Genomic DNA, 406999 nt, shown 5'->3' on the forward strand with positions numbered 1-406999 from the left:
CAATTTTTTTTTCAACAATTAGAAAAGTGTAAACAAAGATACATTTTGTTGATGTAGTAACATTATAATTGTTCTTGTCTTAGAAAATTAATTTTAAAGAGTGCCTCCCCTCTGATCCTATTATGACGTAAGAAACTTAACATACAAAATTAGGTTCATGAAGAAAGGTGGGGATTTACATGTATGTTATTTTACGAAGTGCATATCATAGGAGGGAGGGGAGAATATGTAAGTATAGTACATATTATAACAATATGCACTCATGAAAACTCACCTGTCAATTGTTTGTAGATTGACTCTTTTACACGGAGAACGTCCCTCTATAAACATTTTTATAAAACATATAGATAAATATGCGTGGTGCTGAAATAAACTGACCTTCAGCAATCGGATCTCACAGCTATTTAATTTAAAGGACATGTGTGAATAACTAAAAAAAACTGGTGTGTAAAAAGACAAAGCATATGAAAAAATTATTCATAAATACATATCCACCCACTTTTGATTGGTTGGGAATCCTCTATAACTAAGAATCTAGGAATGTTTGCTAAATTTGTGAGGTCCAGCAGAAGAACAAGACAGTTATTTATCTCTAAATCAGAAAATTCTGGTTTTCAAAGTAATTTTGGATTACAAGCGACTATAAACAGAACACACAGAGCTGAATTATTAAAACATGCTGCTATTTAAATTCTACTTACTGACCAGCATTAATGAAACTTTCTTCAGTTGGCCCAGTGATAAACAAATAATATTTCTAAATAAGATGTATTATTAGAATTTAGAACGTTTAAACATAATGTAATTTAATTACTTGCAGTTGCTTCTTTTTGAAATGTTCTGCATTTTTTCATAACTAAAAAAAAAAAAAAAATAATCGAATAGTTTATCGACCTTTAAGACTGTTATGTCGATGTGAATAGAAATGTTTCCTGAGTCTCTTTAGAGTTTTAGTTTCTTGAGTCAAAGAGAAAAAATTATGTTTATATAATTTTTAGACAGGAAATTCTTCACATTTTAGTTTCCGTTTTTAACCAAGTCCTGCAGATTTCGCATTGCATCGATAAAAGTTTCCATTCGTTTGAGAATTATTCTGTTCATTAAACACCCTACAACAATCCTTATTCATTAGAATAAAGAGTTGAAAATGTTTTTTCATATTTACATTACGCAAAAAAATAATCAGTAAAATTATTATTTTATCGTCATATTAAGTATCAAAATAAATTAAGAAATAATTGGACCAAGGATGATGCTGAATTATTCTACCAATAATATTATTTCATTACTTAATTTATATTACTTAAAAGTAAATGATTAAAATCTTTTTTTTACCAAGAAGGACGGTTGACTATTAATAATTCCAAACTGACAAAGTGTCCGACAGTCTAACGACTTAAATAATGTAACTTACTATTTATTGTTAAAAATAAGTTTATTTTTAATGTTTTCCTAAAAAAAAGTGTTGTATCATTCAAACATAATCCCAGATTATCAAAGAAATGGACAAGTCCATATACAATGAGACCACTCCTAAATGACTAATCATGTTTTGGTTAAATAGTGGTTGCTTTGGGAGGTGATCATTTTGAGGAAGAACCTTAAAATACATATATGAATAAAATACCTATGTAAATACATATACGTATTGTGTTACAGTAGATGTGGAGAACGTTTTATACTGTAAAAATAAAGGATCGTTTAAAGAAGCTAGCTTTTATGTAATGTTCCTTATGTGGTTGAATGTATTGTTTAATAAACTGCAAAATATGCATTTTATTAAGATGCAAAATAATGTCTAATGCAGTACAACATTTACTTAATTAAATCATTTATATTTAACATGTTTAAAATAATGTTTAATTACTGGTTAAAAATAAGATGATTATTATTTTTTAAAATAATTGCTAATTTTGGTTTTTTCTCTGCTAGTCTTAACTTTTTAATTGCGAGATTTTCGGCCTTTTCAAATAAATTCATTAGTATATTATCGTTTAATTTAGACGTCATTTTTTTAAACGAGGCGTATAACGTGTAGACTTTCGCCTAATGAAAACGTCGTAGTTCCGTCTTCTTCCGTCTCTTCTTTTTCATTATTTTCATCTGGGTTTTCAAGCTCAACAATTTCATTTGCTGTTGCAAAAAAATTTTCTTTCCAGTTATCATAGCGTTCTGCGGTTGTTGGAATGTCTATAGTACTTCATCTGTTTTTTCACCACTCTCATCCGTTAATGTTTCATTTGCAGCAGTTAAACGCGGGTCAATGCATTTTTTGAAACACTTAGTGATTGTTGATGCTCTTTACAAATCCCATGATGACTTTACACAGTTTACTGTGTCAGATATATTAATACGTTTAGTTAGGTCTTGCACATTTTCTGACTCGTCCATTCTTGCAACCAGGGCTGGGAGAATACAGCGACGATAAAATAGGTTGAATGATTGAATAATTTCCTGATCTAGGGGTTGTAGCTTACTCCTGCTTAAGTGTTAGCAGGTAACTACATAATTTTTACATGCGATAATTTGGAGGTAGGTTTATGATATGTTACGTTATCTAAAAGCGTAATGGTTCTTCTGTCTTCACATTTTATTTTTTCATTAAATTTATTTAGTCAATCTCGGAAATTTAGGATCGTCATTCGCAATTTTTTATTTGCATCCCAGTGCACACTTATTGTTGATAAGCCTGTCTTTGAAAAACACCTTAGTATAAGGGTTTTGTTTATTACTGATAATTAACTTTTTCGCGTTCACACAAAACGTTACCGTTATATATTCTTTACTTAGTTTCTCACCGATGCACTTTGGACCTTTAACTGCTAAAGTTTTATCAGGTATGGCACGGAAAAAGAGACCGGTTTCGACCAAATTAAAAACGTTATGTAAATCGTAATCTTTGATTATGTCTGGTACAGTTAATATCCAATCATATTTTTTTTGTTTAACCTCTGGGACCACCATTGGGTTTTGCTTCAGAGGATGAGACGAATGATTTGTAGCGTGTGTGAAAATGCCATGCCTGACCGGGATTCGAACCCGGAACCTCCGGATGAAAGGCCGAGACGCTACCACTTGTACCACGGAGGCCGGCCAACACAAAACATCCAATCATTAACATCAGTTTAATTTACGCTTTTTTCACTTTCTCAACTTACCGCATGAAAAATAATATTGTTTCGACAACAAAACATATGAAGCCGACCATTTCTAGCTTTAAATTGTTCATTACAGTATATTTATTACAGTATAATTTCATCGACAGGAAATACATTTGTAAACAAACTTCATTAAAGAGAAGCGAAGGAATATATGTAACATTTTGTATACGTGATTCATTGCCTTATCGCAGAAGGCGACAGCCTGCTTTTCCTTCATTTATAAATTACGTATGTTTTTACAATAATTGCTTCTTCTGTACAGTAAATACAGTAAACAGTAATTCATTCTATGACGGATGTTAAAATTCCAAGAAGTGGTCGCTTTGTATGGAATCTAACCAAAATTATGTGGTCGTGGTCGGATTGGAAAGTGGTTGTTTTCGGAAAGGTAAAATATTAACATATGTATATAAAATTCCATCGTTCCTAATTTTTTTGGTTGTTTAGGGGGGTTGGTCGGTTGTAGAGGTTTCACTGTAATAGGCTTATATTGAAATATAATTAAATCAAAGTTATTGCCTTAGTTCAGTATAGAATATAAGTACAATATGAAACTAAAAACGGAACGGAACACAAGGATGTCGGGGGTGCAATATCTTCTTACCCATTGTAGTGTGCGGACTTACGTCCTTTGCTGCTGGGTCTTTCTAGTGATCTAACGGGAAATAAATAGTAAACTGACTTGTATTCATGGTGAGTGCGAATTTCGGCATTGCGTTCCGATCCAAAGGAGTTTTCACTGGCAGGAACCGGACGGAACGTTGTGCTTATAACCTTATCATCCGTGACGAACTCCCTTTCCGTCCTTATAATTACAGGCGACCCTCTCTCATAAAGGGGTGGGTGCTGGAGGCGTTGTTAGGGCTTGACCATGCAGCATTCTACTGTAACTAGATTAGTTAACTCTAGGTTGAATGAGACTAAAAATCATTCTTAGCGTTTATTTATAATCGTCACACAAGTCATACGTCCAGTACAGAGATAGCACTCGCTACGAAAAATTAAATCACTTGCCTTGCACTTAAAACAATCAATCACAATACATAATGTTCAACCAATCACACAACTGAATACAAAGGACCAGTTGGAATATAAAATTCCTCCAATCTGAATTCACAATAAACTATTTTACATCTCACATGCGCGCGCGTATTGAAATAATTTTTTTATTGTTGATTTCCTACAATACGATAAAACAACAATGTTATCAGTAACCAAAAATAAAAAATTACATCATTTACAAAATCACAATTTTTTGCAATATTCCAATTGGTATTAAAAGTAAGACTGACAGATTTTCTTGTATTTTGAGAGCTAATGGTTAGAAAATAAAAGGAGACAATTTATATTACCTAATTTTGAATTTTCACAACCTGGGAATTACAAAAAACAAAATAAATATGTTCCACATGGTGTTCCTAGTCTCTCACATCTCTAGTTTCACATCATTTTCCTAGTCTCTTGCATTCCTAGAGCCTCTCCATAGGTGGCAGATAAGGGAATGCTCGCCATATATGGTGGATACTAAAGAAATAAAATAACCAAAGTGGATCTAAACTAGCACCACTCCTTGCTGGTCGAAGAGATATCTTCAAAGACGAAGGGAACAAAACCCGACTGAAAAGGGGCAAGTTTGGAGGTCAAAGGTAGCAGTCCCTCTACCAAACTAGTGATGAGAATGGCTGATAACCAATTAATTTCTAAACCTTCAACTATTACCGAAACCAAGGCTGTTCAAGGAGACCATGTCTTGAATGGCAATGGAGCTTGGAATTTGATTGCGCAGACTTTCTTTGGCAGGAATGAAGTTGGTGAAAATATGACACCTGGACGGCCGATGCAAAACCCAACTGAGTTCCTGCTAAAAACCAAGACTGAGACAAGGAAGGCATGCTGGAATGTGAGGACATTGTGTGCACCAGAGAAGAAAAGATATAGAGGCTCCTAAGCCTGGTTTGTCATTGACTCTCGTACGGCCTCTTCACGGTGGCTCGTTTAATACGGCATGAGGCCGTTTTCTTATACCCAGTGGAGTACGGTCCTCTCGGCAGATGGCCGTGTTCGGACACGGCCGCTCTCCCGAACAGTCTGCGTGCTTGCGCCGCCCCCAATTCGGATACGGTGTGTAGTCCCGCATCGTAGCGAAGAGTGACGTTTCTGACGAACCACGGTGCTCCAAATATCGTCCGCAACGCTATGTTTTGGACGGTTTCTAATCTCTTTTGAAGCGTGGAGTTCAACAAAGCTCCCCATGCCGGGTAAGCATATGTTAGAATCGGCAAGGCGTATAGCCGAAAAATGAGCAATTTGGTCGCCAGTGGATATGGGCTGGCACTGTGTTCAGTACTGGGTATAGTGAGGCCCTGACGGCCTTTGCCCTTTGGGTCACATATTTAACATGTTCTCCTAAGGTAAGCCTTATCTAGGACTACTCCCGGGTACTTGACTGTTTTCCCAAAGGGGATTTTCTCTCCTGAGATTTCCAGCTGCCTGGCTGGAGCATGTGTCTTGTATGTGAACATCACTGCCACTAATTTTTCACCTTTGACCTTGATTCTCCACATATCAAGCCATAGCTCTACATGAATATTTAATACCTGGATAATTTTTTAAATTTAATTATTTACAATTCTTGTTATAAAAATACCTTTACACCAGATAAAAAATAAAACAGACTCGTTTCCAGTTCGAATAATTTGTCTCAAATATACTGTAGGACCTACAGCAACATAAAAATTCTCTTGAAGGTGATGTTTTCAAATAATTTTTTAATATCTTACACTAATTATAATTAAAAAAAACTCATAATTCATATGTTTTCTAAGTTTTTATATTTTGTTCATTTAAAATAATCTATTCATGCTGTAGATCATTCATGTTATAACATCTCTTACAGATCTAAAGGCCTTAATAAATAGATTTCTTAAAAATCATTATTTACATCAAAATATTAATCTAAAAGTTTGTTTATTGAACAGATTCTCAAAATAAATATGCCAATCACATATTTTTAAATTATAGCCATTCTTCCTCACTAGCTTTAAGGCTATATGATCTTGAGTATTAGTCTTTTTTTAAATTGATCATTCATATTTAGGAGCCAAGTTGCTTCCTTGGAGTCAAATGAAAAACTAACATAGTAGAATACTTTCACAGTTCAAATGTGATGTTATGTACAGGTAATGGAAATGATTTCTATTGATTTATAAAGATTTCTATTCTCTCATATTTCCTCTGTGGTAGGTTGGGAGACTGAAAAAAGACTGGCCATACATTACAATATTAATCTTAATTTTATCTTAAAGTTAACAGGGAAGAATAAAGTAATATTTAAAACTAATAAAAAATGGTTGGTTCCCATGCTTATTTTGTATATCAGATTTGTAAACAAAATTTTAGATTTTTGTAAATAATAATGTAATCGAATTGTGTTCATTAATTCCTTTACAACAGTAAAAGTTATTTAAAATCAGCAAACAAAATTAACATAGTTTGTGCATAGTATTTTAATTAAACTACTACTCCAATATGATAAATCACAGAAGAGAATTCAGATTGTATGATTTATGTATAAACTGTACAAACTAATGTCAAAATTGAAATAATATGCTTTTCCTAACTACTTACCTCATTAAACTCAATAGTGCTTTTGAGAGTACTCTTTAATTATAAATTTTAAGTAAAACTACAATGTACGTTGAAGTTATTATAGGAGTTAGTTTCTTATGGTTTAAATACAATGTTAAAATTGTACAAGAAAATCATTAAGATTCTGTTTTTATACTGTGTGTTTTCTGTTTTATACTATGTGTATAAGTCCATATAATTATTAACAATCTGAGAGTTAACATTATTGGAATAATTTATACATATTTTTTATAGGTCTGACCATAAAACAGAGTCTTGAATACAATACCACTGTAGCTTTCCAAAGTTGGGGTCTATTACAATGTTTGAGGAAAGTAATCATTATTGAATGGATTTGGCAAATTTTATAATATTGTGGTGTTCCAATTAAATATGTTACTTAGTAAAATATTTTATGAAAATATCAAAATAAGAACAGAAATGTATGTGGTATATCTAAATGAACAAATGACTTTTTCCTGATCACTTATTCAACCAACCTTTTTCTTTCTAAGTTGCTTCAATTTTTTATGAATAGCTACCATTATGGAAAGTGGATGTTAAAAAAAATGTTAGAAAAATCAAATATAAAGAAACAGTTAAATATTCTTGTTTATTGATGTTAACAATAATCTAATTTAAAAACAAAATGTTTCATTAAAATTTCATAACAAAAATGAGAAAAAAATACAACTTGAAAACAACATTAAAAATTACAAAATAATTAAGGATTAATAAGTTTTATAATTGCTTTTAATTTAAAGCTGACTTCAGAAAGAAAAAATATGAATAATAAAGTATTATTTTTTAAACTTACTTGTATTTTTGTACTTTTTAAAAAAGACTATAATATTATTTTTATTTAAATTTTTAATTATTAGTAGGTCTAAAGAAACATGTTCTGTATAAAAAAAGAAGTCATTCCATAAGAGATGCTGAAGGCGAGAAATTTATATATTGATAACAATGAGAAAAAATACAGTGAAATACGAAAAGTTTCCTACTGAGCTTGACCTGAAACTACTGGGAATGTGGTTGTTTCCCTTAAAACTTAAAAATTAATTTTCATGAGTGTTTGCACAGAATAGTTTGAATTTAAGAATATTATAATTTATTTTGTTGTGCTACAGAAATCCAGCAGTAATATCTACAAAAAGTGAAAGATCATCCATGAACCTGGTGTAATATTTTATTTAAAAATAATTTCCAAATAAGTTGGCTGAATAAACTCATAGAAGAATCATGCCCCATACAAAATAAAAAAAATCGTTCATATCAGCATTTAGTGAAGAGTATGACTTGAACACACATAAAACAAATAGCACATACACACTGAATTGAGAATCTTTTCTATGTTTGAAGTCATGATATTAATGTTTAAAACACATAAATTAACATGAAAGAATATATTTAAGAAGACTGGATATTAGGACATCCAGTCAAAAAAGATCATGAAAGTAGAGATGTGAAAGTTTATTCCATGTCGTTTTTAAACCACTTTACAGTCATTTTCATAATAAATCATATTCAAATCCATATAAAAACGACTGCCTTTACAAGGAATCGAACCTTAGAACTCTTGACTAACATATAAATAATAATAAATTAATTAACTTTAAATAAATATTCAATTAAAATAATAATGAGAAACCGATGAATGATCTAAGTAAAAGGAAAATTAAATTGAATAACTCTAAAAAAATATCAACATTATTTATTAGCACAAAAAATAAAACACACTAAAAAGAGCTGGTTTCCATTTTATAACAACTCATTCTCAGTTTTATTCCTATATAAAGATTTACATCAGCGCACATTAATATTGCATGTAGTATCATATATTATATAACATTATTATTATTATTAGTATTATTTTTATTATAATACAATCACTTTTCAAATTTCGCACAGATTGGGGAACCAGTAATGCTATCATTCATGATAATTAATTACACTCAATAATAATTAAAATTAATAATAATTTAAAACAAAAGTTACAAAATAAATATTCTATTTTCAAATTAATTATTAATCCATTCATATAATTATGAACTGATATAATTATTGCTACCACACAGCCTTTTATTATTATATGTTATTAAAGAAAAATCATGAACTTAAACGTACAATTTAATTAAACCCAACAATATTATATGATTTATAAATTGTTTTAATACAACAATTATGTTAAAAAAAAGTATCAAATGAATACATTAATATTATAGTAATATAATACTTTATTTATGCCATTGTAAAGTTATTCAAGGATCATATTTACACTTATCTGAATAATGGTATTACGAGAATTTATTTCATTTGTTTTTCTTAGCTGTGTTTTTAATAAAATTAATTACTCAATAACTTAATCTTCTATTCAGATTAGTTTAACAGTAAAATTATTTATTTATTACTTATAGTGAACAAACTTTTTTTTTAGAAAATAGTTAAAATTTTTGATGCCTAAGTTTTAAATTAATTTAGAAAATGATGAAGTTTTGGAAAGTATAAATTTGGAAGGATTAGGAGAATATATTACTCCCAATGTTTGTCTCAGAATTCAATTAATTTTATTTATGAGCAACTAAACTCATGATTCATGACACAGTATCTTGCAATTTTTAGATCAGGCCAATTCATCACTAATCAGCAGAATATTCTTTCCCCTATGTATGTTCAAGTTTACTACAATAAAAACTTTTATAGCAATCTGATACTTGGGGCATATGCTCAATTTTCCTTCTATAAGGTATTGTATTCTGTAACTCATAAATTTTATCATAAAATCACCAACCTAGTAGTTTAGGAATTACATTTATGTTAAAAATAAATTTAGATTTAAAAATAAATCAGTTGGGAAATGCCTTTTAGCTAAGGCACTGCAGGTTGAAAACTTCTGTCTCAACTCCCATGATCCTATTTCAACATGTCAGGATGACATGTTATTAATAATTGTTACTTTGTTACAATAATTTAATTAAGTACTTTGGTCTAATAATTATTACTTATTTAAGCTAATGCCTCACATGACAATAATTTTATTATAGTGATATTTATACATTATATTTTTCATAACTATAATGGGATGAATTATGACAAAAATGTAATCTTAAAATAAATTCAATGTGTGAAAAAATTAAATAAAATGAAGTCTTTAGTTGATTGTGTTATTTCATCAAAAGAAACAAATAATAAAATATGTAAATGTAAGAATAAGTGACTCAAAATTGAAACTATTAAGTGGCTCAATTAGTGGATATTTTAATGGAGAGATTTTCATAACAGTTCATTTAAGTATGAAAAATTAATTGATTTTGTGTCACCTGTTATAGAATTTGATTATTTTTTCATCTTAAAATACTTCAAAAAACAATCATTCATTTAATAATTAAATTATGTATAAATCAAAGAGAATAATATTTTGTTGTATATCCATTGCTGCTTTACTGGTTACCCCAAAATACTTTTGAATATACTTTAACAAATCAATCAAATAATTCTACTTCTATAATTTATTATTAACAATGAAGTTATTGAATTATAGAAATATCATAAATAACTTAAGAAATTAATGTACAAAGATTATGTTTCTGTTTCTCTGTATTATAACTTCACTGACTAGATTTTTCTTTAATTATTGTTCATCCATTTCTGTCTCAACACATAATTATTATTACATTTATTTACTTACAATTGAATTTAATTGCAGCATCAATATTTTCATTAATGGTACTATAATAATGATAAAACAATAATAATAATTAAAATATTACATTAAAAATAATGTAGGTAATCAATCACACATTCATCTAGCATTCCTGTAAGATACCATATTTTTTCATTTATTCATACATTTTGCTAAAGGTTACATTTTTAATATATCATTTATATTTATATATATATATTTATTTATTTATTTACATCAGTGCTTGAAGGATAAAGGAACTGATTATGTTCTATTATAGATAATAATACTATTAATCAATTAATTATATGTATTTATATATAATACATTTATATTATAGAAAATAACAAGGCCTATGTTTTTATTTTAATAATATATTTATATATTATATAGTTAAGTTATATTCTACATTTTGTCTATTTATACAATCCAAAATAATTTGCAATCAACTGTACAGATACGCTTAAACAACTTATAAGAACATGCTTAGAAGAAGTTTTAACCAAATTAAGTTAGCTGTATTTATATAATACATATTTATTAATTAATGTAATTAATGAGCTATTAAAATGTTGCCACTATTTTTATTTAATATACGTCAATAAAATTACAGAACAGTTATTTAGATTAAGTAGTGTAATATTACCTATAACAAGTTTTTTGGTATTTGTGCTGCCGAGTTTAATAGTAAAAACCAAAGAAAAGTTTTATACAACAACAAAATTAATTTGACACAATCTCTTTTTAAAATTATAAAAATAATAAAAAACGTAATACATTAAACTTTCCTTTAACTGACTTCATTAGCTGCTCTGTCACAGAGCAGCTGATGATCTACAAGCTGATGACAAGCAGCCAAATGAGATGTAAATATAATTTTAACAAATGGGGCAGTATGTATGTAACATTATATGTCACTGGGTATATACTGTGTACAAAATTTATAAATGTGTTTTAAAAGTAATAAACCAGAACTAGTGATTAGCACATACTATAGATTTGTGAAAATAATATTAACTTATAAGAGTCAAGGTCATCACCATCTTTGTTAATGTCATTATGAAATTGACATTCCTAATTGGTGTTATTATTCATGTGTGTGTGTGTGTGTATGTATCTATGAGTTGATTAGAGCAAGCTTATGATGTTAATATTCAGACAAATGCCTAAGAAGACTGGTAATAGTTATAATATGTAATCCTCTCACCAGCCTAATGTAATATAAACTGTGTAAACAAACTTGTGTAGTTTTTCAACAAAAAAATATTTAAACATTTTTTGTGTTTCTTTTGAGTGAAATCTATTAAAGGTAAACTAATAATTGCAGTAAATTAATTGGCTAATTAAAAACCAAATAATTTTCTTCAGGGAATAACATCAAACACCACAAACTAATTTCTCTTTTTTGTTTTAAAACTAAATAGAAGTCTTTTGTTTTAATAATTAAGTAAGTAAATATTTTAAATATTACATTTTGGAATTAAACAAGGAGTGAAATTCTTTCATTTAAGACAATGAAATGAAATTATTAGATTTGATAACAATTATTTTTCATTTAATATTTTATATACAGAAAAATCTTATTTAAAAATAATAAACAACTCACTTTCAAATTAATGAAACTTGTTCTTCCACAGGACTTTTTAGAAGTAGTTTTTCCTTATTCTTTAAAGTTTTCTGTTGCTCTACCAGAATCTCCACTGAAGAATGGAGCTGATGGCTCTGAAAGGTCCTTTGGAAGATTGTTCCATTAATTTGAAAGTAAGTTACTTATAAGTTTTTTATAATTTTCATATTAGTTAATAATATTTCCCTCTACTGTGACTGATTCATTAGCTTTACCCATTTAAATATCTGCTGATGTTATGTTTCTGTAAAATTAGAGGGGTTATGAACCAAAAGGAGAATTTTTTTATCTTAAATTAAAAAAAAAAATTGTCTAATTTTATAATTAATGAACTATAAAGTTGCGATTAATTACAATTACATTGTTACAGAATTAACATTTTTGTGTTACTCTTTTATTTATTTTATTGTTTTATTAAAAATAACATTTAAGTTTATCAAATGACTTTAACTGATTAACCTAACTGATTATGTCAGTTAGGGTGAATTCTATTGCATGTTAATGATACTGACAAGAATATTTTTCTATAGCCATTGTTCAGTAGATGTTATTAAGATCCAATATAATTCTTTGATTGGATGTCTCTATAGCTTTAAAAGTATTTTGATTCACTAGCACTGAACAGAAACTGCATTAACAACAAATAGTTTGCATGAATAGATGCAATTTAATTAGTCAGACTTTAACTTAATATAATTTGGATGGATTATGTTATATTTAATTGCATTCAGTAGTTTAACTATGATAATTGAAATAATTATGAAACATGTAATGCAAGATTTTTATTTTAATAATTAGAAATAAACAGACACTTTTTTTTGAATATTTCTAAACAAATATAACCGTGGTATATGTTTAAAAACAATAAAATATATTTATTGGTATACCCTACAATAAATTATATTTTATTTTATTGTGAGCTACAAAAAGTAATACAAAAATTACTGATTGTATATTTTTCCCAGGTGACTTCAGTTATCTAGTAGTAATTGGTTTAAAAATTAACACTAGTTATAACAAAAAAAAAAAAGATCATTGATTAGAAATGTCTAATTCTGCAATCAATATTTAATAAAAATGTTTACTAATTTAAACACAATGATGAAATAAATTTTTATAGTCAATCCATGATTATGAATAATATTGTCTGACAACACATTAAAAAAGTATAGAATATACATTATTTTAAAGACAGAATCCTTAAAGAGCAGTACTAAAATTGGGTAAAATAAACAATATAAATAATATTCTTTTGCCAAAGATTTATTTCTGAGGATAAATAAAAAGTTTAACCTTTTTCTGGGGATTAATAAAAAGTTTAAAAATTTTAATAAAAAATTGATCACTGTCAGATACTATCACAGACAAAACTAATAGATGGCAACATTGCTTCATGATCTATTAATAATTTATCTATCTTCAGCAATGTTACAAACAATTAAAAATATTGTAAAACTGTGATCAGACAAGCATTCCTTTTCATATCACTAAAAAAATCATTAAATATTCAATTAATATCATCTGATTTAACATGAAAACAGAATATCAGTATTTACTTTCAAAATAAATATATCTAAGGATTAGATTTTTAATAACTTAATTTATAATATAATCTTATAAATAAATTTACTAAAACCCACCTGAAAAAGTATATTTTTACATTTACTTGTAAAGTAATAAAATAATTTATGTAGTAAACTGTAAATTATAATGAATTTAATAATGCAATATAAAAAAAGAAAAAAATTAATTAAAAAATTTAGGAGTAAAATACAAATCTTCAGTTTAGTAATTTACTGAAATTTGAGAGCAGTGCATAAACTGTTTAATGTAAAAAAGCATTTTTTAAAAAGTAAAGTAATTAACTCCAATACCAAAAAGCTGATTGATGAAAATTTGCTTAACTAGAAATCTGTTTAACTCATAAATTATTAAGTATTCAATTCATGATTACTGATACCTTCAGATTGTGATTTTTTGTTAGACTACCATTATCATTTGTTTTTAATCTGAATTGGAGCTTCATCTAAAAAATATCTTATTATTCTTGTGATTAATATATTTTTAAATGAGCAGTCTGATTACTCAGTTTTTGCTACCACTGATAAATTTCAGTTATAAGATAAAAAAAATATGGTACTTGGAGCACTATGTATAATATATATGCATAACAGATATTCATATATTTATGGTAATTTGGAGAAATTTTTAAATGCCAGGAAAAACATACAGTTATACTAATGAAGTACAAATAAAATTTAAATATTTTTACACAAACAAATACACAAGTTGTTATCTTAAGAAAAATAAGCTTATAAATTTTAAAACAAAGATCACTACTTACGTATTTAAAATGATAAAAATATAAAAAATAATTTTAATAAAAAATTATGTTACACCTTGGAATTGGATTTTTTTTGACTAGTTTCAAATTTGGTAAAAACACTTTTGGGCCTAAACAAAATAACCATATTAATTTTTCTTAAATAATTACAGGAATAATGTTTTCCTAAAATTATTGAGAGAAAATTCAGTGAAGGACACAATTTAAAAAAGTAAGGTAATATAGGACATCCTTTTAAATACAGCTCAGAAAAAAATATACTGTAATATGTTTCGGAATAATAAATCTAAGTTACCATAATAATATCAAAAGTAATGCTGCTTAATAAAAGCTACTTAAAGTACATGCTGCTTAATAACAGACAAGAAAGTAATGAATGAGAAAAAGTTTCTTAAATTAAATATGAAATTTTCTCTACTGACTAAATTAGGAAGTTTGTAGGTCATCTATTATTAAATTCACTGTAAAAAATAATAATTAATAAGTGTAACAGATTAAAGTTACACAAACCACTTTACTTTTTTATAAACAGCTTGTCAACAACAGAATGCCCAATTACTTTACATATGACTGTTCATTTCATCTTGCATTTATTCATACTAGGTGCTGAGGTTCTGGTGTATATTTAGGGAAATGTACTGATGAAATATCCATCTATATAAAAAATAATATTACGTTCTGCTATGGGTAAGATATTTATAACAATGTAATAAACAAATGAACTGGTCCATGAAATCTTAAACACATCCCAACAAATGTCAAATAAGTAATTCCTTTGATGTAACTCATAAATTTATAGCAAGACATTTTTTAATTATTATTTTGTGCTAATGTATAATAGTAATATTTAACAATAAGATTATACTAAATAATTTTTTGGGAGAAATATAAAGTTAAGAAAAGAAATTATAAATAAATTATTATTTAAACGGAAATTATAATACTGGCAGTGGAAACCTTATTAATTATTTGAAATATATTGTTAAAATGTATCATGAAATTTAGGCCTTTTTAATGGATACTGAATTCATAAAACAATTCAGTCATGGTATTTTATTTAAATAAAATTCAAAACATTATTCGATGTACAAGCTTTGATATAAACTGAAACTGTACATTAATTTTAATAAACTGATTAATATGAATGGTTAAAAAAATTAAAATTAATAAAAATGAAACCACAATTACAAATTTATAACACTGACAATTGCATTTATTTTTTATTTGTTTTTAAAATCTAGAAAACTTTAGGCTAATTATTTATCCATATTAAACACATTTATACACCAGTCATATAGAAATTTTTAAGTACATCTAAAAGAAAAGAAAACAATTATCTAAAATATTGCTTTTATAAAATTCAAAGTTTGCGTTTGTATTTTTGTCTTACATAATTATATTAATTACATTTTTTACATTAGTTTAGATTGCCTTGTATATACATATACATTAAACAAATTTTAACATTTAAGTTACTTTTAGTTTCATATTATTAGTTAAATGATTGTCAGGCGGTATTGAAATTAATACAAGCAACAGAAAAAGCTATGAACAAAATTTTATTTGGATGAAATCAAAGTACAGGACAAAGTATTCTGACAGAAAGCTTTAATATCACAAAGCTGACATATCACAATATAAAATGATGCAACTGTATATCTGTCTTCTCTTCTGTTTGAACTGTAAAAAGGTAATTTTAATAATTTATATACTTTCTAATTAATCATTAATTATATTTCATATAATAATCTATTTTCATAAATTTCTTCTTTAATAAATAATGTCTTCAATATGTTGCAAAGAATTTTCTTGTTCATTTACAAAACTGAGAATAATGAACATTTTTTCTGAAATCAGAGTTTTCTTACCTGGTAGTAAATGCAAAATCTTAAAATGAATTACCATTTTAGATGGCATGGAGAGCATATTTACTGTGCAATAAGGTTGTATAATGGATATAATATAACATGTATTAAACAAAAAGTCATCAGCTTTGTTGATGTCATAAAACATTAAGGCTTAAGTCAGTACATGATACAGAATATATTATATTGGAATATTAGAAACAGATGAAATTTTTAATATCGGTAGGTAACAATTTCAGGGCTAGTTGGTCACGTTGTGTTTTAATACTTAAAAAGAACATAAAAATCCACTTTCCAATCTCAAGTTTTTGGATTCAAGTATTTGGAAGATGGTATTATTATCTCATTGCAAGACATGAATGAAGGCTTTGAAATTTGTATGTTGCAAATCAGTTTCTAGTCAGGTAAAATCTAGTCAAAATAAATTATTTATTGAAAACTGATAAAATATATGCATTTTCATTTAAATCTATCGTTAATGGTTATAGGTAGCCAAAGGCTACACAATGAGTTAATAAAAAGTACAATTGAAATAATAAATAATTTGTATTTTAAAATGTTCGGAATATAAAATTCTTCTGTTGTTTTTATGATGAATTTCTTTGTGAATTTATAGAATAATGTAGTTATACAAAATAGTCATTCAATAAAATGTATGATGACAATGAACCTTATCAAAACATTAATGATTTATTTAGAACAAAAAAAAAAAAAAAAAGAAAAATTTTTTAATTTTTTAAAAGCGTTACATAATTTGTGGTACTGATCAATAACATTTTCATGTATGAATTTGTAGATTTTATGTATTTATGTGGTAGGGATTAATTAAGTTGATTTACGTAAAGATTGATTTATATTCTATGTTTTAGTGAATAATTTTATTAGAATTGCAGCTATACGATTATACTAATTGATTTTTTTAATATCAAACCAAAAGAAATGCATTTGCCACTGTATGCGAATTCATGCTTTATGCTAATAATTATATACTGATGCATTTTTTTTGTAACAAAATTATTCTTTCTTGGTAATTTAATATGTTTTTTCAGACAAATCTCTTTTTAATGTTTATACCGAGTTAAAATAATTAGAACAATCCTGTTCTATAATTTTGTAAATGAAAAAACAAATTTTACTTGAATTTTACTGCCGTTCTGAATGTTAAATTAAATTAACACAATATAGGTTCTAAGCCCTATGAAAATATTTTCTACGAGTAAAACAGGCTATATGATTTATTAGAATTTATTGTGACAAACTGCAACTTTTCTTCATATTTAAAAACATTAATCAGTGTCATTAAATATTAAAAATTATAAAGTACAGATTACATAGGCACTTTATATGGTAAATGACTTCCTCCAAGTTGGTTTCAATTCTGGAAAAGGTTCTGCATTTTTTTTTCATCTAATAACAAATTTAATCCTGTTTTCCTCATAAAAGTACTTACTGCAAAAACACATTTGAATGCTGAGTTGCCCAGATGAGAGGTCAGAAAGATTTGTATAATTTCTCAGGTATAAATTAATATAAAAGGGTTTTGTTTCTATAATTATATTAATTAATATAATATCCATAAGGATTGAAAAAAGTACATTACAATACACAAATGATTACAAAAAAATTGTTAATTTGTTAATAGGAATTTATATATACATAAAAATAAGCATTAGAAGAAAAAAATTACTTGTAATTTTCATTCTAGTATTTAAAAATAAATACTAAATAAACTTTTGATTGAAACAAATTTTCTTAACTGATATTTATTTAAAGTCTACTTTAAAACTATCTAGTTAAATTTCGTTAGTGTAACCCGCGTGTTTATAGTAAGATATACAATATACATTTTACCTCTATGTATTTTGATTGAAGAGTTGTATATTTTAAAGTAAAAAAAAAATTAAGTGGAAAAAAATGATAATTCATGAAACAAACTCGATACATTTACTTAGATGAAAAGTATGTAAACAAAATAATATATAATGGATAATTTTCATCCTAAAATAAATTTAGTCCTGTTACAGAAAATAAATTTTACAAAAGAAATAAATTTATCCCTTTTACAAAATAAATTTTAATATGACCCACATTACAATGAGTAGTGTCTATTTAGAAAATTTATTTGAAATTTAGGCACAGGCATCAGTAAAATGATTATAAGTTATATATAAAGGTCTATATAGTTGAAGTTTATATGATCTATTTATAATTTTAAGGTTTTACAGTAAAAATTGAAAAGAAGACAGATCTTCATAACAACAAAATTAAATCTAAACAACAGCAACAGAGGCCAATGAATTAAGAGCTTTAGTTCATAACATAATCATCTTCTCCTCAACTAAAACAGAGTGTAAGAATACTTTTAAAAAGAGGACAACAGTACAATCTGATCACAAGAATATTTCACACACTTTTCATCAGCGTAATTTCTGGTTAAATAAAAATTGATAATTTTTCATACAATTCTATACTGCAACCAGATAACAAGGAAGATATAAATTAACATGTGTGGTTGTATCATTTTTAATATAAAGTTATTACTAAAGAAAAAAAAAAAAAAAATATATATATATATATATTTAAGTGTATAAATGTGATAACTTACAAAAGAAAATTTATAGACCTGAGTTAAATAATTCTTTCACATTGTTATTATTTTTATTTCTATTACTATTGAATGGGAATCAAATGCAAAAGGATTTAATTAGCAAGCTTGAAAGTTCCTTGTTACTAAGATGGGTGATTGGATCAGTACAAAAAATTTAACTGTCAGATGTTTTGTAGCTGGAAGACTGCTTTCAATAACTTCTTAGTTTCAGAAAGAAAAGGTAATGTCATAAAAATACAACCAGATGTTGATAAATTTGCTTCTGATTGACTAGTATGCAAAATATGAAAAAAATTTAATTCCTTAGTACATATTTTTATATTTAGTTAATACATGAACAATTATCTGACTCAATATTCCTGGTATGGTATATTCTTCTAGTTATGCTTAAGCTTTGTGTAACACAGTGATTCCCAAACTGTGCACCGTGGCACACCAGGAAGCCATGGCCTCCTCACAGGGGCACTGTGAAATATTGAAAAAAATTTTAATTGAAAAAGAGCACTGCAAGTCTGAAGGGGCACCGCGAGTTGGAAAAGTTTGAGAACCACTGGCGTAACAGCTAATTATAGCCCTGAAGTAGTCAAACCAATCTTGGAGTTCATAACCACACATAAATCAATACTTATACCCTATTAAATTACACAGTGATACATAGATTTTCTCCTAAAACTGAGATGGGAACGGTTGTATAGAGTAAATCGCGAAGAGAAAAACCCCGTTTGAAAAAAGATTTTATCGGATCGCGTTAATTAGTTATTAACGATTAAAGTTAAACATTTTTTGACTGTCAACCATATGATTTTTTGATATGTGTGTATTGGACATTTTATACAGAATATGAATTTCTGAAAATTATATCAAAAAAAAGAAAACAAGAAGAATATTGATGTCTGAAAAATAAATAAATAAATCGAGAAAAGGTGAAATCGGGAAATACCTTCGAACAAGTGGTAACGAGAAGCTATGAAGGTAATAAACAGCGGTTTGACGTTGGCCGCTTTAGTCCCTAAAAAAGAAGGTAAATGGAACCGACCTTCCTGTCGTTACAAGAATGTCAAAACTTTCTAAATTTGAACTCGCATATGCTTCATCTGGCAATGTCATCAAAAACATTTTCTTATGTAATATTATTTTGTTTTCATTGTTCGAAAATTAAAAAAAAAAATTAATATAGTAATGAAAGTACAAAAAAAAGCTTTTATGTTACAAAAGCAATAACAAAAAATGCACAAAACGGGCTGGAGATTTCATGTAAAAAAATATATCGAATGAACAAATTTTTATATAGATTAGAAGAGAAGAATGATAAATGATTAAAAAAAATATATATATATATATATATATATATATATACCAAAATCTCAAAATTGAACCAGTGCCCGGAAGGACGACTGACAAAACGATCAAAACGCGCTGGCGTACACGGAGAGAAATTCGTAGGGTCAGACGCAACGGGCGCTGTTGGAAACTTTGTATCCCCTCCCGTTGGATTGTTTCTATCGGGCCCGTTGCGTCTGCTTCTACAATTCCGCTAGAAATTTGACACCGCTTGGCAATACAACTATATCTATATATGTCAAGCGCCGTATTTATGTTTAATTAAACAAAACAAAATGAACCAAACGCGCCGCGTTGTTATTTTAAATAAACAATAACAAAATGAATAAAATGGCCCGAATCTATCGCGTAAAAAAAAAAAGTACAAAACTTGCTGAGTTTATTGCGGCAAAAAAACACGAAAAAACGCGCCGAGTTTATCGCGTCAAAAAAAACACAAAACGTGCCGAAATCATCGCGTTAAAAAAAAGTAACAAAAAGTACAAAACGCGCCGGAATTATCTTAAAAAACAATAAACAAATAAACAAAACGCGCCGGGTCTTTTATGTTAAAAAAGTTCAACCCAAAGGACAAAACGCGCGCGAGTTTTTATGTTAAAAAAATCAAATAAAAAGAACAAAACGAGCTTTTATGTTAAAACGCTAAAACCAAACGAACAAAACGCACCGGAAATATCTTAAAAAAACAATAACAAAATGAATAAAACGGGCCGGGTCTTTTATGTTAAAAAAGTTAAACCCAAAGGACAAGACGCGCCGTAGTTTTTATGTTAAAAAATAAAACAAAAAGAACAAAACGCGCCGAGTTCATTGCGTGAAAAAAAAATCACATGAGCATCATCGTTTGTGCGTCATCTTGGCCCCGAGTCGTAACTACTTCTCAGCCGATGGCAAATTTTTCGCCTGCCGGGCGAGTAATATGCTCTCAGGGAAGAGGTAGTACCTCTCGCTCGCTAAAGAGGGCCAAGAAGTCGCACTTCTCGGGCTGGTGGAAGGAAAAAAATTAACGAAAAATACTTTTCCGATCCAGTGGGATAAAAAGTGAGCGAAAAAAGGGTAATAAAACAACTTAAGGCTCAGATCTGAAATTGTATTATATATATATTGTTATTGTCTTAAAATATATATATATTTTATATCTATAAATATATATTTTTATAACCATTTATATATATTTAGCCGGAGGGGGGGGGACCAAATATCCGAAGCGGGGACATAAAGGAAATTAATATTTCCCTAATAAGTGCAAACAAAAATAGAATGCAAAAAAGTACACAACGGTACAGAACTGACCAAGTAGATTCTGAAATTGACATTTTTAACGAGAATATTTTTTCAACGTTGTGTTCCGTTTTTGTTAAGAGCCTTTTCTTCTTTTCGTTACTGCAGGTCAGATATACGTTTAGCATGAACCTTTTCAGCATGACTTCCAACTTTCTGATTTCTATTGTTTCAATATTGTACCGACTCGTGTCCCGTTAGGAAAATACACCTGATGCCATCGACAAATTTAATTTTCTTTCAGTCGTCGATTTGACTTCAAACTATCTAGGTGTTGTCAAGAAAATGCACTGTCCTAATCGGAATAAGTTCTGTTTTGTTTGCTCCGACCAATAAGCAACAAAATGTAACAAAGATGTTAATAGACTCATACACTCAGTTTTTCGGTGTCGCGTATGAACCAGATCGGTGGTATGCTCCGTCTAAATTGCGCGTGACTTGTTGCCGCGAACTATGTTTAAAAGGTACCAAGTGCAGCGTGAAATACGCCGTTCCCACTATTTGACTGGAAAAAGATGAAAATGTCGTTGAAAACTGTTATTTTTGTGTAACCATGCCGAGAACAAAAGGATACACTTATTCAACTCGTGAACAAATTATGTATGCGGCATGTGACTTATTAGTTTGTCCGGCACTGAAACGTAAGAAGGAGGACAGATTGAAAGACTATGCGTTAGCCAAAGATTTTTCTTTCGCCCAAAAGTATAAATAAGATAATAAAATAAATAATTGTTAAGAGTCAGCCATTGAGAGATATGTTGAAGTGTGTGTTAATCATAAATACTCTGTTATTGACTGGAGAACACTGGTCTATTAGACAAGACAAAACAGATACAATCTGTTGCAATTATATCACTGAAGTACTACTTTTAAATTTTTTAAAATATTTTATCAAAGGTGTAATGTTGATAAGGTTTTTCTATATACAGTGGAATGTATACAAGTACATTGAATGTCTGTTGAGATAAGAATTCTTAACTTTATTGTGTTGGCAAAAAAATATAGCTTTGTTTGTACATCTTAGACCTATGTTACTTCAAATGTGAAAATTATATGTCATGAGTAACACACAATATTTATCATTAAATAATTTGTAAACGATAATTTGTTGCAAACATTTTTGAATAAAGTTATTAATCAATGAATGAACTTCGTTGGTTTTTTATATATTAAAATGTAATTAATACATAATTTAAAATAAAAAACAAAACAATATTGCTAATGAATCAATTAATAAAAATCATTAAGAAGTAATTTCAAAATTTAAATTAAAAATATCTGTATTAAAATATACTATTTATTATTCTGCTTAGGAATCCATTCAAATGAACGCAGTTATTGTAATAGCAAAGGAATAAAAATATATTACAATTTTTATTGTTCCATGTGTTCTAATAATATGCTTATACCACGGTACATTTCTTTACACTTACATTATTTCTTCTATATTTTGTTTATGTATTGTCTATTTTTAAAATTACATGAAGTGTACTATAGATTGTAGGTTTGATGGGGCATGTGAGCAGAGCACTGACTAATGTATGTGCTGAGACCAATATTCTTATCCATTCATCCAAACTTAAAACTCTAAATTTGTAACTGTAGCTATAATAACTAAATATTTTGCATATGGAGAAGTCAAATTAAATGACCAGTTGACAATCCTCAACTTATAAATATCTAGCTGCTGAAGTATCATATTAATGATCAAGATTCATGGAAATATTGATGTGATGAAAGTAATTTACTTCAGACTGATATTTATCTTGTATGCAATCTATCTGATAAATTGCAACTACCAATGTATCCAGAGAGGCTGCATTATTTGAATGAAGTTCAGAGCTCAATATAGTTCTAAGTTATTAGGTGGGTAGCACCAACAACAAGCTGCATGCTGTCTTACTGATTATGTCTTTATGATGAATAATTTCATTATTCTCCTCCTAACACTTTCACAGCAGATGTTTCCATAGCTTTTTGAAACTTTTCTTTGTGATGTTTGCATCATAGTTTTTATTTTGAAGATTCTAAAAAACATGTTAAATGTTTACTTGAATTCTGTATTTGTAATTATTGGTCTTAGTTAGTAATTTTTCTTGTGTATTTTGCATTAAATTGTATATTTTTTCTGTTAAAAATTTATTTACACCATAAATAACTTTTTGTGCTCAACAGATATAATACATACAAGACAGTAAACAGCTGACAAGACAAATAACCTTCAGACCTGGGTTTCATGAAAGTTTAGTAGAAAAGTCAAACTCAGAAGCCATATCAGTGGGTAGTGCAGCACTGTCTGCAAGATATCAAAGCAATTCCTTTTACATTTGATTCTGTATATTTGATTTTTTTTTCAGTTCAAAACATTCACACATAAATATACATTCAAATAAACACTTTCATATATTTTTAAGCACAAACATTTAAAATAATAATGTTTACAACATTTGTGGATTAGTTATGTATGCTGAAAAATTATTAGTTATGAAAACAGGTTAGTTAGTATGAATTTTCACACATACACAAAAAAATTAACGTAAACAATTAATGTTTGATAGTACGAGTCATATTTATATATTTCTTCATAGATATTTCTTAACTAGTAATACTAAAAGAAAAATTACCCTAAAAATAAAACCTGTAAAATTAAGAATAACACCAGAATATAATTTTGTATGTATTAGTATATCAATAACAATATACTGCAAATAGAACATGTGAAAATAATAAACACATATTTGGAATGCTCTAATAATAAATATAAATATAATATAAAGGCTTTACAATCAAAAGATTGTCTTAGTAACTAATTAATTAATTTTAATTAATAATCAATCAATCATACGTACTAGAAAAATAAAAACCTTTTCTACACTGACATATAGCATATTTACACAATTTATTTATACATAACAACAATGTAAGAATACCTATTTATATATTTATATTTTATTATTTATTCCATATAATATAATACAATAAATATTAATCGTAATTAAATTTATTCGGAAAATTAGCTGTTATGATAAAAATAACAATTTAAAAAACAGAAAAAATATAAGTTCATATGTATAATTTGCATTAGTAAATTAACAGGATATAATAATTGTAGTTACAAGATGAAAACTACATCTGAAAGTAAATAAAATTTCGGAATGTAATTTAATTTTAAATAAAATGTAATGGCAGTCAAATGAATAAACTGCAAAACTTCAAGGCCACAGAAAATCTGTTTTCTTTCAACAAAATTTTTTTATTACCTTATCAGTATTAAAAAGTCTTTAAGATTTTTCAGCAATTAGTTAAGATTTAAGATTTTTCAGCAATGTTTCAAAACATTAAGCAGTAAAGAATTCCAAACAGCTGAGTTTCTTGTTTTATCATAGAGATTCAATACACCAAAAGATGTACAACAGTTGACTATTAGTTATACACATAATAATTATACTTAAGTGACATGCTACAGAAATTAAGCTAAATAAAGAAATTAAAAAATCTAATCACTGGAAATGGGTAATTTAATTACATAGATAAATACATGTAAATAAATATCTATTCTGTTAATCTAGTGCTTAGACTTTTTATATTACAAAAAAATTGGCAAAGTAGAGTAAATAAAAGAGTAGTGACCTTGAGTTTTATTTTAAAAACTAGCCATAATATTTATCAAGATCACCTTCTTTAGATTTGAAATGAGATAAAAAAATATTCTGATGTAAGTTAGAATCTTCATTACTATTTAATTAAATATACATATTTAACTACCAGAATTTGACCCTAAAAGATTAGCTGATGGTAGCTCATGTATATTACAGTTTTTAGACTGATTAACAAAGGTTATGGCAGAAGCTACTTGCAAAAATCTGTAACAGAATAAATAAAAAATGCTTGCGTGAGATTCTAATTAACTTTGTTATTATCTGTTTAACTAGTACTTTTGGGAGTAGTCCAAATCAATTTATATAAAAATGTAAATGTATATGAAAGATAAATAATTTTTAAAATGTTACAAAGATAAAAACAAGTCCAAACCTCATAACATATTTCATTTTAAAATTATGATGTGAAGTTTACATTCACAAAAAATCAATCAAAATATAAAATAGCCTCTTTAATTAATTTTTATGTAAAAAAAAAATAAATCTAATTATGATTAAACTTTAACAATTCATTAAAAAAAAAAAAAAAACAACAAAAAACAAAGGAAATATATTCTAAACAAAAGCATAAAATCTATTTATAACTACTAGTTTGATAAAGAATGAATAAAGTAAGTAATGAACGCTAGTAAGTGTTGTTTCATTGTTTTTTGTTTTTTTTTTTTACTTTGAAAGGATTTTAGGGAAAAAATATTAACTACAAAGCACAAAACATAGATACAAAGTAGGGCTATACTACAAAAACGTAGGATAGGATCACACTTGACAAACAATTCATGTTACAAATTTTGTTAAACCTTTGTATCATAAAACCATTACATGAAACTATAAATGGTTTATGTAATACATATAAGCCACTTGTGTAGTACTCAATATTCAGTGAATTCAATATAATTTATTAATGTAATACTGATATTACAACTGATTGATTAAAAAATTTGAATTGCAATTTATCTAAAGAAGGTGAGATTAAAGATAAGTGATTAACAATAATGAACTACATTGACTGCCAATATTTAAAACAAATAAAAAGCATTTTATATATAAGATTATTTTTGTAAGTTTAATAGAAGACATCAACATTACATGAATCCTACCTACCGATATTCTCTGTCATAAAATTAGTAACTTTTTCAGACAAAAAACTTTATGCACAAAAAAAAATATATTGTACTCAACCCCTCTTTTCTTTATTTTAACAAAAATGATCAATTTTTAAGTTTTAATTGTAATGAAGAGGAATAATCTGTTTTTAATGAATAAATTTAACAAAAAAAAAAAAAAAAATTGTCCAGTAAAACTCAATTTAGTTTGCAATATAATAAATAGTTTATATTGAACACAATACAATATACAGTACTGTTACAGTATATGTGAATTTATGCATTAAAATAATTAATTACTTTAACTTTAACTTCAGTAAAAATGTACTTTTTGTTTTGATTTTTCTTTCTGTATAAATGTTTTAAATAATCAAAAATAATTTTACATTAAGTTTTAACATTAAGTATAAAAACACTAACAAATGTAAAGTGTACATTTATATATATATATATATATATGTGAAAATAAATGATTACATGAAATTATTATGTAATAATCGTATTCAAATTTTAAAGAAATAATTTTCAATTAACTGAAACAAAGATTTCAGTTTAGCAACTAATTTTATAAATTTAATTTTGGAAATATAAGTATAAATAAAATATTCCCTCCCATCTAAGCTCAGTAAAATCTTGTAGACATTGGTATAAAAAAAAAAACAGTTAAATTATATGAGTATAAAACAAAATGTTTACAGCATTAATTATTAGTCATTAGCACTATTGCGAACAAAATAGCCAATAATAGTTTTGATATTTAACCATAATATCTAATACATCATGCTTCATTTATTAATGATTTACAATAACTGAATGATGAAAAATAAAAATAATGTCACCAATATTATCAACATCAAGACAATTAATATACTGCATAGAATATTATTGACAATAAATTCTTACAACACAGTAAAAGGGTAAATGAGTATATTTATTTTTAATTTAAAAATATAATTAATTAATTTTCACTGACAAGGATAAGTATAAATTTCATTTTTTTTCTTCTAAAATCTGTTATTATTTATCTAAATTCTATATAGTTATATAATTATTACACAGTCTGAATAATTGAATATAATTTTAATAAAAAATCCATCTCAATTTTCAATTAAAGTGAACATGAAACTAACTATAAATTTCCAGCTGCGAGGTTGAAGCAAGCAGAATAATCCATTATTTAGTTAACAGATAAAGAACACTGCAGATCTTATAAATAGACACTTTATTTTTATGTAGGCAGGTAGGCTTCTTGAAACTAAAACAAAAGCTCCCTAACTTTGGTGTTGCTAATTTTAAAGCTAAAAGTTAGAAAGTACAGACTATAATTTTATTTATTTTAATACAGTTTCCATCACTAGTGTAAATTTATTTATTAATTTTAATAAATGGTGAAATCTCACTTCAGGATAATAAGCCTAATTTCTTTCAATTTCTTTTAATTATAGCAAAACTGTTTTTACTTTACTCTTCTGAATTTTCATATGATAATTCAAATTTACAACTGTATCATAAGAAATCTAAAGTCCGTCATCAAAATTATCAAATGCATTTAAGAACACACCATAATCTAGCAATTTTAATGGTATTAAAAAATTAGGTACAATATAGTCTTGAAAATAAATTATCATAAAGTATAATAGTAGTATTTTAGTATTACACTAAAATAGTATAATATTTTATTATTTTGTGAAAGACATTTTACCATATGTGTGTTTGTATCGTAACTTAGTATTTTAAATTAATGTTTTAAGATATGTTTTATTTTTTAATTAATTGTCTTTAATACAATGCAAAAAATATTACTCAATCAGTTATTAGGCTTCATTTATTAATGATTCAGTTCTGAGTGAAAGTCAACTGGAAAGAGAAAAACTCAAATATCAGGTTACTATGAAAATCTCTAAAAGTTACATACATTATAAGTATGGATTAAAAATATATAGTTATAATCTAATGAAAGCTAAACATTGGGAAGATTGTCTGTGCCATTTTGTACCAGTTTTTCTCATGAGAATAATTATTGGAAACTATAATGCAGTTATAAGCAAATTAAACATAATGATTTTTATATTAGTTTCAAGTAGTTTTGATTTTCTTTAATTTTATCTCATAATCTTACAGAATAGGGGAAAAAATAATTTTTTAACAGAAGTGTAAGATCTCTACAGATTGAATCATTTGCAAAAAAATTACATAAAATCCCTTTAAATAATGGAATACAATGGAATTCCCTACTTTATAATTGTATAATACTACTAAATAAGTAAAATCTATAATTATATCATGGCTGATGTTAATGAATACAACAGAGTATGTGTATCCTGGGCTGGGAGTAATATCTTCTCTACTTCTAACCCTTTCCTTAAGAGGGAAATATTATTATTATTTTTTTTAAAGTAATCAGTTTGTTTTTTCAAACTTGGTTATATCCTATACAGTAACCAGTCTTCATTCTCCTCTTTAATTAAAACATTGCTACTCTTCAGGCCGACAATGTTTGAATTTTTATGATGACAATTGGCGATGTAGTTCTAATACTGTGTTGTGATCTGCAAATCAGTAGTAATGAACATATAATCTAGCCATTGATAATATCATAATCTCAGCCAAAGACAATTAAATAATTTTGATAGAGAAGTAATAAGAATGTATAATACATAAAACCTCAAATATATAATTTTATCGTCTACAGGGTACAAGTGCTGCCTGTTCAAAATGATAAAAAAAAAAAATAATTATTTTGAATTAGAATTAAAATCTTGCATAAATGTAAGATGAGTTAATACAATTTTATGATTTACCGAATTTGATTCATTCTTTTCCAAGCTGAGAAATACTTTTTGATAATTATAATGACAGAATTCACTTCAAAATGTCAATTGTACAAAGAAATTTGATTAGTTTTGGCTATTATCCTTACTGTGAAATAATTTTAATATTAATAATTTTAATACTCTCAAGAAGTAATCTTACATCTCATAATTCTAGCCATCAGTAGTAGTTGTATTGGTAATAGCATCACTATAGTTTCTACCTTTTCGATCACTAATATCGTCACTAGAAGTAGACATAAATATATAGTCAGGAGTAGTGGCAGCCGATCCCACTCTTTTTTCAACAGTATCTTGACCGGCACTGCTAACATTATGAACAGTCTTAATATCGGACTTACTAATGGATTCAACCGTGGATTGAAAGTTCTTATTCTGGATTGTACTAATTTCTGTGGCGTTGTCGCTAGTTGGCCGAATCTGTGCTTCCGGTGGGAAGTATCCAGGTGTGTTTGTCGATGTGATCTGTCTATCAGTGTTAGTTGATCTCCTGTTGACACTGTCAGGAACTGTCCGGCCAGAAGTGCCACCGCAGATGACATTAAAACTACAGCAGAGACGGCCGTCCTGAAAGCAATGAACTCATATTACATTAATTTAAATTGTTTCTATAATAAGTAATGAATAAATTAATTCAAATCACACTTATTTAGCAGTATTATCAATCTTTTACATAATGGATTATTGATGACACCGTGGCAGAACAAGGTTTTACTTGCTCCCACTAGTACTTCCATCAGTGGTACTCTGTGTGAATAAAAAGATCTTATCTTGTTTCTTTAACTTATATATGGTGAAGCATAAAAATACATGAATGTATTCCAGCTGTTAACTTGATATTGGTCCCTTTGTTAACAAATATAGTTTCTATCGTGGAAATTGGTGTCTGAAAATTAATGCTTTCCCATAACTCAAAAACTATTAAAGTATTTTTAAAAAGCTGAGATAACAAATGTTTTCAGCATAAGATAACATTTTTTTATTCAAAATACAATTGTAACATCAAAAATTAGCCCCTGTTTTTAAATCATGTGATGAGAAGTTTTTGTTTCCTTAAAAAAATGTTGAAACCAGGTACTTTCTTTTTTGAAATAATCCAAATCTTTCTGTACAATGAAATAGAAAATATATATATATTATGTACATATGGCTGATAAGTATATTTTGCTAACATTTTAGATGTAATAAACTTTAGGAAAAAAAAGATTTTTATCCAATTAAAATTTTGTTTAAAATAAGTGAAAAGATGTCACAGTTATTAAGTGAATAACCTCTAGTCTGCAAAAACCATTCCAGCAAATTAGCATAAGCAAAATAAAATTTAGAAGAAATCAACAGGTTCAGGTTCAGATGTGAATATTAAATGAAGGCAACTCCTATCATTTAATAGGACGGGGGTAGAGAATGTATCTACCCATCTCGTAATAGTTTTAGAATATGCCAGAATTCTTTTCCTTGCTTTGGTAAATAGAATACCACACACAATTGTTTTAAATAAACTGTTAACCAGTCATTTTAAAGTTTTTTTTTCTTTAAGAAATGGAAAATTATGCCACCATGCAGCTAAAGATCCAGTAAAAAAGTTTTGAATTAAAATGTTAATAATTTTTGTGCTGAACACTTTTGTCACCATTTCTAACTTATTATAGAAAAATTGTTATAGGACGTCATCTTTTCCAAGGGGAGAAAAGGAATTTTGAAGACATCAATTACATCTCAATAATTTTTTTATTTTGCATGTTTGTTAACGTAAACATCAAATTCATGCTGATATGATAGCCAGAATACCAATATTCTTGTGCTATATCTAACATAACAAACTATTGGTAATATATCAGCTTTGTTAATCTTATCAATTAGCAGATCTGTTTGCTGTCTATCAAATCTCATTCTTAAGGAACAAGTCCTAACTACACTCTAGCGCTGACGCTGTAAAATGATGGGTATATGTATTGGTTCTATTTTTAAGAGCACAAACTCCTTTTCACAACTTTGTCTCATATTTTCTTACAGAAGGTAAATCATTAAAAAGAAAAACTATGTATTTTTTTAGCTAAATGCAATATCTTCACAGAAAATTTTGTCTTTTGACAACATTAAATACTACTTTAATGGAGCAGTATATAATTTGATGACAAAAAATATATTTTTATCTGCAGACAAGAGAATTGGAAATTTTAGTAGTCAAATGAAAGAAGATGCAAAATTAATTTAATAAATTCAAAAACTGAATTCCTATCTGCTATAATTACAAATTCTTTTTAATCTACTTAGATAACTAAACTGCAATAATACAGTTTTGAGTTAACAACAAATCATTATGAAAGATCTAAAGTAAATCAAACTTGTTCTGCTTTGTATAAATCATAAATATTAAGTAATTAATTGGATCTTGTGTACTTTAACATAATTTCTTTCAAAAATATATCTGCTGTAAAATCAGATTAATTAAATTACTAATATAGTAATTAATTAAGGGAAAAGTATTTTTGTATGATAAAAAGATATTATTTACTTCAGTCAAACTCCTCTCAACTGGTCTTACAACCTTTCTTTTTTACATTAGTGCTAATATTTCTCACCGTGATAACTTTAGTTATTATTATGTTTTGAATTTGAAAGATGTGTTTTTAAGATGTGGTTGGAGTGTGTGTTGTATCAGAACATACCTATTCATTTTATGTACATAAACAGACTTATATACAAAGAGAACAGAAACATTACAAATTTAATTCACTTTCTATCATGTCGTAAATGTGTCTCTTATCTAAAAAATTTAACAGTAGAAATTTCAGCTTGAACCACAGGTAAAATAATGGTAAATCTACTATTTAAAGTAGATAAAATAGTGTCACTGAGAAAGGTCACAAGAGTAGCTGTAAGTTCTTTTTTCTAAAAAAACACTGTGTGTTAAATAAAAATTTAGTTCAATTTTATAATAAAAAGGTTAGTAGTTTTGTGTAATTTTTTTCTATTTGGAAATAAATTATTTCCTACCATTTACTTAAACAAAGTCTGGCCTAAGTAACCTTAGTTACTTTTAACTATAGTAAATTCAGTTATAATTTATTAAGTTCCGTACTCAATTTTTGGCTTGGTTTCTTCATCATGCATGACAGAACAAAATCTCATTTTAATTTTAAACATTTAATTCAGTATTTCACAAAACTAAATTGTACAGTAAAATAAACTATTCTATAGTCAGCCAGTTATTTTTAATGTAAAACCAAATTTTAATTCATTTACATGATATTAAAATACTCAAATAGAAAAAAACATTTACTAAATTAATTTTAGTATGAAAAATAATTCTAACTTAGAATAACATTGTTTTATGCCATGTTTGTTGCCTGAACTTCTTTATCATGGATTTAAAGTTCTTAAGATTTTAAAGTTGCATATTTATTTATTTTGGAGACCAAGTCACCACTTATAATGCTCCTAAATGATGGATACAATAATTTCTTTGTGGTGGTAATCTTGATACAATAAGTGCTTACAGCTGGTGCCTCAAAAAAAAAAAAAATTAAAAAAATGAAATGTGTGTATATAATATTGAGTGTAAAAATGAGAAGCAAGTACCATAGAACAAAAATAGAAAAAAAGATTGGACAAAAAAATAGTGTGCAAAACACTTTAGCTAAAATATTTTGTAAATCATGCTTAAGAGATGAAATTTTTCAGTACAGAAAGTTAATTGATTGGTCAAATTTGGTCCCACAACTTTCTAATTCTGTGTCATGAATAAACTGTTGATTACTTTCATAAAATGTTTCTTGATTTTGTAAATACAACTCCCAAACAAGATCATTTCTGTTGTTTGTTAAGAATTTTTTTTTTAGTTCTTACATGAGCTATTAATAGTGGAGTTACTGAATTTGTAATAATCAACTAAAAGTAAAAAAGTGAACTTCTATAAAACTGTTTTAATAAATCTTTTTACTAATTCAGTAACTATTTCCTTAACAATTTTTAATTATTTACTTTTTCTCCAAAACATATATTTCTTGGTTGGACAGCTTTAAAAGGTATTTTTATTTTACTGAGAAGGTAAGAATCTGCCAAGAATAAGCTTATATAAGAACCACAAATTTAGTTCTTAGTGATGCAAATAATGAATCAGTGAGGTGGACAGTTTTCTTTGGTACTGAATTTACAAGTGCTGGATTAAATCGTTTGTTCTCAGAGGGTTATAATAACTTATCCTTTTTTTTATGTAACCTTTATAATATGTAATAATGCTTGGTGAAGATAACTGATCTATCATTAGTGTCATTTGCTCTTAAACAAAAAAATATTATTTTTCTACAATTCATTTCTATTCCAGATGAAGATTTTGGGCAACTTTATAAATTTAATTTCATTATTTATTTAAATTGAATGCTATGGTTAATGCTCCTTATAAATGTTACTAACATGTAGATAAACTGCACCCAGTGGTCCAGCATTATTAAACTTTAGTAGACTAAAAGAAATGGTTTATCAAGCATGGTTTCTCTCACTGGTATGTTTTTTCTAATTTCTCATCCTTTAATTTCCCAGAATGCTATTTGCTAAACTTGTAGATATTGTGAAATATCTAAACAACCAAATAAACTGAAATATACTTTTAACAAAACAAATTAGTAGATTAACTGTGCTAAGTTAATAGTAAAATACATATTATTCTTCTTTTATGCATAACATGCTGCAACATTTTATTTCAATTCATTGATCATTCTGATTTATAATATTTTTCCAACACGAAATCAACCAAACTGCCCTCTCTGATATGAAACAATATTTAAAATGAAAAAAAATTTCTATAAAAGTTATTTTTATTAATTTAAGATTTAAATTTTTTATTTCTAATATAGATGTGAACATTGTTGAATTAAATAAACCAATATTTTGGTTATTCTAAAATGAGAGATTGGCGCATTAATTAAGAAAGGAATAGATACCAATAATGCTGTCTGATAATAACTTGTAAAAAAATGAAAATTAAAGAAAATATGAATTACACTACTCCTTCGATTACATTTTCCGTGGTGATCAGTAAACTTAGGTAAATTTTATCAAATGAATCACTTTTGAAACAGCTTTGAGGGCAACTATTCAAATTGATACAACAATTTTATTCTGAATCCAGCACAATATTTCTTTGTCAAATATGTTTTACAAATACAAGTTGCTTTGTCAAAGTTAAAAAATCAATGATTAAATTAAGTTCTACATTTAGAACTTCACAGAAATGATAATACAGTTCTTCAGTCTGATGTAAAGTTTTTTCACAAAATAACTCCCACCACCCCCACATCAGTTCTACTTAAAAATATCATGAATCTGATCATGATCCATCTAAAAATGATCATGAATCTGTATTCTGCAGTCTAATTAATCATTATCCGATTGTAAACAAAATGTATTAATTATTATAGCTTCAAACATTTCTTGGATTAGATTTGTTTTAGAAAAAGGAATTACATTAAAAGTTTTACATAATATTTACTTATAGGTTAACTTAAAAAGCGTGTAGCTTCACTTTTGCCAATATTCACAAAATTTGTTTAAACATTCTTGAAACCCATTTTTAGAAACTTCCTTCAGCAGTTAAATCACGTTAGTGATCATGTCATTAGCATATTTGAGTTTTTTAAAGTCCATTTCAAGTGAGTAACCTCAAGTAAAAATCAGTTGGTGTCAAGCCCAGAGAGTATATAGGATGCTATAGAGACATTGTATTGTGTCATATAAGGAATTTTTCCTTTAGCTTGGGTAAATGTGCTGGTATACTGCCTTGCAAAGGAAGCCAGTTGTTTGTTTTCTTTCTGAAAACACATATTCACAATTATTCTGACAGACAACAAAAGATATTAATATACATTTTCTTATTCACTGATTGGTCTTCCATTATGAATTCTTAGTAGACAATACCCTATAATTAAAAAAAAATTCCAGTATAAATCTTCTTTTGCACTTATCCAAATTTCTATATCAAAGGAGATTATGTTAATTTTTAATACAATCAGATATGATATGATATTTTGTTTGCAGATAGTAAAAAGAACACTATTTCTCATCTGTAATTATATTGCTCAGAAAACCTTTACCTTGATCCGCCACAGTGATATGTTTTTCTATTGGTGTTATTTGTGTTCCTTTCTGACATTAATAAAAATGTTTTAGAATAACACATTAACAACCACAATGAATTTCAGGTTATTATAATGAATAATGAGGTAAAACCTTCTCATTGATATCATTGATTTTCTAACTTCTGATGCAATTTCCTTCTACTACTTTACGATGGTCAACGTTAACATTTTTTTGTTTGGTAAGATGCCCACTACAAACATCAACAGTAATATGATAATCTAGAACTACCTCATAAACTCATGTTTTTATCATTATTATATTTCACCACTGGTTTTTCAAGCAATGTTAATATCTCTAAAGGCAATGTTTTAAGGAAAAACAAACTTTGCTATTTGCACTGTTCGGTATTAGCCAAATCTGAATAGTGATTATCATCAAGTGCCAACAATGTAAAAATGGAAAAACAAATTTATGAACATTTTTATGTAATAAATTTGCATCTTATATAACCTAAATTGTGCTTCTAGGGTGCATTTTTTAACACTATTTTCCTTTTTTCTTGAGGGTTTGAGTTCCTCTTTTTGAGGGTTTGATTCCCTTCCTGACATTAAAATAATAGAATGAAGTATGGAAATCTATGGGATATAAAAAATACCACATCTGACTGGGATTTGATCCTACTCAAGAGAAATTCCAGATACAAGATAGACATTACCACTTTGACACAGGGAACAAAGTTAATTAGAGGGTTATGGAAATTATACATTTACTTAATTTTATTTCAAAATAATATTGTCTTGAAGAAGGAAAGATTCTACTAAAAGAGTGCCATCCTTTTCGGTTGTTTAAGTCACTAATTGATGATTGATACAATCTGAACAAAAAAAGCTTAAAGAATTTGAGTAGCATAGAAGTGAAAGCCAAGGAAAAACATAACAATATTTTCTAAGAAAATGTATATTTTTTATAGTATATGAAGTGTTCACTTGAGTTAAATATTCTGACAGTTAAATAGTATAATAAACCAAAATTTAGTATTGTTGAAATGTCCATTCATGTTTAAGAAACTAAAGGAAAACCAAGAATAAATATGGAATATAGTTTCAGTAAAAGAAATGATGTGAATTTAAAATCTGAAGAGATTGTAGGTGCAGGTATAGAAGCTACTATAAAAGTAGATTCTGTAGAAAACAAAAAAATAATTTTAATAAAGGAAATAATTAAGCCAGGAAATTAAATTAATGAGATATAAACTCATTAGTGTAGAAAAGAGAGTAATAAAGAATTAAACACTAAGAAGAATATAATAAATATCCCTGAAGTTTCAGAATTTTCTGTTTATCAAAGCAAATTGGTGCAAGACGGGAAAACTTTTATGAAAAAAGAATGTTGGCAACAGACAGATTTAGAAATCAGAGAAAAGTTCTTTAAAGTATTTAAGTGAAAAGTATTGGAAGGAAACTTAAATCTCTAATATTATAAAAACAATAAATGGAATAAGGCTGAAAATGCAATGGTAGCAGTAGAAAAATTGAATTGATTCATTACATCATACATATACACTATTAACGTATACTGGGTGTCCATAAAAAGATTATGTGGTTTCAAAAATATAGTTTTTATTTTGCAGCACTCACTAATGTTTTATGCATAATCTTGAAACAACAGTTAAGTTTTAATTTACACATTCTCCATCAGGTAGTAGCTGTGTTAGACTTTGCACAAGCCAAGCTGTTATGAGCCCAGGCTCAATACTAAGGAATGCCACAAGAGAAAGCACAATGTGTGTACTTGTTTGCAAAAACAAAATCAGCGAGTGATGTAGACAAAAATTATATGCAAATCTATTGTAGAAATTCTCAGTGTCATAAGTGTTGTGAACATGTTTGGAAACTGGAAGTGTTTTGAAAGGACACTCACCAGGTAAGCCTAAAATAAGTTGTGAAAGAATTCTACTGTCTTTCAAATAAGTCAAAAATGTTCAGTTAGTAGTGTTAGTCATGAACTAAACATTCTTAAAATGACTGTCCATGATGTTTGCAAGTATGTGAAACTTTGTGCTTGTAAACCACAGCTAGTTCATGAAATTGAACATAAAGATAAGCCACAAAGAGTTTGATTTGTAACAACAATGTAAGATTTCATTTTTGCTGATGAAAACTACCTGCAGCATATTTTATTTTCTGATAAAGCAATTTTCATGTTCATAGAGTCATGGATAGGTATATTCACTGAGTATGGGGGACAGAAAATCCACATGAACTGGTAGAATTTGTCCAAAACTGCCCAAAGGTGAATATCTGGTGTGGCATCATGTATAATCAAAATGTTGGTCCACTTTTATTCAGAGCAGGCTGTTACAGGCATAATATACTTGGACATGTTTCCGCAGATTTAAAATATGAAGAGTCTAATTTCTCAACAGGATGGAGTCCCTCCACATGCAGAAGCTGTGCTCAATGACAGTTCCTCAGAAGGCTAAATAAGCAAAGAAGTGTCCATCGCTTGGTAGTGAAGTCCTGATTAGACGATATTAATTTCTTTGTTTGGGGCTATGAAAAAGACATTGTATACAAACAAAAAAATCAAGTCAGCTGACCATCCCAAAGAATAACAGCAGCCATGAAAGTGATTCCTGCAGACATGCTTGCCAGAGTGTGGAATGAGGTGGAGTATCAGTTTGACATCTGCAGGGTTGTAAACAAAGCTAATATTGGGTTACATTAAGAGATAAAAAACTTTAGACTTTTTACTTTCATGTAATAAAATACATACATTTGTAATTCAAATTGTAATAAAGTAAATCTAAATTCAAACTGCAAAGTTCTTTTTCAGACCCCTGGTGTGTGTGCACACGCACACGCAAAACTGAATAGCTTAAATACAAATGGAGTTAGCTCAAAACAAGTAGGCACTGAATTTGAAATCTATGACTATAGGGAGTTGCTAATCAATTTTGAAGTTAAATTAGGATGTGCAGAAATACATTTGTAACAATTTGTATAAGTGGCTTATAATCACTAAGTTTTGCTCAGCATTTTTACACATAACTCTCCAAATAAATGTTTTAGATATACTTACCTATATACACAAAAAACTATTTTTTCACTTTCCATGATTATACAACTTCAAAAAATAAATAAATTTCTTAGTTCTATATATATATTTAATGATAAATTAATAATTTAATAAAATGATTTTACAATAAATAACTAAAAATAAATATAGCACAATATCAAAAATTGTATGGTGTAATATTTAAATAATCTTTTATGCCCAGTTTTTCAGAAATAGATTTGTGAAAATGTTTAATATTTTTTTAATAAGTTGCATAAGTATGTTTTTAAAAAATGATTAACTACTCAATTTCAAACTTATGTGAAAATTAACTTTCAAAAGATCTTTCCAGAAGTAATTATGCAATTTCTTTTATAGTTAAGGCGTTTTAGCGAACTTCTTGTGGAAGGAAAATTTCCATGTAAATGTGAAAGAAATATAATTAATTTTTAACTGTATAACACATTTTGTCATGTTGATCAATGAATTCCAAGATGTTACATCCATTTGTGTTCCAAGTATTTTATGATGTTGAGTTTTTCTACATGATTTTCAGGTAATACAGGCAAATAGAGCAGTCTATAAAATATAGTTCTAAAAGCTGAGAATTTGTTTTTCATTGTAGTTGAGTATTTTCATTGTTGTTAATAAGTGTGTCTGTTGCTGTTGGTTGCTTTAAATGATAGTGATATAAAAATTTTGCTTATATTCTTAATCAATTATGAAGTTTAATTCCTGTAACATTTTTTTTTTTGTATGTTATAAATTGTTCACATTTTATTGTCTGCTACTGCCACAGTCTAATAAGGAGTTAGCAACAAATCTTGGTCAGAATATTATTTTGATGGAATTTTCTAATCAGTGAGTATGTATCCATCATATGCACTGTAATAAAATTTCACCTGATATGCTGGAAATGAGAGAGCATATGAAATAAATTTTAGGGATAGGGGTGTTGTATTTGTTTATGAAGCATTTGTTTAGGTATATCATTTTGTTGAATGATATACTGATATGTACTTTATATATGATACGTACCTTTTGGTACTTGATTATGTTTGAGTTTGTTTTTAAGAATGGTAAATGTTTCTGATGTTCGGATGGGTTTTGTAGAGAATTATGTATTTAAAAAAAAACAATAAAATTTAAGAATTTGATGTTTGGTAAAAAACAGTTTCATTTATTATAAAGTATTAAATTATATAGTCTTATTAAAACGTAGACTGTCCATACCTATTATTCTATAATAGTTTTTATAAAATAGAATTCTTTGTTTGTACTAGAGTATATTTAAAAAACCCAAAACATTTCAAGTTTTATTTTTTCTAATTTTCATGTGACCAAAAATGTTGGTTGCATTATATTATGCTCAAAATAATACATTGAATGTAATTATAGAAATTTTGTGGTTTGAAGATAACATAATAATGCTACATCTTATTACAGCTTCTTTATAATTTTCATCAATTTTTCTTTTTTAAAAAAGAATATGTAGTGTCTATTATTTATACATATAAACAATCAAAGAAATTAATTATACTGTTAAAATATAATTAATTTGTTTTTTCAAGTCCATAGAGTGTTATTAGTCTTATATCCAGTTTACATCAATGTTCTACCAGCAGTTTACAGTCTAATAAGTATTCCAATCAGGTGTTGAGCATGAAATGTGATTTTATTTCTAATCTGTTTTTTACAGATAAGAACATTATTATGTACTAGTAATACAAAATAGATTAAACAAAGTTTTAACATATTACAAATGAAAAACATAATTAAAATTTTAAAAAAATTAAAAAAACTTAATCGTACAGAGTATTTAAGTTAAAAGAGGCCCCATTACTCAGTAGTTTAAACTATATGCATACTTTTTTTTTAAAATGCATATATTGGTGTGAGATTGATAAAAATAATGTGGCAGATGTTGGTACAATTGGCGATGGAGTGGGGAGAGCACTTTATTGCCTGCAAATTTGAGTATTGCCAGTCTGTGTCTAATACTGGCTTTTGAACAAGGTTGCATAATTATGTGCTGCAGTTTGTTAAAATTTGGTTAACAGTTGAAGAATATGTATTTGTAATGGAATCTTATTTAGAGAGAGAAATCTCCAACTGTATGTTGGTGAAACTTCAGGGAAAAATTTGAAAAGGAAGCAGTAGTGAAAAGTGTCATTCATTAATTAAAAAATTTTGTAAAACAGGTTTGGTGTTAGATCTGAAAAGTGGCTGACACAGGTCAGTTTTAACGATGCAGTTTATACAGGACATTAAAGTGACAGTTAAAAGATCTCCTTGTAAATCTTTGTGAAGACTAAGCCAGGAAAAGAACTTTTCACTAGGTTCAGCCCAAACTACAGTGAGGAGAATGCTGAAATAATATCTGTATCGAATGCAGGTTTTCCATGAGCTAACTACTGCTGATTATACTTAAAGGATTCACTACTGTCAGTAGTTCAAGAACTTCAATAGAGGCAACAATGGAATTTTAAGTCAAGTGTTTTTCACAGATTAAGACTAGTTTCAGCTTTGTGGGTATGTTAGTAGTCAGAAATACTGGACCTGGAGTACTGAAAACCTGCACATCTGCTTTGAATGTCCCCTACACTCACAAAAAATAGGCGACTAATAATAGGACACTTGTTTTTTGAAAAACTGTGGATGCTACCATCTACCAAGAAATTATCCAACAGTTTGTAGTTTTACTGCAAGAGGATGAGTGTGACTACTGGTTGCAACAGGACTGCGCCACTTGCCATACAACATGCTGTACTATGGAGATGCTGCAGGATCTTTTTGGTGGAAGAATCATTTCTAAAGGATTGTGGCCACCAAGAGTCCCTGATCTGAGTAGTCGGAAATAAACAGGGTACAGCAAACAAGAGCAACCAGGAAGATGGTAAAATGTGTTGACAAGTACATAGAAGTGATGGAAATCATTTTCAACACTTTCTGTAAATTATTATGTAAGTGTTTATCAATAAACTATTATTTATAAAATAAACTTAGTGATGGGACCTCTTTCAAGTTGAACACATGTATTTTCTTAAAATATACTTAATAAAAGTTTTTCCGACTTTATGATGAATGCTTTAAAAGTATCATTATTTTTGTATTGATACTTTCAACACTCATAAAGCAGTAAACATCTGCTGTAGAGGAAAGAAGAAAGGTTGTAGAAAGAACTGCTGCAAAAGTGGATATATATTATGGTATTCATTACAGATATACTAGATAGATGTGTACTAAGTTATAACATTGAATGGAGTTATTTCTGTAAATTATTCAAATGATATACGACTAGGTGGATACAAAGGTCAACACAATCTACATGGTAGGCTGCATGTAAGATAAAGACCTGTAAATCTCTTTATTTTCATATTAATTGCAGTATTTAATCTTTAATGAATCACACAACTGTGGGTGCATTATTTATCAGGTTGGAAAAATTCCTCATTGTGTAACTGTAACTCAGCAGAGTTACAAGTATAAAAAAAAATAAAAATAGAATTAGAATTTAACTATAAAAAAGGAGAATTTGTCATGAAAAAGGAGCTTAAAGTACTATAAAAAAGTATAGCATCTTTACCAGCAGTCAGCAGTGATCTCAGAGTTTTCCTAAGAGATCAGTATAAAACTTAGTAAAGCTAAGCTAAGTTAAAGTAAAGCTGATAATGAAGAAGATTTATGAAAGAAATACTAAATACTATTTAACTGAAACGTTTTTTACTTAACCTTCATTTTTTAAGTAAAAATTGTACATAAATTAATATATTTTATATTCAGTAGGATATGTTTGAAAAAAAATTACATATATTTATATAACATATTTTATTAGAGTTTAAGTCTGATGTAATCATTTCAATGAAGTAAAAGCTTTATCACAACCGTTTCTACACCTTAAGTAAAATTTGGCCATGTTTAATTTCAAATTTGGCAATAATCACAAATAATTTATTTAGAAATCCTACTTTTCAATAATAATTCATATTTTATAAATTGAAATGAAGTTACAGGCGTATCATGCAAATGCAATCTGGCTGCTTTTTCTTAAGCAAACTCATTTTATTTTATTACTTAATGAGTAACTGATTTCTATCCTTTATTTGTTTGTTTCTTTATTATTTGTTTTTTACTTCAAAATCATTTACTCATTGTATTATGGGTATATTACAGTGAAAATTCTTTTAAGATTATAGCTCTTACAATTAGCTGAGAGACTGGTGATAGCTGAAGAAACATCAAGAAAAAGCAATAGTTATGTCTAGATATTAATTTGTAATTTATTTTATTAATTTGTGTTGTGTTTGAGGATTTACGTTGTGGGCTCCTTTTGTGTTTAGGAAACATTTTAAATTATAAGTAATGATCAGCATCACTGCTTATCATTTGTTATACTATTTAATATAAATTAGGGGTGAAATTTTTGAGTAATCTCAATGTATATGTAATCTCAATTTTTGTATATGTCAATGTAATATATTAAAATCTGAGGTCAATCAATCATTTGCTTGTCCAATTTCATTCATAATTCAACTACATGTTCTGTACTTTGCAGAATATTTTGCCAATCTTAGTTATACAAATACTAAGCTGAAATTATGAATGAAATTCTAATTCATTAATTAACATGTTTTAAATAAGGTATTTATAAGTAAGTAAATCAAAAGAAAACAGTATTTTTAAAATGCCTTATTATAATTCCAGTATAAAAAACTTATTGAGGAATTACAATTAAAATTATATTTATGTAAAAGTATTTTGTTATTATGTTAGCCCATTATAAATACTGTTTTATTGGCTGATGAAAATTAACTGGTGCTGCTACAAAGCAATATTAACAAATGAACTATTAAATTAATCAATGTATAAATATATTAACAATCATGGCTGTATTATTTTATAAAATATAATAAACATTAATTTTATGTATATCAGGTGCAATATTGAAGTGCAATAACATGCTGTATTAGAATACTTATCATGCAGTTGTTAATTGTTTAAAACAAAAAATACACTACAATATCATTATCAGTAAAAACTAATTATTCTTCTCCACAATGTTATATAAAATATCTTTACATGATAGTTTATATTATATATTATAATGTAGTTTAACGTTTTTAGTTCATAATAAGACCAAGTAAGAATATATAACTATTATTAAAAATTTATAATTATGAAAAATATAATTTAAGGAATATTTATTGCAAAAAATATTTTTAGACATGTACCTTAGTTACGCTGTTATATTTATGCAGAAAGCTTATTAAAGCAGAGACTGGTGATATTTTCCATTAATATTTAGTCTTTGAATTTAGGGTGTCTTACACATCATAAAAAGTAACATTTTGGGCGATTAAAGAGTAAAATTAAATATGGCATACAAAAAGCAAATTTTGTGACAGATTTTGTTTCCTTGATTTTGAATACACATAAAATAACTAGTAAAAGTATATAATTTCATGGCACTGAAGTATTAACAGAATGTAATACATTTACTTATTAATAATTACATTAATCTGATGTCAACTACATCTAATTATCTAATAAACAAATGTGACAAAAATTTCATGTTTTTTCTTTCCTATTAATATATATAGATATATATAGTGGAGGAGACAAAGTCAGGCACGATTTTTGTTTTTTGTAATGCATGCTTTTGTTTTGGAATGTGAAGGTTGAATCACAGTAATTACTTCTTCTACAATTAGGTTGTTGATTATGTTTTTGTTTACAATAAGATGTTTAAGATTGCACTATTAAAAATAATTTTATTAAAATTTCTGAGATATCATTGATTAAAAGTTAACATGGGGGTCAATTTTAAATATGAAAAAGAAAATTTATATATATATAAACATGCATTAATTTATATTGAAGAATCACAATTCATTCTTGATATGAATTACTAAAAACACAAACAACTGATAGAAAAAAATGGTTTGTGGACCTATATTTCTCTGAAGTTTTTTTATTATATATGTATTGATAAGAAAAGCATACTACTCAAGTATTGGTATTTGATATATCAGTAGGCAAATACAAATCCTCTTTTCTCTTTCATATACCAAAAAAAAGTTCATAAAAAATATATACACACAACTGATTTTATATTAAACAAAGAAAAATTTGATTTCAAAATTTATTGATTATCCCTTACTATATATTTATTCAATTTGTTTTTAACGGTAAAACAATAAAACAAGAAAAAGCTTCAATCTTGATTAATTTCAAACTGAATCTCTTACAATATAATGGTTCCAGAACAACCAGAATTTCTGGAACCATTATGCTGATATTTTCAAGGAAAATAAAGGATGTGCTGGCTTTGACATTTATTAGTGGCTGCAACAACCTACAACTCTTGATATTTACGAAAACCAAAGTTCTAAATATTTTTGTTTAAAATTCTAGTGATAACCAATTAGAAGCTTTTGTGAGCTTAACAGCTAAAATATAATATTAATCTAGAACTACTTTTGTTAATAGCGACATTAAAAAAAATCAAGACCTAACCTTTAAATTCAATTAAAAAATGGTTAGAAGTGGTCTCTAATTTGTTCCTTAACAGATGAATAAGTAAGTTCAGTCCAGCAGAATTCAACTACATTACATTGTCTAAACTGAGGATTAACTATTACTGACTACAATATTTTTTATTCACTAAATATAAACTGCTGGTGTTTTATTTTACATTTACTTTAAATTCTTTAAAGTATTGCTGATGTTATTCCCTAAAACACTTCAGGTGTAATGTTACAAAATGTCTGGTTTTCAATCTGACAGTTCAGTTTTACTGGCCATTGTTTGATGCCCAGTTGATTAGTCAGACTAGAGGCCCTTTGTTCAGTTCTTTTTTCTTTTACAAAATTAAGTGTATATTTTCAGCCAAATGTATATTGATTGGTTAAGTAATTTTATAATTAAGTTGTAACTTTTGAAAAATATATTATAGGTGTACATTTTGTATGCTTGTATTATTATAGGTATGTGTTGAAAATATTTCTTTTTCTAGCTATGGAGGAAATGAAAATGATTGTGTTGAAGGCCTTCGTGAAGTTTACCTATACTTTGTTCACAATTTGATGAACCTAGTGTCAACAGTTCTAAAGAATATGGAAAGACAGTGATGTCTATCCAGTCTTCCAGAATCTTAGGTAAGTCAATTTAATGATTTGAAGAGATAAATGCTTTTGGCTACAAAGCAAATGAATTATAACATTAACTAAACATCAATACTTAATAAATACTTATGATTCTTATTCATAATCCTTACATTATGCCTGTGAAAAGTAGAAAATGTTTTTCTCCAGTGGCTGGAATCTAAATTTAATGAAAATAGTGCAACATGTATTCCCCCAAGCAATGCTTATGTGGAAAGGATTACCAGCAGAATAAAACACATATGGAATGATAAGAGAAGTAGGCTGCACAACAGAATGATAAAAACTGAAGTTTTAGTGTATATCTTCACGTCATGTACTGAGTTTTTAGATTATCTTAAGAAAGATAAAACAGCCAAGCAACTTGACTGCGCAAAACCAGAAAATATAAATTTGTATCAAAGAAATAATAATTTAAATTAAAGTAGGTATTGACAAAAGATGTTATATGAAGAATTTCATTTGGAAAATAACTATAAATTTTGTTACAAAATGTTAAAAACTGATAAAACTTTCTCCTTTTAGTTAAGCAAAATTGAAATATAAGACTTAAGCAATAAACTTAGAATTACTTACTTTAATTTCTTATTGTTTTGTAAACATTTAAAAATTTTAGGTTATATTTTACCAGTGTAAGGAGAAAATGTATTTATTTAGTAGCCTAAGTATCAAGTAATATACAAAATTTAAAAAAAATGTTAATCCCATAATTTGTTATTCTTATTAATTTTTAGTAGTTTAGATAAAAGGAGTTTAGCCATATTTTAAATTACGACTTGCGCCCAATTGTCTGGTTGACCAGAAAAAGAAAGTTAATAACACTATTTAGATGCTGTAAAATCATAAAGTTATAAGGAACTGTGGAGTATTGGTAATAAGAATTTGTAAGAAAGCAAGAATAGAAGGAAAATATGTAATAATGTAAAATATGCAAAGTGTGTAAAATTAATGTTAAAATGCATTAAAAGCTAACTAAAATCTGAGTCTGAAAATCACTTGACCTACTAAACTACGTTAAAAGTAAATTTTAAATTTTGGCTAAGGCAATACAAACTCATACCGATTTAAAGATTGCAGTTTATAATAAAATATAAATTATACTTAGATTAAATAAATAAATTGTACCTCAGATTCCAAGAAAACAGATTAATAAAATATATATACATTTATGATTAATAAAACTTTAATGTTTAACAAAAAAAAAAGTTATACAATTAATACATATCTTAAAAAAAATGCCTAATAAATACTACGAAAAAATTAAGTTAATTTAAAAGGAACTATACCTTACTAAAATTTATTATTAATAGATTTATAATTATAAGTTTTTACTCTTATTTTTTTGAAAATTTTTAAATAAATAAGCATTTACATAATAAATAAGGGAAAAATTTACGATTCAACACTGGTGACATAACATTTTAAAAGAGTATCTTCTCTGATACTAACTTTAAAAAGATTCTTTTTTATTTACTTCTTTTTAAAGATACACTTCTTTGTCATGAGATAAATTAATTTTGTGTTGATAACATAGCTAAACAAAGAAATAGATTCCTAAGATAATACTTGGTACTTATTATTATTTTATTAGAATTACTGTACGAACTGTTCTTATAGTCGTACAATGAATTAGTAAATTGTGATTGTGTCCTTTTTATTTACATTGTGAAAAAGAATAAATTAAGCATTATTTTATTTTGTCAGTGCAATTTAAAAATAATTAAAAATGATCTAATTAAAATAACTAGTAATAAGTAAACTATTATAAAAAAAACATACATTATTTACATAAAAAATTGGTCAATTCAAGTGCATAACACACTCTAGTAAGACACATTCCACATGAAAATAATGTTATGATGCAAGGCAAACCACAATCAAATATAACAATGACAACTATAGATTAGTTATATGAGGGGGATGCTTAATGTTACTTTTTATTGCAATGAATCCCATATTATTAAAATAAATATAAAATATAATAATTTAATAATAAAAATAAAAATTAATAACAATTACTACAGAAATTTTTAAACTTTAAAAGCACAAATATATTTTATAAAATATATTAATACATTGGAATTTTGTGTGCGTTTATTTTGCAAAGGAAAGTATCATTATTATTTCTATATTATTATTTTTCCTTTGAAATTATAACAGATTCAAACATTAATGTTACATTAAAAATAACATTAAGTAATAACTTGGTCTGGGAATTTCATTATTATATTTACAAATAAATAATCATGTTATTATTTGATTAATCATTGATCTAAATCGTTATTGATGTAATATATCATTTTTACATCACTTTTAAGCTAAAAATGTATTTTCTTTCTAAAATATAAAAAACTTGTTGAATTACTGTGTTGAAATTATACTGATTCATAACTGCTTCTTAAAGAGCAATTGGCCTTATCCAGATCAAGACTGATCAGCCCTGAGCAGTTTCATTTACGTATCCCTAATGATGTAAGAGCATCGATAAAATGTAATATATCTACAACAGTATTGAATATTAATGACTGTAATTTTCAAATGTAATAAAACAATGGAACATTTGCTTGATACAAGTATACTAAAATAACTTTATTCGAATTAAAAAACAGCAATGTTCAAATGCAGCCCACCTACTGGGTCTAGAAGCTATTTCCATGTTGACTGAAGTTTTTAATGTAAAATTATTTGCATTTATAGTACCAGTACAATAAATGTTTGGAATTTAAAACCTGGAGAATTCTGACTACACAAGAAAAACATTTCTGAAATACATGGGAATATTTTTGATAATAGATCTCTCAGTCACTCAAAAAATGCATAGAATCTGGTTACTTCATGAATGACTTATCACCAGTCAAATATTTTATATTACAATCTATAATTTCTCAATATTACAGTAATTACAAACAAAAGTGAAAATATTGTGTATATTATTTTTACATTTATGTATGAAAACATACCAACAGAAATTTGTGCCAAATAAAGCATGAAGTTCTGTTTTGTAATAGCAGAATCTAAATACAGAAGTTTTGTAAAAAACTGCTTTTAAACAACTACCTGAATGTTAATTAAAAAATAACTTCTGGTACTTGCCACTTTTCCTATTACAATAAAATAAAACAAATGTCATAAAAATTCATGAAATGGAAAATAAATTTCAAGAATTAATATTTAATATTAAAAAAATTGTATTGTGCACAACTTTTAAATAAGTACATAAAATTTATGCTACATCTTGATTTTTTACATAAAAGAATTCAAGAAGGATAGTGAAGATAATGTGATTGGTATGTTTATTAAAAAATAAAATTAGTAATCTTTTGAGCTGAAAAATGAAAGTAATGTGTCATACAAAGCTTTTCAAATTGATCTGATAAATTTTAAGAACATTATTATTGATTATGAATAACTATTTTAGGTAAATTATATTTTTGTTTTATGTATGCATTTTTAACTTTATTAAGATCATAAAATAAAATATTTGTTAATAATATACTTTAATCATTACATGTTTTTTCTTACTTAAAAAAATCATTTAATAAAACTATAATGTTCTTATTCTACAGTTTTAGAATCTATTTCTAATTTGTGCAAATAAAATAAATACCTGACTCATATACTTGTACTTATATTAACATTAATCTAATATAATGGGTGCAAAGTGCATAAACTATTTAGGTTAGTGAAATAACAAAGACAATCCCATCACCACAATTTAAATAACTTTAATTACTTACACCCAAAATCGTTGGTTGTTGAAATTAATATTGTCTGATACCTGTACTTTTTTTTTTGATAAAATTATACAATTTATTTTTTTAATTAAATAATTAAAATCATTACTTTAAAAAAATTATTTTTAAACAAAGGATATTCAAATGATATAAAATAAAATAGGAAAAAAATTTCTCACTGATCCTTGTTTATTCATTCATTCATAAGCAGAACACACTTTTAGACTTAACCTATAAGGTTAAATCTAATATAACCTAATAAGGTTAAGTAAACAAATAAGTCATACATTCATTCACCATTTCTTTTACAGTTAGTTTGTGTGTGTGTGTGTGTGTGTGTGTGTATGTATGTATGTATGTGTGTGTGTGTGTATGTGTGTGTGTGTGTGTGTGTATATATAAATACACTTAGATATAAACTTGTAAAAAATATTGTTATAAAATGAGACATTCATTAACTACTGCATGTAAGTATAAGCTCATGTTTTGTCTATGTTAGGTACTGTAAGCTATTGGTTGTAATTGGACACGAGAAAGTATATCAGTTATGAAAATGGTGTAGTTAGGGTTACTTGGGAAGGTAGGAAATAAAGTGGTTTCTTTTATTGCCTTCTTCGTAGATTAAATATAGTGTTTTGTATCATCATGTCAAGCCCACTGAAATGCAGGTGGTACAGCACAAAATGCCCTTCACTCTGTTCATCACAAGGACTAATCGTACTTTCAGAGGAATAAGCTTTGAACAGTAGTCGCTTGTGCCTCAAATCAGGCATCAAAGCCATACGAAAAACTAATAGATAATGCAAAGAAAGTAAATTAATGTACCGTTTTCTATGGTAAACAATGCTTTATATGTTGTATATTGTTTCTACTGAACAGGTAAAAGAGTTTTGGTACAAAACAAATGGCACACTATCACACTAAAATAAGATCAATTGTCTACTTGGAAGATACCATTCTTTTAAGCTCTCATTATATATATATATAAACTTAGCAATCTTCAAGGCAATATGGAGGTGTAACTGGTCAAGGTTTTAATGGATTTAAGATAATAATTGTTCCTGCAGGCAGTAAAATGGGCTTTATCCCAAACCAAAAGTATGGAAAGTAAATTTAAATTTAGGCAATTATATTATTTGTAAATGAATATAATATGTTTTTAACTTGGATTACAGAAGACCTAATTTACTGAAAAAACAGCATAATAGCATTGGATAATGCTCTGTATCACAGTGTGCAAGAAAAAGAAAATACCTTTAACATTAAGAAAACATTTGATGATGACTGTCTAAAAAAAAAATTTACATCTCAGTATGCTTACAGTAGAGTTATACAATATTATTAAACTTAATAAGTAAAATAATCAAGTAGTTAGAATAGATAAGCTATTGGAACATGAAAATTCTGTTGCAGAGGTAAAACCCCTTCGTTTGATATTATTCAGAGTTGAACTCAATTTAACTGAAATGGTTGTAAATAAAAATTGGGTTGCAGTCAAAAATGTATCATATAAAATATCTGCAATTACAAAGATCCAATAGGGAGATGTTTGAAAGTGTCATAGTCAATCACTGGATAAACTGTAGTGTGTTCAAAAACAGAAGATTATTATCGACAGATTCAAGAACCCCTGGTCCAAGGTGAATATTTTATTTATTTGAATGACAATAGTTTGGTTAAAAATTACAAAAACAATGATAAAGAGAATAGTAACAGAAGTAATGTTGAAAGAATGATTGGTAGGTTTTTGTCAAACAGTTTTTTACTACTGCCGTTAGTATGAGATAAAAAAAATTACATCTTGATAACATCTAATGACATAATTATAATAAAACAGAAATTAAAATAACAGAGCAAATTTTAATATAGGTTAGAGGAAGAATTGCAAAGAGTGAGAATAAACCTGAAGAACAGTAATTCATATTTTATTATTTAAATAACCTAATCATAATATTTCATTAATAATTAAACAAAGCTAATATGTGAGTTTATCTGCTAATTTTAGTAAACATATATAATAATGTATGGTGTATAAGCCTGAATTTTACTATTCAATTTTTATTATTTTTGGTATAACATCCAGCAAATATGTAGTACTCTACTACACAATACGCTATTTTATCATTAAATGTGCGTACAACCATTTGAAGACAAGTACTAGTTCTGTTTGGAAAATTAATTAAAGAAAAAATTGTGTAGAATGTAAATACAGTTTCACATTTATATTTTAAACTCATTTGAAAATATTCACAGGAATTTAAAAAATTGAGCTAAAGGTTGAAATACTTGGTTTATTTTTTTATATATTTAATTCATCCCATAAGTTCCTTGCTTTTGCAATGGAATATGTTATGAAACATTGGTAGTGTATAAAAAAATTATCTATTTGCCTAGAATTTGAAAACAAAAACTTTTGAGTGAAAGGTAAGGGCAGCACCACTTGTCATAGAAGTCAGTTTATTGGAATGATGTTTTTTTGTAATATTTGACATAAAATTGGTATGAAACAATTGGAAGGCATCCATTTTAGAAATATTAATTTTATTGTAGTCAATTTGTAAAGGTGGTATTTTAAAAACTGATTTTATAATTCTTTATTAAAATAACTTTGTTAGAAATTAGTCTTATTTACATAAGCACTAAAAAGAATTAAGGGAAGTTGAAAATTTTTGCTTAGCATACAGAAATGCAAAGAAAACTGATTAGGGTACATTCAAAAGGAGATGAGGGAAAAATGAATAGACGATAACAATGGAAGGTAATGGTTAGCTGATGGTTCTTAATTTTAAGACTAAATTTTTAACAACACTAAATGAACTTCATGTAATAAAAGCTCAAGCCTCTTCTCTATTGTTGGAAATCCGATTCAACTTACAAAGAGAAAATACAACTAATGAAATTCCTTTATTAGAAATACTCTTCGGTTTGAATTTCTACTATACCAAAAAATTTAAGGAATGGAAAAGAATAAGTGGTTTTAAAGTATTATTGAAACCTAAATTAATCCTTGACCATAATAAGCACTTAATATAAATGCTTATATATTCAGCTGTTTTATATATAAACAGCTGAACATATTTTTTGAAAATTAAGAATTTTACATGGTTGACTAATATGTGCAGCAATTTTCATGCTGGCTACAAATCAGTTCATCTTAGGCTCAATCCAAGGAAGTATCAAACCATTCAGCTAATAATTACAAATAAAATAAAAATGTTATAAACAAGTGTTTATTGTTGAATAAACTGATCAAATAAATAAATAAAAGGAAATTGGAAATCAAATATATACACATATGAGTTAAGCCAACATACATACAATGTAAATATTGACAAAAAAAGTTTAGGTCTGCATCAACTGGTTGATCATCTAATGTAATAATGATGAGTGTGATTGCTTCTGAATCAGATGATTTCTAGAGAGATTAAATAGTTTGCAGAGAGTTGCCGCATTTATACTATACTTTCAGCTTTCTTATAAAATGCACTTGCTACATGAATGTCCATGACTACATTAATAAAAGGTTTATGGAAAATATATTTCCTTCAGTAATTATAATTTTTAAATAATTAAGCTGAATTATAATATAATGGATATTTGTATAATTTAAACACATCGTATACAATAATTCTACCACACACTCACAGTCTTTCATTCTAAAAACAAAACAAGAAATCACATTAAAATTAATTAATGAAATTAGTTAGTAGTAATTAATTAGAATTTTATCAATTAATTTATATATTATATATTATGTATAAATAGATTGTATAACTGAATGGGACTCATTGCAATTAAACAAAATATGGTTAAAAATAATTATGTTAAATATGGTAGGCTATATATGGTAGTGAGGAATCAACGTGATTACCGATGCACACAACAGGCGAAATTGCTCACCAATAGGTTGCAGTACGGCACCTGAAAGGAATGTTACATTGTTAGTAGAGCTACGGTTTTACTACACTAATATACAACAATTATGCATATATGAATAATACACATACATACAAAATATACATACATACATAATAATTTCTACAAAATAAGGATTATAACACCAAAATTGAATATTCCAATTACTAAACCCTACAATTAATACAAATTTCATAAGCAAGTTCATTCACACATTTATATTTAACAAACACACATTATCTAAATACATTAAATTAAACTTAGTAGTCATACAATAAATTTTACAACTACGGTAAGAAATGTTCATGTAAAAATAATGTATTCAACAGAAAAGTGTTGAACATTTGCTTCTAATTAAACTTGATATGAGATGGATATTCTTCGATTGCATAAAAATATTATGCTAGTATTTTTAATAACTGGGAGCATCTATCTATTAACATGTATATTGCAGCTGTACACCAACGTATCAAATATGGATAGGATAAAATGCCAACTAAAGACAATATTTATAAAGATAGTTAAATTCAGTGATGGCATAATCCAGTTTCAAAAGGGATGGAATAGTAAAAGAATGGTTTTAGAGGCAAACATTAAGCTTAAAAAGTAAACAAAAAATATAGTAATTTTAAGGAATAGAGTAAAAAATAAATGTGAAAAATATCTAATTCATAGCCATTAGTTGAAATGGTACATGAAGTCAGGAGTGGAAGGAAGATTTGTGTTCAGACTGAGGCAGAGGTGGCTTGACAATGAAAATTTTCCTTTTTCCATAACTCTCTTACCGCTTATCTAACAAAGATAGCAGCTACCATTTTGAAATAGAAAATTTTCATGAAAAATTTTGAACAGAAATTGCTGTTCCTAATAAAAGAACCACTGAAAAATTTTAACGAAAATTACAGTGTGAAATAGTTGAGCTAAAACAGATCCTTGCTTTGCTTAGTCAGAAACTTTTAAATAAAAAGTTTTTATCTGCATGTAGTTCATACAGTATTTAAAATTTTCAAACATTACTAAAATCAAGCGAGCATTATGACACTTTATAATAGCAGAAAATAAATATTTTATTCAAATCAGTATATAATAAAACTAAAAATCTAATAAAAATCATCTTAGGAATGGATGGGTATGTTATTCCAAGGGTAAAAAATGGATCTGACTCCGCATAAGTGTGTGTCACAAAGCACCAATTAAAAGAAGTTTTTATAATTTTATTGAAAATGTTTTCGAGGGTTCATAATTAATAAACACCTAGGAAGATATTAAAATAGCAAGCTTATAAACATACCAATTTATTGAATCCATGGATTTGGAAAACTTATAATATAAACTAATAAGTTTATATTTAGTTTGCTGTTTTGGTGAATTGATATATATTTTTCATAATTGTATATTCACAGGCAAATGTATGTTTCAGGAAATAACAATTTGCTGAATTAAATTAGTTAATTACTATTTGCCTAGGCTAATAGTGCAGATTATACTCGTGTCTTACGATGACCAACGGTTTACCTGGGAATGTCCCGAGTTTGGCTCAAAGTTTCCTGGTCCTGGGCACTCTCTTCCAGGACACTTAAAAGTCCTGATTTTCAGCGATGAGTGTATAGCACATCTCACCCTTAAAAGACAGTACTGCTCTTATGGAGTGCACTGTTGCCCCATGTAATCTACATGTACGCTCGCAAATGAAGTATATAGTTGTGATTGTCCACTAATTTAATGTCATGTTTTGAATGATACATCGCTAAGCAGTGAAATGTCTACACTGCTATTTAAGGCTATTATAGCACATAAGATTTTCACATGTGCAGAACTTAAAATTGTAATGGGGAATATTTTCTACTTGGGTGGCATAGCCACCCAAGTAGAAAAGGACAGAGCTAATGGAAACGTGTATATGTTAGAAAGAGTCAGAGATAGTCCATTTACTTTTATACTGTTTTTTAAGATTTCCCTTTAAAAGCCCATCAGGGCTAGAAACAGGAGAGGTGGTGTGGCAACCGGAAGCACCACAAGGTGGGGTCTTTCCCTACAGGGTTAGGATGTCTTTTAAGATTGAGACAAGCTATAGAAATGGAAAATCCTGCATTGAATCTAAGATGTTAGTCTCTGTCCCTGTATCTCTCTTTCTAGTATGTGGTCAGCTCCAGAATTTCATTTCCACTTCGCTTCTCTTTGTTTCCTGTGACGTCAAGCCAGCACATGTGCATTGATATCGAACTATATTTTTGGTTTTCTATACATTAACGCCTGTCATAACGTAGTATAATATGTGTTGTTCTGTGCCTAGTTCCAATTACAGTTTTGAATGATTAACATTTTCAAACTGTAATCAGTAATTTTGATTGTTATTTCTTTGTGATTATTGGGATTGCGCCTTTAAGTGAATCAGACAGTGAAATAGAAGAAAGTAACTTACAAAAAGAATGAGGATGTAAAGAAAACACTAATGAAGAAGAAAACAAAAGACTATGCTATTTTAATAAAACATGGAAAGAGACTTATAGTTGGATTAGAGAGGTTAGCAATGTTCACAGACCATATTGTACAATATGCAGAAAGGAATTTGGAGTTGGAAATGGCGCAGAAAATTATGCAAAAGCTCATATGACCACAGTATCACATGAGCCAAGGATGAAAAGTCTGTACTTCTAAGTTGATAAAAACATTCTTTGTTTCTTATAAAGAGACTAATGCTCAGTCAAAAATAGGTGCTGCTGAGCTAGCATGGGCATACCGTACTAATAGGCAAGTTTTATCATATCGTTTACTAGACTGTTCTGTGAAATTGAGTAAACTTACCTTTCCTGAATCAGAAATTGCAACAAAAATGTGTTGGCTCCATTTAGTGTAGAACTAATCCTTTCAGATCTAAATAATGACTATATATTTTATAGTATATCAAGTGATGCATCAAACCATGGAAATAAAAAAATGTTCCCTCTAGTCCTCAGGTACTTTGATGTAAAAAACGGAGTATGCAATAGGCTTCTTGATTTTTATGAAACTACAGTGAAAATTAAAGATAAGATTATGAATATTTTAACTGAATACAATATTAACATTTCTGAACTTTCTGCATATACAGCCAACTCTGGAAATGTAAATTTTGGTAAATTTCATTCAGTGTACCAACTTTTCAAAAAAAAAGAATAAAAACATCTTACCTGCCATATGTCTGGCACACCTAATGTATAATGCTTGCAAGAAAGGATGTGATTCATTTTTGTGTGATATCGAGGTTTTGTATTAAAAGTATTTGGTCACTTTTCAATGTCTGCTAAACATACAGAAGCTTTAAATGATTTTTTAATTTTGTTGAAATAGAGAGAGATATCCTCATTAACCATGTCCTAACAAGATGGCTTTCACTCTTACTGGCTGTAGAAAAGATGTTAAAATGTTGGCCTGCCGTAGTTTTATATTTTCAAAGTATGGAACAAGAAGATAGGCCAAATTTAGTATGTAAATATGTTCAAAATGAGACTGATGACAATCTGGATTGAAATAAAACAAAAATTTATATGCTGTTTCTCCAAAACGTTTTGAAAGTATTTGAAGAGACTATCAGAAGACTTAAAAAAAATGAGTTAACTGCATCAGAGTTGTTCGATGTTATGAACAGCTGCAACAAGATCATTCAATGCAAAAATGATTAATTTTTTGGCTACTTAACTGCAAATAAAATTAAAAATACTTAAAAAAATTGAATGCCAAATAAAACAGGATTTCATCAAATTTCTAATCAAAACTCTATCATATCTAGAAGCAAACTTTGATTTCAATAGTTCCAACCATCTTTGTGTGCTTCAATGATTTTCCTTGAAAACAAATAGTATGACAAATGGTGATATTCAGTGTGCTTTCTAGTGATTGAACATGTTGGAGATTCTATATGTATGGATAGTCTTTTATGATAAGTAGGTGCGAAGGCCTAAATTCATGATCAGTTGAAACATCAAGAGAAGCTGGTAGGTAAAAAGTGGGTGGATATTTTTTCAATACTGGAGACTTATTATTGCATGTTCAAAACTCTAGCATTACTTATTATTAAAATTCTTAGTATCTCCTGTTCAAATAGTTTTGCAGAGGGGGCATTTAGCTTGATGTCATTACACTGGAATGATATGAGTAACTGGTGTAATGTGAACTTAATAAAAGCAGAACTTCAAGTTAGAGTTAATTTTCAATTAGAATGTATATAATTCTATCACTATATAAAGGAAATTAAAGATGTTCTAACAGCTGCAGGTAGCTCAGCAAAGCATTATTGGAAAATAACATAGCATTTGTACATAAGATGACTTGTCTCAGTTTCATAAAACAAAACAATTTTAATTACAGTACTGTATTAAATTACTAGTTTTTTTGCCTTTTATATGTATGTGTGTTCCCCTCTCCAGTTCTCCACACTCATTATCAAAAGAATGTGTCCTGTGTTGGCTCTTGAAAAGTTGGTCACCCTATGGTATCTGTTCCTGGCAATTTCACAGAAATAAGTAGTGATTTTATCTGGGATTATGTGTATGATAACAGTGATTTTGACAGTAGAAATACTTTATATATTGTTAAAACTGGAGTCTTTATGGCTTTCTTTAAATTGTTCAGTATTAATGACATTACAGTAAATGACACTTAATAAAACCAATTTCAATAAAAAGATTAATGAAAGATATTGCGATCAGAAACAGAAAAATCCATGTAAGATAAACAGTTTTGTGAAGTATTTGAGAATTGAATCATGCAATATGAAGCAGAAGTATGTAGGCTGTAATCGAATAACGAGACAAGTACCAGAGAAAATAATGTAACGGTATTGTGGCAAGCACGTTCAATAATCACTCCTAATCATTTTCATCAATAAAAATAATTCTTCTAATTAACCTTATTAGACGTTTGCATTTTCATCATTAAACTTTCAAAATCGAATGGATCTAAAAGTTAATATTTTTTGCGACATGTTTTTAATCAGCATTTTCATCCTATTTCACATGCAAGTTATTCTGATATGATTTTGGAAGGACTTTTTTTCCAAACGGTATCCAACAATTCGTCCGTGATTATAACTTTTGCCTAACTGTATATTACAAATACTTCTAATTCTAGTTGGCTAGGAAATATTTTTATTGAAAATACTTCCTAGTGGAGCGTCACACTCCACTGAATTATTACATCAACAAAACTTCAAAGTTCTACGAAGGAATGAAAACCATGACTTTAACCACTACTGTCGAAGAATACAGGAAAAACAGCAGAGGAAAAAGGACAATGAATAAAGAAATGAAAGAGAAGGTTTAGCATCCAGATAGAAAACATCATCAAATGCTTTCGTTGGGACACAGCTACGAATGCGGTACCGCGATTCACACAAACCGCTAAATGCCATCGTTTAGGATTAAATCTTATATATGAGAATAAAAATATTTGATGCAGCGGCAGTGGGACGTATAGAGGATGCCAAACACAGAATTTTCAGTCTAGGAATGTTGGCAGTACAGTGGTGGTAAGACGTTTCCCATGCGGTAGATGACGGTATGAAATTAAAAAGAAAATGTCTTCAACTGACTCGGTAGGTTATGAAAATATCGGTCGAGTCGCTAAAGATAGCGATGTGGAAGACGAAAGACAAATCGTCGAAATTATTTAAGAAATACTGAACGAAGAAAATGACGCTTATAAACCATTATTCGTGTAATTGGATTCGTTTTATTTTGTGCAGTCTTGACTTCTAAGTAAGTTTCTCTAGTTCTTTTTTCCCTCTTTGCAATTAGAATTCAACGAACTCCGTTTGAAGTAAATCAATTACTTATAGTTATGGAGTTTTGGTGACAGATTTCACATATGTACTTGGAATTGTAATTCTGCTTGTGTGCTGATGGTGATATTGCAACATGAAGTAGTTGCATTGCTTGTACTGCTATCACATTCATAACTGTTTTCAAATATCTTGAAATTACTGACACTTCCTGGTATTTCATTAAATCTGGGTTTCTTCTTGGGCAAACAATGACAAAACACTTTTTTCCAATTTTTTTTACTGAATTTGTTTATTCCTGTTGCAACTTCTTGAAAATAATTAAAAATGTTTTCAGAAAGCAAATTCACAAATAAACCATACATTACTTTTTGATGTTAGTTTCTTCTTCACTTGATAATGTGTTAAGTTAGTAGGAAGAAAGCTGTTTCATATTAAAAACATTTTACATGCAGCAAAATAGTACCAAATCTTGAGCCAATATACTAATAAAACAGAGATCTAGAAAGTAGAGACAAAACATGCTGCAAAGGTCCATTTAAAGGCCCATTTCAAGTGACAAAAGTAGATTCTATGGGCTGGTATAGTTGTTAACTATATTTATAATGCTCTTTTTTTATAATAATATGTCTCTCCATAAGGTAATATATACCTAGTATTAGTATTTATTTATCACCTTAATTTCACTAGATTCTAAAAATTGCATTTTGATTAGTTATTACATTTTGTTCACTTTTCTAAATATATAATAGTAATGATAGCTTAACATATTATGAAGATAGGTACTTCAAAGTCATATAATAAGGTTTTATTTTATTGCAGACAAAATCAATTTGATTCATGTGAGAATTTATTACTTAGCAATACGCCAAAATTACTCAGAATAGGCAATGAAGTTTTACAATAGCTAACAGGAATCTATAAATCCATGTGATTAGTATTATGTCTACCTGAAAAGCATGATTCAGTGGTTTTATTCATTTTTAGTTACTACTTCCTGTCAAGAATTTATCTGCCCGTTCAAGACTATTCTCAAAATTTTGTACAACATATGATATAATATCAAATAGAACCCAATAACAGAATGGTGATTACTGCCAAGTCGCTGAAGATTGCGATGTGGAAGACATCAATCTAACAGCATCAATGAGGCAATGGTGTTGAAATATAAATGGAATATGATGACAGTTCTTTAACAATTGTGATTGAGTTAATTCAAACGCACAACAAAAATGTCAGTGGTTCAGAAAATATGAATCCTGCAAATTAACACTTTGCTTCACAGAGCTTATATTTTAGAAGAGTTATAACTGAACTTATAAGTAAGTTTGACCATGCTGGATTATGACACCACTAGTTTTGTTATTTATTTTGAGCTTCCCCATTTATAATTCTGTAAAATATTATTTATGATTTAAACAGGCTTTATTCTTAATATGGTAACTTTTATTTTCGTTATGCCCTGATAAAATTAATAAAAAAAAAATTAAAATTAAAAAAAAATATTTCCAGTTGTTTAGCAATATCTACAATTTTTGAAGTTATTAAAATAACTGTGACAAATTTAAGGTTGTCTTTGTTTTTAAATTGTCTGATAACATTATAAATACATGAGCCAAATGATCACACAACAAAAAAAATTAAAGAATACACCATACAAAGGGTTTTTGTTTAGTTAAATACCGATAATCATGAAAACTAAATTAATCATTCAACCTTAGGGTACGGAAATAATCATGAATATGCTCTTGTTGATTTTTAAAATTAGAACTTACAGATAAATTCTCAAAATTTGTACATTAAACCAAAAAAAATAATGCTTTAACTTTTAAAATTTCCATGAAAATAAACAACATTTATTATATATCATTTATTAAAATATGAAAATAAATTTCAATTTTAATTTATCAACCAAACTATTAAAGTTAATATTAAAAATTAATGTATCACAATAATAATTTTTCCTTTTTTTGTAAAAGTATGAAATCAACGAGAACAATACTGACATAAAATAAATTAATTATAATTTATACACACAGACACAACAAATAGACATATCAGTTAATAAAAGGGAAGATTACGTAATAAGCATAAATATTCAAAATGCTTAATCAAAATGAACAATGGAAAGGATGCAATATTTCAAACTGCATCTATGCATAATCAGAAACTATGCAAACTACAAGCAAGAATAATATTTTATTTTACTAAGTTCTAAGTTCCAACCATGTCATAAAATCATTTTATCACTGGTGATAACTAATAAAAATATTAGTTAACTTGTAAAATATTTGTGTACATCCTCTTGTGTGCACATCAATTTACATCAAAGAAAGACTCGCTTAAAATAAACAAAGCTTTGAGTTTAAACTGTTATACACACATATAAAAAAGCATTTTCATTTATGTAACTATTTTTTATAATTAGTAACATATATTCTTTGAAAATATAAATCAATTAATTTGCCAAAAAGGAAAGCATACTTTGTACATTAAAAAAACACATCAAGTATTTTCATAATTTGCTTAATACTATGAATATGAATTTGGATTTGCTGTTTAATAATACTAATTACAGTGGAGAAAAATTTCATTATTTTTTTATTTAAAAAAAAAAAAAATATATATATATATATATATGTGTAATAAATATAAAAAAGAAAAATAATAAGTTATTTAATAAATAATTAAAAATATAACTTAGAATTTTTAGGTAGATTTCATAAGAAAGCTACCTATTGTAATGGGTAGCACGATTCAACTTCTGGAAAATTTTGACATATCTTCGTTTCACATCCCCCAGACTCCAAAATCACAGTCAGTTCAAAATTTTATATATATATATATTTCACTTTCTTGTAGACATGATTACTGCCGTAATTTTGCACCAATCAATTTCAAATTGATATATAAAATATAATGATCCCAAATCTTGGTTAAGACCGTTAATGGGAAAAATTGAACCATGGGGTTGGAAATGGGGGGCTTTTTTGAAGAAAAAAAAATATAGCTATAACTTTCTTATTAATTAAAATATTGAATTTGTTTAAAAATCCTACTATTCTTTAGATACGTTTTTTGATATCACCAACCATTGGCCCAAGGGGTGGAAAAGCAAAAAAAAAGCATACCTCTCTTAATAGGCACAGTATTGAATCTGTTTAAAGTGGTCATTAGTCATCTAAACATTATCTAGAATATTTTTCTGAAACACTTTTTGATATGACCAACCCTTACAGCAAGGGATGACCAAAATTGCTGTAATTTTAAGAAGATGGGGCTTGTATGTTAAACATGTGAAACTTTTTTTCACATGCAACCATTGTTGTATTCAGTAGATTTGAATTTTTCTTAACTTTAAGGAGGAAATCTTTTTTATTCCCTACTTAGCTCCAGTAATCTACCTCTGCCTTCCAGCATGCTGAAAGGATTTTTTTAATATGAGAAGATTAATGTACACAACTTTTATTTACTGATAAAAAACCTGAGTATGCAAATTGTATAAAAGCTGTGTTATTTTCATTACTATATTTTTTGCCTACCTTTGTACATATATGGTAGAGGCTCTTTAAAAATTTACTTTGGTTAAATCTGAATAATCTAATATGGAGAATTTGAATATGTGAAACATATATTTTTATTAAAGACATTATAATATGAACTGGTCAAGTTGTTTTAAGAAGTACACACAGCCAATAATAAAAATATTGCATTATATAGCATAAAAATTATGCTAAAATTAAAATGTTGAATTTTAAAATGTAAAATTTTTAAATTTTATCATATGTAGCAATAAATGGTGAAAATCATTCGTAATGGAATAGATTAGAAAATGTTAATTATTGTGAAGGGTTCCAACTGAAATGCAGTACAAACCCAGTTACGCGAATCAAAATCTGAGTTATTAACAGAGAATTATAATGCACAATTTACATTTAAGAGCCAGTTTTAAAAAATTTACAATCAGAAAGCATGATATAAGTTCTAACATTTCTTTCTGTACAGACAAGACCCACAAAGAGGTTTATGTTTTTTTTAATGGTTGCAGGCATTTTACTTATTGACTGATCTGGCAAAAAACTTTCATGGGCATCAAATAAACCACAAACAATATCAGCCTTTTGTTGTTTTATACAAACAAAAGGAAACATTTCAGACAAAATAAAACTCCAGTTTTATTCTTAGGGAATTTATTTTTATGTTGTTGAAAAATTTCTTTTTACAGTGAAATAACTACCATTACTGATAAAATAAGCTGAAATTATTAATATTTACAAAGTGAAAGTTTTCCCATAATTGTAAAAAAAAACTGAATTTACAATGGAAGCAACACTTCACAAATGATGTACAGTAAGCATGACTAAAAAATCTTTGGTATTGAGAAATTTCTTCTTTTATACATTTTTAAGTTCATATCAGTTTAATCCAGTGATCATTGCATTGCATTGTGATCATGTTAACTTCAAATAGCCCCCCCACCAAATATATCTTAAATTGTTAAACTTGATGGTCAGTCTAAAACTTCACAGCTCTGACCGAACTAATCATCAGGCAGTTCATTATTTACTAATAGCGTTATAATGTTTATATAATGAACCAAAAACCCAATTTGTAGCAAATTTAATCTAGAGAATTTATTTTAATTATACATTGAATGATTATAACCTGAGTTGCAGATGAAATTACTATAATGGATAAATTCAAGGAATTAAAGTTTTTAAAAACTGGAATTTTATTTTGAAAGGTTCCTGTTTGATTACCACAAAAAATTGATATGTTATGTCATATATATTTTGCTTTTTTGTTGAACATACAAAACTTAAGCAAGTCAGTTGGCAAATGAAATACTAACAGCCACACACACACACTTCTTAGTGCCCACTGTACTATTTGCATAATAAAAATGAAATGCATGCATTATCTGAGGTCCCATTCAGCACAGTATGTAAGGAGAATGGTGTACACTATACTAAATAAAACTATGTATAAATTGACCTTTTGATATTGTCCAATGCCAAACCTATAAAATGATCATAGGATAAATATTAAACTGCAGGTAATAATATTAGTTTACAAATGTTAGGTGTCATAACCATATAGGTTATAGGTAATCTGACATAAAACACAAGTTATGTCTGAAAGTAAAATAACTATTCGCTAGGCAACAATAATCTCAGCTCATGTTTACTAACTATAAAGACTAATGAGGTGGTTTCCCAATGAATTGTTAACAGAGACAAACATACTGTTGCATATCAGTATGCCAAATGGACTGAAATGCAATAGTTTTAAGTCTTCAACCATCGCCGTTTCTCTGTTTACCAGAGAGTCTGGCTAAGTAGTGAATATAATTTTTGTAAAAAGAAAGCAATTTGAACTAATGTCCCTTGTACATCATGTGCTTTACATATGCCACAGCCACAGTAAAGGGGTGAAGGTGTACTGTAAAGTAACAAATTAGTGTACTCCTTCTATCAAGAAATAATACATTATAAACATTGTCTCTACTCAGCAGGGTAGAATCTATTGGCAAATAAACACTCAAATACAAAATGTATATTCTTACAGCTATAGTACTTTAGCTCAATCATAGGCTATATGTATGTAGATAAAAAAAATCCATAAAGAAAAATACAGCTACTATTTTACTTTTTTTAGTAGCTATACATATTATTATAGTACACATATTATTATATGTATTATGTATTTGTTTAGATTGGAGTGACTGCTCTTTAGACTAATCATTTAGAAAATTTGCCATTTGAAATTTTTATGTTACATAAAATAAAATTATGAGTAGAACATCATACCAGTTTTCATTAAAATTTTTGAGCTTTTTAAAATAAATGTGATGGAACTATAACATATATATTCATGTTTATGAACAGGTTAAATCAACAATTATTTTTACTCACATGTTCGATTTCATTTATCAAATTTTACTAAAAATTTTGGTTATTTGTAATTTATCTACCCCAATTATTTTGTAGAACTCTTGGGATTTTATTCTTATATTTTTATTCTTCATATTGTAGTTAAAAAAGTAATTTTAAACCATTTAAGCACATTATAAATGAAAAATAAATTCTGCTTTTATACTTATTTTCTACGACATCAAAAGCATATACTAAAAATTTATATAAACTGCAAATGCAATGTAGGGGATAAAAATATTGATAGCTCATAAAAACTACTCACCCGACTACCAAAAGTAAACAAGAAATAAAATTCTACATGACATTTAAATAGGAGTCTTGCATTCTTAATGTTACTGCATAACACTAAATTAAAATTAAAACAAAAATGTTTTCATTAAATTTTACTATAAAAAAACTGTAATAAAAATCTAGTGAAATAAATTATTAAAATACTTCAGAGAAATTAAATTACTGGAGTTTAATTCATTGAAAAATTGACATTTTAAAAAGACAAATTTAAATAAACCGAACAATTTTGAGATCCATGGTAGTCAGCTGTAAAATTTACACAAGTGATTATTTTTAAGTTGAGAAAACCAAATTTATAAGATAATAGAAACAGTTTTGATTAGATTCACTGATGATTTGGTTTGAGTCATCTTAAAAATTATCATATGTAATAGAAATCATAAGTTATTATGAACTTATTTTTATGGGTTAATTTTTGTTAAAATAACATTCTCCACCTATGCAAGTATTGATGGAACTGAAAATAAGTATTGAAACCCTAATGAAAATAAGAATCAATGAAATTATGTACAAATGTGTTAAAGGAAGAAGAATGAACATTTTAGAAAATGTAGAAAGAAATCTTTGGATTAAAAAGTAACAATAAAACAATCATAAATGAACAGATCAACAATCAAGCGGATGTTGATCCAATTTCAATTCAATTTACAAAACAGGAATCTCAATTTACTGAAAACAGGAAATAGATAAATAAAATTAAAAGATAAGTATAATAATTAATAACAAATAAATAAGAAGAAGGCCAGATAAGGCATGATGTCAAGTACAGGGAGGTGCGTTGACTAAACTGACTAAACGCTATATAAAGATTAACAGAAAGTTAAAAATACCAGTACAATAATTTTTGACAATGGAGTGGTTCGAAAATATGTCAACAAGTGATAAAAGAATTAAGCTCAAAAAGATAAGCAGTACTCAACATAGAAACTATAGTGATCTTACCAGAAAAGATAATTGTAATTAGTATCTTAATAACAGCATTTGATTTACTATTTGTACAATGTTACATATTGTTTTAAAAGCTTTGTATTTTTATAAATTTCATATATTTGAATGTTTTAGGATTGTGGTTTATATGCAGTAAGTAAAAAATGTATATGTTGTTTGTGTGTTCTGTTATTATGAGATAATTTGGAAAATCTGATTCTCCTACATATATATATTTTATATCTGGGGACAATGCTCCTGCCCATTGTAATATTTAGTGGAATTACTAGAATTGTTAATTATACAAGATTAAATGACACACTAATTAACCACATAAAACTTAATTTGAAAAAACTAGGAACACAACACTACAATGTAAAAAAACATAAGAATAGACACACCAGTAAATATTCTATCACAGGTACAAAGGACAACACTACACACCATATTAAAATCAACCTTTTAAATCACATTATAGAGGCAGAAACACAAATAAAGAAAATAACTGTAACAAGTTACTTTACCTATGGCATAAAAAATGTGTGAACCCAACATGGTTTATAAAATCTAATCTGTAAAATTAATTTTGCAAACACTCAAATTGAAAAAAAAATTAATAAACCTTATATAGATTAAAAGCAACACTAGACCTCATGTTAAAGAAGTTTATTATTGCTTCAAGATGGACGCTTTAACATGAAGCATCAATTAGAAAAGCAGCAAATATTCATAGTTTAGTAAAGATTTTTCCATAGACTGTATTTAAAAATGTATTCATATTATTAATTTCAAAAGTTAGATCATATTCTATAAAAAAAATTGTTGGAGACAACAGGTAAATTCAAAAAAAGTAAATTATCAAAATATAATTGACTACTGACAATACTCGGACTTCATTGAAGTTGTTGCGTGGTATGAGCGTCTACTCATTAAAGCTGTTAATATTTAATCCCATAAAGAATTCCAAGATCAAAAATAAAGTCTAATTTTTAATAATATTTATTAGATGTAGTAGTGGATTTCTTGCTAAAGCTTTAAAAACAATAATTTTTTTACTTGGAATTTTTAGTGAACACTGGGTGTAAAACTATGAAAAAATTGTTTTGCTTCACAGGGATGCAGAGCTTTTTTAAAATGTCAAAAAATGATTTTACCAATGACCCTCTCCTTCTGTTTAGCCTCCAGAATTATCATAAGGTATTACTTCAGAGGATGATATGTATGAATGAATGTATAAATGAATTGTAGTTTTGTACAGTCTCAGGTCGACCATTTCTGAGATATGTGGTTAAGTGAAACCCAACCACTAAAGAACTGATACCCACGATCAAGTTTTCAAATCCATACAAAAGTAATTGCCTTAACTAGGATTTGAACCTTAGAACTCTCGACTTTAAAATCAGCTGATTTGCAATGATGGCCAATTTCTAGTGTACATACGAGCTACTGTATTTCTAAATAAGGAATTCTTCCTATTTGAAGTTTGTTGAATCTCTTCAATAGCATTTAATTTGTAATAGTTCCTGATTATAAAACGTAAATTAAAAATGAATTGTTGAAAAAGAGCAATATTTATAACTTAAGGGGCAGAAGGTTTAGAGTGGCTGGGATCACAAGGGGGCTCAAAATCATATGACAGTTTTAACTATTTTTCCTCGACTTGGAAGTAAAACAGCTTTAAAAATTATTTAGACATTTTGAAACTTTGGAAGGAGCAGTAGGAGAAGATAACCGTAGATAATAAAAGAGGTTTTTTAGTTGTTACTGAAAACCTTAAGAAAATACCACGTTCAAAATTACCACGGTTCAAATACCACGATATTTTTATTTTTTCCAACATTTCCAAGGATGATATTTACAAGAGACATTTTGAGTTCATCAAGGAAATTATTACATGATTTGATAGGGATAATAAATTTTTCTAGTAGAGAAAGAGTCTAGCAGAGCTGAACAGTTTGCAGTCATATTTTATTATCTGCTTAGATCACATAAAATTAAATGTTATTTATTTATTCATTATTATTATTATTTATTTATTTATATTTCTATTTCGATTAATTAATTATTTATTATTATTTTTTTAATCATATTATCTCAAAGAAAATAATTGTAATTTTTTTTAAAATGCTTTTATTTATAGTTTTTTTTTTGTCTTCAGTCATTTGACTGGTTTGATGCAGCTCTCCAAGATTCTAGTGCTAGTCGTTTCATTTCAGTATACCCTCTAATATCCTACATCCCTAACAATCTGTTTTACATATTCCAAACGTGGCCTGCCTACACAATTTTTTCCTTCTACCTGTCCTTCCAATATTAAAGCGACTATTCCAATTATTTATAGTAGCATCAATAATTACATTCATTAGAGTTTAAAACTATTGTAATTTTAAATTTAGTCATTTAAAAAAAAAAAATATTCAGATGGTTTATACTATCTACTGAAATTACTCATGACAAATTAATTGATCTATTGTTTTTATAACACTTTTATACAACTACAATAGAAGAACATATTTGGTTTGCAGTTTCCATGTTTGGAACATGTTTGTTTGCTTGTTAATCCTGAAATTTTCTTGAAATAAGTATCAAATAATTTGTCTTGATTATAGTGGCAGCTTGTAGTTAAAATTAGTGGGGGTGCTGCTCCAGAAAATTTTTTCTGGGCCTTTTCAAGGCCATGGCTGAAGTTTTCTGTAAAATAAAAGAACTGAAAAGAAATGAATCAAATAGAATAACTGGAAGCAGGATAATAATCTAATTCTAAACTATCATGTTCAAGAATATGGTACATGGTTTTTAAGCACAGCACACGCGTTTAAAAAAAAACTACCTTTCACCAGCACGCCAGGGTAGGCACTGCAGGTGCGACAGTGCTCTTTCTCCTTCGCAGCCTCACATGCGCACAACAGCCAACAGCCAAACATCATACCACTGGAACTGAAGCACACAGTTCCACACAAAGATTTTTGTATCTTTTTCATAAACTGGGGATGGCTGCTGACATTAAGCTTAAGGATTATATATTGTACAACTATAAAGAAAGAATTAAAGAAAAAAGGACTTATTATATTAAATGTTATCAATAATATCAAGTGGAAATAGGGGGTGCAAGTTCCACAGTGCCTATACCCGAGCTGCCACTGCTTGATTATACAAATGATACTAGTTTATAACAATCTGGTAAAAAATCAAAATGGGCTGAAAATATAAATCTGGAGCTATTTATTTCCTTTAAATAAAACTTCTAGCTCATCAAGTAAAATTCTTAAAACATAAAAATCGGTTAATAAATTATTAATTTTATGGATAACCAACACTTTACAAATTTACAAATATACAATTTTATGTACAATGATTAAAAAAAAAAGCTGTACATGATTAACAATTTTTCTTAGATAAAAATACACAGATTTTAAAATTCATGAATTATAGATTTATTACGAAAAGTTCAAAAAAGTGACCTGTAATTTTTTCTTTTTTATCATTAAGATTAATAATGTTTAAATTGATTAAAAATATTATAAATTACTAACTTTCAAATTAGTGGATAAATTTGTTCTTCCAGAGGTTATTTTAGAGATAATTATGTGAAGTTACCAGTGGCACTGGCATTTACGGTACCCATCTTAAAAAGGTTAATAAATTCATTTAGTTTTTAGTTTAATAATGTATTTGAATGTTTTTTTGTGTTTATAATATGTTGTTTTTGTCTGATTTATTGTTTGTTAAAGTTGACAAAAATAACATCATGCTAAATGAATAATCACTATGTAAAACAAATGTAATGTTTGACTATGTACTAAAGTGGTTCTCTAACCTTTTAAAGATGGAAAATATTAATAACAGTTTCACCATCAACTCCACTGAAGAAGGAGGTGTTTATAAGCATCTGAAAGGACCTGAGAAGAACTATTTTCATGAAAATTGAGATTGAATTGGTCATAATTAAAAAAAAATCATCTTCAATAAAATAATTATACTCAACTGAATTTTCATGGGATTTTTGGCAGTTAATATTTCATCACCATAAGATATATTTTGATTTCACATGTTAAATGAAAGCCACATGAGACACTGTCAGAGATTTTTATTGAATCCTATCAGAAATTTTTATTCAGAGATAAATTTAGTTTATTAAAATTTCTTTTATTTGAAGATTTGGTCATGACAGTATTTTGTAATAGTGAGAAATTTGATGTTAATGTTAATAAAAAGTAATTCATAGTCTGATATTTGTTTCACAAACAATCCTATGTTTGCTCTTCATTTATGTTTCTAAATAAACAAAATGAGAGAATTACTTGGGCATAGTACTTCTAATCATGAAGTCTTAATACATTCATTACATGATTTTAAAATATCTAACTTCAATGTAATCTTACTTTAAAAAAACTAACTACTGTTCTATCTTTTCTTAGACTAAAGATTTGACATCTGCACAATTCAACTTACAGATCTGATGACTGGACACTTACCCAGATCTAGCAGTGACATAATACAAGGTTATCGAATCAAATAACTAAAATTAATTTGTTCTTGGGCTAAAATTATTTTTAACTAAATAAGTTCCCAACACTTTCAATTTTTTGTGGCTGTAAAAATAAACTGCCTCTATTATAAAATAATAAAGCAAAATATATAAAAAGCTACAGCCAATAGTAATATGAAGCTATTGAAAGAAGATAAAATACTGAACTACTAAGAATACCTTTTATAAAATTGGAATAATCTAAAACCTAACAGCAAAACCTAATTTTAAATGAAACTTATCATACAGATCAAAATATTGTTTAAATCCTTAATTAGATTGAAATAAAAAATATATATATTTATACACTTAATTCAATATTTCATATTAATCTTGGATTTTAGTTCAGACACTAAAATTAGTTAAGTAACTTGGTTATATACAACAAACAATCGTGAAAACCTTAAAATAAATTAATGTTTTCATTTGTGTATAAAAAACATGCAGAAAATTATTAAGCACAGAATAAAATAGAACACAAATATAAGTAACACTTGTCAGAATGCTCACCTTACAGTTACACGCTGTGCATTTGTCCTGGGGGTCGTTCCAGTGTGTCCCAGAATCATACAATCGTCCAGCATATGCACATGGCTGTCCAACTCCTGCACTGGAATTGAATGTGCATAGATCATCATGACATCGTGGGCAACAATCACCCGGTGTCAGAAGAGGAGTGGAACAACTTACTGGTGGACATTCCATAGGCCAGCAGTCTATCTCCCCAAACTGTAAAAACAGAAAAATAAATTAACTAACTCTATATCAGTAATCATTATTAATCTTCGAATAGTGAAACTCACAATTATGTTCTGCAAAAACCTACTTTAAAATACATATTTCTTCACTAACAAAAAAATTTTGTTTGTTGAACGTTAACAATTTTTTTTATCTTTAAGTTACCTATTTGATACTGGGATCAGAATTTAGAAAAACCTATTTACAGTGATGGTAGTGATGACGTTCTAAAAAACAGAGAATGAATGTTGAGATTATAAAATAAATAATAATTGTAATAACTTTTGTGGTAAAATTTCAAATAGTCTAACAAAAATTGTGAAGATGCACATTCTTCAATTGTGCACATCTAAAATCAGTGCACTGATATTATATAAATATTACTACACTGGTAGGACTTAAGAAAATTGGAAAATGGTCTATCACTTCACTGAAAATTCTCATTATCCTGAAAAATCTTACCTAATAAATTTTCATAATAAATAAACAGGGGAAGAGGAAGAAATTGCTCCTGAAGACACTGATTGAATTCACTTATTCTCTCAATGAATTAATGACACTTCTGGCCAAAAGAACTGCATGAATTTGAAAATTAAAAGATCAATTTTCTTGATTTACTAACAGGTATTTATTAATCATGGCAAGAACAAATAAAATAAGTAATTAAAAAAAGTTATTTGAACTGTTATACATACTGTTGCTGAGGAGATATGTTGTCCTAAGTATATTAAAATCATACATATTTTGCTTATACTTATCTTATCATATGCTTAACATTTGAAGTTAAGTTCTGAGGTAATTTTTGTACCACAGGACACCATTTTACATTCTAAAGAAGAAACCACATAACATTAAATATAGAGTAGGCACCCTTTAAAGGATTCAATGCAAATGTCGATTATACAAAATTTCACTCTTCATCCTATTCACACCTAGTTTTCCTGGCTATCTGGCCAGAAAAGCTGACTATTCTTTAAAATCCTCTCATCAATTGAAGTTACTTCCTCTTAAACCAGTTTGTGTATTGTAGACTTGTTAGTAAACTACTAGCATGTGTAAAATCAATAAATTCAATAAAACATTATGAAAACAGCGCTCTTTTCATACCTAATTAAAAAAATTATGTTATCTATGAGCAAGTTCATAAATGATTTGTCAAAATAACTTATTAATACCAGTAGTTCTGTAACAGGAGTTTTATAAAATCTGTTTTATAAATTTTGTTGTGTGTGCACTTTCTAACAGCTGGCAGGACATCTTCTTTATTGGGCTCAGTAAGATAGTGACTCTCTTTATTGCTTGATACTATTCAAGGACTTTGTTTCTTATTAGGTGAACTAAAAAAATGGGTATATATTTTAACACAAAAAGTCAGGCTAGCTAAGGTTAAAGCCAGACCCCTGTTAAACCCCTTGTTAAAGCCAGGCCTCCTATTTCTAATAAAATCTAATTCAACCTAACCAACTGGTTAACTGAAATATGAATTGTGGCCGAATGGAATGAAAAAAATTTCAACTTAAAGCTACATTAAAAATGGCTATCATTCAAATAAAAACCAGACAAAAAATTTGCTAAGTTAAAATTTATGGTCAGTATTAAATTTTTGAATAAATCATATTAAACACAATTTTACTGCTAAAATCAATAAAATTAATTGTAACAAACAATTTTGTTATAATTGTTTTTATTTTTTTTGGGCAGAAGGCTTTACCTAGCCAGAATTTCATCTGCTGATTGGACTTAAACCCTTAGGTTACGTAAATAATCTCTGGACAAGTTCACATATTGTAATATTTTTCCAACAAGCTTTATCAAACAGTTGTTCCATCTGTCTACCTAGTGGGCAGAATAAGTGTGATGCAATTTAATTGCTGTGATACTTGTCATGGAAAGAATAAAGTAATTGGAGAAGCTGTGCTCAAATGATGGTTTGCAAGTCTGTCAGAAGTTTATTTGCATTAACTCCAACACTGATTGCAATATAATACAATACTGTAGAAAAGGATTGTTTAATTTCTGTTGCATTTTAAAATGCAGAATTTCCCTTTTGAATGAACCTGATTGATTGATAAGTTGTTTGTGCAGCAATGTTTGTATAATGGTGGTGTATACAAAGTATGTAATACATAAACATACTTTCTTTTAGTTGACAAATGTGTTCATATATTTCTTTGACTAATAAATTTTCATTTTTAGGATAATAAACCTCAATAGTGCTGCTAAGCTATTCTTAGCAGCTTATGGTAGGATTTTGGATTTTGGCTTATATATTCTTTTATATAAGATCTTAAATTTTAAAATCTCTCAAGCTAGTTTATTTCAGTGTTACAGTAATATAAGTTATTAGAGTAACTGAAGTAACCTAATAAAGAAAGACAAGTTTTCAATCACTTCATACACGTTTACACACAAACTGTATTAAACTAGAAATATACAAAAATAAAGATACTGACTAGACATTCACAGGTCTGACACTGGTATATCCAACGGTCACCCGAGCGGAAGATAACATGTCGAAGCTCCTGATGCCGACAGGAGGCTCTAGGATCACACTGAGGACAACATTTTGTGTCTTGTATTGAAGTAGGCGAAGAACAATCACACTGTGTTTCAAGACAGCTTAGCACTCCATTAAGGCAAGTGCATCGTTTACATGGAGCTAGTGGTGGAGAGATTGTTGCACCATTCTCCACCTCTGTCCCATCAAGCATACAACCTGAACAAAAATTTAGTGAAAACTGTTGACAAACTGATTGCAAGTAAAATCAGTAATAAAGATTTTTAGAAATTTTATTTGAGTATTAAAAAAATACGTAAAATACTGCTATAAAATCTGGTTAACTTGGGTATTGTGGATCACCATTTGACTAGAATCTGATAAAGGTCCAAAAGTGAGGGTTCAATTCAGAATTTAACAGAGTAAACCTCTTATGTGAAATTTATTCATACTTAAAACTTCCTTTATAAATTTATTCCTTGTTAAGTGATGTTCTGTGCCATTATATACTGATACAGCTTGGTGATTGAAAAAAGCTAATGCAGCAAATAAGCTGGATAAAACTCAAGATGTGAGTTTCTAAGAGGTTACTGCAAATGCTAATTTTACTATGTAATGTATCTTTTACTATATACTGTCTTAATAGTCTCTTGTTTCCAGAAATAATAAAATTTATGCAAATGTGTGATTATTACATACTGAAGTTTAGCAAAGCTCAAGTAGCTACAGCTGCTAATTCTGCTCAGAAAAAAATCCTTTACTGGCAACAATGAAAAGAAGGTAATTTAAGGTCTTTAGCTTAGATGAAAGTAAGAAGGTATCACAGAGTGACCTGCTAGGTAAAAAATATGCTATATCTGTGAATTTTGGGGTATTAGAGATAATTAAAAATGAAGAAGCACAATGAGGCTTGAGACACTGGTAGTTCTTTAGTGACATTAAAAATATTCAACTGCCTGAATATGCATTGGTATGTCTGAGTATGTATTTCATTTCATGATGATTTAACACTTAAAAAAAGGGCACTATAAAGACTTAAGGACAGTATTAAGATTTAGTTTTCAATACAAATCAAGCAGCTTAATAATACAAATATAACTACTAAAAATATTAAAATGAGCACTGTAATGTACAAGAGAATATTATTTAAATAATCCATTTAACTTACTGAGTTTACAATCAGACTGATTAACTGTATCCAAGGCTTTGTGCTGGCAGGTACATGTAAAACCCCCTTCCACATTGATGCATTGTGCAGAGGGATGACAAGTGTGACTTCCATTTGCACACTCATCTAAGTCTGAAAGCAGAATCACCAGATTAAAATTTTTATCAAGTAAACATTACTGGTTTAAATACACACAAATAAAAGGAAACATCACACATACACACACACATACACACACACACACACACACACCCACACCTATACACACATACACACACACACACACACACAATGTGAAATAATTGCAACATTTTCAAGTGACTCAAAAATATCAAGTTCAATTAGGACATCTGAAATTGACATCTGAAATTAGCTTAATTTATACAGTCTAGCATCAAATTTGTTAAAATATCAACTTTAGGAAGAATTTAGACTTATTTATATAATTCTAATGAAAATGCACAAATTTTTTGAAATGCTAATATTATTAAATTACAAGTCTTTATATGATGTGTACTTTCAAGAAAAGTCTTCAGACCGTCCAAATTAAGGTGGTACGTTCAAACTCATAGTAGTACTTCCTGAGTGAGTTTGGGTTTAGCTGTTACAATGTTAATGACCCTAATAGAAGCCATAATGAATTAAACAATTCTTTTGCAAATAATCGAATAATTGATCATAATCACTATTATAACAGTATCTTCTGTTAAACAGAAGTAAATCTTTCTGTAAGAAAGTATTTGTTTTAGGAATTACAGGGGATTATCTATAAAAAATCATTCTTTGTAATAATCTGAATGTAATCATGGACTATTAAAATTATAAAGAAAAAGATTGTAATAAATTATTAACCTTGACAAGCTGTTGTAAGCAAGTTATCATTAACTATAGTAGTACGATAACCTGGCTTACATCGACAATAATACCATCCTGGCATATTAACACATACTGAATCATGTAGGCAGCTATGTAGGCCAGTTTCACACTCATCTAAATCCAACTCACAGTTTGTGCCCCTATAACCTTGCCTACACTGGCAAACATCAGGCTGAACACATTCACCTCCATTTAGACATGGCTGCCGACAGATTGCTGCAACAGAATAAAAATTACACATCAGACAGTTACATTTACATTTGTCAATAAATTTGCTTGGATAGTAACATTCAGATGAAAGGTGTCAGATGAATCGGTGGAATTTAGAGAAGCTTGAGGAAGAGGAGGTAAAGAAGATTTTTGAGGAGGACATCGCAAGAGGTCTGAGTAAAAAAGATAAGGTAGAAAATGTAGAAGAAGAATGGGAGAATGTTAAAAAGGAAATTCTTAAATCAGAAGAAGTAAACTTAGGCGGAATAAAGAGAACCGGTAGAAAACCTTGGGTTTCAGACGATATATTGCAGCTGATGGATGAACGTAGAAAATATAAGAATGCTAGTGATGAAGAAAGTAAAAGGAACTATCGGAAATTAAGAAATGCTATAAACAGGAAGTGCAAACTGGTGAAAGAAGAGTGGATTAAAGAAAAGTGTTCAGAAGTGGAAAGAGAAATGAACATTGGTAAAATAGACGGAGCATACAGGAAAGTTAAGGAAAATTTTGGGGTACATAAATTAAAATCTAATAATGTGTTAAACAAAGATGGTACACCAATATATAATACGAAAGGTAAAGTCGATAGATGGGTGGAATATATTGAAGAGTTATACGGAGGAAATGAATTAGAAAATGGTGTTATAGAGGAAGAAGAGGAAGTTGAGGAGGATGAAATGGGAGAAACAATACTGAGATCTGAATTTAAGAGAGCATTAAAAGATTTAAATGGCAGAAAGGCTCCTGGAATAGACGGAATACCTGTAGAATTACTGCGCAGTGCAGGTGAGGAAGCGATTGATAGATTATACAAACTGGTGTGTAATATTTATGAAAATGGGGAATTTCCATCAGACTTCAAAAAAAGTGTTATAGTTATGATACCAAAGAAAGCCGGGGCAGAAAAATGTGAAGAATACAGAACAATTAGTTTAACTAGTCATGCATCAAAAATCTTAACTAGAATTTTATATAGAAGAATTGAGAGAAGAGTGGAAGAAGTGTTAGGAGAAGACCAATTTGGTTTCAGGAAAAGTATAGGGACAAGGGAAGCAATTTTAGGCCTCAGATTAATAGTAGAAGGAAGATTAAAGAAAAACAAACCAACATACTTGGCGTTTATAGACCTAGAAAAGGCTTTCGATAACGTAGACTGGAATAAAATTTCAGCATTTTAAAAAAAATAGGGTTCAAATACAGAGATAGAAGAACAATTGCTAACATGTACAGGAACCAAACAGCAACAATAACAATTGAAGAACATAAGAAAGAAGCCCTAATAAGAAAGGGAGTCCGACAAGGATGTTCCCTATCTCCGTTACTTTTTAATCTTTACATGGAACTAGCAGTTAATGATGTTAAAGAACAATTTAGATTCGGAGTAACAGTACAAGGTGAAAAGATAAAGATGCTACGATTTGCTGATGATATAGTAATTCTAGCCGAGAGTAAAAAGGATTTAGAAGAAACAATGAACGGCATAGATGAAATCCTACGCAAGAACTATCGCATGAAAATAAACAAGAACAAAACAAAAGTAATGAAATGTAGTAGAAATAACAAAGATGGAGAAAAGATTATGGAGGTAGAAGAATTTTGTTATTTGGGAAGTAAAATTACTAAAGATGGACGAAGCAGGGGCGATATAAAATGCCGAATAGCACAAGCTAAACGAGCCTTCAGTAAGAAATATAATTTGTTTACATCAAAAATTAATTTAAATGTCAGGAAAAGATTTTTGAAAGTGTATGTTTGGAGTGTCGCTTTATATGGAAGTGAAACTTGGACAATCGGAGTATCTGAGAAGAAAAGATTAGAAGCTTTTGAAATGTGGTGCTATAGGAGAATGTTAAAAATCAGATGGGTGGATAAAGTGACAAATGAAGAGGTATTGCGGAAAATAGATGAAGAAAGAAGCATTTGGAAAAATATAGTTAGAAGAAGAGACAGACTTATAGGCCACATACTAAGGCATCCTGGAATAGTTGCTTTAATATTGGAAGGACAGGTAGAAGGGAAAAATTGTGTAGGCAGGCCACGTTTGGAGTATGTAAAACAAATTGTTGGGGATGTAGGATGTAGAGGGTATACTGAAATGAAACGACTAGCACTAGATAGGGAATCTTGGACAGCTGCATCAAACCAGTCAAATGACTGAAGACGAAAAAAAAAAAAAGTAACATTCTCTTTCTGTCTGTGTGTGTATACACCCCCACACACAAAATATAATTTATTAATCATTTTAGACTTAATTTTTTTACTTTAAATTTTTGAGATTAACTGGTTTGAGTCTTAAACTTAACTTTAATTTACAATGAAACAAGAAAGAGGAACAGCCAATAACCATTTAAAGAAATGGAAATTAATAACTCAATGAACATTGATTGTTGAATAATCATTGTCAGGAGACAATGACTGATAAACAAAAAAGAAAATATAATAAATGATCACCATAGAAAATATAAACTTGAATCTGTAAAATTATCAAAAACTAAAAACATGAAGGTTTGTACAACAAACTTAGCAGTAGTCAGTTCAAATTGAAAATGAATGTCAGCTAACAGCTAACTGTGGAGTCCATTCCACTTAAATTCCCACTATATTCATTTTGGTGTAATATTTCTAATATCTTATTATTAACATCTAATTTAGTGAAGAAAAATTGAAATTAAAGTTTGCCATTATATAAAATATATCATTTTGTAGCCTAACATAAAAGCCTAACATAGCTTACTTATTATTTTTATTTATGCTTTCATTTCATTCTCTTTTTTTTAACTTAATATTTATTGAGTAAAGATATGCTGATAAAATATTTTGCAGTTCACATTGTTGAGTTTTCATTCCCTGATGACTAGGAGCTGATATAATCTATATTAAACCTGTTTTCCATTTGATACTGGCTAGCTCATCAATAAATAAATACCAGTTGGTACAAAATTAAGTGAGAGAAGGAAGAAAGTGGTAATTTATAAACTCAATATAATATTCAACTATTATGTAAACTGCTAGCCTACAAAGTGAACAGATATTTTCAGTTGCATATTAACTCATATATCTTTGATCTAATAAGATGAAGTGGTCTGGTTTAATTAAGCGTTCTTATGAACTTTTAAGCAACATTTAGAGTATATGTAATCATGTTCTTTTGTCTTCAAATATTATTTAAAAGTATTCCTTAGTGAAACAAAAAGAAAAACTGCCTTAATAATAGAGAAATAAATGAATTCTTTTGAAGAATCTGTTCATAAATGTTTATATAAATTACATTTATGTTACATGTGTGTATTTAAGCTATTTTTAATACATTAAAAAATTATTTATTTACTCAACCTTGTGCTGAAATTGTAAATATTCATGCAACAATAAAAAAAAAAACTAATGATTCTACTGGATACTATTTATAATTTCCAACTGTTTTTAGGCTAATTAAATAAAAAGCAAATCAACTAAAGTGTGCTCATTAACAGCCTACAATTACTAATTGTACAAAAGGACTGTGATGAAATTAATAATATTTTTCTTTAAGTTTTAAGTCACAAAAGTATTTTTTTAGGAACGGTACCATATTAACAGGCTACAAGCCTAATAAAAGTTTGGGAACTGATATTTTTCAATACTCTCGGGGAAAAATTCCTAAGATGGTACTAAATATGTTAACTAAACTCAACATCCAAAGTGTATTACCATATTGGTGCTCAAAATCAGGTACAACTACACCTTCAGCTTGATTTGAATGTACTCTTGTAGCAGAATAGAATGAGATTTTACATTAAAATATGTGATATATTTTTATTTGAAATTTATTCAGTGTAGATATTTGGATTTTAATCGGTTAATTAACAGCTTCCTATTAAACTTCCGTAATAGATTTAAAGTTAATACTTAAGAAATGTACTTCTTAAAGGTTTTTTTTTACCTATACAAAAATTACAATTTTTCTTTTTAATCTTCCTCAAAATTTAATGGTCCCTATTTTTCATGGTACATACAGTACACAAGTACATTAAAATAAGCACCTATCCATTTAAAAAAGATATTCCTGTTTTAATGACTGTTCAAATTTGACTAGTTAAAATTAATTTGAATTAGATGATGATGTTAAGTAAGAATCTCTGTAAGAATTCTACAGTATGTAAAAATGTTTGTATGTAAAATTTGGATTTATTTCAAAAATATAATTTAATTATTCCTCAAAGTACAATTAACTAAATTAAAACAAATTAATTAAAAAAAAGAAAAGACAAAAAATGTATAACAAATAAATAGTATAAAGAATATAGCTATACAAATGGATATGATACCTCATTGATTTATAATAAATATAATTCCAAATACTTTAATAAAATAAACAATACTACATTAAACCCCATAAATGAAAATGAAAACAATGTAAATATCTATACTGGGTGATCATTTGAAAAGTTACCGTATTTATTATTCAACAGCTGTCAGTTCCATCGTATTTCTGTTTACAGGCATGTATACCATTCTTGAGAGGAACCTTTATAAAATTATTTTCAAAGGGGTGGAACCCACCCTCTTCACTAACTTACCCCAACTCAAAAATCTTAAATGACATTTAATTACATTAATTGACAACCCAAAAAAATAATGAATTCTGGTGAAAAGAAAATTAAAATCCACCCACCGCTTGGTAGGTGCCATTTGAGGTTACTACTTTTTTAAATTTCAGTCCAACAAAAATAAGTATAAAATTTGAAATAATCATAATCTGTGGATTAAAACTGTAAAAATTATTTTTAAAATTACAAACACAAAATTTTGCTCTTAAATGTTTACTAAATTTTCAAGGGTTGAAAACTTATTTTTTGGTAATCAATTTTTCAATATGTTACCAGCAAAGAAGTAGGTAAAACTTATTGTTGGCTTTTCATATGTTTAACTGATGTTATAATGCTGTGTTTACTGGTATGCTTAATCAATGCTGCAGAAACCTAAAACCCATATTTTTAACAAGAATGGATGATTTCAGACCTAATGCTTTGTGTCAGTAACACTGTATCCCAACATAACTTAAAAAACCACATTTTTAATCATAACTTCAATACCAGTGAACCAATTTTTATTTTATTTGTACCAAATTACTTGTCATTCAAAGGGCCTTGTAATGAGGTCACAAGTTACACAGTCTCATTTTAAAAAAATAAGTTTTCAGGGTTCTTCGGATTTCAGGGTGGGCAGATTTTAATTTTCTTTTCACCAAAATTCATTATTTTTTTGGGTTGTCAATTAATGTTGCCATTTAAGATTTTTGAGTTGGGATAGATGTAGCAGAGAGGGTGGAATCCACCACTTTGAAAATAAGTTTATGAAGGTTCCCTGCAAGAATGGTATACATGCCTGCAAACAGAAATACGATAGAACTGACAGCTGTTGGATAATAAATATGGTAACTTTTCAAATGATCATCTGGTATAAATTACTCCTACACAAGTAAAATTATAGAAAACTTGATTAAAGCATATAAAGATAATAAATTTAATCCTGCTTATAAACCTGATAGTCATATAATAAAACATTTAAAATATTTATAATAATAAAATAGAAAATATAAATACAGTTCTTCTGGTATTTATAAAATAAAATGCAATAATTTTGAAAAATGTATTGGAAAAACAAATAGGTCCTTTAAATATAAATTTAATGAACATTTCGGATCATTTAAAAATAACAAAATAGTTTTCTCAAATGTAGTAAACCATTTATTAATTAAACGAACATAATATAACTAGTCTGGAAAATAATTGTAAAAGCAAATATTGAACATGTAAATAATAAAAAATTAAAAATTTTAAGTATATAAATTTAAACGTAAATTCAGCCTCATGAATCTGCAGACAGAATTTGATGGGGACATTCTTAATATTATTTATCAGTACAGTACTGTATTAAACAATGTACAGATAACATGTTAAAAAAAAATTAATAACGTTTTAAACTTAAAAAACAATATTTACTGACTGAGCAAATATTTGTTCTATAAATTTTAATACATTACATTTTTAATATGTAAATGTAAAAAAAGATAAAAAAATTTAAGACAGCATTACTGAAATTGGGCTTATGTCTGAAAGCGCTATAATGAACAAAAAAAGTAAAGGTAAGAATGTTCTTTAAATTCTGTACTTTGTGGAGTGGCTGAAAAAATATTAGTATGATTAGCTAAAAAAATTTATTTATTACAATTGATAATAATTTATGTAATTATTTATTTAAACTTCTTTTTCTTTAATTTGCTATATCAAATGATGATCAAGAATTGCCTAAATAAAATTTAATTTATTAAAAGAGCAAGGGTATTACTACCTCTTACTAGGTATAAAGCTGACCCATTAACCCAACCACAGTACCAGGTTTATTGATTCAACCACAGTACCTGTTACTGGAGGAGTTTTACAGTTAACCAGTAAACACTCCCATTCCCTCAACCATGCCTGTATCCTAAGTAGAGTGCTCGGCCTAGTTAAATCTACCATTAAACTCTTATTTGTTGTTCTTAGATTAATAAAGTATTCCAACACTGTGTCTAGGAGGAATTATTAAAGTATTTTGCATCTTACATGTGAGTGAGTGGTACACCTACAAATATTGTTAAGTCATAACAATGTTGCATGAATCAACATATTGTGCAAATTAGTAAGCTACCTTAATTCTGTCTTATATCTTGAAAAAAAATCTTAACATTTTATGAATATTGTACATACCAGTATGGAGGTAGCCAATTAGTATGGAGATTTTTTAATTAAAATTTCTGTAAAGTTATAGAAGTTTTACGAAGGAGTTTTTTTTAATTTTGTCTGTACCTTAGGGCTCCAGCAGACTTATTATCTCTCACAAAGAATGATATCAACCGGTTGTAATTATTTTTCAGTAGAAAGTAATTTCTCTAAAGAAAAAATCTAGTACTAAACATTTATTTATTCATAATCACATCATTATGTTGTACCTTATTTCTTTAACTTTGAATGTCAATGTAAAAAAGAATCATTAAAACAGGTCAATTTGGTGAGAGTAGGATTTAACTGTAAAAAATAAAAACTAAATGGATCAAGTTTAGAACCTCCTTTCTTGAAGCCAGTTAATAGACATGACTGGTAATGTTGTACGTACATACAGTCAAGTAAGACAAATAATTCATACAATTTTAAGTAATCATAAATACATTAAAACTGAACATTGTTAGATTTAATGAGATAACTGCACAAATGCTTTGAAAATACTTGGATAGTAAAACGTGTTTCTTACAAAAAAGGACAGTTGGTTCGAAGAGACTTAGGTTTAGTAAGTAAAATATTGTTAAATAATGTATAAATTAGTTAATCAGTTATTTTAGATTACTACAATGATGATCAGTTATTAATGTTAAATTAATGGCAGCGAGTTCTATGTGATGACAAGATTGATTATCACTCCGTTTAAGATTTATGTAGAAATAAATAATTTTTTTAATAAAAAAACAAAAAGAAAACACTGAACTAATATAGAAAATTTAGTTTCCTTAAAAAATAATACAACTATTTTAGGAATTAGAAGTATACATAGATATAACTACATAATATTTTAATGTAAATGAATTATTGCTATTTAACATGTAAATGTATGGTTGGTTCTATGCAAGGGAGCCAGCTATTATGATCAAAGGCAGATTCTATGTGGTTCGAGTGTCCACAGATGATCTGTTGATGGACTGTCCAAGGAGTCTTTTTTCTGTCTAAACATGGCAGTAAAAACGAATGTAATGGCTAAGGTGGATATTGGTCACAGCTCCTCATATCAAACCATATTGGTTAAAGTCAAAAATAATATTCTTACTAAGATATAATTTATGTTACTAATAATTAATATAATTTGACAGTAAACTAGATTACGTTTAATTGAATATATAATATACTAACGTGTACAATTGTATCCATCACCAGAATAACCTGGATGGCATTGACAATGATAACTTCCTTGGGTATTTAAACAAGTTGCATGAGAATCACATTCATGCAAACCGCTTAAACATTCATCAATTTCTACACAGTTAAATCGATCAAGACGTCGATGACCAGGCAGACACTGACATTCGTATCCTCCTATTGTGTTAACACATTTAGTATTGCTGTGGCAGTGATGACCATCAAGGCCTCCTTCGTTCCGACATTCATCCACATCTGAAAAAAATTTATGATTAATTATTGCTGTGTACATGATATAAAAGCAAAAATTAAGTAAAGTAATAATACTTCTAAAAATAATATTATAGTAAATAATGAAAAATATTTGCATGATTAAGAATAATAAGCATGATTTGAAAAAGATAGTTATGATATCAGGAGTTTTGGAGGTTATTATTTGGTTCAAAAAAGCTGATGCAAGGCTCAGAGGAGGGAAAAAAAGGACTAGTATCTAATTAAGCTCTGAATAAGCATATAACAATTATGACAAAGAAAAAATGAAATGATGATTGGATAAATTGGGAGGAAAAGGAAATCATTAAGGAAGAAGATAAAAATGTTCTTTAAAAGATATGAGACCTGCTTATAGGCTGTATATCTCTTGCCAAGCTTGTTTAAAAATCATTGAGGAATACAATAAATTGTTTCCTGTTCTCTTACTCTGTTAGATTCTTGATTATTATCATTAAATAGATCAGAACTACAAAATATAATTTTTGAACTAGTTTTTAGTGATGTGGTTAACATTTAGAAAGAAACTAATGGATGGCTAAAGAATGATTTTTATAATAAAATTTCAAAATTTTAGCATTAAGCAAAGGCAAGACTCTGATCTTGATGATGAGAGGAGAGAAGCTTAATAAGTTAAAATATTTGGGCAATGTGATTTCTTGATTGCATTAATGTATTATAGGTAAAATGACTTTTAAAAAATAATACTTCTTCAATAAATTTTTTGGGATTCTCGTGGTGTAGTGTTCATAGACTACCTGGAAAAAGTCAGGACTATCACCGGCGAGTATTATGCTTCATTTCTGGACCAATTGGATCAGGTTAAATGTCCATGTCTGTCCAAAAAGAAAGTTCTCTTTCACATTATCATGTCATGACATGTAAGCACATTATTATTATGGGTTGTTGTCACCAAACTCTGTGACCTACGCTTCCCAGTGCTTCCACATGAACCGTATTCGTTGGCTCCTAATGATTATTTACTATTCCCAAACCAGAAGAAATAGCTTGCAGGACAAAGATTCACTTCAAATGCTAAGGTCAAAGCTGAGATTATCACTTATTTTACAGTATTGTACAAATCACATTAGACTTATCAAAATTTGGAAAGTCGGTCTAAATGTATTGAATTGCAAGATGACTGACTACATTGAAAAAATTTCTGAAAACTTTTGTATATTTCTTGTCAGCACTAAAACTTTCTTAATGATCCTCGAAATATAGATGAGTATTTAGTCTGCTTTATTCTCCTTTTTTTCATAGCTTTCTATTAAAAGCTGTGTATTATTATTTACAGATAAACATTTCTTTAATCTATCTTTTTCAAATCTCACGTCCAGTATTATTTTATTTTGATAAATTTAATGTTAGGAGATTTTTATTGTTTTATTAATGCATGCAATAATGTACTTTGTATTACAGTTAAGAACTGTTTGTTTACATTTAAAAATTATTACTTAAAAAAATTTATTTTCTTTAATTTTGTAAAAATGTTATTTTCTTAGTAATGTGAAACAAACTTTTATCACAATATTGGTAAATTTATCATAGTATAATGAAAATATTCCAATATTTATAATATTATAATGTCTGAATGTTATGTTTCCTTGTGTACAAAAGCATTACAACATTATTTTCAACACTCAACAGTAAATTTGTTCTGCAAGCTGTACAGGAGAACTTTTCTGAAGTATATACCTAAGACATGCAAGACAAAATTTCAGACTTTACATTTTCACATTTTTTTTTAGCAAATATGAAATAAATGTTTTTACAATCTTTAAAAATGTAATTACAACCATTTAAAAAAACTGTTTGCACCATGATGGGGATAATGCAATGTACAATGAGTGTATTTTATTTGGTTATTTTAATCTCCTTTATATAATTTTTTGTATTTATAATTTCCCATTATGCAACTTCAAGCACTTGAAAAAAGAAAGAATTTTATTACTATGCTGGTTTATTGAGTTTTACTGTTTTTCAGTGTGATGTTTTTACTTATATGGTTGTGTAATTAAGAATGATATACATCTGAGTTAAAGTCTCTACATGTTCAGTTGCATTTAAAGAAGGTTGGAGTTAAGCAGGTGTTTTGTGAAAAAGCATACTGAGCCTGAATGTTATCAGGACAGCTTCATGCAATTTTTGTCCCATTCACACTAATGACAAACTACTGGCTGTAACAAGAGATACTGTAATGGCTGCTATGTTAAATTATTTTCATGATGCATGAGTTTTACAGTGAAAATTGATCACTTCAGGAACATAACTACTTAGTGCTAGACATTACTCCCACAGAGTTTTTCTTTTGGAGATTGTTTAAGAAAGAGATTTTTTTAGAAACTACACATGCATAATTAACTGACTGAAGCTGAAATTCCTGATAAAGTATTCCATGTGACACTTAATATCCCAACATCCTACAATATCCACTTAAAGAGTAGCAACCATCATTAATAAATGCGTGGGTAGGCCTGTATGCAGCTGAAAGAAACGTTTATCAGCACAGTGAAAAAAAAAAAACTATTTGTATACTATATTTTATTTACATGTGTAAATAACATGGGATATAGATTTTTCAGAATATTAATTAATTGTAAAGTAACTTTTGGTTCTCATGTATTATTTCAATTTGTAGATGTATTTGTTTATGCAGTTATATAATTGGAAAATGTTTTACCTGGCTACATTAGAAGGAAGGGTAGTAATTTTGTTTGTATATTTTCCTAACAACTGTTTGACCATTTTTCATAAAAGATTTTGAATATAAAAATGGTATTCTTTCATTCATCTTTTCTGAAAATTATATTCCAGAACAGGATGATTTAAATAAATAAAATGGCAGATGAAAATCACAATTTTTTCCATGCTGAAAAAGCAGAATTATTTGAAACTCAAGTAGTCTTATCAGATAAAAATTGTTTGAAAAGTGTGGTTAAAAATATCTGCTACAGAGTTCTATAACATTATTATGCTCAAATAATAGTGATAAAAGTTAAAAATATGCAGATTAATTAAATCATTTAAATAGCAATAAAAAAGGTCAAATCAATATACATCAAAATTAATATGAATATATGACAGAATACTTTTAGATTAAATCTCTAGAAAATGCTTAGAAATAATTCAAATTTTGAAAAGAAAAATGCAAACATGTTTTAAATCATTCATTTAATACTGTATGATAAAATGTGAAACTCTTTTTAAAATATTCAAAATTATTTTTACTTGCATAAATCCATAGAAATTATTCTTCCAGATCTTTCTCGACTAATATTACACCTATTTTGACAGTAGTTATAACAATAGTGTTGGGACTGGAATGCATATTTTGCAATTTATTATTTTTTAAATTTAACTTAAATATAGATTGAAAGTTAATTTTATAATATTTAAGAAATTTTAAATTGCCAGGAACTAGATAATCTTTTTGTATACTTTCTCTGAAAAATAGAAAGGTAGATGTCTCTTTAAAACAATTTAAATTATAATATAGTATTTGCACAAATAATAATAATTTAGTATCTTAAAGTTGCACAATTTTCTTCAAGTGTAGACAATCCTGTAATATATTTCTTATTTCATAATAATAACTTATAACTTTTTTCATTAAGTTATTGATGAATTCATTAAAAACAAAGTGTTTTATTTGTGGGATCTTACTGTTACTGAATCTTTTTTTTAATAATTCAGTGATTTCTCTTTATGCATGTATTTATAAAATCTTTTCCATAAATACGTTTCTTTTATCATGAAGCTTATGATGTAAGCTTTTTTGTTTATATGTGATACTCATGAAAATTTAGAAAGCATAGACACACAGTTGCATAGTAGTTTTACCTGGGGTATCTTTATTAATGCTGGCACATTAAAAATACAATGGAAGGGCCAGTGTGTTGTGACAGGACGTCATGATGGCAAGAAGCTGGTTGAATCTGCAATCCATCCCCACCCTGAGACTCAACTCAACTTTCTAATCTTTGATGAGTAATGTAATATCAGTAATTTTATAATTCTTACATGAAGTTTACAGTTTGGATGTATAAAATACATTCTTACTACTTGGTGTATCCACGGAGCCTGATTTTTCTGTTCTAGTACTGCTTATCATAACTTTTCTTTATCAATTTTTAAAAACAAAGTTCCATTGCACACTTGATTGAAAAAACTGGCTAGTGCTGTTTACTTAACTGTAAACTTTAATAATAGTATAATCCAACTGGTTTCTTATTAGAAGTTACAATTCAGAAAAAGATTACTTTGTCCTTGAGCACATTTATCTAGTGTAAGTATTCTTTATATATAAGTGAAATGTAAAGAATTCAATAAAAAATTGCATTTGAAATTTTTAAAACTTTCTGCAACAGCTTTTAATTTGTGGCCTAAGAAGCCTGCACAATATACAAAATTATTGGATTCATTTTTAATTGTATAAATAAAATATCATTAAATAATAATAATATAAAATAAATAAATATGCATATAATCATTCTGTAATAAATTATTATTAACATTTATATTTTAAATTAAATTTTTACATGAAAAGAATACTAAAACAAACTCCACAGTAAAACAAAAAATTATTGCAGTGCTGCAAAGTCAGTTAGAATGTCTGTGTTAATTTATTTATGGCCAATTTTTGTTTTTTCAGAAATAATTGATTATACAAGCTGCAATAAAGATTGAAAAGTTTCAAATGAATTACCAAGTTGAAAATATTTTCTAGTACTTCTAAAATGGAAATTAATCTTCATAATTCAAAACATTCTGTTTGGTAAAAAGTTTTTTTTTATATAGACCTTTTTTAGGTTTTTTTATATACCTTTAAGTTTGACTTTAAGTTAATTTTATTGGCAAGTTCTCCAATTTTTAGGGAAAAATTTTTAAAATTGTGTTTGAAAAGTTATGCTCATTCTAAATTATACTAAATACATGTTGATATACTACTACAAAAAAGGAGTTTAACTTTGTTTTAGTTTCCTAGAACGTTACTGGCACTGATTAAAAAATTCTAAATTATTCAACATCAACTAACTTATTTAAAAAATAATTATACATGTTGAAATGTTATTAAAATGCTGATAAAAAGCAGTTGACCAGCAGGAGTTTATTTTTTCAGTACTTTATTCAGTTCTAAGGTGCCAGCTTGTGTTAAGAGTCTTGATGATAATAATAATAATTATAAAAAAAAATATATATATAAACTAGTATATTTTCTCTACAATTAACATTAAAATGAGTTTTTGATGTTTTAAAATTGTGCTCTAATGATTAGCAAGTTTAAGGTGCATATTGATCAGCATTGAGTATTTAGAGAGATCTTTTATAAATTTTGTGGTGAATGCTATTATTTATAATTAATTTAGTTTCTCTCTCTCTCTCTCTCTCTCTCTCTCTCTCTATATATATATATATATATATCCAGCAAAAACCAGCCATGAAACACTAGATTAATAGCTTATTGCAAACTGACCAATTTACATGAAAAAGCACTTTTTGAACCACAAATTCATCATCAGTTTTTGAAATACTATCTCAGAGAATGCACTACATTTTCCTCATGTTAAAACTGGCAGCTATTTTCAATAACTGATAATGAATCCTTAAATACAAATAGCCTTCTTTTGTAAATTCTAAGTTTGCATTCAGCTTATTATTAATTTGGTGTATTCATGGGTGGTTTTTGTTGTTAGTTATTGATTTTAACACACTGGGCAGCGTGTTTAATACAAGTTTGTGTATGTGAATTTCATGAATTAATAAAAATTATCAAAATATTATATAATTTCTTTTTACATTTAATTAATAAAGAATTATTAAAGTAGCTTACCATGACAAGTATGGCCATCACCAGCATAGCCAGAGTTGCAGTGACATGCGTACGTAGTCTGTAGATTGAGGCAGCTTGCGTTGACATGACAATCGTGTCCCTTTCCACAGTAGTCCACACCTCCATGCACATTCCATTAGTTTCAGCAAACTAGCAATCTATGTTAGTCTATATTAGGCGCACATGCTTCAGTCTCATTTCCAGATTATGATTATCGAAAATAATTTTCTAAATCTTATGTTATACAATATTTTAAATCTAGTTTGAATTCATTTTTTGTATAAACATGAGTTACGATGACTACAGAAATACAGAATGGAAAACACAGTTGCACAGCTTAATATCATTTTAACTGAAAAATATTAAGCATGTACTATTTAAAATATGTTTGATTAAAAAGTATTTAAGCATTTGGAAATGAGACTGGCGTCTGCCAATACCTTATATTATTACAGCTACTATAACGGAAAACAAACATTCTTCTAACACTAAAAGCAATCTAATGCTTGCAATTATGTAATTATTAGTAGAATCTAATATAAAGATTTACACCATCATAAAAATAACATATAATGTTTGGATTAGAAAAAAATTGCACGCAATTTACAACAAGCTTGTGGAAGCAGAGTTAAAAGCATTGCAGAAAAACTTTACTGAATAAGTAATTTACTAATGCATTAAAAACTGTATGTAGGCTATGTATTAAAAAAAAAAAATAATTATTTTGTTTATAATTTTGATAAATACAGATTACACTTCACAAAGGGAATATACTTCAGATTAATATAGTAATCTCACTTGAGATTAACTGTTCAAAATAGAATAGAATCATTTATTAAACATAATTGTCAAACAACCCATTTTTATTTTAATATATGTAATTTTTGAAAAGAAATTGTTTAATTAAAAAATGTGGTTTGTTTTTTTTCTAAGGCAGCTATGTAGAGAAGCACATTAATAAAAAGTTATTCCACCTATGTTTGAATTTGGTTTTTATGATAAACCTCAAAATAAGAGACCTTTTAACCTGTTATTATGTTCATTTTTCTAACATTTCTAACAATTCTATTCCACTATTAAAAAAACAATTGATTACTATTTAGAGAAGTTTATAGGCCTAAGTAATTTTGACTGTCAATTTATGTAATTTAACTTCTCAAGTAATTGCACCACAGTACTGTTTTTGTTATAATTGTCATTATAAAAAAAAAAAGAAAAAATTACATTAAATGATCTAAAGTATAATATTTTTAACTGAATATGATAATGAAGTGATTTACAATACTGCATTTTTAAAATAATCTTCATTAACGTACTTGTGTGATAACTCAAGTTAGGTAAAATGATATTACTTGTTAGTAGACACTTTTCCATCATGCTTTGTAAAAATAAAATCAGTAAACATCTTTATAACCAGTTAATTCATTAGTATGATTAAGATCAACAGATGCCATAGATAAACATGAAGCAATGAAAAAAGGGCAAAAGCTTTTAAAGAGTATTTAGTTGATTCTTTTACAGACAAGCAATAAGATGGAATAAAAATTTGATGACAGTTTTAAGAATTAAACGCAAGGCTAATTAATTTCATTTTATTAACACATTAATTTTTACAAATAATTTTTTAATATTCATTCTGAAGTTTAGAATTTTATTATGAATAATAAGCATTTATTTACATCTTGAATTAGTTAATTTTCTGGGTGTGAACTATAAATTTAACTCTGGTTAATTCTGAAAAAAATTTATTTTGAGATTATTAAAAATGTTGTGTGCTTTAATTTCTATAATAATTTTTTTTTTTTTATTAAAGTAACTCTTGAGGAATAAATCTTAAAAAATATTTCATAAAGAGGAGGTGAGCTTCCATTTGGAACTTCAAAAATGGTTTCTACAAACATCTGTATAGCTGAAGTGGAGTTTAATATTGTTTCTTGAAACTTTTTGATAAGGTTTACACTGAATGAATGAATTACAAAATCTTCTATGAAAAACCCCATTTAAAAAAAAAAATATATATATATATATATATATATATATTAATATAAAATTTTTTCTAGAATGTGATAGTACAATGTTCAGAAAACTGAAAATATTTCAAAAGTTCCCAAGAGAAGGAGAAAAAAGAATCTAACAATGTCTGGTCAGAAAAGAGAAGCCAAAAACAAGATGAAAGAACTATTAACAGACCAGAAAAGATAATGCCCAGAAGAAAAGAAATGAATGCACAATATGATACTTTACATGGTCCTCAATGGCCAAACTCACAGAAAGTAAAGAAAAGTGTTCCTAGAACTTTTGGGATTTAACATTTATAATTTTCTTTTAAGCGTTCTGAAAGAGAAATGTTAAAGAATTTACTCTTGGCTAGTTTATTTCATTTAAAGAAATACAATTTGATATAACATTTATAATTATTTTATATTAACTGCAATAAAAACAAACTATGCTTAAGTGATTTTTTTTTAAAAACCAATTTATTGTATTTACTTCATAACAAACTCTTTGTCATTTCATTCAGTATTATTATCAACTAAATAAACTACTACTTAATTATTAATATTTACTGAAAAAATTCATTTCTACATAAAATGAAGGAAATAGTTGAACCCCAGAAAAGTTTTATAGAAACTAACCAAAGTTATATTGTAGAAGGGCATCCCATCGTATCAATCTGCATTTTACTTTTTATTTTGTTGGATTATTTTGATTAGAAATCTTATTTATTTTTACCACAGCACTTTTCCTACAACAAGCTTAAGTAAAGTTTAAAAGTTTGATTTTATCCAGTCTCAGAATGACTGCAACACTGCTCTTAATTTGAATTCCAAGAACGAAAGAACACCGGTAATACAAGCATTTAGATCTACTTTATGACAGTTTAAAATTATAAGATTCTTTAATTAAAATATATTTTAACTAAATGAAGTTAAAAATAAAAACCTCCTAACAGTAAAAAAGAAAATAATAGTGTGGTCACATCGACTAAAGAAAAGAATTTCATTTTTGTTACCCAATATATCCCTTCTTAAAATTTTATTTCAGTGATCAGTTAAAAAATAGAATTACATTTTTATTGTGTCCTCCTGTCATATTAGTTTTAAAATATACTATTACTTTGAATCAGTTAGTGTTTTTCATATGTTACCAAAGTATATATTACATTGACATAAAATAAAAATACTTATTAAAATTATTCACAAGTTATAAGGTTAAACTACTGGTTTATAATATATTTACTTAGTATTATTATCATAGCATAAGATTTTATGTTAGATCAAACAGTAATAATAAAATAATTTTACCTAAATTAATTATTTTTTTCTTAAAAAAAAAGACCATTTTCTTCATACTTTAGGTGTCCAAGCTGCTATTCAAGTGAAATTTGTTGTTCACATTATATATTAATGGAGAAAAAATTTAACTTATTTTCTTCAGGAGATTGAGTAGAATATTTTTTTTAGTACCCAAAAAATTAAGGAAAAGTTAGTGATGATTGACATATTTTAAAACATAGTATTCTATAAACACAAAATAATTAATTTATTGATACATGTTATTATCTCACCTAATATAGCCTTTAAATAAATTAACACCTACAGATAAGAATAATAGCTATTTTTAATTTATTAGCAACTGAAAAATTAATCATTATTAAAAAGAATGATGACAAAATCATTTATCTCTAATGAACATCATATTAATTAGAAATGTTATATAATGTAATCTTTCTTTTGTAATTCTTATAATTTTTATGTGGACATATACAAAATATCATTTTCTCTGACATTTGGTATTCTTATTCAGGGTAAAAATATATCTTACATTTAAAAACAACAGTTTAGTTTTAATTATTGCTACCCAAGTACAGATATATACATTAAATGATAAATTAAAAAAAAAAAAACCAATTGTTTGTCTGACTTAAAAACTTAATTGAACTCTTTTATGATAATTGATGAATATAAATTATCAAGGTTATATTTACAAAATGATTACCCTAAAAATATCTTTAAAACAATAACTATTAACATTTCTTCTAGCATAACACAAATAGAATAATGTGATTTCATCAGACGTTCTGAATGTAATCAAAAAACATTACTGATCAGAAAGTAAGTTATGCAAGATTACTCATCAGTTTTATAATGCTAAAAATTAAAATAAAGTACAAAATAATCTATAATAGCAGTTGGATATACAGAATTTAATATTTCTGAAAATGAGTATTAAATTCTGATTGATTAAGAAAATATTTGTTTAAAACAAAAATGTAGTAATCATCTAATCTTCTGAATAAAACAGTTTAAAAATTGCTTTGAATTTAATAGTATTCATTGTTCAGTGTTTCACTTTTTTTTTAAAGAATGAATAACTGGACATAGAACATTTTGTACAAAATTTACACCAGTTTATTAATGGAATTATTTAATTAAAAAAAAAAAAAAAATTATGTATTTACTTACCAGGGCAGAACTTGCAACACTCCTCTGGTACACTAAACTGTTCTTGAACAGGACAATTAAGTGGTGGGCACATTGTTTCAGGGTCAATACGTGTACAGTGCATAGAGCCATCTCTGCACTCACATTGAACACACTGCTTCAAACTGACCGAGTCACCATGATCGTACAGTGTTCCTCTCAAGTAACACTGTTCTGAAACAGTGAAATATAGAAAATATCAGTAACTGCACTTACTAAAAAAAAAAAAAAAAAAACAGCAAACTTTATGAATTTTCATATCTTAAATAATAAAAGTCATATCGCATTATGCTTGATATTCATGTTTCACAAAATAAACATGAACTGTTTAAAAGAAGTTGGATTTCTGGAACAATAGCTAAGATAAACAATGTATACTCATTTTAATTTGTTTTATATTGTAATGATTTAAATTTCATAATAATTTAAATTTTGTCTTTTATCTTAAGTAAAAATATTAAATTTATTGTATGAAAATGAATAAAATATGATGGTACTTACTGAGGCAACTTGGGCAACAATCTCCAGGATTGTGAACAGGATTCTTGCAATTGATATGGGGGCACTGAACTGGTCTGCACTGAATTTCTCCATGCTGAAAAAACATATTGCTTTAGATAGTAGAAACACAATTTAATACATTTCCTTAACTCACCGAATATTAAATATATAATCTTTATTATTTTCATTAGTGCATTCAGTGTTGACTTATTTGTTAAACAACTCTGTATTTATGCTTAACATTTTCGAAGAAATTTATTTTTACAAAAGTTTACACAATGATAGCACCTAGACTGCATAACCTATATATTTATCATATTACAGAATAAACACCGCTTTATACATAAGAGATTTGACTATCTGATGTTCAATAAGTATATCTTATAATTTAGAAAAGAATGCTCGAAGGTCAGATGAATGGTATAATTAACTGCACAGTTAAACAATGCATGAAATAGTGTAACTAGAAATGAACTGTACTAACAGGAATTATAGATTTTGCTTGACAAAATTCTGTATATATAAAAAATTATGTATGAATTTCGTGAATTCCATTAATTTTATTTAAAAATTGTTGTGTCAACTATACTCAGAGGCATGTAGTGTGCACAGAAAGAAAATGAACTAGCTTCTAGTCAGTTGTGAATATATTAAAACAAAGATTTTAATTTGGTTAAGTGTGAAAGGTCACACATCACAATGAAATTTTTGATGAGAAATGAAAATAAATATATTTGTAACATTACTAATTTGTGTCACTACCTTTTCTAATTATATGTTCCTAAATTACTATTAATATTTATATTTACAGGAAACTGTGTTACAGAGTTTTATAAGTGAGTGTTTGGATGATAAAATATGGTTAATACAAAAGAAAATGTAATATATTTGAAAATGATCATGGGCTCTAGTATTTCAAAATTACTGTTATATTAAGATAATTTCATACTTGTTGATAACATTTTAGGTGGTTGTTTTAATATAACTGTTTTCTTTTACTCATAAGTTTCAAGATTCATTTCTTAACTTCATTGCAAAAAAAAAAGATAACTGTAACTGAATAAACAAATTTATATATATTACACAGAATAAATAAATAACAAATAAAATCATAGTAAATTGTACAACTATAAGGACTATTCCATCACTGATTTTTCAAATTGGTTGTAGAGAATAAACCAGCTGTCATAATAATGCAGAGCATGCACTACAGCCACTAGCAATCAGTGTCATCTTATACACCTGTTAATTTTGTTCAATAATTATGAAGTAGTGGTGGTCATTGAAACACAGAGCATTTAGTTACAAAATGTTTTGCAAAATTGGTTTTGTAAGCAGAAGAGTACAATGTCAACAAGATTTATCATATATTAGGTTGTCTTTATCGTTATAATGTTATGAGAAATAATACTGTGAGAAACTGAGCTGGAATTCAAAAAGAGTATCAAATGTGCATGGCAAGACTAATACTTACTCTTAACAAAAAAATACATTCGGTGTATAGAGGCTGGAAGAGGATTTTGCTGAATTAATTCAGTTATCTCAAAATTATATTATTTTGCTGAGAACATAATTACATCAAAAGATTTCTGTTAAAAATGCTGAAGTAGTTTTGATGGTCAACCCAAAACAAACAGCTATTTATAAAGGGGTGTTGTTTTTGTCTATGAAAACACATAAAAGGTTACATATCGAAAGCTCCTAGACTGCATAACTTGTTTCCATGATGTTTTACTTTAACCTCCTTGTTTAAAGAAGTTGTTAAAGATGTGTTCTTTTTAAGGTTTTTGTTTTTGTGGTGTTCAGTTTCACCAATTTCACAGGACACAAAGATTTTACAGTACTTAAGTTAAACAGTTCGATAAGGAAATTTGCATGGAGATTTGGTGGTAAGTGAAGATGCAATATAGACGTGTAGGTACATACATAATAACATTTTTTTTTTCTGGCCATAGTTTTGGAATAGCTAAGTAACTGAAGAAAGAAATTTTACAAATGTTAAACATAAGAGTTGCATGAAAACAAGAAATCAAAATCTGCCCAAAAATATTTCTATCCATTTTGCATAATAACCATTAAATTGATTAAACTGTTAAGCTTTAAAAGTACACAAAATAAAAAAAGTGCCTGAAATACAAGTAATTTTTTATTATCTTTAATATAATATCGCTAACAGAAATACTTAACAAATAAAGTCACAAAATAGTTTTAGATTTTTTAAATTTAAAAATGTTGCCCCTTGTTAATACTTAATAACAATGGTGAGAACAAGAAATATTACATTATCTGTTCATCTTGAACCCATAGAGGAAGACACCCTCCATGTGATGGTTCTGGTCACTGCACCACTCCCTCCGTACCTAGCCCTTATGGGCTTTACTGGAGGTCAACTTTAGTCCCTTAACAATGACATCTTTTAGTCAAGCCTCTGCCAGGAAGCCACCGATGCGAATGCCACAAGAAAAATTCCCATCCTACTAACAAACTCCAAACAAAACACATCTAGCCAAATCTCAAACAAGACTGAATGACTTTCTAAAAACGAAGAAACTTAATTCTTCCAACCCAAAAGGTAAAAATGAGTTCAACACACAAAAAATCTAACTAAACAAAACTATAAAAATAAATAATGTAACATAAAACATAACTAACAAAAACAAACAAATCTATAATCAAACAGAAACAAAAATAGCAACAGTTTAACAAGGCATAAAACAAAATAACAAAAAGAAACCTAAAACATAAATAAGGAAAGTCCAAGCAGACATCACACTCCTTCAGTGATCCTTTCTTTCACCAAATATGCAATAAAACTTTCTACGATCAATCATTTGGCCTGGTTTTTCCAATTAACACGGAGATCAAGCATCGACCCAATATCAAGTCGACAAATGTTCCTCGTGAGCATTAAGTCATACCTAGCACATTCATATATCATATGATAAGCATCTTAAAACAAACCACATTGCAGACACACATCAGAGTCCACCTTGCATCACACACCTGTTTGGGTGTACCCAAGAGGCGTCCCGCAAATCAAGATTAGGGAAAAGATCATGCATATAATGCCCACACTTTGTCTCATCCCATCTGGCCTGCCACAGAGTGACATCATGCTGTTCTATCTCCTTTATTTTCCCTGAAGTCAATTCAGCTGACTTCTTAGCAACATAATGCTGTTGCCTCTCAGACGCAATCAAGTCTATTGGTTTCACACCTGCGATCACCAAGCCTCCCATGAAATAACCACCCATTACAGTCAACAATATAAGGCGTTGAGCCCGTAACAAAATATTGTGATAGCTTTTAAATTTTAGCCTCTTCACCCAAATAGGCGTCACATATAGCATAATTGCCTTGCAGATGCCCTTATTCAAAATACTCATAGTCTTACAATTAAGACCCCAATCAGGATTGACCACACGTTGAATTCTGAAGAAGGCACTACAGGCCTTCCCCACAACATATTGAAGGTGCTTCTTAAACTGCAATTTCTCATCAAGAAACACTCCAAGGTACTTTTGAACCTAACATGTCTAATATGTTGGCCTGACATCAATACGCAGACTCGCTGTCTTACAGCTAAATGACCTTTAAGGAGCATCATCGTGGTCTTCTTCGGGCTAAACGTTATCTTATGCTGATGACACCATAGCTCAAGTATCCTGCATGCTTGGGGGGGAATTCAAGCCATGAACCTCCTTCGACCAGCAGGAGCCCATCATCAGCATAAAACATGATGCAACACCCGTTGAGCAACCTCAGCCGCAGAAGTGAATCAAACTCTACCTCTAAGTAGGCCCCCAATTTTCTTTGTAACCAAACCTCTGTTGAGGAGGTTGTTCTATTAAACAATTAGAGGGACGCCCTTGCATCCCTGAAGCTGCTGTGGAACATCTCAAAGAAAGCTTTGGACATAGTCTGAAGAAATTAACCTGACATGTCATGTGAGACTGGCATTCAACAAACGATTGTTTGGTACGTATTATGTAAATGATTGCACTTTCTTTTTTTTTAACGGGACCATCGTTAGGTACTGCTTCAGAGGATAAGATGAGAATGATTTGTAGTATGTGTGAAAATGCCATACCTGACCAGGATTCGAACCTGGGACCTTCACATGAAAGGCCGAGACACTACCACTCGCACCACGGAGGCTGGAAAAAAATGATTGCACTTGAAGCCAGATAAACTAACCATGGTTCAACACATTACAGATGACGACAAAGTTTCTTGGCTGCTGTTTTGTGTGGAAATGATAAATAGAATTGCAGACAACGATACATTTTTATACAACGTTATTTTTAGTGATGAGTCAACATTTCACATCAGTGGCAAGGTGAACTCCCATAACTGACAAGAATATGGTGTAGCAAAAACCCTCATGAAACTTTGCAACAAGTTTGTGATAGCCCTAAGGTCAACGTATTTTGTGTCCTAAGCAAACAAAGGCTGTAAGGCCCATTCTTCTTATAGGAGGCAACAGTAAATGGTATTGTTGGTCTGGACATGCTTTAAAATTTTCTAATTTCAGTCGTTGAATTGGTCATGAAAGTCCAACCAATTTCATGCCACCAAGCTCCCCAGATTTGACTCCGATAGATTCTTTCTTGTGGGGTTTTGTTATTAGAGATCAGGTTTATGTACCACCTTTGTCTGCTGATCCTGTTGAGTTAAGACTTCAAATTAATGCCAAAGTTACAGAGATAGCACCTGACTTGCTGGCTACAGACTGGAATGAAATCGACTTTGGGTAGGTGTATGTTGCATTATAAATAGAATCCATCAAAACCAAAGTGAATGTTGGGTGACAAACTTGATGTGTTTCTATGAAATCAGACCTCAACTGAATCTGTAAGTTATCTCAATACATTTTTATATGCTTTTAAAGTTGTGAAGGCCTTTTTAAATCACACAGTATTCAGGTAAATACACAACTTCATATTTCTATACTTTAAAAAAAAATTCTTACTTTAAACAAACTACTCCATTTAATTCTTGAATAGGTTAAACTGAAGTTGAAATATATAATGAAAAAATTTTCATTATTCATAGATATTGAAATTTAAACATAAAATATTAAATACAAGTACTGAAATAAAATTTAGGCATACAAACCACGCAGGAACATATTTGACAGCCATGCTGCCATGTAGCTCCATCAGCATGAATGGACCCATTGAGAGAACATGATTTCTGGCAGTCACATTCTTCAATTCGTCCAACTCTGCCCTCAGCAGCCTCTAACTGATAATAAACAAATAAAAAATAAAAGAGTGCCATTACAAGCAACACAATTTAAGATAAGAATAATCAATTTTTTAATTTTATAATGTGGTATTGCATTCTTCATACAAAGTTAAATTTCTTTCTAATAATTTCTTAATGGGAATGTTATTGATAATTTCCTTAATATTGGTTACAGTTGCATGGAAAATTGATTTAAATTATAGCCTTATAGTATATATTTATAGTTACAGGTTACATAAAATTTTAATAGTAACATCATATATCACTTTTTGTCAACAATTACAAGATAAACTCTTGACATCCATAGGAATTACATGTTATGACTTATTCTATGCAAAAAACAACAGGAAATTCTCATTCTCAAAATGGGTTTTTTGTTTTGTGAGAAATAGGAAAATAAAGATATAGTTAGTAAGCTCTCACTAAAATCATCCAGTTGGTGGAATAATATGATAAAACAAAAGTTTAAAAAATTTATGGAAATTGCTCTTTTCAAGACTTATCTTCAAAGATAACTGTGAAGCTCCTTTGCAAGTGGAGATACTAGTATAACTCTCTGCTGAAGTAGTGGAAGGTGTTCTGGAAAATGACATTTTGAAGCCCTCCAAAAATGCCCAAATAAGTACATTAAGTAATGCTCCCAGTAAATACATTAAAGAAGAGACTGCATAATTCCCTTTGAAAATATATTCTGAGAGAAAAACTTTTCATGAAATTTGAGAGTTGTTAATAATTTTTAATATTTTAAAAATCATCCCTTTACTACATTAGCAGGAGACTGTCTTATAAAAGTGACAGTATTGATATTAAATTTCTAATGGTAAAATAGAGATAAAACGATGTAACAAATCAGTAAAAGTCTAAATTCTTTGTTCCTATATTGTTTTCATTTTCTCACTTTGTGGCATTAAAAAATGATTATTACTCATCAAAGTTCAGAAATTTCAGTTGATATGCTGGATGGGAGTGGATTCCTGCACCAGCTACTATGTTGCTTGTGACTAAGATATCCTTTGATGATACACTATCTTGTCTTTTATAATCTTAGGAATGCCAAACTCTTTTAAACATTCTAAATAGAATTAGTGTGTGCATGCTTTTACAGTTTCTAAACTTTGATGAATAATACTCATTAGAAAATAGAAATCACTCTAAGTACCATGAAAAATATTGGATTCCTTTAAATTAAAAAAAAAAAATAAATGAGGATTATATGGAAAGTAAAGAATAAAATGGTATCAATAGTTAGGAATTTTAGTTAAGGAAAACATTATATTGTGCTTTGAAAAACAACCTGAATAATATAGTGTGTTGATTATCTTGACCAAAAATGTGAAATTTAATATTTTAAAGAAATAAAGTTAACAAAAAATTAACTTTTAATTTTCAAAGTTATTTTGTGTAAATATCTTGAAGTAATACGCAATATAATCTATAATAATATAGTATAATGCATTTTTGTACACTCTTAATTTTTAATTATTTTACCTTTAGTGAGTTATGTACAAAAAAGGAAATTACAATAGTTGTACTTCCAGTATTTCAATATCAAAACAATACAAACCACCTGTATTTATAAAAAATCACCCTGAAATCTAATGAGGTTAGAAATCCTTATTTCTCAAAATCCAAACACCTCAGCTACTTATTTATTTTCTACTCCATAAGAATGGTTTTGTTATTACATTAATACCAAAATTATTTCAGTTTTGATTACTACTGCTTCACTACAGTAACAAATTTGTAATTTTTAATAGCAAGCTATCTTCACTTCAATATGTAGTACACTGATGAAGTAAGTCACTGTAATTTTCATTTACAATTTCATTTTAAATTTTATATAAATGTAATTAGAATTGTCATCATGGATTTTCTACATCAAAATTTTTGTACTACAAAATAGAGTTTATTCTTTGCCACTGACAGTCTTTTTTCTCAATTATGCCATCCAGACTTTGCAAGCTTTGATTTTTTATTTCATTATATTACATTTTATCAAATGAAACATAAAACATGTAATACTGACCCTTTGAGTTAGTTCCTGCATCTTCTTTGATAATTGTTCTACAGTACTTTGTAGCAATGAAAATTGTCCACAAGTTGGACAGCTTGTGTCTAAATGTGGACACTGATTTAGATATCCATGAGGGCCAGTTATCAATCTTACGTCTTGTAATGCACCCTATATAAATGAAAAAATTTGCCCCATGAATATATAAGAATAGTAGTAACATTTTACTGTATCAAATGATATAGTAAAATATGGTCTGTTTAGTTGTACTTAAATGTACTGTAAGGTTATAATTATACTTACTTTAAATTAAAAAAATGTACTTTGTTTTTAGTAAAAAAATGGATGAAATATCTCTCTATCATAATGCTTACAAGAATAATTTCGTTGCATGCCATGCCACAGTTGTCGGTCAGACAATGAATTAGATGGTAGGTTAATAAAAACCAATTTTTTTTTTTTGTAATGGAAAATTATTTATTTGATGTAAAAATATTAAAGTGAAATATAGTAACATAAGATGAGACTGAAATCAACTATCTTCATAATTAACAAAATGTTTTAACCATCATCAGCATTTATGATAAAAAAAATTACTTTATTTTATAATAATTTCAGTGAAGACTACTTTAATATAAAATAATTAAAGTAAATGAATAAACATAAAAAAATAATAATGTTATAATTTAAAATTATAACATAATAATTTGTTATGTTATAATAAAGTTATATTTAACAGGAAAATGTACTAAAACATCTAATTAAATGTATTTTGCTGCTCATGGGAAAAAATAATCTATATAACTGTGAGAATCAGTGAAAGAGGCTAAATAAATTTTGTTACTCCTCGAGACCAAGATTTCGAACAGCATATGCACATAATGCACTTGAATATCGTGCATTGCTACAGCACAGAACATGGAAATAAATATAAACCTTTTGAGTCTTTGTTAGTCATATACCCCAGATGAGTCCAATGGTAATCATAAATGTATTGTCTTGATAGTAAATATGCATATCACATTCTAATTATATAAAAATTAGTTGTAAAGAAATAGAAATAAATATTATTTAAATAAAAAAAATTATAGGTAAAGATAAGGATAAATGGTATTTTAGAATTTAAATTATTATTACTAAAATCAATAATAACAATCTATTTGTGCAAGTGAAAAAGTTTTCAAAAAGCAAGATTTAATTAGCTTTCTGATTGAAAAGCTAAATAATTAATGAGCGAGTTATTTATTTTATATTTTTTTACATAATAAATAATTAAATATTTTATGTGGAACAGTAGTTATAAATACAATGCAGACTATTTTAGAAATGTAAGCACAATTTAATCTCTATTTCAATATGTAGCCATATATATCAACAAATTGTTTGTGCAGGAAAACGTACATGAAAAAAAACATAAATAAGATATATAAGTTTACTGAAATAGTTATGAGCTATTACAGCAGAACAGAAAGAAGCTGTAGATGTCACATTTGAGGGTGGAGACAGATGGGGTGATTTATCAAACACACTGACATCCAGGGCACAGACTGCATGCTCAGTGCTTATATTCAACTTGGGGTTGGGTTTCTGTAATGCAGTATTATTCTATTGAAGATGTAAACTTTAATTATATTAAATAATTGGTTATTTTCTTACTCCTTACATCATTTGGCCCATTCATTTTGTATTTTTCTAATTTATTATGTTTATACTGTTGATAACATTATTAAAAATTATTTATAAAAAGGATTTTTACTGGAAAATAATTTTTAAATAACATCATAAAAAGCAAACTCTAATAGTTTTTCTAGTCATAAAGTTATTCATATTTGTTGCTGTTTTGTGTAAGAGTCAGAAATGAGTTTAAGAACTTTTATAACGTAATACAAAAGAGTTCACTTTATTCTTTAGCTTATACCCACCTAAAGTTTAATTAAATGTAATCTCATTTTTTTTATAAACTTTTCAAAGGTTGAAACTAAAAAATGAAGCCACCTAAATTTAATTAACTTATTGTTAATATAATATTTTCTATCAGATAAGGAAATTTAAGTTTAAATAGAAATGGCGAATAACTCCATGAAAGCATTATCAGGAATCAATGAAATATAACCTTCTCAGAAATTTTCTCAAAAGAAGATTTGAGGTGGCAAAAATAAATTACTTTTTTTTTTTTAGAAAGAGGTGAAATGGGCTGTAACTTTCAAATTACACTACTAAATAATAAAATAAAAGAAAAAAATTACAAATAGAAGATGTGGAGGTTGATATAAACTGTGGAAGATATAAGGAATCTAACTGCAGCCAGTGAAAATGTAACTCTCCTTAATTCAGGATTTTATAGAATATCCTTAAGTATTTCTGGATTTTTCTAAAATTTTATGCCTCTGTGCATCACAAAAGCACTAACGTGATAAAACAAATGAATTGCAAATAAAGCATAAATCCATTAAATCAATTCGTAGATCTTCAAAATACTGCACGAGGTTCGTAAGTAATTATAACTTCTAAGAGGAGAAAATAATTGTGCAGTTCTATTTATGAAAGAAATAAAAAACTTTATTTTGTATAACTTCCTGCTATTATAATTAAATTAATTTAATTAAAAATATAAGTAATAAACTCAATAAGTAAATGGAATAAAATCAATAAGTATAACTGATATTTAAAAATTTTTTTGAATACTGTATATGATGGGAATGTATTATGAAAAAAATGAAATGGGACAGCTAATGAAGGCAACTGAATAAAGCTAAAAATTGCAGTATTTTACAAAGGAAGGGGTATACTCAACTTTTATCTATATTTTTCTTATTGTGAATGATTTCAGAATTGAAATAATGAATGTAGATGATTGTGAATTGTAATTGTGATTGTGATTGTGAATTGTAGATGATTCTTCATCTTCAGTTACACTTGTGAATCTATAATATTTTATAGGGTTTTTAATTAAAGATAAAAATATCTTTTAAAACTTTGTTTTCATAATTAAAAAAAAAAAAAAAATATTACAAAAATATATTTGATTGCATTAAAAAAATTATTTTTTAAAAAAGCTTTTATTTAACTAATATTAATTAATATTAACATTAATAAAAAAAGGAAACAAATTAGAAAAGCCCTAAAAAAGTAAAAAATAAGAATTAAATCAAATTGAGAATTTAAAAAAAATATATATATATATATAATATAATATATTAACAAATATAAAAATGCACTGAAAAGTAAAAAATGAATTATATAAATAACCAATAAATAAATGTGATAATTATTAAATTTTAAAATTAAAAGTAATGAAAATATTTAGTTAAATAAAAGCGTGGCGCAGTTTTTATAATCTTCATTTTCATTTTCAATAACGACGCAAGGAGGAGGAAAGGTCTGCTGGAACCTTTCCAGTTGAGACTGACTAGCTACAAGTGTCAATCTGGGAAAATGCACCCATTCGCTTTCTTTGTACGTGCTCTCACATAGTTGAAGTTCATCTTCAAATTCTGCTTGTAATCTAAGCCAAATTGAACGCACTCTTTCCACTAAAAGTTTCATTTTAATTAATTATGAATTTTTATTTAATGGATTCATAATTACGATTACAATTATAATAATGATGATAATTAATCATTTTTCAGATTACCGTCAAAATGTAATAACTTTGTGCAAGATTTCTAAATTTAATTTTTATTTTTAATCTTATTAACCCTTAAAGGTCATTTCGGTGCAAATTTTAACCATCAAAGAATTAAAACTTGAGTTATTTTATTACAGATAAATAAAGTATATACATATACTAAACAAACTCATTAAGCAAAAATTATATTTTAAAATACAGCAAATTTCTATAAATACTTATTCGAAAAGATTGTTATAAAAACTGTGCCACGCTTTTATTTAACTAAATATTTTCATTACTTTTAATTTTGAAATTTAATAATTATTACATTTATTTATTGGTTATTTATATAATTTATTTTTTTCTTTTCAGTGCATTTTTATATTTGTTAATATATTATATATTTTTGTTTAAAATTCTCAATTTGATTTAATTCTTATTTTTTACTTTTTAGAGGGTTTTTCTAATTTGTTTCCTTTTTTAATTAATGTTTATATTAATATTAGTTAAATAAAAGCTTCTTTAAAAAATAATTTTTTATATGTAATCAATATATTTTTGTAATTTTTTTTGTTTTTTACTTTTTAGTCTTAATGAACAATATAAACTTTTTACATCCAAAAAAAAAATAATCTTAATAATATTTATATCTGAATATTATTGTTTGTTCAAGTTTGTTTTTTTATTAAGACTAAAACGTAAAAATATTTATTTTTACTTATGGAAGTTACATATGTGTACCGAATTTCAATCATTTTCATACGATAGTTCATGAGAAATTAAAATTTTCAACTAAATGCATGAATTTAACATAGGGGTAGTGTAGGGGTAGCACATGGGGGTGTGGGGGTGGGTCATATTAAATTCCGACACCGTAGTATTGTATTGTCATCGAAGTTACATACGTGTACCAAATTTCATTGATTTTCATACGATAGATCAAAAGATATAGCAGTTGGAAGATTTGATTATAACTAAAGCAAGTTAAATAAAAGCTTATAAAAATAATTGTGTTATTAATACATTACTGAAATTTCTCTTCTTTTAAGTATTTTAAATTATAGCCTAAACTAATCTTCAGGTCTATTTCTGAGTTGGAATCAATAAATATCCTCAAAATAAATATTAATTCCTTCAATTCATCAATAAATGAACTTCCACAGAAGTAGTATTTATTGTGGAGCAATTTCCTCATAGTTGTCAGGAATATTGACACAAAACATCCCAAATTCACAAATACTAGTGGTAGCAATCTGTTCAAAATATGTTCTGTGATGAATATTTTGATGATACTTTTGACGATTTGAATTTACTACTTAAATTATTTTTTTTCTGAATTCACTCTTATTCAGTCATACAATAATGTACTATCCTAAGTATTTAATATTTTTAGGGCCATTTTTATTTACACATTAATCACAATATTAAACTTAAAAGATTATTCATATTGTTTATTTTATATAAGATTTTATTGATAACAGGTAATATCAACAACTGACATTTATAATGAAGAAACATAAGGAAGTAGTGTTTATTGTGTCAATCTGAGCAACAAGCAGAACTGGAAGGCTAATTTGTATACAGACAAATATTCATATTATTATTGTTACAGCCGATCTCATAACGCTTAATTGTTATAACAACTGCTTCTAGTGTAGGTATATAAAAACATTTCTTTACTAATCTAATCAGTTGGTCCTCCATAGGATAGGATAAGTCAAGTTGGTATTTATCTATGCCAAATAATCATATCTTTAAAAATTTTTACAATTCCTTTGTATATATATATATATATATATATATATATATATATATATATTGACAATATATATATATATATTGTGTGTGTGTATATAAAATCAAAAAAAGATAAAGTCTAGCTTTTCATTTGAATCATAATACAGTATTATATATTATTTGAATTATATGTTTAATGTATCAACTGGAATAGGGATTCAGGTTGGCAAGTGCCTGTATTATCCTCTGGATATTGTTAACTGCGTAAATAATAATTTTAATTTTTTGTTAACACTCAAAAAGATTTTATCATTAAATCGGAACAATTACATCTAAATAAATTAATAAATACAGAGTAAATGACAACAGTTAACAAAAAATCAATAGAATCTTTTGTACAAAATTAGCAGCTTTATTATAGTGTATAAAGAAATTTTTTTTTCAATGAACATTACATTTTTCTTTAAAAACTTAAAACATAACAAGCATATTTTTTTTTATACAGAGAGGATGATAGTGTTATTAATTTTTACTTAAAGGCAGTTAACTTTAAAATACTTTACCTGAAATTTACTTGAACCAAAATGTAATGGTTGCATTATTATTCAGGTAGATTCATTACACATGCTGGAAAGGGGTTGCAGTAGTTAATAAGTCCTCTCTGCCAAGTACCGGGGGAAGTGATTGAATTATTCATGGTTTTGTTGGCTGTTGTAGTGAAAGGGAGCAAGCTACCAGATTGTAATATACTCCCTATTGTGTAATACTTGTCTATTCACTGTTGTGGTACTATACTATGTATAAAACCATTTACATAAAACAATGCATAACATTTATATATAAAAGAAAATGTATATAATGAAGGTATATGGAGTATATAATTAAATTAAATAAAACATTAAACAAAATTAATTACATATTAAGAAAAAATGTACACAATTAACAATAGAAATATTGAAAATTAAAAATTCTTTAATATATTTGTTAAAACCTAATTATATTTTTACACATGCACACATAATAATACAGTATAATTGACTCTGATAAATGAGTTCTAGATAATAAAAATTAGTTTACAAAAATACAAAATACAACAGACTTTTTAAAGAGATCGGACAAAGGAAATTATTTTTATATTACTCTTCATTACAAGGGAGTAATTGTGAGGCAAGTATTCATAATTCATTGCTATAGTAAGTAAAAGGGTGATGTAAATAGCAAAATTTCATTTATTTATTGATATCATTCTCTGATTATTCTGTTCTGAATTAAGATGTCAGAAATTGAACTTGTAAAGAGAAAGATGATCTTGATGAAAAACTAATTTTAGTTTTCATTATTTTTATACTATTTTGTCTTTTATTAAAAAAATATTACAATCCAGTAGATTAGAAAAAAAACAGAGGAAGTTGTTGCATTTACTACATTTTGCTGACATTAGATTTTTATTTTTTTTTCATTCCAGTCTCTCTTTACAGGCATATTCAAAATCATTATATGTGACCTAATGAGATATAAGTTATTCCACAGCCATATTTAAGGAAAACAAACATACTGAGAAGTTAAGTAAGTGATGTTTATAAAAAAGCAGTTTTCAGTTGTATGAGTTAAGAAATAATTACAATAAATCATTTACAATAAGCTATATATTTACAAATGCTTATTTACTGTAGTCTAATTGATGAGTATAAACAAAAAATCACTATTTGCTTGGAATCAAATCAAAAATCTAGGAAAGTATTCTATAATACTTCTGTCATAAGAGTAAAGTAAAAACAAGAAATATTAACCTATGCTGTGATTGTGATCAATGTAGAAATCTAAATAATTTTATTACCAAAACAAAAAGTCACCTACACCAATCCAGTGATAAGGAATTGGTGAAAGGTTGTACTTAAAAATTTAAGTACCTACATACTTGGAAATTAAGCATTTAAAACTAAAGTATCATAAAGAAATAATTAACATTAATTAATGCCATATCTGTGACATACTTTTGAGAATAAGAAATATTACATTTTCCTTAAACATTTATGTAGCATGGATATTGCCTATCTATTTGATGGCAGAATTGTAGATAATATTACACAAGTAATAATCCATTTTTAATAATGGGATAAAAAGAAGTGTACCTCCAGAAAATGAGGTAGGAGGTAGGAGTCATATGGTTTTCTATTGCCTTCTTTATTGAGTCAAATATACCTTTTCAAATCAGTATAGCAAGTCCAGTGGAATGTAAAATAAAAGAATGTAATACATCTTTTTAAAAATATATTCAGCTCTAAATGACACCTTCACTCTGTTCACCACATCTATGTGATTGTTATTCACAGCATGATTATTTAAAAATATTTTAGGAAGAACTAAATTATTTTTATACAAAAAAAAATTGACTTTTGGACTTGCAGGAAAATAAGTTTTGTTATAAGTAATAAATTGAACTGCTTACCTTGAATAAAGAATGTCGATTATTACGCTGACCGACCCACAATGTAAGTTGGGGAATTGTGAAATTAGTATCAGGTGGTCGAATAAGCAATCTCCTGTACAAAGGATGACAGTCTACAAGGAGTTGAACCTGGGCACCACTGACAGATACTGCCAGTTTGTGCCAAGCATTATCCGCCAGTCTGTATGGAAACGTCTCCACATGGACCATTGAATCTGGTTGACTAGTATAATGTAATCGGATCTCATCTTTTCTACCGCTCGATTGTAATTCAAGATATCTATTACATACCAATACTATATTAATAAATATTACCATATTACAAGTATAAGTAATTATTATACATAAGTAAACATTCAAGTAACTAATAATTAATAGTATAATAATTAATCTATAATATATGATGATTGACTTGCACTACAAAATATTTTTAGAAAATTTACTTTTCTAATTAATATACAGTGAACTTTTGCAATATAGAAAAATTAGCTCAAAAACTATAACTATTTTTACAGACATGAAATCCGGTGAAGTTCATGAAATTGAATTTACTGTATAATAATGGAAGCCAAAATAAAAATTTAATTTTGAGATAAATATCTAACAATAAAGTAATGTACCTGTTAAAGCCATGTGAGAATGAAATGATCGAACCAGAATTTGCTTCTTCTTGTCTTAGGTTTGCTGCTACTGTGAACTCAGTGTTGTGGCGTAATAGTTCAACAGCTTGCTGATACACAGACTGTGGCAATCTCAGATCTCTATAATCCCCTATCAAAAAAATTAAAAATAAAAGCTTAGACAGATAAAAATGTATGTATTGTAACTAATTCTATGAAAAACAATCTAATTCCAACAGTTGACATGAACTTCCAGAGGAGTTCCATGCTAAAAGGTTATTCCTGATCATATAAAATTTGGGATGAAGTTGTCAAAAAAGAACTGAATGTTGAAGTTGTGAATCATCTATTGTTTATAATAAAGGCTGATGGACTTCAAGATTTTCATATTTAAAATGCTTTACAATTAGTCTTCATATATGCTTCTCTCTATGATTGATTAGTAGAATTTCTGTCTTTCAGCTGGACAATTCTAGTCTGACAAGAATTTTTTTTGTGAGCTACAAATTTCCGTATCATATTCTGTGTAGACTGATCTCAAATAATAATGATTCTACCAAAGCCCAGAAAATCTGGGAAAAATGAATATAATATGACAAAAATAAATAAATTTAAAAAATAGAATAAAATTGACTTAAAAACTACACAAAAAAAATAAAAATAGATTTTATCAATATTTCAGCTTAAAATTATAACTTTTATGTTGGTGTCAAATTCTACAAGTTAAAAACGTTTACCAAAACTTACTTACAGTTAAGTTGGTACATTTAAAAAATATATATATATATATTTTTCAGCCTCCACAGAGTACAGAATTAGAGAACACCTTTACTTTTATTAGAGAACCTTTACTTTTTTATGTTGAAAACGTTTTTGGGCCTAAGCTCATCTTCAGTGTTATTTTATAATAATTTTTCACCTGTTTACATTTACACATTAAATTTTATCGTTTTATTTTGTAAAAATTGTTATTAATAAAATTTAAAACTATTTTAAAAATTCAGAGCAAATATTTGTTCAGTCAAGAGAATGAGAAATTATTGCAAACTATTAATTTATCAATTTCTTATCTTTGTATTGCAACTTAAATTTTAATAAGAATGTTCTCCATCAAATTCTGTTTGCAGATTTATAACACTGAATTTACATTTATATCCATATATATATATATATATATATATATATATATATATATATATATATAATTTTTCTAAAATTTCTAATTTTTTATTACTATTTTCATGTTCAATATTTACTCTTTCGATTAATTCTAAATTATTTTCTAAATTAGTTATATTGTGATAATTATTTATTAAATGGTCTGCTACATTTGAGAAACCTATTTTTTATTTTTAAATGATCTAAAATGTTCATTATATCTATTTCTAAAGGACCTATTCATTTTACCAATATATATATATTATTGCAATTGTTGCATTTTATTTAAAAATACCGGAAGAATCATTAATTTTTTACTTTTTTATTGTTATATTTTAAATGTTTTATTATATGATTATCAGGTTTATAAGCAGGCTTATATCTATCAAACAAGAAATTTTATTTATATAAGAGTACTTTGTATAAATATTTTCACTATTTTTATTTGTAGGTATTAATATAGTAATGTTTGTGTTATTATACAAAAATCTGGATTATATTTATTTATATATATCATCTATCAATGACATATGATATTTATTCTTTAAAGCTATATTTTTTATATTATTTATTTCATTATACAATTCCTGTTTATTGTTTATGTATTTTATTGCTCTATTTATCATGTTTTTCAAAATATTAATTTTTTGGGACCAAGGATGATAAGAATCTTGTTTAAAATGATTTCATTTGAGGTAGGTTTTTTATATATTCCAGTAATTATTTTATTTATTTTAATATTTATATCTAAATAATTTATTTTTCTATTATGTTCCATTTCATATGTAAATTCTAATATTTTTTGATAAAATTTAATTTACTTAAAATTACTTCATGTTTATTATTTATAAGTGGCTCATATATAATTAAAATATCATCCACATATCCGACTCATAATACAATTTAATGGATGTAATTTACGCCATCGATTATTCTACTCCCAAATTCCAGCAGATAAATTTCCGATATTACTTGGGTTATTACATGGGTAAAACATTTTCTTGTGAATAACAGGTTCCATTAAATTCAAAACAATTCTGCTTACATTTATTTCTAATTATTGTTATAATATTATTTATAAATTTTTGATCTTCACCTATTTTTATTAATTTGTTTTGTATTATTGAGACTGTATAGTCAATGGGTATATTTGGGCGCCTAGTGATATAGAAGCTAATCATTTTAGTTTTATTATTCATTTTTAATTAATTCTTTTTATTAATCAATTTGTACCTGTTTTTTACATTACATTTATTGACATTATTGTAAATAAACACACATTTATTTTAATGTTTTATGATAAAAAAATAATTTATTTAAAATTATTTCATGTTTGTTATTTATAAGTTAAATTTATCTTAATCTAAATTTATCTTTTATTTTTGCTAAATTTATCTTTGACCTAATTACCTTATCAATAATTTTGGTAATTGTATAACTTTGAAACTGATTAGTGGTATCATAGGGATATCTTCTTTATGAAATTTTGGGAGACCTGTGAGTTTTGGGGCGTAAGGTTTACGTGGATATAATCTACTTTGATGTTTTAATTTATTATTATAATTAAATATTTCTTTGTATTTAACTATGAGGTCTTTTGTAATTCTTAAAAATTTATTGGTTGGGTCATTAATTTCTTTAAAAACATTTTCATTTATAGATTTATTTATTAAATCATTGTATTTATCAATTGAAATAATAATGGGAGTTATTTAAAAAGCTTTAAAAAATTTTTAAAGCTGTGTTAAAGAATTTCTAAGTGGAATTCTTTATGTACATGGGAGTCTCGAAGCGTGGCACGTGTAGTGATGGGAGGTAGCCCTCTTGCCTAGGCCATCCTGGCTCGTCTGCATTCAAGAGCAGTGAGTCGGGGTGTGTCCAATGATGGCATGGGGGACCCTCAAGGGTAAACTGAGAGCGCGAGGCTATGGGTAAGCGCAATGGATGCCTGTAGCCTGTTTATAAGGAACTGCTACGGCATCCTGGCGAGACTAATATACTGCTTCACGGCGGTTCTTGTCGCCCCGAGGGTGCTTAAACAAACTATAAACGAGACAGGTAGAAGAAAGAAATGGTATTGATAAGTAGTATTTTTAATTTTATGGTCTTTTTGAGAACCTCATCTCAAATTTTAACATCGGGGCCCTTTACACCCCGCAAGTGTTGTTTTGTCTTGTTGTTGTGTCTTAATGTTTTTTATGTTGGTTGTGTTTTTAAATAAAATGTAAGGGCCCTTTACACCCTTACATATGACGATCCTGATGGTGATACTAATTTCTTTTAAAGAATGTGACGAGGGCTAATGTCCCTAGCAGTCGATGCCCGTAAAAATTTAGGAAAAAAAAATGGGAGTTCTTGTTTAATCTGATTTTATCACCATACAATTATTTTCTTTTAATTTGTTTTTTGTTTATATATTTTATTAAATTTTTATTATGAATTAATTTTTGTTATTTTTATTTTTAAACTTATTATTTTATTACTTATATCAATTTTGTTTTTTTTTTTTTTTCATTAGTGCCAATAATTTTGCCAATATTATATTCCGAATCTATTATGTGCTTTTTATAATTTTATCTATATTACTATTTGGTAAGTTACATTTAAAGGAATTTGCAATTATTAATTTTTCTTCATCTCGGAAAACAACTTTTGTTAATTTACTAAATTATCATTTATATTAAATTTATCTGATTTTTTTTCTGTATGTTGTACAAATTATATTATCTTTATTTATTTCATTGTTTTTTATTTGATTTATATTACAAATGTTATCTGTTATATATATTGTGTTATCTATTATATATCAAAGCATGTATTTTTTTGTAACTTGTTTTTATTATTTCTTTTTTATATATATTAATGTTAATTTTTATAAAATCATATATTTAATTGAACACAATATTACCCAACATTTTTAATAAGTTTAAATGTAAATTATGTAATTCAATGTTTATGCAATTTTTCTTGTAATAAGCATATTTTATTTCCTGCTTTATTCTGAAACTTTCCATGTATGCCTTAGTTTTATTTATGATTTTATTATATTGAAAAACCTTAATGTTTATTTTTGCATACTTAGGTATTAGACTTAATCCCAATCATTTTTTATTGAAGTTTATTGAATTAATGACTACATAATTTTCTGTATAAATTGTAAAATCTAAAGAACAACTTTGCCTGGTTGGATTTCTTATTAATTTATTTAGATTAAATATTTTATAGTCCATTTCTTTTTCCTCTGTTCATTAAATAACTATATAATATATATATTTTTCAGCCTCCGCAAAGTACAGAATTAGAGAACATTCTTACCTTTACGTTTTTATGTTCAAAACATTTTCAGGCCAAACCCCATCTTCAGTGATATTTTTTAATTCTTCACTGTTTACATTTACACATTAAATTTTATCTTTTTACTTTTATTTTGTAATAATTGTTATTAATAAAATTTAAAACCATTTTAAAAATTCAGAACAAATATTTATTCATTCAAGAGAATGAATAAATATTTATTTATTAATTTCTTATCTTTGTGTGCCAACTTAAAAGTTTTAATAAGAATGTTCCCCATCAAATTCTGTTTGCAGATTTATAATTATTTTTGATGGGGATATTCTTATTAAAATTATTTAAGTTTTCATACAAAGATAAGAAACTTATAAATTAATAGTTACTGCAATACTTTTTCACTTTTTCAGTCTCTTGATCGAACGTATGTTTGTTCTAAATTTTTAAAATGGTTTTAAATTTTATTAATAACAATTTTTATGAAATAAAATTAAAAAGATAAAATTTAATGTGTAAATGTAACCAAATGAAGAATTATTAAAACATATCACTGAAGATGGTCTAGGCGCGAAAACGTTTTGAATATAAAAAAGTAAAGGTAAGAGTGTTCTCTAATTCTGTACTTTGCAAAGGCTGAAAAAATATTATATTATATATTAGATTATATTATATTATATTATTTAATGTAGAGAGGAAAAAGAAAAAAATGGACTATAAAAAATTTAATTTAAATAAATTTATATATATATATATATATATATCCAGGCAGACAGGAATGTAAAATTCATTCAAATTCACGACAAAAATCAGTATTATAGAATACACTCATATTCAAACATTAATCTAATAGTTTAATGTTTAATAATTTGTTGATTTTCATTTCATTTTTACCCAGTATTTAACACTGTCAATTCTACAGGCTTGTTTTAATTTCAGCCAAAATGTAACATAATTTTATTTATTTATTTTAATTCACTAACCACAGATTAACCAAACAATTATTGTTACTTTTTAAAAGATAAATTTTATAGTTGATGAAAAATGTTATACCTGAGTGGAATCTGAACCCAAAATTTTGAAAGCAAGAGAGAGAGAGTGAGGGTGGGCTCTACCATTCTGCAACAGAGTGTATAATTATCCATACTGGAATCAGGTGTTATCCTTAATTAGGACAATTAATAATAATGTATGCACATGCAATTAAGTATAATGTGATAAATTATTATGTGGCACTTATCAATTGAGTATACAGAATGTCGAGCTGCACATTGGGATGAGCAGCTCTGTGAGGGCAGCCATGAGGTTGGCAAGACACTGTCTAAGGGATGTCCGCAGGGCAGCATGTTGGGTCCATTATTATGGGTGGTGGAGTTTGATTCTCTCCTGCGGCTGCGGCTTCGACAGTTGCCCCCAGCGGGTGTTGCATCATGGCTTATGCTGACGATGGGCTCTTGCTGGTAGAAGGAAGCTCATGGAGGGAGGTTGAGCTCCGAGCCACTCGGGCTTGCAGGATGCTTGAGCTGTGGGGTAATAAACACAAGATGACATTTAGCCCAGGAAAGACCATGATGATACTCCTCAAAAGTCGTTTGGCAGTGAGCCGGCATGTCCATGTTTCGATGGCAGGCCAGCGTATAAAGAATGTTCAGACTCAAACTACCCGAGGTGTTTCTTGATGAGAAACTGCAATTTAAGAAGTACCTTCAATACGTTGCGGAGACGGCCTGCAATGCCTTCTTTAGTTTTCGATGTGTGGTAAATCCTGATTGGGGTCTTAACTTTAAGACCATGAGTGTTCTGTATAAAGGCATGTGCAAGGCTATTATGCTGTACGCGGCACCTGTTTGGGCGGACAAGCTAATATATATTAAAATTATCAGGACATATTATTAAGGGCTTAATGCCTAATATTGTTAAAGGTAACAGGCGGTTACTGTACTATTTCACAGGAGGGGGGCTGTCTTGATGGTTGCAGGCGTGAAACCGATAGACTTGATTGCATCTGAGAAGTAGCAAGGGTATGTTGCTAACAAGTCCGGTGAGTTGACTTTGAATAAAGTTGGAGAAATTGAACAATGTGACAACACCTTGTGGCAACCCAGATGGGATGAGACAGAAGACAGGCGTTATACGCATGATCTCTCTCCAGATGTTGTTTGTTTGTGGATGCCTCTTGGGTGCACCTTAATAAATATGACACAATTTCTTTCTGGCCATGGTGCTTTTAGGGACAGACTGCAGAAATTCAGGTCTGGGGTGTGTTCTCAATGTGGACAATACCTACCATGTTCTTTATGAGTACTCAAAATATGAGTTAATGCATATGGAGACAATCTGTCTGCTTGATCTAATCGGGTTGGCATTGGATCTACATGTAAACTGGAGGAGCCAGGCCGAATGGGCAATAGAATTGGAATAGAGTTGTGTACTTAACAAACGAAAGGATTGCTGAGGGGATCTAGAGTTCTGCTTGGATTTCTCTTTTATTCTGTTTTTGTTGATTTTTTGTTTTATAAATTATGTTTTTGTAGTTCTTGTCCTTGTTTTGTTTTGTTTCAATGATTGTTCCATGTAACACTTTTATGTTTTGTGTTGTGTGTTGAACTCACTTTTACTTCTACGGATAGGTAAGTTCAATTTCTGTGTTAGTTAGGTATTTTCAGTCTTGCTTAAGACTTGAGATGTGAAATTGTGAGATGTGTGAGATTGTTTTGAGTTCATTAATTAATAGTACACCGATGGGAATGTCACTCATGGCATTTGCATCGGTGGCATCCTGGCTGAGGCAGACTGGAATATCTCAAAAGCTGAGGTTTCAAAGATGACCTCCGGTAAAGCCCATAAGGGCTCGTAACAGAGGGGGTGGTGGAGGTTGTCTTTCCCTATGGGTTCAGAATGTAAAGCAACACATTAATGTACACTTTTTTATTTGAAAAAATTCATTATATATACTGTCTCCATTTAATAGGAGAATGTCATGTATTATACAAAGTATATTATGTTTGTATTATGTTTGTATTATACAAAGATATATTTTATGACAAAAGTGATGAAGTTTAAAAAACGTCTAGAGGTCAATGTTAACCAACTTGAGCTTATTTCAAGAGGATATTATTAAAAAAGTTTGCTTCAATTGTAGCAATGTCATAAACTGTTCACAAGGGTTTTGTGGAGTTAATTTTTTATTAACTTTCAAATTTTCAATTTTAGATCAACTCAAAATGAGCAATGTTTTTAAAATTGTTGAATGCAATTTAAAATAAAGCATAAATATATGGTTTTATAATTCTTACTGAATGGGTATTCTAAGTTTAGTTTCCTTAAGCTTCTGATTTTCATATTTAGTAAACTTATAAAATTTAAGAACTTACATTAAGTAACAACATAAGGACTAAATATGATCATGTGATGGGATAGAGGGAATAAATAATATTAGATGGTGTGAGGAATCCAAAACTATGATCAGCATCTTTGTTGTATACTTACATTCAGTTGAACTTGGAACTCCATTAGAGTTACAAATCGATAGAGCTGTAAAATAACATGACTTACTTTACTTAAATATTACTGTTAGCTTATTATTCGTATTACTACGGTAAGAGTGAAATTAAAACATAAAATGAAGCTTAATTTGATGTTTTGTTTTAATTACCTTGAAGATAGAAAGCAGGTCGAAGTCTTTGGGGTCCAGGAGCAATAGTGACTCCCTGCCGACTGGTGTTGTGTAACTGCAGTGAAGCCAGCAGGTCTATTCCTGGCTCCACTGAAACAAAACAAAATATGATTCATTATTATCTATTATTTCTTAATAGTTTTTAATAAAACTGTATAAACTAAATGATACTAACCGTTGAAATATTCCACATCTATCTTATAAATTTTTTTTACCAAGAAAATATTTTGAGAAAAACTGTAATTATTAGAGTTAAATGTGTTGTAATTAATTATCAAAATTAATTAAATTATGAGCTGAAAATCCAACATAGTTAAAACTTTGAAGGTGATAAATTTAACAAGAAAAAATAAAATTTACATTAATGATCTATACAAGAAAAAACTGATGACCTAAGTAAAAAAATATACAGGGATAGGTTATTGTAACTAGAATAGATTATGCTATTATTGTTAAGTTATTGATTTATAATTTCATATGTTTACATTCCTCAATACTTATAGAATGTTGTTAAAGAACAGCTTACATCATCGTACTTAAAAAAGTATGGAATGTTATTGAAAAATTATAAACTTGATCAATGAATGTCTACTCTAATGCTGAGAATAAAATTTAAAAAAAATACTTTTAATTTTTTCTTTTTTCTTAAATGCATATTTATTTTTTATTATCTGCAATTCCCTTTTGTAGTAACTATTTCTTCTCTTTTTCAGTCAGAAAACAAATAAAATAAAACTGATGTGGACACCACATGATTTCCTTGTACTACTATTAAATAACATATACACATTTAAAAAAAATTAAAAACATAAAATTTTATTTCATTCATAACTTGTTGAATTCTAATCTATCGTAAAATTTTTTTTACAATCAGAGGTGAATAATTATTAATAAATTAACATGAGCTTTATTTATACAATTAACATTATTAGAATTGGTATACATTAAATGTAAATAATTAACTTTTAACATCATTCTGCGTACATGTTAATGATGAATTAATAGGATGATGAAGTGCATCAAATGAGTATTGCAATAGAACTTTACTTGACAAGAGTTTATTCAGAACTGAATAATTATTCTGTATACTTGGAACAGTTATGCAGCTGCATTGCATTCCATCATATGGTAGATTTCTTAATATTAAGTAATATGAAGAAGCACATGCGGCTTATGGAATGCAATCTGTCAGGATTTTACTGTAACTCCTCCATCCCCAAATAAAACACTGTGGGGTTGATTATCAGGCTCAGGTGTGTTTTCCTATAAATATTTCAGTATACAATACCATAATCACAATTGCAATTAATATACAATATAATATTATTACCCAAATGATCACCTGTTACCATATTATTTTTCCTAACCATCGACAAATTGTTTAAGTTTTATTTTTATTTAATTCTAATGTCTTAAGGTCTATTGATAATTCTGAGTGTTGCACTTTGTCCATATTCAATTCATTTACATCAATAAATTTAGGATACCCATAACCTTTAATCATATACTGTATTGGACGTATTCTTATACAATATTTGACTATTATTTAAATTTATTAAATATAATATCCCTTGTATTACTTTGGTTAAACTTTCTTTTTCATTTACAATCATTAACCTTTCTTTTCAAAAATAATATTATTCTACATTATAATTTTCAATTAATAATAAATAATCAGATGTTTCACCAATTACATATAAACATATGTAATAATGCCTATCAGATTACATATACACATTTTTAAAAGTACATAAAATTTTATTTCACTAATAACTTATGATTTTTTCATTTTTTTTATTGTTATTATTAAATAATCATTTATAGTAATTTTTTTACAATCATGGGTTAATAATTATTAATAAATCAATATATTTAATTTAAAAAAAAGATTTTTTAAAAAATAAATTAAAAAAAAGTTAAAAAAGTAAAAAAGGAAATGAAGTCTGATTTCAACCAATGTGCCTTTCCCTTATAGATCCAAATATTTTATAAATTAAATTTTCATTTGTCTATAACTGGAAGCAATGAAAATAAGTACCACTTATGATATATCGTTGAAAAGCTCTCTATGAGGCCTACTACTGCAGTTAAGAAAAAGTCCAAAATCCATGTTGTAACTAGAAGTTACAACAGTCCTAAATTCAAAACTTCATGCTGTGAAGTAAAAAACAACTTTTTTTTCAGAAAAATTATTTTAGTTATTAAAGTAGTTATTTTAATTATTAAATGTATAACCACAGTCAAATTTTTTTTGAAGTAGTTCTATTTTCTGAACTGAATTTCTTGTATAAAACTCATGTATTACTTCAACTTTAAAAATTCTCTAAATCTTATAAAATTCATAAGATTAAACTGATTGTAACAAATACATTTATGAAAATAAAATTCTAATTTCTGAAAATTGATATGTTTATTTCAAAATTTAATAATCTTCATTTATTCAGAAATTGCCTACGACAGCAATTCCCAACTTGTGGTGTGAGAAAATAATAATGGTAACGGTAAAAAAAACAAGAAAGAATTTAAAATAAAAAGATGAAAATAAATATGGTTTACAAAGAGGAACTTACTTGTATATGAATGTTATCACTAGATCCACCCACCACTATTCAATCACAAGATTATCCTTTCCCTCTTTACCAAAACTGTCACTGGCATACAAAGCGATCCATTCATTTTAGTGTTCAATTGTGTATTAAGTGAGTAATGTCTAGATAGATAGGTTATTTTGTTCCTTTTTACAAGTGCTCAATTTGAAGTATTTAGCTATTATTTATTGATTTGATATTGTTTTGTGCCCCAAAAAGGATAAGTGGTTAAAAATTGGAAATCATAAAAGAACTGCCATCGGTATTGAAATTCAACCTGCTGAGTCGGCAGCTGTAAGTATTTCAGAGATTATGATTTACAAGCTCAAGGGAATCATGATGCAATGACTGGTAGGCCTGTTGTTACAAGAGATTAAGTTAATGTTATTACAAAACTCAAAACATCAGTGCTCCACGCTCTACTAAAAATGAAAAAAATATTCTATTAAATATTTGAGATATAGATTTTCATTCATGGAAGATGAAGACTTTCCAAAACCATTGTGTGTTGTTTGTGGAAAAATATTATGATGTTAATATGAAACCTTCATTACTGATGCACCATATGTAGAAAAAATATCCAGTTTATAAACAAAAAGATGTTATTCTTTTCCAGTGACTATCATACCATTCTAATCTAACTTTTTATTTCTTGTTTGGAAAGTCAATGAGACTGCAGTTGAAACATTGTACAGAGTAAGTTATTGTATTACTAAATGTGGTAAACATCATAAAATCACTGAAAATTTCATATCTCCTTGTAACAAGGATGTGGTGCAATGTATGTCTGATGAAGACTATGTCTGAAAAATTAACAATATCCCTTCTCAAATAATACAATTTCTCAGAGAAATTAAGGTTATAAGGGTTATTAAGGTTATATCTGGTGACATTGAATTTACAGTAACTGAAAGAATAAAAGGAGTCCCTTATTTTCAATACAGATGGATTAATGGACTGATGTTTCTAATCTGTCAATTTTACTTATTATTATAAAATATTTAAATGATAACGTCCTAGAAGAAAATCCTTTACTTTGCCATCCTCTTGTTAAAAGATGTACAAGTGAGCACATATTTAATGTCACTAATTATCTTTATGAAAAAAAATTGGTAGAACAAATTGCTGTGTGGTTGTGATTCACAGATAGTGAAAATCTGTGTCTGGTTGTTATACAGGTTTATGCAGTTGCATCAAAGAAGTTGCTCCCTATGTAGCTTGGAGTCATTGCAGTGTTCACAGACAAAGCCTAATATCCAAACCCCTACCAGATTCATTGAAGGAATATTATTAATATTTGTAGCTGTTAATAGCTACAAATGAGTAGCTATTAATTTTAAAACATTTTAAAAATCCAGAACAAATATTTGTTCAATCAAGAGAATAAAAACTGAACAAATATTTGTTCTGAATTTTTAAAATGTTTTTACATTTTATTAAAAACAATTTTTATGAAATAAAAGTAAAAAGATAAAATTTAATGTGTAAATGTAAACAGATGAAGAATTATTAAAATATTTAAAAAATACCACTGAAGGTGGGTTTAGGCCTGAAAATGTTTTGAACATAAAAAAGTGTTCTCTAATTATGTACTTTGCAAAGGCTGAAAAAATATTATATTATATATAGTTATTTAACGTAGAGAGGAAAAAGAAAGAAAAAAATGGACTATAAAAAATTTAATTTAAATAAATTAATATATATATATAAAACATAAAATATATATATCCAGACAGACAGGAATGTAAAATTCATTCAAATTCAAGATAAAAATCAGTATTGTAGATACTCTCATATTCAAACATTAATCTAATAGTTTAATCTTTAATAATTTGCTGATTTTCATCTCATTTTTACCCAGTACATAACACTGTCAATTCTACAGGCTTGTTTTAATTTCAGCCAAAATGTTACATAATTTTATTTATTTATTTTAATTCACTAACCACAGATTAACCAAATAATTATTATTACTTTTTGAAAGATAAATTTTGTAGCTGATGAAAAATGTTATACTCGAGAGGAATCTGAACCCAAAATTTTGAAACCAAGAGAGAGAGAGAGAGAGAGAGAGAGAGAGTGGGTGGGCTCTACCATTCTGCAACAGAGTGTCGAATTATTCATACTGGAATCAGGTGTTATCCTTAATTAGGAGAATTAATAATAATGTATGCAATTAAGTAGAATGTGATAAATTGTTATGTGGCACATATCAATTGAGTATACAGAATGTCATTAGAAATAAATGCATTAAACCGATTTGCTAAAAAGATCTGAAAGAAAATTATCACTTCATTCAATCATTCAGGTACCTGTGTTAGCATTACAGTAAAAAATGAGATGTAAAAATGTTTTATTATTTACTTCTTTAACAATAAATTACTTGTTTCTGGTTGTAAAAGTAAACAACTTTTTGTTTTTCTAAATGTTTATAAATTATAATGAGGTAGAAGGAAAACACAAATTGTTTGAAATAAATTTGACTTCCAGCATAGCAATAGCAGAAAACAATATTATGTAGTTAATGAGTACATTGATTTCTCTCATTTGACATGAGAATCATAATTTAAAAGTTGTTACAATGTTTAAGTACTTAGGCAGTAAATTAAAAATTTCTAAGTTCAGCGATTGATCAATAAATTCTGTTGAACAAATGACAAGCTAAGGATAGTCACCATAAAGGTTCTAGAACAACCCTACATAGAAAAGTATTATTTGTTTACAGCAGGAAAATATTTATGAAAATATATGTATCATCAGTAAAACAAAATCTGGTTCAAATAAAAAAATAATCTTAAAAATGACTAAATTTTTAAATATATGAAATGAGCTTCCACAATAATTTTTTGCAGCTATCAGTAGGTATTGCTAATGAAAACTAACGGAACTGCTTGTCAGTAAAAATTACATCATAACTCTAGAAATACATCCAAGTAATTAAAGTGAATTTTTAAAATTTAGCTTTTAAAAATAATCCATTTTTTTAAGGTAATAACAAAATACTTCAAATGAATTGTTGAACCAAACTGAAATAAATTTAAAGAATAACATGGTGTAATAATTTTAAGTTATTAGCATAATATAAACTCAATGTACTATATGTGAAATACATATATATATATATATATATATATACATATACACTCGTATATACAGTACGTTGGAAAAGTGAGTGAGCAACATTCTTTATGAGTGAATGGTATCCATTCCACATACTACAGTTTATACTAGTTAGAGAATACACCCATGGAAATGCTTTTTAAAAAATCTTCTTAATTAAAATCATAAAAGATAAGTACTGGTTGTATAGATTTAGACTTTTACATAATATTTAAAAGTGAATTACATTATAATTCAATTTTTTCCACTTTTATTATAAAGATGTATTGTTAAAAAATGATGAAAAATAAATAAAGTTAATCTAATTGAAACTTTTTTTAGGGGAAAAAATTCATTTGTCAGTATTAATTAAAATTATACCGCACATATATTCTTAAAATTAAATTTATAAAAACATTATTTTAATTTTGTAACACATGAAAAATGTCACATATGACCAAGATTTGAACCTAGAATCTTCTGGGTAAAAGATCAAGATGCTAGCACTATGTCACAGAAGCTGGAGTTCAAAATTTTCTATAATTAATAAATACATATATTTATTTAAAATTTTATAAATTAGGTTTTTGGAGAAAATAAAACTAATCTAACTTTAAATCTTAATAATTACTCTTTATATAGGAATGTAATTTATATTTATTGATTAAGAAGGTGTAATAGTTAATATGATTAGGTGTTTTTTACCTAATCATACATCCACCTCTTTAAAATGGTGCATTGTTGCATGTCAAAAATCATGTTTCTAAAATAAAAATAAACAAGAAATTGTGGATTGAATGTTTTGAACAAATGCTTTTAATCATAGAATATTTATGAGATTCCCAATATCCAAATATACACATACCCAAACTTTTATACATATAATCACGTGAAATAAATAACTTATTTTTATAAAAGCTTTATTCGTTAATTTGATATGTTTCTGGGAAGTTGAATCTGTAGTAGTAGGTATTTTAACTAATTTATAAAGTGAGCATGATGTGTTTGAGAGGTGTGGTCTAGTTCAGAAGTAGGCCAATCAATGCAAAGACAGAATGATTATTAATGAGCACTGTGATTATAGTATAATGGTAACATGAGCATTAACTAAAAATGGCTGTAGAAACCTTAACAATGATTTCAATCCAGAACCTGCTGCATCATGGAACATAAATTATGTTACCACTGATTGTGCTAATGCTATTACTCTCAACCAATGCAATTAACAATTGACATGCCTATAATGACTGTGTTTTTGAAAATGACAAGTTTTTTGAAAATCAATTCCTAAGAATTTTTGGTGCTGAATTTGAAAATAACATTCATTTTTTTCCTTCACATCAGTCATTTTCGCAAATCGTAAGTTTTTCAAAATTTGTAAAAATTTGAAAAATTGTAAAAATTTTGATACAATAAAATAGATATAAAATTTTTTTAATAATAAATTAATTAATTAAAATTAATTGTATTCACTTTTTTGGCTTATACTTTTTGGCTTATTTTTGTGTTGACTTCTTAATTTCTAATGAAAATATCCACAAATACGCCTAATTTCTATTATAATGCATTTTTAAATTAATTTATTTTTATTTATTTAATTAATTTTTATGAGGTATGTCATGATGCCTTTGGAAACTACTCCCCCTCTTCACCCACTCTTAATGATGAAGTATGTAAAATACTTACAATTTTATTCCATGTGTCAAAGTTTCTTTGGACAGCTTATACTCTGCTACACTCTTTTCCTTCTATGTTCTCTATAGGGTTCATCTTGGTGTAACATCCAGCAATAGTCTGCCATCATCATACTAGTCCATTTTCCTTGAAACCACCTTCACATTCTTTTCTTGTCTTGATGAAATTTCTCACCCATCTTTTCACTAACAGCACCCAAATTTTCAGGAAAATAGTCCATATGTAACTTTAGGAAGTGAACCTTCAAGCTCACTGAAGAGCCTAAATTTTTGTACTTCTGCAGCATGTTCTCAATGATTGGTTTCAAGTTTGGATCCTTCTTACTAACCAAAAACTTGGTTACTACATCTTTAAAGGCTCCCCAGACTTCTTTTTCTGCAACTTCCATTTGTTCCTCAAAAATTACCATCTCTGAGAGGTTTTCTAATTTCAGGACCAATAAAGACACTCGCTTTTAGTTTGACGGTTGACATGGAAATTTGTCACAGATTTATTTAAAACTCTTTCGGTAAAGCTTTGACAAATTGCTTCAACAAGCCTAATTTGATATGCAGAGGTGGAAGGAGAACTTTATTCGGATCTATGAAAGCTTTTCAGAGCACATTTTTAGTTCCAGGTTCTAATGAAGCTCTTTTTGGCCAATCTTTCCTTATCTAATGATTCTCTCTGTCTCTACTATCCTATTCACAAAAAACAAGGAAACTTGTGTATATCCTCCTTGCTATCCTAGGAGCAATGATAGTGTTTTGAGATCGCCAGGCGTAATTCACTTATGATTGTCATATTTAATTTTATCAAGAACTCTCTTAAAGTTTCTAAAAATCCTCTTTAAGTTTTGCAACATCTTGAAGCCATTTTTAAAATGGAAATTTTGAGTTTGCTTTACGGCCTGAAAATATATACCGATGAAAACGCATCTGATCAGACAGATCAAAACTCAGAAAAAAACTCGATTTACACATGCTGATGGTTGAGACAGCACTGATAGTAGTTGCATCATGCATGAGTGGTGCAGATAGCTGCCAATAAAAATGTTACATCTTGTTAATTCTTGTTACAACCTGTTGGCTGTGCTTGCTCACCGTCTCATCATCTTCAACAAAAATCTTTTGGGATGGGGATGTTTTTGCGAAAAAAGAGCTGTAATGATATCATTTCATTGTTGCTATTTCTGATGGTATAGTAAATCTGATACGTTAAAGTTTCAGTACAACATGAGAATATCCAAAACATAAACCTACAAAATTTTATCAGTGCAAATTAAACTATTCTAATAGCCATGTAGATATTAAAACATAAAAATACTATAAGCAGGATTTTAGTATTTTTGGATTCACGGGATCTCAAAATGCTACAAAATAAAAAATGTAGGATTTATTTCTTTACTGACAATAAAACTATCCCTCTGTTGCATGATAAAATAGTGGGAAGTTATAAGCTATGTAGCTATACAGACATTAGTGTCTATGCTTTTTAAGCAGATGATTCTGAGTTTGAATTCTGTTCAAGTATGGTATTTTTCACACACTACAGTATTTATCTATCATTATGAAAATTAGTAATTGGGCTCAGGTTTGTGGAGAAATATATTAATATATAAATTATAAAGGTTAAAAAGAGGAGTAAATGTCAGTAGAAGTGTTTAATCTTCGTTTTGGTAATGAGATGTTGAAGAGAAGACAAATGAAAAACTAGAGGATTTGGATAAGAAATGTGAGTGAGCATTGTAGAACAAGGGTGAAGTATATTAACAGTACAAAATATAAGTTGTCTGGGTAACAAGTTACTGCAGCCAGGAAATTAAATAATGTGAAAAAAGGTTTGCTATTTGAGCATCTGGATGAAGGTACAAGAAAAAATATCAAACCTTCTACAGCCTCTATAATGGAAGCTCTAATCATAATGGACTCTCTTGTAACAAACTCTCTCATAATTAGCTTAATGGAGGCAAACAGTAGAACATATATATTCATTAGTAGTCATAAAGAACATGATGTGAAAATAATAATCTGGGATCTATTAATTAAATAACAATTTCTTTTGAATAATTATTAACGATAGAGTACTAAAAAATCTAAATAAAAACATTTCATTAATGTTAGAAAATGTATGTTCCTCAAAATCAGAGAAAAATTCAGTTGTAAATTTGTACATGAAAGCAAATATTACTGAGTTAAAACAGATCAATTTTACAAATAACAGAGCAAGCAAGAATCATCAAAGAGAAGTCAGTTATTAAAACAAAATTATGTACTTTAAATTCCAATCGATAAACATAACTTGGTTGTACTTGAAATATTTTGTAAAATTTAATCCAGAAGTTTAATTAAAAAATCAATAAAAAATTCAACAAAATTAAAAAAATAAACTTATTTGCAATGCTATGTTATCTAAATAGTTTAGTCAAGATGGACGGCATGGTATAAACCTCTGACGTGAGTTTCTTATGTTTGTATTAATAATATGCATCATGTTAGTAATACTGATTATAAAATATAATGTAATAATTAAGTAGAAATTTAATAAAAATTTTGCAATCGTATAACATAATATTAAAACTCAATTATCAATTAATTACGATTGAAAGTTATTCCCCTACAACCTTTCGTTTAGGCTATTTGGCAGTGTAAGTGTAGTGATTTTGTCGACCAACGCCGGTCATAAGAACATTATAAACAGAATTAACAAAAAAGGTTGTATAAAGTAGCTGTACTGTATGTATTCTGGCTATCGAAAGAGGACGGACGAATGAGTTATAATGTAACTACTTTAGATCAATATTTTTTTTAAACGCCATTAAAAAAAAATTATAGATGTGAAACATCTATAATTAAGAAGAATGTGAAATTTGATGATAGTAAAGATAAAAGTTCAAATAATTTTTTGTTTAGCTTAATAAATTGTTTATTACCTTATATTCTTCCATAAGGTTACAAATAAGATATTATTACATATAGTTATTAAATCGAAGTTGTAGAATTCAGAAATTGCACATGTGAAAAACATAGAAAGAATCGTGTTTTCCTGCAGTTTTCTACTTTAGTGACACGTTGTTTGCCGTTTAAATGAGTTCTTAATAAAATAATATGAAATAGAACAGGTTTTATAATTTATTAAAAATTGAATTAATTATAATTAAAACTTTTTGAATAATAATTCTGAATATTAAAATTTATAACAGTCAAACTCAATATTTCTTTTCGTTAGCTAGACTGTAATTACTTACTCCAGAAACGGATAACATACACATTTAAGAAAAAACAAATCCAATAAAATTATTTTTAACCAGTTTAATTTAAAGCAAAACAAAAAACCACTAAGTTTTTAAAGTTAGTATATAAGAAGTTGCTGCTTACGAAGGAAAAATAAAAACAATTGTAGTCACTTATTTTAATCTAAAAATAGCTAACATTGAAAATAAAGTTTGAAGGAGTTTTATTTCTAGAAATCAAAATGAATAATCTATATAGACTTTTTAGGAAAAACTCAAGTTTTTCTTAACGAAGGCAGAAAAGCATAACTCTTAAAGAACTCTGAGCCTCGATTTAGATGGCTGTTTAAAAACTGAAGGAAAAGCGACTTGTAGCAGATATTTTTAAACGAAAAGTCTTTGTTTGATAACTAATCTACTACCTCTATTCTGGGTACCCATTAATAATAAACCCGCTAGGTTTGTCTACTGGTGAACTCGTTATCGCAAATCAGCTGATTTCGAAGTCTAGAGTTTTAAGGTTCAAATCCTAGTACAGCTAGTTACTTTTATACGGATTTTAATATTAGATCGTGGATACCGGTGTTCTTTGGTGGTTGGGTTTCAATTAACCACATATCTCAGGAATGGTTCGACTTGAGATTGTACAAGACTGCACCTCATTTGCATTCATAATCTATTTACATTCATTCTCCGAAGTTATATCTTACGGTAGTTCCGGGGGCTAAACAGAAAAAAGAAAGAAGGTACCCATTAATAAGTACCCCCATTAGTGGGATACACTAATTTCTCAAGGGACTAGGGCGGAACCCTTCCATCATCTGGAAGGGTTTAAAGTACTTTATTTGGGATTATGTTTCTTATTTTCCAATCCTTTTATAGTTAAGATAGTATTTTATCACCATTCATGTTTTCTTTTATCCACGATACTTTCCTCCCTGGAGAGTTTTTGTTAGACCCTCACTGGAGTCACGTTAATAACTTAAAGACCTCTGAGTTACGCGTCCTTGGTACTTGTTTGATAGGGAAAAATCTACCATTAGATTTGTCCAGCGGTACTTCTTTCTAACCAACAGCTATAAAAAAATATAACCAATAACTAAGGTATTGGTTAAAAGCGGGAATCCTAATCCAATTAATAAAATAAAATGCAGTTCAACCAGTTCAACATCAAGCTTGATTAATAATACTCGTACTTGAAAAAGATAAATATAAAAGGATGTATAACGAGGGTTTAAGCCTGCAATTAACTTTTTTCATGTCAACTAGAATAGAAATTAGACTTGTTTGAAATATTAAATCTACAATATTATTGTAAAACTTCTTTTTTTTTTATTATAGAGGGATTCAAGTCAGATCAAAAATGCTACTTTACCATTAAAAATTACACAGTTATTAAGAAATATTCTTAATACGTCCTTCAAACGATTTTTGATTTACGGGTGATTTTATATTAACATTGTTAAATTTATATCTCTTAACATTATTAACTCCTTCCGGTTCTAAATACCATTTTAAAACACGATCTTAAAACTGTTCTCAAGCTAAATTTATTGACGTGATTTCCGCACCGCATAAAGTATGTAAAAAATGATGCAGAATTTTACTTAAAAATAACGTAAGATACGAGTACGTAACTTCGTCAATATAAATAAAAAAAAGAGAATAATTTTAAACTTTACGGTTTTACAATTACCACAACACAACATAAAACATTTTGCTTTCTAAAATAATATATTTTTATTTCATTTTAATTCATCATCGATAATCACTTCTCTTTAAACTTAATGTGTTAATAATAATCCTAACATATTTAATATTAATAAATTTATTTACATCAAAATCTTTTTGTAACCGATTTAATACTATGGAATAATATAGAAAATAAAAATAAAACGAACAATCTTTAATAACATTTTAATAAAGAGTCAGTTATATCTTCAGTTCACGGCTGAATGTAAATCCCTGCTGAATACTGGTATATAATATTATACGAATAGAGAGGGTGGAAAGGAGAAGCCAGATAAGAGAATTTCAAGGGGATTCGAGTGAAAGTATCCGAACAATCTAAGAGCTGCGTGTTATTAGGAATTCCTATTCTTTTAATAAACTTCCGACAATATAATAGGCTATACTTTTAATGCTCTATTGTTATAAATTTAATCCATAAAGACCATTCTTATAGAAGATAATAAACAATTTTTCAAAATGGTGGAAAATGTATACTTTTTGTGAATGCTATAATAATCTTTTTAACTACGATTAACAGGTTAATTTACATTTATTATTTATGAATATTTATTTATTTTGTAATATATTTTTTTAAAAACAACAAGCATTCACTTTGAAGTCAACATAATTAAAAATAATTTTTTATTATTAGTAATTTATTAATCTCTTTTTTCCTTTGCACAAGTCTGAATTTTTTTAGTCTCGTAGATTGAATAAATAATAATTTTTTAATGATTCGGCATAATTCAGTGCATCTGGTTTTAGTTAGATGGTCAAATACTACCTAATAAATCAATATTCTCATAGAAACCTTGACAATATGACCAGCGCCTTGACTCAAAGAAATCATAATCGAATCAACAACCTAAAAATAAATTTATTATTTAAATCAAACTTCTTTCTTTGTTTTGCATGCATACATTAAAAAATACAATGCATGTTCTATATACATATATAAAACTACTCGTATATGTATCTTCTGCAGAGTGAGAAAATTATACATTAATCTACGTTTTATTTAATGTAAATGTTAAACTACATTTTTATTAATAACGTACATAGTTTATAGCAATTTTAATCTATGTGTTTCGTGTCTTTGTTTTAAATAATAAATTAGTTTAGCAAATTCTTGTACAACACACCAAGGTTAATTACTGTTCTATTGCATGGTTTTACAATTTTTTACCCGATTATATCCAAATGACAGGAGACGGGGCGGTTGTTGAAATATGGAAGGAGATCGTAAAAAATTACTATTAACATTACTGAGTAGTAAACATTTATTTTTATCTGGATAATACATCGTTCATTGTAGATAATTTTTACTAAATGAGTTGAGGAATACCTCATAAATACTGATTTAATTAATAAATATTATCTAGACATAATGCACAGCCGATTATAATATTGGTGTGGATTAATCTAGCCTTGAAATTAATAACTGCGTACATTCACCTAGATAGTAAAGAACATGTGTGGGGTGGAGGGCGGGAAAGAACTGATAAATGCTTTTTTTTCATGATTTTAAGAATCTGACTTCCTTATTACAAAAAAAATAATCATGATATGAATAAGTATTAACAAAACGGTAAAACATTTTTGAGGTGTGCATTTGGGAAAAAATGATTAGAAATGTGTTTCAACAGGTATGCTCAAAAAATCAATTAGATTTTTTCTATAAAAAAATTTCCAATTTGAAAATTTATGTTTGCAAATAAATTGTGAAATTAAATAAATAAGTACAGATTCAGCAGACCTAAGGAACCTTTTAAAATAAGGTAATATTTTTTAAATTTGCAAATTTAAGGTAACCTAATTTTTTACTAATTGTAAAAAAAAAATTGATCGAGATTTACACAATTAGATTTTGTTTTCTAAAAGATTGTTTGTAATTAATATGTTTTACAGCAACGGTAAGATATTTCAAAAATAAATTTTTATGTTTAATAAATAGATATTACCACAATATTAATATGAATTATTAAATCATGACGATGAAATAGAACAGCATTCTTGTTATAAGTATTATTTATAGTAGTGAAAAGCTACATACGAAAAATGACTGAATGCAGAACTTATAGTGCTAAAAAGAACTCATGGATAAAAATAATATTAATGAATTTGTAACATATTTGATCGAAAAAAAAATAGCATGCCGCAATAAATACTTTCAGAAGTAGAATTTATTTTTCATTTATTTACTTTTTTGTATGTAAATGAAAATAAAAAAAAAACGAATAAATATTCAAAATATTATAAAGACGATAAATTTTCTTGCGTGACTGTAAAATATTAAACAAAGATTAATAAACTCTTTAACTTTGAAGGTAGGTAGGTATATCTATTTTAAACAATACCAGAAACAAAGTTTTGCTACAATTTTAGTTATTTTATATTTATTAACTGATGAAAATTGCGATATTATAAAATGATAGCAATAAAGTTAATAATGATAATATATATATTTCTTAAAACTGGTATACTACATAAATTTAGAAAATTCAATTATATAACAACTAGCGGCTAGACTTCGCAACTGTAATATAATTAGATAAATATATCAACCAATTTTTTAAACATTTTTAAATCGGTGGCATACATGTTTTTCTTTTACTTTCTTAGCATTGCAGCTCTAGAGCTACGCTGCAAAAAGGAAAGTATGGTAACCAATCAAAAAATTGAGTATGGATTTTTTCATTTCTCGACGTTTCACAACCTAGGGATCCTAAAAAACAAAAATGTGGGGGGGGCTAATGTTCGTAAATTAACTTTTGACTGGATAAAATGATTTTGATGAAATTTTGTACTGAGACTCGTATATATGTAGGGCAATTTTTCGGTAGAATTTTGGGTTCAATAACTCCAGGGGGTGGGGGTTTATTTTAGGTAAACTTTTTTCAAAATTTTGCAAAGATAACCCCACTTTATATTAAACTCAGTGCGTGCATCTTATCATTAAAAAAAAAATTGCCCCCAAATTCTTCCCCTTCCCCAAAAATCGAAGTATTAGTATTATTATTATTATTATTTATTTTATTTATTTATAAAATAAATAAGTATTATTAGTATTCGAAGCATAGTATTAAATAAATCTAAAAATCATAGTATTAAAAACCTAAGAATAGTATTAGTAATAGAATTTCTTCCTAAGCATAGTAGTAGTAGTAGTAGTAGTAGTACAAGAGACCCAAAAAATAATTTGGGGGCAGTATTGTGGGTGGGGGTGCCGATCAAATTTAAAAAAAATACATTTTTTTCTAAAATTTCAAGGGTTTATTTAAACTTTTAATAGCATTAATAATTTAAATAATAAACTTTTAGTAATATAATTACAATAAAATTTCATCATAATTCACCCCCCCTCACCTACCCGCCAAATAAGAAATCTTAGGTAAGGTGTCATTAGTTGTATATTTTTTAATGTATTTTTTTTAGTTTCGTTCATTTAACATAGTAAACGTAGAAAAATTAAAAAAAAATTTCTTGGTAAGTGATATTTGGTGGTGGGGAGCAGAAAAAATAAAAAATACAGATTTTTTGAATTCTTTAAACTTCTTTTAGTTTATTTAAATATATAATGATAATTTTCAATAAAATTTTCATCATAAATTAACCCCACCCCCCAAAAAAAACGTAAATACCTTTTATCATGTATAATTTTATTTTTACACTGTATAACAATAAATAATCAATGCCAGGAAATTATTACTTGTCAGCTTTTTTTGGTAGAGTATTACAACCAAAATTATCAATTACAATTAAATGGCGCGCAGGCTTTTCTGCGGTTATAAACCAAATTATAGCAACACTCTTTACACTTTGGAATGACATATGAAAAGTACAAAAATACATTTCATCACCAGTTATGGTTACATATTCTTAAATTTTTATATAAATAACAAAGTTTTAATTTTAATTTTAAAGGTAAATTTTAATTATTAATTTTTAATTTTTTAAGATAAGTTTTAAACTTCCAAACTTCCAAAAGTGTTTCACGTCCATGATTATTAAATCTTTTACACATGGAAACTTTTACTTTAAAATAAATTAATTAACCTTTAGATTTTTTATTTAAGCAAATAATTCAAAAGTTAAATAATAAGTAAACAACACAATTTCTGTAGACTACGAAATTTGCGGACAAAATTTGTTTTTAAAATTTTGAAAGTAATACCAGCTGTATTTAAACGTTTTAAAATTTAAATAGATATAATTTAGAAAAGAATTTTTAACTTTTTTATTTGTAGAACGGATAATGATATTTTTTAAATTCGAATTTAGTTTAAACATGTATCTTGTTTATAAAATCAATTATAATAGTAATATCAGTACTGCAACGAACCTAAATGTTCATTTTTTTTGTGTATTTTTACGGGCATCGACTACTAAGGTCATTAGCCCTCGTCATATTCTTAAAAAAAAAAGAAATTAGTATCACCATCAGTTTGGTCTGGTCACAGCTACTTGTTCACGGCGAGTCAACTTAAAGTCGCTTTTCCATTTATATGGAGAAGTTTTCACAGAGTTTAATTTTGTATTTAAACTCCTCCAATCAATACTCCACTTGTTTCTTACTATGTTAGTTAGACGGTTTTTAACATCTGCCACTCTTACAGGAAATGCATCCAAATCATCGCAGACTGTTGCCTTTCTGGCAGCTTCGTCTGCGATTTCATTACCTGTAATACCAGCATGCCCTGGAGTCCATACAAATACGCATCGCTGTCCTCGTTGGTTTAGAACGTACAAAATGGACAGGATGTTTGCAAATAGGACATCCTTAATGTTTTTGTTCCGAATTGCGACAATTGCACTTAAAGAATCGGAACATATTAGCACTCTCTCGTCGCAATAGTGTTCTGTGTAGCGAAGAGCTTGCTGTATTGCAGTAAGTTCTGCCGTGTGGCCACTGGCCATATCTGGCAGTTTCCAAAAGTGGGCTTCACCATTTACATATATGGAGCATCCAACACCATGTTCGGTTTTAGAATCGTCAGTATAAATTCTAATATGTTCTTCGTAACTACTGACGGTTGCCAAAAATTCCCGTTGGATGATCACTGCTGATTTCTTTTTTATTTCTTCCTAATGTTCATATTTAAATCCATAATTGATTTCTGTGAAGGCTAAATATAATAAAAGTGCTTTTAAAATAATATTAAATTCTACATTTATTTTAGTGTAAATAAAAAATTACGGAATTGAAGTTTACAAAAAAAAAATATGCGTTAGGTAAATAAGACAATAACTGGTGAAGTAACGAAATGAAATTTTAAGGAAGGGCTTTCTGTACGCCTATTCTTCCCTTGTTCCTCTCTTCACTAGCTCCTACTGATTCTGTTGCTAAAAATTTAAAAAAATACGTAAAATTTTTAGTATTTAAAATTTAAATACTAAAACCTAATAATTTTGAAAATCTGGTTGTGACAATCATGAGAGAATTTTAGTATTTCAATATTATGACCGTGTACCTTAAGTAAAAATATTAAAAATATTTTAAATTATCGTAAATCTGTATTCTATTAATCTTAATTTACATTAAGATTAATTTTGCATTAAGTTATCGTAAACCTGTAGAAAATTAAATTTTAATTAAAATACAGTGTTTTTTATTTTTAATAACACAGAGATATTGGAATGAAGTTAATGTCAAAATCAAAACGGTAATAATATTTTTAAAATTTATATTAAACAATGATTATTTGATTTTGCCTTGAATTGCCTTGATTTTTCAATTGCCTTGAATTAGTAAGTTAAAGATTATACCCTCTAAATAATCCCGTATTATTATGCTGATACAGTCAAAATGTTTGTTCGTAAGAGTTAAAACCGAGATTAGAGGGTCAATACATTTTTATACTGACAGCTCTCCACGAAGCGGAAAGGGTGGAGCGGATTTCCTTGCAACTCTTTTAGCAAGGATGAAGGAATTTTCACCAAATTTTTTTCGAAGCAATGACAAAAACAGTAAGATACAGTAATATTAAGAAAAGATAAAATAAATAAAAAATAAAATCAGAGAAACAAACCTAAAATCAAAAGCAGAAAAGTTTCTAAAAAACCTTTAAAAAAATTGATTTTTTTTTTTGGCACGATCTGAAAACTCAAATTTAAATTTAGAATTTAATATATGTAAATTTAGAATTTAAACTGAAAATATGTATTGTAATATTGTACTGCTATTAAAAACGTTTTAAAGACAATTTTGAGATTAAAAAAACCTTCTTAAATAAAACAAATGAATTATACAACAAGAATTTTATTAAATTGATGTAGGAATCATAATAACGGAGATAAAACTGAATTTGAAGCGAAACTTTACGCTGAGATTATGTTTAACTATCTGAGTTTTGTGAAATGACTACAATTTGACGCAAAATAAACGAATTTTTTATAATAAAAATTTTAATTCATGCAGTAAACAAAGTTTTTAAAGCTAAATAAAGTCATAGATTTCTATATTTTTTATGTATTAATTTCGAAAGTTTTGAAAAGTACGTTGCAAAGGGAAGAGATAACGATTTTCAAAAAATTATGATTAATTAAATTAGTCTTTCAAAGAATATTATTTATTTAACAAATTTAACTGATTTCAAGAGAGTATGTTATCATTTTTACTAGTAAGTATATTTTTATTTACGATCAAACCATACTCTACCCAAAAAGAAGACCTATTTCTACGATTTTTATATACAAATGGTTTGAAAATATTTTCCACGCTTTTTCAGAATTGGTAGCATTGAATTTTTATACAATAAAAAATATTAAATAACAATAATAAATAATAGTTATAAAACAATAATTTTATACAATATTTCCTCTTAAAATTACAGATCATTATTAATCCTTTCATGAACCTTTAAGTATGTGAGAATAGAATAATCAAAGTTCTAGGTTTAGAGTTAACCAACTCGGAGAAATAAGTTCAAAATACTTATAAGAGGTTACGTGTAAACGAAACTTTACAATACACTAAAATAATATTGATAAGATAAGATTAAGGAAATTGAAATAAGCCGGCTGATTCAATTTTACATGCAACTATTTTATATTATATCTAATATAAAAAATTAAATTATTGCATTACTACAGATTGGTCACAATCCATTACAAAATATATCACATCAATAATGTATTTCAATGTACATAAGTTACTTAACTCTATCAGACTTACCGCTAATTTACTCTCAATGCAAATGTATCTTACAACTTTAAATAAAAATCACTAATTGAATTTAATAAGTACAATATAACTTCTTTCTTATTTTTATAAAGACGCAGGTCGATTGCCTTAGCATATCTTGTGAACGGCTTTATCTATGCGGATAAGGTTTTCCGTAAGCGTACTCATATGTAATAAAAATAAATTAAGAAAAGTAAAATTAAATAAACTTAAAAAAGCTGTTGTAAAAAAATACCACACTACAAAAAAAACGGCTGTTTCCGTTCTTAATATTCCTACTTAATGATGGCGGCGGCAATTAATTAAGGTATTTAAGTAAAGTTTAGTTAGTATTATGCTTTTTAAAATCACTTTCAAAAGTCACAATTTAAATACGATTCGAAAAATCATTATATTTTACTTCTGTTTTTGAAATAATTTTTTTCTTGTTCGAGTATAATTTATTAAAAAGCTTATTTTTTGCATCGTAATTCTTTGGTAAATTTAAGACAAGGATTACGATTTTGTAATTATTTCGTTATCAGTTGTTTACAGAATTATATTTACATGAGAGAACTAATCAACCTCATACTTTATTTGGTTCATTCGGTATATACATTTAAGTATAAAATAAATAATTGAAAATAAGAAATCTACTAGTATATACTCGTATAATTCACTTTTTCAAAATTACTTTACAAAGTTGTTTTGTTAAAGATAATACGAATACTTTAAAAAAAAAAATAGGAATCTCTAAGAACGAATTAACTCTAGTAATTACTATATTCTGTCGCAAGTAAATTTTAATTTAAACAAACTATTTTATAAAATGTTCAAAGCTAAGTAAAATAAAATTTCATAAAATTATAATTCTACTCTAATTACGCTAAAGGGTGAAACAAATATAACGACTAAAGCTTAAATAATTGGTGAAATAAACTAGTTTCGTATTTTTACGTTTTTTGCTCTAATTAAATATTTTAAAATCAAACATAAAGTTTAATCTTTGTATAAACACGGTTCTAAAGCCGCATTTGTATCAAAACAACCTTAAAGTAATTCACAGTTTGTAACTGCTCAATTAATTTATATGGTTGTATCCTCTGCTAGGTAATTGATAGGAAGAGGATTCCATCCGACCGTAAAAAAAATTCTCTCTATGTCTCTCCAGCTAGAGCTTAGAAAAAAATAGTCGTAAACTATCAAAAGGATATTGTCGCGTATTCGCGACTCGATCAGGATACTAAGAGATTGACAATTGAAAATGTTTATATAATTGCAATTAATTATATTAAGAACATAAATAAAATAAGACAAATCAATAATAACAACGACTACGAATAATAAACGACAGCAATAAAAAACTCACAATAATAATAATCAGAATAATAATATTGACAACAGCAAACAATAATAATAAACGACAATAATAAACAAATAATAATCATAGTAATCATAACCACAATAATAATAATAATAAACAATGATCACATACAAAACAGAATTTAAAATAATCGTCAGGATTTATTTACAGGTAGTTAAATATTGAAAACAACAATTCCGTCCCACTGATATAAGACATTAGCATGACCTCTAGTCTTAACACTTTTAACCACTACTGTATTAACAACAATTGTACAATAGATAATATAAGGATACTAAGCAAATACCTTTGCTGTTCACAAATAAAACGAATAATTTATGAATGAAATTTAATACATTATCTCTTTCAGTTATAGTCTAAAAATAACTCACCGAACCACTTCTTGTTTTTATGTACTGGAATTAATTGTGACGTCACTTTAATCGCGTCGAACTTGTATGCACTACAAATTCGCTCCTTCACTGGTCTCCTCGTAGAATACTATCGCTTCAAACTCGTATAATAACTTCTCGCTTAGAATTCTATCGTAGAACTTTGTCGCAGATTCTCCGCGCAGACTTCATCTCACAGACTGACATCTCGCAGAACTGACTTCAACTGGTCTTCCCCGGAGCATTTATACTCCTATCCTCTTTACCTGCAGGACAAGACCCCAACTGAGCGTGAGAACGATCGACAGGCCCTTTCATTTCCATGCATTCCTAACTGGGTCCGGTAACTCTTCTCGCGGAACAACATCTGTTTAGGTGTGTCAGTGGGCAGTATTTCAAAGGACGAATGGTAAACGGACCTGTTACCTTTACTCTCTGTTTTTTCCTGTTTAGCCTCCGGTAACTACCGTTTAGATAATTCCTCAGAGGATGAATGAGGATGATATGTATGAGTGTGTAGTCATGAACATTCTCAGTTCAACCATTCCTGAGATGTGTGGTTAATTGAAACCCAACCACCAAAGAACACCGGTATCCACGATCTAGTATTCAAATCTTTTTAAAAATAACTGGCTTTACTAGGACTTGAACGCTGTAACTCTCGACTTTCCAAATCAGTTGATTTGGGAAGACGCGTTAACCACTAGACCAACCCGATGGGTCTGTTACCTTTACTAGAGGGTTTTCTTTTAGCCCCTTTCTGGATTCCTCCCATTATTATATTTTCCACTACTTTATTTTTAATTGGCAGGAATCCGTTACTCAGGTCCATTATACCGGTCTTGTTACAATATGAAAGGTAATTAAAATTACTGAAATTACTAAAAGAATTCAGTATGAACTTTTTAGTAAATATCAATTAACTTTCCTACAGTTTTGTCAATTTTATATACATTATTCAGCTGTTTTATTACTTTGAAAAAAATAAGTATAATTTTAATATTAATGCTTTCTATTGTAACTAAGAGATATTTTAAAGAAACGTTTAAGAAAATAAAAGTCTGTAAAAATAATGTTGACTTCTTAGCGGAGAGAGAGTGACTTCTTGAAGATATGGATAGAGGAACAGAAGAATTTTTCTTTTCTGTTATCCTCGAAAAGAAAAATATATAAAAGTTTCTCGTTTTTAGTACTACTAAATTATACTCATGAAATTTTATGTGCATTATATGAAGGGTTTCTTACTGTAATAGTATTTTGAAGAAGTTATTTTTCAATAAAAATGAAATGATATTTCACAATATTATTTTCATAATATAAAGATGTATTCAAAGAAGATTGATTGAACGAATGAAAATTCTAAGCTTTCAGCAACAGATATTCGATTATATTATTTACGTAACTTGCTGAATTGACATTTATAATTTATTTCATTGCAATTAATAGCCTAATATAACATTAATTTATAAAAGAATTCAAATCTATGAAAGAACACAAACTTATATATTTTTAGTTTATATTATTAAATCTGACAGAATTAACGAACTAATTAGTTCATAAATTTATTTATAAAAAAAAACGTTTTAAGAACTCTCTATCAACAAAAACAAAAATGAAAGATTATCAAAAAATGATTTAATCGTTTTTAATTATTTTATTGTTGTCTGTGTTTTTACTTCCTTGTACGAAGTAAATGAAGTATTGTGATCGCGAAAAATTTCAGTTTTTAGATTTCAACGGAAATATCCATTTCGATCATCTCTGAACTCATTTTGACTAGTTTCGGTGTGATATATATACGTACGTAAGTATCTCGCATAACTCAAAAATGATTAGCCGTAGGATGTTGAAATTTTGGATTTAGGACTGTTATAACATCTAGTTGTGCACACCCCCTTTTGATTGCAATCGACTTGATCAAAAATGTCCAAATTTTTTGTTGGATTTTATTTCTTATGGTTTTATGACTGATAGGTTATCTTATATTTTTTGTTGTTTAAAAATTTGAATTTGTATAGTTTTTATTCCTGGATATCGATTTTAAAGATTTTTTACGTATCATTATTTTTCCAATGTACAAGAATAAATAACCAATGCCAGGAAAATATAACAACTTTGTTGTCTGCCTTTTTTATTGTTGAAACTGTTATCAGTTTTATAAACAGGAAAAAAGCCGAGTCATCCGGGCAAAGACGAGTACGATTACTTAAATGTTAGTTTCTATGGTACTACGTGAAGGAGCTATGTTCTTAAACTATTATATACCTATCTTCAGTATTACACAGACTTCGGATAACAATAAACATTAAGATTAGGTGTGGTACTAAGTTAAGCAGTTTAGAACTACGTTAAACTAGACGTTAGTCTGGTTTTAAACTATCTTTGTGCTTTATGTTAATCGCATAAATACATATTTTTAATTGAATTAATATTTATTATGAAAGTAAAATATATTTAAAAATTATAGTCATTAAAACATAATGAATAGAATAAACGAACTATAAAGAAGCTAAGTCTACTAATTGAACCAAAAATAACTATTCGGTGTAATTTCAAAAATAAAACTTTTAAAATAATTCGTGATGTCAGTGTGTAGCCTGATCAAAGTCTCGTTATTACATATCTTTCTGGCAAGGTTTCTAGACGTAGAAGAAGAAGCCTCCTCGAGTACGTTATAATTATATGTAGAGAAATAAAGCGTTTAAATAAAGAAAAAACACAAGTATGTAAGAATTAAAATCTTAACGCGATATGCAACATTAACTAATGCTAATGTACATTTCCTTATGAAATACAAGCTCTTTTTATTATGGATAAATATTTAAATGTAGAACAAGTAAATCATAAACTGTACACATTTTTCTATCGGTTTTACATGTGTATATAATGTAAATAAAATAAAAGTGGAGTATTATTCCACAAAAAGAATAAAAATAAAAATTAAACGAATGATATAAATATTCATATAAACAACTAAATAATAAATTATAACTCAAAGAGGCGTTTTACATCACCGACAAATTAGAACTGGATTCACGCCAAGTTTCTTTTCTATTCTACTTTGACAAAATAAATTGTTTTTAAGTAAGAGTCACTTAATTTTCACTGAATTTATTTTAAGTTATATATTTACACAATAAAAAAGGGAAGAAATATATATTACATTTCTATAAAAAAAGGATACGAGTAGATTTCATTCAAAACTATTATTTATTGTAGTAAAAAAAAAAACGCTCATACATAACTCGAAGACTATAATACTATATTATAAGATCATATAAAATAATTACAATTCCTCATATTTAAATTAAATTCAGTATTCATTATTGTAATAATAAAAAGTTATTTCTTAGTATAATATCTGTGGCCAGAAAAGGTTTTCTTTTTACATTTTTAATTTCCTGGCATTACAGCTCTACAGTTGTGCTGCAGAAAGTAAGTATGGTAATGGATCAAAAAAGGAATATGGTTTTTTGAATTTCTTAATGTTTCATGATCCAGGGACATAAAAACAAAAAAAAGGAAGGTAATGTTCATACGTACGTACATACGAATGTTGACGTATTTGAAGATTAATAAAGTTTGACTGGATAAACCCATTTTGATGAAATTTGGCACAGACTCGTGTGTAGAAGATAATTTGTGGTTAAACATTTGGGGTGAATATCTCAGGGGGTGGGGTAGAGAGTTTCTTTGGGGTCAATTTTCTCAATTTTTTCAAACATAAACATATCACAATTTTGCAAGTAGCAAAAAAAATAATAAAAATAAAAAATTACTTTGGGATATTTAATATTGAGCACGAGGAACCGATGATAGTTTACAAAAATCTATTTTTTTGAATTTTTTAAAACTTTTTTAGTTTGTTTAAATTTTCAGTAAGAATGTTACAATAAAATTTCATCATAATTCACCCCAACATCACAAAAAAGAATCTTAGATTACTTCCTACTGATTGCACGTTTTTCAGTGACATTTTTTTAAGTTTCTTCCATTTAACACAGTAAACCTAAACCAAGAAAAAAAATTTTTTCTTTAGTGGTGATATTAGGGATGGGGAGCAGAAAAAGTAAAAAATCTAATTTTTAATTGGTTAAACGTTTATTTAATGTCTCATATTATTTTTTTCTACTATCATCATGATAAAGGTATTCTGCCTGTTAGGTCCCTGGCACCAATGTTTCTATTTCTGGTCCATCTTGTTTCTGTCCCGTGCTTTTTTTTCGACTCATCAAAACCTTCATTAGCCGTTATGTCATTTACTTACTTCAGCCTCCATTTTTCCCTAATTATATCCCCGATCCAATTTCCATTCCTCCTTTTGATAATCGCCAATATTGTTCTATATTCATTTATTCTTCTGAATACGTGTACGTTATTTACTCTGTCCACCAATTCTATCTTTTCCATCCTCTTCCAGGCCCGTATCTCAAAAGCATAGATCTTATCTTTTTACTTTTTCCTTAGTGTCAATATTTCACCATCGTGTATTCCAAACATAGCATTTTACCAATCTCTTCCTCAGGTTCAGATCCATGTTGCTAGAGAGTAGGTTCTTCTTTCTAAAAAATGGCTTTCTTTGGCATTGCAATTCTCTTCTTAATCTTTTCTTTACTACTCCAGTCTTCAGTTAGTACTATCCCGAGATATCTGTTTCATTTTACTTTTTTTTCTGCTGTTACAACATCCATATAGATATATAGATAAGAAGGAAGATCCCTTCTTATTCACCTTCATATAACTTCCGTTTTCCTTACGTTTATATTCTTCCCATATTTCTTCATCCCTACTTCCAAAGCTTTTATCATGTCTTGTAATATCTGGGTGTCTTTAGCTACAACCAGAAAATCGTCAACAAATTGACACAATTTACATTTCTGCTACCTATGCTTACTCCTTTTTGGCCATCCAATATTTTTTTTCAACATTTGCTCGATGTAAAGTGTGAAAAGTGTTGGTGATATACAGCAGCAGCCTTGTCTCACTCATCTGCCTAATTCTAACCAATTTGTGAGATTCTTATTTATTTTCACAGCTGATTTTTTCTTCATATACAATTCTCTCATCAGTCTCCTATCTTTACAATCAAATCTTTTTTCTTTCAGAATCTCAAACAACTTTTCCCATTGTTCTCTGTCGAATGCCTTTTCCATATCTATTAAACACAAGCTCATCCTCTTATTCTTTCAAAACATCAGCCTCCATTACTCCATTTACTTCAGCCTCCATTTTCCCTAATTATATCCCCGATCCAATTTCCATTCCTCCTATATATATCGATCATTCTGATCAATCCTATATATCCTCTTGTTCCTTTTACTTTTCTAAATCCGAACTGTTCTTCCCCAGCAATCTCCTCCATTTTTGTTATCAACCTCTATTCATAATTCTCAGCATTATTTCAGCGGCATTGATTTTTCCTCTATATAAGAATACATAACCAATGCTAAGAACGTATAGCAACTTTATTGTCATCAGTTTTTTTTTTGTTTTTAATGTATTGTTAAGTATTCTCCAAACTGATAAAAAAATTTATTAACCGACAACCGACTTATTTGTTCAAGTTTAACTTTGTACCAGATATATTGATGTTAATAATTTTTTTGAGTAAGTTACTCTGTCGGTCAAGTAGGAAGTTTCTTCCAGATAGTGTGGATTTATTGAACTAAAATTTTTCATCATCTGAAAAAGATTTTTCAGAGAATAAAAAAAAAAAATTGCCGACATTTGTTCAGTATTGAATGGATATCTAATTTATAATGTTTCATTATAGGGCCTGATGTCATTTCGACATTTAAAGTTTTTCAAACGAAAATTCAAGACGTTTAATGGAAAATTTAGGGGAAAATATATATATATTGCCGTATTCGAGAAAATTTTACGCCACCATTTGGTAATAGTCTCTACATCATTTGTTTGGATTAATTATTAAGAACAGGTTTTTGGCCTTGTGTTTCTTGAAAACTAGCTTTTTCGTTGATATGGCAGTGGTTATTGAAGGGCTGCCCATATTTTAAATAAAAATAAAATATCAATGTCAAATTAAGGATTTGTAAGTAGTTGATTGTTTTTATTTGGGGTGACTTAAAAAATCGAAATTCTAAGATAAAAAGAATGTGAATTCCCCCTCCCCTTTTTGGTACCTATTTTATCAATTGGGTTATTGTTGATTTAAATGTTTATTTAATTTTATATAATTTCAAAATGAGACTTACAGATGTAATGATTAGATAACGAAATGTTTTGTTTGCAAAAACTTTCAAAATCCATTATTAATGCAGGTTACGGATTTTACAGGTATAGTTTAATATATTTAATTAATTCCTGCGTTATTTTTCGAAAATCTGTTTTACACAGTTATATTGTATTTTTAATAATATTATGAAAAAATCTGGCAACAATATTGCTGTACTTTCCAACTTTTGATAATAGATTAAAATTTAATCTCTCTACGTCCAATAATTAGTTGAAAATTGCGTTCACCCTTAAAAACTTATTTAAAAAGCATAAAAGGAGAGATTATATTTGAAGCTATTTGAATGAAAGTTTTCTTTTTTATTTTACAAAATTTAAATATTTACCATTCCTTTACGTTATTGATAAATGTTGAAAACAAATCTCGTGCAGAAAATGCTTCATATATATAAAAAAAAATAATTGAACATTTTCAAATTAATTGGTAAACATTAATTAAATAAGTAAATTTAAATTAGATATTCAATTTTTGTGGTCGAGGGAGTATTATTCTCTCCTTTGACGAAACTTGAAAACTGTTAGCACCTGATAAAATTTTGGATATAAAAGATGCATTATTATTTCTTAATGGGTCGAAAATACTTATTCATTCGTTTCTTTATTGAACCGACTCAATTTTTCTTATGGCAGTGAAACATGTAAAGCATCTGTGGTACAAGTCAAGAATTGCTTTCTCAGAGCAGAGATACACTTTATACAACCATTCCTTGCTATAAATATAATGAAGATTTCATTTGTAGAACTGAGCATTTCAGTGAACTTGACATACCGTATATGCAACAGTATTAGTCAGAGAAGAAAGCAATGTAAAACCACTTCATTCCTAATTTTCTCTATTAAGCCTGTTATGAGATGCATATTAACTTTTCAAAGGCTATAACATTTTTTTTTTAGAAATGACTTTTATTTCATATCAGGTCGCCTACATCCTTTTTGGTTAGCTGCATAAAAAGCATGCATGTAAAGTCAATAGGGAAAAATAGTAAAACGTTAGCAGAATTTATAAAAATAAACTTTTTAGGATGCATATGCTTTTTCTAAATTTTATAAATTTTTTGTATGTTCACATCTTAATTAACAAAAATAATTATTTTATAATGGTTACAATATTAACAAATTATGAGTAAAATAATATACAATTTAATAAGAATAGGCGTAATATTTTAATTAAAATTTTAGTTTTGCAGTAAAAAAAAATTAAATCATTTCGCGAGAATACGATTGGTATAATAATTTAGTTCTTGCTCTTTGATTATTTATCGATGTAGCTAACATAAACACTATAAAGTTATTTGTGAATATGAGCGTCAGTTCAAGGGCAGATTTGACCTGTCCAGTAGTCAGCACACATTGGTTGCAGCGGGTATTTACCGCATTCAAACTTCTACATATATACATATCATACTATCTACATATTTTCTCATCTGAAATAAAGATAAACTAATTAAAGAATAGGACATGTATCTAAAGTTAGTAAAATGGAAGAGATTATTGTGAATCTGCAAGACGAATTAAAAGAATGTATGAATAGGATGGTGAGCTGCACAACTTATGCTGCGTAATCTATATATTGTTTAATAGAATTTTTCTTCTTGTTATAAGGAATAGTATATATAAAAAAAGCAAGATATTACAAAAAAAAAATCAACATTCTAATCAAAGTAAAACGATATATACGTTTCACTTTGTGAAAAATTTAATTTGTCATCTGAAGAGGATACTAAACGACCAAATTTTTCCGGTGTGTTGTATTACAATAATATATTATGCTGAGTATTATTTCCTGTTTGCTTTGAAGTTCGCTGATCAAACATCACGCCATCCGACCACAAATCGACCGGCAAAATGATTTTAACCGATTAATTAATTATACTGCACTTATTTTACAGTGCTGTCACTTATAAACAATTCATGTATAACATTTTAGTAAACAGTTGTACAATGATAAGTGTAGAGAATCCATAGTAAGCAGTTTTTTTTATCTGCATCGACAGGTTTCTTTTTCACTTGTTATTAATGCCACTGATTCTGAAGGGCAATAACACGTTCTATCGTATAATCATCATAAATATTCAAATCCTTTTCTTTTGAATGCCGGTAAAATTACAAGAATTACTTCTGTGTATCAATTTTATCGTACGAATCTGAATTTTCGCCGTTATTTTCTTTTTTTGAATAGGATATTAAATTTTTCGATTATCAGATAGTACGAATCGATGAGACTTAACATCTATCCAAAATGGAACTATACTACAACCATACTTGGAGATTAGAGAAATTTAAGCTGTTGATATCTAATCCTTTACTCCATATTTTAGTATTTTAGTTAGTCACTTCTAAGATGTAGGAATTGTAACTAGCAAAACCGTAAAGTTTTATTGAGATGAAGTTAATTTGCAACCTGGCATTTTAACTGTGTATAACTTACTAACAGATGACACGGGATTTTATACTGTTATGAAATAAAAAATGGGAAAAAGTATACAACAAATAAAGTCTATTCTTTTACAATTTTTGACGTGAAACGTCTTTAAAATCACACCGAACATACGGGTACCAGAACAGAAATTTGTAGTGTAAGAAAAAGGTCTATATCGTCCTCCCTTAGTAATTCCCTAACTATTAGTCTCAGAGACGTAAATGCGGAGTCATTTTACAACTTACATGTTCAGCTCGTCGATAAGACTTTGAGTTTGCGTTACTAGTGAGTGGTTGGCGGGAAGGGGGGCACAGTGCAGATCGGCCAAAACTGGCGCTCTCGCTCATTTCCATTCACTGTAGCCCACGACTTAGAGTGATAGGGCGGTGATTCGTGCGTTTGTGTTAGAGTTTGTCGAGATAGACCGATTTAAGTAATAATAATTATATTTTCATCAATATTTATGTGTAAAAAATTAAAGTAAACATGTAAAAAAGAATAAAAATTCAATATGTCAGCCTCAGCCCGCACAAAAGCCAACCGGGAATATAAATTACCATATCGTTGGAAAGGGGAGGTTATCGGCCACGTGCAAGTACCCTAATGTCCGGTACCGAGCGAGCGAGCCTGTTTCGGGAGCGTCACAAAGCTGGCACAGCGCGCTCAGTGAACGAAGCCGACGGCGCGAGCACCTCTACTGCTGCTTATTATGTTTTATGTTTCTTACTTCTCATATCACAGACCAATGTTGTCGTCGAATATTAGCCGACATAAATATCATGTAACATTTAGTGTCTCTTTAGTGTTAAAATTAAATTTAGTACGCAACCAATGTCTCGTTTTTATTTCAATCTAATATACTAAAAATGACTCGCTGTCATACAGACCGAGCAATTTATCTGGAGTTGGCCAAATGAAGGAACTAAACTTTTCCATTGGAGACTTTTCAGTTTTGTTCAAAAAAAAATAATAATAATACGATGGTGGCTCTCCCATTTAACTAAATGACCGACCAAATAAATTGGTCGGTCTTTAGCTCGGAGGAACTTCATCTAAAGTCTGTAACGTTTCACGTTAAACCAACGGCCGTGCGCTCTGACACAGCCCTACCCGATTTTTTTTCTTAAAGATTAATTTAAAATACAAGAAACATGTTTATGCGTTTTATAAAAAAATCCACAGAAAACAGCAAATTTTAAATCAGTTCTCCATAATAATAAAAAAAAAAAAAATTAAATACAAAAATATATATATATATATGTATAGATAACCCGAAGACACGTGTTTTTATATAAATCATTTTAATGTTAACTCACATAAAATTTAATTATATTTTGTTCATTTATCGATGATTTTATTTAATCCATTAGATTAATTAGATTAGTTAAAGAAATAATATCGAAATCATTTCTTTACATTAATAAAATTTTATGAAGAAATAAAATATTCCAGTCATCCTCACAATATTAGAATCATATTTATCAAGAAAATTTTAAATTGAATTTAAAATGTTAGTGTAAATTTTAAGGTTTGTTCATAAATTGGAATAAACCAAGTACAAACAATAAGAGCCTAAACATGGAGATAGAGTATTAATACAATCTAATTATCATAATGAGATCATAATTACAAGAGATTCCTAATATTTTTATCATCGGTCAGTGATTATTTTAGCACAGAAATACGCTATGCTACTGGCAATTGATGAACGATTTTATATAAATTTTCTTTTTAATTATTTCTCTCTTTCTTTTCTACAACTACTCAAACATTATAGGTGACTAAAATGTTTAATTACTGTATTCCTTTCGTTTTTAGATATTAAAACATTTTCTGCTCATTGTTCAATATTCCATGTACAAAGTAAATTGTTTGATAACAGAAACTATAAAATTAAATTCTATAAAATACAAACTTATTTAGAATAAACCGATAAAATATAAGTAGAAGAAAATAGAGAATCGACTGTAACAAGCATCATATGATTTGTTGCGTGACTTTTTAAGAAAGGCCACTATTTGCATGAGAATCGTTTCGTGTTTAGTCTGGAAATAATGATTTGGCACCTATACCAGACGTACAGTCATGCAGACCAACAGACAGACAGACAGAAAGAAGGCGGATTAAAAAAACTACTACAAATCAGGCTTCGCGAGGCAGTGAGCCAAATAAAATACCGCTAATGACTTGTTAACTTCACTAACTACATGAAACGTAACATATCATAGACAACTGCCTATTTAAAATACCACGTCTGAATATGAATGAGTAAATAATCTCTAAAGATCAATGTAAAGAAGAAATAAATAAATTCGATTATTGGTTTTTAATTTTATAATTATTAACGTAGCACGATTTATAAATATTTAAAGAATGTTTTTATTTTAAAAAAAAATGTACTCCACAAATAGTTCACATCTCATAAATTTTAGAACAATTCTATTATTGAACAGACGTCTATTAAAAATACATAGTCATTTTTTTTAATGTGAGGTGAGCTATATTCTTTTAAATAGCTCAAATTGAAAAATATTGCTAAAATATATAAAATTTATTAAGACAAAATAAATCTTAAATATATTTTAGTATTTATGTACATAATTAAAATGAAAAAAAAAAATCAACAATAAATTAAAATACCTTCGAGTCATTTTTAATAAACTATTTTCCAAACCAATCGATGCAGTATTGTTATTTCATAAATGGCCAGTACTCAATTCTATCTTAATTCTTGTTACTTTCTTCTTCTTTAAAAACAAAATGTACTTAAGAAGTTTTTTGGTGATGTATCTGCCAAATTTACATTTGACAAATATACATTTTTGGAGTTCTTCCAACATTTTAATTTCATTAAAATCTAACGTATTTTTGTTTCATAGTGTCTAAGTTACATTTACGAACGCAGAATCAAATAATGAAAAATATGTAAAAACTATGAAAAAAGTACAAAAAATTAGAGATTTATGGGAATAAAAATTTTTAAATGTTAAAAAGTCCCATTTATTCCAAAAAATGTTATACGAAGTTTACATATTTTGTCAAATATTATCGTAAAAAAAATATATACAATTAGAATTCGATTAAAATAATAAAAATAAAATGTAAGCTCAATTTAATATTTGTAACGATGAACGTTCACCACTTTTATTTTTAATTACATCTATGTTTTTCAGGTGCCATAACTTTTGTAATTGCAGGTGGTCTGACAAGAAAATTAACCACTCTATAAAACTGTATAATCACTCTAAAGAATAAGCACTCCAATATCAAGCTTATTCCAGTTTGTTTAAAATGAAGTGGTTTTTTTGTCTACTTCACTGAGCTAAAATTACTGTAGCATATTGGAAAGAAAACCCTAGTTAAATTCAGATGACATTCAGAAGTAGAATGGTTCAGAAGTAGGATGGTTCAGTACAGGGGTGGTTGTGTAATAAATGTATTACACTAAGAAAAATCAACTCTGAGTAGTGTCACTTGATCTCAAATACGTTACATTCTTTCACTCATAACAAAGATTGTGACAGATAGTGTAAAGTAACAAATTAATGTACTTGGTAAGAAACAAAAGTACGCAAAAGTACCTTTCTGTAGGAAACGATCCATTATGTATACTGTCTCTTCATTCTGTAAAGAAATTTAAGTGCGTAGAACATCTTAATGGGCGATAAAAAATTATTTTTACTTTTCTGTGAATTTCAGAAATACTTAAAGCGTTCTTAGAATATTTATATTCATAAATATATTTTTAATAATTTAGTAATTAAAAAATCTATGGACACTACATGACTTCCTTGTACGCCTATTAAATTACATATACACATTTTTTTAAAAGTACATAAAACTTTATTTCATTAATAACTTCTGATATTTTTTAATATTTTTGTTTTATTGTTATTATTGAATTATTATTATTTATTATAATTTTTTTTATAATCAGAAGTCAATAAATATTAATAAAGCAATATATTTAAATTAAAAAAAAAAAAAGTTAAAAAAAGGAGATTTCAACCGATGTGTCTTCTCCTTGTAAGATGCAAATATTTCATTAATTAAAATTTTATTTGGATATAACTCTGGAACCAATGAAAATAAGTACCACTTATTCAACGTTAAATCGTTGAAAAGCTCTCAATGAGGGCTTATTACTGCAGTTGAGAAAAACTCCGAAATCCAAATTTTTTGGATTTGGACTTTTTAGGTCAAGTCGATTACAATCAAAAGGAAAGGTGCACAACTAGATGTTACAACAATTCTAAATCCAAAATTTCAACATTATACGGCTAATCGTTTCTGAGTTATATGCGACATACGTATGTACAGACGTCACACCGAAACTAGAGTCAAAGTGGATTCAAGGATGGTCAAAATGGATAGTTCCATTGAAATCTGAAAACCGAGATTTTTCGCGATCACATACTTCCTTTACTTCGTACAAGAAAGTAAAAAAGAAAATATTTCCCATAATAATAACTTTCAACATTTGGTTTTACAAATTTTATAACCTAATTCTTAATTTAAATAAATTTATTTTAAAAATCATACGTTTTGCAAAAAAAAAAAATTAAAATAAAATAACAACATTCAAATATTTTAAAATAACAAAGTTTTCTTTCTTTATTCATCAGTTTATTAAATTTTTTTGTGCTAAGAACTAATTACCTAAAGCACTTAGCTTTGCGTTTTTTTATTGCTATTATTTATTTTATTTCGCATTAATTTATTTTCTTAATTTTTTGTGGTCTGTATAACTATATAATCTGTATAACTAAATAACATAACCGAATAAAGTTGAATTCTATCTCATGGAGTAACCCTGACCACAAAAATCATAATTAAACACCTAGAAAATCATCAACGTAATTTTCTTATGCAATCATAGAAATCCATCATTTAATTTTTTTTTTGTTGAGATTACTGAAGAACCTTTTATGAAGTGAAAAGATTTTTCACCTTTATGTCAGCTCAGTGGTTTTCGAATAGGCGTGGAAAACTGATGTTCTTCCTTTAACCAAATTATCTAGTTTACAAATATAGGTTAGACATTAGCTGTATGTCAAATAATTCACAATAGTTCATCTGTACTTGCAACATCTCAGACAACAGCATCGTGTAATATTAAAACGTAGAATTAAATTGTTCTTTATTCAAATTGGTATGTCTTTTGTTTTTTTTTTTTATTATTTTATTCTGAATATAAATAGAATTATTATAACCCCGAGCAGTAAAACGACTTTAATTTCAGTTTTATAACTCCTCGACGTCCGAAATGCCTTTAACTCGCTCAGCTGGGACTCCGTCTTCCGAGCGCTGAGGGGATGGCGTGTGAGCGGTTATCTTATGAGGATGTTGGAAGACTGGTAGCTGAAGATAGGAAGCTGGTATACAAGCTTGATGATGCTAATCTCTGGTTCCAATCCACGTGTGGGGTGCCCCAGGACTCCATCCTAAGTTCCCATCTATGGAATATAGTGTATGATGGGGTCCTCCGGTTGCGGTACCCGCGAGGTATCACCCCTATCGCCTACGCTGATGATTTACCCTGGTGGCGTGGTGGTGTTTGTAAAGACCGAAGAGGAGATGAGACGTAACGGGAGTGCCGCTATCGCGATGGTCGGTGAGTGGATGGCCGGGGTGGGACTCCATCTGTCCTGCGATAAATCTCTGTTTGTCCCAATAGCGGGAAGGTGGCGACTTATTATCTTAATTTCACCCAACGTTTACGTTAGAAGTAAATCATTAAAAATAAATTTGATTCAAGTAAATTATTCGGTTATTTGTAATGTATTTTATTATCTATTTCTTATATAATGTAAAATAAGATACAGTAAAATGAAATGTTTCATACAGTCTACGGGTTTGGAAAAATCGTAGAAACCTCTATAAGAATTAACCTACTAGAATTTTATAGAGTCAATTTGAAAACTATAAATTATTGTGTTTTACTATAACTTATCGTAACTATCATTTAATTTTCTTCTTACAATTTTTTTTTTAGTCTTTCAACTTATTAGGATCTTTAATTTTAATAAAATTGCAAGATAATAGAAACTTTTGGAAGTTAAATTTATTGTAAATTAATTTCACAAAAAAATTTTGTAATTATAAAAAAAAAGTAATATTTACCAAATTTTTTTTCTACTTAGTTGTGCAGGCTACAATATATCTGGATTGAAATCTAGTTTTCAGGTGGACCCATAAATGCGTACATGCATGTCTACTGTTTTCAAAAAAACTGGTTTACAATTTATTTTAAATGTAGTAGTAAAAACTCTCATTTATTTGACAGGATAACAATACGTTTGCTTGTAAATATAGATGAGAGACAATCACAGACGTATATTTACTTATAAAAAACTGTGATTTTTTTTTTTATACTTAATCCTTTAAGGTTAAGGACTATATTAAAAAAGTCAGATATTTTGTATTTAATAGTATTTGATAATTAATAATACAAATTAAAACTGCACCTCTCGCATAATCAATTTCTTAAGATATCTACTTTATTTTCAAATAAAACTATACCTAATTGGAATTATGTTTACAGTTTATTTAAACAAGTTATCTTCTCACACTACAGTGTACGTCTAGACTTATAGTACTAAAAGACTAGTATGTAAATAAACTAGTAAAATTGATTATTCTGAACACATTACATTCCCGTACTTAAACTTATAGTTTTATATCTTCACGAAATAATTTTTTTTTTGTAGTAAGAGCTTTATGAAAGTCTCTATATTTCTGTTACCTTAAATTTAATTCAGTCTCTAAACTAAGAAAATCCTTTTAAATTAAGCAGTTTTTAAAAAAAATAAAACGTAGACGTAAAAATAAAAAGTAGACGTTTTTACCGGAAGGTTGAACATAAGGGAGCATCATCCTAAGGTGGTCAACGTTAACCAAACCTAATAGTAACAGATAATATTGATTCCATTCATCTAGTTGATAAGAGATTGAAATAAAATAGTGTAATAGGGATATATAGGTAGGCGTATATGAATTGAGGAAACTGTTTCAGGAAGATGCATGGCGGCTCCATTTCATTATGGACCTTCAGGCGCCGTGATGACCCTTTCAGCATTCTTATAATTGTTTCGTATGCATACAATCTTCGATACAAATGATTCTATTCGATGTTAATAGCTGTGTTGATAATTGTCAATAAATTTTTGTTTTTTTAGTAAAGTTCTACAAAAGTGTAGAATAACTTTTTCAAATAAATTTTCAACAGTTTGAGATTTATTATTTTATATTACCTTATTACGTTTTTACTTTTCGTTTGTAAATTATGTGTGATCAATGATGAGAAAATAGTCCCTCATATTTTTTCATAAAATATTTATAAAAAGTTAGCCTGTAAACTTTTGCGTTAGCTGATTACTTTTAAAATTGGTTTAGACACTTTAGTTGAGAACTTCTTTTCACTTTAATAGAGAAGTTCTACGATCAAAATAGATCTGATGAATCTGAAAAAAAACTTGTTTTTGAACTCTAATTCCTCGCGTCTTATTTTGGTTGACTACATCCAAAATCATAATCAGATTGTTTAATATTTTTGAAAATAATTCGTAGTAATATTTTAAATCGAACTGCTAAATAAATACTGAATTTTACACATTTCATCTTTACATATTTACATTTACCTTTAAACACTTTTATTAATACATAATATTTCTGCAAAAAAATATTTCCGCAACAATCGCTCGTAGATAACGTAGCTTAATACAGTTAAAAAATATTATAAATTTATTAATTAACAATTTGAAATTGTTATCGGCAAACTTTTTATTACAATTTAAAAAAAATATTATTACACGGTGAACGTAGCGGTAAAGAGCTCAACCTTACGTAATTCTTTTCGGAAAATCAATTGTTAATTCTTCAAAGAAACTATTTACTTTTATACCTTAAAGAAATTTAGTATGCATGAACAATTATTATTGATAATTTTCAAAAGCAGAGTAAGCGAGGGACATGAGGGCTTAGGTAAAATATTTTAGACTGCGTGTAGGTCGTGTACAGAAGACTATGAAAGATGCACTATTAGGTGAATGAATGAATTATTTATTTCCAATTTAACTCTTACAAATAAATATTATACACAGACCTACGTGAGATATAATAAGTATAAATATAAATAAGTATTCTATCCCCAGGCGTGAGTTACGTACATTTAATTACATGTAAACTGTAGTATTTTAGGTACCGGGTTCGAATCCCGGTCAGGCATGGCATTTTCACACACGCTACAAATCATTCATCTCATCCTCTAAAGCAACACCTGACGGTGGACCCGGAGGTTAAAAAAAACTGTAGTATTTTACATAAATGAGTATAATTAAAGAGCGTTGTAATATATAAACAAATAATTTCAATGGATCTGCCAAAAATTTGTGTAAATTACATATAATTTTATAATTATTTCCCCTAAACTATAAGTAAAGTAATAAATAATTTTAAAAATGTCGGTGTTAGATAAAATCAATTTTTTCATATCTTTGATCAGTGTTTTTATTAGCATGATTACAGACAAAGCGTTGCGGAATGAAATTAATCAATCTGCATGATGTGTACAAGATTTGTACTTTAACTAAGTTAAAGTCTTTTAACTTAGTTTTAGATAGTAATTCAAAATCACCGTTTAATAGTCGCAGATTACAATTTTTTTGAGGAGGGTTAAATAAAGTCTTATTTTTATTAATATGTAATAATAACTAACTGTTAAGTATTTTTCTTCGATTAATACACGTATTTGTTTCGGATAATATTACTTTATTTTAAAACGTATAAACTGTGAATATAGTTTATACGTTTATAGTTTATACGTGTAAACTGCAAATTAGAGAACTTATTTTAAAAATAACCTCATCATATGTATAAATCTGTTGTTATTAATAGTATCCATGTATTATCAGTATCGATATACTTGTATGTAAATGTATAACTATCACTTTTAGTTTTGACAGTGTCTAAACTGAATTTGTAATTGTGTATTTTGAAAATTCTGCCACATCGTGCATATTTACATTTCCTTAAGAATGTTGCTGTTGTTGATCTATTTAATTAGATAAGAAAAATGTACGAATATGTATAGAATATATCTTTAGGATAGTGCTGGTATTTTAGTGTTAGCAACCGTTGTTTAGCAAAATATTGAATCTTCTGAAACCCGCCCGAGTGATTTGTATGTTTGGATAACTTAAAACATATAAATATTACTTTTCTACTTTTTGAAGTAATATGATGTTTTTTTGAATGTATGTGATATTTGTAAGTATCATGTGTTTGCGTGCATCTATTTTGATGTATGTGACAAATAAACACAAAATTACTCATTTAAGATATATATCTGATAATCGAATGAATTCTAGAATTTATTCAGGAAAGTTCCATGAGAATGCTGCAAAATAAGATTAATTATGTGCTAATATTTTATACCAGAACAAGTAAAGAAAAATTAAAAATCGACTATATATGAATGCTAGAAAAAACCACATTCATAGGTAAAAAGTTAATGATTATTAATGGTAAAGTTAAAAAGCTTCCGTAACACCCCAGTTTTGTCCTTTTTTTGCCCCAAATTGGCATATATTAAGTACTAATTTCAAGATTTTGTTGAAGATTTTGATACGGTGAATCTGTTTTGTATCGAAGCGTTATAAATATACAAGAGCAGAAAACAGTCAAAGACATCTACTTCTGCATGTGGGGATATAAAAAAAATATCATTACTATAGCTTGGGTAAATATTAAAAATATTTATGTAATTATGTGAAAGCTTTCAAAAATCAAGAGCGGAAATATTACTAAATGAAAATTAAGGAAACTGATATCCTGTAGCGGTGAAAAACCAATTCTGTAAAGTAATTTTTTTGTTATTTTTAGTTAAAAATTATCAAATTTTTATATAAGAAAACATTCTACTTGGTCTTAACAAGTTTTCTGTGTCATCGGTTCCAGATATTTACAGTTCCGGATTCACAATAAATAATTAATTATTGTTAAATTGGTTTTAAAAACACCCAAAGATAATAATTCATCTTTTAAATAATGATAAGGTATTTTTAAAAAATTTCAGTTAAACCAGTACGAAAAAATTTTTTAACAGTTCATCTAGGTTCAGAAATCACTTTTCTCGTTAATTTAAGTTTCAGATTTTTTCGAAAACTAAAATTAAGATTAATTTAATTCGATGAATGCACATTAAAGCAAAAAACTATGTGCGTCCTCGTTTTACAGATATTCTCGGTTGAAAAATCTAATTTTTTTATTTTTTGAAAGCGTTGCAATTTTATAATCCAAAATAGCAGCTAATTTGAAAATATTGACTATTATTAAAATGAATGTATTGTGTATATCATTTTATAGAGTATATGAGTTACAAATTCAGTTTTTTTATAATAATCTTTATAAAGAATTAATCATTAGTCAGTCTATTTTGATTCTAATTTTTCAGTTTTCTATTTATAACCTGTTTTCACATATGATGTTACTTATCTTTTAAAAACACCTACAAAGGCTGCCTTAAAGCTTGTTTTTAATAACAATCTGGAAAAACATGTGGTCTACTGTTCACAGAACAGCTCTTACTGATGTCGCGTGCAGTGAAAAAACGTCAAAACTAGACTAAAGTGACGGAAAAATCTGCTGCCAGTAGAGAAACACTTTTTGCACTCATCGTTTGCAAAAGTGTATAATACTTATCATGAATTCATAAACTACTTACGTCACTATGAGGTACGCCATTAGGTGGGGTTTCTTTAAGATTAGGGAATTATGCATGCATAAATCATGTTAAAGTAAACCGCATATATAAAAATAACCTCAAGATATTTCGGTTATCTTAACTTTTATTGTCACGGTAGCCAGCAACGACATTTAAAATTAAATACCAATACGCTAATAAAAAGGTAATTTCTATGTTAATATTTAAATATTTACGTTCATTGTAACTATATTTACTGAATTATAACAGCCAAAATCGTAAATTTTCTACAAAGAAACAATTTAGGTAACATTAAATTAAATACTTGTTAATAAATAAAAAAAGATTTTTCTTATTTATTATTCTTACAATCGCTTACTTTTAAAGATTTAGTTTATTTTAACATGCAGTAAAAACAATAAAAATTGAAAAAAATATATACTTTTTAGGATTTACTTTTGTTACAAACATTAACGTATGAATTTTTTCCTGTTTATGGCATAATGTGTGTTGCAATTACTTTTGTTAATAGTATCTGACATGTTTTTCTCTAAATAATAGACTAATTAATTCATCTGAAGGTTTTTGGAAGGAAAAACTAGCAGCCAGTTCCTATCTCTTATTAGAATATGGATAGCTTCTTCCTGTTTAATGAATATAAATTCTACACATATTATTTTTACTGCATAAGGTGACTTTTACAGCACCAGTAGAATTATTATGGGTAACTCATTTGCTAAATGTAATTTTCTTGTAACATGAGCTTTCTTTTGGTTAAGAAAGGCAGCGGAACTTATTATTTAACAGACTGTAGGTGTTATTTATCACGAGTTAAAATTGCAGAATAAATTTGTTTACAAAAAAAAAAAAACTAAAAAAATCAACGATTTATGAGGAATAATTTAAACCAAATGATATCCGGTCTTTTTATTCCTTTTTTTAATGACCAAATAATGATAGGTATATATTGGAAATTTATTACTTGGGCTGCAGTTACGATCAATTTTCTTAGTCAGAAGTCACTCGAAACAAGTGTATCGAGTAAACAATTAAAATGGTATGATCGTGGAGTAAGAGCGCATCGAAAATGTTTCAATTAAAAAGCTCCTAGTGAATTTAGCTTATAATCCATGCTCCCTTTTTGTTGTATGCAATTACATTCTTTTTTTCATGAATTTTATTTTCTGTAAGACGAAGTCTATACACCAAAAAAAATTCCTCTCATTTTTACGCAGAAATCTATAAAATTATAAACATATAAAATTAATTAGAGATATATAAAGCGGTTCAGAAGAAACTGTTAACACGGATTAAAAATATATTATTACCATGATGCATATGTATTAAAAAGCCGGAAATCACTTTATTTAATAGCGAGCGAGAGAGAGGATAGTTTTAGTGTAGTGTGCAGTGAGATTAACGCAAGATTATGCAATCTTATATTGCTATTAAAATAAATGAAGAAACGGTGAAAGTTTATAGTAGTAAACCTTTTAATTCGTAGGGTTTTTGAAAATATAGTCAATACTGCAATTATAAAGCGTTACATTTAATTCAAAGTATTAGATCATTGATTAATAAATTATACTGGAAATAGATAGATGTGATATTGAGATGTTTTATGAGATGGCAGGCCTACGTGTGTACAGCTTGTCTTTTCCGAGTATTTCTATTTTAAATACTATAAAACTGTTAAAGTAGTTCTTAATATTCCATTACCATTATTTGTCTTACTATATCCCTTTTTAGAACGAAAATAGTTTTAAATATAACTGTTCACGATGCTATTGATAGTGGAGAATAATCTGGTTATCTGATAGTCGTGCTGTTTTTTTATATATTTTTAACTTTCACTTGGGGTTAATTATAAAATGTAAAGAGTTTTATTTATACTGTTTTTTAAGTAAATGAATATTGAATATTTTATTAGGATCGATACATACATATACGAGTATATCATACAAATTTTATGTTAAAAATGCGTAAGTATGTGAATCAACAAATAAAGAAAAGAATGTCTGAAAAAATCATGAGAAACCGTAGGAAAAACTAATGTAACAAAAATAGAAATGGTTAAGTCAATCTATATATATATAAATGTTAAGTTCGTTTGTGTACGGCTTCAAAAACTCAAAATGTTCTGCACCGATTGAGCTCAAATTTTAGCACGATATAAAATCCGCATCAAAGATTGTTTTCATCTATTTTTAATAAATCTATCTATCTATTTTTAATTTGGAAATGTAAACAAAGGAAAAACAATCAGATCAATGCAAGATGGCCGCTGTCAAACACAACGACCAAATTTCTTTGAATTATATTTAACAGCTAAAACATCTGTATTTTATAAATTAAAAAAAACACGATAAAAAAAATTTTAGCACGATATATAACCCGCATCAAAGATTGTTTTCATCTATTTTTAATAAATCGATCTATCTATTTTTAATTTGTACAGTTTTTTAATAAATAAGAGGCTAATAAATCAGATGGAAATGTAAACAAAGGAAAACCAATCAGATCAATGCAAGATGGCCGTTGTCAAACACAACGACCAATCACAAAGAGCCCGTATGGCCGTTGCCAATGTAAAAAAAATCACAACTGATTAAGTAACATATTTCTTTGAATTATAAACATCTGAATTTTATTAAAACATCTGTATTAAAGCTAAAACATCTGTATTTTATAAAAAAAACCAAAAAAAAAACACCAAAACAAAAAGAAAAGCCACCAAGAAGGATGACTTACAGTAAATAAATTAAAACACCCAACTTTCTTATAGCCCAGATAGACTTAAGACTATGCAAACAAAAAAAGTCGAAATAAACAAATACACAGAAAATAATATCCCTACATAATGCCCAAAAAATCCTTTGTTAGGTTATTTTTTTACATATATATGACCAAACAATCGTTTTTTGGTCATTTAGCGTTCTTTGCTATGTAAAAGCAAAGAACAAAATTCACAAATAGTAACACTGAAACCACACAACTAAGTATTCGTTTTTTTTTGTTTTTTCTAACCTCCGAAACCACCGTTATGCATTGCTTCAGATGATGATATGAATGATTTATAGCGTATGAAAATACCATGCCAGACCGGGATTCCAACTCGGAACCACCGAATTAAAGTCCGAGACGTTATCACTCGCGCCACGGAGGCCGGCAAACATATTAGTTAGGAGCCGAATAAAAACACGACTTACCAATATGGCGTTGTGTGTCAAACCAATTTTATACGGACTATAATTACTTTTAATACGCGAAACCTTTTGCAATGATTGAACATTAACTTAAACCTCTTAAAAATTATTCCTTTTGAACTAAGCCACATTTTGATATCATTGTTTTTCTATAACACGGCTGGAATTCTTTTCGTTAAATGATAATAAGCGTTGTCGAAGAAAATAACCGAATTCTCTTCCAAAGTACATAATACACCGCTAAACTATTTCTAAAAATTCTAATTCGTGTAATTTTTTTATGAATCGCGTTTTTATCAAAATCTCACCTTTTTCTCAATTGACCTGCGAGGTTTTGTTTTCTTTGGAGACCGTAATTCATTAGTAGATTCATACTCGAGAATCACGTTGTACACTGAAGCAGCACAACTTCTACTTACGTTAGCAGTTTATTAACATCTGAAATCAACGCCGTTTGATTATTCTGTAATTTGTAAGCATTATTCTGCTTTTGTAAGCATTTAAAATGATGTGTTTTTTCGCGCGACTTAAGGGCTTTTTTTCGCAGCCCACAAATCTTTATATATAAAAATATTAAGTTCGTTTGTGTACGCTTCAAAAACTCAAAATGTTCTGCACCGATTGTGCTCAAATTTTGGCACGATATATAACCTGCATCAAAGATTGTTTTTATCTATTTTTCGCATCAGTCACATACCCGCGACCGCGAGAAAAAAGTTTTTTTAACGGTCAGTTGTGTACCAGTGACCGCGCCATCTGCCGGAAGCGAGGGGAACACTCGCCATACTAGCTAACGACAACCGCAGTCACATGTGAAACAATACCTGTTCCCAATTATATTGTTTATTAACAAAAAAAAAAAAAAAATACGTATCCACTTGCATCTGATTCAGATTATTATACAATCTAAATTAAATAATCACTTTAATCGAGGTACTTTTGTGTGATCGTGTCGTAATTGAGCTGCGCCTTTCACCAAGCTCTCAATTTATTAGAAAACGACCAACAGTGGGATATATGTATTAATGACGCGTGCAACACTGCACATCCAAACCAAATTCGCGAATTATTCGCAATTATATTGACCGCTTGCTTCCCTTCATCTCCCACAGAGTTATGGGAAAGATATCGATCGCATATGGCTGAGGATATTTTGCATAGAGTACGCCTAGAAAATACCAATATGACCATGGAATTTATAGAAGGCATTTACAACGAAGCATTGATAAATATTGAAGACAAGTGCTTAGCTAATGCAAATAAAGTTCTTAGTTAATTGGGAATGCCAGCATCCACCCGAGCTGCGATTGCTTCATTTGATGTGGATTTACGCCGTGAACAGAGTTACAACATTGGTGATCTTCAGTCATATGTCCAATCAAACATCCCCAAATTTACGCGTGAACAGAAAGGCATTTATGATCGCATAATGCAAATGATAAATGACGGAGTTGGGGGACTTTCTTCTTGGATGCGCCAGGAGGAACTGGAAAACATTCCTCATTAGAATGATTCTAGCAACGGTTCGATCAAAAAATGACAATTATCCTGTTGCGGAATATTATCAGCCAAAACTCAGCAAGGGCACGCGACTTGCAGTTAAGAAATTGATGAATAACGTAGTGGAAGCAACGATTTTAACGGGGCCTTTCAAAGGTGAAGATGTCCTCATTCCTCGAATACTCATAATCCCGACCGATACACCATTTTAATTTAAAAGATTGCAATTCCCAATTCGATTGGCATTTGCAATCACAATCAATAAAGCTCAAGGTCAATCTTTAGAATTGTGTGGTTTAGATTTAGATGCGGATTGCTTCTCACATGGGCAACTGTATGTTGCTTGGTCGCGAGTCTGCAAACCAGATAGCCTTTATATCTACGCAGAGAGTGAAAAACAAAAAAATATTGTACATCCACAAGTATTGCAAAATTAAACTTCTATGAAACGTATGCTTTGTTTTGTTTCTCATTTCTCATCCATGCAACCACAATGTGCCACAGCGAAGCGTGGCGGGTAGAGCTAGTACACATAAAAGTAATGATTATAGTATACTAGCAGACCCGGCAATGCTTCACTATTGCTATATATATATATATATATATATAGAGAGAGAGAGAGAGAGAGATAGAGAAGAGAGAGCGAGCGTGGGGGAGAGAGAGAGTTTAAATGAACACAATTGAAAATTTGATAAAAAAATTAAAAAACTGAACTTCACAAATTTTACCTTTCACTTATTCTCCTTCCCGTTTTCCCTTTCCAACTTCTCCCTTTCACCCTTCTCCCAGTTTCCTTTTTACCCTTTCCCGTTTTCCCCTTTTCTCTTTCCACATTTTCCCCTTTTTCCCGTTTGCTCGCGCGTAAACCGGTCCATTAGTTTTTTGTCTTTAGCGGACACACATACGAACATGCCTTTTATATATATATATATACAGAATAAAAAAGTCTGTTTGTATATTTGTTTGTTTCGTAAATACCTCGAATCCGGCCCCACCTAGCGGGTATAGTTTTTGCAAAAATATTTATTTTCACGCAACTAATATTCATATTCTGAAAATGAACCAAATCGGTCCATAAATATAATTTTTCTAAATATCTCAGCCCCAGCGCCATCTAGCAGGTTCATTTTTTGCAGAGATAATTCTTTCCATGTAAGTAACTTGTATTCTGAATATGAGACAAATCGGACCATAAATACAATTTTTCGAAATATCTCGACGCCAGCGCCACCTAGTGGGTCCAAACTAATTCAGAAATCTTCCCTGGCATGCGTCCAACCATTCCCCAAAGTTTCATCGCTATCGGATGAACGGGGCATAAGAGACATACAAACAGACTAACATTCATTTTTATATATATAGATAATGTAAATCGGATATGTAAAATAACTAAAACTAGAATATACGAAAAATTTGTTAGAAAATTAATTGAAATTATCTGAGTACGTATTACTTAGAAGTACGCAAAAAATTCGAGTTTTAAAAACTCGAAAACATGAAACTTAGTTTCTTTAAAAACTCATTACCACTTAAATCATTATTTACATTGGTGATAAATTACAATTTTTTTTCTAATAAATTAAAAAAAATATTTTTAAGTAGTATAAGAACTTATAAAACAATGTAATCCACCTTACCAGAACGTTGATATGTACTCCAGATCTTTCGGCCTACCCGGAAGCCATCATTCAACGTGCTGGTATGGTGGATCACATTAATTGTTAATTTAACATATCAGCTGTACCATGTTTGAGAAATTAATTATTATATTTAGTTAGATTTTTAAATAGCTCAACTTTTTAAAATTTTTGTATTTAATTATTACAATTAATTTTTTTAAATCTACGTACAACTAAAATGCATAAATATATTTTTGTTCTTTTTGTCGTTTGAAGAAAAAATATAATTACACCATTGTTTTGTATGTAGTTAAATGTATCACATTAAATAAATTGGCTTAAGTCTTTTTTAATACACATTATTAATGGAAATAATACATTTTGACAATGATTTTTATTTTGCTATTGTTTACTATGCTACTATTTACCGACTTCGTTCTCTAAAGTAAACAAAATTTTCTTTAATAAAGTAATAATGCTATTTAATATATTATAAATTAAATCTTACATCTTATCTTATCTTAGAATTTAAATTATTTCCTATTTTCAAACATTTGCATTAATTATTTTTAGATTATCTAAAGCTTTACAAAGGTTATCTTCCTTTAATAAACTGAACAAAAATCAAAATTAAATAAACAAATTAGAAAAATAATGACATAAAAATATTGCTATTTATAAGATACGTAAGTATAGAAATTACTGTAATGAAATAGAATTAAAGAAGAGTGTCTGGTGAAACTTATTATCTGAATTCCCAAAGCATCATAAAAAGGCTCAATCGCTGGATCTATCTAGTGATTAGTCATACTGCTTTTGCTTGGTATGAATTGGCATGAAATGTGTCGTCTCGGATCTGTATTCATAAAATAGCGGAATTTTTTTTACAATTTTATATAGACACTTAATTCGATATAAAATAGTATAAATTTTGCAGTTACAAACTTAGAATCTTAATTATTAAGATTTTTAATTACGCGTAATTTTTTATTACAATACATTGCACGTAACTCAAAAGTACATCTGTGGAAAATGCAGTGTATTTTTTATTCCTAAGTATAAAACCCGTAGTTTATTCACATTTAAATAACTGAATTAAATGAATTTTTTTAAGAGTCCGGATTCCATATGTACTTGCAAATCATAGACGTTACTTAAACATATTAAAAATAATGTAAATGATTTTTTAACGTTTTACGAAACGATACACTACGTTTATTTTCAACGATTTTAAAATTCCTAAACTAATGAATTTAAATAAATCTTCCATCTATCATTTCACAATCGAAAAATTATTAATATTTATCGAACGGAAAACGGTAACAGTTACAACAAAAAATAAAAGTAACAATAAAAAATGTTCAATAAAATTAAATTCTATCTGTTAAACGTCCATCGATGTTCCTAGACAACTTATCAGTAAAAAAAAGAATATATACTCGTATTACTGACATCATGCAGCTGCAATAATTAGTATTATTCAAAAAGTTTAAAAAATAAAACCAAGTTAAATTTCTCTACGGGGTTTTTCTAATGCATTTCGAAAGTAACGGAATATTTTTATATCCTATATAATAGTTTAATTGTTTCTTTTTTCCATTTAGTTAATCAAATTGGAGTTCTTTTCTAAATTGAGTTTTTCTGATTCTCCTTTACATTATGCACTACAAAATTATTTTAAATAAAATTACGTATTTTTCAAAACCATAAACTGAGGAGTAGTTATTTCTAGGTAACTTAATTTTTATAAAAAAAATTTTTCACTGACACCGAATTTACGAACTTATATTGAAACCGAATTTTAGTTAAAATAGAATCTGCTATCGAATTAGGTATGAAAATCACAAAGAAAACAATAAACAGGAAGTTGGAGTAAGCAACGCAAACAAATTTTTCCTACTAAAAAGATGAAAGATGAACGCTAAATCTGCAGAAGATGATGAGGTTAGACATGAAAAGGAACAAATGATAGCTTAAGCTAGTAATAAACTTTTAAAATTCTAAAATTGGCTGTCTAATAAAGCGATGAGCATGAAACAAATGAATTTACTCAGGAACTGTAAGCAAAAACTGTGCAATACATCAGCGAATAAGAATGTCCCATCACCGAATGTTACAATAAATGAGCGCACAGTAAAAATTTATCTTAAATAATGTAGATATAACATATATAAGTATGTTAAGATGTCCACGTATTTCACAATTAACAAGTACTTATTTTTTAATAGGTGCCCGCTCATTAAAAGAGAAAACAGATTTTGGGATTTAAATTTTGACTGAACCTGTGGGCGATGTTTACATGTTTTTACAAAACAATCACTTTAATATTTTTTACGAAATAAGATTTCAGAGTGAGTGGTTAAAAATGTTAAAATTCTATAATATGTCCATCCACGCGCACACGCACGCACACACCCAAACAAAATTAATTTAGCATTTTAGGAGTTTTAGATATTTTAGGTACATCAAGATTTTTCAAAACTTGTTATAGGGAAAAAAGGTTTTTAAATCCTAATCTCTGAACTAATCTTTTTTTTTTATTTTTACTACTTCAAGTTCACGCTTTGAAAACCTTTTTATTAGATTTGTTTATTTATTTTTTTGTGGATGAGGAGTCATCAGGTAAAACTAAATTCACTTAAGAAAGATCTTAAGATTTTATCATTTAAGAAAGAGTAATGGGTAAAATTTTAATAGTTTTTAATATAATTGCTTTTCTATAGCTAAAATGTTATTGTCTTAAGTACTTTTAGTTCGATTAATGATATTTAAAGAATTGCATTTATAACAAATTTTCATAGCTTTTTTATTATTTTTATTTATTTATTTGTTAAAACATAAATAATTGAAATAAGTATGTTATTGAGGGTATTATAAGTATTAATTTTTAATAATAATTTTTCAACTTACGAGTGAAGTTTCAATTAGTATGTGACAGAATAGTTCAGCTAGAAAGTTTCCATTTTTTAAATATTCATTATGAACATAATAAAAATAACAATTTTTATTCAATATTTTATTTTTTATCCACCCGTTAGGACTTCACAGCTTGTTAGGGCATTACAACTAACATCGTCGCTAACAACAGTCATCATCATCATCATCATCAGATAACCTGTTCCTCTTTTAGATTACAAGTAAAAATATTCTTTTTATAACATTTTAAATGCATTATTTTTAATTAGTATATACATTAATTATTATGCCGCGGTTTATATGAATATCCAATATGAGAAACATACTGTTTTATACTTTATCACTTCAAGCGCATTATTGTGTATATTATATTTTGGCCTAGCAACATAAATAATAGTCTACAAAGCACAAACTTTAAAAATACATCGTAATATAAACGAGGGTTTTAAAAATTGTTTAATTTCTTTCTTTCACTTAAGAGGATTCCGAAACGTAAAGCGGCCTATTTTTAACTTTTTCTGGTATACAACCAATGAAATAGATAAAAATAACCAAAACATTAGCGTAATAAAAATACAAATTAATGACATAATTTAAAAAAATTAATTCTTTTTAAATTCTATTCCGTAAAATAGAGCTTTTATTCAAATTTATATTTAAAAAAAAAATTAAAAACACTATCTACTTTTTAGAAGAATTATTAATTTAAATTATAATCGATAAAATCTCAAATTTAACTCAAAATGTTATGCGATTTATCTTATTTGAGAAAATAAAATATTTTATTAAATAAAAATTTTGATACCTAATAGAATTTTAGTCCATTTTATACATAAAAAAAACATATTACAATAGCAACATAAATAAATGGAACTACACTTACTATGACTGTTCAAGCAGCTTTGTGCGAGTATATTAACGAAGTTTGTGTTGTAACTTTTTTCTTTTTCTTTTAACCTCCGGGACCACCGTTAGGTATTGCTTCAGAGGATGAGACTGGAGCGTGTGAAAATATGCAATGTCTGACCTAGTATTGTCACCTTTTTTTCTTTCTTTTTCCTGTTTAGCCTCCGGGAATCACCGTTCAGGTATTATTTTAGAGGATGATATGTATGAGTGTAAATGATGTGTAGTCTTTTACAGTCACAGTTCGACCATTCCTGAGATGTGTGGTTAATTGAAACCCAACCACCAAAGAACACCGGTATCCACGATATAGTATTCAAATTCGTATAAAAACGGATGGAAAAACTAATTGCAGTTACTTAATAATGGATGAAATTTTGTAGCATATGAAAATTGCCATTTATGACCTGGACTCGAACCCAGAACCCTTGTGGATGATTGGTAGAACCTTAGCAATCTGCCACGGAGGTCGGCAGAGTAAACGATATAATGTTAATACGGAATTACATTTCTGACATAAAACAACTAGTCGTGTAATGGGAACTTTTTCACTATAGGAGTGCGCGGCTTAAACTTTTTTTTATAGAAGTCAAGTATTCAAATAACTTGCTATAAGCAGTTATTACTGAATTTATATGTTGTTTTTAATAATAAATTGTATTTAATTTACTTTTTTTGTATAATCATAAGTTGCACATAATTTTTATATTTAACATTAATTAGACGAGGTTAGGAAGCAAAACGAGCGTAGGTTATGTTTGGTTAAATCATGTTGATTCCGTGTACAGACGAATCATATATATCAACAAAAAAAAGGAAAAAGTTTAAGCCATGCAATCCCATAGTGGAAAAGGTGGAAATTAACAGTAACATTTTAATTATTAATCAGTAAAATAATTAAACACTAATTATATCATCATTATATTAGTAAAATGAATATTAATTATTTAAAATAATTATGAATCTACATAATATACGTTACTAAGATAATGCTATAGTACCTCCGATTCCTTTTTAACAGCATATAGGTGCAAATTATATTAAACAATATTATATTAATTTTCTATAACAGTCTGAAGTGTTCTCTCCACTACACTGGATCAATTAAAAATAAGCACGAATATTCATAAAAAGACCTACAATCAATCACAATAAATTTAGGTTATCCTACGGCGTGCTATAAAATCAGCTGATGCAACAAGAAGAATAGTGCTACACTCACGAGTTAGTTTTTGGAACTAAGACGAACATCTATCTAACTTTAAATGACACATTTAATGAATAATTTTAAAATTATAACTGTAAATTGATTTCTTGAAGTTTGTAAAATTCAGTAATCTTTTCAACAAGTTTTTATAAAGTATTCTCTTTGTTTATCTAAAAATTTAATTTACATTTATAAAAAGAGATTAATGTTTTTACTACTTGTTTTAAATAAATTGAAGGAAGGAAATTATTATTTTTTTTTTTGCTATACCATCTGTGAGCATATTTTAACGAAGCTGATGAGATGATGAATGAAATGACAGGAAAAAAATAACAAGCCCTTGCCAGGAATCGAATTTTACGTTTAACTTAAATAATAACATAGCTGAGGTGTAAATCTTCACGAAAGCAAGACTTTTAATAAAATTATTATTTTTTTAAAAAATAAAACGTATTGTTTTAACAACATACAGCAACGTATGTTGTGGTTTTTCTTATAAATATATATATATATAAATATAAAATTTTAATTTACATTCAAGCATTGTTTATTACGTTTGAAAAAATACAGTAATTATAAAGAGTTATCCATTCGTTAAATAAAAGCTAATTTATTATCACCAGTTAATGATATAACATCAATTAATGGTATAAATCTGAAGAAGAAATAAGTGACTGATTTTATTATTAAGACTATTATTTTTCACATTAATTTTCTTCTACGAATTTTCTTAGTAGGTATGCCTACCTATCATTTAGTAAAAAAGTGAAATAATAAAATTTTATGTCATGAAAAGAAAAAAAGACAATTAATGAAATTTGTGTAATAATTACTGCGTATTAAACAAAAATTAAATTTTCCAGAATACGTTTTAAATATACACTGACTGTTCTATCTGTTATTTATCTATTGTTTGTGAATACTTAAAACAAATGGTAGGGAAAGGAGATCTTTAAATCTCAACATATATATATATATATATGTCGGAGAGGCGAGGAGATTTGTCAGGGATTCAACGTTTTGTGTTTCACTCATTTTTATTATTACAAGTGGAGAATATATAAGATTATAATAAAGTTCAATTAATAAAAATGAGTAGATAACTCGTACAATGAAATAATTACAAATGATAATTATCACTTATCAATAACTCAGTAGTACACGAATTATAATATAAGATTAATTCAATTTAGAATTCAAATAATATTAAAACAACTTGCGATAGACCGAGGCTCAGGGAAATAACGAATTCGCGATCACCAGGACGTCTGTTCGATCTGGGTTCCAAAGCAAGACTACCTTTTCTCAATATTCTCAAATAATATGCCTACTGCATATTTCCTTTTCCTTATTAATTTTATGATACCCCTATCGTCCTGGGATCCCGACTACGTTGACAACCATGTGCCTACCTAGGCCTAAGCCTACCGCAATAAAACAATTTAAACCTTATTTTACAAAATATTACAAGTAATAGTACATTTCTTAAAACTACTAAAAATACAGATATTCTAAAGAATATTCTCATCGTTTTGTCGGAAGATACTCCACTGTACTTTATTTTCCGACATATATATATATATATATATATATATATATATATATATTTATATATATATATATATATTTATGTATAATATTTGTATTTAATTTTAATTAATCGTGATGATAAAAAAATTAAGATTATCCTAAAAAGTTTTTTGATTGAATTAAATATGTTTTTCCTTTTTATTAATGAATCATCATAAAAGCTTTGAAGAAGTTTCCAAGTGACAATATGGAAATGGAAAATTTGTAGCGTATAAAAAAAGAATGCCTGACCGGGATTCGAACCTGGGAACACCGAATGAAAGGCTGAGACGCTATCACTTTTCATCGGAGATCGCCGGATATTAATAAAAAAAATACTTTATTACCTTATTTTATTAAAAAAAGTTAAGAGCTGTTACACATTCTTTTTAAGCTAAAGATTACATCACGTACAATCGTTACACCTTAACACGGTATTTAAGCTTACATAATTCCATAACTTTATAGCAAGTAATTAGTTACTTGGTAATTAGCTATCACACAACTTATATATGGAAGTAATAAAAAAGTTTATTAACCCAATTTACGTACTGTTTGAAGTTCATTCTCTACCCTACCCACCTCTAGTCATACATATGAAAAAGTTTTACGACCAGATCTACGAATGATAGGCCATGTATAAATATATATATATATTTATTTATTTAACATTGGCTTTAGGCGTTATGTATATGGTCTTAAAAGATGTATAGCCTCAGATTTGAATACATAGTCTTATTACCCGTATAAGAGAAATCTGCGACAATATAATAATAAATTTTTTCACGTAAAAACCGTATAAAACGAAATTAAGAAATTCATACTTTTAAAACATCAGCATTTTTTAAATAGCACTCGGTATGTGTTTACTAAAATAGCAATCCTTTCACAACAAGAAGCTTGAATTCTACAGATAAAAAAACCACTTTCATATGAACTCAACAAATTTTAAAAATATTCCACGATTTTGGTTTTCTAAATGATGAAACTTAAAAATTATCGAGAAAAAATATTTCTGAATCCAGAAAATGTTATATACTTCGATTTATTTACCTAATTTAAAAATAGTTATTATTAGTTATTCCGAAATTGAAGAATTTTTGGAACTAATGTTAGAAAATAATACATTTTTTATTTCTAATTATATTTTGATTGATAAAAATTGAGTTACGTTGTAAGGAAATAAACTGAAACAGTTTTTCACGTGTTCAGGACCTAGCGTCAACGCTCAATTGATTAATACTGTCTATTAAGCAATTTTTTGCCCTTCATTTCTTGAAAACTCTTATTCAATTATTAAAATGGCAAGATTTTTAACTATCTCCAACCGTTACAAAGTTTACAGGTTAAAGTATATTTTTCTAGTAACTGCGGAAGAAGGGATACTATATTTGGGTTTTGAATTTACAGCGACATCAATTTATTTGAATATGGTATACAAAACTTTTACCTCAATCCTGCATGTGAGAATGAGAATTTGCTGATTCTTTTAAAGCAGAAAAATGGCATTTCGAATCGTTAATTATACAGATCGAAAAAAGCTTTGAAAATTCCTTCAAGAGAAATAATCCTTTTTTTCACATACGAATAATAAATATTTTACCACTTTTTTTTAGGTTTTTCGATATAATGTGGTAAAAATCAATTGAAACAAAGGGTTTTTTAGTAGACAGTTTTTTTTTTGTTATTTTATCATCCTATTATTTGGTTGTTTGTCAAACGTATGTTCGTGCTCTCATAGTTTGCCAGAGAGAGTTTATGTCTTTTGGTTTATTCCCCTGTAACATTAACGGTTGAATGCGGTTATACAAAATGATTTACGTTTTTTTGAAAAATTATTTTAATTATTGAAATATTCATTAATTTACAATTATTTTCGTAGCAGTTTTTTTTTAAAAAGTAATTCGCGCTCTGTTTGCACTAACAAGTATAAATAGATGGTTTTTCTAATAGCGCGAGGTTTTTTTTTAATATGATGATCTTTAATAAATCTGAGCAATGTTAATCGCCTTTAATATTTTAGAAATTATTGGACGTATTATGTAGAAAAACATTTTTAAAACCATTTTCGTACATTTTAAAATTCAAGCACTACTGGGGAGTTTTATTTTTTAATTTGTACTTGTATTTATTATCACAAAATATTTTTTTTTATTTTGCAACGACTAAAAACATGTATGGAAACTATAAAAGAAATTATTGAACATTTATTGCATATTCTGAAAATTGCCTTTGTAAGCCAATATTCAATAATTAGATAGTAATATATTGTGATTATAATGGAAAATACAAGTGTTAACCACGATGCCCGTGGTTAACACTTGGCGTTAACACGTGGCGGCACTGCATGCTGCAGTGTGAACATACATACACACAAATGTGGTCAGATATAGATATGCCTATATCAGTGCTTACGAGTATATCCCGCTAGTAAAATAATTTAACCTGATGATTACATATATTGTTATCTAAAAACTAATTAAATAAATCTATTTAGTCTGTATTATACTTAACGGAAATAGAGAAACAAAGCAAACGGCTGTGCCCAGATTTATTATTTCATGATTTTCTTGGAAAAGGTTACATATCTTAGCAAATAAAAAATTATCTGTTATTACTCATGTAAAATTTAATAAATAAATCATTATTAAAGTTTTTAATCTCATTAGTTAAATAAATGTTTATTTCATTTATTTTTTTATTGTAAAAAGATTATAATTCTATTAAACGCTGAATTATAAATAGTATTACATCTTATTCAGAACATTAAAAATTATATTAGCCTTCAATTGAATTACAATACAATCAGAAGCCTAAAAAAAGCGCTGTAATAGGCAATCAAAAACCTATTACAATCTTTCTTACGTAATATAGAACATCAAAAAGAATTCAAAAGAAAGCCGAATGATCTTCGTAAAGAAGATAAAGTTGAAATGAATGAAAGTAAAGAAAATACAACAATCCTGAAATCGAAAGTTTTACAAGCAAAATAAAAACGAAGAATGTAAAAGCTATGGAGATAGATCAGCTACTAATATTATGTGTCTTGATAAAGAATGATTACCTGAGGATGGGAAATTATGTAATACAATCTACAGTAGTTGGGTGTGGCAAGACGATTTTCCTTAAACAATCGTGAATCCAGTCATGATCAATAGTGTAATTCATATTTAACTTATTCTACTGAAAATTTTTAGAAAAAACTTTTTTTTGTAGGAAAAATTTGTAGCAGAAAAACAAAGTAAATGGTTACGAAAGAATTTAGGAAGGGAAAAGCAAAAGATGTCAGAAAGGATAATAAAACCATTGATAAGAGGTTTAGAGAGCGTGAGTACGGTAAAGAAATAAGTGTATGTTTTATAAATACGTAAAATATTATTTCTTGGTGTCAAATGAGATAAACTAATAGAAATAATAATAATAAAAACGAAAGAGAAAGCTGGAAATATAGAAATTATTTAATGAGTATACCTGAATCAAAAAATAGTTATTAAAACAAAGGGTACTCAAGCTGAATGATTTGACCTAAAAAAAGGTTAAGGAAAGGGTGCTGCTTATCACCTTTTTTAATATTTAAAATGCTGTAAAGAGGATGAAGTAAATCAGCTCAGGATAAAGGAAAATAAATTCTACAAAGTTCGTAGGGCAACATGGTGCTTTCACGAGATAAATCACAGGATATTAAGCTAATGCTTTCAAAATTAGAGATTGGAACGGAATGAAAATGAATGTTGGAAAAACAAAAGTATTGAAATAGAAGAAAATAATAAATAGTAGAACATATTAAAAATAATAAGACATCTAAAATGAACCGGGAGCTATTGAAAAATCAAAGCTTTAACTGGAAACAGAAAAGAACAGAGACGAAAATGGTGAAAGAGACCTATCTCAGGAGGTAAATATTGATATGAAGATCTGAAATGCCATACACAAATGAAAATATTGGAAGGCGTATTAAAAATTTCAGTTTTCACAATTATCAGTTTAATTAATATTTTTATAAAATTCCAGACATTAACACCTAAAATAAAATAATTAATAACTGATAGTGCAGAAAAGCATTTTATTAACTTACTGACTTGAAAGAGACTCAAAACAATATTTCATCTTTAATAGAAGAGGCCTATTTCATAAAAAATATGATCTCATCATTTTTTCTAATAACTCCAATGAAAATTCTTAGTTCATTTGTCCATATTCCTCTATATATGACCTTTCAGATACTCTAAATAAATGTCATATAGCCATCCCTCTCCCATACTCAGCATTTGAACTCTAATAATAATAATAGTAAGAGTTCTTAAAATATAAATAAAATAAATAGCGAAGAAAACTAAAATGTAAAATGTCTGAACAAATTGTTACTATTTATTCAGAAAACATTATTTTACGCAACTCTCAAAAGGAAAGAAATTTTTTATTACGTGCCTTGAAATATTATCAAACAGTAATATCAAATGAAACGAGAAATAGAAAGATCCGTTTCGAAGAATGTATGCATAAGAAATAATTATAAAAGGTTCTGAGACGGCTAAAAGGATCGTCACGGCGCCTGAAGGTCTGTACTGGACATAAATCATGGCGCCGCGGCGCTCCCTACTGATGCAGCCTCCTCAATCCATATACTCCTCTCCAAATCCCTCTTACACCGTTTTAGTACAGTCACTATCAGTTAGACGAGTGGAATCGAGTTCATCCTTTACTATTATATTCGCAGAGCGCAGACCACATGGAGATGACGATCACGTGTTTCGTTCGTTCTGCTAAAAATGTCTCAATCTCTTTTTTAGAAACGCAGTTTAAAATTTAACTGCATGGTTTATAGACTCATTTCTACCCTCTAAATTAAATTAAAAAAGCAGTAGAAGTAATAAAGCTACCCGACCGTATGTTTAAATAAAGAAATATTTTACAAAATGTCTAAAATAATCGGGCATCTATCTCGGTTCTAGCTATTAAAAATAAATATCTATTTTATTTATAGTTTATAGAAGAAAGAAAGTATGCATGAATATGCGTGCATACAACGACAAAATTTCATTCTTCAACGATTAATTGAAATAAATAGCCTGATTTTAACGAAATTTAAATGATAGCTTTTACTAAGAGGAAGATCAGATAAGGCTTTAGCAAAAAATGATTGAATCATTTTCTTAGTAGGCCAAAAGAAAACTGCAATTGAAAAATTTCAGAACTTCTTGCGCAGTTCGGCGCAAGAAGACTTTTCGTTATTTTATCTTGTAAAATATTTTTTGTATAATTTTTTGCACAAAAAATGTAGAAAACAGATTAAATAATAAGAATAAAAGAGGAATAATTTTTTATTTTTTTATTCAATATAAAAATATACTTTCCTTTTATAAGAAAATTAAATTATTATAACTACGAAATAATTAAAAATAACTATTAGACCCTACCCACAAACAAGCTTCTCACACGCCACTGTGACTCACTACATAAGCGCATATGAAAAATACACCAACACAAAATCAGCATATCATCAATTTGAGGTTATGTTGCTGTTGTCGACCTTAAATTGAGCATCAAATAATTGAAAAACAAGTCAATCAATCTTCGTCAAGTTTTCACATGCACAACTTCCGACACACTACGATAGAAATTATAAGTTTCAGTGAAATTGATCTAGTAGTTTTGGATATTTTCGGGCCACAAACTTTATACGTGAATGGTATTTTCATAATCGTCATGCCTCAAAACATAAAGAAAATTCATTTTCATCCTCCAATCTCCCCATACAGCAGAAAAAAAATACCTCAAATTTAGATTTTGTTGTCTGTTATCGACCTTAAAAATTGAGCGTAACTCAAGAACGCCTCAACCAATTTTCATCAATTTTTCCACTGCAGAACATTAGATACACTACTACAGTATATCTAAACTTCAACGAAATTAATCCAGTAGTTCTGAAAATTTTTGAGCGGCAAATTTTATTCATAGACCTCTTTATATTATAAATAAGGATATTATATTTTACGTGAATGGTATTTTCGTACTCCTCATACCTCAAAACTTAAAAAAACTTCGACTTCATCCCCCAATTCCACTGTAACCGAAAGTAATATTTTCTTTGAAAAGTCTTTAAAAAAAGCTGATATGGACACCACATTACTTCCTTGTATGCCTGTTAAATTAAAAATATACATTTTTAAAAAATGAAAAGAACGTAAAATTCTATTTCACTAATAACTTCTGATTTTTTATATATATATATTTTTTATTGTTATTATTGAATTATTATTTATTGAAAAGTTTTTTTACAATCAGAAGTTAATAATTATTAACAAATCAATATACTTAAGTAAAAAAAAGCTAAAAAATATATATACATATGAAGTCGGATTCGAACCGATGCCCGATGTGCCTTCCCCTTGTAAGATCCAAATATTTTATTAATTTAACTTTTATTTGGCTATAACTCTGGAATCAATGAAAATAAGTACCACTTATGATATATCTTGAAAAGCTTTCAATAACGGCTTATTGCTGCAGTTAAGAAAGAATCCAAAATCAATTTTTTTTTGGATTTTGGGTTTTTTTGGACATTTTTGGTCATGTGAAGTGCAGTCAAAAAGGGAGGTGCACAACTAGATGTTACAACAGTCCTAAATCCAAAATTTCAACATTCTATGGCTAATCGTCTTCTAGTTATGCGAGATACATCCGTTTAACGAGTATACGTTATGCTAGTTATACGTCTTTACGTATATATACATAACATGTTATGTATAGACGTCACGCCGAACTAGTCGAAATGGATTCAGGGATGGTCAAAATGGATATTTCTGTTGAAATCTGAAAACCGAAATTTCTATACTTCTTAAGGTTTTAATAAATAAGTTTAATGTATATTTTTATTTTGTTTAAATTTTATGATAAATTATTTAATTTAAAAGGAATCTATTACTTTTTATTTTTATACTTACATTTGAAAATGGTATAATTATTAATTCCAAGCAAACTTTATTTGCAAGAAGAAATGGGGACAAAAATATTCTTACAAACTTATTTTTTTTTTTTAGTTCGAATTACATGGAAATAATCACAACTGAATTTAAAAATTGAATCCGTAAAATTTACTGTATAAGTATCTTCATAGAATTTTATTTTTTAACGTAATTTATTATTTAGTAAATTATGGTAAAATTAAAAAATTTAATTTAAAGAAGTTACATTTTAAAAACTTTTTATTCTAATTTTAATTACTCATAATATTTAATTAAGATGATAATTAAACCATTATATAATAAAAAAAATAGATTTGTCTTAATTTAATTCATACGCATTTTTATTGCAACTCATTTTACAGAAAGATGTTAAATTAGTCAATTCGTTGCAAAACATAATAGTTGTTTTTTCTTAAAATGTTATTGCTTATTGTAAAGACAAAATTAAACTAATTCTATTGAAATTTATATTAACATCAAGCTTATGGAAAAATTATGCAATGAAATATGTACTCCGTTTGAGTAAAATATAATATATACGAGTACATAAATATATATATATATATATATTTAGAATTACTTACTGTTTTTACTAATTTCGTAAGTGTCAATTTGAAGTATGATTTTTAGCCATAATAGACACTTAAGCGGAACGAGGCCATTGCCGGGTGCAGGAATAGAACAATATTCCTTTTCCCCTTTCCATAGCAGTTCCGTTACGCCCTTTTGAGTTCATAAAAGGGGAAATAAGAAAGTCTTTCATATGATTCTAAAGCCACGTTACTAAATCTTTTATATTTTTTCTTTCGTCTACTATATACTGATAATATCCATCAAAGAATGCTCAATCTTGGAATAAGATATTAAACTTCCTCACCCTTTTGCATGACAATACAGTACATACAAAAGTCAATTTGACCTATGTGTGTATGGTGTGTGTGTGAGTGAGTGAGTGCGCGCGTGCGTATGCGCATGCACACACACACCCACATATATATATATATATATACTCTAGTTTAAAGGAAAAAGCAAAAAATTCAGATATATCCGATGTTAAAAAATACCGCAACATTTTATTTCAATTTTCTATTTTTATGTTAAACAAAAATAATGAGAAAAGTATTCATGACAAGTTAACATACTTTGCTTGACACAGCTATCAATATTAGTTGTGTAAAGATAAGCTTATTCCCCATCTTTATACAAAATTTAAATGACAATCACATTAAAAAGGATCGCAACTACTAAAATTTTTTCCCTTCACTTAAAAATGCAAGTAATAAATTTCTATATTCTCTTTCACTGATATTACTTACAGTGTGTAATAATGTACTTGAAGCCTAATTATAACGGTAAAGCTATTATTCTTCGTCTGTTTTAAAACCTCTACGGTTATATTTCTTCAAAGTATCGAACATTTTTAGTAAAACAAAAAAAAATTATTTATGATATTTCAGTAATGTTCCTCTAACCCAAATTTCTTTTTGACTTGAGACAACTAAATCTTAATTTAATGTTCATTTTAGAGCTAAATCTAAATTATTAAAGTTTTATAATTTTATTTAAAATGTGATTGGTGTTTGAGGATAAAAATAACAGAATATTGGTTAAAAAATGATTTTCAGATAACTAAGCTACAAGAATTTAGAAGCTATCTTAAACTGCTATCTGAAAATGTATGGTAGAAGCTTTGATTCACTGAATTTGTTTACTCCCAATTAAAACCGAAAGAACAATTAGTTTGTGATTAAAATATTATATCTGTAGCGGTAAATGACGTCTAAAACAAATGTTTTTGGCAATATCATTTCTCAAAAAATTCTTTTCCTAGTATTCTTATATCGATTTATCTATTTATTATAAATAGAATTAAAGAATAAAAGTATTGATCCAAACGTTAAAAATATATAATGCACTAAAATGTTTCCGTAAATAACTTCTTAATCGAATAAAAGATTTTAAAAAATAGTCCTTTATGTGAGTATTCTGAAAGAAAATCGGTTCGTAAAAAAAGATAAATTATTCCCCGGATAAAACACTCTTATTACTGTTAGAAATGGAGAATTTATGAAACAAATTGGGTGTGGTTTACCATATTTAAATACGCCTTTCTTTTTTCTATTTCCTTTACGTTCTAATACTGAAGTTAAATCAATGAAATTAATTTTGTATACACATATTACACTATATATATAAACGTAAAGTATTAAAATAAATTATTGAAATCATTTCCTAGGCAAGTTTATGCCCATGCTGTAACAACGTACAGAAAAATTAAAAAAAAGTTCTGTTTATTTAAAATTAATTGGTTGTAGATTAATTTATTCGTTAAATGAGAACTGAAAAAATAATAGGAAATGAAGTTTTAAGAGTTTATTAAGAATGTTTATGTGTATAAAAATTAATAAATAGAGAGAGATAACAAGATAACATTACATAAACACATTAAGAAAGTTACATAACATTTATGAAACTTAAGAGTTTTTGCTACATATTTCGTAGGTATGTTTATTAAAAACCGTATTAAAGATCACAAGTACGCAAAATTGATCTATTTGGAAAATATTTTCAATAAATTGGCTTTTAACTTAACTAATTTTCATAAAAATGGAAGCTGTGATAGAAGGTATGTTTCTTGCACTTAAGGCATTTTACCCAACAGTTGAGAGATGCTAATGGATTTATATCGACGGGAAATGATCAAACGGAATCCTTCCTTTTACACAGAATACTTTCTTATGAGGTAGTTACTGTAATTAAAAAATAAAACAAAAAATTAAAAAAGTTATTTTTTTTCGTCCAGGAAGACCAACTTTTCGTTATTTTATTTTGTTTAATATTTTGTGCAAGAAATATATAAAACAAAAAGTAAAAGGAGGAAGCTAAAATAGGTATTTTCTTTTTTATTTAATATTAAAAGATATTTTCTATTTAGAAGAAAATTAAATTATTATAACTCATTATAATATTATAATATTATTATAACTCATTATAACCAACCTACCGCATTGGTCTAGAGGTAAAACTCGTCATCGTAAATCAACTGATTTCGAAGTCGAGGGTTCTTAAATACCTAGTAAAGATAGTTGTTTTTATTCGTATTTGAATACTAGTGGATACCGGTGTTCTTTGGAGGATGATCAACTAACCACGTCTCAGAAATGGTCGGCCTGAATCTGTTCAAGACTATACGTTTACCGACATATTTACAGTTCCACTCCAGTCAATAATGACTTAAATTTTTAATGTCAAATAAATAAAAAAGATTTTAAAAAATCATTATAACCGTAATTTGATGAAATAATTAAAAATATCGAGTATACCCTACACACTAGCATCAAGTTAAAACTCGAATCACTCACCACTGTGACTCACTGAATAAGCGCGTAAGAAAAATGCACCAAAACGAAGTCAACATAACCTCAAATTGAGGTTTTATTGTACACTGTCGACAATAAAAATGAACGTAACTCAAGAACGACTAAACCAATCTTCATAAAATTTTCACATACAACTTAAAATACACTACTACAGCATATCTAAATTTCAACAAAATTTATTAAGAGTTTGGAGGATTTTGAGCTACAAATTTTATTCAAAGGCCTGTATATAAAAGGAATTTAATTTTAAATAAATGGCATTTTCGTACTCCTGATACCTCAAAACGTAAAGAAAATTTAATTTCACCCCTCAATCCTCACCATTCCACCGAAAGTAATACCAAACCTTTCTTCGAAAAGTAGGTAAAAAAACTAAAAAATAGTTTCTATGCGTAAACATCATTCAACTCAAAATTATCCTAAATAAAATTAGTTTATTTTTTTAAATATTGCTTTTTAAATTTTAATATATATTGGATTCTTTTCTGTAGCTCTAAAAAACAACTCATTAGCAACACATTAATTGTAGGTAACTGTAAGAATTTCACATATACGCAGAAGTTTATCATCAGTAAAATTTATGGTAATTTTGTAAACAGTATAAAATTAATACACTGTTAATATTTAGGAAAAGAAAAATTAATTTATTAAAAATATTAATAAGAAAAAAATTAAACAGCATTTAGCTTATAATAGAACTAAAGAATTAATTTGATAAATCATTCCCTACCTTACCGTTAAAATCACATAGTGTTTTTTATGTTCATGAAACAAAATTATCGAATAATTTTATTTATTTATATTTATTTTTTATTAGTTTTTGAGTAGATTTTTATTTAAAGTAACTATTATGTTAACAAAAATGGAACTAATAATTGTTGAAATAAAAGTGTATTTCTAAAATTTAAAAATGTATAAGTTTTTATTTATATTTATAAGAAATTCATAAATTTTTGTTTGAATAAATATTACATAAGAAATGTAAAGCTGAGGAAATTTCTAAGAGGAAATTTTCAATACCATTTTAGAATTTACATGTTTTGTGCATAAAAATAAACAGAAATATTTGAAAAACATCTTCTATTTATTACATTGTTAACATATCCTGAACTTGTTATTAAAATTCAGAATAGTAAACTAATCATTCATTATTATCCTCTATAGTAAAGACAATGTACATATTATATTGTTACTAAACAGAAGGAATAAATTTGATAATTTACAATTCGTGTCTAGACTTTCTAATAGTTCTGTCGCACGTACATAATCTAATATAAAGTTGCTTATTCTGAAAATAATTTTGTTCATTTTAGAATCGATCTCTGTGATAAACGGAGCGAAGATGTGATTTGCAGCATTAGATATCGCCTACAATTTAATAAGTTTAACACATTCATTATCAACTACATCCAGTTTTGAAAAAAGAAAAGAGAAACCCTCTCCTTAACCCACTCCTTAATCTAGACAGTCTTACATCGGGATGACTTTCGTCGGTGAGATTGGTTTTGAAATATTCGGGCGCTTTCTAGTTTATATATATATAGGCCTATGTATAAAATTTTGTGGATCGAAAATTTCCAAAATTACTAGATCAATTTCATTGAAATTTAAATATGCTGTAGTAGTGTATCTGAAGTTGTGCAAATGAAAATTTGATAAGATTAATTAAGTAGTTCTTCAGTTACGCTCAATTTAAGAACGAAAAAATTTGACCGCGGCCAATAAGAGAAGCGTGGTTCGTTATGAATCTGCAGGTTGGAACGTTGACGTTTCTTTATCTGCGATATCTATTGTAAACAATGTTTTATTTTTATTTAATTAATTTTTTTTTAATGTAGTACTTTTTTGATGTGTAACAATATTTTATGGATTAAAGATTATTTTTTTGTAAAATTTTAAATTAGAATGAGTTGACAATTTTTCACAAGAAGCCAAAATAAAATAACGAAAAGTCGCTCTTCTTGTGCAAAACTGCGCAAGAGTACTTTTGTTTATATTTATGTAAAATATAAATAAATAATAATTTATACATTTTTTTATATTTATCAAGAGGCGGACTTCACGCTTTTGTGTTTCTTGCGGGCGGTAGTTTCCATACCGAGAGCATTTTTTCTAAGTTAATAAATAATAATGAATAAATCCTAAAAAAAATAAAACTAAAAAATGTAAAACAAAAGAAAACTACGAAAAATTCAAAATATAATACTATTTCAATTTTTCTTTAAATTTGTTGTGTCCGTATAGGAAATTGTTGGTATTTTATTTTTAATTTGTTAAATGTAAAATATATAAATACAGTACTTGATTAAAAAATTAATTTTTATAATTGGACTTAAATTATTTAATTTTACTGATGATTATTTATCTTAAAAGAAAATTAATTTCAGCCAAATAGGTTATTCGAACTTCTCTTTGCATCTTGACTGCATAATTAAACCACGCCCACAGTTCATCGCTCTCGACTCATACAACAATCCAATAGATAGTTTCCCATTCCAAACCCCACATCCTTAAGCTTTCATTCCGTTCATAAGCACTTACAGTTTATGATTCACAATTTGTTCTTTTTCATTACTAAGTTCGCATAACATTTTAAATGCATTCCGTTTCGTCACGACTGTAAAGAGACTGTTTAAATATATTTATACTTCACTTTTAATCAATGTTGGGTCTTCAAATGATATTTTTAATTTTTTAATATTATTATTATTTATTAACAGTACGAGAAAATCCTTTTTTATTTATAAAAAATGTTTAAATATATATTGTTTTTTATTTAAGGTTAGTTAATAAAAGTAAATATAAATAAAAATAATTATAAAATTCGGAAATTAATTTTATTTCTTAACAATCTTTATTTTAAAATAAAAACTTAAAAAGAATCACCTGATATTAATATTAGGAATATTCTGCGGTCAAACTACGGAACTTAAAAAAATTTCCCGCAAAAAAGAAAACAATTTAATTTTTATAAGTTAAACAATAAGGTGTAATACCACAAAATTAATTATTCTTTAAATTGTTTTAATACCTCTACTAGATTTCGTGAATTTCACTTTCTAGTGTTAGGTGGGGAAGTTTATATTGATTAAAAGCCAAAAACCTTGACCTATCTTGGAACCATGCCAGGACATCTTCCACGTTCTTCACGTTTCCCTCCCCCTGCCAAATTTACACTGGGGCAGCAGACTGTCTGGAAACTTATAATAAAATAACGTTAGCGTCTTCTAGATAATGACTCGTGCAATTCAGGTTACATAACAAAGGACTAATTTGAAATTTAGTATGATGGAAGCTTCCTGTTCATTAAACTGTAGGAGTTCTCTCCAGCTAACTTTGTAAATAAAAAAAACACTGATAACATATAAACTTCGGATAATTTTTATCGTACAATCTAAATTTTACTAACTAGTAATATATCAATTAAGATTTTTCTTACCGCTTTTAAGTCAATTTTTATTTTGTAATAAAGAAATAACACAAATTCTAAGAATAAATCTACTCAAGAATTACATGAACATAAATTATTAACAATAATAATATTAGAAACTATATAATTGGCACAAAGTATAAAAAAAAAATAATTTTTCACTATAGTAATAGTATTTCTTATAACAGTCATAGTCAGTTAATTAATCGAGTTTTAAATATTCCTATAAACAATCAGAAACTATAGAAATTGAAAAAAATGTTTGAGCTGATAAATTAATGATGTACAATTTATAAAAACGTAATTACCATACTTGTAAAAGAATTCAACCAAAAATAAAATCTCATTATTTCTCCATTGTGTGAGGTAGAAGCAAGAAGAAAACAGTATACCTTTTTAACTGGTGATTATCCATTAAAAGAATTTAATTAATATTACGACGCCTTTCTTAAACACTAAATGAATTTGAGATGTATAGAATTATTTTAAACTAAGCAATTTGACTTTATACAAGGGAATGATTAAAATAATTCTCTTAAATCGATTAGAAAATCAAACACACAATGAAAGATAATGTAACAAAACTATGAAACCAGAATAATTTAAACAAAAAAAGAAGTTTTGTGGGAAATTAATATACTTGCATGACAGTGCTATCAAGACATTATTATAATCCCAAGATAAAATTTTTTTATGTTAATATATCATTTAAATGTAATTAAATAAACGAAATTAAATAATTCCAAAATTAATTTTGCTCATCACTTTAAAATACACTAATATATTTATAAATCTTCAATCTCGTTTTGTTCATTTAAAATTATCTATAGCGTGTAACATATTTGGAGTCTAATTATAGATTATAAAAAATCATAATGTTTCAAAAATAAATTCCGAAAATGGAGAAGGAAAATAAAATTGTCAACCGTATGATGATAAAAGTGATAGTTTCTCTTATACTTGTGATTTGATTGGATCTAATCAACACAAAGAATGATTAAGGAACAAAAAAGTAAAGAGGAGTAGGACTGAAATAATTGACATTATGAAAGAATCTAAACTAGAAGAACATGAATTAGACAAGCAATAAATGTTAGTTTATCAACGCTGGTAAAATTCGTTAATGACAAAACAAAATGAACAAATAATTAAATAATATATAATTAATATATCATTTGAATAATTCCAAAATACAGTTATATATTTTTAATTCTGCAATCTTTTTTGCTCATTTAAATTATCTATAGTAACAAAACTACATAGGAGATACCAAACCTAATCTAATTAATGAACAAAGATTTTTTAAAGAGAATAAATTATTTAAACATCCCTAAATATAAACATAAAAAGATAATAGTCATAACAATTAAAATGTCATTCCTGATAACATGGTTTCTGTTAATTTTATTTTATTCCACCAGAGCAGACTTCATATTTTCTTCAGTATATTATTGATAAGCAAACAGTTATGACTGTAATTCATTTTAATTTTTGACTTTTACGTTATACTTCTTACGTTATACTTTTACGTTATACCATCATCTCCTGATGATGGTTTGAAAAAACTGAAAGATCTAGAGAACGTATTTTTTATTTGCCGGTAAGGTGGATTTTTCACTTTTTAAGTATTTAATTAAAGTATATCAGCGGAAAACAATGTTTAAAAGATTTTATAAAAATCATGGGCTGCATAATTAAATATTAAATTTCTTATATTATTCATTTTATGTAACAAAAGAATACATGAAATATATTTATATATGTATTTTTCTTATCCGTATGTATCTAATTCCTTTGCAAAGTATCTAATTCGTTGCTATAAGCAAAGAATTAGATACTGTGCAAAGGTTTACTGTTTTAAATTTCATTCATTTACATAACAAACAGCAGAAATTATCGTGTAATTGAATAAACTTATGAAATAAATATCCTAAAATAAAAAGTTACGTTACTCCTCCGACTCTGTGGGGAGGGTCTGTAACTACATCGAAAAAAAATACTTTTAAATTAAAAATTTACTGACATGTCTCGTATACAGAAGACACAATACCAAAATTTTAAAAACTTATTTTAACAAAATTATGAAATATAAGAAAAAAATTGAAGTTTATACTCTGTTTCTACTTCTTTTCAAACATTCATCAAAATTAGATTCTTTCATAATGTCAATTATTTCAGTCCTACTCCTCTTTTTTTTTCTGTTCCTTAATCATTCTTTGTGTTGATTAGATCCAATAAAATCACAAGTATAAGAGGAACTATCACTTTTATCATCATACGGTTGACAATTTTATTTTCCTTCTCCATTTTCGGAATTTATTTTTGAAACATTATGATTTTTTATAATCTATAATTAGACTCCAAATATGTTATACTTTACCATTAATGAATCATATTTATTGGTGTTAAAAAATAATAGTTAATATAGATAAATAAAAAATTATATTATAATAGAGTTCGTGAAAACCAGCTCTGATTGAGTTATTACGTGATGTACTTTTTTGACTTTTTTTTTGTAAATATTAATTATGTCGAAAATACAAAAAAAAAATGCCCCATTAATATTTTTAATGAAATATGACATACGAACATTTGTATCCCCCTTTCACCTTAGCGGATTTAAAAAATAAAACTAATACCAACCATCATTGTTCACATAGAAGCCATCCTATGAAATTTCAAGTAATTTTGAAAATGAATTTCGGAGAAATATAACTAACTATTCCGGGTGATTCAAAAAGGACTTGACAAATTTAAAAGCATATAAAAGTTTATCGAGATAAATTACCGATTCGATTGAGGTTTTATTTCATAGAAAAACACATCAAGTTTGACACCCAACATTCACTTTGGTTTGATAGGCTTCCATTTGTAATATGACCTATGTCTCACCTGAAGTCGATTTCATTTCAGATTGAAACCAGCAAATCAGGCGTTACCTTAGCAGTTGCGCCGTTAATTTGAAGTCGTAGCTCAACAATATCATCAGGCAAAGGTAGTACATAAACACGATCTTTAATTAAATCCCACAAGAAAAAGTCTAGCGGGGTCAAATCTTGGGTGCGAGATGGCCATGCAATTGGACTTTCACGGACAATTCTCGGACCTGGGAATCGTGTATCAAGATCTCGGATGTTTAGGCGGTAGTGAGGTGATGGATGCTCCGTCTTGCTGGTAGTAATGGCGTCCATCTTGGTCATCATCGTCTAACTGAGAAATTAGAATATTTTGAAGCACGTCCAGATTAACGATATCATTTACGGTTGCCTCTAGGAAGAAGAACGGAACATTCTGTGTGGAAGAACAACCTGTCTCAACGAAGGTTTGGTGCCAAGAGTAAATTGTATGCCTACTGAAGGAACCCTACCATACTCTACGAAATTTTGTTGAACTGCAGTCGCAGACTGCAAACCGTGAAACCAGAACGCACAATGAAAATGTTCCGCACCAGAAAATGTATTCATTTTTAACAACATTGGTAACAACGCTGGTGGCCGAATTCGGTACTAATAAACAACGTGAATCAAAACTTGATGGGTTTATTTTAAATAAGACCTCAACCGACTCTGTAAGTTATCTCAATAAATTTTTATATGCTTTTAAAGTTGTGAAGTTCTTTTTGAATCACCCGGTATTTCGTTACCTTCCCAACTCCTTTTAAGAAATTCATCCGAACGAGACTTCAATACACGGAAGATATTTATACGAATTATTAGCTATTGAATCGTAACACAAGGTCTTAAAAAACTATTTAATATGTCTTAACTTTGATTTACAGTAATGAATCACAAATAAAATAAGAGTATCTCTTATAGTTTTTCCGTACAAGGGTTCAATGCGAGCACCTTACGTCACGCTTCAGCCGATAGGTGAGTTCGATCCATCCTTTAACCAGCATATTTGGAGTAATGGAAGAGGCAGCTTATTCAATCCTGAGCCTCAAATCGGTTACATCAGTAGTTAACGGAGGCACATACACAAAATCCTTCAAAGGAACAAGCAAACCCCAAAGAAAAAATTACATGTGGCCAGATCCGGGGACCTAGAAGGCCAACAAAGATAATCTCTTTCATCGGTTCCATGCTGACCAATTCAGCGGTTTGGGAAAACGTCATTCAATCATCAGTCGTACAGAAGAGTTGTGCCAGGGAGGATGCCTACAATCTTGTTGCCAAATAAAATCTGGTCCATCTTGGAGTTAAGGAAAGAGCGCCGTTATGCAGCATATACAAATAAGCAACTCCTGTTACGCTTGCTTCAGCGAAGAAGAACAGCCTGTAAACTTGCCATCGGAATATTGACCAGAAAAAATTTAATTTTTGGGAGTTTCTTTCGCATTGTATGAGTTAATGGGGATTTTTTTTACCCCCAGACAACTTTTCCACAAATATAAAATTTTGACTCATCACTAAACACAATATCATCAAGAAAGTTGTTGTTACTTTCATGCTGGAACATTTCGATTGCGAAGTTGGGATGCACAGGATAGTCACTTGGCTTTAAAGCCTGTAACATTGTAAAGGTATGGACGCATATGTACGCGTTTCCTTAAAATATTCTACGGTATCATCACCTACATTGTTAGTTCGCAGCTGGCTTTCCTACAGATTTTTTAGTACTATGCAGGAAAGACTCCCTGACACGTTCAACATTTTCTTCAAACTTCCTCGTTAACCCCACCTCCTACTCTTCCCTTAACATAGACATCCGGTCATTTCAAATTGGGTATGCCATCGACGAATGTTATTGTCATTTGGAGGATCATAATTAAACTCTCTACGGAACGTACACTGAACTATAACTATAGATTAACGTTTAGCAAAGTATAAAACGCAGAAGGCGTTTTATTCAGGATTCACCTTTACTTGTAGCGATTTTCAAATGGAAAGATAAGGGATCAACAGCCATGCGCGCAAATAAACCTCTCCTTTTTGCTCTTTCATTCTAGTCTTAAATCAACACTATAAACCTCATCCAAGAAATATTATAACAAATTAAAAACCCGATATTATTTTTTGAATACCCGGTGGAATTCGTAAATTTGAAATATTTGAGAAAGGAGTGGTTTTTAAAAGAAAATATTTTTAAAAATATTTCCTGTATCAGAAGAACAATAAAATGTGAGAAAACAAATTATCCTTCAGATATTTTTATTGAGATATACAACCCCTACCTCCGTAAACAGAATAAATGGCTATATATAAAAGTCATCCTACCAAATATCAAATTACGTCAACCCGTTCTTGAGATATTAAGTGAGTAGAGGTCAAAACACACACACATACACACACACACACACACACACACACACACACACACACACACACACACACACACACACACACACACACACACACACACACACACACACACACACACACACACACACAATTGTAAGCTGCTTTTTTCCGTAACTTGACATTTCATGGTCCCGTAATATAAATGTGTCTATATTTATATATTTCCATGGATCATTTATGACAAGATAGCAGTAATTTTGTTATATTACATTCTGTAATAGTTGGAAAAGTAAACATTAGTAAACATACAAAGTATAAGGATAATTAATTAGCGTCATCGTGAGATATAAAATCCATTCAAAATATTTTTATTTGGATCAGGCCAATACTACAAAATTACAGACAATAAATTAAACCACAGTGAAAGTTACAGATAATTATTTTTCTACAAAGAAGTAATTAACATAATACAATTTAAATATACAAAAAATTGTTTCCAAACATGAGTGTGTTTATATGTTGATTTTCACCATCTGTTCCAGTAAAACTATGAGACATACAAAGCACCTGAGTGCTTTACATTTAATACTTGAGATATTAGAGGGACTAGCTATAGTTGCCTTTTCTGAAAGTAATTTCGTTCATTATACAGTTACTTCCAGCAGTAAACTTAGCGAATATATTTTTTCTGGGCTAAACCTGCATTTAGAAAACTTCATATCTAACATTATATTTAGATAGTGAAAATCACTTAACTCTTCTATTTTCTTAGTAAATCTGGCAGAGTTGTTGTTATTTTTGAGTATGTTTATGTCATTTAACAAATAATCATAGCATAAATAATCAAATTATACATTTTAATGCGCATAAAGAAGCTCACGAAATTTTTAGAGGATAAAAAACAAGTGATTAGTAATACTTTGAATAATTTTATCATTTAAATATATTTAACAATTTTTTTTAGGGTAATGTAGTAATATTTTATATTAATTATAAGTGAGTTTTCATAACACGATAATTTTCAAAAATAATTTAAAATATAGTGACGAATTCTTACATATATTTATCAGAAATATTGCATGATATTTAACATTGTATATACTGAAATAGTTTTCAGCTAAATATTTCTAGAATTTTTAAGTGATTTACTACTGGTTACACTAATATATATATATATATATATATATATATTAATAAATATTCTATAAATAATTCAAAACCTAAAATTCTGGAATAGTTACGAACAACCTTTAACGAATATTTTCCTATATAACCAGGTCAAAAAATAAATTACATCTACGAATCATGAAAATGAATCTAATTTGTTGATTTTTGTTTTGGTAGCAGAAATCAATGAACAACACTATATAACGGTAATGCCATTAAGGGAGATTAAATCAATAATGTCTTTCTCATTATTTATTAAAAAAAAAATTAATTACTTCGTTTAATTATATTTCAAAGCAATTATATTTGAAAGAAGAAAACCATACATGTTTTTATCATTCAATTATTATTAAGAAGTAATTTCCATAATACTGTATAATTTTCTATATTTCCTACAAAGAACTCCCTAATTTTATTCTCAAAACAATTTTTAACAATTTCTTTTCCAAATAAAACCGTTATATAAAAATAAATCTATGATTTCATCTTTTGAATTACCTTTTATATAATGCTAGCTAATACTTAAATAGCAAAGAACGGTAGATCAAGAAGGTCTTGCCGATCAGATTTTTTACTTTCATCTTTATTGAGAAACAGAAATTAATTTATCGATAAAATTTGATGCAGTTCAAATGACTTTTATTATCTATAATTTCTTTATAACAAAATTAATGTTCTTTTACGGAAAAATATTTTGTTTTAATTTAATCTTTTTTAGTATGAAGCGTTTTCGTGTTTGGAAACATTACGTTTGTATCGGATTTACAATTTCATAAAGAAGAGATACCTCATGAAAAAGTGATGTCTACTGTTTATTTATGTAACATATTCTCAATAATTATTGCTGTTACTCAATTATTTTTGTTGTCTAATTATTATAATGCCCATTTTTTATAGTGATAATCAACAGAAAATGCTGAAAACAGATTTTGTAATTTAAATTCTACCAAAATCTCGTGTTTTAATCGCGTTTTTTAATATTACAAAAAGCCCTCTAAACTGGATTATATTCCGAGCGTTATCATGACTTCAATCATAATCCTTCTTGCAAAATATTATTAGTATTTCAATATATACTTTAGGTAAGAGACAATTTAGGTGTAAGAGACAACGTAATAACCAATCCTAATTTATAGGATAAATTTCGTTATTTTCGCCCAAAATGGTAATACGAAAAAAATTATGTTCATTGGAAATCGATCTCAAAATCAATTAACGGAAAACATATCATATTGGCAGTTAAGTTGATTGATAAGTATGTATTAAATGGTTGTATTCCAGCTCCTCCCTCATAAAAATACAAGAAATATCAGAAAAAAGCTGTGAATACGATCTATTTATTCTTATTATGCATATTTATTCCTTAAAATTATATAAAGATATAAAAGCTTAAGAAAAATATCTAACAACGTTGCTACATTCGTACAAGCATAACAATTTAGCTGTTTTCAAAATAATAAACTTGAAAATTTATTAAATTTACATTCATTATCGTAAATATTTTTAAATAATTATTTATCAAACGACCAAATAGGAAAAAAATATTCTAAAACAAATTGTTAAACTACTAAATTATTAAAAAAAAAAAAGAAAAATTGGATAAAATGATTCCTATAAATCATAGTAAAACACTTCTAAAATTACAATATTTTGTTATTTTAATCTGTTTCAACTAATAAAGATCTGTTTTTCATATAAATGCGTCAGGATAGTCATCGATCCTATAAATAATATCAAATCTCCCCCCCCCCACCGTCCTTCGGAAAAACAACAAAAAAGAATACGCGTTAACTGACAAAAATTTAATTAAAAAAAATTAATATTACTTTAAAGACAGCTGTCACAGGAAAAGAAGGCTATGTTTGTCGGTGGAATTTCAACCTCCCTCCCTTATTTGCATTTTTTGCCGTTTTGAGATTTTCTTCACCAAAAATACCATCCTATTGTACGGATGTAAATATGTGGTTACACGTCCATGCGCCAGCTTTAAATAGACGTTTGTGCTTGCTTATTTATTATTACTTAAGTTATGAGGATAGGAGTTCTATATATATATGTAAGATGAATGCAATAAAATTGAGCAATTCATTCTGTTCCAGTATTTTTTTTTGTTTTTTTAATTTACACAATCAGTTATATACAGAGTGTTCCATATAAAACGCAACCCATCAATCACTCATCCATGAAATTTCAAAAGTCAAGCTTACTCCCCTACTCGTTACTGAAATGGACTCGTCCAACATCTGAACATCGCGGCGGCGCAGAAGAACACTACCGATAGTAACAACAATGCAATCATAACGTTCAGTGTATTGCTAGAGACAAGGTGGTGTTTTCGCTAGATGAACGTGCTTTCATTGTTGAGTCGTACTTCAGTACAAAATCAGTGGTTGCAGTGCAAGATTTGTTTCGCCATAAGTACCCAGATAAACCAGCATCCTAACAAAACATCAGTATTAAGGTTAGTTGCAAAATTTAGAGAGACTGGTTCTGTTAATAACAAGGAACACAAAAGATCTGCGTCAGTGTTGAATACAGATACAGTCACTGAAATCAAGACCGATTACTTGCCTCGCCAAATAAATCGATCAGACGTTTGTCTGCTGAAATTAATTTGTCTAAATCGACTGTTCATCGGGCGACCAAACAATTACAATTACGACCTTATCGCATTCAAACGGTTCATCGACTTCTTGAGCCCGACAAAGAAAAACGGCTACAATATTGTCAATGGTTTCGTCGATTTCTGCGCGAGGGATTTAATGTTATGGATTCGTTATTTTTCACAGTTGAAGCACGGTTTCATTTGGATGGCTACGTAAACAGCCAAAAAGTAGAATTTGGAGTGCTGAAAATCCCCACGTTTATCACGAAAAACAATTACACCCGCAGAAATTGTGCATGTGGTGCGCGATATCGCGGAAGAAAATAATCGGTCCTATTTTTTTCGAGTACATCATTAATGCAGAACGATATCAGGATATTTTATTTCAGTTCATCGCACTCTTGGAAGAGGAAGACAGACACTGCTGGCTACAACATGACGGTGAGACATCGCACTACGCAGGATCAACTTCTGATTTCGTTGAGGAATTCTTTGGTAAGCGTGTTATCGGTCGAGGCTTGTGGCCACCAAGATCTCCAGATTTGACTGCGGCGGATTTTTTTCTATGGGGTTACCTCAAAGAAAAAGCCTACAGCAACAAACCACGAGCACTTGAACAATTGAACGTCAATATTGCACAAGGTGTATTAAATATCCAGCCACAAACTTTGAAAAAAGTTGCAAGAAACGCTGTAGAAAGAATTGAAGCTTGTATTCAAGAAGATGGCGGCCACTTCCAAAATTTAATCTAAATGTAAGGTAATGGATGGTAATAATAAAAATTACATTTACATTTACACATGTCTTTTTATTATTTCAATACCTACCAATATAAGGTTGGGTTGCGTTTTATATGGGACACCCTGTATATTTTATATATATATATATATATATATATATATATATATATATATATATATATATGTAAAATGATAATCAAGAATTCTATTACTTGTGGAATCAGCAGAAATCTCAAAAATTCGAAAAATAAATAATCTGGAGGTTGTATTTTGACCATTAGTAATATTGATCTTTACTTAATTTTGTTAAGAAGCAGCCAGGAAAATAAAATTGATAGAGATTTGATTATTGCACATTTTGATAACCGCATCTTAATAATTTTAATTTAATAAGAAAACTATTTTTTATCAAGCTTAATTTTACTAATATCGTTTTCCGGAGCCTAAAAATTAATTTTGTTTTTATAAAATATATTTACTTTAGGAATATTATAACTTAATTTGTAACTAATATTACACTATATTAATTTAAATTGATAAAAATACCGTAATTATAAACAAAAAACTTAATAAATAAAGTAATAAAAAGAAATATAATTTAGCTCTGTAGTAATTATTTATTTGCAAACTAGCAACTAAAATTACAAACGTTTTAAATTAAAATTTGATTTTATACGCCTTAATAAAACTTAAAGCGGTTTACGTTAAGTACGGCTTTGGTAAATTTCCAAATGTTTTTATGTTCTAAAGAACAGTAAACGTTCAAATGTTCTCGTTAACAGAAATAAACAATTTTGTTTTCACGTAACTTTTACATCTAAGCCAAAATATTCAATATATACGTTTTATCCTGTCCAATGTGCAAAATCTTATTCTGTTTTATAATACTAAAATCAATTTTTATTCGGTATAGTTCGATATGGTATATGTTTTTTTCTGACCGCATTAAAATTATTAAATAATTTTTGATGAAATAGGTTATCGCTATTTTAAAGAGTTTTGTTTTAGAGCAAACATCATTGTAATTTAATAAATTTTAACAATAATTCCTTGTATCTTACTACGGTTTAATCGTATAAATTGAAGTATTTATATATTAATTTAATATAAAAAAAAAAATAATATATAAAAAAACGTATCCAATATTTTGAAGCGTTCCATATCGCTTTAAAAAAATATGTAACTAATTTTAAGATTATACTTAAGCCTATAACGAGATGTAAGTCTGGTTAAGTCGATGCATGCATTTCATAATTTATGTAGAGATATATATATAAATACACACACACAATTGCATCAGGTTTTATTTCTTTAATAGACACTGGCTTATTAAAACAGAAATTTTAATTTTTGTCAAATACTAAGGAATCCAAGAGCTCCGCTCATAATGCGCTGACAAATTTTCGGATTCTGATTTAAACCTATATAGTTTCAGATTCTCTAGAAATAGGAATTTAGAGAAGGCGAAATGAAAATTATAAAATATTATTTGTGTGCGTGTGTGTTGGTTTGATTAAAAACGTTCAGGCTTGTGTCCGGAGTGTAGGGCCATTGATGATGTGCGCCATGTCTTTTATGTCTGTCCCAGGTACGAAGCTGAACGTACCAAAGTAGCTAGAGGGCTTGCAAGGATCAATTACGGTTTTAATCTACAAGTTAACTGGAAAAGCGAAAGGGAATGGAACATAGTTGCTGGCTTCCTTAGATTCTTAGCCCTATGGAGGATGGCTGAGGAGGTCTGATGCTGTTGTAGATGTATAGATAGAATAGCGACCCGAGTGATTAGGGGTTAGGCTGGGTGTCTACTTCGCCAAGATACGAATTTTGGCATCTCGGTTAGATTAGATATTCACAGTTAGGATGAGATGGATGTGTGGAGAACTCTTTGATGGAGCTGCGGTGTGGGAGGTGTAAACATTGACCTCGCTCCCCAAATTGGGCCAGAGCAGAGAGAAAGAAAGAGAAAGAGAGAGAGAGATAGAAATAATGTATGTTTTCATTAGAGGCTTATTAAATTTCTGAATCTGATTCTTTATTTTTAAGTAAATCAAGGGGAATTTGATTAAATTGAATTGTAGACAAGATTGTCGTTGTTGTTATCAACACTTGTATGAGGATAGTATTTTTGATGTTTAAAGTGTCACTCATGTAATGATTTGAGTGCCTGAACTGATGACTATATTGTGTTATCAAATTTAGAGGGTCTAAAAGACGATCTTGGTAAAACACATCAGGCCTATGAATGGAGGAGATCAGTGGCAACCGGATCGTGACAAGGCGGATATCTTTCCCTACGGGAGTGAGGATGTCAGGAAATATATATATATATATATATATATATGTGTGTGTGTGCGCGCGCGCGCGCATATTTGCATTGATATGCGATATAACACACATACATATAAATATTATTCATTCTCATAAACTTTGCAATATAAAAGGACACGAATGTAAGAAATAAGTTTTACGAAGAAATTATAATATATGTGACTTATAAATAAATGAAAAATTTATTGCAGACTAATACACTAATTTAAAAATCAATGCCAGGATATATAATTTTAAGATATATTGTACTAGTAATTATGGTGGTGCAATAACCCCACAATAAGTTTTCTTCCTTTATTATCACTGTTATCATTACTGCTATTCTAAAGTTTTATTTCAATGAGTTACATTAAATGTTATAGCCACATAAAATTATTATTATGCTCAAACCCAACCCTATGAATAATCCTTCTCATCCCCTAGCAATTCAAAATGATTTTATTACATTCACTTCCTTACATTCTATCCTTTCCGCTTCAAACTAACGAAACTATTACAATTTTATTCAACTTTGGCCAATTATTATTGGACAATTTCCAATTTATGATCACGCTTACATAACATAACTTACGCCAATGTTTGGTATTAGTTCACCTAACAAATGGAGATATCTATTATAGATAAGTTGTATCCAGTATTTTTATAATTTTATGAATTTACTACTTGGTAGATAAATTAAAATTCTATTTAAGCAGTTATTCTGCTTTTAAAGTCGTTGTTTTTCAATAACCTATATGTTTTTACTATGTAAAGATTGGAAATGAACTCTATTTTTACAATTTAGTTTCTGTTCATACGTTTTTATAAAAATTAGACAAGATTTTCAAATAATGGATCCTTAGCTACTAGAAAATGGCGTTTCTTCCTCGTAAAAATGCTAATTAGTTTTCATTATACAGTAGAAACTATTCTAACAATTGATAGTATTGCGCATTATTAGATTATTATTATTAATTCGTTATTTTGTTGTATATGCTTCCTTAAGGGGAAAGGAATTAGTCATCAGATTCCTTAATTCTTATACGCCTTACTAATGTACACTAGGTTTTTATATCTCCTAACTTTTACTATCGGTAATTAAATCAAACTTATGGCTGTTAAATTATTACACACGTGTACAAATAAATTAATTCAAACATAAAAACAATATTTTAGAATATTCTTTTCGGTAGGTAAGTAAATATTACGTGAATATTTACGACTTTTTTATCCCAGTAACCAATATTTAATAACAAACCCCAAACTTGTCGAATTAATTCTTTCTGTTAAATTTCTTTTCTTTAAAGAAGAAGCAAAAGCTGAAAACTATATAGCGGTCTTTGTTGACTTAAAAAAACACGGTTTTTTAGATCGACAATCTCTTTTTGAAATACATAAAAGAATTAGGAATGGATGATAAAACAAAAAAATATAATAAGAGAAAACTAATAAACGAACTTCTAAAGTTAAATTTTTAGTTGAAATTTCTACCCTCTCCCATAAAAACAGGAATAAGAAAAGGTGAAGTATCCTCATCAATGCTTTTCGATTGTGTCTTATAAAGAGTTATCCGCGAATGGAGAAATAAATGTGTACAGCAAAAGAGTACCCTTTCAAAATTGACATAGAATGACGCCGGTTGATTAGTCATCTTTCCACATAATTTTTTTATCTTTTTTAAAAACAAAATCTGAAAAAGTAAAATGGCTTTAAACAGAAGAATGGGAGGTTTAAGAAAAAATGGACCTAAAATAACGGGCGAATAAAATGAAATCAGTTTATCGTTATAATATAAAATATGTACAAAAAGAAATTATCTTTATAAACGCATAATTATAAATTTTAATTCTACCTATTAATTAAAAGTACAATTACCTCTGTAAATATAATTAATTAATTATTGTAATTCATCAAGAAGCGTTATAGACTGCAGAATGTTTGAAGATGATCACTATGGGCCTTTAAAAAGAAATCCAAAAGAAAGAAAAGAATCTTTTAAGGAAAATATTAACTTAAATATACATTTAAATATATATACTTCGGCCCCACAAAATGGTTATTCCAAACATTTAATGAAGTATTGCAAGAGAAGAGCATATGGCGTTCACAGGACATACTTTCTGAACGCGTGATAATAGAATTTCCAAGAAAATCCTCCTCTTTTAATTAAAAAGAAGAACTAAAAGCTTACACTGTGAAAAGATTATGAAAATGTTAAACAAATCAGGAAATGAGAATCCTGATTCACAAAATAGGAATTAATCGAGAAAAATTCAAAGAAATCTCTGGAAGATGGTTTTCTACGAAGTAAAAGTTCCAAAATAAAAAAAAGAATAGTAACAGAACAATTCAGGAAAAATACCAACAAGGACCTTAAAAGTACTGACAGGAAAGTAAGGAGCGGGAGTTTAGTGGTAAAAATTTTAAAAAATCAATATTTTCATTTATATTATATTTTTAAAAATTAATGATAAGATTTACTTTTCTCTACTACTGTAAAACTAGAATAAGAAATGTAAATCCACATTTTATTTTTAGTAAAAATAATTTTACAAGATCGCTTTAATAGTGAGAACGTACAGAAGTAATGTTAGGCACGTTACTTTTATCAAAAATAAAAAAAAATTGATGTGGACACCACATAACTTCATTGTACGCCTATTAAATTACATATACACATTTTTTTTAAAAATGAAATGTACATTAATTCATTAATAACTTCTGATTTTTTTTTGTTATTGGATTATTATTTATTGTAAATCTTTTTTACAATCAGAGGTTAATAATTATTAATAAATCAATATATTAAAAAAAAAAAAAGAAAGTTAAAAAATAGGAGATGAAGTCGGATTCGAACCTTGATCAAATATTTCATTTATTAAGATCTTATTTAGCTGTAACTCCGGAACCAATGAAAATAACTACCACTTATGATTTATCGTTGAAAAGCTCTCTCTATGAGGATTTATTACTGCAGTTAAGAAAAAGTCCAAAATCCCAAACATTTGGATTTTGGGCTGTTTTTGGACATTTTTGGTCAAGTCGATTGCAATCAAAAGGGGAGGTGCACAAATAGATGTTACAACAGTCTTAAATCCAAAATTTCAATATCCTACAGATAATCGTTTTTGAGATATACGAGATAAATACGAACGAATGTATGATGCCATGCCGAAATTGGTCAAAATGGATTCATGGATGGTCAAAATGGATATTTCCGTTGAAATCTGAAAACCGAAATTTTTCGCGATCAAATACTTCCTTTACTTTGTATAAGGAAGTAAAAATATATTTAAAAAAACAATATCGAAGGAAAATCAGAAGAAATTTAAATTACAGTTCTCCTGTATTTTAAAACGAATTTTTAATCGATTAATGTAGTATTCAATATTTGAAAAAAATATCGTTAAGGGGTATGACCTAGTGTATATCATACAATAACGTCAATTGAGGTTTGACTGCACTACGGTACTGCTGAGTATATTAAGTTGTGAATTATTTCTGTCTTATTCTGAAGATAAGTAAGGTTGGGTTGGATTCAATGGCTTTCTTATGTAGACGAACCATCTCTCAGCATTTAAAACAGCCACTTCATGGCTATACAGCGTCATTCAAAATAAACTGTAACTTTTTAATCTTCTAAGTATTCAAAAAAAAGGAAAAGAAACCACGTGTACATAAATATTCATCAACGTAATAAAAAAAAGAATAAAGTCATCACATTTATTAATACAATTTATAATCTTTTAAAATTCATAACGTTTATTCGTCTAAAAAAAAAAATAAACTGAGAGCAAGGTCTTTACTGTTATTCCCTTTATGATAACAATATCGAAGTAAAAATTGTATTTTTTTTTTTTAATACAAGTACGATAGTTTACGACGCAGGATAAATTTGTTGTTTATGCCAAAAATCAAAATACTATTTAATAATTTCACTTTTATTTTTAATTATTAAAAAAATATAGTTTCAGCTATCAGTATTTTTAAATTAATCAAATTAAACTTTAGTCATTTATTTTAATTTTTTTCACATTAATAAAAATTAAAAAAATAATTTATTTATTATAATTTCTAAAGATAATAACAATATATTACAGCATAGTTTCAGATTAACTTGTGTCAAAGAACTTTGGGTGATTACTGTGCAAGGACAGAAGTAAATCAGCACAGTTATAATTTCAATTTTTTTTTACTATTAAAATAAATAAAAAGTGAAATATAAAGAAAAGACATAAATATAATAAAAATAAACAAAAAGAGAAGAATGATCTTATACCAGGAAAATTTTGTAGGCTTGAAGTTAGGTGTTACAATGGTACTAATACTATTCGGTAGCAAATTGAAGAAAAAATCCTCATCAAAACGAAAATATTATTGAATAAAGTGATGTTAGACTTTGATATTCTTACAGCATCGATATTCTTTGTATTGTACTTAACTTTGAAGGTGAATAATATATGAAAATGGTTAATTTTGAAGATGAATAATATGTAAACTTCGAGGTTTATTCAAAAAGTATTTATAACTTCTACAGGAATTTCTACCTTAAGAGACTGTAGAACAATCTAAAAATTATTCTTAAGCAATATGATAAAAATTATAGGGGTGACATTTGAACTTTTAACAAGAGTAATATGTATTGATGAAGTTATTCAAGGTATATATTTATTATATTCAAGGCCAAGATGAATTGAGTAAAAAAAAATGTCTGAAAACTATAATTTAAGTACTGATACAGTCTTCTCGATGGTTTAAAAGAAACTAAACTGTCGTTAAATATAGTCCAAAACAACTTATAGCCGATCACAAAAACTAGACTTGTGTGTGGGAGATTCAAACATTTCTATTTGGTTAAAGAAGATGAACTTGAAAATTAAGATGAAAGAATACTGATTTGCGATGACACTACGCCAATCATTATCAGCTGAAATCCAAGCGACAGAGCATCTCAGTTCTGCAATCAGAAAAATAATTCAAGGCCTAACAAATAAAGTGATGGTAACGTTTTTCTGGGATAACATCACATTTTTTGTATTTTCTGGAATACATCATTTTATCAATAGCTAATACAACAGAAATGTTCTAGAAAATATAAGTAAGCCTACTGAAAAGAAGCTAGCGGTCTACAATAAAAAGGAATGCATCTTCAGTTCTTGAACAATGAACTCTTGAGACCATTGAAATATTAAGTTTTGAGGAACTACATTAACTTTCTCTAATATCTGGCTCCACTAATTTATTATTTTGAGTCTTATGATTTTCAAGTAATCATATGGAGTCACATAAATTTCATTAAAAAAAAAAAATTAGAACAAGAGATAGATAATCAACTGATCGATAATTTTAGATTACGTGAATAATTGAACACTCAAATGTATTTAGAAATTCATCTTTTTATGGGAAAATTATTTAATTTCAAGATATTTAAAGTTCTATACTTTTACTGAAATATTAAGTCAAAGAACCGTACTCAAAATTAGGTTTGCATGGTTATAGAAACTATTTCGCTTTCTTGTGCGAGACTTACAACATTACTTGTTTATATTGATCATCTTAGTTTCATCTAATGCAGCGAAGAAGGTAATAAATGATTAAATATTAACAGGTTTATTTGAGATTTATTGATTTAGTGAAAAACATAAAAAGATAAAACGACTTAAATAGAAATAAAGAATAATAACCGAAGTTCATAAAAAAATTTGATAAATGGCTTCACAGTTAATTTATATTTGTAAAAAATTGTTGTATTACAAGGAAACAAAGTTAATTCTACAATGAAATTCATAAATCATACTTTTGTCATATAACAATTATTTATTTAAATTTTACAAAAGTTTTTCCATTTGAATTGATCAAATGGAAAATATTATATTATAATATAATATTGTATTATTCATTGGAATAATATAATATTTAGTTAAGTGAGCTTCAAAAATTAGGGTGTTATCAAGTCGCAAGAAATTTAAAAAATTGTTTTTAAATATTTCACAGGTATTTAAAATATTTCAAAGATAGAAAAAAATAATTATGTAAACACACATGATTAATTGAATCAACTTTTAAAATGTTTTTCATTAAGCAAGAACGGTTTATAAAAAAGTTGATAGTTTCATAAAATATTCTGTTACAAAAAGTAAAATAAACAAGACATTATTGGAAAAAATTATTTTTTGTTATTTAAATGTTAATTCTTAATTGTAAAATATAAATTTATCGAATATATATGTTACCGTGAAACACCGAAATTAGAGAATCTCGCTGACCCGTGAATGTCGACACATACCAAATATGTCTTTTGGTGAAAGACCGAAATATTTGCTTATTAATACATTCGGACCTTTACCGGTATATTTCTACAAACACAGATAAGCTCTGGTGGGGATCAAAACAATAACTAGAAATTTAAAAAAAATCATCCAATAGTAATCTCTGAGGTAAATAGGGTAGATTACGAGAAACTCTCGTGAAAAAAGAAAGGTTAAATTTAACCCAAACATAACCTACGTCGCTAATCTCGTATAATTAAATTAAATATACAAATTATATACGAGGCTCGGCTGATAAATTTTGCACACTAGCGTGCTACATGGAGACAAAAGATACTATCGAGTTGGATGTGCCAGTACATGATAGCTAAAATCCCCCTCTACAAACCTGCGATGATGCGTTGAAATCCGTTTACCGTAAATCCGTTTTCAGAAGCAGTTAAAATGGAGTCGAGTGCGGCCAGTTTGTCAACACGGTTAAAACAGCGCGCACTGATCGAATTTTTAACAACAGAAAATGTGAATCCTACAAATATTTTTCATAGTTTAAAAGCGGTTTACGGTAGTGAAACTGTTGATAGGAGTACTGTGAATAGGAGGGCGTTGAAATTTCGCGAATGTGAAGCTGGTAAAGCGACAATTGAGGACGCACCTTGCGTAGGACTACCAGTTTCTGCGACTGAAGAGAAACATCAAAAGGAGGTGGGTGATTTGTTTCAAAGTGACCGGTGAATCACCCAGCAACGAAATTCGTATGTTATTCTCCAACGTTGGAGGCGATTAATCAAATTCACCGCATTCAGCGTGTGCTTACGTGAAAGTTTAATAAATATATTTTTATAAAAAATTGAACAAAGGGTAACCATCTGACCATTTATTTGAATCGTAATCATTTATCTATGCGGTAAAATATTCTGTATATCCTGATTTGCCCTTTCGATTTAAAAAAATGCTAAAAATTTGATTAAATTTTTTAATAAATGCTGTGAATTTGATTAATCGCCTCCAACGTTGGAGAATAACATATATAATTAGTATATTTAACGTTAATTAAACAAGGTTAGCGAGCGAAGCAAACGAAGGTTATGTTTAGCTTAAATTTAAACTTAATTTTCTACGAGGGTTTATCGTAATCTACTTATCTTAGAATTTGGTACTGCGTGATTTTTTTTAATTTCTAGTTATCGTTTCGACTCTCACCAGAGGTTATTTGTGTTTGTCAACATATATCAACGATGGTCAGAATAAGCAAATATTTTGGTCTTTCACCGACGTATTTGGTATGTGTTGACAATCACAGGAGAATATCGATATTTACCAGATATCGGTCTTCACGTTAACATATATATTAAAGAAATTAATCGGCAATTTTTTTTATTAAAAAATTGTTCAAATCTGAATAAGTTATATTTATATCAAATGCTACTGTGTACATTTAGTATAACTAGTATTCTGTTATTATTGTTGCAGTTTTGGTTACTGAAAATATAATCACTTAAGGAAAGAAAAAACGGGAAATTTTTTTTCATAGGCTAATACATTACAGTATATATTTATAATAAGACATCTGATTGAGTTGATAAAAGAAAACTGACCCAGAGCACCATAATTCTGCTTCTACTAAATATACTGTAATTAAGAAATAACAGTTATTAGTTTGGTAGATAAGCTTTATGTTACATTATTAAAGTTCTATTAATACAATATATTCCATAACCAAAGTGTATAATCAAAATGGGTGCTTAGCAAAATGTATATTTAAAGAATACATGTAAGTATTTTAATTATTAAATTTAGATAAGAAGTTGCACAATTTTAAAGTAAAGTTATACTTATATTAGGATAAATGTTCTAAATGGGTCATCATTTTTATATATATCTCGATTGAATTAAGGAATATTAAAACCGTTTTATAAGATAAAATTAATGTTGTTAAAGTTTTTATAATTTTTTTTTTTAATAAAAAACAAAGAAAGATAACTGATAAAAATTAAATTTAATGTCAACTAAGACATTTATATAGTGTCTACTCATAATAGACATCATGGTGAAAAGAGTTTTAAGACCGAGTAGAGGAAGGGTTTGGGTTTGAGTAAGGACATGCGGAGGCCCTATGCGCCAATCTTGCGACTGCTAACTACCACCACTGGCTAGCTTGCAACAGTGTTCCGTTTCTCTGCTGCTTTATATCGATCTACTTTAGTGCTCAAGCCACATTAAGTTCTTATTCCACTCTAATCCCCTCTCAACACTTCTCTTCCCGGAACTAAAGAAATGAATGATTATTTTATTTATTTTTTTGTACTCGTCAATTTTAATCAAAAATTTTTCGTATTACGTATTTACTTTATACTCATACTGAATAATAATTTTCTATTCATTCAAATGAATAAAGACGATTATAATCAGAGATATTGTAATAAATTGCCACAGTACTCATTACACAAATATTATTTATAAGAATTACATTTTTTAGTTAGTATTACATATATTTTTAATAAATTAGTTTAAAAATTGGTTATAAAATACGGAAAATATAAACCCAAGATATATTTATGGGAAGTCATAAGCCTGCATCACTGTTGAAAACAAACTGTATCAGAGGTAATCGCACACCACAGCTATTTTACAAGAGATGGATAGATCAGTAATAACCACCCGAATTCCGGCAGCTCATCGTGTCTTAAAATGTGCACGATTAACCGTCACTTTTTTTGGTTAATGTTTTCCGTTCAACAGCAACCACCGTTCATTTGCCTTACAAGTATCTCTTCACTGGCATTTCTATCTCTCTATTTAAGGACCACGATTCGAAAGATTCCGGTCATCCGCCCTACCACACAGGTAGGCGCGGGAGACTCCATGGCCGGTCAGGAATTGCGTGAGCCAGCAGTTTAGCTCACCAAACTTCCGACTGGCCCACGGTTTTATATCCGCGATAAGGCGGAGCGTCCACCTGCTCTTGGTGGACGCATTCCACCTAGTTTGCCAATCTCGGAACAGGGCCGCATGTATGTCCCGCTTGGGAACTCCCCGTTGGCCCAACACCGGCTGTCTCTGCCAGCTGCTGAAGAGGTGGCTGCCCCGTGATCACCAGCACCGCCTCTGTCGACAGCGAGGCGTATTCTGATGCCACTTTGAAGGCCGTACAGCGCTGTACCCCCTGCAGGATTCTCCTGTTGCGCCCCATGGCCATGGCTCTCCTCCACGCCGGAACGCCGTAGAGAAGTGTTGCATTGACCACGTGTGAATACAGCCTTCTTTTCGATGCTCGTGGTCCGCCGATGTTTGAGAGCAACCTAGCCAGATGCTGCATCATTCGTTCCGCCTTCTCGCTAACCTCTTTCACATGGTGGGTGAACGATCGCTTGTGATCCAGCCACATTTCCAAGTACTTGCTGGTTTCCCGATGTTGATCGGGAATGTTGACCTCTCCCTCGATGTTGATCGTGATGGGCGCCAGCACCCGTCTCCCAAAGAAAGCGGGACGAAAACAGATTTCCTTCGGGACTGCTGCAACCACTTTTCTGTCATCCATCTTCCGATCTTAGCTGTAGCAGCGTTCGCTAAGATCAGAAGATGGAAGATCGGAACAACTGACATCTTAGTTTAATAATGAGCAACGCTCAGCAAACCGACGGGGTAACCAACCTAACGCCGAAAGAACAAAAAGCACCACATAATTCTAAAGCATACTGCACAGGAACTTTCCAAACCTACTGCATTATCCATTTTTATCATAACATTTATTATATCCAATACATTCTATGTAATAACCACAGTGCCAACTGCGAAACGTATTATGTCTATTTTCATTTTGCGAATGTTAATTCCTGCGCTGAATTCCATCTTTATTGTATCCAGAACTTTCTGTATTTAGGTTTTGAACGGAATAGGTGACAGACAACGTTTTGTATTTTATATCAAAACGTTACAATTCTATTATTTAAATAAATCTTTAAATTGAAATTTACACTTAACAAAATAAATAAATAAATATTTATATAAGACATATTAAGCAGTATTATCAAGAATATTTAAAGTAAATCTTTTCGTTTTATTGACTATAGTAATATTAAGAATCTGAAAAAGAAATGTTAATATTGATTAATTTTTCTTAAGTCGGGCAATAACTTTTTCTAGTTCAGCAATAAATAATTTATTTCGCTTTTCTTATGTTTTAATTGTTTTTTAAATTCCATGTATGTCTGCCAAAAATAAATATTGCATTTATTTTTATCAAAAGTTTTAAAGATTAAAAATAACTTAGAAAAAAGTTAAAAGAAAAATTATTATACAGAAACAGCTAATCTTTAAACCCAAGATTATTATTATACAAGTAAGAATCATTTTAGAAACTTGAAAGAGAGAATATTTAATATCCAAAATAAAGAAAAAAATAAAAAATAAAAGAGTTTAACGTCAGTAAAAAGGAAATGTATATTGGGGTTGGTTGGATATTCCTGTAAAATAGGGCCTACTATACGCACATAGAACTTTATGATGTTACAGCGTTTAAGGCTGCGCTCCATAAAAAAGTTAGAAAGTGAGTAAATTATCTGCCAGACAGAAGAATAAAATATTTTTAGAAAGGAAGTGAACTACAACGAAGATTGAATGTATACGGTTGGGGTAATGGAAAAAAGTAACGAGAAAAGAAAAAAGCGAAAAGGAGAGGAAGCGTGAGAGAGAAATTTCAGTGAAAAATAAAAAAAGTGATAATATTTTAAAGTAAGTGTTGGTTTTTGAAAATAGAATTTATTGATATATAATGCACCTCCTCAAGGTTAATGTAAAATAAGAAAGACAAACAAGATTATAACTAAACTTTAAATATTTACCTAAAATACTGCTATAAATCGAAAATGTCTTACTTAAGTAAAATTAGTATAAACAAAAAAGTATATATCGTGGCAAAAAGAGTTGTTTTTGTTATACTCTCTAGAATATTAATAATACAAATTAAAATTTTATTGTGACTGCTGTATATAAGAATATTATAAAAATAAATAAATAATTATATAAAAATTATTTGTCATTTAAAAACTGTTTAAAATACTTTTTTCTCTTTTTCCTTGGTTAAATACATTTACAGAGATCTTCAGATTAGAAAGTATTAAAATTCAAATATCGTATCAAAAACATATTTGAAAAATTCAAATATAAGCTATGTTTACCATCTTAATCGCTGATACAATGAACTATTCTGCTGTACTACGATGTTGGAAAATAATAGAACTACTATTTATTAATGTCATAATTTGAATAATCTAGGTAAATATACTAATCCAGTTATCATGTCCAAACTTTACTTGTTCTTTAATTAGATTTGCTTTGCTATTTTTATTTTGTCTTTACTAAAAAATGAGGGATTTAAATTTCTTGTATATTTCTAATATTTAGACGTTATGTTTCTTGATGCGTTTGTTTGCTTGATGTATGTGCTCACATTTTTATTTTAGCTGCTATTAGCGCAGAGTGGACCACGTGGTGAGCCGAGCAGCTCACAAACGATCCATTTGTTCGAACGATTATACTTCTTTACACGAATGATTTATCTAAAATTATATATGTGTTTTGGGAATAGAAAAGGAAAACATTAGGGTTAGAGCTGTGTTAAAAAATCAAAACTCAAGAAACAGCTAAAAATGTTCAGGAATTTGAATCTTCTTTGTAAACGTTTTTGTTGTTAGTACGCTATATGCATGAACGTTATTTAGTAACAATTAGGAGAAGCATTTAACAAAATTATGTGTACTGAAACGTAAACCGTGTAACATTTTCGCGGCGGCCTTTCTTCTAGAAAATTTTATCTATTTTTTATTAATTATTTTGTACAATTTCTTATTCTTTATTTTAAGGGCAATCTTATAATTATTTAAATGGTTTTCAAAAATATTATTACATTATAATAATAATAACATTATTATTAGTATAATACTGGTAATTTAATTACATATAAAAATTTTTCGTATTTTTTAATGTTTTAAATTTGTTTATTTAACTTAAATATAATTTTTAATTGTTTTTATGTTATGTATTTTATTAACCTAATTTCTTTATTTAATTCCATATTTTTTAATACTTTTGTGACTGTAAATTAAACTACAATTTATTTTCATTTTAGTATCAAAATATGGGAATGAATTTTTAGAACACGATATAAGTTCTTAAAAAAAAAAATAATAATTTTTTACAAAAATATTGCACCGGTTATAGAAATAGAAGTAAATTATATATTGTATTTACAAAAAAAATTTAATATACAACAAATCAATAAATTTACAATATTAAAAGAAACAAAACATAATTAAGCTTGTATTTCATAACCTTAAAGTTAAAATATTACCATTATAGATATTTTTTTGATAACCATAATTAGCTTACTGAAGGGTAAAATTATATCTCTTTTTTTTTAACTTGTCAAGTATGTTTTTAATACAATATTTATATTTTATTACATTCTGTTGAGGCAGAGATCTCTGTAAAAAAATAAAAATAAAATAAATAAACACTTAAAGAAAGAAGAGAAACAATTAGTATATTAAGCAGTAATAAAATGATAATTAATTGTTGTAAGTAATTGCATTCCGTTGATAGGATGCTATTTGCTAGTCTATTTATTATCAATAAATAATTATTTAACAATATTTGAAATCTTAAATTTGATAATAAACGTTTTTACACCTGAAGAAGGGTTATTATAATAAAAAAAAAATAAACAAAGGATTTGAATAGTCTTGTAAAAGTAAAATAACTTTTCAATTAACAAAATTATAAAATTGGGATTTTCGGTTTTGTTATTTAAATAAAAACTAACTTTGACGTTTAAATTCACTTCTCACAGCGCCCATTTTGTAGGCCGTCAACAATTTTTATATAAACATCTACTGAATATAACCTATAGTTTTAAATGCTTTTTTTTTTTAGTGAAGGAAAATTTAAAAACTGTAGGTTGCTGTTTTTTTCCTGTACAAAACGGATATAATTTCCATTAAAAAGTAGTGATGAGACAAAACAAGCTATAAATGATTCTTTTTAAAAAATTTAATGCGAGTAACTGAAATTACATTTCAAATTACGAAAAAATACTAGGATCTTAAGAGGTTATTATAAGAGTTTCTTTTTGGAGGAGCTTATCAAAATATTTAGATAATATGTCACCTCAATTTTTCACCACAATATGTAGAATTTTATTTGAGATTAACAGTGCCTTCATTTATATGACCACATTTTGTAGCTTGGTTTTGAGATAACCGTAAAGAAAATAGTTTTGTATATTCAGGTCAACCCTTCCCTTCTATCAATTGCTTTGGAAATATAATGTACAAAAATTCACACACATATGAGTCAAGTGATCTAATGATCCTTATTTTTAAAAATATTGTATACTCTTAAAATTCTGATTTATTGAAAATTTAATTTCAGGTAGAAGTTGATTTTATTAGAAAAATTACGATAACTTCATTTGTCCCTGATTTTGGTTTGTCTATACGCGGACAACCTCGACAGATATTTTTTCTTAAGAAGTTTAACGTTCTGGAAGCATAAATTTTTTACAGAGAATAATTTTCACACGTAATTTTACAGAGATTGATCATAATTTTAATTTTACCAAGCTGGTAATATTAAAAACCTGACAACAAAGTTGTAATACTTTAATGTCAGTGGTTATTTATTTATATAAAGTGGAAAAATAGTTAATACATGAAAAAGTTAAGTTTAAACAAGAAATTTTTAAAAAATTTAAAAAATCGATATTTTAAACTTTGATCAGCTCCCCCCCTCAATATTGTCCCAAAGGTTTTCTTTTGAGTCACTTGCACTACTACTACTACTACTACGCTTAGGAAGACGTAAAAAAAAATCTGGTATAAAATACCCAATAAATAAAAGGATAACTTTTTTCAGTTTTTGAAGAAGGAGGAAATTTTGAGGCAATATTTTTCATTATATTGATAAGATAAGCATGCACGCATGTACTGAGATCAACACATAGTGGCCTATCTTAGCAAAATTTGGGACAGGGTCCCTGGGTCATGAAACTTGGAGAAAAATGCAAATAAACCATACCCCACTTTTTTGACTGATTATCATTCTTCCTTCCTGCAGGATCGCTCTAGAGCAGTGGTCTCCAAAGTGACGTACGCGTACCTCAGGGGTACGCCAAAGAAGTAGTATAAATAATTTGATTTTTGACTACACACACACACACACACACACACACACACACACACACACACACACACACACACACACACACATATATATATATATATATATATTAGAGGCCTAAATATATATGTACATATAATATTATATGAGGTACAACTTATCAGGAAGTTCGTTAAAAGTTCGCCGGTAAGAATCAGCAGAACTGGACGGCATGGCGAAATTAACGAACTATGTTTACAGTTCTAAACATGACCTAACCTAAAACTGAAATGAAAATGGGGAAAAAATTAATAACTAAGTATTAAAACATTACATTTCAGTTCAATTAGAGTTGTAATAAAGAATACTTTCAAAAAGTACCTCGAGTTTTTTGCTTGACAACGTTTATTTCTTCCATTTGATGAACCGCGGGACTCGATTATGTTACTTTTTCCTCAAAAAGATGGATTTACAAATCGCGCCGCTAGGTAGCAGTACTTACTCCTCAAAAAGGTAGGTTTACGAATAGCATTGCTAGGTAGCAATTCTTAACGGCGCCTTTGAATTTACGAATGATCTCGTACAGAAACTTGAAAAAATAAGATTTAATAGAAAATATACTACAGCTTGTTTCAATAGTAGTAAACGCTCTGATGTAAATGAAATACTGAAGATGAAACATTTTTTTTAATTCCCATCACTTTCTAATAAACACAAAAAACACGAACAGTAGGAAAGTGTTGCAAATGTGGCAACAATGATTTGTTACATAAAACAGAAATAAATTCAATTGGTAAAATTTTTATTCCACAATTAGAATTATTTGAACTAACTGATGGAGAAATAAAAAAGAAGTTAATTTAATAATGATACAAAATGTTTGTCCACGGATACGATAAAAATCGAGGGTTGCAACTTACGAAATAATAAGTGCAGTATTACATCACGGATCTTTGATTCGTGAAGGCAATTATACTAGTTTTATTAAAAAAGGAAAAGGATGGTTTGAAGTAAGTGATATGACTATCAACAAAAAAAAAATTGGCCAAGAAATTCAAAAAATGTATAATTGTTTGTACAAGAAAGACAATAAATTTTTATAATAAATCCGTAACATAACAATCAGTAATTCATAAAAAATATAGAAGAATAATCTAACAAAACGCAGTGATATCTAAAAAAATTACAATGAAATTGTAAACCGTACAATAATAGTCTCGCAGATATCATTACTTCAGATTATGGTAAATTACGTAATAGACACCATGTTGAAAAGCCACTACCACTGAAACAGTCGCAGGATTCGTGGCAGGGGTCCTGGAAACCGAAGTCCGGGAAGAGAGGAACTGATGGATGCTTCCAGGTAGATCTTCTAGGGAGTACCACAATACAAAGTCCTCAGACTGAGGCGGAAGAACATGATCGGACGGTCGGAGGGTGAAAGGGCTCTCTGCGGAGCCATCGTTCGTTCGTTCGCACTTGCGTGGATAGGTGTCGGTGATGAAGCACGGAGACTGGATTCCGCTGGCCCAAAGGCACCTCCCGGGAACGTGCAATGCGTAACTGTGAACCCAACCCCGGAAGGGAGGATCGGTGAGATATGAAGTTTGGTCGGTAGGGCGCAGGCACACATACGGTCTTTTAATAACATCTAGCGGAACCTGTTAGCAATTCCGACACTCTACTCTGCCCGTAAATGGGGTTCCTCAGACTCAACAGAAACAAAAAAAAGGTATCATTTCTTCCGCTCAAAAAAAACAAAAATTTCTGTAATATAAATAAAACTGTTTTTAACAAAACGATACTTATATCAAAAAAGGTAAAACACTGCATTTCTTTTATTAAAATCTATTATTAATTTAGAATTTCATTTAAAAAAAAAAATAAATGTTAAATGTATGTAATGCTCGATTTCATTTATTAAACAACATATAATCATAAGAATTTTATTATTTCTGTATATTACATGTAAATGAAATCGGGCTGGTGAGAGTTTTGTAACAATTTTTTCTATTTTTTGCCTATTATACGGGACGCTTAATGTCTTACCTTTTTTATATCAGCATCATTTTACTAAAAAAAAAGTTTTATTTACATTACAGAAATGTTTATTTTTGAGCGGAAGAAATGATATTTGCGAGACTCTTACCGTACGGTTTACAATTTCATTGTAATATTTTTGGATAATTATTTCGTCTTAGAGGTACGCGAACAAAAACGTTTGGAGATCGCTGTTCTAGAGCTATGATACAAGGAAAGTAAAAATACATACTTAGAGAAATATATTAAAGAAATTAATTAAAATATGTCTGATTAAACAAATCAATCTAATTTTACTTTTGGGAACTGATTCCTACTTATTAATAAGAATCTATTTCATAATCATGTAGTCTGACTTTAGAAAATGTAGTAAGTAAAGTGGATTTAAAAAAAAAATAATTGTAATTTGCATTCAATGAAAATATTTCTTTCAGATATCTAGAAACATACCTGAAAGAAATATTTTCGTTGATGAATGCAAATTACAATTATTTTTTTTATTGAAAATACAATTATTACATTTTCTAAAGTCAGACTACATGATTATGAAATGGATTTTTACTTACTTCACAATATGGTGGCCAGTATGGGTAAAGACGAAAAAATAAAATGTGCGCAAACACCTGCTTGCCATTATTGGAGATTAAAAATTTGAACAGTGAATAAAAAAGGATATCAATATATGTCACAAAAAAAAAAATAATTTAAGGAAAGGAGAAAGAAATTTAAACCTAACTAAATTCATCAAAATAGGATACGTTTTACTTTTCGGCCATTTCTGGTTGCTATTTTGTAAAGGGAATGATAACGAAACTATTTTTCGCCAAATTAGACCTTTAAAATGAGGAGCTTTACTCCATATATAAAACTTTATAATTTTCTTACACCAATGAAAATTTTTATAATTTCAGTCGCCTGTCCTTGTTGATTTAAAAGTTGTTTTACAGTTCTAGGAATCTTTGAACAGTATAAATAGAATTGTAATAGTATATACAGAATTTATAATTTAGTAACATAACTGAATTATTAGTGTTCACAACAGGTTTTATATAATCACAAGTAAGCTGCTCATTATGAAATTATTTCAGTAATAATATTTAATTGTGAAGTTTTAAAATCATTGATATGAATACTCACTTTCATTAAGTAACTTACAAAAATCAACAAACAAAAAAATAAGATTTAAATCACTATTACTATTACTTTTCTCTCACTATCTTGCTTTAAAATTCCAATTAACTAACACAATTTGCTCCTTTGTTTAATACGAGAATTCTTTCAAATTTGAATAAAAATTGAAAAGGTAGAACGAAGATAAATTGAAAAAAATTCAATCCAATTAAAAAAAAAAAAAACAGTTAGTTTGTTTATTGAAATGAAAAAAATTCTAAGGTACAATAATTTGGTTTATTATTTGACTTTAACTACTCATTATTAAACTAAAAGGGGATTAATGTAGTTAAATAAATTCTTTTGCATTATGTCTTATATAAGAAAAAAAATTGGAAAATATTTACAAAATTTGTTGTACAATTTCATGAAACTGAAGATTTATTTTCTAAATTATAATAACAATCTCCCTATTCTACCTTCATTATAGATGGATAAAATATTTTCCTATTACCCATTTTTGAAAATTTTCAAATCCGCAACATAAATAATATATGGTGTTGCCAGTGGTGAATATGTGATCGAAGGTTACTGTGACTATAAGAGCAAATGTATTCAGTATAATCTACAAATGTGGATTAAATACCAAAATAATTTATTCAATAATTAAATAACTATAATAATTAAATTTGAGTACATTATTTATTCTATTAGATACCTGCTTACAAAGGTTGCAGACTCAGTGTAGTTATTTTTACAAAAAAACTGAATATTGTTAGTGACTATGAAATTAAATCAAAATATAATTACTAGTAACGTTCTGGATTTTTACGATGAGGTTAAATTAACTGCTGAAACTTTTGGATTATTAAAAGACAATGACAAAGTACCTGGTTGATTATATAATAATTTACTGGAAAATTTCTATTGCAGAAATTAGTTATTGATAGTTTACTTCATGGGATTCTTAAACGAAGAAAATATTGTTTCATTAGAGTAGGCTAAATATCTATTTACCTCAAGGGTATTAAAATTCTCTTAATTAAGTGGTGTTTTATTACCCTCACAGAAAGCAACGTGTTACCACTAATCATACCTTTGGGATTAACTCATACCGATGTAATACTAAAACCTCTTCTATCTTAGCTTCTTTATTTTATTCTAATTTTTTTAATTAATTATTTATTTATTTTTAAAAGCAATTAAGACAATTACAGGGAAAATATTTAACATGCTGGGTTTTATTATAAAATGATAAAAAATCCCAAATCTATGCTAGGAATCGAACCAAAGATCTTTTAATGATACATCAGGAAGCATATTGGCTATTATTTATTCTGTTTTTTTAATAAAAATAAAATATTTTATTTTTTAATCTCAATGTTAAATAAAAGCAATCACAATCTTTATTATGTAAGCAAATGTTTGATAACTATGCTTTTCTTTATATTTTTTCGTGCACAAGGACATTTTTTTGTAGCATGAAAAAACTCAAAAATTAAAAAAAAAACAATTAAAAATAAAAAACTTTTCAATGGTCTCCTTAAAAAAAAGACAGAAGATGAATTATTATATCTATATTAATAATATAGATAATATTATTAATAAAAACTATATCAATATTTTCATTTTTGTATTTTTATAACCATTCCCCATTTTTTTCCTGAGGTTAGACGGGAATTTCACGATCCTTTCTACCAATTAGTGGTAATGTAATATAAAAATTAGTAATTAATTAAAAATGTTATATCTGACCGCGATTCGAAACCGGAATCTTCAGCGGTAAAGATAGAAGTGCTAACAACTCAACACGGCGATTAGTGTGGATATAATTTTTATTATATGATTATAATTATTATTTTATAATAAGTAATATAAAACCATAACGAGTAATATTCCTTAAGTTTATAATTTTAATGAGATAAAAAAGGTGCTTTAAAATATTTTTATGTAAATCATACGAAACAGATGTAAAATTGTAACCAATAAAAATTTCCGAATTTGTAGTAACAGGTAGAATAATAATTTATAAAGATAGATTACTAAGAATATACACCAAAAATATTATTGAAGACACGTTTATCACCATCTGAGCAACACCATAAGATTGAAGAAACCGGTGAGCAACATCTGAGATTACTTAAAATTTGACAGAATTGAAATTTCCTATATAGAACCGAACGAGAAAGAAAATGTTTTAAGTACGGTTGAAATACTAAAATATGTGGTGTTAATGTTACTGATATATTTTTTTAGAGAGATAATTTTTGGGCTCTTTACTGCGCTGTAGAGTGGGTGATGTTATTTCTCATAGAAAAGGGTACATTAATTTTCATTATTTATACTATTCGTCTCAGTTTTTCTTATGACTATGAACAATATGAAGGCATCAATCTGCAACAATAAATGTTATTTATTATAAAAAATAACGGGTATCTACTCCATTCCTCATACTTCTTATCAAACCTGGTATTGGTGCTTGTTATTCTTGGAATTAATATCCAATATATACAAGTGACTTTATCTCCAATCAGGTCAATAATAATCTTTTATACGGATTTGAATACTAAGATTGTGGATACCGGTGTTCTTTGTTTGTTGGATTTCATTTAACCACATATCTCAGGAATGATCGACCTTAGACTGTACAAGACTACACACTTCATTTACACTCATACATATCATTCTCTGAAATAATATCTTACGGGGGTTTCCTGAAACTAAATCGAAAAAGATAGAGAGGTCACCAATAATCAGCGCCATTACAGCACGTAACATATATAAATTCATCTCCTTATTGGATTTCCTATTTCAAAGATCAGGTACAATTCTTTCTTGTTGATGTTACCCTAAGAATGATCATATCCCCGCTCTAACATCTGCATAATATTTCAAGATAAAATACCGGGTTGTATGCATTTCACGCAGTAAATATTTACTGACTGATTACAATTGAATCATATGTTTTTATTTAGTCGTACCTACTTTTGCGTCTACCCTTCTCTCTCATATGACCCTTTCTAATTTATGTAAATTCTAATGATAATTCATGAGTACAAAAAACAATGTCTGCAGTTCGGTAATTCTAATTCAGATAACACTTTCATTTGGTTAATTTTTTGGGAGAAGTATAAAAAGTAATAAAAAATGCGTAGAGAGAGTATCAAATTATAAAATCATCTAGGAAACATTTTTTCTAGACTGAAATAACCTTGTTGGATTTTTCTATTTATAGTGTATTCTCTTTCCAATCTTTTAACGTACAGTTAAAAGGAAACAAAATGAAAATGGAATCTTCAGTCAGAAAAATAAATAAAATGTGTAAGATATTATTTCAAACCCTAATACCTTTCTAAATAAAAACTTTAAGTTTGTAGATCATCTTACGTTAGAATAATAAAAGCAAAAAGCTGACAACCAAGTTTTTTTTTTCTAGCATTGGTTAATCTTATAAAGTGGAAAAATAATAATACACAAAAAATTTTTAAATTAAAAAAACTGATATTATTTCACTTTTTTCTGCACCCACCCACAAAACTCCCTACCAAGAAAATCTACTATGTTTACTACGAAAGTCTACGTTTACTATGTTTTAATGGAAGAAATTTTAAAAAATTTCGCTGAAAAATGTACAACCAATAAAAGGTTACCTAAGTATTCTTTCTGAGGGGTCGCGGTAGATAATAATGAAATGTTATTGTAATATTATAATTAAAAGTTTAAACAAACTAAAAAATACTCACAAAAAATCTGTTGTGTTCACTACTTCCTCTTACACCTTGGACTTCCTTGTACGCCTAATACATTATATATACACATTCTTTTAAAATGAAAAATACTTAAATTTTATTTCATTAATAACTTCTGATATTTTTTCTATTTTTATTAATTGTTATTATTGAATTATTATTTATTGTAATTTTTTTTTACAATCAGTGGTTAATAATTATTAGAAATTAATATATTTAAATTAAAAAAAAAAAAGGTAAAACAGAAAATGAGATGATGTCGGATTTGAACTGATGTGCCTTCCCTTTGTAAGATCCAGATATTTAATTGCTTAAAATTTAATTTTGGCTAAAACTCTGGAACCATTGAAAATAAGTACCAGTTATGATATATCTTGAAAATCTCTCAATGAGGGTTTATTACTGCAGTTAAAAAAATGTCCAAAATTCAAATTGTTTAGATTTTGGGATTTTTTGGAGACTTTTGGTTCAATCTATTGTAATGAAAAGGGGAGGTGCAAAACTAGATGTTACAACAGTCCTAAATCCAAAATTTCAACATCCTACAGCTGCTCATTTTTGAGTTATGCGAGATGCATACGTACGTTCAGATGTCACGCCTTAACTAGTAACTAAAATGGATTCAGGGATAGTCAAAATCGATATTTCCGTTGAAATCTGAAAACCGAAATTTTTCGCAATCACAATACTTCATTTACTTCGTACAAGAAAATAAAAATTAAAAAAAATGGAAATTCTGATTGGCTCCCCCATCCACAATAGTGCCCCCAATGCATTTTTTTTGTGCCCCTTGCACTACTAATTTGCTTAGAAAGACAAAAGAAGATTCGGTTAAAAAAATTAGCAGTAAATAAATAAAATAACTTTTTCTTGATTTTTGGGAAAGGAAAGAATTTTAGGGCAAAGTCTTTTTTAAAATGGTAAGATAAGGATGTTCGCAAGTACCAAGCTTAATATAAAATAGGGTTTGTTTTTTCCTTCAACCAGTTTTCCAGCTACTGCCTGGTCTGCGTGTGTAGGCAAATGCAATTACTGCTACCAGCTTGCCAGGCCTTAAAGTTACAGAGTAGTGGAATTTAATTATAAATGAATAAAGTGAGAAAACTAACCCCAAAGAAACTATCTACCTCAAACCTTTACCAATAAATTGCTCCATATGTATGAATCTCTGGGTCAAATTTCATCAAAATGAATGTACCCAGTCAAAAGGTATTAAACTTCAAACACAACACTCGTATTTACGTACGAACATTAACCTCCCTCCCCTCTATTTTTTTTTTGGTGTCTGTGTCATGAAACGTCAAAAAAAAAAATAAGATCATTTTTTGATTGATTATCTTGGAGATTAAAGTATAAAAAATACAAAAAAACAACAAAAAAAAAACAAAAATATATTTGATTACATATAAAAAATTATTTATTAAAAAAGCTTTTATTTAACTAATATTAATATTAACATTAATAAAAAAGGAAACAAATTAGAAAACCCCTCTAAAAAGTAAAAAATAAGAATTAAATCAAATTGAGAATTTTAAACAAAAAAATACAATATATTAACAAATATAAAAATGCACTGAAACGTAAAAAAAAAATTATATAAATATCTAATAAATAACCAATAAATAAATAAATATAAGAATTATTAAATTTAAAAATTAAAAGTAATGAAAATATTTAGTTAAATAAAAAAAGCGTGGCGCAGTTTTTGTCTGGGAAAGTATTAAGGTGAACTGTTTTCTAAATCGAGGCCAGTATGGCTTCACGAAAGAGGTTGGCACGAGGATTGCATCTTAAATGCTCTTGCCGAGGTGGAAAGCGCCGACTGTAAATATGTTTTGGCAATTTTTATAAACACAGAGACAGCATTTCCTTCCTTGTGTTGGAGTTCTGTCCTCTATGAGTTGGAACGCCGCAATGTTTCCGTAGCCATGCAGGCCGTAGTGCGTGACTGTTTGACTAATCGTACGATTTTTCCACCTAGCTGTGGAAAACTCTGTTACCATGGGAAGCCTCGCAGGGTTCCGTTCTCGGTCCCCTGCTGTAGAACCTGGTATTTGACGGGTTTCTGGGATTGTCATTCCCAGAAGTGACCCCTTCTGGGCCAAGGCTTTCGCCGATGACTGTCTCCTTTTAGTTCGTGGTAATTCAGGACCGCAGCTGGAAGATCGAGCGCAAGCAGCCTTGTCAACCGCGGAGGGCTGGATGGACATTCAAAATTTAAAGATTTCTGTGCCCAAGACGAAGTTTATGCTTCTCAAGGGTGCAGACAAATTATCGTACATTCGAAACCCTCACATTAAGTATAAAGGTTGTGTAATCAGCCGAGTGAGAGTTCATAAGTACCTAGGAGTTTTGTTTGACGAGAAGTTGCTGTGTAGCAATCACGTTAAGCAAGTAGCGGCGGACGCCGTTTCAGTGATGCACAAATTTAGGAGGATTGTTTGGAAGGACTATGGGTTGTCTGGCCGTCAAATGTCCATGGTGTACCGAGGTGTCTTCAAAAGCATGACCTTTTACCCGGCGGCTGTTTGGGCGCAAAGGTAGGATATGAGTAGAGCACTTGTTCAAAATTTAAGGAGATTTAAGGAGTGCCCAGCGCATAACCTTAATTGTATGCACTGGTGTTTTTAAAACAACCTTCTACAAGGCTAGTACCGTATTGGGGAAGACTCTCCCAATCGATTTAGTGGTGAAAGTTCGGGCAGCCATGTGGAGATTGCGAAGAGGCCTTGAGGCCGAGGTATTTGGGATACGGTTTCGAGCCGGGCCAGTACCGGAACGGAACGGTGTTCACACCGGAATGGGACACCACGACTAAGGGAAGATTCCTTTACATGTTTATACGGGATCTGGGGGGATGAATGTCTCTAGTTCGTTTTAAAGGGCAGCGGGTGCACAGGTGCTTACCAACCATGTTAATTTTAACCAATATCTGTTTCGGTTCCACCTGGCAGCTGATGAGCTGTGCGTCTGCGGGGAGGTCCAGTCAAATGAACACGTGATGTTTGATTGCCCTGCTCTTGAGGGAGCCAGAGACCGGGCCACCCTGGAACTTAGCGGTCAAGGGGAAAATTGCCCACCACAAGCGGCGAGTCAATGTGGCGAGAACGCATTGTCGGACCGTATGGGAGTTTCTTGATGCGGTTGCTATGTTCAACCAATACCAGTAGTTTACCTAAGGGAAGACTCCTACCGCACTGTAGTCGGAAGTTAACCTAGAGATATATGGCTAACAACCAGCCAGTTAAGGCTCCGAGCGCTTTAATATGGTGGACAGGTACTTGCTGGCATTCAGCGACTTAGGCGTGACAGCGAATTGCTGTCTAGACAAAGTAAATTTTAATTTATAGATATCATATATATTTTTAGTAGTTGACGAGGTGCGCCTACCCATTTTAGTAAATATATGACAAGTGAGCGGTTAGGGCACGTAAGCCGGTGGTGTATGGCACCGCGATTAGTCCGCTCACGCTGTTAGGTAAGCTCTAGGAGCTATTTAGAACACTGGTCGCTAAACTGTTTCGAGCCTCAGTAGCCGTTTTTGGCTCAGGCATTCGGTCTTATGCTTTAGGACGACTGAATGGGGTGGTGGGGGGAGAAATGCCAAGAAAACCAATGCCTATGTATAAAATCTTGTGGCTCAAAAATCTTCAAAACTACTAGATCAATTTCATCGAAATTTAAATATGCTATACTAGTGTATCTAGAGTTGTGCGTAGGAAAATCTTATGAAGATTGGTGGAGTCGTTCTTGAGTTACGCTCAACTTAAGATCGAAAACAGACAAGGGATAACCTCAATTTCAGATTATGGTGACTGTGTATGGTACATTTTTTATACGCGCTTATACAGTGAGTTATTGGTGAGCGAGTTTAAACTGGATGGTTATGTGTAAGGTTTACTCGTTAATCGAACGTATGTAATGCGTTGTACTATAAAATTCAGTGAGTTTCTGACTGCTAAATAGTGAAGGCGTCGGAAACGAAAAGTCGTTTTTCTTGCGCATTTCTGCGCAAGAAAACGACTTAATTAAAGTTAATTAATTAAATTTAATTAATATTTTATTTATACGAATACAAATGTACGTGACTGCATGTGTTAGCATTCTTAAATTTCGCCAAAAACATTATTAGAGCTCAATTTTTTAATTTATCTAGCTATATCAGAACTTACAAAATTGTTATTATTCAGGTTTATAATTGAAACTTTAGTTTACCGTAGTAATAAGCTAGATGATATGATCAGTACATATTTCAAAATAAACTAGTTTATAAATTTATCTTTAAAATATGTATCGTTAAAGGGATAATTTTGACATATTAAAGACGTATATGAAAAGTAATTATTACATTTTAGTTTGTTACTGTTGAATAATATACATGATACATAAATAAAAATAATAACTCGTAATAATCTAATATAATGTAATCTATAGAATACACGAAACTAATATATTCCAACGAATTGCACGAAATATGAAAAATAAATATTAATAATGATGATGTTTAATTTTCAACCGTTGGTAATAAGGTGAGATGACCTTCAACAAATCGTCCTTCGCCTACTTGTAAAATCCAATAATTTCAATGAATTGAATTAGTCCAAAGAATAATTTTATATCGATTTTACATTTGAATTTTACGGTTTTAAACTCCTCAGCCAAAGAGTATACCTTTTCATGATCAGTATTTGTATTATTTAACAGCTAACGAAGGACAATGTGATCAACAATTTTGTAAATCTGTGATTTCGGTATTGCAATCCCAAAGGTAACGCACTGATTATCAAGAATGAAGAGAATGAAGCAGTAGTTATATCTTGTTATCTCAACCCTATTAATAAGCAGAGGGTGGATAACAATTGAAAAAATTTAAGAATAACTTTTAGTGTTCATGAAGCAATTTTCCATTTTAAAGAATCCTGTCGTCAAAAATTAAATACTTTCCTTTTTTCCTTTCTTTCATAATAAATATTTTATTTACTCTTTTGGTAGGTGTACTGATCTAGGTCTAAGTTAGTAAAGATTAATTATTAAGATTTAGAGTTTTACCAATGCAATTTTTCTATACATTTAATGCTTCTTTTTTCTAAAATCCGCCATGCATCATTAATTTTTTTCAATTCAGGAGCTTTTAATAGTTTTCTCTATGGCAGTCTAATGAAAATTATTGATGACTGTTCAATATCTAAAATAAAAGCTTATTTTATCTTTAATACATTAATTTATCAAGTTATAAATTCAGTTTTTAATGCATAATTGTAGGATGTTTCAGGTAATCCATAAAAAAAATTAGGATGTATTACATGTATTTATGATGTTAAACTAGCTTCCCCTGCTTTTCTTGTGATTTGCTTTGCATGAAAATTATTTTAGGTACCAAGCACCAAACAGAGTGCTTTGTCTGAAAGTAATGATGTTTACTATACAACTAAGTCCATTAGTGAGCGGACAATGAAGGTATCACTTTTAGGGCTGTATTACCTGCATTTAGATATATTTTGCGTACTAATATACAACCATATATTCACCTCCGAAAAGAAGGAAACGGGAAATCATTTTACCTAGTAGTCTTGCGATATTTAAATACTTGAAGATGTATTTGTCATAAATTGAAGTCTAATTTTCTTTCGTACTTCCTCTTTTAAAGTACTACTTTTTTTTTAAATTAATTTATAAAATATGAAATAAGTATTTGTATCAACAATGCAGATATATATTATTATAATATATTATATTTAAAGTTATGTTTATTTAATATTTGTGTTATAAACCTACAAATGATATTACGTTCTGTCCGAGTGGTTGCGTTGTTAATCTAGTGAGGAAGGGTAGAGAAATATTGCGGTAGAAATGTGGGGTTATAGCGGTGTGGAGATGAAGCTGGTTATCACCTGTCAGGTTAAAAGAACGAACGATATGACCACCGGGGCGTAGCAGCGTACCGGCGGTGAACTGCGGACAAAGCCATGTGGCAGGTGTGTTTACAATTTAGACAATCTGTCGCGTGAGTTATATAATACATATACTAGTACATACACATACGCACGCGTGCACATGTACACGAATATATACACCTTGACGAGAGGGGTGTACAGATAAAAGAAAGAGAAGAAGAATGGATGAATATCGTACGACTAAATGTAAAGAAGCTTACATAGCTTTTGTAGGAATGTGAGCTATATTCCCTCTTATCTTTAGTATTAAAATCCAACCGAATAACACATTTATACTGATAATCCATTTAAGATTTTTTACCTTACAAATAGTTCATATTAATAAAGCAGGAGTAAGCCATTTCTTCCAGCTAAATAGCTAACAAGTAATTTTTTTTTCTAAAACATGTATTTAAAACTTATTTGACAATCGAGATATCGGAAAATTTCCCAAAATGCTTTAAAACTAACGATAGGGACCGAAATCAACAATTGATAAGAAACTAGACGTAACTGTTTAAGCAAACTGGATATGGATATCTTGATTTTCATCAAGATTAAGATAAATTTCATGATTTTATGATAGGTTACATAGAATGAAACAAATAAACCGTTTTAAAATCCGTAATTTTCAAAAGTTAATTTACTCCACAAAGAAAAATTCTATAATAAAAATATATTAAGTAAGTAAATTATAACTACTATAATTATTTATAACATCTGTACTTAATGACTCCTATAGAACATATTTTATTTAAAAACAACAGTTCGAAGGTTTTAAATCCGAAACCACACTTAAATTAAAATATATGATGTGAACAGTACATGACTTTTTCGTACGCCTATTAAATTACACATACACATTTTTTGGTGCACTTCATTTAAAGTTATTTCATTTGAAATCCTCAAATTCTTTAATAAAGTGGACAGTTACAAAATTGCTAAAATATTAGTTATTAACATCAAATATTTATACAATTATTAATTCAACAATCTTACCTGAAATATTAGGTTGGAATAAAAGTTCCTTTATTACTTTTTAAATAAATGTATGTCTTATATCTATCTAATACTATGTTATTTAAATTATTATGGTGTAACCATCAACAAAATAACAAAGGCGAATAATCGGATATTTCACCAAATCTGATGTGGACACCACATGACTTACTTATACGCCTATTAATTACATATACCCATTTTTTTACAATGAAAAGTACATAAAATTTTATTTCTTTAATAACTTCTGATATTTTTTCATATTTTTTTTTATATTGTTATTACTGAATTATTATTTATTGTAATTTTTTTTTACAATCAGAGGTTAAAAATTATTAATAAATCAATATATTTAAATTAAAAAAAAGTTAAAAAAAAGGAGATGAAGTCTGATTCGAATCGAGGTGCCTTCCTCTTTATAGTAGTGCAAGATCTCTCTTGAACAACTACTATGTCTAGAAAGACAAAAACAAATTCGGTTAAAAAGACAGTTTTTTCGATTTTGGTGGAAAGTTGGGAATTTTGAGGCAATTCTTTTTACTTCCTTGTACGAAGTAAAGGAAATATTGTAATTGTGAAAAATTTTTGTTTTCAAATTTGAACGGACGTATGTACCTCACATATTTGTACGTATGTATCCCACATAACTCAACAACGATTAGCTATAGAATGTTGAAATTTTGGATTTAGAACTGTTAAATATCTAGTTGTTGTGCACCTTTGATTGCAATCGACTGGGCCAAAAATGTGTATACAGTCTGACCTCTAAATAAAGCGGGGTTTCAATTTTGAAACATTTGGAATTTGGACTTTTTCTTAACTGCGGTAATAAGACCTCGTTCAGAACTTTTCAACGATATATCATAAGTGGTACTTATTTTCATTGGTTCCGGAATTATAACCAAATAAAAGTTTAATTAATGAAATATTTGGATCTTACAATGGGAAGGCATATCGGCTCGAATCCTTCTTCATATACATATATATTTTTTAATTTAAATATAATGATTTATTAATCTCTGATTTAAAAAAAAAAATTAACGCTAAATATTAATTAAATTATAACAATACAAAAAAAAAAATAATGAAAAAAATCAGAAGTTATTACTAAAATAAATTTTTATTTATTTTTCATTTCAATTAAAACATTTTTACAACCAGAGTTTAATAATTATTAATAAATCAATATATTTAAATTTACAAAAAGGTAAAAATATAATTTGAATATGAAGTCGGATCCGAACCGACGTGTGTACGGTTATGGATCTGACACATTTTCACTTACACCACATACCTACTTAAGAACGTGAAACTAAATTAATAATATAAAATGCTAAGGAAATTTTTAGGGCCATTTTTCTTGAGCATAATTGAATATTGTGTGTTGGTATTTTGCGATAAAGACACGTAAACAGTATATTATTCACACACGCAATACGGTTAAAATTGGTGACCCGAAATCCGTGCCTTCCCCTTGTTAGCTACAGTAATATGGATCTACAGTAATATAGTCTCTCACTTTCAAACGAAATAAATTTAAATGAAGTGCTGCAAAAGATGTGTATATATAATTTAATAGGCGTACAAGGAAGTCATGTTGTGTAAACATCTTTTTTTTAATTGTAAGATAAGCATGCACGCATGAACTGAACTTTATATAAAATGGGGTTATTTTAAAAAACATTTGCGAAGATTGAACTCAAAAATTTATCTATCCCATCCCCTGGAGATACTGACTCCAAAAATTTTACCATAAAATTGCCCCATATGCACAAGTCTCAGTACAAAATTTCATGGAATCGGTTTATCCAGTCGAAAGTTATTAAGCTTAAAAACACGTCAACACGTATAATCATTACTCTCGTTTTATTTTGTGGGTAATGAAACGTTGAGAAATTATTGTATAATTAAATTGTTTACTCTGGTGCTATTACACTAACATGTAACCTTTGAAAGAGAAAACAGTAGAAATTATAATGGTGTAAAATAATTCATGGTGTGTAGTATGATGATTTGGAGTTCTGAATATGTATTTAGTTACTTTATTCATTTTAATATACTCGACTTTACTACACCTATTCTTAATAAATTATTTATATTCAAAACATATATTTTTTATACTAATAATAATACACCTAATTCTTCGATAAATTAGCTTATTTTTAAAAATAAATTTTAAGTAGCCATCCTGTTCAAATAGGCATATTTTTAATGCCGATTTAAATTTTGTAATTATTTTTACTTATTTGATGTCTGCAGGAATTTCACTGAAAATTCGAGATGCGAGAAAGATAAAATCTACAGAAAATCTATTTGGTTTGGTAGATTTGATGCCGCTTGTTCGCATGTTACAAGCAGTACGAATGTAGTTATTTTTAGTTTTTATATATCATTACAGTCCTACAGAAGTCAAGTATCGAAGGGGTAAGAGGTTCCATTCCCTGAAAACGACTAAGAAATTAAATTTTCGAGTTTATGGAAATAGTTCTTATAATATATTTTTGTCATATTGTAAGAGGTTTTAATACAGAATAATAGGCTCCTCCCCACATTTATATTCCATATTAAAATTGATATATAATATATTAATTTTATAATATGTACACTGGGCAGATATTACGAATAAAATAAATTTTCTTACAAGCATAATTTAGTTCTTTATTTAATTTCACTGTTTGGTCCACTCAGAACAATTCTGAATCGATCTTTATGCCAAAAAGTTTCGCAGTATCCGCTTCCTATTAGTGGATACCGGTACTTTGATGGTTCGGTTTCAATTAAACACACATTTCAGTAATGGTCGACCTGAGACTTTAGAACACTTCATTTACATTCATACATATCATCCTCTGAAGTAATATCTAACGGTGGTTACGGAGGCTAAACAGAAAAAAGAGAGCGAATCCACTTCAGTTAATAGTATCCGTTTACAGTCGCAGTTAACAGTTTTGCATTTTATTGTGTGCATATGAAACTATTTCAACTAATCCTTCCTCATTGTCAGCGCAATAGCACAATGCTGTACCAGCATATTTTGAGATGGATCCGTTAAATTTTCCTTCTCGTAGGTCATTAACATACAGCAGATCTGGAAGTCGAGAGTTCCAGCGTTCAAGTCCTATTAAAGTCAGTTATTTTTACACGGATTTGAATACTAGATCGTGGATACCGGTGTTCTTTGGTGGTTGGGTTTAAATTAACCATAAATTTCAGGAACGGTTGAACTGAGACTATACAAGTCTACACTTCATTTACATTCATACATATCATCTTCATTCATCCTCTGAAGTATTACCTGAAAGGTAATTACCGGAGACTAAACAATAAAAAGAAAAGGCCATTAACATACACCAGGCTGTAGTTGGTGTACGGATGCCTCTCGGTAATGTATGCCCTCTCGGAGGGTATCTAATACCACAATCATTATTCATTATCCAGAATCACTAAAAAGCTAAACCTACATCGTTACATGCATAGACAGTTGGCTAATTCAATAACGAATTTTAAGGACGTTAATATTTATTAATTTTATTTTTACTGTTTTTTCTAGTGTGGCATATAGAGGATGTTTAATTAATTATTTAGTTTGGATATAAATTATTCATAGAGAGGTCTGTGATAACGAGATATTGTACATTAGCTCTAAAAATAGATTTGTTTATGTTATTTGTGAATCGAGCATATACGTAATCTAAGCATAAAGTGATAAACCCACACTTATTAACAAGCGAATAAAAACCAAAACTAGACATAATAAATTTATATTCTTCAATACTGTATTTAATTTCAGAAAGTCTGTTATTAATATTGCCTGTAACGATAACGTTATCTTCCTTCGTAAATTGTAGGAAGTGTTTAATTTCTTCTAGGAATTATCTACTGGCATGTTATAAAATCTATACATAGCGACAATACAAATTTTAGATTAATTTGATGAAAAACTTTCTTTTAAACCACTGCCGTAACAAGCAGTATTTTTCAGACTGATCTTTAAATTCTTTTTTTATATAAAGGCAATTCGAACAGATCTATAATCATGCATGATTACAATCAGAATAGCAGTTATAATTCTCAATCGGTAGAGTTTCATTTTTTCACTATAAATCCAAGTTTCAGTTAACGCAATACAATAGGTTTATCTTCAAATTTACTTATTTCAAGCAAAAATAGAGCATTTAAATATAAAGGCGTATCATCTAGAAAAGTTAAGTGACGCATCGAAAGTCTCGCAGTAGACCTCTTTCTTCTTCTTCGCACCAGTTCCTCTTTGTCTATTCCTCTTGTAAATTTTAACAATATTACCAGAGGTATGTCAGCTTGGTTACTACGAAGACGATAGCAGTTATCGATCTGTTGATCCGTACATCCTAGAGAATTTCAAACAACTACAGGTATAAGGTCTTCGTTTATATACACGAGGCAATTATGCAATTCAAGGCAGTAGCTCTGGAATATTACTGTAATTTGGAAACAGCACGATGTTAAGTCTTCGTTTTCATTCTTAAGGTCATAATTGATCATCTCAAGACAGATTTAAGGTTAATTTTCTTAAGGACATCTTCAGCACCTGTATACCAGAGTTCGATAGATTTTCCAATTCTCGCTCCATTCTTCTGTTGTCTTTTCTCATTTCATTGAGTAGCTGGACCACCTGCGTTAACGAGATTTCCTTCTTTGATGCAGAAAACTTCTGCATTAAAGAATTGGTTCTGGAAAAGCCAGAGACAAGCTTTTTCTCTTCTTCTCTTTTGTGGATGGTTCGCATCTCCATTTATCTTTATTTTTCATCTAGGATTTGCTTTCATCTATTTTCAAGTTTACAGAGGCACCGTGAAATTTGAAGCAATATTAATAAGGTTGCTTCAAAACAACCAAAAATAATTTACTCACAGCAAATTATTTCTGGATTGTTCCCATTTCTGAACTATTTATTGCAGGCTTTGCACTAAAAGCTCAAGTTTTTAATTAAGAAATTCATCACAATTATGAGAAAATAAACGTAGTATTAAATTTAAAGCAAGTTTCTTCAGATTAAAATGATCACTTTAAGACGCAGCGTACACAATCGTTCGCCTTGACTGCTACTAATCGACTGATACTCTTACTTAGTTAAGGTTGTAGTGGTGTTACCTATGATAAATATTACACATGCGATAAGTTATATGTCTCGTTTTAAATTACTCGCGTTGGGATGAATGATCCGTAGTTTTTTCTTTTTTACCACTCCATACGAGTTTTATTAAGATAATGTAAATCTATGAAAGTATTGTAATTTTCGTGCAACTCTAATCGAGAATTTGAAATCAAATACAAAGATAAAATGAAATAATTAAGAGAAGACACAAATGGTTGTGTTTTTGATTTACTTAGATTTATCGCTTCTTTTACTAAGCATTTGTAATTATTAGATATATGATATTATAAATAATTATTGAAAGTTATTAGGATAATAAATTAAAAAGAGGTGCGGTTAAATTCAATGGTTTTTGATAAACACTTCTGTTAAATCCAATGATTTATGACAGCTTTAGCAAAATAATCGTTTTTATTCTGTGTTTAGAAATTATTATTATTAAAATTATACCAGCGACAAATGTACCTTAAAAAATATTTTATTTTTTATAATAATTGTTTCACAAACAGTAATTTTTTGTTTAGGCTGAAAAGTGGATCAGCAACTACACTCACTCAACAAAAGTTAATTCCAACTAGTGTGAGACTAGTTTGAGACAAAGAGATAAAATTGCAAATCTTAGTTACGTTTCTCCAATTACATACTTTGCAAAACATTTTTTATTAACATTAGATCTAGAGACAAAAAGCTGTCTACGGTAATTTATGGGGCTGAAAGAAAGTAATCATTCCTTTTACATTTTGTACTGCACAGTTTTCAAAAGTGCAAGAATTAAAAAGGTACTTCATTTTTATTTTTCAATTTATTTATTTGACGTGGATCTGTTTTTATAGGAATTATTTTTTCTTGACGGGTGAACTCGTACACTTCCATTCCATGATCTCTCTTTTTGATTCCGGTTCATAATAGTCTCATCACAGGTTAGAAGAATATTGCGCAAAAAAAAGAATCACCTTCCTGTTAATAGCTGTATTTCAGCTCTACACAAATGCTAAGTCTTTTCTCCAATGGAGATCTGTCAACTCTCTTAAAACTGATTTTGCTCTTATTTTACGGTTTTTGAGCTTGTTCATGATGTTATGAACTGTACTGACACTTACATATAATTTTTAAGCTATAATCTCAACTGTAATCTGTCGGTATTTTTGCATGTCTATACGAGTTTCAAGCACTGGAGTTGAAACTTTAACTGGACGTCCAGAACGATACTGGTCAGTCACTGAAGTCACTGCATTTAAATTTTTCTACCCGCTTGTAAATTGATTCATACACCATTCTTTGGTGTAAATGCTGAACGGTTTTTCACCTTCAGAAAGTAAAAAAATATATATCACAGCAAGCTGTTCAACTAATTTGCAAACTTCAAGAGGACTCATCATCGGAAAATGAGATTTTGAGGTTATAAACAAAACAATTTTACTTAAACAGCTGATCAAACGCCATCACACGGATACTAACTTATACGGATTTGAATATTAGATCGTGGATACCGGTGTTACGCTTTATTTACATTCATAGATATCACCCTCACTCATCATCTGAAGTAATACCTTACGGTGATTCCGGAGGTTAAACAAAAAAAAAAGAAGAAAAACAAGGGATACTAACTTACTGTTTTGCAAGTATCATAACCCTTTTACCAACTGTTTGCCTTCAGATATTCTGTTATATATATTCTTATATATATATATATATATATATATATATATATATATATATATATATATATATATAAGAATGGTGCACGGGTTTATTTGTTTGATTATGTGCTCATATTTTTATTTTAGCTACTGCCGTAGAGCGGACCACGTGGTGCGCCGGTTGGCTGCGCGCAGCGCACGATTGATTTATACGTCTCGAACGATTCATTCGTTCGAACGATTTCTACTTCTTTATACGAACGATTTATCTAAAATTATATTTGTGTTTTGAGGATAACAAAGGAAAATATTGGGGTTAGAGCTGTGTGAAAAAATCAAAATTCAAGAAACAGCTAAAAATGTTCAGGAATTTGAAGCTTTTCCTTGTAAAACCTTTTGTTGTTGTTAGTACGCTAAATTCATGAACGTTATTTAGTTACAAGCGGCAAAAACACTTAACAGAATCACGTGTAGTGAAACATAAAACATGTAACATTTTCGCGGCGGGTCATAGGCTCGCCTTTTTTCTAGTATATTCTAAGAAAAAAAATCACTCTTTATGCTGTTCATAACATTCTAAGTATTTTATTTTTACCTCAATTTTCACTAGGTTATTTTGACTTTAGGGAAAGAGATTTGTTCATTGTTTATGACTGGATGCTTTTTTCTGACGCTAACACACAAAAGAATGATATAACATTATGATTTCTGTATACTTACTAATCATTATGCGACATAGTTCACTGTTCATTGAGAACTGATTTATCAGCATAAATATGGCTTGTTAAATTCATGGCTGTGTTTAATTCAGTATTTTAAGAGCCTGATATAAATCGGCATGTAACAACTTTTGAATGGATTTTTAAAGACCTACATTACGAACAGACAAAATAAGTTATATTTGAACATAATAAGACAAAAGCGAACTTGAAGAAATTTAAAATACAAATTTAACAAATACTTTTATTTAATTTTTTACTGAACAGAAAAAGAAAAACCAAAGACTGTGGACACAAAGTCAATATAGACTCCATGGATACCTGCATATCAAACACTTTCTCACCGACGCTACTGTAATGTACCGCATGACATCACGCAACAACTGTAGAATAATAATTACACCTATCAGCGGAGGGGAGTGCTCTTTATTACTGTTGGAGGGGAATGATTAAATAGTGCAGAGGATAAATATATAACAATGACCTTGAAAGTTTTATAGAAATTGTATGAAGGGTAGTTCATTTTTGTCAGATTACAAATATTTTGTAAAAGCATCCGATATCAAGAAAAGTACGTGAACTCATTAACTCTTTTCACTTGACCATTAGGTTTATTTCGTTAATTAATTATGTTTAGTATTTTGGAATAAAATATTACCCTTTTTATTTTACAAAGAAGCTTTTATTAAAATTATTTTATAAAAAAAATAATTTTCATATAATTGCATTAACGCATGCGAAGAAAGGGATTATTCAACGAACATAGGAAGTTTTCCTGTGTGAACCTGCTTTTGATGTTAGCATTATTTCGTACATCACTTGTAATTTTACTACCTAAATAAAAAAATTCTCTTGCTTCTGGTATACTGTGATCTGTGGTATTTTAATTCCTCATTTTCTTCTTTATTTCAGATTTGATTACTTTTGTTTTGCTTATTTTCAAAATCATATCGTTATTATCTTAGGGATCGTACGCGTACACACATAAACCCACATTCAGAGCGTTTTTAAAGATCTACTGCAATGATTTAAGGGTCCAAAAAAGGATAAATCATTAAAAAAGATGAATGACGAAGTTTTTATGACTATTATACTCCCTACCATTCCAGAAACAAAAGGTAAAAAAGTAATAGAAATAAATAAAAGTTTTTTTTAAAACAAAAAATTATTCTGAAAAGAAAAAGCGTTTAAAGTGATTTGTTTCATCAGAATTATTTATCATAAAATGGAGGTTTAATGATTAATCTAGTTAAAAAAAATTTAACACCAAAATTTTTAATACATATATCAGATATTTTTGTTGAGATAATGTGATTTAAAAAACATATATAATCTAGCTTAATATGAGTACATAAACTTTTTTTTAATCTTGTTTGCTTTTTTTTAAAAATGTTAAATGTGCTCTCAAATGATGAAAAGAATAAAGTAAATAATATAAATTCATACAAATAATATTTAATAAAATGTTACATTTTTATTATTTTCTTGTTAACTGAATCAAAAATATTTCAAACAACTTTTATCTTTTTCCATAATTATTAATCGTTATAAAAAGTTATTGATAATGCTGATTTTAAGAAATTAGCTAAAATAGCACCAAAAAAACTAATGAAAAAAGTCATAAAAATGTAAGGGTGAAATATTATTTTCTTTTGGAATCAAAGGTCAAACTTGAGCTTTAAAGACTACCTAGTAGCAGACTGCATAGGTTAAACTTTGATTGTAATTATTCGATGTAATATACATCAATATAATCAATTTAACAAGAAAATCAGTCTAATTAAATATGTAAATGTAATCAAATTTGTGATAATGTAAGGATAATTAAGATTATAAGAGCAAAAAATAACGAATTTAAGTAACCTTTATTTGCGTAATCTTTACATCTAATTTCCAATTTCCGATATCGAGAATAATGAAGGCTCGGCTTAACATTATTTGAATGCAATATAATTTCCAACAAAAAAATTACGTTTATGTGGGCCAAATAGAAATTTTTCCGATGAATAAATATTCATTTTACATGAATTATCATTAATTCATGATTAATGGAAGGCGGCAAAATTAGTTTCCATTTTGTAATAATTAATTTAAAAATGTTTTTCTTCTAGTTAATCAGAATGTATTAAATTTTGCTATTATTACTTCCTTGTACAAAGTAAAGGAAGTATTGTAATCCCGAAAAATTTCAGATTTCAAGGGATATATCCATTTTGTACATCCCTGAATCCATTTTGACTTGTTTCGGCGTGACGTCTGTAAGTAAGTACGTATGTATCTCGCATAACACAAAAACGATAGCCGTAGAATGTTGAAATTTTGATTCAGCACTGTTGTAACATCTAACCGTGCACCTCCTCTTTTGATTGGAATCGACTTGAACAAAAAATGTCCAAAATATTTGGTTTTGGAATTTTTCTTAACCGCAGAAATAAGCCCTTACTGAGAGTTTTCAACGATTTATCAAGTGGTACTTATTTTCATTGGTTCCAGATTTATAGCCAAATAAAAATTTAATTAATGAAATATTTGGATCTTGCAAGGGGAAGGCACATCGGTTCGAATGCGACTTCATTTCCTTTTTTATATATATCGATTTATTAATAATTATTAACCTCTGATTGTAAAAAAAATTACAATAAATAATAATTCAGTAATAACAATAAAAAAAACCATATATTATATACATATATATATATATATATATATATATATATATATATATGAAAAAATCAGAAGTTATTAGTGAAATAAAATTTTATGTACTTTTAAAAATGTGTATATGCAATTAATTACATAAACACACTATTAATTACATATACACACAAGGAAGTCATGTGGTGTCCACATAAGATTTGGTGAAACATCTGATTATTTAATATTAATTAAAAATTGTAATTTAGAATCGTATTTTTTTATAAGCTTTTATTTAACTTGCTTTAGTTATAATCAAATCTTGCAACTGCTATATCTTTTGATCTATCGTATGAAAATCAATAAAATATGGTACACGTATATAACTTCGATGACAATACAGCACTACGGTGTCGGAATTTGATATGACCCACCTCCACGCCTCCACGCGCTATCCCTACGCTAAATTCATGCATTTAGTTGAAAATTTTAATTTCTCATGAACTATCGTATGAAAATGGTAAAATTAGTACACGTATGTAACTTCGATGTGTAAAAATAAATATTTTTACTTTTTAGTCTTAATAAACAAACAAACTTGAACAAACAATAATATTCAGATATAAATATTATTAAGAATATTTTTTTTTGGATGTAAAAAGTTTATTGTTCATTAAGACTAAAAAGTAAAAAATAAAAAAAAACAAACAAAATTACAAAAATATATTTGATTACATATAAAAAATTATTTTTTAAAAAAGCTTTTATTTAAATAATATTAATATTAACATTAATAAAAAAAGGAAACAAATTAGAAAAACCCTCTAAAAAGTAAAAAGTAAGAATTAAATCAGATTGAGAATTTTAAACAAAAAAATATAATATATTAACAAATATAAAAATGCACCAATAAATAAAAAATAAATAAATATAATAATTATTAAATTTTAAAATTAAAAGTAATGAAAATATTTAGTTAAATAAAAGCGTGGCACAGTTTTTATAACAATCTTTTCGAAAAAGTATTTATAAACATTGCTGTATTTTAAAATATATTTTTTGTTTAATGAGGTTGTTTAGTATATGTATATACTTTATTTATCTGTAATATAATAACTCAAGTTTTAATTCTTTGATGGTTCAAATTTGCACCGAGATGACCTTTAAGGGTTAATAAGATTAAAAATAAAAATTAAATTTAGAAATCTTGCACAAAGTTATTACATTTTGATGGTAATCTGAAAAATTATTAATTATTATCATTATTATAATTGTAATCGTAATTATGAATTCATTAAATAAAAATGTATAATTAATTAAAATGAAACTTTTAGCCGAAAGAGTGCGTTCAATTTGGCTTAGATTACAAGCAGAATTCGAAGATGAACTTCAGCTATGTGAGAACACGTACAAAGAAAACGAGCGGGCGCATTTTTCCAGATTGTTAATTGTAGCTAGTCAGTCTCAACTGGAGAGGTTCCAGCAGACCTTCCTGCCTCCTCACGTCGTTATTGAAAATGAAAATGAAGATTAATTGTTATAAAAATAAATGTTGTGTTGTTTTAAATAAATTATAAAAACTTGAGTATAACTGAGAATTACGTGCGAGTATCTTGTGATGAAAACACGTAAACAGAGTACTACTGTTCATTTTTTCCCCATTTGGTTGATGGTTACATCATAATAATTTAAAAAGCATAGTATTAGATAAATATGACTTACATTTATTTCAAGAATAATAAAGATACTTTTATGATTTCCAAATATGTCAGGTAAGATTCTTGAATTACTAATTATATAAATATTTGATATTAATAAAAACTAATATTTTAGCAATTATGTAACTGTCCACTTTATTAAAAAATTGGAAGATCGTATCTCACTTTCAAATGAAATAAGTTTAAATGAAGTGCAGCAACAATGTGTATATATAATTTAATAGGCGTTCAAGGAAGTCATGTGGTGTCCACGTCAGATTTTTCTTTTATTAATTTCAAGAAGAACTTTGTGACTTTTATATTATTAATTTTAATTTAATTCTATAAATAAACTACCTATTATTTAATCTTCAATTTATTAACGTTGGTTAAAGCTCTTAAATACAAAATAATAAACTGAACAAATAAAGTACAGAATTGAAATCACAATATTAGAAAGAATAATACCATTACTGTTCTCTATTAATATATAATTGTTCTCTATTTCTTCCAAATATCTTTCTCTATCTAAGCTGGAATGATTTCTGTTGTATTAAATTGATATCGTTTGAATCTTTTCTGAGTTAGTAATGAAGGGTTCATATTTTATGAGTAAATCTAATTAATAAGGTTTACTGAAAAATAAGAAAGAAAATAATAAGTATAACTAAAATTCCACAGAAAATGAGAGTGTGATGCACGCAATATAGTCCGATTCCCCAGGGGTGTGCACCCCTATAGTAAACAAACGCACGCGATCTTGCCTTCTGTCCATATGTACTATGGGGTGGAGGTGCTATATTATATATAGGCTTATGCAATCAAAAGATTGTCTTTGGACGGTTGCTATAAGTATTATGTGAAAACAGGCGACGGTCATATTTCTCAGATAAAACAAAGACGAAACAAATAGAACAGAATCGTTAAAAATAACAACATAAAAAATGGTATTGGAAAACGCACACATTAATTGATGTCTAATTCTAAGTAAAATCATACTAATTATTCGCTAACGATACGGTTTATTACAATACATTTACACAACTGAAATTGCAGTCTTTCACAAGATATGAAACAAAGTATGTGCAGGAGACCAAGTTAATAAAGCACGAGGAAAAAGTGTGAATTAAAGGAATGTCGACCGCCAGTTGACTCAACATTAATATGATTACAGGTATAGAGAGAGCGCTGCAAGCATTTACAACAGCCGTTCATGCGTTGTATGTTTTAATTTTCTTTTATTATTACTAATAAATGTAATTTTTTAAATTATTATTTGTATTTCATGTGGATATTAATATATAATTTCCCACTGTCTACCGAAGCTTAGCTATTAATTCTTTTGCTATTTTTACATCTTTTCAATATTTATTTTGCATTGGTTAAAACTATAAAACAAGTACAAGTCCACAAATATGGCAAAGTCATACATTTATAAAGAAATTAAATATTTTGATCAAAAGAAAAAAAAACAGGTAGATTACTTCATCCACTTCAATCGTAAACTATAAGCTCACATTGACACCTCATGTGAAGTTAAGTTGGTTGCGTTGTAGATTTGAGTGATCGCAGTGCGTTGTCAATCAAGTGCAATTAACAATGTTAATTTGGTAATGAAAATTTTATACTAATAATACAATATTATTGGTATAATTATAAGATTTCACGCAATAACGATATTTTTGTTTAAAAATAAATAAAAAAATACAAATTATCTAGAATAACGTTCGTTAGATATTGATTAAACTCGTTCAGATATTTATAATCTAGACTGAACCAAATATTGTTAGAAAATCAATATAACTACAGAATTGTATTCGGATAGGTTGTTTAATCCTAGAAATCACCGACTTAATGTTAAGAGACACCACCAAACGCGGATAAACAAGGATGTGAATAATAGAAAACGTGGTGAAATCAGCTTGATGGTATTCTTTATACTAAACATTCTATATACAGAAAGTGTACACTAAGCTTTCGAATTATGTGTACTTTCGGCGTTAGGATGGTTGCCTTGTAGGGTCGTTGGGCGTTGCTCAGTAATAAACTAAGACGTCAGTTGTTGAGTTGTGACTCAACATGCTTCGTTTCGTCTCGTGCAGTTTCGTTTATCGGAATCAATAGTTGCGAGAAAAGTAATGGTCCTTTCGGTAGAGAATGCATTTTTCTCGTTGAACTACTTTTTCGTGAAGGTGACAAGCATACTGATTCAGTGAAGCACAAGTGTTCTGAAAAGATTCGAAATACTCCTGTTCCTCACCGCAATGCAGTTCGAACTAATATCGAAAAATTTCAGGCAACAGGCTCTGTTGAAGACGTTGATCGAAGTAGAAGACAACCTAAACGAACAAAAGTTGTTTGATATTTCGGATGCTATGGCCGAAAGTCCATCAAATGCATAAGTTTGCGCAGAAGCAAGATATCGGACTTGCTACCAAACGTAAAGCTGTAAGAAAAGAACTGAAACTTTTCCCCTATAAAGTAATGTGTGTTTAAGAACAGAAACCTGCAGATAATACCACTAGACTAAATTATTGTTAATGATTTAAATATTTTATTGACCAAAATTACGTAAGTATTCTTACGTTTTTTTACAAATGAAAAGTGGTTTCATCTGGGAGGATATACTAATTCACAAAATACACGGCTGTAGTCGATAACTGACCCCCATGAATTATACGAATTATCTTTACACGAAGCGAAAATTGAAGTCTGTGTCGATGTGAGTAGAACGTGCATTGCGGGTCCAATATTTTTTGAAAATACAGTTAATAGTGATCGTTATTGAGCTGTTTTAACAAACTTCATTAACCAGTTAACAGAAGTGGAAATCAATCACGGTTGGTTCAAACAAGATAGCACCACACAGCACACAGCTAACAGGTTATCTTTTTTCTAACAGGTCAATGTTTTTTACGAAATGTCTTTGGTGAACGAATAGTTTCGAGCGATTTGTGGCCTTTACCGCTTGGTCTGCCTCCCCCAGATTACTTTCTATGAGGGGCAGCGAAACAAGAAATGTATCGCAACCGATCACATACGATTAACGAACTAAAAACCGCAATAACGGCATACGAACGAGACATTTCAGTACACCAGCCGGTTAAAGTGTTTGAAAACAAAGTAAAACGTGTACAGTGTTGTATTGATGTTGGAGGAGGTCATTTTTAACACCTTTTATAAACTATTTCAGTTATTGTAATATCCATTTCCACAAAATAATGAAATAAATATAAAAAGTAATAATTAAGAAAGTTTCGTCATTACACTTCCATAATTCCAGTACACAGCAACTTTCTGATTTACTGTAATATACAGAATGGCTCACAAAGGTAACTAACTCTCAGACAGGTTCTACTGGTAAAGATAAAGAAGAAAGTTTGTTAAAAAATCGTTTCATTAGCATGTTTCATTAGCATGATTTCACCCTTAAAATCTTCAATTTTTTTTTTTTAATAATCTTAAAAATTCTTACATTTGTATTTAGATTCTGTAGACTTGGTGGTTCAGTGTAGACTTTGGCGTTGGAAGAACGCCCACTTATAAATAACTTTATAATACTATTTTACTCAGAATTAAATTGTCTACTAAATTTGGAAAAACCTTTATGTGTTTATCCATTTATGTATACCCATTTAATAATGTTATTTTACGCTAAACATAAAATAGTATGTTTTTCTACCCTAATCTTTTGACTTCTACTTCAGATTTCTTGAAAGCTACTAAAAATACAGTTCCTAGACCTATTTTTTTCAATTTTTCAGGGTAGATTTCATATAAAACCATTACCGAGCAATGGTAGGCGTTTTTCACCCTCAAAAAAAAAAATGTATTCTTTAATTTGGATTCCAAGTACAACAGTCTGGCTTAATTTTCTGAAGGGGAATAAATTAGGTCGAAATCTTTTGCCAGCCGACACTTGCTAACGAAACGTTTCGGAACCAATGCTTATATAAAGTTTCTTCTTTATTTTCGCTTGTAGAACATGTTTTGAAAATTTTTGCATTCTTTTTGAATCACCCCCTATATTTTTGGAAACAATTTTTTTCCAGAGGAATGCCTTGAACTAGAGAAAATGCAATAAAAAAATTAAAATTATATTTTAATTAAATTAAATTTTCAGTAATTTTTAACACGGGTAAAAAATTAATGATTTTGTTTTTAGTTCTGAAAGTACTATGTTTCTTTAAAATATTTTAATGAACAATACTGACCAGCGTGTTAATAACAGTTACGGTTATTGAGTACAAGAAGCGTATCAACACGTAACAAAAATAGATGATTTAATAATCATGTAGATCTTTACATAACATGCAAATATCTATTATCTCTATCTTTACATAACATGCAAAGTTTGTTGGATTATTTAAATCCAGCGAACTTCGCATGTTTTGGGATCATCTTCAATAGAAGATCAATATTGAAGTAACTAATTATTTCACTAGTTTAAACTGATGGAATTAAATATAATGCATTAAATTTCATAAAATACTTTTTTTTAATTTAATATAATTTGAAATAAACAGTTATTTGTACAGATCAAAGCTCGGTTTATCTGCTACAGGTAGGTAAATAACATTTTTTATAAGAAAAGGAGTGATAACTTCCAGTCAACCTATAGTATTTTAAGCGAATAACATCATTTTTTCATATTATAATTTGGAATACATTCCAGGTTATTTACAAGGAACATGAATACTACCTGAATTTCTTCGGTTTAATTTTGTTCCAAAATGGAAATGAAAATGGAATGGAATACTTTATTGTAGAATTATATAACAGCCAGTAGACAATAATGGAAAATAAACATATATCCGGTTACCTCTTAGACAGTACTATAAAAATGAGCCGCGATTATTATTTTTATATGAAAAACAACTCGGAATGATAAAAAATAAATATTACGTGAAAACTTCCTGTTAGTTAAACGTAAATTGAATGACTCAGATAAATTAGATCATTTAGATTATATCACAGGCATAGCAATTTTAAACTCTATTTGTATAAAGCTGTATTTTCGAATTTTTTCATCTTATAAAAAAAATACAATGATTTATAGAAATTAAAGGATCCTAATGTTACACCTATATTTTTTGTTTGAAGCCTTTAATGAAATGAGTAGCTTGAGGTAGGTACATACCTAAATAAAATAAATTACAACTTTAATAAATTACAACATTGTAATTTATTAAATATTATGCATCTCCAAACAATTTCATATTATGTTTTTCTCTTAGAACAGTATTAGCTCACTACCTATCAAATCAGAGCTGATAGTGTAATCATAATTTGGTTTTTATTACGGTTTTAAATTTTATTTCTTTAGACTTGAAAAAGATAAATCCACAAAAATGTTTTCCGTGATTATATAGGTTTAATTTTTGATATAGGCTAGTTATTTTTTTGAAAATTTAATATTGCGCATTTTATTATTTGAAGAGCTTAGGCAATCGTTCAATCTGAAGCAGTGCTGTAGGTATTTTAGATAAAATATTGTAGCTAACTAAAGGAAATGCCAACATGATATCTAAATAATATGCATAGCATCCTTAAGCATCACTATTAGCTATTTCACACTTAATAACAACATAAATATTACCTTGCTGGATAATTTGTATTTTCTTTCAGTATCCTTAATGTATTATAAATAATATATTACAAATAACAATAATACTTTGTTTTATTTAAGTTTATTATCTAGGCTGTAAAAACTACTTTTAAATTGAGGTAATGTTAAGATTTTCACTGTTTTTGACTCCACAAAATTTTTTATTTTCATTTTTTTCAGTAGACACAATATCTGTAATAACAAAATGCAATTCACAGTTAGACAATTAGTTATATTTCTTTTATGTTATTTAAATATCTAATTCATATTTACAAAATTGATATTCCATTTTCAAATAATCAAAAGCATTCTCCAATACTGTAACAGACTAAATAAACAAATCAAAAAATAAAACGCAAAATCTTTCATAATACTTTATGTTTTTAGGTCAAAATTATGCAAGAATGATTTTTTTTTTGTTTCTCTCTTTCACTGAAGCAATTTATTTTTTATTCTTGTCTATTAACCTACAGTCCCAGTGAAACACTGTGATCAATATATATGTATTGATAAGCCTCTATTATATTCTTCCTAAAATTATCAATCATTATAAATACAATAATGTTATTGCAATTAAGACATCAGGATTATCTAGGTTAACAAAACTAATGATTAAATACAATAATAAACCCTCCGGGTGGGTCTAGTGGTGAACGCGTCTTCAGCTGATTTGGAAGTCGAGAGTTCCAGCGTTCAAGTCCTAGTAGTCAGTCATTTTTACACGGATTTGAATACTAGATCGTGGATACCGGTGTCCTTGAGTGGTTGGGTTTCAATTAACCACACATCTCAGGAATGGTCGAACTGAGACTGTACAAGACTACACTTCAATTACACTCATACATATCCTCATTCATCCTCTGAAGTATTATTTGAAAGGTAATTACCGGAGGCTAAACAGGAAAAAGAAAGAGTTAAATACAATAATAAACATTTAAAATTACAAGGGTGCACCATACGTTCTCGTAAAACCTAAAATATATAAAATTATAATAGAAAATGTAATTTTTTATTACATTTTCTATTAACCACTTACACAAAGACCACTAGTTAGACCAGATCTGATGACGAATAACAGAATAGGTAAAAACTGCGTCGGCAATTTTAGATACGATTACACAAGATGAGGTGAGTTTTAAAGCAAATTAAAACTTAAAATTCTGCTTAAAAATTTCTCTGATATTCTTTTCTTAATTTTATGGAGAACACTCTGACTGAAAAAAAATATATAGAAAAAACTATAAAGTTCTTTCTTATTAACTCATTTCACTTATACTAATTTTTATTTCATTTACACAATTTCATTTTTGCTAAAAAAAAAAATACTATTAACCTTATTATATCTGAACAGCAATTTGTTATTATAAAATCAACAGTTTAATCTATGTATTGCAATAAGAAAGAAACAGCGTCACAAATAATGTATGCTATCTATTTTAGGAAGCGTGATTAATTATTGTTAATTCTAATTCTATTATAAACTTCTTTTGTTTAGAAGGTTTACATAGGTATTCTTCTCTACTTTCACGATTCTGTTTAAAGGATCAGCCTTGTACATTTTCATCTACTTTTTCTTTTTATAGATGCGGTTTATTTTCGAATCGCGAATTCTTTAAGATATGCTCTGGAATCCTACGATTTAGCGGCAATAATACAATAAGCGATCTTAAATAGAAAAATATTTAATAATAATAATAGTAATGATGTTTAAACGCAAGATTGAAAAAGATAAGGCTGCGAAATTGACAATCGAAACATGATCGGAGTATATCTATTTTCCAATGTTACTGCACTACTCTGTTATAAACTGGAGCAATCTGGCTATTTTCTTTTGTAGAGTAGTTCATTTAAAAATACATCAGTAACAAATCAAACTAAACAAACAAACAATACCGACTTCAAACACGCGATATAAGTATTAAATAATACTATTTTATTCTTACTTAAATTCCAGTGTTTAAAGTCATGGCTAAATTAAAAACAACAAAAAATCGACAAATTTTATTTGATCACGATTTCAAAAAAAAATTAATTTGGAAGAATAAGTAGTAGTGTTTTACTTTCTACTTTTTTGCGTTTTAGATTTTTTTAATTTGGTAAGCAGTAAAAGTCACGCCGGACGAGTAAAATAATTCGTTTACAAGTAACGCAAAACAAGTTTGCAAATATGTAGCAAATGGAAATATGTAGCATATTAATTTTTTTACCTCAAAATTTCCATCAAATTATCCTGTAATTTGGTGTAAAAATGTTTTTAACGGCTTCAAACTACGATTATGTTTCACCGCATCAACAATCCAATACTAAGCGATAATGAAGCAAACACATAAAAAATCTTTAAATCCCCTACATGAACATGTATTTTACTTTAAAAAAATTTTTAACATATCTGGAAAAACCTACTACAAAATCATTAGGAGAACTTCCTTTAAAAAAATTAAAAGACAACCATCGTTAACATTCGTAAGACTTAAACATCCTTAAAAAAGACAGATCACGAATACAATATAAAAACTCCCAAAAATGAGGTGCAAACCTTAAATCTTAAAAGCGTTGAAAAAAATATTACAAACTAAGACCTTTGTTTTACGAAAAGTCTAACGATAATTTTATTCTACCATAAGGAGAACTGATTTTAAACTTCAAAAAATTGATACAAATTTCCCATAATTTTATTACCAAACATAATTTTTTTTATAATAATAAAAAAAATTAATCTCATAAATTAAATAGTGAAGTTCTACGTCAATGTATACCTTTTCTTCATTATTTATTTTGTCGCCGAATAGCTTCGACGGCACGTGATAATTAATAATCTTGTAATAGTCCTGATAACGGCTGTTATTGTCAGCAACTGGTTTCGACAGCTTGTTGTAATTAATAACCTTGTGGTAGCCCTGAAAAAGGCCGTTCTTTTGCGTTAGCTCTGAGAAGAGCTGCTGGGTCCGGAAGCTGGTCTCCGGCGAAGTCGGGGAATTACGGCTCGTTCATTGAAATCAGACCGCGCTTCCACTCAGCGGCAGTTGGGTCCCCACTACAACGTGGCAGAGATGGGTCCCAGAGCCCCGCTCAGTGTCGGGTCGGCGTTGGTCGTCTTTCGCCGGTGCGGCCGAGCAATCCCGAGCTGGGATTCCCGAGCAATCCCACGCTGGGCCGGCTCCTGCTGCTGAGTCCGCCGGCCAGGGCGATTGAAGCCCGGCGAGCTGGAGTGGAAAGATAGCGTCGCGACCAGCGGCTCCCTCGCCTGACCAGGCCTGCTGCTCCGGCGGCAGGCCTGGTCAGCCTGCTTCAGTCTTCTTCTTGTTGGTCTTTTTCCGGTAGTGGTCGAAAATGAATAAAAAATTCACTCTCGTGCACGCTATTTTATTGGAGCCTGAGAGTGGTGGAGCCGCAGTGCCGCTATGGTGGGAGAACTGCGTGGTTATCTGTGCGGCGGGAGTGACTCTGTACAAGCGCGTACGTATACTGTGCTCCCGCTCACACATGAGCTGCTACCGATGTCGTCCGCCGATATAAATTAGGCATATATGTAGTAACAATTTAATAAAGCAAAAAATAATTATTATTTTTTTAAATTGTGAGTTTGCGGCCAAAAGTTATTTTTACGATATAAACTAAATTGGACATAAATTATAGTTTAATTTTCGTGTTTATGTTTTAGATTTTAGGTAGTAGTAGCTAGGAAAGTAGGAGTTCTGTAAACTACAACTTACTTGTGCCTTATATATTTTAATTTAAAAAACTCTTTCGCAGTTCTACGCAAGAAGAGGAGTCTTTTCTTTCCCACGCTCTCACTATTTTGCGGTCAACATCATACTGATTTTCACAGTATAACGTTTTACATAGTTCGATTAACGAGCAGACCCTATACACAAGCATCAAATTTAAACACACTCACCACTATGACTTACTGCACAAGCGCGTATGAAAAATACATCAATAGTACGTCAATATTGAGGTTATATTGTCTGTTATCGATCATAAATTGAACGAAACTGAAGAACGACTTTTTGAAGAAAAGTACAGAATTACTTTCGATCGCACGATGGGGTTGGTTGAATTTTCTTTACGTTTTGAGGTATGACGAGTACGAAAATACCATTCAGCTTAATTTTAATTTTCTTATATATATATATATATATATATATATATATATATATATATATATATATATATATATATATATATATATATATATATATATATATAGAGAGAGAGAGAGAGAGAGAGAGAGAGAGAGAGTCCTATAAATGTCAAGAAAGTTTTTAAACTTCAAGAAATAAAACATACAAATTTCCCATAATAAATTTTTAGTAAAACATTCATTTTTTTCTTGGCTCAAACATCTCCAAAACTACTCGATCAATTTCACTGAAATTTAGCTGTGGTATAGTAGTGTATATGTTGTGCATGTGAAAATTTTATGAAGATTGGTTGAGTCGTTCTTTAGTTACGATCGATTTAAGGTTGACAATGGACAACATAACTTCAATTTCAGGTTATGTTGACTTTGTATTGGTGTATATTTTTTTTTATTCGTCTATGCAGTGAGCAAGTTGAAACTTGATGTTTGCGTATAGGGTATACACGTAAATCGAACATATGTAGTGCATTGTGCTCCGAAAATGAACGGGTTTTTGACGGCGAAATAGTGAGGGTGATTGAAATGAAAAGTTGGTCTTCTTGCGCACTTCTGCGCAAGCTTTTTAAACCTGTCATCTTGAATCCGGTTTTATTACCTATTTTTCAAAGTATTATAAAAAGTGTTCTAGAATTATTGAGTTGGTTTAATAAATACTGTTTTCATAGATTTTATATGAAATTTTGTTTGGTTACCCTTATATTGTAATATTAAACCTAAGTAATCTTTTAATGAAATAAGAGCTCTACTCATCACTAAATAAAATAATGATAAATATATTAACATTACATATCATATTATTATATCAATATTGTTATATTTCTCTCTTTGGTTTCCTTCGAGCTTAGATCAATATATTTACTTAGAAAGATACAGTTTCCTCATAGTTTTAAAATTCAATTTTAACAGATACAATAATAATCCGACATGAGAAAGCGAAAAGTTATATATTTGGACCAATAAACTCCAGATAGTAAATTTTATAGGAACGTAGTGAAAATGTAAATAATAAAGAAAATGGTTTCCAGAACATCAACCAAAAGTACTCAAATATTATATTTCTTTTTCCTTTCTCGCATTCACTAGCATCCTTCTATTTACATAGTAAAATTTCGTTCAAACTCTCTCTTGCACATTATAAATAATATGTTAAGATGAATGAACAATGAATCGCATTATATAAAACAAGCAAAAAAAAGGAAATAAAAGTTTTCATACCTTTTATACATAAGATGAATTAGATAGTTAAAATTATAATCCATTCCATATAATGCATGAAAAATGTGGGCGGTAAAAAAAGATCAAAACAGATATCTTGCGTAATGTATTTCTATAACCGTAATTATATAGTCGACCTGATATAGAACAGCAGTCACCCTAATATTTCATAACCATTCTGAAGAATAACAAGCATCCAATACGAAGCCTATTAGGAAATGACAGGAGTGAAACAGTTTCTGAATTTTTTCTCAACTGAGGAGCCGAATAAAATTTTCTAAAACATCATCCAATAAATTATTATTGATATTCAGCTGTACGAGTGATAGCTCACTTTGTTCAACTCAGTAACGGGCTGTATGTTGATATCATTACTACCAGAGGAAGAAAATCATCAATACCTCTTTTAAATAAGGTATTTTATAAAGACTGAACGATTGGTACAGATAATATAAAGAAATACATTATATATAATATACGTAAAACATATTTATTCCATCAACTCACTAGGGGGAATATTATCCGTGGCATATTCCATATTCATATTATCTTATAAAATAGTCGAATTTTACCAAACACAATAGCAATATAAGCGTCATAAAGGATTTAGATGTACGAGTATATTTCCTTTTGGTATGTTTATATAAAATTTAAAAAGTCCCATTGAAGCTAAAGAAACCTGGAAAGATTGGCGTAGAAAAAAAATTTGTTGAACAAAAAATTCGAAATAAATAGTAGAGAAATAAATGACGTTGATTGAGAAATATTTTGATTACCTACAATTTTCTGGAATTCCAGAGAGAATTAAAAAATTTCACTTACTCCAAGACAATGTGAAGGAGGAAGTTAGCGCTACTTTTCCTTCCTGTGGAAAGTTGATATTTCAAGGCTAAGCCGGATAAGTTGTTTTTTTTAAAGCTGCATGTTCCTCAACACTTTTTCTTGGCCACGTTTCAGTTTATAAATAGTTAACACAAGCCTGCGATAGTTGTACTTTTTAGTTTTTGATAATTGATTCTTTTTTTTTTAGCCCTGAATCCGAAAATAACCTTCATTTTTTTCTATAATGTCAGGAGTTTTCGCAAATCACAAATTTGTAAAAAGTTAAAAAATTGTGAAAATATGATACAATATAATAGACATAAAACATTTTTTTATAATAAATGAATATAATATAATCACTTTTTCGGCTTATACTATGCATTCTTAGAGCTAAACAGTTGAGTGGTCTAAGACGAGGGAAGCGAGGTCATTGAACTCTTAATTTCTAATGAAAATTGCCACCAAACAAGCTTGATTTCTATTATGGTGCATTTTTAAATTAACTTATTTTTATTTATTTAATTAATTTTTATGAGGTACGTCATGACTTTGGAAACCATTCCTCCTCTTCACACCCTTTATGATGAAGTATGTAAAATACTTACAATTTTATGTTCCATGTGTCAAAGTTTCTTTGGACGGCTTATACGCTGCTTCACGCTTTTCCTTCTATGTTCTTTATAAGGTTCATATCGGTTTAAGATTCAGCAATAGTGCGCCATCATAGTAGCAGTCCATTTTCCTTGATACCTCCTTTCCATTTCGTTTATATCCCGATGAATCTGTCAACCATCTCTTCGCTAACGGCATTCAGATTTTCTGAAAAATACTCCACGTGTGAATATAGGAAGTGAACCTTCATGCTCATGGAACAGCCTAACGTTGTGTACTTTTACAGCATGTTATCAACCATTGATTTGAATTTCTGATCCTTCTTATTGCACAGAATCTTGGTTACTACGTCTTTAAAGGCTCCCTAGGCTTCTTTTTCTGCAACTTGCATTTGTTTCCCAAAATTACCATCTTTGAGAAGTTTTCTATTGTCAGGACCAGTAAAGACACCCTCTTTTATTCTGGCGGTTGATAAGACTGGAAATTTGTCAAAGATGTATTTAAAATAATTAAATGTATTTAAAGGCTGTTGGCCTTCTTTTAGTAAGGCTTCGACAAAGTGCTTCGTCAAGCCTAACTTTATATGCAAGGATGGAAGGAGAACTTTATTCTATAAGAGCTTTCCGGAGCAAATTTTTGGTTCCAGGTTCTAATGAAGCTCTTTTGGCCAATCTTTCCTTATCCAATGATTTTCTCTATCTCTGCTATCCCATTTACACAAAAAACAAGGAAACTTTGTGTATCCTCCTTGCTGTCCTAGGAGCATCGATATTATTTTAAAATCACCGCATATACTTATGAGTGTTGTATTAATTTTACCGAGAACGAATTCCAAATCATCGTAATCCGCTTTTAAATGAGCAAAATGTCCACGGGTATTAACGGATATGTATCATTGTAAAGAAAGACAATCTTGAGGCTTCTTTTGGACGAACCCAAGAACAGTCTCTAATGGGTACTTTCGTACGGAATATTAAATCAAGTCAAAAGTCCACGTACATCAGTGCACAAGACTAGTTTTCCTTTTTCCAAAAATAAAATGGAAGAAAATCCTTTTCTCTGTAGCTGAACCAGGAAAATGAGGTCCAGGTGCTAGCAAGTTCTTCTCCTTAAGCCTCGAACCAAACCGTTTAGTTCAGACTGTGAATGAAGCTCTGATGCACAGCTATCTCCGAGTTCCTACTCTCGATGTTATCTTCATTTAAATCACTTATGGAACCGTCTATTTCAGGTAAATTTTTGGGTGGAATTGGCACTAGTACGTTTGGACCATGAGGAAACGGGCGTAAAGCGGATGGCATATTTGGATAGACGATTCTTTTTTTTATTCTTCAAATTGAAAATGTGAACACCAATCGAACAAAAATAACATCATTGGTGTGATTTTGTGGTTTCACCACACCATTGGAACTCAAAAGCTAAAAGGTTCTTGTTCACCCTTTGACCACCGTCTAAGTTCTAAGTCCTTCAAGGACGTAGTGGGATGCCCACTATGTCTGTCTTGATCTCCTATTTTCTCTACGAAATACGTGAGGTACAGTTATCGAACGAAACTTTTTATATATTTTTTTTTTGCCTTTCCACCTTTAACTCACCATAAATGTAACAAAAAGAATCGGCAGAAGTTTTTCAGCCTCTTGAATCCATTCTGAAAACGGAAAGTTTGTTTTACGGCCTGAAAATATATTTTCCACCGGTCAAAACGCGTTTGAACACGGAAGATGGAAAATACTCGGTTTACGCAGGCTGATGAGTGAAACAACACTGATAGTAGTTGCACGGTGCATCACTGGCGCGGATAGCTGCTAATAAACATGTTACATCTTGTTAAGTCTTGTCACAACCTGTCGGCCAGGCTCTCCCACCGTCTCGTCATCTTCAATCTTTCCTCCCCACCGATACACCAATGAACTGTTTAGCTATAAGAATGCATAGTGTAAGCCAAAAAAGTGAATGTAGTATATTAATTTATTATAAAAAAAATGTTTTATGTCTATTCTATGGTATCACGTTTTTAACTTTTTACAAATTTGTGATTTGCGAAAAATATTGACGTGATGGGAAAAAATGAAGGCTATTTTCGGATTCAGCGCTAAAAAATACAAAGGAATCAATTATCACAAGTTAAAAAACATTCCGCAACGCAAATTTTGCAGGCTTGTGTAATTGACAGAACGCTTGGGCCAAATGATATAGTGATACACAAGCTAAACAAATATCCGCTACACGAACAAGGAATGCAGCTGCCAAGGTCTCCTATTCTACGGAGCAGATATGGTATATCAGGAGACTTTCGGATTATTTTACTACTCTGTTTATCAGTATTTAAAATGTAATGGTAAAAGTAATTTTTAAATAACCTATATTTATTATAATTTCGAAGTAGCTTAATTTTTAGTTTTTAAAAATTATAAAATAAATTTTACACCTTGCTCTCATATTTTCACCACGTAAAATTTAATTGACGTCATTATCAAGAAAAAATATTTTTAACAAATCAATAAAGCATTTCTAAAATTTACCCCAAGGTTTTGCATAATAAGTAAAATGATGTTTTATGTATCAAAATTATTCTGATATTAAATAAACATATTTTTTGTATAGCAATTCATTTCTTCAAATGGCTTAGTGTCACGGAACGTAACAGCACATCAAGTTAATTATTGTCCACAAATAATTTATTCTAGCGTGAAGTGAATAGGTAGATGTGTATGGGTCGATGAAATTAATATTATATTAAGCATTTTTTAGTATATTTATTGATAATACATTTAATTATAATTTATTATTAAACAATTAATTATTTATAATATAATATTATTAATTATTTTATTTAATTAGTTAATACATCTACACTAATAATCGTTTTACACAGATTATATCTCTCCACCCGACTAAATATTTACTGAAATTAATTATAATAGATCGTTATTTTTATTCACTGAAGTTTATTAATGAATTTGTACATTTCTTACGAGCAATATATTACATAAAAAAATATTGGAACAAGTTATTCTAATCTGCCGAGGAAATACTTCCATCTATTAATTTTATTCGACTACGTCCATAAGAGGTAATGTATTTAACTGTAATGTACGTTTATTTGTTTCTTTCTGTAGCTTCACAGATCCAACCAATTACAACCAACTTTTAGGTATAAGAGGTCTTCGGTCTCTAAGTAATGAGCTAGTTTGAATTGTCTTATCTAGAAGAGGACGCTACATTAAAAAAAAAAAAAAATTAAAAATTACGCTATTATCAAATTTTAATGATGGTATTCATAAAAAGATAAAAAAAGAAAAACTGTTTGCCTCTTGTAAATGTTTTCGAAAAATTCATCGTTCTCGAGTTATAGCAGAAAAGCTTTCTCAGGAACGGAGTGCTGGAATGCATCACGGCTAACACATACATGCGTGTGTACATCATTCATTAACATTAAAATTTCTACACAACATTCACTGAAATAGCACAACATTCCTAAAAAAAAAAGACATACTAGTACTGTATCTTTTTTTTTGTCTTCAGTCATTTGACTGGTTTGATGCAGCTCTCCAAGATTCCCTATCTAGTGATAGTAGTTTCATTTCTGTATACCCTCTACATCCTACATCCCTAACAATTTGTTTTACATATTCCAAACGTGGCCTGCCTACACAATTATTTCCTTCCACCTGTCCTTCCAATATTAAAGCGACTATTCGAGGATGCCTTAATATGTGGCCTATAAGTCTGTCTCTTCTTTTAGCTGCATTTTTCCAAATGCTTCTTTCTTCATCTATTTGCGGCAACACCTCTTCATTTGTCACTTTATCCACCCATCTGATTTTTAACATTCTTCTATAGCACCACGTTTCAAAAGCTTCTAATCTTTTCTTCTCAGATACTCCAATCGTCCAAGTTTCACTTCCATATAAAGCGATGCTCCAAACATATACTTTCAAAAATCTTTTCCTGACATTTAAATTAATTTTTGATGTAAACAAATTATATTTCTTACTGAAGGCTCGTTTCGCTTGTGCTATTCGGGATTTTATATCGCTCTTGCTTCGTCCATCTTTAGTAATTCTACTTCCCAAATAACAAAATTCTTCTACCTCCATAATCTTTTCTCCTCCTATTTTCACATTCAGTGGTCCATCTTTGTTATTTCTACTGCATTTCATTACTTTTGTTTTGTTCTTGTTTATTTTCATGCGATAGTTCTTGCGTAGGACTTCATCTATGCCGTTCATTGTTTCTTCTAAATCCTTTTTACTCTCGGCTAGAATTACTATATCATCAGCATATCGTTTTATCTTTTCACCTTGTACTGTTACTCCGAATCTAAATTGTTCTTTAACATCATTAACTGCTAGATCCATGTAAAGATTAAAAAGTAACGGAGACAGGGATCCTTGTCTCTGTGGATAGTATTTTTGGTGTTTAAAGACATGTAATGTTCTGAGTGCATAGTCTAACTGAAGTTTGATATAGGAAGAGTTTTTGTGTGAAACCTTCGGTGTTAGAGGAGGTGCAAGGATCGCGCTTCCACGAATCGATTAATTTGACAGTTAGGAGTTGCAAGTTACGGTAGGTGTTCGTGGTTGGAAAAGGCCATACGAAGGCGATAGTAGGTTGTGTAAATACTGATAAAAATGTCTGCCGAGGCATTTGCATCGATAGCATCCTGACAGAGGCCAAACTGACAACTTTATGTTATCAAGTTTTGAGTTTATATAAAAGACGACCTTCGATAAAGCCCATCTGGACTACGAACGGAGGCAGTGGTATGGCGACCGGAATCGTCACTTCCCCTACGGGGGACCAAGATGACTCCTGAAAAAATTCCTGTAAGAAATGAAAGAAAAATCTGCTTAATTATTTTTTGTTCGTTTTTCATAATTATTCTAGGTAAATGTGTACAATTAGTAAAATCGGTCTTTTGTTTTGTAATAATTATTTTATTAGAATGTAAAATTGATGCAGTTATATTAGATAGTTGCAGAAAAGTACAGGAATTAGATGGCAATATTCAATATTAGACGATTTGTACTAATAATTATCAAAATGAAAAAAAATGAATGCTTAATAAAAAAAGTTCGAATTAGGGTAAAATTTCAATCGTAAGAATTAAAAAGTGAGTTTAAATTGTATGCGGTATTCTGATGCGGTACACTGGAATCAGAATTAAATAATAAAAAGTTGATTTGTTTAAGGAGCTGGAAACTATGAAAAAAAAAACACTGGAATAAAATCTAACATCGTAGGTTAATACACAACGCGTTCAAAAGAGCTTTCCGCAGCAAATTGCTACAGTATGCGCAAAAAAAAATTAAGCTTAAATAAAAAGTTTGTATCAAAGCATACTTAAGAAAAAAAAATTATAGTATGAGTTTATAATTTTAAAAAAAATTCCAAAGTTTGTTTTAATACCAGTGTCATTAAAAAAAAGAAGCTATTTCAGCAGTTGGTAAGTATAGAATTTATTTTAATATTTTGAGGCAAATGTATAAACCCACTACTACGATATGCATTTTATTATATAATAACATAATTCTATTTCAACGGTTATACACCCAACGGTTTTAAACATTAGTAGTACGCCCTTATTTCCTGGGCTTTTAGAGAGTTCAGATAGTTTATCCAACATTCTACGTGTAGGTACTGCCTTGAGGCCGACTTAAAAAAATAAAGCAGCCTCGATTATTTGTTCATGTCAGAATAAAAATTCAGCGAACCAAGAAAAATCCATAATCAAACCAAATTTTCAGCGCAATCATCGTAATTAACTGAACAGCAAGGTAGTTTGTAGGTGTTAACATACTGCGTTTTCATTTAAATCTTGAAACTGATTCCTTGAAAAGGGGATCTTCCATTATTTAGTTTATTATAAACTCAAGTGATCATCTTAAAAACTTTCAAAAACAAAACTGGACATCTAATTCTGTACCGTATAAGAGCGTTCAAAGATGCAGTAACTGATTATTTAAAAAAAAGAAGAAAACTAATTTGATAAAATAATAATAATAAGTGTTCTGCCCAAAGGCAGGTTTTCACATAGCCGTCCTCCATTCTGTTTGATTCTGTGCCATCCGTTTCATTTTATAGTAACTTCCTTCCCTACTTATATTGTCTATAATTTTCATTCGTCTCCGACCTCTTGCTTTCCTCCCCGTTACAAATACTTCCAATGCCGTCACCAACATGCAGTCACGTCTAGCCAGTGTCCCAACCAATTGCATTTTCTTCTTTTTATTATTTCAATAATCCCCTCTCTTCTCCTACTCTACGAAGCACCTCCTCATTCCGAACTCTCTCCATCCAGCTGATTTTTTCCATTCTCCTCTAAACCCACATTTCAAAGGCCTCCAATTTTCTCTCCTCTCCTTTCCTAATAGTCCATGTCTCTGCCCCATAAAGGGCCACACTCCACACAAAATATTTCGCAAGTTTTTTTCCTTAGTCGCAGATTTAGTTTGCTACATAGCACTCTCCTCATTTTGCTGAATGCTTCCTTTGCTCTAGCAATACGAACTTTAACATCCTGATCACACTTCATATTTTCTTAATGACGCATCCCAGGTATTTGAAGTTGACAGGTCAATTTTATTTCCCCCAATCCTAATCGTTACCCTTTTGGTTGATCTGCTAATTATCATGCTTTTTGTCTTTTTTGTATTTATCTTCATCCCATACTCCTCGCAGGTTTGATTTATCCTTCTCAACATTTCAATCATCATGTACTCACTCTTTGCCAACACTACCATGTCATCAACGAACCTAACGCACTCTGTCCTCCTTCCTCCCTTATTTACATCCTTATTACCAGCTAGATTCTTTTCAATTATCACTTCTAGGTAACAGTTGAACAGAGTCAGTGACATGCAACATCCCTGCTGCACCCCTCTCACAAGTCTGTTTTCTTTATTTTTACCTCCTGTGACAAGTACAGATTTCTTATTAATCTCCTTTCCCACTAAGCGACTCCTGATATAAATGAATTTGATATAAAATGAATAATAGTTTAGGCGTACCTATTTTTCTGATCGCGTAACAGGATAATTACTCTTGTATTAAAATTTTCTGATTAATAAAAGAGAAAAATCTTTTTTATGCGAACTTTTTTTTATTTTTTACACTAGATATACGTGGGTTTAGGCGGGAAGAAAATATTTTTTTTTAGACAAGATAACCTTTCTGATATCACTACAAAAACACGCCAAAATAACAAGACGTAAATGAATTGTTTCTATCAGTAAATTTTGTACGTAAATACATTTAAAGTTAAATCAGAATTAAACAAACTTCGAAGCCGTTTAAGATAGAAAATTTCTTATGAATGGGTGAATCGTTCAGGAATTATCGACGAACACACTTACTACAGTATACTGGGGTAAGTGTACTTCTTCCATTTTTGATGTTATAACTAAGTAAATTAAAATACAAATACCTGGAGTAAAAAAAAAATTTGAAGTTCAAGTTCATAAATATTGTTACCGCTTAAAATAAAAATAGTATGTAAATATTCAATCTAAACTGATGAATAAAAAATCTTGTATAAATAAAAGAAAGCATTCTCTATGAAACATTAAACAAATAAAGATTTATAATAATTAGTGAAATGTTCTAACATTACTTTTTCCTTATGTAATACATATTCTTTCATTTTTGTCAAGTGCATTACGTACAATACTAGAGTACATTGATCTTTCCGCACTACCGCTTACAACTGTATTGTCGTACATTTTATAATCGTTTTACGCACATGCTATTTATTGATTTATAAACGAGGTACCTAGAACTTGTATTATAATCATTTTTTTTGTAATAAAAGGCATGGCCTTCAAATTAATACTAGGACTAAAAAAGGAAATAGAAAAAATTATATTAAAGCATTTTTAAAAATAATTTTAAGAATCACCAATACTAAATTAAAAAAAAAAATATATTTTCATTTGTTCACCAGAATTTTTTCTACTAAAATAGTCCGATCATCTCACTTTTTCTGTTTAGCCTTCGGAACCACTGTAAGGTATTTTACTTCAGAGGATGAATGAGGATGATATGTATGAATGTAAATGAAGTCTTGTACAATCTCGGTTCGACCATTCCTGGAGATGGGTGGTTAATTGAAACCCAACCAGCAAAGAACCCCGGTATCCACGATCTATTATTCAAATCCGATCATTAAAATTAGTTACAGGAATCAAACTTAGGGCTACTGTTTAGCAGTCAGAAACAAAATTTTATTAGAGCTACCACTACTATAGATAAAACATCCCAACTACTTTTTTAGACTTATGTTTTGGTAAGGATGACTTTTACTGCTTACAGATTAGCAACTAACAATTATCATTGCAACTAACAACTAACGAATTATCGATCACGTAGGTCGTAGTCTTTACTCTTTACTTACCCCCAGTACAACGGTAAATAATAACTCATCATGAGGAAAAAATTCAAAGGAAGTATTTGGAAATTTATTTTAATCTCTACTCACGATATTTATACATCCTTAAAGCCTTATGATAATATTTTATTATTATGTGAGATCGATTTTCTAGTATTAAGGTGAGATTTTATGGTACTTAATTTAACTTTCCGCACTGAAAAGCTGGGAGCTAAAAACCCCTTAATTATTTAAAAAAAATATTTACTTGCTTCTCGGTACCTAAGTCGATATTATGAACTTTTTCTGTCTAGATGTATTGTAATTTAACTTATCTTCATTGTCATATTAAAACGGTGGTTCGTTTATGTTATAAATTCCCTTTTAACTGAAATTTGTTGTTTGATATTTAATATTAATGCAGAAATATTTTAAATAACTCTAATCCTTCGGTCCAAGTTTAATATGGATCATTACTTTTCCCATTTTATATATTCCGAAGCCGAGAAATTCTCTGTAACTTCTGCATATATTTTTTTCTATGTTTTCACTAAACCCAGGTTAAATTCTTGTAATTTTATATAATTTACTTAAAGATTTAATTATTAAATTCTCTTTCTGTATTTTTGGTTGTAATTATTTGTACTGCTGAAAATTAACTGCTCAAAAATAATTTAATTTATTTACTTAGATGAATGAAAAGTTTTAAAATAAAACGTTAAATTACAAATATTATTTTACAATCGCTACTAGTCAGATAGATAGTTGCTCAAAGTTCTCGCTTCAAAAGCGATTAACGTTCATGAAATTCATGTTCGATAATATTCAATAAAAAGTATTTTAATTTTAATCATTTTCTTCGCATAAGTAACGGTTTAAAGATATTAATAATTAATGAACAAAAATTCTTCGAAACAAGTAAATCTGTTAGTAAAATTAGGAATTAAGTTATTTTAAATTAAAAAGCTATTTAAAAAGTTATTTTAAATTACAAATCTCTGAAAGGTAGTATTTAGATACTACGCGCTGTAACACATATTGCATACAGAATACAGATTACAGTCTAACAACACTTACGAATATAAGCAGTCATTAAATTATTAACACATGGGCTTTTTTATTAAACATTAAAACAGTTCAGAAGGCGAATAGTACATATGTTAGAATCAAATACGTTCCTTCCATTTCTTTAGGAAAATAGATGGATTTCAAGTAAATCATGCTCGATAATATTCAAAACAGCATTTTAATATTTTACTTCGCACAAGAACACATTACATTACATTATATTTCTTGTTCATCACGTTAGAAATCAAAATCAATTACAACGCTCATAAATTACGTTTTACGTATGTACCGAATTTGAATTATTAATTTGATAATAATTATTGTACAATTAATATTTTACAAAGCTTGTTATCAAATAAAAATCTTTGTTTACATAATGTGTACAAAAAAATTGTTTAAAACCCGTAACAAATTATTGCAACTATGTTTCCTATTTATTATTTATAAGAAACTGAAGTAAATAAAATGATTATAGTAGTACAAATTATAAATATCTACAAGAAAAAAACACATATAAATTACATATCCTTTTTTAACATTCTTGTAAATTTAATTAAATTTGAAATTATGTGTTACATGAGTAATAATATCACCTGGAAATTATATGGTAATTTAATATTCATAGGGGGAAAGGATGGATGGTCAACAATAACAAGCTCAATTAGCGAACAAGTTATCCGAGATAGTAACCCCACAAGGTGGCTGTAACTGACCTCTGTGTAAAAGAGTGTAAAAGAGCTAGCACCAGCAGAAGCAGCTCCTTTAAGTACGGCGGCCAGCTGTTGCCGTGTATTTTTCTGTCTTCATTTAGTTTAAGAATAAAAAAATACTTCCTTAACAACTGTGGAAATAAAATAACAATAATAATTACCCAGCAGGCTGCATTGTAACTAATACACAAGTTGTTTAATTATTTATAATTCTTCCTCTCTCATTATCAATAAAAAAATCAATCAACAACAGACAATTAGAAAAAAGTAAATTATAACATTTTTAATTTTAAGCTTATCTTTGAAACAACTCATAAATACTATACTTAACAAATTCTTTTTTATTGATAGGCGTACGGAACTTTTAAACAACTACAGAGAAAATGGTAATTTTTTGTCACATATGTGGCAAAGATTATGATAATTTTATGGTACAATAATTTGTTTTATTTGAAACAGATCAAATGATCGTAGATAAATACCCTATTCGTTCGAATATTTGTAGCACAATCTACCCATCGGTGGAGTGGTAGCTTATCTGTATTTTATATGGGAGGATATCTGGCTTTGAATCCCGATTAGGTAGGACAGTTTTCATACGCTTAAAATTCATGTCTTATAAAAATAGATACAGTGATTGTAATTTTTTATCAGCTTAAATTGCAAGCATTAAAAATGAATATCATCTCTACCATACTATAAGCCTTTTAACAACCTATTACGCTGTAGCACAGTCATTTTAAAGGTTTGCACGAGTGTAAATGTACATATGTTAATCCACAGAAAATACGTGTTTTGTTAATTTTGCTTTTTATTTCATGTAATATGCTCTTACTTATGGGCTAAAGTAAATATTTAATACGTTAAATATACGTAACACCGTAGAACATATTTTATCATGTTATAAGCCGTACTTCTTTAAAGGGATTAGTTATTAATTTGAATGAAAACGGAATTTAAAAAAAAGTTAGTTACTTAGTAAGATTTTATACAAAATAATTACTTAAAATAAAGTACAACTACTCCATTCATCAGCAATATTTATTATTTTTTTCTACTTTTCCCTCTAAAAGCTAAAATTTATATATTTATAAAAAGAGAAAAAGGTAAAATAAGGTAGTGAAGGGATAAAAGGGGTGGAAAGAGGTGGAGAGTTGCTGGCTTTTAACAACCGACCGCCGGCGGACGGCATGCAAATGAGTATTATCGATTCTTTTTGTATGCAACTTGAATACCCTAAAGTGGAGCGCTTCTTTCCGTTCAGTGCATTTTCCCTTTTGATCTTTTGACAATTTTATTCAACTTTTTTTTTAAGCCAATATATTATTTATTTGAAAACTTTAATATATCTACATATATATATTTTTAACTTAAAAAAGAAATTTTAATAAAATAAGTTGGTCTTTTCTTCTTATACATTCAATTCAAAAAATAAATCCAAATTAATCATTATAATCACTTGGTTAAAATTTAATCTGAAATAAATTTAATGTAATATATACTAATTAGATGGCAGAATCATTAAAGTTAACTGGAATAAGTTAAATGTCAGAAAAAGGAAAATTCTTTCGTTAATTTATTAACTGATATAAGAATAACATTCTATTTAATAACTTAAAATAAATCACGCACTTCAATTAATGAAAATCTTTTTGTAATTCTTTATTATAAACTTATTAAAATGAATGAATATTTTAATGAATAAAATGAACAACCTCTTTCAAATGTTATGTATTATCTTTTAACGTACGAAATATTTGATTTTGTTATATTTTTCCTAAAATTTATTAACAGAATTCTGAAAATATTAAAAATTTAATAGTAATTTATAAAAAAAATGAATTAAAATTTTTAATCTTAAATAAATTTTATATAAACACAAATAAGTTTTAAATATTCTTTGGATGGGATACAAAAAACTCTGTAATTCAATTGGTCATTGACAATACTTTCGTACTCTCTGTTTTACGTTAATTTTCATTATGTGCATGGGAGATTTTCGATAAATTTATTATATTATTCAATAAAAACAATTAAAGTTTAACCTGAGATTCTAACTAATAAAATAATAATAATGAAACCAATTTTTATATGACTTTTTTAACGAAATATTTTGAAGATAATAAAAAAAAAAAAAAAACATTTTATTATGATTGGCTCATAATAATACATTTTACAGATCACATCAGAATGATAGAAATGAATGAGTTAATAATAATTAAACTATTGTTGATATATGCTATATGGTTAATGAGCTCTTGTATACTGGTTACAAATGTTAATTTCGACCTTACAGTGAAAAATATTCAGTTTCTATCATTGGAATATTTGATGAATAATCAAGAATAAAAAAGGAACAATCATCCAGGGAAAAAAAGATAACATGAAGAAATATAACTCAAAAAAACGAAAGAAGATGAATACAAAGAGGAAGAAAATGTTAAGAACAAGGGAAGAATAAAAAGATTAAAAGAGGAAGATGAATATACAGAGAGAGAAAATTTGAAAACTAGAAAACGTGCATACAAATTAAGATCAGAAGAATTATATCAAACCCAAAGAGCGATTAAATTATTGGCACCAAAAATCAAATAAACGAAATGACTATCAATTCCGACTTAAGGAGAATATTGTCTGACAATATCAGAAGAGTAATGAACTAAAAGATAAGAATTTTTTGCAATTTATTAAAGATCGGGCATGTATGCCTCAGTGTGTGTTGTTTTTGTGAGGGTCTATTTTTCAGCCACCTTGTAGTTTAATGTAGATAAAATTAAACAGAAATTAAACTAGAAAATTCAAAAATAATACGATTCTAAATTATAATTTTCAATTAATATTATTAAATAATCAGATGTTTTACCAAATCTATTATATATACACATTTGTAATAATGCCAATTAAATTACATACACACATTTTTAAAAGTACATAAAATTTTATTTACTTAATAATATCTGATTTTTTTTAAATTTTTTTTTTATTGTTATTATTGAATTTTATTTACTGTAAAAATTGTTTTACAGTCAGGGGTTAATGATTAATAATAAATCAATCTATTTAAATTAAAAAATAATAAAGGAGATAAAGTCTGATCGAACCGATGTGCCTCCTCTTGTAGGATCCAAATATTTCATTAATTAAAATTTTATTCGGCTATTATTCTGGAACCAGTGAAAATAAGAACCACTTATGATATATCGTTGAAACGCTCTCAATGAGGGTTTATTACTGCAGTTAAGAAAAAGTTCAAAATCCAAAATATTTGGATTTTGGGCCTTTTTGGACACTTTTGGTTCAATTGATTTAATCAAAAGAGGAGGTGCACAACTAGTTGTTACAACAGTCCTAAATCCAAAATTTCAACATTCTACGGTTAATAGTTTTACCGTCTCGTCTCGTCTGTATGGGAGTCACGCCGAAACTAGACAAAATTGATTCAGGGATGGTCGAAATGGATATGTCCGTTGAAATCTGAGATTTTTCGCGATCACATACTTCCTTTACTTTGTACAAGTAACTAAAAACATTATTTAATATAATGTTTAGGTAAACACAGAAATATTAGAAATAATGACAACATAATCACGATTAAAAGATACTAATGAAAATTACACTAGTCAACAAAAAAAGACTTTTTTTCGTGTTTGAGATCGTACACGGTGATTTTAATTAATCTTGGGGTGCTGAATTAAAAAATGTTATCAGAATTTGTGTAATACGTTACGTCTGTTTAGATACATGCAATTTATTTACCAATAAATGCATAATCACTGTGAAATCAATATTTTTTTAAAAAAGAAAAAAGATTAATTACGTGTAATCATTTAAAATTTGTTTAAATCAATTAAATTTTTACTTATTCAAACACAGATAAATTCAAATACATTAATACAATTTTAAAATAACAGCTTCTAAAAGTCTAAATCAATGGAAATGCCTTTAAAATAACACTTTTAAAACTTTAAGTTTATAGAATTGTCTTGGTCTAGAATGAATAGGTTGACAAAAATTATACCATATTTTTTAAAATATCTTTAAAAAAATCTTTAATTAAAAAATATATCTTTACTTTTTAAAATATGTTGACAAACGTTTTCGCTTGTACGATATTTGATCAGCTTCTCTAAACAAAATCCAACAATAGTCATCCATCATTCCAGGATCCCATCTTCCTTGGTACTGATTTTCCGTGGTTGGAATATCCTGACAGAAACGCTCTCCTTGCTCACAGTTGACAGAACCCAACTTTTCGAGGAAAATGTTTAGGCGGGAGTGTAGGAACCGAAACTTTAATGACATCCGTCATTGTATATTTTAATGACATAGTGACTTCAACGCTAAGATTATCATCAAAATTTCAGTTTTTAAGCAGGTTTTTGATTTTCGGACCGATAAATAAACCCTCCTTGATCTTATTCTCACTCAATTTAGAAAAAAATATTTTTAAATAATTAAATCCTTGTCAATCTTTGTCTAGTGCCTTTGCAAAATCTTTCAGGAGTCGAGTAACATGTGGATGTCCAAACAATGATTGTTGGTCATTTCTGTATCCGTATTTTTGATAGAGCCTCAAAAGACAATTGCATACTTTACGCGTAATGAAACATTAAATAGGAATAAGATCCAGTAATTTTGAAAAATTTTTAACTTTTTTTAACTCTATCGTTTGGTTCTATTTACTTATTTACTTCAAAAACAAAACATTTTGTCATTCAGTTTCAGTTCCTTGATGTTAAGACGAATTTTTTAGCGTATGAAAATACTTCAAGACTGAACGGGATTTGAAATCGGTCAGGTTGAACATTTGCTAATTGAAAATATTCAGCCTAAAAAATTAAGGTCTAAAATTTATTAAAATTCAAAATATCTTCAGTAACAAATTAATTTTATTTGAATCCAGCAAATTGATATCTCCTATGAGGAACTTAAGTTTTCTTCTCAGTTTCATAAATCAAGGTTTGCTACATTTCAACATTCTTGGAAATCTGAAGCTGGAGGCTCCGATTTCCAAACATGATGTCCTTTTTCAAAATGAAAAAGAGGACAAATGAATTAGATCTCTATACTGTATAAATACATTGCATGAGGGCATGTGTTAAACAATAAATCATACCTAGGTGGGAGCCCGGGTCTGGACATGGGCTTTCATGCTGCGTAATGAGTTTGATCTCAGGCTGAGATGTGACCGTTCTTTTTTTTGGGGGGGGGGGGGAGGACTGATATTGGTGAAGTAGCTTGTTGTGCGCAGCGAGTCGCGCACTACAGATCTGTTCTCGACAAAAATCCGTTGCCGATCTGAATGCAAGGAGGTTTTATTGTGCGTCCTCCAGGTAGACTGAATGTATACCAGAGATTGATTTGTGACTGGTATGCGAAGATGCGAAGAATGAACAGCCTTTCATAGTACCGCGGCTCCCTGTAATATGTAGGTAGCAGAAAGTTAACTTGTTTCCTGCTAACGTTACAGTAGATCCACAAAAACGTGTTGTTTGATACTACTGGAAAGTATGGTGATCCCATTCAAAGGTTGGTTGTTGACCACAATGTTAAAAGCAGGGCACAACGAACATCATATAACAATATATTCCACTAATTTAGATATGAATTATTTTTCATTCTGATTGCCGTATTGTCTTCTAGGAAAAGCTCATAAAGTTACGCTCCGGTATACGATACCTAAGAGTTTATCTGAATGTCGGATGTAGTATGGGGAAAAAGGGCGATCGGCTTCACGTTTTATAAAAGAGAACAAAATTATTGATTGCGATGATGAAAATATTACGCCTTAACCACCGATTATAACATTTGGTCCGGTGACTTAGTTTACATTTAGTTCAATAACTCTATCAGGTTTTAATGCTTGCATGAAACAAGTTTTAAAAATATTACTTAACTTTTACAATTATAAATAGTAAACTACACTAAGTGAGCTGAAGGTTTGCCCTTGTTTTTATCAACCGAACTGTCGCTGGCTTTTTGTGGGACGACCAAGCCGGGTTTGTTGTACTATCTTACCAGATGACATCATCCGATTACTAAATAACATGACACATTTGTGTATAAAATTCACACATAACAGATTAGTACATTACAATGACCTAATATACTAGACACAACAACAGTTGGTGAGGGTCAAAATTTCAGCTCACGTATTGTAATTTAATGTCAGCGGCACTGAAGGTATTACTTCTCTAACATCACTGAAGTGTAGCAATATCTGACATGATATTATTGTACGTTATCAAATTTGATTCAGATGTTCATTTAGATAATGTACGCAGCTAGAATTTTCCATTAAGTTAACGTCTGAAGGTTATCTGCCGCAACCTGGTAGAGTCTTCCCGGTTAAGCCGAGAAAACCAACGTAAAACCACTTAAAAAATAATGTTTCAAATAACAAAAGTGAGTTGCGGAAATGAAGTAGGATAAGTTCAAGCAATCTCTGCACTTATTATTAAAAATGATAATAAAAACTGAATAAATCAGATAAAAAAGGATACCGCTAAATTAAATATACTATTAATGCTAATTCAATACAACGTTAAAAAATCTGTTCAGTAAAGCGCCACATTGTAAAACGTATCCAAATAAAGCGAATGGAAAAATAAATGGGTAATAGAAAGATTTAATAACAACTAGAAGTAATTAAAAGGAGTATAATGAGAAGGACAGTAAAATTAAGTGGAATGAGAAGCCAATTAGAAACTTTTAGGAAATTACATCATGAAAAAGTATCACACTAATACTTTTTTTTAATGAAGGATAAGAGGTTGATTTATCTTTAAAAGAGTAACAAAATTGTTTTTAATGTTGTTTCTTAATTTTCAACTCCAAAACTTTGTATTTGAAACTGCTATTTAGCTTAAGTACCAACCAATTTATTATGTCTAAAACGAAAAGCTATTTCTATTTCGAGCCCATGAAAAATACCCGCATTATCAAAGAGCTATTACAATTCTTTTATAAATTATGATAAAGCTGTCTATACAATATTTTTTTTAGTTAAACAAAAATAATAATTAATCTACTGTATTTTAGTTTTTTCCTGTTTAGCCTCCGGGAATCACCGACAGGTATTACTTCAAAGGATGAATGTATGAGTATAAGTGAAGTGTCGTCTTGTACAGTCTCAGGTCGACCATTTCTGAGATGTATGGTTAATTGAAACCCAACCACTAAAGGACAACGGTATCCACGATCTAGTATTCAAATCCGTATAAAAGTAACTGCCTTTACTAGGATTTGAACGAAGGAACTCTCGACTTCGAAATCAGCTGATTTGTGAAGACGCGTTCATCACTAGACCAACCCGATGGGTCACTGTATTTTAGCTTACATCATATTTACGCAACGGAAATGTTTGAAATACTTAAATGTTTTTTATACCCTATAAAATTTTTATTACAGAAATAACAACTCAACACTCATTTGAAACTGAATATGATTGACTGCCGTCATTAAGCTTTATTAAAATATTTCGTTAGTATTAAATATATATATATTTATCGAAAGGAATTATTTAAATATGGTTCTCAATTTGATATTTGTCTTTATTCTTCGTCATTCTGTAGAAGCCTAAGATACGGAATAATAAAAGCTTTAGAAAAAGTGAATGCACGAATGTGTATATATGAGCTTAAATTTTTACATCCCAATTTAAGCCCGGTCAACTTGAACTCCATTATCCAAAGGAACTTGCTTTTAAAATTACAAAAAATAAAAAATTATTCAATAATATAATCTGATTGGGGTTCATTTATTACCGATCAAATTTACAGACATTTAATGAGTCCTGGTAATTCTTTAACCTCACACTAAGCGAGTAAAAAAAAAAAAAAAAAATTTTTTTTCAGGAACAGAAAACATGTATTTTGTTAATATTTCGGGTTTAGTAATACCTGTAATTTTAGTAAGGATTTAAATAAGTTCATCTTTTCGATTTCATTACAATCTACTGAATAATGCTAGAAAAACGTATAATCATCCATGTAAAAATCAATATAATAAATTAATTGGGTTCAGTTTTGTGATTCTATTAAAATAATATAGTTTTATGTAATATTCAGAACAGTAACAAAAACAGATCGAAAAGTACTTTACTTTTATACCTATTGAAAATGAACAACTTCTTTTAAATCTCTGATATCGCGAGAAAGGATTACCGGATTTTGGTGAGTGAAAAACTAAAAGAAATTATTACTACCATCTCAGTTTTACTTCCGAGAACTAAATTGTTAATTTTTAAAGCACAAAACCGTTTTAAATAATTACATTAGACAATAAATAAAGCTGTAAAATATTGTACGCTTTAATTTGTAGTTCTGGAATGACTGCTTTTGATTTAAAAAGTACTATTCAACCAGGTTAACGAATAAATGTTTCTCAAAATATTTTTTTTTTTTTTTAACATAACACTCGAATAGTTTAATTAATAGTTTAATTAAAAAAAAAAAAACTTATTCTAATGAGGTTTAATTTGATTTTGTACAATGATAAAATTGTTACGAAAAATTACGTCCACATTTAATATCAGAAAAATATGAAACGGTAACAGATTTTTATTAAACGGTTGATATCTCGAGAACAGTTTACAACATTAGGAAAATAAATTAAATCTGTTTTCTGAATTTTCTTCTTGGGAACTATATAGCTAACACTTGTAGAAAGATTTAGTCAGCGACTAAAACCAAAAGTATAACTACATGAAAAACCACATCGTAAAATATTATCTAATTAATTTATATCTAGGTGTAGTTATCTTGTTAACTACATAAATTTACACCTAAAACTTAACCCGAGATTCAAAAAATAAAGTACTATAGATTTGTTTAGATCAGATAGATAAATGAATGACATACAGTAAAAATTTTACTAAGATCAGTTCATAAGTTTATATAGACATCGCCAGGAATGGGTAAGTCAGCTATTCTACGTAAAAAAGAACTTCCTTAGGATTGCCTGAACATATCAAGGAAAACCTTCTTACCAACTATCTTGATAAAAGCATCGTACACAATAATAATACAAATAATAATTTTTAAAAATTGGAAGGAATAAGTCATATTAAAACAAAGAAATCTTAAATAAAATTCATGAAGTAATATAAAAGCAAATATATGAAGATAATAAATAAATAAAATCAGTATAAAAAATCAAATTAAAAAGCGATAATGGAAATTATATAAACAAGAATTATTTGTACATATTTGACAGAAATAAAGAAATTCAGATTAATTTTTTTTTTATAGAACTATTTAAAAATATATAATAAGATTAATTATTACTGATTCTGTTAAAGTAAATATTTTACTTTTGTTTTAAATAAAATGCTGAAAAATCTATTAAATGGATCGGTATTTTAATAAAAATAGCAGCGGTAGCAGCAAAATAAAGTTCTTTTTGTACGCTGAGTTACAAGAAAATATTTGTGTTGTCTAGTTTATTTGACAGAATTGTTATTTTCTTAGAAATAGGTTTTTTAAAATATCTGATGTCACCATATGAATTCCTCGTACGCCTATTAAATTATATATATATATATATATATATATATAAATACATTTTTTCTTTTTTTTAAATCAAAAGTACATAATATTTTATATAATAACTTCTGATTTTTTTTTATTGTTATTATGAATCGTTATTATTTATCGTAATTTTTTTTATAATAATAATTATTAAAAAATTAATATATTTAAATTTAAAAAAATGTTAAAAAGTAAGGAGATGAAGTCTGATTCGAAACGATGTCCCTTCCCCTTGTATAAGATGCAAATATTTCATTAATTAAACTTTTATTTGGCTATAACCTATAAAATAAGTACCACTTATGATATATCATTCAAAAGCTCTCAATGAGAGCTTTATAACTGCAATTAAGAAAAAGTACAAAATACAATTTTTTGGATTTTTGGCTTTTTTAGACATTTTTGGTCCAGTCAATTGCAATCAAAAGGAGTGGTGCAAAACTAGATGTTACAACAGTCCTAAACCCAAAATTTCAACATTCTACGGCTAATCATTTTTGAATTATGCGAGATAAATACGCACATACGTACGTACAGACGTCACGCCGAAACTGGTGAAAATTAATTAAGGAATTGTCAAAATGGATACTTCTGTTGAAATCTGAAAACCGAGATTTTTTGTGATCAGAATACTTCCTTTACTTTGTACAAGGAAGTAAAAAGTTGAAATTCGAAATTGAATTATATTTAAAAAATGCTTGATTTATAAAAAGTCTGTCTATATGATTTATTTGTAATTATGAGAAGCAAACAATGATCCGACAGTAGTTTTTGTCTATTCAAAACTTGTTCCGAATTTTTGAAGGAGTTTTATTAAATAATACTTATTTCTGATAGAAGAATACGAGATATAAATTATGATCGGTACAAATAATTATATTTGGAAATTTAATTTTATGTATAAAAATGACTTGTAGTAAACAGAAGAATTGAACGGGTAAAAGAATTTTTCTGGAAAGAATTATTTGCAAATCAAAATAAAAACAAAAAGAGAGAATACTTATTTCAGAAAGAAAAGTACGAAATTGTTGAGCGAGTACATCATCTCTGGAGTGAGAGAGAGGGAAAGAGTGAGAGAGAGAGAGAGAGAGAGAGAGAGAGTGTGTGTGAGAGAGAGAAATTTAAAGAAGAAAGAAGTGCAACTTGTTCGATAAATTAAAATAAATTAAGATTTAATAAGAGATCTGAAAAGAAAGAAGTAATACTGACAGATAAATTTTCTCACTCATCGAAACTAAATTAATATTTCTCATTAATTTGTGATTAAGACAATCAGTTCATTAAGAAACCTTCAATTTCATTAGCCGGAAATAAATCTCATTTCATTTTGATGAAATAATTTAAATGATTTGGTTAGTCTGTAAACAATTAACTTTATCAATTTATTAATTAAATGTAATATTTAATTACTCTATGCAATTATGCAGATAACCGTAGTTTATAATTTTAATTTGTAAAACAATTTCGTAATGTTGGTTGTTTTGATTAATAGACTGATTACAAATAATATATATATGTACATAAATAAATGATTAAAATTAATTAAAAATTCTACTAATCTAAACGTTACTAAAATATTATTTTTAAAGATAATAATATCGCCTATTTTTTTAAAGGAATTCTGAAAATTTTGCAAAGATAAAAAAATTAGCTTTTTAGAATTTTTTTTTTAAATTCCAATACTACCTCACACATTTCCTATTCAACCCCTACCAATCATAAATTTTCTTACGGAACTTATGATAACATATTTATGTCATTTAAATGATGATTAGTAAATCGAAAGTAGCATCTAAACACAAGTTTACAGTAAATTTTGTTGCTTATTAGAATGTTTTGATTTTATGAGATTAAAATTTTTATTCTTTTCTAATACGTATAAAATTTCTGTAATTAATAAATGGGTTGAAATTAATATGCTTGTAATTAAAAATGCGCGTACATATTAACAAACGCGCCCGTTAATGTTATACCATAGAATTTTTTCTTACTTGTTGAATTAATTCACCACAGAAGCTTTGAGAAGCTTGTACATGGGAATATGGAAATGAACTTTTGTAGCGTATGAAAAATACCATGCCTGGCCGGCATTGAACCCAGGACTCTTGGATGAAAGACCTGAGACAACACTCTTCCAACATGAAGATCGATTATACCGTAGAATTATATAAATACTATTTTTCAAATTATACTTCTTTATACTTTTTAAGTTTGTTTTAATTACGGTTTTTAATACGTTGTAAGCGAAAATGTATCTTGATACAAGTATGTTTCTGTAAAGGTACTAAATATAATAACAATAATAAAAATAATAATCTTGTAATTTATTCTGGCGTAAATTAAAAATGAAAAAGAAAATATAAACATAAGGAAATTAAAAAATCCAAATAGATCGAAACTGGATCGTAATTTGTCTTTAGATTGTACATTACATTTCCGAAATGTATAAAAATTATAAATATTATAAGTAACCTTCCTCGCGGTTTCGCCACTGCTATACGCGTATGAATATTTACTTAAAAACTGGAATAGTTTACTATTTACTAAAAATATTTAACTTCAAAAACTGGAAATGGTTTTTTAGTAATTATGTGTGGGCTGCTGCTCTCACAGTTATCGCTTATCACAACTTATCGGATAAAATAATACTTTTAAGTAAAAGATGCGTTTCCAAAATAAAATTTTTAATGTAATCAGCAGACTGTTTAAGTTGCCTAAACACTACTTTAATCCTAACACAACAAAGTCCAAGAGTTTCATCATTCCATTTTTTGGCAATGCCATGGTGTATATTTTGATCATATTACCTACTTCAATATCATTCAAATTAAAATAGTCTATTTCAGGGTATAATTAAAAAGTGATTTGAGATCTAAAATATTTCTCAAAGGTTGAACTCGATTACACGTTGCTCTTCAAGTCTTTGAGGACGCTCTGGCGTAGTTTCATGTTGTCAACGATCATAAATTCTAGTAGCCCTAGAAGTTCTTCTTCCTATCTGATCTCGCCAACCTAGGTTTTATGGAAATATAAAAATACCAAATTGAAAGTCGAATCTATACCAATTATATAATGGCTTACCTCCTGATGGAACTTTTTAATTCAGTATATAAAATCTACAAATATTACTTAGCTCGCGTGAGGATGAGTTCTCGCTGGTGATCGCTTATATATATATATATATATATATATATATAGAGAGAGAGAGAGAGAGAGAGAAATTTACCGCGTAAAATTTTGTGGCAAGAAAATTTCCAAACTTATTTGATCAATTTCATTGAATCTGATGTGCTATATCAGTGTATATAAAGTTGTGCACGTAAAAATTTTATGAAGATTGGTTGAGGTATTCCTGGGTGAGTTACGCTCAATTTAAGGTCGACAACAGATAACATAACTTCAATTTGAAGTATTTTTTTCAGTCTCATGGTGGGACTGCAAGTGAGATTGAATTTTCTTTAAGTTCTGAGGTATAGGGAATACGAAAATATCATTCATGTGCAAATGTTTGTGACTTGAAAATCTCAGAAATAACATTCATATATAAATTTTGTGGCACAAGAATGTTCAAAACTTCTACACCAATTTCATTGAAATTTAGATATGTTGTAGTAGTGTACCTGAAGTTGCGCACGAGGGAACCTGATGAAGATTGGTCGAGTTCTTCTTGAATTACACTCAATTGTTCCAAAGTATTTGAAAATTTTGTGGCTCAAACAATTCCAAAACTCGTAGATAAATTTCATTGAAACTTATATATGCTGTAGTAACATATCTGAAGTTGTGCATGTATAACTTTGATGAAGATTAGTTAAGTCAATCAGTTACGCACAATTTAAGGTCGATAACCTCAAATTGAGGTTATGTTGACTTTTTGTATTTTTCATATGCGCTTATGCAGTGAGTTACAGTGGTGAGGGTTTAAACTTGATGCTTGTGTTAGAGTCTACTCGTTATTTTTAATTCATTCATCAAATTACGGTTATAGTAATTTAATTTTCTTATGAACAGAAAATATATTTTAATATTAAATAAAAAAAATTATTCTCTTATAGTTTTCTCATTTAATTTATGTTTTGTATATTTCTTGCTTAAAAAATTATAGAAAATAATTAAAAGTCGGTCTTCTTGTTCAGAACTGCGCAAGAATATTTTATATTTTTTATTTGAGATTTGTGTTGCAGTAAACATTCTGAAGAGTCATAAGAAAACTACGGTTAAAATTTTATAATGATTAGTTCAGTAGTTCTCGCGATTATCGGGAACAAACGAAAAAAACGTTGTCCCTTTATATAATAATAAGATGGGATAAGCAGAACGTTATAAGTTTCATTATGTAATTATTCTTTGTTTCTATTTAATTTTTCATTAATTAATTTCCTTGTTTGATGGTATTCTGCTTTTCTTTCTGATACGTATTAATCTTTTAATTTTAACGCTTTGACTAGATGATATATTCTCATTTATCCGTTTCATCCTTCAAGGGTTTTATTACGTACATGTTCCTTTATGTAGCAAGTATGTAGGGTAATATAATCTAACGGCTCTAAACGAACTGAACCAAGATAAAAATCGCTTAAAAAATGGAACATCCACAAAAATCAAACATAAACTTAATAGAGAAAAAGAGAAGTGAAGTAGTTTGATTTTTCACTAAATAAATATGCTAATACATATAAATATTCCAATCCCATCAAACACAGCTATTATTCACTCTTATAAGCGACAACTTCATTCGTTGATCACTGCGACTGGACTCGGTTAGCTAGTTCAGAGAGTGATATTGTAGGAAGAGAAGAATGAAGATGTCCGAAAGAAGCCTAAAGCGAAGGCATTGACTAAGATAATAATTTTTAATGATGTAACTGTCTCCCGAGGCATTTGCATCGGTGGCATCCCGACTGAGGCCTGGCTGATGATTGTGAGATGCAATCAGTTAAACTACTGCAATCTACTAAACCTAAATCTATTGTGAGATGCAATCAGTTAAACCGGAGGTCGTCTAGACGACCTCCGAGGGTCATCTATCGACCATCAGGGAGGTAAAGCCCTGAGGGGCTTTACCTCCCTGAGGGGTTTATCCTTCTCTAGGCCTCGGAACGGAGGAGGTAGTGTGGCAACCGGAATCGCCACAAGGTGGGTAGGCGTCTTCTCCAACGGGATTGGGATGGTAGTAAATGAACATTGTTATTTTCAGAGAAAGCAACTATGATTTGTTCCACTATTATCTCAATGATATACTTGTGTTTCAACCATGAAAAGATTGAGACAGATAATGCAAAACAAGAAATTTACATCACACCAAGCTAATTTTATAAGCGGTTGTTGTTATAAATAATTTGTTATTTACCTGAAAGTAATTAAATGAATGATTAATAAAAAAAGTATATTTTTAATTAAAAAATACAACAGATCAGTTATGTTATATTAATTTTTTTTTTAAATTATCATTTAGATAGTTTTAATACTAAAGTAACACAACTTTCCCTGCATAAGATGTCGCGTGTTCAATGTCATTTAAAGGTAGCTGTTACTATTTGTACATATCTGCATCGAACAACTGCACAGCTGCACTTCTGTCGCAATTCTCTAGTAACATATTAAATAAATTACTTTAATTTATAACAGTGGTTTTAAATAAATTTTTAAATAGATTAAGTAAGCATCATTATATCGTATTGTGTCGCATAACCATTAGCCATGTATATAGGTGTAATACATAAATTTAATGATAATAATAAATAATCAGTGTAATACGCTAATACTAGTCGTATATAAGGCAACATGAAAAAAGCATTATAGATATTGCAAGGAAACCACTCAGGAATTAATATAAATAAATAAGTAAATTTTAACTACTGAATACCCAGAAGTGTTAGGGTTACGTTATTTAATAACATAACTGTTATAAAGTAACAGAACTTACTTCATAAAAATAGTTTTAAAAAAAATGAATTCAGCATTCTATTTTCGTTAATTTTTTACCGTGATTGTAATAAATAACTTCTGAAATTAAGAAAAATTAAATATTTCTATAAAGAAGAGTTAACCCTGCATTAAATATTACTAAAAAAAAAAAAAAAAATGCTTTAGTTGAATGTTAGATCAGATTTTATTGAATTTTTTGTTCTTAGAGATTGTAGTAAAAAGCAATAATTCATCAACATATTGATGAAGAATCTGTCAAAATTTCACGAAAAGTTTTCGAAAAAACAAGCACGGTAAATTTTATTTTTGAACTGTTGAAATTATTTTACGTTAAATTATTGTTACTTTCTAATTGACTCGTTTTATTACGGTTAATAATTTTATCCTATAAAATGAAAAATTCAACCTTTCATCGCTGGAACAATTCAATTAGATGACAAAATTAATTCATTAACATACGAAAAGACATACCTAGAAGCGTAATACGTAAAAATTAGACAAAAATGAAATTTTATGAATGAAAAACTTGAAAAAAAGCAAGTTTCCAATGTATTTGTAAGATTAATTAGTTCAGTGTCTGATGATAATTATCTACTATCATTTAAATCATTTTGGTGGATTTTAGAAGGGTTACAGAAATGTAATAATCTGAACTATCCACTTTGTATTATTGATTTTAAAATATTAGTATTAAAAACCTTCATGAATCCTACATCATGAATTAGTTCAAAATAAGACATCTTATTTAATATAATAAATAGTAAAACTGAAACGATAGGCACCTGATTTTACAGTCATTCTTTTGTTCTAATACTTGACCTGTTCAAGTACTTCTAATACCTGATGATTTAAAAGTGTACACAAATATATACAGGCGTATGAATAGTTCGTATTTTGCTCTTATAATGAAATGATATATAAATTAGGTGTAAATTATATGATTTACCCTAAGAAAAATTGGCCTAAATAAAATAAAATCGTAATATTAAAAACATGAAAATCACACATTTAACATTAAATCGATGTAACATTAAATCATAACTAATCGAAAAGAAAATGATAGTCTGTATCTAAATGAGAAGAGGGAAAAGATGCCAGTCACTGTGAAGTAGAGATGGGTTCCTAGTGGTAGTAAAGTTTAAGCCTGATTTCCCGGCGGACCAAGTCGGCCACCTGGCGGCCGAATGCTAACTCAATAAGGCGTCGCGATGCCGGCGTCCAGCTTATTGTGTGGTCTTCTAATCTTGTTATCACCCCCCTCCTTTCCTTCCCTTACACTCTTCACGTGGCTCTCGACCAGTTGTACGAGAGTAGAATCTATCATTTGCCATAAATCGATATATTGTATTGTTCGTGATTTGTAGGAAGCCTATCTTCCAATACGTATTACTGCTTCTATACGTCCTATATACACATGCCATACCAAACTAATATATTTTAGCTGTAATAATGAAACTTATTTGGAATTATAACGACATAAATAATTGATAAGTTAATAATTTTAAGATCCTGGCTGATAATTTCTAAGATCACGTAATGACCAGTTATTTACTAATCAAAATCATCTGATATGGACGCCACATGACTTGCTTATACGCCTATTCAATTACATATACACATTTATTTAAATGAAAAGGAAAAAAGATTTTATTTCACTAATAAATTCTGATTTTTTTCATATTTTTTTTATTGTTATTATTGAATTATTATTTATTGTAAAACTTTTTTAATAATTTTTAATAATTATTAAAATTTATTATTAATAATTATTAGCAAATCAATAGATTTAAATTTAAAAAAAAGTTAAAAAAAGGAAATGAAGTCGGATTCGAACCGACGTACCTTCCCCCTTGTAAGATCCAAATATTTAATTGATTAAAGTTTTATTGGCTATAACTCTGAAAACAATGAAAATAAGTGCCACATAAATATCGTTGAAAAGCTCTCAATGAGGGCTTATTACTGCAGTTAAGAAAAAGTCCAAAATATAATTTTTTGGGGATTTTGGGCTTTTTTGGACACTTTTGGTTCAATCGATTTCAATCAAAAGGGGAGGTGCACAAGTAGATATTACAACAGTTCTAAATCCAAAATTTCAAAATTCTACGGCAAATCGTTTTTGAGTTACGCGAGATACATACGTACGTACAGGCGTCACGCCGAAACTAGTCAAAATGGATTCAGGGGTGGTCCAAACGAATATTTCCGTTGAAATCTGAAAACCGAAATGTTTCGCAATCATAATACTTCCTTTACTTCGTACAAGGAAGTAAAAATAGAGGTAATATTAAGTAAAATATGAAATATACATGTCAAGTTATAACATATTTGCTCAATAATTTTTTTTTTTGAAGTGGAAGATATTTTTTACATAAAATAAAACAGGAAATTCATTGCATTAGAAAAATATTAATAAAAATATTAAAAAAATTTATTTCATGTACAGCACCGGTCTAAAAGTAAAATCGTTTTCAAATTTCAATAATGCTTTTAAAATGTCGAAGTACCACATTATACGTACTATTTAAATTAAAAGTAAATAAAATTTTTACAACTTTTATTAATGACTTACAATTAATATTTCCTTATGTGTACTAATGCAATGTGTCCTTAATGTACTAATGTATTCCTAAAAATTCTAGTTAAAACCAGAATTCCTGAATATATTAATAAATCCGTATTAATATATTAATAAATAATCCGTGTGCTGATAGCTACAAAGAAAGCATTACGAACGGTAGGTCACAGATAACAAAATTGTGAATTTTATGTTGGTCGACACGAATTTCAGAAATAATGCATTTTTAAAATCTTAACTATGATAATAAAAATACATAAAATAATAAAAAAAATTTTATGAAGTTTTATTGAAAGCTGACATACTTCCAATTTTACATTATATTTTGAATTTTTAACAAAACAATATTATTAGTTTATTAAATTCTTAAGAAAATAGCTAAATAATACAGAATCCATGTGTGCCAGTCGGTTTGTCAAAATCCGTTATTCATAATAAAAATTACACCACTATACTTATTTTCATGAAAAACAAATCAAAATAAATGTTACTGATTAGATCAGTTTTCTATTTTGTATAATCTTTAGTAATGTAAACTGAAAACACTCAGAAATGTTTTTTTGTATATTTATAAATAAAAAAACAAATATACAAAAAAACATGTATGTTTTTATTTATATTTGAATTTTCAACCACGAATTCATTAATTTTTCTATATACCGTAACTTTTCTACTATTTTTTCAGTGAGAACATTGTTGAAATGGTAGATGTTCTGCTGTTCATAAAAAAGGTAAGGAATTTTCTGATCGTTAAGAAATTAACGATTTAAGACATTTTCACTTCTCTCTAGCGCTGTCTAATTGACAAAAGAAAATGATTTGCTTGTAATTTGAATCTAATGATGAATGAATCGAATCTTTAATTATTTTTTAAGATAAAAAAAAATTAGTTTACAGAACATCCATAAAAAAATCCATTGAAAAAAAGATGTAATAATACAGTTTCTACAAAAACTTAATGCATATTGGGAAGATAACTTATAAAATGCATTTAGATTAAATTCAAAATGAATTTTTCAAAAACTGTTGGTCATTTTTTGTTGCTTTATTTAATATTATTCAAAGGATTAACCTCCGATTAGTGTGTAACTTAAGGTTCTCTCTTTTTTCTTTAGCCTCCGGAACCACAGTAAGTTATTACTTCAGAGGATAAATGGATGATGTGTATGAATGTAAATGAAGTGTAGTCTTGTAACATCTCAAGGTCAACCATTCCTGATATTTGTGGTTAATTGAAGCCCAACCACTAAACAACATCGGTATCCACGATCTAGTATTCAAATCCATACAGAATATTGCTTTCACTAGGATTTGAACCTTAGAACAATCGACTTCGAAATCAGCTGATTTGCGATGACGAGTTCACCACTAGACCAACTCGGTGGGTTGTGTAACTTAAGGTTACAATTAGTTTGCTTTCAATTGATTGTCATTATATTCGATTTTTAGTATATTTATTACCATAATTACGAAAATAAGCAGAAATATTTGCAAGGTCATCGTTTTGAAATTCAAGAGTAACACTTACTCAAAAACTTTAATATAAAGGAACCATATTTATCTAAAATATTTATGAAATAAAATCAAAGTTTAACTTTAGAGTACAGTTGTTATGACAAGCTATGTGAATAGTATGATGTAACTTCTATAAGCAGACAATAAGATACTAATCAATTAATGGTAGTAACTCACGTACGAATATCGTATACAAAAAATGAAATCTCAATTGGCATATAGTACATTCTAGGAATGAGTTAACTCCGTTTAACAAAAGACTGAGGGTTCTACGTATAGAAGAGTTTCAAGAGTTCCAAACAACTGGTTAAGGGAGAAAATAAAACTCGATCAGAAAAACTTAGTAAGAGTATGTGACCGTGTCACAATGATATATGTTTCGTACGTGTAAGCTACCTTTTATACTGGCGTAGGGGAAGGAAAATTTTCAAGGGTTTTACACCACTCAACGAAAACAGTTTCCGATAGGATATCTAAAACCCCTTCGAGGAAAAAAGACCATTATCAAGCACTTAAATGATCATAAAGTCCCGCTCAGAACGCTACAACCATTTTACGGCTTAAATCGATAAACAATCATTTTTTGATCTTTAATACGTATACGACATATAATAATCCTAAGAAAAGTATGCACGTTTATTGTAGCTATTAACAGATTTTCAATGTATTGAAATTATGAATTTACTTAAAAGTTAGAATCTTTAATAAATAAATCACATTTTACAACGGTTAGATACAGAAGCTGAACTAATTACTTATAATAAAACGATTAATGTAAAACAAAAAGAAAAACATTTATTTAATCTATAGTTATAAGTAGACCATATACATATATTCTGTTTCGGAGTTAAATCGTTTATAGCGTTACAATTTATTTATTTATGAAATAAATAAATACACTAACAGCACGGTGGCATGATGTCAGTAGTACTCTGCAGAGATGCCAAGGCATCTGATCGCAGTCTGGCGTGTAAGTGTAATGTACCGGTAAATGTGTAGTCTTGAACAGACTCACGCCGACCACTTCTGAGACTTAATTGAAACTCAACCGCCAAAGAACACCGGTATCCACAGTCTAGCATTCAACTTCGTATAAAAGCAACTGCCATCACAAGGACTCGAACCTTAGAACTCTAGACTTCGAAAATCAGCTAATTTTGCGATAACGAGTTGCGATGAGCACTAGACTAACCCGGCGAGTTATGTAATTGCATAACAAAATCTAAAATTACATACATCCACTGCACTGTACTAACTAAATCTACTTAAATATAAAAGTTATGAACCGGGATATTTTCCTCCAAAATAAATAAAAAACCTAAAAAAGATTTTTATTCTATTCCTAACGTGTACGCAGCAATTTGTTCAACCGAGTGAACAATAAGCAACCCCATGTCTCAATGAGATGAGGATAATATGTATAACATGTAAATGAGGTGTAGTCTTGTACAGACGTAGGCTGACCATTCCTGAGAAATGTTGTTAATTGAACCCCAACCACCGTACACCGGATCTACTTTCTATTACTCAAATCCTTATAAAAGTAGGTTACCTTTACTAGGATTTGAACCTTAGGATCTTCGACTTCGAAAACTAGCTGTTACACATTTCATTTGTGTCGATTTTTATTCTACACTCTAAACCAACCCGGTAGACTAAAAAAGATAATGTGTAATTTTTTTTTAAACAAATTTTAAAACGGCAGTGATATAGTAATACAATTATACGATCTAAAATGGTTAGTTAAAAACCTCCCCTTCGTTATTGTAATTTAGAGAAAAGAAAATAACAAATAGATGTTTTAAGGTCTGTTTTCTGCAATAATTTTAAGTAATTAATTATCATAAGTTTTTCTTTTAATTTTCGCTTTTGCAGTAAATGAGAACGAATTAATTTTCTTTTACAATTTTTTTTTTTATTAAAATATATGTTTTGACCACGATGGAGATTAATATAACTCTATGCAAAAGTGCATGTTGAACTTGGAAAAAAATTTGTTATAGAGGAAGAAATATTTACAAGTTTTTTTGGGTTCTAAATAAAATAATTTAATTGTAAATATATCATATATAAGAATTCCATCCTTCTATCGAAATCATCTTTTCGAAATGCATGAAGTAATCGTAAACGACAACTATTAAACTTCAATTTCTTTAGGTACTTTCAAGTATCTGGACTTTTCCACGATTTTCTGATTGATGTTTGAGGGCTCTTTACTAATATACTTGAGGTAAGTTGTTGCCTAAAGGGTTACTAGTTTTAGTTCAGTTTGACATTAAAGTTCCCCAACACCTTCCGTATTTACATATACTATGTATTTTCAAAATTTTTGGTTCAGTTTACGCGAATTTTGACGGATCGGTAGTAAAGAATTGAAAAATTTCACTTAGAATCATGGATACCAGCAGTATAATAATTATCCTTCAATACTGAACCACAAAAACCCCGTTTTATGTTTTGCTACTTCAACCTTATTATTCTTAACACAGATAAAAAAAAAAACAGAACAATTAAATAATAATTATACAAGCCGATTAATACCAGCTGCAAAAGCACTTATGAATTGGAAATTTTAACCTCTTGAAGCAGAATTTAATCTTTCCGAAATTTAATTTACTTTTTACATTAGTTTCTTATTTTATTTACATTTATTGAAATAGATTATAGAAGTGTTTGCTTTAGAGTACATCTAAATTTGCAAACATTAAATTTTATATCTCTTTTTCTAATTTCTTTTTCCCTACAGAACCTACACGTTTTGCTCGAATATTAATTAATAATATTAATAGAAGATAATAGTTAACAGGAAGAGGATAATTAGTAATATTAATGTAGTAATAATGTAGTAATGTAACATATGTTTTACATATTAATGAAATTAGTAATATTAATTCCTGTTTTTTTTTTGTTTTTTTTTTTATAAAAAGTTATTTCGTATGTGAAAAATGTTAGCCTATTCCAGATCCAAACTGTCTAACCTGAGACTGGACATGATCAATGGAATAATAAATATTCATGCTTAAACTGTAGCAATTAATCGATTTGTGTGCCCAAAAAACTAGCGTTAAAAAATAATGTTTGAAAACGAATTCAATCTTTCAGAAAATCCTTTACTTTCGACTTAAAAAAATGTTTTCAACAAATATTTACGAAGTGATTGCACAGTATGTAATCTTTTTTTTTAAACACCCCGAAGGCGACCGGTCCCCGCCGGCTAGATATAACTCGGTTGCCTGCCCCCCTAGGTTGGCTCAATCCAGGGGCCACCCACACGGGTTCTCCCTGGATCGCAAAGATGCGACGACTCCCCTCCTCAGGAGGGCTATCCGTTCTCGTTCCTATCCTATTAGGATCCAGGCATGCATTACGCATGCCCTTCCCCTTACTCGCGTCCTCTTACACCGCGAGGGTCCCCCATGCCATCATTAGTAGCATCCCAACTCCCCCCGCTCTTGAGTACAGGCGAGCCAGGATGTCCTAGGCAAGGGGACTGCTTACCTGGTCCTACACATCGCCACGTTTCGGATGGTTTCTTTTTTTATAGTGTTTAACCTTAGTAATAATGATAAAACATTTTACGTTATATACATTTCCAAGACAGCACTCGGGCAAAGAAATACATCCAGAACTTGTCAATAACCAAAATATATATTTTAGAAGTCATTTGATTGGTATTTTCTGATATTACAATTACCTATAATCATAGGCAATAGTTATATTTTTTTCACCATCTTTATCTATATAAAACCCAGAGGTGGAGACTAACGATTGATAGTTTCGTTAAATCACAAACATATATTTTAAACACAATTTGAAACATAACCCTCGGTTGGATTAAGTAATAAGTATCGTTCCTACATCGGTTCTTATATAAGTTAGTTTGTGATTTTACGAGACTCAGTTACAAATTCAAATAAAAGCATTTTATCGTTGATTTTAATCGGATTGAAACGTCGAATTTTAAAATGCATATTCATTTTTGAGTATTCAGTCGATATCATTATTGTACAACATGCTTCCAGACGGTATACTCAGGGATAGACTAACTCTGAATAAGACACAACTCATGTATCCGTCAGAAATATCATCTTCATCTCATAATACATAAAAACAAACAAAAAATTGTTGATTTGTAACTGGATATAGCCAATTAATTAAAAACAAATTATTGATCTACTTATACAACATGTGCGGACTACATTAACCAGTAAATCTATGTTAACTACTAACAACAAATTCTTTTGTTATCTTATTAATAGATAATTTTCACGAAGTACGCTTAGATGTAAAACTCTTAAATATCTCTACAAATTAAACCCAAAAAGACATGAGGAAAATACTCATAGGTATATAAACAAAGAAAAAAATAAGGGATAAATATAAAAAATTAAATATACATAGTAGGAAATTTAGTGTAAAGTGAGCATAAGAGTGTGGCTGGATGGATATCATCTATGGCTATATGTTATAGTCTTTATAACAGATCAAGTAAAACTAAGATGGTGTATGTAATGAAATATCTCACCTACGGAAAGAATTTGTTTGCTCTACACAATCTGTTAAACTCCTTCTTACGGCTTTGACTAATATAAAACTCTCGAAATGAAACAGGTAACAAGCACAGTTCCAACCCCTAAGAGATTAACTTCGCTATACATATAATAAGTTACTATGGTGAACATGGTGAAACTGTTATTTGTAACACTGAATTACATTAGAATTAGGTAGGCTTGGCGTGCAGATGAGTAACAACACAGAATGGCCCTAGGAAAGAAGGTCACGGAAGTTACTTCACTCCTCATTTTCCCTAATAAGACTGATATAAATATTATTATCTAAAATGCCATGACTTTCATTATCCAGACTGTCTACAATTGTTTATTTATTGCATCTCACCAACAATTTTATAATAATAATAAATTAAACTTTAAAATACTACATAATTACAGAACTAATATTGTTAGAAGAGGAGGGGGTACATTTGCTGATTAATAAATTATAGATGTTGATAATTAATTTAAACACTTATAAAGGGTTATAGATAATTCATATCGATTTAAAATTTTTAGTTTGATTTTAAACTGAAGAAGTTTTATTTTTCCTGATAGAAGTTCGTTAACCGAGAACTAAATAAGAAGTTACTTTCTTATTTAGTTTATTCTGAGTGAAAAATATACGACAGATTTTTATCCTTTGAATTCAGAATAATATTTCAAAGCTGCAGTAAAGTCATAGGCCTATTCCTCTTCACGAGACTGTTTTCGACAAACAAATTAAGCGACCGTAGACCTAGTTTAAAACAAAAACCATGTTTTATCAAAGATTTAGAAATTAGAGCAGTAGAAACGTTAACGGAAAACTGAGTGAAAAATCGTTAGTTGAGTAGTAGGGTACTGATTCAGCTGGCGCCGAAACTATCGGAGTCTTCTGGCGCTCGTGCCAAACGATATATTTTTTCTTAGCTAGTGGGTGTCTTTGCGCTTTTTATTCTTATTTTTTAACAATGATCTTTTTATTAGTATACAGACACGTTTTTTTTCATAGTAGTAATAATAATAAAAATAATACAATTCAATATTATTCTAATTATTTACATCAATATTATTTTTTTAAATTTATTAGTTCCAGTTTTCTCGTATTTCAAAAATTTAATAAAATATTTTACAATAAATTTCAGTATAAATCCAAAAAATATATTTGCAATGTAAAAAGTTGCACTTTCATTTCTGTTTTATGTATCTTTCTTTAAAGAAATCTTTCATGAAAATTCTTGTTTTTACAATTATATAATGTATTTTCTCATAATATATGTAATTTCTTATTTATGTAATGTGTTACATTGCTTACTGCAGGCAATTTCACATGATAAATTACATATAATTGTGACATTATCTCTTTACTAGAAAATTCAACTTTTATATTTAATTAAAATTTGTGTCTTAGTTTGCATGTTATTCTTTCAGAAAATTAGATTTTAATATTCACTGTTGTTGCCAATTTAATTTGTATAATCTACTACAATCAATTAAAATATGATTTTTTATTAGAACTCTAGAATTTTATGTTAAGATATCTTATGAAATTAATTAGCACAAATTTTTATTTAAATGGCTCCATTACTTGTGAATTAAATTAAATTAGTTTTTAAAAAATTCTTTAAAAAAACGAAAATCCTTGTTACAGATTAAACACTTTCAAGGCTTAATACCTTAAAAATCTTTAATATTTAAAATAATTATTATTATCTTATGTAATAATTATTATATAAAACAATTATTAATTATCCGATTGTTTATCGCCATAATTGATTCACTGCTTAATAATCTTGACATATATATTTCTTTGTTTTTTATCAGCACAAATATCATTATTTATATTTAAAGAGCTTCTCTTTTCTTGATATTTCCTTTATATAATAAATGCAATTTCATTTACTCTTCTTTTCTTTAAGAATTTATCTTCCCTTTCTCTTTATCAGTAAAATTTCTTAACATATTTTTATGTGTATTTTTTTTTTTTTAAATGTGATAAAATTGTTGATCTGAAAATTCAGTTTTTAGTTTTCTTGGGTAATTCAAAAATATTTATAATTAAGAAACTTAAAAGTTCACTAAATTGAAAAGCAAGTTTACGCTAAAAAAACCGTTTAAAAAAATTTTAACTTAAAATATCTCTTTCGGCACATCGGAAGGCGGAGGTAGATTTCACCGGTGCTAAGTAGGGGATAAAAAAGTTTTCCACCTTAAAGTTAAGAAAAACTTCAAATTTACTCAATACAATGGTTGCATGTGAAAAAATATTTCACATGTTTAGCATACGACAAGCCCCATCTTCTTATAATTCCAGCAATATTTTGGTAATCCCTTGCCGTAAGGTTTGATCATATAAAAAATTGCTTCAGACAAAAGTTTTAGATAATATTTAAAAAAATTAACTTAATTAGGCCCCTATCCAAAGAATAGTGGAAACTTTAAACGAATTCGATATTTTACTTAATATGAAAGTTCTAACGATTTTTTTTTCGAAAAAGCTACCCTATTTTCACTCCCATGGTCCGATTTTGCCCATTAACGAATTTGACCAAGATTTTGGGTCTTAATATTTTATGTATCAATTTGAAAGTGACTAGCAAAAAATTACGGCAGTTATCGTCGTGTCCACAAGAAAGTGAAATATATATATATATATATATAAACTTTTGAACTGACGGTGATTTTGGGGTCTGGGGATGTGAAAAGCTAACATATGTCGAAAATTTCCAGAAGTCGAATCACGGTACCCATTACAATAGGTAGCTTTCTTATGAAATCTGCCAAACAATGATAAGACTGCAATATACAATAACCTGTTTGAAGATAATTTTTTTTTTAAAATCCTTTAGTTAAAGTTTTCGATCGATCATAAGAACACTACTCCCATCCTTAAAATTTTGTTCATGGGTGGCGATATCCCTTTGATTCATAGGTTTAAATAACAATGGGATTTCTGTGATTCATATTTATATGTAACGGTATTACTGATTGCTGGAAAACGTTTTTTGTACATTATGTATAATATTTTAACATATGACATACATTTATAATAAATTATTGTGAGTAAAAATATATGATTTTTTAATATAATATGAAATGTAAAGGAAAATTTTGTGTTTGCAGGTCTGTATGCACTGATTTAATTTACGATTATCAAAGGCCGGTTATTTTAATTGTTTAATATTCGTAGGAGTACTGATATTGACATGACTTAGCTGTATTTAAGCTCTGATGTAACATCAATGATTTAGTGTTTTGGATTTGTAATAAAGATGTTTAATGTTTTCCTCACAAAGAAGGAAAAAAAGCTTTTTTTTTACTTAACTTTTCTTTTTTTTCTGTGTTTTTTTATTATAAATTGAGAAACCTGAATAATATTATTGGGGGGGGGGGGGATTTTAGGCTCCCCGAATATGTGTGTAATATTTATCTTCATACTAGTATTTAAAAATATAATTGTTGAAATAATTTTATTGATTGGTTAGAACAGTTTAATAATTAATAGAATAACTTTACTAATTCTTAGCCTAAACTTTACTTTCAGTAAGTAAAGGCGTAGAATAATCAACAAAAGATTTCATGCAAAGCGTATTCAATTAGATTTTAAGCCATATGCAAAACTAAAAGAAGAGAAAATCTACTGAGCATTAATGGGCGGTCTTCTAAGTTAAATGAATTCAAATGTAGACTTGCACACAAGTGTATATACATATACACGCGCACGCGCGCATACTATATACTAAATATTTATATAAAATAAAATGAATAAAAAATAAAGATGATTGTAAAATCGATAATTCTTATATATATATAAATGTGTGTGTGCGTGTGTGTGTTTGTGTGATAACATTTGAATTACTAATGTAATCGCATTACAACGGGCAACCAAACGGTCATTCACACGAAATATATTTATTCGGACCCCATTGCTCACAACTGAAAATAAGGCATAATCACCCAACTTTTACAAAATAAAATTAAATGAAATATACTAGTTCGATTTTAAACCCTTAAAAAAAATCTGCTTTCAATAAATATACTTTTTTCGAGAATTAAGTCTACTAGTAGAGTCAAAATAAACTGTTAATAACAGATCTGTACGTTATTAACACACACAACTACACACACACTTTTCATACATAAATATTTATATGAACATTGATGATTGTAAAATCGATAGTGCGTGAGAGAGAAAGAGAGAGAGTGAAAGAGAGAAAATTTGAATTACGTAATAACAAATATCATAACGATTATTACAAATTTAATTATAGAATAATGCGGATCCGAAAGTCTTTAAAAAAATGGGACTTGTAAACATCAGTTAAGATTTCGTCAATCTTAATAAATATCAGAAGGGTGTAAATTAAGATAACATTATTATCAAAATAACAATTTAATTACAGTAAATAAAGTTCATATGAAAATTAATTACAATTAAGAAACACTTTAAAACTGAAAAAAGTACTTTTTCTTTACTATCTTTTATCAATTTATTCTTTCCAATGGGTTTTTGTGACAAAATTATGGCAAAATGCGTTTTCCGTGTACTAAAAATTTTGCCGTAGGATTTCTGGGTAATAGATTTGGTGACATAACCTAATGATTTTTCATACAATTTTTCACTTCAAAACGGTAACTACTATCTTTCTTAGACGGGTGATGGAGAAGTATTATGGAGGGGAAGTTTCCGTCTTCAAACCATAGCTGCTAACAAACTGAACACGTATCATCCGATTATTTGCCAATATAAAAAATATGTCCCCCTCAATTCTTGATGTCATTAAAAATTTACAGTAGCCCTCTCAGTGGCTACAACTGGATAATTCGTATTACCCTATCTTTAAGATTAAATTTTTCTCTGCAATGTATTCGTTCTACTGTACATTATTATAACTTTGACTAAGATTAAATATTCAATCACACTAAAAAAAAAACGTGTTGATGAACTTATTTTTTATCGTTTTCCTTCAAACAACTTATTTTCAAGAATAATTAAAAACTAAAAAAAACATGAAGATGTAGTCTTAAGTGCATGTATACCCTCGATAGTCATGAGTCATTCATGACTGAAATCTGAGAGAAAAGTGCTTATAATACTGCTATAACACTATGATATTTATTATTTTTGCAAATGATAAATATTTCACAAACAATTAATTAAAAATGACAATTCTGTCTTCTATTTTATTTAAATTTTTCTTTTAGTTAATTCAATTTTGTTGCTTGTCTTAGAGCTCAGTGTTACATTTCATTACAAAATTCTGGTTAAAAAACTGTTATTCGAAGTAGATTTCTTCCCTAAAGAAAAATCTTTTTATTGAATTTTGAATTAAGATTATCCAAAATGATTCTGAGACGTTTTTATCCATGTACGCCAAAAATCCTCAAAATTAATGTCTGAAGGAAAATAAAAAAATAGATTTTTCCTCAAAACAGAATCAGAATTGATTTTATTATTTTATTTATAAATTTTTTTCAGCCCAATAATTCACCATACAAGTCTTTAGTTGTAGCCGTACATGGGAATATAGTAAGAAATGTTTTAGGAAAACTTTAAGTCCCAACGGGATTTAAACTCCATGTTTGGCCTTATAAACAAAAAGTTAAGCTGCTACTACTCCACCACTCGAATGATTACTTAATTCGCTTTAACTGGGCTTAGATGAATACTTTTTTAACAAATTTGACGAAAATCAAATTGATGAAAGTTTAAAATCAAATTATTTACGGTGATCACATAGTCTCCTCTTTCATCCTGCGTCACTAGTTTTTATGCTACTAATGAACTTACGAAGTAATTTTTTTTAACAGTCCCTTAATTTTCTTAGCCAATTATTTATTTTTCTCATTAACGTCAACAGATTATTTTGATAGATGTTAGCTTGTTCGGTTTTTTTAAATAAAATCCATCTTATTTATTTAAACGTTATTCATTTTCAATAATTTTATGAATGATTTTTTTTTTAAATTAAAAAACAAAAAAGTGAAAAAAGCCCGAACGTTAATATATTTGAGTTAACAGAAACTATAAAGAAGAAGGTAAAGTCTAAGTAAAAGTGTTGGAATTTTCGGCAAGTGTATATAATAAAATATTTTGAAGATTCTTTTGTACATGTTTCGTAGAAGAATATAACATAATATCTGAACGAACGAACACGCTAAGCGATAAGATATGGTTGGACTTGTTCAGCATGCCAACTTATGTCAACCACCTGTACATATTTATGTACTATTTTTATGTTCATGGCTAACCTTTAAAGTTACAACTTTTTCTGTTTTAAAATATGGGTAATATTCTAAAATAAACCTGAGAAATTTATTTTTCTTACAAAAAAATTTACTTTTTACTAAATTTATACGCTAATACTAATAACTACTAAATACTAATAATACTAATACTTAATAAATACTAATTTATACGCTCATAAACTATTGCATCTATTTACAATACTAGAAGTTGTGTTCAGTTAACGCCGAACGAAAAAAAAAATTCTATATAAACAATATGAATCTATAACTAATTATTTTTAACTTCTAATCAATAATAACTTCTAATCAATACCTTTCTGTATTTCTTTAAATTATTCCAGCTACAAACGTAAATATGGAAATTAGTTACGACAGAAGAAGTCTTGCATCATTAAAGTCCGAATTGTTCTAAAATATTTACAGCAATTATTAAAAAAAAAAAATTGTTCAAGAAAACCTGGCCCCAAATCTCGGTTCTTATATCTTCCTTAAAAAGTGACATTTATGTAAACGTATGTAAAACTTATGTTTCCGAATGTTTTGCTATGTGTGTGTAAATTTTACGAGGAAGATATTACAATAAATTTCATTTGCTAATCAGGAATGGTAAAATAGATAAAATAATTACCAAACATCTTATTTGGGAATTCCAGGAATTGGGATGAGTCAAGGGAAAAATGGGAAAAATCTTAATCTATTTAGCTTCATAGAAATATAAAATCACTATTAAAAAAAATATATAATAAAACAAAAAAAAAAAAAATAGAAATAACTGAATTTCATATCAACACATGAAAATAATGAAAGAATTATATAAAGCAATAATGATAAAAATATGCGAAGATACTTTATAAAAAACTTATTCAGGCGGCATTAATGGGAATTATTTGAGCACATATTATGTAAACGTTAAAAGAGTTTTTTTTTTGTTTCCCATGAGTCTGATGAAAATATTATAGAACATGAAGGTTTTTTTGTAACTTTGTTTAACGTTTTCAAATAATGTGCTCAAATAATTCCCAATATTAAACGAAGTTTAGTATTACGAATTTAACTGATAAAAAGAGTAATATCGATTTTGTAGAAACAAATCTTTTAATTTTATTTTAAATAAGTTTGGGGAAAATTTTTAAATAGTTGCATTGATACGAGAAAATAATTTTATTGTCTGGTTTGATAGAGAGTTGATAATGCATTTTTATTATTTTTCTAATCAATTAAAAATATATAAATATATACATATATATTTTTTTTATATTCTTAAAGTTTAATGCTAAAATAAAAAAGGTATCTTATTTGATTCAATTTTTTTATATATTACATTTTAATAAATTTATTATAGCGAGAATAAAGTTTATTTATTACTATTAAATTACATATTTGAAAATTGATAGCTTTTATAGATAATAATGCTACTGCCACTTTCCGATTTAAAAATATTATAATGGGTTCTATTCGATCTGACATGTAGGCTACATATAAAATTTATATTCTCTTTAAAGTCAGATCTAAGATTCACAAACCATGAACTTAGCTGATTAATCACTGACATCGAGTACGTGCTGTAATAACGCGTAATGGGGTTGTGATGTATAATATATATAACCTCACCTTCTAACTTTGGCGCACTCTGTTACCATACATAATGCTCTAACGATATAGTGCAGTGGTTATAACCCTAAGTAGCCTGATAAGGGAAAAAGGGAAACGTAACTTCTTTAAAAAAAAATACGTATCTGGCTCATTCTCAGGGATAAATATCGCCTTACAGGCATTAGGGTATGAGAGTGCTAACGCAGCGCTATTCAGGAAAACATTAATTTTTCAGTACATGTAAACTGTCAAACTTTTTATATCTAGTCGTGCTTTTATTTATTTTTTTTTTATTATTATTACGACCTCGAACATGATACATACACGTTTTATCGAGAAAGATGAAAAATCCATGGACTCTGCTTCGTTAAAGCCATATGCTCAAATAAAAGAAATATGGTAAAAAAGTTGTTTAAATAGCATTAATTCGGTAAAGTTCATTTGTTAGGTTAATCATTATAAATGTAGACACTAATTCTTTCACTATATTAGTGACGTTTTTGGCTTATCGGTGGTTACATTTACGCTTTCATAACGTCCAGACCCATAACTGCAAAAATTAAAATGCTACACGAACTTGTACAGTTATTTTTAAAAAAATAAAAGATAAAAACAAATAAACGAAAACAATTTCACTAAACTTTTTATAGTTTTTTTTTTTTTTTTTTTAATTTAACAATTTCCGGTAGAAGCTTTAAAAGATGAATGTGAAGTTATCCCTGTTTACTACTTTTATTTTTAACTAAAAGAAAAGAATAAAAAAACATTACAACATCCTTTAACAGTTTTACTTTTGTGCATCAGAAAAGTAAAAAAAAAAGGAAATAAACTACATTTGGAACGAAGCTATACTAAGATATTAAGTTAAAAAAGGAATACAATCTGAAACTTTATGGCTTCAGTTTAAGCCTTTGGATTTACTAAACGGAGAATTTCTGCCTTTTCTTTTGATACTTTTATCTGTTAATCTCTGTGACAGGATTTACTACTTTAGTTTTAAGTTGTTAAGTATTAGCTGTACTTTTCAATTGCACGGATATAATTGGACATTTTTTAATTAATATTATATGGATTAAAAATCTAATCATTTTGTCATATGAAATAATATTTTATGTAATTAAGTTGAAAAAATTAAAAAAGTCAAATCAAATAGGCTTAATCGTACAAAGATAATGAAGCAAAAAAAAAAATTCCATTTCTTCGCCGACGATTTACAAGGATTAATGTAGTAGCTTTTTCTAGGTCGACCGATTAGCAGGATGAGTTCACATAATAAATAGGTAGATTATGATTATTAAGCTGCAAAACAGGATCATCAAAAAAAGTTCAGCGATAAAAAAAATCACATCTCCCTGTGTAAGTGGAATAAAGTACTAATTAGAAATGCAAAATAATCGGGATATCATCAAGCTTTTTAGACGTGACCAGCCGTAACCTAGAGCCGATGCGCAAAACACACAACACCTCTGTTCACTGTCGGTCAGTGCAATGACTACAACTCAGCAGAAAGCACAGTGTGTTTTGTGCTTAGCGGAGTATAAATCAGTTATAACTGTTTAACGGACTTTCCGGTGGGTTTATGGCAATTATCCCCCTCATGCAAACAGCATCAGACGGTGGTACGGGCAGTTTTAGAAATTTGGCAACGTGGAAGTGAGAAAGTTCCCCAGACGGACCAAAACGAGTGACGAAGCAGTTGATGAGCGTATATGGCAAAATTGTTTAAGAGCCCTAAAAAATCAATTTCTAGGCGAAGTTTACAGTTAGTAAACTTCGTTTAGTAAGTCCAAAGAAAACTATTCAAAATCTGTTGCACAAGCGTTTACGTCTTCACGCGTACAAAATTCAGCTAAAACATAAAATTAAACCTACGGATCGTCCTGAACGTTTAGAATTCGAAAATAAAGTGCTTAATAACACTGACGATGACGAAACATTACAAAAAAAGTTTAGAGTTTGTTAATTGTTTAAAAAAGATATCTAGTAGTTTCTGATATACGATTTTTTTAAATTGCAGCAACCTTTTTCGATGACTGTATTTTAATCGATCTAACGATGATTCATAAGTGTAAATACTCTATTAAAAAGATATAGTGTACAAATTGACTATTTAAAAAAATAAAAAAATACTGTTAGTCCCTGATCAGCTGATGTGATAGCTGTTCATTAATCCTAAACCCGGACCGAAATCCAATCACTATTCAATGATTGAAACACCATTGTAACTCAACTAAATATGAACAAAAACAATGAATAAATTTTTTTTGTCTTCAGTCATTTGACTGGTTTGGTGCAGCTCTCCAAGATTCCCTGTCTAGTGCCAGTCGTTTCATTTCAGTATACCCTCTACATCCTACATCCCTAACAATTTGTTTTACATATTCCAAACGTGGCCTGCCTACACAATTTTTCCCTTCTACCTGTCCTTCCAATATTAAAGCGACTATTCCAGGATGCCTTAGTATGTGGCCTATAAGTCTGTCTCTTCTTTTAACTATATTTTTCCAAATGCTTCTTTCTTCATCTATTTGCCGCAATACCTCTTCATTTGTCACTTTATCCACCCATCTGATTTTTAACATTCTCCTATAGCACCACATTTCAAAAGCTTCTATTCTTTTCTTCTCAGATACTCCGATTGTCCAAGTTTCACTTCCATATAAAGCGACACTCCAAACATATACTTTCAAAAATCTTTTCCTGACATTAATAACCAGGTTAAGCTTCTAGTGAAATAAAAAATTGGTAATTATACTCAATAATACTATCTCATTTTCTTTCAGCGAGTAATTAAGTGAAGACGTTTTTACGTCATAAAAACTTTATAAATCTGCCTCTTTTAATGGTAATAAATATAAAAATCTATATTTTTCCTTCGGCAATGACCCCCTTTTAATTTTTATAGTCATGTATGGAAGTCGTTGCTGAATATGAAGAAAACTGATAAAAAGAGGAGAGAAAAATAAAAAAAAATGTTAAAGCTGTCATGCACTTTGTGGACAAAAGAGGAATTGAACAATAGATTCACTTTTGTGGGATTTTCCGGATGTATTGTAATACATCAAAAATTCATAAAGACGCTGTGCAAAGCGTTCTTTTCACATCATCATCTCTTACCCCAAAAAATCAATATTTTCAAGTTTTTTATCGTTCATCTTAAAACCATAAATTAACGTTAACATGACACGACGCCTTTCATCACATTTATAGTATCTATAAATTTTTATTATACAATCCTTTCATATTTACGTTTATTTATATTTATATATATTTAATGATAGCTTTTTAAATGAAATCAGATACTGCTATAAAATTGTTTTATATTACTTTACACAATTTTTTAACTCAAATAAAACTTTAAAACTATAAATTTCCCTGCAAGTTCTACGCACAACGATGAATATAATAAATATGTAAATTGAATTATGGGTATATATATTTTTTTCAACAATACTTTTCTTTATAACCAACACACATCAGAATAAATAACAGTAGATTTTAATATCACCCAAAGAGAAACAAATATTCTAAAAAAACTTTTTACCCCAAAAAATAAAAACAGATAAAAGTAAAATGACAGAAATAAAAAAAAAAACGTTTAGTACATACAGATTCATAGAAAAGTAATTTGTGTAACTTAGAAAAGTTTTTTTCTTATTTAATTAGAGAAGTAATAAAAATGTGTAATTTTTTATTATTTATTTTTTAAAAAAATATGAGAAGAATTTCAGATAAAATAATCAATTGTTTTATTTATGTAAATTTTTTAAAGTTACATAAATCATATAATATTCAAATTAGTTTGACTGCTTATTTTAATTAGCTTATTAAACGTCATTTCAACAAAAGTTAAAATATCGATCGATCGATTAACACGAACCCTACGAAGCAAATTTACAACACGAATGTAGAACATTAAACCTTGTTTCATTTTATTCGAACTTAACAGTCATACAAAAAAAAACGAAGAGAAAAAATGTCAGTCAAATATAACACTAAAGGGAAATGAAAAGATTCGTTCCATTTTGATTTCATAAAAAGAAATTAAGATTAAAATAACAAAATTAAAATGTAAATAATAAGGTAAACAGCATTCAGAAACATAAGATTGCATTAAAAGCAAGAAATGTGCGAACATAAAAAAAGAAATAATAATACACATAGTTTCAATAATGATTATAACTTTTGCGTAATTAATACACATAGATAAAAAACGGATGAAATAAACTGAGTAAATTAAATATATGCGATAAGTAAAAGAAAGTACAAAACAATATTAATGTAAGAAAAGTGCAAGAGATTTTGAAACAGAAGAGCATAAAACTGAGCGTGTATAGAAAGAATTCCAGAAAGAAAGCCACAGTAAAGAAATCATTTTTCAGAAATAATTTTGAAATATACTGTGTAAATACATACTGTGCGTCCCACAAAGAGGTATAAGCTTTTGATTTACTATCATTCGCTAATTTTACCACCGATTCTTGGGACCTTTAAAAAAAGTTCTAAAAATGTTCTGTGAAAATTTTATTCTTCTAGAATCTATAAGAACAAAATGGCAGCTTTCAAATATAAGCATCAATTTTAGATAAACCGGTTCAAAAACAATCTGAAAAGCTGTTTAACAATAGATCATTTATCTTTAATCAATTTTACCGGCTATTTTTAATGAATAAAAAATGTGATTTATCTCAAATTGATGTTTAATTTGAAAGCCGCCATTTTGTTTCTATAAATTCTAGACGGTTAAAATTTTCAGAGAACAATTTTAGAACCTTCGTTAAAAGGCTTGTAAAGTTTCAATAGAATCGGTGAGGGAATGGGCGAGTGATAACATATCAAAAGCGTTTCATGGGATACTCAGTGTGTAAAACATATCTCGTGAATGATTCAAAATCAACGCCCAGCAAAAAATACTGAGATAAACTGATAAAAATTTGTGAACACGTTCTTCTTACGGTATGTGTACACTACAAAAAGAATTTTTCGAAATTCCGATTTTAAAGGGTTAAAATAGATGGAATAATAATTAAATATACTATTCCTGGAATTTCTCAGTAGCAGATGAAGAAATCAACTTTATTTTTGGTGTACCCTACTTGTGTACCTAGTTTCTAGATCTTCATGTGAATATCTAAAAACTAACTCCTAGATTTTTCGAAATTCGAGCTTGAAAGGTAAAAAAATGTAAATTTTTTACAAAAGTAAAATATGTAATTTTTTTACCTTTCTTCAGAAAGGTAAAAAGGTAATTCGATCAATGATTGCAAATTTTCGCTATTTCGAACTAAACTAACCGAGATATTTACTAGATTTCAGCTTGCAAATACTCTTCAGATAAATATCTAAAAGCAAATTTCGGGTTTTTTTTTTAATTTCTATTTCATAACGGGTGCGATGTTTCATGGTACGGAGATTCAACCAACACAGCCCAATGCCACTGTTTCCGTGAGCGACGCAACTGCTGCACCTGCCTCCGGTTATTTCACTACAAATCATAAAATTAAAAAATCTACTGCGTCGGGGTTGCTAGCTAAAATATAAAATAGCACTAAGTTAATATAGTAGGTATAAAAGTAATTACTTCAGTCAGAAGTTATTGGAGTTTAATCAATAATTATTTGAAATTAATTTAGGTATTGCAATAAACTATAAAGTAGATAATATTTAACATTTCAATTTCAAAAAGATAAGCTGAGTTGTATTACAAGACTTTCTAGATGAATCCTTGAAACTAAATAATTAAGTATAACAACAGATTTTACGCGTAGAAGGTAAGTAAATCTACCAACACAACTGGCAGTGAAACTTAGCATATATCTAATCCAAACGCTAATATATTTTACTAACGAAAAAAATTTAAAATTTCATCGGGTTGAAATCCAATAAATCCAATCCTGTAGCGTAGGAGGAATAACCACGAGTTATTTTGTTTTTCGAATATTTTGTTTTCATGCAAAGAAATTAAGCAAGAAACAAGTGAGTAACATAATGTGTAACAGAATTCATGCGTGAAGTGTAATATGTCACACATGCTATTGCATTTCTTTTTGACCAAAAGTTCGAAAACAACTAAAAATCGAGTTACTTGTAAAATATGTTTTATTTCTTAACGACTTTTCAGAATATAATGAAAATAGCTACGTTGAAAGGGACAATATTCCGATAAAATTTAGCAGCAATAGGAAATATTTTGAAATCTAAAGCCTGAAGGATGTATACGCTACTATTAATTCCGTAAAATTTATTGTAGTTTTATGGCACTGAGGTAATAATTTAATTCATTTATATTTAAATTTAAAAATATTCTTATTTATAACGTTCAATAAAAATGTTTAGGCTTATAATTTCAAATATTATATATTTTAAGTCAATAAAATAAATAAAGAATCTCAAATTATTGAAAGGATTATGTTACCTGTATAGTACTGTCTTCATATTCTACTTTTTATTTGTCTACAGATCTTCCTTTTATTGAAAAAGAACATTAAGAAATTACGCTTGCACATCCTTAATTGAATCTGACCATTTAATAAAACAGTTATTTGATACACTGTCATTCAAAGCCTAGTATTTAAAATACATATTTTTTTAAAGACATTGGCGAATTTAAATATATATTTATAACGCATAAAATTCACACAACGATAAATGAAAATAAATCAAAATGAATAAAGATAAATTATATTCATTAAATAATCCAATTATTAGCGACTCAAATTTTTCATTTTTATTCACTATTACTGATAACTTAATAGTATGAAATTTTTTTATGTATTTCGTTAAAAATAATATAATAATAGTAAAAATGTTTTATTAATTCATCTTTATTACAAAACAAAATTAATTTTATTTCTGGCTACTCCTCAAAAGCTACGATTAAGCTTGCACGAGGAGCATTCAGTTACAGACAACATAAGTATTTATAAAAATAACATATAATTTACATTAAATAGCAACATAAAAATGAAAAATTTTAACATAACTTAGAAACCAATAATAAATAATTAAACGGTTTTTTAGTTAGCTCATTAATAATCAGAAAACGAATAAATAGAAAATTAGACTGATAAATAAATTACAGTATTAACGGATATAATATTTCAGTTATAACAATAATTTGCATACACTGAATTTTGTTGTACTAAATTTTATACGTATTGTTTGTAAGTTTTCGTATATTTAGAGTTTCAAGACAAAAGCAGATCGTAATTCATCGGCTGAACTTTAAATGTAATAAAAGCAAGTTAAGGCACTCTTTTTGCTCATGAAACAATGTGCTAATTTATGGCTTTATTTTCTATCTATAAAATAACATTTCAAATTAAATAGCTTAGTGAAAATGTCACTAAGAGTTATTTTCAATAAAATTTTAGCTACGACCACTATGCCTTAAATTTTAAGTCGTTGACCTCATTTCTAGAAATTAAGCGATGAAAAGCATTAGAGGTAGGAATTCTATTGAAAACCATACAGCCTATAGAATCGTTATCTCATTAATTTAATACAGTAATCTAGTTAAAAGCTTAAGAATAGATTCCGAAGCGACGTAACTTTATAATTATTTGGTTAATATTTCATTTATCACAAAGTTGATGTCAACCGGCGATGTGGGAAGACAAACAAACAATTTGCTGGGCGACCGGGTATAATACGGTGAGGTATAAATTACCGCTAGGAACGTTCACAATGGGCTTAATTGTCGGGGTGCGGGATGCGATATTGTCCTCAAAGCAATGCCAAACAATGCCTCCTGCACAAAGCCACCCCTAAGCCAACGAGACACCAAAGACCAGTATTTACCCATGCAAATTTAATTAAGTGAATACATCACTCCCGCGATTGTATCGAACACTCACACATAAATATTAAAAACTCGTTATTTATTTATTTATAATGGGGAAGCACTATGAATTATTTTTGTTTCATTAAATATTCTACAGAATAATATAGCAACAATATTTTACCAGTACTACATCAACCGTTGCATGAAAACAGAAAATTTCATATCTAAAGGCTTTTGAATAACATACCATAATAAGTAAAATCGATTCCCAATATTTACCTGAAAAAAAAATTATAGTATCAAAATAAAAATATTACTTCAGTATTTTGAAAACTAATTTTAATTATTATATACAACGTACAAAAGTGGTGCAGTTCAGAATATAATCCGAGATGCCATATACACTGAGATTGATAATCTTACTCTATTAACCTTACAGATTTTAAAAGCAAACAAAACTAGTTATTTCTCCAATGTACGCGGTTTTATCTTTCTAAAAAAATACCAAATACCAAATTTTTTACCTTCGTTTTACAATCATGCATGTGAACATTATTCAGTAAATTTATTGTACTCGTAAAAGTAGAAAAAAAAATTATCCGTTCTTATCTCCATAACTATTAACTAAAAAATATGATGTTACAGATTTATCAACACGTTCAAGTATAAAATAAGAATAAATAAAATACGTATAAAACATGAATTGAGTACGTATCTATCAATATAATTTAAATTATCCAGTTTATTTTACTGAAATTAAGATAAATTTCTTATTGATCATTACAAACAAAATGAGAGACAGGTTTTATATTTATCTACTCAAAAAGTGATACATCAGAAATGTATAAACGTACTTGCATCCCGTCTTCTTTACATGACAATTCCTAAAAGGCTCATCCAATCGTAAAGAAATATTCTACCCAGAATTCATCATTGAGTTCAATAAGCCAAATTCGCTTGTGGCTTAAAATTTCAACTAGTTACTTAAACTAAACTAACCTACTGGGGTTGGTCTAATGGTAAACTCGTCATCGCAAATCAGCTGATTTCGAAGTCGACAGTTCAAGGTTCACATCCTAGTAATGGCAATTACTTTTATACGGATTTGAATATTAAATCGTGGATATCGATGTTCTTTGGTGGTCGGGTTTCAATTAACCATACATCTTAGGAATGGTCGACCTGAGACTGTACAAGACTACACTTCATTTACATTCATACCATCCTCATTCATCATTTGAAGTAATACCTTACGGTGGTTCCGAAGGCTAAACAGAAAAAAGAAAAAAGTTACTTAAACTAACATTTCTGACCTTGTGAAGGATTTTGTATGAATATAAATGAACGAGAGCTTGGTTATTAGTAAATATACGAAATCTCGAATAATATTAACCATTCAACAGAAAACTTTACTTAAAAAACGAATCTTTTTTTCCCCAAAAGAACCTCTAGAAACTACTTTTTTTCCTAAAACTAAAAGATTTCATGAGTTCTAAGATTTGTCGATTCATTACGATATTTTGATCAATATCAATTTATTAGATACAACTATACTTTTTTAACGTTCGTCTGTTTTATATAAGAATAATTTAAAAATATTAGATTACCTTATTAACAATCAATTATTTTATTTTTAAATTCTACTATATCCACCAGCTAAGTAAAAAGTATGTACTTAAGCTTAACGCGCACGAAAACCGTCTGGCTGTTAATCTTTTGGATAATAGTGAAGATGCTATTGGATAATAGTAAACGAGGCATGTATTGGATCTAGAGGTTGTTGTGCGTTGAATATCAGCCAATAAGTGTCTTCTTTTTTCTCATGTGTGACTCGTGACAATTTTTTGAATACTCAATTACTTGTTCTGTTTAATTTATTGTTCTCAATATCTATGTTATGTTACGTTACAATTTAACTTATGTTTGTTAATTTTCATATTGTTTGTACTTAGTTACGTTTCGTTATATTTTTATTCGTTATACTTTTTATTGTACTACACTGTGTAGTGCAATGTAGTACAAAACAACCTTTATATAGTCTTAGGAGGTGTCACTGGATGCCTACCTTTCACGTCATTATTGCAAACTGTACAATTTACTTATAGTTACATTGTTCAGAAATCTGATTATAAATTAAGCCGTACACAAAAATATTATACTATAGCCCACCGGGCTGTTGCTCTAGTGGTTAACTCGGCGTCGAAAATCAGTTATTTAACAGCTGATTTTTTAAGTCGAAGGTTCTAAGGTTCAAATCCTAGTAAAAACTAGTTACTTTTTTACGGATATGAATACTAGAGAGTTGATACCGGTGTACTTTGGTGATTGGGGTACAACTAACCACATGTCTCAGGTATGGTCAGGCTGGGCCTGTACAAGACTACACTTCATTTAAGTGTCATACACATCATCCTTATTTCATTGAGCCTGGAGGGGTTGCTTATTGTTTTCTAGTTGAAAAGATTGCAACATACGCATGAGAAAAATTGAAAAACAAAAAAGAATCTATCAATTTTTTTTTTTTTGAAATAAAAACTGGATGCCATCTTTACGTTTAGGCGATTACATAATACTTGGATGTAACTCTGAGATTACCGTGATTTTCTTAGATAATTTGTATCGCCTTAAATTTTTAAGTAGTAACTAAAAAAAATTCCTATCAATAAAAACTTTTGTAATTATTCCAGCTAATAGATGAGATAACTATATATATACATTCATATGGGTATTATCTTCCTGTAAAAAAAAGAACAAATAACATAAGATTCATAGCAATATGATTTAATACTTCGATTCGTAACAAAATTTGTACTTAGGATAAATTTGAAATGTACTGTTTCTCTTTATTATAACTTATTAATTCGGGTCAAATCCTAATAATAATAAAACGATGGGATGATGAAGAAAACGTTTAATATCATAATAAATTATTTAAATATTTGAACATAAGTAATGCAATTATATCTTACACAGTATTATTATTTTCTTGTTGATAAAAGTCATATAAAATAGGTCCTTCTAAAGAAAAATAAACTAATTGAATACAACTTGAGTTTATTACTTTACGTCACGTAAAATCTATTATAAGCATGTAATAAAAATTGATTCAGGTAAGAAATAATGTATAAAAATTATTCTGTCAAAGTTCTAAACTTTAACAGAAATTAGACAAATTAAAAATACTTGTAAACATGATCAAAATTGAGTAATCTCTTTATTTAGTAACATATATTATTTAAAAATAAATTTCGAGTATAAATATAAAATTAAACTGCAGACCGAAAATTTTAACCAAAAACAACCTGAAAATACATAATAGATAAATAAAATAAAACGTTAAAAACAACAAAAAGTTATTTAGGTCTTAATATTTAGTTACAGTCGACTAAACGGTATTATATTTGATAATAATAGAGTAGGGGTTTTCAAATTTTTACCCTCTTGCCAATACTTTTAACCTGTATTCGCACGAGGACCGTAATCCAGTGAAACAAAAAAAATTTAATCGAATATATAAATATCAATCTTTTTTTTATAGGCCTATACCGGCATCATAAGTATAATAACACAATTTTTGAATTACGGAAGATCTATAATTATTTAAAACATTTTTTTATGTGATCGTATTTTAATCCTTACTTATGTAATAATTTATTAAACTGTTACTTATTCATTAAATCAGGTCTGTGATGTTTACCAATGTACTTTCTTTATTACAAACTCGACAAAGAATGAATGAAATCTTGAATGATGGATTTTTAATTTTTTTATATTTCAACTTTTTTGTCAAGTTACTTTATCAATACGCAAGTATTTAATGAAAAAAGATAAATTTGTTTGAGGTGGGTCGCGGGTTAAAAATCCAAGGTCTAAAGCAGTGGTTCCCAAAGGGTTTTTCTCGGCTTCCTGGGAACCCGCGACTTCATCATAGGGGTGCCACGAAATATCACACAATTTTTATAATTTCGTTTCCATTTTCACTTCAATAAGGACGTGATACTTAGCGGAGCTGGTGCAAACCAGTTATTTACTGCTTGCGGGAGCCTCTAGTAACCATCTCATCTAGTAACCATTTACTGCCTGTAAATGGTTACTAGATGACGCGACAATAGTCTCTCGATTGTATTCGTAGTTTCTCGAATTTTCTAGTAATTTGTGTTGTGTATAAATCAATTTCTGGTCGTACAGTATTAGTATTGAAACCATTTTTGGAAATTTTGTAATTCGAATGTTGTGAACAAGTCAAGTGAAGTTTTTGAAGTATTTTTCTCGTAAGATTTTGAAAAATAGATCGGATTTTAGTAAACAGAAATAAACGTTGTGAGAGAAAATGTATAGAGCACATCGTCAACCAAAGGGAAGAGTGTGAAGAAGCGTACAAATCGAAAATATGATGATAGCTATTTGAAGTTTGGTTTTACATCGACAGAAATCTATGGCGACGAGAGGCCATAATATACTCAGTGAATTAAAGTTTTCGACCAGATTGCATACTACTATTTAGAAACCGATCATTCCAGCGCAGTTATTAAACTTCATTACTTCTTTAGCAGGAAGATAAAAGGGTTAAATCAACAAAAGGATACTTTTTAAAAGCAGGCATTTTACCAGGTAGAGCTTTGCCAGCTTTTTACAAGGTAGCACATACTATCCAAAATGTAAGAAGCCCAAACATTCGCAAAAGAATTCATTCTTCCAGCTGCTGTAGATATGATGAACGTCGTGATCAGTGAATCTGCTGGGAAGCTACTTTCAAAAGTGGCTTTATCCAATAATACAATCAGCCGCAGAATATAAATCAGCGAAGGACCTCAATGATCAATTAACTGAAAAATTAAAATGGTGAGAATTTGGATTCAGCTGAAGCCATAGATAATAATAATGATGCTCACCTAATTTGCTGTGCACGGTTTATAAATGGAAATTACTTTGTGAAGAACTTCCCTTCTGTAAAAGTATCACTGTTTGTCAAGAAGTCAATACTTGTTTGAGATCCTTGATATTTTTATATCCTTAAACAGTTTGGCGTGGACTAAGTGTATTGATGTCTTTACTGATGGTGCTCGTTCTACGTCCGCAGTTATGGAGGATTGGAGGCTTTAATTTGAAGGCTCTCGTAAGTTTGAACTGAGACAAGAAATTTATACTTTTCTTACAGAGGAGAAGCCAAGTATGTCGAATAACATTTAGTGAATGAAATCTTTTTGGTAAAACTAAAATATTTACGTGACATTTTTGAAAAGTTGAATGTCTCTTTGCAGGGAAGCACCATCCACTTTTTGAAGTTGATTGCAAAAAGGTTAGGTTTTTAAAAAAATAACTAAAGCTATTTAAAAGAAAAATGAATAAAGAAAGAGGCAAGGAATATTTCCCCTTATTGCAACAATCTTTTATCTCCAATGCTTCAATGGAGTTGATTTCGCCAATTTTTGTTCTTCAAAATAATACAGCTTATGAAAAATGATTTCAAAATGATAATATCGATAAATCAGCATGGATTCAGGATTCATATAATGACATTATTCCATCTGAATTTGTTGCTGCAGAAGAAGAGAATCTGATCTGATCTGATTGTCTTGGGACAACACGTTGAAAACAATTTTTTTTCAGCACGGAATTAACAGAATTTTGAATGTCTGTATGAATATGTAAAATTTCAGAGAATTTTAATTTCATTTGTGCCTTCTCTCGCGCCTAGGTTTTGTTCGATGCTCATACGGATCACATTCTTACACTAATAGCTTTTCTGTACTATCACCAGGCCACAAATTCTGATGTTAATCCTAATTAAAACCACAACCTAGCTTGGCCCAAAAAAATAACAAGCTATAAAAATACTCTCTATACAGAACGTGGATGAAATTTCATGTAGCCTCGATCAAGAAAGCTGCAGTCGGTTGCTGCAGTCGGTTAGCTGCAATCTCCGACTGCAGCTAAGAGAAAATCTTATGTCATAAGAGAAAAATTTTATGTCACCTGCATAAGAGAAATCTTATGTCATAAGATTTCTTCAACTTTCCCAACCACAAAAAAATCAATAATATAATTAAAATGATAGTACTAAATTATTAGCATTAATTTTTTTTTTAATTCTGTTGCAACCAATCGTTTTAAAACGCTAATTTAATAAGTATATATTTAATTAAACACCTTTTTTTTATACTTTTACACTTTCAAACTATCTCTTCAAACGTCAGTTATATTAACCAGTTATTTGCTTATATGCGAAAATTGCAATTTATTCAAAATCTATATACTCATATTAAAATTAATTAAGCAGTATTTAATTAACCCATTTATCATATTCCGTCAATATAAATTGATAGAAAATCATCACGCATGCATCAATACTTCTTTTAATGAGTTACTAAGTAATTAAATCTTCTCTTTCTCATGCTCTATATGATAAAACAGACAGAAGAATTCCATCATATAAATATATAATATGTGTATCTGTGAGCTTGTATGTAGCAATACAAATCAATAATTTTACAATCTAGAGCAATAAAAACATAATCTGCAGAAGGAACTAGAAAGATCATAGTTTCAAAAACTGCCCCATTCAACAAGAAACGAATTTTAGCGTAAAATATATTCTAAAAATAAACTGAAATAGAAGAAAAACATGATAATGACGTAAAAAATAATCTTTAATGAAGAATTTCATTCAAGCACTTCAATTTTCAAATAATCTAGAGATTAAACTAATAAATATTTTAAGATCTAGCTTATTTTTTTTTCCTTCTTATCGCTATCTAGAATAAGTATATTTTTAAATAAATGGACATACAAAAAAAAAGTATTTCATATCGTCTTAACCTGGCATGCTGGATTTTCATTTAAGTAACCATTCATAAAAGAATTCAAATTGATTATTAGTTTTTACGGGATAAAGTTATAGTCTTCATTTCTCAGAATAAAAGTATTAAAATAGTACAATATAGTCAAAAAATATTAGATTTTCCGACTAATCAAGCAATAAGATTTCCTAGTAAACCAAAAACGCTTTCAAAATTGACTTTTAAAGGTAAAAGATACTTTCAAAAAAAAAAGAAAGAAAAACAGCTATTTTATATACGGGAAAAGCAAAAGTACAGTAAAACTATGTTACTGTACAAAATGTTGGGATTCAATTAACCATACATCTTAGGAATGGTCGATCTGAGACTGTACAAGATTACATGTCATTTGTATTCATTTATATCATCCTGATTCGTCTTCTAAAGTGCTCCTTAACGTGGTTACGGAGCATAAAGAGAAAAAAAGAGAGTACAATGTAAAACAGATGATTGTTCTTTAATTTAAACTACTAGTTCTGTGAACAACAGCCCTCACTCATTATGTAAAAAATTTAATAAAATGACCCTCATAATAAAATTGAATTAAAAAAGTGAAAATTAAAGTACAAAACAAAATCCCCAATCAAAACTGATTGTAAACGGTTTAACCAGTGTCAAAAATGTCATAATATTAGAAACATCGTTAGAATTGTTCAGAGACATGTGCCCTCACTGACTAAATGATGATTGTGTACAAGATACTTTCACTATATTTGCATAATTATTTTTTTATTTTTCAATTGTTTGTGTAAATAATTTGTCCGAAGGAAAAAATAAAGTGATTAATTCCATCGAAGGACAACGTAAGATTAAGTATTTAATAAAACTTATATTGGAAAAGCTACGATGCAGTATATTATATTTGAAACTAAGGTAGTTTAGTGAACAGAGTGGACTCACAGACAAATTAGGAATAAAATTTTTAAAAGTGACGTATATTATCGTAGTCTCGTGGATCGTATAGAGAGTATAAGTAAAAATGGTAGATGACATCAAGAATAGGTCGTATCAGGGGACCCCACGTGTTAAATCTGTAGTTGGGAATTGGCGATGGAAACTTTCTATCTACTGTATCTCTTCATCGCTCCTGCCTAAGAAAGATTTCTTTTTTTTCTGTTTAGCTTCCGGAACCACCGTCAGGTATTACTTCAGAGACAATACATTGTCAGAAAAATGAAAAAAAAATGAATGCTTAGTAAGAAATAAGTTTTCTTAAAATTACGAAAGTTTGTTCATTCTTTTACTTATTCGTCAAGGAATACAAAATGATGAATAAAAAACAAGAACTTCATTTTTTTTTTTGTTTGAGGATATGGAAATTTCATGGGAAAAAAACTGATACGATCCATACTAGTAGAAATCTGCTAAAATGATACTATAGAGTGATCAAATGAAAGGACAGCGTTTTGGAAGGTGGATATCCAGATTGATAAGCATCTACTAAATAGATAGCATACTAATAGATAAGCATCTACTAAAGATAAAAAGGAATAAAATTTCATGATGATGTTAAATTACGTCATATAATCTAATTGAAAAGTAAAATTAAACAGAATGGAACAATATTTTTTTAAAGTTCAATTATTTTAATTATTGCCTGCCTGAAATATAAATCACATGAAACTAAGGAAGAATGTTTTTAATAAAACCATTAGGAATGAAAGTAGGAAGTGTTGTTGAAAACATTTAACGGAATTTATTACTGAACAGTTCAAAGCCATCTAAAATTATTAAATAAAAATAGTAAAAGGTAAAAGACATGAGATGAACATTTTTTTGGAAGATACACTTGGATGGAAATAATGAATAATATGAAAGCTAAAAACAGAACGAAATAAAGAAGATAATCCTGAATTAGACACAATCATTAGTAGATCATCATGGTTAACTTTTTTTTTAAGGAGAAAAAGAGAAGTAAAGGTTTAAATTTTTTTTCAATTATAGACACTGAGATAAGAAAACGATGAAGATGCCGTACATACAGTAACAGGATTTGACTAATAACAATGAAGACAAGGAAAGGAAACTTCATTTTTGCAAACGACTGCAAAATTAAAGATAACAAAAAATATAATCGTAAAAGTGATTAGTATGTTCGTGTCCAGAATTACTTTTATTATCTAAGTTATGTAGTTTTAAATATATAAACTAATTAGAACAAATACCAAAGAATTTAAAAAAGTGGCAAATGCTTGTTTACACGTAAGTTACTCAGACGATAAACAAAATTTTAGCAAAGCAAAAATAAAAATTATAACCTGAAGTTCATCTTAATTGAGAACCGTATAAATATTATTTTTAGATTTTTAAGTTGTAAGACATTAAGTCCTTATTTCTAATCCTGTGATAGAATAGGATTTTTTTCGATTAAATTTATTTCATAGACGATTTTAAAAAGAATTACATATAGACTACTAAGAAATTTTAATAAATTACAATAAATTTTATTAGACCTGATAACAATAATAAATACTTGAAAAACTGTCCAGACGGTTGTAAGTTAGATCACGGACTCCTGTCCCGTACATAGACAACAGCCTGACGGCTGCCGGCGCGGCAGTATTGATTCCGCAAGGGTCACGGGGTCGACCAAGCTGTGGAAAACGCTTTCCCAATCCATACAGCACTCACTCCATCCGATCCGGAAAATTCTGGATGCAACATTACCCAGAATTGCGAAAGAGCCTCGATAATATATATTTAATAAAGGAGCAGGTAAATCAATAAACATTTATACCAGTATTTATTTTCTGAAAATGATTAAATTCCAAAAAATTTAATATCGTTCCATCAATACTAGAACGATCGAAAATTAAAGAAAAAAAATGCTTATTTTTTATTATATTAATTATGATAAGACATGCCGATTGAATTCAGAAATCTGACTACAGATAATCAACTATATTTTTTCTTTCCTGAGTACAGGTTCAACCTTCATGAAAGTAATTTGTTTCCAGAATAATATCTAAAGAGAAAGTTTTTAAACTTTTTTAATAGATTGAATTACTATATTTTAATTGAACTGCTCATGAAATAAAAGTTATTGCTATCCCGCTGATGAAGCGGTTATTGTACAATTAACCTCGAGAATTTAACCGTTAACCTCGGTCTTTAGCCTTGAGAATCAGGAGTTTGATTTCTAATGTTGAAAAATATATTTTAGAAAGAAAAAAATATGTTTGTAATTATTGAATTTTCCGGATCTCCTGTAGAGCACTTTTTTTATCACCGTATTCATCACATAATTTAACGTTATTATAATTTAAAATATATTCCATCCAATTTTAAGTATTCATCAAAACTAGTATTTGTGGTAATCCTGAAATTGAGATATAACACGTTCCAGGTATTACAATTGCCCATGATCAACGGAATTTTCAGAATAAAACAACTACCAAAAGTATATCAGAGAAATATGTTAAACGGAATAATATACTAGTACCATCTAGTAAATATTTTACTTTAGAATATTTAGGTTACCATAAAAATATTATACAATTATAATTTAGCTTTAGGTAAACTACAATAATTAGTTCATCAATTTTTAACGATATTATATATACGTACATCACGATTAATCGTACAATATTACATGATAACATTAAGAATTTTAAAATTGATATATTTTTAGCTTTACATTGTTCTGATATAAACTAAGTTACTTAGAGGAGATTAATAATCATTTATTTTGTTCCATGTTCTCATATTTTTTAGCCTAGATTTACTATATGACCTTATCGAGTTAACGACATTAAGTCGGCTAACTCCAACTGGAGCAGACAATATCATGTACTTCATAATTATAAAGCGTAGCTTAGATATATCATCCACCGAAATAATTTTTTTTCAACCAAATAAAAAAACCGAAAATTATTATACAAATTTATATATAACTTGATAATCATAAAATCCGTTGTATATTTTCAATAACTGAATTATTTTTAGTAATCATTTCACTAATTTTTCAAAATTTAAATTTATATATAAATTGATTAAAACGTTAATTTCCGATAAAAATAACTTATATCTTTAAAACTGGATGATTTTAAGGGAAAGAGATAAAAGAAGTTTTTAAATCAGAAATAATATCCATTATCGTACATTTTTTTGTAGTTTTATGTGATATTATTATGAAAAAAACACATAATTTACCATTTTTAACTATCTAAACCCGAAGAGAACCGAAGATTCTCTTTTCATTTGGTAAAAGTAGATGATTAAAAGGAACATTATAATACTTCTTAAAAAAAAATTAAAATAGTTAGGTAGGCACAGATATAAATTTTAATGAAACATTAAATTTTTAAAAAATCTGATGCATATTAAATTTTCAATAGGTTAATGAACAAATGAACAACTGAAATCGTCCTTTAATATGAACGAAATTATGGCCCAAACTTAGGCAATATTCTCTTTCTAGGATTTACTTTTTTCCAATTATACAGAGCGTTTGGCGTGCAGTTAATAATCCACTCGAATGCGTCTGCATGCCTCACAATTGTGAGAATAAATAAGGTGACCCTTTAAGAAGTTTCAGCCTATTTTTGAGTAGTTCTTAAATTTTTGATTTTTCTTCATTTTTCATCACTTATTTAAGTTAATTAAAAATAAAAAATTATGTTATTCATTTTGGGTAAAGCTAGCAAAGGGCGGCGGTCACAATGAAAACTATTGGTTGAAGAATACCTGTATCTTTGTTTTGGGTAGTATATTGTGCCACTGGTTTTACCAGAATAGATTTTCATCACTACACATATAATATTTCCTTATCCTTAATTTCGTTTAGAGTAACAGTACAAGGTGAAAAGATAAAGATGCTACGATTTGCTGATGATAGAGTAATTCTAGCTGAGAGTAAAAAGGATTTAGAAGAAACAATGAACGGCACGGATGAAGTCCTACGCAAGAACTACCGCATGAAAATAAACAAGAACAAAACGAAAGTAATAAAATGTAGTACAAATAACAAAGATGGACCACTGAATGTGAAAATAGGAGGAGAAAAGATTATGGAGGTAGAAGAATTTTGTTATTTGGGAAGTAGAATTACTAAAGATGGACGAAGCAGTAGCGATATAAAATGCCGAATAGCACAGGCGAAACGAGCCTTCAGTCAGAAATGTAATTTGTTTTCATCAAAAATTAATTTAAATGTCAGGAAAAGATTTTTGAAAGTATATGTTTGGAGCATCGCTTTATATGGAAGTGAAACTTGGACGATTGGAGTATCTGAGAAGAAAAGATTAGAAGCTTTTGAAACGTGGTGCTATAGAAGAATGTTAAAAATCAGATGGGTGCATGAAGTGACAAATGAAGAAGTGTTGCGGCAAACAGATGAAGAAAGAAGCATTTGGAAAAATGCAGCTAAAAGAAGAGACAGACTTATAGGCCACATATTAAGGCATCCTCGAATAGTCGTTTTAATATTGGAAGGACAGGTAGAAAGAAAAAATTGTGTAGGCAGGCCACGATTGGAATATGTAGAACAAATTTTTAGGGATGTAGGAAATAGGGGGTATACCGAAATGAAGCGACTAGAACTAGATAGGGAATCTTGGAGAGCTGCATCAAACCAGTCAAATGACTGAAGACACAAAAAAAAAAAAATTCCGTTTACTCTGTTCCAATACGGTGGCTACATGTCAGGCTTTGCTAGGTCCAGATTAAAGATGTGGGTATTTTTGAAGCTAGTATATACTTGTATGAATTGGTTAGTAGTAGTTTCCAAAGTATCTATAAAAGTATTCCTGTGGACAATTTTATAGAAGGAATCTCGGAGACAGAACAGAATAAGAGAAGAAAATCTAAATCCTTTGGAACATTTTTTTTATAGCTTCTATACAAACGTAAGGCGGAGGTGTTTATCAGAAAACGTCGCCCTTTATTGCCTCTTCCTTTCAATACAATACAATGAAAAACTTTTTTCAATATTGAAAGGAAGAATTCTTCTGCGCTTTTCAAAAATTCGCTGAGCCATCATCAGACAAACTGATACCTAACAAATACGAAATACTAAGACGGCCTAGCAAACTACGTTTATCAAGTCTCGCCTAACTAATATGTGATTACAATGTTACCCGTTATTTTAATTCATAGATAACTTCTGCTAATATAAAAAAATTAAATTTTTTTTTTTGGTAAAATAATTTATGCAAGTTCGTAAATAATTAATTATTTTCATAAAATAAAGTAGCAAAAAAAAAAGTAAAAATTACATAACATGGAAAGGAACGAAAAAAGATTACGAATAACCGTAAAGAAGCGGTATCGATTTTCTTCGTGGTTTGTGATATGTAATGGATATTGCACCCTTGTCAATACAATTGTCTTGGTTAAATTACAACCTATACAGAAAACAGAAGACTTGTCTCCCTGTCTTCGTTTTAGTTACTCGTAACGCGAGCGCGCGCGTTTGTATGCGTATATTTGTATGTGATTGTGAATAGCGTAAATAAATAAAGCGACGTCAAACGTACTGGGTCGTGGATGAAGGGTGGATATCACCAAACAGTATTACTAACAGATACACTGGAGGCGACTGCAAACATAATTTCAAATTCTCTGTCCCTCCCGCCGCCTATTGTCTTTATATAACTCTCTCTTTCTCACCTCCCTCTCATTCTATTACATTCAGACTGAGTCATTCCTAACACCGCTCTTTATTGTTATAATAAATAAATAAAATGACACCGATTTACTATTTAATTAAAAGTTCCATACATTATATAGGAGAAATGTGATTTATAGAATGGTTTAAATAATATAACCATTAAAAATAATAAATCCATTCTAAAATATCGCTTAAAGTATGATTTGCCTTCCTATATCTTCCGTTTCTTGAATAGTTAAAATTTGTTTCAAAAGATTCATCTAAACCAGAATTCACGGCTTAGTTCACTACACGTATGGCAGTTTCACGTTATTTTCTTTGCGTGATTTCGGAAAACAACGTGAAGCCGAACAGGCTATTAGTTTCCAATACAATGTTTATAATACCTTTCCACTCGTACACTAAAAATATGTAAAAACAACTGTAGAAGCGGATATCAAAATGATAACTACAGTTGTACCTTATACATTATGTTTGTGTTTAAATAATTATTTCTTTCTAAAATTAAAAAAAATAATGTACATAAGTAACTAAAACGACTCTTCAATTATTTATTAGTAAAAAAACAAAAAAACAATCATTTTCATCTACTATCCTTCGTTTAATTAATACTGTATTAAAAAAAGGAACAAAATCACGATTTTTCGCACCATTTTGACTACCATAAAAATTAAAAAAAAAAACATTAATAAAAATAAGATGAAACATCCCAAATTTTCTTATATTCATTAAATCATCATTTATGACGGAAAAATGTTCACTTAAATAATTTTTAGATGGGTCTAGAATAATTTTTTCACATGCATTATTTTACGTTGTAATGAAAATTTAATGGAAAGAGTGGAATCGTTTAAATCTGGAGAACTTATACTTCAATAAATATTTTAAAATTACATTAAAACGCTAAAATCTTCTGACAAGGATATAAGAAAAAAACAAAAATCAGATTTAAGAAGTAATCTGTTGGCTTAGAAGTGCAATTTTCACTTCTGATGCCTCTAAAAAATACAGTTATATTAAACATTTAAAGAAATTTATAATCAGAGCGATTATATCTCCTTCTTGTGTTTTTGAGATATTACGGAAGGAAACTGATAACAGTAATACTAATTTATCTGTACTGTTTTTAATACGTATCAGCTCGGTTACGGTGGTGGAAGGATATCTGTCGGTTGCATCGCTCGATAAATAATAGTGCTACAAATCGCGTTTATAGAGTACTACTAGTATTACAAATATAGAATCTTGTATACATCTAGTATTAAAATTACTAATGTCCATTATTCGACACTTAAAACATTTACAATAGCGGAATTATGTGATAAATGTAACAGATCCATTTCTCCTAAATTTCTAAAAATTAAATTTGAAGACTGTCTAACCTTTTTCCAGGTTAATTGTTTAAATACAACTAAAAAAGGTGTTGAAAATACTTTATCCGAAAATTTAACTTGGAGATGTTCTACATGCCAAATCAGCAGGAAAGAAAGTTTAAGGCTGAAGAATAAAACTGATAAAGGAGAAGTCACTCCAACTGATATAATGACAAAACTAATTAATATAAAAATGAAACAAAAATAATTAGGAAAATCTCCTGATACTTGTCATGAGAAAATAGACAAATATGGCATTAAGTTATAAAATGCTCTGTAGGAAATCAAAAAGCAAGAAAACAACGACAGTAAAGATTCAGAATGAAAATAAATTGCTAAAAAAAAAAAACAAGTGAACGATCTATATTTGAAACTAGTTATAGCTGTACAATGCAGCAGCAATAGTTGATTGGATACCTTAGGAATACCGAAAAAACAAATAAATCGTAATTGATTGGTATGACGTGCATCGGGTATTCAAACAGATCAATCAATGATCGATACCTGGCACCCTCTATGGAAAAACAAGAACAAAATAGATCCACCCGAAATTATTGTAAAATTTGTTTGCAGGACAAATAAAGAATAAAAAATAAAAAGAAAATAAAACAAATTTATCTACACGACATTTAACACTAGTTCTACCATCTGATTAGCCTGTATAGATGAGAATCTTACCTTTACTAGAGGAATACTTCTATCTGATGAAAAGAAGGGGAGAAAAAATGTTTGATATAAATTTATTTGGGTCAAGAATAGAAAGATATTTGTGCCTGAGGATGAGGGAAAACCATTGATAATTGTTAGGTGCGGTGATATATTAAAACAATTTAAAAAACGTATAGTATTTATGCGATTTTATATGTGACTTTTACTATGATAAAAAGAATACGAATCTTAGGTTATACAGTATATCGTAAAGATAAAAATATTGCTCGACCATTAAAATAAGAGGAGGGGGAAGTTGATAGCGATGATAAATGAAATAGCAGGCAATTCCACGAATTTAATGACCTACCTCAACCACGGTTATGTGCTATACATTTAAAAATAGCTTTTAAATAGTGGCTTTATTGTATGTTTTGTATACGTATACTCCCTCCTCCAAATCAGAAGTATATCAATGTGTTTATGATAACTTATGTCAAGGTTTTCGTAATGAAGTAATTCTAACTGCAAATGAATAATCCTAGGCGATCTTAATTTATCTACAATAAAAAATTACAAATTATAGCAGTTAAACAATATTAATAATTGTAACTACAGAAGTTTAAATAATTTGATATTACAAATGTCTCTCAAATGATTAATGATTTCTGTGTAATATTAATCAGGAAACTAGATTTAATTCTTACCGATCAACCGTATTGTATAGCTGTGTTGAAATGTTAACCACTTATTAAAGAGGATGTACTCATTAGGCACTCAATATTGCGTTTAATTGTAACGATAAGTTCCAAAATTTTTCTTCATTCAAAAAGGTTTGTCGTAACTTTAAGAAAGCGGATTTTGATAACATGTATAGGCTATCGAATCAGATCTATTGGAATACATTGAAAACATTAAGTGATGTAAACTTAGCACTGAGCCAGTTATAACAAAATAGACGACATTCAATTTTATTATACCTCTAACAAAATACTACAAAATAACTTACCCTTTGTGTGGTATGACTGCAAATTAATCAAAATGCTTTAAAGTTAAGAAATATTACGTGAACCGTAGGTTTAAAATGAATGAATTTTAATGTTAATATGAATGAATTTAAGGTATTAAAAAATAATGTAAAAAAATAAATTAAATTATTAATCATAATTATATTAATATATATATATATATATTTTTTTTTTTTTTTTTTTTAACCTCCGGGTCCACCGTTAGGCATGCTTCAAAGGATGGGATGAATGATTTGTAGTGTGTGCGAAAATGCCATGCATATTAATAATATTAAGAATACGGTAAACCCCGACAGTAGGAATTTTTGGGCCTCTCATAAAAAAAGATCAGCACTCTAATTCTGACTCATATGGTGAATACTTTAACGGAAATTATAAATTTAGCACTAGATTCTGAATCTTTACTGTCGTTGTTTTCTTGCTTTTTGATTTCCTACAGAGTATTTTTTAACTTAATGCCGTATTTGTCTATTTTCTCATGACAAGAATTAGGAGATTTTCCTAATTATTTTTGTTTCATTTCTATATTAATTAGTTTTAGAAGTAGCACAAGTTTTTGCTGACCATTTTCGAAGTTTTTATGCAGATTCTCCGTCCGAGTATGACCTATCTAATCACCAGAAGAAAATAAACAAAAATATTTTGACAATAACTTCACTTAACTATCTTAGAATTAAAAGGCTGTAAGAAAAGTGAAATCGAAAAAATCAGTAGGGCCATGATATTCCATCTTATGTAACCAAAGGTTGTAACAACATATTCGCTAACCCTTCGATTGTCTTGTTTAATCTTGCCATTTAAACAAACACATTTCCGAAATTGTGGAAGGTGACAATAGTTTCTCCAATTTTCAAAACGTCTGAATCAAGAAATTATGTAAAAAAAAATTACAGACCTACAGCTACACTTTCTGGTCCATACAAGGTCTAAGAATATATTTTGTACCAAAGGCTATATATTCATGTAAAATCACTTATTTCTATAAAACAACATGGATTTATACGACAACTGTGAACTATTTCAAAATTAATGAACTTCACACAATATTAAAAGAATTTGAATAGATCATGACAAGTGGATGTTACTTACACGGATTTTGCCATGGCCTTTGATAAAGTCGGTCATGCTGTATTGATAAAAAAAATACAACCCATTGGAATCTGTGGTAATTTTTTCTTACTACTTAGATCTTATCTAAGAAACAGACAAATATACGTTAATGTTAAAAAATTTAATTCTAGGAAATGTTATGTTAACTCGGTAGTATCTCAAGATCTAATTTAGGTCCATTACTAATCATAATTTTTATAAATGATATTTGCACCTCTACAGAGAATTCTGAAAACTATATACAGGCTCTTGCCTGATAACTTGCCTTAACTATTCCTCTTGTTTTTCTCTTTCCTTTCCTACTACAAGTAAAATGCGTTCTCAAATCCTATTTCCAGTCCGGGCAGACGTTTTACTAGACGGATCGACTGATTTTTTTTTTATTCTCTCAGCTGTTCGGAATGGCCTGCAAATATGTCATAAAGCATCGAGTGACATTCCAACTGATTTTCCTGTGATTATTAAGCTCGGAAAGTTCCTCGATCAAATAATAAATGAAGATTTTTTTTAGGAATTCTCAGAGGAGACTCAAGTTTGGGGTCCGATGACGCTTGATGATATATAGCGGATCAAAATAAAAATCAGCCTGATCCGTCCTCGCTCAGACTGACTAGAAATAAGTTTTAAACTCAATTTTTTTAATATAGCTCCTACTATTAAAATGTGTTCTAGGCAAATATGCAATACGCCTAGAGCTCAAACATAACAATAATGAATTCACCGTTATTATTTATTATGAAAAACTTTAATGAAATATGTACAGAAATAAACATTTTTGATCAATCAATTAATTTTAAAACACGACCTCTACATACTATCGAAGGTTAAACCAACATGCCGTCAGTACAGCATGAATTCCAGTATATTATTGTGCCTAATGCTTTATGTATACAATTCTTTTTGCTTACTTTTAATTTTTATCTTGTAATACTATTGTTTGAAGAAAAATCTCTGTTCACTAGTTTATAAAAGATTGTAATTCTCGTTAATTTATTATAAATTAGGTGTAGGTTTATATTGTTATGATTGTATATCTGTATTCGTAAGTGACTTTATTCTGTTGCGTACCAATGAAAATAAAAAAAATAAATATTAGTAACTAAATGATAACAGAAGATAGGACAGCCATAAATTCAAATCGTTTTTTATGTGTATCATTACTATATTAACAATATTTTATTCTTAAAATTCTCAAACGAAATGAAAACAGAAAACATCAAAGTTGTTGTAATATTATTCAATGAAACAATAAGTGCTGTTCGGTCTTGCAAATAACTGTGTAAATCCTATTTCTGGAAATAAACAAAAGTGAAAAAAAAAACGTTGGTAGAAACTGATTTTATTTACTCTGTTATTTATAGTTTATTACATTCTTAACAATTCATTTTTTTCAAAGTAATTTTAGTTCATAGCCGATACTAAATAATGAAAGTACTAAATAAAACCGTTAAATTCTATCATTATTATTAATATATATATATGTATATTATTAATTAATGTTAATTAATCACAATTAATATATTAGTAATAAATGCGACTTATAGAGAACATAAAAGTATTACAAGCTGTTGTACTGTCCCTCTTAGCTTCGCAGGCAATCTAGGCCGTAAACGAATACAGATTCTTTCATCTAATTTTTTTGCAGTGGTTTAAATGAAGCCGCTTATAAAACGTAAACTAGCCAAAACACTACAAATATAGGTTCTAAATTATTACAGCATGATAGTACAAAACACCCTCTGTGCAGTTAAAATGTATTAAATGGAAAAAAATTTAAGGAAATTGCAGAAAAAGCGTGGACAAATAAACTTACAAAATTAATCATTTTTATTTTTATCCGTTTAAGTTATACTGAGCGTTTGAAACGTCACTGTGTAGGTAAGCTTTAGAATTATGTGGTGCATTCTGTTCTTTCGCCGTTAGATTGGTTGCCCTGTGGAATCGTTGTACGTTGCTCAGTAATAAACAAAGATATTAATTGAGATGTGATTGAACGTGCTCGCTTATTGGAATTAATAGTTGGAAAAGACGTAATAGTTCTTCCGCTTTAGAACGAATTTTTCTCGTTGAACACATCTTTCATGAAGGTTATTCAAGATCGGTGAACTGATTAAATGACACGCAAGTTTTCTGAAAAGTTTCCAGACACACTTGTACCTAACCGCAATTCACTTCGAATTCTATCGAAAGATTTAGGTTAACAGACTCTGTAAGACGCTGATCGATGTGGAAGACCACCTAAACTAAACAAACAAAAGCCGTTTGATATTTCTAATGTTATGGCCAAAGGTCCATCAAAGTCATTCCGTAAGTTAGCACAACAGCAAGATATCAAACTTGCTACCATAATGCTGTAAGAAAAGAAGTGAAACATTTCCCCTACAAAGTAACGTGTGTCAAGAACTGAAACCTACAGATCATGCCACAAAACTAAATTATTGTAAATGATTTAAATATTTTACTGACCAAAATTACGTAGGTATTCTCAACATTACTTTTTTACAGATGAAGCGTGGTTTCATCCGGGAGGGTGTATTAATTTACAAAATACACGACTAGTCTACAACTGACTCCCATGAATTATACGAACAATCTTTTCGCGAAGCGAAAATTGGAGTCTGTGTCGGTGTGAATAGAACGTGCATTGCGGGTTCAACATTTTTTAAAAATACAGGTAATAGTGATCGTTGTTGAGTTGTTTTAACAAACATCATTAGCCAGTAAACAGAAGTGGAAATTAATCACGGTTGGTTCCAATATGATGACATCACAGAGCACACAGCTAACAGATCAATGACTTTTTTACGAAATGTCTTTGTTGAACGAGTAATTTCGAGAGATTTGTGGCCTTTATCGCTCGGTTTAACTCCCCCAGATTACTCTCTATGGGGAGCAGCGAAAGTAGTAGAGTATCGCAACAGACCACACACGATTGACGAACTAAAAACCGCAATAACGGCATTCGTGGGGGACATTCCAGTACAACAGCCGGTTAAAATGTTCAAAACAAATTTAAATGTGTGCAGTGTTGTATTGATGTTGGAAGAGGTCAGTTTCAACACCTTTTATAAACTATTACAGTTATTATAATATGCAAAAAAAAAAAAAATGAAATAAAAATACAAAGTAATAATTAAGAAAGTTTTGTCATTAAACTTTCATAATTCTAGTGAACAGCAACTTTCCAAACGCTCTCTCTCTGTATTATAAATTACATTCTCAAAAGATTGCGATTTTTCGTTTTTTTTTGTAGCAATTAAAATGAGGGTGTTAAAAAATTATTTTTATGATCTAAATAAAAATAATTTTAGATTCCTTTGATATTAAATTTTTTCTCAAACGTTTTTTACTTCCTTGTACGATGTAAAGGAAGTATTGTGATCGCGAAAAATTTCGGTTTTCAGATTTCAACGGAAATATCTATTTTGACCATCGCTGAATACATTTTGACTAGTTTCTGCGTGACGTCTGTACTTATGTACCTCGCATAACTAAAAAACGATTAGTCGTAGGATGTTGAAATTTTAGATTTAGGACTGTTGTAACGTCTAGTTGTGCACCTCCTTTTTTGATTGCAATCGAGTGGACCAAAAGTGTTCAAAAAAAGCCCAAAATCCCAAACAATTTGGATTTTTCACTTTTTCTTAACTGTAGTAATAAGCCCTCATTGAGAGTTTTTCAATAATATAACATAAGTGGTACTTATTTTCATCGGGCCCGGAGTTATAGCCAAATAAAATTATGATTAATGAAATATTTGGATCTTACAAGGGGAAGACACCGGTTAGAATCCGACTTCATCTCTTTTTTTTTAATTTAAATATATTGATTTATGAATAATTTATTAACCTCTGACTGTAAAAAATAATAAATAAATAATAATTCAGTAACAACATAAAAAAAAAATATGAAAAAATATTAAGAACTTAATGAAATAAAATTTTATATACTTTTCATTTAAAAAAAAATACGTATATGTAAATACATACAATCAAGTCATGTAGTGTCCACATCATTTTTTTATAGATAAAACAATAGTTTAAACTCAAGTGTCATTATTCATGGTGTAACTAAAAAGAGTAATTTCTGTTTTAATAAAAACAAAGTTAACTAATTGCGTCAACATTTAGAAATTAATATAACAAAATTAAAAATTTTATCGTTAATATCAATTTTTGTATTAAATTACAATTAAAATATTCTAAATACCGAAAATAATAAATATGACAACCGATAATAACTAATTCAAAAAAAAATTTAACATAGAAGGAAAGGAATATTTTAAAAAAATCTGATATATATGCCCTTGATAAATAATGTTATGCGTAACTAGATTTGAACCATCAAAGATTTGAACCATCGGGTTGGTCTAGTGGTGAACGCGTCTTCGTAAATCAGCTGGTTTCGAAGTCGAGAGTTCTAAGGTTCAAATCCTAATAAAGGAAGTTACTTTTATACGGATTTGAATATTAGATCTTGGATACCGGTGTTCTTTATTGGCTGGGTATTAATTAACCAAATATCTGAGGAATGATCGACCTGAGACTGTACAAGACTACACTTCATTTACATTCATACATATCATCCTCATTCATCCTCTGAAGTAATACCTTACGTTGTTCCGGAAGCTAAAGAGAAAAAGAAATAAAGTCATCAAAGATGTCAGCATGAAGACTAGTAAACTTCTACTAAACTACCTTGTTATCTAAAATAAAAAATATTTTTCCCAAATGCTGCAGAGACATAGAGCGGTACAATACCTGTCGGCACAAAATTCAACGATAGTAGACAGGAAATTTTATGCTGTCTACTAACATTAATTTAAACATATCGATTTATTAATAATTATTAACCTGTAAAAAACTTTTTACAGTAAATAATAATCCAATAATAACAGTAAAAAAAACCAAATATTTTTTGAAAACAGGAGTTCATAAATAAATAGATATGAAAACTGGATTTTCAAAACAGATAAATGCAAGCTTTCACAGCGTCTGCAACGGTTCGGTAATTACATGAATTTGACTGCAATCTAGCAGAAACTAATACATGCATTGCGTCTTATGAAATCAAAGATGAATGAACATAGTTTACGATTATAGGATGTGTAAAATATATGTCTAACAGTGCTTGAAGTGTATTTTTAGAATCATAGCGTACAAGAATATGGCGGTATCTAACCGTGACATGATCTAAGACCATAAATATTGCCAAATGTTCAGCGGTAAATATTCTGAATTGTCGAGGAAGAACATGTAACCTCTATAACAGAATATAAAAGCACACCTGGCTGAACCACCTGGTTTGGATCCATCAGTACAAACACAATCATAGAATTCACCTGGCAATGAAGGTCCCAAAATTCTTGTTTATAGGGTGTTTTTTTTCTTAAAACCAATTAATTTAGATAAAGTTCATTCAATCATTACATTAAATAATCGTGATCATAATTTTTTCCTGTAGTTGTATCTGTTTAAAATAAATTATTCTTCATTTATAAGTTTAACTAAACTCTCTTTGTGTAAAATGACTATACATATATTTATTAATATACGTATTCAAAATATTGAATCACACACCGAATTAAATATGTATATTGTTTGGAGAATTTCACATACATTACATATTTTATCAGCTATTACCTGAATAAAAAGCAATTTTTAACTTTGGTTCTCAGTCTCTTGATCTTGTAATATGTAACAATTGAGAACTTACTAAAAAGCATTTTCTATTATTTAAAAAAAATTTATTTTCACATGATTGATGTATGTTTTGTTTTTTGTCTTTTTTTAGATTTGACAGATTATAGAAGAGAATACAATTAAATAAACCATTAACTCGCTGATCGCGTGATATAAACTGATGAAAACTGTTTGGATCATTACCAACACATACTATGTATCTTCTAAAGACCATGCAATGTTAAGTTTTGATTTGTTGAGATAGATTAAACAAATTTTGGACTAAAGCTTTTTACTAAAAGCATTCTAGACCTCTGATGAACTTTACAATAAACTTGTGATTTTTTACAGTTTTAAAAAAACCATTAACTCCTTTCACTGTGTGGGTGTGTGTGTGGTGGGGGGATGCATATAATATAGGGTTATCGAGCTACTGATTAAAAACTTTTTTTAATAAAATTAACAAACATTTATAAATCTACAAAAAATAAATAAACAGTACTGAGAAAGAATTAATCCGAGATTCTATTGAATAAACGGCAAAGCTTATGTTATTAAAATGCTAAACAATGTAATTCAACAAACATGCATGTTGCCGAATTAATTCGGAAGAATGAGGGAAGCGGTGAGACCCTCGCCATTAAACAACGTAGATAGACAAAATATTAGTTCAGAACACAGATGTACTTCGATTTTATTTGATTCGATCCCTACATCGCTACCAAATTAACAAACAGCTTTTCCGTTTGTATATTTTATTTTAATCAATAGTAAAATAATATGCTAAATTTATTTTAGTACAAAATAAATAAATTTCAACGGGTCATTTTGTTTATAAGCTAGAGTTCGATGTCAACTATTCTGAAGGAAAAATAAAATTTTTCCTATTTATTAACGGTAAGTCCTCGTGACATAGTACATTTTATTCAATGAAATAGATGAACAAAAAAATAAATTTTTATATTTGTTTCTCATTTTAGTCATACTATTAATCAAATATTCAACAAAACGAAACGAGGAAATTAAAAAAAAAATCCATTTGGGATCAAACCTAACGTTGATGTACTTATTATCCATAATTTTACTCCATGATCGTAAAATAAAACTGCAATGTTCTTCTATTTGTAATTTCCAAAGAATGAAGATCTGCCTTTCAGTATAACAACTTTTACTATTTCTGCATCAAATTTATCTTATAAAATAAAAATTTTAATTTACCCAAGAAAAAGTACCCGATTAAGATTACAGGTTGTGATACTTAGTAATTTTGCGATATTATGATGTTGAAATGAAATCCCAAAACATCGCCGAGCAAATCTGTTTTTTGTTCAAAGAGGCAGTTTATTGATTCATGTATCCAAATCCAAGATAAATAGTCCCGAAAAATTACTATTAACTAGACTCCTTACGACTAATAAAATATCTATAAATAGATGATCCTAGTCAAATTATAAATAATTTATTGACGAAAATGCAAACCACTGTGATACCGACTTCTTATGAAGAAGTTAACCAGCATTAAACTTACTGAGTTTCACAATTTTGGAACTGGCAAACCAGAATAGCAGAATTTTTAAATATCTTACATCTTTTTTGTCACAAATTTATTATACAAACCTAATCGAAAGCTATCAAAAATTTCATGAACAGAAGAGATACTTTTCTTTTTATGAATATGTGTTAACCTACATTTCAGTTAATCTACTGTAAAAATATGTATCTAAAACCTTTCTCTGTAGCATAACTACTCATTTTATTTAACTAAGGTTATTTAAGTAAAACATTTCATTAATAACTATATCATTAGATAAACGTTTAATTTATTTAAAATCAATTAACGTTGTTGCCGCTAAGTACTGTACATAGTACTTTAGGAAGAGGAAGAAATTCAGCTTTTCCCGATAGACACCTAACTGAAGCTTACTGTGCACCAATAAGAAACAGGTTCCCCTGACAGATCCACAGATAACCGCAACAAATTATATGAAATCTAGGATTGTAATTTTTTTTCAGATCCTCGTATCTTTTATATGGTCCTATCAGTATTTAGCCATGTAACTTAAAGGACGATCCAACTACGGAGAAACCGGAGTGGAAGTCAAAAACCGATCCAGAAGATAGCGTTAAGATTGCTCAAAGTAATGGGTATTCATCGTACAATCACTCTCGAGAGATCGAGATATTTTTATGTAAAGGGAACAGTAATTAAGTAATCAACGATTTTTTGTTGATCAGATTACAAATATATACTGTAATAAAAATTACAATCAAGAAATCTAAAATTTACCCAACAATATACTCAATTTTCCTACAGGAACACCTCGGTTATTCGCAAAATTATTTGGTGAGATGATGTATTAAATTACACTAGAAATTATTCGCTTAAACTTCCGTTAGAGGATATTATTTTTGTAAAGATTTTATCAAAATTAGTTGGATTGCATCATTGAAAAAACTTAATAATATGAAACATATTACTCTACTTAAATAATAACCATTTTTAAAATGTTGTCCCTACGCACACATAAACGCAAAATTAATCTATAATCTTACATTAGCTAAATTAAGTATATATCGAAATACTTAGAGAATAATGAATTTACTAGTTAAGGTGAATAAGGTGAATGTCAAAGCTAGAGATCTTACATTGCAACAATTATAAACTATACTGGTTCTCCAAATGCACTTCAATTTACTATAGTAAGTCTGGGAAGAAAAGACTAACTTAACTTGTAAGTAAGTCTGGGAAGAAAAGACTAACTTAACTTGTAGTTAGTTGGGAAATTATTACCTTGTAAATAATCCCTAAGCTATTTGATATAATCTCCAGTATACGGAAGTATACTGGATTATACGGAAAGCTATTCGTCTGACTCACAGGTTAAGTCTAGCAAGATTAATCCGGTAGCCAATTTTTTAAAGAATTAAAAACAAATAATCGTTCATCTATCTTTTATAAATATAAATTTATTTTAAACTGTTTCAAGGTACTACCAAATAAAATAAAAACAGGTTTAGTTTATACATGAGGTTGCAGGTTGTAGTGACATTGAATTAATGATTGATTTGCAACTATAATAAAGGATTGGGGGAGTAAAATATAGGAACAATATTGTTGTTAGGGCATACATAGTACATCGGTGTTAGGTACCTGCAGGCACGAGGGTAAACTAGACGACAGCCCTCTAAAGCATTAGGATGAGGACCCCAATTCTTTCTACCGTAGTAAATTATCATTCACAACTCTATCCCCCTTCATTACTCATTAAATAATGAATTTTTCATTTAATTATTCTGCAGTTAATAAAAAAGCATCGTACGATAATTCACACTGAATAATTTAAATCATTTTTAACGTAGGTGAAAAAGCACTTGCTGTTTTAAACACTACATTAATACTGAACTTCGTAAATATAATTTAAAAGAAAACACTTCAATCTATAGTTTGTGTCTTTTTTTGAAAGGAACAATGAGAGAAAGACTGATTGAGAGAAAGAGAGCGTGAAGAAAATCTGGGAAGATAGAGAATGCGTGTGTGTTTGTCGAGTGTATATGTATGTGTAGAGGTTTTTATATAAATGATTGTTTGTCAATCACTGCAAAATTATTTTGTCATCAGAAGAATAATGTGTTAAATCTGTACATATTGCATTTATCTACAACGCTACCTATATCAATTTAATGTACATATCAAATTCAAGGTTTACTGAAATTATTCCGATGTAGTAATCAAATTTAACGTGTGAAGACTATTTGTATATATAATATTACAGAAAATTATAATTAATTATTACAAAAACATGCTGAAATTAGATTTTATATGAATCTAATTCAAATAATCACTATGGGATAATAAAATTATTGTATAAGGTGTACAAATTTAATTTTATTAATTTTAAATATACATTTATTTAAAAATTAATACTTTTGTAATTAATGAAATAAGAAATATAATTAAATTATTGAAAAGATAAATACTTTCAAGAAAATTCAACACGTTTAGAACATTTAATTAAGTAAATAGGGAACCGAAAATTTAAAAAAAAAAGATATTTTTTTGTTTTTTCGCCAAATGAAACAAAGTAATTTTGCAAACATTTTGATATATCATTAATCGGGTTATAACAATTATAAGCTATGAAAAAATATATAACAATTTACTGTATCAATTAAGAATATAACAATCATCAATATATCAATTATTCAATATAACAATTTCCTGTATGTGTCTGATTTTGTTTTTTTTTCAAAGCTCGTAGCATTAACTTTTCATGTACTGATCAGAATTTCATGTTATTGATATCGTTTTGTACAATATTTTGTGCTATTTCTTAATTAATTGTTAAATCGACTACTAAACACGTGGTACATTATGTATGTTTCATATTTACTACGTTGGAGGTTATAATTTTGTTTGAATTCGTGTGATTTTGTACGTAGGTTTTGTTTTAAAGTGCTTTCTTTGATTTTTTTTTATTATAAATATGCCTAGATTTAGCAACAAAGTTTTTAAGAAAAAGGTAAACTACAAGAAGAATAAACATGACGGCTTCATAAAAATACTGCTAACCTAGAATCGACTACCAATGCAAAACAACCATCTAGTTCTTCAAGAATATTATCATTCTTACAGTTTGATAAGTATTTGTCACATAGTAATAATTGTAACGAAATAATTTATGTTGAATTACTTTCAAGTGCATTATTACAACATTCTCAGTGCAAAAACTGTGACGTCAACGGCTTAGGTATGAAAAATGGTGATTTCCATGTAGGTTTGGTTTCACGATTAAAAATACTTTTTAGTCATTGTGGATACAGTATTATGTGGTGGTTGGGTTTCAATTAACCACACATCTCAGGAATGGTCGAACTGAGACTGTACAAGACTACATCTCATTTACACTCATACATATCCTCATTCATCCTCTGAAGTAATACCTGAAGGATAATTCCCGGAGGCTAAACAGAAAAATGGAAACGTCTTTGCGATTTTATAAAGAGATTCTATACTTCTAAAGAAGTAAATCCTGTTTGTAGTCCAATAGATAAAAAGTCAAGTAAACTCTTTGATACTAATCTAAGATTAGTGTATGAGTTAAGGTCATTAGGTAGAGCCCTAGCTGCATGCTAGATGATATGTAGCATTCTAAATGTACCACAATCTCCTGCAAAATTTAATGTATATGTCAAATTTCTGGGACAGGCTGACATTGTAATATTGACATTGTAATAATTAGCCATACGAAGAAATGTAAATGCCGTCAGTGCCATGAAGGAAGTTGTACGGGCAATCTATTATCATAAACTGTCAACAGAGAAGAAACAGTCAAAGAAAGAGCACATGGTGCAGATATAACAAAGCACTCGTAACTGAAGGAGAATACCAGCATAAAAATATTATTCCTAAAGCAGTCATGGAAGTAATAAAGCCCATATTTAGAGACCTGACAGACGATATTCTCCTGAAAAAATACTTTTGTTACACGTGGAAAAACGCAGAATGTCATCGAAAGTGTAAACAATATTACATGGACAAGAGTTTCAAAAAATAATTTTTTACACTCAGTACATTGAAGTTTAGTGTAACAGAATTAAACGTGAACTGCTGTGATTTGATGTGCGGAAATAGGATGGTCGTTGCTAAGAAGATTCTACATCTTAAAACGTAAGAAATAAAAAAAAAAAAATGGTTTCAAAATTTGAAAGAAGTGCCACACAGTAAAGAAGAGTCAAGAGAAAGCTAGTGGAAGAAGATTCAGAGGAAGAACCAGCCTATGACGCAGGAATGCATTGAAGTATTGACAAGTTTTTATTTTTATTTTATCGTGTTCCGAAAATTTCCTCAAGAACTACCAGACGGATTTTTAATTTTTTTTTAATTTGCTCACCTCGAGTTACATATGCTGAAATAATATTAGGGAAGAGTGTTCCTTAAAAATACCAGAATTCAAAAACTGTTATAAATGTATAGTTTCTTCTAGTGCAAGACATAAAAATTCATAAAAAATTTGAAAACAATAAAAAAAAAATCATTATTTCAGAAGGTGTACAAAGGTGCAAGGAAATTGAGGTAAAAGTTTCACAGCTGATTCATTCATTCATGAGAAAATGTACTTGTTAACATTACGTTACATAGGGATTCCGGGTTTCCTACTAATTTTGAAATGTAAATGATTTTCGGATGAAATCAAATATTACATAAAACAAACCCTATTTAGCTTGAATACAGTGTGCCTTCTGGTAAATTTGACAAAAGTTATTTCCACGAAAGAACACACTAGATTGAAATCAACAAAAAATAAAACTATTTTCAAAAAAAAAAACTGATAACAAAGTTATAATCAGGTGGCATTGGCTACTTTTTATTCTTATATAATGGAAAATATGATACATGAAAAAAAATTACGTAAGTTTTGTTTTTTGGCTTTAGATGAATTATGATGAAATTTTTTTGTAATAAGCTTCAAACACGCCAACACACGTACGTACAATCATTACCCCACACTTTTTTTGTTTTTTGGAGTCACTGGGTCATGAAATGAAAAAAACCCAAACCCCATTTTTTGACTGATTACCATACTTACTTTCTTGCAGCTCTAGCGTTATGAACCAGGAAATTAAAATTAAATAGAAATAAATCTACGTGTACTTCGCTAAGTATCTAAGGCTGCAAAAAAAATTGTTCAGTGACGTTTCGGTTATGCAGAACTGCAGCTTAAATTTTGATCTTTTTTTTAGAATTAACGACCTGGGTGATAATCCGGCTGAAATAGAGACTATTAAGTACTTAAATTGAAGTTTTAAATATGCTTAGACGATGGAGGTTTGATTTTTAGTTTATTTTACACAAAAACATTTTTAATCATTCAGGCGAGAACCTTTTACACTCCGAAAAGGTATATGCCTTATTTAAATCTAATATATATATATATATATTATTTATTTATGATCCACGATTTGTTGGGAATGAATTAATGGTTGTTGATTAATTATATAGACATTTAATTATTAAAGAAAATTTATATCTAAAAACTTTTAAAATTTGTTAATGATTTTGATAAGATCCCTTTAAAGGCGATTCTTTTTTTTTCAAATTTAACTTTTACTTATTATTATGAAAATGTCTTGTGTTATTTCATTTTTATATATGTGTTTTTTGCAGTTTGAGAAATCAAGAAATTTTTATATCGGTAGACCACTAAATGTAACCCACCGGGTTGGTCTAGTGGTTAACTCGTCTTCCCAAATCAGCTGATTTTGAAATCGACAGTTCCAGCGTTCAAGTCCTAGTAAAGTCAGTTATTTTTACACGGATTTGCATACTATATCGTGGATACCGGAGTTCTTTGGTGGTTGGGTCTCAATTAACCATACATCTCAGAAATGGTCGAACTGAGACTGTACAAGACTACACTTCATTTACACTCATACATATCATCCTCATTCATCCTCTGAAGTATTATCTGAAAGGTAATTACCGGAGGCTAAACAGGAAAAAGAAAAGACAACTAAATGAAGAAAGTATTTTGGTTATGCTTTTTATAATGGAAATTCTCAAAAGTTATAATTATCAAAGTAGAAAAAATTAAAACTTTGTTCATAGAAAAGAAAATATTAATTAAAAAAGTATATATATATATATATATATATATATATATATATATATATATATATATATATATATATATATATATATATATTACATAAAATAATAATAAATTAGGGATAAATAAAAAGATGTAGCATAATAAAAATAAGGGAAAACAGATGTCTACTGGTATGATTAAAATAAAACAGAATCGGATTCACCGTGATATGAAACCAAGGATTATTTAAAATTCCACTTAAGGAATCGACCAAAGGAATTAAGAAAAAGGAGGAAGAAGAAGAAAATTGTAGAGATGATAGATTGTCTGAAAGACCACAGAAGATATCAGCAGTTAAAAGGGTGGAAAACCGGCAAAGGAAAGAAAGAATGAAATCGCTATCGCTGCCTTAGGAAAAAACTCAGAAATAATATTCTTGTTCATAAACTCCCTTAAGGGTTTCTGTCTTCAAAACGAGCGGCTAAACACCTTCAATGATTTCAGTGATTTTTTGTCAGTATCTTCTTTTTATTCATCTAACAATTAAAATAATTTCGAGAAAAATAAAATTTAGCGAAAAAAAATTATAATTCACTACATCGAAAAAATAAAATGACTATTTCCATTTTAACAAATTTACTCGTATTTTGATGGAAGTATGAGAGATCGGTTATTGATTGATCTGCTACTGTACATTATTATTGTAACCTATAAATTCAGTTATGAATGCAATAATAATAAGAATTAGTTCAAATCATGCAATGGTTCATTGTACTTGTAATAACTGCATTATATCTTTTATGATGAGTTTAAACTTAATTTTCTACAATGTTAATGCAAAAGTAAAAAATCAAAGATACTTTATCCCCAGATTATTTATCTACTGAAACACTGTGTAATTTTATTTTATTTTTTTATTAAAAAAAAGTGAAGAAAAATTAAATCAAAGTTCTTTTCTTAATTACATTTTAATTTTACTTGAATTTATGCACGTGTAAAAATATGTATTTTAAAATGTGCCTCATTAGCTAGTAGTTGACTAATCTTTTTTCATTCTCCACACCACATTTAACCGTTTTTGTACTGGTTTCCTACAGTCATTGGCTATTATTTTTTTTTAAATTGCTGTTACTTTGGTGGAGTATGGTTTTTAAATATTAATTAAGTTGATTAAAAATTAAGAAATATTGTATATTAAAAAACTATTATTACTCCACTGATTGAATGATGTATGAAAATAAAAGTGTAAATATATCTTAGAAGTCGATGATTTTTAAGTATAGCATAAAAATGACTTGCTGACACTACGTTTGGGTTTGTTTTGCCCGGAATAACATTTTAAATCTTTACTGGGATACTTTTAGCAAAACATTTTTCTTACAATAATTGAATTTTTTTTAATTAAGATCACAAATTACCAAAATTTTTATTTAATATTCCCCTTCCCCAAAAAATAACCTTATATATTTTTTCTTTTTTTAGCTATATCTTGCTTCAGAAGTTAATGAGTTTCTTGCATCTATATTTTCTACATCACTAAGCCTTCAAACCTCTATGAACAAAAAATGTTTTTAATTAAATAAATTTTTTTAAACTTTAAATCCATCTCGTAAGTTACCCTTGTATTTAAAATGTAAAAATCTAACTTTCTTGATAGCTCTTACTCTTTAGCACTTCTTGGAAAAAATTAGCCTATTGTAGTGGATACCATATTTCGACTTCCGGAAAGTTTCGACATATCTTCGCGTTTCACATTTTCCAGACCTCAAAACCATTGTCAGTTCAAAAGTTTATATATATATATATGTATAGAATATATATAGTTCACTTTCTTGTGGATACGATAACTGCCGTAATTTTGCGCCAATCACTTTCAAATTGAAACATAAAATATAATAACCCAAAACCTCGGTCGAGTTTTTGGGACCACGGGGGTGGAAATGGGAGGCTTTTAAAAAAAACAAAAAATATTGTTATAATTTTCATATTAAGTAAAATATCGAACTCATTTAAAGTTCCCACTATTCTTTGGATAAGGACTAAAAACTTATATAAGTAAAGTTTTTTGATATCACCAATCATTAACCCAAGGGATGAAAAAATTGGATTTTGAAGACAAAATAATCATACCTCCCTTAATATGCACATTATCGAATCGGTTTAAAGTGGTCGTTAGTCCTCTAAACATTATCTAAAGCTTTTGTCTGAAACAGGTTTTGATATGATAAGTTTTTGACCAACCGTTACGGCAAGGAATGATCAAAATATTGCTGGAATTGTAAGAAGATGGGACTTATCGTATTCAAACATGTGAAACGTTTTCACATGCAACCATTGTCGTATTTAATAAATTTGAAATTTTTCTTAACTTTAAGGTGGAAATCTTTTTTGTCCCTTCCTTAGCACCGGTAAAATTTACCTCCGCCTTCCGGTGCCGAAAGGGATTTTTTTTACACAATTTTAAAAAGTTTTTTTAATTTTTTTTTATCAATAGATATGGATTATTTTCTTAAAAATGTATTTTTCTGTATGCTTCCCCTTGAGTATGGGACCCTCCAAATTTAAAAATGTTTTTTTCTTTTCTGCTTCTTTCAAGCTAAAAAATGATTTGTAATTTAAACAATGAATCTTACAATGCAATTCATTGTTGGCTTAAGATTAATGTAATATTAATTAATTTTTTTAAAAAGTAAAACAGATGAAAAACAACGAAACTTCCTCACGTTATACTTATCTCATTAATGAAATAAAGGTACAAAAGATGACAGAAAAATTACAAAGAAATAAAATAAAAGCAGTCACAATTTTTTATCGTTATTATGAAGCCGTTTATTAAGATTTTAAGTAATCGGCCAATATATAATCTGACTAATACCATATTTCTCGTTAGCTTCACTATTTATGGAAGCAGAAAAAAAATATATATATTGTTCCTGATACAACAATCACAATAATCGTACAAAAGAAAATGGATGTGTATGCGCTTATGTGAGCGCGGGAATATAAAATTTATTTCATAACACTATTGTCTCATTAGAAATCCTATAAAAGTTAATCTTTTAGTGGATTTATCAGTCACCCTTCCTCACAGTAAATATTCCCTCTCTTATACTACACAATCCTTGAACGGAGTACGGATTAAACCTTACATAAATGCTAATATCATCTCTAAAATCTTTCACAGTTTGTAAAAATTACACAATTATATACGTCGGTGGATTTTCATTAATGTATATTCAACGAATTTATACCTTATAATGTAGATGTATGAGATCATGTGTGTGTGCGCGCGCGTGTATGTGTGTGATAGATATATCCAACACTTATGTATACCGTGCAAATTAATTTTGAAAATTAATTATTTTAAGAAGCTGTCCCTTTTATTTTTCGCGGTCTTGTACGAATGAATTGATCTAATAAATCGGAAAATTATATTTGAGTAAAAAAAAAAATTGTCGTAAAATTAATAGAAAAATGTTTTGATTCAACTAATATGGCTTTATTGAAATCCACTACATAAATAAGGCAATGTAATTAAAAATTGATAACTTGAGCCCTTTTAGGAATTTGAATTTAGGGGTTTTCTTATTTTTCATAGTGGAACTTTCAAACTGATTTTTAAAAATCGATGCAAGTTGCTTCTTAAAAATTTGAAAGAAACGAGTTCATTTGGCGAGAAAATTCGAAAAAGTTCAGATAATGCTGATTACTGTCGCTCAATTAACGTCAATGTTTTTTATTATTTGTTCCGGTTAATTTTACAGGTTAGTTTTTAAACAAAATAATTAAAGGTAGGTATTTTTCTGACATCTTATGATGTCAGAAAAATCTCAAATCATGAAATCTGCAAAGATCAAAAATTTCAATAACAGTAAAATTATTTTATTTCATGCAATCATTTCAATCCAAGGAAAATTTTGTAGTTTACCACCCCACCACAATAATTGAAATTCTATTTACCGAGTGAACCTCTGAAAAAATTTTTGACTGATGAAACTTCATTAATATTCTACAATAATAACCCAAACCCATCTTACGGTTATAATTTTTCGTCAAGTTTTAACAACTCGAATTATTATTATTATCACATAGGGTGATAAATATAATCATTATAATGAGGAGAAAATAAAACATTCTGGATATTTGTTGTACGGGTTGAATAAATTAAAGACAACGAATAGAAAGGTTGAATGAGAAAAGTAAACGGCTTGAAACAGTCAAAATAAAAAACTAATCGGTCGAGTCATAAACTGAGAGAAGACTTAATTTGAAGTTAAAATTAGATCTTAAAGAGAAGTACACTAAGATTCAAAGTAAAGTAAATGAATAGATACTTTAAAAATGAAATGATAAAGATGACCGGAAAGGAAGATATTGTCAAAACTTTAAGCAATAGGTTTGGCAAAGGATAGAAATGACATGTCGTGTAGCATTTTCATGCTACGCATGAAAATTTAGTGTAAAACAGCATGAAATCGTGGTATACCTGTTTGAAATGATTGTAGGAGGTATAAGTCAGATCGTTTGTGTCACTGAATCGACTGAACGCTGCACTTTGTTAAGCGTTAAGAGCTATCCAAAACTACCACTTTATGATAGTGAGAAATACTGCTGGATGTGTCAGTATTAAAGTAAAGAATAACTCAAAGAATGTTTGTGTAATGTTTTGATAACTGTTGTAAGCAGCTTGTTTATTATAATATGAGGTATAATTTATACGATAGTTTAAAAGACGCGTAATTTATCACTCGATTCGGATTATGAGGGTAACATTTGAGATAGTCTAACACTTTACCACAACAGTAAGATTAAAACAGGAACGGTCTTAAACACATTATAGTTTATTCGATGCTTTTTCGTTAAGAGTATCATCGTAACCTTTATTTATTATATTATTTGCGCCCACCTTTGAAGTACTTTACTTTATTTAAATAGATAAGAAAAACGTATTCGGCTTTAATATTATTATGAGTCAAGTTAAATTTTTTTTTAATACTAGATTTGCCAAAAGTATAAGAAAAATAGTTCATATGTATTCAGAAATTTTTGATTCTAGAATAATGATAATTTAAGATAGTAAATTAGGGTAACGTTTAAAAAGTATTAAAGATATGTATCTCTTTCCTATCTAAAAAAAAAAACTAGATTAATAAAGGATGTATTTGTTCAGGTGATAATTGCTTCCGTAATTCCTAAAAAATTAAAACTGAACAGAAAATATATGTAGAAAAGAAGCCCTGCCGTGAATCAAAATTTAATAATGAATTTAAAAAATTAATTATATCGATTAACTTTCATAACATAAACTACTGAAGGAACAAGGAAAGATTTGATCCTTCCAGAAAGTTTGAAATTCCGCTATAACCCTCAAAAATTATGCTATAATAAATAACAAAAGCTACCAATACGTTTTCATTACACTAGTAATTTTCGTTTACCGCCCTACAACCAGTTTAATTTTAAAATCTCAATTATTAGATACTTATCAAATATTCCCTATAAAAACTTTCCCACAATAAAGTCTTACTAATAATATGTAAAATACCTGCGTGTCTAATCCGTTCATGTAACTAGTTTCGAACCCTTAATAATAGATAAAAATCATACTAAAATAATGAACCTCTAATATTCCTCTATATCTTTAGATAAAATAGTTTTCATACTTAGTTAAGATAAGAAATACAAAGATTTTAGAAAAAGATTTTAGTGATGGATTGATATATTTATACTCTTCTACAGTAATATTTATCATACTAAAATTAAACAAATTATAATAATGTTAATAAATCTAAACGTAAACAGTATTATACAGAAAAAACAACCTACAATACAGGTGTTATTAGGTAATTTGTGAAAAAGAGAGAATTACAATTTGCTTTTAAGCAGTAATACTGTTGAATTGAAAAATACCATTTTTAATTAATAAAATAAAAATTGGAAATAACAAACAACCTCCTAGAATTACTTAAAAAGAAAATAATCTTAAATGTCTGTAAAATATAAGAAATGTTTAAAGAAATCTTGAAGCTCTTAAAAAATAGTTTACAAAACAAAAAACCTTGCCGGCCTCCGTGGCGCGAGTGACTTGGCCTTTCAGCCGGAGGTTCTGGGTTCGAATTTCGGTCGGGCATGACATTTTTCATACGCTACATTTCCACATCCCACGCACAAGCTTCAAGCTTATGTGGAGATATTATCAAGCAAAAAAAAAAGAATTGTTATACTGTAACTAAATGTTTTTCACTATTTGATGCAAAACCTTATAAAAAGTCCTTATATATATATATATATGGAGAATCTACAACTAGAATTCATTTTATAAATAAAAAATTGCTACTGTTTTTGAAGCTAGGATAGATAGGCGAATTACACATTTAAGTAGAAATAATAATAATAGAGAAGTTTTTGATTAATAATTGATGCGTTAATGATATAAAACATAGTGATGATTAGCTGTAACCTTATATTTAGTTTTACCTTCTTTTATCTTATAAAAATTTAGTTTTATTTAAATTAAATAAACTAAATAGTGGATGATCAAAATCATCCGCCAGTAAAATATAAAATTGATTAATTATGAAAGCAAATATTTTAGCACACAAATAAATTAATGAGAAACGTTTTTCGCCATACGCGAACATAAATAAAAGCTGAAAAAAGAAGAGAGTGCGCAATTATTACTACAGATCAATCCACCGACTGCTCCTCCAAAGTGGAAAAAGATTCAAAGACTAATGATAATGAGAATACAATTTTGGACTCGACCAACTGATTTTTAAATTAAATCGAATCGCTTATTTTACCATCTCATCTTGTTAGAACGGTTAGAAAGAGGTTTATTTTGAATTAGCGGTTGCGGTTTTATTGTAAGAACACCAATAAATTTGTTATCTTACATAATACAGTGCGACTATTCAAAAAAACCTTATTTTACAGATAAAATCAAATTACAAATTTTACAAATAAAAACTAAATCAAATAAAATCTTAATTTTACACCTTACACCGTCGACCCTTAACAAGCTTTTTTTTATTCTACAATATTTGACGAAACATCGGTATGTTTTTCTTAACTAAAATTGTACGTTGTCTTGTTTCTAATTCAATTCAGTCGTAGTAACAACATAAATCAATCAGAAAGAACAAATAATTCAGAATTACTCCTTCATCGCGATGAAGTATTTAGCGTAATATAACACGTATTAAATAATAATAATAAAATAATGTTACTCACCTGCAGTGGCTATGGTGGCACCTAGAAGAGCCAATAGGGCTCTCCAGCAGAAGAGCATGGCTTCTCAGCGACGGCGACTGCGTCTTTCTTGGACCAGCAGCTCCTCAGCCGGCAGGTCACTGTCGTCGCGGCGCTTGACCCCTCCTAGCCCCATCACTATTGTCCAGTCACTACACTCTCATACCTCTTTGCGGACTGCTGACAAACCCCATAAATAATATAAATACATAATTTTGATAAAAAAAAAAAACTAAAAAACTAATATCGCGACTATATCTATTTATTTCGTTATACTAACTGCTGTTTAACATAGAGGTCTATCATTTGATTATCCTCTTGGTAATGATTATTTTATTCAACGTAGTAAATAAATCCGTTTGAAAATTAAAAAAATTATTAAAAGACAATTTAACCTACAAACAATGTAATTTTTTGAATTTCGCAAACCCAGAATAGTTTTAAAATTAAATTTATTTTATTTCAAATTTACGTTTGATTTTTTGTGGAATTCTATGCCAAATTTATGTTTTTTTTAATATAAAGATGACCTTAATTTTTTAAAGGAAATCTAAATTTATAAAGAAATAAACTGCATAAAAAAGGTTAGTTACCGTTTTAAAAATTATCAGTGTTATAAAGTAAAATAATTTCCAGTTTAACTGATTTTTAGTATACTCGTACAGACATCAAAGTCATATCGCTGATTATATAATGATATAATTTTATTGTACACACTGAATACTACTTCTCACCAATATTACTCATAATCAGCACATTATTATTTGTAAAATATAGTTGAAAATTTAATTAAAAAAGAAAAAAATGTATAACATTATTATCCATAAAATATTTAACTATGTAACAGAAAACTATTAATTTTGAAGATAAATTAATAAATATAAAAATGCATTATTAAATTTTAAAAAAACCTTGAGTTACTTTAACACTTTAAATGAATTTACTTAAAATGTGGCTTTAAAAATGAAGTCGTAATTCTGCTTCTGTTAAGACTTTATAAAATAATATTTAGTTTTTTAATAAAGATAAATAAAAAAAAATTATAAATAAAATAATGTTTACAAGCAGTACACGTGAAATTCTTGTTAAAAATTTTAATAGCTTGCATTATAATGTTAAAAAATTACTATCTCATTCATAAGGAGTTTACTCAACAAATTTAATTAAATTTCTGAAATATAAATGAATTATATTTTCCAAAGAATTCACTATAATATTTATCGTTTTCGAGAATGATCTATAAATGAACTATGAACTATAAATGTAGTAATAAGAAGTATTAGTATAGTAAAAATGAATCATTTATTATGTATGTAAAAAGTTAAAGAATTAATCAAAACAATCTGTTCATAATCTGGAAAAGTTAAAAAAAAAAAATTATTTTTTATCGTAAAAAACGAAAATTTTTGTTAGATATCATTAAATCTGATGTTTTTTTTAAAATTATTAATGGTATTAAAGAATAGAATTTGAAGTTGTAATATTTTTTTTCAGTTTAATGAAAATATTTTTTACTTAAAAATAACTAAACAAAATTAGTCAGAGGAATTTAAGTTTTACGTAGCAAGTATAATATTTTAGTTATTATAAAATCACCATTATTTTTCCTGTAAAATAATTTTATGAATGAAAAACTTCAATTAAATAATTTACTACGAATCCGAATTAATATAAAAAAAAAATAATTATATTGAACTGGTCGGCGAATTGACATATAATGCAATAAATCAACTCCTGAGTTCATTCTGAGATATGAATGTATATCTTTCAAAAAAAAAAAAAAATAAATAACTATCTTGTTTAAAATAAATTTTGCTCATGTGAGTTATCGTATTACAGGAACATTTAAGTGGAATATATAGGACAGATTCAAAGTAATTTCCAGAGACTGACATTTAATTTCCAAATATCATTAGATGTGTAAAGGATTTAAACAAGTTTTTAAAATGTTAATAATTAAGATATTAAAAATCTTAATAAGGCACCTTTCTTTAAGACTAAAAGTTTCTCATGTAATTAAATGAATAAACGTTATTAGTACAAGATTAATTTTAATAAAAGAATACATTTACGAGAACACATCATTTCAATTGTTTTAATAAATATATTTATAGATTTTAAATTAAGTTCAGCTAAAGCAAAAATTAAATTTCATGTATTATATAAATATCCTATTAATAGTTTTATTTTTGGTTTCATTCTTCATTTTTGAATGGAATTTACCTTATATTTCTATTTGTAAGTGCTAATATAACTATAATGTTTTTTTTGGTTAAATTAATTCTATTATTGAAAGATTTTACACTGATTAAAACATAAATATATGGAATCTGGCATTTAATTAATTTCTCATACATATATACTTACGTACTTTAATTATTTTTATTCAATTAATATTTAACAAATCATTTGATATTTCATAAGAAAAATCTGTTAGTAAGTAGAGGCATTATTCACTATATTTTAAAAATAAAAAACTATTGGTTTGTTGGATAATCTGACTGTAAAAATATTTCAGTCATATTTAAATTTCACTTAATTTATTTACATTTGAATAAAAATGTAATTTTTAAAAAAAGTACTGCAGTACCATTTTCCTGTAAATAGTTATTTAAAAAAAAATAATTATAAAGGACATTTTGAATAGCGCTTGGTTTTATCGTCCTTTTAGCCATTTTTCTAATAATTTAATTATTAGATTATAAACAATTATTAATTAATTATTAAAATTTAACTAACCCCCTAATTATTAATAATTTTAATTATTATAGGCAATTTTCGATCTACTTTAAGCCATCGTCAGGGTTTTAGTTTTCATTTAAAGTATAATAAATAAAAATAAATTACATAGATTTAAAATTGCAGATATTTTAAAGAAGAAATGTTCAATATTTGGGGAGTTAACAGTATCGATCAGCGTCAGAAAAAAAATTACGTACAAATATACATCTAATTTCTTATTGTTGAAGTGCACCATATATATAAAAATAATAAATATTTTTATAGAAAATATAAGATTATCAAAATGGCAAGTACTCGGTATATTTACTTAAATTTACTAATACTTATAGGTTGATCAGTGTTTTTAGTAGTTAAAAACCAAAATATTTTTAACAATTAAAAAATATAAAATATCGCATTTTTTTAAATTTTATATTACTAATTTTATTTTAATATTGAGAAACCACATCATATTCAGAAAAATAAAAGAATGAATTTTGTTAACCACTTGATCAAATGGAAAAAATAACAGCTGAATCTCAACCATTAGGAATCAGACACATGTTCGAAATTTTTCCAAAAATACTGACCAATCATTCTTAAATCAATACTAGAATATTTTTATCAAACTATTCCTAATTATATATTAGTACAAAAATATAACTATTAAATTATATATTTATAACTGTACGAATATAGATATAAAAAGACATATAAATTATTAATCAATTCAAACATAAAATAAAAGAATACTCTTTAAATGTGTAAGTTATCGCTTGTTTTGTTTTTATTTTAAATAAAACATTTATAAATTAGTGAACACTTCTGAGAACGATAAAACAAACATTTAAGCTAAGTAATATTACTACTAATATATAAAACTTAAAAGGAAATCTTCACATAAAAACGTTGTCAAGCAAATGAAGAAATAAATGATAAGTTGTTGAAATAATTTAAGCGGACATTTAAAAATAGGTTGTTACATAAAAAATAAAACAGTTGACATTGATCACGTTTATAGCAAATGAAGATTTGCAGTAACAGAAATTTATAATTGTAAATTTAATCATTTATTAATTTTTAATTTAAATTAAAACTTGATAAAATAATTTTAAGAAGTAAAATTTTAGCAATTTTTTTTATAGCATATTAATAACTCAGATGTACAAGTATTTAAAAAAGGCAATATTAACAAAATGCAAATTCTAATTCAATCATTTTTCTTATTTTAGTAATAAATTATAAAACATGGCTAAATATACCGATAATTTAGTTATTAATATTAACATTTAATGAAAGAATTCCAAAAAAAAAATATGAACGATATTTGTCAGTAATGAATGAGTGAATTTTAAATAAAATGTTTTTATTTGAAAACGTCAAATAGTGTGTAAAAAAAGAAAAAGTAAAATTATTTATTGTAAAGTACATGACATATTAACATTTTTCAAAATCAACTTTAGTTATATTACAAGAGAAAAAGAAACAGCACTGGGATAGGAACCAACATTTAACTTCTTTTTTGTTAAATTGTTCAATACAATAAAAATAATAAAATTTTAATGTACGCTATAGTGATCTGCATGATACATAGCCGAATGCAAACTAAATGAAAATCATGAGGTTACTTTTCCTTTTATCAAAAATCAAATTTACAATACCTGTAAAAAAATTATTTAATAAGAGACGCCAATTCCAGTATTATAAAATTAAATTCTCTTTAATTTGAATGTTAGAACATAATTCAAAAACCGAAATTCCGGCGAACTGGATAAGTGCAATTATTCTGTCAGTGCACCGTACAGTAATAATTAATAATTATAACAAAATATTTCTCTATAAAAAAATAAATAAAATATTTCAATTAAAAAAAAACTGTAAAGGGTGGGTGGACAACCCCTTTAGGGTACTAGTGTAGCACCAGAACACAACAGACACACCAAGAACACTAAGGACACACCGGCTAGGTCCGGAAGAGGATCGCCACATCGCACTGGACTCCTGACTCGATCCCGGTACGCCGTGCCAGCTCCTCGCCGCACAAAATATCCCTTTCTATTTCAGAATTACCCTTTTCTCGCAATAATTCCCTCCCTAAACTGCGACCTGTATTGCACACTTCGATCGAAAAGAAATTTTTCTAGACTTTCTTTCCCTCTTTCTTTTATTATCCTTCACACTATTTTAAGCTTATACTACACCCACAGTACTATCACATCGGATTGTTCGATACGTTTTAGTTGAAAGAATCATTAAAGTTCACGGACTAAAATGAAACATTACATAAGTAAAACGCTTATATGATTGTAAATGAAAGCCTGACGTTCGTAAAGCAAAAGTTTTGAAACCGGTTAATATAATTCAATTAAGAATAATTGTAAAACAGAGTTGAAATTAAAAAAATAATTTTACAACTTTTTATACCTTATTTCTCATGAAATGTATAAAATAACGTCAATTACTGAGTAAAATAAAAATATTATTTTATTTTGACATTTGAGGTCTCGGGATCCAAAAGATTGAAATTCCAATCTTTTAAGCAATATGTTTAATTGCGATTATCGTTTTAGACACAAAACCGCGGGTCGATTTCACTTAGGGGACCTTACCTTGTATTTTACACATTAGTATTATATTTTTAACCCTAAAATTTTACGTCCGGGCAAGTTAAAATATTTTATAGAAACTTGTGTCTCTATTAAAAACATTTGACGTTTTCCTTTAACTTCGAATCATTAATAACTGTCATTACAATACATAGTAAGTGCATTTCCGGGAAAATACTTGTTAATATATTTTTTCGTCCCTCCATGGAAATTTTAATAACCTGCATATTTTTCTGTAAACTATATACCAATGAAGAGTGTGAAGTAATTTTTCGAAATTTCACAGCCAAAAAAAGTAATCATAATTAAAATTTGTATATTTAACATTAATTAGAAGAGGTTAGCGAGCGTAGGGTATGTTTGGTTAGGTTATCTTAATATATGTACTATATACATACAATTCGTCAGTACACAAATTCGTACGTATTTCAATATTATTTAACCAAACACGACCTAAGCAAGCTTCGCTGACTGACCTCGTCTAATTAAGTTAAATATACTAATTATATACAACCAGATATTACGCTAAAGTATAATGATTTGGGAAAAAAAGTTTGGCTGTGGAATTCCATAAAAGTATCGACTAGGAAAAAGGGAGTAGCTTTTATTTTTAATACTTTTTTTTTATAACAATTGTTATTTAATCAGGTTTCTTATGTTTTATCGTTTTGAGTTTTTTAATTGTCCAGTTTGTCCGAATAATTTTGAATCAGTTCTTCAAAATTTAATTTTTCACAAAAGAAAAACATGAAATTAAGAAAAAAACCAGAAAAAAGAGCGAAGAGAAAAAAAATTAATTGTCTTAAGTAAAGCTAATAGAATTGGTATTTATACAGTCAAATTTTGGTTGTGTATACTAGACATAAACGACGCACTCAAGTTAGTATATAGTAACCGAATTCTTTTTCTCCTAATATCAATGAAAAATTACTATTATTATGCTTTTCACAATTGTAAATTGTGCCCCAACAAAGTACTTCATTAATTTTATAAATAAAATTGTTCACGGTACATTTTTGGAATTTTCACAACCAAAATTTTATTAAGGTTAATTACACGAGGTTAGCGACTGAAACGAGCGTTAGGTTACGTTTGGTAAAGTTATGTTGATATCAAACGAAGTTCAGTACTGCATAAATAACGTATATTGCAGTTAAGATAACCTAACTTGCGCACCTAAGCTTAACCTAACTTAATTTAGTCTTAAGTGAATCTAAGACGTCGAGACGTTATTGGCGTCAGACACAAAAATGAGATCTGTTCGAATTAATGCTTCAACACATTAGTGAGTTTTTCCTGTCGAATAATACTGGTTATGCCTACCCTAGTTTTCGGCTTTGAAATTCCGAACAAGTACCTTGTTCATTAATCTTTATTGACAAAAATTTCAATACCTTTCAGATACGCTATGAAGAAATTAAAAAAAATTTCTCTCTTCTTCTGCAGTTAATTTAAAAATGTGATAACTGTGGATTCTATCTTACTCAGACTGCAATAGTATTTCTTTTTTAATTTAAACATTTTTTGTATTCTGATTTAAAAAGTCGCACAGAATATTTATAATAAAACATAATGCTACAATTTAATTTTAAAACAACCTTAAAATGTAAATATTTCTATATCTTATGACTAAAATCAAATTTGTGTATTGTACGCATTCCCAAGATAAAATAAATTTGTAGTTTTACTTTTTTTGCACTGCCAAAAAAATAAGTAAACTGGTACCATAAACTGGTAATTAAAATATTACGATTTTATTTATTTTGTGAAAAGCTATGGAAAATAAATAATTATATTAAAATAATTATTTTTTATGCAAATATGATTATGTATGTTTCATTGTTAGATTATCTATTCGCTAAATTTTATGAAGTAAACAAATAGAAAAAAAGCTCGATTGTTTCTGATGCGTGGCTTAACGCACAGCTTAATTTAAAATATCTATCATTTTATTTAAATATAATATTTTTTTATTATTTTTAATTCAATGATTCTAACTAAAGCGCGCGCACATACCGTATTTAATTCGCGCGGGTGTGGCTGTATAATAGAGTAAATTTCGCTTATATGATCGGCAGACTGGTGTAGCCGCGAGGCTGAAAGCACCAGTTACCGAATCGAACGGGCGATGAAGTTCGAGACCAAGCCACACTGCGCTACTTTTTTACACTTAAAACATTATTCATTTATTTAATTCTACTGCTCATCTGTAACGTCACATCATATCACGAATACAACAGCATTTTTTTGGAGTAGAGGTGCGATTTTGCAAAAGGTTTTTTGCTAATATAATTATTTTTCAATTATTAACAAATGTGGTAAGAAAAATATGACCTTAATTAGGCGTAATCTCGAGATACTGAGGGTGACCTTGCTGTACAGCCTCACCCCTTGAACTTTTAAGATGAAAATTTAATGGCATCAATGCCCCATATATAGAAATATTCTGCCCAAGTTTGGTCAAAATTAGTCCAATAGTGCTGGAGGTATAAGGTTATGTAGAGGCCAACACCGAACACGCGTACAGTTTTTTGCGTTCCTTCGATAACAAAAAGTCAAGATCCGGCGAAAACCACATACACCCAAATTGGAATGATTCCAATACTTTCCCTTCTAGAGCTATATCTCTGCTATAGCACTACCTGGACGGGAATGTAAAATTAAGTGAAATTTTTTATCAAAAAACAATTTACAGTAATTTATTATCTTTAATTCGTAATAATAACAATAATATAATTTTTTTTCCTAATGTGTACGTGTCAATTTGTTCAACTAGTGAGCAATAAGCAACTTATTCACGGTCCAATGAGATGAAGATGATATGTATGGTATGTAAATGAGATATAGTATTGTACAGACTCAGGCCGACAATTCCTGAGACGTGTAGTTAATTGAATCCCAACCCCCAAAGTACACCGGTATCCACTATCTAGTATTCAAATCCGTATGAGAGCAACTACCTTTTACATGGTCTGATCTGACGAATTAACCATCAGACTATCCTGATGGGCATTATTCTATTTAATTTAAATTTATTAATTAGTATAAAGAAATATGATAAAACTTGATCAATATATTAACTCGCTTTCAAAATATGTAAAAATTTTAGCCTTTTGGAGCTATTTGAAGAGTTATATTTCCACTAATTCTACACCATCAAAAAAGGTGCTGCATAACTTACTCCCGAAGGATTGTCTATAATAAATTTTTACATAATTTTTAAAGCGAGTCGTTAATAGTTTTAAAAAATTATACGCAATCAGTATTTGTTAACTGACAAATAATACAACTAAAAATACTTCAACTGACAGTTATTATTGACCAGTTTAAATTCATTTTCTTGTATGTCATTTTCTTACCGTTTTTGTGGCTAGCTGTAATAATTAAAATTTTCCAGAATTCTCCTTCTCGTATCCATTACAAAAGTGTGAAAATAACGTTATACAATACCAAATAAAACAAATAAATAATTAAGCGTAATTTTATTTGACACATAAACACACGTGCACGCTCTCGTACATAAAAAGGTAATATTTATAAGATTAAATTAAATATTTTATTCGGTTGGTAGAATGTCAGCTTGATGATCTAGTTCATTTTCATCTGGTCCTTCCCACAATTTATTCCAAGACTACTTATTCAATAAAAAATATGAAAAGAGATCTGCTCTTTTTGCATTTTCTTAAGATACAGGTAAAAAATAATTTTAAATATCTTTCCACAACTAATAGAACAGCAGCTGCATTATGACGCTGTATTTTTTTTAAATATTTCATAGTAAATAAATTTTATTTTGTTTTAATCTGATATTTAACGTCGCCAATAATGGAAATAAAAGTTTTTTTTTAGTTTAATGCTGATGATGTGGCCAAAGTGTCAAATTAAATCTACATTTAGGACAAAAGGGGTGAGATTTGGGGGATTTTTACGGTGGAATGTCTTTTTCTGTCCGTAAGATATAGTTAGAATGTCAATTTTAAAGGAAATAGAAAAATTTTTTATTTGTGAAAAATCCTACATTTATCAGGATTCGAACCCGTAATCTTCAAATGAAATACATAGACGCTACAAAATGACATCGGGTGGTAAAGTTGCTCACAATATAATAGTAAAATCTTAATTATCTACTAAACTTCATTTATTCCTAAATATATTTGTATTAATTAATTTAATTTGCGTTTTAAAAATATGTAGGCTTAATAATACATTCGATTTTACGATGCAGTCATTTTATTTGAAATAAAACTAAAGGGAAATTTAATTACAAGGGAATATTTTAGTGAAATTAAACTCATTTTTATGCTGAAAAAGTGGATCAATCGTGAAGGCTTGCGCAACACACATTCACACATATACAAAGATACATATCCAAATATGTGCTATCAATGCACGCTTTAAAAACAAAGCTATCTCAATTGAAAGTATAAAATATATATACTCTAGTGCAGTAAAAATCAATAGCTGGATGTAACCAAAGCTCCAAATAAATAAAAGAGTAGCATATTAGTACTGTTCTGCACATGATGTTCTTATTAACATCATTTTTATGCCAATAGTCCTAAACTTACATAAAAATATTTTATATTAATATAGAGCTCATATTAATCAGTAAGATGTTTTGCTAATTGATATTAAACCTAAATAGATAGGTTTAATATCAATTAGCAAAATATTAAAATAATATTAGCAAAATTATTAATAATTAATATAATAATAATTATTAATATTAGCAAAATATTAAAATAATATTTAATATTTTATGATAATATATAATAGTGTAATATAATAATATTAATAATTAATAACAGCTCTTTAAGATGTCAAAACAAATACATAAAAAACGTTTTTATTTAAGCTATATTTAACCAAGTATAAAACTTATTGAACTTGAATGATAGGTACCATGACTACCACATTCCTTACAACGATTTTAATGTTTTTTATGAAATTGGAAAAGTTGATTGTTATTTGAAAATAATTCTTTTCTTATTCTTAACAGCTTCGGTAAACTTTTATTCAAAATTATTGCAATAATTTCTTTCACTATAAATTTATTTATATTGGAATATTGCATATAATAATATTGTATAAAGAGGAAGAGGGTTTTTGTCTGTTTGGGATAAACAAAAAGCTACTCGATCAATCGCAACAAGATTTTTATCCATGTTTCTTGACATTACTGAGAAGGTTTTTGGATACATTTCATGTCGAAAAATTTCGAAAAAAGTATATATATATACTGTATATGCAGTAATGAAGATTTTCCGGTTTTAGAACAAACTTTAATGAACTGAATTAATGATTTCTGAACTGTGAGTCTCTATCACTGTTTGAGATGGGTTTGAACTGAATGATTCGAATCGATCGAACGAAAAATATTACAAAAGTAATAGAATTAAATTTATGCTAATTAAAATGATATTAAATAAGTTAAAAAAAATAAAAAAAATAATGAGCTTCCCGTGGGAGACTAGACCAATCATCACCATCAACTGGTAACAAACGGGGTGCCCCTGGGGCGCTGTTTGGAAGTGCAATGGGATGATCTTATAATCTTTGCAAACAATTGTCCGATTTTCAAAATTCAAACGGAGTAATTGTTAATAGGTTGAAAGCTAAATTTTGCTTCCATCAGGTACACTTTCAATCTAATAGATCACAGTTACTCGGAAATGTATAAATATATATAAAAAGTTTGTCTTTTTATTTGTTTGTTATCGCATCACGTGAGAACCAACCGATCGCTTACTTTAAAATTTGCAGGATACATTCGTGTTATCCCAGGGAAGGTTTGAAGCCATCAACCGAGATCCCAGCTCCCCTGAAGGTAAGAATATTATTTCTTCGCCCCCAAGGAGGTGCAGTTGCGAATCGAAGATATTCATTCATTAAGGAAGAAATAGATAAATCCTTTTACTTCATTATTATACTTCTGCCACCAAGGCAAAGAAATAAGTTATAAATCTTTCGTCGTCAAACGTGTGTGGGTACTTTAGTTACCATAGATACTAATATTCAATCTTTTGTAATTTATTTCCTTTTTCAGGTTTTTATAAAGCCTGAATACTGTAATTATTATTTATCAGTATTATTCTCACAACTATGAGGATAAAATACAGTGCGGGGGTCAAGGGAGTAAAGCCCTCTGCGTAGATGGGAATGACGACCAAAGCAAGGTCTGCGGATGTCCAGGGCGCCGAACCCCCGGAAGATTGGGAATGGTGAACAAGCGAGCTCTGCGGCCATGGGGTAGGTCCTTCGGCTCCGGCAAGCCCCGATGAACTCCTGACTTGGCTCCGGGATTTGCCTAGACTTACCTGAACCCCGAGAATCCAGGTTCTTGCTAAACTGGCCGGCTAGTTATAAAAATTTGAATTTTACAATATCAACAAAAAAAAACCAGTATTAAAATGGCGTCAATAAATCTCTTATATAGTTACATAAATTCTTTTATTTCTAAATATTATTTTTTTTTTAAATCAAAATTCAAATCTTTATTTTTCGAAAACATTTTGAGTTTAATGTATTAAACTATTTGAAAAAAGAGTATTTTTGAACATATTTTGAATATGTGAATGCAAATTTGACACAATTATAATTTAAAGTAGTTTTTTCTGGGTACAACCTTCAAAATTAAGCGAAAATTTGTTTTAATCGGTAAGCAGAAAAGCGTAACAGCGGATATGTATAAATTTAAACATCCAGGACATATGTATGAATCCCCAGAGGTATAGTTTATATAGGTTAAGAAAACATGGTCCAAAATACCTAAGTCAGAATTGTTCGCTAAAAACAGTTGAAAATATTCACATTGAATTCGCTTTCCATAGTCTGCCACCAATAACTTTTGAACCGCTTTCACCTTATACGGGATGAAACTGAGGTTCTTACGAACTTTCTTGTGTGCATTTGCAACTCCGATGTTTTTAAGTTGGGAAAACCTTTGCATGGACTTGTTGGAACTATGTTGAATAGATGTTGATATATCTTGCAGTTTTTCTTTACCGAGAGGGCTAAAGAGATAGATAATAGTAATTATCTACCGCTTTAGCCCTCATAATCTTTCACCAACCTCGCATCTCTAGATTATCGCTCTTATAATATGTCGATTAGGAATCGGTATACCTAGAAATCTAAAGGAAAACTGGATTTTCACTTTCATGTCACAGAAGACATATTCAATGAGAAATGCTCGCTGTTCTAAAGTTAACACCGTTCTGGGCGCACACGGAAAGACACGGTTCAAAAGCGACGAACCCATAATGAACAAATAAGAATCAGACTCACCTTCTCACCTCAAGGTTGTCATCCTGACTGCCTCGCGGCATATCGCGGAATATCTAAGGAGAATGAATGTCCTTAAACTAATTTCATCTTGCAACTGGGGTGCGGATAAATCCATTATCCTGAACACGTACAGAAACATTGTTCTTTCAAAGTTAGAATACGGGTCTGTACTATATGACTCCGCGCATAATTGATCCTTTGCACAACACCTGCATTCAGGTGTCAATAGGTGCATTCGCCACTTCCCCTATACCAAGCTTACTGGTGGAATCTGATGAACCCCCATTGGGTTACAGGAGGAAATACAAGACCATCACACAGGCGATCAACTGCTCATGGCAAATGACCAGACACGCTCGCCCTTCGCTACTTGAAGGAAGGACGTCCTTACCGCAGTCTTTCAGGCTCAGGCTGCTTCGCTATCTCCAAGAACTAGATCTGCCTGCCCCGAAGATCATTGAAAAGGGAATAGGATGCGGTACCCCTTGGTTACGCGCGTCTCCAGAGATCGTGCATTTACAATCTGGAAGTCGTGAACGGGACACGGGTTTCCAGTCTGTTAGAGACCAATTTAACAATATGGGCAAGACGTACAATGGGTACACTCTAATCTACACAGACGGGTCTGTCTCGGCCGATGGATGTGGCTGTTCTGTTGTTCTTCCTGACACCGATATATATAAACTTAATGCCTGTTCTTCTGTGTTCTTTTGCGAGGCCTTTGCGATTTACTCCGCCTAGCGATGTAGCGATGACAGCTTCCGAGTAATTACAGACTCTAGGAGTGTACTTGAGAGCTTGAGCTGCAAACGTTATGAATCCATCGTCCAGATTATTCATGATATTCTTTCAAGGATAAATAAGACTGTGGTACTGGTATGGGTCCCTGGCCATTGTGGCATCCTCGGGAACGAACGGACCGATGAGGCTGCCAAGAGTGCTGCAATAAATGGCATCCGAGTACAATCGACATGCGAGAGAAACTTCATGAGATCAATCCGTGTAAAATTACGGGCTCAGTGGAATAGATTCTGGCTGCTGAGTCCTCCCACGGCATTACACAACATCCGGGAGAATGTGATCGAAAAACCTCCATCCCCGGGCAACAGAAGAGACCAAGTCATCTTAACTCGGCTAAGGATTGGACACACCAGGCTTACCCACGCTCACCTACTTGGCTCTCCTCAGAAGATCTGTGAGGCTTGCAAGGTCAAATGGTCCGTGCACCACCTGCTCGTTGATTGCCCAATCTTTGAAACCATCTTAAAAAGCTTAGACCTGGGTTTGGATATGATATTTCTATTAAACCAGAACGAGGGTATAAAACGTCTGTTGCGGTTCGTCTCCTACAGTGAACTGAAGAATACTATTTAGTGATTTGTCTGATTTATGTATTTTATTTTGTATTTATTATTGTCACTTGTCTCTGTTTGTTATTTATTGTTCCTATTTCTTTTTGTTCTTTATGATTTTTGTTGTTTTTTTAATAATAGTTCATGTGTTACTGTAGTCGCTAATGACTATAATTGTTGATGCAACTATAAATAAAAGCATTAAAAAATAAATAAAATAAAATATTAATAAAAAAAAATTTAGAAAAAATTTAAGAGTTACTTTTGTGGCAAACAATTTCTTAAAGTAAAACTTACTTATCACAAAATTGTTGAAGTCAGAAGTAGACATCGCTACACTTATGTAAAATTAGTGACTATGATCACTGTACAAGGCCATCTATCTGGCTCTGATATTCAGGTAGCATTTTATATAGACTAAAGGCTATAAAACGTATGAAAGAAAAATATAATGATTTAAAAATCCCAGGAAAGCACATAAAAATTATAAGATTAAACAAAATTGATAAGATGTGATGATAATATTTTGTTTTTCGAAAACTAGAAATTCATTATAAGAAATTCTGAACGCTGTAAATTCATATGAATAAGAATAAATAACAGGAAAACAAACACAACAAAATAAGAGAAAAGCGAAAATACTGGTGCGTTAAATATTGAAATATTTTTTATATACGTAGTAAAATTTAAAGAAAGGGATTAAGCTAATGAACACAAGAAAGGGAACACTTTTGTAAGAAAAAAGTGTAGTATTAAATATAGATCTATGAAGCTATGCTTCACATCCATTCATGAAATCATACATTTCAGAGATCCTTAAAAATATATGAAATATGTGTGAATGGAATATAGAAGCTATAATTTGACAGCAAATCATGGAAAATAGAAATGCCAAAAAAGAAAATTGAAAAAAGACTTTTGAAATATAGTTTCTGAAAAGTACAATGAAAATTAATTGTGTTGATAAGGTTTAAAATGAATACCCGTTGACAAATTGGAGAAAAATATCGAATGGCGAATTACAAGAAAAATAACTAGGTGGGCACTTCGTGTATTACAGTTATTAAATTGTTAACGGAAGGAGTTATAGAAGATAAAAACTATAGAGTAAAACAGAATATAATACTTAAAATTAATAACTAAGACATATAATGTAAAAAATTTATTAGAATTAAGAATTAGCGCAGAATAAAAAGAAATGAGCTATACAATAAAACTATCTTTTCTGTCATCAACTTGACTGATTTGATGACAGGAAAAAAAGGTAAAGTAAATGGGCAACATTTTTTCTTAATATACTCAAACATTTCTTTTTTATACCCACTGGAATAAAAACCCTTTTTCAAAATTTTGGTTCTAATTACCTGTGGGATCTAAGGCAAGAAAGTAAAAAAGTGTTCAACTTAGATTTCTGTTTAATCTGATGTAGACAAATTGACACAAAAATAGACAAACAAAAAATTTGACCCATTAATTTATTTCGATATTTCAAACTACATATTTGCAAATATAATCTTATTTTAATTCAATTACTTTACAGATTTCAATAACATCCCAAAATATTTGCAGATACATTTTTATGACAAGGTAGCTAAACTGTGTTATATTTTTTCGCGAGTTGTGTACGCAGGTTTCATTTAGTATAAATTATTCACCAAAATTATTTTAAGAGTTCAGAAACACTCATTAGCATTTATAAAATTCAAATGCTAGTATTTTGTTTTTTTCATATATGATTTTTTTTTTTTTAAACTTAAGGGCATTGCACGATACATGAAATACCTTACATAATTAACAATTTTATTTAATGAAATACTTGTCTTTAATTATTATTACATATGACTTGTATATATACTCAATACTAAATTTCAAAAAAATTAACATAGCAAGTAAACAAAAAATAAAATACAAATAAATACATTATTAAATCAATCAATATTTTGTAAATTTTTAATTAAAAAAGAAAAAAAAAATTGTTTCCGCCCAGGATCGAACTGGGGACCTTCTGCGTGTTAGGCAGACGTGATAACCGCTACACCACGGAAACCTACAACTCTCTTAATAAAAACGCATATACTTTAATCAACAAAAAAGATAAAATGCCATCACAAGTGAATTTTATATATTTGTGTATTTACTTTACCAAAGTTAACTTCATTTAATCTTAACATAGAGAACATAAAAATATTTTTATCTTTCAAGTTAAAAATTTAAGAAAAAATCATAAATACCTATTTACTTGAATATTATAAAGATTCGGTACCCTTTTTCCATATTATAATTTTTGATTATCCATTAATACATATTTTTACGATTTTAAGATTCTTGATCCTAATCGAACATAATTTTTTTTTACTTTATAAATAATTTAGTCCATGAGCTCGAAACTTGTGTCTTAGAGTATGAAATGGAAATTTTGTTATGTATGATTCCGGGGTGAAAGACCGAGATGATTTTACTCCGCCAAAACTTTAATATTTTTAATTATACTATAACTAAAAGTAAAAAACGTTGTAATATATTTATTACTGAAGAGAATTAGAGAATGTATAATGACGTTTTATAAGAAACTCAAATAAACCTTTTTATAAAAAAGGATTTTATATATATATATATATATATTTTTTTTTTTTTTCTTACCAAGGAAGATCGTAATCTTCGGGAAAAATAAAAGTTTTTAAATAAAAATAAAAGACGTTTGCAAATTTTACAGAATTTCAGTTTACATATTTTTTTTTACTTTTTAAAATATGATGAATAAGAAATTTAGGGAGAATACAATTTCTTAAAAACAGAGAAATTCCAGTTAAACAAATCACAAAAACTGTTATACTGTAATATACATTAATCATAACTTTCGTTGTGTGAATTCATTACTAAAAAGATCAGGACTGAAAAAAAAATGAAAAAACAACTCACCCAGAATCACAGCCACCAGAAAAAAAAATAGTAATATTAGTTGACCTCAAAAAAAATATCCAAAGTGAATTAGAATCAAGCAATTCTCTCAAAGCTGAGAGAATACACTGATGCGTTATTTGTTCCCTAAGTTAGACATACATTGTCTTATAACAGAAAGGTAATTTATTGCTACATACCACATACTAATTGCCCCATTCTATCCTATTGATTTCACGAATGTAAATCATCTAAAGTGCAAATGGCACTAGTTATTCTCTCTGAAATTAATAATTTTTATTACAGCCAATCTATGGTGAAAGGAATGAAGAGATCACTTGGTAAGAGTGAGTATCATCAGTATCCGATGCGTTTGGCATACTGAAATGCACCAAATTAGGCTCGGTGAAGAAGATAGTGAGAAAACTACTTTACTGATCATATTACGTAGTCATCCTGACGGAGCAGAGTGTTATTCTTGCTATTCTTATTACTCTTGAGAATAACCATGAAAATTTTGGGAGTGAAAGAAATCTCATAAATTCGTTCACCTCCAAATCTCTTTGATTATTATGCGTAAAATAGATTCAGGTTATAATAATGAAAATTTGTAATTGTCTTTTTTAGGGTATTCACTTCTGAAAATCTTGTCCGACTTTAATAAAATTTGGTAGTTGATTTTCTTTGATTTTAAAGTATTCTACTTAGTGTTTTTAAAAATGTACTACCCCCCTCACGTTTCTGACCAAAAGTTGTACCTTTCTATTTTTTTTTCTTTTAATATCATTCAGTAAAAACTAATTACAATAATATGTAATCTCCTATAACATTTTAATCACTTTTGCCTAAACATTTAGAAATATTTCAAAATTTTCACCATTTAAAATACGTTTTACAACATTATTTTCTGATTATCTTGCATATGACTGAAAATAAATACAATACTACCTGGCATACAGAATATTTATCGTGAAAAGAAAATAATTGGAAGCAGAAAATTAAATCATTTGTAACGACGGATTCTCTAAATTCGTAATGACTACATACATGTTTTATCTATATTAACAATATTTAAAACCTTTTAACATTTTTTTCCGATCATTATTCTACACTTATGTAATATATCTACACAAGTGCATGACAGAATCAAAATATTCAGTAACCTCTACTTATGTTGATGATTGTTTAGTTCTTTTTAGAAATGATTTTATAACTGACGCGATCCTTACCTTGGTGAATAATATAAAGTAAATTTCAGAACGGTTAAAAAAATTAAAGAATAAAGTAAATCAGACAAAATCTGTATACGTTACTTTCTTTCTTTCGCGCGATATTTAGACACGATAGTCGTCAGACTATTGCAAACACATATTACTTTGAAACCCTAAACAAGGCTAAAAAAATCGAAACGAGAGTTGCCAGAATAATTAATTAAATAAATTTAAAAAAATATATAAATATAAATAAACATTAAAAAACTTTTCTAAATTAACAATATTTTTCTTTTTTTTTTGAAAAATTGTTTTTAATTGTCATTACCGAAGGACACAGTTGGGTGGTATACTTTCTAGCGACAGAACATTTTATATATTTTTACAACCATTAATCATCCCACTTATTTGTTTTATACAGAAATAAATAAAAAATATAAAACAAAAACATTGGCTTGTATCTAGGCGTCACTGCCAAAACTAGGAGAATACGAATAGTTAGATATGACCTAGATTGATGAAAAATTACAGTTCCAAATATTGTTATAACGTATGGCTGAGTTTTCATTAGTTTTTCCAGCAAAATTTTCGTAATGTTTTATTTAAATAGAGGATTGCTGTAAATGAATCTTGGCCTGCTGTAGTAAAAGGTAAATAAATAAATGCATAATATTTTTTCTGCAAAACTCTTTAATAGTTTATCTCTTTTTGTAATTTTTACTTTCCCGTCTCGATAGCTATACCAGAGTTACAGCTCTAGAAGGGAAAGTATTGGAATCGGTCCAATTTGGGCGTATGCGGTTTTCACCGGATCTTGACATTTTGGCACCTAAGGAATCCAAGAAACCGGATGGAAATTTTCCGGATGTTAATGCTCGTATGTACGTGTGTTCGGTGTAGGCCTCTATATAACCTTATACCTCCAGAATTATTGGATCGATTTTGACCAAAATTGATCAGGTTATTTCAATATATGGAGCATTAATGCCATTAAATTTTCAACTTAAAAGTTCAATGGGGTGTGGCTGTACAGCAAGGTCACCCTCTCGAGATTTCGTTTAATTAAGGTCATATTTTTCTTAGGCACATTTGTTAAAAATTGAAAAATAGCAATTTGTAAAAAGGGTTTTGCAAAATTGCACCCCCACTTCAAAAAAATGTTGTTGTAGTCATCTGCTATGTTTTGATGTCACATGTGAGCGGTAGAATTAAATAAATGAATAATACTTAAATGTAAAAAAGAATCTCAGTCTGGCTGGGTCTCGATCGCCCAGTCGACTCGGTATCTGGTGCATTCAGCGTCGCAGTTACACCAGTCTGCCGACCGTCCAAATGAAATTTATTCTATGTAAGTTGTGAAATTACATTAATTTAGTAAGCGTTGACCGTTGCCGCTAGTACAGCCACACCCGCGCGAATTAAATACGGTATGAGCGCGCGCACTTTAGTTAGAATCGTTAAATTAAATAAACGAAAAATATTATATTTAAATAAAATTATAAATATTTGAAATTAAGTTGTGTGTATATGTGTGTGTAAGCCATAGAACCCGCAGCTGTAGGACTTTTCCCCGCATTCCCGGAAAGTCCTACAACTGTGTTGTTAGCTTTTTTTAAGTACATTGTGAGTTAGAAACAATTTTTACTTCCTTGTACGAAGTATTGTTATCACGAAAAATGTCGGTTTTCAGATTTCAACGGAAATATCCATTTTGACCATTCCTGAATTCATTTTCACTAGTTTTAGCGTGACGTCTGTACGTACGTACTGACATACGTACCATATAATGTACGTATATATCTCGCACAACTCAAAAACGATTAGCCGTAGGATTTTGAAATTTTCGATTTGGAACTGTTCTAACATCTAGTTGGGCACCTTCCCGTTTGACGGTAATCGACAGAACCAAAAGTGTAAAAGAAAACTCAAAATCCAAAAAAAATTGGATCTTGGGCTTTTTCTTCAGTGCACTAATAAGTCCTCATTGAGAGATTTTCAACGATATGTCATAAGTATACTTATTTTCATTGGTTCCAGAGTTACAACAAAATTAAATTTTAATTAATGAAATATTTGGATCTTATACGGGGCAGGCACATCGGTTCGAATCGGACTTCATCTCCTTTTTTTTAACATTTTTTTTTTTTAATTTTAATTTATTGATTTATTAATAATTATTAATCTCTGATTGTAAAAAAAATGCAGTAAATAATAATTCAATAATAACAATAAAAAAATATATGAAAAAATATCAGAAGTTATTATTGAAATAAAATTTTATGTACTTTTCATTTTAACAAAATGTATATATGTAAATTAATAGGCGTACAAGGAAGTTATCACATCAAGGTATTCACATCAGATTTTTTTGATTCATTTTGAGAAAAATAGCACCATCGACCGCCATTTTTGATTTTTCAACTAACATATAATTAGAGTTAGTCAAGTAATTCTTTTTAATAATATTTTATAAAATCAGATGAACCGTTCTTCTTGTTACGGGATTAAAATAAACTGTTTCTATAATTTTAACAAAACTTGTTGAAAGAAGTAATTATCGGCTTGATTTAAACGACGATGATGAACATGCATACCAGATAAATATATTTATTACATCTTCGGATGCCTCATACATTCTGAAATAAGCCTGGATTAAAAGTTAAATAAAGGTAATCCTTACATAATCTAACAAAGGAATCAGTTTTGTCAACATTTTATTGAACTTAGGATTTTTATAACCTAGCAAAAATATAGTGCAAAACAAGATTTTTTTTAATTATTAATTTTTGCAATAAAACGGTTACAAGTCTAATCATAGCGATAAAAAACCGGGTTTATTAAGTATTCATATGCCGATACTTCAGGTGTTGTTTCATTCCATAATAACAATTCACACAATTTCATTTTTTCGTTTTAAATAAGCATATCCAATAAAATCAGTTACATTTTTGTAGAAAAACAAGAGATTCTAACAAATGAAAAAAGGCCAAGTCAAAATTAACCTAATCGGAATCGAAATCAGGAATTTCTGTATTCAACTTATAATCCCACTAAATCTTTTAAAATAAGCGTGATGTAGAATATACATCATTTTACTTTATTCAGACCTTTAAAAAAATACTGCAAAGGAAAGAAGTAAAACAAATATTTTGGAAGAAATATTTCTTTAAACGTCCTGTATGTGTATTATTAGCATTTTAATTTGATGTTGTCATGATATATGACATGACTGAAATAAGATGTATAAATATTATAACTATTATTATTATTATTATTTTCCGACCCTTTCCAAAGGAAGTAGATTAAATTTTTTATTCATTATATATTTCTAACGATTTTATGAATTTTACAAATGCGCAGATGTAAAAATAGTATAGTGTTTAATAATTTTATACAAACTATTCTTATTAAACAATAAAATCTTAACAAAATATCTTTCAATAATAAATTTTTACTCTCTTAAAATTTAATTTATCAAAATTAAAAGTAGTTTATAAGATATTTCTTATAATTCAACTATCAACCTTATAAGTTAACTATAATTTTTGTAAAACTAGACTGAAGATCACTTTTCAAAAGAAAATGGTATTGAAACAGCAAACAATATCAGATCATTAATTAATCTCTGATATATGATAAAAAGATTTACAGTATTTATAGCTTAATTTTTGTAGATTGGTACGAGTAGTTTTGAAATGCAGTATTTTTCTAATGGAGAAATATATTTTGTCAGGAATATCTTAAATTTAAGCTCACTGAGAGATCTTCAATTACTTTTAAATACATTAAACCAATTTTGTTTTTAATATTCATTTTCTTTTTTCTCTTTAATCTTTTCCCTAAAACTTAAACACTAAGTAAAATATTTTGATAAATTTAAACGTATATAATTCTCTTTTATTGGTATAGCTTAGGTGAACGATTATCGCTTAACTGCAATAAAATTAAAAATATATCTGCTTGACATTCTGTTCGGGTTGAGTTCGATAGAACTAAGCAAGTTGAATATTAATTAGAGTTGCCACCGAATTTAGACAAAATTAAAGCTAATATTTGTGTATATAAGTTTTAAGATACAAGTGAACGATATACAGACAGGTTTTTCCGCATTACCTATTCTAATTTTTTTCGAAAAAAATTGTAAGCTTATATTACAGAGATTTTGGAACGTATTTCTGAGCCAAAACGTTTACGGTGAATTACGATTAAAAAACTAATTTCCCGTTTTATCAGTAAAGTAATGGACAAATGTAAAGCATCATATCAATGAAATATGATATAATTGCATCTTTCTTTATAATAAATTATTATTTTTTAGATAAAATGAATCATTAAGAGCCATATTAGTTTAATTTTTTACTTCACAAGTACATGTGTTGAGGACTGGTGCTAAAGGTTTAATATTTTTTTAAATATGTAGAAACAGGGTTAAGATTATTATATTTTTCCAGAAACAAATAAAAACAGTTTGCGCGTGTTTTATTGTATACAATATGCAGAAGAATAAGGGGAACGTTCGAAACATCAGACATTAGTATACGGTTGACTGCACACAGATATATTTCGTAGTTACCTACCTTCTAATGTCGCGCTACTGTACGCCACCTGCAGAAAACAGTACAAGTACTAGGGAAATATTAGTTATGGCAGCCTGAATGTGTAATATATTCTATTCATACGTACTTATAAATGTAATATTGAAAATATATTTGTATATTATTCAGTGTAACTTCATACGCCAGTTTCCAAGCTTTTACAGAGAAAAACTAAGGCTGGTTATAACCAAATCCTTATGGCTCTTTTCGTTTTAAGAATAATTTAAGCCGTTTATCTTTACAAGTTTACAAACTTTATAAGCGAATCGGCGCATAAGAAATAAAGGAAAATCATTAAAAAACGTAAACACTAGAATCACCATTTTAGGTTCATGCTTGGTCGGTAAAGGTGAGGTAAGTATAGTTAAAATAAATTAATATATTTTTATTTTACTGGTCAGAAATTACTTAATATGTAACTTTAAATTGAGAAATAAATTGTAAAAAAGGAAAAATTTATAGGCCATATATATATATATATATATATATATATATATATATAAAAAGATTATTATTAAAAAATAACGATTTTTCTAATAAGAAAAAAGTTCACCCTTAAAGAGTAAAAGGAAATGTTAATCTTGTAAACCTTTACAGGACTCGATCATCTCTATTTACGTATAAAGCAGGTGGAAAATCAAAATACAATATTTGTTAAAAAAAAAGAAAAGTTTTTATGTTAAAAAATAATCTCTGCGTTACAGTTAAATAACGAATAACAAAAAGAATAATTTTATGTACTAGTTTTTAGAATTTACTTTTGTAGATTATAAAACGAAGTTTTGAAGTACTTTGAGAGTTTCGAATCATTAAGGGTTGATTCTATATATATATTTTTTTTAATTTTCAAAAAATAGCTTCCGATTTAAACCAGAAACATAAAAATCACTAAAATGAAACTACGAAATATTTAATCTTTGACAAATAGTTTCATTTAAATTGGTTCAGCGGTTTTTAGGTAACAATATATTTTAACGTAAATATCCGTTATAAAGAGTTATTCTGCTGAACCAAGGTATAATAAATTTCTTTTTTCTCTTTTAATCAGAACCAATGCTAAAATATTAATTTTTTTTTATGTCACAAATTAAACCATGGTTATTGTAAAAACATTTATTCAGTTACCCAGTTGATCATTTTTTTCACAAATCGATAAAAACCACGAGTGTTTGTGTGTAACGTGCACGCGAATACATAAGCATAAGATGTGAAAAATAAAATTATTAAAAAAATATTCTATCCAATTTGCACTAATGGAGATTGCAAGCGTGTGGAGCTATGTTGTTTTATAAAAAAAAACAATAAAAACCCGGTACATGAATTTTCATGTTACAATATTTCTACCGTTAAAATGTTATTAAAAAACCCAAATTAAATTACTTCAACACTAAAAGACTCTACTAGCGAACTAAAATAAGCGCAAAAAGAGGATAATGATACCAAAATAATAATAACCCGGGAAAATTTGTGAGTATATGGAAAATAAAAATATCTGAAAAGTAAGGCCATAATGGGAAAATTTTAAGAGGAAATTATGAAATATTAGCAATACATCAATATTTCTATTTTATTTATTTTTTAAATAGCCTATAATATACCTTAATTATCTTTCTTTTTTTTCTTGAGTTAGGCGGGATTAGGCAATTACGGCTGGATACCTTAAAGCTGACCCTACCAAAAATATGAATATGAAATTTTATAACGCGTGATAAATACCGTGCAAACCGAGATTCAATCTTCCATCCTTCTGATTGAAAATCTAAGATGCTACCAATTTACCACGATGGTCGGCCATATATTTTAAATCATTAAAAAAAAAGTTTAATCAATTTTTTGTATTATTAGAAAATATTTTATGACAATATGTTTGCATCTCAATTACAGTTTCAAGGTTGAACTTGTCTTTTGAGGAAAATTCTTAAAATATTTTATTATTTGGTCTTTAGCCATCAGGGTGTACACCGTTCCAATGAAAAAAATCAGAAATCCAACGATGGTCATTGGAATCCAGTTAAAAAATAATGACTTTTTAACAGGATTTGAATCAAGACCCTTCGGAATCACAGAACAGCTATAATAAAAGCAGATCGTGATGTTGCTAATCGCATACTAAAAATGTATTCCATTAGAAATTCCAGGTAATATTATCATAAAAACTTAAATTATTAATTTTTTTCATTTTATTTGTGATGGTGGGAATTTCACTAATTAAAATTGTGGAATGTTCTTTAATGAACTTGCAATTTATGATATTTTGTGAAACACGAGGCTAACTTGTAGACCATAAATAATTTTCTTGATGACTTTTTGAATGCTCTAATAATGGGGTTTTCTACTTTACAGAGCAAATATACAAACTACACCCCATACACTGTTTGCATAACAAATGACTTCACACAAAATGTCCCGTATAAAATTATACAATACTCCATTTGAAATATGCATAATTAGTAAGCTCTGCAAACGACTTTTATAGTTAATTTTATACTGTTAACATGTAATGTAACTTTTTTTTAACGTATATACTTTAATAGGGAAATATATATATATTTTGTTTGTATACATGTTATGTAGACAAACGAAATGTAAGGTACATTTATGTCTTTTTAACACTTTTGTATCAGAAGATACAAAATACATTTGGTTTCCAAAATATTACATCTTTTTAGTATTATATACAGACAAAAATAATTGATAATTATTATACTCTAATTTATGTAATATAAAAAAAAACTTTTATCTACTGAACATTTGATATAACCACAGTTTTATTTTGAATCACCGTTTTCCAATCTTTTATATTTTTTTCAGATATACCATTACCATTTTTCAGATTACCATTTTTAATAGACAATTGGATTTTTGACATCAAAAATTCCGTAGTATTTATTTTATTGACTATAGTTTTTTGCCAAATTCCAATTACCTAATTTGGATATGTTTTTATGAACGAACAAGAACAGAAATTATTAATCTCCCAATACGACAATAAGAATACCAAACTTCAGATTTTAATCTCTAACGTTAAAAAAAGAAATTTTACAAAAGCCACAAAAATTTCACAAGCTGAGGAAAATATCAAAATGTTATTAAAGTATTCTAAAAAATACACACTGAAAAGGTCAACCGTTCTGAAATCATATTCAATAAAATTTAGAAAATATAAAACCAGAAAACGAAATTTTGATCATTATTTACACTTTATTTTAAATAATTTTTGGTTTAAAATTATTTACCTTATTGGGTTTTCTTACTTGTAATTTCTTGGTATTTTTTTTTTTTCAATAAGTTAGGTCTAAGGTCTTGAGTAATATGGATGCTGGATTTCTACTGTCAAGTGGCTCGCAGTATTCTTTGTGATAAAATACGATTTTTTTGTTTTATAATAATTACCGTAAAGAATGACTGTAAAATTCAATTTTCTATAGTCAAAAAACATAAAAATTGAATTCAAAAAGAATCCGATGTTACAGAATGATTAAGAGCTTTAAAAATGTTTAAATACTCTAATTTAATTTAGAGCAAAAAATTTAGATAACAAATCAATCACTATTGACCATGATGATTTATCGTAATATAAATTTAAAATCATAATAGAAGTTGTAATTAGTTTTGTTAGTCATATTTCCTCTAGTATATATCATTAATTGTTTTAATTCATTATTTCTGTACTTACCTATTGTAAGATAAGTTTGTACAATACAATAATTTATTACAAAAATTGATGAACATCTTACCAGAAATATTTAAAGCTCCTAAAAATAGATTTTCAATAGTCTACAAAACATGTACATAACTACTTTGAAAAATATTATGCTATTTTAAGGAAATGAAATCGAAAAGATAACATTACTACTTCTCTAAATTCTCCTATTTAAAAATATAATAAATAAAAAAAGACGAATAACTTTGTAACTATCTACATATCTACATATCTACATCAATTTTTGAACGATCTTTTATCAATGAAAGGTAACTAAAGAGAATTTCTTTAAAAAAAGGAAAAAACATTCTTTTTTAACGTAAAAATGTACTGGAGGATAGAATCTATGCAATTATACAAAGAGAAAGAGGGGTTTAGTTTTTACGGGATAAAAAACTGCTCGCTCAATCGCAATCAAATTTTTACCCATTTTCTTGGAATAACTGAGAAAGTTTTTAGATATATTTCATCTCGAAAAATTTCGAAAAAAAAAAAATTTATTAATATACTGTAAACTGTGAGTCTCTATCGCTCACTGTATGAGCTGGTTTGAATTGAATGATTGTAATCAATCGAATAAATAATATTTAAAAAAATAATATAATTTTACGTTAAATAAAATAATATTAAATAAATGTAAAAAATTTCTGTTTAACAATAACAGGCTTCCCGTGTGGACTGCGTGTGAGGCTAGAGTGATGAGGTATGCAAGCTCCTCGTGGGAGGCTAGACCAATCATCATCAACAACTGGTAACAAACGGGGTGCCCTTGGGGAGCTGTTTTGGAAGGTATAATGAAATCCTCCTATAATTTCTCTGCAAACAATCGTCCGATTTTCAAAATTCAAACGGGGTATTTGTTAGTAGTTTGAAAGCTAACTTTTGCAAGCATCAGGTACACTCTCGATCTAACAGATCACGGTTATTTGGTTATTCTGAATGAATATATACATATATAAAAATAAAACTTCTATATAAATAAATTTTGTCTGTTTGTTTGTTACCGCATCACGCGAGAACCGAACAACAGATTACTTTCAAATTTGCAGGATATATTCGTTTTATCCCAGGGAAGATTTTAAGCCATCAACCGAGGCCCTAGCTCTGTTGAAGGTTAAGTTATTAAAAATATCCATTATTTCTTTGCTCCCCCAAGGAGGGTGAAGTTGAGAATTAAAGACATTCATTAAGGAAAAAATAGATTAATCCTTTAATTCATTATCTCTAACACAATGGCAAAGAAATAAGTTATGAATTTTTCGTCGTCAAAGGTGTGTGTACTTTAGTTACTTTCTTTTTCAGGTTTCTGTAAAGGCTGAACACTAAAATTATTATTTATCAGTATTTTATAACCCTGAGGATAACGTTCAGTGCGAGTGTCCAGGGGGTGGCGCCCTCTGGGTAGATGGGAATGGCGGTGAAAGCAAGTTCTGCGGGTGTCTACGGTATCAGAGTCCCTCTGGCAAATTGGGAATGGTGACCGAAGCGAGCTCTGCGGCAATGGGGTAGGCTCCTTGACTCCGAGGGGCCCTGAGTTTTTTTTTTTTTTTACATTGGAAGTGGGAAAATTTGCCACAACCAAACGCCCAGTAGCCCGTACATACTGGGTGTGTGGGGTTCACCTCCCTACTGGCCAACTGGCTTTGGGATTCGCCTGGGCTGACCTGAGACCCGACGTTCAAGATTCTGGCTAGACGGGCCAGCTAGTAATTTATAAAAATACAAGTTCAGACTATTTCCTGGAAAGCTTTTTTTAATTTTAATTAAAATTTCAATTCTCGTGTCCTACTTAATTAGTTTAATGTCATACATAAGATGAATTTACAATCCGAACTGGTATAATTATCATGAAACAATTATTATTATTTCCTGTAAGGGATATATTCTCCCGGGAAGGGAAGAAAATACCGCTGTGGGAAATATTCCGTAGTTATTTTAAGTGATATATGTATTCATAATATACCTTAAGCCATTCAACTAATTTTGCTAAAATAAATCAAAATGTTTAGTTGTGATGTATTTGCGGTATTTATGTATTTGTAGAGAAGTTAATACGACAAAGAATTCAGATTACTCGAGGATTCGTTTATATTGAGGTATGTTAATTTTTCCTAAATCATACATTTAAGAAAACTCAAAGAAATTTCACAACTGGATAAAATTAAAATCAGGGTTTACTCTATAAATGTATAAAATAGAGAAACATATAAAGCTCTCAAATAACTTGTTCTATGTTAAAAACTTCATCTACTCCAATCCAAAATTATTTTAAAGTATATACAAATAAAACAATTTGTATATTACAAAAATATTAAAATTTGACATTACATGTCAAATGCATAAAGAGGCTTAGTTTTCTGGATTATAAAAAAAAAACGACTTAATTAACATATATTTATCGTAAGAAAGATAAATGAAAATTCAATAATGAAAATAATATCTCCTCCCTTAAAAAAAAATTACTGTTAAAGAGAAATAATTAGAATTTAATTTAATTTCTATCTGATTACAGAGTAGAATAATTCATCATTTGCTTCCTTATAAATAGAAATATTAGAAATCGATATAATTTAGCATTATCAGGAATTTGGTCTCAAAATTAGTTTCTTAAAAAAACTAATATTTTTGAAAGATAGATTTAAGAATAGAAATTGGAAATTTACTTTATTAATGGGGTGAATGATCACCCACCATTATTCAAAATTAAACATTCAAAAAATAAAAAAAATATAATTATTAATTTATTATCAATTTAATTATATTGATAATAATTATAATTACTATTGATTTATACTGATAATAATTTTCATTATTCTTACTATTGTTATTTTCCTTAACAATGATTAACTTCATTGTTTAATAATGATTGGTGACCAATTCCTTATAGGCTTTTAGAATTTAAATTAGCTAAAAATATTTTTGTTACTTTTTATCATAAGAAGGTTAATCTCTCCAGAGAATTTTCTTTAAGTGTGAAAATATTTCTTTTAATGTTTGAAGGTTCGTGCTATCTTTGTCAATCTTCAAATAAATTTTTTTTTAATTTTTATTTAATATTTAATTTTTCTACACTAATTCGTTTGTTTCTATCGGTTATAATTGTTATAGCGTCGAAATGTCCACTCGGTTTTAAATTCTAAATAAATGTGTTTTCAAAGTTTTTAATACGCATGTATTTTACGTACATGTATTTGTGTTTGAATGCTTGTAATGCGCGCACATACAACATAAAATTTACGATGATGATTTCACATAAATGATGAGTTCACATAAAAAGGCAAATTGAACATTCTTTAAAATAACTCAATTATTATTTTAATTAAATTTTCTGTATGATTTTATAAAGGATTTGATTTATTGAAGATTAAATTCTTGTATTTGTATTAATAGAAATTAATATTTCCTTTCCTAACGCGACATTCAATAAAAAAATATAAAATATGAACCCATTACGTAACAAAGAAAACGTAGTAAGGAAACCAGAGGGTTAGTGAATCGTCCACGTCATGAGGAATGATATGTATTTGTAGTATACCGTAATAAGACAATTTTTCTCCAGCTTTACTTGTTCTTTTCTGCATTCTTTTTATATTTCAAAAAACCGCTCACTGATGTACTTTGCTAGGAAAACAATCTTATGCATAAGATGATTTGTTTAACCCGATGAAAATGTCACTTGCATAAATTTTCATTCAATCCTTATGTACAGTACTTATCTAAATTAATTTTCTTTTTATCATTTAACAATTAATAAAAGTTGTTAGTTTGTTAAGAGTAGTTATGGTAAAAATAAATTATAGCTATAAAATATAGTAGTTACGTAGTCTACTCTCTTCAATAACTATAAATGAGTGTCTGTTGAGAGCATAAATTATTTTTTATTGTGAAATATGGTTTTGACCAATGAAATAAAAAATACCGTTCAATTTTTTAAAAGTATTAAAAAAAAATACGGTAGACTAATGAAAATGAAATCTCATAATTCCTGTAATTGTTAGTACACAGGTTTTATTGTAGTGTTCAAAATGTATTTGGCTCTTGAAAAAAATTCAATAATCTTACAAAAATACAATATATATATTTTTTATTGTCAAACATTTACCACCATACTTTTTATGCAATTTTTAATATTATATTAATTTTAGGGCAGATAACTAAAAAAAAGGAGACAACTAAGTTGTGATATTTTCCTAGCATTGATTATTAATTCTTATTTAGGAGCAAAATAATGATAATGAAAATAAACCAAAAAAAGTTTAAAAAAATTAAAAATATTTTTAAATTTTTTCGGCTCCGCACCATCAATATTGCCCCCAAACTATTTTTTTTTTGTCACTCACACTACGATTATGAGGAAGAGATAATAAAAATCGGTTTAAAATTTGCAATAAATAAAAAAAATAGCTTTTTCCCATTTTTAGGGACGGGAGAATTTTGGGGAAATTTTTTTTTAAATGTTAAGATAAGCATGCACGCACGTACTGCACTTAATATAAAGTGGGGTTATTTTTGCAAAATTTGGTGAAAATTAATCCCAAACAAACTGGAGATACTGACCCGAAAGTTTTACCAACACATTGCAAAATCAGTTCACGCAGTCAAAAGTAATTAAGCTTCAAACATGCCAACACACGAACATAGATACGTACGAACATTATCTCCCACTTTTTTTATTTTTGGTGTTCCTCGGACATGAAACGTCGGGAAATGAAAAAAAAATCTTACCCAATTTTTTGATTGATTACCATATTTTCTTTCTTACAGCATAAGATTTCTTACAGCTCCACGATGCCAGGAAAGTATTCATTATTAGTCAAAACCAATATTGTCGTATTTTAAATTAAAATTCATTCTTTCTAGGTCGATAAACGAAGACGATTTCAAAAATAAAGCATACTGTCATAAGGAAAGGAGAGTATTTTGACCTCTAAAATTTCCAAATTGTGCGGAACCTCTAGAATGTATTTTTATAAACATATAAATGGGCCATATTCCACAATTAATAAAAAGTTATTTATAGTTCAAGAAATTCCTTGATAATTATAAAAATCGTTAATCAGTCTATTTTGATAATTATGAGCGACATCTCGTATAACAAATTTCACAGTGAACATCTGCCAGAAAAAAAATGATTGGACCATCTCAAAAATTTATAATACTATCTATACTTCTAAATACATGTACGCTGATACTCTGAAAAAAAATCTTTGTATAAGTTCTACTATATATGTGTATTTGCCGGTCTCCATGTTATAACGACGATAACCTTATTATTATTTATAACTAACTTTGCCCTACTGATAATTAAATTAAAAAATCAATTTATGCTCGACAACCGAAATCTATAAATTTAACGATTAGAAATCACAAAATCCCATTATATTTAAAGACCAACTTAAACATTTTCTAAGACCAAGCAGTAAAAAAGAACATGTTAGGAAAATACAGCTGTCAGATGGAAGCCTACTTAATTAAAGATGATACATCTTTAACAGTCTCAAAAAAATGTTTTTTTTGGATCGTAAATGACCTGAATTGATTTTCTTAGGTAAAATAAATTTGCGATGACCAATGTCTGTTTTGTTAGATGTTTACGATAATAAACTTAATTTATATTTACGGTTAGATGTTTAACCTGCTGTTCGCACCGCAGTTACAATTGATGGACTTCTAGATTATTTAATTTCTTTGAAAACACGATATATAAATATAAAAGCAAAATTAGATAATATTTAGAAATATGGATTTTATAATATAGTTTAACTCTCTTTTCGTACGTTAAACAGAACAATAAAAAGCAACACAAAATATAGGAATTTTAATATCTAAGATAAAGTATTTACGGAGAAAATGGAACTTCATTTTTATAAAGATTTATTCGGCCGAATTGGAAAAGTTATCATTACCCGATAAAAAACAAAACAGAAAAACAGACCTTTGTAAGATCTACAAAAAGTTTGTTAATTTGTAAAAAAAAGAAGAAAACTTAAAAAGAAGTAGCTAACAGAACGGCAAAAATATTTTTGGTAATCTAAAAAATAAGATCAAAAACGTGTACGGAATTCATCTCAAATGTGATGATTTGAAAATGGGAAACAAATCTGTCTATTTCGATCAAGACGACGGGATTTTTATAGGCGAGATTCTATAACATGTACGAGTTGCTGAAAGTGCCTTAAAGGGGCAGTAATTACTGTACGACTTCATCTGAGAAAACGAAAATTAAATTTTAAGAATTGGATTAGATTTTATCGAACAAGAAGTAGGAGGAGGATAACAATACAAAAAAGGAGTGACAGTGACCCCAATCAGCAGTCGACAGAGCCTGTAAGGCGAATAACAACTGCAAATACGTTTTCTACAGTTGTTGGGATTTACAGTTTTAAAATGAGTTACAGTATTTACGTCGACACAAATAACGCCATATTGTATGATTTAATCACCACTCACGAATACCACATTCATGCCCCGTACGCCTCTTCTTATCAGTTAGTACTATTTTTATAGTACTAAAAGTACTTTATTAAACAAATACTACACTAATACAGTACTTTCAGTAGATAACTAAATCACAAAAATTGAAATAAAATTTTCAAATAACCCTGCTTAAGGTAATTTACATATCCAATAAGATTACCTCATTCTAAAAAAAATTGTTTTAAACCATATATCTCGCGAACTACTTTATTCCTTTTTGTATTGTTATTAACAACCACGTATAGAAGCAAATGTTTTGTTAAATAAAAAGCTGGCCTAATTGCAATTTATATTATTCAATTTAATTGTTATTTTAAATTTTAAATGTATACTATTTCAAGACGTTGTTACATCACGTTTGTCACCGCATACGCAACCTTTTTATTGTAATACAATTTCTACAAGTTCAGATTACAATTTTATATCGATCGGACGTTTCTTTGGCTGATCGTTAATTGTAAAAGTTACGTTATTTTAATTGTGTAGGCGTTGTATAATTTTGTATGTTAAAATGGCAGCAAACAGTCCTCTTCCGAAAAAATCTAAAAAAAAATTATATTAGGGTATATAATTACTTAAAATAATTTGTGCATAGCAAACCTAATGCTATTATTAAGGAGGTTTTCATACAACGCAGGAAGTGACTGCAAACCATGTGTGCTGTATCAGTGCGTACTGTACAAAATGTCGTGAAAGTAATGAAAATGTATCAACCCAAGGCGAGTTACGTGAACATTCTTTTGATTCGTCTCGGAAAAAAATTCTTCATACAAACTGGGAAACCGATCAGGACGATTTTAATAAAGATTTAATAGGTCATTCCATTCAAGAATTTTACGATAGAAGTGTCGAGATAATATCCGCCTTGGTGTAGTACCTTGGTTAGGGTACTTTATGTATTTATTGCAGGTTCAAATAATAAATAAATACAGATATTTATCACTTCGTAATTAGATACGATCCTTTAATATTTGAATGAATAATACAAGATTATGCATAAGTGTATATAAATGCCTTTTAATGATTTCATAAAATATACATTGTTAAAAATATTTATAATATTCCATTTATTAAGTTTGAACCGTTGATTCCATGAAAGCTAATGGAAGAATACTGCCCGAATGTAGCGCGGAGCCGGCTTATTTCATGTGTACGGAGCCGCTGAATCGTCAGGACCCGAGTGCATCCGAAAAGCTGAGTGAACTGTACGGAGCCGGGTGCAGCCGACAGGACCCGAGTGACAACTGATAGAAAGTCCTTTAAATTTTAAAGCCCTTCTTAAATAAATTTTTAATAACATGCAACGAGTCTCAACAAGAGGAAGATATCCGACGTGCAGTAAAATTAACCCACCGGGTTGGTCTAGTTGTGAACGCGTCATCGCAAATCAGTTGATTTTGAAGTCGAGAGTTCTAAGATTTAAATCCTAGAAAAGCCTACGAACTTGGTTTTATGAAAGACTGTGTTCTCGTTTTTCAGTCGAAGCATACGGGGGACTTTCATTAAAAAATGGAAGGTGATGTTTTCCGAGAATTGTTCGTAAGTTTGTTGCGATCTTTGGAAGAAAGCTGTATTATCGTGATGGATAACAACAGTTATTATTTTGCGCTTAAAGAGAATGTGCCAGTGACCAACACAAAAAACGGAAATTGTTTCATAGTTAGAAGAGAAGAAAATACACACTATCCTTCGCACACAATTCCCGAATTACTGTCTATTGCTGATGAATACAGAGAAAAATGCAGGCGGTTTGAGCTTGACGATATTGCAAGAAAAATGAGGCAGGTGTTCAACAACAAAAATGGGGAAAAATGGGGTATAGGTTAGACTAACGCCGTATCACTACCAGTATAACTCAATCGAGCTAATTTGGGCGAAGATATAAGATGAGATGGCAGCTAAAAACAGTACATTTCAAATAAATGACGTAAAAACGTTATTGGAAGATGCCATAAACCGTGTAACAATAGATGACTGGAGAAAACGCGTTAGACACGCAGAAAACCTTCAAGTAGACGATTTTCATAAAGGAGGATTGCGGGAACGACACTTACAACGCATTGTAGTGAACTTACAAGAAACTGGCAGCGACGAAAATACGACGAGATTTATCAGGTAATTAAGATTTATATTTATTTCAAGTGATATTGACTTTTAAATTATAATTTATTTAGATTTTGTGAAAGTTTTACAATTTTTCAGTTTTAAAGTCCATATTTAAATTTTGCTGAAACATTTAAAAATTTTTGAACATGTGGGAAAATAAAGGGAATATTTTTTTATGTATAAAAAGTTTCAGATATGGGATAGTAACTTCTTATGCGCACCAGAATAATGCAATAAATATTTTGCTAGTAAGTAATGTACTAATGTAATGTAGTAATAAGTGATGTAGGGAGAACGAGGAGAAACCTTAGGCTGTGGAAGGGGAAAGAGCGCGTGACCTTCAACCGCAAGATTATAGATTTCAAAACTATAATAGCTAAGATCTACTTATTCCTACTGAATGGAGACATCATACAAAGTGTATTGTTTTCTACAGAAGAGGTATATTAATTTTTTTAATTTAATACTATCTTTCCTGTTTTTCATATGACCGTGACGCATATCAAATACTTGCGGGAAAAGAGCTCCCCGTCTGAGTGGTTTAACCAAATTCATTATACTCATTATATATTCATTATACAATCTCTGCGATGAACAGAGTTGGTTTGGTAACAGGAAGTATAGCTGAATTTTGGTGAGCATGGCTTGTTCATAAGCAACAACTAAATGCGCTACTGATGGTTGTCATAAATGACAACCGGTAAACCAATTGACTGCTTACTTCATTTCATTATCCTGAAAGAAAGCAGAATGACTGAGAAAGGCTACATCATTTTTTTTAGCAATGTGTAGTATATCATGTCAAATCGTCTGCCGTAACCGTGAGATTATGGTATCTAATAGACGTAGGTTCATAGACAAAAATTTTAAAGAAACATACTATTCGTATTACTTAAATATTAATGCTAAATTGTAAAAAAAAATTAGTGATAGGAACTAGGCAAAACGTTAATCTCCTGCAGATATATTTTAAAGTACACCTTTACGTACGCTAAAGGAAAAGCTATTAATTTAAGATAAAAAAAATCCAAAAATATTTTATAAAAATAATAACTATAAATTAAAAATATTTAAATTTATTTTGGAACTGTTATAATGTTCTTGTTCTTATTTAAGGTGAGTACTACATTTACATTATTTAGGCAACTCCATATTATCGTTAACCTACTTCTAGAAAACATTCTGAAATTTTTATTTTATCACTTCTCATAGCCGTTGAATTCAAGCTAGTTTACATTCTCTAAAGCGGTTTTTATTCTACATAAGTCAGACATTAACAACAGGATTCAGTTCTGATATTCATTTTTTTCGAATATTAAATTCGTTGAGGTGAATAGTACCTATAGATGGGACTAACCTCTCATCTTGAGAATAAATTCAAATATTCGGTCTTGACCAGACAGTCTACATTGCTTAACTGCAGCTGCAATATGAAGATAAATCATCTAAAGGTCTGATCAACGTTTATAATCAGCTAATATTCAAAAAGAATAAAAAAAATCGTGTATTTAAAAAAACCGTACACCTTGGAAAACTTATTTTTTCCGCCCAGCTTGATAGGTAAATTAACTGAAAGAAGAAATCGCGACCATAAAAAAAATTTAAAGAGAGGCTAAAACTTTATTGAAATACAATAATAATATAGACTTTTATTACCCAGAAATAAGATTTCAAAAGTGTTACAAAATATAAAATTTAATTACAAGATATCAGTTAAAATTATTTACCTTATTAATTGAAGAATTTATGAGTAATTAATTTAATTTAAAGATAAATTAATTTTCTTTTTAAATATATAGCTAATTTTCCTTTTCTTATTAAATTTAAATATGTAAATCTAAAATAATATTTAAAAAACGAAAAATTAAAATAGTAATTATTTGGAATTTAGAACTTGAGGTTCAATATTTATCAAAACTTCCAAATTATTAAACTTTATTAAATAACAAAAAATTATTAAAATGAAAAATTTACAATTCTTCCCCCTATAAAAGGTGTGAAATTAGTGTACATAAGATTAGTGGGAAACTGATGTATATAAAATCGTAAAAAACAACTAATTTGAAATTACAAAATTAATAAAAATATTTTTATTAATGAATAAGAACGATATACTTCATATAAAATACGCTATGCATTTATTTTTATCAAAGGAAATCATGCTACTGATGGAAATTAAGATGAAAAAATGTGTAAAGTCAACCTTTGACAAAAATCGGACACGAGACCACCTAATTCCGTAATTATTATGCAAATCACTATACTTACTGACCGATCATACTGCAATACTTGTTCTTTTAAAAACAAGTGTTCTATTGAAATTGGAAAGCTTACTAAAAAGAGACATTTTCTGAAAATAAATAAATAAGATTCTTAAATCTCTTAATAAAATTCGTAAATTAAAAAAAAATATCATTCCTTGACATTACATAAACATGAAAAAGTCGTTGTTTTACAGAAAACAGAATTACTAAATATGTATTTATATGCGTAGTAACCTTTATATATATATTTAGATAATTATAAATTATTTAAGATATATATATTATGAATTATGTGGATTATTATTATATTATTATGTTGATAAATTTAAGATAATTTACCTGTTTCACTAGAAAAGTAGGCATGGTAATTTACGAGAGCCTAACGAATAACAACTATTACCCTATTTGTAAGAGTAATTTTTTTTTTTAGTTTTTCTACGTATTTTTAAGGAGTTTTTAATTTTTTTATGATTTTAACAGCGTTTAAAATCTGAAAAAAAAAAACAATAATATATATATATATATTATACAGTATGACTTATCTCAAATATGTTATGTCAAATAAGTAAAATTGTTTAAATTAAAATATTCGATAATAGTTTATAAACATTATTTAATATTATATATTTTATATAAAAAAGTATATACATATATATATGTATTATGTATATATATACGATTTTTAATATTACCTTTTATATAGTTGTATTTAACCAGAAAATGCTAATTTAAATCATATCGGGAACTAATAATTATAGCGATAAAACTATTGATATTAAATAATTAATCATCAAATAATATCCCAAAATTTATTTATTTGTATAATTAATATACAAATAAATATCCCAAAATGTACGATAAAGTGCAATGTTATTAATAGTTACCATAGTTAGAAAGACTATGTATTGTCTAAGCCGTTACTACAAAGGGCAGGTGCAGTGAAATGTCAGCTGGGGGCTTTGAAGCGTGCCCTATTAAACCCAAATTTGGAGGGAGGCAGTGAGTGTGCTCGCCATATTGCACTGCGTTCTCCTATCTCAACCCTTCTCCCACCCGAAACACATATAACGCAGCTTATGTACAGTATACCGTTCTCACAACTCGAGCTGCACTCCATAAATTGCATACCCCATTCTGCGAAATTTATTCACCACTATTTATTTCTATTTTATTGTACACCCTTAAATATATTTCTACTTTATCACTTTCGCACTGTTATTTATGTTCTACTTTACACTAAAGCCCGTGTAGCTTAAGAACATAAATTCAACAGTAAATCAATCTTTACCAATTTATAGCAGTAAAATTTTTTAATAAAATTGTAACTAGAATAGACCAGTAAGATGTACTAAAAACCCTTAATAAACCTAACGGTCTAAAACTACTTAATTATCAGCTAAAACTATAGATTAACCCAAGTTATTGTTATTTAAGGGCTCATCAGATTTTAAAAATAAGAAAAATAAATCCCTGTAAGTTAAGTTCCATAACTATAATGGTTTTTTAGGTGGCCTAGCGAGTAACAAAAGTCATTACCTAAAATTACACTTCCATTTTTTAATACAAAAAGCATCATGTACCAGGGTTACTGAGAAAAGAGAAGTGAAGTTATTTCCTTCTTTATTACCTTCTTCATTAAACCAAACGCACGATTCCATATAGCATGCCAAACCCACCGATATGCAAGTAGTATTCTACAAGTGATACCTTTACTCTGTTTACCAAAGGAACTGACTGTATATGAACAGGATGTTCATATCCTCATTGAGAGTGAGGATCACTCTCAATGAAAGCAACTACGATTGGTACATCTTATACCGCAAGTGCTTCAAATTCATCAGTAATCAGTACATCTCATCACATGGGTGATGAGATGATAAAACTGAAGGTGCTTTCTTCCTTATAAAATTTAAACAAGAATCATAAAAGGTGAGAAACTTGATTTTTCATAAATATTCCAAAAGGAATAATATCGTAAAACGAGTTTATTATCTACGGTTAGCTGATATTCTCAGAAATAAGTGAATATATACTATTGTGTCTTAAATTTATAAATGTGAATTCATTTAAAGTATATAATCAGACTCAATTATTTTCAAATCTTTTTAAATATAGTTTTTATGTTAATAAACATTAACATAAATCTTTAAAACAATTTTCTTGGTATTTCTATTGAAAAAGTATGAATATCAAAATTACATCAGTCTATATCATTAATCTATAAAAATTCAAAACTAAGAAATCATATTGACAAACATATAAAAAGATTTTTTTCAAATTGTTTCTAAGCTATTGATATAATTTCTCGTTAAAAAAATCGAAAAACTTTTTCGTTAATACGAAATTTAATAAAAACTTTACTATGCTACTTCTTTTCAAAACAAAAAGAAAGAATCATTAAAATCGGTGCACTGGAACGTGAACAACTGAACACGGTTGAAAAAACGTTATGGGTTGTACAAAAAATTCCGTTTTTTAAAATAGGTAAAAGAGGAAAAATAACAATAATAGTAATAAGAATATACCTGCCAATCTCCGTGGATGAATAGGTAGTGTCTCGGCATTCCATGCGGAGGTCCCTGGTTCGAACCCCGATCAGGCATGGCATCTTTTCATACGCTACCAATCTTCACCGGGCTAATGACCACAGCTGTTGATGCCCACTCTTTCATAACAAAAAGAAAAAATGTTACATTTTTTTTTTAAACTGAAATTTACAACTGTAATGATATGCATTACAAATTATTTTAAATTGTTTAAATCAATTTTTCTAAAAATTCTTACTTGAATGTTACATAAAAGTTATTCACATACCCGAAATGGTTTTAATTATATGCGGAACCTACAGTACTTATCCAGAATCCTTTAAAATAAATCATGAGAAAAACGTAAATCTAGAATAACTTTTCTTAGTAGACAATTTTGTACAAAAAATAATTTTTTTTTTTTGTTAAAAGCATATTTCTGTTCTTTAAATTTTATACTTTTTATTCACAATAAATCTACTTTATTTTCCATCAATATAATTAAATAAAATATGTATTATTACTCAACCTCTTAACATCACAGTTTTTTCCCAACAGTGATTCACGTTTTAATTTTAGAGGGGGGTTCCAATTAGATTTTGGGCATCTGCTAAGAAATTATTTAAAAATAATTCTAAACAAAATCTTACAAAAAAATAACAATAAATAAAATAGGAGAAAAATGCTAAAGAAGTTCTTTTACAAATCAAGTTAAAAAATATTCAACCCCGCATGAGTAACAGTAGAGATTAAACTGACCGAATGACATTAATTCTACTATTCTCTAAACAACCATAAAGTAGCATTTTAATTCAATTTAATTATTATTCTGTTGAAGGAACTTTTAATGATAAATCAAAAAAGTTAAAATGTGTTCGGATACTCAAAATGAAATGTCCACATTTCTAATTTCCTGTTGGTAGGATGTAATTAAAATTTTAGTCATTTGTATGAATTAAAATGTCTAACTACTTCATATATAATTACGTTTTTATTTAAATCTGAAATTTTTTTTTTAGTATCAAATACAATTTTAATAATATAAGCTTACAAAATATTAACATTTAGAACCCACCGGGTTGGTCTAGTGGTTTACGCGTCTTCGCAAATCAGCTGATTTCGAAATCGAGAGTTCCAACGTTCAAATCCTAGTGAAGACAGTTACTTTTATACGGATTTGAATACTAGATCGTGGATACCGGTGTTCTTTGGTGGTTGGGTTTCAATTAACCACACTTCTCAGGAATGGTCGAACTTAGACTGTACAAAACTACACTTCATTTACATGAAGTGATATTACACTTCATGATATATATCATCCTCTGAAGTAATATCTGAACGGTAATTCCAGGAGGCTAAACAGAAAAAAAAGGAGGATTAACATGTAAAATTTCATCTTAATGTTACGTTAAATCTTATTCTACTGGCTTTGTTTATTCATTCAAAATTTTTTATCAATCGCAAATCAAATGAAGATGAAGATAAGGTACGATAACTAACGAAGTTAAAAAGTATTAAGAGTATTAATTAATATCATCAGTTCATAAGTAATAGTTATTAAATACAGTTGTTAAAAATAGTTTACAGTCACAAAACAAAAGTAAAAAAATTCGATTTAAAAAACATTTGTTTAACAAAACGTTAATCGATACGCCTTCACGTCATATTAAACAGACAAATGATATTTACTCAACTTTATATTTTCTAGGCAAACTGTTTTTCTACTTCTTAAAACAATAAGTCAATACTTCCTATATCTTCTATGATAGATATGTCAACTAAATTTAACTTTTCGTTTTTAATAGGTAATAACTTTCAAACTATTTTACTGAAGTTTAAACATCGAAAAATATTATTTCTATGATACAATTAAACTTAACTTGTATAAAAAATAACACTAAACAAAATTAATGAGACTTGGCAACTAGTTTTACACGGACAATCCTTTTGCATAAATAAAATTCGGGTAAACGACAAACATCCCTCTTTTTCTCATTGATATTGTAAATTTTGATGCTTTTCGAATAAAAATTCGCTCAAAATTTTACTGTTCGAAAAAATAGACATAGTTATCAAAAATGATATTTTTTTTTATTAGATAGAAATATTTGTTACAGAAATATTGTGTTTCTGTACGATTTCAACGATTATAAACTAAAATTTATTAATTAGAAACCTTTTCGTTGATTCGATTGTCTTACGATCTAATACAAAAATATCCTTTTAGACTGCTCACTACAACATCTTACTGGATTGTTTGTGTCGCTTTGAGTTGAAAGTTTTAGGGTTTTGAACATTAATTTAGGCTCCACGAAACAGGAATAAAAGTATTAATCCCTCAAGTTTACATCATCAGAATCAAACCACCTTGAAATAAATCATGATATTTTTAATTATCATAATCAGATACGAATCTGAGGGCGATTGTTATAAAATGGGTAGATGATGATAATATTAGTCAACATACATACACATAAATATTAGTAAACGTAGAAAGTATTTTTGCGAGTTACATTACTTTGTACTGTAAGAATAAGCCGAGATCGAAAAGAAAATAGAAACTTCTGAGATTTGAAACTAGAGGAGAATTTATGAGGTATAGCAGAGTTAAAGAAACCATTAGAGTACAGTTAAAGACAAAAAGAAATAAGACTCGAATGTGTAAAGAGAAAGAAACTAATTTACAGTGCGAACAAGTACTTTTGTGAGAATTTCTATGAAGCGAACCACTGATAAAATTATGGAAAAGGGTAACGAAAGATGGGATGACCTAAGTGCGTCTAAATATTTACCGATGTTATATTACAAAATTATGATCGTTAGGTAGCAAAATCAAACAGATGTAGGCGATTTAATCTGAGAAACAAGTTACTTCAAAATGACATAGCCATTCTTAAGAATTACAAACTAGGCTAATCGTTTAGAGTAAAGTAAGGAGTGAAGTGGTTTTCCGTTATCTTCATTTGAAAGAATTTAATTGTTCCATATCAGCATACCAAGCCCTCTGAAATCTGGATGTCACTCAGCATTACAAACGATATCTTTGTTAGGACCAAAGTAGGAATTGGCAGCATAGTGAATATCATTACTGTCAGAGAAATCTCAACAGTGTCTCATTCACGTCAGAGGATTTATACGAGTAACCACTGTAAGGATGATTGGAAAATGTAGTGTAAAGTAAAAAATTACTGTACCCCTTTTTATCAAAGTAACAATCATTACACAGATTGTTCCACGAAGAAGCAGAGAAACTTTCACAACCTTGTACTGGTAAAAATAATAAAGAAGGTTCATATAAACATAGATCTGAAAACGATTTTTTTTCGATTTACGACTAGCGAAAGATTTCGCACGGATTTCAGCTCTTCTTATAATAAGAAGAAGCCATACTGTAATTTTTTAGATCCAAATTAAGAAGTAAAGCTGGTGGTTTTTTATGTAATTTCAGCTAAAACAGGTACCACAACTGTAACTCCAGTAGTCTTTAAGATATCCGACGTAAAACACAAAATTCGGTGTCGAAAAACAAGTTTTTTTTAGGTTCGTAGTGCAATCGCTTTTTTAAATGACTAATAAATGAGGAAGATTTATAGAAAGCAATAGAAAGTAAATAAAAACTTTTAAAAATCAGTTTTTTATTGAAGCAAAACAGACAAAATATAGACAGAAAATCGTATTATTCTTTCTGAGTATTAATGATGAACATCGTGTGATTCAGCATATACAGCGTAACCTAGGCACTAATAAAAGATGAATTTTATGTCGCACTGGTTTGTCAAAAAACAAAGTGGCGCATCCTACGGAAAGAATTTTTTTTCCTTTCTGCCTGCAGAAGATTCAAAATCTGCGACCAATTGATTAGCCCCAGCTATTAAACCTCTGTCCTTGGATTCTAGACAACAATGATAAGGTAAATTCAATTTTATTTAATGATGAAGCCACATTTATGAGAAACGGTGTTCAATTCTAAAAATAGTCATTTGTGGACATCTACTGTGCAAAAGGTTATCGGATTTATAGTAATGATTATAGGGGAAGACGTTTACCGAATTGGTTAACGAATTGAAAACGGTCACACGATAAATGTGTAAACATTGTTTTATGATGTTTGTCGAACACTGTGATGATGACAAATATGTCGGTCATGCAATCGAGTGTTATAAATTCGAGTATTGTGGTCTAGGGTGACCCGAATACCTGTGCTCCTGCGAATTGGTTATTAGACACATGATGAAAGTTAAAGCGCTGTTACGAAAAAACAAATTTGAATTACTATGGGAAAACCCAACATCATCGTCGTTAGCTTGCCGAGTTATCGATGAAAACGAACTCTACCGGTTATTTTCTAAAACATTTATCGAAAAGAGTGGTAGTGGTGGGAGAAAGGTAGATGACACAAGTATACATCGTGCGTGAGTAACTACTTTTTACTTCTTCTACAAAAGGCGATCGCCGCTCCAAAACCGCGATCGCGAATATGTTTTATCAAATTGTAAGTTCCCTTTCCTTTCCCTTCAAGAAAGAAGAAGAGGGAACGAGCCCAGCAGCCATCAGCCCAGCGGCCACTGACTGCACAGAAGAACGAAGAAACGTGCACTTTTCCCGTTCAGCCCTTCAGGGCCACGGGAATATCGGTTAATGGCATGTAACTTCGGTTACTGCCAATTCTCGGACAGTGCAGGCCAAAGAAGAACGAAGAGGTCATCAGTAGAAGTAGATGAAGAAGAAAGAAGACTCTCTACGCGACCCAACGTCCCGGACAGGCGTCCGGAAAAGAGCCCAACGGAGATGCACCGTGAAGGGCAGCCATCAAAGAAGTGGATGAAGAGCTTCTCTTTAACCTTTCCTATAAAACTTACAATTAAATCAAATTAAATCAGCAATTGCGACTCCCTCCGGAGAAGGGAGTCAATTGCTCAATTAACTCCCAATTCACTTCAATTGCTCCCTCCAAATAACTAATGCCCCCTTATGGCGTATTCCTGCTAGCCAATAAAGCGTTAGCACCGAAAGGACTTCAGTGATCGGACTGAAGGGGAATCACGTCGGGACACGGGTTTTAAAAGCCTAGCCCAGAAATGGGTTTGAGAACGCTGGACTCATACGGATATGGAACGCTATACAAAAATCCGTCCATAAAATTAAAAGAAACCATTAAAATCATACCCGACATTAAAATAAACCACTAAACCCGCCCGATTAATAGATTGATACAGCAGCAAGGGACACTGTCCAGGCTCTGCGTTTCCGAAGGGAGAAATGAAACTCCCGCCACTTTTGCGTTCCGTTCCGTTCCGTGAGTGAGCTCTGCCAGTGTGATGATGGATGCCTTATCGTTTATTAACGTTTTCAACAATCAAGACTGTTTTCTCAAACGGTTACCATTGAAGAGGTTGACCGATCTTCACTAGTTATTGTGAAAACTAGTTTCCAACATAAATTTCACGTTAATGTTTGGTGCTGTCATTATCTATGATACAATTCAAGGACCATTTGTTTTTAATGAAAACTCTACGGGAGGTGCATACTTTCACATATTGAAGAATAATTTGCCGGCTCTTTTGGAGGATGTACCTTTACAAACTAGATTGCAAATGATTTTCCAACACGATGGTGCAACGCCACATTTTTCTTTAGGAGCTCGAAAATCACTTGAATGCTAATTCCTTAAACTGGATCGGATGGTGGACCGATCGATTGGCCTCCACGATCGCCTGATTTAACACTACTTTATTTGAGCCATATGAATACGACAGTAGACGAACAAATAGTTAATACTAATGAAGAGTTGCTCAATAAAGTACGATACGCTGTTGTACTTATACGAAACGATCCAGAGATGATACGGAAAGCCACCGAAAATATTTTTCGTTGGGCAGAGTACTGTGTACATTTTGAAGGAGAGAATTTCGAACAAATACTGTAACTGAGGAGGTTTGTTATTTTGTTACCGTTTTTCATTTCATGTATTTTATTTTTTTGTTTTGCTATATTAAGAATAACGTTTATTAGGTACAGAAAGAATAATAAGATTTTCTCTCTACTTTTTTTATGTTTTTCCTCAATAAAAACCATATTTTTAAAGTTTATGTTTACTTTTTATTACTGTATTTACATTAATTAAATTCTCTACAATTTTGGTTAAATCTTCCGCATTTATTTTAGTCATTTAACAAAGCTATTGTACTATAAACCTAAAAAAACTTGTTTTTCGACATAGAATTTTGTGTTTTACGTCGGATATCATAAAAGCTACTGGAGTTACAGTTGTGGGACCTGTTTTATCCTATTTCCCAGCTGAAATTACATAAGAAACCACCAGCTTTACTTCTTAATTTGGGTCCCAAAAATTATAGTAGGGCTTATTATTATTGGAAGAACTGAAATCCGGGCGAAATGAAAGTGATAATTCAAGTCTGAAGAGTTAACATCTGAAATAAATATTCTAAAATTTCAGCCGTAAGTCTTTTCAAATATTATATATTCAAATTTTTATTTATTTTTTATTAATTACAGTGATTGTGACTCGACAGGTGCTCAATTATTTCCGAATTTTTAACCGATTTTTCTAGCTGTTCCTAGGCTCCCGTCAAGACGACTAAAACAAGTTTCTGAACATTTTTTAACATTGTTAAGGTACACATTTAACGATAAACTCTATGGAAAGATCAGAGTTTTTCTGGAAAGGTTTTTCTTCCCTTAGTGAAAAAATACCCGTTTTAAGGAGCTAAGAATTTTCTTTTCTAACCTCTTCCATTCTATTAAATAACGGTAAATAATTTAACGCCACATATTTACTAACGGATCGAGTCAAGGATTCAAGGAAATAGGATTTTCTGGCTGAGCTGCCCAATTATATTCGTAGAAGACTCATATTCGAAAGTATCATTAGGCGTGACTGGTATTTAGCGGTGAAAACCTATTTGGCTTCTAATGATACTTGAAGAAATAATAATATATCGTAATATAATTTCAATAATAAAATCCCACCAGAATCTTTTACCAACTTTTTCTTTCTTTTGTTCGACCAGTTAATCGTATATTATAATTGTAAAAAGAAAAGTTAAAATTTCTTATTGCAAAATAAAATTCAAACAAAACACTGAAAAATTTTTTCACAAGTAAAAAATTATTTTTGTGCATATATCAAATTAATATTTTGTATGTTGAAGATATTCGAAGATATTAAAAAAAAAAAATCAAAATCGATAACACCGTATTGAAAGTAAAAGAAAAATAATTCTTAAGACGCTTAACACTATTTCCTAATTTCATCATACTATAAATAGGAGATTGGTATTTTATATTATTTTTAGAAATAGAAAGGTGACCTTTCACCTTTCTAATCCTTCCTTTCATCCTTTCTAAAAGTATCCTTCTTTTCTAATTCTACCATCAGATATCTTGTGCTTAATTTGCGAATAAGGAATAAACTCTTCTGTAAATAAATAAAAATATTTTTTCCCTTTTTGTTTAAAAAGGCTTTTGTTTAAAGAAGCAGACTATATCATACGTTACGCGCCTTCGGCAATTAAAAATTGTGTATAATTTCATGTGTTTATTAGTTCTTTTAAAATCCACCCAAAATAATTAAACATAAATCAAACGCCAAATTAAAAAAAAACTAGGCGTGTTTTAACTTTTAAAGATTTATTTTTAGAATCATATAAATACACCACGTAAAACATGAAAATATTATTTCATTACATAAAATTCACTGTAATAGTTATTCCCTTTGTAAGTAATTTACATTTCTTACTTGTTTTTTAACGATAGTTTTGACCAAAAATAACACCTGTACTTATAGTTACAGAACTTATATTTATAGTGCAGTTCTCGGTTTTGTGCAGTTCGTTTTGCATTTCTGTTGTACATGAATTACGATGCTATTGTGAACTTTACATTCAACCTACAGCAATTTCAGACTTTCAATGCGTAACTCAGAGTAAAATCATAAACCAGGGGCTCAAGACTTACGAAAATAAAACATAATACCTATCCTTCTTACAAGCACAAGAGAAAATATGTTTTGCTACGTGTATATAATATTTATTAAAATCTTCTGATATTAATAGTTTTCAACGTAGCATAACCGATTTAAAGTGTTTAAAAATACACAAAAAAAAAAATATTAAATCTGCTATTATCTATTTATATTGAAATGATAATATAATTTCAAATATTTAAGAGATATTAATTTTTTTTCAGAATCTGATAATGGCAGATACATTTTCAAAGGGTAATGAAAAACCCCAAACCTGACTGGAATCCAGAATCTTCTGGATGAGAGTCCGAAACGATATTACGGAAGTCCTTGAAGTAATAATTAATTATATTTGTTCATTTTTTCAAAAATAAAATTCGCATTTCATAAAAATAAGTATATATAATTTTTACTTATCTTTGAAAATATTTGATCTTGCGTATCACGTTAATATTTTAGACGATGTAGAAAGCGGAAATATATTTGGAAATAAGTCACGTTCAATTTAAAGAAAAAAGATCATGAATCATTTTTTAAGATTTTGACATCACTAAAAGGACTACAACAACAGATTTTTTTATAGGAGGATGAAATGTCGTCCGAATACTTGTGAACCTCTTTTATACTGGAGTTTTCAAAATAATGAATGATAATACAATAATTGTAGCAGTTATAATTAATTAAATAATAATTTATAATAAAATAGAGGAAATTTTTATTAATGTTACAGATGTTTACGATGAACTAAGTTACAATTATATATATAAAACAGTATAAATATGAAGCATCAAAAAAACTAATAAAATATTAAAGAGGTTAAATAAGAAGAATTCACGTGTCCTATTAAACTAGCAAATTTAAGTTAAAAATTCTTCTATATCAATCTATCCAGAAAAGAACAAGTCATTTCAGAGTTGATTGAGCCTTATATTGGTTTTAACTACAATTACTAATGAAGCAATATACTAGGGAGATATTTATAATTTAACTCCCTAAGGGTTAAATCCCTTTACCAATGTGTAATTACCAGTGTGGATTTAGGCAGAATAGATCATGTACAAATAGATAATTTATTTGCAATCCGTTCGGTACTTTATTCTTTTTGAAAAAGTGTTACGAATTTAATGTAGACTTGTACCATTTATATGTTGATTATGAGCAGGCATTCGATAATGTTAAAAGGGAAAGTTTGTTTATCATAATGACTGAATTTGGAATACCATGCAAGCCGGGGTTAAGGGAGGGTAATGAGTTATCAACCGTATGTTTTAATATTGCCCTGAAGAGAAGGATAAAAAAGATTAGTCTGGGTAATTAACCCAGACGGTAACATCACGAGTAGGATTCTGCAATTTATGGCATGCCGAAATATTGTCTTGGATTCCAGAGATAAGAAAATTGTGGAAGAAGGTTTTTCTGCAACTGCAGGAGGGATCGTGACGCGCTCGGGCTCATTGTGATTGTCAACAAAATTAAATATACGCATTTCAGCAGGAAAGAACATCAAGGAAATCAGTTTTTATAAAACTGGGTAGTGATAAGTTTGAAAGGGTGCATGAATTTAAGTACCTGGATGCTGTCTTAACTGTCAAAAATGATAACACACGTATAAAGGCAAGGATAACTGCTGAAAATCGTTGATATTATGAATAGAGCAAATTTCTATCATCAATCGCGGTGTCAAGGAAAATACAGATTTATAACACAGTAATTAAGCCAGTGGTATTTTTTACGGTTCGGAGATAGGTTCTGACAAGAAAAGATGAGGATGTGCTGCATGTATTGAGAAAAAAATATTACGAAAAATATATGGGTCAGTATGTAAAAATGGGGAGTGGAGAATACGCATCGACCAAGAATTACAGGAAACGTTTGACAGCCAGGAATATTGCTAGCGAGATTAAGGTGAGAAGGTTGAGTTGGCTGGTACACGTGGAGAAGATGAGCGACGGCAAGAATGTGAAGGGAGTTTATAGAGGAAACCCTGCATGGCGCAAATTGAGGGGAAGACCAAGGAGGCGATGGATTGAGGATGTGGAGGATGATTTGACCAGGATGAACAATACAGGATGGAAACGAAAATCAGCAGATATTGAAGAGTGGAATGGCATCTTAATAGAGGCCAACGCCCTGCACGGGCTGTAGCGTCATGTAGTAAGGATAAAAAAAAAATTAACACACGGAGTAAGTATGACGAAACGACTATGATGTTTGTCAAGTAAGATCTTTTAGACAGCGTTGCTCAGTTTTAGACGCGTGAGTTTAATTGTTTTTCTGGCGATCGAATAAAAAAAAAGGTTTGAGCATTTTTTGAAAAATGAATAAAAAATTGTAGTTCAAGATATTATGTAGTATTTTGTTTTAGAAGATTTAACATCGAGGAAAATACAAAAACAAATTATATTCCATTTTAATTTGCGTAATAACTCTTTAATCCATTTCACATTATCGTTTAGTGAAATGTACTAAAGCGGAACCTTAGATACTTCAGATAATATTCAGAAATATAAGCAAAACAGCCTTTGTTTTCGAAGATATAAAAATGGGCTGCTGAATTTAAATGTAGTCTTACATCGAATCATGATGATCACTAGGGTTACCTTAAAACCGCTACGACCGACGAAATCATCACAGAAATCCACGATGCCTATTAAATTATCTCCAACTGAACAAGTCGAGCTTGCTGACATCTCAAAAACCTTTTGCAAAGAAAATATTTTTCTTGCTTTTGTTCAAATTTGTTGAAGTTGAGTAAAACCGAATTTCACTGTACACTTCTCGAGGGTATTTAGACTTATTTAAATGCAAATCCACCGAGTTTCTTCGACGTTTTATGCAATAGATGAAACGTGGGGCTTCACCAATACCCGCCAATGACCAAATAGCAGTCCAAATAGTGGATGGGAGCAGGTAAAAGTGCGCCAAACAAAGCGAAAAGGTTCCATCTGCAGAAATGTCACGGCTACGGTTTTTTTAAGATTCTCATGGGGTAGTGCTCATAGACTTACTGGAAGAAGCAGAACAATCATCATGGAGTTTTAAGCTTCAGTACTAGGATATGTTTTCATTAGAGGCTTATTAAATTTGTAGATCTGTTTCTTAAATTTTAAGCAAATCAAGAGGGCTTTGAGGAAATCTAATTGTAGGACAAAATTGTCGTTGTTGCGATCAACACCTTTTTTGTTGGTGTGAGGATAGTATTTCTAGTGTTTAAAGACTCAATCAAGTAATGATCTGATACGTCCAGACCGATTGAAGTGCGATATTCAAATTAAACGTCCTCATCTCACCAAAAACAAAGCGCTCTTTCATATGATAATATGCCTGCACAGACATCTCGGTTTTTGATGCAAAACTCCATATCCCTACGCTTCGAAGTGCTTCCATATGCATCGTGTTCGCCGGATTTGACTCCTAGCGATTACTTCCGCTTCCAAAACCTGAAACCTTATGGGGATCGTTTCAGAAGTTCTTGTTATTTTTTAACATATACATATACGGATTCAATTGATTCAACATTCTTTGTTAAGTCAGTAAAATAAAAATATAACAAAATGTTAGGTCGCTTGAATAAATATTCTGCAAACCGTCTGATCACCTAAAATCTCTCCAGTAAGATTTAACCTCCAGGATTCAATCCAAACTGTCTTTCTGCCAAACAATGAGAACAGTTACTGAGGTAGTTTTAGATAAATTGAAAGACAAATGACAAACATCTGAATTAAATAAAACCGTTTAGAAATTGAAGCTGTTTATTACGAATAAACCAAGATAGGGTGATAATTAAATTTTAATCTTTTGCAGCGGTATCTGTTTAATCTTGTACTGTAGTATTTGCGGTATATAGTCTTGATTATAGCAAAGAAGCGGTATAAACAAGAGAAGTCATTTTATAAAAGATGTTATTATACTTCATTAAGTGCCAGCAATACGACAATATAACATAGAAAAATTGATTACGATATAACTTGGAATTTTCAGTTTAAGGTACGCTTGAATAAGATGAAAAAGATAAAATGACAAAAAAAAAATATTGCAAAGATATATTTATCTCCTTTGCCTTCAAACAGAAACGAACATAAGCATAACAAAACAACAAAAGCCTTCCTCGTTATAAGCGCAACGAAAAGATTCATTTTGTTTGAGGGATATTATAGAAATTTGACCTGAATCTGGATCAGCTCAGCTCTGAGTTTAAGATTTAAGGCGCAAGTTAATAAAGATTAAGATAACTTTTTTTATAACTTTAATCTTAAATTATACCGTACTGCAACAAATTTAAATGTTGTTTTATTTTGTAAACACGCTACGTCATGGATACTATAATTCAAACAAAAATATATTTGATTTTGCTATTAGGTAATTTTTCGCTCGGATAAAAATAATTTATCTGACCATCGAGAACAAATATCTCACGGATACATTTTGTCATATAACACCGTCCTAAAAAAAATAATACTATAAAAAAGAAGTACAAAAAATTTCGTCAAATTATCATAATCTCTAAATAAAAGTATTATATTCGGTCCTTTAATCAGCTGAAATTTACACGAACAATTCATGTAAACATTTTCTACTAATCTTAAGAAACCCCAAATAATTTCAAATAAAATAAAAGTAATAAATTAGCATTAACTCTTTTTTTTTGTTAATCTAAATTTAAAAAAAATGTTTTGAAAAAGACAATTAACTATTTAAAACTGAAAGTTGTAAACCGTAATGGTTAGCTATTATTTTTATTGTAATGGTCCGTTTGTTACTTAAGAAAGATCAAAGTCATTCCTTGTGGTCTGATAGCGTTATCACTTCCGGCAAGGTAAGAAAAAGGTTATATTTACACGAAGTAAACAAATACATTCTTAACACTGACAAACTGCCGACCTGAAAAACCTCCACACCTCTTCTATAAGAATATAAACATTTTAAGCACGCTCATTTTGTACTGTATACACATAACACTAAATACTCCATTAACAAATGAAACATTATTTAAAAATAAATTGTTAATTACAAAAAAAAACTTTGATTATAAAATCAAGTTAACATGATAAATTTCAATTGGAAGCTTAGGTAATTAATTTAATATAACAGTTACTAATAAAATTAAAACCTAAATTAACTTAACGTATAAATTCTAACATTCGTTAATAAAAATTAAAAAGTAATATACTGAATTACAACTTACCACTACTTCCGTACTATGAACTTAACTTAACATTTAAAAATAAATTTTGTTCAGTTCTGCAAGATTATAAAAACTATTTTGTCATAAATGGTGTACAAGTGTACAAGAGAAATTGATGCTAAATTTAGCTTTAAATCAATGTCATTTTTACTTCCTTATGCGAAGTAAAGAAAAAATTGCGAAAAATTTCGGTTTTCAGATTTCAACGGAAATATCCATTTTGACTAATTTCGGCGTGACGTCTGTATGTGTGTACGTATTTCGTGTAACTCAAAATCGATTAGCCGTAGGAAGTTGAAATTTTGGATCTAGAACTGTTGTAACATCTAATTGTGCACCTCCCATTCTGATTGCAATCGACTGAATCAAAAGTGTCCAAAAAGCCCAAAATTTCCCAAAAAATTGGATTTTGGACTTTTTTCTTAACTCCAGTAATAAGCCCTCATTGAGAGCTTTATATTTATCAAAAGTGGTACTTATTTTTCATTGGTTCCAGAGTTGTAACCAAATAAAATTTTAATTAATGAAATATTTGGATCTTACAAGCGGAAGGCACATGGTAAGAATCAGACTTATTTTCTTTTCTTAACTTTTTTTTAAATTTAAATATATTGATTTATTAATAATTATTAACTAATGATAGTAAAAAAAAAATCAATATAAATAATAATTCATCACTAATAACGACAGAAAAAATACCATGAAAAAATATCAGAAGTTATTAAAGAAATAAAATTTTATGTACTTTTCATTATAAGAAAATGTGTATGTGTAATTTAATAGGCATAAAAGTAAGTCATGTGATGTCCACATCAGATTTCGTGAAACATCTGATTATTCTTTTTTGTTTTCATTTTGTTGATGGTTACATCATAATAATTTAAAAACCATGTTATTCGATAGATAACACATACATTTATTTAAAGAGTTATAAAGGGACTTTTACTCTATCCTAATATTTCAGGTAAGATTGTTGAATTGTATAAATATTTGATTTTAATAACTAATATTTTAGCAATTGTGTAACTGTCCACTTTATTAAAGAATGAAGTGAGTTCGTATCTCACTTTCAAATGAAATAAGTTTAAATGAAGAGCAGCAAAAAATGTGTATATGTAACTTAATAGGCGTACAAGGAAGTCATGTGCTGTCCACATCAGACTTTTTTTAGCAATATTTTGCAATTTTTTTTATTACGTTAAGCAAAACTATAAATGGAATTTGTTGATTTAATTTTTTTCACATCGTTATGTTGGAGAATAACGAGAATTACCTTCCTTTATACTTTAAAAGGTAATTTAATAAAGAAATTCATTACTAGAAAACATATTTCACACACGAGTGATATAAAATATTTTAAGTATATTTTACCCTTTTTTTTTGGAGGTATACAGATATCAGATGTAATACAACGATCAAAACCTTCATATAGCTGTAAACACTAATGTAAAAAAATGACAAGTCACTGCCACCTAGCGGCTGGCTGCAGTACTGCTTGCAACAGGACAAGATTGTCATACGCCTTTATCCTACGACCGCATTACAGGTCGGTTGATAATAGACAACTGGGGAGGTAGAGAAGATGGAAGCTGCCAGGTACAGGATGGATATAATCCGGTCGTATTGTAAAGTAAATAAACTATATTCTGTTGTAGACAACAGCGTGAAATCGTCAGTTACGCCATATTTTTCTCGACATTCTTTAGACATCTTTTTTACAACGGCAATATGTATATAAAAAGGTGGGAACTGAAGTAAATTTTTGAAAACTTATAAGATGCGAGGTAGAGCAGACGAAAATGAATTTTGAGTATTTTGATTAATTTTTTTATACAGTGAAAACCAAATTGAAGAGAAGTAATTTTTGTAGCCCCTCAGAAAGACTCAGTTTCAAGATAAATATGTAACTATGGTATTAGCTATTCCTCATAATTTTCCTTTAAAGAAAGGACTTTTTCTTAAAGGACTATCTTCCTTTAAATTGCACATAATCTCCATTCACATTCAGACAGTTAACTCCAACACATATAAAATAAACACAATAAATCAACACCTTTGCTCACACAAGCAAATATTTCAATTGTCAAGTTTGAAATTAAGAACCCATTTTCGGAGCCAAGATACTAAAATGTTATTAAATTTGCTTTTAGAAAGGATAGACAAAATCTACGAAGAACTGTTAATTTCCTGAAACTGGATAAGGTAAGCTCGAAAATATTTTTAAGTGTTCATTTATTTCGAAAAGACACGAGATATAGGTTATACCAATAAAACAGACTGATTGACATTTACTCTGGAAATAAAAATCGCCAAAATTGAAGAACGTAATTTTTGCAGTATCCACTCAAAAATATAACAATTGTGATTTGATTGACTTATTGATTGGTTTGATTTTGGAACAAGTAACATTTTACTCACTTTAGGATGTGACATTTCTTATTTAAAAAGTAATGATGGAAATACGTAATAATATTCGTAGATTTCAACAACTTTGTGGAACGGTTATAAGAAATTAAAAAAATATAGCTCGCAAGGATACCAATATGAATGAAGTTTTATAAAAAATTAGGATCGCCTAACTCTTGTTTATGGGAGTAAAACCCGGACGATATCAGCAAAAGATAAACGTGTTCAGACAGCTGGAATGAGATTTTTAAGGAGTGTGACTAGGCTGGACAGATACAGGAATGACGGAATTAGGGATGAACTTCAGCTGATGGCTATCAATAAAACAGCACAGAGATAATTGGCTGGTTTATGTCCAGATAATGGAAAATTACCTAAACGTGCACTGGACTACGTTACAAGAAGGCGAAAAAAGACTGATTGGAAGACCGAGGTTACGATAGGCGGAACAAGTCTAGGATCTAATTCTTAGCGGCAGATGATGAAATTTCTCAATTAAAATCTATTTTTGTAAGTTTCGTTTAAAAATACTTTTAATATCAGAATTACTTCAGAAAATGTACGTTACGCTATATTTACAAGTAGCTTACTAAAGAATGATGACAAAGAATATTTCAAACATTTACGAAGGATATCTCTAAAAGTAAAGACCTCTGGGAAATTTCTCTCCTTAAGGTTGGCGAACCTGTGTCGTTCATGGCCACGCTAGTAATGTACACACTGCATTGTTGTCTGTAAGTTGTCGCACTGTAGTAACTTTGATTACGTGTGAGTTATTACGTTATAAAACGAATACGAAAATCGATCTTGCCGCCAACTGTGAAATACGTGGTCATAGGTTTTTTAAATCATCAAAACGTTAGATCGGCTGAAATTTATAGGCAGTTGGTTGCTGTGTACGGTGATAATGTAATGAATAAAAGAAACGTCCGAAAATGGTGTGAAAGTTGAGAAATAACATAAGTGGTGTGCACGATGAAGAACGTTCGGGGAAGCCCTCGATAATCAACGAGGACTGTTGAAACGCGTCGATAATAAAATCGAAAGATCGTCACTCAGCGATTTCCGACCTGGTCCTTCTTTTTCCTGATGTTTCATGAGCTATTATCGGTCGCATTGTTCATGACCATTTAGGCTTCAGAAAGGTTTGTGCCGCACGTCTTAACGAAACGTCTCAAAAAAATCCGAATAGGATCTGCTTTGGAATTTTTGATACGCTACAGAGAAAAAGGTGATGAGTTCCTTAATTTAACTGTTACCGGCGATGAAACATGGATCTCGTATTACACGCCAGAGAGAAAACGACAGTCTAGTGAATGGCGTCATCCTTAATCACCAACCAGACCAACAAAGGTCAAGCCACAGCCATTTGTACGCAAACTGATGGCCACAATCTTTTGGGATCGGTTTGGCATACTGCTGTTTGATTTCATGCTCTGTGAAACGACTATAAATGCAGAAGCCTACTGTGAAACTGTACGTAAGTTACGGCGCGCCGTTCAAAATCGACGACGTGGACGGCTGACCGACGGCGTCGTCCTACTGCACATAATGTACGTCTACATGTTGCGAGTCCAACACGTGAATTACTGAGAACATTTGGAAGAGAGGAAATTTACGATCACCCACCATATAGACTTAACTCCTTCTTATTACCATTTGTTAGGGAAATTGAAAGAATATTTGAGTGGTAAGCAATTAGCGGGTGACGAACCTAAAAATACTGTTAATCATTGGCAAAATGGACTAGCGGCAAAAGAATAGGACGAGGGTATATTGAATCTGGCGTATCGCTACCATAAATGTCTTAATTCATGTGGCGATTATATAGAGAAGTTGTCTAAGGTACGTATTTTAAGAGAAATAAAAAATACTTATGTAATTTTCAGAAATATTTTTACAATGGAACGGTCTTTACTTTAGTGATAACATCTCGTATGTAACCATAAAAGCAAAAAATAGTCCGCGTAAGTTATCTGGTAGTATCTTACAACAGGACTACCAAAGTAACTTCTATAAAACAGAAATATGTGTTGAATTAAGAATGTCCTCTTTATTTTAAGTCTACTATAAATAATTAAAACTTTTGAAATTAACAATTTAATTAATTTTTTTTTTTCAGTTACACCACATCTTTCAACAATAAACATTTTAGGAATAAATATGTATATACGTTCCAGTTACCAACAAAATCATAATATCAATTTTTACACAAATTAATATGATTTCAGTAAGCTTAAAAAAAGAAAGATTTCATAGAAAAATATAACTCTGTTAACGATTTACTTTTTCAAAATTCAATGCACAGACACAGAAAATACTGTTTCGTCTGTTTTAATGATCATAAAAAATTCTGCTTTAATCAGGTTAGAATTCTACAAGTATAACAATACTTATATTTTCTAATTATGAAATAATTTCCACTTACCAACTATTTTTTATTATTATCTCCGAGCGCTTTCGGACATTAACCTATCATGAACATTTATGTGTTATGCATTATAATTATTTCCTTCACAAATTAATATATTAAATGAATTTTAAAAACAAAAATTATTAATACAACAAATGATCCTCAAAAGGTAAAAATAATGTCGACATTGTCCGTCGTGTCAGTATGAATCAATTGTTATCTGGATAATGGGTAACAATTGACATTACGGACGTCGACATTAATTTTACCTTTTGAAGATCATTTGTTGTAATTATAATTATTGTTTTTAAAATTCATTTAATATATTAATTTGTGAAGGAAATAATTATAATGCATAACACATAAATGTTCTTGATAGGTTAATGTCCGAAAGCGCTTGGAGATAATAATAAAAAATAGTTGGTAAGTGGAAATTATTATACAATTAATTTATATCGATACCAACGGGCCATGATTAATAATAAAATTAACTTATATTTTCTTTGGAACATGGAAGTAAAACATTAAATTTTACGATAAAAAATTAACGATTTAAATAAACAACAAAGAAAATAATAATTTCTTTAAGAATATAATAATAATTCTTTAGGCAGACTAAAAATTACTACTCGCAAGTATATATATATATATATATATATTTAATCGACCATCAATAGCAATCACAAACTAGTTAAATCTGCATCTGAAAATCCATAATAAAGTAAACACATCAGACTTCAGCCCGTTACCAAAACAAACCGTTCATCGATCGCGTGAAGTAGACTGAATGAAAGCAAAATATTTTTTTTCATAGATAAAAAGAATAAACTATATAAATACCAATCTGTCACCTATTTTTATAACCACTATATTATAATTTTATGCCTTAAAATCTTTATCAAGATTTTATTTTTTTCTAGAATAAAGTTCAAGTATAAAATATTTAGGTATTTATTACTACATACCATTAATACTATTGTTTATGAAGAATTTGATAAACGGATATGCGGTAACAGAAATTTTTAATTTTTGAACTATTTCTTTAAAGCTTATATAGCATAGCAAGAAAACTAACAGGAATCTTTTTTAAAAATATTAGTACCAGGGTAATTTTGAAAAACCGAAATGGTTATTTATTTTTAATAATCACCGTACTGTCATTAAACAAGCGAGTCTGTGTTTAATAAAATAATATTAATAGATTTGAATAAGCTACCTATTTTCTGTGAAACTAATTATCAATCAAAAATTATTTTAGAAAACTGCCAACTACGTAGGAATACTTTTTTCTAATAGAACTAATTGGGAATTTCATCAGGGAGAATAATCAGTCTTTTAATCGGTTGTGTGGTGTAATTAATCGTAACTGATCACGGTTTAAATTAATTTTACACGAAAATTTAGATGACTAAAATTAATTTGGCAAACATTTCACGGCTTAGGGAATCTAAGGAAAAACTTCGGCAGCGCAGCCTAACTAGACTGTATTAAATGCACAAAGCGATATCATTATTACTTGTGTTGTCTAACAAGGCGAATATATAACTTGTTCAAGATGCTTAATTTATTCATTATTAATAATGAATATAATACATATTTATATAATAGAAATTATTATTTTATGAGATAAAAATATAAAGAAAAGTATTCTACTTGTTTACTCTGAGGTTATTAAAATTACCAGCATAAATATTTATTTACTATAATTTTTTAACTAATTGACGGCATTTTCATTTTTATGAACGCAGATTATAAAAAATAAATAATATATTAATAATAAATAATTTTTATCTGCAGATTAATCTACACTCAAAAAAAAAAAAAATCAAAAAAATCAATAACAATAAAATCTAAAAATAACATAAAATGTAAACCTTAGACAATAAGTCAAAATAATAATGTAAATAAACCGACAACAAAACAACAATAAAAATTCAAATACTTAAACAACAAAAAATATATGAAACCCTATCAATTATAAGAAATAGATATAAAAAAAAAAAAAAAAAAAAAAAAACAAACCCACCAAATAAACAAATCAATTATTTAAAACACAAAAAAGGATTAAAGAAAACAAAAAAAAATAAATTTTAACATAAGGTCAATCTATCTAAATAATCTCTTCTAGAATTACGAATTAAAAAAACCAATAAAGAAAGTCCTAAAACACCATCACAAACCCCAAAAACCAAATAGATAATCAAAATCAAAATAACCCATTAATCCAAAAATAAAAAAAAAGAATAAAGTTACATATTAAAGTCCTAAAAGAAAATGCACACATTTTATACACACAGGACGAGGAATATACTATGGATCATTTAAATTAAAAAAAACGTGAATATCTGGATCAATAATTCTTTTAACATTAATGGCAACCGCATTTATAGGATATGTCTTACCATGAGGGCAAATCCTTCTGAGGGGCAACAGTAATTACAAATTTAATTTCAGCAATTCCTTATATGGGAGAAATAGTAGTCCAGTGAGTATGAGGAGGATTTGCTGTAGATAATCCCACACTAAACTGATTTTTTACTTTTCACTTCATTATACCTTTCATTTTATCAATAATAGTAATATTACACCTAATATTCCTACATGAATCTGGATCTTCTAACCCACTAGGTATAAAAAACAACATTGACAAAATTCCATTTCACCCCTATTTCACAACCAAAGATATTTTAGGAATAGTAATAACAATAATAATATTTATAATAATAATTAATATAAATCCATTCCTCACTATAGATCCAGAAAATTTTACACCAGCAAACCCGCTTAGAACAACCCCCCATATTCAACCTGAATGATATTTTCTTTTCGCATATGCAATTCTGCGGTCTATCCCTAGAAAATTAGGAGGAGTAGTAGCCCTAATAATATCAATCATAATTATTATATCAATACCATTTTCAATAAAAATAAAATTTCAAACAAGATCATTTTACCCAATAAATAAAATAATATTTTGAACTATAGTAAATACATTTATTCTACTTACATGAATTGGGGTCCGACCAGTCGAAGAACCATATATTATCACAGGACAAATCCTAACCGCAATTTACTTTTCATTTTTCATTGTCTACCCCATGTCCACGAAGATATGAGATAAATTATAAGTTAATAAGCTCAAAGCAATATAACTTGAAATTATAAGAAAGTATAAAATACTATTAACTTTTTAATCACCTTAAAATAATGAAAAACAAAAAACCCTAAAAAAAAAATAAAAACCAAAATATAATTTAAAGTAACAGGTAAGTAGCTCCTAACACATATATATCAATTTGTCATAACGATATCGAGGAAAAGAACCACGAACCCAAACAAAAAAATAAATAAGAAAAATAACCTTAACAAAAAAAAAAATTTTATACAATCGCCCCCCAAAAAAACTAAACAAGTAAAATATCATATTTCTATATTCAGATAAAAAAATAAAGAAAATCTAAATGATCTGTAATCAACATTAAACCCAGAAACCAATTCAGACTCACCCTCAGAAAAATCAAATGGAGAACGATTAGTTTCAGCCAAAATACAAGAAAGAAAAATTATAAATAAAGGAAAAGAAAAAAAATAAATCAAATATCCAACTGAAAATAATTCAAATTAAAAGACTCACAATATAAAATAAAACAAAAAATAACAAAAAAAAAAAACAATTTCATAAGAAATTCTCTGAGAAATTCTTCGTATACAATCCAGCAAAGAATATACAGAATTTGAAGACCGCCCAGCAATTATAATAAAATAAACCCCCAAACCAGAACAACAGAAAAAAAAAGGCAATAAGAAAATCCAACAAAATTAAAACTAAAAGGAAATATTAATCAAAATATTAAAGAAACAGAAAGACCCAAAATAGGCACAAAAAAATAAATTAAATAATTTCCAAAAACAAGAAAATAAAATTCCCTTCTAAACAACTTTAAAGCATCTCTAAAAGGCTGTAATAAACCAAATAAGCCAACCTTATTAGGACCTTTACGAAATTGAATATAACCTAAAACCTTACGTTCAAATAAAGTAAAAAAAGCAACACCCAAAAGAATAAAAATAAATAAAAAAAAAGAACTAAGAATAAACATTTACTAACTGTAAAAATACATTATTAAATTCTAAATTTAAAGCACTTAAATCTGCCAAATTAGTAAATAAATTATTACATTACCAAAAATCCTTTCGTACCAATCAGAATAACTTAAAAGAAGATAGAAACCAACCTGGCTCACGCCGGCTTGAACTCATATCATGTAAAATCTTAAAGGTCGAACAAATCTGATACTGTAAAACCTACACCACAGAAGCTTTTAATCAAACATCGAGGTCGCAAACAAATCTATCAATAAGAACTCTCCAGATTTATAACGCTGTTATCCCTAAGGTATCTTAATCTTTTAATCAAAATAAAGGATCAAAACTCCATAAAAAAATGTAAAAAAAAAAAAAAGATTAAAATTTTATTTGCCACCCCAACAAAATTTAACTCATAAAAATTTAAAAAATAAACTAAAAAAAGAATTTTAAAACAAAATAAAGATCTATAGGGTCTTATCGTCCCTCTTCTAAATTTAAGCTTTTTAACTTAAAAATAAAATTCAAATTAAATTTTAAAAATAAAGTATAATTTTCGTCAAACCCTTCATTCCAGACCTCAATTAAAAGACTAATTATTATGCTACCTTAGCACAGTCAAAATACTGCGGCTATTTAAATCATTGAGCAGGCCAAACCTTAAATAAATCACAAAAGGACATGTTTTTGATAAACAGGCGAAATTATTTTTTTCCTAATTCATAAATAAAATTTTCAAATCTACTAATTTAATCATAATTAAAAATTAATTAAAATCCATTAAAAAAATAAATTAAAAAAATTAAATTTTAATCTACAACGAACTTTAAATGATGAAAGATTCTAATCCAACAAGAAAAAGAAAAAAAACTATAAAAAAAAAGAGCTTTATCCACCTTAATATAAAATTTCAAAATGAAAAAAAAAAATTAACAAAAAGAAATTCTCGATTAAATCAATTTACCAGATAACCAGATACAAAAAGAAATGAATTTCATATCGAAACAATCCCAAACTTATAAATAATTATTCTACAATAAAATACAGATTAAGATAGATCTTCATTATTCGGGAAAAAAAAATAAATTTAAAAAGTTAATTAACCCTGATACAAAAGGTACTAAAAAAAATTATTATTCTATAATAAAATTTATTCATCCAATACTGTACAATTAACTAAATTTAAAAAAAAAAGAAAAAAAAAAGAAAGACAAAAAAAATTTTTCAAAAAAAAAAAAAAAAAAAAAAACCTATCAGACAACTGAATTGAACAGTAAACAAGCTTATAACAAGAATAACCCAAAATCTGATTCTAGATACACTTTCCAGTACATCTACTTTGTTACAAATTATCTCAATTTATGAGAGTGACGAGCGATATGTACATAATTAAGAGCAAAATTCAAAAAATTAATTTAAAAAAATTACTATTAAATCCAAAATTCAAATTCAATCAAATTAAAAAATCAAAAAACAAAAATTAATGTAACCCATAATAACCTTTTTATAACTGCATCTTGACCTAACATAAATCTTTAAAAAGAAAAAGAAAATAAATTTTCATTACACTCAACGACAGAGATATACAAGAAAAAAAAGGTACAAAGAATCGTGGAATATCATTTAAATTACAGGTTCCTCTAAAAAGATTTAAAAACCGCCAGACCTATTAAATTTCAATTATAAAAAATATACTACCTTAGAAAAAAATTACTAATTAAGAATAACAGGGTATATAATCCTGGTTTAAATTCAAATTTACATAGAAAAAAAAATGTATTATATAAATTTCACCTAAATACAAAATATTAAAACTAAATAAGACTAAATTCTAAAAAAAAATTAACTTGAACCTGAGGAATAATCGCAAATGCTGGCACAACATTTTTTGGTTCTAAAAAATATAACTTAAATTAAAAAACTTTAACACTGAAAATAAAAATTAACCATTAAGGATATTTAACCTAACAAAAATTTACATGCGTTATAAATTAAAAGCCAAATTTTAAAACAAAAATAAAATTTTTTTCCAAAAAATATTAAAGGGGGACCTTAAAAACACATTTATAAATAACTGATAAAACAAAATACACCCAAAAAAGGATCTCCTCCCTTAAGCAACAATAATAACTCCGAAGCTACCCCTAACTGAAGTTAAAATAAAAAAAATAATAGCTCAAAATAGATGGAAATAAACTTAAAAGCTAATAATTTAAAGCACCAAAAACAGAAGATAAAGCTACCCCTAACATTATCCCAATTTTATACAGAAAAAAAAACAGTAAATCTGCGTATTCTTAGCTGAATCAAAAATAATAAATGTCACTGGTTTATCGTTCAATCATTCGGCAGATTAAATTATTTTAAAGTGAAATTCCTTTTAGAAAAACAAAATAACAAAACATAAAATTCTCTGCCAGGGACGTAAACTGGAGAGTTCCAGGATGTTAGGAACTCCCCTAAATGCAGAAAAAAAATTAAATATGTACTGTTTTTAGTCACGTATTTTTCTGCGAGCGGAGGTAAAACAGAAAGCAAAATATGCCTACTACGTGTAAAAGAATACCAGCCAATAACAACATTCAAGCATCAATAATAATATTGCACAGGTTCCGTCTAGCAACTCATGGATCTGTGTGTCTGCGGAGAGGTCCAGTCGAACGAGCATATGATGTTCGACTATCCCGCTCAAAGGGGCGGGGGAGCAGAACTCGCACCACCCTGGTACTTAGAGGTCAAGACAAAAATTGGCCGCTCACAGTCGATGTGGTGTGTGCCGCATTGTCGTACTGTGTGGGAATCCCTCGATGCAGTTGCGTTGTTCAACCGGCATCAGTAGTTTGTTAAGGGGAAAGACTCTTACTGCACTGCTGTAGGAAACTGTCTTCGAGAAATGGCTGGCCATTATCCAATAGCTCCAAGCACTGTAAATGGTGGGCAGGTACTTGCTGGCTTTTAGCGACCTAGGCGTGGCAGGAAACTGCTGTTTTTGACGAAGTAAATTTTATGCTTATGACAGTCATATATTATAGTATACATGGGATGCACCTACCCAGTTTAGTTTACTGTATGACAAGTCTGAATGTCTGGACACAAAAGCGAGTGATATATTGTACCGTTCACATTATTAGGTTAGTTCCAGGGCTAGGGGCTAGTTAGGAGACTGGTCGAGGCACAGTAGCCCTTCATGGCACAGACATTCGGTCTTATGCTTTAGGGCGACCAAATGAGGGTGGTGGCGGGAGTAATGCCAGTAAACCAATAATATTGCTAATCTCCAGATTGTAAATTCCAATTTTCAAACTGGAACTCCTCCAAAACAAAATTCTGGCTATGTCCCAGCCTGTAATGTGCTTAAAAATCAGTGGGGGCCTACTCAAATTACATTAAAAGAAATATTAAAATTAAAAACATATAAACAAATTAACTACAATTTAAATTTTATTATTACAGATGACATAATTTTTAAAAAGTATATTTGTTTGATAAATATGAAACATTATTGCTGTATAAATTATCCCATATGATACAATATAACAAGTCCTACACTTCTCTTTTAATATTTCACTTTAATATAACCATCATATATTATTCACTTAATTACTAATTATCAATTAATTTAAAATGTTAAATTAATTGGTAATAATATTTTCTGTTACATATTGATGGGTAAGACTATATAAAAGTTTAACAACCTACTTCCACTTGCTAACCGTTCGGATATATTATCATTTAGATTCGAAGAAAATGCACAGATACTCTGATACTCCAGGTTGGAGGTATCAACAACTCCACCCTTGAAAAGAAAACTGATATGAAATCAAACGATGTGTCTCAGATCAGGAATGGAATTATGGATAACAAAAATGAACAAGTAAAAAACAAACGAGTTTGGAAACGGAAACCCTACTTTAAATATTGCATCCTATTGAATATGCAAAGTTGAAAGCAGGGAAAATTATGTAAGTAGGTCATGAAAGGAAGTACAATATTGATGTAATAGCACTACAAGATGTAGAGATGGAGATAATAGTCAAATGGAGAAGGACAGGCAGAGTGGGCAAAAAGGATTATAGCTTGCATTACAGTGAAAATTATTATCTACAAAGCTATTACAGTAATGAATACTGGGTACAGACTAATATCAGAGAATGTAAGGATATGGAGGAAAACATAATAGCAGAGGAAAGGATGGTGATGCAAAGATGGGCTGAACACGTTGAAGAGTTATGCTCCCAAAATGAAAATGCCCAGAAAGTAGAAGATTGGGTAACAGAGTACCAAATAGCTGAAGAAGAAGTGCCAGAGCCCATCTTTGGAGAGGTTAATAACATGGTGAAGAGATTGAAAATACAAAGGCAGCTGGTAAGGATTTAGTGACGGCGGAAATCTAGATGTATGGAGGAGAGGAACTGGCAAGGTGGACACTCAAGACTGATTCTGTTGATTTGTAGAGAATAGAAGATGCCAAAAGACTGGAGGTAAGGATAGGGAACAAGAAAGGTGACAAACTGGCCTGTAACAATTAGCGAGGGATAACTGTGTTAGATGTAGCCTACAAAGTTGTCTCGAGAGTCCTGACAAACAGAATAAGCACTTTGGTGGAAGGAACAGTTTAAAAATACCAGTGCAGATTTAGACAAGGTAGAGGTACCAAAGATCAAATATTGTGCTATGGCAGACCACGGATAGTTCTATGAATATGACACGTTTACATTTGTTATTTATTGACTTTAGACAAACCTTTGACATGTTGAGTAAAGTTAAAGTGTTAAATACTCTAGAGAGTTATGGTATTCCCAAAATGTTGGTGAAGCTGGTGAGAATGATCATGACCAATAACACTAATTTGGTACTGAGCAATGAAAGAATGAGTAGAGTTTGACATAGCAGGAGTCAGGAAGGAAGATGAGCTATCAGCTATCCCGAAGGAGTGTCTGGTTACTCTAACGAGCCGTCCCACCTACTGGCTGTATATCCAGCGTGATAGGTCGTTGGTTAAATGCTCTTTAATCTGGCACTTCAAAAGACAGTGGAGGGCATTGGTTCGAGAGGAAGTATCATAAACAGAATGGTACAAGTACAAGAGTATGTGAATGATAACGTCTTTGTTGCAAGAAACGAAGGAGCCTTGAAGGAGATATTTCTACTAATAGAGGGGACAAAAAGGTTGTCTGGGAATAAATGAAGGAAAAACTAAATATCTGAAGATGAACAGTGCAAGAGCAGGAGAGGGAAATAAAATGAAAATTGGGGTATACACCTTTGAAGATGTCAGAAATTTCATGTACCTGGGAACAGAAATTAATAGTGATAATGAAGTCCCCATAGAAATTAAAAGAAGAACTGTGCTTGGCAACTGTGCATACTTTGCCAATGCTAAGTTAATAAAATCAAAAACTACTATCACACAAAGTACTCAAATGAAAATTATAAAATGCTAATTTCAGCAATCATGACCTACGGATGCAATGCATGGAAAACATGGGAGACATTAAGGGTTTGAACAGAAAATAATAAGCAGAATATATGGACCTGTTTTTGAAGATGGAACTTGGAGGATAAGAAGGAATGAGGAAATAGAGGGAATATTGCAAGGGCAAAACATAGTAAGGGTAATAAAATCACAAAGAATTGGCTGGCTGGGTCACGTAGAATGACAGAACAGAGATTGCAATGAGGAATAATGAATGCATGGAGGAATTATACAGGACTAGAAGAAGCAGGCCAAGAATCTGCTGGCTCCAAGGATGCAATTAAGGATCTGACAGCTATGGGGATGAGAAGATGGAGAGAAGCAACGAGAGACAGGGAAGACTGGAGGAAGCCAAAGCCCATGCCAAGCTGTAGCACTAAGATAAGAAGACAGAGAGAAATATTGGAACTGAAAGAAAAACTTGAGAATTCAATGGAAAAGATGAAATGTTGCGACTTATCACTGACAAATTCCAAAATAAATCAAAAGAAATTCTGAATGAGGTGGATCTCTTGTTATTAGAGGAATGCAGTCTGAAAATGAAGGTAATGCTGTAACAAAAGGAAGTTTAACAAAGAATTAAATATCTAAGTGAGCATACCAAACCAGAAGTGGGAGAATTTTGTTATTTAGGTAGCAAAATTACAAAGAGTAGAGGAAGTAATGTAGACATCAAAAACCGACTGGCATACGCAAGGAGAGCTTTCACATCAAACAAAGCCTGTTAATACCCAATATAAATAAAAAATCACAACTGGTGGCAGAGGAATTGAAGCATGTAAAAACTGTAAAGGAAAACAAAGACTGGAATATACAAAACAGATAATTGAGAATATATGATAGTAGTAAATAAGTTGAGGTTAAAAGGTTAGTGGAGATACAATTGAGCAAAGAAATGACTACAACAAACAAACAGTCACATCAAAAATGAAAGTCATTAGCGACTGGAGTGTAAATGAATAAAAATTACTTAAAGTTATTGAATATAAAGCGATCTAAGTATCTCATGAAGCAAAGATGGTACAATAATGATACTATAGAACCACAT

At 28.7% G+C, this 406999-nt stretch overlaps 1 protein-coding gene, 1 long non-coding RNA gene and 1 other non-coding gene across 4 annotated transcripts; 1 reads left to right on the top strand and 2 right to left on the bottom strand.

Annotated features, from left to right (window-relative positions):
- Positions 1 to 11589: 11589 nt before the first annotated feature.
- Positions 11590 to 50473, top strand: LOC142319165 (uncharacterized). The gene is made up of 3 exons (XR_012755119.1): positions 11590 to 11779; positions 45280 to 45421; positions 50337 to 50473. It is a non-coding gene; the product is annotated as an uncharacterized LOC142319165 (long non-coding RNA).
- LOC142319163 (protein kinase C-binding protein NELL2-like) lies at positions 27301 to 343357 on the bottom strand. Of its 2 annotated transcripts, XM_075356145.1 has the most exons (16): positions 343039 to 343357; positions 338639 to 338836; positions 118800 to 118910; positions 110699 to 110849; positions 110079 to 110358; positions 102298 to 102453; positions 100140 to 100268; positions 95022 to 95115; positions 94503 to 94694; positions 90037 to 90156; positions 83928 to 84188; positions 75772 to 76011; positions 74920 to 75051; positions 73708 to 73970; positions 71027 to 71245; positions 27301 to 29696 (listed from the first exon to the last, which is right to left on the bottom strand). In XM_075356145.1, exons 2-16 carry the CDS (start codon positions 338694 to 338696, stop codon positions 29283 to 29285), a joined length of 2820 nt encoding a protein of 939 aa, XP_075212260.1. In that variant the 5' UTR covers positions 338697 to 338836; positions 343039 to 343357; the 3' UTR covers positions 27301 to 29282. The 2 variants fall into 2 exon arrangements, with proteins under 2 accessions (XP_075212260.1, XP_075212261.1); XM_075356146.1 differs by lacking the exon at positions 90037 to 90156 and having other exon boundaries at positions 27302 to 29696.
- An 11239-nt stretch (positions 343358 to 354596) lies between these two features.
- TRNAV-AAC (transfer RNA valine (anticodon AAC)) lies at positions 354597 to 354669 on the bottom strand. Its single transcript has one exon. It is a non-coding gene; the product is annotated as a tRNA-Val (tRNA).
- Positions 354670 to 406999: the final 52330 nt, after the last annotated feature.

The sequence above is a fragment of the Lycorma delicatula genome, chromosome 2 (assembly GCF_047948215.1).
Source record: "Lycorma delicatula isolate Av1 chromosome 2, ASM4794821v1, whole genome shotgun sequence".
Lineage (NCBI taxonomy): Eukaryota > Metazoa > Arthropoda > Insecta > Hemiptera > Fulgoridae > Lycorma > Lycorma delicatula.

What these genes read in the sequence shown, in the direction of transcription:
- LOC142319163 (XM_075356145.1), bottom strand. Translation starts at nt 338,696, where the DNA reads ATGCTCTTCTGCTGGAGAGCCCTATTGGCTCTTCTAGGTGCCACCATA. An exon ending in ACCTGCTTTCTATCTTCAAG is followed by an intron (nt 110,850 to 118,799) that starts GTAATTAAAACA and finishes TTTTTTTGATAG; the next exon opens with GGGATTATAGAGATCTGAGA. An exon ending in GTCAGACCTGTGAATGTCTA is followed by an intron (nt 71,246 to 73,707) that starts GTCAGTATCTTT and finishes CTGTTTTTACAG; the next exon opens with TTTGGGGAGATAGACTGCTG.